Source organism: Narcine bancroftii, chromosome 1 (assembly GCF_036971445.1).
Source record: "Narcine bancroftii isolate sNarBan1 chromosome 1, sNarBan1.hap1, whole genome shotgun sequence".
NCBI lineage: Eukaryota > Metazoa > Chordata > Chondrichthyes > Torpediniformes > Narcinidae > Narcine > Narcine bancroftii.
Window position 1 is genome coordinate 487691602 of NC_091469.1, and position 527007 is coordinate 488218608.

The window sequence follows — 527007 nt, forward strand, 5'->3', positions numbered from 1 at the left end:
CCCGCACTGTCTGTAAGGAGTTTGTACGTTCTCCCCAGGGGCTCCGGTTTCCTCGCACTGTTTAAAATGTACTGGGGGTTGTAGGTCAATTGGGTGTCATTGGCTAGCATGGGCTCATGGGCCGAAAGGGCCTGTTATCGTGCAGTATGTCTACATTAAAATTTGAAACACTCCACATGATGAAGAGAATCATTAGGGTTGGGGGGAAGATACTGCAAACACCATGAACACCAGCACTCATTGTTTTAATGGGGCATCAGACCACAGCTTATGGATGGGCATTTGTTGGTGAAGCTTCATCGTGTTCTCCAGTCCGTCTAGTTCCTGAAATGTTTCTGAGGCTGTTCAGTAGTTTGTCACTCTCTGCAGGATGGGTTGGATCCACGATAAGGCCCTGACATTGTTACACACGGAGGCCATTATTGAGTGAAATCCCTGGGATCTTCAAGTATCTGCACTCTGTCTCGACTGCCCTTCAAACTCATGATTTGCCAATCCGTGTCGCTCCGCTCAGTTCAAAGACCTGAAGAACAAATTTATGGTGGCGAGTTTATTCTGCTGCAAGTACAACCTTAGTTAGAAAGCCAGACAGCATGGAATAAATAGGCCCTTTGGCCCAACTTGTCCATGCCAACCCAGTCAGCCCTCTGGGCTAGTTCCGTTTGCCCATGTTTGGTTCCAATCCTTCACAACCCTGAGCAGAAACAGGCCATTCGGCCCATCAGGTCCGCTCCACCATTCCATCCTGAGCTGATCCATTCTCCCACTCAGCCCCACTCCCCCATCATCTCCCCATAATCTTTGATCCCCTGACTATTCAGATACCGATCAATCCTTGCCTCAAGTATCCCCAACGACCTGGCCTCCACAGCCGCCCATGGCGGCAAATTCCAGGGGTTCACCATCCTCTGGCTGAAAAAATTCCTCTGTTTTAAATGAGCCCCCTTCAATCCTGAAGTTGTGTCCCCTTGTCTTGACTCCCTTACCATGAGAAAAAACTTTGCCATATCTGCTCTGTCTAGAAATACAAGTTGAAATATATCGTGTACATGACATTTTTATGGATTATTATGTGATAATAAAAGGATCCTTGAACCTTTGAACCTATTTTTGTCCCTTCACTAACACCCGTCTCCGACATAAACCCACAAAACCAATTAAATACGAACCCATTACCACCAGGCTGTTTAGCGGCAGGAAGTTATTTCTCGAAACCCACAATTTACCTGGAAATTTGCAAGTTGAATCATCGGGAATGTACTTGACTGCAGGTATCGCTGTTAAAAGGCAGAGGAAGTGAAATTATTATCCCCCTGGGTTATGCGTCAGGTCAAACTCCCTTTGTCCCTCAGACGTCCTCACCACTCCATCCCCAAACTGATAGTTTGCAGACTCTGGGTCTCTAATATTGTTCAATAAATATTGGGTAGAGTGTAGCACACAAATGTGCTGGAGAACGTGTGGCACGTTAGCCTGGCAGTTAGCGCAACGCTGTTACAGTGCCAGTGATTGGGACCGGGGTTCGAATCCTGCACTGTCTGTAAGGAGTTTGTACGTTCTCAGTTTCCTCCCACTGTTTGAACAAACCGGGGGTGTAAGTTAATTGGGTGTAAATTGGGAGACACAGGCTCATGGGGAAAAATGGCCTGTTACTGTACTGTACGACTAACTTTAAACTCAGCGGGACATGCAGAATCCACAGGAAGTAAAGGGTAACCAGCGTCTCGGGCCTGAGCCCTTCATCTAGGGCAGGCACCGGAATAAAACATTGGGGGCAAGGGGGGAGGAAAGGGCAGGGATAGGCGCACAGACTAGCAGGTAAGAGGTCATTGGTGGATACAGGTGGGAGGGTAGGATGCTGAGAAGTGATGTGGGTAGGGGCAGCTTGCTGAATGGAGAAGGAAGGGAAGGAGCTGAGGAGCTGGAAGAGAGGAGGCAGAGGGATAGGGGAGAGAGAGAGACAGGAGGAGGGAGTTAACTGAGGCTGGAAGTTGTTAACAGTAAGGTTGGAGTGTGCTTGGACAGAATGCTGTGTCATCGGTGCTCTGTGATTAGTAAGGGATAGCTTAAGGTGGGATGTGGGTGGGAAGAAAAAGTTTGAAACCCACTATTTTAATCGTCCCTCATTGACTCGTTATGTGCACGGTTTCAGAACTCCAAAGGAAATGGGCCAATGACAATTTTTCTCAAGCAAAATATTTCAGTAACAATTGGGTTGAGAGCAGTGATTCTCAACCTTCCCTTCCCACTCACATCCCACCTTAAGCAATCCCTTACTAATCACAGAGCATCGATGGCATCAGGATAAGTTAAAATGGAATGTGAGTGGAAAGAAAAAGATTGAGAACCTTTACCTTCCCTTCCCTCCCTCACCTCCATAACCCACTATTTCTCTTGCATCTATGTCCCTGTCTAAAGAGTCTTTTGAATGTCCCTATTGTACCAGCCTCCACCACCAACCCCTGGCCACACATTCCAGGCACCCACCACTCTCTGTGTAAAAACCTCACCTCTGACGTCTCCCCTACACTTTCCTCCTCTCACCTTTATCAAACATCCTCCGTTGTCTGCAGTTGTCACCCCTGGAAAAAGGCACTGGCTGACCAATCCTGATCTACGCCCCTCATCATTTTACACACCTCTCTCAAGACACCTCTCATCCTTTGTCGGAAAACCCCAGCTCTGCCAACCTTGTTCCCATTGGTTCCCCATGACAGATGTAAACAGGTCCAGACCCTCCTCCCTTGGCAATTTTCCAATTTGTTGGAAGCCTCTTTTAGGACTGTGGAATGGTGCATGCAGTCATGGAATCTTGTTCAGGTCCAGATTCAGACTCAGATTTCAGATTTACTGTCAGAGCACATACATGACATGACATCACATACAACCCTGAGATTCCTTTTCCTATGGGTGCGGCAGAATCACCACTAATTGGTAATGTGAAAACAACCCTGTACACAGCACATACATGTAAACAAACAGATAATGAATGTAAACAAACTGACTTTGAAATACAGAGAGAATAAAAAAATCAATAAAGTGCACAAGTCAGTCCTTAACTGAATCCCTGATTGAGTTTGTCATTGAGGAGTCTAATGGGGAAGGGGGAGCAACTGTTCCTGAACCTGGTGGTGCGAGTCTTGTGGCACCGATACCTCGTTCCTGATGGCAGCAGCGAGAACAGAGCGTGTGCTGGGTGGTGTGGATCCTCGATGATTGCTGCTGCTCTCCAAAGGCAGCGTTCCCTGAAGATGTTCTTGATGGTGGGAAGGGTTTTGCCTGTGATATCCTGGGCTGTGTCTACAACCTTTAGGAGGGCTTCACGCTCAGGGGTATTGGTGTCCCCATACCAGACTGGGATGCAGCCGGTCGGCACATTTTCCACCACACCTCTGTAGAAATTTGCCAGGGTCTCTGATGTCATACCAAACCTCCGCAAACCCCTGAGGAACTGGAGGTGCTGACCCATTTACAGCCCCCATGCTGTGCTCAGTCTGATCCGTCCAGTGATTGACACCTGCCAGCTCATGATCTCCCACTCAATGGGAGTGACCTCACCAGAAGGCAATGTTCCTGGAACATTATTGGCATGAGCAGTACAGAATAGGGGCAGTGGGGTCAGTGTAATGGTTAGCGCCACGCTGTTACTGCGCCGGCGACCCAGGTTCGAATCTGGCACTGACTATAAGAGTTTCCACGTTCTCCTCATGACCTGCGTGGGTTTCCTCCGGGCACTCTGGGTTCCTCCCACCCTTCAAAAATGTACGGGCATTTGTAGGTTAATTGGGGTATATTGGGTAGCACGGGTTTGTGGTTGGAAGGGCCTGTATGTCTAAATTTAAAAGAAATTTTTAAAAATTCTCATTTTAAATTTTAATTTTGAATTCAAATTTTATGCTTAAATTTAAAATTAAATTTAAATTTATAATTTTAAAATTTACGCATACAGCACGGTAACAGGCCATTTTGGCCCACAAGTTCGTGCTGCCCAATATATACCCCATCAACCTACAATCCTCTGTACATTTTTGGAGGGTGGGAAGAAACTGGATCGCCCAGAGGAAACTCACACAGGTCATGAGGAGAACTCCTTACAGACAGGGTGAGATTCGATCGCTGATGCGGTAATGACGTTGCGCTGACTGCTACGCCAACTGGGCCACCCAAATCAGGGGTATTTTTCAAACTTGGGTCTTTTTTTAAAAAAAGAGGGTTATAGCCTGTGAAGGAAGGATTAGATTGTTCACAGAGGTTTACATAGGTCGGCACAGCATTGTGGGCCGAAGGGGCTGTACTGCGCAGGAATGTTCTCTGTTCTGCGTGCAAAAAAAATGGCGCGATCGTGTCTGCTTCCACCACCGTTCCTGGCTGCCCGCTCCAGGCGCCCGCCATGCTCAGGGGGAAATATTTATCTCGAACACCTCCCTTAAACTCCTTCCTCCCCCACTTTAACACACGTCCTCCCGTGTATGCCACTTTAACTCTGGGAAAACCATTCTGACTGCCCACACCATCAATACTTTTCATAATTTTATAAACTTCTGTCAGGTCACCTGATAGAATGGACTAAACTGTTCTTCTGGGAACAATCCTGGATGGTAAACATATCCCAAAACTTTTCAACACCAGACACAATAATTATTAGGCTTTTTCTTGGCGCGACTTACGTTGATAGTTCTGGGTCAGATCCACAGGGACGGCTGGGTCAAATCCTGGAAACCCACCTGCAAACAGGAAGACAAAACAGGATATTGGCCGTCACAAAGAAGATTGACGAGTGTGAGATCACACACCACCAGATTCAAGGACAGTTTCCTACCTGCTGTTATCAAACTCCTGAATGAACCCCACACCAGTAAGTTCTGTTTCCCTTTGCTCTGTACTGACTGACCTCTCCCTGTAACTCTTGTCTCTGCACTGCTGAGCTACAAATGGGTTGACCAGCTGGGCTGCTCACGAGGGAATCTTTCTCACTGTTCGTCACACACGTGACGATAAGTGTGAGCCTCAAATGATTTTATAAACCTCTCTCATGTCTCCCTGCAGCCCCAACATGCAGGGAAAACATTCCCAGCCTATCCAGTCACGCCCTATAACTCGTGGCCTCTGGTCCCAGGAACATCCTAGTGGATCCTTCCCTACACCCTCCTTGTCCGGCCACACCACAGCCCTCCAGAAAGGTTTGTGGTTCCACCACCCTGGAGCGACTGGAAGGCCGGTGGCGAAGCTATGGTAGAGACCCCCACTGCATCTCAGTGTCACCATTGTCGACTGACACCAGGGCTTCTGAGAAGTGAATTTGATGATCCTATTCAGGAACCAGGAATGGGCGACAAAATATAGATTTAGAATTCGGTTCCAGAACCAAACCCCTTGTGGACTGTAGAACATTACAGCTCATCAAGTTGCAAATTAATCCACTGCAATGCACCTCCCTCACACCCATAACCCTCTATTCTTCTTGCATCCACATGCCCTAAGAGTACCAGCCTCCATCACCCCCTCCCCTACCCCTCTCAAAGTCAAAAACGTACCCCTGATGCCTCCCTAAATGTTCCTCCCCTCACCTTGTACATTGTGTATATGACAATAAGCTGTCAGCGTTACCTCTCTTACAATTTGATGACGTACCTTGTTCGCAAATCTCTTCATTTTGAAGCAACCTCTCTGTTGAGAGAATGTGTCCAATATAAACTGTTTCTGCATGTCTAATTACTGATTAAAATGAATTCGGAATCGGAATATAATTCTACGGTGTGTCGCAGTCGACCTCAGCGTCCGCAGACTGACTTGCTCACCTGTGTTGCAATTTAGTTTTGGCTCAGAGAAGCTGGTTTAATGGAGGCAGGAGGCTCAATTTCACCACATTAGACGGGGAATTAAAATTCACTTAATCAAATGGGGAATGAGTGGATTGTGGGTCGCCAGATTGGTGAGTTGTCCATGTAGGGAAAGGCACCGAGACGCTGGAGGGACTCAGCTGGTCTCACAGCGTCCATAGGAGGTAAAGTATGTCACCGACGTTTCGGGCCTGAGCCCTTCCTCAGGGTGTGAGTAAAAAAGCAGGCTGGAGCTGGAATTAAAAGGCTGGGAGAGAAGGGAAGAAAGGCCAGGGGGAAGGAGCATGGACCCACAGACAAAAGGTGTTTCTTGTACACAGAGGGGAATTGCTAATGTCCCTCACCTTATCACCAATGTTCAATGGAGATGGATGTGATTGAAATCCCAAAGCATCGTCCAACATGTTTGTGCGTGGAAGGGAGGGGTGCAGAAGAGATTGACCGGGATTGGAGGGCTTGAGTTATAGGGAGAGGCTGGGTCTTTATTCCCTGGTGTAGGAGGCTGAGGGGGTGACATTATAGACGTTTAAAAAATCAGGAGGGGCACGGTTGTTTCCTGTTGACAAGAGGGCACAACTTCAGGAATGAAGTCTGTCCACTTAGAACAGAGATGCAGAGGAAATTCTTCAGCTAGAGGGTGGTGAATCTGTGGAATGTGTTGCCACAGACGATTGTGGAGGCCGGGTCATTGGGTGGATTTAGGGCAGAGATGGACAGGTGCTTGATTAGCCAGGGCATCAAAGATATAATGCCGGTTGGGTAATGGACATCTTCTCCATACTTCCCCCCCCCCTCTCAGTTTCGATGAAGGTTTCTGGCTCCCAGAAGACTGTGTTAAGCTCGGTCTGATGGACTTGACCATGCTTAACAATGTGGGGCCGAAATCAAGACATCAAATCTGACCAGAGCTATATTGTGACTCGAGAAACATTCTCTTAAACTATATTTGTTGCGGTCAGCAGTCTGGGTTTCGTCACGTCACCAAAGCAGTTGTTCTTTTACCCATCGAGTAATAGATTATATAATCATATAACAATTACAGCATGGAAACAGGCCAATTTGGCCCTTCTAGTCTGCATTGATCCAAGTACCCTCCTCTAATCCCACTTACCAGCACTCTGCCCATATCCCTCCATCCCCCTCCCATCCATATACTTATCCAACTCTTTCTTAAATTACAAAATTGACCCTGCCTCCACCACCTTTCCCAGAAGCCCATTCCACACAGTAATCATGACTTACCCTGTTGTTCAAATTCTTCCAACTCTGCTATTTCTCTCTCTGTTAAAAAAATAAAAGAGGTGGAAACCTCATAAGATCTTGCTGATTTCACATACACTCTGCAGTTATATATTGTGATATGCAGGTAGTCCCTGACTTATGACCGTAATGGGGGCCGAAGGTTTGGTTGTATCTCGGAATGGGCACGTCAGAATTTTGCCTGCACGGATGGAGAACCAAAGACTTAAAGCAAACTTTTTAATCAAATCTTTTCTTCATCGTAGATTTGATGATAACATCTCAAAGCTTTGTGAATTTATCGATCAACCTTGGCGAATCTTTCCACATTCTGGTCCAAACTTACATTGTTAGTCAGTGTCCTGGGGTCCCAGGATCCAAAGGCTGGGCATGGCCATCTTGATTCCTTTGTGCATGCGTGTATCTCCAGTTGGTGCATGCGTGAGTTAAGCACCCTGATGATATTGAATTTGTGCCCTTAACTCTCGTCCATGCAATGTGTACCCACCGTGCATGCGCGAACCGAAGACTCGTGCATGCGCACAGGAATCAAGATGGCCACGCCCAGTCTAAGGACCCTGGGACATCAACTAACAAGGTTAGCAGGTGCATTTTAGCTCTTACATGGCCTGAATCTCTGTTACAACTTAAACCGTGTATGTGTGGATGGACGTAAGTCACATAGGTTGCAATTCGGGGAGCACCTGTAACATAAAACATAAACGTCTCGAGATTGAAGGCGTTGTGAACAGTGAGGAAGGTTTTCAAACCTCGCAGAAGGATCTGGACCAGCTGTTAAAATAGGCTACAAAATGGCAGATGGAATTTAATTTGGACAAGTGTGAGTTGTTGCATATTGGAAGGACAAACCAAGATAGGACATACATGGTGAATGGTCGGGCACTGAGGAATGGGGTAGAACAGAGGGATCTGGGAATACAGATACATAATTCCCTGAAAGTGGCGTCACAGGTGGGCAGAGTTGTAAAGGGAGCTTTTGGCACATTGGCCTTCATATATCAAAGTATTGAGTACAGGAGTTGGGATGTAACGGTGAAGGTGAGAACAATCTGGAGCACTGAGGGCAGTTTTGGTCACCTAACTACAGGAAGGATATCAATAAGATTGATAGACTGCAGAAAAGATTTACAAAGATCTTGCCCGGACTTCAGGAAATGAGTAACAGGGAAAGATTTAACAGATTTATTCCCTGGAGCGCAGATGAATGAGGGGAGATTTAATAGAGGTATTTAAAATTATGAGGGGGACAGACCGAGTAAATGTAGATCGGCTTTTTCCACTGAGGGTGGGTGAGATACAAACCAGAGGTCATGGGTTAAGGGTGAAAGGGGAAAAATTTAGAGGGAACTTTCAGGAGAACTTCTTCACCCAGGGAGTGGTGGGAGTGTGGAACGAGCTGCCAGCTGAAGTGGTGAATGCGGGCTCAATTTTAATATTTAAGGAACATTGGGGATGTGGTGTGGCTGGGTTGGCATGGGCCTTTTAATCTATTGGCTGCTTTTCCGAAGCATTAAGGATGGCATGGTTGGCATAGCAGTTAGTGTAACACCTTTAGAGCGCCAGCAATCGGGACTGGGGTTCGAATCCCACACTGACTGTTTGTACATTCTCCCCGTATCTGTGTGGGTTTTCCCTGGGGGCTCCAGTTTCCTCCCACCATTCGATAGATACCAGGGGTTGTAGGTTAGTTGGGTGTAAATTGGGTGACACAGACTCATGTACCGGAATGGCCTGTTACCGAGGTGTATGTCTAAATTTAAAAAAAATTAAAGATGGGATCTATGGAGGGGAGGGTTGTCCATGCGAAGGCTTTAGATCAGTGGTTTTCAAACCTTTTCTTTTAAGTATTTAAACTCAAACAGCTATCAGCATTATGAGTGATTCTCAACCTTCCCTTCCCACCCACATCCCACCTTTACTCATCACAGAGCACCGATGGCATAGGGATTACTTAAGGTGGGATGTGGGTGGAAAGGGAAGGTTGAGAATCACTGGTCCAGACCCAATTGTTACTGATATATTTTGCTTGAGAAAAATTGTCATTGGCCCATTTCCATTGGAGCTATGAAACCATGCACATAACGAGTCAATGAGGGACGATTAAAACAGGGGTTTTCAAACCTTTTTTCCCCCCACTTTCACATACCACTTTAAGTAATCCCTTACTAATCACAGAGCACCTATGGCACAGGGATTACTTACGGTGGGATGTGGATTGAACGAAAAAGTCTGAAAACCCCTGTTTTAATCGTCCCTCATTGACTCGTTATGTGCATGGTTTCATAACTCCAAAGGAAATGGGGCAATGACCATTTTTCTCAAGCAAAATATTTCAGGAACAATTGGGTCTAGAGCAGAGATTCTCAAGCTTCCCTTCCCACCCACATGCCACCTTAAGCAATCCCTCACACTTCACAGAGCACCGGTGGCACAGGGATTACTTAAAGAGGGGATGTGAGTGGGAAGATAATGGTTGAGAAGCACTGCTTTAGATCCCCAACACTGCTCTCATCCCTCACCAAAACTTAAATTCCACACTTTCAATTTACACGTTGAATCTGATTCATGCACGACTTACCTCTATCTTCAAATTCTTGCAGTTCCATCATTTCCCTCTCTGTGAACAAAGAGCAGAAATAGTTTACAAATCTTAATTCTACATTTCTGAATGGACAATCAACCTATGGACACTCCTCACTTTTTCCCTATTTTTTTTTTGCACGGGTCATTTCGTTTTTTAAAATCTTGCATTTACGGAATTGTAATTTATAATGATTTTGCACCTTGTTCCACGCAGTCCTGCTGCCACAAAACAACATGTTCATCGCCATAAACCTGATTCTGATCCTGGTGCTTTGAAATTTTAAAGATAATTGTCTATTGAGCTGAATGGGTATTTTTTTTTGTTATACCATAAGGCATAGGAGCAGAAACAGACTATTCAGCCCATCAAGTCTGCCCTGCCATTTAATCATGAGTTGATCCATTTCCCCCACAGCTCCACTGCCCTGCTTTCTCCTCATAACCTTTGATGCCCCGTTTCATCAAGAACCTAGTAGTTTCGGCTTTAAAGTCATGATCTTTTTTTTCAGCTAAAACGAATGAGTAAAATAAATGTAATTGGTATAAAATTATGGGTGGTTTCCAATTTGGACTTCAGTATCTGGTCCAGATGTACAGCTGCCACATGACTGCCTTATGTTTGTACTCAATGCCTCATCGAATGAAGCCAAGCATACCATACGTCTGCTTCACCGGCCCGATTTACTTGCGTGACCATTTTCAAGGGTCTAGGAACAACCCCCTCCCCCCGATCCCTCTGCGCATCAATGCGTTTAAGAGCCCTGTCACTAACTGTACACATTCATTACATAACATAACATAACAATTACAGCACGGAAACAGGCCATTAGGCCCTTCTAGTCCGCACCGAACCAAACACCCTTCTCTAGTACCACCTCCCTGCACAATGACCATAACCCTCCACCTTCTTCTCATCCATGTACCTATCCAGCTTTTTCTTAAATAATAAAATTGACTCCGCCGCCACTATTTCTCCCAGAAGCTCGTTCCACACCTGAGTAAAGAAGATCCCCCTCATGTTACCTCTAAACCTCTCCCCCTTAACTCTTGTTTCAATCTCTCCTACTCTTAACGGAAATAGTCTATCCACATCTACTCTGTCTATCCCTTTCATAATCTTAAATACCTCTATCAAATCCCCTCTCAACCTTCTACGCTCCAAAGAATAAAGACCTAATTTGCCCAATCTCTCCCTGTACTCTAGATGCTTAAACCCAGGTAACATTCTGGTAAATCTTCTCTGCACTGTCTCCACTCTGTTTATATCCTTCCTATAATTAGGCGACCAGAACTGCACACAGAACTCCAAATTAGGCCGCACCAACGTCCTATACAATCTCAACATCACCTCCCAACTCCTATATTCCATGCAATGATTGATAAAGGCCAGCATACTAAAAGCCTTCTTCACCACCCTATTCACGTGAGTTTCTACCTTCAGGGAACGATGTACCGTTACTCCTAAATCTTTCTGCTCTTCTATATTCCTCAATGCTCTCCCATTTACTACGTATGTCCTGTTCTGATTCTTCTGACCAAAATGAAGCACCTCACACTTATCAGCATTAAATTCCATCTGCCATTTTTCAGCCCACTTTTCTAAGCAGCCCAAATCCCTCTGCAATCCTTGAAAACCTTCTTCATTATCCACTATTCCGCCTATCTTAGTATCGTCTGCATATTTACTAATCCAATTCACCACCCCATCATCTAGATCATTAATGTATATAACGAACAACAATGGGCCCAATACAGATCCCTGAGGCACACCACTGGTCACCGGCCTCCAACCTGACAGACAATTATCCACTACCACTCTCTGGCCTCTCCCTTTCAGCCAATGTTCAATCCATTTGACCATCTCAAAATTTATACCTAAAGACTGCACCTTCCTAACTAACCTTCCATGTGGTACCTTATCGAAGGTCTTACTGAAGTCCATATAGACAACATCCACCGTGCTACCCTCATCCACATTCCTAGTCACCTCTTCAAAAAATTCAATCAGATTGGTCAAACAGGACCTTCTGTCCACGAATCCGTGTTGAGTGCTCCTGATCAGACTCTGTCTATCCAGATATTTATAAGTACTATCTCTAAGTACTTTCTCCATTGATTTACCTACCACAGACGTCAAACTCACAGGCCGATAATTGCCAGGCTTCCTCCTTGAACCCTACATCTTTCGTAATCACTATATTCTCCATATTTACCCAATTTGCTTTTTTTAATCTCACATATCCCAATATCCTTCTCCTTGGTGAATACCGAAGAAAAGAAACTGTTCAATATCTCCCCCATTTCTCTAGGCTCCACACACAGTTTTCCGCTCTGATTCTCTAAGGGACCAATTTTGTCTCTCACTTTCCTTTTACCATTAACATATTTGTAGAACCCTTTTGGATTAATTTTCACCCTGCTTGCTATAGTCTCCTCGTACCTTCTTTTAGCTTTTCTAATTCCTCTCTTAAGATTCCTCTTACATTCAATGTATCTTTCAAACATCTCCTTAATTCCATGCTCCTTATACCTAACGTACGCCTCCCTTTTTCTTTGAACCAAGTTTCCAATATTCCTTGAAAACCACGGCTCTCTCAAACCTTTTTCCCCTCCTTTTAACCTAACAGGAACATAAAGTTTTTGCACTCTCAAAATCTGATCTTTAAAAGACTTCCATCTCTCTACTACATCCTGCCCATAAAACAATTTGTCCCAATGCACACCCTGCAAGTCCTTTCGCATCTCCTCAAATCTAGCTTTTCCCCAATCAAAAACCTCAACCCTTGGCCCTGACTTCTCTCTTTCCATAATGACATTGAAGCTGATGGCATTATGATCACTGAACCCGAAGTACTCGCCAACACTAACCTCCGTCAGTTGACCCATCCCATTTGCCAACAGTAGATCTAACACTGCTCCTTCTCTGGTTGGCCCCTCTACATATTGTTGTAAAAAACTATCTTGTACACATTTCACAAACTCTAACCCATCCAGCCCTTTCACAGAATGTGTTTCCCAATCTATATGTGGAAAATTAAAATCTCCCATAATTACAACCCTGTGCTTATCACAAATATCCACTATCTCCCTACAGATTTGCTCCTCTAGGTCTCGGTCCCCTCCAGGTGGTCTATAATACACCCCTACAAGTGTAACCTCTCCTTTCCCACTCCTCAGTTCCACCCAAATAGCCTCCGTGGACGAACCCTCTAATCTATCCTTCCTAGGCACCGCTGTAATATTCTCCCTGACAAGCAATGCAACCCCACCTCCTCTTGCCCCTCCGACTCTATCACACTTAAAGCAACAAAACCCAGGGATATTCAGTTGCCAATCACATCCCTCCTGCAACCATGTCTCACTAATCGCTACCACATCATACTTCCAAGTATCAATCCACACCTTCAGCTCATCCACCTTTTTTACAGTACTCCTGGCATTAAAATATATGAATTTCAGAGATTTCCCAATTCTTAATCCCTGTTTTCCCTCATCTTTAATAACAACATTATTTCCTTTTCCTGCCAATTGCCCTTCATCTTCTTCCAGAGCATTTCCCTTCTCTATCACCTGCCCATCCATATTCAAATACTTACTACAAACTTTCTTTGTTTGCATTCTAACCTTCTCCTTACTGCTCTGTACTATTTTGCTCCCTCCCCCCAACCATTCTAGTTTAAAGGATCCTGAGTAGCCCTAGCAAATACCCCTGCCAGGATTCTGGTCCCCCTGGGATTTAAGTATAACCCATCCTTACTGTACAGGTCACATCTTCCCCAAAAAAGGTTCCAGCGATCCAGAAACTTGAAACCCTGCCCCTTACTCCACCCCTTCAGCCACGTGTTAATCCTCCACCTCATTCTATTTCTATTCTCACTGTCACATGGCACAGGGAGTAATCCAGAGATTACCCCCTTTGTGGTCCTTTTTAACTCCCTACCTAACTGCCTGAACTCACCTTTTAGGACCTCTTCTCTATTCCTCCCTATGTCATTGGCACCTACATGTACCACAACCTCTGGCTCCTGTCCCTCCCACTTTAGGATATCCGGGACACGAGCAGCAACATCTCGGACCCTGGCACCAGGGAGGCAAACCACCATCCGGTTCTCCTTGCTGCGTCCACAGAATCCCCTATCTGTCCTCTTATCTATGGAGTCCCCTACCACTATTGCCCTCCTCTTCCTTTCCCTACCTTTCTGAGCTACAGGGGCTGACCCCGTGCCAGAGGCACAGCCACTGCTGCTCCCCCCAACTTTGATGTCCTCCTCAACAGTACTCAAAGAGGCGTACTTATTGCTGAGGGTTACAGTCATAGGGCTCCTCTCTGGCACCTTACATTTTTCTGTCCCTCTCCTAACTGTTACCCACCTTTCCTCCTCCCGTGGCCCTGGCGTGACCACCTGGCTGTAACTCCTGTCTATGACTTCCTCTGTTTCCCTAACCAGCCTGAGGTCATCGAGCTGCAGCTCTAGTTCCCTAACACGGTCCCTAAGAATCTGCAGCTCGACACACCTAGTGCAGATATGGACATCCGGGAGTCTGGAAGACTCCAAGACCTCCCACATCTGGCACTCCCAACAACACACAGCCCTAACACTCATCCTTTACCCCAATGAAGTAGTAATAAAGACTATCTTACCTTAATGTGCAGTGACTCGTCCTCAACCTGTGCTCCCACTCACTCGCTTGGGCCGCTTACTCGCTGCCGCTCCCAAAAACCTTTCCTTTACTTTAATATGCTACCCAATGTGACCACTAGCACTGTCCAATCCTAACCAGTTTCCTTTAATTACTCCCACCTGCACTCCCTGTTCAATTACTGTCTCTGCACTGAACAGCAATCCCCACCTAAATTATTAACTCTTAATTAAGACTAAATGACCACTCTACTCACGTCCGTTCAGCACAGCACGCTCCCGCCTCCTCGCTCCTTGCCAACTGGACCTCAACTGAGGTAAGGTTTTCTTTGTCTTTAAAACTCCCTCCCCTGCTGAAGTCACCACACGCCTGCGCACTAGCCCCCTCCCCTTTTAAATTTTAACTTAAAATTAAATTAACTACTTTAACTTTAAATTTACACCATCAAACCCTTCCCCTTACAATTTAAATAAATGAATAAATACACACCTGACTTTTTAAATAAATAGATAAATTAGGACCACACATTTGACCAGCTGAAGTGCAACCCCTCACACGTCCGGATTAAACTGCAACTGCCATTTCTCTGCCCATATCTGTAACCCCACGAATTTATGCAAGAACATAAGAAACAGGAGCAGGAGTCGGCCGTCTGGTCTGTCAAGCCTGCTCCGCCATTCAATGAGATCATGCTTGACCTAATCATTGACTCAACTCCACCCACCTGCCTTTTCCCCATATCCCTGAATTTCTTTTTTCTAATGTAAAAATCTATCTAACTGAACCTTAACTATGTTTAATGAAGTTGCCTCAACCGCATCTCTGGGCAGAGAATCCCACAGATTCACGAATCTCTGGGAAAAAAATCCAATTTTTCCTCATCTCCGTCTTCATCTACTCCTCTGAATCTTGAGGCTCTGTCCCCTCGTTCTGGTCTCACCAACCAGTGAAAACAATTTTCCTGCCTCTATCTGACCTATCCCTTTCATAATTTTATATAAGATCCCCTCTCATTCTTCTGAATTCGAGTGGGTCTAATCCCAGGCGACTGAGTCGCTCCTCGTAGGTCAACCCCCTCATCTCCGGGACCAGCCTGGTGAACCTCCTCTGGACCGCCTCCAAGGCCAGTCCATCCTTCCTCAAGTATGTATCATCTCCCAAACTCACTACCCCAACCTCCTAGTTTTATTTTTAAAAATATTTTTATTAATTTGATAGCGAGAAATGTTAATTAATAGCGTTTAGCTATTAATTAATTATATAACACAATACAGAATTTGAGTCATATGTCAATTCTACATTTTCTTATATAATTCTCAAATCCAGTGAAATATCCTAATGAGACTTTCACCTCATGTTTTCACACTGTCTAAATAGATTGATCTCTTCTAGTTGTAGAACAAAAGCACAAAAGGAAGAAAAAGCCGCCCCCCCCTCCATTCTAATCTAACCCTTCCCACTAAATCCGGTCACCTGTAAATAAACCGAGTCTGGGTTCTTGGGATGGTAAAGCCCCCAGAACATCCTGCCTAAATGATGAACATTGTTCACGAATGGGCCCCAGATCTAGTCAAATTCTTCCTTGATCTCTTCAATATTATATGTCATTTTCTCCAAACTCAAAAGTTATTTTTATCTACTGTAAACAACAGCATCTAGAGTATAGGGAGAGATTGGACAGATTAGGTCTTTATTCTTTGGAGCGTAGAAGGTTGAGAGGGGATTTGATAGAAGTATTTAAGATTATGAAAGGGATAGACAGAGTGGATGTGGATAGACTATTTCCGTTAAGAGGAGGAAAGATTAAAAGAAGAGGACATGAGTTAAGAATTAAGGGGCAGAGGTTTAGAGGTAACATGAGGGGGAACTTCTTTACTCAGAGAGTGGTAGCTGTGTGGAATCATCTTCCGGGAGAACTAGTGGCGGCGGAGTCAATTGTATTATTTAAGAAAAGGTTGGACAGGTATATGGATGAGAAGAAAATGGAGGGTTATGGGCATTGTGCAGGGAGGTGGGACTAGAAAGGGGTGTTTGGTTCGGTGCGGACTAGAAGGGCCTAATGGCCTGTTTCCGTGCTGTAATTGTTATGTTATGTTTCTTAATGCCAATACATTTTAAATTAAATCTTATTGTTTAGACCTACAGCAGCAGAACAGGCCATTTTGGCGTATGAGCCCGCACTGCCCAATTCACCTACAACCCCTGGTATGGTACGTTTTTTGAAGGGTGGGATGAGAGCAGTGTTGGGGATCTAAAGCAATGGTTCTCAACCATTATCTTCCCACTCACATCCCCTCTTTAAGTAATCCCTGTGCCACTGGTGCTCTGCGAAGTGTAAGGGATTGCTTAAGGTGGCATGTGGGTGGGAAGGGAGACACGGGGAGAACGTACAAGCTCCTTGCGGACAGCGTGGGGTGTGAACCCCAGGTCGCTGGTGCTGTAATAGTGTCGCGCTAACCGCTATGCAAACTGTACTGCCACAGTTTGCTTTGCTAATGGTCCCATCAGCCCATTGGAGGAGGAGAGGGGAGTTTATGGGAGATGGGTGGGGCAAGTTCGTTTTTCCCACAGAGAAGAGTGGATGCCCGGAACGAGGGGTGGGAAGCAGAGACAGCAGTAATGTTAGCAATTTAAATTTAGACACCCGGCACGGTAACAGGCCCTTCTGGCCTACGAGCCCGTGCCGCCCAATTACACACAATTAACCTGGCGCCCTCGTATGTTTTTAAAGGTGGGAAGAAAGCAGAGCCCCCGGGAAAACCTACGGAGATACAGGAATAATGTACAAACTCCTTACAGACAGCGCACATTTCGAACCACGGTCCCGATCGCTGGCGCTGTAAAGGCATTGCACTCACCACTACGGGAACTGTGCCAATAAGGTTGTACACCCTACATCTCCCGCTGAGTTTCTCCATTTCTCGCCAACAGTTACTGCCCACTTGGACTGACCCTGAGAAATCACTTCATGAACCGCAGTGGACCTTTGGGGAATTCTACACTTACACCCAGCAATGATAAAGGAACGGGCAGTGAAACTTGTCAGATCACAAGATAGGATGGTTAGTCAGAATTTTTTCCCCAGTGTAAAAGAGCCTCACACGAGAGGACACGTTTAAGGTGAGGTGGGGGGGGGTGGGGTTTAAGGGAGATACTTATTCCACAGAGAGTGGTGGGTGCCTGGAACAGGAGTAGCGGTGGGAACAGAAACAATAGTGGGGAGACACGTGAAATGTGGGCCGAAGGGCCTGTTCCTGTACAGTTATATGTTCAATGTCTTTCCAACTCAAGAATACATAAGGACCTAAGAAACAGGGGCAAGAGTCGCCCACTTGGCCCGTCGAGCCCGCTCCATCATTCATGAACTCAGTCCCACCTACCTGCCTCATCCCCATATCCCTTAATACCCCATAAAATCTGTCAAACTGTGCCTTAAATACATGTAACGAGGCAGCCTCTACTGCTTCCTTGGGCAGAGAATTCCACCGCTCTCTGGGAGAAGCAGTTCTTCCTCATCTCCGTCCTAAATCAGCTTACCTGAATCTTGAGGCTACGCCCCTGACTTCTCACCTATCAGTTTGAACAACTTTCCTGTCTCTAACTTATCTGTTCCTCTCAGAATTTTATGTTCCTCTCATTCTTCTGAATTCCAGCGAGTGCAGTCCCAGGCAACTCATTCTCCATAAGACATAGGAGGAGAAATAGGGTATTCAGCCCATCGAGTCTGCCCCACCGTTCAATCATGAGTCGATCCATTTTTCCCACTCAGCCGCACTGCCCGGTCTTTTCCCCATAACCTTTGATGCCCTGGCTCACCAATCTCTGCCTTAAATCCACCCAACGACCCGGCCTCCACAACCGCCTGGGGCCACACATTCCACAGACTCACCGCCCTTGGGCTGAAGAAATTTCTCCGCGCCTCTGTTCTCAGCAGACGCCCTTCAATCCGGAAGTTGTGCCCTCTTGCCCTGGACTCTCCCGTCACGGGAAACAACCTACTCTGCTCATGCTTTCGAAATGTTTCAATGAGACCCCCTCCCCCCCCACCCCCATCATTCTCCTACATTCTCCCCTCATAGAGTTAACTCCTTCATCTGTGGAATCAACCTGCTGAACCTCCTCTACACCAGGAAGTAAACAGAGGCAACGTGAAGAATGAAATCATGCTGACGTAGATTTGTTGGCATGTTTAAATATTGTTCTCGTTTGTCCGTCATCAATATTACCGTTTTCCTCAAAGGCCTCCAACTCCTCTTGTTCTCTCTCTGTGGATAAACAGCAGAGGTTTATCTCAATGAGTCTCACCAATACTTCATGGCATATAAAGCACACGATGCGTGCGGTTTTCGGCCTGACGCTATCCATGGTTACTTCAGGTAAGCTGCTTTTTTTGAAGGATTCAACTGCAGATTACAAGCACCCTGCCCACAACTTTCCCTCATTTCAAATCTTCGGCAGACACAAGGACCGCGAGGGAGGCTTTCGAAGCTTGCAGAGGAATCTGGAACAGCTGGGAAAATGGGCTGCAAAATAGCAGATGGAACTTAATGCAGACAAGTGGGAGGTTTTGAATTTTGGAAGGACAAACCAGGAAAGGACGTACACGGTGAGTGGTCGGGCACTGAGGAGTGGGGTAGAACAGAGGGATCTGGGAATACAGATACAGAATTCCCTGAAAGTGGCGTCACAGGGTTGGAAAGAGAGCTTTTGGCATCTTGGCCTTCATAAATCAAAGTATTGAGTCCAGGAGTTGGGATGTTATGGTAATGTTGAATAAGACATTGGTGAGACCAAATCTGGAGTCTTGTGTGCAGTTTTGGTCACCTAACTACTGGAAAGATATCAATAAGATTGAAAGAGGCAGAGATGATTTACAAGAATGTTGCCTGGAGATTTTTGGCTTTTTCCACTGAGGGTAGGTGAAATACAAACCAGAGGACATGGGTTAAGGGTGACAGGAGGAAAGTTTAGGGGGAATATGAGGGAGAACCTCTTCACACAGAGAGTGGTGAGGGTATGGAACGAGCTGCCAGCTGAAGTGATGAAGGTGGGTTCAAATTTAACATTTAAAAAGAATTTGGACAGGAACATGAATGTGAAGGGTATGGAGGGCTATGGAGTGCGTGCAGGGCAGTGGGACGAGGCAGAATAATAGTTCGGCAGAGACTAGATGGGCTGAAGGACCTGCTTCTGTGCTATAATGTTGTATGGTTCTATGACAGGGAAAATTGTAGGCAGCTTTTCCAATAATTTCGTGGTCAAGGTTCCCTGGCATAATGTTTGGGACATGATCTTGGTTTGAACTGAGTGTTGGTTTTTCAAAATTAATCTTAAGGCCAAGTTATTCACTGATAATAAGATGATCTCCTGCCCAATCGTTGGCTCCTTCAACCACCCTCCTGCCCAATCGTTGGCTCCTTCAACCACCCTCCTGCCCAGTAATTGGCTCTTTCAACCACCCTCCTGCCCAATCATTGGCTCCTTCAACCACCCTCCTGCCCAATCATTGGCTCCTTCAACCACCCTCCTGCCCAATCATTGGCCCCTTCAACCACCCTCCTGCCCAATCATTGGCTCCTTCAACCACCCTCCTGCCCAATCATTGGCTCCTTCAACCACCCTCCTGCCCAATCGTTGGCCCCTTCATCCACCCTCCTGCCCAATCGTTGGCCCCTTCATCCACCCTCCTGCCCAATCGTTGGCCCCTTCATCCACCCTCCTGCCCAATCGGCTGCTGCTTCTGCCTGTCCTTGTCTAATCCGTGGAGGAATCTATGGTTCCTACAATGGCTTCTTTAGTTGCACCCAAGTATCATCCATGCCAATGGGGTGTTCGAAGGTAGGAGGGTAGGAGCTAGGAGCAGATTCCGGTCGGTCCAGCCTGCTCTGCCAGACAACATGATCATGGCTGATCTGGCCGCGGACTCAGCTCCATCTTTCTGCCTTTCCCCCATAACCCTTAATTCCCATCTAATTGGGTCTTAAATATGCTAAACAAGGCAGCATTCACTGCAGAGAATTGCACAGATTCACTGCTCTCTGGGAGAAGCAGTTCCTCCTCATCTTCGTCCAAACTTTTCTCCCCTAAATCTTGAGGCTGTGTCCCTTATAAGACCGCAAGACTGTAAAACATATGATCAGAAATAGCCCGTTGACTCTGCCCTGCCATCTAATCATGAGCTGATCCATTTCCCCGCTCGGCCCCACTGTTTCCTTTGATGCCCTGGCTGATCAAGAACCTACCGATCTCTGCCTTAAATACACCCAATGTCCCGGTCTCCACATCTGCCTGTGGCAACATATTCCACAGAATCACCACCCTCTATAGCTGAAGAAATTCTCTGTTCTATGCGGATGCCCTTCAGTCCTGAAATTGTTCCCTTTCATCCTGGACTCTTCCACCCCGGGAAACATCTACTCTGCCCACTGGTTTTAACATTCGAAATGTTTGAATGCAATTCCTCCCTCATAATAAATTCTAATGAGGACAGGCTAATAGCCCTCAAACAAAAACAAAATGTCAAAAAAATTCATCGTATGATAACCTTTTCACTCATAAATCATCCTTGTGAACCTCCTCCAACATCCTTTCTTAAACAAGGAGCTCAGAGCTGTTCACAATTCTCCAAGCGAGGTCTCACTCGTGCCCTGTAAAATCTCATCCTCCAATGGAAACAGCCTTCCTTCCTCTATCTTATCGAACCTACGGCCCAGTCACGCTGAAGCGGTAATTAAGGAGGCATTTTGTTCCAAGTGTCACTTGGATTCTGGTCATTTATCTTGGGCTGATTAAACTGGGAAGCAACCGTGAGGGAAAAAATTCCTGAACGTGCTTGAAGAATGATTTCAGCCTGAGAGTGACCCATGTGCGTGGTTATTGGGGGAGCTTGGCCGGTCAAGGTCTGGAGTGGGGTGGGGGGGGATGCGTAAAAGAAAATGGCCGAGGATTCGGGCCAAAAGTCTCGAATGATGGTTTCAGCTTGAAACCTCGGCTATTCTTTCTCCTCCACAGTTGCTGCTCGACCAGCACTTTCCCTCCAGCAGATCGCTTACCGAGCCACAATAGTTTCCTCCTCAGGGTTTTAATTTAGCTGCACAAGCACGGTAACAGTCCCTTCCGACCCACACACCCGCACCACCCAATTACACCCACGTTAGCAAGGAACCTACCAACCCTGCACTTTTCTGCAAGGTGGGTGGAAACCGGAGCGCCTGGAGGAAACCCACACACAGACACACTCACACCAACACACACTCACACACACATACACACTCACACTCACACATGCACACACATGCACACCTATACACAGACACACTCACCCACGCACGCACACACATGCACAAGCACGCGCACTCATACACACACTCACACACACACACACACACACACACACACTCTCACACAAGCACATGCACATGCACACTTACGCACGCACACACACACACACACACACACACACACACACACACACACACACACACACACAAATGTACATCCACACATATACACACAACACACACACACACACACACACACACACTCATACATACACTTACAGATGGAGGATGTACAATCGAACCCGGGTCGCTGGCGCTGTAACAGAGTATTCGCTAGCCGCCCCACCAAGTTGTCACAAAACCATTATATTTAAGAGTAAATCACCGATATGTTGCATGTTTTCTGGACTTACTTATCTCCTCAAGGTATTCTTGGTCTCTTCGTAGCTTCTCTGTGAACAAACAGACGAGACTTTCAGCTGAAAACCCACAGACACATTGAGACTAAAAGCACCGAAAGTGGGTCTTAAATTTCAAATCAGCAAAAATGTGATCAACTGTTATTGTTGGAAAGATTTATTTTTCAGTTCTCCCATGTAGAGATTCAATGAAAAAATAACCAGAGGACAATAAAAATACTTCCCTCTTAAGCCAGTTCTATCCATGGAAATTTATTAATTTCTGTCTATTTTAGAAATGCATTAATTTCTCAGGTTTATTAGAACTTTTGAACATTACAGCAGAGAATCAGACCCTTTGGCCCTTCTGGTTTGTACCGAATCATTTTTTTGCCTAGTCCCACTGATCTGCACCCAGTCCATAGCCCTTCATAAACCTCCCATCTATGAACCTGTCCAAATTCCTCTTAAGTGTTAAAAATGAGCCCGCATTCACCACCTCAGCTGGCAGCTCGTTCCACTCCCACCACTCTCTGTTCCCCCTCATGTTCCCCCTAAACTTTTCCCCTTTCACCCTTAACCCATGTCCTCTGGTTTGTATCTCACCTACCATCAGTGGAAAAGCCGATCGACATTCACTCTGTCTGTCCCCTTCATAATTTTAAATACCTCAATCAAATCTCCCCTCATTCTTCTGCGCTTCAGGGAATAAAGTCCTGACCTCTTTAACCTTTCCCTGTAACTCAGGTCCTGAAGTCCAGGCAACATCCTAGTAAATCTTCTCTGCCCTCTTTTAATCTCATTGAATATCTTTCTTGTAGTGTGGTGACCAAAACTGCACACAATTATTGCACATTTGGTCTCACCTTCATCCTAACATCCCAAGTCCTGGACTCAATACTGTGATTTATGAAGACTAATGAGCCAAAAGCTCTCTTTACAGCCCTGCCCACCTGTGATGCCACTTTCAGGGAATTATGGATCTGTATTCCCAGATCCCTCTGTTCTACTGCACTCCTCAGAGCCCGACCATTCACCATCTACGTCCTTACCTAGTTTGTCCTTTCAAAATGCAATACCTCACTTGTCTACATTAAGTTTAATCTGCCATTTTTCCAGCTGGCTCAGATCCATATTAATTTCTATTCAAAAAATTATTAATTTCTGATAATGGAACTGTTAATTTATATCTATTTTTAGAAATATATAAACTTCTATCCATTTTAGAAATGCATAAATTCCTCTCTATTTAAGAAAGTTATTCATTTCTGTTTTAAAAATGTATCAATTAATATCAATGAAGCTGTAAATTTGTATATTAAATTTAAATTTGTAATAAAAGAAAAGAAAACATACAGGACAGCAACAGGCCATTCTGTCCCACGAGTCTGTGCCACCCAGTGTACACCCCATCAACCAACAACCCCCGGTACGTTTCGAAGAGTGGGAGGAAAGCGAAAACCCACGCAGACACGGGGAGATGGTACAAACCCCTTACAGACAGTGCAGGATTCGAACCCGGGTCCCGGTTGCTGGTACTGTAACGGTGTGGCACTGACCGCCACTCCAAGAACATTTATTTATATGCTCATTTCAATCTATTTTTGAAACTTCATTATTTCTATTTTCAAAATGTATTAATCTTGATGTATTGACATTTATCAATTTCGATCTATTTTGGAAATTTAATCATTTCCATCTATTTTACTGACTGACGGCATTTAGGTGTAAGGAAATTCAAGAGTTGTCTTGGGACGGGAAAAACAACGAGGAATCGAATTTTCTTTCTCGCTGATATTCAGCATTTGGCTTGTTTCTTACTGGAGGCAGAGTTTAATTCAAGTAACAGCAGGCGGGCGTGACTTTGCTCAGACCAGAACTCACCGCGTTCCATTTGCAGCTCCTTCTGAAGAGTTTGCCAATCTGTTGAGGGAGAACAGATCTATTTAGTTCGAATATCGCACCTCCAAAGACTAAATCAAAGTCAAAATGAGGGAATACTGAACTGCTGCCATTATGAAGTCATCCGAGGAGGCTGAAGGATTGAGCAGACATTCCTTCAAGGGCGGGAGGGGATGAAAGATAGAGTGGGGACGTGGGGATAGGTTTTCTCATGCAGAGTGCTGACCCTGGTCGGAAACCTCCTCCTCAGAGCGGGGGGCGGAGGCAGCTAAAGCTCTCGGGAGGCCACTGGGCCGTCACTAGGCGGAAAAGTTCATGGAGATATGAGGACTGAGACTGGGTCAATTTTCTGTGCAGCCTGCTGTGTTGGAATGGTTCTGTGAGTTTGTGCTTTTTAATGTAGAGACACAATGCTTAGAACACAGAACATAGCTCACTCTGGCACTATCCAGGCCCTTCGGCCCAACTGACGTAAACCAACTCCACAACAATCTAATGCTTCTCCCCCTCCTCACACCATAACCCTCTATTTCTTTCTTACATCCCTGTGCCTATTTGAGTCTTTTAAGTGTCCCTTCCCTATTGTACCAACCTGCACCACTGCCCCGGCCACGCATTTCAAGCTCCAACCACTCTTTGTGTAAAGCTACCTCTGGTGTCTCCTCTAAATTTCCCTTCCACTTAAACACATGGCCACCACTGCCCTGGGGGATACAAGGTGCGAGCTGTCCACCCTTTCTAAGAATTGGACAGACAGGAGGGGAAACAGCAGGGATACTGGGCAACGGACAGCGCAATCTGCTGGAGAAACTCAATGGGTTGAACAGCGTCTGCAGAAGGTGAGGAGTCGTGGGTGTGGCAGGTCGGAACCCTTACGAGAACCCGTTGCAGATGAGGGGTTCTGGCTCGAACTGTGGACCGTCCCACCACACGCTGAGTTCCTCCAGCGTAGTGGATCTCAACCTTTCTCTCTCCACTCACATCCCCCTTTAACTAATCCCTAGGCCATTGGTGCTCTGTGATTAGTAAGGGATTGCTTAAGGTGGGATGTGAGTGGGAAGGGAAGATTGAGAATCACTGCTCTAGACCCAATTGTTGCTTGAGAAAAATTGTCATTGGCCCATTTCCTTTGGAGTTCTGAAACCGTGCACATAACGAGTCAACGAGGGACGATTAAAACAGTTTTCAAACTTTTTCTTCCGAACCACATCCCACCTTAAGCAATCCCTTACTAATCACAGAGCACCGACGGCACAGGGATGACTTAAAGTGGGATGTGAGTGGAAAGAAAAATGTTGAGAACCGTTGCTCCAGTGGATTAATTTAGTTCCAGATTTCAACGCCTGCAGCACCTTGTGTGTCCATGGAGGGGGGTGGGCGGGGGGGGGGGGGGAACTACTGGACATTTGGCGAATGGGTTTGGATCTGGAGCTCGGGTGGCCAATGGATTGAACAGGGGCCCGTGAGGCCGCGGGGGTACTGGAGGAGAATCCACGGACACTCGGCGTCTCTGAAGGGACTCCCTTTTGCTTCTCTTTCTCTTGTACAGTAAGGGGCCCCGGGCAATGGCCATGGCGACTCTCTGCCTTACGGCAGTTTCGTGTAACATTACACATCCTGCTTCATTGCATTTCAAGAATCTTGACCGACAATTCAGTTTCAAATTGGAACTTACGGGTCCGTATTTCAGCAGTTTCACTCTGGAGCATTTTTTCTGTCAAAGAATAACGTTTAAAAAGTATGAATGTTATTTTCTGAAGATAGAACAGTAATCAAGTTATTTTCTTGTTATATGAAATCCAGTGTAAAGTTCTGATTAGTGGTGTACCATCGAAAGCAGTCACATGCAGTTGCTCTGTGCAAGCTTTATGATTGAAATTCTGATCATTCCAGAACATACCTACTTCTGCAGCTCGTTGGTCCAGTAGCCTCTCTGTAAATAAATAATAAATGTACTGAAATAGGAGAGCGTTTCCTCGAGTATTTATTTACTCAGATTTATTGTCAGAATACATACATGACATCACATACAACCCTGAGATTCCTTTTTTCTGCAGGCACGGCAGAATTAACACTAATTGGTCGAGCAAAAAAATAAACTGTACACAGCATAAACATGTAAACAAATAGCAAATGTAAACAAACCGACTGTGTAATACAGAGAGAACAAAAAAAACCAATAAAGTGAACAAGTCGGAGTCCTTAAATGAGTCCCTGATTGAGTTTGTCGTTGAGGAGTCTGATGGTGGAGGGGGAGGAACTATTCCAGAACCTGGTGGGGCGAGTCTTGTGGCCCCAAACCTCTTTCCTGATGGCAGCAGTGAGAACAGAACGTGTGCTGGGTGGTGAGGATTTTTAATAATCGCTGCTTCCCTCTGACAGCAGTGCTTTCCGCATATGTTCTCGATGGTGGGGAGGGTTTTACCTGTGATGTCCCGGGCTGCATCCGCTACCTTATCGCTCGGGTTGGGGGGTGGGTGTGGGACTGGTGACTGTGATGCAGCCCACTTTGCACCACACACCTGTAGAAACTTCGACAGTGCCTTTGGCCTGCCTGCCGTGATGGTGGCCGACCAATTCCGCGGCCCATTGACACACCACGTCCGTCCATGGCCTCGTGTGCCCTGACAGGCTGTGACTACCCACATACTGGGGGGGGGGGGGGGGGAGCAACATCTTGCATTTCCTCTCTGCAGTCTCCAACCAGATGGCATCAATGTGGACCTCCAATTTCCGTTAATTCCCCTCCCCGCTCTCTCGCTTCCTCACCCCTCGTCTCCTTTACTCCCGTTTCTCACCCCCCCCTTCCCTTCTCTCTCCTACCAGAGAGCTACCTTCTCCTCCATCACCCCTCAGCGGTTTTTTTGCAAAATAAATCTGTAGCTGCTGGGATTAGTTGGGGGGAGAGGTTGAGTGAAAAATATAAACTCAGCTCAGTATCCAGAGGAAGGAAATGGTAACCAGCATTTCGGGCCCGGGCCCCTCGTCAGGAATCGAAAATATTTAACTTCAGACATACAGACCAGTACCAGGCACTTCTGGCCCAAGAGCTCAGTTAACCCACAAGCTCCCGGTACAATATTGATAAAAAGGTAGACACCTCAAGCCCTGCCAAATTGAGGCCGACTGCAAATTGGAGGAACAACATAGAACATTGCAGCACAGAAATAGGCCCCTTCGGCCCTTCAAGTCAGTGCCAAACCATTTTATTGGCCCAGATCCACTGACATGCACCCAGCCCATATACCCCTCCCGTCCACATACCTGATCAAATTCCTCTTAAATGTTAAAATTGAGCCTGCATTCACCACTTCAGATCACTCCACACCCCTACCACTCTCTGTGTGAAGATGTTCCCCTTAAACCTTTACCCCATCCTCTGGTTTGTATCTCACCTACCCTCAGTGGAAAAAGCCTATCTACATTTCCTCTATCTGTCTCCTTCATAATTTTTAAATACCTCTATTAAATCTCCCCTCATTCTTCTATGCTCCAGGGAATAAAGTCCTCACCTGTTTAACCCTGCCCTGGAACTGAGTTCCTGGAACATCTATACCCTTGACAGACCCCAACCAGAAAGTTCGATTCTCCGATTTCTGTTAACGGTTGATCTCTCTCTTTCCCTCATCCCTTTCCCTCCTTACCTCCAGCTCCCCATCCCCTCCCCCTCCCTCTCCCATCAGAGAGCTACCCGCTTTTGCCCTCCGCCCTCTCCCGCTCTCTCTCAGCTTCTTTCGCTTTCGCCGTCCCACCCATATCCGCCTCATACCCGTTAGTCCGCATTCCTCCCCCTTCTCTTCCACTTCCACCTCCCTCTCCTTTTTTTAGGGAGTCAGCCTGACTTTCAGTGTTCCAGGCTTGAATCGTTGAGAGCCTTTTACTCCCCTTGGATGCTGCCCCACCTGCTGATGTTTCTCCAGCAAGCTTTGTGCACTGCACTGGACCCCAGCGCCTGCACAGGTTCTTGTTGGCCTCTCTGAAAGGAGATCTTGCATGTCAAAAAAAATGGCCAGTCTCACTGGCGTTGAATGATGGGGGCTGACAGGAAGCATCAAGGGTGGGGAAGGTTCTCTGATGGATGCCATCGGGTACCATGGACGGATTACTCCAGCTCCCTGTTAACTGATTAAAAACAGCTCAGGATTTTACACATCAGCAACCCTGGCTATCAGGAGGAAACTTAATGCAGACAAGGGTGAGGTTTCCCATTTTGGAAGGGCAAACCAAGAAAGGACGTACATGGTGAATCGACGGGCACTGAGGAGAGCGGTAGAACAGAGGGATCTGGGAATACAGATACAGAATTCCCTGAAAGTGACGTCACAAGTGGACAGGGTTGTAAAGAGAGCTTTTGGCACATTGGCCTTCATAAATCAAAGTACTGAGTACAGGAGTTGGAATGTTACGGTAAAGTGGTGAGGCCAAATTTGGAGTATTGTGAGCTGCCTGTGAGGAGTTGGTACGCTCTCTCCGTATCTGGGTGAGTTTTCCCCGGGAGGGGCTCCGGTTTCCTCCCACTGTTCGAAGCGGACGGGGTTTGTAGGTTAATCGGGGTATTTGGGTGGCACAGCCTCGTGGACTGGGCGTTGTTACTGTGCAGTGTGTCTCAATTTAATATTTACTACAAGGTTATTGATTTTTAATTTAATTTTTAAAAATTTAGAGATATAGCAAGGCAACAGGTCCTTCTGGCCCACGAGCCTGTGCCGCCCAGTTACACCCAATTTACATACCAGCCCTGCGAAGTAAGTGCAATAATTTGGCCATTTCCAAATTTCCACAAAGGAGGACATGGCCATAGGAAATCATACAGCATGTTGACAAAATATATCTATATTTGTTTATAATATTTAAACCGTACTGCAGAAACAACAAATGCAAACGCACTGTATAAATCTGGTAACCTATGACCATGTCCTCCTTCTGGAATGGCCACACTCATTATAAGCCCAGCATCCGTGCAGTGCTCTTTCCTGCTGAGTTTCTCGATGCCACACACACTAAATTCCCTGGAACTTACTCCTTTGTTGAAGTTGTTTCTCTTCAAACATTAGCCAGCCTAGTGATGGAAGATAAATCATTGCGTTAACATGGAAACGTAAACGATAAATACAAAATCTGCCACTGAGCCTACCCTCAGCAAACAGGGGTGGGGGTTAGGGGACTCAGAAAATCGGGCAGCATCCGCGGAGAGAAGTGGTCAGCCAGCTGAGACCTGGTTTCAGTGAAAGGAGGGGCACCCATCTGACCATCTCTCTCCGTGCTGTCTGACCTGCTGAGCCTTTGCGGCAGCTCGTTGCTTGTCCCTGCGCGTCCCAGAGATCAGTCGACATGCACACACTGTCTCTGAGATCACAACAGTATAGGTTAGTAGGATGGTTAAAAAGGCCTAAGGGAGATGCTGGGTTAAGTAAGCCAGGGGGACTGAGGTCAGGAGTCAAGAAGTCATGTTTTAGCTCAACAAATCTCTGGCAAGACCACACTTCGAGTATCGTGCTCAGTTCTGGTCACCTCATTATAGGAAAATGTGGAAACCATGGAGAGGGTGCAGAGGAGACTGACCAGGATGTTGCCTGGATTGAGGAAACAAGACTTATGAGGGAAGGTTAGCAGAGCTGGGACTTTTCTCTCTGGAGTGAAAAGGATGAGAGGAGACTGAATGGAAGACTACAAGATAATGGTGGACCACTGTACTGACAATAACCACACCAGCAGTGCAAGTATAAGACAGCTTTAATAAACTAATATGTACACTAAGAGGTCTTGTCTCTCTCCAAGATGAACCTGGAAGAGGCTAGACTGTAGCTCTGGACTGCTTTATAGACAAGGTCACCGGGATGACCCCTGGTCACCTAGTGGTGCCATTACATCTCACCACAAGTGCCAGCCTCTGTTTCCCAGGGCAGGAATAGCAAACACCAGTGGACATCTGTACAAAGTGAAGGGAGGGAAGTTTAGGGGCGATGTCAGGGGTAGATACTGGAAATACTTTGCTGGGCGTGGAGCTGGATGCTGAAACATGAGGGACTTTTAGCCAGGCACAAGCAGCTGGCGGGAAGATTTGAAAATGTCAGACTCAGCAGAAAGCAGCCGATTGGACAATCGGGGTCAGGTGACCCAAGCAGCTGGCGGGAAGATTTGAAAATGTCAGACTCAGCAGAAAGCAGCCGATTGGACAATCGGGGTCAGGTGACCCAAGCAGCTGGCGGGAAGATTTGAAAATGTCAGACTCAGCAGAAAGCAGCCGATTGGACAATCGGGGTCAGGTGACCCAAGCAGCTGGCGGGAAGATTTGAAAAGATCAGGCTCAGCAGAAATCAGCCAATTGGGCAATCGGAGTCAGGTGACCCAAGCAACTGGCGGGAAGATTTGAAAAGGTCAGGCTCAGCAGAAGCAGCCGATTGGGCAATCGGGGTCAGGTGACCCAAGCAGCTGGTTGGAAGATTTGAAAAGGTCAGGCTCAGCAGAAGCAGCCGATTGGGCAATCGGGGTCAGGTGACCCAAGCAGCTGGCGGGAAGATTTGAAAAGGTCAGGCTCAGCAGAAAGCAGCTGATTGGGCAATCGGGGTCAGGTGACCCAAGCAGCTGGCGGGAAGATTTGAAAAGGTCAGACTCAGCAGAAAGCAGCCGATTGGGCAATCGGAGTCAGGTGACCCAAGCAGCTGGCGGGAAGATTTGAAAATGTCAGACTCAGCAGAAAGCAGCCGATTGGACAATCGGGGTCAGGTGACCCAAGCAGCTGGCGGGAAGATTTGAAAATGTCAGACTCAGCAGAAAGCAGCCGATTGGACAATCGGGGTCAGGTGACCCAAGCAGCTGGCGGGAAGATTTGAAAATGTCAGACTCAGCAGAAAGCAGCCGATTGGACAATCGGGGTCAGGTGACCCAAGCAGCTGGCGGGAAGATTTGAAAAGATCAGGCTCAGCAGAAATCAGCCAATTGGGCAATCGGAGTCAGGTGACCCAAGCAGCTGGCGGGAAGATTTGAAAAGGTCAGGCTCAGCAGAAGCAGCCGATTGGGCAATCGGGGTCAGGTGACCCAAGCAGCTGGCGGGAAGACTTGAAAAGGTCAGACTCAGCAGAAAGCAGCCGATTGGACAATCAGGGTCAGGTGACCTAAGCAGTTGGAGGGAAGACTTGGAAAGGTCAGACTCAGCAGAAAGCAGCCGATTGGGCAATCGGGGTCAGGTGACCCAAGCAGCTGGCGGGAAGATTTGAAAAGATCAGGCTCAGCAGAAATCAGCCAATTGGGCAATCGGGGTCAGGTGACCCAAGCAGCTGGCGGGAAGATTTGAAAAGGTCAGGCTCAGCAGAAAGCAGCCGATTGGGCAATCGGGGTCAGGTGACCCAAGCAGTTGGAGGGAAGACTTGGAAAGGTCAGACTCAGCAGAAAGCAGCCGATTGGGCAATTGGGGTCAGGTGACCCAAGCAGTTGGAGGGAAGACTTGGAAAGGTCAGACTCAGCAGAAAGCAGCCGATTGGGCAATCGGGGTCAGGTGACCCAAGCAGTTGGAGGGAAGACTTGGAAAGGTCAGGCTCCTAGTGTTGGTGGAGGAGTATGGGAATTGAGAGAGTTGGGAGCCAGTTGAAGGTGAGTGCCTTTAAGATGGAAGTTAAGAGTTAAACAGAAAGGTGATTGGTGGGAGGAGTAACTAAGATAAGGGACAGTGACATGTGCACGGCTGGCTGGCTCCGTCTGGGTAGGAGTTGGGACTTAGAGGCTTTGGCTCACAAGGCTTTGGAGGATGAGCTTGTTTCCAATAAGCACAGAAACATGAGGGGTAACTATTTTTACACAGAGGGTGGTGGGTGAATGGAATGGGCTGCTGGAGGAGGTGGCTGAGGCAGGTAGAACCATAGAACACTGCAGCATAGAAACAGGCCCTTTGGCCCTTCTAGTCCATGACAAACTATTATTCTACCTAGTCCATACCCCTCCCCATCCATGTACCTGTCCAATTTCATTTTACTATTGCAATGCTTGAGAAGCGATTGGACGAATTCATGGGTTTACAAGGACATGGGCCAAACACAGGCAGGTGGGACTTGTACGAGCGGGACATTTTGGATGTCGAGGACAAAGTTGGACCGCAGGGCCTGTTTCCATGCTGGGCGACTCTGTGTCCTTAAGGCAGCCATTTTCAACCTTTTGTCTACGGCCTCCCAGCCCCGCCCCAGGACTCTGCTCCAAGTTTATGGGCCCCCCCTTCCCCATGAAGCCGCCAAGTTTGGGTTTCTGCCGCACTTCACTCTTACCGATGCCATTAAAAAAAAAACTGCAAACTTATGTGATGTGGGGCGAGAAGAGCATTGAGTTCAGTTCTGATCGCCTCGTTACAGGAAGGACGTGGAAGCAACGGAGAGGTTGCGGAGGAGATTGGCCAGGATGATGCCTGGATTGGGGAACAAGTCTTAGCAGAGCTGGGACTTTTCTCTTTGGAATGTAGAAGGATAAGAGGAGACTCTATAGAGGTCTACAAGATTATAAGAGGCATAGATAGGGTGAACAGCCAGCATCTGTTTCCCAGGGCAGGATCAGCAAATACCAGAGGACATGTGTACCAAGGGAAGGGAGGGAGGTTTTGAGGAGACACCAGGGATACATTTTTTTTTAACGCAGAGAGCTGTGGAAGCCTAGAATGCCTTGCCAGGGGTGGTGGTGGAGGCTGAAACATTAAGGGCATTTAAGAAACTATTAGACACATGGCTGAAAGGAAAAGAGAGGGTTATGAGGTAGGGAAGGTTTAGTACTTTTTTAGGAATGAATATATGGGTCGGCACAACATCGAGGGCCTATGTTAAAACAAGGCTCTTACTTACACGTGCTGTGGCCCCTCCCCCAGGGCCCCCTTTGAGAATTGCTGGTTGAAGATAATATCCTGGCCCCTGTATCGGATCTCAGCCTAACCACGTCCCATATCATAGAGTAGTACTGACTGCAAATTCAGCAAATGGGCCTTTCCTTTTAAAGGTGGGGCCTCCACTAGTCATCCTTACCTTTTTCAAAGCGTTGAATTTCTGCCTTTTCTACGGATAAGAAAAGATGCGATCAGTTCCATTTTCTCACCCCTTTCTCCCCTTCCCTCATTAGAAACGTAATTGTTCTTGCCTGACTTCCGATGCCACCCTTTTAAAGTTCGCTTTGTGGGGAAAAAGATCTGGCGCTGTTCCGGGCTCATTGGGTCTGAGGCAGACCTTGGTGAAGGGTTCTGACCCGAAACGTTGACCCTTCCCCCACTCCCTCCCACAGATGCTGTCCAACCCGCTGATTTCCTCCATGACAGAATTTGAGCTTACCTTTAACAAGTTTTTTGTCTTGTATCTTCTCTGCTGAGAATGAATAAAATAAACTTTGTTAAAACGTATGCCTCACAGCTTGTTTGGAGTTTCCATTGATGCGGAAGTTACCTTTTAAAATCTTTTGTGCTTGAGACTTTTCTGTTGAAGAATGAAATAACCTAATTAAAATGCATGGATTAAAATTTTACCCTTAGATTATTCATTCATTCCTGGACATTTTTTCTCAGAAATAGCCTGACAATTTGTGCATGGTGTAACTAGTGTTGTATTCTTGGATGGCGATGGCCTGGGAGGGTTGTGTGGGTGGGGATCTTGGATAGCGATGGCCTGGGAAGATTGAGTGGGTGGGGATTTTGGATAGCGTGGGCCTGGGAGGGTTGAGGAGGTGGGGATCTTGGATGATGTCGTCCTGGAAGGGTTAATGAGGTGGGGTATTTATGATGATTTACTTCTATCTTAAAATCTAAGAAAAGTTTTGATGGGTACATGGTGGGAGGGGTATGGACTGGGTGCAGGTCATTGAGGCAGAAAAATAGTTTGGCAAAGACTAGAAGGGCATCTTTTTGCTCTGTAACGTCTTACAGTTTGTCAGACTGAATTCGGAATATTGCGAGCAATTTCGGGCTCCTTTTCTCAGGAAGGTTGTGTGGTGAACCACTGTTAGACTGTGATTGGTTACTGCCCACTGGACCCGCTTCCCGAGACCAATCCTACCCATTACCTCCTACATGCTCCCTACTCTTCCTGCCACGACCAGTCGATGAGGTTGGTAGGTGTTACAGTCCATAAAAGGCTATCAGTTTCACAAGCTCAGTCTTTTGTGGTAATTGATGGTGAATTAGGATGCGTTGGAGAGGGTCCCGAGGTGGTTCACAACAATGATCCTCGGAATGAAAGGGTTATATGAGGAGCTGTTGAAGGGTTTGGGATTGTACTCGCTGGTGTTTAGAAGAATGTGGGCGGGTGGGGGGTAGAATTTAATTGAAACCTACCAACTCTAAATTTAAATTTAGACATACAGCATGGTAACAGGCCCTTTTGGCCCACGAGTCTGTGCCACCCAATTTACACCCAGTCAACCTACACCACCCTGGTATGTTTCAAATGGTGGGAGGAAACTGGAGCCCCTTGGGAAAAGCCACACAGACTCGGAGAACGCACAAACTCCTTACAGACAGCGCGGGATTCGAACCCAGGTCCCGATCACTGGCGCAATAAGGGCATTGTGCTAACCTCTATGTCAACCCGTGACACACCTAAAAGGCCTGGATGGAGGAGAGGGGATGTTTCCTATGGTGGGGGAGTCTGGGACTTGAGGGCACAGCCTCAGAATATGAAAATGTGCCTTTAGAACAGAGATGAGGAGGGATTTCTTTACCCTGTGGGTTAAATCTGTGGATGGGTTTGGTGGGATGTGGATCCAAGTAGGACCAAGTCAGATAGGCAACTGGGTCAGCATTGAAGAGTTGGGATGAAGGGCACGGTTTGAAATCTATGTCTTGAAATTTGGTTACTTACGTCGCTTGACATCGACACATGCACGCTGCATTTTTCCTGGGGGGGGGGGGATAGAAAGTACAGTAACAGGTCCTTCCAGCCCACGAGCCCATGCTGCCCACAAATACACCAACTAAACCACAACCCCTGTGCGTTTTTGATGGGTGGGAGCAGGGATGTGATGTTGAGGCTTGAAAAGGCGTTGGTGAGACCGCACGTGGAGTATTGGGGACAGTTTTGGACTCTCATTTGAGAAAGGATGTTCTGACCTTTGACTGGGTTCAGAGGAGGTTCAGAAGGATGATTCCGGAAATGAGAGGGGCACCAAGTGAGGAGCGTTTGATGGCCCTTGGCCTATACTCGCTGGAATTTAGGAGAGAGATCTCACTGAATGTTGAAAGGTGTGGACAGAGTAGATGTAGCAAAGTTGTTTCCCATGGTGGGAGAGTCGAGGACAAGAGGGCACAACTTCAGGATTGAAGGGCGTCCGCTGAGAACAGAGATGCGGAGGAATTTCTTCAGCCAGAGGGTGGTGAATCTGTGGAATTTGTTGCCACAGGTGGCTGTGGAGGCTGGGTTATTTAAGGCAGAGATTGAGAGGTTCTCAATGAGCCAGGGCATCAAGGGTTATGGGGAGAAGGCCGGGCAGTGGGGCTGAGTGGGAAAATGACAGGGAAGACTTGATTGGTTGAATGGCCTATTTCTGCTCCGGTGTTATGGCAACCAGAGCATCTACACAGACATGGGGAGGGCGTACAAACTCCTTTCGGACAGCACCAGGGACTAAACTTCACTTTTTCACTGGAAGGCAGTGATGTGTAGCTGTGAGAACGAGTAGGTAACTGAGCAGAGTTTGAACAGGAGGAGCGATGGAGGGGGTGGCAAATCAGCTCACAGAGCTGGTCGGATCACCCTGCCCATTGGTGTCCAAGAAGCCGAGAGCGTTATTTAATTTTGGGTCCCTGACAGTGATTTTCCTGCAATCCCAAACTGTGAGGCCTCTGCCTGATGTTAGATGGCTGGGAATTACCGGCAATCAGGCCCAGAGTGTGGCAATGGTGGTAAGGATCTGTTCTCTCCAGGGATTGGGAACCAGGGGTCTCCCCTTCATAATCATGATGTAACCCTCCCCACGATTCCCTGCCATTAATCAGTTCCACCAATCGCTCACCAGTCCCAGTCTCAACTCTCCCACAACTTCCTCCCCAATCTGGTTCCATCTGTCAAAAGAGAGGCCCTTCAGAGTTCCTGAGTGTCCATGGATTCACCTCCAGTGCTCCCGCAGCTTCTGCAGCTGCATGGACTCCTGTTCGATCCATCGGCCGCCCGAGCTCCAGATCCAAAGCTCAGGAAGCCTCCAGCGCCCGAGGACCCTTCGGGAACCCTTCTCTCCCTCAGCACCCCCTCAAATTCTGGCTCCGATGCCTGGTTCCCACGAGGCAGTGTCCAGCAACCCATGTAATATTACATGTTCCGTTCTATTACATGGCAATAAAGGAATCTTAAATAAACCTTACGTTTCTCCTGGGGTCTTCTCTTTATCTCTTCCCTCTTTTCTGTTGAAGAGAAAGATTTCACTGCAGTGTGATCCAGGGTACATGCAACCGCCAGATTTTCCTCTACCTCCCGAACATCATGTTTTTCCTCTGCTGGGATCGTCAATTCCGAATGGAGCCCCCTGTTCCTCGTCCTTTCCCCTCCCCCCACATTCTCTTTACACTGACCCCTGCGCTATAGTTCCTCAGCCTCGATGAGTTTCTGCTCAAAACGTCAACCATTCTTCTTCTCCCTCTGGTGCTGAGTTCCTCCAGCAGACTGCATTCCTCACTGGACACAATAACTGTTACTTTCCTGCTGTTATCAAACTCTTGAATGAGCCTCACGTCGCTTAAAAAATGATGCTGCCTTTACACTGTTTCAATTGAATGGTCTAACCACAAAACTATTGTTTTATTTATAACTACCCAAGAATGGGTTGACTTGTCTGGATAGCGCACAAAAGAAACCTTTTCACTGGACACTGCAGCTGCTGGGATCTGGAGCATTTGACTGCTCTTGGCCTGTACTCATGGGAATTTAAGAGAATAAGGGGGAGTCTCATTCTCCCCTCTTCCACTGGCAACCCAGTTAATTGGCCGTGCAATGTCCTGAGATAGGAAGCCGTTTCCACTGGGCCACCTTTAACCAGGACTCTGACTGCTTTCCCACTGAATGCAACTCATTGCCGGGGATTAGAGAGTCTACTTTAGAATGGAATGGATGGAAGTTGTCCTTTCCCCACTGGTTTAATCAGCATGCCGCCATTAGCTGACACTGGGGATATGTGTAGGGGCAGAGGCCGTCAATCCCCGGCAAGATTCGATGTCATTTGACGCCAGCGTCCTGATTGTTTACTTTTTCCACTGGACCCTTAACTGATTAATTCCCCGCTAATTCCTGAGACAAGATCCCAGTGAAAAAGGAGCTCATTGAAACATTTTGAATGTTGAAAGGTGTGGACAGAGTAGATGTGGAAAGGTTGTTTCCCATGGTGGGAGAGTCCAGGACAAGAGAGCGTAACTCCAGAATTGAAGGACGTCCACTTAGAACAGAGATGGGGAGGAATTTCTTCAACCAGAGGGCAGTGAATCTATGGAATTTGTTGCCACTAGCGGTTATGGAGGCCGGGTCATTGGGTGTATTTAAGGCAAAGATTGATAAGTTCTTGATTAGCCAGGGGATCAAAGGTTCGGGGGAGAAGGCCAGGCAGTGGGGAAATAGATCAGTTCAATATTTAACAGTGGGTCAGCTCGATGGGCTGAATGGCCTATTTCTGCTCCTATGTCTTAAGGTCTTATTAAATGATATGTTAAGGATGAAATGCGATGTTTCTAAAACAGAGAGCAGGGTGAGAGACAGTTAAAGGTGGATTTAAGCTCTTGATATCTGACCAAGTGAATCAATGACTCTATGAATAAGTTTCCTCATCTATAGGTAAAGCTACACTGGTTTCTGACTTACTCCTGGCCAAAGATGCTTCCTGTTGACGCTGAATCTGAACTGTTTTTGAAAGACAATGTGAGATTAGAATGATACTCAGGTCATAACAAAACCTTAACCTTTAAACAAAGACACCATGATTGGTGACACTGGAGGGTCACCTTTGCTGGGGAACAGAAAAACATTATTGGGGTTTGAAAAATATTCTCCCAATCTTGAGAATTCTCCGGTTTGTCCACCGTTCTGCAGGGTCCTGTTCTGGGCCCCTTGGCCCCTTTGCATTTAAAAAAAAATGACCTGGATGAAGTGTTCAGATGACAGCACGAAGGCTGGAGGCCTTGTCGGGGAGCAGGTTGGCCGGAGAAGTGACAGATGGAGCACAATCCAGATGAGTGTGGTGATGCGCCTTGGAAGGTCGAAACTGAAGGCAGAGTATGTGGTTCATGACAGGATTCGTAACAGTGGGGAGGAACCGAGAGATTTTGGGGTCTGGGTCTATGGATCCCTCAAGGATGCTGTATAAGAAGATAGGGTGGTTTAGAAGGCGTACTCTGCACTGGCCTTCATTAGTTGAGTTCAAGAGCCGTGAGGTCTTGTTGCAGCTCTATGAAACTCTGGCAAGACCACACTTGAAATATTGTGCTCAGTTCTGGGTGCCTCGCTCCAGGAAGGACATGGAGAGGGGGGCAGAGGAGATTGACCAGGATGCTGGCAGGATTGGAGAACATGTCTTAGAGCTTTTTCTGTTTGGAGTAATGAAGGGCAAGAGATGACTTAATAGAAGTTAGTAATATTATAAGGAGCATCGATAGGTTGGACAGCCAGTAACTGTTTCCCCGAGGTGTCAGTGGCAAATTCCAAAGGATATTGAGATAAGGTGAGGGGAGGAAAGTTTAGGGGTGATGTCAGTGGCAAGTGTTTTATCCAGAGAGGGGTGGATGCCTAGAATGCATGCCAGGGATGGTGGTGGAGACTGGTACAGTAAAAAAAGATTATTAGTCAAGCAGTAGAAGCCTCTTGGCCCCAGAAATGGAGGGTCACGGGAGTGAGGTAGGGAAGCATTAACAATGTTGTGGAGTTGGTTTACAGAGGTCAGCACCACAATGTGGGCTGAAGGGCCTGTACTGTGCTGGAATGTTCTATGACAGCTGGAGCGACTGGCACTGGGATGGAAAGCAACCCCACGAAGGTGTCACGAAGAAGCCGTTCAGAAATTGCTACCGATTATTCAAAACAGACTTCCACATCAATTGAATGCACAATTTCTGCCTTAGGGGAACGTGTGGAGCTTCCTAACTTGTAGTCTTTAAACTGGGATTTAATTGTTTTCTGTTGTGAAACTTACAGTTTCTCTGAAGAGCTGCTTCTTCTTGCTTCAGTTTTTCTGTGAGAAAGAAAAGTGAAGATTTCTCTCATCCCGCACTCAATTTGACAGGGAGGTTATTGCTTGCACCTGCAGAGTTTCTACATGATCAGTTCTAAAGCAGTTTAAAGCCCCATTTTTTGCACCCGGAACAACTTTATGCTCTTAGAAAACCCACAGCACGATGCAGGCCCTTTGCCCCACAAAGTTATGTGATTTCAGTCCTGGGCAAAAGCCTCTGACCATCCACATGATGTCTCATCATCTTATACACCTCTTGACCTTATAATTCATACAGTTGACCTCAAGCTGGGACTCGAGGAGCTGAGTGATGGGGAAAAAAAGCAGGTTAGGATTTGATTCCCTGCAGTGTCGGAGGATGAGAGGAGATTTGACGGAGGGGATAGACACAGTAAAATACAAGCAGGCTTTTTCCACCGAGGTCGAGTGAGAGGACATGGGTTAAGGGTGAAAGGTGAAATGTTTAAGGGGTAGAGGCGTAACTAGTGGGGGTGCATGGGGAGCCCCCAACCAGGTCCCCCGGCTCAGGTCCACTGCTAGGCTGCTGCCGCCCCCACTTCCCCCAGCTCCTGTCTGATGCTGCCTTCTCCCCCCTCCCTGGGTCCGAAGCCACCCCTATCCCCGGTCCGAAGCCACTTACTCCCCCTAACTTTAGAACCTGTTAAGGGGAATATTTGGGGGAGCTCAATCCTCAGAGGGTGGTGAGAGTGTGGAACAAGCTGCCAGCGGTGGTGGGTTTGATGCCGACGTTTAAGATCGAATAAGCACGGGGATGAGAGGGGTATGGAGGGCTGAGGTCAGGAAACAGGTCGACAGGTCTAGGCAGAATAGAGCATTTGGTGCAGTCTAGAGGGGCCAAAAGGGCTGCTTCTGTGCTGTAGTGTTCTATGGCTCTGTGAGTCACTGAGTCGGCCAGTGTGGAAACAGGCCCTTTGGCCCAACTTGCCCATGCCAGCCCAAATGACCCACCCCACACTAGTCCCACCTGCCTCCATTTGGCACATGTCCCACTAAACCCAAAGAAACATAGAAAAATAGGTGCAGGATTAGGCCATTTGGCCCTTCAACCCTACACCACCATTCAATATGATCATGGCTGATCAGTTCCCAGTTCCTGCCTTCGCCCATGTAGAACACATCGAAAGAATCAAAGGCTTGTTGATCCAAACCAAGGCTTTTATTAACTAGAAGACTGGAGTGTATCACATGTAGGTCGACCAGTCCAGAACCTTTAAGACCTGCCAGTAGGCATGGCTACGCTCTCACCCAATCACAATCATCCTACACTACAATCTATACATATACACATCGGTAATAGAATCTGTACTATCACATCCCCATACCCCTTGATCCCCTTAGCCATAAGGGCCAAATCTAACCTACTCTTAAATATTGACAAGGAACCGGCTTCAACTACTTCCTGTGGCAAAGAATTCCACAGATCCACCATTCTCTGAGAGAAGAAATTTTTCCTCATCTCAGTCCTAAAAAACTTAAGCCCCTTATCCTTAAACTGTGACCCCTGGTTCTGGTTTTTCCCAGCATTGGAAACAACCTTCCTGCGTCTAGTCTGTCTAAACCCTTAAGAATTTTATAAGCTTCTATAAGATCCCCCCTCAATCTTCTAAATTCCAGCGAATACAAGCCTAGTCTATCCAACCTTTCTTCATATGCAAGTCCTTCCATCCCTGATATCAGTCTAGTGAATCTTCTCTGCGCCCCCTCCATGGCGAGGATGTCCTTCCTCAGATGAGGAGACCAAAACTGCACACAGAACTCCAGATGTGGTCTCACCAAGGCCCTGTACAGCTGTAGCAGGATCTCGCTGTTCCTGGACTCAAATTCTCTCGCTATGAACGCCAACATAACATTCGCCCTCCTCACCGCCTGCTGCACCTGCAGGCCCACTTTCAACGACTGATGCACATCGACACCCAAGTCTCTCTGCATCTCCCCTTTTCCTAAACAGATTCCATTTAGATTTTCCTGTTCTTATCTCCAAAGTGGATAACTTCACATTTATCCACATTATATTGCATCTTGGCCCACTCGCCTAACTTGTCCAAATCGCTCTGCATCCTCCTAGCATCCTCTACACAGCCAACCCCACTACCCAACTTCATGTCGTCTGCAAATTTTGAGATATTGCTATCTATTCCCACATCTAAGTCATTGATATATTTTGTAAACAGCTGTGGCCCCAGCACAGAGCCCTACGGTTCCCCCACTAGTCACTGGCTGCCATTCCAAAAAGAACCCATTTATTCCTAATCTTTGCTTCCTGTCCGTCAACCAATTCTCTATCCACCTTAACACCATCCGTCCTATACCATGCTTTTTAAGTTTGTAAGCTAATCTTCTGCGTGGGAACCTTATCAAACGCCTTACTAAAGTCCAGATATCCCACATCCACTGATACCCCCCTATCCACTCCACTGGTTACATCCTCACAAAACTCATCATTAGATTCATCAGACATGGTTTTCCCATCTTATTTTTGTTTCCGTCCAATCTTTCTTTAAACATTGCAGTCGTAACTGCCTCAACCACCTCGTCTGGCAGCCCGTTCCAAACATCGACCACCCTCTCTGCAAATAAAAAAGCGATCCCCTCAGGTTCCTGTTAAATCTCTCCCCCTCACCTTAAACCTCTGTCCTCTGGTTATCGATTGACCCTACTCTGGGCAAAAGTCTGTGACCTGTTCCTTTCCTGATTTTATAGACCTCTGTGAAATCACCCCTCAGCCTGCAAGGAATAAAGCCCCAGCCTGCTCACCCTGTAGCTCAGCACCCCTCCCCACCCCCCCCCCCCCCCCGAGTCCTGGCAGCATCCTAGTAAATCTTCTCTGCACCCTCTCCAGCTTGACAACCTCCTTCCTGCCTCATGGTGATCAAACAGAGCAGAACACTCTAAACGGGGCTGACAGTTGCTGGAATTCATAATAACAGGGGCTTTACTGTAATGCGTACCTGTACTTCTACATTCCTCTACTTGGCCCTGTAGTAGGACCCGCTAAGCCCGTGGACTGTCCATGCTCAAATTTTGACAAGGAGTCAAACATGAAAGCCTGCAGACACTGTCGTAGGAAAGTGGAGATGCTGGAGGAACTCGGCAGGTCTGGCAGCGTCCACAGGAGGGAAAGATCTATCACTGATGTCTCGGCCCTGAGCCCTTCCTCAAGGGGTGAGCAAAGAGCAGGCAGGTAGGTGTCTGGATTAAAAAGATGGTGAAAAGGGAAGATTGGGAGGGTGGGAGATACCCAACAGGCAAAAGGCATCAATTGGATATGATGAGGACAGGAGGGAGGAAAGGTGAGAATGGAAGGTGGGCGTGGTGGGCTTTGGCTCTATGAAGGGAGAGACAGGGAAAAGAGGTAGAGGAGAGGGGACAAGGAAAAGATGGGGGGGGGGATACAATGGAAATTGGACAAGTCAATGTTAATGCCACCCGGTTGGAGGGGGCCCAGGCAGCAGATGCTGTTCCTCTAATTTGTGGGTGGTCGCAGTCTGGCAGTGCGCGAGACCATGGACAGACGTGGCAGCAAGGGAGCAGGGCAGGAAATTGACATGGGCGCCAAGGGGTGATCCACGCTACAGTGGTGGGCAGTCAAGGGGTGCTCAATGAAGCGACCATGGGGCCCAAAAATAAATTCTGATCAACTTTGGCCAAAGTTCAAGAGGTGAAAGATTTTTTTCTCTTCTCTTTTCTTTAATGTTTTGCGAAAATCAATCACGAAACCTCCTGTTGTCTTCGAGACCCTTTCTCACTGCTCCCACTCGTGCAAATCCAGCCGCTCTCCAGCTCTACCACTGCAACCAGATGACCTTAACATCGACCTCCAATCCCCGCCAACCCGCTTTCCCGTCCCTGTCTCCTTTGTTCCAGCTGCCCACCTCCCCTCCTCCATTCCAAAGGAGGACATGGCCATAGGCTGGCCATATATGGTAGCATTTGGTAGCCTATGACCATGCCCTCCTTTGGAACAGCCTCCTTACCCCCTTCCCCCTCCCATCAGAGAATTACCCCCTCTCCCTATCGGCTTCTAACCCCCCCAATCTGTATCCACCCGTGGCCTCTTACCTGCGAGCCTGTGCTCCTCCCTCTGCCCCTTCCTCCCTCCTCTCCTCTCTATCCACCCCAGGCGCCTGCCTGTTGTTGCTTATACCTGATGACGGGCCCAGGCCCAGATCGTTGGCCACCTCATTCTTCTGATGGAAGCTGCGTGACATGCCGAGTTTCTCCAGCGCGTCTGTGCATTGCGCTCGACCCCAGCATCTGCTGCCTTTAACTTGCTCCCATAAAATACTGGTTAAATTAAATCCCATTTCCTGTTTTCTGGTTTGCAATCAGCTTGCGAGGTGTGGGGTGGGTGGCTGTGGTGGTGGGGGGGGGGGGGTGTGTGTCTGTGTGGTGAGTCTGTGTGTATGGTGGGTGAGGGTGTGGTGGGTGGGTGTGTGTGTGATGAGGGTGGGTGTGTGGGTGTGTCTGTGTGTGGGTGTGTGGTGGGTGGGTGTGGTGGGTGGGTGTGGTGGGTGGGTGTGGTGGGTGTGTGGGTATGTCTGTGTGGTGGGTGAGGGTGGGTGTGTGTGGTGAAGGTGGATGTTTGTGTGGTGAGGATGGGGGGGTGTGGTGGGTGTGTGTGTATGGTGGGTGTGGGTGTATGGTGGATGTGGGTGAGGGTGGATGTGGTGAATGTGTGGGTGTGTCTGTGTGGTGGGTGAGGCTGGATGTGTGTGGTGAGGCTGGATGTGTGTGGTGAGGGTGGATGTTTGTGTGGTGAGGGTGGATGGGTGTGGTGGGTGTGTGTACGTGAGGGTGTGTTTTTGCCGCCCATTCACTGATTCTCCCCTCGATCCCGTTGATACGTTTGATTAGCCCAACTGTATCTGCAGCAGTAACAAGTAATCTGCTGAGTGTGGAGCTCAGAATTGCCTGTTATTTAATTTTATTTATAGCAAGGCAAAAGCTGATCCCGGCCATTTAAAACTGTGCTGCCCAATAGGCCCAGCACCCCACCCCTCCCCCCACCCCCATATGTTTTGAAGGGTGGGAGGGAACTGGAGCACCCAGAGGAAACCCACGCAGACATGGGAAGAACGTACAAACACCACATTCACAGCTGCTAGAGGACTTACGCGTCTCGATGTTGACCAGTCGTTTCTGTTTTGCCTTGACTGTTGAGAAAACAGAAACAATTAAATAATCGCAAAGCCTAAAATAAAGAAAACAAGAATGTAAAATTATTGGTCAAAACACAAGGCTGGAGGAAGTTTCCATTGGGGTGTGGAAGAAGGAGAGGGGATCTCATCGAAACGTCGAATGCTGAAAGGATTGGAGAGAGTAGATGTGAATAGGATGCTTCCCTTGCTGGGTGAATCCAGGACAAGGGGGCACAGTCTTAGAATTAGAAGGAACCCATTTAAAACAGAGATGACGAGAAATTTCTTTAGCCAAAGGGTCGTGGATTTTTGGAGTTCATTGCTACATACAGCTGTGGAAGCCAAATCATTGTGGGGGTGGGGTGTGGGTGTGGGCTTAAGGGGGAGATTGGCAGGTATCAGGGTATCAAGGGATATGGAGAAAAGGCTGGAATTTGGAATGAGATGTGAGAACAGTTTATCTCAGGGTGGATTTGTGGAGCAGACTCACTTTGAGATCTTGCGATTAAAGATGTACAATATGACCAAAGTTTTGGGCCTGGGCCCTTAATCAACGTACGATCAATGTGAAATTATGTGGGATACAAACAGAATAAATACAAGCTGGCTTTTCCCACTGAGGTCGGGCCAGCCAAGAGCTGGCAGACATGGGTGAAAGGGGAGAGGTTTAAAGGCGCATGTAGCGAGGAGCTTCACGCAGAGTGCGGAGTAAGGGGAGGTGGTGAGTGCAGGCTCGATTTTGACATTTAAGAAAAATTTGGATAGGCAACATGGACATGGTCCAGATGCCAATCAATGGGACAAGGCAGACTAGATGGGCCAAAGGGCCTGTTATTATGCTGCAGTGTTTGATGGGTCTCTCAGCCCAGGTTGGAAATATAGTTGGCTTCAAATTCTTAGCAGCAAACACCCCCAATGACAATGACCTGGGATGAGCATGTTGATATGGTGGGCCATGAAAACACACCGAAGCCTCTACTTTGTCAAAGAGCAAAGCAAGTTCTGCATGTGCCCCTCCCCCCCATCCTTCTACAACTTCTACAGGGGTACCAGAGGGCAGACTTGCTGGATGCATCCCAGCGAGGGACAGAAGCCGCTCAGCTAAGATAGGAAGGAGTTGAATACAGGTCAGAACATCACCCCCTCTCTCCACAGACCACATCTGCTTGGAAAAGGCAGCCGTCGCACTGAAGGACCCATCACACACACACCACCCCCCCCCCTCCCCAGACACACTCTCTTCTCCTGTCTCCCAATCGGGGAGAGGGCTCAAGAGTGTGAACAGGCTTCAAGACCATTCCTTCCCTGCAGCCTTCAGGCTTATGAATGAACCCCACAGAGCCCTTGCTTTGGACAAACTGGTTCTTCTTCTCTGAAACTCAACACTTGAAGAAATCTCAGACTTTACAGCACAGAAACAGGCCTCTTTGGCCCTTTTAGTCTGTGCTGGATGATTTATTCCGCCTAATCCTGATCCTAGTGAATGGTGAGACAGGAGTGAGTGGTCTCCTCCTATGGACTGAGAAAGAAGATTCTATAAAAGAGTGCACACATCTCTACTCCCTCCAGAACTTACGTTTCCTGAGAAATTGTTCTTCTTGTTTCAAGCTCTCTGTTGACACAAGATAAAATTATCATGTTCCAGTCGAACGTGACTCCTGGGGACCCGCGCTAACAAAATAATTGAGACTTTGCAACAAATGGATTTCAGCTTCATCAGACAGAGCCTGACTTCCAACAGGATGCCAATTTGCAAAGGCATTGAGGACCATGTGTTTTTTTTCCCTCCAGGCGTACAGCACAGTTACAGGCCCTTCTGGCCCATGAGCCCGCGCTTCCCCAACCTACAGCCCTGATCGTAATTGTGGGGTGTGTGGAAACACCCGGAGGAAACCCGCGCAGGCCTTAAAAATCCCTCACAGGCAGCAGTGGATACAAGCCTGGGTCCCTGGTGCTGTAACAGCCTTGTGTTAACCCCTACACTAACCATACCTCCCACAGGTGGTCCCCTACTTACGATCTATGTAATCTATGCGATCTATGATCATCTGTATATACGATGATAAAGGAAATGCTGTATAAATTAAAAAAAAGAGAAAATGTTTGTAAATACAACAATCACACGTCAGGTCCCAGGAATCCAAGGACAGTTTATTTTGATGGACCAACATGGAAACGGCCATAGGCCAGGACATCACGGCCACCGAATCTGTTTTATTTTCGGGACACGAAGGCAGTGGCGGATCCGGTGTTCGAGGTTTGGGGAGGGGGGCTGGGGTGGCGGTGGGGGGGGGGGGGTGGGTGGGTGAGTGTGGGTCCGGAGTATCATACGTTTGAATTGGGTCCATTTCGAGATCTGACTGATCGGTCAGAATGGAACTCGGACCAAGCCGGGGACCACCTGTCCATGCTGTATAATGTCAGTGGTACTGCACAAGCTTTAAACGGCCTGCTAAAGGGGATGGTGAGGTTTTATTAAAATCCTCCAACTACGGAGATCTGTGCCCAAGGCTTGTGCTGGGCAGCGTACCATGAGAGGTTGCAGACTACGGGGGTTCAGCAGACCGGCGCAGGGAACCAGAAATGGAGAGGACACCCCCCTGTTGAGAAGAAGAAGCAGAGGAGATGACCCTACAGGACGGTGACCACGGGGGCGGACCAGCGAGGGGCTCAGTGACTGAGAGACCCACCTGGGCTGAAGGCGACTGGCTTATAGAAAGCAGGATTCGAGAGGGTGCCAAGGGCATGAAGGGGCTCCCGAAGGGGATCGGGCACTGAAGGCTTCCTGATCGTGTCGGAGGTCTGGACCTGAAGCATTGCCCCTTGCAGTGTGAGAGAGGGAGTCCCTTCAGAGACACCGAGTATCTGTGGACTCGCCTCCAGCCCCCCCCTCTTGATCCATGGACAATCCAAACTCCAGATCTGAACCTCCAACGCGATCAGGAAGCCTTCAGTGGCTGAGGCCCCTTCGGGAGCCCTTCTTTCCCCTCAGCGCCCTCTCGAATCCCAGCTCTGATGCCCGGTTCCCATGAGCAGCCTGCAGCCCGTGCGGGTCCTTTGAGACTGCAAGTCACCTGGAGCCTGTCCTGTCTCGCTTGCCAGTGGAAATGACTTCCCTGCCTCCATCCCATCTATCCCGTCAGGATCAGCTTCTTTCAATAATAAATATCCCTTATATAAAAAAAACCGGGGCAATCTCTCGACGAGGGAAAATGTGTGAGAATGGAACACTAGGGATGCAACTACCCGATTCAACGAGTCTCTAATGAGCAAAGGGCCTTCCCTTGTTTACTGTTTGAGCAGTAACGGTGTGAATGACACTTACATATCTTAGCTTTATCTTCTTTCTCCTTTTGCCTCAAAACTGTTGAAAGATATTTTAAATATCCACATGTATAATGTATAAAGCATTAGAAAGAATCTGACCAGATATCTTCATCTGAGATTGTTTAGACCAGTGTCACTGATCCCACTTTAAGTAATCCCTATGCCATCGGTGCTCTGTGATTAGTAAGGGATTGCTTAAGGTGGGAAGGGAAGGTTGAGAACCACTGTGTTAATTGTACATTGACTCGTTATGTGCATGGTTTCATAACTCCAAAGGAAATGGGCCAATGACAATTTTTCTCAAGCAAAATATTTCAGTAACAATTGGGTTGAGAGCAGTGATTCTCAACCTTCCCTTCCCACTCACATCCCACCTTAGGCAATCCCTTACTAATCACAGAGCACCGATGACATAGGGATTACTTAAAGTGGAATGTGAGTGGAAAGAAAAAGGTTTGAAAATCACTGCAGGCCAGTGACACCCCTCACACCGTGAGCGGTGTTCGTGGGCCTAATTCAAATGGCATCTACAAATTTGTCGATGACACCACGGTCGTGGGCAGAATCGCAGCCGGCAATGAGGAAGCATACAGGAGGGAGATCAGCTCATTGAACAGTGTAACACAACCTTGCCTTCAACGTAAGCAAAACCAAGGAATCGATTGCGGACTTCAGGAGGGGTAAATCGGGAAAGCGCAAACCAGTCCTCATCGAGGGGGTCAGCTGTAGAGAGGGCCAAGTACCTTAAGGTCCTGGGTATGAACATTTCTGAAAATCTATCTGCAATCATGAAGAAGGCTCACTAGCAGTTATACTTTGTCAAGAGTTTGAGGAGATTTGGTCCGTCACCAAAGACTTGTACATTAGCACAACACGATTAGTGCAACGCCTTTAGCGCCAGTGATTGGGACCAGGGGTTTCAATCTCATGCTGTCTGTAAGAAGTTTGTACATTCTCCCCATTGGGTGGGTGGGTTTTTCCTGGGGGCTCCAGTTTCCTCCCACCATTTGAAAATGAAGAAGTCGCCTCAAGCTCCCAGGCAGGGGTGGAGACCTCAGGCTCTACAATTCTTTTGACCCTAAAAGTTCATTCAACCCCCTTGGACCCCCTTGGCATATATTGACCCCTTGGATGATCCCATCAACCCCCAGGGGTTGACACTGACCACTTTGGAGACCCCTACACTAAGTTGCATCATCCTATACCTGTCTGGATGCCCTTTGAATAGTTTAATTGTGCCTGTACCAACTGCTTCCTCCGGCAGCTCATTCCAGATACGGACTGACCCCTGCATGAAAACTTTACCCCTCAGTCCCTCTTAAACTATCTCCCTCCCCTGTCCACTTTAAACCGGTGGCCTCTGGTTCCAGAACCATTACAGTGGAAAATTGATCCCATTGCCATGAGCACAGGAGTTGCTTTCCTCTCAAACACTGAATATTGGCTGACTCCAATATTGACTTACCTGCTGTTCGTGATTGAGACTGATTTCTTCCTGCACTGCTGGGAGCAGGTCTCCTTGTGCCTGAAATAGAAATTAATTCCAGCAATATAGTAAAATGCTTCAGGTCAGTGCCAATAGATTAGACTTCCTCCCACCCCAAACCCGCACTAATATTCATGACATGCAAGAGCACCAATACCCCTGAGCGTTAAATGCTCCAAAAGGCAGGGGGCATAGCCCAGGACATCATAGGCCAAACCCTCCCCACTATTGAGAACATTGACAGGGACCACTGCCATCGGAGGGCAGCAGCGATCATCAAGGATCCACACCACCCAGCACAATCTCTGTTCTCGCTGCTGCCATTAGGAAAGAGGTGTTGGTGCCCCAAGACTCGCCCCACCACGTTCAGGAACAGCTGCTCCCCCTCCACCTTCAGACTCCACAACAACAAATTCAATCAGGGACTCATTTAAGGGCTCTGACATGCACTTTATGTAGTTTTTTATTCTCTCGGTATTGCACAGTCAGTTTGTTTACATTCGTTATCTGTTTACAGTTCTTTGTTTACATGTTTACACTGGGTACAGTTTATTTTTTGCATGACCAACTAGTGGTAATTCTGCCGCGCCTGCAGGAAAAAGGAATCTCAGGGCTGTATGTGATGTGTATGTACTTTGACAATAAATTGGAAATCGGAATCTGATGGCATCTGAGGGAAATGAAACTTAGATGAATATCTTGACTGTGTAAGGAGAGGATGGACAAACCTGGTATGTTTCCTCTGGACCGTCGGAGTGTGAGGGGAGACCAGATAATAGTTTATAAATTCATGAAAGGTTGGGCAGTCGGAATCGGGTCCCCCTTGGTAAAGGCGTCGTGCACAAGAAAGAGGGCAGCGAGGAGGAGGGGGGGGAGGAGATGTGCCGGTCAGATGTTTTTCTACAGAAAATGGTGGGTGCCTGGATCGGGCTGCCAGGTGGAAGCAGATACAGAGGTTGTAGTTAAGAATTGTCAGGCGGCACAGTTGGCGAAGCGATCAGTGCAACGCTATTACAGCACCAGAGATCGGGACCGGGGTTCGAATCATGCACTATGTATGTTCTCCCTGCATCTGTGTGGATTTTCCCTGGGGGGGGGGGGCCCAGTTTCCTCCCAACATTCAAAATGTACCAGGGGTGTAGGTTAATTGGGTGTAAATTGGGTGGCATGGACTAGAATGACGTGTTGCCATGCTGTATGTCTAAATTTAAAAAAATTATAAGACTCTTAGACAGGAACATGGATATCAGATAAATAGAGGCTTATGGATGTCGTCTGTGCCCCCAATATCCCTCAACAACTTCTACAGGTAAAGGTTCCACTGTAGTCACATAATACTACATTTAGAATGTAGTATACATGAAATTATTTAACTTTTTTCTACCGTAAGGCCATCAGAGAGTCTCCACTTTGTTCAGCGCCCCTCACAGAAACCTACAGCGCCTGGTGTTCCTACGCGGTCTCCCCTCTAAGTACTGACCAGCCCTGAGCCTGTTTAGCTTCTGACATCAGATAATTGCAGATGTATTCAGGTTGTTAGGCTTGACAGCAGACTTGCTGGATGCATCACAGCGTGGGACGAGAGCTGCTCTGCTCAAGGCTGTGAGGAGGTGGACGCAGCTCAGAACAGAACATAAACTCCCCCTCCCCCCCCCCCACCACGGACACATCTACGTCTCCCGCTGCCTGGGAAAGGTAGCTAAAGTGTTGAAGGACCCATCTCACACACCCCTGCCCCCCGGAGACACCCTCTTCTCCCTCTTCCCATTGGGGAGAAGGCTCCAAAGTGCAAAACCACGGTCCAATGGGCAAGATCATCCTTGCAGCCATCAGGCTCCTGAATGAACCCCACATCAGTGCTCCCATGCTGCCCTTGCTTGCCCTTGATCACTGAACCAGGTGACAGATAGGCTGAAGGTGCATTTGCAAATGAAATTTAAGGTAAAAGGTACCATCCTCCCCTTCATGAATTGTCCAATGTTTAATTCGCTTACTTGGACCTGGCTGAGTGGTAGCTGGAATCCTTGGGGTCGCCGCTCTGACCTTCGAATGATGTCCGCCCCTTGCTGGCGAAGGACCTATAGGCAAGCAAGAATTTCAGGGCTTGGAGCTCAAATGCAGGAGGATGTCCAGGAAAGAATGAGGGTGCGAGTGGACAAACCAAAATAAGAGACCAAGGCTGATTGAGCTTGGGCTTTTCTCTTTAGAGTGATGGAGGAGGAGAGGTACAGTAAAACCCTGGTTATCTGGAATTCAAGCAATTGGCAAGCTCAAGCAACCGGCAAAAAAAAAATCGAGGAAATAAAGTAAAAATTTAACATTACTAAGAATAAATAAAAAATTTAAATAAAGTCATAGAAGTTCTCTGAAGTGACGCATGAACCTTTGGTGAAAATGGGAGCCAATATTCATCCTTGGTCGTGCTTTGCTCATGGCAGGTGTTTGAATAAAGTTTACATTTTAAACTTAGACATGGTAACAGGCCCTTTCGCCCCATATAATTTTAAATTAAAAAATTGATTGTACTCTTCCAAATCTTGAGGATATGTTCCCTAGTTCTTGTCTCATCTGCCAAAGGGCCTCCTCCTTATCCTTTGCATCATTTTTTTGTGCCTCTTCTTTGCCGATTCCCCTCTCAACCGTCAGACCAACCTTTGGCACAAGCCCTCCCAAGGCGCTCTGCACGACAGCATCACGCGGCAATCTCCGGCAGAGTTGACGGAGAAGGGACGTTTCCCATGATGGGGGGGGAGTCCAGGACAAAAGGGCACAACTTCAGGATTGAAGGGCGCCCACTTAGGACGGAGATGCGGAGGGATTTCTCCGTGGAATTTGTTGCCCCGGTGGTGGGGGCTGGGTCGTTGGGTGTGTTTAAGGTAGAGATTGACAGGTTCTTGATGAGCCAGGGCATCAAAGGTTAATGGGAAGTGGGGCTAAGTGGGAGAATGGATCATATCATGATTAAATTCAGGTGATGGGCTGAATGGCCTCTTTCTGCTCATTATGGTCTTATAACCTGAACTAGTTTTACTTCTAAAGTTCATTAGCCAACTTTTTCTTCTACCTACCAGACCGTTGCCCAATCACAATCTCTCTGCGCCCTCCGATTCTCACCATTCTATACCCCAGGGTTCTAAAACCCAACTCAAAATTAAGTTGTCCAATAAAAACCTATGTCAAATGAATACATTAAAAAAAGTATATTTAAATATATAAATTATAACTACACAGTTATCAACTCCATGAATTCTTGCATGCAAAAATAAAAATGTTTGGACTCTTTGCAATACTCACAGACGCCTTGTGGCCTTGCACCTTGTGGCCTTGCACCTTGTGGCCTTGCACCTTGTGGCCTTGCACCTTGTGGCCTTGCACCTTGTGGCCTTGCACCTTGCAGGCGTTCGGAGGGAATTTGTTGAGCAGTTGCTGAAAAATAAAAGCAGGGTTGAATGCGACAACTTTTCCCAAAGTTAATGCACAAAAGTGCTGGAGACCCTCAGCAGTGCCTCAGTGCCTCAGACCCTCAGTGTCCGCTCGAAGCAGAGGTACGTCGCTGACGTTTCGAGGCCTGAGTACTAACTGCGATTGGAGCATCTGCAGACTTTACCAAAGGGTGGCGTGTGAACCGGAGTTCGAACCAGGCGCTGTCTGTAAGGAGTGGGTACGCTCTCCCCGTACCTGAGACGCACAGAGGTTTTGGGGCTGTGTGGAAACTGGCAGGCGCCTGAATGAAAAGGTGGGGGTGGGGAGGTGAGGAAGGTGGAGGAGTCTCTCTATTTCCCTACCCTCCGTCTCCTCCAGTTCCTCGCCCCCCTTCCATTCTATTAGAGAGCTACCCTTCTTCACCCTCTGCCCTTCACCCCCCCATCACTTCTCAGCTGCTTTCTCTTCTTCGCTCCCACCTGTATCCACCTCTTTTACCTGTTGGGCTGGCATCCTCTCCCTGCCCCTTCCTCCCACCCTGCCTGCTTTTGCTTATACCTGCCGAAGGCTCCAGGATCGAAACGCTTACTTCCTGGGGACGCTGCATGACCTGCTGAGTTTCTTCAGCACGTTTGTGTCTCCAGTGTCTGTGGACTATCTTGTTTAAGAAATATGTCCACCATTTTCAGTTGTATCATTGCTCTAGGCAACCGTTATCAATGGGGAAGGAGGGGGACAGCACGTTTAAGGGAGGCCACGAACTGATATCTTAAAATGTTATTAATTTTTTTTTACCACCCCTTTGATGTCACTTTCAAGGTACTATATAGAACAATAGAACATTACAGGACAGAAGCAGGTTCTTCTGCCCTTCTAGTCTGAGCCAAACCATTTTTCCTTGCCCAGTCCCACTGACCTGTACTCAGTCCATATCCCTCCATACCTCTCGCAAGTGACCCCCACATTTACCACTTCAGCTGGCACCTTGTTCACACTCCCACCACTCTCTGTGTGAAGAAGTTCCCCCTCATGTTCCCCCTAAACCATTCACCCTTACCCTATGTCCTCTGGTTTGTATCTCACCTATCCTCAGTGGAAAAAGCCTGTCTACATTTACTCTGTCTGGACCCCTCATAATTTTTAATACCCCCTCAAACCTTCCCTCATTCTTCTACGATCCAGCAAATAAAATCCTAACCTGTTTAACCTTTCCCTGTAACTCCTGAAGTCCAGGCAATATCCTAGTAAATCTTCTCTGCACTTTTTCTGTCTTATTTTGCTGGAAGAAAGTGTATTCTTCATTTGTTTGGAAGCTGTTATAAATAAGTGCAGCTACAAATATCTTTCCTGCAGTTCAGTGTGTGGTGATATGTAATGACACCACTAGGTCACCAGGGGTCATCCTAGTGTCCTTGTCTATAAAGCAGTCCAGAGCTTCAGTCTAGCCTCTTCCAGGTTCGTCTTGGAGAGAGACAAGACGTCTTAGTGTCCATATTAGTTTATTAAAGCTGTCTTATACTCGCACTGCAGTTGTGGTTATTGTCAGTACACAGTGAACAAAACTGCACACTATACAAATTTGGCCTCACCAATGACTTATACATAGGACCCCAGCTCCTATACTCAATAATTTATGAAGGCCAATATGCCAAAAGGTCCCTTTACAACCCTGTCCACCTGTGATGCCTCTTTCAGGGAATTATGTATCTGTATTCCCAGGCCCCTCTGTTCTACCGCACTCCTCAGTGTCCGACCATTTACTCTATTTGTCTTTTCTTGGTTGATCCTTCCAAAATGCAACACCTCCCACTTGTCTGCATTAAATTCCATCTGCTATTTTACAGCCCATTTTCTCAGCTGTTTCCAGATCCCTCTGCAAGCTTTGAAAACATTCCTTGCTGTCCACAATGCCTCCAATCCTAGTGTCATCTGTAAACTTGTTGATCCAATTTACCACTCATCACAGGCCTCCAGTCTGAGAAGCAACCATCCACTAGCAATCTCTGCCTTCTCTCGTAAAAGTCAAAGCCTAATCCACTTTCTTACCTCATCCTGAATACCGGCCGACTGATCCTTCTTGACTAACCTCCCAAGCAGGACCTTGTGGAAGACATTCTGTAAAATGTTACATATTTCATGCCCATGGCCATCCTCTATGAGAATGAGGGGGGATCTCATGGAAACATTTTGAATGTTGAAAGGCATGGACAGTGTAGATGTAGAAAGGATGTTTCTCATGGTGAGAGAGCCCAGGACAAGAGGGCACAACTTTGGGGTTGAAGGGCGACCACTTAGAACAGAGGTGTGGAGGAATTTCTTCTCCCAGAGGATGGTGAATCTGTGGGATTTGTTGCCACAGGCGGTTGAGGAGGCCAAGTCACTAGGTGCGTTTAAGGCAGAGATTGATAGCTTCATGATTAGCCAGGGCCTCAAAGGTTATGGGGAGAAAGTGGGGCTGTGGGAAAATGGATCAGCTCATGATTAAATGGCAGGGCAGACTCGATGGGCTGAATGGCCTGTTTCTGCTCCTATGTCTTCTGGTCTTAACTCAAAGGAAATGCGTCATGGTTAGCGCAGCTCAATTATAGCAGCAACAACTGTAAGGGAAGCCAGGCCACGTTAACGGTGGCTCTTTGTCTGCCTTACATCAGGCAGTAGGCCATTTCGTGTAATACTATGTATTCTGCACAATGAAGGAATCTTGAACTCACCTTTATCTGCTTCTCTTCTCTTTGCTGTATTGAGAAAGAGTAAAAGAGATTAAAACTACCACATTTAAAAACAAAATCTAAATAGTGAACATTACTTATAAACCATGAATACAATTCTCTGCCAGGGAGTCAAGGGCTTTTCTCCGTGGAATGACAGAGAAAGTGAGGAGACTTAATGGAGGTCTACAAGTCTTATGAGGGGCCTAGATAGGGTGGACAGCCAGCATCTTTGCCCCAGGGTGAGAATAAGAAACACCAGGGGACATGTGTTCAAGGGGAGGGAAGTTTAGGGAAGTCGCCAGGGATGGGTTTTTATCCACCCTGAGAGTTGCGAGTGCCTGGAATGACTGGCCAGGGCTGAAGGCTGGTTCAATAGGGATATTTAAAACAGACAGACAGGTGGATGAAAGAGAAAAAAATAAAGGGTTATGAGATAGGGTAGGGTTAGTTTAAGTAGGATCGTATAGGTCAGCAGAACATTATGGGCCGAAGGGCCTGTACTGTGCTGTGCACTATGCAGTTAAAATGACACGAACAGCTCATTCCTAACTCTCAGTGTTCTCCTTCATTGAGCAGGCCTGAGCTACTTTGAATGGGTACAACGAAGGAAAAAATAGATGCAAGGAGATGTGGATTTGGAGAGACACAACTTTGAAACTCTCTTACTGAGTAATATTAAGGGGCAAAATAAAATTTAAATATTTATCAAATTGAATGTGCTTTACCAGTCGCTGGGAAATGTCTAGCAACATCATGGAAATCAGAAATAGATTTAGGTATGGAAAGATGGAGCACAGAACTTCACAGTTGTATAGAGTTAGAGAGAATTACTTATTTTTTTTCCCTCATAAATTTAATAAATTCAGAATTTCTCAACAACATAGGATTAAATCTCCAACGATACACATTCTCCACTCTCTCTGAACTAAACAAAGAATGATCAGACCAAATCCTACTCTTATATTCAGCTTTAAAAACTTGCCCTTGCAATTGCGCTGATATCAAAAATAAATCTATTCTAGAATAAGAATTGTGTCAAGGTGAATAAAATGAAAAATCTCCTTAGGATTTAATTTCCTCCAAATCTCTACTAGATTCATATCTTTCATTAATGTCATGAGCTGTTTAGCCATTTTAATTTGGGAGATTTATCTAATAATGGGTCTAAGCAACAATTAAAATTGTCCGCTACCAAAATGTTATCATATGCTTAACTTAAATTAAAAAAAAAGAATCTACCATAAATTTCTCATCATCTACATTTGGGGCATAAACATTCATTAAAGTCCAAGAAGAATGCAATCCAATTTAAAAGATTATGAATTAAAATAGCAACACCTCTTGCCTTAGAATTAAAGAAGATGCTAAAACTTGTCCAGCCCAGTCTCTTTTTAACTTCTAATGTTCCTTTTCAGTCAAATGCATCTCTTGCAAGAAAGCAATGTCACCTTTCAACTTTTTAATATATGCTAATACCCTCTTTCTCTTGATCGAATTATTAAGCCCATTAATATTAAAAGTAGCAAAATTTAAATTAGCCGTAAAATATCACATATACATCCCACATAAGTGGCGATGGACTTCCCCATGGCTCTATTACAAACATATTTAGAGATCTGCTCAAAGAAAGAAACAAAAACCCCATAAAGAGAGAAATAAACCCTGAAAAAATGGTACAATAATATAATAGTATTACCCCCACCAATTGTATGGGAGAGAATTACTTGTAACCTACGAGATAAATATTATGTTTTGTTTGAAAATATGGAGCCCATATTTACAAAATTTGGTCCGATTGAAGTCCTCACTTTCTGGTAACCTCTGTATAAATGTTTTATTTTCTTGGCATTCTCCGGTTTTTCCTTTCCTTTTGAGGGAGATGGGAGTGTATTTTACCACGCCATGACTTTTTAAAAAAATAGTTTACAATTTAAATGTAATATGATTGTGGTTTAAAATATTAAAAAAAATCTTTATAACACAATGACAGTGTGTTACCGCAACTATTCACACCAGGCCCCCGACACCCTCCCTCCTGGGGCGGGGAGAGAGGGGCACAGAGGCCACAGCACATTGAAGTTAACGCCTTGTTTTCTTATCACCTCTCGCAGCAGAAATATTTTTTAATGATTTTTTTTAATGCTGGCCGAAGAAACCAAAATTTGATTGCTTCACAGGGAATGGGCGGGGGATGGGGGGTGGGGTTGTGTGGAGGGTTGCATAAACTTCAGGCAGAGTCCTAAGGATGGGACTCATAATTAAAATTGTTGAGAATAGATGCTCGAGAGCAGTGGTTCTCAACCATTTCCCACCACCACCCCCCCATTTGCCACTCACTCATGGGACCCAATCAGGCTGTGGGAGACTGGCTCATGGGAACTAGGTATCGGAGCCAGGATTCTAGAGGGCACTGAGGGCTTTGCAAGGTTGGCTTGATGCAAGGATTAACATCACAGACTTAACTATCAGATGTTCAAAATTCATAGGGGCGGCACAGTTTGCCACCAGGGTTTGAATCCCGTGCTGTCTGCAAGTAGTTTGTATGTTCTTCCCGTGTCTCCATTGGTTTTCCCTGGGGTCTCCGGTTTCCTCCCACCTTTCAAAAATGTACCGAGGGGTTGTAGGTGAATTGGGTGTAATTGGGCGGCATGGGCTTGTGGCCCAAAATGGCCTGTTTCCCTGCTGTATGTCTAAATTTTAAAATTAAAATTAAAGAGTTAAGTTTCCCAATCACATTCTAATCATTTTATTTATAAATTCACTCACCAAATGCATCTGCCATTTTTCTCTCCACGGGGAGTAATCGGATCATCTTTTTTGGCCATTTTGGTTCCATAATAATCCTTTTTCTCCACAGATTGTGCACAACATCTCTTGCCACTAGGAGACAAGGTAAAAAGTTTACCAATTTTCAGGTATTCCATAGAACCCTACAGCATAGAAACAAGCCCATTCAGTCCCTCTAGTCTGTGCTGAATCATTATTTTTGCCTCGTCCCAATGACCTGCACCCGGTCCATATCCCCTCCCATCTATGTACCTGTCCAAGTTCTTCTTAAATGTTAAAATTGAGCCCATGTTCACCACCTCAGCTCGTTCCACACCCCCACCACTCTCTGTGTGAATAAGTTCTCCCTAAACCTTTCCCCTTTCACCCTTAACCCACGTCCTCTGGTTTGTATCTCACCTACCCTCAGTGGAAAAAGCCTGTCTACATTTACTCTGTCTTTCCCCCCCTCATAATTTTAAATACCTTGATCAAATCTCCCCTCATTTTTCTTCGCTGCAGGGAATAAAGTCCTAACCTGTTTAACCTTTCCCCATAACTCAGTTCTTGAAGTCCAGGAGACATCCTAGGGATGGCACATTTGGTGTAGCGGTTAGCGCAATGCCTTTACAGCGCCAGCAATCAGGACCAGGGCTTAAATCCCATGAGGTCTGTAAGGAGTTGGTACATTCTTCCCGTGTCTGCGTGGATTTTCCCCGGGGGCTACGGTTTCCTCCCACCATTCAAAACGTACCGGGGATTGAAGGTTAATTGGGTGTAATTGGGTGGCATGAGCTCGTGAACCTAAATGGCCTGTTAATCTGGTGTATGTCTGAATTTAAAAATTAAAAATCTAAATATTCTCTGCTTTCTTTCTATCTTATTGATATCTTTCCTGTAATTCGGTGACCAAAACTGCACACAATACTCCAAATTTGGCCTCACCAATCTCTTATACAACTTTACCATAACATCCCAACTCCTATACTCAGTGCTTTGATTTACAAAGGCCAATGTACCGAGGGGGGACTTTACAACCCTGTCCACCTGTGACACCACTTTCAGGGAATTATGTATCTGTATTTCCAGATCCCTCTGTTCCACCCCACTCCTCAGTACCCGATCATTTACCGTGGACATCCTTTCTTGGTTTGTCCTTCCAAAATGCAACACCCCATACTTCTCTACATTTTTCCGGCTGGGCCAGATTGCCATTTTAAGACCATAAGAGCGAAACAGGAAAGTCATTACGTTCTGTGTTTGCAGTAAAAACCAGAGATGCTGGAGGAGTACCAGCAGGTCTTGCAGCATCCACAGCAGGTAACATTTCAGGCCTGAGACTTCTTCAAGGCCTGAAACATTGGTTATGTATCTTTTTCCTCCTATGGATGCTGCGAGGCCTGTTGCGTTCCTCCAGCATTTTTGTCTTTTTAATTTAAAGTCCATAAGGCATTGGAGCAGAAGTAGGCCATTCAGCCCATCGAGTCTGCCCTGTTTTTCAAATCAGGAGCTGAATCATTTTCCCACTTAGCCCCGCAGCATGATTAGCTGCATTCATCAATACCTTAGTTACTGCGGTGCAGAGGAGATTTACCAGGTTTGTTGAGTAAAACACGAGAGTCTGCAGACACTGTGATGGAAGTAAAAATGGCGGCATGGTTAGCGCAACGCTGTTACAGCGCCAGCGATCAGGACTGGGCTTTGAATCCTGTGCTGTCTGTAAGGAGTTCCACGTTCTCCCCCTGTCTGCATTGGCTTTCCCCAGGGGCTCTGGTTTCCTCCCACTGTTCAAAACGTATCGGGATGTGGGGTAATTGGGTGGCATGGACTCATGGGAAGAAATGGCCCTATTACAGGTGCTGAATGTCTAAATAAAAATAAAATAACGCTGGAGAAGCTCAGCAGGTCAAACAGTGGACTTTATATAGCAAAGATAAAGATACAGAACAAGTGTTTCGGGCTTGGGCCCTTCATCAAGGTATGGGCAAAATGTCGCAAGGTGGGAGGGTAGGGGCAGGATTTCCTTTCTGTGCTGGGCCAAACTGGGAGGCCCAGAAACGGAGCTGGAAGCCACGAGGCACAAGATGGCGGTGGAGGCAAGTAAGGAGGAAGGCAGCGTGCTGTGGAAGGGAGTCTGGGTGATGATGTGGCTGTAGAGCTGGGTATCAGGAGGGGTGACAGATGGGTGAGAGAATCCCATGGCACTCCCTTTGCAGAGCAAAGGAGAACCTCCTCAGGGTAGGCATCCCTCCAAGTGATCTCGCAGAATAAAAGGAATAAAACATGAAAGTTTGCAGACACTGTGAGTTGATACATAAAGGATGCTGTTTGACCTGCTAGGATTCTCCAGTATTGTGCTTTTACCAAGACTGGAGAACAAGTCATTGAAGCAAGTAAATTGGAGTATCTGGCAGCTCAGGTAGATAGGGTTGTAAAGTCTTTGTAAATCAAAGTACTGAGTACAGGAGTTGGGATGTTATGGTAAAGTTGTATAAGGCATTGGTGAGGCCAAATTTAGAGTATAGTGTGCAGTTTTGGTCATCGAACTATAGGAAAGATATAAATAATTTTGAAAGAATGTAGAGAAGATTTACTAGGATGTTGCCCAGACTTCAGGAACTGAGTTACAGGTCAGGACTTTATTCCCTGGAGCATAGAAGAATGAGGGGAGATTTGATAGAGCTGTACAAAATTGTGAGGGGGACAGACAAAGCAAATGTAGAGGGTTGGTGAGATACAAACCAGAGGACATGGGTTAGGAGTGAAAGGGGAAAGGTTTAGGGAGAACATGAGGGGAAACTTCACACAGAGAGTGGTCGGAGTGGGGAATGAGTTGCCAGCTGAATATGGGCTCAGTTTTAACAATTAAGAAAAATTTCGACAGGTACTTGAATATTGTTTGTCTGTGTGTGTGTTGTGTCTGGTTGTGTGTCTGCGTGTTTTGCACCGAGGACCAGAGAATGATGTTTCATCGGGTTGTACTTGCACAATCAGACGACAATGAACTTGACTTGATTTGGATGGGAGGGGTACGGAGGGATGTGGACAGGATGCATGTCAGTGGGACTAGGCAGAACAATACAGACCAGAAGGGTTTGTTGTCTATGCTGTAATGTTCTATGGTTCCATGACGGGTCCACAGACAGGAAATGGGCTAAATAGAAGCAAATAGAATGAGCGCGTGCAGACAAGAGTGCAGTAAAACCCTGTGATGATTTTGCAATCAGAAAACCATGCCTTTCACCTGGAGTCTTTCAGCTCACACTTACAGGATGGTTCTGTTTGTCGACCAGGGCGCATCAAAATGATTCTCCGATCTCCGTGAGGGACTGGCACGGACTCTCGCTGTATCTGTGCGTTCTTCTTTGATCTCCTTTTTGCTTTTGCTTGTCGAGAAACTGCAGAGAGAAAGAGGGATCTGCTCTAAGTTGCACTTTGGACGCAGCTGGGGCTGCCATGGAATTTCACAGGCAAGTACATCTGTTTACAATGCAGTTGTGGTCTGTGACAGATTATGTTATATTTTTATATTATGTAGAGATATCTTTTTGGAAGATAGATTGTGGGGTTTTCAGATTGTGGACTATAGGAAGGGAAAACCAGATCCACTGATCACTGGGGGAATCAGAGGTGGAGAGGGTGAGCACATTTAAATTCCTGGGAGTCACTATCTTGGAGGAGCTTTCCTGGGCCTAACACACTAACGGCATAATGAAGAAAGCACATTAGCACCTCTACTTCCTCAAGGGTGTGACATTGAAAACCTTGTCAGATGTCTACAGAGGTGTGGTGGAAAGTGCGCTGACCAGCTGCATCACAGGCCGGTGTGGGGGGGTACTAATACCACTGAATCGAAAGCCCAGCAAAAGTTAGTGGACTGCGCTGAACTGACCTCTGTTTTATTGACTAGGGTCACAAAAGCTTATTGTTCGCTTACATGACATGTTAAAATATTTTTATATTGATGTAGAGATTAATATTAATATACATTTAGGTGGGCTGCACGGATGGTGTAGCCGTTAGCACAATGCCTTTACAGCACCAGTGATCAGGATTCTTTGTGAGAGCAAAGATTTCTCTTTGTCAAGGAAAGAGTTAATTCAACAACAGAGATCAAATCCAGATCTTATTGACTTAAGGGACAAAGCAGTAACTGAACAGGGGATTAAAGAAATGGCCTGTGGATATTACTTGAGGGGTGAATTGTTGATGAGAAAATGGAGACCTCTTGATATTCCTGCTAAATGAAGAGTTGGGGGGGGGGGGGCGTGGTGATTCATTAGGTGGTTGTTCCTAGAAATTACCCGAATGAAATATTAAATCTAGCCCACAGTACAGCTTTGGGTGGTCATCCTGGTGTAAAGAAAACCATGAATAAGATTTTGAGACAATTTCTCTGGCCTGGTTTGAAGAAGGATGTTGTAAAATGTTGTGGGGAAACCTAATCAGGTTCCTCCAGTGGCTCCATTTCAACCTATTCCTATTGTTGGGGAACCTTTCACTCAGGTTATTGTGGATTGTGTAGGTCCCTTGACTAAAACCAAGTCTGGAAATCAGTACTTGTTAACAATTATGTGTACAGCGTCGAGATTTCCAGCGGCTATACCATTGAAGAATATTAAACCAAAGACAGTGGTAAAGGCTCTGGAAAGATTTTTCACAGTTTTTGGATTACTTAAAGAGATCCAGAGTGATCAAGGATCTAACTTTATGTCTGGGTTGTTTCAACAGTTGATTTATGAGTTGGGAATAAAACAGATGACTTCATCTGCACACCATCCTGAAACTCAGGGAGCTTTGGAAAGATTTCATTCTGCTTTGAACAATATGATAGGAATTTATTGTCCGGAGAATGGGAAAGATTGGGGCGAAGGTATTAATTTATTGTTGTTTGCAGTAAGGGTTTCAGGTTTCAGCCCTTTTGAAATTGTGTTTGGACATCAGGTTAGAGGACCTTTAATGTTGATAAAAGAACAATGGGTTAATGAGGATGTTAATTGGACTTGCTGGATTATGTTTCTAAATTTAAAGATAGGTTACAAACAGTGTGGACTTTGACTCAAGAGAATTTAGAAATGGCTCAGGGTAAAATGAAGCATTTATATGACAGAAAAGTTCAAGTGAGGAATTTTAAGGCAGGAAGTAAAGTTTTGATTTTGTTTCCAACACATGACAATCCTTTGAGAGCTAGATTTTCTGGACCGTATGTAGTTAAATCAAAATTGAATGATGTTATAACTATGTTGTTAACACTTCAGATCAAAGGAATAAAACTCAGGTTTGTCACATAAATATGTTGAAACCTTATTATGAGGATAATGGTAGTGGAGAACAATCTGCATCTGAGGTGTGAGTTGTCGACAGGGTTGAGGAAGTAATGGATCATAAGATTATGGAAACAGAATCTTGTGAGGGTAACCTGCCTAACTCAGCAATTTTGGAAAATTTGGAGGAAATGTTAGGCCATCTTAAGTTACAGGATCTGATGCAGTTGAAAGAATTGATTTTGGAATAATCAAATTTGTTCCCTGATGTTCCAAAAATGATATCAGTGATTTATCACAATGTGGAGGTTGGAGAAGCAAATCCCATTAAATTACACCCATACAGAATAAACATTCAGAAAGGTAAAATCATGGATCAGGAGGTGGAATATATGTTGAAATAATGATATTATTAGACCTTCAAACTCAGATTGGAGTTCTACTTGTGTTCTGGTACTGAAGCCTGATGGAACTGTTAGGTTCTGTACAGATTACAGGAAGGTTAATTCAGTAACTAAAACAGATGCTTATCCTTTTCTGAGAACAGATGACTGCATCGATAAAATTGGGAAAGCTAAATTCCTTACTAAATTGGATTTGTTGAAGGGTCTGGTGTGTGCCTCTAACTGAGAGAGGAAAGAATATTTCAGCTTTTGTAACCCTATCCGGTTGATACAAGTATGAATATGAATATATGAATATGCCACTGCAATATTCCAAAGGGTGATTAATTCAGTAATCCAAGAGTTAGCAGAAGCCTATATTGGTGACTTGGTCACAAAAAGTGACACATGGGAAGAACATCTAAGGGAATTGGACAAATTGTTTGTAAGATTATCCAAAGCAAACTTAACTGTTAATTTAGCAAAGAGTCAATTTGCAAATGCCATGGTAACATATTTGGGTTATGTAGTTGGTCATGGCAAAGTTGCACCTATTCAAGCTAAGGTGAATGCAATTTCTGAGTTTCCTATTCCCAATGGCAAGAAAGCAGTGAGAAAGTTTTTAGGAATGGCAGGATATTACAGGAAATTTTGCAGCAATTTTGCTGATGTTGCTCTTCCTTTAACCACCTTTTGAAGAAAGGGGAGAAATTTGTGTGGACTAAAGATTATCGGGCAGCTTTGGAAAATTTAAGGGAGATGCTATGTCATTGCCCTGTGTTAAAATCTCCTGATTTTGACAGACCATTTTCTGTCTAGTGGATGCCAGTGAGGGAGCAGCAGGTGCAGTTTTATTGCAAAAATATAATGAAATTGACCATCCACTTGCCTACTTTTCAAAAGAATTCAATGTTCATCCAAAGAACTATTCCACTATTGAAAAAGAACTGTTGTCTATCATATTTGCTCTGCAGAATTTTGACGTATATCTTGTTTGAAAAAGGCAACAGATGAAAGAACATGTCGGAGCTGCCGCTGTCTGGAAGAGAATTTGCTGTTCTGAGAGGGTCATGTGGTTTTGCAAGCAGAGAGAGTCAAACAGGTTTTCTCTCACAGAGAGAGAGAGAGAGAGAGAGAGAGAGTCAGTCAGACAGACAGACAGATGACCTGTATCGTGTTACAGCCAGCAAACAGCAGCTAGGACTGGAAAAGGACAAGCTGGCAAGCTTTCAGAAAGCCTCATTTTGTAAAAAGGCCTGGTCAAAGCCCTTGTGGTTGATGCAAGAAGAGAGGACTTGCTGTCTAATGTTTCACTTGGAATAAGGAAACAAAAAGGAACTCTGTGGTGACCTGAACCATGAAGGGGCAAGTTTCGTCAGCAAGACACTGAAGTGGCTGATTAAAAAGGAACAACAAATCTCTCTCTGAAAACTGACAACCTTCCTGGGCGGTAACCTTTTATGATGTTAGCTGCCTTCTTGAGGCAGAATCTTACAACAGTGCCTTCGGTGGACAGGAGGTCGGGCCTGTGATGGGCCTGGATTTGTTTGTTACCTTCTGCCGACTTCTAGACAGAAGGTGGGGGAGGTGGAGATATAGGTAGAGGGAAGGACAACTGGGAGAGAGGGAAGATTCAAGAAGAAAAGTGGGAATGGGAGTGGGTAAAGAAAGGGACAAGAGGGTACAACTCAAGATAAAAATTTAAAACGTAGAAGTTTTGAAACATTTGATCGAATTATGGAGTAAAATAATCATGAAGTGGGTGGAAAAGGTTTAATTTCTTGAAAAATGCCTTTATATCAAAATAGACTTCCTTTTTCTACAGATAATCAATCTTTGAGGATTTGGAGCATAATGGGGATTAAGAAAATAGAAGATTGTTTTGAAGCTGGTAAATTTATTACTTTTGAATGAATGAAGGAAAAATGTAATGTTGTAAATAATGCCTTTTTTTGTTATTACCAGGCTAAGGGTTTCTTGGTTGATAAATTAGGTCCTAGTTTGATATCACCTAGACAGAATGAATTAGAATTATTGATATGTAAGGGTAAGTTTATTTCAGTGATGTACAAATTACTTCAAAAAGCAGCTCCCAATTTAGGAATTCATAAATCGAGATTAAGGTGGGAGGCGATTTAAATAAACCAATAACTGAAAATAACTGGATGTAATTATGTGAAGAAAATATGACAAAAATTATTAACGTTAGGAATAGACTTGTTCAATATAATTTTTTGCATAAATTATTTTTCTCAAAAATTAAATAAATTGAATCCAACATTATCAGATTTATGTTTTTGATGTGTTCAGGAAGTCGGTTCGTTTTTACATTCTACTTGGAAGTGTCCGAGAGTAAAACCTTTTTTGGTTGGAGGTAGGGAATTTTTTTGGAGAAAACTGTCAGGGTGAAACTTCCACAGGAGCCGCTGTGATTTTTGTTGGATAATATGAAAGGGATCAGACCTAAATTGAGGTTAACCATGTATCAAATGTCATTTTTACAAGTTGCTTTAGCCGTTTCTAGGAAGTGCGTAGCCATTACTTGGAAATCAGATGCAGATTTTGGGATGGAGAGGTGGCACACTGAACGATGTAGTGGCATTCCACTTGAGAAGGTAACTTAAAATTTACGTAATAATTATCAATTTTTAAAAAATTATGGCGCCCATATTCATAACATGTTGGTTTGAAAATATGAAGGACTCTCTGAAAGCCCGTCCTGCTGGTAACCCCCAGCTCCTTTGTTATTAGAATTGAGACTTTATATTTCTTTTCGACATTCTCCCAACTTTTTTTTTCTTTTCTTTTGATTTTCTGAGGGGCAGGGTGGGTGGGCAGGTGGAGGGAAAAGGGAGGGAGAGATGGGGTTTTTTATATATTTATGTATATTTTATGTATGTGTCTGTATATATTACATTTATTCAATATGTATTACATGGTTTTAAAATTCTTTAAAAAATTAATAAAATGCAAACAAATGATCAACTTAGTTATAAAATAAAAATTCTAACATTAAACTTTATTTTGCCTATATAAACCCAGCAAAAACTGAGCTACTTCACATAAATGAGCAATTATCTGCTCGAGCCCTTTTTCCTATTCAAATGATTTATCTATCTGCACATGACAGACAATACATGCAGTATAAATAAAGACCAAAAATCAACCCTCTGTCTCCAACACTCCACACCCACACTGCATGAACGTAATGCAAGTTTACATAGGGCAATAAAATATATGGAATCTCACTCACCTTCCTTCAAAGCCCGCCACGCGCCACTACTGTACCCCACTTGACGTCAACTGAAGAAATGCTGCCGAAGTTCGCATCAGAACCACGCGCCTGCGCCCTGTGCTAAATGTTCCCGAATCCCCCATCTGAAAGCTCTTTGCACACGCGCCAACTAACCCACCATGCACACACCAACCCAAGTACTCCAATCCATTACACGTGCTTCAGCTGGCACTCACGCATGTGTTCAAGAAACGTGGCAGCGCCTGGCCTACGGGCCCCGGGATGCTGCCATGATCTCACTTGACAGGTAAGTGCCCCCTCTCTTGTAGGATCTACAATCCCAAATGGAGAACAAATTAACGTCCGGCTCGAGTTGTCAGAGGACAGAGGGCTCAAAAGCTGGACTCTCCAACCTAAAACTGGACGTCCCGTCACTCTGGTCTTAAATCTACTACCCTGAATCTTGAGGTTGGGTCTCCTAGTTCTGGTCTCTCCTAACAATGGAAACAACTTACCTACCTCTATTTTATCTTTGCCTTTCATAATTTTAAATGTTTCTATAAGATCCCCTCCCATTCTTCTAAATTCCAGCAAGTACAGCCCCAGATGTCTCAATCTCTCCTCCTAGGCTAACCCCGTCATCTTTGGAATCAACCTGGCGAACCCCTTCTGCGCTGCCTACACAGCCAGTGTATCCTTCCCCAAGGAAAGAGACCAGAAATGCATGCTGATATATGACGGCTCTCGTGAAAGAGGCATACTCTTTGCTGAATCTTTGAACTTACGGGCTTCAAGAAGGGCGACCTGTTCTCTGTGCAATGCTCCTGTTGACAAAGAATAGACCACATCAGTGTGGGTTCCCAGACAGTGAGGAAATGCAGGTATTGAAATGACAAACACAGGATTATTGAGAGTTTGTAGCAATTGGGGAAGGACTCAGATCTTTTAATTCATCCCTTTTAATTCAGCTGAACATACCTGCCCGGGCTCGTAAAGCTTGAACATTATTCACTAGATGACAAAGAAAATATGCTATTAAATGCAATTCATACAAATCAAATAAACCCTTAGAATTACTATTTATTGTTCTTAGAGAAATGTATAAAATTATAGAATGTGTAGATAAGATGGAGGTAGGTAAGTTGTTTCCATTGGTAGATAAGACCTGAACTAGGGGAAATGGCCTCAAGATTCAGGGTAGTAGATTTAGGACGGAGATGTGGAGGAAATCTACTTCCTCAGGGGTTTGCGGAGGTTTGCTACGACATCAGAAACCCTGGCAGATATCTTCAGAGGTGTGGTGGAAAGTGTGCACCATGGTCTGGTAATGAGGACACCAATACCCCTGAGCCTGAAGCCCTCCAAAAGGTAGTGGACACACCCCAGGCGATCACAAGCAAAACCCTCCCCACTATCGAGTACATCTACAGGGAACGTTGCTGTCGGAGAGCAGCAGGAATCATCAAAGACCCTCACCACCCAGCACATGGTCTGTTCTCGCTGCGGCCATCAGGAAAGAGGTGCAGGTGCCACAAGACTTGCACCACAGGTTCAGGAACAGCTGCCCCCCCTCCACCTTCAGACTCCTCAACAACAAACTCAATCAGAGACTTGTTTAAGGACTCTGACTTGTGCTGTTTACCGATTTTCTTTTTTATTCTCTCTGTATTGCAGTTTGTTTACATTTGTTATCTGTTTATAGTTTTTATTTGTTTACATGTGTATGTTGTGTACAGTTTTTTTGCACTACTAATTAGTGGTAATTCAGCCGCGCCTGCAGGAAAAAGGAATCTCAGGGTTGTATGTGGTGTCATGTATGTACTCTGGCAATAAATCTAAAATCTGAACTGCTTTTCCCAGAGGGGATGTATCTGTGGAATTCGCTGCCTATCGAAGCAGTGGAGGTGACCTCAGTAAATATATTTAAGATGAGGTTGGATAGATCTCAACATAGTAGGAGAATTAGGGATATGGGGAAAAGGCAGGTGGGTGGAGATGAGCCGATCATCAGATCAGCCACGATTACATTGAATGGCAGAGCAGGCTCGACGTGCCGAATGGCCAACTCCTGCTCCTATTTCTTATGCTCTTGTTCACTAACAGGCAAGTTTCTCCATAATAATAATAATATATAAACACAACGGAATTAAAATATTCAGCTTTCCGCATAATTCGTCGGAGAATTGTCAATGGAAATGCAACAAAGCCCTTGTAGAATGGAACACATGGACAGGTGGAGTATGGAGGGATATGGATAGGTACATGGACAGGTGGAGTATGGAGGGATATGGATAGGTACATGGACAGGTGGAGTATGGAGGGATATGGATAGGCACATGGACAGGTGGAGTATGGAGGGATATGGATAGGTACATGGACAGGTGGAGTATGGAGGGATATGGATAGGTACATGGACAGGTGAAGTATGGAGGGATATGGATAGGTACATGGACAGGTGGAGTATGGAGGGATACGGATAGGTACATGGACAGGTGGAGTATGGAGGGATATGGATAGGTACATGGACAGGTGGAGTATGGAGGGATATGGATAGGTACATGGACAGGTGGAGTATGGAGGGATATGGATAGGTACATGGACAGGTGGAGTATGGAGGGATATGGATAGGTACATGGACAGGTGGAGTATGGAGGGATACGGATAGGTACATGGACAGGTGGAGTATGGAGGGATACGGATAGGTACATGGACAGGTGGAGTATGGAGGGATACGGATAGGTACATGGACAGGTGGAGTATGGAGGGATATGGATAGGTACATGGACAGGTGGAGTATGGAGGGATATGGATAGATACATGGACAGGTGAAGTATGGAGGGATATGGATAGGTACATGGACAGGTGGAGTATGGAGGGATATGGATAGGTACATGGACAGGTGGAGTATGGAGGGATACGGATAGGTACATGGACAGGTGGAGTATGGAGGGATATGGATAGGTACATGGACAGGTGGAGTATGGAGGGATATGGATAGGTACATGGACAGGTGGAGTATGGAGGGATATGGATAGGTACATGGACAGGTGGAGTATGGAGGGATATGGATAGGTACATGGACAGGTGAAGTATGGAGGGATATGGATAGGTACATGGACAGGTGGAGTATGGAGGGATACGGATAGGTACATGGACAGGTGGAGTATGGAGGGATACGGATAGGTACATGGACAGGTGGAGTATGGAGGGATATGGATAGGTACATGGACAGGTGGACTATGGAGGGATACGGATAGGTACATGGACAGGTGGAGTATGGAGGGATATGGATAGGTACATGGACAGGTGAAGTATGGAGGGATATGGATAGGTACATGGACAGGTGGAGTATGGAGGGATACGGATAGGTACATGGACAGGTGGAGTATGGAGGGATATGGATAGGTACATGGACAGGTGGAGTATGGAGGGATACGGATAGGTACATGGACAGGTGGAGTATGGAGGGATACGGACTGGGTGCGGGTCAGTGACGCTAGGCAGAATAATAGTTCAGCTCAGACAAGAAGGGCTGAATGGCCCTGTTTCTGTGCTGTAATGTTCTGTGGTCCAACAAGAGACTATTAGATAGGTACATGGTGCTGAGGGCCTGTTTTCTCTGCCATAATGTTCCCAGGTTCTAATTCAATTTTTCCTGAATTGCTCTTCTTCCCATTCACCAGCTTTGAGCTTCCAGCCACCTTGACTACAATGAGAAGTTCCCACACCCCACCCACCCTCCTCCTCTCTTGGATCTGCCACTTCAGTCCCAATTGTGACCAACAACAGGAATGATATCAATAAGGTAGAGAGAGAGCAGGGGAGATTCCCTCGGATGTTGCCGGGACTTCGGGAACAGAGTTACAGGGAAAGGTGAAACAGGGCAAGACTTTATTCCCTGGTCGACACGAGACATCTTGAGGATCTGTTGCAGGTTTTCAAATGTGAATAATACAGAGGGGCAAATATTTAGTCAGCAAATGATGGTGTCCACCATCCAAACGACAGCATCTTCGAAATAGAACTTAGTGTCCTCGAAATTTAACGAATTGCGCATTCCAAAAACTTAGTTTTCAAAACTATTGTCCATTTGTGCTGATGCAACTGTAGACAGAAAATAGAAAAACTTTTCTAAGTTTGGGTGGCACAGTAAATGTGACTCCCAAAGTGGGCGCTGCTGCTCCCCCGTCGGGAGTGGGGGGGAGATCCAAGGAGTCGGAGAGGGAAAAGGGGGCGATTGGGAGGCGGTGAGGGAAAAGGGGGCAGTGGGGGCAAAGGGGGCAATCGGGAGGCAGTGAGGGCAAAGGGGCCAATCGGGGGTGGTGAGGGCAAGGGGGGAGATTGGGGATGGTCAAGGACCAGTGAGGGTAAAGGGGGAGATCAGGGATGGTCAGGGACCAGTGAGGGTAAAGGGGGAGATTGGGGATGGTCAGGGACCAGTGAGGGTAAAGGGGGAGATTGGGGTTAGTCAGGGACCAGTGAGGGTAAAGGGGGAGATTGGGGATGGTCAGGGACCAGTGAGGGTAAAGGGGGAGATCAGGGGTGGTCAGGGACCAGTGAGGGTAAAGGGGGAGATCGGGGATGGTCAGGGACCAGTGAGGGTAAAGGGGGAGATCGGGGATGGTCAGGGACCAGTGAGGGTAAAAGGGGAGATCGGGAATGGTCAGGGACCAGTGAGGATAAAGGGGGAGATCGGGGATGGTCAGGGACCAGTGAGGGTAAAAGGGGAGATCGGGAATGGTCAGGGACCAGTGAGGATAAAGGGGGAGATCGGGGATGGTCAGGGAGCAGTGAGGGTAAAGGGGGAGATCGGGGATGGTCAGGGACCAGTGAGGGTAAAGGGGAGATCAGGAGTGGTCAGGGACCAGTGAGGGTAAAGGGGGAGATCGGAGATGGTCAGGGACCAGTGAGGGTAAAGGGGGAGATCGGGAATGGTCAGGGACCAGTGAGGATAAAGGGGGAGATCGGGGATGGTTAGGGAGCAGTGAGGGTAAAGGGGGAGATCGGGGATGGTCAGGGACCAGTGAGGGTAAAGGGGGAGATCGGGGATGGTCAGGGACCAGTGAGGGTAAAGGGGGAGATCGGGGGTGGTCAGGGACCAGTGAGGGTAAAGGGGAGATCGGTGGTGGTCAGGGACCAGTGAGGGTAAAGGGGGAGATCGGGGATGGTCAGGGACCAGTGAGGGTAAAGGGGGAGATCGGGGGTGGTCAGGGACCAGTGAGGGTAAAGGGGGAGATCGGGGGTGGTCAGGGACCAGTGAGGGTAAAGGGGAGATCGGTGGTGGTCAGGGACCAGTGAGGGTAAAGGGGGAGATCGGGGATGGTCAGGGACCAGTGAGGGTAAAGGGGAGATCGGGGGTGGTCAGGGACCAGTGAGGGTAAAGGGGAGATCGGTGGTGGTCAGTGACCAGTGAGTGTAAAGGGGAGATCGGGGATGGTCAGGGACCAGTGAGGGTAAAGGGGGAGATCGGGGGTGGTCAGGGACCAGTGAGGGTAAAGGGGGAGATCGGGGGTGGTCAGGGACCAGTGAGGGTAAAGGGGAGATCGGGGGTGGTCAGGGACCAGTGAGGGTAAAGGGGGAAATCTGAACCTTTAATCTTGTTATTATTCACTGTGCTGCAAAATTTAATGAAGAAGCTGGTGCAGTAATTTCCTGGCCAGATTTGGGGCGGCCGTAGTGAGCAACATAAACGGCGACAAGGCGTTCTCGCGAGAGTTGGTCTCAGTTACTGCCATGTTATTTGGGTGTAACTACCTCACTCTCAGCGCCACCACTAACCCCCTCTTGGCGCCGCCACAGTTTAGAGGAGATGTCAGGGCTAGGTTTTTACACAGCGAGTGGTGGGTGCCTGGAATGTGGTGGTGGAGGCTGGTACAACAGGGACACTCTTTGACAGGCAGGTGGACATGAGAAAGATAGAGGGTTATGGGTGTGAGGGAGGGAAGGGTTAGATTGCCGTGGAGTAGGTTGATAGAGGCCAGCACCACATTGTGGGCTGAAGGGCCTGTACCATGCTGGAATGCTCTATAGTCTAATTGCTTTAGCTGTTTTTCCTGAATTGTGCCAGCCTCAAGCCTCGTCAGGTAGCGGGGCGGTGAATCTGTGGAATTCGTTGCCACGGACAGTTGTGGAGGCCAAGTGTTTGGGTCGATTTAAAGTGGAGATGGATGGGTTCTTGATTAGTCAGGGTGGAAGTTATGGAGAGAAGGCAGGAAAATGGGGATGAGAGAGAAAACCTGTCAATGGTAAAACTACGATGCAAGAGAAACTCAGCAGGTCAAACAGTGTCCTTGAAACAGCAAAGATGAAGATACAGAACCGACGTTTCAGGCTTGGTCCCAGCATCAAGGTTAATGAAATACCTTGATGAAGGGCTCAAGCCTGAATCGTTGTTTCTCCATCTTTCCCTTTGCTGTATCAAGGACACTATTTGACCTGCTGTTTTTCTCCTGCGTCATGTTTTTGCTTCAATTATGGTGTCTGCAGAATTTTGTTCTTTACATCCAGATACATTGATGGTGAGTGGTGGTGTAGACCTGATCTCATTCTGCATCTATCTCACCAGCTCCTTCCAACCCCATGACTCCACCACAAAGAAAGTCCAAGGTGACTGGTATGAGGGACAACACTACTTCAGAGGTTCCTCTCCAAGACCACCAGCTCCGGTCTCCACCACTGGCTCTGTGTTCCAGTGAAGTCCCACCCCTATGGCCCCGTGGGAGCTCCTTCAACAGAAGGACTTCAGTGGTTTCATCCAACCCCCACTCTCCCCCCGTCCTCCCCACCCTGACTCCTTTTCTTCAAAGACAGAAAGTCACAGGCTACAGAATATCGTCCTTGTCTACAACATTGTCCTCTCAGGAAATTTGTATAAAAGCCAAGGCCCGTACACCGTGACACTGATTACCGTTCACCAACCAAGGAAACACAAGACATTACAGCATTGAGGCAGGCCCTTCGGCCCTTCTAGATGGAGCCTAACTATTATGCTGCCTCATCCCACTGACCTGCACCTGGACCATATCCCTCAATACCCCTCTCATTGATGTACCTATCCAAAATTTTCTTCGATGTTGACATTGAGCCTGCATTCACCACTTCAGCTGGCAGCTTGTTCCACACCCCTCCACTCTTTGAGTGAAGAAGTTTTACATTCCCCCTAAACTTTTTCCCTTTCACCCTTAACCTATGTCCTCTGGTTTGTATCTCACCTAAACCTCAGGGGAAAAAGCCTGTTTGCATTTACCCTATCTATAATCCCCCACAATTTTAAATACCTCAATCAAATCTCCCTTCATTCTTCTCTGCTCCAGGGAATAAAGTCCTAACCTGTTGAACCTTTCCCCTGGAACTCAGTTCCTGAAGTCCAGGCAACATCCTAGTAAATCTTCTTTGCACTCTTTCTATCTTATTGATAGCTTTCCTGTAGTTCGGTGACCAAAAGTGCACAAAATACTCCAAATATGGCCTCACCAATGTCTTATACAACTTTACCATAACATCCCATCTCCTGTACTCAATACTTTGATTTATGAAGGCCAAGATGCCAAAAGCCCTCTTTACAACCCTATCCACCTGTAAAGCCACTTTCAGGGAATTATGTATCTGCATTCCCAGATCCCTCTATTCTACTGTACTCCTCAGTGCCCGACCATTCACCATGTATGTCCTTTTTCTGTTTGTCCTTCCAAAATGCAACCCCTCTCCCTTGTCTGCATTAAATTCCATCTGCAATTTTTCAAACCATTTTTCCTACTGGTCCAGATCCCTCTGCAAGCTTTGAAAACCTCCCTCATTGTCCACACCCCTCTCCAATCTTAGTGTCAACTACAAACTTACTGATCCAATTTACTCACGTTGCCATCTAGATTGGAGGCGTGCAGGAGACTGCCGATGTTGGAATACTGAGAAACCAACCATCCGCTGGGGGAGCAGCATCAGTGGGAAATAAAGGACGTTTCAGGCCGGAACCCTCAGCAAGCAGTGATGAAGAGTTCCTGGCTAAAACACCGGCCTCTCCCTTTATCTCCCAGCGATGCTGTTCCACTGTTAGCTCCTCCACTGGTTTTTGCTGGGAAATTGATTTTACATTGGAATTTTAAATTGTATTTAAAAGGCCGATTCTGGCCTTTTAAACCCACACCACCCAATTGCACCCAAGTTAACCTGCAACCTCTGTACGTTTTGGAGGGAGGAAAGAACGTACAAACTCCTTATGGAGGATTCAAGCCCTGGCCGCTGGTCGTGCTAACAACCCCAATGTCATCTTTGACATGTTGATTTGTCCGATCTCTGAAACGATTATAGTATGACCCAGCTTTGATCTGTTATCTAATGGGCACCTTTGTCTCATTTGGGAGGATCCTTGGATTCTGGAGAAGTTCCAGAGTATTGGAATATAGGGAAGGCCAGCTGGCGTAGTGGTCAGCACGACGCCATTACCGCGCCAGCGATTGGGACCGGGGTTCGAATCCCCTGCTGTCCGTAAGGAGTTTCTATGTGCCTCCCCGGACTTGTGTGGGTTTTCCCTGTGGGGGGGGGGGGCTCCAGTTCCCTCCCACCGTTCAAAATGTTCTGGGGGTTGTAAATCAATCAACACGGTCTGGAAGGGCCTGTTACCGAGCTGCACGTCTAAAAATTTTTTTTAAATTCCCAGCGTCCACCCCTCTGCTCAAAATGTCAGTAACAGGCTCACCTGAAAACTATTGTTGGGAAAAAATTGTTCGGATGTGATATGCCATAGACATGGACCAGTCAAGTGTTATACCAATACAAGGCTTTCATTAACAGACTAGAACCACCTCTGAACTGGCCAGTGGGAAAGCATCTCCATCTGTTATACCAGCAGGGTTGAGTGGATATAGCTAATAGAAAGCAATCAATATAATATGCCCCCCCCCCCCCATTACATCATCACAGGATCCATGACTAAATAGCAGCAAAGCACATTGAGATGATCACCATCTAATCGAATCATATTGGGCACACAGTTACAGGCCCTATGGCCCATCATTCTGTGCTGCACACGATGGTCAAATCAAGCTGAAAATATCCCTGATGAATAAATATCCCTCCATCCCTTTGTGATTGATGAGTGTCGCAAACCTGCAGCGTCGGTTCTGTATCTTTTTCTTTGCTATATAAAGTACAGCTGTTTGACCTGCTGAGTTTCTCCAGCATTGTGTTTTAGCGTCTATGAACAGGGTGCTTGTTAACTTTTTTAGAGATACAGCAGGGCAATGGGCCCTTCTGGCCCACGAGTTCAAATCCACCCATGTGACAAATTAACCTACTAACCCGGTGCACTTTTGGAATGTGGGAGGAAACAATCTCATTTCATACGACGCTGGATTCGAACCTGGGTCGCTGGCGCTGTGGCAGTGGCAGTCCACAAGGGACGGAGAGGAGGTGCTAGGCGAAGTGATCTTCTAATCTGTGACCTGTCTCTCCGATGTAGAGAAGGCCACAGAGGGGGCACCGGATGCAGTAAATGAGTTCTTTGGAGGTACAGATGAAGTGTTTCTTCAACTGAAAAGTCTGTTTTGGATCGGACCGTGATGAGGGAGGAGGTGTAGGTGCAGGTATTACACCTCCTACAACCACAGTGGAAGGTGTCGGGGGGGGGCGATAGGTGGGAGGGAAGAGTGCACAAGGGAGTCACAGAAGAACCGGTCCCACAAAAGGCTGAGAGGGGAGGAGAAGGAAAAATATGTCTGGTGGTGGGGTCCTGTAGTAAGGGCTGGAAATTCCAACCGATAATTTGTTGGATTCAGAGGCTGGTGGGGTGGTAGGTGAGGACGAGGGGGATTCTCTGTTTATTGTTTCTAGGGGCAAGGGGGCAGGGCAGATGAACGGGGAATGGAGGAGATGCAGGTGAGGGCCAAGTTAATAGTGTTGGAGAGGAAGCCAGAGAGACCAGTCACAGATTAGATTAGGAAATTGCTTCGCCCAGTGCCTCCTCTCCGTCCGCAACAAAAGCGACCACCCCGTAGCCAACCATTTCAATTCCGAGTCACACTCAGAAGCCCACGTGTGTCCACCGCCTTTCACACGACCCCACCTGACCACCCGCAGATTGGAGGAACATCACCAGATTTTTCATCCAACACCAGGACATGAGCATTCCACTACATTCCACCAATCAGCTTCCCTCTTTCCCCCCCTACCCCCTTAACTAGTTATTCCAGTTCCTATTTCCTTTCTATCTCCACCCAGCCTAGCCCCCCCCCCCCCCCCCCCCACCACTCCATGGTGTCCCACCCACCATCTCTCATCCTCACCACCCTTCTTCCCCATTTTGTTTGGACATTTCTCATGCTCCCCCACACCTTGATGAAGGCCTCCAGCCCGAAACGTTGGTGATGTATCTTTACCTTTGCTACATAAAGGCACTGTTTGACCTGCTGAGATTCTCCAGCCTTGGTGCATCTTTTCACTCAACCACGGTGTCAACAGAATCCTGTGTTTCACCACTGGATGAAAAAGTGAGTCAGTTGATTTGCAGATGACACAAAGGTTGGAGGTGTTCTGGGTGGTGCTGACGGTTGACGTGGGTTACAACAGGATATAGACAGGATGCAGAGTTGGGTGGAAAAGAGGCAGACGGAGTTTAATCCAGATAATTTTGAAATAACGAGCTTTGAAAAGTTGAGTGTGAAGGGAGAGTATGTGGTTAATGGCAGGATTCTTAGCAGAGATCTTGGGGTCTTTGGTAGACCCCAATTTTTACACCCAATTTACCTATACCCTCCAAATGTTTTGAACCGTGGGAAGAAACCGGAGCACCCCGGGGAAAACCCATGCGGACATGGTGAGAACGTACAAACTCCTTACAGACAGCACAGGATTCGAACCCTGGTCCCGGTCTCTGGTATGGTAATGGTGTTGCTACACCAACCATGCCGCCCCTTAGAGTATTGCAATCAGTTCTGCTGGTCTCATTAGAGAAGGGATGTGAAAGCAATGGAAAGGGTGCAAGGAGAGTTACCAGGATGTGGCCTGGATTGGACAACGTGCCTTATGAGTCAAGGTTGGCAGAGCTGGGGCTTCTCTCTTTGGAGTGAAGAAGGATGAGAGGAAACTTGATAGAGGTCGACACGATTGAGAGGAATTGATAGGGTGAACAGCCAGCACGTTTTACCTGGGGCAACAAAAGCTGATACTAGATGATGCCTGTTTCAGGTGGAGGGAGGTAAGTTTAGGGGAGATGACAGAGGTAGTTTTTTTTTACACACAGTAATTGCCAGAGAGTGTGGAGAAGTCTGGTACAACAGGATCATTCAAAATGAATGACCGTGTGTGTGTGTGATGGAGGAGATGGGGTGTGCAATGGAGGGGAGGGGTGTGTAATGGAGTTGGAGGGGAGAGCAGGGGAGGGCGGACAGGGTGTGTGATGGAGGAGGGTGCGACGGAGGGGAGGGGGTTCAATGGAGGGGTTGTGGGTGCGACAGAGGGGAGGGTTGGATGCAATGGAGGGGTCAGGGGTGTGACAGAGGGGAGAGGGGTGGTGTGATGGAGGGGAGAGGGGTGGTGTGACTGAAGGTAGAGGAATGATGTGACAGAGGGGGGGTGCGACGGTGGGAGGGGGCGTGTGAAGCATAGAAGAGAAATAGAGTGGGTGTGAGGTAGGGAAGGGTGTCTTTGTTTTGGGGCTGCATTGTGCTATAATGTTCTATGTTCTAAAGGGGAGAGGAACAAAAGAAGGGGCTTGGAAGGGAGCAGTGGACAGAAGTTGGTCTATAGACAGGACGGGCTAGTGAGCTGAGGGGAAGTGGATGGAGAGAAAAATGAAAAGGTGAGCAAGTGAAAAGATGGAAATACTTGGAGTTGAGGGTTTTGGTGAAAGGGGAAACTTGTGTTTATGCCGTTGAGTTTAAGACTGTCCAGGGTGTTGGTCGTCAAGATATAGACTGGTATCACCTTCAGAAATATTGCTTCAAATAACAATCTGCCCTGAAAGCTCACTTGAGGTCTTTAAACAATCGCAGTTGTGTCTTCTTTGTATCGTCTCCAATGAAAACCTTTTGTCTGTGGTCTGTACTCTACCCTTTTCCACCCCATTCTTCCCCTCCCCACCCCATTCTTGCCCCATTCTTCTCCCTCCTCCCCCTCCCCCCCTCCTTCCCCCTCTCTCCCCCTCTCCTCCCTATTTTCACCCCTCCCCTCCACCCTCCCTCCCCCCTTCCTCTCCCCCTTCCCTTCCCCTCAATTTCTTTCTCCCCCCCCTTTTAATTCAGACAATTGATTATACCGTGACATCCCTGAGAGCCTGGCCTGGCTCTTCCGGCATTCTGGTGTTTTTACCTAAATCACAGAGCCTGCAGACCTTCATGTTTCACCATGTTGGATCTAGCCTGGCTTTGACTGATAACCCCTGCCTCCTGCAGTGAAAGCCCTCAAAACAAACTCCTAAACCCAAAGAACACCCTTCTCCCACCACAAAACAGAAATTGGGGCTAGGAGGCGCGATCTTGGGAGTGCCATGGAAGAAGGGGCAGGCAGGCTGTTCCAGGCAGGGAATAGAGAGAAGCAGAACCATTCGGGGAAGAATCCTTTGTAAACAGTCAGAGCCGGGGCAAGGGACTTCCCGTTCTCACCTCCTCGGCCACCGGTTGGACATACTCCAGAGTTTCTCTCCATATTTTCTGCCTCCCTGGGGCTGTGTCTCGCTTAGCTGTTGGAGTTTGTGGCCAGTGTGTTGAAGTGGACAACTCTCCCCAGGTGACCAAGCACCCCGGCCTTTGTGACACACCAGAAATCTAGTGATGTGCCCAGACTGTTTGTGATGCTATTTTAAGTTAACCTTATTTGAATAAAAATGTGGTGAAAATTTAAACAAAATGGAGGCCATCGTAAATAATTTGGACATAGATGCCCGTTTTCAATGTTGGCAGAATTCCACTGCATAGAGCTTGTGTCACCATAAAATAAATGTCATATACATGATACCATGTACATAGGCACTGACATTCCTTCTTGCAGTAGCCTCATAGACATAGGTGCAGAAATAGGCTTTTCAGCCCATCAAGTCTGCCCTGCCATTTAATCATTTTCCCACTCAGCCACACTGCCAGGGTTTCTCCTCGTAAACTTTTGGCTAATCAAGAACCTATCGATCTTTGCCTTAAATATACCCAATGACCAGGCCTCTGCAAGTTAAGGTAAATCAAGTTTATTGTCATCTGATTCCACAAGTACAACTCGACGAGACAGCGCTCTCCGGCCCTTGGTACAAAACACGCAGACACACAACTGGACATAACACATACAGGGCAAATATTCATACATACAAATAAATAAATAAAGCAGGGTCAGAGCCAGAACCATGTTAGAGGGGGGCTCGTTTAGCAGTGTAGGGGGAGGGGGTGCTGGCAGGGACCTGGCAGCAGTGGGGAGGTGGGGGTGTGCTGGGTGGAACCAACCTGTCATTATTGCCATCCGCCCCTCCGATGTGGGGCACGAGGGCGCTCTTTTTATTGCGTAAAGTGATGCTTGATGCATGCTTGTGGCGCGGGGCGGGTGGAGGGTCGCTAGCATGCATCAACCTAGACGTGGGAGGGAGCGGGGACAGGACTAGGCAAGGGATGGCCCCCCTTGAAAGAAAGAACAGGAAGCAGCACCAGATGCTCGTATCCAAAGAGAGGAAACGCACGAAGCAGGACTGGTTTTCTGGTAAAATTAGGAAGGAATTTAACATTTTGTGTCAAAGGGGAAGGTTTCATTAAGGGGTGGGGGGTCACCCCAAATAGCTGAAAATTGTGTTTATTGATCAGCCTCTGAATACTAAGGGGGCCGGTCTTAACAGTGAGAGCTGATTTTTCAGTCTCCCGCTGCAATCCCGATCGATCTATTCCGTACCTGCATGAAAGTTTGCACATGCAGGTTTTGCAGTTCTGCAGTCGTCTTCGGGACACTGGCACCATCTTCTTCAGCTCCCCACAGAGATGCTGCCGGGGCCACATGAACTCTTGCCTCCGTTGCTCTCTTCACCAGCAAAGGAGGAGGAGAGAATCCAGCCCGAATCTTGCGACTTCTTTTAAAACTAACTTTAGAGGCTGCCCCTTTCCTGCAGCCGCAATCAAACTGTGCAAGCAAGACTTAAAATGGCTTTTAACTAGCAAAATTTAAAAAAACCTTTTCTCTTGTTCAGTTATTAATTGATTCTCCCAGGGGAGGCACTTTCCCACGTCCTTCGCTCACACCATTGATGAGGCGGTGACAGATTTAGATATGTACCCCCAACTTGTGCAGTGACGAGAGCGATGGGGGATAAAGATTGCAGTGAAGACGGTGATATACAGACTGATTTCACCATCATTCTGGTGCTAAATTTGAGAGTTTAAAAAGGGCATGCAGAGGGGCCTTCATTCAGAGTCGGGTCACTGGTTGGAGTTGGAGGTCTCACGAGTAACTGCTGTGCGTGGCAAAAGGGATACTCAGAGGGTGAAGGGTTCAGTAGAGTTGTTTTGCAAAATTCTTTAATTGGTTAATTGAGTAAATTAACAATAATGGAAGAAGTAGATGAGGGAGTGGGCCAGTGAGCGAGTGGCACAGGGAAGGGGTGGAGCACTGAGGCTTTGGCTCGAGAGGCTTCAGCGAGCCTGCTGTTGGAGTGATTGAGCTTACTGAGTAAACCCTTTTGCTTTATTTGCTCAGTTTTAAGGGTGAGTAATGGAGGCAGTGATTTGGGCCATCCAATATGTGGGATGTGGGAGGTTGCGGACCGTTGATCTGTCCCCCGATGGCTACACCTGCAAGAGGTGCATCCAGCTGCAGCTCCTGAGAGTCCGTGATAGGGAGCTGGAGCTGGATGAACTACAGATTGTTTGGGAGGCGGAGGCAGTAATAGATGGGAGCTTCAAGGAGGCAGTCACCCTGAGACAACAGGAATCTGATACCTGGGTGACTGTTCATAGAGAGAGCAGGGCACCCCTGTGGCGGCCCCATCAACAATAAGTATATTGTTTTCAATACTGTTGGTGGGGACAACCTATCAGGGCAAGCTGCAGCGGTCACGCCTCTGGCACGAGATGAGACCCTCAGCTCGAAAGGGAAGGAGGGCAGTAGTGATAGGGGATTCAATAGTTAGGAGACTGATAAGAGGTTTTGTGGGAGAGAAATCTAAAAGTTAATGCCCAGGTGGGATTGGTAGTGAAGAAGGCGATTGCTATGTTTGCATTCACTTCAAGAAGAAAAGAGTAGAGAGGTGTAAATGAGACTCTATGGGGCAATGGTGAGACCCCATTTTAGAGAACTATGTACAGTTTTGGGCCCCCTATCTTAGAAAGGATGTGATGCTGTTGGAGAGGGTGCAGAGGAGATTTACTAGGATGATTCCTGGAATATAGGGGCTGGCGAATGGGGAGTGTTTGACAACTCTTGGGTTATATTCATTGGAGTATAGGAGAATGAGAGGGGGGGCATCTCATAGAGACATTTTGAATATTGAAAGGTTTTGACAGAGTGAATGTGGGTAAGATGTTTCCCTTGATGGTGAATTGAGGACAAGGGGTCATAGTCTTAAAATTAGAAGTTATCCAATTAAAACAGAACTTCTTTAGTCAGAGGGTTGTGGATCTGTGGAACTCACTTCCGCACAAAGCAGTGGAGGCCAGATCACTGGGGGTATTTAAACAAGAAATGAATAAGTATCTCCTTAGTAAGGGTATCTAGGGATATGGGGAAAAGGCTGGAAACTGGAACTAGCTGTGAGCATAATTCAGCTTAGTGTGGAGTCATGGAACAGACTCGATAGGCCTAATGGCCTGCTTCTGTTCCTTTATCTTGTGATCCCATATGGCTTGTTGCCTCTCTGGTGCCAGGGTCCGAGAGATCTCAGATCGAATTCTCCCAATTCTCAGGAGGGAGGGTGAGCAGCCTGATCTCGTGGTCTGAGTGGGCAGGAAGAGTGAGGAGGTTCAGAAAGGTGAATTTAGGGACAGGACCTCCAGGATAGCAATCTCAGTGTTGGTACCAGTGACACGCGCAGGTGAGTTTAGGAATAGTAAGGAGGTGTGGTGCAGGGGCAAGGGGCTCAGATTTATTGGCAACTAGGCAGTTTTCCAGGGAAGGTGGGACCTCTTCCGACAGGATGGTTTGCATCTGAACTGGAGGGGCTCAAATATTCATGCAGGTAGAGAGGCAAAGGTGCATTTAGACTAGATAAGAAGGGGGAGAAGGAAAGTTGTTCACACAGTGAGGTATAAAGCAGAACGTTAGAGGTGGAGAAGATCTTAAATGTGTCTATTTTAACGTCAGGAGCATTGTAAGAAAGATAGATGTGGTCGCAGGAGGGGTGCGATGGGCAATTAAATAGTCCTGGATTTCGTTGCCTCAGGTGTGGTAGAGTGGGAGGGACAATGGCCTGTTGCATGGCCTGTCAGAGAAAATATAATTGTGGTGCTTTGGCAGGATAGTTTAGCGGGATTGTCGAGAGAGGCCTACCTGGGCAGAATTGAGGAATGGGAAAGGCCAAGTAATGCTTGTATTGTCGAACACCTAATGGAGAGCGAGAATGGGAGGAGCAAAGTTGCAGACCTGTGCAGTAAACTCAAGAGTGGTGATGGTGGGGAGATTTTAAATTTCCAAACATAGACTGGGAGACTCAGACAGTAACAGCGCTGGATGGTTTGGAGTTTATAAAATGGGTGCAAGAAAATTTTTGCGTAGCAGTGCATAAATTAGAGAAGAAGCCGCTTTGGATCTCCTGTCAGGTAATGAGATAGGTCAGGCGACAGAGTTGTGTGTGTTCAGGAGAACGGCAGGAGCAGCGATCAGAAGGCCAGAAGTTTCAAAATACTTAGAGAGAAGGATAGGTTGAGATTTTTGACTGGAGAAAGGCTAACTTTGAGGTAATGAGAGAGGATTTTAAAGGAGTGAATGGGGTGATTTGTTTTAGGGGAAGGATGTCATTTAAGGGTGTAATTTTGAGGGTACAAAATCTTTATGTTCCTGTTAGGTTGAAAAGAAAGGTTGAAAGATTAAGGGAGCCCTGGTTTTCAAGGGAAATTAGAAATTTGGTTCGGAAAAAGATCTAGACTGGGCCCATTGTTGTTTGAAATATACATTAACGATCTGGATGATGGGGTGCTAAATTGGATTAATAAGTGTGTGGGTGATACTAAGATCGGTGGCGTTGTGGATAGTGAGGAAGGATTTCAAAGCTTGCAGAGAGATTTGGGCACGTTAGAAGAGTGGGCTGAAAGTTGGCAAATGGAGTTTAATGCTGGCAAGTGTGAGGTGCTACATTTTGGTCGGCCTAATGAAAATAGGACATATGTGGTGAATGGTCGGGCGTTAAAGAAGGCAATTGAACAGAGAGATCTAGGAATAATGGTCCACAGTTCCCTGAAGGTGGAATCTCAGGTGGAGAGGGTAGTGAAGGCGTCCTTTGGAACGCTGCCATTTATAAATCAGAATATAGAGAATAAGGGTTGGGAGGTCATGTTAAAATTGTACAAGGCACTGGCAAGGCCAAATCTGGAAATTGTGTTCAGTTCTGGTCACCCATTTATAGGAAGGATGTGAACAAATAGAGATAGGACGGAGAAGATGCACCAGACGATACCTGGGTCTCGGCACCTGAGTTATAGAGAAAGGTTAAACAAGTTAGATCTTTATTCCTTGGAGTGTGGAAGGCTGAGGAGGGATTTGATAGAGGTCTTTAAAATGCTGAAGGGGATAGATAGATGTGGATAAACTTTTTCCATTGAGGAGAGGGGAGATTCAAACTAGAGGACATGAGCTGAGAGTTAGGGGGAAAATGTTTAGGTGCAACATAAGGGGAAGCTTTTTTACTGAGAGAGCGGGGTCTGTGTAGAACGAGTTTCTGGTGGAGGCAGGTACAATATTATCTTTTAAGAAAGCTTTGGTTAGGTATATGGATGTAAAAGGGTTATGGGCAGAATGCAGGTCAGTGGGACTAGGAAGGTATAAGTGTTTCGGCACAGACAAGAAGGGCCTGTTTCCCTGCTGTAATTGTTCTATGGTTATATGATGAATTGTCCTTATCTTGACAAGAATTAGTAAAAAGGCAGAAGATCTGGACCTTGCTGAAGTCCGAGATGAGGCTCTCTCTGTGCTGAAGAAATTAAGAAAGTGGCAGTTGGATTTTATTTCAGTGGAAGTATGTTAATAAGAAAGTGGTGATCACCTGATATCCCTGCCAATGAAGAATGGGCAGCAGTTGTTCACCAGAGTGTAGTCCCTAAAGCTTATAGGGATGAAATTTTATCCTTGGCCCAAAGCATACTCTTGGGGTAAAGAAAACTATTTTAAAAATTGTGAAGCAATTTTATTGGCCTAGTCTGAGAATAGATATCGTGATATTTTGCAGATCCTGTCACACTTGTCAGGTTGCCGGGAAACCTAATCAAGGTCCCACAGTGACACCTTTAAAATCTATTCCTCTCTTTGGAGAACCTTTTTCTAAAGTTATTGTGGATTGTGTTATTGTCCAAAACAAAAACTGGGAATGAATATTTGTTAACTTCTCGTGCACAACTTCTCGATTTCCAGAAGCCATACCACTTGGGAACTTTACAGCACAAACTGTGACTGGAGCTCAAGTGAAAGTTTTCACTTTGTTTGGTCTGACGCGGCAGCTAAATGGGAGTGGAAAGAACGAGACCAGTACTCGGTGGTCTTGTCTGCACTCCAGTTGTTTATTGAAACTTCCTGCACTGTGCCTTATACCTTATAAGGCCATGGGAAAGTCCTGTCCTCATGCTGGAAACCGCATCATGACGTTGACCCGCGCGCATGCGGAACTGACCCGGCCTGCGGAAAAGACGACCCTGGTGGCACCATCTTGATGCGGTTGCTCCGCTGCCACGACTGTGACACGTGGAGCCAGTTTGCCTGCCGTCAGAGAGTGCACTGTGACACAACCCCACCCCCCCCCCCCGAACCGGTGATAATGTGTCGTGCCCCGAGTCCTGTATTGGTTTTGTCTTAGGGGGCCTGCCCCAAAACTTGGCTGGCTGTAAGGTAACCTGCTGGCTGAAGTCAAGGTGCATGGGTTTCAGGCGGTAGCTGTGAACAGTTTCTTCCTACCCCCAACGTCCAGTGTGAACGTGTTGCCGCTACTGCAGACCACCTTGGTAGGAGCCTTCGTAGGGTCACTGGAGGAGGAAGGGTGGGGGTGTGTGTGCACCTCATTGAATGAACACCTAGTCAGTCTGCGAGCACCAAGGTGGGGTGGTGTCTGTGGTGGGCGGGTGTCTGTGGTGTGAGGGAGCCCAACCTGTCCCTCAGTTTCTGCAGTGCTGCCCCTCCTCCCGTGTCAGTGCTCTTTGGTGATGGGTGGGGGGGATTTGTCCGGGAAGGGTTAAGGGGGCTCCATATATCAACTTGGCAAAGGAGGCCGAGACGTCCTCCTTGGGTGCTGTCTGGATGCCAAAGAGCACTTGGGAGCTTGTCCACCCAGTTGGGTCCGGTCAGGCAGGCCATGAGCGCCAACTTTAGGTGGTGGTGGAAATGTTCCACAAGGCCGTTGGATTGTGGGCAGTGGTGTGGTGGAGTTTTGTGTCAAGGACGGAGGCAAATTGTGCCCCCCTGTCCGTAGAGATAGGGCCCGGTGTCCCAAATGGGGATATCCAATGTGTGAACACTGCCCTGGTGCAGGCTTCTGTGGACATGTCTCTGGCCATCTCATGAAACAGGCAGGGGACCGACAATGTCGACGTGGATGTGGTCGAATCGTTGGCTGGGTGTTTCGAACTGCTGTACAGGAACATTTGTATGTCTGTGGACTTTAGAAGTCTGACAATGTGTGCAAGTGCGGGCCCACTCAGTGACCTGTTCTCGTAAGCCATGCCGTACAAACCATGTTGTGACCATGTGTGCTGTGGTCCAGTTGGAGGTCGTGGATAGCGTGGAAGACCCGTTACCTCCATTGACCCAGAATGACTGGTTGGGGCTGGCCGGTGGACACATCGCAGAGCAGGGTGAGGTTGCTCATGGTGAAGAGGGGGCATGGTGGGTGTAAAGATTGACCATGCTGATGAATTCCTGAAGGCCCTTGGACGTGTTGAACCTCGCGAATCGCGAATGGCCTCCAACTCCTCTGGAAATGGTATCGCTCTGTCCCTGGTGATCCTGTGGCCAAGGAAATTGATCACCTCCTGGCCGAACTGGCCCTTTGCTGGGTTGACTGTGAGGCCAAAGTCTGCCAGGCAGGAGTAGAATTTGTGTAGGTGGATAGCACTTTCCTGGCAATGAGGATGTTATCCAGGCAGATGAAAACCAAGTCCAGGTCCTTGCCCACAGTGTCCATGAGGTGCTGGAAGGTCTGCACTGCGTTTTTAAGCCAGAAAGGCATGCCCAGGAACTCAGAGATGAAGGGAGTGTTGATGGCTGTCTTCCCGATGTCGTCTGGGTGGATGGGGATTTGGTGGTAGCCTCACACCAAGTTGACCTTGGAGAAAATGATCGTACCAGGCAGGTTGGCTGTGAAGTCCTGTTTATGTGAGACTAGGTGGTGGTCCGGGGTAATGGAATTGTTGAGGTGCCGGTAGTCTCCGCAAAATCGCCAGCCCCCTGTGGCCTTGGGAGCCATGTGAGGAGGGGAAGCCCATGAGCTGTCAGACCTATGGACAATCCCCAGCTCTTCCATCCTTTTGAATTCCCCCTTGGCCAGTTGCAGCTCATCTGGTGGACGCCATCTGGCCTTTGCATGAAGGGGTGGGCCCTGTGTCAGAATGTGGTGCTGCACACCGTGTTTTGGCATGGTGGACATGAACTGGGGCCTGAGGAGAGGTGGGAATTTGGCCAAGATGCAGCTGTGCCTGTTGGTGGGGGTGGTTACAGTGACCACTCTCTGGTCCCGAAGTGCTGGTGGTCTAGAATGCTGGGCGTGCACCAGGTGTTTAGCTTTGAGGTCCACGAGCAGCTGTGAGCTCAGAGGAAATCTGCGCCGAGGAGTGGCTTCTCTTCTGGTTGCAATTCCCGCCACGAGGCGCAGCAAAATGGCGGCAGCGAGCAGTATGGAGAGGCGGGACCCTGCACATCTGGACCTTGGCACAAGGTGTACGATTGTTCATGGGCCACGCACGCGGTAGCCTTCCTGGGGTTCCCCTTTGTGCGACGGACTTTCACCTAGAGTCACCTCTTGATGCATCCTGAATACACGGAGTCTTTTGCAGGGCATCTGGCGTGGGGATGTTTGGCCTGTCCTCAGAAGTACCACTCCCAGTCACATGTGGCCATGGAATTCTGTACCTGAGATAGCTGTGCTCAGCATGCCAGGCTTTCCGACAAGACGCCACTTTCATTTGCCAGTGGGGCTAATCTACAGGGATTTTGCCAGATCGAGGGTACTGGCAAGGTCCTTCTTCCTCAATTTCAGCAGTCGTTGCCTAATGTACATCGAACGCACTCCAGCCACAAGAGTGTCCGGACTTGCTCTTCTTCCCTCACCCAGGCTGAGACCATCTCTTAGTGGCACTTTCTCATCAGTGTCCATAGTTCCAGTATGTAGTCGTCCAGTGACTCATCCCATCATTGCCAACGTTGTGAGAGTCATTGTCTCACCAGCACGCCATTCTGGGGCCTCATGTAGTGGGTCTTCAGGCGATCTCGTACATCGCACACTCCCCGATGACCGCGTATCCCTTGGGGCCGAATCAAGACGGGAGGGCCGATCTCTGGAGGCCATCGAGTGGAAGACTTCTTGAGTGGCCACTATGTAGGATTGGAAGCACTCCAATCAGTAGGTGAATTCTTCTGGGGCCTCTGGGGACAGAGGGTCAACCTGAAGCAAGCCTGGCTTCAAGAGGGCTTCCATCCTGCTTCAAAAGTAAGCAGTAGTAACTGGAACTGAAACAGGACAAGCTGGAAAGCTTGTGGAAAACCCCATTTGGAAGATTGGTTAGTTCAGCCTGGTCAAAGCCCTTGTGTTTCATACAAGAGGAGAGGACCAGCTGTCTAATATTTCACTTGAAATAAGGGCATCAAGAAGGAACACTGGTGACCTGAAAGAAAGAGATTATCATCTGAAGAACCCTGATGGGGAAAGTTTCTTCAGTAAGATACTGAAGTGGCTGATGGAAATAAATCAATTGTGGGTGTCATCGTACAATGAATCTCTCTCTGAAAACTGACAAGAACCTTCCTGAGCGGTAATCATTTACCTTTCAAGCACCAAAGCCTGGTGAACTTCATAAATTCTGTGCACAGTATAAGAATTGTCTGCAACCAGTGAACTTGGAGAAGTGAGAAGTGAGATTGAACTGTGAATCAAAGACCTTTTCTGAACTTACCCACACATTACATACACGTATGCTTAGAATTAGAAGGGGGTTAAATTAGGTCAGTTAAGTCAATAGTGATAAGTTAAAGTGTGATTCTGTTTTCATGTTTAAAGATAAGTAACCATTTGTCTTGGTGAATATCTATTGCTGCTGGAGTTAAGGGTCCTCTGGGCTCGTAACAGCATAGATAGGGTTTACGGCCAGTACCTGTTTCCCAGGGTGGGAGAAGCAAACACCAGAGGACACGTGTACAAAGAGAAGGGAGAGAAGTTTAGGGGAGATGTCAGGGGTACAGTCTTTGACACAGAGAGTTGTGGGCACCTGGAATGCCTCGCCAGGGGTGGTGGTGGCATTGAAGAGACTCTTAGATGGGCATAGGATGAAAGAAAAATGGAGCATTATGATATGTGGAGGGTTTAGGGTTTGTTTTAGGTAAAAATAGGTCAGAAGAACATTGTGGGCTGAAGGGCCTGTTAAAGACCTGAACAGAGTAGATGTGGCAAAATTGTTTCACACGGTCAGTGAGTCAAAGACAAGGGGGCTCAACTTCAGGGTCGAAGGGAGCCCATTTAAAACAGAATTTCTTTTGGCAGCAAATGGTGAACCTCTGAAACTTGCTTCCATGGCAACTCTGGGCCAGGCCATTGGGTGTAAAGGTGGAGATCGCGAGCTACCTGAATAGTTCAGGTAGAAAATTTTATGGGGAGAAGGCAGGGGAGTGGGGCTGAGTGGGAGAATGGATCACCTCATGATGAAATGGCTGAGCAGATGGGCCGAATGGGCCTACCTTTACTCCTATATTTTACGGTCTTGTCACCGGGACCGAATTGTGCACAAATCCATGCCTCCTTGGAGCTCTGGTTCATCTTGTGCTGAACACTGACTCAGAAGCGTTTAGTTCTAATCCAGCGGATGGTGGCTTTAGACCTGCGTGCTTCTTGGCTGAGTGCACACCCCCCCCAAGAGTCGAGAGGCGGTCAAACGACACGAGAGCACTTGGAGGAATGAGCAAGGCCAGATGGAACCTGCTTCCTGAGGAGGACGAGTCCAGTGCTCCAAATACCGGCTCCCTGGTGCACCCCCCAGGAGTATTTCCATCCCTTGGGAGAGGAGATCACTCCAGCTTTTCTTTTGGTTATCTTCAAAGAGTTATCTCTGCACTACGTAACCATTCTGGAGAAACTCAGCAGGTCACGCAGCGTCCAAAGGAAGTAAACAGGACCTAATTTGGCCCTGAGCCCTTTGTCGTGGTATAAGTCTGAATAAAATGTTGAGGGGAAGGAAGAGGAAGGGGCAAGGCTGGATCGATTTTCAAACACTCAGCAGGTCGAACAGTTCACAGAGTAAAGGTAAAGATACATACCCAAGGATTCAGGCTCGAAGCCTTCATCACGGTACGCTCACCTTGGCCCCAGCCAGAGCGTAAAGGACACTGACCTGCTAAGTTTCTCCAACATTGTGTTTTTACTTCAACCAAGATGTCTGAAGACTTTCGTGTTTTACTTCTGGGTAGATTTTTAGTTAGTAGTGGAATGAAGGAATTATGGGGAAAAGGCAGATAGGTGGAGATGAGCCGATCATCACATCTCGTTGAATGGCGGAGCAGGCTCGACTGGCCGGATTGCCCTATTCCTGCTCCTATTTCTTATGTTCTTATGGAAGGACCCATCTGTCATTCCACCCAATTCTCTGTTGTCCAAAATGAGGAAGTGTACAGGAGGAAGATATGTCAGCTTGTTGAGTGGTGTCACAACAACAACCTTGTGCTCAACGTCAGCAAAACCAGGGAGACGATTGTGGACGTCAGGGGAAAGTCAGGGGAAGACGACCCAGTCCACATCGAAGGCTCATCAGTGGAGATGGTCTAGAACCTCAAATTCCTGGGTGTCAACATCTCCGAGGCTCTGTCATGAAGCCTCCATGTTGATGCAATCACAAAGAAGGCTCACCAGCGGCTATGCTTTGCGAGGTGTCTGAGGAGGTTCGTTACGCCACCGAAGACTCGCATAAACTTCTACAGGTGAACCATGGAGAGCATTCAGGCTGGTTGCGTCAATGCCTGGTATGGAGGCGCCAACTCTCAGGACAAGAATAAACTCCAGAGGGTTGTTAACTCGGCCTGTGACGACACAGGCCCCAGACTTCACTCCATCGAGGATATCTACAAGAGGCGGTGTCTTAAGAAAGCAGCCTTTATCCTCAAAGACCCCACCCCCAGGCCATGCCCCCTTCACTCTGCTACCATTGGGGAAAAGGTACAGGAGCCTAAAGACGAGCACTCAGCGGCACAAGGACAGCTTCTTCCCCGCTGCCATTGGATTCCGAAATGATCAATGAACCACAGACACTGCCTGACTTCTCGTGCACTATTTTTATTTATTGTTGCAAGGTGGTTTATATAAATGCTCGCCCTGTGATCTGCTGTGAAAGAACGGATTTCGTGACTTATTCATAACACAAAATTCTGATTCGAACTGTCAGTTATGCCCAAAACACCTTCCTCAACCAAGCCTTTTGGATACTACTTTTGCCCCCCGATTTTTTAAAATTGTTTCCAATTACCCCTGGTGATCGTTCGCATGAAAGACCGAATTATTCACTCAGTGAAGCAATGTGCAATGCTGACAACAGGATTACATCACACATTGTCCTGCGTGTCACAAAGCCTTGGGTTGACATCGAAGGGCAAGGTTGCTCACCTTGTGCTTTTAGACAACCGCCCTCAAAGCAGAGGAGCAGGAAAAGATGGTCGGTGACTCAGAAAACCCTGCACCGCCTCAGGACTCGGCTCCAACGAGCCCAACTGGTGAGTACCCACCGGCTCTTGGGCGGGCAGCATTCGGGGGCTGCTGCTAACAGGCCTTTACTACTTTGTCCACACAGAAACTGCTGCCATCATCTTACCTTCACCTTCTCAATCCCGCGAGGCAGCATCTTCTCCGACCGGTTAGTAAGCTGGGCTTTCCTTTTGGTGGTTGCTTGATGGTCACGCAGCGTGGCAGTAGGCCCTTCGGCCTACCCCACCCATGCCAACCTAAATGTGCCACCCACTCCCACCGGCCTGCATTTGGCCCTTATCTCTCAAAACCCTTCCTATCTGTAGAAACATGCAATCATCAAACATTACAGAACAGCAACAGGCCCTTTGGCCCTTCTAGTCTGTGCCGAACTGTTATTCAGGAGTGAAAGGCGAACGTCTGTAGACACTGTGATTGTAGTTAAAATATAGAAATGATGGAGGAACTCAGCTGGTCTCAAGGCGTCCATGGGGGGGGGGGGGGGGGTAAAGATATATTACCGATGTTTCGGGCCTGAGCTCTTCCTCAAGCATTGGGGTTACATTGACAAACTATTATTCTGTTTGACTCGCACCCATTCCATATCCCTCTATACCCCTCTCATCCATGTGCCTGTCCAAATTTTAAAGTTGAGCCCGCATTCACCACTTCAGCTGGCCAGTCATTCTACTCTCCCACTACTCTGTGCGAAGACATTCTCCCTGATGTCCCCTTCACCTCCCCATCCACACCCCCACCACTCTCTGTTCGAAGAATTTCCCCTAAACTTTTCCCCCTTCACCCTTAATCCATGTCCTCTGGTTTTTACCTCACTTACTCTCAGTGGGAAAAATCCGATCCACATTTACTCTGTCTGTCCCCCTCATAATTTTAAATACCTCGATCAATTCTCCCCTCATTTTTCTACGCTCCAGGGAATAAAGTCCTCACCTGTTTAACCTTTTCCTGTAACTCAGTTCCTGAAGTCTGGGCAACATCCTAGTAAATCTTCTCTGCCCTCTTTCTATCTTATTGATATCTTTCCTGTAGTTCGGTGACCAAAACTGCACACAATACTCCAAATTTGGCTTCACCAATGACTTGTACAACTTGACCATAACATCCCAACTCCTGCATTAAATATTTTGATTTATGAAAACCAAGGTGCCAACCCTGTTTATGTGTGATGCCATTTTCAGGGAATTGTGTATCTGTATTCCCAGATCCCTCTGTTCTTACCGCACTCCTCAGTGACCGACCATTTATGTCCCACCCCAGTTTGTCCTTGTTAACCAGGGCTGAGCGGTTAGCCCAGTGGTTAGCGCAACGCTGTGAAAGCACCAGTCACTGAGGTTTGAATCCGGCATTGTTTGCAAAGAGTTGGTCTGTTCTCCCCGTGTCTGCATGGGTTTCCTCTGTGTGCTCCGTTTTCCTCCCACCCTCCAAAAATTTACCTGGGATGAAGGGTAATTATTGAGTGTAATTGGGCGGCACGGGCTCATGGGCCAAAAGGGCCTGTCGCTGTGCTGTGTGTCTAAATTTAAATTTCAAATGGGCTGACACAGTGTTCCAAGAGTGGCCTCACCAAAATTTGACATTGCTGCAACCTGACCTCCTTCCTTTTCTATACAGCAGCCCACCCATTGAAGCTAAGCACACCATACGGTAGGGGTGGGCAACCTTTTAATTTAGACATACAGGATGGTAACAGGCCATTTCAGCCTGTAGGTATGAACCGGGGGTGTAGGTTAGTTGGGAAACATGGACTTGTGGGCTGAAATGGCCTGTTATTGTGCTGTATGTCTAAAAGATTGCCCACCCCGATACACCTTCTTGTGTGGACACTTCCAATGATCAATGGACCTTGACTCCCAGATACCTCTGCACTTCAGTTAAGGAATTAAGCTTATGGACAACAGGCTGGTAGATGGAGCCAAGTCCATAGTCCGGTCAGCCATGATCCTATTGAACGGTGGAGCAGGCTTGACAGGTCGGATGGCCAACTCCTGCTCCTATTGAGAGAGTTTAATGTCGCATGCATGCATACAGATGCACTTAAATTCTTCCTTGCGGCAGCATCACAGGGAAAATTTTCATGTGATAACCATCTTACGCCATTACGGCATTTCAGAAGTCTTTTGATGCTCAAGATCTGTACTAAAGACATTTGTTCTCTGTTGACAGGAGGTATTTTGGACGATGTGCAAATACTTGGTGAGTCGAAGAAGAATGTGAAAGATCTGATAATATTGGACAACAAAGATTGTGCTTCCTAAACACTTTTGGATGTATTTTATGGATTTTGGGCTGACGGAAATTGACTTAAAAGTTTCCTATCACATCCTGTCTTTTTAAAACATGGCCTGTTTTTGTGATTTCCTATTGTATATTTTAAGTTTACTAGTTTATTGCCCAGAAAGCAAGCTGTTTTGGTCAGCCCAAGTATGCCTGGGCATGCAGTCAATGCAGGTGCAGTACAAATGTTGTCTTGGGCCTGAGTATGCTTTGGCCGGATAGATGCAGACAGGGTATAAAAGCAGCTCACGTATACAGTTGCTGTGCATCATGTTGATACAGACTGAGTGCATGTTGATGCACGTGTTCTTCAGGCAATAGCCGAGTGAGCACACTTAACAGCAGCATTTATTGTCCTCAGGAAGATTCAATGCAGCTGAAATGTCTCGTCAACGCAGCCACAGCGGTGGTGCTCTGTTACATTTGTGGCAAGTATCTGTTTAAGGCAGTGGTTCTCAACCTTTTTCTTCCCACTCGCATCCCACTTTAAGTAATCCCTGTGCCATTGGTCCTTTGTGATTAGTAAGGGATTGTTGAAGGTGGGATGTGAGTGGAAAGAAAACGTTTGAAAACCCCTGTTTTAATCGTCCCTCATTGACTCGTTATGTGCACGGTTTCAGAACTCCAAAGGAAATGGGCCAATGACAATTTTTCTCAAACCAAATATTTCAGTTACAATTGGGTCTAGAGCAGTGATTCTCAACCTTCCCTTCCCACCCACATCCCACCTTAAGCAATCCCTTACTAATCACATTGCACCGATGGCACGGGGATTACTTAAAGTAGGATGTGAGTGGAAAGATAAAGTATGAGAACCACTGGTTTAAGGCTTAAAAAACTGCACTTATTAAGAAAGCCAATGAACTCCACTTGGGTTGTAAAACTGGTGCTGAAGACGAGCCCTAACATTTGTTGTGCTACGTGTGCAGTCAACTGGAGGGCCTGGCTTGACATCATTATGCAATGTTAAATTCAATAAAATTTAACGTAATGTTTCTCCAACTTCCTACATGATGCAGCAAATCTGAAATTATCTTGGCTTCCAGCTTGAAGTTGCCCAATGCAATCCCTGTGCCTTGTTCAGGAAGCAAACCTTTTGGGGAAAAAAAACCTGTTGTCCAGTGTAATGATTCATCATGTGTGCTGATACAAGCTGTCCGTTGCCTGTGACGCTGCCCAACTGAGACCAAATGGTTGTTTTACACAATGATTACAAGCCATTTGACAGTAGTGTGCCGATGTTCAAGATGCAATAAAGGAAAACCCCTGGTGTCCGACACCTATGTGGATTGGTAGATGCCGGATAAGTGTATTTTCCATTTGCTTGAGATTGTGTGGTTGGGTGATTGGCAACGGCCAATTTTAAACATGTTTTTTACTCATTTATTTTCCTCGATATTTTTTCCAGTTGCTTGAATTCCAGATAATCAGTGGTTTTACTGTATTCCTGTATTGCCACAACACAACAAAAATTGCTGTCCTTCCTTTATCCTGTGAAGCCACGTAAAAAAGTGCCAACCATCCAGGAGAAATGGGGAAGCAGAAGAGAGTCCCTTCAGAGATGCTGAGTGTCCATGGAATGTGTCACCTCCTCTGGATTTGCTGCCTCCCACCCCCCTGTGACCTCTCTGGCCACATGGCCTCCGGTCTGGTCCAGCAGTGACCAACCAACTCCAGGTGACTGAGTCTCCCTCCTCAACCCCTGGTTCCTGGCTCCTACACGAGGGGCTTTGAGAGTCCTTCTCACTGTCGGCACCCTCACGGATACCTGGTTCCCACGAGCCGGTCTCCAGCATCCGGTGGGCCTGGTGTGAGTCCTTCGATCACCGAGCCCCTTTGCCTCTGTAGGCTCCCTCTCTCAGACTTCTTGGGTGGTGGTGGGGGGTTGAGAGTGAGAAAAGGGATGTTCCCCTGCCTTGTGCCACCCGTTGCTCCCCCAGAGCCTGTGACCCTTGTCGCTTGGAATGCTGAGCGTGGGCGCTACCATCTTGGGCATGGACCTCCATGAACAAATGCCACTAGCCCCATCCTGTCAGCCATTTAAGTTGTAGGGGGCCAACAGCGTAATGACTGGACAGCGGGACCCAATGGATGAACCCTGTGTCCCCTCCTTCTCCTCACCCCCCCCCCCCCCTTCTTGGGTATGGGTTGTGAATGCAAGACTGGGCAGTTAGACCCTGCAGAGGAACATGGTGCCTCTGTTGCCCTAGGTCGAGGACTTCGGGGTAAGGACTGGGTGATAGAACCCTGTGGAGCATCGCTGTGTTTCTGCTTCCCTGGGTATAGGGCTGTCGGTGGAACAATGGGACAGTTGGACCTTGTAGAGTGGTATTGTGTCTCCGCTCCTAGTTCTCCCAGGACTGCACCAGAGGCAGGGCCACCATTACCACAGCTAAAATTCAATAAATCTAGTAATTTGTCATCTAATGCTCAGAATTGGAACTTGGAACATTTAGCACAGGACAGTCCCAGCTCTGCTAACCTTACCTCATTAGACACATTCTCCAATCCAGGCAACATCCTGGTCAATCTCCTCTGCACCCTCTCCACAGCTTCCACATCCTTCCCGTAATAAGGTGACCAAAACTGAACACAATGTTCCAAGTGTGGTCTAACCAGAGATTTATTGAGCTGCAACATGACCTTGCAACTCTTGAACTCAATCCTCCAGCATCCCATAACCTTATTAACCTGCATGGCAACCATGAAAGATCAATGGATTTCGACCCCAAGGTCCCTCTGTCCTTCTGTACTATTAAGTTTCCGACCATTTACCCTGTACTCTGCCTTCGAATTTGACCTTCCAAAATGCATCACTTTATACTTATCCAGATTATACTCATCTCCCACATCTCCGCCCAAGTCTGCATCCTATCTATATCCCATTGTAATCTCTGAAAACCTTCTGCACCATCCACAACACCATCAACCTTCGTATCCAAACTGACTGACCCACCCTTCCACCTGTTCGTCAAAGTCTTTTATAAAGAGCAGGGGTTCCCAAACAGACCGAAGCCCTAAGTTGAGTGATACATGAAAAGTGCAGACGCTGGGATTGTAGTAAAAATACAGAAATGCTGGAGGAGCTCAGCAGCATCCGTGGAAGGTAAAGATATATCACCGACGTTTTGGGCCTGAGCTCTTCCTCAGGATGGAGATTAACTGGTTTATTCCAGCCCAGAGCCTTTCGGTTCCATGCTGCTTCAGATGAAGGGTTTATAGAGAGAGGAGAGGAGAACCCCTTCTGCCTGGACACCAGTGAAACTTGGTTGCAGAAGGGGCATGATTGGCAGCTAAATGTTCCAGGATTCCATTGTTTTAGGTGTGATAGAATGGGGCGGTGGTGGTGGAGTGGGGGGGGGGGGGGTGGTGTGGAGAAAAGGTGGAGGAGTTGCATGGCTTTTTAGAGAAAACATTACAGCGGGGCTAAGGCAGGGATAGATTGGAGGGCTCATTCAGTCAGGCTGTTTGGGTGAAACAGGAATGGGAAAGGCATGAAAACACTAATGAGAGTGGGACCACCTGATGGGCTGAGGGAGTTAGAGGAGTAAATTTGTAAGGAGATAGCATATATATGTAGTAAACATAAGGTGGTGATTGTAGGAGATTTTAACTTTCCACACATTGACTGGGACGCTCGTACTGTAAAAGGGCTGGATGGGTTGGAGTTGGTCAAATGTGTTCAGGAAAGTTTTCTAAATCAATACAGAGAAGAACGAGATAGGTCAGGGGACAGAGGTTTGTGTTGGGGAACACTTTGGGTCTAGAGATCCTAATACTATTCTATTTGAGTTAATAATGAAGGATAGGGCTGGGCCTAAGGTTGAGATTCTTGTTTGGAATAAGGCAAATTTCAAGGAGATGGGAAAGGATTTAGTGGGTGTGGATTGGGACAATTTATTTTCAGGGAAGGATGTAAGAGATAAATGGAGGATATTCAAAGGGGGAACTTTGAGGTTACAGAATCGGTCTGTCCCTGTGAGGATTAAAGGAACGATTGGAAAATATAAGGAACCTTGTTTTTTGAAGGATATTGGGAATTTGGTTCAGAGGAAGAGGGATGTGGACAACAGGGAATCGATGAGGTGCTTGAGGAATATAAGGAGGGAAAAAAATCCTAAGAAAGAAGTTAGAGAGGCTAAAAGGAGATATGAGGCTGCTTTGGCTGGGAAAGTAAAAATAAATCCAAAGGATTTCTACAGGTACATTAAAAGAATAGCGAGGGATAAAATTGGGCTCCTTGAGGATCACAGGGGTTGGACATGTGAGGTCAGAAGAGATGGGGGGAATTTTAAATGATTTTTTTCTTCAGTATTCACTAAGGAGAGGAATATTGAGCCAGGTGAAGTAAGGAAATCTGGTAGTGAGGTCATGGATCATATACAGATTAATGAGGAGGTACAAGTGGCTATTTTAAAGAGAATCAAGGTAGATAAATTGCCAGGTCCTGACAAGATATTCCCTAGGACCCTGAGGGAGGTTAGCGTACAAAAAGTGGGGGCTCTGACAGAAATATTTAAAATGTCACTGGCCACGGGGGAGGTGCTGGAGGATTGGAGGGTAGCTCATGTTGTTCCTCTGTTTAAAAAAGTTCCAAAAGTAAAACTGGTAATTATAGGCCTGTGAGTCTGAAGTCGGTGGTGGGTAAATTAATGGAGAGTTTTCTTAGAGATGGAATATACAATTATTTGGAAAGACAGGGATTGAATTGGAGTAGTCAATGCAGTTTTGTACGTGGTAGATCATGTTTAATAAATCTTAGTTTTTCAAGGAGGTCACTAAGAAGGTTGGCGAGGGGAAGGCTGTGGATGTTGCCTGTATGGACTTTAATAATGCCTTTGACAAGGTTCCACATAAGGGGTTAGTTAGGAAGGTTCAAGCATTAATATTAATCTTGAAGTAGTGAAATGGATTCAACAATGGTTGGATGGGAGATGCCAGAGTGTAGTGGTGGAAAATTGTTTGTCAAATTGGAGACCAATGACTAGTGGAGTGCCTCAGGGATCAGTACTAGGTCCATTGTTGTTTGTCATGTATTAATGATCTGGATGATAGGTGGTAAATTGGATTAGTAAGTATGCAGATGATACAAAGGTTGGGGGTTGTTGTGGACAGTGAGGAAGGTTATCAAAGCTTGCAGTGGGATATAGGCTGGTTAGAAGAGTGGGCTGCAAGATGGCAGATGGAGTTTAATACTGATAAATGTGAGGGTCTACATTATGATAGGACAAATCAGCGAAGGTCATACACGTTAAATGGCCGACAATTGAGGAGTGGAGTAGGACAAAGGGATTTAGGAATTCTGGAACATAATTCCCTGAAAGTTGAGTTACATGTTGGTGAAGAAAGCATTTGTATGTTGGCCTTCATAAATCAGAGTATTGAGTACAGGAGTTGGGATGTCATGTTGAAGTTGTATAAGGCATTGGTGAGGCCAAATTTGGAATATTGTGTGCAGTTTTGATCTCCGATTTATAGAAAGGATATAAACAGAATAGAGAGAGTGCAGAGGAGATTTACAAGAATATTGTTGGCAATTCATTCCATGTACTCCTCACTTTCTTTGTGAAAAACTTGCCTTACATCCCCTCTGTATTTAGTTCCAAGCATCTTAAAATTATGCCCCCTCATGTTAGCCATTTCATCCCTGGGAAAAATACCTCTGGTCATTCAAGTTCAAGTTTATTACCATCTGTCTCTGCAAATACAATCAGACAAAACAGTGTTCCTCCAGGCCACGGTGCAAATCTTGCGCTGTCTGTAAGAGGCGGTACATTCTCCTTGTGTCTGCATGGGTTTTCCCTGGGGAAACGTACAGGGGGTTGTAGGTTAATTGGGCGGCACGGACTCGTGGGCCTGTTACGGTGCTGTATGCCTCAAACTTAAATTGTGTGTTGCTTGGATTGGCAAACTAACAGTGAGGCATGCCAATTTTAAACTTCAATAATTCTTACCTAGTTACTTTCCGTGATTTTTGTTGCTGGTTTATATTTGCGGCTGTTGGTTGCTTGAATTCCGGATAGCAAGCCATGAAAGAACTCAAAAATGAAGACGCTGTTTACATCTGGTACCGCAAGGATGGCAGTCTCTTCAATCTGAGGCGCCTGCAAGCTCACACCAAGACACAAGAGCAACTTGTCCGTGAACTACTCTTTGCAGACGATGCCGCTTTAGTTGCCCATTCAGAGCCAGCTCTTCAGCGCTTGACGTCCTGTTTTGCGGAAACTGCCAAAATGTTTGGCCTGGAAGTCGGCCTGAAGAAAACTGAGGTCCTCCATCAGCCAGCTCCCCACCATGACTACCAGCCCCCCCACATCTCCATCGGGCACACAAATCTCAAAACGGTCAACCAGTTTACCTATCTCGGCTGCACCATTTCATCAGATGCAAGGATCGACAACGAGATAGACAACAGTCTCGCCATGGCAAATAGCGCCTTTGGAAGACTACACAAAAGAGTCTGGAAAAACAACCAACTGAAAAACCGCACAAAGATAAGCGTATACAGAGCCGTTGTCATACCCACACTCCTGTTCGGCTCCGAATCATGGGTCCTCTACCGGCATCACCTACGGCTCCTAGAACGCTTCCACCAGCGTTGTCTCCGCTCCATCCTCAACATTCATTGGAGCGACTTCATCCCTAACATCGAAGTACTCGAGATGGCAGAAACCGACAGCATCGAATCCACGCTGCTGAAGATCCAACTGCGCTGGATAGGTCCCAAGATCGTGTTCACTGGCCACCGAGACAGAGGTGCACCAAAGAAGAGGTACAAGGACTGCCTAAAGAAAGCTCTTGGTGCCTGCCACATTGACCACCGCCAGTGGGCTGATATCGCCTCAAACCGTGCATCTTGGCGCCTCACAGTTCGGCAGGCAGCAACCTCCTTTGAAGAAGACCGCAGAGCCCACCTCACTGACAAAAGACAAAGGAGGAAAAACCCAACACCCATCCCAACCCACCAATTTTCCCTTGCAACCGCTGCAACCGTGTCTGCCTGTCCCGCATCGGACTTGTCAGCCACAAACGAGCCTGCAGCTGACGTGGACATTACCCCTCCATAAATCTTCGTCCGCGAAGCCAAGCCAAAGAAAGAAGACATAAAAATGTAATTTAAAATAAATATATTTAAATATTTTGAGATGATTTACTTGGTTACCGGATACTGTTCATCCATCCCACAGCCTGATCGGCCCAAGTCTATCCAGCAATAGAACAAATCTGTATTTTCTGTACCTGCTGAATTTTAATACCTGATTTTTTTAACACATCTTTTTTTTTGCCAACAGACTTATCCACAGATCTCCCCTGTGACCAGAGTAAGTCGGAAAAGCCGTAGATCTGCAAAGTCCCACTGGGCGGTTACAGAAGGGAGGGCCATTCAGTCTAACAAACCCATGCTACTATCTCAGTGAATCTGTGGCCGGAGAGATGGTGCGGGAGCAGGGATATGAAAATATTTAATCACGATGCGTTGACCAGCTACACCTGTGTTCCTATTCATGAGCCTGCCTTGAAATCTCAGTTCTGGGTTAATCTACACTAGTGTTTTTTACCATTTTTTTTAACCACTCACATGCCACCTTAAATGATCCCTTACTGACCACAGAGCACCATTGGCATCCTATGCTGTAGGTGCTCTGTGGTTAGTAAGGGAATTACTTGAGGTGGCATGTGAGTGGAAAGAAAAAGGTTGAGAATAGTGTTTAACCCCACCATTGCATCCCGTCCAGCACACACCCCGACCCCTCTCTTTCCCTACCCCTTTTCTCCAGCTGCCCAGACCAGAACTCAGCTATTTGGCCCATCGAGCCTGCAATTCTATTTGAATCATGGCTGATTTAATTTTCCTCTCCACCTCATTCTCCCCATGACCTTTGACCCATCAACCTCTGGTTAAAATCTACCCGATGACCTGGCCTCCACCGCTGTCCATGGCAACGAATTCCACAGATTCACTGCCCTCTCTGGCTGAATTAATTTCTCTCCTCATCACTGTTCTAAAGGGACATCCTTTTATTCTGAGGCTGTGCCCTCTGTCCCACTGACTGGAAACATCTCCACATCTACTCTGTCCAGCCCTTTTGATATTGAGAATGTTTTGAATAGATCCCCCCCTTCATCCTTCAAAACTCTAGTGAATTTCTGTGGAATAAAAACACAACATAAGAACATAACACAAGAAACAGGAGCAGGAGTCGGCCATCTGGCCTGTCGAGCCCGCTCCACCGTTCAATAAGATCATGGCTGATCTGATGATTGACTCAACTCCACCATCTTTCCCCGATATCCCTAAATTCCTTTTTTAAGGAAAAAGCCAGAGAAACTAGGCAGATCAAGCAGTGCTCTCTATGTGCCAAAGATAAGAATACTTAACAAACGTTTCGGGCTTGAACCCCTCATCGATGTTTGGAAAAATGTCGGCGGGCTACCGAACAAAAGGGTAGGGGGGGAGGGGTGGTTTCAAAGGTGGGAGGTGATAGGTGAAGGGAGGGAGAGGACAGCAGCAATTGTGGAGGGGGAGGAGGGATGGCTGGGTGAAAGGAGGGAGGAGAATTGGGAAGGGAAGGAGGGAAGGTTTAGCAGATACCGGAAAAGTTGATCCTATTGCTGCTGGATCCAACTCACCTACGCACAATTCTGTGGAGGTTGGGTTGAGAAAAGCCCACCTGGGCGGGAGTGGGGTGGGACGGTGTCCTGCTGCGCTGAAACTAGAACAGCAGGAAATGAACTTGGGTGAGGAGACGGGTGGTGGGGGGGGGGGGGGGTGGTGGGAAAGGAAGGAGAGACAGAGGAAGAGATCTGGAAGGCACGGGTCAAGGGACAAATGCTGCGGAAGACCAGTCTGCATGGGAGATGCAGGAGAATGCAGAAACTAGAGTCCAGGGAAATGAAATGAGCTGCAGGAGGGGATCCCCTTCATCGAGAATGAGTGGAGAGGGATGGTTTTAACTGGGGAGGGGAGAAAGGGGGTGTGAGACAAGGGAAAGGATGAAGGATCGAAGGTGTCAACTGGGGGAATGGGAGACATATAGAACCATAGAGCCTGTTTTCTGTGCAGTAATGTTCTTTTGCCCCTCTAGTCTGTGCTGAAATATTATTCTGCCTTGACCCACTTAACTGTACCCAGTCCATAGCCCTCCATACCTCTCCCATCCATGTACCTGTCCAAATTCCTCTTAAATGTTAAAATTGAGCCCACATTCACCACTTCAGCTGGCAGCTTGTTCCACACCCCCACCACTCTCTGTGTGAAGGAGTTCTCCCTAATGTTCCCTTTCACTCTTAACCCATGTTCTCTGGTTTGTATCTCACCTACCTTCAGTGGAAAAAGCCTGTCTGTCTATCTCCCTCATAATTTTAAATACCTCTATCAAATTTCCCCTCATTCTTCTATGCTCCAGGGAATAAAGTCCTAACCTGTTTAACCTTTCCCTGTAACTCAGTTCCTGTAGTCCGGGCAACATCCTAGTAAATCTTCTCTGCACTCTTTCAATCTTATTAATATATTTCCAGTAGTTTGGTGACCAAAACTGCCAATAATATTCCAAATTTGGCTTCACCAACGTATTGTACAACTTCATCATAACATCCCAGCTCCTGTACTCAACACTTTGATATATGAAGGCCAATATGCCAAAAGCTCCCTTTACAACCCTGTCCACCTGAGATGTCACTTTCAGGGAATTATGTATCTGTATTCCCAGATCCCTCAGTTCTACCACACTCCTCAGTGCCCAAACATTTACCATGTACATCCTTTTTTGGTTTGTCCTTCCAAAATGCAACACCTCACACTTGTCCGCATTAAATTCCATCTGCCACTTTTCAGCCCACTTTCCCAGCTGGCAATGGTCCCTCTGGAAGCTTTGAAATCTTTCCTTGCTGTCCACAATGCCTCCAATATTAGTGTCAACGAAACCAGCTGAAGAAGGTGCTCACCTTTCCAGTCAGCATCCATGGAGGGAAAGGAAGGGTCGATGTTTCAGCTTGAGGCCGAGTGGAGAGGGAAGGAGGCCAGTTTTAACTGAGTGGGGAATTCAATATCTGTGTCGTGAAAATTCCAAATAGAAATACCAATTAACTCCAGTTGCTTGTGCCAGAGAATGAACTGAATATTTTCCTTCATTTTATAGACTACACTCAGAGAGTACAGGAATTTTTCACCGAACTTGGAATTGCTGTCTCTCCTAGCGCTGCCACACTCCCACCTGGTAAGTTCTGCATTTCTTTTGGAACAGATGCTGTTTATTGTCATGTAATAAAACAGAAATGTAATATTACAAGAAATTACTGAGTATTGTTCAGCCCCCTTAGTTAGAGAAAGAGAAGCAAAAGGGAGTCCCTTCAGACCAGTGGTTCTCAACCTTTTTCTTTCCACTCACATCCCACTTTAAGTAATCCCTCAGCCATTGGTGCTCTGTGATTTGTAAGGGATCGCTTAAGGTGGGATGTGTGTGGGAAGAAAAAGGTTGAAAACCCCTGTTTTAATTGTTCCTAATTGACTCGTTATGTGTACGGTTTCAGAACTCCAAAGGAAATGGGCCAAAGACAATTTTTCTCAATATTTCAGTAACAATTGGGTCCAGAGCAGTGATTCTTAACCTTCCCTTCCCACCCACATCCCACCTTAAACAATCCCTTACTAATCACAGAGCACCGATGGCACAGGGATTACTTAAAGTGGAATGTGAGTGGAAAGAAAAAGGTTGAGAACCACTGATTCAGAGACACTGAGTGTCCGTGGATTCCTGCAACCTCTACAGGTGCACAGATCCCCGTTCAATCTATCGGCTGCCCGAGCTCCGGATCTGAACCTCCGACGTGATCAGGAAGCCCTTAGTAGCTGGGGCCCCTTTGAGAGCCCTTCTTGCCCTCAGTGCCATCTTGAATCCCGGATCCGATTCCTGGTTCTCACGAGCCAGTCTCCAGTAGCCCCGTACCCTGCGTTGGTTCCTCGCCTGCCAGTTGCTCACATCTTGCAGTGTCTTTCAGATACAGAACCCCTCTCTGGCCTGACACCGTGGTCACCATCTTTAGGGTCGTCGCCTCTACTTCTCCTTCTCAATGGGGGCTTCTCTCCCTGTTTCTGGTGCCCTGAGCTGGTTCATTGCTCCTCCCCACCGGAGTCGGCAACCCCTTGTGGCCACGGCTGAGCACAGGCGCTGCCATCTTTAGCCCAGACCCTGTGGCCGCAGAGTTTTAAATGAGCCATGGTCTGCTCCTTTAACAGGCCATTTAAAGCCTGTAGGGGGCTGTAAGAAAGAGAACTGGGCAGTTTGTCCCCACGGGGTTGGGCGATGTCTCCGCTCCCCATGGCAGGGCTGTTGATAACAGCGGGATTCCTGCTCTGATAAGTTCTCCTCCTCTCTACCCTACTTAGCTGTGCATTTAGAGTAATGGAAACAGTCCCACAAGCCCAGAACGTCCAAGCTGAACAACGAGCCCTCCTGCTTTCGCCCCACTGTGTGCATCAGGCCGAGACCCCTCCAATCCCCTCCCACCCAAGGAGTTGTCCAAGTGGTTCTTAAAGGAAGCCAAGGTCCCCTGCCTCCACCACTTTGGTGACTCTTTCCATGTTTAAAATGCAAGATTCTTTTATTCTCATTTAATAAAAGGAGGAAATGTAATATTACATGAAATTTCCTCGAGTTTGTCGTAAGGAAGATAAAGATTTTTATCGTCAGCATGGAGGGAAGCAAAAGGGAGACCCCCAGCGTCACCGACTGTCCGTGGATTCGCCTCCAGTGCTCCTGCAGCCTCCGTAGCGTCCAGCCCAAACCATCGGCCGCCCGAATCTCTTACACGGTTTCTCCCCCTCTCTTCCCCCTCTTTTCTCCCTCTCTCCCCTCTCTATCCCCTCTCTATCGCCCCTCTCTCCCCCTCTCTCTCCCCCTCTCTCCCCCTCCCTCTCCCTCCCTCTCCCCTCTCTCTCTCCCCTCCCTCTCATCTCTCTCCTTTTCTCCAAATCCCTATCCCTTCCCTCCTCATTCAGAGCGATCTTCTCACCCTATCACTTGTTTGTTTTCTCCTGTGGCTCCCACCCTTACTCACCTGTGACCCTGTGCTCCTCCCCCGCCCCTTCCCCCATATATTTTATTCATACGCCTGCCTGCTCTTTGGTCACTCCTTGATGAATGTCTCCAGTTGGTGCAGTAAGTGTAATGTCATTACAGCGACAGTGAACCGGGTTCAAATCCTGCGCTGTCTGTAAGGAATTTGTACGCTCTTCCCATATCTGCGTGGGTTTCCTCCGAGTATTCTGGTTTCCTCCACCCTCCAACACATACATTTGGGTGTAATTGGGAGGCATGGGTTTAAATGGCCAGAAATAACATTTAGATTTAAAATTTAGAAACATTAGTTTTGTATTTAGATAAACATGCTGCCCGGTAACAGGCCCTTCCGGCCCATGAGTCCGTGCCACCCAATTACACACAAATGACCTCCACCCGCCAGTACGTTTCGAATGATGGGAGGAAACCGGAGCCCTCGGGGATAACCCACGCAGCCACTGGGAGAACGTACAAACTCCTTACAGACAGCGTGGGATTCGAGCCCGGGTGCTGTAACAGCGTTGCGTTAACCACTACACTAACTGTGCCCCCCTTTAACCATAAAGAACGTTGCGTGGCCTGCTGAGTTTCTCCAGCACTTTTGTGTAAACTACGTGCTTTGTTCTTACCGTTACAGAAAGCGAGCTGCACAAGCGCATCTATAATTACAGAATAAATGAGGCGAAGGACTGGATGCCCGAGCAGAAATACAAAGAACTTGAAAACAAATTTGACCTCTACCGACATGAGCTTGTCCTTCTGGCTCAGCAAGAGCAGCGCTCCAAGCACAGGCCCGACATGACTGCAGCGGGTAATTTATCAGTTGTAGAGTAACACAACATCTTTATGAGGTGGTGCCTCAAGAAAGCATCCTCTGCCGTCAAGGACCCTCACCCCTCCGCTGCCCCCCTCCCCCAGCCATGCCTTCTCCAGACTGCTGCCATCACAAAGAAGGTACAAGAGCCTGAAGACGAGCAATGCTCTCCCCTTCCTGGATATCTCTGTCTCCATCTCGGGAGGCAAGCTTTTCACTGACACATGTTACAAACCCTCCAACTCCCACAACCACCTCGCACCCTGCCTCTCCCCCCGCAAGGATTTCTCTGTTTGCGCTGCATCTGCTCCCAAGATTGAGGTTTTCCAGTCCAGATCTTCTGAAATGTTTGCCATCTTCCACAAGCTCAGCTCTAACTTGCATCTCCTCCATTTCCCGCTCATCTACCTGGACCCCTCTGTCACCAGACACAACAAACATAGAATCCCCCTCGTCCTTGCCTACCACCCCATCAGCCTTCGTGTCCAACACACTATCCTCTGGAATTTCCAGCACTTACAACAGGATAGCACCACTAGACACATCTTCCTCTCTCCTCCCCTCTCTGCTCCCTCCGTGACTCCCTCGTGCACTCATTCCTCCTCACCCATCGTCTTGCCTCCTCAGCACCTTCCCCTATGACTTGCAGGAGGTGCCACACTTGCACCCACATTTCCCCAAGCAGGCCTTTCAAGTGAAGCAACACTCTGGTGCTCCCTTTGTGGCCTTCTCTACATCAGAGAGACTGGGCGCAGACTGGGAGATCGCTTCGCTGAGCACTTTCGCTCCATCCGCACCAGTGACAGAGACGTCCCAGTGGCCGACCATTTCAGTTCTGTGTCCCATTTCCACACTCACACACCGTCCACGGCCTCATGTTCTATCCCACCAAGACCACCCACAAATTGGAGGAACAGCACCTGACTTTCTGTCTGGGCGCCCTCCACCCGGGTGGCATTAACGTCGATTTTCCGGTTTCTGCTGACCTGCTCTCCTCTTCCCTCTCTCCCCTTTCCTCCCTCTGTTCACCCAGCCATCCCCCCTCCCCTTGCTGGCTGCTGTCCTCTCCCTCCCTTCTCCACCTATCACCTCCTGCCTTTGCGACCACCCCTCCCCCCTTATCATTTTATTCGGACACCTGAGGACATTTTTACGATGAAGGGCTCAAGCCTTTACCTTTTGCTGTATGTTTGACCTGCTAAGTTTCTCCAGCGTTGCTTTCACTTAAACCCGATGGTTTGAAAACAGCTTCTTCCCCTCCGTCATCAGATCTCTGAGTGGGCGATGAACCCCAGGTATTTTCTCTTCTTTTGATCACAAAATCACAATATAGGAGCAGAGCTAGGCCCGTTGGCCCAGCGAGCCTGCCCCTTCATTCCAATCATGAGCTCCCACTCCCCTGTCTTCTCCCCATAACCCTTGATGCCCTGACCAATCAAATATCTGCCAATCTCTGCCTTAAATACACCCAACGACCTGGCCTCCACAGCCACCTGTGGCTGAAGAAATTTCTCTGCATTTCTGCTTTAATTTAAATTTAAAATTTTAATTTAATGTCAAATAAAAGCAGCAGAGCACCGATGGCGTAGGGATTACTTAAAGTGGATGTAAGTGTAAAGAAAAATGGTTGAAAACCACTGTAATGCCTTCATGTCCATAACTCTGTCCAACGACAATCTTCTTCCCACCTCTACAGCTTCCTCTGGCAGCTTGTTATAGATACAGAACGCCCTCTGAGTGAAAAACTTGCCCCCCTTAAACCTCTTCCCCGTCTCACTTGTAACCAGTCACCTCGAGATCAGGAATCGTCTGCCCTGGGAAAAAGTCTGTGAGCATTCACTTCATCTATGCCATGATTTTATAGACCTCAGTCCCTCTTAAATCTCTCCCCTCTCCCTTTTATGCCCCTGCCTCTAGTTCTATTTTAATTCAATTTTGGCCCACAGCATGTTAACAGACACTTGCGGCCCACAAGCCCGTGCTGACAAATTACCTAACTGACCTACAACCCCTGTACATTTTTGAACGGTGGGAGGAAATCTGAGTGCCTGGGGGAAAACCACACCGACATGGGGAGAATGTGCAAACTCGTTACAGGCAGCGCCAGATTCAAACCATGGGCCACTGATGCTGTAACAGAGTTCTGCTCACCGTTATACCAACTTTGCCTCCCGCAGGCGACGTTCTAGAATCTGGAATCATTCTAGATCATCCCCTCATTCTCCTAAGCTCTGGTGAATAAAGGCCCAGCCTATCCATCCTCTCCCTATAAATCAACCCGTCCAGTCCCGGCAACATTCTGGTGAATACAGGCCCAGCCTATCCATCCTTTCCCTATAATTCAACCTGTCCAGTCCCGGCAATATTCTGGTGAATAAAGGCCCAGCCTATCCATCCTTTCCCTATAATTCAACCTGTCCAGTCCCAGCAATATTCTAGTGAATAAAGGCCCAGCCTACCCATCCTCTCCCCTCTCCCTATAACTCAACCCATCCAGTCCCGGCAACATTCTGGTGAATAAAGCCCCAGCCTATCTATCATCTCCCTATAACTCAACCCGTCCAGTCCGACAACATTCTGGTGAATCTCCTCTGCACCCCCTTCCAATTTATTATTGTCCTTCCTATGGTTGGGTGACCAGAACTACACATTGTACGTCAAGTGTGGTCTCACCAACCCCTTGTACTGCAGAATCATGGTCTCAAAAAACACAGAGTAAATGCAGGAGGGTCTCAGCTGGTCTCGCAGCATCCATAGGAGGTAAAGATGTATTACCGACGTTTCGGGCCTGAGCCCTTCCTCAAGGAAGGAGCAAAAAGCAGGCAGGTGTCTGATTAAGGGGTGGGGAAAAATGGGAAGGGCAGGAATCCAGACCAATGAACAATAGGTGTTAATTGGATGTGATAAAGGAGAGATGAAAATGGATTTTGGCTCTGTGAAAGGAGACAGAGGGAAAAGGGATAAGAGAGATCTAGAGGAAACAAGACGGGGTGGGGGGGGACTGATGGGGGAGGGGGTTTAAAGGAAACCAGAGAACTCAATATTAACTCAAGGACAGGTAAGGTAATTTAATTATTTAATTAAATTAGGTGTAGGTAATGGAGTCAGCTAGGGCAGTGGAATGCCCCGATTGCAGGATGTGGGAAATCTGGGACAGTACAATTGTCCCACCTACAAAAGGTGCATCCATCTGCAGCTCCTGACAAACCAAGTTGGGGAACTGGAGCTGGATGAACTCTGGATCATTCAAGAGGTAGAGGGATGATAAGAGAGGAGTTTCAGACAGACAGCCACCCACAAAAATTCAGGAGGCAGGTAGATGGGTGACTCAATAAGACACACAACTTGGACATGTACAAAAGTGAAAACTTTCTGGGAGGATTTAAACTTAATATTAAGCAGAATTACAAAAAATAAGATACCTAAAGATCCAGAAATCTTCCTGTTAAATAACATAAAAGACAAAGAATTAGGCTTAAAATTAGACAGAACCTGAAAAAGATTTACCAGGATTATGCTAACAGCAGCAAAAAAGTGTGTAATAATAACGTGGAAAACGGAGGCAACCTTAAAAATACAACAATGGGTCATAGAAATGAACAAGTGTATCCCATTAGAACAAATTACCTACAATCTAAAAGACAAACATACTTTATTTGAACAAATTTGGGAACCATACATAGAGTATGTTAGGAACCGCCGATTTCAGACCTCCATCTCTTAAAGAGATAAGATACAAGCATGACAATATTTAAATCTGGAATTCTGGACGACACAATTTCTTTCATTTTTTTCTCTCTTTTGTGTTCTTTTATTGTCTATTCTTCTTTCTTCTATTCTTGCTTTATGTTATAGGAGGTGGGGAGGGTGAGGGGAAAGGGGGAAAATATATCACTGTATATTTTAATGATGAATGTTTCTATATATTGTAATTGAAATGATTCACGGTGAAGTATTAAGTAAAAAATTATAAAAAAAGAGGAGAGGGAAGGGGAATAGACAGGGAGAGCAGAGCACCCTGTGGCTATTCCCATCAACAATAAGTAATCCGTTTTGGGGGATGAGCTAACAGGGATGTTGTAGTGGTCACATCTCTGGCACTGAGACTGGACCGTCAGCTCAGAAAGGAAGGAGGGAAAAGAGGAGAGCAGTAGCGATAGGGGATTCAATTGTTAGGGGGACAGATAAGAGGTTCTGTGAGAAAGATCGAGAATCCTGGATGGTCTATTGCCTCCCTGGTGCCAGGGTCTGCAATATCTCAGATCGAGTTCTCAGTATTCTCAGGAAGGAGGATGAGCAGCCAGATGTCGTGGACCAATGAGGTGGGTAGGAAGGGTGGGGAGGTCCTGCAAAGGGAGTTTAGGGAGTAAGGTGTAAAATTGAAGGACAGGACCTCCAGGGTTGCAATCTCTGGAGAGCTACCAGTGCCACGTGCTAGTGAGGTGAGAAATAGGAAGTTAATGCTGCTAAATACATGACTAAAGAGATCGTGCAGGAGGGAGAGCTTCATGGGAAGGTGGGACCTGTTCTGATGGGATTGTTTGCACCTGAACTGGAGGGGTCATGTACTTCGCGGGTAGGTTTGCTACTGCTGCTCCGGGGGGGGGGGGGTTTAAACCAGATTGGCAGGGGGGTGGGAACTAGATTGCTAGAGTAGTTAGTGAGGTGCAGGAGGATGAAGGTCATGCGAGGGCTGCATGTGTAGACAAAAATCAGAGGTTTTTACGTGATAGAAATGTTCTCGGGTGTATTTATTTCAGAAAGGCAGATGAGCTTAAGGCACGGATTGGCATGTTGGATTATGATGTTCTTGCTATTAGATGTGATAGAGGGGAGGAATGAAAGGGGGAGGAGAGACTTTGCTGGTCAGGGAAAATATCTCAGCTGTGTGAAGTCAGGACAACCAGGAGGGTTTGTCTACAGAGGCCATATGGATGGAGTTGAGGAACGGATAATGTGTGACCCCACTGATAGGGGTGTATTATAGACCAAGATCACAAAAGATCACAAGGTAAAGGAACAGAAGTAGGCCACTAGGCCCATCGAGTCTGTTCCGTGACTCTACACTAAGCTGAACTATGCTCACACCTAGTTCCAATAGTCCAAAAGAATTGGAGGAGCTAATCTGTAGAGAGATAACAGAAGCAGAAAGTGGTGATGGAAAGTTGGAGATTTTAACTTTCCACATATTGACTGGGATTCCCATATGTGAAAGGGCTGGATGGCTTGGAGTTTGTCAAATGTGTTCAGGAAAGTTTTCTAAATCAATATATAGAGGTACCAATGAGAAAGGATGCAATACTTGATCACCCATTAGGGAACAAGACAGGTCAGGTGACAGAACTATGTGTAGGCGAACATGTTGGATCCGGTGACCATAATGTCATTCGTTTCAAGTTAATTATGGAGAAGGATAGGTCTGGTCCCTGAGTTGAGATTCTAAATTGGAAAAAGGCCAATGTTGTGGAAATGAGAAAGGATCTAGGAAGAATGGATTGGGTAAAATTGTTTTCTAGCAAGGATGTGTTTAGTAAGTGGAAGGCCTTCAAAGGTGCCATTTTGAGAGTGCAGTGTTTGCATGTTCCTGTCAGAATTAAAGGCAAAGCTAACAGGCACAAGGAACCCTGGTTTTCAAGGGACATTGTCGATCTGGTTAAGAAGAGGGAGATGTATAGCAAATATAAGCCATAAGTATCTAATGAGGTACTGGAAGAGTATAGAAAATGCAAGAAGGCAAAAATAAGAGACGAGGTTGCTTTGGCAGATAATGTGAAGGTAAACGCGAAGGGTTTCTAAAGTATATTAAGAGTAAGGGACAAAATTGGTCCCCTAGAAGATCAGAGTGGTCGTCTAAGTGTGGAGCCTCACGAGATGGGGGAGATTTTTAAAAGTATTTACTCAGGAAATTGACATAGTGCCTAAAGAAGGAAGGAAAACAAACAGTAGTGGTATGGAACATATGGAGATTAAGGAGGAGGAGGTGCTTGTTGCTTTACAGCGAATAAAGGTAAATAAATTCCCCGGACCTGACTGATATTTGCTCTGCTCTTGAGGGAGACAAGTGAAGAAATTACAGGGGTCCTGGCAGAAATGTTTAAAACGCCCTTAGCTATGGGTGAGGTACCGGAGGATTGGAGGCTCCAAAAGTAAACCAGGAAATTACAGGCCGGTGAGCCTGACGTCAGTAGTAGGTAAATTATTAGAGGGTGTTCAGAGAGATCGGTTATACAATTATTTGGACGGCCAAGGGCTGATTAAGTAGCATGGCTTTGTACATGGTTAATGAATCTTGAGAGTTTTTCGAGGAGACTCCAGAATTGATATCTTGATAGATAACTGGGTGGAGAAAGATTGCAAAAGCAAGGATGAGACCTGGAGGGATTTGGGATGAGAATTTTAAATAGAAATGAAAGAACTGGGAATACTCAGCCGGGCAGGCAGTATCTGCGGAGGGAAAATAAAAAAGAGAGACATGGTTAGCATGACGGTTATAGCGCCAGCGACTCGGGTTCGAATCCGACACCGTCTGTAAGGAGTTTGTATGTGTGTGCATGCGTGTGTTTCCTCCGGGTGCTCCGATTTCCTGCTAACTTCAAAAATGTGCGGGGGTTGGAGGTCAATTGGGTGGCACAGGCCCGTGGGCCGTAAGGGCCTGTAACAGAGTTACACTGAATTTTAAATTTAAATTTAGACATGCAGCATGGTAACAGGCCCTTCTGGCCCACAAGGCAAAATACCCTAATTAACCTACAACCACTACGCAGCCAGGAGGAGAACGTACAAACTCCATACGGACAGTACGGGATTCGAACCCCGGTCCCGATCACTGATGCTGTAACAGCATTGCGCTGACCGCCACGCCAACCGTGCTGCCCGTATGTGATGTGTATGTACTCTGAAATCTGAATCTGTTTCTTATGTTAACTATAATTTAAACGACGGAGCTGGGTCTCTGACCTGCTGCGGGTTAGGATATAGGAAGCAGGGTCTTAGATGACCTCAGAGATTGGTATGGCCTTCTGGCTGTGCCCCTCAGGATATGCCCAAGCCCGAATGTCCAGTGCGTGCTCTCGCCCAGAGCCAAGGTTCAGTCTCACTTCTCTTTGCAGAGAAGAGAGTGGTGGACGCCCCCATGAATCGAAGGCTGGCATCGGACCTCCAAAGGCTGATGGAGAAGAAGCTCGACCTGGTCCTGCAGTGGCTGCCTTCCATGATGCGTAAAAACCTTGACTTCGACACCAACATTTTACGCAATCAAATCATCCGTGAAAATGAACTGGCAAAAACAGCAACGTCATCTTCCACACAGGAAATGACCAACGAAGGTATGAAGATGCATTTTTTTCACTCAAGGAGAGTTTAATTTGTTTCTTGTCATGATGAACCATGGCAGACCACAAGACTGAAACAGTTTCTTCACACGATCTGGTCCATGCCGGATTATTATACTGCTGAGCCCCTGCACTGTTCATATCCCTCCATACCTCTCCCATCGATGTACCCATCCAAATGTTCTAATGTCAAAGTCGAGCTGCTTCAGCTCATTCCACACCCCCACCACTCTCTGTGTGAAGAACTTCCTCCAAATGTTCCCCCTAAACTTCTCCCCTTTCACCCTTAACCCATGTCCTCTGGTTTATATTTCACCCACACTCAGTGGGAAAAGCCTATCTACATTTATTCTGTCTGTCCCCCTCATAATTTTAAATACCTCTATCAAATCTCCCCTTGTTCCAGGGAATAAAATCTTAACCTGGTTAGCCTTCCCCTATAACCCAATTCCTCAAGTCCTGGCAACATCCTTGTGAATTCTCTGCTCTCTTTCAATCTTATTGATAACTTTCTTGTAGTTAGGTGATCAAAACTGCACACAAAACTCCAAATTTGTCTCAATGCTGTTTTTCAATCAGAATCATTTAAAAGAATCTGTCATGAGGCATCTTTCAAAAATGAAAGTTTGGTTTAGTTCAGTTCTGTTGTTTAAAAAAGGTTCCCAAAGTAACCCTGGAAATTACAGGCCGGTGAGCCTGACACCAGTAGTAGGTAAATTAATGGAAGATGTTTGAAGAGATTGGATATACAATTATTTGAATAACCAGGGACTGATTAGGGCTAGTCAACATGGCTTTGTGCTTGGTAGAGCACGTTTAACCAATCTTATAGAGTCTTTTTGAGGAGGTTTCCAGGAAAGTCAATGAAGGAAAGGCTGTGGATGTTGTCTCCGTGGACTTTAGTAAGGCCTTTGACAATGTCCCACATGGGAGGTTAGTGAGGAAGGTTCAGACGCTCGGTATTCATGGTGAAGTGGTGGTGGATTCGACAATGGCTGGATGGAAGAAGCCAGAGAGTAGTGGTGGATGATTGCTTCTCCGACTGGAGGCCTGTGATTCGTGGTGCCTCAGGGATTGGTGCTGGGACTATTGATGTTGGTCATCTATATCAATGATCTGGATGATAATGTGGTAAATTGGATTAGCAAGTTTGCAGATGACACTAAGATTGGAGGCGTTGTGGACAGCGAAGAAGATTTTTAAAGCTTGCAGAGTATCTGGACCAGATGGAAAAATGGGCTGAAAAATGGCAGATGGAATTTAATGCAGACAAGTGGAAGGTGTTGCATTTTGGAAGGACAAGCCAAGAAAGGATGTACATGGTAAATGTTTGGGCACTGAGGAGTGTGGTAGAACTGAGGGATCTGGGAATACAGATACATAATTCCCTGAAAGTGACGACACAGGTGGACAGGGTTATAAAGAAAGCGTTTGGCATATTGGCCTTCATAAATCAAAGTATTGAGTACAGGAGTTTGGATGTTAGGATAAAGTTGTAGAATACATTAGTGAGGCCAAATATGGAGTAGTGTGTGGAGTTTTGGTCACTGAACTACAGGAAAGATATCAATAAGAGTGCAGAGAAGATTTACTAGGATGCTGCCCGGACTTCAGCAACTGAGTTACAGGGAAAGGTTAAACAGGTTAGGACTTTATTCCCTGGAGCGCAGAAGAATTGGAGGAAGAAGCTGAGAGTCCCTATAAAAGTGAGGGACTGTGTAGTGGAGTGGTCATCGAGGGAGCGATCATTGTTGGAGGGGGCTGAGCCAGAGTGGTAAGGCTTTGGCTCAACAAGCTTTGGAGAGAACAGGTAAGAGGTGAGGAAGAGTTGGAATTGAAGTCGAAAGGGCCACCCTATTCACGGAACAAAAAGGATTCAACTGATGTGTGCAGGAAAGGACAGGCTTTTAGATATCATATTTTGTTCCTCTACTCATAGAGAGTGCGAATGTAATCCAAGGCAGGGGAATGCTCTCCTTGCAGGATGTGGGTCATCACGGAGGCCAACAGTGTCCCTAACAACCTCATCTGTGAGAAGTGCATCCAGCTGCAGCTCCTGACATTCCGAGTTAAGGAATTGGAGCTGGAGATGGATGAACTCTGGATCATTCGGGAGGCAAAGGAGGTGATGGTAGTTACAGGGACACCATCACATCTAGAAGGCTGGAGGTGGATAGGTGGGTGACAGTCAGGAGAAGAAAAAGGAACAGGCAGGCAGTGAAGGGGACCCCTGTGACCGTCCCCTTCAATAACAAGTACACCATTTTGGATACCGTTGGGGGGGGGGGACAAGGCACAGCGATCAAGTCACTGGCACAGAGTCTGGACCTGTGGCTAAGAAGGGAAGGGAGGAGAGGGGGCGAGCTGTAGTGATAGGGGTTTCCATAGTTAGGGGGTCAGATAAGAGGTTCTGTGGAAGAGATCGAGTGTCCCAGATGGTAAGTTGCCTCCCTAGTGCCAGGGTTTGAGATATCTCAGATCGAATTCACGTCATTCTCAGGAGGGAGGGTGAGCAGTCAGGTGTTGTGGTCCATGCCGTGACCAATGTCGTGGGTAGGAAGATTGAGGAGGTCCTGCAGGGAGAGTTCAGGGAGTTAGGGAGTAAACCTTTGCACTCTTTCAATCTTTTTAATATCTTTTCTGTAATTCGATGACCAAAACTGCACACGATACTCCAAATGCCTCACCAATGTCTGATACAACTTTACCATAACATCCCAACTCCTGTACTCAATACTTTGATTTACGAAGGTCAATATGCCAAAAGCTCCCTTTACAACCCTATCCACCTGTGATGCCACTTTGAGGGAATTGTGTATCTGTATTCCCAGATCCCTCTGTTCTACTGCACTCCTCAGTGCCCGACCACTCACCGTGTACATCCTTTCTTGGTTTGTCCTTCCAAAATGCAACACCTCCCACTTGTCTGCATGAAATTCCATCTGCCATTTTGCAGCCCCTTTTTCCAGCTGGTCCTGATCCCTCTGCAGAGTTCAAAAATCTTCGCTGTCCACAATACCTTCAATCTTAGCGTCATCTGCAAACTTGCTGATCCAATTTATCATCCAGATCATTGAGATAGATGAAAAACAACAATGGTCCCAGCACTAATCCCTGAGACCCACCACTAGTCACAGGCCTCCAGCCTGAGTACCAACCATCCACCACTACTCTCTGGCTTCTCCCATCCAGCCATTGTCGAATCCAATTCACTACTTCACCATGAATACTGAGCATCTGAACCTTCCTGACCAACCTCCCATGTGGGACCTTGTCAAAAGCCTCACTAAAGATGAGAATCGATGGGGGGTTGTTTTTGACTTTGTGAAAGGAGGTAGAGGAGTGAGGAGTGAGAGAGGTAGGAGAAATAGGGATTGATGGTGGGGGGGGTAATGGAAAGTGGAGAAGTCGACGTTAGTGCCTCCGTTGGAGGGTGTTGAGATGGAATATGAGGAGTTGTTCCTCCAAGGTGCGGATGCAGGGTATGGAGCGAGAGTCAAATGTGCTGGAGGAGCTCAGCAAGTCTTGCAGAGGAGGAAAAGATATACAACTAACGTTTCTGGCCTGAACCCTCATCAAGGTATGAGTAAAAAGTGGACAGGCGCCTGACTAAGGTGGTGGGAGAGGAAAGAAAGGAGCAGGGGGAGGAACACAGGCCAACAGCCAGGAGGCAGATGTGGATGGGTGGGCAGAAAAGAGAAAAATGCTGAGAAGTGATAGGTGGAGGGGAGGCAGCTCTCTGAACAGAGAGGGAAAGGGGTGGGGTGGGGGGGGGGGGAGAGAGAAGGGATAAATAGTGCACGAAAAGTCGAAGTAAGGCAGTGTCTGGTTCACTGATCATTCATGAATCTGATGGTGGAGGGGGAGAAGCTGATCTTGTGCTCGACTTTAGGCTCCTGTACCTTTTCCCCGATGGTAGCTGAGTGAAGAGGGCATGGCCTGGATGGTGGGGGCCTTTGAGGGTAGAGGCTGCTTTCTTAAGACACCGCCTCTTGTAGATATCCTCGATGGAGTGAAGTCTGGTGCCTGTGACGCAGCAGGCCGAGTTAACCACCCTCAGGAGTTTTTTCTGGTCCTGAGTGTTGCCGCCTCCGTGCCTCTGATGGACGCTGCGGGACCTGCATTTGTCCAGCATTTCTAAAATTTCACTGAAGAACAATTCTTTGCATCTGTTGTAGAAAGGGCCCTGGAGGAACGGATCATGGGGCACAAACTGCAAGTGGCGGAAGCCTGGATGCCAAAAGACCTGCTGGAGAAGCTGAACAACAAGTTTCTGGTATTCCGAATCACGGCAGCGCGGGAGGAGAGGGAACAGGCAGCGGAGGACATTCGGTCAGGAATGTCAGCTGACGGTGAGTTCCCCGCTTCTGAGAATGCGCTCCCCCCCCCCACCCCCCAGATCTCCCCTGAATTGCGGTGCAGAGGAGGTTCACTGGGCTAGTTCCAGAGATTTGGTTGGGGGGTGGGGGTGATGCCATGAAGGGAGATCGAGCCTGGGACTGGGAGTGTACTCGCAGGGATTCAGAGGGAATCCCAGAAACGTATTAAGTTATGAAGGGGAGAGATAAGATGGAGGCAGGGAGGTTGTTTCTACCGGTAGGTGAGACCAGAACTGAGGGACAAAGCCTCGAGGTGGCGGTATGGTTAGTGTCGTAGTCAGCCCAACACTATTGCAATGCCAGCAACCCGGGTTCACAAATGGCTCTGTCTGTAAGGAGTTTGTACGTTCTCCCCGTGTCTGAGTGGGCTTCCTCCGGGTGTTCCAGTTCCCTCCCTCGTTCCAAACACATGCAGGGTGGGTCAGTTAATTGGGCGGCACGAGCTCATGGCGCAGGAGGGCCTGTAACCGTGCTGTGTCTTCAAATGAGAGGTGGACAGCTAGCACTTTTTCCCGGGGCGGGAGTAGCAAACACTGGAGGACATGAGTACAAGGTGAGGGGAAGGAAGTTTAGGGGAGACGTCAGGGGTAAGAGTGGTGGGTGGCTGGAATGTGTGGCCAGGGCTGGTACAATGGGGACATTTAAAAGACAGGGATGTAAGAAAAAGAGGGTTATGGGTGTGAGGGAGGGAAGGGTTAGATTGCTGTGTAGGTTTATTTAGGTCAGCCCAACGATGTGGGCTGAATGGCCTGAACTGTGCTGGACTGTTCTGTGTTATAATGAAATAACTCTTGAGAATCTGTTTGTGCCTGTCCCAGAACGACGAATCCAGGCCATGATTCGACAACAACAGCTGACGCTCCGAGTCCAGCAGGCGTACTTGAACAAGCTGCAGATCGCAGAGTCGTGGATACCCGAGGAGCAGCGGCTGAAGATTGAGAATGAATACAGCATAATGCGCGCGAGGCTGTGGCGTCAACGAGCCCATAAACCCATGCCTGGAGCCTGGGGTAAGTCTCTCAGCCGTTCCACAGTCCTAGCACTGGGGGTCCCTGTGTTGCCACAACACCCTCCACCATCTGGTATCACCTTCACTAACCCCATCCCCCCCTCCTAATCACACCCCTCCCCCACCACAACCCCCAAATTTCCATCCATGTTCTTCGCTACCTCCGGCACCAAAAGAGGAGCAGAAGTAGGTCGTTTAGGCCATCTAGTCTGCCCCACCATTCCATCATGAGCTGATCCATTCTCCCACTCAGCCCCACTCCCCTGCCTTCTCTCCACAACCCAGTGGTTCTCAACCTTTTTCTTTCCACTCACATCCCACTTTAAGTATTCCCTTTGCCATCAGTGTTCTGTGGATTAAGGGATTGCTTAAGGTGGGATGTGGGTGGAAAGGAAAAGGTTGAAACCCACTGTATTAATTGTCTCTAATGGACTCGTTATGTGCACGGCTTCAGAACTCCAAAGGAAATGGGCCAATGACAATTTTTCTCAAGCAAAATATTTCAGTAACATTTGGGTCTAGAGCAGAGATTCTCAACCTTCCCTTCCCACCCACATCCCACCTTAAGTAAACCCTGTGCCATTGGAGCTTTGCTCTCAACCTCTTGTAGTGAGGAGCTGTGGGAAGTCTGGGATATGTCATCCTTTCTACGTAGTTTGCACTCTGCATGACGGAGCTATTGATAAGTAATGGAGAATGGTCGACCTTCGTCCTCCTGAAGTCCACATCTCCTTTGTCTAGTCCACGTTGGGACTCAGGGTGTCGCACCGTTTGACAAGCCTCCCAACCTCTTCTATGTAAGCCGTCTCATCTCAGTTTCCAATGAGGCCAACTATTCTTGTATCACCCACAAACATGGTGATTCCGTTGGCACGGAATCTGGCAGAGCAGTCATATCTCAGCAGTGTGAACAGATTTCTCCGTCGAGGACATCTACAAGAGACCGCGTCAAGGAAACAGCCTTTATCCTCAAGGACCCCCACCACCCAGGCCATGCCCTCTTCACCCTGCTACTAATTGGGGAGGAAAAGGTACAGGAGCCTAAAGACGAGCACTCCGCGGCACAAGGACAGGTTCTTCCCTGCTGCCATCAGATTCCTGAATGATCAACGAACCACGGACACGGCCTGACTTTTCGTGCCCTATTTTTATTTAATTTTGTATGAAGATTTACCCTAAGACGCTGCTGCAGAACAATGAATTTGGCGACTTCCTCATGACAATAAATTCTGATATTATAAGGAGGAGGTATTTTATAAGGAGGATTATTAAAATTAGCTTGTTTGCGGATGACATTATAGCATATTTAACAGACCCCAGATAAATCAATAAAAAGGTAATATATAAAATTGAAAGAACATGGAGAAATAAAAATGAAATGATGTCAATGAACAAACTCGATTATACAAAATGTAAAAAGGAATCCCCTTTTAAATGGCAAACACAGGCAGTACTTTACCTTGGTATCAGAATGGTTAACAATTTAAATCATTTGTATGAATTAAACTACCCACCGTTAATTTAAAAAAAACCAAGATTTAGAGAAATGGAAAGATTTACCATTAATTTTAATAGGAAGAGTGAACTGCATCAAGATGAATATATTTCCACGGATACGATATCTGTTCCAAATGCTACCGATAACTGAATAAATTAATAGGAAAGTTTTTAATGGAAGGGTTAAAAAAAATCAAGAGTGGCTTTAGAAAAATTAATATGCATGTATGTAGCACGTCAAATGACCCAAAGACTTGTTGACTCAAACTAAGGCTTTTATTAGCAAAAGACTGGAGCGTAGTACATCGAGGTCGACCAGTCCAGACTGACCTGGGTCTGGTTATGACCTGGCCACTAGGTGGGGCTACGGCTCTCAGCCAATCACAACTATAGGTAAATATATACATTGGTGAGAGTATCCAGGTCTATCACAATGTATAAACAAAGAGGATTGTAGTTACCAAATGTCAAAAACTATTACAGGGCAGCACAATTAAGATATCTATCAGGTGTTCAGTTTGAACTGACGTGGGTGCCTGAGATGCTCTCAAGTTTCCAAACCAGATGGTGTTACAGTCACCTGAATGTGGATTTACATTCCTATAAGGACACTTTCTCCAGCTGGATTTGGAAAGTGATTATACTTTTGATTCTTGCCGCTTTGTCCTGACTGATTCCTACCTCCTCAACAGACATCAAGCAAAGCGTTCAGTGGGATACGGAGCGACGGCGAAAACCGAAACGGCTCTCCCCCCGTAAGTCCTGTCATTTAAAGTTACTTTTGGGAGTAACGTGCAATTGTCCTTTCTCCGTCCCTGCTCATGGTAATCGGAGTGGAGCGTGCGTGCGATTTCGCCCCTGAGTAGATGACGATAGAGCCACGCAGCACGGAACAGGCTCAACTTGGCATTCTGGGCTCGTCCGCGTTGCCTGGATTTTTTTTTAGAATCGAGGAATTGTGGGCGGGGGAGAGGGGGTGGGGGAAGGCAGGTAGGTGGAGTTGTCCACATCCAGATTGACCATGGCCTTATAGAACGGGGGAAGCTTGATCCTACTGTGACATCTGATCCTTCTAAACCCTTCCTCTCCACGTTTGGGTTCGAAGTGAACGTTGTGGATACAGACCACCCTCTGACTGGAACTGTGGCCCCTCAAATCCCTCTTGAAGCTCTCCCCTCTCACCTTTAACCCATTCTCTCTACTTCTAGAACCACGCTAGATCATCCCTCGGCCTCCCTTGCTCCGGGGGAATAAAGATCCAGCTCCATGGTCTCAGCAGCATCTTGGCGAATCTCCTCTGCACCCCTTTCTGATTGATTGTTGCCTTATGACAGCTGGGTGACCAGAATTGCACCCTGAACTCCCAGTGTGGTCTCACCAACCCAGCTGAATCATGAGTTCTCAACATTTGTACTCTACATCTCGCCCAATGAGGGCTGGTGGGCTTTCAAGGAACTCTGCACCTGTCCCCCTCAACATTTCTGATCCGCACCATCCTCCAGAACCCTACCCTTCACCGTGTGAGTGCTACACTGGTTTGACTTACCTGAATGCAATACCTCACACTTGCCAGAGTCGAATTCCATTCCCACTTCTTTGCTCACTTTCCCAACTGATTTCGATCCTGCTGTAGATTTGGATATCTGCTCTGCCCCACGATAGCAGGGATCTCCCAGTGGCCACCCATTTCAATTCCCCGGCACATTCCCTTGCTGTTATATCTGTCCATGGTCTCATGCACTGCCGGACTGAGACCACCTGCAAATTTAGAGGAAAAACACCTCGTCTTCTGTCTTGGTCCCCTCCCAACCGGATGGCATTAACAGCGACTTCTCCAATCTCCATTAGCATCCCCATTTATCCCTATTTCTCCTTTAAGCTCTCTCCCCCTCTCCCCCTCTACCCCCTCTCCCCCTCCCCCCTCTCTCCCCCTCTCCCCCTCCTCTCCCCTCCTCTCTCCCCCTCTCTCCCCCTCTCTCCCCTCCTCTCTCTCCCTCCCTCTCTCCCTCCCTCTCTCCCTCCCTCCCTCTCTCCCCCTCCCACTCTCTCTCCCCATCCAACCTCCCCATTCTCTCCCCCCCCAACCCCTTGCCCTCCCTCCCTCCCTCCCTCCCCCAGCTCTGCATTCACAGAGCCGACCCTCCTTCCCCGTTACGTTCTCACTTTCCTCTCGTGTCCTCTGTCTTCAATTGTCACCTTTTGTCTGTGGGTCCGTGCTCTTCCCCCTGCCCTGTCTTCCCTTCTCCCCAGCCTTTTAATTCTGATGCATGCCTGGTTTTAACTCACATCTTGAGGAAGGGCTCAGGCCCGAAAGGTCGGTTATAGATCTTTCCCTCCTGTGGACGCTGCCAAACCTGCTGAGTTCCTCCAGCATCTCTGTGTTTTCACTACAAACACAGCGTCTGCAGACTTCCGCGTTTCACTTCAGTATCCATCCTGATTGTCCACCACACTACCAATTTTGGTGGCTTCCACAAATTTATTAATCAAGTTAACTGCCTTGCCATTCTAAACATAGATAACCAACAGCGGTGGACCCAATCCCGATCTCCGCAGCACACCACTGGATGCAGGCCTCCAATCAGAGAAACATCCCTCCACTACTATCCTCCGATCCTGGTTTCCACCTAATGGACTAGCTCCCCTTGGATCCCGAGTGAGTTCACCTTCCAGTCAAACCTGCCATGTTGGACCTTGTCGAAGAGCACATCTACAACATCCACTGCCCTGCCTCTCATTAACCCTCTTGGACACCTCTTCAATAAACTATGAGATCCTTGCTGACCACCTGCATTCAGCCTCTGACTATTGTTAGGTCTGCTTTGTTCATGAATGAGTGAGACAAACACCAGGCTGAGTCGAAATCAGGGTTCTTTGTTCTTTATTACCGGATTGTAACACTTGCGACTAACCTTGTTAGTCGGAGAATGCATTCTGCCGTTATCAGCAAAATGGTGATTTTTTATACCCTTGGATACGTGCTTAGAACATCATCATATCATTACTTGTCCAATGACTAAAACTGTTGCTATCCTTTCCCTGCTAGCTTCCTGCCTCTCAATCCATCAATGTCTCTCTTATCTTGTAAGTACAAGGATGCATTCACATCTTGTTACAGCCCTGTACATTCCCATCTCATGATGTTTTACCTAACAGGAGTACAAGGACACCTCCCCTTCTTGTTACTGCCCTGTACAGGGTAACTCCCTACACATTCCCATCTCATGATGTTTTACCTTACACTATCCAAATGCTGCCCCTCAGAATCCCCTCCAGCAACTTCCCGACCCTTGGTGTCAGGCTCACCGGCTTGCCATTCGCTGGCTTGTCCCTGCTGCCCTATTGAAATAACACCACCAAATGGGCCACCCACCAGTCTTCCGGCACTTTGCCCAAGGCCAAGTATGATGATTCTAAAAAAGCATTGATGTCTCGTAACCATGTACAAGAAATAGGAGCAGGGATTGGCCATGGCTGGTCTGATGATAGGCTCATCTCCACCGACCATTTCCATATATCCTTTAATTCCATCTCTATGCAAAAATCTATCCGACCTTGTCTTAAATATATTCACTGAAGTTGTCTCCACTGCTTCAATGGGCAGCAAATTCCACAGAGGCACACCCCACTCCTGGGAAAAGCAGTTCCTCCTCATCTCCATCCTTAACCTACTACCCTGATCTTGAGGCCATGGCCCTAATTTCTCATCTCTCCTACAGTTACCTCCCTCTATCTTATCTATTCCTTTCCTGATGTTGTAAGTTTCTGTAAGATCCCCTCTCATTTTTCTGAATTCCATCAAGTCCAGTCCCAAATGACTCAATCTCTCCTCATAGACCAACTCCTTCATCCATGGAATCAATCTATCGATACCCACTGGGGTCAATGATGTTGCCCCCCAAGCACTTGTAGTCTCCCCAATGTTTGACGGAGCTGTAAACGAGGCGTAGGAATTGTGCGTCTATTTGTTTGGGGAATGCTTCAGGGTATCTGAAAGTTTGAGAAGACAACTTGGGGTCAGGACAGATATTGGGCCTCCTTCTGAGATGTGGAATTCTGTGACTTCAGAAAGTTTCACTTATGGCATGATGTGCACTCCAAAGTAGGGTCTCAAGCGAGAGGGGAAAAAAAACTAATTAGTTTCTCTTCTCACATTCAGTTCAAAGGAACCCAATGGTCAAAATTTGGAAGAAAAATGTTTCCAGGAATGTAAAGGGGTCACGGCCTGTCATTCAGGTTATGACCAGCGATACTCCCTCAACATGCCCACTGGGTGAGTTAACATATGACACTCCAATTTCAGGGGCAGGAAGAATTTGGGGGGCTGGGGGGGGGGGGGTGGGGGGGCGGGAAAATCACACCTTTCCTGGATGCAAGTGATTGGCTACTCCCTCTGAAAGTGGTTCGATTCAGAATTGAAACTGACCCTCAACACCAGTAGCTCTTGTCTTTGTTGTACCATCTTGAGTATTTCTTACCACAGGCCAGCAAATGCACGGACGCAGAAGGTAAGTGGGCTCCTCCCCAGCCCATTGAACTGGACAAGGTCAGCGGATGATATAAAGGTTAGGTGGAGGAGCAGGTAGTGTTGAGGAAGCAGGGAGAAGTGGCAAATGAAATACAAGGTCGGAAAGAGTACGGTCTTTTGGTAGAAGAGATAAACTCTTTTCAAAATGGGGAGAAAGTTGAAAATTCCCAGATGCAATGGAGGCTGGGAGTTCTCGCACAGGATGACCAGAAGATAAAGTTGCAGGTTAGGTCACTGGTGAAGAAGCAAATGCAATGCTTGCGTTCGCTACTTGGAGTAGTGATCAGTTTTGGGCTCTTCATTGAAGAAAAGATGGTCTGACATTTCAGAGGGTTCAGGGGAGGTTCACAAGGATGATTCCGGGAATGAAGGGGCTATCATATGAGGAGTGTTTGACAGCTCTTGGCCTGTACTCATTGGAATTTAGGAAAATGAGGGGAGGGGGATCTCATTGAAACATTTTCAATATTGAAATGTGTAGACAGAGTAGATGTAGAAAGGTTGTTTCCCACGGTGGGAGAGTCTAGGGCAAGAGGGCACAACTTCAGGATTGAAGGGCGTCCACTAGGAGCAGAGATGCGGAGGAAGTTCTTCAGCCAGAGGGCAGTGAATCTGTGGAATTTGTTGCTACAGGCAATTGTGGAGGTCGGGTCATTGGGTATATTTAAGGCAGAGATTGATAGGTTCTTGATGAGCCAGGGCATCAAAGGTTATGGGGAGAAGGCCAGGCAGTGGGGACGAGTGGGTAAATTATTAAATGGCAGGGCAGAGTCAATGAGCTGAATAGCCTATTTCTGTTCTATGTCATGTCATGTGGACCATCGTTGATGGACTATGATCTATGGACTTATGGACTATGGAGAATGGATGTTTATCTTGGCCTAATGCAGGTGACTGGATGTAAAAGCAGAAGGGAACATTGTTTGGTGGAGTCAAGCTAGGCCTGTGTACCTGTTTCCATGCCGTGGGACTCCGTGATTCTCTAACCTGATCCCCCCCCCTCCCCTTCTGGTGGTTCCCTCCCGTTCCCTGAGATAACCCCTGTTAGAGATGGCCTGCTGGCATGCTCGCAGAAGAACCCTTCTCTTTGTGCCAGGCATTTTCTGACAAATGAACTTTGTTAATCTGAGCATCTTGCTGCTGGACATGGGGTTAGGTCCAGCAGGGGAAGCAAGACGTCTGCAGATGTTCAGACACTCTCCAGCCACAGACGGCATTGTAGGGTGAGTAGAAGATCTTATGACTGGAGGGAGAACAAACGTTTTCATTAGCTTATAACTATGGGTAGGGTTTCACAGTGGTGTTTGGAAGGGTTCTGGGTTTAGGCAGGAAACCAAGGTTATATGTGAGCAGATGAGGGCAGAACCGGCCGTCAGCACCATACCCTACCAGTGAATCCCACTTCACTGCAGGCATCAATATCGACCTCCGTCACGGGCACCAGTCTCCACTCCATCGAGGACATCTACAAGAGGCAATGCCTCAAGAAAGCAGCCTCTATCCTCAAGGACCCTCATGGGTCAGTTCCCATGAGCCCGGTCTCCAGGTGCAAGTCCTTGGGACCCCCAAGCTCTTCGGTGGTACGCCGCTGTGGTCTCCCACCCTGCGGGGTCCTGTGCCGGCCTTCTCCTTCTTGGGGTGGGGGAGGGGGGAGAAGATTGGATAGAGTGTACATGCATAATGATCCGAGCAATCGTTGAAGTGTTTCTATTTTCTCCTGACAGGAGAAGAGCAGAGATGGGAAGGTACGTTCGAGAAAGAAAGAAATTGTCAAGTCAAATCAAGAACATTTTTAGGACTTTGAGAACCGTATAAATTTGCATCTGGCAAACAATTAGAATGAATCTGCTTGTAGCATGTGATTCACCTGCAGTGGCTTTTAATAAAAAATATGGAATTTAGAGATAAAGCAGGCTTTCAGGCCCATCCAGCCCAAAAGCTTGAGCCACCTGCATGTATAAATGAACCCCCTCCCCCCCGCCCTCCCCCCGTCCATGGGAGGAGAACATGTAAACTCCTTGCAGACAGCGTCGGATTCGAACCCGGGTCGCTATAATAGAGCTGCGCTCACTGTGACCCATTTTCTTTGAGTTAAGACCATAAGATACATGAACAGAAATAGGCCATTCAGCCCATCGAGTCTTCCCCACTATTCAATCATGAGCTAATCCATTTTCCACAGTCAGCCCCACTTAATCCCCTTTGATGCCCTGGCTAATCAAATCTCTACATTAAACACACCCAACGACCTGGCTTCCACAACCGCCTGTGGCAACAAATCCCACAGATTCACCCCCCCTCTGGCTGAAGAAATTCCTCCGCATCTCCATTCTGAGCGAAGGCCTTTCAGTCCCGAAGTTGCGCCCTCTTGTCCCAGACTCTCCCACTGTGGGAAACAACCTTTCTACATCGACTCTGTCTGTGCCTTTCAACATTCAAAATGTTTCAATGAGATTCCCTCCCTCCCTCGTTCTCATAAAGGCTGGCACGGTTTGTGTAGCGTTTAGTGCAACGGTCTTACAGCGCCAGCTATCGGGATCGGGGTTCGAATCCTGCTCTGTCTGTAAGGAGTTGCATGGTCTCCCTGTTTTCGCCTGGGTTTTCCCTGAATGGGCTCCGGTTTCTTCATACTGTTCGAGATGTACCTGGGGTTGTAGGTTAATTGGGTGTAATTGGCCGGCCTGGGCTCGAGGATCGAAAGTGTCTTTTACCGTCTAAGTTTAAATTTGAAAGTGGGCGGGGAGAAGGAGAGAAAGGGCAGGGGAATGAAAACAGACCATCTCACTCCATTCAGTTGCTCCACTGCAAAATCTCTTCAAGGGATGCCCACCCTAACGAAGTTCTCCTCCTCTCTTCCAAGGGAAGGGCTCTTGCACTGCTCTCCAGCTGCTTCTCTCAAGCCCCACCAACATCTTTTGTTGGTCTGAACTCTTCTCCCCCCCCAGCTTTTTCTTTACTGGGGAGGGGAGGTGACCTTGTAATAAAGTCATGAGGGGCATGGAGAAGGTGAATGCTCAAAAGCTTATTTACCGGAGGAGGAGATGCTCAAACTAGAGGGCATGTGTTTAAGGTGGGAGGGGAGGGATTTAAGAGAGGTCTGAGTGGCAACTTTATCTTGAAGGGTGCTCTGTATCTGGAATGAGCGGTTTGAGGAAATGGGAAAATATTGACGCCCAAAAGAAACTTGGGCAGGTTTGGGGAGGGGCAGTAGGATAGGGACCAAATTCGGGCAAATGGAATGAGACAAGTTGGGCCAAAGGGCCTGTTTCTGTGCTGTCCAACCCTGTTACCCTTATGCACAACACAAAATAGTTCAACATAACTGAGCCAGTCAAACACTGATGTGTGTGTTTCCTTTTGTCTGCAGATCTCCTCCTGAAGCAAGAACAACACCGATGTAAGGCCATGCGAGGGGAGATGTGTAAATGTGGTAGTTGTGCGTCTTTTCAGTGAATCAGGGCCATTATTCCTTTCTGAGTATTTCTTGTTCTTCCTCAACAGTGGAAGAAATCGAAGAGGAGCAAGGCAAGTGAATGCTCTACAGTAAGGAAGGTCACGAATGGCAGTTTCTCGACACCAGAGTGGTTGGCAGGCACTGATTAAATCAATGGTGCAGGCCCTGGACGGAGAGCAGAGCAGGAGTGCTTGGTGGGACAGAATAAGGTTCAGGGCTAATAGCACATTTAAAAGGAGACATGTATGGAGGGTCTGAGGAAGGTGAAGGTTGAATCATTAGAACATCTGCATTACAGCACAGAAGCATGACCCTTCGGCCCCTCTAGTCTGTGCCGAATCATTTTCTTTCTGCCTCGTCCCACTGACTTGGACCCAAGCCACACCTCTCCCATCCATGTACCTGTCCTTAAATGTTAAAATTGAGCCCACATTCACTACCTCAGCTGGCAAAATTAAATCACAAAGTCCTGAAGTAAAAACACCAAAATGCTGGAGAAACCCAGCAGGTCGAACAGTGTCCTTTATGTAGCAAAGGCAGAGATACAGAACTGATGTTTCGGGCTTGAGCCCTTCGTTATGTTTTTACTTTGGCCGGCAGCTCGTTCCACACCCCAACCTCTCCCTGTGTGAAAATATTCCCCTTCATGTTCCTCCTAAACCTTTCCCCTTTCACCCTTACCTCATGTCCTCTGGTTTGTACCTCACCTACCCTCAGTGGAAAAAGTCCACTTACATTGACTCTTTCTCACTCATAATTTTAAATACCTCTATCAAATCTCCCCTCATTCTTCTACACTCCAGGGAATAAAGTCCTAACCTGTTTAACCTTTCCCTGTAACTCAGTTCCTGAAGTTCATGCCACATCCTAGTAAATCTCTGCACTCTTTCTATCTTATTGATATCTTTCCTGTAGTTCAGTGACCAGAACTGGACTCAATACTCCAAATTTGGCCTTACCAATGGCTTATATAACTTTACCATAACATCCCAACTCCTGTACTCAGTACAGGCCCTTCGGCCCACAATGATGTGCCAGCCTATGGAAACCTACTCCCAAACAAGGATGAGAGTCGACTTTGAGACTGGTATAGACAGGGCCGTCAGCCAGCAGGGCAGGATCAGCAAGCACCTGAGGACACGTGTACAAAGTGAAGGGAGGGAAGTTTAGGGGAGACGTCAGGGGTAAGTTTTTTTTTAACACAGAGAGTTGTGGTGGCCTGGATTGTCTTGCCAGGGATGGTAGTGGAGGCTGGAATATTAAGGGCATTTAGAGACTTAGAACATCGATCATAGAACGTAGAAACCTGCAGCACAGTACAGGCTCTTCAGCCCTCAGTGTTAGGCCGACCTCATAACCTACTGTACCAAGTGTCTCGAATTTCCCTGCTGTATATCCTTTCATGTTTCTCAGATCCATGTATCTATTTAACAGTCTTGTAAAAGACCCCATTGTCCCTGCCTCCACCACTGTGCTGCCAGTGCATTCCATGCACCCACTACCCTCTGTGTGAAGAACGTCCCCCCGTACTTACCCAAGCACCTTAAAACTACGCCCCATTGTGTTAACTACTTCAACCCCTGGGGAAAGAAAGCCTCTGGCTGTCCACATGATCGATGCCCCTCATTGTCTACACCTCTATCAGGTCACCCCTCATCCTCCGTATCTCCAAGGACAAAAGACTGAGTTCACTCAACCTATCCTCGCAAGGTGTGCTCTCCAATCCAGGCAGTGTCCTTGTAAATCTCCTCTGCCCCCTCTCTTTAGCATCCACATCCTTCCTGTAGCGAGGTGACCAATTTTGGCTAGGTTTGTAACCTGCTGGGCATTGGAATTGTCCAATGCGTCTTCACACATTTTCCCCCAACCCCCATCTCTCCCTATATCTCCTTTCCTCTAGCTCTCCCCCTCTCTCTCCCTCCCTCTTTCCCTCCCTCTCTCTGCTCTCTTGCCCTTTTTCCCTCTGTCCCCATTCAGAATCTAAAGCAGCCCCCTCTCCCAATGAATTCTCATCCGTCTTCTGTCCTTTTTTTATCATACTCAATCAGCACCTTTTATTTGCTGGTCTGTGCTCCCCCCAGCCTTTAAATTCAGGCACCTGCCGCTTTTCACTCTCATTGTGAAAAGGGCTGAGGCCTGAAACATCGTTATCCCCCCACCATGGATGCAGCGGACCTACTGAGTTCCTCCAGTGTGTCTGGGTTTTTTATGACCATTCATGGCATGGTTGGGTTGTCAATGCTTGGTAGAGTTTGCAGGGTTAGATGGGTCAGGGGGTTGACAGATCAGGTTAAGACAGCATGAATCCAAACTTTGCTCCCCTCAGGGAGCGACCATGCCGTTTAAAGCAAACTCTCTGCTTGTCCTTGAATCAACGTGTGTTGCTTTGGTAAATCTCTCAACTGATAAATGTTTCTCTCAACAGAGTTCCTGGCACATGAAGAAAAGGAATTCCTTCGAAGGCGTAAGTAGTTGTCAGAGCTGGGCCTTGAACCAATGTACATGGAATAGAGTGAGATGTTTCCATTGAACATGAATCTTCCGTTGAAGCTCCCACACAAAGTATCTGACTGATATTATGCGGTTAAGTGGTCGATTGAAACTTTTATACATCCATGATCAAATGTAGGAGCAAATTTTATCGTTCATTTCTAATTACAGTCAATATAATGGACGATACCACAGTTATTATTTTAAAAAATTTAGATGTGCAGCACGGTAACAGGCCCATGTGTCCGTGCCACCCAATTTACACCCAATTGACCTACACCCCCCCCCAGTACATTTTGAATGGTGGGAGAAAACCAGAGCCCCCGGGGGAAACCCACGGGGAGAACGTACAAATTCCTTATAGACAGTGCAGGATTCGAACCCCAGTGCCGATCACTGGCGGTGTAACAGCATTGTCCTAACTGCTACGCCAGCCATCCTGCTCCAGTAGTGGGGTAATGGGATCTATAATAGCGGGCGATTCTCTCTCTCTCTCTCTCTCTCTCTCTCTCTTTCTCTCTCTCTCTCTCTCTCACTCTCTCACTCTCTCTCTCTCTCTCTTTCTCTCTCTCTCTCACTCTCTCTCTCTCTTTCTCTCTCTCTCTCTCTCTCTTTCTCTCTCTCTCTCTCACTCTCTCTCTCTCTCTCTCTCTCTCTCTCTCTCTCTTTCTCTCTCTCTCTCCATTTTTTACACAGCCACTGAACAGTGGAAAATCTCTGCTCCAGTGGCAGTGTAAAAAATTTTTTATTAAAATTCCATTCCGTAATTTTTCCACTCATACCCCTATATATTTTTACAGAGCGGCTGCAGTGTAAATTGACTGCAGCCACTCCATAACAAATAGGCCTACGTTCCCCCTCCAACAAACTCCACAACACAGGAAGGCTATGTAGAAGTGTCCCTGGGTAAACCACCACATCGGGACACACCAGAGGTAAGTATACTAATTTTTTTTCAAATAATTCTGAGTTTCTGTGTAAAAATGCCATCTTGTAGCGGCTATTATGGTAGAGCTACTGAGAAAAAACCAATCACACACTAGGTTAGTCAACCAAATACTGGTTTATTGAAGCTTTACAAGGGGCTTTTATTCCCTGCCTGTCCTGGGCCATGGGACAAGGTGGGACCTTGTTAAGGGACGACTGCTGGTCCACGGGACCAGCAGGTTTAAATTGAGACTCGTTAACGTCCCATGCCTTTCTGCAGGGGACCCAGCTGATCAACGTGCCATCCCTCGGCACTCAGTACCGCTAGCATGCCAGCCCTTAGGTTAAGTGCACTGCACTGATGGTGGCGGTTCACATTACCACGCTGAGCACCCCACTCGGCCCACTACACAGCTGCTACATCACCCCCCCGAATTGTCACCATAAATTAAAATGCCAGACATGCACGTCTTAGGTGGACGCCCACGTCATCTGGGCTGAGGCACTGATTAGTAGGGTCCGTATGGGCAGGCTTGTCTGTCTATGCTGAATAGCTGTGAATGTCCCCCAATGTTCACGGTATACATGACTCTGTCTCTCTTAATGACGCGGAATGGTCCTGAAGTGTCTATGTAATGAGACAAACCATGGACTGTTTTGGAGGCATTGAAATTGGGAGTGAGAATGTGAGGAAACTCATTGATTAGGGCAGTATAGGTATTCTTGTCCAGCGTATGCACTTTTTTTTTCTTTGGCTTGGCTTCGCGGACGAAGATTTATGGAGGGTGTAAAAGTCCACGTCAGCTGCAGGCTCGTTTGTGGCTGACAAGTCCGATGCGGGACAGGCAGACACGGTTGCAGCGGCTGCAGGGGAAAATTGGTTATCCACAAGAAATTTGCATTTACCTTTGTTATCTTGTAGAAATAAAAGGCCTATATTTACACCAGCTATCGAGGCCACTACTGGCAACTGGCTCTTGGCATTTCCCGCCTTTTTCTTGTGATAGGCGCATGGTTGGACCATGCCGCCCAATTACACCCAATTAACCTACGAGCATTTTTTTCCTCAATGGTGATGATTAAAAACACCATTCTGGACGTACATCAACAAGTTCCTCCTTTTTTGACGGCACCGCGGAGACAGGAAGCTCATAGGGTGTGGGAGGTGTACCTGCTGCCAAAACACACTGTATTTGAGTAGATTGCTGGGTCGGATACGGGTATGATAGAGCCAGTCAGCCTCTTGCGCTATGTCATGAGGATGGCTGAAATCCATGTTAGCAATGGATAGGGCAACACGGGCTGGCATTTTCGATAGGAATATGGTTTCAAAACCCAGGCAATGAGAATGACCATCCGCCAATGCCAGCTTTTAATTCATTAGATCCGATGGATTCCTATCACCCAGACCTTCCATATTCAAAAGTTTCATGCCACGTTCATGTCTCATCAACTCCAGTGTATCCAGGAGAAACTGGCGGAACCTGGTGCACTGGTTCTCTGCTGGGGGATTGGCAATGAATTCGCTTACCCGAGCTGCAGTGGCGGCATCTAAGGTGCCCACGGCATGCCAGAATTTTGTGTCCTCCTCTGTTACACTCCATAGCTGAAATTGGGTTTCAGCCTGAAGAAGCCAAACCCAAGGTTGTTGGGTCCAGAAAGGAGGCAAATGAAGTCCAACTGCGTTAACTGCTGCCGTGGCTGTAGCTGCGTCCATTATGACTGGAGATTCAAGTTTCAGTTGAATCTTGCTGTCGGGGTCACCAATTGTAGCGACTACTACGGTAGAGCTACTGAGAAAAAAACCAAAGACTAGTTTATTGAACCTTTACAAGCAACTTTTATTCCCTGCCTGTCCTGGGCTCCACATGGACCTTGTTAATGGATGGCTTTTGGTCCACGGGACCAGCAGGTTTAAACTGAGACTTGTTAACGTCCCGTGCCTTTCAGCTGGGGACCCAGCTGATCAACGAGCCATCTCTTGGCACTCAGTACCGCTAGCATTCCAGCCCTTAGGTAAGTCTGTGCACTTCACTGATGGTGGCGGTTCGCATTACCGCGTTGAGCGCCTGATCGGCCCGCTACAATCTCTCTCTTTCTCTCACTTTCTTGCTCACTGCCACTCTATCTCTCTCTTTCTCCCCTCTCCTTCTCTGTACTCCTCCGCCCCCCCCCCCCCCCCGCTGTTTGCATACACTTTGCAGAAAGGCTCAGGTCGGAAAATATTGGTAATATATCGTTACCTCCTGTGGACGCTGTGTGTCTGGCTGAGATCTCCGGCATTTCTGTGGGTTTTTACTAACAACAACCTCCCCAAAACCCAATCCCTCCCCCAAACCCCCATCCCACAGCCCCCCCAAACCCTTCCCTCCCCAACCCCCAAAACCCTCCATCCCCAATCCCTTAAAAACCCCTCCCTCCCTCAAAACCCCTCCCTCCCCCCAACCCCCTCAAAGAAAGTACCGAGAAACTTGGTTTGCAGAGAGAGAGGTTGTGCGGTAAAACTCACCAGTTCTAACACTGACGTGTAGAGCAGGGTTCTGCAAGGCCAGAGTGGGGTAGAGAAGATCTCACTACAGACTTAATCCCAGCACCTGAGTATACAGGTACCAAATATGTAAAAACAGAATATTTATTTTTTGGATTGTAGGTCATTTTTTCCCAAAAGGGATCCAACTTTGAAGTTCAGTGCGCCACCTTGGCAATGTGGTGTCTGATTTCCAAGTGACTGCAATACATTTTCTTGCTACCTATGCTAATTTAATAAATTTCAATTGGAGCCAAACCTTAATTGGCAGGCGGTGTGTCTTCCGACCAGGTAATGGGCAGAGCTGTCACATGACCCTCCGCAATAAACAACGCTGACCCGCACAACACTCCAGGCCACAGTATCGGACTGAGATGGGTGTCAGGGGTATGAAAATTGAGACTGAATCCCAGGTTAAGGAATTCAATGCAGCGCACAAACCTGCTGGAGAAACTCAGCAGGTCGCGTAACATCCACGGGAAGTAAAGGGTAACCAATGCTCTGAACCTTCGACGAGGGGTGAGTAAAAAGCAGACGGGCACCTCAATAAAATGGTGTGGCCTGGAAGGCCAGGGAAAGGAGCTCAGGCCAACATGGCTGAGAGGCAAGAACCAGAGTGTGTTGGTGAACGAGGGTTATATCGGTCAGCACCACCTCATGGGCCGAAGGGCCTGTACTGTTCTGTCCTGCTCTCTGTTAAATGCTCACTTTTCAGAGAGGTCTGAAGTTCTCCAAGATATGTAACAGGGCCCTCGCTTTTATTAACAGAGGTTAACAGTTAAAGGGATGAATTTGCACAATTATATTGGTGTCATGTAGTATAACTCACTCTATGAATTATTTGTGTTAAAATATCATTGTTAATGTTAAACAATTGTGTTTTTTCAATGTGCTGATGTGATAATGGTTTTTCTGGGGATATAATTCTCTTCTCTTTCCACAGGGAATGAAATGTTGCTTGCAGAACTGGGTATCTGTAAGTAAAATAGTTTGGAGAAAGTCTACTTTAAATTTTGTTTGGAAGTAAATTGCACATTTAAAGTTTAAGTTGTTGGGGGCGTGGCAAGATGGCATAGGGAGCGGACGTGCATTCTCGGTCTCCCCCAGGCAGTTATATAAATACCCGTTTTAAGAATATTTCTTTTCTGTTAAAACTCTTTATTTTGTTTATCAATTGTTTTTAGTTTAAAATGGCAACAAAGATTAAGGAAAATAGAGTTCAAATACAGAACAAAACTACACTCTCCGACTTTGGAAGAAACTCGGCCTACTTGCTCAGACAGAACCACGGAGTCAAGGCTGGAATTTTCTTAAGAACGGAGCTCATTAATTGGACTGTCGGATAAGCTGGCCTTGGACACCCCTCTGAAAGATGGTGATGAATATTGATTTGAAATGTTTTATGAAGATAAATTGCAGTAATTGGCATTGGTTGCCCGTAAGTTTTAAAAATCCAGATCACATTAAAGTTTATTAGTGATTTTTTTTGGATGGAATATCAGAAGGATGAATTTATTATCTATAAATACAGAACAAAATTACATTCTTTGACTTTGGAAGAAATTTGACCTATTTGCCCAGACAGAGCCGGAGTTGGTGCTGGAATTTTCTCAAGAACAGAACTTATTAAAGTTGATTTTGGACTCCTTTTTGAAAGATGGTGACGAATGTTGATTTGAAATATTTGAAATATTTTCTGAAGATAAACATATATATGGAACTTCTTGACCTGCAGTAAGGTTTATCAGTGATTTTTTTTGGATGGAATATTGGAAGAGTGAATTTATTATCTTTTAAAATGGCAACAAAGATTAAGGAAAATAGAGTTCAAATACAGAACAAAACTACACTCTCCGACTTTGGAAGAAACTCGCCCTACTTGCCCAGACAGAACCACGGAGTCAAGGCTGGAATCTTCTTAAGAACGGAGCTCATTAATTGGACTGTCGGATAAGCTGGCCTTGGACATCCCTCTGAAAGATGGTGATGAATATTGATTTGAAATGTTTTATGAAGATAAATTGCAGTAATTGGCATTGGTTGTCCATGAGTTTTAAAAATCCAGATAACATTAAAGTTTATTAGTGATTTTTTTTTGGATGGAATATCGGAAGGATGAATTTATTATCTATAAATACAGAACAAAATTACATTCTTTGACTTTGGAAGAAATTTGACCTATTTGCCCAGACAGAGCCAGAGTTGGTGCTGGAATTTTCTCAAGAACAGAACTTATTAAAGTTGATTTTGGACTCCTTTTTGAAAGATGGCGACGAATGTTGATTTGAAATATTTGAAATATTTTCTGAAGATAAACATATATATAGAACTCCTTGACCTGCAATAAGGTTTATCAGTGATTTTTTTTTGGATGGAATATTGGAAGAGTGAATTTATTATCTGTGAGTATGCATACTTTGCAAACAGATTTTAATAGTTTTGAAAAGGTTTTTTTAAAACTAAACAACAAGATCAGTTTAATATTGAGAAAATTGGAAAAAACGGAAACTTTATTAAATTTGGAAACTCAGTAGAAAGAAACTATGAACAAGATTGATGATTTATAAAATTAAAGTCGAAGGAGCAATGTCCAAGAAGAGTTAAAAATTTTGAGTAAGTTTTTCTTGAAAATAAACAATAATTTCAACTTAACATTGAGAAGATTGACAAAGTGGAAAATTTGATATTAAATTGGGAAACATAGAAGAAAGAACATATGAATAACATTGATGCTTTAGAAGATCAAGACCGAAGGAATTATGTTCAAGAAAATTTTAAAAGATTTGAAAAAACTTTTTTTGAAAGTAAGCTACAAATTCAACTTGAGACTGAGAAGAATGGAAGATTCGGTGTTGAACCGGGATGTTCAGAGGTGTTTTAATTCAGTGGATGAAATTCAGGAAGACTTGAAAAAAAATTTAAAAAAAAAGCTTTTATTGATTGTAAACAATGTTTAACTCAGTGTTGGGAGGGTGGAAAGGGTGCAAAATTTAATATCAAGTTTGGATTTTCAAAAAAAAGAGTTTATGAATAAGATTGGTTAAATTGATGGACCGGGGTTTTATGGATATAAGAAATGATGATTTTTCAGTTTATACGTGTATTTTGTCTGCCTGGGGGGGGGGGGGGGAGGGGGTGGTACTCCTGCTCCCGAAAGTCATATGCCACTTGTGGTTTATAGCACACCCATTTGGGTTTTTGGGAATTAACCACCACAAGGTGGTTTCCTAAGGGGTTAGGGGAAGTGGGGGGGGGGGGGGGGGGCGGTGAAAATTTGAAAATTATTTAGTATCTATTATGTAATATTATACTAAGTCAATTTGAAATTAATGTATGGAGATACTATAAATAAATTTCAAAAAAAAGTTTAAGTTGTTGATTAGTAAAATCTATATGACGTTTTAAAATTTAAATTTAATTTTTTTAAGAATTTGGACGCATCACGGTAAACAGGCTTTTTTGTCCTATGAGCCGTTCACCCAACCGACCTATAGCCCGCAGTATGTTTTGAACGGTGGGAGGAAACCAGAGCCCCCGGGGAAAACCCATGCAGACGCAATGGGGGTGGGAGAAGAATGTACAAACTCCTTACAGACAGCACGGGATTCAAACTACCGTCGCCGTAAAGGCGTTGCGCTGACCGCTACAATAACTGTGTTGCCCCAACTTTCAGGATTCAAGATTCTAGGGTGGGCACAGTTGGCCTCACGGTTAGGGCCGTGGTGTTACACCACTGGCGATTGAGACCAGGGTTTGAATCCCGCACCATCTGTATGGAGTTTGTACATTCACCCTGTGGCATTTTCCCAGGGGCTCCATTTTCCTCCCACCATTTGAAGCACATGCCATGGGTTGTAGGTCAATTGATGGCACGGGCTTGTGGGCCTAAAGGAGCTGTTACCATTGAGTATGTCTGAATATGTGTCTGCATACAATGTTCCTTTGTTGTCATGTAATAAAAACAGTGTAATATTACATGAAGTTGCCTTTAGTCTGCTGTAAAGCAGACCAATTTGCTGTCAGCAGAAATTGCTGGGTGCCTCTTACAGTCGGAGAAAGAGCAGCAAAAGAGAATCCCCCCCAGAGGCACCGAGTATTCGTGGATTCGCCTCCAGCGCTCCCGCCACCACACAGAGTCCGGTCCAAACTGTCTCACTACGGCTTGGTGAACGTGAGAGGAAATTTGAACTTGCTGGGGCATTCCACAAACTAACAACGTGGTGGGCTAAAATTGCGTTCTTTACCCCTTGTTCCTCATTGCATGGATCTTAAACCCAGGCCTTGCATGAACTAGTGGAGGCCAATCTCAAATGGGGAACTAGGTATTGGAGCTGGGATTCGAGAGAGTGCTGAGAGGGAAAAAAACTGGGCTCCCGAGAGGCCTCAGGTGCCGAAGTTTTCCTGATGGTGTTGGAGGTTTGGATATGGAGCTCGGGCGGCCGATATAGTTTGTGCAGCTTTGGAACCTGCGGGAGTGCCAGAGGCAAATCCACGGACACTCGGTGACTCTGAAGGGACTCTCTTTTGCTTCTCTTTCTCTTGTGCTGTAACGGGCACCGGGCTATAGTAACGCAACTCTTTGTCTGCCTTAGGGCAGACAGGAGGCAATTTCGTGTAATATTACACAAAAAAGGAATCTTGAATGAGACTTCCCTTGCTCAACTCCTCTTGAGTCAACAAATCTGGAAAGCCTGCATCCATATCCTCTAGTTTTTTATCTCTCCTAACTTCAGTGGAAAAATATGTGGTAAATTAATTTACACCATGAATGGAATATCACTGTAATGTAAAATTAAATGATAAAACTAGATAAATACTCACAATGCAGTTAACTCATATTTATATTTCTGTCTTTTTTTTAATGTGTGTGTATAGTTATGGTCGGGCACTGAGGAGAGGGATATGGGAATACAGATACATAATTCCCTGAAAGTGGCATCACAGGTGGACAGGGTTTGTGATAGCACAGATTCTATCACCAATGTGTCTATGTACAGATGGTCGTGTAGGATGACTGTGATTGGCTGAGAGCGTAGCCACACCTACTGGCAGGTCTTAAAGGATTGCTCCTAGCCAGAACAGGTCATTCTGGACTGGTCGACCTACTTGTGATAAGCTCCAGTCTTCTAGTTAATAAAAGCCTTGGTTTGGATCAACAAGTCTTTGGTTCTTTTGACGTGCTCTACAGAGTTGTAAAGAAAGTTTTTGGCATCTTGGCCTTCATAAATCAAAGTATTGAGTACAGGAGTTAGGATGCTATGGCGAGGTTGTATAAGAAATTGGTGAGGCCAAATTTGGAGTATTATGTGCAGTTCTGGTCACCGAACTACAGGAAGGATATCAGTAAGACTGAAAGAGTGCAGAGAAGATTTATTAGGATGTGGCCAGGACTTCAGGAGATGAGTTACAGGGAAAGATTAAGCAGGTTAAGACTTTATTCCTTTGAGCAGGGGTTCCCAACCTGGGGTACATCTACCCCCAGTGGTACATTTGCACTTTTCGGGGGTACATTGTGTCTGAGAGAATAACCACTACTGCACAACACATGGTGTGGTAATCTGCAGTCAGATTGCATAAGGTTGTGTTTTTTTTATCCTTAATTTTTAGGGGTACACGGGAACCTATTAAAATGCCAAAGGGGTACAGAGGAACAAAAAAGTTAGGAACCACTGCCTTAGAGCATAGAAGAATGAGGGGAAGAGGTTTACAAAATTATGAGCGGTATAGACAATAGACTCTTTCTACACAGATTAGGAAAGATATACACAAGAGGACATGGTTTTAAGGTGAACGGGGAAAGGTTTAGGGGGAACTTCTCCACTCAGAGAGTGGTGGGAGTGTGGAACGAACTGCCATCTGAGGTGGTGAATGCGGGCTCACTGTTAAGTTTTAAGAATAGATTGGATAGATTCCTGGATGGGAGAGGTCTGGAGGGTTATGGAATGGGTGCAGGTCAGTAGGACTAGCAGAGTTGTGGTCGGCACAGACTAGAAGGGCCAAATGGCCTGTTTTGTGTTTTGTTATGATCTATGGTTCCATATACTGTATTTTCGCATTTATTAGCAGACATGGGGAGAGACTTAAGATCTCTACTCAGGTATTTTGATAATTGGACATTGGAACTTTTACATTCTAAACACATTTATTGTTTATTTACAGCTGGTCCTATAACCATGGAACAATCTGCGGAAGATGGTAAGCCAAACACAACTTTATCACAAGCATTTTGACCTCTAAAAGTAGTGTGCCTGTTGGTGAGGAAGGGAGGTTCTGTGTTTAGATAGCTCTTTCTCATGCAAAGAAAAGGATATTTTAACCAGTTCTGGGATGTGGTACTTGCGGATGGATTTTCCCAGGGGACTTGTGACACAGACCACTGCACTGCTTTGAATTATGAGTGGGAAAATGCCAGAAATACTTATCCTACTGGGCAGCATCTGTGGAGAGATGTACCCCAGCATCTGCGGATTCTGCATGACCTGCCAACCTCCCAGCATTATCTGCTCTTACAGAGACCCTAGAACACGGATCCTAGAACATGAACCATAGAACAGAGGCCCTGGAGAGCCTAGAACATAGACCCTAGACCCTGGACCCCCTGCACCCTAGACTCGAGAATACTGACCCTAGAACAGGGACCCTGGAGCCTAGACCCTAGACCCTAGAACCTAGAACCTAGGTCATAGGCCATATAAAACAGACCAGAGGCCATGGATCATAGAAAACTACACTACAGCATATAAACAGGCACTGTGTCTGTGCTGAATATGATGCACTTAATCTCTGCTGCTTGCACAGAGAATTCCAGTTATGGAACCTAAAGAGGAGGAAGTGATTGCTGTCTTAAAGTAAATGAGGGTGGATAACTCCCCAGGGCCTGACAAGATATTCCCTCGGACCTTGAAGGGGCGGTGTAGAAATTGCAGGGGCTCTGGCAGATGAGACCAGTACAGAAACATGGTTGCAAGTTGGGCGTGATTGGGAATTAAATATTCAAGGATATCAGGTAATACAAAAAGATAGGAAGGTAAAGGTGATGGGTGGTACTCTTAATGAAGGATGAGATCAGGGCCATAGTGAGAGACGATGTAAGCTCAAAGGAACAGAATGTTGAGCCCATCTGGATAGAGATTAAGAATAATAAAGGGGAAAAAAAACATTGGTGGGAGTTGTCTATCGCCCACCAAATAACAATAACACAGTGGCACAGGCAATTAACCGAGAGAGAGCTGAGGCGTTTAAGAATGGAACAGCAGTTGTCGTGGGGGACTTTTAACTTCCAGATAATGTGGGAAGGGTTAGGGTTAGGGTTAGGGTTAGGGTTGAGGGAGTCTGGAATGCATCCATGATAGCTTTCTTGAGCAGAATGTTACGGAACCAACAAGGGAGAATGTTATTTTGGGTCTAGTATTGTGCACCGAGATAGGTAAAATTAACAATCTTGTAGTTTTTTTCCCCTCTGCAAAAAGCGATCATCGTATGATTGAATTTCTCATACAGATGGAGGGTGCAATAGTTCGATTTAAAACGAGTGTATTATTCTTGAACAGGGGAGGCTACAACGTGATGAGGGAGGAATTGGTCAACATGGACTGGGAGCTCAGACGAGTTGGCAGAACAGTTGAGGAACAGTGGAAGACTTTCAAAGAAATTTTTCACAGTGCCGAACAAAAATATATTCCCATTAAAAGTAAGGGCAGTAAGAGAGGGAAGAGTCAGCCTTGTTTAACTGGGGAAATAAAGGACAGTTTAAAATTAAACGTTCATGTGTACAAAGTCACCAGGAGTAGTGGGAAACTGAAGGATTGGGAAAACCTTAAAAGGCAACAAAGGAGAACTAAATGGAAAATAAGGAAGGGAAAAAGGATTATGAAGGGAAATTAGCACAAAATGTAAAAACAGATAGCACAAAATTCTATAAATATATAAAACGGAAGAGGGTGGCGAGAGTCAACTTAGGTCCCTGGTTCTGGTCTCACTTCCTGCTGGAAGCAACCTCCCTGTTTCTACCTTATCCACTTCTTTCATTGCTTTATCCATGGCTCGTGAATCTTTCCAGTACAACTATCTTTCCAAATGAGGTCACCCTAACCGCTGCCTCGTTGAACAGAGTAGATTATTTGATTAATTTGGACTGTTCCGTATATTTTTTATAATCTTGTACTAACATCTCGCCATTTCTCTGACAATAGAGAGGCTGGCACGCGAAGAACAGGAATTCCTCGAACTTGGTAAATGGACCGGGTAAAAGAAGGGTTGAGGCAGGCGAGAGACCGCAGACGCTGACAACTGGAGCCAAAAAATAAGTACCATATATTTCAGCAGATAGGGTGACATGTGAAGCACTGAAAAGTGGGGGGTGGGGGGGGGGGGGTGCATTCTGTAGGCCAGATACAAAAACAATGACCTTAAAATTCTACTCAAAATGCCACCTGATTGGTCCCTACCACAAATTTTTAAGCTACCGGTATATTTTTTTTAAAAGCTGCTGTTGAGTACAGAATTTTATTTTGTTTCATTTTTGCCGTCATCGTCCCTCATTAAATCATCCACCCCTGCACGAGAGACTCCGTGCGTTTTGAAAGATTTTCTTATGGTCTCTGTTTTCACTTTGACCCATGCCTCAAGCACAAGGATGAACAGCACATTAAGGGATGTAGCACGCAGAAACCCCCCCCCCCCCACCCCCCCACGTGTAGACCTCCACCCACCCCCCTCTCCACACATAGACCCCCACCCACCCCCATCCACGCATAGACCCCCACCCCCCTCTATTCATAGACCCCCACCCACCCCCTCTATTCATAGACCCCCACCCACCCCCCTCTATTCATAGACCCCTACCCACCCCTATCCATGCATAGACCCCCACCCACCCCCCTCTATTCATAGAACCCCACCCACCCCCCTCTATGCATAGACCCCCACCCACCCCCTCTATTCATAGACCCCCACCCACCCCCATCCACGAAGAGACCCCCATCCACGAAGAGACCCCCATCCACTATTCATAGTCCCCCTACCCACCCCCTCTATTCATAGACCCCCATACATACATAGACCCCGATCCATGCATAGACTCACCCCACCCCCTCTCCACACATAGACCCCCACCCACCCCCCTCTATTCATAGACCACCACCCACCCCATCCATGCATAGACTCCCCCACCCCCCTCCATGCATAGACCCCTATTCATAGACCTCCACCCACCCCATCCACGCATAGACTCCCCCACCCCCTCTCCATGCATAGACCCCCACCCACCACCCTCTATTCATAGACCCCCACCCACCCCCATCCACACATAGACTCCCCCCACCCCCTCTCCATGCATAGACCCCTACCCATCCCCTCTATTCATAGACCCCCACTTACCCCCCTCTATTCATAGACCCCCAACCACTCCCATCCACGCATAGACTCCCCACACCCCCTCCATTCATAGACCCCCATCCACCCCCTCTCCACGCAGAGACCCTCACCCACCCCCTCTCCACGCATAGACCTCCACCCACCCCCCTCTATGCAAAGACCCCCACCCAACCCCATCCACACATAGACTCCCCCCAGCCCCCTAAGCATCGATCCCTACCCACACCCTCTCCATGCATAGATCCCCACCCACTTACCCACACGTAGGCCCCCACCCATTCCCTCTCCACACATAGACACCCACCCAACCCCCTCCACGCATAGGCCCCCACCCACCCACCTCCTCGCATAGACCCCCTCCACACCTAGACCCCCACCAACCCCACTCCACACATAGACCCCCACCCACCCCCCTCCTTTTGTGAAGGACTTTTCTGCACTCATCACCCAATTATTCCAGTCTTCATGCACGTGATCTGTAAATGGCTGGTTCATGCAAATATCTAGTGGTTAAACTGGTTAAGACAGAAGCTAGTGACAGACTGAACTGTGAACCGCTTTGTGACGGTGCTTCACCCGCCTTCCAGCCATCCACACCAGCTCAGTCCATATAACAATTACAGCAGGGAAACAGGCCCTTCTTGTCCATGCCAAAACACTTGTACTCTCCTGGTCCCACTGACCTGCATTCAGCCCATAACCCTTTTACATCCATATACCTAACCAAAGCTTTCTTAAAATATAATATTGTACCTGCCTCCACCAGAAACTCGTTCCACACAGACCCCGCTCTCTCAGTAAAGAAATTTCCCCTTATGTTACACCTAAACATTTGCGCCCTAACTCTCAGCTCATGTCCTCTAGTTTGAATCTCCCCTCTCCTTAATGGAAAAAGTTTATCCACATCTATCTATCCCCTTCAGCATTTTAAAGACCCCTATCAAATCCCCCTCAGCCTTCCACACTTCAAGGAATAAAGACCTAACTTTCTCTATAACTCAGGTGTCGAGACCCAGGTATCGTCTGGTGAATTTTCTCCGTTCTATCTCTATTTGTTCACATCCTTCCTATAATTTGGTGACCAGAACTGAACACAATTTCCAGATTTGGCCTCACCAGTGCCTCGTTCAATTTTAACATGACCTCCCAACCCTTATTCTCTATATTCTGATTTATAAATGGCAGCGTTCCAAAGGACGCCTTCACTACCCTCTCCACCTGAGATTCCACCTTCAGGGAACTGTGGACCATTATTCCTAGATCTCTCTGTTCAATTTCCTTCTTTAACACCCGACCATTCACCACATATGACCTATTTTCATTAGGCCGACCAAAATGTAGCACCTCACACTTGTCAGCATTAAACTCCATTTGCCAACTTTCAGCCCACTCTTCTAACTTGCCCAAATCTCTCTGCAAGCTTTGAAATCCTTCCTCACTATCCACAACGCCACCGATCTTAGTATCACCCGCATACTTATTAATCCAATTTAGCACCCCATCATCCAGATCGTTAATGTATATTACAAACAACAAAGGGCCCAGTCTAGATCCTTGATGCCCACCACTAGCTACTGGCCTCCAACCCGACAAACAGTTCTCCACCACTTCTCTCTGTCATCTCCCATCTAGCCACTGTTGAATCCATTTTACTATTTCCATAATCACATCTAATGATTGAACCTTCCGTGTGGGACCTTGTGAAAGGTCTTACTGAAGACAATATAGACCAGGGTCAATATTGACCATCGTCAATTTTCCTGATAAACTCTTCAAAAAATTCAATAAGATTTGTCAAACACGACCTTCCACGTACAGATCCATGTTGACTGTTCCTAAACATACCATGTCTATCCAGATAATTATATACACCATCTCTAGGAACATTTTCCATTAGTTTGCCCACCACTGATGTCAGCACACTTATGGTACCATACCAGTATGTTTGGAGGTTGTCTTATACCACCGGTATGAGCTAAATCCATGAAATTCGGACTAAAATTGGGGTCTCGTCTTATTTGAGGGTTGCCTTATCCACTGAAATATATGGTATCTACCACAGGAACTCAGCTGGTCGAGCAGCATCAATGGGTGGCAGGGAAGGGGTGGCCGATGTTTTGGGTAGGGACCCTGAGTCGGCACTGAGAGGGGAGTCGTGGTATAGAGAGGGATGGGGTAGAGGTGGAGCGTGAAGGGGTGAAGGATGAAGGGCCCAGGGTGGGGAGGTTTTGAGTTGGGAGGCATTTGCAGCCAAGCGAGAGAACCATAGAACAGAACGAGGGCAGCATGGTTAGCGTGGTGTTGAGCACCACGCTGTTTCAGCGCCAGCGACCTAAGTTCGAATCCGGCACCGTCTCTAAGGAGTTTGAACGTTCTCCCTGTGCCTGTGGGTTTCATCCGAGTGCTCCAGTTTCCTCCCAACCTTCAAAACATACCAGGGATGTAGATCAATTGGATGTAAATTGAGTGGCACGGCCTCATGGACTGGAAGGGCCTGTTACCGTGCTGTCCAGCTAAATTATGTCCTTCTAGTCTCTGCCAAAACTATTATTCTCCCTAGTCCCTCTGACCTGCACCCACTCCATAGCCCTCTATACCCCTTCCTTCCATGTACCTGACCAAATTCTTCTAAAATGTCAAAATTGAGCCAGTATTCATCATTTCAGCTGGCAACTCGTTCCACACCTCCACCACTCTCAGTGTGAAGAAGTTCCCCCTCATGCTTTCCCTAAACCTTTCCCTTTTCACCCTTAACCGATGTCCTCTGGTTTGTATCGCATCAACCCTCAGAGGAAAATGTCTGCTTGCCTTTTCTCTGTCTGTCCCCTCATAATTTTAAATGCCTCTATAAAATCTCCCCTCATTCTTCTACGCTCCAGGAAATAAAGTTCTAACCTGTTTAACCTTTCCCTGTAACACAGGTTCAGAAGTCCAGGCAACATCCTAATAAATCTTCTGTGTACTCTTTCAACCTTATTAATATCTTTCCTATAGTTCGGTGACCAGTACTGCCCACAATACTCCAAATTTGGCCTCACCATTGTCTTGTACAACTTTACCATAACATCCCAACTCCTGTACTCAGTACTTTGATTTATGAAGGCCAATCTGCCACAAGCTCTCTTTATGCCCCTATCCACCTGTGACCCCACATTCAGGGAATTATGTATCTGTATTCCCAGATCCCTCTGTTTCTCCGCATGCCTCTGTGCCTGACCATTTACTGTGTACATCCTTCCTTGGTTTGTCCTTCCAAAATACAGCACCTCACACTTGTCTGCATTAAACTCCATCTGCCATTTTGTAGCCCATTTTTCCAGCTAGTCCTGGTCCTTCTACAAGGTTTGTTAACTTTTCAATCTTTCCCCTTTCAACCTGACCTCTCTAAACCCTTCATTATTTTGTACCGGTGGAAACACACAGAGCTGACAGAGCTGTGATCTGGGGGTGGAGAGGGTGGAAGGCAGAGAAGTCCACTGGGGGGTGATAAACAGGAACTCCAGCACTGGGACACGATGAGGAATGGAGCTGACATTGGGAATTATTAATGGAGAGGTAAAGGACAGATGGGGAGAGTTGGTCTGGTGGGCAGTCGGTGGATTGAATGGGGGGGGAGAGGATGAAAATGGATAATGGGGGCTGGAATAAAGTGTTGGATTATGATGTCGAACTCATCCATGTCAACCGCTATTATTCTGGGCTCGTTCAAGTATCTTTTGAACATTGTCCCCACTTCTAGAGAAAGGCCACCCTCCACTTCTACCCACTGCCTCCTTCCACTGAACAAAGTTCAAATCCCCTTGGATCCCCTGTTATATAGTCAGGATGATGTGAACTATTTTGTAACCGCGTAAGAATACAGCCTTCTCACTGTAGAAACCGTAGTGCCCCATTGTGGGGCGTATGTATATGAGTGTGTGTGAACATTTTCCTGAGATGGTGGATGGCATCAGTAAGTAAACTCTCTTCTGTTGCATTTTTAAAATAGCTTTTGAATACTAAAACCTTTTGAACTATGTCCATCACCGGAACTGCAGTTGCATTTTTTTAGTAATGTTTTTTTCTCTTCTTCCCCTTCGTATTTCAATGACTTACAATCAATTGTATGGCTTTATTCTTGTTCTCTATACCACTGCCACCATGTTATGTTTTTGTGTTACTGGGGAGGCTTCTTAAATAATAGAGATGCAAGATTCGAATAACAGAAGAGATTTTACTTACTGATGCTTTCCACCAGCTCAGGAAACTGTTCACACACACTCATATACATACGCCCCACAGTGGTTTACTACAGTGAGAAGGGTGTATTCTTACATGGTTACAAAATAGTTCACATTATCCTGACTATGTAACAGATCCAATGTGAGTTCACCTTCCATACTAACCTGCCATGTCGGACATTGTCGAAGGCCACATCTACAATGTCCACTGCCCTGTCCCTCATCAAACCTCTTGGACACCTCTTCAAAAAAACTATGAGATTCGTGAGACATGATCTGCCACACACGAATCCTTGCTGACCACCTCCAATCAACCCCTGACTATCCAAACGCTGGTAGGTCCTGTCCCTCAGAATCCCCTCCAGCAACTTCCCGACCCCTTGCATCAGGCTCACTGGCTTGCAATTCACTGGCTTGTCCCTGCTATCCTATTTAAATAACAGCACCACATCGGCCATCCGTCAGTCTTCCAGCCTTCGCCCAAGGCCAAGGTTGATGGAAGTATCTTGGCAAGAGCCTCTGCAATTTGTTTCCCAGCTTCTACGAAGTGTGGGGATGCACTGCCTCAGGTCCTGGGGATATGTCTTCTTCATTGATATCCAAGGCTCCTTGCACCTCCTCCCTGGTACTGGGAACATGAGCCAGGACATTGCAACTCCTTTCTTTCACTCCCTTGGCTTCTGTGACTAATGGGAGGCAGGGTTGGCATAGCGGTGAGTGTAATGCCTTTACAGCGTCAGTGATCGGGACCAGGGTTTGAATCCTGTGCCGTCTGTAAGGAGTTTCCATGCTCTCCCTATGTCAGCATAGGTTTTTTTCCTGGGTACTCAGGTTTTCTCCCCCCACCTTCAAAAGCTTACGGGGGTTGTAAGTTAACTGGTGTGTTTGGGGGGCACAGGCTCATGGTCTGGAAGGGCTGCGTGTCAAAATTTTTTAAAGTTACACACCACCCAGGTTTGTCCAACCTCTCCAAAAATGCGTACCCTCCACCTCAATCAGATCCACATTGCGTTCAACCTCCTCTGCACCCTTTCCAAAGCCTCCACGTTCGACCTTTAATGGGGTGCCCAGACGTCCCGGGGCTGACCGAACCAATGTTTTCTACAGCTGCCTTTGCTCTTTCTAATTTGAAATTGGATCTGTTTTATTTCTTGAACAGAAAAGATGGTGGCCGAACAATTTGAGAGAGGTAAGTTTACCGAGAGTTAATGACCTGCAAGAGCAGGGGCAGTATAAAGAATGCTGGTGAAGTGTTGTGGATTTGAAGAATTATTGGTGCATTTAGCGAGACGGTCAGCACAATTTCATGACTGGTTCGAATCCCGTGCTGTTTGTTCTTACCTGTGTAAGCGTGGGTTTTGTCCAGGTGTTCCCGTCTCCTTCCAAATGGGTTGTAGGTCAATTGGGCGGTACGGGCTTGTGGGCCAAAAGGGCCTGTTACTATGGTGTATGACTAAATTAAATTCTTTTAAAAATCAAGGGGTTGGTTCACCGTACCACAGACTGTAACTCATAGGGCCATTGAACTGTAGAATTCAGGCAGAGAAATTTTATTGCAGCTCTTTTATCAGCCATGAGATGGATTATTCAGGAGGCCTAGGGCATGACAGGGCAGGAGTCACAGGGATTCAATCGCACCCCAAGTGGAAGGAGGCAGGTCGCTGGGGGGGAGAGTCAGGAGAGGGGAAGGGAACAGGCAGGAAGTTCACGGCACCCGGTGCTCATCAGAAAAAAATGGGAGGGAAGAAGTGGGAGAGATCTGTGAAACCAGCGGAGGGTTGACAGGTGGAAGTGGTGACTGACACCATGATGGGCTCAGGCTCCAACTGTGTGAAGTAGAACCTCATTCCTAGACTTTCCACACACTCATTCCCTTTCAGGATTAAACATTCTGGTGAGACATTACGTTCCCCACCCCCCTCCCCCCACTAATGACAAACAGGGTTGGCTTTTGGGAGTTCAGGGCTGATTGTTGTTTATTTGTGCATCTTAATTAAATAACCGCAGAGCCCACCTCACTGACAAAAGGCAAAGGAGGAAAAACCCAACACCCAACCCCAACCAACCATTTTTCCCCTGCAGCCGCTGCAACCGTGTCTGCCTGTCCCGCATCGGACTTATCAGCCACAAACGAGCCTGCAGCTGACGTGGACTTTTACCCCCTCCATAAATCTTCGTCCGCGAAGCCAAGCCAAAGAAAGAATTAAATAACAAGCACTTTACACCAGATTATTCTCATGAGAGACAATGTATATGTTTTAGTGTGTGTGAAGGGGAGATTGTTTATGTCAAGGTAAAGGTTCCATTATTGGAACGTAATATGTTATTTAGAATGTAACTTTGTCTATTGTAATTTTGCCCAGCGCCCCAGCGAGGAACAAACTCACAACCCCTAGCTTACTAGACCAGTGCTCTAACCAGTGCCTTATCAGACCCTCTATATGTGTATGAGCATGGTAGAGTCAGGGTGCATATGTATGGTTGTGTATGTCGGTGTATGCATGTGTATGAGAGGGGTCTGTGTGTGTTTGTGTGTGTCTATGTATGTGTGTGTGTGAGAGAGAAATTCTATGTGTTTATGTGGGTGTGTGTGTTGGGGAGAGAGTCTGTGTTTATATGTGTGTGAGAGAGAGTTATGTATGTGTGTGTATGTGTAAGTCTATGTGTGTTTGTCTGTGTGTTTACGTGTGTTTGTGTGTGTGAAAGAGAGTCTGTGTGTGTTTAGGTGCACCTGTGTGTGTCTGTGTATAAATGAGTGTGTGTGCATGTGCGCAGCGTGTGAGAGTAAATCTTGGAATCAAAAACGGGAACCTCCCGAACGTGCTGGTGATAATTGCTGCATTGAATCACAATGTTCAGCTTCAGGGCTGATACTGGTTGTCCAATTCCATTCGCAGAGTTTTTACAATTAGAAGAACAGAGACTGCTTCGAAATCGTGAGTTTCATTTGAATTCTGAGATGTAAATAATAAATAGAACAGTGTGAGAGGCTGAAAATGCTTGAAAATGTCAGCAGGTGAGTGGGCCTCTGTGGAGGGAGATTCTTACGTGGTTACAGATTTCGGGCTTGTTTCAGAACGGATGGGCGATTGTTCACGTAACCGCTCCCTGCTCCTCACGTCCTATCACCCTGTTGAATGTTGTCAGCAACTTACAGATCTTACAAGTTGATAAATTTATGCACAAGCGTACCTTGAGAGAGGGGGAGGGATGGGAAAAGTTGGAAGGGGAGAGGGAGAGGGATGGGGAAGGGTGGAGGGAAAGAGGAAGGGAGAGAGGGAAAGGGGAGGGAAAGGGAGAAGAAGGAGGAGAGGAAGAGGGAGAGGAGAGGGACAGATGGGAAAAGGTGGAGGGGAGAGAGAGGAGGAGAAGAGGGAGGGTGAGGGGAGAGAGAGAGGGAAGAAAGGAATGGGAGAAAGAGGAGGAATGGTTGATAAAAAAGGTACAGGGTTTTTGAGGATGTAGGAATGGAGTAGAGGGTTATCGAGGGTAGAGGTCAGTGAATGTGATTGTGTAATGATTTGTGAACCTTGTGGAGACACTTTGCAAGGTCTTTTAATTTCCTTCCATCACGTTATAATGATCACCTGTATGCCTTTATCGTTGGGTTCTCACATCCTGCCTCTGTTGTTTCCATAATGTGTGGATGGTCTGAACTAATTGCATCTGTGGCCTCTCCACAGGGAGAATAAATGAAGAGGCGGAGAGATTACGAGGTATGATAAACACAGGAGGTGCAGGGGCCAGATACTCAGGCTGGGGGAACTCGTCCATGCGATTCAGCTTCGCAGCCCCTGCTCAATATCCTCCCAGACAGCCTTTAACCCAACGGCATGAACATTGATCCCTCTTCCATCCAATTTCACTGGTACCATTTCTTCTCCACCTGCTCCGGCACTCCTCCCTTTCTCGCTCCCCCTCTCTCTCACTTCTCCCCTTTGGCAACCTTCACTCCATTCAGTTGCTCCCCTGGGAAATGTCGTCGAGGGATGCCAACCCTCAAGATGTTCTCCTCCTCCCTTTAAAGGGCATACTGTGAGAGCCTCTCTCACCTCTCCCCATTTGCACCCCCTGCTGTTCTCAAGCTCTGTGATTTGGGCGTCTGCTGTTTGATGTTACCTTACAAAGTGGTGAAACCTCGGCGATATTTCATTACTTCCTTGGGACGCTGCGAGACCTGTTGAGGCTGCGAGACCTCCTCCAGCACTTCAGTATCTTTGTTTTTCTTTCCAATTGAACTCTCCTCTCGCCTCTTCATGGTTCTCTCACCTCCAAATCCTGTCCTGTATCCTGTCACCTCTGAGCACCTCCTCAGCTTCTTTCCCTATCTCTTTATCTATCTTCCTATCTACATAGCTACCTATCTACCTACCTATTGATCTATCTACCTATCAAACTACTTATCTATCTACCTACCCATCTACCTACCCATCTACCTACCCAGCTACCTACTCACCGACCTACCTACCTACCTATCTACCTGCGTGCACTTGTGTGTGATTTCACCTGTCCTATTGGGGATCCGATCCAAATCCTTGACCATTTCTACCCACGGATGCTTCCTGACCTGTTGAGTTCCTCCAGCGATTCCATTGGTTCTTCAATACTCAAGTATGTTCAGTGCAAGGTGGAGAGAACTTCAGGCAAACTTGCTTGAAATTTGATGACCGTTAGGTTGACCGAATTGCGAGGAGTCCAAACTATTTAATTGTTTTAATCTTTTTCGACAGCCAGTCAATCGCTACCTCAGGCAGAAGCTGGTAAGTTGAAGGCGGACTCCCAGATAAGTCAGAGCGCGGGGTGGGTGGAAGGTAGATGTAGCTAAGCCAAGCATCACTGACTGAACGCTGGAGATATTAAGACCTATTTTCCTATGTAGAATCATAACGACATGTAGCGCGAAGAGGCCCTTTGGCCCAACTCATCCATGCTGGCCTTACTTACCTGCATTTGCTCCATATCCCTCTAAAACCTTCTTTGATAGACATCTGTCCAAATGTCTGTCTGTCTGTCTGTCTATCTATCTATCTCCAAACCTCTCCCCCCTCCCCTCTCCCCCTCTCCCCTTCTCCCCCCACCTCTCTCTACCTCTATCTCTCTCTACCTCCACCTCTCTACAGTCAAAGACCAAATATCCAGGCTGCTCAGTGATTGGGTCGGTCTGGAGTGTCAGATTTCTGAAATCTCGGGCAGTATTTTTGAAATTCAAGTTTGAGGAGGAATAAATTTTGATAGTTTATTCATTAGTAAATACAGCACACTTCATTTATCAAAAGGAGCAGTTTTAAAGAAAAATAAAGTGGTTGCTTGTTGCCGTCGTGCATCTGTGGTGCTTACACAGGTCCACATGCACACACAAAAACCCGCTCCATTGAAAAGCTTTGAGAGTTTTCGAAGTCCAGATTCTCAGGTGGTCCGGCTTTCTGGCATCCAGATTTTTGGACTTCTACTGTATTCCTCTCTCTTTTGATGTCTCCATCTCTCCTTATGTCTCTTAGCTCTATCCTTCCATCCATCTATATATCCATTTATCCTTCCATCTATCTCTCCATCCTAGTAAATCTTCTCTGCACTCTTTCAATTTTATTGATAATCCTTCCTGGAGTTAGGTGACTCGAACTGCACACAATATTCCAAATGTGGCCTCATCAATGTCTTCTATAACTTTATCATCACATCCCAACTCCTGTACGCAATCCTTTGATTTATAAAGGCTAAGATGCCAAAAGCTTTCTTTACAACCTTGTCCATTTGTGACACCACCTTCAGGAAACAAAGTATCTGTATCCCCAGGTCTCTTTGCTCCTCCGCACTCCTCAGTGCCCGACCATTTACAATATATCTGTCTATTTATCCGCATGCACGCGTGTGTGATTTCACCTGTCCTATTGGGGATCCGATCCAAAACCTGACCATTTCCTGACCTGTTGAGTTCCTCCAGTGATTCCATTGTTTCTTCAATACCCAAGTATGTTCAGTGCAAGGTGGAGAGAACTTCAGGCAAACTTGCTTGAAATTTGATGACCGTCAGATTGACCGAATTGCGAGGAGTCCAAACTATTTAATTGTTTTATTCTCTTTCAACAGCCAGTCAACCACGACCTCAGGCAGAAGCTGGTAAGTTGATGGCGGACTCCCAGATAAATCAGAGGGTGGGGTGAGCGGAAGGTAGATGTAGCTAAGCCAAGTATAATGGCAGCTTTGCTGAGGGGACACTGAGTGAACACTGGAGATATTAAGACCTATTTTCCTATGTAGAATCATAACGACATGTAGCGCGAAGAGGCCCTTTGGCCCAACTCATCCATGCTGGCCTTACTTACCTGCATTTGCTCCATATCCCCTCTAAAACCATCTTCGACAGACATCTGTCCAAATGTCAATTGAACATTAGAAATGTATCCACTTCTAGCGTTTACTATGGCAACTTGTTCCAGGTACAGACCACCCTCTGAGTGAAATCACTGTCCTTCAGGCCCCTCTTAAACCTCTCCCCTCTCACCTTAAATCTCTTCTGTCTGGATCTAGAATCATCTGCGCTGGGAAAAGGACAGGGAACATTCATTTTATCCAGTGGTGAAACATGCGAGTCTGCAGACCACCGTGATTGAGGTAAAAACACAATGAAGGAGAAACTCAGCAGGTCAAATATTTCTTCATGTAGCGAAGATATAAATCAGCATTTCGGGACTGACCCCCCTCATCAAAGTACAAGTGAAAAAAAAACCCAGGATGATGAAGGGTTCAAGCCCGAAACATTGATTATGTATTTTCATCTTTGTTTTATAAAGTACATTGTTTAACCAGTTGAGTTTCTCCAGCTTTGTGTTTTGACTTTTAATTCATTTTAACCTTATGATTTTATAAACCCTCAGCTTCCAACGCTCCAGGGAATAAAGACGCAGCCTAACCAACCTTTCAACCACTCCCCCCCAACCCCCCACCTCTCGCTTGACCTGCCAACATCATGGTAGATCTTCTCTGCAGCCCTTCCAATTTGTTGAAGTCTTCACTGCAGCTAGCTAGGTGACCAGATCTGCACACTGTAATCCTAGTGTAGTCTCTCCAACACATTCTCGGGCTGAGTCATAAGATCCCAACCTTTTTAAGCAATATTCTCCCTCCTCCCCACCCCACCTGACCCCAACCCTACTGAAGGCTAGTGCCCAAAATGCTGCCTATACTCCTTGGTGTCTCTCTGTTCTACAACACTCTCCAGGTCTCTGCCATTCACTGTGTTAAAGTGCAACATCTCACACTTGTCTTGACAGCACGGTTAGCAGGGCGGGTTAGTGTGACACTGTTACCGCACCAGAGGCCCTGGTTCAAACCCAGCACTGTCTGTAAGGAGTTTCTACGTTCTCCCTATGTCTGCTCGGATTTCCTCCCACACTTCGGAGGGTTGGAGTTTAATTGGGTGTGATTGGGTGACATGGGCTTGTGGGCTGAAAGGGCCTGTTACTGTATGTCGAAATGTCAATATTAATCTAAATTCCATTTTGCCACTCCTTGGTCTACATTCCCACACACACACACACACACACACACACACACACACACACACTCTCACAACAACAACTCCAATGATCCAAAATCAGATTCTCGAAAATCCCCAGTTATCCAAAATGTTTAAAAAATTTCAGATAAATGAGGATATCCGAAATCCTCATTTATCCAAAATTTTCTGGAGCTGAAATGACCGGGAACGTCAACCAAAGTTTTGTAAATATGGGCTCCATATTTTCCCAAAACCATGATATTTATCTCGCAGGATATAAGTAATCTTCTGTAACGCTATACAACTGCGAAGTTCTGCGCTCCACCTTTCCATCCCTAAATCTATTTCTGATTTTCATGATTTGCTAGACATTTCCCAGAAACTGCTAAAGCAATGAACACAAATTCAAATTGATACATAAAATCTTGTAACCTTAATATTACTCAATCAAAATGGCATCGTGTCCTGTGGGACCTTGACCACCCCCCCATAATTCGTCCCCCAAAAAATTACCTATCCCCTAATTAAAAATGTCTAACTTTACGACATTGCCAAGTTGAATGTTTTTTTAAATTTTCTTGACATTTTCCAGTTTTTTTTCTCTCTTTCCTTTATTTTAGGGGTGGGGGGGGGGTTTCGGGGGATGGGATTACATTACCATATGTCATAAATTTTTTTTGAAACAGTTTACATTTGAATATATTGTGGTTAAAAATTTATTAACTGTTCACAAAAACAGTACATTTTGCTTTGCATTGTTCAATACGATGCTACATACGAGATTTTTTCTCCTCTCAGCAGCTGAAGCTTCTATGCCAACAGCAGGAGGTGGTAAGTTGGAAATTTGCCAAGCGACCTTGTCATTGTGCATTGAGCGTCATGTAATATTAACGCCCCCATAAACGCAGGGGCACAGCCAAGGATGCCAGCTGACTGCTGTTTATGCTGGTCGATCAGTCAAGATTCCTTTATTGTCATATAATGGTACAAAACTTATAATATTACACAAAATTGCCTTCTGTCTGCCATAAGGATAATCCGAAGGTCAACGTCCAGGTTGAGTCGGTGGTGAAGAAGGCAAGTGCAAGGCTGGCGTTCATTTCAAGAGGAATAGAGTGTGTTGAGGTGGTCAGAAGGCAACGTGACTGTGGATTCGAGTCCGGGTTGAGGGTCTGTAAGGCGCTGGTGAGGCTTCACTTTGAGTACCGCGAGCAGTTTTGGGCTCCTTACTTACGAAAGGATGCGCTGACACAAGAGGTGGTTCAGAAGGGGGATTCCGGGAATGAAAGGAGAATCATTGGACGGCCCTTGATCTGTTCTTGCTGGAATTTAGGAGAATGAGGGGGAAGTCTCATCGAAGCATTGTGGATGTTGGAAGGCGTGGACAGAATAGGAAGGTTGGTTCCCATGCTGGGAGAGTTAAGGACAGGATTGAAGGGCGTCCGCTTATAATGGAGAAGCGGAGGAATTTCTTCAGCCAGAGGCCGGTGAATCTGTGGAATTTGTGGCCACAGGCGGTTGTGGAGGCCGGGTCATTGGGTGTATTTGAGGCAGAAATCGAAGCCAGGGCTTCAAAGGTTATGGGGAGAAGGCTGGGCAGTGGGGAAAGTGGATCAGCTCATGATTAAATGGCGGGGCAGACTCGATGAGCTGAATAGCCTTATGGCTTTAAGGCAGACACAGAGTTAGTGTGGCCTGACGCCCCTTGCCACACGAGAGAAAGAGAAGCGAAAGAGGGTGTTCTCAGAGTCTCTTCAGAAGAAATTTGTGGAAGGAGTGGAGCTTTTCATTGTTGCCTGCTGGGACATGTAGTGCGTGGACACTGTGGTTTGACTGTGAAGTCTTACAACTAACTGTTAGCTGTCTTGCATCCTATTCGGGGAGATTGTGTCTAAAGGAGAGCAGGGATTTCAACCGATCTTTTGGACTGATGTAGGATCAGAGGGAAGCCATTCGGCCCACGAGCTGATCAATTCTTCCACAGCCCCACTCCCCTGCCTTCTCCCCATAACCTTTGATGCCCTGACTATTCAAATACCTCTCAAGCTGCCTTTAAATACATCCAATAAATGGCCTCCACAGCCACCCATGGCAGCAAATCTCAGAGGTTCATCCCCCTTTGGCTAAATGGGTGCCCTTCAGTCCTGAAGATGTGTCCTCATGAATGGATGTACACGCGTGTGCGCTTTTTGGCAAAGACGACTGTTCAATGATAATTCATATCTGGATGCTGATCTGGTGACTCTCCCAATGGGTCACCGTTGAAGCGGGAGGTTCTCTTCATGACATAACGGTGAGGCAGCGGCTGAGCCTGTGCTGTTGCGCTGATCTACTTGAATATTTCGGTGCTCGCGTGCAGATGAACTTTGCCAATTGGGCCAAGGTGTCGGACACGGGAGTTGTCTTGAACCTTTCTCTGCGGCGGGGGGTGGGGTGGGGGTGGAGGAGGCTATGCCACTTGACACTGGCATCACCTGAAGCCCCCACCCCCGGAGTTTGGCAGGGTTCTCTTGACAGTGTCTGGGTCGGACGCCGGTTAAAATTTAATCACCGTGATTGTCTCGGAGCCGTATACAAAATCGGCAGCCACGTTTTCCATTTCACATCAGCAACTACAACACTTCGCCAGGTGCCAAGGGTTTCTGAAACACCTGAAGTTATCGTGTCAGTAGCAACTTAAAGAGAACCCCCACCCCACCCCTGTCAACATCTTGGGGCCATTGTAGCAAGTGACAAACAGCAGGTTCCCTTTGGAACGCACCCCAAGAAACATGGTCACTTCAGACAAAAGGTATCAGAGCGTTATTTACAATCCTGTCTGACCTAGCATTCCGTCCAGACAATCTCCAACCAGGTGGCATAAACATCGACCTCTCCAGTTTCAGCTGGCCCACTCCCCGCTCTCCCTCTCTTCCCCATCCCTCTGTCTCCTTTCCTCCAGCTCTCTGCCCCCCGCCCTCTCCATTAACAGAGCCACCCCCCCTCCCCCTGCTCGCTGCTGTGCCCTCCCCCTCCCTCCTCCACCTCCTGTCTGCGGGACCGCGCCCCTCCCCACCACCATTTGGTCCGGGCGCCTGCCGACATTTTGCTCATACCTTGAAGAAGGGCTCAAGCCCGACAGGTGGGTTATGTACCTTTGCGATGCGCGGTACGCTGTGTGACCCGCCAAGTTTCTCCAGCGATGTGTTTTTACTGTTAACTACATTTGTAGCACTGAAGCCTGGTAAACATTAAATCTACAGAAAATAATGGAAAGAAATTAAGTTCTGCCAATATTTGAGATTTTGTTTGGACTGAACTTTTTTCTCGTTAGCAGCAAGTGCAAGTTGTAGTGAGACAACTTTGGAGGAAAAGCGTAAGTTTAAAACATTTAATTTTTCCTGAGGAAGGGGTCAAAGGTCATGGGAAGGGGAATGAGGTTGAGAGGAAAGATGCACCAGCCATGATTCGAATGGCGGAGCTGACTCGATGGGCCAAATAGCTTCATTCTCCAGCTACGTCCTATAGTAACATCTAACCTGAAGGACCTAATCCATTAAATTGCAGATGTGTATTCAATCAATCACAAAATTCAGGAATGACAAGAACTTATTAACATATAGATAGGTACAACGTAACCAGGGATGTGATGTTGAGGTGTTATAAGGCATCGGTGAAGGCTCTCTTGGAGTACAGGGGATGGTTTTGGGCTCCTCATTTAAGGCAATAGAGAGGATTTTCAACAAATGATTCCTGGAATGAAGGGATTAGCATATGAGGAACGCTTGATGGCTCTTGGACTGGACCCCTTGACGCTCAGAAGAATGAGGGGAGGACCTCATAGAAGCATTTGGAATGTTGAAAGGCCTGGACAGAGTAGATGTAGCAAAGTTGTTTCCCATGGTAGGGGAGTCAAGGACAAAAGGGCACAACTTCAGGAATGAAGGACATAACAAGGTAGGAAGTAGATGGTGAATGGTTGGGCACTGAGGAGTGTGGTAGAACAGAGAGATTTGGGAATATAGATATATAATTCCCTGAAAGTGGCATCACGAGTGGTTAGGGTTGTAAAGAGAGCATTTGGCATCTTGGCCTTCATAAATCAAAGTATTGAGTACAGGAGTTGGGATGTTATGGTAAAGTTGTACAAGACATTGATGAGGCCATATTTGGAGAATTGGTTTTGGTCACCGAACTTCAGGAAATATTTCAATAAGATAGAAAGAGTGCAGAGATTTACTAGGATGTGGCATGAACTTCAGGGAATGAATTACAGGGAAAGGTTAAATAGGTTAGGACTTTATTCGCTGGAGTTTAGAAGAATGAGGGAAGATTTGAGAGGGGTATTTAAAATTATGAGGGGGACAGACAGAGTAAATGTAGATCGGCTTTTTCCACTGAGGGCAAGTGAGATACAAGCCAGAGGACATGGGTGAAAGGAGAAAGGTTTAGATGGAACTTCTTAACATAGAGAGTGGTGTGGGTGCGGAACAAGCTTCCAGCCTAAGTGGTAGATGTGGGCTCGATTTCAGATTCAGGTTCAGCTTTTAGGTTTATTGTCAGGTACATTCACATCACATACAACCCTGAGATTCCATTTTCCTGTGGGCGTGGCAGATTTACCACTAATTGGTAATGCAAAATTAACTGTACACAGCGTAAACATGTAAACATGTTTGTTGTCGAGGATGTTTGATGGTAGAGGGGTAGCTGTTGTTCCTGAACCTGGTGGTGTGAGTCTTGTGGCACCGATACTTCTTTCTTGATGGCTGCAGCGAGAACAGAGCGTGTGCTTGGTGGTGTGCTTGGTGATTGCTGCTGCTCTCCGATGGCAGCATTCCCTGTCGATGTTCTCAGTGGTGGGGAGGGTTTTGCCTGTGATGTCCTGGGCTGTGTCCACTGCCTTTTGGAGGGTTTTACACTCAGGGGCATTGATGTTCCCATACCAGATTTTAACATTTAAGGGAAATCTGGACAAGCATTTGGATGGGAGAGGTATGGAGGGCTATGGACTGAGTGCAGGTCAGTGTGACTAGGCAAGAAAAAAGTGGTTCGGCACAGACTAAAGGGGCTGAGGTGGCCCATTTCTATGTTGTAATTGTTCTATGGTTCTAAGGGCACCCATTTTAAACAGAGATTTAGAGGCATGGGAACCAGGGGAAAATTAAGGAGATCCAGCATTGATGATATGTGGGAGATCTTGTTTCAGAGACTTGATAGGATTTTTTGAGGAAGAATAATTAAAACAGGACATATGTGGTGAAGAGGATGGCATTGAGGAATGCAGAGGAACGGAGAGATCTTGGAATAACGGTTTATCATTCTTTGAAATTGGATTCTCAGGTAGATAGGGTGGTGAAGAAGGCTTTTGGTAGGCTGGCCTTTATAAATCAAAGCATAGAATATAGGAGCTGGGAGGTGATGTTGAGATGGTTCAAGGTATTGGTGAGGCTAAATTTGGAATATTGTGTGCAGTTCTAGTCCCCAAATTATAGGAAGGATATCAATAAGGTAGAGTAGGTGCAGAGAAGATTTACTAAAATGTTGCCTGGATTGCAGTATCTAGAATACGGAGAAAGATTGAGTAGACTGGGTCTTTATTCATTGGAGCGTAGAAGGTTGAGGGGGGATTTGATAGAGGTATTTAAAATTATGAGGGGGGTAGACAGAGTAGATGTGAATAGACTCTTCCCCTTGAGGGTAGTTGAGATTGGAACGAAGGGTTAGGGGGCAAAAGTTTAGAAGTAACCTGAGAGGGAGCTTCTTCACTCAGAGAGTGGTGGCTGAGTGGAATGACCTTCTGAGAGAGGTGGTTGCAGCAAGGTCAATTTTGTCATTTAAGAGAAGGTTGGATAAGTGCATGGATGTGAGGGGATTGGAGGGTTATGGACAGGGAGCAGGTAGATGGGACTAGTGGAGTTCTCTTAAATCGATGTGGACTAGAGGGACCGAGATGGCCTGTTTCCGTACTGTAATTGTTATATGGTTATATGGTGTCAAAGACGGTGGATGAGGTTAAGGCAGTTGATGCCATTTAGATGGATTTTGGAAAAGCCTTTGCGTAAGTCCCACATGATAGGTTGACAGGGAAGGTTAGGGCACATGGGACAAGAGAGCAACCGGAAAATTGGGTAAACAATTGGCTCAGTGATAAGAATTAGAGGGTGGTTGGAGAGGGTGGTGTTTCAGACTGCAGGCCCGTGACCAGTAGAGTGCAGAAGGGTTCGCTATGAATACCCTTGCTTTTCATAATACACATCAATGAATTGAAGAATCATGAACGTCACGAAATTGGCTAAGGATGTTTGTGGTAAGGAGAGTAAATCTACTGATGACGGGTTGTGGTGGACAGTGAAGTTTTCCTGGACTTGGAACGGGATCTAGGCCAGACGGAAAACTGGACTGAGGAATGGGAGATGCTGTTCAACTTGGGAAGTGTGGGGCGCCGTGTGGGGGTAAATTGAACCAGGGCAGGGCTGGATCTGTTAACAGCTGTGGAGCAGAGGGACATAGGGGTGCAGATACATAGCACAGGCTGACAGAGCGGTGAAGAGAGCATTTGGGGCATTGATCAGGGCGTTGAACATGAGTGCTGGGGACGTTATGTTGAAGTTCCACAAAGCGTTGGTGAGGCCACACCAGGAACCTTGTGCACAGATTTGGTCACCTGGCTATAGGAAGGATATTATAAAGCTGGAGAGGGCACAGAAGAGGTTTATGAATTTGTTGCCAGCATTAGGTAAGTTTTAGCAAAAACTAGGTCTGATTTCCTCAGAGCATAGGGGGTTGAGGTGGGATGTTATTGAGGTCTATAAATCATAGGGGGAATCGATACGGTGACTAGTGACAATCTGTTTCCCAGAAATGGAAATGTAAGATGAGAATATATAAGGTGAGGGGGTAGAATTTGAAAGGTATGTGGAGAGAACAGTTCTTCACCCAGAGAGCAGTGGGCACATGGAACGAGCTGCCAGAGAGAGAGAGAGAGAGAGAGAGAGAGAGAGAGAGAGAGAGTGAGAGACAGAGAGAGAGAGACAGAGAGAGAGAGAGAGAGAGAGGTGGAGGCAGGGTTGTTAACAAACACTTGGGATGCTCCATAGCTGGAAGGATCTGGGCCTGATGCGGGCAGGTGGGAGTGAAGCAGGAAGGCATGATGTCCAGCAAACAATTCAACTGTGACCATTCACTGAGCATTCCCCTCTCATTCAATTCCCCTGCCAAGGAACAACATGCAGGAATGCTCGAAGAGAGATTCCACACTGAAGGAGGCCTTTCAGCCCATCAACATTCACCCATCTACACTAACCGTCTTCAATCCCAGGTTCTTTTTTATTCTCCCACCTCCCCATCAACTCCCCTCTGGATTCCATCGCTTACCTGTACATGGGGGTCTGTTCACCTTCCAACCCTGTCCTTGGGAAACAAGAGAAACCAGAACCTCGATGCGTCCCCCTTGCCCCTCAAAAACATCTACAGGAGCACCATCGAGAGCAGACGTGCCGGATGTTCTACAGCGTGGGATGGGAACTGCTCCACTCAAGGTCGGGAGAAGCTGGAGAAGTTGATGGCTGCAGCTCCGAACATCACCCAAAGTTCCCTCTCCTTCACAGGACCATCTACACCTCCTGCTGCCTGGAAAAGGCAGCCGATGCATCGACGGACCCGTCACAACCCCGGGCACACTCTCCACTCCCTCCTCCCATCAAGGAGATGGCTGAAGAGTGTCAAGTCACGCACCAACAGGCTCAGAGACAGTTCCTTCCCCGCAGCCATCAGGCTCCTGAATGAACCCCACAATCATGCTCTCACGCTGCCCTTGCTTCGTGCTAATTGATCTTTCTTCTCATGGTGATCCCACAGTTGGAGAGAACCCTCTCTCCGGTTGAGTTATTCTGTGACAGATGAAACCTGAACTTACGTGAACCACACACAAGGGTTTCAACCAGCTGATTTCATTATCATTATCAATGGTTTCCCATTTTTCTTTAAACCTTTTAAACACAGGTGTTTCTCAACTTACAATGGGTTACGTTCCGGGAAACCCATCGTAAGTTCAAAAAACAATCATGTTGATAAAGAATACTGCACCTACCATATTTTACAATTAAATTTTGAATACTTTTATTCCACAATGGAAAAAAAAACCCATTGACCTACACAGCTGAACGCACACAGTTTGAAGCATTGAACTAAAATTAATTGCTGGATGGTGGGGAGGCGAAAGCGACAGGGTCGTAAGTTTCACTCTCATCTGACAATGCTTGAGAACAGCTGGTAAAACCCACTGGGGCATCATCTTGTGCCAGAGAGTAGATGGTGGAAAACTGTTTGTCAAATTGGAGACCGGTGACTAGTGGGGTGTTTCAGGGATCGGTACTGGGTCCATTGTTGTTTGTCGTATACATTAATGATCTAGATCAGTGGTTCTCAACCTTTTTTCTTTCCACTCACATACCACTTTAAATATTCCCCATATATGGTAGGTGGTTGGTAGATAGGTAAAAGATGGATGGGTGGGAATCCTCAGGCCCTGGGTGAACAGTGCTGTTGTAAATGTCATCAATAGAGAGAGGAAACTGGGGATCTTATCAGTGGCTCTTCCTATTCTTGGTGGGGTCCGAGGGGTAATACCTCCTGATTCTGATCCGAGGGGTGGCTGGCCCCTGATTCTGATCCTCGGAGGGAGGGTCTGTGGGGAGATGCCCCTGATTCTGATCCTGAGCCTGCAGTTCAACAGGCAGACTGGGCTCATGGGTCACAGTGGGTCAAATGAGTCTGCAAGATCCCCACTCCTCACATCATGTCGCCACTGTCTCACCCCCTCCCCTCCATCGCACTCACACCCCATCTCCACGACTTCATCGCACATCCTCTCCCCGTCCCTTGATCACACACACACACCGTCCCTCCGTTGACACCTTCCATTGCATTGGAAAAGCAGCCAACATATTAAAAAACCCTTCCCAGCCTAGCCATACTCTTCAACCTCCTCCTGTCAGGAAGAAGAGTCACAGGTGTGAGATCATGCACCACTAGATTCAAGAGCAGTTTCTCTCCTGCTGTTATCAGGCTCTTGAATGAATGCCACACCAGTAAAATGCCTTTGCTCTGCCTCTGTAAGTCTGAGCTTCTGTACTGTGATTTTTACTTGCTGTACTATGCCTGGGATATCGAGCTGGGGCTGCTCACAAAACAAACTTTATCACTGCACCTCGGTATATGAGACAATAAACTTGAACTTGAACCTGGATAACTTTTCATGGATATTCTATGAAGGTTTAAGGCTGACCGCTAGGCTAGTATAAACGAGCTAGAAAAGTCTGCTTCCATCTGCCGAATGTTTGTCCCGCAGAGTAATTATGTTTTGTGTTCAGCTTATGTCTGAACAGCATTCTCGACCACTGCCGAGTTTTGGGGCTATCTCTGCATGAGTTTGTACTGAGACCTTGTGTTTTCCGTTGACAGAACAAGCTCTGCGGGAACTCCAAGAGCAACTTGGTAAGTTTTCTCACAACCTGGAATGGGATTCATTTTAAGGGGCTGGGATTTTATCGAAGCAGGAGGACACCTCACCACAGAAACAGGCCTTCCGGTCTGTGCCAAACTATGATTCTGTACCCAGGCCATTCCCCTCGCATCCATGTACCTGTCCAAATTTTTCTTAAATGTTTAAATGTTATTCACCACTTCAGCTGGCAGCTCGTTCCACACTCCCTCCACTCTGTGTGAAGAAGTTCTCTCTAAACTCTTCCCCTTTCACCCTTAACCATGTCCTCTAGTCTGTATCTCGCCCACCCTCAGTGGAAAAAGCCTATTGACATTTACTCTGTCAATCCCCCTCATCATTTTAAATACCTCTATCAGATCTCTCCTCATTCTTCAGCGTTCCAGAGAATAAAGTCCTAACCTTTCCATGTAAGTCAGTTCTTCCAACCCCAGAAAAATCCAAGTAAATCTTCTCTGCCCTCTTTCTATCTTATTGAAATCTTTCCTGTAGTTTGGTGACTAAAACTGCACACATTTCTCCAAATTTGTCCTCACCAATGTCGTAGACAACTTTATCATAACATCCCAACTCCTGATACTTTGATTTATGAAGGCCAAGATGCCAAAAGCTCTGTTTACAACCCTGTCCACCTGTGACACCACTTGCAGGGAATTATGTATCTGTATTCCTCGATCCTTCTATTCTACCCCACTCCTCAGTGCCCGACATTTACCATGTACGTTCTTTCTTGGTTTGTCCTTCCAAACTGCAACACCTCACACTTGGTCTCCATAACTGTTGCAACACCAAATGTCAAATTCAAACCTCGTATACTAGGAATAAAGAAACTGAAAACTGTTATTTTCGGCCAACAGAGAGATTGAAGAATGGTGAATTCTCAGAAGAAGAGAAGGGTAAGTTTCAGCAGGAGGTAAAAACATTGAGTGGGGATCAAGAGATGCTGACTATTGCAGTCATAGAGTCAGACCGTGTGGAAACAGGTCAGTCCTGCCCACATACAACAAGAAGTCCTTCTGAACCCATCCTATCCATGTGTTCATCCAAATGGTTCATAAACACTGCAATGGTACCTGCCTCATCTACTTTTTCCGGCAGCCCGTTCTAAACACCCACACTCCCCCAGGTCCCTCTGCTCCACAACACTCCACCAGATTCCTCTGCTCTACAAGATCCCTCTGCTCAACAACACTGATCCCTCGGCTCTACAACACTCCCCCAGATCACTCTGCTCCACCACACTCCCCTAGGACCCTCTGCTCCACAACACTCCCCAAGGTCCCCCTGCTCTACCACACTCCCCCAGATCACTCTGCTCTACGACACTCCCCCAGATCCCTCTGCTCTACAACACTCCCCCAGATCCCTCAGCTCCACACCACAACACCCCCCCAAATCCCTACCATTCGAACGGTGGGAGGAAACTGAAGCCCCCAGGGAAAACCCACGAAGACACAGGGAGAACGCACAAACTCCCAATAGACAGTGCAGGATTCGAACCCTGGTCCCAATCGCTGGTGCGGTAAAGGCGTTGCGCTAACTGCTACGCCAACCATTCCTCCCCCGTTCCCCTGATCAAGATCCTGCTGCCATCGTTGGCAACACTCTTCACTCTCAACAAGGCACTTCATTGTCATCTGCACCCTTGCTAATCCATGCCATGCCTGTTTTCAACTAATTTGTTGATTTAGATGACACCGAACCCCATGACACATCACTAGTCGCAGGCCTCCAACTGTCCACCACTACCACGAAGCCAATTTTCTATCCAGTCTGCTGTCTCTCCTCGGATCCCACGAGGTCTAACCTTCCAGAGCAGCCTACCGTGCGGTACAGTTAGCGAAGCGGTTAATGTGACGCTGTTACAGCCCCAGTGACTCGGGTTGGAACGCAGCACTGTCCATAAGGAGATTGTACGTTCTCCCCGTGCTTGCATGGGTTTCCTCCGGGTGCTCTGGTTTCCTCCCACCCTTCAAAATGTAGGTTTATTTGGGGAAAGAAATTGGGCTGCAAACTGCTTCTACTGTGCTCGAAATAAAATACAGTGCATGTGATAGATGGATATTCTGTGAATGCCTTGCAGAAATCCATATATACATTTACATTTCTGCCCTCGTCAATCATCTTGGGCACATTTTCCAAACCCTCGGTCAGATTTGTGAGACGACCTCCCAGTTACAGAACCGTGCGAACTATCAGCCCTTCTCCATCCAAGTGAATGAATATCTTCTCCCTCAGTAACGTACAACCACAGATGTTGGGCTCACTGGCCTGTAGTTCCCAGCCTTTTCACATTTATTGTCTGAGTGCATACACGACATCGCAGACAACCCTGAGATCCTTTTTCCTATGGCGCAGCAGAATTACCAATTACATGAACTGTGCATAGAGTGCACACGGAAACACAAAACAAATGGAAACAACAATACGGAAAGGAGAACAAACAAATGAAAAAAAAGTCCTTAAATGAGCCCCTGATTGAATTTGTCATTGAGGAATCTGACGGTGGAGAAGGTTCCTGAACCTTCTGGTGCAAATCTTGTGGCACCGATACCTCTGTCCCCTGCAGAGGCTCATTTACCACCCTCCAATCCTATAACCATATCTAACATATAACAATTACAGCACCATCCATATTCCTATCCAATATTTCCTTAAATGACAAAATGGACCCTGGCGCCACTACTTCTCCCGGAAGCTCATTCCACACAGCCACCACTCTCTGAGTGAAGAAGTTCCCCCTCATGTTACTTCTAAACTTTTGCCCCTTAACTCTTAACTCATGACCACTTGTTTCAATCTCTCCTACTCTCAATGGAAAAAGCCTATCAACTCCATCTATCCCCCTCATAATCTTAAATACCTCTATCAAATCCCCCTCAACCTCCTTTGCTCCAAAGAATAATGACCTAATCTACTCAATCTTTCTTTGTAATCTAGATTCTGAAACCCAGGCAACATTTTCATAAATCTTCTCTGCACTTCCTCTACCTTGTTGATATCCTTCCTATAATTCAGTGACCAGAACTGCACACAGTATTCTAAATTTGGTCTCACCAATGCCTTGAACAGTCTCAACATCACCTTCCAACTCCTATATTCTATGCTTTGATTTATAAGGGCCAGCATACTCAAAGCCTTCTTCACCACCCTAACCACATGAGATTCCACCTTCAGGGAATGATGAACCATTATTTCTAGATCTTTCTGCTCCTCTACATTCCTCAATGCCCTCCCATTTACTACGTATGTCCTGTTTTGATTATTCCTACCAATATGAAGCACTTCACACTTCTCAGCATTAAACTCCATCTGCCATCTTTCAGCCCACTCTTCTAAGTGTCCAAATGCCTCTGTAATCTTTGAAACCCCTCTTCATTATCCACAATTCCACCTATTTTAGTATCATCCACATATTTACTAATCCAATTTATCATCCAGATCATTAATGTATATGACAAACAGCATTGAATCCAATACAGATCCCTAAGGCACACCACTAGTCACCGGCCTCCAGCCTGACAAACAGTTATCCACTCCGACTCTCTGGCATCTCCCTTCCAGCCACTGTTGAATCTGTTTGACTATCTCAAAGTTAATACCTTGCACCAGAACCTTCCAAGCTAACCTTCCATAAGGAACCTTATCAAATGCTTTTCTCAAGTTCATGTAGGCAGCATCCACTGCTCTACCCTCATCAATATTCCTAATCACCTCTTCAAAATATTCAACAAGATTGGTCAAACATAATCTTCCACACACAATCCCATGTTGAATGTTCCTGATCAGACCCTATCCCTCCATATACTTATATATACTATTTCTAAGAATCCTTTCCATTAACTTACCTACCACAGAAGTCAAACTTACAGGCCAATAATAGCTAGGCTTGCTCCTCGAACTCTTTATAAACAAAGGAACCACATGTGGAATACGCCGATTCTCTGCCATTATACCCGTCTCTAAAGACATTTGGAAAACCATTGTCAGAGTCGCTGTACTTAATGACTTTCCCATGGACGCTGAGTTCCTCCAGCAGATTGTGCTTGGATTCAGACTCCAGCGTCTGCAATCTCCTGTGTGACGGCCGCTAACGATCCAATCATCTCCACGATGGACAATGCTTTCTTCCATCCAATCTTTGAAATCAAATTCCTAAAATTGTGTCTTTGGTCAGTGGTTCTAATTTTGAAAGTTTGTCCAGTAACATAACCATCAAGCAAAATAAATAGAATCTCCCAGACTCCTGTACAAGACTCCAACCACAATAGTGTGCTTCTCAAGCTTGTCACGTGTAATCTTCAGTTCCATACTCCATCACCACACCAACGTGTCTGTCCGTGGCCTCATGCACTGCCAAGTTGTGGCCACCCACAAAAAGGAGGAACAACACAACTTGGCAGTCTCTGACGAGGTGGCATCAATATTGACCTCCAATTCCCGTTAACCCCCTTCCTCGGTCTCTCTCTTTCACTCATCCCTCTGTCTCCTCTCCTCCAGATCCCGCACAGCCTTTCCTCCCATGTCCAATTAGAGATACCCTCTGCCCCCATCACTTCTCAGCCTCCCCTTCTACCCTCCTACCTGTACCCTCTTACCTGTTAGCCTCTGCTCCTCCCCCTTTCCCTTCCCTCCTCTCCCCACCATATAATTCAGCCGTCTGCCTGATTTTCACCCTGAACAAAGAAAGTGGAGCATTGCAGTACAGGCTCTTCAGCCCACAATGTTGTGCTGACTTATATAAGCCTACTCAACCATATCCAGTGGTTCTCAACCTTTTTCTTCCCACTCACACCCCACTTTAAGTAATCCTTGTGCCATCGGTGCTCTGTGATCAGTAAGGGATTGCTTAAGGTGGGATGTGGGTGGAAAGAAAAAGGTTGAAAAGCACTGTTTGAATCGTTCCTCATTGACTCGTTATGTGCACGGTTTCAGAACTCCAAAGGAAATGGGCCAATGACAATTTTTCTCAAGCAAAATAGTTCAGTAACATTTGGGTTTAGAGCAGTGATTCTCAACCTTCCCACTCACATCCCACCTTACTAATCACAGAGCACTGATGGCACGGGGATTACTGTGAGTGGGATGTGAGTGGGAAGAGAAAGGTTGAGAACCACTGATAAACCTTCCCTCCCTCACACCCATAACATCCATGTGCCTGTTTACATCTTAAAAGAGACTGCCTTTTACTTCCTAAGGAGGCTGGGTTCCCTGTTGAGTGTTTCCAGGTAAAATTTGAATTATTTGAATTGTCAATTTGAATTATTTCAACGAACCTGCTTTAAGTTTATTGACAATTGCGCTATTTGGATTGAAGACAGAGATGAGAGGGCCTTCAATCGAGGGAGTGGTGAATCTGTGGAATTCTCTGCCCATGGAAGCAGTAGAGGCTGCGTCATTAACTCTTTGGACTCCAGCCATTTTTAACCTTTGGTAATAAATACTCCAGATTGGGTCCGTGGGTAAACTACAGGACGAACACCAGTACGAACCAACTGGTGTTTTGGTATAAAACCAATCCCTGAAAACGGGGGCATGGAGTGCAAAGGGTTAAAGGCACTCAAGACTCAGATAGATTTTTGCATAGTAGGGGAATTAAGGGATATGGGGAATGGACTTGTATGTGGAGCTGAGTCCAAGGCCACAGCACAAAGGCCAAAAGACATGGGAGCAGAAAGAGGCCATTCAGCCCATCGAGTCTGCCCTGCCATTCAATCATGGGCTGATCCACTTTCCCCACTCAGCCCCTCTGCCCGGCCTTCTCCCCAGAACATTTAATGCCCTGGCTAATCAAGAACCGATCAATCTCTCCCTTCAATATACCCAAAGACCCGGCCTCCTCAACTTCCTATGGCAACAAATTCCACAGATTGACCACTCTCTGGCTGAAGAAATCCTTTCTCATCTCTGTTCTAAGTGGACAACCTACAATCCTGAAGTTGTGCCCTCTTGTCCCAAACTCTCCCACCCTGGGAAACATCCTTTCTTTATCTACTCTGTCTATATCTTTCAACATTTGAAATGATTCAAAGAGACCCCCCCTCCTCATTCTCCCAAACTCCACTGTGTACAGGCCAAGAGCTGTCAAACGCTCCTCATATGATAACCCTTTCATTCCCAGAATCATCCTTTGAACCCTCTCCAATATCAGCAGATCCTTTCTTAAATGAGGAGCCCAGAACTGCTCACGATACTTCAAATGAGGTTAGCTGTGCTCTTAATGGATGGCAGAACAAGCTGGATGGGCCGAGTGGCTGTCTCCTGTTCTTAGCTCTTGTGTCCTTGTATACATGTGTGAAGTTGGTTGTATCTTTGCCGTGGAAGGTTTGAACTCTGCCTTTGTTATCTATTCACAGAGAGGTTGTTGAGGGAAGAAAGTTTACTGAAAGCAGGTAAGTTTTGCATTGAGAGATTATTTAAAAACCATTTATTCTTGGGAATGTAAAAACACAAAGCTGGAGAAACTCAGCAGGTCTAACAGTGTGTAGCAAAGATAAAGATACATATCCAACATTTTGGGCTTGATAAAGGACCTCGATAAAGGACTAATGCCCGAAATGATGGTTGTGTAGTGTTATGAGCCCAGAGGACCCATAAACCCAGCAGCTGTAGATATTCACCATGACAAATGGTTACTTAAACAAAAGTTGCTTTTAATTATCTCTAAATATGAAAACAGGATCAAACTTTAACTTATCATATTGATATAACTCACCTAACATAACCCCCTTCTCATTCTTAGCGCATGTGTATGTAATGTGTGTGTAAGTTCAGAAAAGTTCACAGTCCAATCTCACTTCTCATTCCTCCAAGTTCACTGGTTGCAGAAAATTCTTATTCTGTGCACAGAATTTAATACTTATAAAGTTCACCAGGCTTTGGTGCTTGAAAGGTAAATGGTTACCGCTCAGGAAAGTTCTTGTCGGTTTTCAGAGGGAGATTTTTTGTTCTGAGACATCCACAACTGATTTACTTCCATCAGTGACCCCAGTGTCTTGCTGACGAAACCTGCCCCCTCAGGGTTCTCCAGATGATAACCTCTTCTTTCAGGTCACCACAGAGTTCCATTTTGTTGCTTTTATTTCAAGTGAAACATTAGACAGCCAGTCCTCTCCTCTTGCATGAACCACAAGGGCTGTGACTAGGCCATCTTCCACACTGGGGCTTCTTGCCAGCTTTTCCTGTTTCAGTTCCAGCTGCTCTTGCTGGCTCTGTTTCTCTCTCTCTCCCTCCAAGACTGAGAGAAAGCCTGTTTGACTCTTCTTCTTCTTCTTTGGCTTGGCTTCGCGGACGAAGATTTATGGAGGGGGTAAAAAGTCCACGTCAGCTGCAGGCTCGTTTGTGGCTGACAAGTCCGATGCGGGACAGGCAGACACGATTGCAGCGGTTGCAGGGGAAAATTGGTTGGTTGGGGTTGGGTGTTGGGTTTTTCCTCCTTTGCCTTTTGTCAGTGAGGTGGGCTCTGCGGTCTTCTTCAAAGGAGGTTGCTGCCCGCCAAACTGTGAGGCGCCAAGATGCACGGTTTGAGGCGTTATCAGCCCACTGGCGGTGGTCAATGTGGCAGGCACCAAGAGATTTCTTTAGGCAGTCCTTGTACCTTTTCTTTGGTGCACCTCTGTCACGGTGGCCAGTGGAGAGCTCGCCATATAACTCTCTCTGCTTGCAAAACCACATGACCCTCTTACAACCGCAAGTCTCCTGCAGACTATAATAGCTCCAGCCTTCTCTTTCTTCTGTTGCCTTGATAAATAATAATCCATTAGTAACATCTCTTGAGCACTCTTCAAAGCTCTTGCAAAAAGGTGTGAGAAGCCACTATGCCTCCAGTATTTCAAATAAGATCTGTTTTGAAGTGTTTACATGTGACCTACCCTAACAAACTTTTCCCAATTTATCTCCCCAAAACATTTCTATATACTCTGTCACAGTATCCTTATCTTTGCTACATAAAGGGCACTGTTTGACTTGCTGAGCTTTTCCAGCATTGTGTTTTTACTTCAACCACAGTGTCTGTAGGCTCTTGTGTTTTATTATTGGGAACATAATTGATTGCAGAAAGGATTAGTTTGGATCACGGAAAATTTTGTGGGAAAAATGTTAAAATTTAAATGTTTGAGTGAAGTTGGAGAGAAATTACACACTGAGACAAAACTAGGATTTTAACAAACTGGAGTTTGAACTGGCAGAGAACATACATGACATCACGTACAACCCAGAGATTCTTACTCCTTCGGGCGCTGCCAGAATTTCTATTTATTGGTAATGGGAAGTACTGTGATGAAGCAAAAATATGTCTTTCTGCTCCTTTTTAAATTAAAAAAATGTAGACATACAGCATGTTAACAGGCCATTTCAGCCCAATTTATATCCCATTAACCTACACCCCCTGGTACATTTCGAACATTGGGAGGAAACCCGAGCCCCTCCCGGGGAAAACCCATGTAGACACGGGGAGAACATAGCAACTCCTTTCAGATACTGCGGGTTTGAACGTTGGTTCCGATCGTTAGGCTGTAAAGGTGTGGCGCTGACCACTACGCCAACCGTGTCACTCTTATGTCTTATGAGACCCAATTGGACCGTGTAATGGAGTGTGAAGCTGGACAGGGAACTGAGAGATTGTTAGGGGAACATTTTGAGACTACTCCATTAGGTTTAAGATTGTTATAGGAAAGGATAACACTGGTCCTCGAATTAGAATCCTAAATTGGGGATAGTTACAACCGGATTGGACAGGAGTTAGCAATGGTTGATTGGACACAAATTTTGGGGAGTAAATGCACAGCCGCCCAATGGATGCAGTGAAGAAGGTCTTGGATGAACATGAAAGGGCAGGAATGGTAAAGCGCAGCAACCCAGGTTAACGATAGATATAGAGGCACAGATGAGGCATGGATCAGATACAGGAGGGGAGAGATGTAACTGAAAATAGCCTAGGGCACGTCTGCATCAGTAGTGAAAAGGTATTAGGATGGATAATTCTCTGTGTCCCGGCTAGGTTAATCCCAGAACATTGTGGGAAGGTAGGAAAGAAATTATTGGGAGTAGAAGCATAGAAATACTGGAGGAACTCAACAGGTCTCACAGCATCTACAGGAGGTAAAGATACATAACCGACGTCTCGGGCCTGAGGCCTTATTCGAGATGCGAGCAAAAAGGCAGGCAGGCACTCGAATTAAAAGGCTGGGGAGAAGGGAAGAAAGGCCAGGGGAAGGAGGACAGGCCACCAGACAAAAGGTGTCCACTGGATTTGGAGAGAGGATTGGTGAGAATTGGTAAGGGGAATTGCTGGAGCCTTGACAGGTATTTTTGCTGAGGACAGGAGAATTACTGGAGGTCGGCAAAATGGTGCCGTTTTTAAAAAAAAGGAGGTTGTAAGGATCATCCGGGTCAGTGTGGTGTCAGTGGCATGGAAATTGCTGGAGAGGATTCTGTCAGCGTAGCGACTAGCGCCACAATATTACAGCGGTGGAGCCCTGAGTCCCAACCTGGTGCTGCCTGTAAGGACTTTGTATGTTCTCCCCATGTCTGCGTGGGTTTCCAAACTTTACTTGAACCCGAGTATTTAAAAACTATCGAGGTAGGTAGATGAATGGGAAAGGGTGAGAGGGACCTGGGCCAAGCAAAAGAAAGTGGGACCAGCTCAGATGGACAACGTGGATAGATGACTTGGCCCTGTTTCTGACTCTAAAGGGAATGTAATCTCTTGGGTCAGTCCCATAAATTCATAATGGGTTGTGTAGGGTAGAATCTGGAATCTGGCTACAACTTGAGGAAAGACAAGAATCGTCTCTTTGAGGAGGTGAGCAATGCTTATTTCAAAGGCCGTAAAGAGGAAGTGAACAAAGGAATGTGCGCTTCAATTATTCTCTCACATCAGAGCAATAAAATTTCAGTGATTGACTAAAGTAAAGCAGCAAATAAGAGAGCATTTGAGTCACTGTGCCTTGTCCATGCAGGTTGGGATGACTATCTCCTCTTTGATATCTAGGTCTAGTGGATTTCTTCCATACAACAGGATGTAGACAGGATGCAGAGTTGGGCAGAAAAGTGGCAGATGCAGTTCAATTCTGATAAGGGCGAGATGATGCATTTTGGAAGGGTGCATTTGAAAGCAGAGTACATAACAGTGTGGAAGAGCAGAGGGACCTTGGGGTCCAAATCCATAGATCCCTCAAGATCGCAGTGTAAGTTGATAGGATTGGAGGAGGCATATAGCAGTGGTTCTCAACTTTTTCCTTACCACTCACATCCCACTTTAAGTATTCCCTATGCCATCGGTGCTCTGTAAGGTGCGATGTGGGTGGAAAGAAAAAGATTGAAAACCACTGTTTTAATCATCTCTAATTGGCTCGTTATGTGCACGGTTTCGGAACTCTAAAGGACAATTTTTCTCAAGCAAAATATTTCAGTAATAATTGGGTCTAGAGCAGTGATTCTCAACCTTCCCTTCCCACTCACATTCACCTTAAGTAATCCCTTTTCTAATCACAGAGCACCGATGGCATAAGGAATACTTAAAGTGGGATGTGAGTGGGAAGAAAAAAGTTGAGAACCACTGGTCTACAGTGTAATGGCCTTATAATGAGTCAGGGGATGGTTCAAGAATCATGAGGGACAGTTGCAGCTCTATAAAACTGGTTAGAACACACTTGGAATATTGTGTTTAGTTCTGGTTGCCTCATTACAGGAAGGATGTGGACGCTATGGAAAGGGTACAGAGGAGATTTACGGGGATGTTTCCAGGATTCGGGGGCCTAAGCTACAGGGAGAGGTTGAGCAGACTGGGGATTTATTCCTTGGAACGCCGGAGGATGAGGGGTGATCTCACAGAGGGGCACAAAATCATGAGGGGAATAAATCGGGTAAACACACGGAGTCTTTTGTCTAGAGTCGGAGGAATCGGTAACCAGAGGAGATAGATTTAAGGTGAGGGGGAAGAGCGTGGTGGGTGTATGGAGGAGGGGGTTGTGGCAGGTACAAATGCAACATTTAAGAAACATTTGGACAGATACCTGGATCAGATGAATTTAGAGGTGGACTAATGTGGGGGGGGGGGGACATTTTGGTAGGCATTGGCAAGTTGGGCTGAATGGCCTGCTTGCACACTATGTGACTCTCAATATGCAAACAAATTGGGATACTTGGTGAAATAAAAACAGGAGAAAACAGTCATCAAATGCCTTAAGAAGGCTTATGTTGGCCTTCATTAGTTGAGTTCAAGATCCGCAAGGTCATGTTGCAGCTCTATAAAACTCTCGTGAGACCACACTTAGAATATTGTGTTCAGTTCTGGTCGCCTCATTACAGGAAGGATGTGGAAACTCTGGAGAGGATGCAGAGGAGACTTACCAGGATGTTGCCTGGATAGGAGAATGTGTCTTATGAAGCAAGGTTAGCAGAGCTGGGACTTTGCTCTTTGGAGCGAAGAAGGATGAGAGGAGACTTAATAGAGGCCGACACGATTTATGAGAGGGTGGACAGTCAGCGCCTGCTTCCCAGGGCCAGGATCAGCAAACACCAGAGAAGGGAAGGAACACAAAGGTGAGGGGAGGAAAATTTAGGGGAGATGTCGGGGGTAATTGTTTATTAAAAACAGTGGTGGGTGCCTAGAATTCATTATTGGGGGTAGTGGTGGAGGCTGGTACAATAGAGACATTCAAAAAACTCTTAGGCACAGGAATGAATGTGAAACGGGGGCCAAGAGGTCGGCAAGGTTTAGTTTTTTGATATAGATTGGCACAACATCGTGGGCTGAGGGGCCAGTATTCTGCTGCAATGCTCCAATGTTTTTAATCTCCTGAAAGTGGCCAGAGGTCAGTATTTCTACATCTGTAATCCACGGGGATTTTGGGGATGGGGGGGGGGGGGGGGAATCGCCCTACACAGCCAATATATGATAAAACCACGAAAATGAGGCTGAAAATGGGGACCTGATTTATCTAACTTGTGCGCCAAAATATAGAGAAGGCTAAAAATTCACAGTTATCCTGGTGTTTAAAAGTAGGGTAACTTTGCAGCAATGTAAATGGTCCTTTTGTGGTGTCGGGCCAGGCCCTGATCAGTGTGACCTGGGGAGATTCAGGAGCCCAATCGCTATTGGAAAGAAACTGTTCTTGAACCTCGAGGTCCTGGGCCTCAGGCTTCTGTTCCTTCTGCCCGAAGGGAGAGATGAGGAGAGATGATGACCAGGGTGATGGGGGCCCTTTATGAAGTTTTATTAATTCTACAGCACGGTAACAGGCCATTCCAGTCTGTGCTGGCCAATTTACACCCTACACCCCCCACCTCGGTGTGTTTCGAACAGTGGGAGGAAACTGGAGCAAACCCACGCAGACTCGGGGAGAACTCACAAGCTCCTTACAGACAGCGCGGGATTCGAACCCTGGTCCCGATCGTTGGCACTGTGAAGGTGTGGCGCTAACCGCTACACTGACTGCGCCGCCACATTGGCTGCCTTCTTGAGGCACCGCCTCACTGAGATATGGGGGGGAGGGGGAGAAGAAAACTATTCCCTGCAGTGTAGAAGAATGAGGCAAGATTTGATGGAGGTGATGATGGGCAAAAATTATGAGCGGGACAGACAGAGTAAACGTAGACAGGCTTTTCCTTCCCCCCCATCCCCCCAAGGGTCAGTGGGATACAAACCAGAGGACACGGGTTAAGGGTGAACAGGGAAAAGTTCAGAGCGATGTGGAACAAGCTGCCAGCTGAAGTGCGGGCTCAATTTTGACATTTAAGAAGAATTTGGACAGGTACATGGATGGGAGGGGTATGGAGGGATTTGGACTGGGGGAAGGGCAGTGGGACAAGGCAGAATAATAGTTCAGCACGGACTAGAAGGGCCTGTTTAGTGCTGTAATGTTTTATGGTTCTAAGCTGTACCGGTGATCAGTTATTGATTGAACCTCCTGGTGCTTTGATGCCTGTTTTCAATATACATCCTCCCTGCTCCATGACCAGAGATGGCAAAGCACAAAGAACGAAGGGGAACGTGTCAACTTCTACCACCAGTGGCAGGGAAAAGCCCTGAAGGTAAACCGTAATGGATTAAGATAACTGTTTTGAGGTGGTTTGAACGCCCAGTTCAGGAAGGTACGTTGTGAGTGCGTGTGTGGCTATTTTGAATATTGACATTCGTGGTAAACTCAAAATCAAGTGAATTAATGGAAAATGGTGATACCTTGTGTTATGTTTCTGTATTACTTGGAAGGCTTCAAATAACAGAAGAGACTTTGCTTACTGATGCCTTCCACCATCTCAGGAAACTGTTCACACACACTCATATACATACGCCCCATAGTGGGGCACTATGGTTACTACAGTGAGAAAGGTGTATCCTTACATGGTTACAAAATAGTTCACATTATCCTGACCATATAACACCTTGGCACCTGGGCTGAACAGTGGCCATTTATGAGGCGGTCTTCAGAACAATGGAGATTTTTTTTGAAATGTGGTTGCTGATGTGCACTGTAGGGAAGTGGTGTTGTTTATCCAAAAGTGTGCCTGCCTTTCCCAACCCTTCCCCCACCCCCAACCAGGATGTGGTAGAGCTTCACAGCTAAATGACATACGCTGTGCGCAATGTGACAGACAAATCAACGAGGTAACTAAAGTGAACGTTAAAGTCATCAACGCACACCGCCGGAGTTACTCAATGGGTGGAGTAACGTCCGTGGGTGAGAAAGAATGGTCGAGGTTTCGGGCAGGAACCCCTCACCGAGAGTGGATCAATTTTCCGCAATGTTGGTGCACCAGGTATCGGAACTAGGATGTGAGAGGGCGCTGAGGGGGTTCCTGACCGAGGTGGAGGTTCTGTCTGGAGCCGATGGTTCGGACTGGACTCTGTATGACTGCAAGGTCCATGGAAGCGCAGGAGGCAAATCCACGGACACTCAATGATTCTGGAGGGGTCTCTCTTTTGCTTCTTTTTCTCTGATTGAAAGAGGCACGTCAGGCAGGTTCTGCCGATGGCGAATCTGTTTGTCGATCTGCAGATGAAAGCAAATTCCACATGACAATAAAGGAATCTTGAATCTGTAATGATGGAACCCTGTCGCCCAATCCCCCCCCTTTGCATGTATCTTTAAAACAGGTTCAACAACTCATCGGTGGGGCAGCCACATGGCATTCCCTCAAACGCGGTCACATTGTAGCGTGGGCCGCTCACGTGGCTAGTTTCACCTTGGCCGCCGGTGAGCCATTCAGCCTGACTGCACCCTGCATTTCACTAGCAGCCAGGTCTCTCGCGTCCCTGCTCTGATGGCGACTTGTTTCCATTCTTCAGCAGCGCCTGTAGCAGCTGCACTGGAGACCTCGTCACCAGCAGGGCCGCACTCGTCAGGAGCCCGTCCCAAAAGACCCTCCAAGACCTGTCCCGTGAGACGGTCGAGTGTGGCAGGTGAGACTTCAGTGGAGGGCTCAGCATTGCATCGTATTACTTGTCCAGACATCCCGTCCAAGGAGCTCTCTTGTTTTGTATCTCTTCTCTCCTTTGCTCTTTCTCTTCCCCTCCCTCTCTCCTTCCAATCTCTCTCCCCTCCTTCACTCCTCCCTGCCCCTCTTTCTCTTCACCACTCCCCCTCTCAGCCCTACTCCCTCTAGCTCTTTCCCTTCCCTTCCCCTCTCCCTGCCTCCTCTCCCCTTCTCTCTCCTTCCCTTTTTCTCCTCTCCCTTTTTCTCCTCTCCCTTTTTCTCCTCTCCATTTTTCTGCTCTCCCCTTCACTTTCCCTCTCTTCCTAACACTTTCCCCTCCCTCTTCACCCCCTCTCTTCTCCCCCTCTCTCCCTCTCCCACTCTCCCTCTCTCCCACTCTTCCACTCTCCCCTCTTTCCCCCTCTCTCTCCCACCACTCTCTCCCCCTCTCCCTTTCCCTCTCTCCCATCTTTCTCTCCCTTCCCCTGCCTCTCCCTCCCATCTCTCCCTCCCTCATATGACTTATTTTCAATTTTCCAGTCTCTGCTTCATGAAGGACATTAAATTATACTTCAAATTCAAAGGATGATGAAGTGCTGGGTTCAAAGTCACTACAGTTGAACATACCTAGATTCTCTTGCTTTGAGATTTAATTATGTCATAGAGTCGACTACCATTCCCCACCCACACTCGTCCCACATGCCTGCATTTGGCCTATATCCCTCTAAACCCCCCCCATACATGTATCCGTCCAAATCTTTCTTAAACATTGTAGTAGCGCTTCAACCCCCTCCTCCGCCAGCCCGTTCCACACACCCACCACCCTCTGTGTAAAAAAAAAGTCACTCCTCAGGTTCCTGTTAAACCTTCCCCCCCCCCCCCCCCCTCCACCTTAAACCTGCATGTCCTCTGGTTACCGATCCCTCTATTAGGGGGCAGAAGACTCTCTGCATTCACCCGGTCTGTTCCTCTGACGATTTTGTTCATGCTTATTATTTCACGTTCTATGCTCCAAGGGATAAAGCCCCAGCTGCTCAACCCCTCCCTCAACCTCAGGCCCCCACCGAGACCTGATACCATCCTCGGAATCTCCTCTGCACCCACTCCTGCTTGACAACATCTTTCCTGCAGCATGGTGACCAAAATCGGAAGCAACGCTCCAAATGGGGGCCTCACCCATGTACAAATGCAGCACAACCTCCCGACGTTTATGCTCAGTGCTCTAACTTGTGAAGGAGTGTGACTGACCCCTTGTGTTCTCTATTTGTGGCAGCTACAACAGCCACTTCACCCAGGTGGATGGACACTCAGAAGGCGCACTCTTCAGTCTCTCGACCACCTCCTCCCTGTAAAGGTTGTGCCAGGGATCTTGCACCCATTACAGCTCCAAGAAAGTGACTTAATAGGGGTCTGTAAGATTATGAGAGGCATAGATAGGGTGGGCAACCCCGCAAACACCAGGGGACGTCAGTACAATGTGAGGGGAGGAAAGTTCAGGGGAGACGTCGAGGGTACGTTTTCATACACAGAAAATAGTGGGTACCTGGAATGCATTGCCGGAGGTGGTGGCGGAGGCTGGTACCATAGGGACATTTAACAGAGTCTTAGACAAGCACATGGATGGAAGAGAAATGGAGGGCTATGAGGTAGGGAGGGCTTTCTACATTGAGTAGGTTTGGACAGGTCAGTACAACATTGTGGATCGAAGGGCCTGCACTGTGCTGGAATGTTCTATGAAGGCTGCTATATGACATTGGCAATCATGGAACCATAGAAAACTACAGAACAGAAACAGGCCCCTTTGGCCCTTCTAGTCTGTGCCAAACCATTTTTTTTCTGACTAGTTCAGTGGTTCTCAACCTTTTTCTTTCCACTCATATCCCACTTTAATTCATCCCTATGCCATCGGTGCTCTGTAATTAGTAAGGGATTGCTTAAGGTGGGATGTGGGTGGAAAGGAAAAGTTTGAAAACCACTACTTTAATCGTCCCTCATTGACTCGTTATGTGCACGGTTTCACACCTCCAAAGGAAATGAGCCAATGAGAAGTTTTCTCAAGCAAAATATTTCAGTAACAATTGGGTCTAGAGCAGTGAATCTCAACCTTCCCTTCCCACTCAAATCCCACCTTAAGCAATCCCTTACTAATCACAGAGCACTAATGGCGCAGGGGTTACTGAAAGTGGGATGTGAGTGGAAAGAAAAAGGTGGAGAACTGCTGGCCTAGTCCCACTGACCTGCACCCAGTCCATACCCTCCCCTTACTTCTCCCATCATGTACCTGTCCAAATTCCTCTTAAATGTTAACAATGAGCCCACATTCACCTACTCAGCTGGCAGCTTATTCCATACCCCCACCACTCTCTGTGTGAAGAAGTTCCCCTTCAACTTTTCCCCTTTCACCCTTAACCCATGTCCTCTGGTTTGCATCTCACCCACCCTCAGTGGAGGAAGCCTGCCAACATTTGCTCTGGCTACCCTCTTAATCAATTTAAATGCCTCTATCAAATCTCCCCTCAATCCTCACTCAATGAACCAAGCCTTGATGTTTATATGTGAGAAATGATCCATCACATTAAAAGCTTTTGTCAAAGAATAAATAATCCTGGCCCTTGGGAATACTAAGAAGCTAGTTGATGGTCCCATGAACGTGTCCCAATGAAACCAAGCCACGAAAGTCAGTGATCTAGACCAGCCATTCTCAACCTTTCTTCAGACTCTGCTCAAAGTTTATGCCCCCCCACCCTTCCCTGTGAAGCAGCCAGGTCAAGTTGGTTTCTCCCGTCCTTCTCTCAGGATCAGGATCAAAATTTAGGTTGTGAACCTGTCAGGGAGCTTTGCTGTAAATAACATTTCAAAAACATAGAAACATAGAAAATAGGTGCAGGAAGAGGCCATTTGGCCCCTCAAGCCTATACTGCCACTCAATATGATCATGGCTGATCAGTACCTGGTTTCTGCCTTCTCCCCATACCCCCTGATCCCCTTAGCCACAAGGGTCAAATCTATCTCCCTCTTAAATATTGTAAGGAACCGACCTCAACTACTTCCTGTGGCAAAGAATTCCACAGATTTACCACTCTCTGAGAGAAGAAATTTTTCCTCATCTCAGCCCTAAAAAAACTTTCCCCTTATCCTTAAACTGAACCCCCCCCCCCTTCCATGGAGAGGATGTCCTTCCTCAGATAAGGAGACCAAAACTGCACGCAGTACTCCAGATGTGGCCTCACCAAGGCCATGTACAGCTGTAGCAGGATCTCTGTACTCCTGTACTCCTGTTGAGTACTCCTGTTCTCAAATCCTCTCGCTATGAATGCCAACAGAGCATTCGCCTTCCTCACCACCTGCACGCCCACTTTCAATGACTGATGCACAGCAACACCCAAGTCTTGCTGCATCTCCCCTTTTCCTAAACAGATACCATTTAGATAATAGTCCTCTTTCCGGTTCTTTATTCCAAAAGGGATAACCTTGCATTTATCTACATTATATTGCATCTGCCACATCTTGGCCCACTTGTCTAACTTGTCCAAATCACTCCGCACACTCTTAGCGTCCTCAACACAGCCAACCCCGCTACCCAACATTGTGTCATCTGCAAATTTTGAGATAGACCAAGAAAGTAGGAGAGAGTGAGGGGGTGTCTGTGGTTCATTGTCCGTTCAGAAATCTGATGGCGTAGGGGAAGTAGCTGGCCTTGTGCCGCTGGGTGTTCAACTTCGGGCTGCTGGTGCAGTCTGGGCGTTGTCGAGGAGAGGGGCTGCCTTCTTGAGACGCCGCCTCTTGCGGATGTCCTTGATGGAGTGAAGACTGGTGCCTGTGAGGCCAAGGTAACAACCCTCTGGAGTTTCTTTTTCTTACCCTGTTCATTGGCACCTCCGTGCCAGACAATGATGCCACCAGCCATAAGGCCCTCCACGACACCCCTGTAAACATGTTTGAGTGAGTGACATACCATATCTTCTCGAACTCCTCACAAATTATCACTTCTTCGTGATCACTCCTATCAACGTAAAACACATCAAAATTATTTTAAGATTTCAGTCTGTGGTCTCCCTTAAATGTGCTGTGGACCCCAGGGAAGCTGTTTCCCCCCTCCCCCATTCAGAATGACTGGGTTAGAGTCTGAAACAAAATCTCAGATCAGTTTATTACTGAAGTAAGAATCAAATTAGTTGTAGAGACCCCCACCCCCCGATACTAACATAGAAGATGGAACATTCCAGGACAATACAGACCCTTCAGCCCACGATGTTATGCTGCCCTATTTAAGCCTACAATCTAACCCTTCCCTCCCTCATACCCATAACCCTCTACTTTTCTGACATTTATATGCTTAAGAGTCTTTGAAATGCCCCTATTGTACCAGCCTTCACCACCACCCCCTGCCAAGGCATGCCAGGCACCCGCCACTCTCCCTGTATAAAACCTCTCTGATGTCTCCCCCAAACTTTCCTCTACTCACCCTAAACAGGTGTTCTCTGATGTTTGCTACTGTTGCCCCGGGATTAAGGTGCTGACCGTCCACTCTCTCTACACCCCTCATAATCTTAATATGGATAAGGCGACCTTCAGATAAGACGAGACTAACTTCAGTTTGAATTTCATGGTTTTAGCTCACATTGGGGGTATAAGACGGCCCCAAAAATTTTTTTATCAAATTGTTACCATGGAGCCACCAGCAAGCTGAAGAAAGTACAAAGCATGTTTTAAGTTAAAATTCTTTAGTGCAATTTTTACATTTTAAATTTAGACATTTCAGCCCACGAGTCTGTGCCACCCAATTTACACCCCATTAGCTTACACCCTCAGTATGTTTCGAATGGTGGGAGAAACCTGGAGTCCCCCACCTGGGGAAAACTCATGCAGACACGGGGAGAACGTGCAAACTCCTTATAGACAGTGCGGGATTCGAATCCTGATCCGGTCCAGATCACTGGTGTTGTAGGAGCGTTGCACAAACAGCTTTGCTCACCATGCTGTCCAATGTACACCCCATTAGCCTACACCCCCGATGTGTTTCGAACGGTGGGAGAAAACCCGCGCAGACATGGGGAGAGCGCGGGATTCGGATGCCGGTCCTGATCTCTGGCGCTGTAAAGGCATCACGCTAACTGCTATGCCAACCATGTGGCAGACGGTACGGATTTATTGTGGGACACTGATGACAAAGCCAGCTCGTCAGATTCAGTCTGGGTCCCGTCTAATGACAGTGTAAACAGTGAGACACCGGATGTGCTCGTCGAGTCCATTGCCTCAGACAATGAAGCTTGTGATTTTCAAGGATTTTAAATATGTGGGGTTTTGAAAAAAATTTTACAATTCCTTTATTGGTTTAACAGCAGATTTAATATACCAGTAACTTAAAAATTTGTTATAGGTGGGGTCTGTGTCGGTTATGGAACCAATCAAGTGCTATTTTAAGGTCACTGCTTTTGTATCTGGTTTATCGGACACCCTTTTTTTAGGGGTGTTTTTTAGGTTCTTCAAGTGTTGTCTTATCCACCGAAATATACGGTGCCCACAAGATTAGGGGTGTTCCACTGGGAAGAGATTCCTGGCTAATTCAAATGTGACCACAGCAAGACTACACTCCATTATTAACTTATGTGTCTTGCAACTGTTGACATTATCTGGATGTTTGACATTTTTGCTCTAACATCGGGTAACGAGTTCTGTATAAATCACTGCTGCCCGACCTGGTCCGTCAACGCGCTACCAAAGCAGTTTGAGAGGAAATGTGATCCCTCCTCCCAAGCGTCAACCACCCCGACTGTGTAAGTAGCAAAAGGCGGGACACCCTTGGACGGGAGGGCCGCGCGTTCCTCTGAGCACCCTAAGGTTTCGTGTGCAGGGGAACTGCCGGGTTCAGCTTTCCCGATCGGTGCCAGGTGGGATTTTGGGTCAGTGGAGTCAAAACATAGAACATATCAGCACAGTACAGGCCCTTCGGCCCACGATGTTGTGCCGATCTTTGTAAACCCTCTCCGCAACAATCTAGCCCTTCCCTACCTCACACTCAAAACCCTTTAATTCTCTTACACCCACACCCCTGTCTAAGAGCCTTTTGAGTGTCCCCGTTGCACCAGCCTTCACCCCCACCCCCAGCAATGCATTCCAGGCACCCACCACTCTCTATGGAAAAAAGCTTCCATCTGACACCTCCCTCCCTGCACGTTGTACAGATGCCCTCTGGTAAAATTGTTTCTGTCTGATTTTCATCTTTATTGTCATGTTTGACAGGGTGTAAAAGGGAAGGTAGTGGAATTCCATAGAACACTACAGCACAGAAAAAGACCCTTTGGCCCATCAAGTCTGTGCCAAATTATTATTCTGCCTAGTCTCATTGACCTGCACCCAGACCATATCCTCCATACCCCTCCCATCCACGTACCTGTCCAAATTCCTCTTAATTATTGTTCCACACTCGCCCCACTCTCTGTGTGAAGTTCCCCCTCACGTTCCCGTTATTTTTTTATTCGCACAGTCATTTTGTTATCTGTATACAGTTCCTTATTTATTTACATGTTTACGCTGTGCACATTTAATTTTTTTGCATTACCAGTTAGTGGTAATTCTGCCTCGCCTGCAGGAAAAAGAATCCAAGGTTGGACGTGATGTTGTGTACGTACTCTGACAATAAATCTGAATCAAAACATTTCCCCGTCACCCTTAACCCATGTCCTCTAGCTCTTGTCTTACTCAACCACATTTACTCTATCTGCACCCCTGACAATTTTGGAAGCCTCCGTCAAATCCCTCATGCTCCAGGGAATAAAGTCCTAACCTGTACCTCAGTTCCTGAAGTCCTAGTAACGTCCGAGGAAATCTTTTCTGCACTTTTTCAATTTTATGGAAGTGTTTCCCAGTCATAAGGTTTATCCCTTTATGGTGAAGCCAGGCAGAAGGAATAATCAGATACTCTTATGTTGTTCATCAGTTCAGTCAGAACATGCTGGAGAGGTTCAGGAGGCGTTGGCAGGGCTGGAGTGAGAAGGAGAGATTGGATAGGCCGGGACATCGCAGAATCAGAATTTATTGTCATGAATACGTCATGAAATTTGTTGTTTTGTGGCAGCATCACAGGGCAAACATTTATATAAACCACCTTACAACAATAAATAAAAATAGTGTACGAGAAGTCAGGCAGTGTCTTTGGTTCATTGATCATTCAGGAATCCGATGGCAGCGGGGAAGAAGCTGTCCTTGTGCCGCTGGCTGCTCGTCTTCAGGCTCCTGTATCTTTGCTCTGATGGTAGCAGAGCGAAGAGGGCATGGCCTGGGTGGGTGGGAGGGATAGAGGATAGAGGCTGCTTTTTTAAGACACTGCTTCATGTAGCTATCTTCGGTGGAGTGAAATCTTGTCCCTGTGATGTTGCAGGCCCAGTTAACAATCCTCTGAAGTTTATTCTTTTCCTGAGAGTTGGCACCTCTATGCCAGGCAGTGATGCAACCAGTCAGGATGCTCTCCATGGTTCACCTGTAGAAGTTTACGAGAGTCTTCCGTGACCTACTGAATTTCCTCAGATACCTCACAAATGATAGCTGTTGGCAAGCCTTCTTTGTGATTGCATCAACGTGGAGGCTCTAGGGAAGATCCTCGGAATTTGAAGTTCTTGGCCCTATCCACTACTGAGCCCTTGATAAGGACTGGGTCGTGTTCCCCTGACTACCTCTTGAACATCTCCCTTGTTTTGCTGATGTTGAGCTCAAGGTTGTTGTCGTTACACCATTCAACGAACTGATCGATCTCCCTCCTGTATGCTTGCTCATTGCCACTTGAGATTCTGCCGACAACTGTGGTGTCTTCGGCAAGTTTGTAGATGGCATTGGAATTGTGCCTGGCCGCACAGTTACAGGTGTATAACGAGTAGAGCAGTGGGCGAAGCACACATCCTTGGGGTGCACCTGTGTTGATAATCAGTGAAGAGGAGATGTTGTTTCCAATTCGTACTGACTGTGGGGGGGGTCTTCTAATAAGAAAGTCAAGAATCAGTTGTGGTGGGGGGGGTGCAGAGGCCTAGACTTTGTAGTTTCTTGACCAGTACCAAGGGAATAATGGGATGGAAGGCCAAGCTGTAGTCGATAAAGAGCAGCCGTACGTAACTGTTTTCGAGGTGATCCAGAGATGAGTGGAGAGCCAGCGACATTTCATCTGCTGTGGAACCTGGGAAGCTGAGGGAGGTCTATAAAACCATGAGGGACACAGACCTGGTGAATGGCAGAAGGCAAGGGGTGGGAATAATGGGGGCCTTTCCTGGCTGGCTGCCAGTGACTAGTGGCGTCCCACAGAGGTCAGCCACTTTTCACTCTGCATGGAAATGATTACCACAGTGAGAAGGGTGTATTCTTACGCAGTTACAAAATAGTTCACATTATCCTGACTATATAACAGGCTGAATAGAGTGCATGTGGGGAAGATGTGTCCAGTAGGTGGGAGAGTCTGGGTCCAGAGGGTACAGCCTCAGAATGAAAGGATGTTCCTTTACAATAGAGACGAGTCTGTACAAAGGGAAGGGAGGAATATCTAGGGGAGACATCAGGGGTATTTTTTTTAAAACAGGGAATTGTGGGTGTCTGCAATGCCTTGCCGGGTTGGTGGTGGAGACAGGCATACGGATGAAGAAGGGAGAGTTGGTAGGTATACATGGGTCGGCACAATTTTGAGAGCCGAAAGGCCTCTTTTCTATGCTTCAAGTGTTTTCAACCAGAGGGTGGAGAATCTGTGGAATTTGTTGCCACAGGCAGCTGTGGAGGCCGGGCCATTGGCTAGCTTTAAAGCAGAGGTTGATCGGTTCTTGATTAGTCAAGGTTAAGAGGAAAAATGCATCAGCCATGATTTGAATGGTGTGGCAAGCTTGATGGCCCTAATTCTGCTCCTATAGTCTTTTTTTCCCAGGGGAGGAGAAATGATCCATGCATGTTTTGTTTTAATTTTCCTTTTGAATTCAGTTTAGTTCATCTTTGAAGTTGTTTTGTCAACTTGTTTACAAAGAGCCTGTTCAGATGCAGGAAGTAAGAATTTCAGAACATATACATGTCCAATGTGTATGACAATAAATTCATCACCATGACACCATAAGACATGGGAGCAGAAAAAGGCCATTCAGCCCATCGAGTCTGCACCACCATTCCACCATGATCCATTTTCCCACTAAGGCCCCACTGCCCAGCCTTCTCCCACTAAATTTAGACATACAGCATGGTAACATGCCATTTTGAGTCCGTGGCGATTAATTTACACCAAATTATCCTTGGTACGTTTCGAATGGTGGAAGGAAACTAGAGCCCCCACCCCAAAGAAAGCCCACGCAGTTATGGGGAGAAAGTACAAACTCCTTACAGACAGCGCGGGATTCGAACCCCAGTCCCAATCGCCAGGTTGTAAAGGGGTTGCGCTTACCGCTACGCCAACCGTGCCCCATAATCTTTAATGCCCTGGCTAATCAAAAACCTATCAATTTCTGCCTTAAATCTACCCAATGACCCAGCCTCCACAACCACCTGTGGCAACAATTCCACTGATTCACTGCCCTCTGGCAGAAGAAATTCCTCCGTATCTCTGTTCTAAGTGGAAACCCTTCAGTCCTGAAGCCAACAAGATTATTATCATACCGTTAAGTTGGGGTGCGGGGGTGAATGAAGATTTTAAATAGGTCCTGGGGAACCTTCTTCACTCAAGGGTTGGTGGGTGTATAGAACAAACCACTAGAGGAGGTAGTTGAGATGGATACAATTACAATGTTTAAAAAACATTTAGATAGATCCTCCTTTCTGCATCCAGGTGAACCTCCTCTGCTCGGCGTCCAAAGCCAGTGTATCCTTCACTCTCACAACTAAAGTCTTTGGAAAGATAATAAAAGGAGGTTAAATCTAATGTTGCCACCAGTGGGGTTTAATCGGGGAGTCTCGATTAACGTGTTTAGCGCAACGTTATTACCATTGCCAGTGACCAGGCTTCGATCCGACACTGTCTGTAAGGAGTTTGTACGTTCTCCCCGTGACATTGATGGGTATCCTTCAGGGGCTCTAATCTCCTACCAACCTCCAAAACATACCAGGAATTATAGGCTAATTCAGGTCAAGTTCTTTGTCAGCTGTTTACTCAAGTATTACCCAAAGAAACTGTGTTCTCCAGCAGAGTCAGAGCCAAGGGGGACATTGGTGGGAATAACCCCACCCTCCATACACTCGTGGCCATCACTTGCTGTCAGACCTGCCCCTGCTCGCCATCACTAGTGCCCAGCTTGATGCATGCTAGTGGCTCTCCACGCAATAAAACAAACACTTTCGGCTCCTACTTCGGAGGGATGGAGGAGGTTTACGCTGCCCGGTAGGTACGACAACACCACCACCCACCCCCCAACCACTGAGCGAGATAACGAGTGTCAGATTGTGCCCCCACCTAGTTACCCTAATGCCCTGCTCTGACATTCGTTCTGGCACCGACCCTATTCTCCGGTCCTTAGGACAGATCGCTCAATGAGATGGAACACAGAGAGAAACAGTACATATGCAGGACAAGTCTTCATCTGTGCAAATAAAAATAGTTTCATGAATATGAGAGCCTCGGAGGGTCATTGTGAGCAGTTCCTTTGGTCGTTCAGCGGACTCACTGCTCGTGAGAAGAAGCTGTTCCTCAGACTGGTGGTGTTGGCTCTCATACTCCTGTAATTGGGTGGCACGGGTTTAAAAGGCCAGCATCAGCTTCTACCTGCTGTAAATGAAATGTTTCGCACATTGTAAGAACTCTGGCGGATGTTAAATGAAATTTTAGTGCAGATTAAAATCTCTTTACTCCTCATATGTGTGCATGACACCTCCTTCGGGCTTTTGCATAGTTGAAGTATTTCTGTACACGTGCTCTAATGTCAGGTAATCTATTCTGTATAAATCGCAGCCACTCAGCCTGGTCCGTCCACACGTTACCAAAGCAGTTTGAGTGGAAGCACGTTCCCTGCTGCAACGCGTCAACAACCCAGACCATGTAAGTAGAAAAAGGCGGAACTCCCTTGGAGGGGAGGACTGTGCGTCCCTCTGGGTCTGTTAAGGTTTCATGTGCAGGGGAACAGGTGAAAGGTTCAAGATTCAATTTATGGTCATGTAATAAGGACAGTGTAATATTACACGGAATTTGTTCAAATGTAACATATGGCAGAGAGATTCACCATCAGCAGATATTGCCTGAAGCATCTCTTACAGTCAGAGAAAGAGGAGCAAAAGGGAGTACCTCCAGAGTCCCTAAGTGTCTGAGAATGTCATGTGTTAAGTAGAGTCATGTTATACACAGGTATGCGCTGCTTAACGTCCATGATATGTTCTATGAAATTGCGTGTTATGGACGTTGTGTGGACGCCATTTTAGCAAAGCTTTATGGGATACTGTGGTGTGGACGTAAACTTTTTATTTGTAAGTAGGGATCAGTGTGCTGTCTGCCTCGGGATTATGGGTACAGAGATAGCGCTAGATCTGAACCCCAGTCGCTGGCTCTGATAACAGCGTGGCGCTAACAACCCCACTAACTTCCACCCTAGAATGCTAATACAGGCCAAAATAATTTAAAAAACTATAGAAATATCTTAGGATAATTTACTCCGTAACGGGTTACGGTTCATCAGTCTCACAGCCTGTGGGAAGAAGCTATTTCCCAGCCTGGCCGTCCTGATTTTGATGGACCTGTACCTCCTTTCGGATGGTTGTGGGGCGAAGGTACTGAGTGCTGGGTGGAGAGGGTCCTCGATAATTGTTTGACCCCCATTTAAGCAACACTCCCGGTGAATCTCGTCAGTAGAGGAAAGGAAGGAGCCCAGTGATCTGTTTGGCTGCTCTATAAAATTCAGATTAGACCACATTTGGAATATTATGTTTAGATCTGGTCATCTCATTGCAGGAAGGAAGTGGAAGGTTTAGGACGGGTGCAGAGGACATTTAATAGGATGGTGCCTTAAGCACATTTACTGATTCAGCCTCTACTGCTTCCTTGGGCAGGGAATCCCACAGGTTCACCCCTCCCTGGAAAAAGCAATTCCACCTCATCTCTGTCCTGAATCCTAAATTCGGAGCCTCTGTCCCCTGGTTCGAGTCTGACCCACCAGTGGAAACAACTTTCTTGCTTCTATCTGATCTATCTCTTTCGATAATTTTATGTCACCATAAGGTCCCTTCTCATTCTTCTGTATTCCAGTGATTACAGACCCATCGACCCTATCTGTCCTGATGGACTAACCTTAGTGTAGCTGTAGCACGATGTGATTACAGCACAAATGACCCAGGCTCGAATGTCGCTGTCCATAAGGAGTTTGTACATCCTACCTGTGTCTGCATGGCTTTCCTCTGGGGGTTATAGTCTCTTCCCACCCTCCAAAATGTACCAGGGGTTGTAGATTAGTTCAAGTCAAGTCACATCAAGTTCATTGTCAACTGATTGCTCAAATATAATCCAATGAAACTGCGTTTACCAGGACGGTTGGTACAAAGTGGGGCAGTCGTGGGGATGGCCCCTCTTGCAGGGTGCTGTGTCCCCATACGCATGCAGACATCGCTTGGTGTCGCACTCGTCCATGCCTCCATCATAAGCACGTGCCAAATGTCACTAGCGTTCAGCTTGACGGACGCTAGTGGATATCCACAAAATAAAAGCAGCGCTTTTGGATGCTGCAATGGAGGGATGGAGAAGGTTTATGCCACCCAGTAGGTATGACACCACCCAATCCCCCAACATTGAGTGAGATAACGAGTGTTGGATTGAGCCCCCACTCGGTTACCTTAATGCCCGGCTCTGACATTCATTCTGGCACCAACCCTTTTTCCGGTCCTTGGGATTGGTCGCACAACCAGATGGAACACAGAGACAAACATTACATATGCAGGACAAGTCTTCATCTGTGCAAATAAAAATAGTTTCATGAATATGAGAGCCTCAGAGGGTCATTGAGCAGTTCCTTTGGTCGTTCAGCGTACTCACTGCCCGTGAGAAGAAGCTGTTCCTCAGACTGGTGGTGTTGGCTCTCATACTCCTGTAATTGGGTGGCACGGGTTTAAAAGGCCGGCATCAGCTTCTACCTGCTGTAAATGAAATGTTTCACACATTGTAAGTTCTCTGGGGGATGTTGAATGAAATTTTACTGCAGATTGAAATCCCTTTACTCCTCATATGTGTGCATGACACCTCCTTCGGGCTTTTGCATAGTTGAAGTATTTCTGGACACGTGCTCTAATATCAGGTAATCTGTTCTGTATAAATCACAGCCACCCTGCCTGGTCCGTCCAGACGTTACCAAAGCAGTTTGAGTGGAAGCACGTTCCCTGCTGCAACGCGTCAACAACCCAGACCTTGTAAGTAAAAAAAGCGGAATTCCCTTGGAGGGGAGGACTGTGCGTCTCTCTGGGTCCGTTAAGGTTAAATCACATTTGGAATATTATGTTCAGATCTGGTCATCTCATTGCAGGAAGGAAGTGGAAGGTTTAGGACGGGTGCAGAGGACATTTAATAGGACGGTGCCTTAAGCACATTTACTGATTCAGCCTCTACTGCTTCCTTGGGCAGGGAATCCCACAGGTTCACCCCTCCCTGGAAAAAGCAATTCCACCTCATCTCTGTCCTGAATCCTAAATTCTGAGCCTCTGTCCCCTGGTTCGAGTCTGACCCACCAGTGGAAACAACTTTCTTGCTTCTATCTGATCTATCTCTTTCGATAATTTTATGTCACCATAAGGTCCCTTCTCATTCTTCCGTATTCCAGTGATTACAGACCCATCGACCCTATCTGTCCTGATGGACTAACCTTAGTGTAGCTGTAGCGCGATGTGATTACAGCGACAATGATCCAGGCTCGAATGTCGCTTTCCATACGGAGTTTGTACATCCTCCCTGTGTCTGCATAACTTTCCTCTGGGGGTTATAGTCTCTTCCCACCCTCCAAAATGTACCAGGGGTTGTAGATTAGTTCAAGTCAAGTCACATCAAGTTCATTGTCAACTGATTGCTCAAATATAACCCAATGAAACAGCATTTACCAGGACGGTTGGTGCCAAGTGGGGCATTCGTGGGGATGGCCCCTCTTGCAGGGTGCTGTGTCCCCATACGCATGCAGACATCGCTTGGTGTCACACTCGTCCATGCCTCCATCACTGGCACGTGCCATATGTCACTAGCGTTCAGCTCGACGCACGCTAGTGGATATCCACGTAACAAAACCAGCACTTTTGGATGCTGCAATGGAGGGATGTGAAGGTTTACTCCACCTAGTAGGTATGACACCACCCAATCCCCCAACACTGAGTGATATAACGAGTGTCGGATTGTGCCCCCACCCAGTTACCCTAATGCCCTGCTCTGACATTCGTTCTGGCACCGACCATATTCACCGGTCCTTGGGACAGGTCGCAAAACCAGATGGAACACAGAGAGAAACAGTACATATGCAGGACAAGTATTCATCTGTGCAAATAAAAATAATTTCATGAATATGGGAGCCTCGGATAGTCAGTGTGAGCAGTTCCTTTGGTCGTTCAGCGTACTCACTGCCCGTGGGAAGAAGCTGTTCCTCAGACTGGTGGTGTTGGCTCTCATACTCCTGTAATTGGGTGGCACGGGTTTAAAAGGCCGGCATCAGCTTCTACCTGCTGTAAATGAAATGTTTCACACTTTGTAAGATCTCTGGTGGATGCTGAATGAAATTTTAGCGCTGAATCAATTCCCTTTACTCCTCATGTGTGCATGACACCTCCTTTGGGCTTTTGCATAGTTGAAGTATTTCTGGACACGTGCTCTAATGTCAGGTAATCTATTCTGTATAAATCGCAGCCACTCCTCCTGGTCCGTCCACACGGTACCAAAGCAGTTTGAGTGGAAGCACGTTCCCTGCTGCAACGCGTCAACAACCCAGACCATGTAAGTAGTAAAAGGCGGAATTCCCTTGGAGGGGAGGACTGTGCGTCTCTCTGGGTCCGTTAAGGTTTCATGTGCAGGGGAATTGCTGGGTTCAACAGTCCTGTTCAGCACCAGGCCGGGCTCTGGGGCACTGCCGAATTTTCATGCTCACTGAGGTGAAAGGTTCAAGATTCAATTTATGGTCATGTAATAAGGACAGTGTAATATTACACGGAATTTGTTCACGTCTAACATAAGGCAGAGAGATCCACCAACGGCAGAAATTGCCTGAAGCACCTCTTACAGTCAGAGAAAGAGGAGCAAAAGGGAGTCCCTCCGGAGTCCCTAAGTATCTGAGAATGTCATGTGTTAAGTAGAGTCATGTTATACACAGGTATGCGCTGCTTAACGTCCATGATATGTTCTATGAAATTGCGTGTTATGGACGTTGTGTGGACGCCATTTTAGCAAAGCTTTATGGGATACTGTGGTGTGGACGTAAACTTTTTATTTGTAAGTAGGGATCAGTGTGCGGTCTGCCTCGGGATTGTGGGTACAGAGATAGCGCTAGATCTGAACCCCAGTCGCTGGCTCTGATAACAGCGTGGCGCTAACTACCCCACTAACTGTTCCACCCTAGAATGCTAATTCAGGCCAAAATAATTTTAAAAACTAGAGAAATATCTTAGGATAATTTACTCCGTAACGGGTTACGGTTCATCAGTCTCACAGCCTGTGGGAGGAAGCTATTTCCCAGCCTGGCCGTCCTGATTTTGATGGACCTGTACCTCTTTTCTGATGGTTGTGGGGCGAAGGTACTGAGTGCTGGGTGGAGAGGGTCCTCGATAATTGTTTGACCCCCATTTAAGCAACACTCCCGGTGAATGTCATCAGTAGAGGAAAGGGAGGACCCCAGTGATCTGTTTGGCTGCTCTATAAAATTCAGATTAGACCACATTTGGAATATTATGTTTAGATCTGGTCATCTCATTGCAGGAAGGAAGTGGAAGGTTTAGGACGGGTGCAGAGGACATTTAATAGGACGGTGTCTTAAGCACATTTACTGAGGCAGCCTCTACTGCTTCCTTGGGCAGGGAATCCCACAGGTTCACCACTCCCTGAAAAAAGCAATTCCACCTCATCTCTGTCCTGAATCCTAAGCCTCTGTCCCCTGGTTTGAGTCTGACCCACCAGTGGAAATAACTTTCTTGCTTCTATCTGATCTATCTCTTTCGATAATTTTATGTCACCATAAGGTCCCTTCTCATTCTTCTGTATTCCAGTGATTACAGACCCATCGACCTATTGCCTCCTGATGGAATAACCTTAATGTAGCTGTTAGCGCGATGTGATTACAGCGCCAATGACCCAGGCTCGAATGACACTGTCCATAAGGAGTTTGTACGCCCTCGCTGTGTCTGCATGACTTTCCTCTGGGGGTTATAGTCTCTTCCCACCCTCCAAAATGTACCAGGGGTTGTAGATTAGTTCAAGTCAAGTCACATCAAGTTCATTGTCAACTGATTGCTCAAATATAACCCAATGAAACAGCATTTACCAGGACGGTTGGTGCCAAGTGGGGCATTCTTGGGCATGGCCCCTCTTGCAGAGTGCTGTTTCCCCATACGCATGCAGACATCGCTTGGTGTCGCACTCGTCCATGCCTCCATCACTGGAATGTGCCAAATGTCACTCGCGTTCAGCTTGACGGACGCTAGTGGATATCCACGTAATAAAAGCAGCACTTTTGGATGCTGCAATGGAGGATGGAGAAGGTTTTTTCCTCCCAGTAGGTATGACACCACCCAATCCCCCAACACTGAGTGAGATAAGGAGTGTCGGATTGTGACCCACCCAGTTACCCTAATGCCCTGCTCTGACATTCGTTCTGGCACCGACCCTATTCTCCAGTCCTCAGGACAGGTCGCTGAACCAGACAAAACACCAGACAAACAGGACATATGCAGGACAAGTCTTCATCTGTGCAAATAAAAATAGTTTCATGAATATGAGAGCCTCGGAGGGTCATTGAGCAGTTCCTTTGGTCGTTCAGCGGACTCACTGCCCGTGAGAAGAAGCTGTTCCTCAGACTGGTGGTGTTGGCTCTCATACTCCTGTAATTGGGTGGCACGGGTTTAAAAGGCCGGCATCAGCTTCTACCTGCTGTAAATGAAATGTTTCACACATTGTAAGTTCTCTGGGGGATGTTGAATGAAATTTTACTGCAGATTGAAATCCCTTTACTCCTCATATGTGTGCATGACACCTCCTTCGGGCTTTTGCATAGTTGAAGTATTTCTGGACACGTGCTCTAATATCAGGTAATCTGTTCTGTATAAATCACAGCCACCCTGCCTGGTCCGTCCAGACGTTACCAAAGCAGTTTGAGTGGAAGCACGTTCCCTGCTGCAACGCGTCAACAACCCAGACCTTGTAAGTAAAAAAAGCGGAATTCCCTAGGAGGGGAGGACTGTGCGTCTCTCTGGGTCCGTTAAGGTTAAATCACATTTGGAATATTATGTTCAGATCTGGTCATCTCATTGCAGGAAGGAAGTGGAAGGTTTAGGACGGGTGCAGAGGACATTTAATAGGACGGTGCCTTAAGCACATTTACTGAGGCAGCCTCTACTGCTTCCTTGGGCAGGGAATCCCACAGGTTCACCCCTCCATGGAAAAAGCAATTCCACCTCATCTCTGTCCTGAATCCTAAATTCTGAGCCTCTGTCCCCTGGTTCGAATCTGACCCACCAGTGGAAACAACTTTCTTGCTTCTATCTGATCTATCTCTTTCGATAATTCTATGTCACCATAAGGTCCCTTCTCATTCTTCTGTATTCCAGTGATTACAGACCCATCGACCCTATCTGTCCTGATGGACTAACCTTAGTGTAGCTGTAGCGCGATGTGATTACAGCGACAATGATCCAGGCTCGAATGTCGCTTTCCATACGGAGTTTATACATCCTCCCTGTGTCTGCATGGCTTTCCTCTGGGGGTTATAGTCTCTTCCCACCCTCCAAAATGTACCAGGGGTTGTAGATTAGTTCAAGTCAAGTCACATCAAGTTCATTGTCAACTGATTGCTCAAATATAACCCAATGAAACAGCATTTACCAGGACGGTTGGTGCCAAGTGGGGCATTCGTGGGGATGGCCCCTCTTGCAGGGTGCTGTGTCCCCATACGCATGCAGACATCGCTTGGTGTCACACTCGTCCATGCCTCCATCACTGGCACGTGCCATATGTCACTAGCGTTCAGCTCGACGCACGCTAGTGGATATCCACGTAACAAAACCAGCACTTTTGGATGCTGCAATGGAGGGATGTGAAGGTTTACTCCACCTAGTAGGTATGACACCACCCAATCCCCCAACACTGAGTGATATAACGAGTGTCGGATTGTGCCCCCACCCAGTTACCCTAATGCCCTGCTCTGACATTCGTTCTGGCACCGACCATTTCACCGGTCCTTGGGACAGGTCGCAAAACCAGATGGAACACAGAGAGAAACAGTACATATGCAGGACAAGTATTCATCTGTGCAAATAAAAATTATTTCATGAATATGGGAGCCTCGGATAGTCAGTGTGAGCAGTTCCTTTGGTCGTTCAGCGTACTCACTGCCCGTGGGAAGAAGCTGTTCCTCAGACTGGTGGTGTTGGCTCTCATACTCCTGTAATTGGGTGGCACGGGTTTAAAAGGCCGGCATCAGCTTCTACCTGCTGTAAATGAAATGTTTCACACTTTGTATTATCTCTGGGGGATGTTGAATGAAATTTTAGCGCTGAATCAATTCCCTTTACTCCTCATGTGTGCATGACACCTCCTTCGGGCTTTTGCATAGTTGAAGTATTTCTGTACACGTGCTCTAATGTCAGGTAATCTATTCTGTATAAATCGCAGCCACTCCTCCTGGTCCGTCCACACGGTACCAAAGCAGTTTGAGTGGAAGCACGTTCCCTGCTGCAACGCGTCAACAACCCAGACCATGTAAGTAGTAAAAGGCGGAATTCCCTTGGAGGGGAGGACTGTGCGTCTCTCTGGGTCCGTTAAGGTTTCATGTGCAGGGGAACTGCTGGGTTCAACAGTCCTGTTCAGCACCAGGCCGGGCTCTGGGGCACTGCCGAATTTTCATGCTCACTGAGGTGAAAGGTTCAAGATTCAATTTATGGTCATGTAATAAGGACAGTGTAATATTACACGGAATTTGTTCACGTCTAACATAAGGCAGAGAGATCCACCAACGGCAGAAATTGCCTGAAGCACCTCTTACAGTCAGAGAAAGAGGAGCAAAAGGGAGTCCCTCCGGAGTCCCCAAGTGTCTGAGAATGTGACGTGTTATATAGAGTAATGTTATACACAGGTATGCGCTGCTTAACGTCCATGATATGTTCTATGAAATTGCATGTTATGGACGTTGTGTGGACGCCATTTTAGCAAAGCTTTATGGGATACTGTGGTGTGGACGTAAACTTTTTATTTGTAAGTAGGGATCAGTGTGCGGTCTGCCCCGGGATTGTGGGTACAGAGATAGCGCTAGATCTGAACCCCAGTCGCTGGCTCTGATAACAGCGTGGCGCTAACTACCCCACTAACTTTCACCCTAGAATGCTAATTCAGGCCAAAATAATTTTAAAAACTAGAGAAATATCTTAGGATAATTTACTCCGTAACGGGTTACGGTTCATCAGTCTCACAGCCTGTGGGAAGAAGCTATTTCCCAGCCTGGCCGTCCTGATTTTGATGGACCTGTACCTCTTTTCTGATGGTTGTGGGGCGAAGGTACTGAGTGCTGGGTGGAGAGGGTCCTCGATAATTGTTTGACCCCCATTTAAGCAACACTCCCGGTGAATGTCATCAGTAGAGGAAAGGGAGGACCCCAGTGATCTGTTTGGCTGCTCTATAAAATTCAGATTAGACCACATTTGGAATATTATGTTTAGATCTGGTCATCTCATTGCAGGAAGGAAGTGGAAGGTTTAGGACGGGTGCAGAGGACATTTAATAGGATGGTGCCTTAAGCACATTTACTGATTCAGCCTCTACTGCTTCCTTGGGCAGGGAATCCCACAGGTTCACCCCTCCCTGGAAAAAGCAATTCCACCTCATCTCTGTCCTGAATCCTAAATTCGGAGCCTCTGTCCCCTGGTTCGAATCTGACCCACCAGTGGAAACAACTTTCTTGCTTCTATCTGATCTATCTCTTTCGATAATTTTATGTCACCATAAGGTCCCTTCTCATTCTTCTGTATTCCAGTGATTACAGACCCATCGACCCTATCTGTCCTGATGGACTAACCTTAGTGTAGCTGTAGCACGATGTGATTACAGCACAAATGACCCAGGCTCGAATGTCGCTGTCCATAAGGAGTTTGTACGCCCTCGCTGTGTCTGCATGACTTTCCTCTGGGGGTTATAGTCTCTTCCCATCCTCCAAAATGTACCAGGGGTTGTAGATTAGTTCAAGTCAAGTCACATCAAGTTCATTGTCAACTGATTATTCAAATATAACCCAATGAAACTGCGTTTACCAAGACGGTTGGTACAAAGTGGGGCAATCGTGGGCATGGCCCCTCTTGCAGGGTGCTGTGTCCCCATACGCATGCAGACATCGCTTGGTGTCGCTCTCGTCCATGCCTCCATCACTAGCACGAGCCAAATGTCACTAGCGTTCAGCTTGACGGATGCTAGTGGATATCCACAAAATAAAAGCAGCACTTTTGGATGCTGCAATGGAGGGATGGAGAAGGTTTATGCTACCCAGTATGTATGACACCACCTAATCCCCCAACACTGAGTGAGATAACGAGTGTCGGATTGTGCCCCCACCCAGTTAACCTAATGCCCTGCTCTGACATTCGTTCTGGCACTGACCCTATTCTCCAGTCCTCGGGACAGGTCGCTGAACCAGACAAAACACCAGACAAACAGTACATATGCAGGACAAGTCTTCATCTGTGAAAATAAAAATAGTTTCATGAATATGAGAGCCTCGGAGCGTCATTGAGCAGTTCCTTTTGTCGTTCAGCGTACTCACTGCCCGTGAGAAGAAGCTGTTCCTCAGACTGGTGGTGTTGGCTCTCATACTCCTGTAATTGGGTGACATGAGTTTAAAAGGCCGGCATCAGCTTCTACCTGCTGTAAATGAAATGTTTCACACATTGTAAGATCTCTGGGGGATGTTGAATGAAATTTTAGCGCAGATTCAAATCCCTTTTCTCCTCATATGTGACATGACACCTCCTTCGGGCTTTTGCATAGTTGAAGTATTTCTGGACACGTGCTCTAATGTCAGGTAATCTATTCTGTATAAATCACAGCCACCTTGCCTGGTCCGTCCACACGTTACCAAAGCAGTTTGAGTGGAAGCACGTTCCCTGCTGCAACGCGTCAACAACCCAGACCGTGTAAGTAGAAAAAGGCGGAACTCCCTTGGAGGGGAGGACTCTGTGTCCCTCTGGGTCCGTTAAGGTTTCATGTGCAGGGGAACTCTTGGGTTCAACAGTCCTGTTCAGCACCAGGCCGGGCTCTGGGGCGCTGCCGAATTTTCATCCTCACCTTGAAAGGTTCAAGATTTAATTTGTGGTCATGCAATAAGGACAGTCTAATATTACACGGAATTTGTTCAAGTCTAACATAAGGCAGAGAGATTCACCATTGGCAGAAATTGCCTGAAGCACCTCTTACAGTCAGAGAAAGAGGAGCAAAAGGGAGTCCCTCCAGAGTCCCTAAGTGTCTGAGAATGTGACGTGTTATATAGAGTCATGTTATACACAGGTATGCGCTGCTTAACGTCCATGATATGTTCTATGAAATTGCATGTTATGGACGTTGTGTGGACGCCATTTTAGCAAAGCTTTATGGGATACTGTGGTGTGGACGTAAACTTTTTATTTGTAAGTAGGGATCAGTGTGCGGACTGACTCGGGATTGTGGGTACAGAGATAGCGCTAGATCTGAACCCCGGTCGCTGGCTCTGATAACAGCGTGGCGCTAACTACCCCACTAACTGTTCCACCCTAGAATGCTAATACAGGCCAAAATAAATAAAAAACTATAGAAATATCTTAGGATAATTTACTCCGTAACGGGTTACGGTTCATCAGTCTCACAGCCTGTGGGAAGAAGCTATTTCCCAGCCTGGCCGTCCTGATTTTGATGGTCCTGTACCTCCTTTCTGATGGTTGTGGGGCGAAGGTACAGAGTGCTGGGTGGAGAGGGTCCTCGATAATTGTTTGACCCCCATATAAGCAACACTCCCGGTGAATGTCATCAGTAGAGGAATGGGAGACCCCAGTGATCCGCTTGGCTGCTCTATAAAACTCGGGTTAAACCACATTTGGAGTATTATGTTCAGATCTAGTCATCTCATTGCAGGAAAGATGTGGAAGGTTTAGGACAGGTGTAGAGGACATTTAATAGGACGGTGCCGTAAGCACATTTACTGAGGCAGCCTCTACTGCTTCCTTGGGCAGGGAATCCCACAGGTTCACCCCTCCCTGGAAAAAGCAATTCCACCTCATCTCTGTCCTGAATCCTGAATTCTGAGTCTCTGTCCCCTGGTTCGAGTCTGACCCACCAGTGGAAACAACTTTCTTCTATCTGAACTATCTCTTTCGATAATTTTACGTCATCATAAGGTCCCTTCTCATTCTCTGTAGTCCAGTGATTACAGACCCATCGACCCTATCTGTCCTGATGGACTAACCTTAGTGTAGCCGTTAGCATAATGTGATTATAGCGCAAATGACCCAGGCTTGAACGGCGCTATCCATAAGGAGTTTGTACGTACTCCGTGTGTCTGCATGGCTTTCCTCTGGGGGTTACAGTCTCCTCCCACTTTTCAAATTCTCAGGGATTTGTAGGTTTCTTAGTGTATTTGGAGCGCATGGCTCGTGGACCAGAATGGCCTGTTAACGTGTTGTACGTCTAAAAAACCACCTCATCTCTGCATCCTGGTGAATCTTCTCTGCCCAGTCTCCAAAGCCAGTGCATCCTTAGCTCCCACGATTAAAGTCTGTGAGAAGACATTAAAAGAACTTTGATGCTGTCATTGGGTTTCATTAGGGACATTCGGATAGCGTACTACCTAGTGCAACGTTATTACCATCCCAGTGACCAGGCTTTGATCCGACGTTCTCCCCGTGACCTTGATGGTTTTTCTGGGGATCCAGTCTCCTCCCACCCTCCATAACATACCAGGGGTTGTAGGTTAGTTCAAGTCAAAACATGTAAAGTTCATTGTCATCTGATTACCCAAGTATAACCCAATGAAGCATCGTTCTCCAGCACGGTCGGTGCCATGGGGGACAATCGTGGGAATGACCCCATCCTCCATACGCTCGTGGCCATCACTCGCTGTCAGACCCGCCTCCGACCCCATCACCAGTGTCCAGCTTGACGCACACTAGTGGCTCTCCACACAATAAAAGCAACCATTTTGGCTGCTATGTCGGAGGGATGGAGGAGAATTATGAAGCCCGGTGGATAGGACACCACCTGCACCCACCCTCCCAACACAGAGCGAGATAACGAGTATCGGATTGTGCACCCACCCAGTTACCCTAATGCCCTGCTCTGACATTCGTTCTGGCACCAAGCCTATTCTCCAGTCCTCGGGACAAGTCGCACAACCAGACCAGACACCAGACAAATGCAGGACAAGTCTTCATCTGTGCAAATAAATATAGTTTCATGAATTTGAGAGCCCCGGTGGGTCATTGAGCAGTACCTTTGGTCATTCAGCGTACTCACTGCCCGTGGGAAGAAGCTGTTCCTCAGACTGGTGGTGTTGGCTCTCATACTCCTGTAATTAGGTGGCACGGGTTTAAAAGGCCGGCATCTGCTTCTACCTGCTGTAAATGAAATGTTTCGCACATTGTAATATCTCTGGGGGATGTTGAATGAAATTTTAGTGCAGATTGAAATCCCTTTTCTCCTCATATGTGACATGACACCTCCTTCGGGCTTTTGCATAGTTGAAGTATTTCTGGACACGTGCTCTAATGTCAGGTAATCTGTTCTGTATAAATCACAGCCGCCCCGCCTGGTCCATCCAGACGTTACCAAAGCAGTTTGAGTGGAAGCACGTTCCCTGCTGCAACGCGTCAACAACCCAGACCATGTAAGTAGTAAAAGGCGGAATTCCCTTGGAGGGGAGGACTGTGCGTCTCTCTGGGTCCGTTAAGGTTTCATGTGCAGGGGAACTGCTAGGTTCAACAGTCCTGTTCGCACCAGGCCGGGCTCTGGGGCACTGCCGAATTTTCATGCTCACTGAGGTGAAAGGTTCAAGATTCAATTTATGGACATGTAATAAGGACAGTGTAATATTACACGGAATTTGTTCACGTCTAACATAAGGTAGAGAGATTCACCATCGGCAGAAATTGCCTGAAGCACCTCTTACAGTCAGAGAAAGAGGAGCAAAAGGGAGTCCCTCCAGAGTCCCCAAGTGTCTGAGAATGTGACGTGTTATATAGAACCTTGTTATATAGTAGAACTGTATGTTTTTTTTCAGGGCGTTAATACTTAATGTATGTAATATGCACACTGAACACTTCAAGATTTCAATTATTCTCATGTAATATAAGGAGAATGCTTTTAATCTGCCTTAAGGCAGAGAAAGGTTTGCCATCACTATAACTGGCCGAGTTCCCCTGACAGCCAGGGTAGAGAAGTAAAGGAAAGTCTCATCAAAATGTCTGTGGACTCTACTCCAACATTCCTGCAGCTGGACACACTTCACGTCCAGCATGCCCAAGTGCGGAGTTAAGGATGCGAATGTTGGAGAGGGCCTTGATAAAATAGTTGTTAGAAAGGAAGTAGTGATAGAGAAACTAATGGGACTCTTTGGCTTGGCTTCACGGACGAAGATTTATGGAGAGGTAATGTCCACGTCAGCTGCAGGCTCGTTTGTGGCTGACAAGTCCGATGCGGGACAGGCAGGCACGTTTTCAACAGATGCAAGGGAAAATTGGTTGGTTGGGGTTGGGTGTTGGGTTTTTCCTCCTTTGTCTTTTGTCAGTAAGGTGAGCTCTGCGGTCTTCTTCAAAGGAGGTTGCTGCCCGCCGAACTGTGAGGCGCCAAGATGCACGGTTTGAGGTGATATCGGCCCACTGGCGGTGGTCAATGTGGCAGGCACCAAGAGATTTCTTTAGGCAGTCCTTGTACCTCTTTTTTGGTGCACCTCTGTCACGGTGGCCAGTGGAGAGCTCGCCATATAAAACGATCTTGGGAAGGCGATGGACCTCCATTCTGGAGACGTGACCTGCCCAGCGCAGTTGGATCTTCAACAGCGTGGATTCGATGCTGTCTGTCTCTGTCATCTCGAGTACTTCGATGTTAGGGATGAAGTCACTCCAATGAATGTTGAGGATGGAGCGGAGACAACGCTGGTGGAAGTGTTCTAGGAGCCGTAGCTGATGCCGGTAGAGGACCCATGATTCGGAGCCGAACAGTAGTGTGGGTATGACAACGGCTCTGTATACGCTAATCTTTGTGAGGTTTTTCAGTTGGTTGTTTTTCCAGACTCTTGTGTAGTCTTCCAAAGGCGCTATTTGCCTTGGCGAGTCTGTTGTCTATCTCGTTGTCGATCCTTGCATCCGATGAAATGGTGCAACTGAGATAGGTAAACTGGTTGGCCGTTTTGAGTTTTGTGTGCCCGATGGAGATGTGGGGGGGGGGGGCTGGTAGTCATGGTGGGGAGCTGGCTGATGGAGGACCTCAGTTTTCTTCAGGCTGACGTCCATGCCAAACATTTTGGCAGTTTCCGCAAAACAGGACATCATGCGCTGAAGAGCTGGCTCTGAATGGGCAACTAAAGCGGCATTGTCTGCAAAGAGTAGTTCACGGACAAGTTGCTCTTGTATCTTGGTGTGAGCTTGCAGGCGCCTCAGGTTGAAGAGACTGCCATCCATGCGGTACCGGATGTAAACAGCGTCTTCATTGTTGAGGTCTTTCATGGCTTGTTTCAGCATCATGCTGAAGAAGATTGAAAAGAGGGTTGGTGTGAGAACACAGCCTTGCTTCATGCCATTGTTAATGGAGAAGGGTTCAGAGAGCTCATGGCTGTATCTGACCCGACCTTGTTGGTTTTTTGTGCAGTTGGATAACCATGTTGAAGAACTTTGGGGGGCATCCGAGGCGCTCTAGTATTTGCCAAAGCCCTTTCCTGCTCACAGTGTCGAAGGCTTTGGTGAGGTCAACAAAGGTGATGTAGAGTCCTTTGTTTTGTTCTCTGCATTTTTCTTGGAGCTGTCTGAGGGCAAAGACCATGTCAGTAGTTCCTCTGTTTGCGCGAAAGCCGCACTGTGATTCTGGGAGAACATTCTCGGCGAGACTAGGTATTATTCTATTTAGGAGAATCCTAGCGAAGATTTTGCCTGCAATGGAGAGCAGCGTGATTCCTCTGTAGTTTGAGCAGTCTGATTTCTCGCCTTTGTTTTTGTACAGGGTGATGATGATGGCATCACGAAGGTCCTGAGGCAGCTTTCCTTGGTCCCAGCAGAGCTAAAGCCAGACAAATCACCTGGTCCTGATGATATGCATCCAAGGGTTCTGAAGGAAATGGCAGAAGTTAGAATTGATGCATTGGTGGTCATAGACCAAAATTTCTTGGATTCTGGGCAGGTCCCAGCAGACTGGAAGACAGCAAATGTCACGCCACTTTTTAAGAAGGGATGTAGACAGAAGACTGGAAATTATTGGCCAATTAGCTTGACGTCTGTAGTTGGAAAAATGCTTGAAGCCGTCATTAAAGATGAAATAGTGAAACTTTTGGAATGTAAGGGTTCAATCAGGCAGACGCAGCATGGTTTTAGAAAGGGAAGATCTTGTTTGACAAACTTGTTAGGATTCTTTGAGGATATAATGGGTACGGTGGATAGAGGGGAACAGGTTGACGTTGTCTATTTGGATTTCCAGAAAGCGTTTGATAAGGAGCTGCACAAGAGACTTCTCAGTAAGTTACAGGAAAGTGGAGTCCGGGGAAGTCGATTGGCCTGGATTGAAAATTAGTTTTCTGACAGGAGGCAGAGAGTCGGGATAAATGGGAGTTTTTCAGGTTGGCAGAGAGTGGTAAGTGGGGTGCCGCAGGGGTCAGTGTTAGGCCCACAACTGTTCATCATTTGCATTGATGACTTGGAGGAGGGGACAAAATGTGGTGGACCCAAGTTTGCGGATGACACCAAATTGAGTGGAAGAGCAAATTGTAATGAGGATGTGGAGAGTCTGCAGAGGGATAGAGTTAAGCTGGATGAGAGGGCAAAGGTCTGGCAGATGGAGTACAATGTTAGTAAGTGTGAGGTTGTCCACTTTGGCAAGAAAAATAAAAGAGCTGAATATTATTTAAAGGGTGAAAAACTACACCGTGCTGTTGTGCAGAGGGACTTGGGAGGGCTTGTGCATGAATTGCAAAACATTAGGTTGCAGGTGGAGCAGGTTATTAAGAAGGCAAATGGAATGTTGGCCTTCATCGCTGGAGGAATTGAATTCAGGAGTAGGGAGGTAATGTTGCAACTGTATAAGGTACTGGTGAGACCGCACCTGGAGTACTGTGTCCAGTTCTGGTCTTGAGGAAGGATATATTGGCTTTGGAGATGGTCCAGAGGAGGTTTACTAGGTTGATCCCTGGGATGAAGGGGTTGACTTATGATGAAAGATTAAATCGTCTAGGATTGTATTCGCTCGAGTTCAGCAGAATGAGAGGAGATCTTATAGAAACATATAGGATTATGAAGGGTATGGATAGGATAGATGTAGGAAGGTTTTTTGAGCTGGCTGGGGAAACTAAAACGAGAGGACACAGTCTCAAGATTCGGGGGAGTCGATTTAGGACAGAGATGAGGAAAAATAGTTTTTCCCAGAGAGTAGTGAATGTTTGGAATTCTCTAACCAGGGAAGTGGTTGAGGCTGCCTCATTAAACATACTTAGATAAATTTTTACATGATAGAGGAATTAGGGGATATGGGAAGAAGGCAGGTAGGTGGAGTTAGGTCATAAATTAGATCAGCCATGATCGTATTGAATGGCGGAGCTGGCTCAATGGGCCATTTTTTGCCGACTCCTGTTCCTACTCCCTATGTTCACCTTTCAACATTCAAAATACTTCAGTGAGATCCCACCCCCCCCACCTCATTCTCCTAAATTCCAGTGAGTACAGGCCAAGAGCCATCAAACATTCCTCATATGATAACCCTTTCATTACTTGAATCATCCTTGTGAACCTCCCCTGAACCCTCTCCAATGTCAGCACGTCCTTTCTCAAATGTGGAGCCCAAAACTGCTCACAATTATCACCAGTGTCTTATGAAGCCTCAACATCACATCCCTGTTCTTATATTCTATTCCTCTTACCATAGAACACTACAGCACAGAAAACAGACCATTCAGCCCTTCTTGTCTGTGCCAACCATTATTACACTTGTCCCATTGGCCTGCCACCCCATCCATAACCCTCCAGATCTCTGCCATCCAATCTATTCTAAAAACTGAAGATCGAGCCCGCACCTACCACATCAGATGGCAGCCCGTTTCAAACTCCCACCACTCTGAGTGAAGAGCATCCCCCTAAAGATCCCCCTAAATTTTTCCCCCGTCAGCCTACAACTACGACCTCTTGTGTTTATCTCGCCTAATCTGAGTGCCAGCACCACGTCAACCTGCACTGTTGCAAAGTGCAGACAGTCCTCTTGCGGTGTTAGGGCAGTGTGACAGGAGCAGATTCAAGATCCTGAGAGCCGGGTATCACGAGCAGGGGTGCAGTGCTAAATCTTTAAGTACCGGAGCTCACCAAAAACGGAGACGAGGAGGTGCCCGGAGCCACCCCCGATGTACCTGGATTCACCCCCCCTGAGGTACCTGGATCCACCCTCTACAGCACTGCATCCCTAATCACAGGCCAGAGGCGAGATGAATGGTCAGGGTCTTTTCCCCAGGGTTGGGGAGTTCCAAGACTGTAGGATGTAGATTTCAGGTGGGAGGGGAAAGATTTTGCTGTCCTTGCATTTGAGAAATGTTTACACGTTCAAAACTGACAATTGCTATTTTCTTCTGTTGTGCAGCCCCTGCCGTGCCTGGTGCACCCGCCCGTTATAAGAGCACTCTGACAATAAGAACGGGCCCTGTGCCAGCACAACAACAACCTCGGTCGGGTAAGTAGAGGGAGAAGGGGTATCCTCGCACTGGTGCAGCCCATCAACGGTTAACCCACCTCACCGTACACCTCCCTTCGACCAACAAGCCGAACCAGCGTGCGTTGCGCAAGGATGTGATGTTGAGGGTTTACAGGGCACGGGTGAGAATTCACTGGGAGTATTGGGAGCACTTTTGGCCTCCTCATTTTAGAAAGAACATGCTGACATCGGAGAGGGTTCAGAGGTGAATGAAAGGGTTATACAAGGAGCAAAATCACGACGCTGGAGAAACTCAGCTGGTCAAATGGTGTCCTTTATATGGCAAAGATGAAGATACAAAACCAACGTTTCTAGGCAAACGTCGGTTCTGTATCTTTAAATTTTGCTATACAAAGGACACCATTTGACCAGATGAGTTTCTCCAACATTGGGTTTTTAACTTTGACCACGATAACTGCAGATTCTCAAGATTTACCTCGATCATATGAGGAATGTTTGACGGATCTTGGCCTGCACTCAGTGGAATTCAGGAGAATAATGGGGGGATCTCACTGAAACATTTCAGAACAACTTTGACACATCCAGGCCTTTCAACATTCAAAATGTTTGGATCACCTTCCCATTACCCCAAACCCCCCCATTCTTCGGAATCACAAGCAGTACAGCCCAAGAGCTAACTGACTGTAACACCCCACACTACACTCCATAACCCCCAAACCTGCACTCTGCGGCCCACTATGCGGCCCACTGTAACACCCCACCCTACACTCTGTGACCCACTGTAACTCCACACCCCGCACTCTGTGACTCACTGTAACACCCCACCCTACACTCTGTGACCCACTGTAACACCCCACCCTACACTCTGTGACTCACTGTAACACCCCACCCTACACTCTGTGACCCACTGTAACTCCACACCTCGCACTCTGTGACTCACTGTAACTCCACACCCTGCACTCTGTGACCCACTGTAACACCCCACCCTACACTCTGTGAACATTGAGCCATCACTGCAGCAGTTTGCGGGCCCCTGCTCTCCTCCCCCCCCCCCCCCCCCGCAACCTAACCCCATCTGATTGTGACCCCCAGCCCCGGAGCAGAGACCCCTCTCTCCCACCGATCGCGGCAGGCACTTTAGCCGAGGGTTTCATCGTGATGCCAGTGCGCAAGTACTGACATCTCAGGAGTAACTGGGTCGGCCATTTTCCTGTTCCAACCTCCGGTGGACGTGACCTGGTTAAGTTTAAATGGGTTCCTTGACTACTTCTGAGGTCGGTCGGGGATTCAGTTGGATTTGGACCATGCTGACCGGGTTGGACCCTTTCTAACTGCTGCGTGAGTGGGGCGGTAACTGGATTATTTGCCCGGTTAACCCCCATTTTACACGGCAGCTTGGAAGGGCCTAGTGTAACGGCACACCCTGCACTGCCACGTGTCCTTCACCCTCATTACTAACCTGTCCATTCTTTTCCTCACGTCATGTTCAACCTGTTCCTTTCCAATTTGCAGAGCTTTAATGGCATGTTACTATTTAAGACTTCAATGTTCAGATTTATTGTCAGAGTACATACAGGATATCACATACAACCCTGAGATTCTTCTTCCTGCAGGCCAGGCAGAATTTCTACTTATCAGTAACTGTAAACTGTACTCACGAAATAATACGTAGACAAAAGAGAGAGAGATGTAATCAAATAAAGAAATGTAAGCAAAAACAGTAAATGTTCAGTCATAAATAATTTGCAAGTTAAATCTTGAAATGAGTCCCTGATTGAGTTTGTTGTTGTGGAGTCTGATGGTGGAGGGGAAGCAGCTGTTCCTAAACCTGGTGGTGCGAGTCTTGTGGCCCCTAGACCTCTTTCCTGATGGTAGCAGCAAGAACAGAAAATGTGCGCTGAGTGGTGAGGGTCTTTGATGATCGCTGGTGCCCTCCGACAGCAGCATTCCCTTTACATGTTCTCAATAGTGAGGAGGGTTTTGCCTGTCATATCCTGGGCCGCGTCCTCTACCTTTAGGAGGGTTTTACGCTCAGGGGTATTGGTGTTTCCATACCAGACCATGATGCAGCTGGTTGGCACATTTTCCACCACTCATCTCTGTAGAAATTTGCCAGGATTTCTTTATTTGTTAAAAAAATTTGATTTATGAATCTTTAAAAATTTAGACATACAGCTCAGTAACAGGCCCTTTCGGCCCATGAGCCCGTGCCACCTAATCACACCCAATTGACCGACAATCCCTGGTACATTTTGAATGGTGGGAGGAAACTGGAGCCCTCAGGGAAAGCCCACACAACTCACGGGAACACTGGTGTTGCCTGGGATGTTTTATGCTCTCTGGTGAGTTGATGTTCCTGCGAATAATCAAGGTCTCGCTGCATCTTTTGACTTTCAAATGTGAAACGTCTGAATGATGAAGATTTTTGATTCAATGAGTTTGGTCTCCCCATTGCCGAAGAACTGAAACTCCTTTCTGTTGTCTTGTTGATAGCATCACGCACTCCAAGGCAACCCGCAGCATCAAAACCTTGCAAAATGCCCCTCAGAAAAAGGCCTTAATCAAATAATTACGAGAAAAGGACAGAAGGACAGTTGAAGGACTTTGCCAAGTAGATTGATTCTATGGTTAACGTTGATGCATTGACAGTACCGATACGTGGCACCGTGTCGAGAATTACGGAGGATTGTTTTAAGGTAGGTTCTTACAGAATTAATTTGACTTATCATGAGAATTAAAAACTCAACGCTGGAGAAACTCAGCTGGTCAAACAGTGTCCTTTATACTGCGTCGGCACCAGGACAAATGTTAGAGGTGTGGTGCAAAGCTCAGAGGAGGGGGGGTGTAAATGCCAAGAGCGCTGCCTTTATGGTGTCATGCATCAAACTGGATGCTAGATCATTCTCGTAAACCCCCGAGGGTGTGATGCAGGCTAGTGACACGGCCTGGGGCGGATGGAGAGTCGCTAGACTGCATCAAGCTAGTGACACCAGAGCAGGGGGGGTGGGTGGGGGCACAGCACCTTGCTTGGGGGAGGGCAATGCTCGCAGATGCCCCCACTTGGCGCAAACTCTGCCTTTATACAGAAAAGGTAAAAATACATAATCGACGTTTCGGGCTTGAACCCTTCATCAAGGTCTGGACAAATGTCGGCAGCCGTCCGAGTAATAGGGGTGGGGGAAGGTGAGGTTGCAAAGGCAGGAGGTGATAGGTGGAGAACAGATGGGGGGCTGCAGTGAGCAAGGGGAGGAAGGATGGCTGGGTGAATGGAGAGCTGACAGGGGGGAAGGAGGGGGGGAGAGGAGAGCAGGTCAGCAGAAACCGAGTAGTCGACGTTAATGCCGTTTGGGTGGAGGGCGCCCAGACGGAAAATCAGATGTTGTTCCTTCAATTTATGGGTGGTCTTGGTGGGATGGAACACCGGGCCATGGATAGACCTATGGCCTTTGGGAGGTCCCTGTCGCTGGTGCGGATGGAGCGAAGGTGCCTGCGCCCAGTGTCTCCGATGTAGAAAAGGCCACGTCAGTTCTGTATCTTTATATTTGCTGTATAAAGGACACTGTGTGACCTGCTGAGTTTCTCCAGCGTCGTGTTTTTACTTCAACCACCGTGTCTGTAGATTTTCATGTTGTATTTCTGACTTATTGTGAGAACCGGAAAAACTGGATCTATTTTCCTTAGAGCTTAGGACTTTGAGAGAGGATCTCATTGAGGTCTATAAAACCATGAGGGGCATCGATCAGGTGAGCTGTGCTAGTCATTTCCCTAGAGTGGGAAAATCAAAGATGAGACTGGTGGTCTGTGGATTTTATTGAGATGTTTGACGAGGTTCCCCATAGAAGTCTTGTGCAGACAATCATGAGGAATGGGGTCCATGGAAACCCGGCCATGTGGATTCCGAATTGGGTTGCCTGCAGAAGGCAGAGGGTGGTAGTAGATGGAAAGTTTCTGCCTTTGAGGTCAGTAACTCATGGAGTTTCACAGGGATTTCTTCTGGGAACCCTTGACTTTTGGTCAAAGGGGTGGGTACTGAGTTCAAGAGTCGAGAGAACGTTAACCACCCTTGCAGTATTGTGTTCAGTTCTGGTCACCTCATTACAGGAAGGATGTGGAAGCTACAAGGACGCAGAGCAGATTTACGAGGATGTCACATGGATTAGAGAAGGCGCCATGAATAAAGGTTTAACAGGTTAAGGTGGAAAATCAGACCATACCCTCAGGGGTTTACGAGAATGATCCTGGGCGTGAGAGGGTTAAGGTGTGTTGAGCTTTTGATGGTTCTGGGCCTGCACTCACTGGGGTTTAGAAGGATGGGGGTGGGGGTGGGGTGATCTTATGGAAACCTACAGACTATTGGAAGGGCTGGAGAGAGTGGGCATGGAAAGGATGCTTCCAGAAGTGGGAGAGTCTGGGACCAGAGGACACAGCCTCAGAATAAAGGGACGTCCTTTTACAACAGAGATGGGGACAAATTTCTTCAGCCAGAGGACGGTGAATCTGTGAAATTTGTTGCCTGTGGATGCTGGGTGATCAGGTGTATTTAAAGCAGAGGTTGACAGGCTGCTAATAAGGGTGTCAAAGGTTGTCGTGAGAAGACAGGAGAATGGGGTTGAAGGAAAAAGACATCAGCTGTGATTTGAATAGAGGGACAGACTCAATGGGCTGAACAATCCTGCTCTTACAATGTATGGAGTAGAGAATTGCAGTGACCAATTTAGAAAGCAAATCTTTGGAACAGATTTTGCAGTCTGTTCTCTTGTCTACAGCACTTTGTCCAGAGCTGTGGAAGGTGGGGTTAAGGAGGTAAATGGGTGAGTAAACCCTTCCCTTAGGGCGTTTTGCATCTGCTATTTACCCTTGGCCCTACCCCTGGTTTAAATAGAGGCCAGGCTGGGTTCAAACAGAACTGAGTACAATCAGAATCTTTGCTTCTTGTACAGATAGTCACACAATTTATTTCTCCGGGTCGATGAAAATGGACAGATTTCTGCCAATCGGACAGACTAGGTGTGGGCAGTGCCCAATCCAGAGGCTCTGAAACCACTGAGCGTCTGTACGAACCAACCTCCTTCCACAGTGACGCCAGCGAACTACAAAGCTCCAAGTTTCCTGCCGACAAGGATTCAGTTTCTTTTCCATCTAACGGAGGGACATGGTCTTGGAAAATCTTCTGGGGAGGCAACAGGCATCTGGCATTCACTTTATGTTGGATAAGCATCGTGTAGGGTTTTCACAAGGAGTCACATTGAATCAATAAAACCATCTGAGCTTTAGAGCCTGTGTACGTCCTTTCAGCTTTCACTGCTCACGTTCATCTGAAAGGTCTCTGCGGTAAGTGGTATTTAGCTCACTCTAAGGCAGTCACTGACATGTCTACCTATTGCCTCATGCAGTGCCAAACTGAGGCCCCCTGCAAATTGGAAGACAACACCACGTTGTTGATATCAGAGGGACCTTGAGGGTCCAAATCCATACGTCTCTCAAGGTCACCGCACAGGTAGATAGGATGGTTAAGAAGGCCTATGGGACGCTGGGCTTCATTAATGGGGTGGGGGGGGGAATTAAGTTCAGGAGTAGAGAGGTCATGTCGCAACTCTACAAATTTCTGGTGAGTATTGTGTTCAGTTCTGGTCTCCTCATTATAGGAAGGATGTGGAAGCTGTGGAGAGGGGGCAGAGGAGATTTACCAGGATGTTGCCTGGGTTTGGGAAACAAGACATGAGGCAAGGTTACCAGAGCTGGGACTTTTTGGAGCGTAGAAGGGTGAGGGGAGAGAGTAGAGGTCTACAAGATTATGCAATGCATCGATAGGGTGAACAGCCAGCGCCTGTTTCCCAGGGCAGGATCAGCAAACACCAGAGGACAAAGTGAAGGGAGGGAAGTTTAAGGGAGACGTCAGGGTTAAGATTTTTTTTACAGAGACGTGGGTGCCTTGAGGTGCTATCTATACCTTTCACAATGTTATACACATCTATTAAGTCATCCTTTCTCACTCCGAAGAGAAAAGGCCCAGCTCTGTCAACCATTCCTGTTTCACTGCTTGCATATGTGAAATAGAGTGAAATGCTTTGCATAGGCAGAGAGTTGCTGTATAATCCGGAGCAGTCATTAAAATGAGGAAGAGAAGCTAAAAGAATCCCTTCAAGTGTCGGTGGATCGCGCCATGTTCATTGATGTAGCCCCCTGTAGTGTGAATAAAAGCTCTCATGAATGGAGGAACCCTTATAACTAAGGGTAGGGTCTCACAGTCGTCTTCGGAAGGGTTCTGGGTTTAGGTGGGAAACCAGGGTTAACATTAGCACACATACCCTACCAGTGAATCCCAGTTCACTGCATTACCCCTTCCTGCAGAATTTAGGGTCTGTGAATGACGACAGAGAACATGGGTTCAGAAAAAAAAATGGATGAAACATAGTTATTTACAATTTATAGATTTAAGGGGGTCTGGAGATCCTGGTGGAGCACCTTAGGACCGGGGGGCCGTGGGCTCCGTGGGTCTCCTGGTTCCCTTGTGAGGGAGGAGAAGTGGGCTGGGTCTCCGGTTCGACGTGGAGGGGGGTACACTTTCCTCCTGAACAGGATACCCCGTGGCTCGCAGGCACTTGAGGCAACAGACCCTCTGTTCCAGCAGGTGCCAGGTCCCTGATGGAGATGGAGTCCTCCCTGGATATTCTGGGTACTCCACATAGGTGTACGTGGGATTGGAATGTTCAGTGCTGGGGGTGTTTCATTGCTGAGGAGGGTTCAGTGCTGGGGGGAGGGTTCAGTGCTGGGGGTGTTTCATTGCTGGGGGAGGGTTCAGTGCTGGGGGGAGGGTTCAGTGCTGGGGGAGGGTTCAGTGCTGGGGTGTTTCATTGCTGAGGGGAGGGTTCAGTGCTGTGGAGGGTTCGGTGCTGGGGGAGGGTTCAGTGCTGGGGGGAGGGTTCGGTGCTGGGGGGAGGGTTCGGTGCTGGGGGGAGGGTTCAGTGCTGGGTGGAGGGTTCAGTGCTGGGGGTGTTTCATTGCTGGGGGAGGGTTCAGTGCTGGGGGGAGGGTTCAGTGCTGGGGGAGGGTTCAGTGCTGGGGTGTTTCATTGCTGAGGGGAGGGTTCAGTGCTGGGGAGGGTTCGGTGCTGGGGGAGGGTTCGGTGCTGGGGGGAGGGTTCGGTGCTGGGGGGTGGGTTCGGTGCTGGGGGGAGGGTTCAGTGCTGGGTGGAGGGTTCAGTGCTGGGGGGAGGGTTCAGTGCTGGGGGTGTTTCATTGCTGGAGGAGGGTTCAGTGCTGGGGGTGTTTCATTGCTGGAGGAGGGTTCAGTGCTGGGGAGGGTTCAGTGCTGGGGGGAGGGTTCAGTGCTGGGGGTGTTTCATTGATGGGGGAGGGTTCAGTGCTGGGGGGAGGGTTCAGTGCTGGGGAGAGTTCGGTGTTGGTGGTGGGGGGTGTTTGTTTTGGAGTGAACAGTCCCTGATCCCCGGCAGGAAATGGGACCCTCGGCCACCCTTTCCCTCCGATCCTGGCCGAGCGACGCATTTCGTGACCGGACCCCTGATGCCGTTTGCATATCCCCCCTCCCTTCCCCGGTTCTCTTCCACCCCTGGGGGTGGGGGGATGTCTTATCCAAACCCCCGCCACTCTCTCCCTCTGCCATTCTCCCCCCCCCGGACCTGTTCCCCCCTTCCCCCAGACCAGTCGTTCCCCCCCGGACCTGTCGTTCCTCCCCGGACCTGTTCCCCCTCCCGGACCTGTTCCCCCTCCCGGACCTGTTCCCCCTCCCGGAACTGTTCCCCCTCCCGGACCTGTCACCCCCCCTGGACCTGTCACCCCCCCCCCCCGGACCTGTCACCCCCCCCCCTGGACCTGTTCCCTCCCCCTGGACCTGTCACCACCCCCACCCCCCCCGGACCTGTTCCCTCCCCCTGGACCTGTTCCCCCCCCCGGACCTGTCACCCCCCCCCCCGGACCTGTCACCCCCCCCCCGGACCTGTCACCCCCCCCCCGGACCTGTCACCCCCCCTGGACCTGTCACCCCCCCCCCCCTGGACCTGTCACCCCCCCCCCGGACCTGTCACCCCCCCCCGGACCTGTCACCCCCCCCCGGACCTGTCACCCCCCCCCCGGACCTGTCACCCCCCCCCGGACCTGTCACCCCCCCCCCCCGGACCTGCCACCCCCCCCCGGACCTGTCACCCCCCCCCCGGACCTGTCACCCCCCCCCCGGACCTGTCACCCCCCCCCCGGACCTGTCACCCCCCCCCCGGACCTGTCACCCCCCCCCCCGGACCTGCCACCCCCCCCCGGACCTGTCACCCCCCCCCCGGACCTGTCACCCCCCCCCCGGACCTGTCACCCCCCCCCCGGACCTGTCACCCCCCCCCCGGACCTGTCACCCCCCCCCCCGGACCTGTCCCCCCCCGGTTTGTGCCGTCACAGAGCGGAGCCTGACGTTTCCCGGGCCAGGAGGGGGGTGGTGGGGGGTCGCGCTCCCGCCCCCGGGACCAGACCGGGCAGCAGGAGGAGGAGGAGGGCGATGGACGCCAGCGACAAGAAGCATGGACTCCCCGCCGATGATTCCCGCGCTCCCCAGCCCCCAGGTTCGGGCCACCAGCCCAGGTCGAGCCCTGGAGGGAGGGCTCCGTGCGACCCCAACACGTCCCCAGATGGAACCTGCCCCTTTCCCACCGAATCGTCCGGCTCTGATGGTTAGTGTCCGTGGTGGCTGGGGTCCGTGGTGGGTCGGGACCGTTAATGGGTGGCTGGGGTCCGTGGTGGGTGGCTGGGGTCCGTGGTGGGTGGCTGGGGTCCGTGGTGGGTGGCTGGGGTCCGTGGTGGGTGGCTGGGGTCCGTGGTGGGTGGCTGGGGTCCGTGGTGGGTGGCTGGGGTCCGTGGTGGGTGGCTGGGGTCCGTGGTGGGTGGCTGGGGTCCGTGGTGGGTGGCTGGGGTCCGTGGTGGGTGGCTGGGGTCCGTGGTGGGTGGCTGGGGTCCGTGGTGGGTGGCTGGGGTCCGTGGTGGGTGGCTGGGGTCCGTGGTGGGTGGCTGGGGTCCGTGGTGGGTGGCTGGGGTCCGTGGTGGGTGGCTGGGGTCCGTGGTGGGTGGCTGGGGTCCGTGGTGGGTGGCTGGGGTCCGTGGTGGGTGGCTGGGGTCCGTGGTGGGTGGCTGGGGTCCGTGGTGGGTGGCTGGGGTCCGTGGTGGGTGGCTGGGGTCCGTGGTGGGTGGCTGGGGTCCGTGGTGGGTGGCTGGGGTCCGTGGTGGGTGGCTGGGGTCCGTGGTGGGTGGCTGGGGTCCGTGGTGGGTGGCTGGGGACCGTGGTGGGTGGCTGGGGTCCGTGGTGGGTGGCTGGGGTCCGTGGTGGGTGGCTGGGGTCCGTGGTGGGTGGCTGGGGTCCGTGGTGGGTGGCTGGGGTCCGTGGTGGGTGGCTGGGGTCCGTGGTGGGTGGCTGGGGTCCGTGGTGGGTGGCTGGGGTCCGTGGTGGGTGGCTGGGGTCCGTGGTGGGTGGCTGGGGACCGTGGTGGGTGGCTGGGGTCCGTGGTGGGTGGCTGGGGTCCGTGGTGGGTGGCTGGGGTCCGTGGTGGGTGGCTGGGGTCCGTGGTGGGTGGCTGGGGTCCGTGGTGGGTGGCTGGGGTCCGTGGTGGGTGGCTGGGGTCCGTGGTGGGTGGCTGGGGTCCGTGGTGGGTGGCTGGGGTCCGTGGTGGGTGGCTGGGGTCCGTGGTGGGTGGCTGGGGTCCGTGGTGGGTGGCTGGGGTCCGTGGTGGGTGGCTGGGGTCCGTGGTGGGTGGCTGGGGTCCGTGGTGGGTGGCTGGGGTCCGTGGTGGGTGGCTGGGGTCCGTGGTGGGTGGCTGGGGTCCGTGGTGGGTGGCTGGGGTCCGTGGTGGGTGGCTGGGGTCCGTGGTGGGTGGCTGGGGTCCGTGGTGGGTGGCTGGGGTCCGTGGTGGGTGGCTGGGGTCCGTGGTGGGTGGCTGGGGTCCGTGGTGGGTGGCTGGGGTCCGTGGTGGGTGGCTGGGGTCCGTGGTGGGTGGGGTCCGAGGTGGGTGGGGTCCTTGATGGGTGGGGTCCGTGGTGGGTGGCTGGGGTCCGTGGTGGGTGGCTGGGGTCCGTGGTGGGTGGCTGGGGTCCGTGGTGGGTGGCTGGGGTCCGTGGTGGGTGGCTGGGGTCCGTGGTGGGTGGCTGGGGTCCGTGGTGGGTGGCTGGGGTCCGTGGTGGGTGGCTGGGGTCCGTGGTGGGTGGCTGGGGTCCGTGGTGGGTGGCTGGGGTCCGTGGTGGGTGGCTGGGGTCCGTGGTGGGTGGCTGGGGTCCGTGGTGGGTGGCTGGGGTCCGAGGTGGGTGGGGTCCTTGATGGGTGGGGTCTGTGGTGGGTTGCACCTTTGATTGTTCGTACCTCTGTTATTCATTACTGTTACAAGCCCAGAGGACCCATAAACCCAGCAGCAGTAGATATTCACCAAGAGAAATGATCACTTAAACAAAAGTTACTTTTAATTATCTTTAAACATGAAAACAGAATCAAACTTTAACTTATCACTATTAACTTAAAATAACCCTCTTCTAATTCTTAGCGCATGTAAATGTACGTGTAATGTGTATATAAGTTCAAAAAAGTTCTTTGGTTCACAGTTCAATCTCACTTCTCATTCCTCCAAGTTCACTGGTTGCAGGAAATTCTTCAACTGTGCACAGAATTTAATACTTATAAAGTTCACCAGGCTTTGGTGCTTGAAATGTAAATCTTGAAACCTCAATAAGGTTCTTGTTGATTTTCAGAGAGAGATTTGTTGTTCTGGGACATCCACAACTGATTTACTTCCATCAGTGACCTCAGTGTCTTGCTGAAGAAACCTGCCCCGACAGGGTTCTCCAGATGATAACCTCTTTCTTTCAGGTCACCACAGAGTTCCTTTCTGTTTCGCTTATTCCAAGTGAAGCATTAGACAGCCAGTCCTCTCCTCTTGCATGAACCACAGGGGCTGTGACTAGGCCGTCTTCCACACTGGGAATTCTTGCCAGCTTTTCCTGTTTCAGTTCCAGCTGCTCTTGCTGGCTCTGTTTCCCTCTCTCTCCCTCCGAGACTGAGAGAAAGCCTGTTTGACTCTCTCTGCTTGCAAAACCACATGACCCGCTTGCAAAACCACATGACCCTCTTACAACAGCAAAACTCTCCTTTCAGACAACAGCGGCTCCAGGCTGCTTTTTCATCTGTTGCCTTGTTAAACAATAATCCCTTAGTTATGTCTGTTGAGCACTCTTCAAAGCTCTTGCAAAAAGGTGTGAGAAGCCACAGTGCCTCCAATATTTTAAATAAGATCTGTTTTAAAGTGTTTGCATGTGTCCTACTCAAACAAACCTTTCCCAATTTATCTCCCTGAAACATTTCTATATACTCTGTCACACCTTAGTCTGATGATTCATCCTTCTGATGGTTCCTACCCCTTTGGCTCTGACTTGTGAACCTCTAATGGTTCATTCCTCTGATGGCTGGTACCTCTTTTAGATCGTCTCTCTGATGGTTCATATCTCTTTTGGTTCATTCCTCTGATGGTTTGTACCACTGATGGTGCAGGCCCACCTTGCAATGGTCCTCTCTGTCTCCACCCCCACCACATCTACCCACCATCTTTGGGGCTCTTGAGGTGAGCAATAAGTGAGGAAGCACCAACTCTCTCCTACATCCAGCCCACGCTCTGTTCTCGCTGCTGCCATCAGGGAAGAGGTTTAGGTGCCACCGGACTCGTACCATCAGGTTCAGGAACAGCTACTCCCCCTCCCCCATCAGATTCCTCAAGGACAAACTCATTTATGGGAAAAAAAAAACAACACTGGAGAAACTCTGCTTATCAAATAATGTACTTTATAAAGAAAAGATAAAGATACATAACCAACGTAATGTCAGCAGTTGTCTAAATAAAAAGGGTGCGGGGCGGGGTGGAGGGGCGGTGAGCACGGTCGTAAAGGCAGGAAGTGAGAGGTGGAGAAGGGAGAGAGGGCACAGTAGGCCGAGGGGGGATGGCTCTGTGAGTGGAGAGGGATGGGGGTGGAGAGCTGACGGAGGGAATGATGGGGAGGAAGGGAGAGCCAGGTTAGCAGAAACTGGAGAAGTCGGTGTCAATGCTGTCTGGGAGGAGAGGGCCTTTTCGGGAAATCAGACGCTGCTCCTCCACTTGGCAGTGGTCCTCGTGGGATGGTATACGAGGCCACGGGCAAACGTGCGAGTGTGGGAGTGGGACGCAGAACTGAAATGCTTCGCCACTGGGCGGTCCCTGTCACTGGTGCGGACGGAGAGGAGGTGTTCAGCGAAGCGATCTCTCCTTTAACGACTCATATTTTCGCACTTTATTGATTAGTGCACAGTCAGTTTGTTTACATTTCTTTATTTGTTTACACTCTGTGCACTTCCAGGAAGTGGTAATTCTGCCACTCACGCAGGAAGCTCAGGGTCGTATGTGATGTTGTGCATGTATTCTGGTCCCAATGATGTCCTACAAGACTCAGCGTATGATCGACACCTCTGTTGATATCACGTTTTATGTTCTCTCCAAGTTGATTAATTATGTCTGTAGCTCAAAGGCAAATATGTTAAAATTTGGAATACAGGGAGTCCCCGGGTTATGAACGTCCGATTTACGGATGACTCGTACTTACGAACAAATTACGCCCTCAATTTGCGCGTGCACATAATGTTACCTTCTGGTATGCAAGACATCGATGGAACGAGAGTAAGTGCTAACTTTCGATCACGATCTTTCCCATCGAAACTGTTTTAAAAAGATTGCCTTTAATGTTTTTTTTCATAAACATTTGACTAACTGATGCTAAATAAGAACTGTATGTACCTTTTCCAACTTACCTACAAATTTGACTTAAAGACACTTAGGAACGGATCTTGTGCGTAACCCGGGGTCTCCCTGGACTTAAAAAAATGGAACAAAATAACATCAGTCAGCCTTTTTCACACCGCGGACGAGCGGTCGCCCTTCTTGGACCCGGGCGAAGTTCCCGGGAAGGTAGGACCTCCCAAGCCTTTTCATACCATGGACCAAGTTCCCTGTAATTTGCCCTTCCTGGTGATTGAAGGAGGTCACTGCCCCCAGCGATGACGTAGTGAGTGACGCATTATGCACTCACCAGAAGTCCTGCCGGATGTCGGATCGCACAGTAAGAGCGGATGAGGCTTTTCCAAAAATCAATAAAAGTAATGCTTAAATGGTTAAATAAACCAAGCCATTTAATCCATTCCTATTGCACAAACACCCCTCCCTCATATGTCTTCTTCCTTGATTGGTGACACTGCACGCAAGCGCTGACATTGCAACGCTTCCCCTCCTCGGCCATTTGCCGATTCAGACTTCAGGGAGAAGGGTGGCCTGGGGAAATTCCTCAGGTCCACGGTCCAAGTGCCGACATTTCCACCCAGGCAGCGTAGGACGGCCCAGTGATTGTCACATGAGCTGAGATGGAATTTGTTCAGTGCGCTATCCAGCAAAGTCAATTCACTCAGCAGTTTACTCATGCAATAATAACAAATAAGTGAACATCTTCATAAAGTCTCAGTGTGGGAAGCAACAAGATGCCGGAGGAACTCAGCAGGTCAGGCCCCAATCCAAGGGCGACCTCAGTAAATCTATTTAAGACAAGCTTGGATAGATTTCTACATAAGGGATATGGGGAAAAGGCAGGTGGATGGAGATGGGGCGATCATCAGATCAGCCATGATCTCATTGAATGGTGGAGAAGGCTCGAATGGCCGACTCCTGCTCCTGTTACGTTCTGATGTGTCTGAGAAACCTGAATGAAATATGGTGGGTGGAGTGAGCGGAGTGGAAGCTGATGGGTGGATGCAGATGAGAGTGGTAAGTCGAGAGGTGATCAGGTCGAGGTCAAAGTGCAACAGGTCATGTGATGACATAGGAATCAAATATACACTATATACGTTGACTTTTGCCTGATGTAAGGTAAACAAAGTTGAAATGAGCATCGCCTGACGAGAAAGAGAAGCAAAAGAGAGTCCCTTCAGAGTCACGGAGTGTCCGTGGATTCGCTTCCAGGGCCCCTGCAGCTTATTCCTGTTCGATCCATTGGCTGCCCGAGCTACAACACGATCAGGAGGCCTTCAGTGCCCGAAGCCCCTTCAGGAGCCCTTCCTTTGCCCTCGGCGCCCTTTTGAATCCCTGGTTCAGATACCTGGACCCCTTGAGCCAGCCTCTGGCTGCTGGTCCGCTGACAGGCTCACCGTCCTGTAGGGTTCACCTCAGACAGGGTGCCCTCTCCGTTTCGTGTGCCCTGCACCAGACTGCTGCTCTCCTGAAGTCTGCAACCCCTCAGAGTAGCTGTGGCAAGCTTGTTTCCTGTGGTAGGGGAGTCGAGGACGAGAGAGCATGACTTCAGGAGAAAAGGGTGTCAATTAAAAGCAAAGTCGCAAAGAAATTTCTTTAGCCAGAGGGTCGAGAGTCAGTGGAACCTGTTGCCACGGGCAGCCGTGGGAGCGAGGTCGTTGGGTGTATTTAAGGTCGAGATTCACAGATATTTGATTAGTCAGGACTGGGAGCGGGGCTGAGTGGAAGGATGGATCAGCTCATGATGGAATGGCGGGGCAGGCTTGATGGGCCAATTGGCCTACGTCTGCTCCTATATCTTGTGTTCTGCTGCCCAACAGAGGTGCCACCATCTTGGGCACAGACCTCCGTGGTTACAGGATGTTAAAAAAACACAGTTGGGTTCTCTAACAGACTGTTTAAAGCCTGCGCGGAGCCGCCTACGTCATGACCAGGTAGCAGGACCCTGCAGAGTGGCAGAGGATCGAGAGCAGCAGGGAGTAGAGAGGGACAGTAGAGCTAAAAGAGTGAAAGGTATCGAGAAGAGTGCAGGTAAACAGTACAATGGCATCAGATTCTGCTCCGGTAGGGTCCATTCAAGACTCTGATAACAGCAGGAAAGATAACGTCGTTCAACCTGGAGGTTGCTGCTCTGCCACAGGTATCTTTGAGCGAGGTGCTTCTTTGCAGGAAGGAGGTTAGTTGTGGCAGATCATTGACTTGTACACGCCAGAAGTCATTCTAATGGGTGCAGAAGTTTTGGGGGGGGGGGGATTTCTTCCCAATCTTGGTGAGAAAGTGCAGGTGCATTATATATTTAATTAGACAAACAGCTCTGTAACAGGGCCCTTTTGGCCCGAGAGCCACCCAATTAAGCTGCATTGCCCCCAACCCCATTCATTGTGAAAGGTGAGAGGAAACTGGAGCCCCTGGGGAAAACCCACGCAGAGACGGGGAGAACGTACAAATTCCTTATAGACAGCGCGGGTCGCTGGTACTGTAATAGTCCGCTGTGCGAACTGTGCCACCTTGATTCTTATTGGTTAGTATGATGATGTAATGGGGGGGGCGTAATGGGGAGATACTCCACCCTACTGGTATAGCAGATGGAGATGGTGGTTCTAGTCTGTTAATAAAAGCCCAGTATTAGTATAACACTTGTCTGGTCCCTGTCTATGGCGTATCAGTCAGTCATGTGACTTTTTGTATTAAGTCAAGTTTATTGTCATCTGATTGTACAACCCGATGAAACAGCGTTCTCCGGTCCTCGAGGTAAAACACACAGACACACACACAGACAAACAACACGTATACAGGGCAACCAGTGGTTGTCAACCTTTTTCTTTTCATTCACATCCCACTTTAAGTAATCCCTTTGCCATCGGTGCAATGTGATTAGTAAGGGATTGCTTAAGGTGGGGTGTGGGTGGGAAGAAAAAGTTTCTTTGCTGCGTGGTTCTATGGCTAAGAAGTTGAGCTTGGGAATGGTGTAAAATATGACACACATTTCAATCTGCCTGTGGTTTCTGTTTTGTCTTTAATATCCAATCAAGGCACCTTCTAATAGACGTAAATGGAGATTGAGAGGATGGTGACAGGTCGAGGCAGGGAAAGAGTGGGATACTACAACAAGCACTTGAAGGACGTCCACTTAGAGCAGGGGTGTCAAACTCCAATTCACAGAGGGCCAAAATTAAAAACTTGGACTAAGTCGTGGGCCAAACTAAATATTTATTGAAAATTTTCCACAACATCTGCATGTTTTCTCTTCTTTCAACATATGTAATGTTAAACTTTTTCTTATTAAAATAAATGTTTGATAATAGTTTTGGTTAAACTCTTTCCAGAAGAAGCTTTAACAATTGAGAAATAAAATATTCAATAAATAATATTTCTCTCTAGCCTTTAAGCTCCTTTTAAATGTATTTTTTTTCACAAGCCGACAAGTCAAAAAAAAACTTGCTTCAATGAAAATCCAATCTTTCAACTATGAACAGTCCAAAGTGAACCAAAGAAAATATTAATCCAAACTTAGCTGTGATTTACTCTGATGCACCTGGGTCTAAACCAGATACTTGGCATCTCTTAGATGTAAGTTCATCAAACTCTGGGGTCAGAGTTTGCCTCCCACCTGTCTTGAAAGGTCCTGTTTTCTGTCTTTCGTTTGGCCATTTTTCGTAAGGGGTTTATTACATGTGAGTTAGGCGACAGGTCGCAGATACTAATGAAAGTAAAGAGAGGAGGTGGGCGCGATTAGCGGGCTGACAGGCCGGCGCCAACACATTTGCAAAGCATTCTGGGATTTGTAGTATTAGCTGTGCGTGCGCTATACTGGCGCGGCGGCCAGCGGGCCAGCTCTAATACATATTTGATATGATCTTGCGGGCCAAATATAATTATATCACAGGCCAAATTTTGCCTGCGGGCCTGAGTGTGACTTAGAACATCCCCTTCCCTTCCCTCCAGCCAGAGGGTGGTCAATCTGTGGAATGTGTTGCCACAGGTGGATGTGGAGGCTGGGTCATTGGGTGGATTTAAGGCAGAGATCGGTGGGTTCTTGATGAGCCAGGGCATCAAAGGTTATGGGGTGAAAGCCGAGCAGTGGGGAAATGGATCAACTTGTGGTTGAATGAGGGCGGCACAGTTTGCGCATCGGTCAGCGCCATGCTGCAACGGCACCAGCAATCAGGGCCGGCGGTTTGACTCTTGCGCTGTCCCTAAGAAGTTGGTACCTTGTCCCCGTGTCTGCGTGGGTCTTCCCCGGGATGAGGGTGTCTCCGGTTTCCTCTTACCGTTCGAAACATTCGAGGGGAGGGAGTTGTAGGTCAATTGGGCGCCACGAATCCGTGGGCCAGAATGGGCCTGTTACCATGCTGCATGAATGTCTAAATGGCAGGGCAGGCTTGATAGGCTGAATAGTCTTATGTTCTTAAGCAGCATTAGGTAACAAGTTTTGTTTCACAAGCCAACTGTAAATACTTCTCTCTTCCAAACATTATTTCTTTCTCTCGGTGACATCTTAATTCGAATAAACTTGTGGTCCAGACACTTAATGTCATTGGGAAACTACATCCTGCTAGTTTCATTACATTGGAACCACTATATGACAATTAACTCTCATTCTCTGAAGCACCTCTCACATGTTGGGAGGAAGAAACATCTTATTTTGAAACATAATCTTAACTTGTTTTTCCAGCATCAGGTGAAAAGAACCAGAACACATGATGGAAAAAACATTTTTTACTTGACATTTTCTCCAGTAAATCAGGTAACTCAAGGTTCCTTTGTTGTCATGTAATAGTATGGGACATGTAATATTACATGTAATTGCTTTCTGTCTACCGTAAGCCAGACTCAGTCGCCTTTAGCGTCACCCAGCCCCCCCTTACAGTACGAGACGTAAAAGAGAGACCCTTCAGAGTCCCTGAGTGTCCGTGGATTCCCGCGGCCACTGCAGCCGCACAGTCTCCTGATTGATCCATCGGCTGCCTGGGCTCCAGATCCGCTCTCCGACAGCCCATTGCCCCTCTCTCAGCTGCTGGGCCCCTCGCTGGTCCGCCCTTGGTACTCACCGTCCTGTTGGGTCATCTCCCCTGCTTCTCCTTCTCACTGAGACAAGGGGGGTGTTCTCCCCATTAATGGTGCCCTGTGCTGGTCCGCTGTAGCCTGCCACCACCAAGCACATGCACTGCCATCTTGGGCCCAGACCCGTGGTTGCAGGATTTTGGTTGAAAAATACTGTCAGCTCCCCTAACAGGCTGTTTGAAGCATAGACAGAGATGTCGGCCTCTGTCCCCGCTCCCCGCGGATCTGCGCTCGCAGCAGGGCTGCTCTTCCAGCAGTTTCTTTGTTGTTGTCCCTGATGATCTTTGGAGAAAAGTAAACAGCATTTTTGAGAGTCATTAGAATTGGGAGATTTTACACCATTAGGAAAATATCAATGAGATTGAAAGAGTGAGGTTTTTAAACCTTTTTCTTTCTACCCACATGCACTTTAAGTCATCCCTGTGCCATCGGTGCTCTGTGATTAGTAAGGGATTGCTTAAGGTGGGATGTGGGTGGGAAGGGAAGGGTGAGAATCACTGCTCTGGACCCATTTGTTACTGAAATAGTGAGAAAAATTGTCTTTGGCCCATTTCCTTTGGAGTTCTGAAACCGTGCACATAACAAGTCAATGAGGGATTATTGATTAAAACAGTGGTTTTCAAACTTTTTCTTCCCACCCACATCCCACCTAAGCAATCACTTACTGATCACAGAGCACCAATTGCACAGGGATTACTTAAAGTGGGATGTGAATGCAAAGATAAAGGTTGAAAACCATGAATTGACTTGGATGTTGCCGGGACTAAAGGAACAGAGTTACAGAGAAAGGTTAAACAGGTTCAGACTTTATTCCCGGAGCGTAGACGAACGAGAAGAGATTTGATAGAGGTTTACAAAATGATAGCTCATCAGGGGATATAGATTGGGTGATTGCAGGGAGTCTTTTGCCCAGAGTAGGGGAATCTGTAACCAACGGACATAGGGTTAAGGCAGGGGTTCTCGGTTGTCTTTCCACTCACCTTAAGTCATTCTGTACTAACCACAGAGTTCCAATCCCATAGTGGTGGTGGTGGGGGAAGGTTGAAAACCATCAGTTTAAGATGAGGGGAGAGATTTAACATGAACCTGAGGGGTAACATTTTTACACAGAGTGCAGTGGTTCTAAGGAAGGGGCTGCCAGTGGAGGTGGCTGAGCTAGGACTATTGCAACGTTTAAGAGACATTTGGAAGGATACATGGATAGGATGGGTTTAGAGGGATATGGGCCAAACACAGGCAGGAGGGACTAGTGTGGGTGGGGAACTTAGGCTGGCATGGGCAGGTTGGGACAAAGGGCCTGTTTCCACGTTGTACGACACAGCAACAGTCACCAGATTGAAGGTGGACCCCTTCTGAAAATTCTGCCCTGCTCAAGAATCAAGACACGGCTGGTGTAGTGGTCAGCGCAACCCAGTTAAAGCACCAGCCATCGGGATTGGGGTTCAAATCCCGCGCTGTCCATAAGGAGTTTGTGTGCTCTCCCTGTGTCTGCGTGGGTTTTCCCTGGGGGCTCTGGTTTCCCCCCACCTTTCAAAATGTACCGGGGCATGTAGGTCAATTGGGTGCAAATTGGGCCGGTGGGCCGGAAGGGCCTGTTACCATGTTGTAGGTCTAAATTAAAAAAAAACAGGTTTTAGTTCAGCCCATTTGCCGGAAAAATCACTCATCGTTTGGGGCACCTGCAGAATTCTGCATTCCCCGCAACTCACTTGTGAGGGGAGGGAGGGTTGGGGCTGGAGTGGTGGTGTTGAAGCCATGACCAACATCACTGATGTATCTCCTCATATCTTCCAGGTGCGGAGATGAGGTCTTCCTTGTATGGCGGGCCACTGGATCATCTTACCAACTTGATGCCTCTCTCAGTGATTTCTGTACCCATGCGATACCCATTAAAGTTAACCTGCTGCAGAACCAAACTTGTGGTGTTGCTCTTTTTGCTTTCACGTCCCTGGTCAGCACCCTGCTTCAAACAACGCTCAGGTTCTCCTCTTGGAGATCCGATGCCATTAACACCGACTTCTCCGGGTTCTGCTCCTGTTCTCCCTCCCTTCCCTTTCCCTCTGTCTTCACCCCCTTCCTTCACAGAGCCACCCCCTCTCCCGCTTGCTGGTGGGCCCTCCCTCCCTTATCCACCTATTACCTCCTGGCCATGGGACCGTGCTCCTCCCCCTGCCCCTCTACCCCCACCACCACCACTACCATTTTGTTCTGCCAATAGTCTGCTGAGGAAAGTCCATCCCCCACCCTCCATTCTCACTACATTCTACAGAAGGTGTATCGAGAATATCTTGTACAACTGCATCACTGCCTGGTTTGGAAGCTCTCCCTCCTCAGACTGCCAAACCCTGTAGAGGATAGTGAAGTCAGCGGAAAAGATCACTGGGGGTCTCTTCTTACCATGAAGGATGATGCAGGCAAAAGACAGTAAATATACACCTCACGTAAACTCTTCTCCCAACTGCCATCTGGTCGGAGGCACCGTGGCACTCGGGCCCTTACATCCAGATTGGGCAACAGTTTCTCCCCCAAGCCATCAGGCTCCTGAATTCCCAGAGCATGTGGATAGGGGACCGTGGACTCTTATGGTGTACGTCTTAATATTTCACTGCGCTTAACTTCTATTCTAACTTGTATTTATGTAAATCTGCTCCATGGCCTTGGAGAAAAACTCTCTCGTCTTTACCGTGCGAGCATGGAATGAACGATAAATAAAGGGGACTTGACTTGACAAAGGGGTCAAGCCCAAAACGTCGGTTCTGTATCTTTATCTTTGCTACATGAAGGACACAGTTTGACCTGCTGAGTTTCTCCAGCGTCGTGTTTCTACCTCAACTGTGGTGTCCGCAGACTTTCATACTTTTAATTCTACTTGGAGATTGAGTATATCATAGAACATTCCAGCACAGCACAGGCCTTTCAGCCCATGATGTTGTGCTGACCTACTCCACAAGATGTTGGAGGGACTCAGCCGATCTTTCAGCGTCCATAGGAGACGAAGAACTATTGCCGATGTTTCGGGCCTGAGTCCTTCTTCAAGGAATAAGCAGAATGAGCCTGAACCACGAAATCTCAGCGCACATACGGTTCCAGCTGGGGGAGGAATCCAGACCCACCAAAGGTGTCCATTGGACATGATACGGGACGAGGTAGGAATTTATCATGTGCGAAAGGAGACGAAGACAGAGCTGGAAAAAGCCGACGGGGATGGGGGGGGGGGGGGTTCATAAGATCACAAGGGTTGGAGGAAGAGGGGGTTTAATGAAAGCCGGAGAAGTCGACGTTAATGCCATCCAGTTGGAGGGGGCCCAGACGGAAGATGAGGTGTTGTTCCTCCATTTTGCGGGTGGTCTCAGTCTGGCAGTGCATGAGACCATGGACAGACATGCCAGCAAGGGACTGGGACGGGGAATTGAGATGGGTGGCCACCGGGAGATCCACGCTGTTGTGGCGGACAGAGCCGAGGTGCTCAACAAAGCGATCTCCTGGTCTGCGGCCAGCTTATTCCTTGATGAAGGCCTCAGGCCCAAAATGTTGGCTATGGGTCTTTGTCTGCCATAGACATTGAAAAGGCCGCCGAGTTCCTCCAGCATTTCAGTGCATTTTTACTACAATCACAGCGTCCGCAGACTTTCGCGTTTTACTCCACAATATCCACCTGCAAGAATTGTTGCTTAACTCAATTGAGCCCTTCCCTACCTCTCACCAATCTATCTTTCTTACATCCCTCTGCCTGTCTGAGAGTAGTGAATGCAGGGAATTGCTGAAGATCTCGCAGCATCTCTAATAAAGATATATCGGTGAATCCCGCTTTACAGATATTCAATTTACAGACATTCGCTTACATGGAGGAACCCATGTAGGTTGTCGCTTTTACGAGAATTGCCTCCAATGGGTCTTTACTCAATGAACGTTCGGTTTGCAAACGGATTCTCAGGAAGGCTCTGCCTTCGTAAAGCAGGGTGTACCAAACTGCCGTGTTGGGCCTGAGCCCTCTTCAAGATGTCACACCTTGAAGAGGGTGTTACGAGCCCAGAGGACCCCAAAACCCAGCAGCAATATCTGATATTCACCAAGACAAATGGTTACTTAAACAAAACTTGCTTTTAATTGTCTTTAAACATAAAAACCGAATCACATTTTAACTTATCACTATTGACTTAACAAACTTAACCCCCTTCTAATTCTAAGTGCACGCCTATGTGTAATGTGTGTGTAAGTTCAGAAAAGTTCTTTGATTCACAGTCCGATCTCACTTCTCATTCCTCCAAGTTCACTGGTTGCAGGAAATTCTTACACTGTGCAGAGAATTTAACATTTATAAAGTTCACCAGGCTTTGGTGCTCAAAAGGTAAATGGTTACCGCTCAGGAAGGTTCATGTCAGTTTTCAGAGAGAGATTTGTTGTTCGCTGGACACCCACAACTGATTCCTTTTTTTAATCAGCCACTTCAGTGTCTTGCTGACAAAACTTGCCCCCTCAGGGTTCTCCAGATGATAACCTCTTTCTTTCAGGTCACCACAGAGTTCCTTTTTGTTTCACTTATTTCAAGTGAAACATTAGGCAGCCAGTCCTCTCCTCTTGCATGAACCACAAGGGCATTGACCAGGCTGAACTAAGAACTCACAGCCCGTCTTCCAAATGGGGTTTTCCACAAGCTTGCCAGCTTGTCCTGTTCCAGTTCCAGTTGCTGCTGCTGACTGTAAAACTGTAGAACTAATCTCTGTCTGTCTCTCTGTCTCTCTCTCTGAGAAAAAAAAAAACCCTGTTTGCCTCTCTCTGTTTGCAAAACTAGATGAACATCTTAGGACAGCAAGTTCCCTTCCAGACTGTCTGCGGCTCCGACAAGATCTTTCATCTGTTGCCTTTTGTAAACAACAACCCATTAGTAAAGTCTCTTGGGCACTCTCCAGAGCTCTTGCAAATGCTATTGGCCCCAACATGTCTAGCATGGGGCAGAGCTCCAGTATTTTAAATAAGATCTGTTTTTAAGTGTTTGTATGTGACTTCACTAACAAACCTGCCCCAATTTATCTCCCAAAAACATATCTATACACTCTGTAACAATGCAAAAAAATAATGACTTTACAATAGGGCTGAAACATTTTCTGAGGTGTTGGAACGGTCCCTGATCAGTGTAACACGGGGAGGTTCAGGAGCTTGATTGCTGTAGGAAAGTAACTGTTCTTGAACCTCGAGGTGCTGGTCTTCAGGTGTGCCTGAAGGCAGCAGTGAGAACAGGTTGTGGCCTGGGTGATGGGGTTGGGAGGTGGGATGGGGTTCCTTGATGATATGGGCTGCCTTCTAGAGGCAGCGCCTCACGTGGTAGATGGGAGGTTGGAGCCTAAATCAAATCTCCCCTCATTCTTTTGCGCCCCAGGGAATAAAGTCCTAATGTGTTTATCCTTTACCTGGAACTCAGTTCCTCAAGTCCCAACAAGATCCTTGCAAATCTCCTCTGCACTCGTTCAGTCTGATTGGTATCCTGTAGTTCGATGACTGAAAGCTCACAGGATGCGGGTAGGTGGGACTAGAGGAGAGTATTTAGTTCAACGCGGACTCGAAGGGCCAAAATGGCCTGTTTCCGTGCTGTAATTGTTACATGGTTATAATAGTACAAACTTTTTCTCACCAATGTCTTATACAACTTGGCCAGAACATGTCAACCATGCTGAATACAGTAAAATCCCTGTTATCCGGAAATCACGGAAAATCAATTACAGGTTTAAAATTGGCATGCTGCAGTGTTTGTTTCCCCAATACGCAACGTGTAATCTCAAGCAACTGGAAAGTTTACTTATCTGGCATCTACCATTCCCCATAGGTGCCGGATGATATGCCATAAGTAAGGACCAGACTTGTATCATACTATAGGCTTTTATTAACAGAAGAAGCCACCTCTACTGACCAGTGGGATAAGTTGCACCATCTGTTATACCAGTAGGGTGGAGCCAATCTACAGTCATAACCAATAGCAAGCAGTACATTACATCACTACTCTGGGTACCAGGGGTTTTACTGTATTTTGACTGAGGAAGGTCAAAGTTACAATGTTTGAAAACTAAATTAAGGAGGAAGGATCAGTAAGGTGTGGAGGGCTAAGGGCCAAATTCAGGCAAATGGTATTGGAATGGATAGGCATCTTGGTCAGCATGGGGGAGATGGACCGAAGTGCCTGTCTCCATGGTGTCTGATGAAAGACCACTACTTTTAATTTCCTTGGCAAATCGTCTCGATTTTGGAACAATGTTCATCTGAGACCCCCCCTCCCCCCTCTCCAACAGCTCCATGGGGACATCTTCAAGCTCATGTTTACTGTCATCTGATTGTATATGTACGGTACCAGAAGACCATATCCCAACAGCAGAAATAGGTCATTCAGGCTATCAAATCTGCCCTGCCATTTCATTATGAGCTGATCCATTCCCCCACTCAGCCCCACTGCCCGCCCTTCTCCCCATAACCTTTGATGCCCTGGCTAATCAAGAACCTATCAGTGTCTTCCTTAAATACACCCAATGAGCCGGCCTCCACAACCGCCAGTGGCAACACGTTCCACAGATTCACCACCCTCTGGCTGAAGAAATTCCTCTGCATCTCTATTCTAAGTGGACGCCCTTCAATCCTGAAGTTGTGCCCTCTTGTACTCGACTCTTCCACAGTGGGAAAGATCCTTTCTACATCTACTCTGTCTATGCATGAGCTCCATCACTCATTCTCCTGAATTCAAACGAGTACAGGCCAAGGGCTGTCAAATGGTCCAGGACCCTTTCATTTCTGAATCATCCTTGTGAACCTCCCCTGAACCCTCTTCAATGTCAGAACATCCTTTCTTAAATGAGGAGCCGATTTCACCCCATACTCCAAGTGAGGTCTCACCAGGGCCTTATAAAGCCTCAGCATCACATCCCTGCTCTTATATTCTATACCACTTGAAGTGAACGCCAGCTTTGCATTTGCCTTCTTCACCACTGACTCAACCTGCAAGTTGTCCTTCGGGGTATCCTGCATGAGGACTCCTTTTCCAACTTTCTCCCCATTTAGAAAGTAGTCTGCCCATTTATTCCTTCCACCAGTGTGGATGACCGTACACTTTGTGACATTCGCCACTTCTCTGCCCACTCTCTTGATCTGTCCAAGTCCTTCTGCAGCCTTCGTGTTTCCGCTACACTACCTGCTCCCCAACCCACCTTCGTATCTTCTGCAAACGTGGCCCCAAAGCCATTCGTTCCATATACCACTCGACGGAACAGTTTCTCCGGTCATCGGAGCAACATACACACCAAGGACAGAGCAAAATAAATAAATATTATTCTTAAATAGTCAGTCACAGATGGTTAGTATGAAACGTTTATCAGTATTTCAACAGCCGCACTTGTTTTCCCTTTTGAAAAGTAGGTTATTCGGTGATTACAAGTAACCATCAATATCAAGTCAGGTCAAGTACATTGTCATCTGACTGTACAAGTAGAACCGGAGGAAACAGCGTTCTCAGGTCCAGCAGGAACTGCTCACTAACCATCCAACACTCTAATTCGTACAAAACAATATTTATTTTTATAGATAAAGTATTTGGCCTGCATATGTATTATTTGTACGTGTGCTTTGTCTGGTTGTGTGTCTGCGTGTTTGGCACCGAGGAGTGGAGAACGCTGTTTCACTGGGTTGTAATTGTGACACTAGACTTGACTATTTCATTAACACCAGTGGTTGTCAACCTTTTTCTTTTCATTCACATCCCACTTTAAGGAATCCCTAGGCCATCGGTGCTCTGTGATTAGTAAGGGATTCCTTAAGGTGGGATGTGAGTGGGAAGGGAAGGTTGAGAATCACTGCTCTGGACCCAATTGTTACTGAAATATATGGCTTGAGAAAAATTGTCATTGGCCCATTTCCTTTGGAGGTATGAAACCATGCACATAAACGAGTCAATGAGGGACGATTCAAACAGTGGTTTTCAAGCGAATTCTTTCCACCCTCATCACACCTTAAGCAATCTCTTACTAATCTCAGAGCACCGATGGCACAGGGTTTACTTAAAGCGGGATGTGAGTGGAAAGAAAAAGTTGGAAAACCGCATTATTTACATGTTCAAATTATATCACATTTGTCACCATCCAGAACACACTTGAGCCCCTGTGGTGCCCACTATTCCCGAAGATCTCCCATCGTACCAGTGGACACTGCATGCTCCTTCCCCAGGATACATGGCCACAGATATAGCCCTAGAAGATGGGCAGGCAATAAGTCCAGCTGAACCCTCGATTTCCCAATGCCTTAGGAACCCAATGAAACATCATCTCTCTAGTTCATAGTGCACACACACACAAACAGACACACACAGGACACTACACACACAAACGACATATGTACATAGTGATGCAAAATAAATATATATAAACATAATTTACGGGTTTCTAGGGTACATGGATGGGAGGGATTTGGAGGGCTATGGACTGAGAGCAGGACAGTGGGACGAGGCAGAAAGATTAGAAGGGCCAAAGGGCCTGTGTCTGTGCTGTAACGTTCTATGGCTGGTCAACAGCTCCATGATCGTTTCCAAGCCGGGCAGTCCTGGTTTTATCTTCCCGTATCTCTTCCTTGAAGGTAGTGTCTTAAAGATACTGTGTGCTGGATGGTCAGGGTCCTCAATGATATTCTGAACCCCCTTTAAACACTGCTCCCCGTCGATATCATTAATAGAGAGAAGACCCCAGTGATCTTCTCAGCAGTTTTGATCACCCTCCAACCTGATGGATTCTCAACTACAGTTCCACACTATGGATCTTGGATTTCAGTGAGGATTGGTATAGCCTCTCCTCCACAATCTCCTTCAGTACCAGAGCACCACAGGGCTGTGTTCTTAGCCCCCTGCTCTACTCACTTTACACCTACGACTGTGTGACTCAGTACAACAGTAACACCATCTACAAATATGCTGACGATACCACAGTAGTGGGTTGTATAAAGGAAGGGGATGAGTCAGCTTACAGGAGGGAGATTGAAAACTTGGCTGAATGGTGCACCAACAACAACCTCACACTCAATGTCACCAAAACTAAGGAGCTGATTGTAGACGTAAGGAAAGAAAACCAGAGGTGGACGATCCAGTGGTCATTGGGGGATCAGAGGTGGAGAGGCTGAGCACATTTAAGTTCTTGGGAGTCACTATCTTAACACAACACACCAATGTCATCGTGAAGAAAGCACGTCAGCGCCTCTATTTCTTCAGGAGTTTGTGGAGGTTAGATATTGCACCAGTTGCATTATAGTCTAGTATGCGGACACCAATACCGCAGAGAGCAAAGCCCTACAAAAGGTAGTGGACACAGGCCAGGATATCACAGGCAAAACGCTCCCCATGTTTGAGTACATCAACAGGAACACTGCCTTTGGATAGAAGGAGCGATCATCAAAGACCCTCACCACCCTGCACATGCTCTGTTCGCTCTGCTGCCACCAGGTTCAGTCAGCCTCTACCCTTCCTCTATCAGACTCCTTAATGACAAACTCAAACAGAGACTCATTTACAGACCCCTACTTGTGCACTTTATTGATTTTCTTTGCTCTCCCTGTATTGCACAGTCAGTTTGTTTACATTCGTTATCTGTTTAAAGTTCTTTGATTAGTTACATGTTTACGTGGTGTGATTTTACACGACCAATTAGTGGTGATTCAGCCACATCCACAGGAAAAAGGAATCTCAGGGTTGTATGTGATGTCGTGTATGTATCTGACAATAAATCAGAAATCTGATGCAGCCAGCCTGGATACCCTCTATCGTGGTCCTGTAGAATGTTGTCCAGAGACGGCGCCGTGACCTCACTCAATGTGTTCCACCCACAGAGTGATCTATATTCCAATTTATAACTCTGAGGTGGGCGCCTAGTTGGCCAAGTGGGGTCAATCCATCTGTAACGTGTTCTGTCTCACTGTGAGGCACCACCCCTTCATCTTCTTGGGGGAGAAAGTTGAGGACGGGTAATGAAATGCTGGTCTTTGGTGGGCAAAGGCTCAGAAGACGAACACATTGGAACATCCCACTACCTCCAGATTAAAGGAGTAGCCATGGGTCCCCGCATGGGTCCCAGCTATATCTGCCTATTTGTGGGTTTTGTGGAGCAAAAGATACTCCAAGCCTACACCAGCAAGACCCCCAACTCTTCCTCCAGTACATCAATGACTACATCGGGGTGCCCTCATGCACCCGCGATGAGCTCATCAATTTCGCAGCCATTTTCCACGCTGACCATATAACCATATAACCACTTACAGTACAGAACAGGCCAGTTCGGCCCTACTAGTCCATGCCGTAACAAATCTCCACCCTCCTAGTCCCACTGACCAGCACCCGGTCCATACACCTCTAGTCCCCTCCTATCCATGTAACGATCCAGTCTTTCCTTAAATGTAACCAATGATCCCGCCTCGACCACGTCTGCCGGAAGCTCATTCCACATCCCCACCACCCTCTGCGTAAAGAAATTTCCCCTCATGTTCCCCTTATAATTTTCCCCCTTCAATCTTAAACTATGCCCTCTAGTTTGAATCTCCCCCTTTCTTAATTGAAAAAGCCTATCCACATTTACTCTGTCTGTCCCTTTTAAAATCTTAAACACCTCTATGAAGTCCCCTCTCAATCTTCTACGCTCCAGAGAAAAAAGCCCCAGTCTGCACAACCTTTCCCTGTAACTCAGACCCTGAAATCCTGTCAACATTCTCGTGAACCTTCTCTGCCCTCTCTCTATTTTGTTTATATCTTTCCTATAATTTGGTGACCAAAACTATGCACAGTACTCCAAATTTGGCCTCACCAATGCCTTGTACAATTTCATCATGACCTCCCTACTCTTGAATTCAATACTCCGATTTATGAAGGCCATCATTCCAAATGCCTTCTTCACCACACCATCTACCTGAGTATCAGCCTTGAGGGTACTATTTACCATAACTCCTAAATCCCTTTGTTGCTCTGCACTCCTCAATTGTCTACCATTCAATGCATATGACCTATTTAGATTTGCCTTTCCAAAATGTAACACCTCACACTTATCTGTATTAAATTCCATCAGCCATTTCTCAGCCCACACCTCCAGCCTTCCTAAATCACCTTTTAATCTACGGTAATCTACCTCACTGTCCACAACACCACCAATCTTTTTATCATCCACAAACTTGCTTATCCAATTCTCCACCCCTACTTCCAGATTGTTAATATATATAACAAACAATAGTGGACCCAGGACCGATCCCTGAGGAACTCCACTAGTCACCGGCCTCCAACTGGACAAACAATTTTCTACCACTACTCTCTGACTCCCTCCATCCAACCACTGCTGAATCCATTTCACTACCTCCTTATTTATACCTATTGCCTCCACCTTTTTTCCTAACCTCCTGTGGGGAACTTTGTCAAAAGCTTTACTAAAGTCCAAATAGACAACATCCACAGCTTTCCCTTCATCAACCTTTTTTGTAACCCCCTCGAAGAACTCAATCAGGTTTGTCAAGCATGATCTACCCCTGACAAAACCATGCTGATTACTCCCTATCAGTCCCTGTACCTCCACAAATTTGTAAATAGCATCCCTCAGAACACTTTCCATCAACTTGCCCACCACAGACGTCAGACTTACAGGCCTATAATTCCCAGGTTTGCATTTGGACCCTTTCTTAAACAGAGGAACCACATGCGCCACCCTCCAATCCTTTGGTACCACCCCCGTGGCCAGTGACATCCTAAATATCTCTGTGAATGGCCCCACTAACTGTCCACTAGCCTCCCTGAGTGTCCTAGGGAATATTTTGTCTGGTCCGGGAGATTTATCCACCTTTATCTTTTTTAACATAGCCATCACTACCTCCTCGGTTATCCTTATATGCTTCATGACCTCCCCACTATTTTTCTTTACTTCAACTGGTTCAACATTTTTTTCCCTAGTGAATACTGAGGCAAAGAAATCATTCAAAATTTCCCCCATTTCCTCAGACTTCTCACTCAGCCTACCCTCGCTATCTACAAGGGGTCCAATTTTATCTCTCACTAATCTTTTACTTTTAATGTACTTATAGAAACCCTTTGGATTTATTTTTACTCTGTCAGCCAAAGCCTCTTCATGCCTTTTTTTGGCCTTTCTAATTCCTTTCTTAAGATTCCTTCTACACTCCTTGTAGTCCTCCTTCAACTTCTCAGTTCCCTGCTCTTTATACCTCTTGTACACCTCCCTTTTTCTCCTAACCAAATTTCCAATATTCCTCAAAAACCAAGCCTCCCTGTGACTTCCAGCCTTTCCTTTGATCCAGACTGGGACATAACTACTCTGTACCCTCAAAATTTCTTTTTTGAATATCCTCCATTTTTCATTAACATCCTTACCTGAAAATATCCTGTCCCACTCAATACTCCCCAAATCCCTTCTTAATCCTTCAAAATTTGCTCTTTTCCAATCCAGAACCTCAACTTTAGGCCCCTCCTTGCTCTTCCCTAAAACTACCTTAAAACTAACAGAGTTATGATCACTAGACCCAATTGGTTCTCCAACATTAATGTCCGCTACCTGACCTAGCTCGTTCCCTAACAGGAGATCCAGTATTACACCATCCCGAGTCGGTTCTTCTACTAACTGATTTAGAAAACAATCCTGAACACATTTAATGAACTCCAACCAATCCAGCCCTCTAACCGTATGGGTATCCCAATCAATGTGTGGGAAGTTAAAATCTCCCATGATCACTACCCTAAGATTTTCACACATATACGTTATCTCCCTACAAATTTGTTCCTCTAATTCCCTTGGCCCATTTAGTGGTCTGTAATACACCCCTATTAGCACCTTCTTGCCTCCTCCACCCCTCAATTCCACCCAAACAGCCTCACTGGTCGATCCCTCCATACCATCCTGCCACCTCACGGCAGTAATGTCCTCCTTAACAAGCAGAGCAACTCCTCCTCCTTTTTTACCCCCTGATCTATCACATCTAAAACAAATGTATCCCGGAAAATTAAGTTGCCAGTCCTGCCCCTCCTGTAGCCAGGTCTCACTAATTGCCACAATATCGTGACCCCAAGTATCTATCCATGCTCTCAGCTCATCTACCTTGTTCACTATGCTTCTTGCATTAAAATATATGCATCTCAGAGAATGACGCTCACATATATTCTCTTTTTTACCTTCTACCCTAATCTTCATCCTACCTTTATTATCTTTTTTATTCCTAGCTAGGTGGCCATACTCCCTGGACACTGCTCTCACCCTTTGTTCCCCTGACCTCAAACTCACCTGGTCCATCTCTGATAACGCTCTCCCTTTTCTGGAACTCTTGGTCTCCATCTCAGGAGACCGATTCTCCACTGACATTTATTATAAGCCCTCTAACTCCCACAACTACCTGGACACCCTGTCCCCTGCAAGGTCTCCATCCCCTTCTCTCAATTTCTCCATCTCTGCCACATCTACTCCCAAGATGTGTTCTTCCAGTCCAGAGCTTCTGAAATGTCTGCCTTTTCCTACAAACATGTCTTCCCCTCCACCACTATTAACTCAGCCTTCACCTCCATCTCCTCCATTCCCAGCCCATCTGCCTGAGCCCCCCTGCCCCTAGAAACAATAAACACAGAATCCCCTTCATCCACACCTACCATCCCACCAGCCTCTGCATCCAACACATTATCCTCTGGAATTTCCAGCACTTACTAGAGGACCTCACCACCAGACACATTTTTCCTTCTCCTCCTCTCTCAGCCTTCCATAGGGCTGTTCCCTCCGTGACTCCCTTGTGCACTCTTCCCTCCCACCTATCGCCCCCCCGGCACCTTCCACTGTGGTCATAGGAGGTGTAATACCTGCACCCATCCCTCCTCCTTCACCACGGTCTGAGGTACCAAACAAACCTTTCAGGTGAAGAAATAATTCATCTGTAAGTGTCTCATCCTGGATGTTCTCGTAGACTCTCAAGGACACCATAGACAGCAATGCTGTTAGACGCAGGTTATCCTCCTCTACCTGAATGAATCTCAGGAAGTTTTCAAAGTTCAGCAGCCAGAAGTTAAAGGCTTTGAAGGCTGTAGCTGACTGTGGGTCGATATCAAGTTTTTCTGGCCGAGTTAAACGCTCCATCCCTTTCAAAAAAAATTCCTTTTGCTAATAAAATTGTAGAGCTCGTCGAAAGAACCAAAGACTTGTTGATCCAAACCAAGGCTTTTATTAGCAAAAGACCGGAGCTCTTCACAGGTGGCCGACCAGTCCGGAATGATCCGACCTGGCTAGGGACACAACCCTTTAAGGCCCAAACAATAGGTGTGGCTTAGCTCTCAGCCAATCGCTGTAAGCACAGTCTAGATACAGTAACTATATACACTATGTACATTGGTGATAGATCTGTACTATCACAATCTGTACCTCCAAAGAACTCATTTACTGCATCCGGTGCCCCCTCTGTGGCCTTCTCTACATCGGAGAGACCGGTCGCAGATAAGGAGATCACTTCACATAGCACCTCCTCTCCATCTTTTAGATTGTAGGTAATTTTTTTCTAATGGGATACACTTGTTCATTTCTCTGACCCATTGTTGTATTTTTAAGGTTGCTTCCGTTTTCCACGTTAACATTATCCATTTTTTTGCTGCTGTGAGTGCGATCAGAGTAAATCTTTTTTGAGCCCTGTCTAATTTTAGGCCTAATTCTTTGTCTTTTATGTTGTTTAACAGGAAGATTTCTGGATCTTTTGGTATGTTTTTTTTTGCAATTCCGTTTAATATTAAGTTTAAATCCTCCCAGAAAGTTTTCACTTTTGTACATGTCTAAATTGCGAGTAATGTTTTTCCAATTTCTTGTTCACATGGAAACATCTGTCTGACATACAGCAACAGACTCCTCAATGACAGATTCAATCGGAGACTCGTTTAAGAACTCTGCGCATTATTTATTATCCAATGTTCTGCATTGCACAGTTTGTTTGCAGGTCTTCCTTGTCGACAACGTCTCTTTTGCATGAGTACAGTTTCCACTAACGATAAGGTAGAAATTCTACCTGGCCCACAGGAAAAAAAAAAGAATCTCTGGGTTGTATGTGAGAAAGGGTGTGTTGGCATTGGAGAGGGTTCAGGGAACGATACCAGGAATGAAAGGGATAGCATGTGAGGAATGTTTGTCGGTTCTTGAACTTGTTATGAGCCCAAAGGACCTCAGAACTCGGCAGCAATAGATATTCACTAAGACAAATGTCACTTAAACAAAAGTTGCTTTTAATTAACCTTAAACATGAAAACAGAATCAAACTTAACTTTATTTTTAACTTCATCTAACTTAACCCCCTTCTAATTCTAAGCGCTCGTGTATGTAATGTGGGTGTATATTGAGAAAAGTTCTTTGGTTCACAGTCCAATCTCACTTCTCATACCTCCAAGTTCACTGGTTGCAGGCAATCCTTAGACTGTGCACAGAATTTAACATTTATGAATTTCACCAGGCTCTGGTGCTTGAAGGTTCTTGTCAGTTTTGTAGAGAGAGATGTGTTGCTCCAGGACATCCACAACTGATTCACTTCCATCAGCCACTTCAGCATCTTGTCCCCTCAGGGTTCTCCAGATGATAATCTCTTTCTTTCAGGATACCACAGAGTTCCTTTCTGATTCTCTTATTCCAAGTGAAACACCTCACCTCTCTCTCTCTCTCTCTCTCTCTCTCTCTCTCTCTCTCTCTCTCTCTCACTGTGACGTGACTCACCCACAGATTGCTTGCAAGAAAACATCTGACCTTCTCCACCAAACAATAGAAGGCAGTCTTCTGGTTCATCTGTTGTTTTTAGGAACCCATCAGTGACCTCTAAGCATGTCAAAAGCCTTACGAAAAGGTATCAGGAGACAAGATGTCTCTTGCTGTTTGCTTTAAAGACAATAGTCCATTCATTCAATTCAATTAACACCTATTTGTGAAATCTCCATATGCACTCGTCACAATTCTTGCAAAGTCACTGTGGATATGAATTCTCCAGTATTTCAAATTAGATCTGTTTTAAAGTGTGTGTATGTAACCTACTCTATCTTTCCCTATTTTATCTCCCAAAAATATTTCTACATATTCTGTCACAAACTGCAGTTGTTGGAATACAGAAGGATGGAGGGAGCGTGGGGGGGCTCGTGGAGATATCTCAAATGCTGAAAGGCCTGGACAGAGTGAATGTGGGAAGGGTGTTTCTCGTGGTTCGGATTCTAGGACAAGAGGGCATAACTTAAGGGTAAAACAGAGATGTGGAAAAATTTCTTAGGTCAGAGGGTCATGAGTCTGTTGCCACAGAGGGCTGTGGAAGCGAGGTTGTTGGGGGGTATTTAAGACCAAAATTGATTAGTCAGGGCATCAGGGGAGAAGGTCGGGCAGTGGGGTTGAGTGATAAGGATGGTTAGATGGCAGAGCAGACCTGATGGGCCGATCGGCCCTCTTCTGCTCTGGTGATCTTGTGATGCGCTCTGACAATAAACCTGAACTTTGATTTGGCGAGGAACGTTATCTGTGATTTCTCCTCCTTTCCCACAGATCAAGACAGCAGTGATGGAAGTGACCAGATGTTCCCCCTGACAGCTCTGCAAGATTCCAATGACACCGACTCATCTTCCTCCGGAACCTGTCCCAGTGAGTCCGCCAAGGGAACGGGTTCTCACACGGGCTGGGCAAGACTTCTGCTCAGCAGGGCGGGGTGGGTGTGGACTGGAGGGAACTCACTGGAGAAGTGATTATCAGGCAGAAGGAGGTAAACAGGAAGAACATCATCTATGAGCTTTCCCGTTCAGCTCTGTCCAGCTGTTCCACTGTGAGGGTCGCCTACCGTAGAACATTACAGCACAAAAACAGGCCCCTTCGGCCCTTCTAGCCTGTGCCAATCCATTTTTATGCCTGGTCCCACTGACCAGCACCCAGTCCATAGTTCCCCATATCCCTCCCATCCATGTACATGTCCAAATTCTTCTTAAATATTAAAATTGGGCCTGCATTCACCAGTTCAGCTTGTTCCACACTCCCACCACTCTCTGCGTGAAGAAGTTCCCCCTCGTGCTCCCCTTAAACTTTTCCCCTTTCACCCTTAATCCGGTCCTCTGGTTTGTATCTCACCTACCCTCAGTGGAAAAAGCCTGTCCACATTTACTCTATCTATTCCCCTCATAATTTTAAATACCTCGATCAAATCTCCTCTCATTCTCTGATGCTCCATGGACCTAACCTGTTTAACCTTTCCCTGTAACTTTGTTCCTCAAATCCCGGGAACATCCTAGTTTAAATGTTAAGTTTTAAAAATTTAAACATGCAGCACGAGTCCACGCCCATTGACCTACACATTTCGAACAGTGGGTGGAAACCGGAGCCCCTGGGGAAAACCCACGCAGACACGTACCAACTCCTTATGGACAACATGGGATTCGAACCCCGGTCCAGGTCACTGGCGCTGTAAAGGTGTTGCACTAAACGCTACACCAAGCACTTAATTTTCTCTGCACTTTTTGACAACCCCTTTACATTTATTCCCCCCCCCCCCTCCAAATATACAACACGTCACATTTGTCTGGATCAAGCAACTGTCATCACGATGGCTGTTTCAGTAAATGAATGCTGTCGTGAATATGGTCCCGGGCAATTGAATCTCTCCTTATGGACTAACCCCACCTCCCCATCTCTGTAGTAAACCTGCTGAACCTCTTCTCGACCTCCGAAGCCAGTATTTCCTTTCAAGTCAAATCAAGTTTATTGTCATCTGATGGTACAAGAACTACCTGACAAAACAGAGTTCTCTGGAGACCAGATCTGCAAGCAGAACCCCCATTTTAAATTTAATTTTAATGCTACACTATGGTGGAAGGCCTCTCTGGTCCATGAAGCCAATGACACCCAATTAATATACCACTTTGCTTGCTTTTGGAGGGTGGAAGGAAACCGAACCGCCAGGGGTAAATCCACGCAGACACGGAGAATGTCCTTACAGCCTACTGCGAGCGCCGGATTCGAACCCAGGTTGTAGCCGCTGTGACAATGTTGTACTTGGCGTGCAGCCTCACCAGTGGCCTGTACAGTTGCAGTAGAACCACTGTGCTCATGAATTCAATCCCTCCAACAACAAAGGACGACATCCTATTTATACTCTTAATTATGAGGACCAGAAATAGGCCATTCAGCCCATCGAGTCTGTCCCATCATTTCTTTATGAGCTGATCCATATTCCCCACTCAGTCCCACTGCCCGGCCTTCTCTCCATAACCTTTGATGCCCTGGCTAATCAAGAACCTATCAATCTCTGCCTTGAATACACCTAATGACCCGACCTCCACAACTACCTGTCGCGTCAAATTCCACAGATTTACCAAACTTTGGCTGAAGTAATTCCTCCACATCTCTGTTCTAAGTGGACATTGTGCCCTCTTGTCTTTGACTTCCCTACCATGGGAAACAACTTTGCCAGATCTTCTCTGTCCAGGCCTTTCAACATTTGAAATGCTTGTACGAGGACCCCCTCATTCTTCTGAACTCCAAGGAGTGCAGTCTGAGAGCCATCAAACGTTTCTCATATACGAATCCTCTCATCAAAATACCTCAATCAGTATGAATTAGAAACAACGTCTCCTCCTCGCTGATTATTAACAGAGACACACCCCAAGGATGTGTGCGTAGCCCACTGATCTACTCATTATGCGCCCACGACTGTGTGACCAGGCACCATTCTGATGCTCTCTTGGTGATGACACCACAGTTGTCGGCAGAATCACAAACGGCAATGAGGAAGTGTACAGGAGGGAGGTGGATCAGCTCGTTGAGTGGTGTCACTCCAACAACCTTGTACTCAACGTTAGCAAAACCAAGGAGATGACTGTGGACTTCAGGAGGGAGTCAGGGGAACACGTCCCAGTCCTCATCGAGGGCTCAGTAGTGGAGAAGGTCAAGAACTTCAAATTCCTGGGTGTCAACATCTCCGATGATCTGTCCTGGAGCCTCCATGTCGATGCAGTCACGAACAAAGCTCGCCAGCGGCTATACTTTGTGAGGTGCCTGAGGAGGTTCATTATATCACCGAAGAATCTCGTAAACTTCTGCAGGTGTACCGTGGAGAGCATTCTGGCTGATTGTATCACTGCCTGGTGTGGAGGCGCCAACTCTCAGGACAAGAAGAAACTCCAGAGGATTGTTAACTCGGCCTGCGACATCACAGGCATTGGACTCCACTCCACTGAGGACATCTACATGAGATGGTGTCTTTAGAAAGCAGCCTCTGTCCTCAAAGACCGCCACTAGCCAGGCCATGCCCCCTTCACACTGCTACCATTGGGGAAAAGGTACAGGAGCCTAAAGACGAGCACCCAGCGGCACAAGGACAGCTTCTTCCCCGCTGCCATCAGATTCCTGAATGATCAAAAACATGACCTTACTTTTTTGTACACTGTTTTAAACATTTTTATTTATTGTTGTAAAAGTGGTTTATTATATGAATGTTTAGACTATGAAACTTGTTCATGACAATAATTTCTGATTCATTCCTGGAATCTTTCTTGTAAATGCCAACACCTCCATCTTTAAATAAGGATCCCCATTATGTACACTACTCTGAGTGAGGTCCCACTACCATCTCATCCCCGCTTTTGTATCCTATCCTTCCAGATATGAAGGATATCTTCACCACCGACTCAACCTTGAGGTTGGTTTTTAGGGCCTCCTGCACAAGTTCTTTTGCACCTCTGAACTTTCAATTTTCTCCCCATTCAAATCATATTCCGACTCTGCTTCCTGTGGTAACCAGAATGTCCAGGGATGATTTCTTGATGCACAGGCGGTGAATGGGAGTTTGATAATTTCCACAGTGCAGCCCGGTGGAGATGAAAGCGACCAGATGTTACCACTGGCCCCAGAGCCCGACTTGGATGAATCCGACCTCAGCAAATATCCAATCCTCGATCTCTCCGACGGTGAGTGACCAACTCTAGTGATGTTCCCCAGTCAGTGAGTGACCAGTGAGTCCGGCAGAGATCTCATTGCCAAGCACTCTGTCAGTGAAATGGAAATGAGCGGTTTAGTGTCACATGTGCCGAGGTACAGTGAGAAGCTTTGTCGTTGTGTGTGCTATCCAGAGGTGTCAGCCCATCCTTAAGTACGACGGTTAAAAATGATGATGAATTGTCATACCCATTGTACAATGGATATATAGACCAAGATTCCACTTAGACATCAATAAAAATATATTATGCAAAAAATAAAACCATAAGACACAGAAGCAAAATAGGCCATTCAGCCCATAGAGTCTGCCCCACCATTTAATCATCATCTAATCCATTTTCCCACCCAGCCCCACTGCCCAGCCTTCACCCTATGATGCCCTGGCTAATCAAGAACCTATCAATCTCTGCCTTAAATACACCCAATGATCTGGTCTCCTCAACCCCCTGTGGCAATAATTGCCACAGATTCACCACCCTCTGGCTGAAGAAATTCCTCTGCATCTCTGTTCTAACTGGATGCCCTTCAATCCCGAAATTGTGCCCTCTTGTCCTGGACCTTCCCACCATGGGAAACAACCTTTCTACATCCACACTGTCCATGCCTTTCAACATACGAAATGTTTCCATGAGAATAATGCAGACGATCCTTCTGTGGTATCGAAGAAGTCCCTGATCAGTGTAACAAGGGGCGGTTCAAGAAAGAGCCTGTTTCCTGTTGAAAATAAACTGTTCTTGAACCTCGAGGTGCTGGTCTTGAATCTTAGTAGCAGAGAACTATGGATTACTACAGCATAGAAACAGGCCATTCAGCCCATCTAGTCTGTGCCAAGGTATTTTTCTACATAAATTCACTAAACTGCACTTGGACCATTCCTCTCCATACCCCTCCCATCCATGTACCTGTCCAAACTTTTCTTAAAGGTGAAAATTGAGCCCGCATTCACCCCTTCAACTGGCAACTCTTTCCACACCCCCTCCACTCTCTGTGTGAAGAATTTCCCCCTAAATATTTCACCTTTCACCCTTAACCCATGTCCTCTGGTTTGTATCTCACCCACCCTCAGTGAAAAAAAGCCTAGTTGCATTTGCTCTATCTACATCCTTTATCAAATCTCCCCTCAATCTCCGACACACAAGGGAATAAAGTCCTGACCTGTATAACCTTTCCCTGCAACTCAGTTCCTGAAGTCTGGGTAACATCCGAGTAAATCTTCTCTGCCCTCTTTCTATCCTATTGATATCTTTCCTGTAGTTCGGTGACCAAAACTGCACACAATACTCCAAATTTGGCCTCACCAATGTCTTATATAACTTGACCATAATATCCCAACTCCTGTACTCAATACTTCGATTTATGAAGGCCAATATGCCAAAAGCTCTCTTTTGGAGAGCTATTTACCTGCGATGCAACTTTCAGGGAATTTTGTGTCTGTATTTCCAGATAACTCCTCAGTGCCCCGACCATTTACTGTGTACGTCGTACCTTGATTTGTCCTTCCAAATGCAACACCTCACATTTGTCTGCATTAAATTCCATCGGCCATTTTGTAGCCCATTTTTCCAGTTGGTCCAGATCCCTCTGAAGAAATTGAAAACCTTCTCTGCTGTCCACAACACCTCCACTCATAGTGTCGTCTCCAAACCTGCTGTTCCAATTTACCACATTCTCATCCAGACATTGGTCATAGACTTGACCTCTATCAAGTCTCCTCTACCCAGCACCGATCCCCAACGCCCACCACACATCACAGGCCTCCAGTTGGAGAGGCAATGATCCATCACTACTCTCTGGCTTCTCCCATCTAGCCAATGCCTCTTCCAGTTTAATACCGCACCATGAACAGCGAGTAACTGAACCTTCCTGTCTAACCTCCCATATGTGAGCTTGTCAAAGGCCTAGCTAAAGTCCATGTCGACAAGCATCTTTCATTAACATTTCTGTCATCTCCGTGAAAAGCTACGTTTGATTAAACACGACCTACCCTGCACAAAGCCATGTTGACCACCCCTCATCAATCTTTAAGTATGCAAATATTTGAATGCGCTGGTATTTCTGAACCTTATTCACATCAATTTATATTTAAGTGGAATTCTGGTTTATTACAGAGATATAATGTACCGATTTTAAAACATTTGTTAGAGATTTGGACTAAAAGAAATTTATTAATAGGCTCAAAATATCGGTTCAAGCCCCAATCTCTCAAAATAAATTGATTCCTTTTTCATTGAATAATAGATTTTTAAGAGAGTGGCAGATTAAAGGAATAAAGTCATTGCAGGATTGTCTTGAAGAGGGTAAACTTTTATCATTTAATCAACTTAGAGAGAAATTTGGAATTTCAGTTTATTATCAAATTAGAGCGTTAGTGAAAGATAATTTTGGAAGAGAAATGAAAATTCCTAAGTTAACGAAATTTGAGTTTTTGATTTCTCGTTCATTTAATAAGGATTTTATTTCTGTTGCAAGACACTATGGATAAAATAAATTTAGATAAATCTAGGATTAAATGGGAAAATGACTCAATTTGCGATATTAATCAGGCCGATTGGGAGATTATGTGACTAAATTGCTTAATGTAAGATGCAGTTTGGTTAATTATAATTTTTTGTATCTGACTAAATATGGATTTAGTCATTCAGAAATGTGTTTTAGATGTGGATTATGTCTGCCTGTCCCGCATCGGACTTGTCAGCCACAAACGAGCCTGCAGCTGACGTGGACTTTTACCCCCTCCATAAATCTTCGTCCGCGAAGCCAAGCCAAAGAAAAAAAAAATGTGTAGGAACATTTTTACACTCAATTTGGCTTTGTGATAAGGTTCAACAAATTTGGCATAAAATTAGGGAATGTTTAAGATCCAATTTTTGTTAGATCCAAATTTCTTTTTGTTGGGTTATACTGTTCCATTTATGGATTTGGGGTTAGATAAGTTTCAGACAGCATATTTTTGTTTAGCGTTGGCTGTAGCATGTAAACGTGTTGTGATTTCATGGAAGGACGAAGTTGAGATAAATGTAAATCGTTGGCAATAATGAGCTGAGTTCCTGTATTTATATGGAGAAAATAAGATATAAACTTGCTTTATAATTATGACTTTCTTGTAAAGATGTGCTTGCCTTATTCGAAATGTATGAATTTGGTAATTGCTCTATGTGTTTCTTTTATTTTCTTAATGCTTCCCTTGTGAAGTTTGCTGAGGGTGGGTGGAAGGGGGTGGGATAGTTGTAGTTCTCATTTTTATATTACGGACTTTGTAAAAGGTTTTGTTTTGAAAATATTAAATAAAGTTTAAATAAACAAATACTTGAATGCCTGATCTCTTAGAGCACCTTCCAATAACTTATCTACTACTGACAACAGGCTCACCGGCCTATAATTTCCTGGATTACTTTCAGAGCCTTTATTAAAATGGCAGAGCGGTGGTTGTTCCAAAAGAACACCAAACTGCAGAGTCTGGAGAGTAGAATCTCTGATAGCTCCACCCCTTCTCAGTGTCTGGGAAAGTGGAGTTGTTGGTATACCTTCTTCCTCGTTGCCTTGATGTGCCAACACCAGAGGCTGTTTCCGATAGGTGGTCTCCCACTAACCCCCTGCCCTTAATGAAGAGGGGTGTGTGGCCCTAGAGAGTCCTCTTCCCAACATCCATGATAGGCTCCTTGGGTCTTGGTGATGGTGAGAGCAAGATTATTGTTCTGGCACCACCCAACGAGATTGTTGATCTCCATCTTTATTCGGACTCCTCCTTTCCATCTTCAGCCCCACAATGGTGATGTCGCCAGTGAATTTCTAGAGCATAGAACAGTGGTTTTCAAACTTCCCCCCTAATCTCACATCCCACTTTAAGTAATTCCTGTGCCATCGGTGTTCTGTGATTAGTAAGGGGTTGCTTAAGGTGAGATGTGGGTGGAAAGGGAAGGTTAAGAATCACTGCTCTAGATTCAATTATTCCTGAAATATTTTGCTTGTGAAAAATTGTCATTGGACCATTTCCTTTGGAGTTCTGAAACTGTGCACATAACGAGTCAATGAGGGACGATTCAAACAGTGGGTTTCAAATTTGTTTCTTTCCACCACATCCCACCTTAACCAATCCCTTACTAATCAAAGAGCACCGATGGCATAGAGATTGGTTAAGGTGGAATGTGAGTTTAGGGGGCAGTTTGAACACCACTGGCATAGAACATAGAACAATACAGTACAGCACAGGCTCTTCGGCCCTTGATGTTGTGCCAACCCTATGTTGCTTAAAAAAATACTAACCCCTCCCTTCCCCGTAATCCTCTATTTTTCTTCCATCCATGGGCCTGTCTAAGAGTCTCTTCAATGCCCCTAATGTTTCAGCCTCCATCACCATCCCTGGCGAGGCATTCCAGGCCTCCACAACTCTGTTTAAAAACAACACACTTACCCTGACACCTCCCCTAAACTTCCCTCCCTTCACTTTGTACACACGTCCTCTTGGTGTTTGCTGATCCTGCCCTGGGAAACAGGTCCTATCTATGCCTCTCATGGACCTCTATCAAGTCTCCTCTCATCTTTAACTCCAAAGAGAAAAGTCCCAGCTCTGTTAACCTTACCTCAGCCAATCCAGCAACGTCCTGGTAAATCTCCTCTGCACCCTCTCCGTCAGCTTCCACATCCTTCTGGATGGTGTTCGAGCTGAACTTGGCTACAAACTCATGGGTGCAGAGGGAACAGAGCAGGGAGTGAGCACATGTCCTCGAGGTGCCCCTGCACAGATGGTCAGCGAGGAGGAGGTGGTGGTGGCAATCTCCTCCTAACTGGGCTCTTGTTTTCACAGGACCACTGAGTGGAGATGGAAGTGGCCAGATGATTCCAATGGACTTTGAACTGGACTTAGATGATTCAGGTACGCTCACCCATCTCGCTGCTCCACCCTCTCTGAATGAAAGGGGAAGGGCACGGTTAGCGCAGAGCCAGTGGCTCGCGTTCGAATCCCGCACTGTCTGTAAGGAGTTTGTACATTCTCCCCGTACCTGTGTGGGTTTTGTCCAGATGCTCCGGTTTCCTCTGGACCGGGTTTGTAGAATAATTGGGATATTTGGACAGCACGGGCTCATCGGCTGCAAGGGCCTGTTACTGTGCTGTGTGTCTAAATGTTTAAAAAAGTAAATTTTGAAAAAAGGAAGCACATTGAATAAAACATTTCAGTGTGGACAGGGTTTTCGACCCCGTGAATATGATGTAGAAGTACAGAGGAAGTTTAGGTCAGCACCCTGGAGAATGCTTTGATAAAAAATAAGAACACTAAGATCATCTTCACCCCTTGAGCCTACTTCCCCCATCCAACACGATCACAGCTGATCTGGCCGTAGAATCAGCTTCACCTACCCGCCTGCTCCCATTAACCCTTCCGTCCCCCATTATTCAAAATTCTCCAGAACGATGTCTTGAATATCTTCACAGAGGCAACCTCTCCTGCTTCCTTGAACAGAGAATTCCACAGATTCATTACTGTCTCTAGGAGAACCAGTCCTGCACCCCACCCCCACCCCCATCTCCTTCATAAATCTACTCTCAGTGAACCTTGAGGCCTTGTCCCGGTCTCACTCACCTTTGGAAACAACCTTCCTACTTCTGCTACCGATTCCATTCACAATTTTATAGAGGGACATAAGAAATAGGACCAGGAGTCGGCTGTTTGGCCCATCGAGCCTGCTCTGCCATTCAATGTGATCATGGCTGATCTGATGATCGGCTCATCTCCACCTACCTGCCTTTTCCTCACATCCCTTAATTCTATATTTAAATCAATCCAACTTTGCCTTCAATATATTTACTGAGGTTGTCTCCACTGCTTCAATAGGCAACAAAGTCCACAGATTCACGCCCTCTGGGAAAAGAAGTTCCTCCTCATCTCCTGAATCTTGAGGCCGTGTCCCCTAGTCCTAGAAATAACTTACCTCCCTCTATCTTATCTTTGCCTTTCATAATTTTAAATGTTTCTATAAGATCCCCTCTCATTTTTCTAAATTCCAGTGAGCATAGTCCCAGACGACTCAATCTCTCCTCATATCCCAATCCCTTGATCCCTGGAATCAACCTGGTGAACTCCTCTGCACCACCTCCAAAGCCAGTATATCCTTCCTTGAGTAAGGAGACCAGAACTGCACCCAGTTCTCCAGATGCGGCCTCACCAGGACCTTGTTGAGTTGCAACAGAAACTCCCTGCTACTAAATTCCATCCTTCCAGCGATGAAGGCCAACGTTCCACTTGCCTTCTTGATTGCCTGCTGCACCCTCAAACCAACCTTTACCAACTGTACTCCAGCTGCCAGACCCTTGCCCACTCACTGAACCTATCTCTATCACTTCGCAGACAGCCCCGTATCCTCTACTCAATTTGCTTATCCACTCAATTTTGTGTCACCAGGAAACTTAGAAACTCTACATTCTGTCCCCTCTTCCAGATCGTTTACGTAAAGTACATCGTGAACAGTTGTGAGCCCCTCAATCTACTCGCTTGTTACCTCTAGTAAGTTTGTGTCGACAAGGATCCACCCTCATCTTTCTAAATTCCAAAGAATATAATTCTAGGTGACCCAATCTCAGATTTCAGATTCCAGATTTATTGTTAGAGTATGTACATGACATCATATACAGCCCTGAGTTTCCTTCTTCCTGCGGACGTGGCAGAATTAACACTAATTGGTAGTGCAAAAATAAACTGTAAACATGTAAACAAATGAAGAACAGTAAACAGATAACAAATGTAAACAAACTGACTGTGCAGTACAGGGAGAGCAAAGAAAATCAATGAAGTGCACAAGTAAGCGTGCTTAAACAAGTCCCTGATTGAGTTTATTGCTGAGGAGTCTGATGGTGGAGCGGGAAGCTGCTGTTCCTGCACCTGGTGGTACAAGTCTTGTGGCACCGATACCTCTTTCCTGATGGCAGCAGCGAGAACAGAGCATGTGCTGGGTGGTGAGGATCCTTGATGATTGCTGCTGCCCTCCGATGGCATTGTTCCCTGTAGATGTTCTCGATGGTGGGGAGAGTTTTGCCTGTGATGTCCTGGACTGTGTCCAGTACCCTATGGAGGGTTTTAAACTCAGGGTTATTGGTGTCCTCCACATCAGACCATGATACAACGGGTCAGCACACTTTCCATCACACATCTGTAGAAATTTCTGGGGTCATACAAACCTCCGCAAACTCCTGAAGAAGTAGAGGCACTGACGTGCTTTCTTCACGATGCCATTTGTGCGTTGGGTCCAGGAAAGATCATTTGAGATAGTGACTCCCAAGTACTTAAATTTGCTCACCCTCTCCACCTCTGATCCCCCCAATGACCCCAATGAACAATCTCTTCTCATTGGCAAAAGCCCGTATCTGGAATCAACCTGGTGAACCTCCTCTCCACTGTATCCAAAGCCAGTACATCCTTCCTCAAGTATGGAGACCTGAACTGTACACAGTGCTCCAAGTGTGGCCTCACCAGTGCCTTGTACAGTTGCAGCAGAACTTCCCTGCTCCTAAATTCCATCCTTCCAGCGATGAAGGCCAACGTTCCATTTATCTTGAGGATATTGTTCAATCTGAATTTTGGGGGTTGAATTCTTGACGCACAGGCGGTGAATGGGAGTTTGATTATTTCCACAGTGCAGCTAGATGGAGATGAAAGTGACCAGATGTTACCATTGGCCCCAGAGCCCGACTTGGATGAATCTGACCTCAGGCAGTATCCAATCCTTGATCTCTCCGACGGTGAGTCACCAACTCTAGTGATGTTCCTAAGTCAGCGAGTGACCAGCGAGTCCGGCAGAGATCTCGTTGACGAGCAATCTGCTTTGAAAGCAAAATGGAATTGAATGGTTTTTTGTTACGTGCACGGAAATATAATGAGAAGCTTTGTGTTGTGCGCTATCCAGGCCTGTCAACCCATTCTTAAAGTATGACAGGTAATGTGATAATGATAATGAGTTTCTTCTCGTACAGACTGTACAATGGAGGCATGCCCAGTCATTCCAATTCACTGTGGCTGAACGTGTATTTGCAAATCAACAAATCAAGCAGATGTTTGTGGTGTTGGAGCAGACCTTTAACAGGGTAACAAGGCAGGGTCAAGAGCCTGATTGCTGTTGGAAAGACGCTGTTCTTGAACCTAGAGGTGTGGGTCTTCAGGCCAGAAGGTGGTAGTGAAAAAAGGCTGTGCAATGGGAAAACTGAAATTGTGGACTCTGGCCACTCAGAACGTGTTCTCCAGGCTGTAAATGTCACCCACTACAGGACATGGGTGTAAGATGAGGCTAGAGGATGTGGGTGTAAGGTGAGGGTAGAGGACATGGGTGTAAGGTGAGGTTAGAGGACGTGGGTGTAAGGTGAGGTTAGGGGATGTGGGTGTAAGGTGAGAGTAGAGGATGTGGGTGTAAGGTGAGGTTAGAGGACGTGGGTGTAAGGTGAGTTTAGGGGATGTGGGTGTAAGATGAGAGTAGAGGATGTGGGTGTATGCTGAGGGTAGGGGGCATAGGTGTAAGGTGAGGCTAGGGGATGTGGGTGTAAGGTGAGGGGTAGGCAGTTTATAGGAGATGTGTGGGCACCATTAACTTAGACGGAGGTCTGATTTGCCTAGTCCAAATCCGATTCCGTCCACCCTCTCCAGTCAGTCCCCCCTCTCCAGTCAGTGCCACCACCTCCCGCCCCCTGCCGATATTCAAAGAACACACACGTCTTTCATCTCCGCTTTTTCCTCTCAGCTTACTAAAAGGCTGAAGCCAAATACAACATGGTAGCCACCAAGGCCAGCTCGCGCATGACCTCCTTGTCGCTGTTTGTAGAAGGTTGCCCACCCCTGCCATAGATGCTGCTTTCTTTAGATACTCCCCCCCCCCCCCTCTGCTATCCAGTGCTCCCTCAGACTGCGCCCAGACTCTCTGATATAGAGGGGAGCAACTGATGCAGTAGACGACCCCTGCAGATTCACAAGCAAAGCTGGGCTTCAACTGGAAGGAGTGTTTGGGACCCCAAAGGGTGGTGAGGGTGGAGGTGTGGGCTCAAGTGGAGCATCTCCTGCTTTCTATCCTTTCTCCAGTAAGGAGACCAGACCTACACACAGTTTTCCAGGTGCAGTCTCACCAGGACCTTGTACATTTGCAGCATGACCTCCCTGCTCTTGAAATCCATCCATCCATCCGGTGATGAAGGCCAACATTCTATTTACCTTCTTGATCACATTTGTGCAATATGAATGTCTAGGGGTTGAGTTCTTGATGCACAGGTAGTGAATGGGAGCTTGTTTTTCCCCACAGGGCTGCCCGATGGAGATGAAAGTGACCAGTCACTACCAGTGACCCCAGACGCTGGCGTGGATGATTCCGACCTCAGCCAGCATCCAATCCTTGATCTCTCCGACGGTGAGTCACCAACTCTAGTGATGTTCCCCAGTCAGCGAATGGCCAGCGAGATCGGCAGAGATCTCGTTGCCGACAAAAACACAAATTGAGAATCCACTTTTCAAACACTAAATCTGAATTCTCCCAACTCTCTGTTCAGTGGCAGTTCTGCGGAGAAGACGTGCAAGTGATTTTAATCGGACACCACCTCCCAACCATGTCAGAGCAAGAAGGCACTCGTTGCCAGCCAGTGCACAAAACGTTAGCCTCGGTGGTGCAGGTAAGATCCCCTGAGAGGGGTAATCGAGTAAAACCTGTCCCAAGTATAAAAAACCCACAGAAACTCTGGAGGATCTCAGCAGGTCTCGCTGGCATCAGCCATAGAAGGTGATGGTACATAACAGACGTTTTGGCCCTGAGCCCTTCTTGAAGGTAGATTCGAACCTGGGTCGCTGGCAGGGTAATAACGTCACACTCACCGCCACACTGACTGTTGATCTACTGCAAAGTCACTTTTGTTTTAATGCAAGCAGATCAGCAGATATTTCACAGGCATGTGCAGGATGAGTTGATACCAAGCGAAGGTAACATCATTGTGCGAGGTCCTTTCGGAAGTCCGACAACCCCTCTAACTGGCTACATTTACGCCTGTCCTTCCTCATAGATCCTCTCTGCTCTCACATCCTGGTTCCCACTGCCCCCTGTCAAACTAGTTTAAACCCTCTCCCACAGCTCCAGCACACCTGCCCGCCAAGATATTGGTCCCCCTCTAGCTCCGGTGCAGCCCGTCCTTTTCGTACATGTCAGACTTTCCCCAGAAGAGATCCCAATGATCCAGAAACATGAACCCCGAGAAGCTGGGTGTAAAGCACAATGCCGGAGAAACTCGGCTGGTCAACCAGTGTACCTTATTCAGCAAAGATAATGACATATAAGTGCCATTTTGGGCTTGAGCCCCTTCATCAAGGTAACTCAAGCTTGAAACGTTGGTTCTCTATCTTTATCTTCGCTATATAAAGTAGCACCGTTTGACCAGCTTTGTTTCTCCAGCGTCATATTTTTACCTCAACCGCGGTGTCTGTGGACATCCATGTTTCACTTCCATAGAAGTTCGATGTTATGGTCAAGTTGTACAAGACATTAGTGAGGCCACATTTGGAGCATTGTGTGCAGTTTTGGTCACCGAATCACAGGAAAGATTTCAATAAGATTGAAAGAGGGCAGTGAAGATTTACTAGGATGTTGCCAGGACTTCAGGGATTGGAAACCGATGTTCAGATCTGAAAGCACAGATGTTATTGTGGAGGAGGTTGTGAACTTGTGCTGGATTCAGGACCAGTTTATCCCACTGGGACAAGGTAAAGATGATAAGAAAAGAGAACCGTGGTTGATGAAACAGGTGAGGCAACTGGTCAAGAGGAAGAAGGAAACATACATTAGATATAGGGAACAGGAAACAGGAAGGGCTGAGGAGAAGTATATGGTAGCCAGGAAGGAGCTTAAGAAAGGACTTAGAAGAGCTTGAAGGGGGCGTGGGAAGCTCTTGGCATGTAGGATTAAGGAGAACCTCAAGGTGTTCTATGTGTACGTAAAGAATAGTAGGATGACGAGAATGCAGGTAGGGCCACTAAAGAAGGCAACATGTGCCTGGAGGCGGAGGAGATTGGGGAAGTCCTAAATGAATACTTTGCTTCAGTATTCACAAGACAAAAGGACCTGGGTCAGGGATAGGTCAGAATAGAAAAAGTCTGTGTGCTGGACAATGTGGAGATTAAAGAAGAGGAAGTGTTGGACTTTCTTAAAAACATCAAGATTGATAAGTCCCCAGGGCCGGACGTGATATACCCCAGGTTGTTGTGGGAAGTGAGGGAAGAGAGAACTGGGGCAATAACTATGTTCTTTGAATCCTCTTTGGCCACAGGGGAAGTGACAGAGGATTGGAGAATGGAAAATGTAGACCCCTTGTTTAAAAAAAGGTAAAGGGAGAATCCTTGAAATTATAGACTGGTGAGTCTTACGTCAGTGTGGTGCAAACTAATAGAGAGAATTCTCATGGATAGGATCTATGAGCATTTGGAGAAGTCCAGTCTACTCAAGGATTGTCAGCGTGGCTTTGTGAAGGGAAGGTCATGTCTCTAATTGAGTTTTTTGAGGTGACAAAATAAATTGATGAAGGGAAGGCAGTAGGTTTGGTCGGCATGGATTTTAGCAAGGTGTTTGACAAGGTCGCCATGAGAGACTCAACTAGAAAGTCATGAGACCCGGGATCAGTGAAACCTTGACTATGTGGATAAAATTTAGCTTGTGGAAAAATAGCAGAGAGTAGTAGAGGAAGGAAAGTATTCTGCCTGGAGGTTGGTGACTAGTGGAATGTTGCAAGTATCTGTTCTGGGACCCCTACTCTTTGTGGGTTTATAAATTACCTGAATGATGAGGCGGAAGGATGGGTCAGTAGGTTTGTGGGTGACATGAAGGTTGGAGGAGCTGTGGATGGAGCTGAAGGTTGTTGAAAGTTACAAGAGGATATAGACAGGATGCAGAGTTGGGCAGAAAAGTGGCAGATGGAGTTCAATCCGTGTATGTGTGAGGTGATGTATTCCGAAAGGATAAACCAGAAGGCTGAGTACACGATTAATGGTCAGTTACTTAAGAGTGTGGATGAACAGAGGGACCTTCGGGTTCAAACCCATGCAGCACAGGTTGATAGGATAGTTAAGAAGGCCTATGGGACACTGGGCTTCATTAATAGGGGGACTGAATTCAGGAGTAGAGAAGTCATGTTGCAAATCTACAAATCTCTGGTGTTCAGTTCTGGTCACCTCATTACAGGAAGGGTGTGGAAACCATGGAGATGGTGCAGAGGAGATTTACCTGGATTGGGAAAAAAGTTTATGAGGGTAAGATTACCCGAGCTGGGAGTTTTCTCTTTGTAGTGTAGAAGGATGAGTGGAGACTTGATGGAGGTCTGCAAGGTTCTGAGAGGCACAGATAGGGTGGACGGCCAGTGGCTGTTTTCCAGGTCAGTATCAGCAAACACTAGAGGACATTTGTAAAAAATTAAGGGTGGAATGTTGTGTGTTTGATAGAGGGGATGGAGGGGAGAAGGATGTGTGATGCAGGGGAGGGGATGTGTGATGGAGGGAAGGGGGTGTGTGATGGAGGGAGGGGGTGTGTGATAGTAGGGAGGGGGGTGTGTGACGGATGGGAGGTGATGTGTGATGGAGGAGAGAGGGTGTGTGACAGAGGGGAGGGAGGTGTGTGATGGAGGGGAGGGTGTGTGTGACAGATAGTTGGGGGCTGTCTGACAGAGACTAGGGGGTGTGTGAAGATTTTAGCCATGTTCACAATTCTCTGCAATATCTTGGTCTTGTGTGGAGCAGTTCCCGTCCCCACACAGTGACCCACCCTGACAGGATACTGACGATGTGACAGATTGCTTCACTCCGCAGGTTGGAAGAGATAGAGGAGCGGTCAGCGCATTGCGATTTTAGCGCCAGTTAACATAATTTCAGGCACCCCAATCTCTCCACATTGACAAAACCCTCTCATCTCCGCTGCCTCCAAAGCTAGTACATCCTTCCTCAAGTAAGACCAGAACTGCACACAGTTCTCCAGATGTGGCCTCACCAGGACCTTGTCCAGTTACAGCAGAACCTCCCTGCTCCTAGATTCCATCCCTCCGGCGATGAAGGCCAACTTTCTATTTAACTTCTTGATCACATTTGTGCAATGTGAATGTCCGGGGGTTGAGTTCTTGATGCACAGGCAGTGAACGGGAGCTTGTTTTACCCCACAGGGCCGTCCGATGGAGATGAAAGCAACAGGTCACTACCAGTGACCCCATTTGCCGCCATGGATGATTCCGACCTCAGCCAGCATCCAATCCTTGATCTCTCCGACGGTGAGTCACCAACTCTAGTGATGTTCCTCAGTCAGCGAGTGACTAGCGAGTCCGGCAGAGATCTCGTTGACAAGCAATCTGCTTTGAAAGCGATATGGAATTGAACAGTTTTTTTGTTACGTTCACGGAGATATGATATAATGAGAAGCTTTGTGTTGCGCGCTATCCAGACCTGTCAACCCATTCTTAAAGTACGACAGCTAATGTGATAATGATGATGAGTTTTTTCTCGTACAGACTGTACAATGGAGGTACGCCCAGTCATTCCAGTTCGCTGTGGCTGAACATGTATTTGCAAATTAACAAATCGAGCAGACCCTTAACAGGGTAACAAGGCAAGGTCAAGAGCCTGATTGCTGTTGGAAAGACGCTGTTCTTGAACCTAGAGGTGTGGGTCTTCAGGCCAGAAGGTGGTAGTGAGAAAAGGCTGTGCAATGGGAAAACTGAAATTGTGGACTCTGGCCACTCAGAACGTGTTCTCCAGGCTGTAAATGTCACCCACTACAGGACATGGGTGTAAGATGAGGCTAGAGGATGTGGGTGTAAGGTGAGGCTAGAGGATGTGGGTGGAAGGTGAGTCAAGAGGACGTGGGTGTAAGCTGAGGGTAGAGGACGAGGGTGTAAGATGAGGTTAGAGGACGTGGATGTAAGGTGTTTAGAGGACATGCATGAATGTGAGTCTGGAGGACGTGGGTTAAGGTGAGGGGTAGGCAGTTTAAAGGAGATGTGAGGGGCAAATTACACACAGAGTGGTGGGTGCCTGGAACGGGCTGCCGAGCGGGGGAAGCAAACATGATGGTAATATTTAGGCTTCAAATTTCTACAGGCACTCTGTGGAAAGCCAGGGTCGGCGACAGGGTGGGGGCTCCACTGGAATCTCAGTGCTTTTTCCCCCCCATACGGCTGCACTTTTTGCTCATCATCGGATCCCCCACCCACCTGCGCCACTAGAGTGCGTCAGCGTTGATAGCGTCTAGCTTGATGCACACTAGTGACTCTCCACCTTCCCCTGCCTGTGTCACTAGCGGCTAATGACGCTTGATGCCATAAAAGCAGTGCTCTCGGCCCCTACGTCTTCGGGCGGATGATGGTAACACCACACCACACCTCACCACACCCTGCTGAGTGAGTTTATGAGCCTTGCACCATGCCCTATTACACGCTAATGTCCTCTTCTCTAACATCCATTCTGGTGGACTGGTTCCATTCTGGTACTGAGGTGCCAATGCACAGGGCAGGAGAAGACTGTTGTGAATTCGGCTAGCGCCATTGCACGCATCTGTCTTCATTCCATTCTTCTTCTTCTTTGGCTTGGCTTCGCGGACGAAGATTTATGGAGGGGGTAAATGTCCACATCAGCTGCAGGCTCGTTTGTGGCTGACAAGTCCGATGCAGTCATCTAAAAGAGGCGGTCTCAAAAAAGATGCCCACTACCCAGGCCATGCCTTCGTCTCACTGCTACCATGGGAATATAACCACATAACAATTTACAGCACAGAAACAGGCCAGTTTGGCCCTGCTAGTTCGTGTCGAACATCATCTCCCACCTCGTCCCACTGGCCCACATTCGGCCCTTAACCCTCCATAGCACTCCCGTCCATATACCTATCCAATCTTTCCTTGAATATTAACATCGATCTCGCTTCTAGCACCACTGCTGGAAGTTCATTCCACACCCCCACCACCCTCTGTGTGAAGAAATTCCCCCTCATGTTTCCCCTAAACTTCTCCCCTTTTACTCTCAATCCATGTCCTCTTGTTTGAATCTCCCCCACTCTCAGTGGAAAAAGCCTGTCCACATTGACTCCATCTGTCCACCTTATAATTTTGAATACCTCTATCAAATCACCCCTCAATCGTCTACGCTCCAGGGAATAAAGTACCAACTTGCTCAATCGTTCCCTGTGATTCAAACCCTGAAACCCCGGCAACATTCTCGTAAACCTCCTCTGCTCTCTCTCTGTTCTGTTTATATCCTTCCTGTAATTTGGCCACCGAAACTGCACACAATATTCCAAATTTGGCCTCACCAATGTCTTTTACAACTTCAACATAACATCCCAACTTCTGTGATCTATGCTCCGATTTATGAAAGCCAACATACTAAATGCCTTCTTTTCCACCCTATCCACATGTGATTCAACTTTCAGAGAATTATGTACCATGACTCCGAAATCCCTTTCTTCCACTTCACTCCTCAATTGTTGACCATTTAACGTGTTTATCCTATTTTGATTAGTCCTACCAAAATGTAGCACCTCACAGTTTTTCAGTATTAAACTCCATCTGCCATCTTTCAGCCCACTCTTCTAACTGTCCTATATCACCCTGTAAATTTTGATAATCTCCCTCGCTGTTCACAACACCACCAACCTCTGTATCATCTGCAAATTTACTAATCCAATTTGCCACCCTATCATCTAGATCGTTAATATATATGACAAACAGCAGGGGATGGAGAGATATCTATCAGGTGCAAGCCCAGAGTTTTAATTTGATGTGGACATCATGCTTGGCCCATACACATGAACCAAAGGGCCTGGTCCTGTTCTGTTCTGTGTTCTACCATGTTGCAGAAAAAATTAAAATGGTGCATGAGAGCAGCATTTAACAAATGAGAGGTCTGTTCAAGAGCCTGATCACAGCAGGGTGAAAACTCCATGAACTGGTGGTGGGTCTGTGCTGAGGGAGTGTGGCCAGGGTGGGACGGCTCTTCGAGATGTTGGCTGTCGTACCGAGACAGCGGGAGGTGTGGACGGAGTCGATAGAGGGGAGGGTGGGGTGTGGGATTGTCTGTGTCCTGTGCAGATCCCGTCCCTCGGAGTGAGGTATCAGAATTGAAATCAGAATTAGAATCAAAATCAAATTCAGAATCAAAATCAAATTCAGAATCAAAATCAAAATCTGAATCAGATTTAGAATCGTGAACGTGTCACCAAATCTGTCATTTTGCATTTCTGGTGTAAAATTGCAAACAATTACAGTTCCTTAAATACAACATTTAAAAATAAATTTGTGCAAAGAAGAGAGAAAGTCTGTAGTTCATTGACCATTCAGAAATCTCATGGCAGAGAGGAAGAAAACGTTCTTGTACCGCTGAGTGCTCGTCGTCAGGCTCCTGTACCTCCTTCCAGATGGTAGCAGTGTGAAGAGGGCACGGCGTGGGCCCTGAGGATAGAGGCTGCTTTCTTTATAGTCCACCTCTTGTTGATGTCCTCGATGGAGTGGGGATTGGTGCCCTTGATGGCGCTGGCCGGGTTCACAACTCTCTCTGTTGCCTTTCCCTGTCCTGTGCATTGGCACCTCCGTACCAGACAGTGATACAGCCAGTCAGAATGCTCTCCATGGTACACCTGCAGAGATTTGCACGGGTCTTTGGTGTCCGGACAGGGTACTTACTGTGGAGGAGAGGGAGGGGAACACAGGTGTAGCCAATACACCTACTGAGTGTGGTCCCACAGAGGCCCTTGCCAAAGCAGATGTCAGTGTTTTGAAATGTCCAGTTTTCAAACACAAAGCCTGAATTCTTCCAACCCTCTGTTCAGTGGCAGTTCCACGGAGAAGACAGACAGGCGATTTTAACCCACTACCACCGCGTCCCAACCTCGTCCGAGCAAGAAGGAACTCATTCCCAGCCAGTGCACGAACCGGAAGCCTCGGTGGTGCAGGTAAGAACTCCTGAGAAGGGTAAAGGAACAAAACTGGTCGCAACTAAAAAACACAGAAATGCTGGAGGAAGTCAGCAGGTCTTGCAGTGTCCATAGGAGGTAAAGATATAGTACCGATGTTTCCGGCCTCAGCCTTGCTTGACACCCACCAAAGAAGGATTCAGGCCCGACTTTAGTCTTTCAATCTAAACTCCTGCACTCTTGTCCTGGATTAGGTCAGCCATACCAAACCCTCTCTTCACTATCCTGACTACCTGCGTTTCCACTTTGCTGTGCCCCAAGTATCCCTGTTCTACACCCCTCTCCTGGGCCTAAACGTTTATTGTGGAGGCCAGGTCGTTGGGTGTATTTAAGGCAGAGATCAATAGGTATCTGAATAGTCAGGGGATCAAAGGTTAAGGTTAAGGGGAGGAAGGCTGGGGAGTGGGGCTCCTGTATCTGTATCTGGTGACCTTGTGGTCTTCAAGTGAATTTGTAGGAGTCATTTACTGCTATCCAGAAGGAGCATTCCTAGAGTATGTGCCCTGCACGTCACTTGAAGGGGGGTGGGTGCCACTGAGCAGTTTCTGCCCTCAGTGGTCTCCTTACCCGCCCTGGGCCCTCGACGGTCCCTGCATGCCCAAAACCCCCGATGGCACCATTAGCCTAGACAGAGGCCTGATTTGCCTAGTCTGAGACTGATTCCCTCCCTCCTCCCCAGCCAATGCCCCCCAGTTAGCACCACCACCCCCTGCCCCCTGCCGACATACAAAGAACACACACCTCTTTCGTCTCCGCTTTGTCCTCTCAGCTTATTAAAAGGCCGAAGCCAAATACAACATGGTGACCACCAAGGGCAGCTCGCGCGAGTCCTCTTTTTCCCCATTTGTGGAAGGTTGCCCACCCCTGCCATAGGTGCTGCTTTCTGTAGATACGCCCCCTGTTATCCAGTGCTCCCTCAGTCTGCGCCCAGACTCTCTGATATAGTGGGGAGCAACTGATGCAGTAGACGACCCCTGCAGATTCGCAAGCAAAGCTGGGCTTCAGCTGGAAGGAGTGTTTGGGGCCCCAAAGGGTGGTGAGGGTGGAGGTGTGGGCACAAGTGGAGCATCTCCTGCTGTCTATCCTTTCTCCAGTAAGGAGACCAGACCTACACACAGTTTTCCAGGTGCAGTCTCACCAGGACCTTGTACATTTGCAGCATGACCTCCCTGCTCTTGAATTCCATCCATCCATCCATCCATCCGGCGATGAAGGCCAACATTCTATTTACCTTCTTGATCACATTTGTGCAATATGAATGTCCAGGGGTTGAGTTCTTGATGCACAGGTAGTGAATGGGAGCTTGTTTTTCCCCACAGGGCCACCCGATGGAGATGAAAGTGACCAGTCACTACCAGTGACCCCAGACGCTGGCGTGGATGATTCCGACCTCAGCCAGCATCCAATCCTTGATCTCTCCGACGGTGAGTCACCAACTCTAGTGATGTTCCCCAGTCAGCGAATGGTCAGCGAGATCGGCAGAGATCTCGTTGCCGACAAAAACACAAATTGAAAATTCCACTTTTCAAACACAAAATCTGAATTCTCCCAACTCTCTGTTCAGTGGCAGTTCCGCGGAGAAGACGTGCAAGTGATTTTAATCAGACACCATGTCCCAACCTTGTGAGAGCAAGAAGGCACTCGTTGCCAGCCAGTGCACGAACCGGAAACCTCAGTGGCGCAGGTAAAATCCCCTGAGAGGGGTAATGGAGTAAAATTTGTCCCAAGTATAAAAAACCCACAGAAACGCTGGATGAAGGCCAACATTCTATTTACCTTCTTGATCACATTTGTGTAATGTGAATGTCCGGGGGTTGAATTCTTGATGCACAGGTAGTGAACGGAAGCTTGTTTTTCTCCACAGGGCCGCCCGATGGAGATGAAAGCGACCTGTCGCTACCAGTGACACCAGTCGCTGGCATGGATGATTCCGACCTCAGCCAGCATCCAATCCTTGATCTCTCTGACGGTAAGCCACCAACTCTAGTGATGATCCCCCGTCAGCGAATGACCAGCGAGTTTGCTAGAGATCTCATTGCTGACATGAACCCCCAAACGCAAATTGAAAACTCCAATTTTCAAACATAAAATCTGAATTCTTCCAACTCTCTGTTCAGTGGCATTTCCGCGGAGAAGACGTGCAAGTGATTTTAATCAGTCGCCATGTCCCAATCTCGTCAGAGCAAGAAGGCACTCATTTCCAGCCAGTGCACGTACCAGAAGCCTTGGTGGCGCAGGTAAGATCCCCTGAGAGCGGAATTGAACTAAAAGATATCCCAACACCTGCAAAAAGCTCCAAAATGCTGAAGAAACTCAGCAGGTCTCACATTGGGGCCATAGAAGGTAAAGATTCTAAAGTATGTGGAGCAAGAGGATGAGACGTGAAAGAATAGGACCCAGCAAATCTGACAGAGGGAAGGTGTGCCTGAAACCAGAGGAAATCGCAGAGGTACATAATGAATACTTCAGTATTCACGATGGAAGAGGATCTTGGCGATTGTATTGATGACTTGCAGTGGACTGAAAAGCTTGAGCATGTAGATATTAAGAGAGAGAATGTGCTGGAGGTTTTTGAAAGCACCAAGTTGGGTAAGTTGCCGAGACTAGATGAGATGTACCCCGGGCTTCTGTGGGAGGCGATGATCTTTGAATCATCAATGGGGATGGAAGAGATTGGAAGGTTGTGGATGTTGTTCCTTTTTTCCAGAAAGGGAGTAGAGATAGTCTAGGTAATTATGGACCAGTGAGTCTTACTTCAGTGGTTGGTCAGTTGATGGAGAAGATCCTGAGAAGCAGGATTTATGAACATTTGGAGAGATAGAATATGATTAGGAATAGACAACATGGGTTTGTCAAGGGCAGGTCGTGCCTTACGAGCCTGAATGAATTTTTACAGGATGTGACTAAACACATTGATGAAGGAAGGGCAGTAGATGTCGTGTAAATGGATTTCAGCAAGGCTTTTGTTAAGGTTCCCCATGCAAGGCTTATTGAGTAAGTAAGGAGGTAGGGGATCCAAGGGGACATTGCTTTGTGGATCTGGAACTGGCTTGTCTACAGAAGGCAAAGAGTGGGTGTGGACAATGGAGGTTGGTGTTTTAAAGTGTTTATATGTGACCTACATTAGAAATCCTGCCTCAATTTACCTCCCAAAAACACATCTATAATCTGTCACACTTACCCATACAAAGGAATTTTAGCTCTTGAGCTAAAATTCAGTTAAAACTAAACTGACTAGAGTTGGAAGAATTCAGATTTTATGTTTGAAAATTGGAATTTTCAATTTGCGTTTGGGGGTTCATGTCGGCAACGAGATCTCTAGCAAACTCGCTGGTCATTCGCTGACGGGGGAACATCACTTCAGTTGGTGGCTCACCGTCGGAGAGATCAAGGATTGGATGCTGGCTGAGGTCGGAATCATCCATGTAACCCGATGATGAGAGGATATATTTCTATACATGATCAATTTTAACATCTTAACAAACAATCGGCAATCCCATTATTTCCTCCTCTTATATGCTTAATTTGCAAATCATATTCCTGTAATATCAAACTCCAGTTTATTCTTCATTTTATTCAAAACATCAGAGGTTTGTGGTCAGTAAATATCACAACTGGTTCATGAGAGGTACTGAGATATACATCAAATTTCTGCAGAACAAATGTTATAGATCACAGTTCTTTCTCAATAGTGGAATGAGGACATTGAATTTTTTTGAAAAGATGGCAACTGGATAGTCAAATTCATTATGTTTTTGTAATAAAACTGCCCCCTGACTGGCGTCCACTGCAACAGAAAATGCTCTGTCAAAATCTGGAGATTTTAACACAGGATAATGACATAGCATCTCCTTTAAATTTTCTAAAGCTGCCTGACAATCTTTAGTCCAGACAAATTTCTCCCCTTTCTTCTAAAGATTGGTTAAAGGAGGAGCAACATCAGCAAAATTTCTGCAAAATTTCCTGTAATATCCTGCCATTCCTAAAAAAAAACCTTCTCGCTGCTTTCTTGCCATTGGGAATAGGAAACCCAGAAATTGCATTCACCTTAGCTTGAATAGGTGCAACTTTGCCATGACCAACGACATAATCCAAGTATGTAACCGTGGTATTTGCAAATGGGCTTTTAGCTAAATTAACAGTTAAATTTGCTTTGGATAATCTTGCAAACAATTTTTGTCCAATTGCCTTAGATGTTCTTCCCATGTGTCACTCTTTGTGACCAAGTCACCAATATAACATCTGTATGTGTTAACCCTTGGGTTACCGAATTAATCATCTTTTGGAATGTTGCAGGGGCATTTTTCATGCCAAAAGGTAACACATTATACTCGTATAAACCGGATGGAGTTACAAAAGCTGAAATATTCTTTCCTCTCTCAGTTGGAGATACACACCAGTAACCCTTCAAAAAATCCAACTTAGTAAGAAATTTAGCTTTCCCAATTTTATCAATACCGTCATCTATTCTCAGAAAAGGATAAGCATCTGGTTTAGTTACTGAATTAACCTTCCTATAATCTGTACAGAACCTAACAGTTCCATCTGGTTTCGGTACCAGAATACAAGTAGAACTCCAATCTGAGTTCGAAGGTTGAATAATGTCATTCCTCAACATATTTTCCACCTCCTGATCCACGATTTTACTCTTCTAAATATTTATTCTATATGGGGGCTGTTTTATGGGACGTGCCTCTCCCACGTCCATATCTTGATGTCCTGTTTGGCACATCAGGAAACAAATTTGTATATTTCAAAATTAATTCTTTCAACTGCATCTGTTCTTGTGATTTAAGATGGCCTAACTTTCCCTCCAAATTTTCCAATATTGCTGCATTAGACAGGCACACAGGAACCATGGTTTCTTTAAGGTTACCCTCACAAGATTCTGTTTCCATAATCATATGAACCATAACTTCCTCAACCCTGTCAACAACTAACACCTCTGATACAGATTGTTCTCCACTACCCTTATCCTCATAATAAGGTTTCATTAACAATTCACCCTTCAAGTCATATCCACAAGCTATTTTTTAATCTCCTGTTCACTTATTGTTTTTTCCCTTAAGTCAATAAGATCTGTATCTGACATTGAATTAACTTTATCCTTAACAAAGAGAAATCCTCACTCTCACAATTATCCTGCTGTTTCAAAACTATTTCAGAAGTACTGGGCAAGTCTCTATCAACTGGATCTTCCTCTGCTCTCATCATTTTCTCAGACACAGTCCTTGTTACAGCACGTGCAGGATATATCTCACCATCCTCTCTAACCACATCCTCACTAGGCCGATTTGTCAATCTCACAACTGACCCAACTTTATCCTCTGCCAAATCATTCCCTAATAAAAATGAGTCTCCCAGCATAGGTAACCTTGAAATTACTCCTACTACAACAGGTCCTTCAACTAATTCTGAATTCAACACTATGTTGTGAAGAGATTTTGACTCTACCTCACCTCCCACACCTTTAATCAAAGTTGTCTTCCCTGTGTCAGTCTTTTGATCCAGAGTTAAAACATTTTCCAACAACAGAGACCGAGCAGCCCCAGTATCTCCAAGAATTTTAACTGGAACCTGTGATTCTCCCTCCTTTACTGAAACCAAGCCCTCTGACACAAAAGGTTTGAAAACATCCATAACATCCTTACTAGGTTTGGAACATCTGTTCTCCTTAAACTCAACTGTTTGAATACAGGCTTCTGGTAAAACCTCCTTTTCTTGTCTCTTTTTCAACACTAAACAATTCACAATAACATGACCAGGTTTCTTACAAAAATGACATACAAATCCAGGAGTTCTGTCCTCTCCCACCCTACCTTCATCTTTTCTCTTAACATTCTCCCCAGGCAATTTCAGGCTTATTAATCTGTTCCACGTTAACCTTCTGAAAACGCTTACTATTCTGGAACTTGTTTCTGTGAATCAGGGCATATTCATCCACTAATCTAGCCATTTTTTGCCACATCCCCCACATCTTTCTCCTCCAGTATAATTTAACCTCCTTTGGAACACACTTTTTAATTTCCTCAATTAATATCAATTCTCTCAATCTCTCAAAATCATTATTTATTCCTTTTGAGGTGTCAAAACATACAGATTTTCCCAGAGCAAAATCCACGTTTTCACCAATCTCCTAAATTTTTAGGATATGGACACATTCAGCACGACTTTGTGGGCTGAGGGCCTGTATTCTGCTGAAGGTTTTCTAAGTTTTCTATGTTTTAATATATTACCAATGTTTCGGGCTTGAGCCCTTCTTCAAGGCCAATTTGAACCCAGGCCGCTGGTGCTGTAACCACCACGTGGATGGAGTCTGGTGATGGATTTGATGGAAGGCAGGGGGTGTAAAATGGAAGAAGGTATATGTGATGGAATAGAGGGAGTGTGTGTGATGGAGGGGCTGTATGATAGAGGGGAGGGGGTGTGTGACGGAGGGAAGGGGGTGTGTGATGGAGGGGAGGGCGTGTGTGACGGAGGGAAGGGGGTGTGTGATGGAGGGGAGGGGATGTATAATGGAAGAGGGTAGATGTGATGGAGTGGAGGGTTTGTGTGATGGAAGGGAGGGGGTTGTGTGATGGAGGGAAGGGGTGTGATGGAGCGGAGGTTCGTGTGTGATGGTCTGAGCCATGATCACAACTCTCTGCAGTCTTGGCGGAGCAGTTCTCGTCCCACTCAGTGACGCCCCCTGACAGGACGTTGATGATCTGACAAGATGCCTGACTCTGTTAAAAGCAGGGCTGCATTGTTAGTGTAGCGGACAGCGCAATGCTCTTACCCCGCCAGCGATCCTGCTTCAAATCCCACGCTGTCTGTACATGTCTGCTTGGGTTTCCTCCCACCCTTCAAAATATACTGGGGGTGTAGGTCAATTGAGTAGCACAGGCTTGTGAGCCAGAAGGCCCTGTTTGTGTAAATGTAAATTTAATTTATATCCTTTAAATGCCCCATCTCTGTTTAGCGGTTTAGAAGCATTACTGCTCGGCACAGTTAGAATAACATTCTGCTCCACAGTTTGAATTATTCATGAAAAGGTTTTGAAATTTCATAACAATTATAACATAACATAACAATTACAGCATGGAAACAGGCCATTAGGCCCTTCTAGTCCACACCGAACCCAACACCCCTTTCTAGTCCCACCTCCCTGCACAATGCCCTTAACCCTCCATCTTCTTCTCATCCATATACCTGTCCAACCTTTCCTTAAATAATACAATTGACTCCGCCGCCACTATTTCTCCCGGAAGCTCATTCCACACGGCTACCACTCTCTGAGTAAAGAAGTTCCCCCTCATGTTACCTCTAAACCTCTGCCCCTTAATTCTTAACTCATGTCCTCTTGTTTTAAACTTTCCTCCTCTTAACGGAAATAGTCTATCCACATCCATTTTGTCTATCCCTTTCATAATCTTAAATACTTCTATCAAATCCCCTCTCAACCTTCTACGCTCCAAAGAATAAAGACCCAATCTGTCCAATCTCTCCCCATACTCCAGATGCTTAAACCCAGATAACATTCTGGTAAACCTTCTCTGCACTCTCTCCACTCTGTTTATATCCTTCCTATAATTAGGCGACCAGAACTGCACACAGAACTCCAAATTAGGCCGCACCAACGTCTTATACAATCTCAACATCACCTCCCAACTCCTATATTCCATGCAATGATTGATAAAGGCCAGCATACTAAAAGCCTTCTTCACCACCCTATTTACGTGAGTTTCTACCTTCAGGGAACGATGTACCGTTACTCCTAAATCTTTCTGCTCTTCTGTATTCCTCAATGCTCTCCCATTTACCACGTATGTCCTATTCTGATTCTTCTTACCAAAATGAAGCACCTCACACTTATCAGCATTAAATTCCATCTGCCATTTTTCAGCCCACTTTTCTAAGCAGCCCAAATCCCTCTGCAATCCTTGAAAACCTTCTTCATTATCCACTATTCCACCTATCTTAGTAGCGTCTGCATATTTACTAATCCAATTCACCATCCCATCATCTAGATCATTAATGTATATAACGAACAACAATGGGCCCAATACAGATCCTTGAGGCACACCACTGGTCACCGGCCTCCAACCTGACAGACAATTATCCACTACCACTCTCTGGCCTCTCCCTTTCAGACAATGTTCAATCCATTTGACCATCTCAAAATTTATACCTAAAGACTGCACCTTCCTAACTAACCTTCCATGTGGTACCTTATCGAAGGCCTTACTGAAGTCCATATAGACAACATCCACTGCGCTACCCTCATCCACATTCCTAGTCACCTCTTCAAAAAATTCAATCAGATTGGTCAAACATGACCTTCCTCCCACAAATCCATGTTGAGTGCTCCTGATCAGACCCTGTCTATCCAGATGTTTATAAGTACTATCTCTAAGAATTTTCTCCATTAATTTACCTACCACAGATGTCAAACTTACAGGCCGATAGTTGCCAGGCTTCCTCCTTGAACCCTTTTTAAATAACGGAACCACATGCGCAATGCGCCAATCCTCCGGCACTATCCCCATCTCTAATGACATTTGGAAAATTACCGCCAGAGCCTCTGCTATTTCCTCCTTCACTTCTCTCAATGTCCTGGGGAAGATCCCGTCTGGTCTCGGAGACTTATCCACCTTTATATTCTTCAAAAGCCTTAAAACTACACCTTTTGTAATCTCTATATTCCCCATATTTACCCAATTTGCTTTTTTTATCTCACATCTCCCAATATCCTTCTCCTTAGTGAATACCGAAGAAAAGAAACTGTTCAATATCTCCCCCATTTCTCTAGGCTCCACACATAGTTTTCCGCTCTGATTTTCTAAGGGACCAATTTTGTCTCTAGCTTTCCTCTTACCATTAACATATTTGTAGAACTCTTTTGGATTAGTTTTCACCCTGCTTGCCATAGTTTCCTCGTACCTTCTTTTAGCTTTCCTAATTCCTCTCTTAAGATTCCTCTTACATTCAATGTATCTTTCAAACATCTCCTTAACTCCATGCTTCTTATACCTAATGTACACCTCCCTTTTTCTTCGAACCAAGTTTCCAATATTCCTTGAAAACCACGGCTCTCTCAAACCTTTTGCCCCTCCTTTTAACCTAACAGGAACATAAAGCTTTTGCACTCACAAAATCTGATCTTTAAAAGATTTCCATCTCTCTACTACATCCTGCCCATAAAACAAATTGTCCCAATGCACACCCTACACGTCCTTTCGCATCTCCTCAAATCTAGCTTTTCCCCAATCGAAAACCTCAACCCTTGGCCCTGATTTCTCTCTTTCCATAATGACATTGAAGCTGATGGCATTATGATCACTGGACCCGAAGTGCTCGCCAACACTAACCTCCGTCACTTGACCCATCCCATTTGTCAACAGTAGATCTAACACTGCTCCTTCTCTGGTCGGCACCTCTACATATTGTTGTAAAAAACTATCTTGCACACATTTCACAAACTCTAACCCATCCAGTCCTTTCACAGAATGTGTTTCCCAATCTATATGTGGAAAATTAAAATCTCCCATAATTACAACCCTGTGCTTATCACAAATATCTACTATCTCCCTACAGATTTGCTCCTCTAGGTCTCGGTCCCCTCCGGGTGGTCTGTAATACACCCCTACAAGTGTAACCTCTCCTTTCCTACTCCTCAGTTCCACCCAAATAGCCTCTGTGGATGTGCCCTCTAATCTATCCTTCCTAGGCACCGCTGTAATATTTTCCCTGACAAGCAATCTAACCCCACCTCCTCTTGCCCCTCCGACTCTATCACACCTAAAGCAACGAAACCCAGGGATATTCAGCTGCCAATCACATCCCTCCTGCAACCATGTCTCACTAATCGCTACCACATCATACTTCCAAGTATCAATCCACACCTTCAGCTCATCCACCTTTTTTACAATACTCCTGGCATTAAAATAGATGAATTTCAGAGATTTCCCAATTTTTAATCCCTGTTTTCCCTCATCTTTAAGAACAACATTATTTACTTTTCCTGCCAATTGCCCTTCATCTTCTTCCAGAGCATTTCCCTTCTCTATCACCTGCCCATCCATATTCAAATACTTACTACAAACTTTCTTTGTTTGCATTCTAACCTTCTCCTTACTGCTCTGTACTATTTTGTTCCCTCCCCCCAACCATTCTAGTTTAAAGGATCCTGAGTAGCCCTAGCAAATACCTCTGCCAGGATTCTGGTCCCCCTGGGATTTAAGTGTAACCCGTCCTTACTGTACAGGTCACATCTCCCCCAAAAAAGGTCCCAGTTATCCAGAAACTTGAAACCCTGCCCCTTACTCCACCCCTTCAGCCATGTGTTAATCCTCCACCTCATTCTATTTCTATTCCGACAGAAGGCCCAACCCATCAGCACCTTGAGTTCTTTCTTCCTGGAACTTGGGTACCACCAGGGCTGTGTTTGGTGCAACAAGGCAGCATAGAACAGGCCCTTCAGCCCATAATGTTGTGCCAAACTATGAAAACCTTAAGACCATAGGACAAAGGAGTAGAAATTGAGCCTAAAAGTCCATTAAATGTCACAGCCTCCACCACCACCCCCTGCAATGCATTCCAGTCAGCCCCCCCCCGCCCCCGACTCTTTGAGAAAAAAATTACCTCCACTGCAGTGTGGAATGAGCTGCCAATGCAGGTTGTGAACAGGGGCTCAATTTCAACATTTAAGAAAAAATTGAAATAGGTTTTTGAATGGAAGGGAGATGGTCCAGGCAGAACCATAGAACCACAGAACATTTTCACACAGAAACAGACCTTTTGGAACTTCTAGACTGCCTAGTCCCATTGACCTGCACCCAGTCCATAGCCTTCCATACATGTCCCATCCATGTATCTGTCCAAATTTTTCTTAAATGTTAGAATTAAGCCCCGCATTCACCACTTCAGCTCGCAGCTCGTTCCACACCCCCACCAGTCTCTGTGTGAAGAAGTTTCCCCCTAAATCTTTCCCCTTTCTCCCTTAACCCATGTCTTCTGGTTTTTATCTCACCTACCCTCAGTGGAAAAACCCGAGCTACATTTACTCTGTCTGTCCCCTCATAATTTTAAATACCTCTGTCAAATATAGAACACTACAGCACAGAAAAGAGGCCATTCGGCCCTGCTAGTCTGTGCCGACTATTGTTTAACTCATTCCAATAACCTGCTCCCATCCATAACCCTCCAGACCTCTCCCATCCATGTATCTATCCAATTTATTCTTAAAACTCAAGATCGAGCCCGCATTCACCACATCAGATGGCAGCTCGTTTCACACTCCCACCACTTTCTGAGTGAAGAACTTCCCCCATTGTTCCCCCAAACCTTCCCCCCTTCAGCTTAAAACTATAACCTCTCGTATTTATCTCCCCCAATCTGAATGGAAAAAGCCGACTCACATCCACTCTGTTTATACCTCTCATAATCTTGTAAACCTCCATCAAATCTCCCCTCATTCTTCTAAGCTCCAAGGAATAAAGTCCTAACCTGTTTAACCTTTCCCTGTAATTCAGTTCCTGAAAACCCAGTAACGTCCTAGTAAATCGTCTCTGCACTCTTTCAATCTTACTGATATCCTTCCTGTAGCTGGATGACCAGAACTGCACACAATATTCCAAATTTGTTTATATCTTAAACATCTTCAACATCACATCCCAACTCCTACACTCAATACTTTGATTTATAAAGGCCAAGATGCCAAAAGCTTTCTTTGCAACCCTGTCCACCTGCAACACCACCTTCAGGGAACAATATATCTGTATTCCCAGATCCCTTTACTCCTCCACACTCCTCAGTACCTGTACTGTGCACGTCCTACCTTGGTTTGCCCTTACAAAATGCATCACTTCACACTTGTCTGCATTAACCTCCATCTGCCATTTTTTGGCCCATTCTCCCAGTTGGTCTAGATCCCTCAGCAAGTTTTGAAAATCTCCCCTTGTTCTTCCTCATTCCAGGGAGTAAAGTCCTAACCTTTCCCTGTCACTCAGTTCCTGAAGTCCTGGAAACATCCTAGTAAATCTTCTTTGCACTCTTTCAATCCTACTGATACCTTTCCTGTAGTTAGGTGACCAGAACTGTAATTTTACCATAACATACCAATACCTATACTCAATACTTTGATTTGTAATAGTCTAGATGAGCTGAAGGCCCTGTTTTTGTGCTCTCTGGGTCCTCAGTCCTCTCCTTCCTTGTGTTGACCCCACCTCCTCATTCCTCCTCTGGGAGGGTTGGTCCGGTGAGGGGTTGGGAGTGTGGTAAGAAGCTTAAAACACCACCCAGCATTTGCAGAATTCTAAAGCATGTAAAATCTTGCAAGCTCTGCAGGCTGGTTCAGATTTGCAATTTATTGTCAAAGTACATGCATGACATCACGTACCACCCTGAGATTCTTTTCACTGGGACCATGGCAAAATTACCACTTATTGGCAGTGCAAAAAAAACGGTCTCAACATACACGTAAACAAATAAAGAAATGTAAACAAACTGACTGCAATACAGAGAGGAAAAAACTCAATAAGGTGCAACTTGTAAGAGTCCTTAAATGAGTCCCTGATTGAGTTTGTCATTGAGGAGTCTGATGGTGGAGGGGAAGTAGATGTTCCTGAACCTGGTGGTGCGAGTCTTATGGCACCAATACCTCTTTCCTGATGGCAGCAGCGAGAACAGAGCTTGTGCTGGGTGGGGTGGATCCTGCTGCTCTCTGATGGCAACATTCCCTGCAGATGTTCTCGTTAGTGGGGAGCCTGTGAGGTTCTTGGGCTATGTCCACTACCTTTAGGAGGGTCTTTTGCTCAGGGGTATTGGTACCATACCTTGAGGCAGCCGGTCAGCACCTTTTCTACCACTCATCTGTAGATATTTGCCAAGGTTTTCAATGTCAGAACAAGCCTCCGCAGACGCCTGAGGAAGTAGAAGTTGCTTTTTTCACGATGCCATTGGTGTGTTGGGTCCAGGAAAAATCCTCAGAGATAGTGACTCCCAAGAACCTAAATTTGCTCACCTTCTCCATCAAGAATGATGTTCAGTATTGGAGCTGTTCAGCTGAAGAGATGGACTACTGAATTTCCTTCCTGTTTGTCTCATAAGATCAGTCCATCCCAGATGTTGGAGTGCCATTCAGTCCACGTACCACAGATGTCCTGGGCATTTTCCATCAGCCCCTTCCAGAATCCATCACTGGTGAGTCTACGATGGGAGCGGTTTAGAACCAGCTGGTGTGTGAGACCTGAATATCTCATCCCAGATTTATTGCCATGCCAGCCGAGGTGACAGAGGTGGTTTGGCAGATATCGACAGTTCTACTCAGTTAAACAGATACGAGGCCTTTCAAACCTGTCAGTGAGATGATTATAGCACATAGAACATTCCAACACAATACAGGCCCTTCTGCCTACGATGTTCTGCCAACCCATATAAACCTACTCCACATCAATCTAACCCTTCCCCATCTTACCCCCAGAAATCTCTATTTTTCATATGTCCACGTGCCGAAGAGATGCTTAAATGTCGCCAATGTGCCAGTCTCCACCGCCGGCCCAGGCAATGACTTCCAGGCCCCCACTACTCTCTGTGCAAAAAAACTTACCCTTGATGTCTCCCCTAAACTTCCCTCCCTTCACTTTGTACACATGTCCTCTTGTGTTTCCTGATCCTGCTCTGGGAAATGATGGCTGGCTGCCCACCCTATCGATGCTAGTTAATCTGCAGCCTTCAAGGTATTTGGCAATTCAGGTGCTCATCAAGTTCTCCTTAAATGAATTCCCACCAGTGGGGGCGCTGGAGGGCCGACAATTAGCAGGCCGTTTAGCACCTCGAATCTGCTACTCAGGAGCAGGCCTTTCAGCCTCTTTGGCCTTGGATAGTGCCACACACTTATCCACATAGATTCCATTGAAGACAGAGACAGACACCCGCACTCAATGAAACAAATAATTTTGTTTCCAATGGCTGCAGGTAACTGGCACAGAGTCTATGGAAGTGAGGCAAGCACTCGGTGAGGTCATAAAATCTATACAAATTAAAGAAGAGGAGGTGCTTGCTGTCAAGACAATTGAGGGTGGGAGAGGAGTCACGTGATGGAGTAGTGGCCGGACGGTGAACTCCAGCCCTCTCCAGAAAAGTCGGGAAAAACAAAGAAAAACACAAAGGCACAGAAATAAAAGTTAAAGAAAAGTGAGTATAAAGGTGGAAAGAAGATGGCGACAAAAAAAGAAAAATCGAAAGCAACGGTAAGAAGAGAGGAAGAGAAGACAAAGGAGGAAAAAGGTGAAGGCCTTACCTGTCCGAAGAGGCCCGCGGTGGAGAGAGAAACCCGCTCCCTCAGGTCGGTAAATAATGGACTACAAAAATGGCTCGCAGAGCCGAGTAAAAGTGCGCAACCGCGCATGCGCGATACTTCGCGCATGCGCGATGCGAATGAAAGAAAACACACCGACGGGAGGGGGGACCAGCTGGGGAGTCGATCTCCACAGCCGGCGATGACAGCTGCAGAACACCTGCAGCAAGAAGAGACCACAGAAGATAATGGAAACAAGAAAGAAGAGAAGGAAAGGGCAACAAAGAAACAACAGATGGCCAACCCAGAGGAAGAAGAAGAGGAAGAATACAGTGAAATAGAAGAAGAAAAGAAAGGCAAGATAAAGGAGGTACTTTCTCTTATTAAGGGATACATGGAGTCATTTAAAGAATGGCAAACACAGGAATTTAATGATTTAAGAAAAAGAATAAACAACACAGAAGAGAAAATGAATAAAATAGATATGACCTTAACAGAAATGGGAAAGAAAATGGACAAGATGGAAGAGCGGGCAGTAGCAGCAGAAATGGAGGTAGAGGACTTAAAAGAGAAATTGGAGAAATCTAATAAAAAAACTAAAGAGACACAAGAACTGTTAGCTCAAAAAATAGATACAATGGAAAACCATAACAGAAGAAATAACATGAAGATAGTGGGCCTTAAGGAAGATGAAGAAGGCAAGAATATGAGGGAGTTTATAAAAGATTGGATCCCTAAGACCCTAGGATGTCCAGAACTACAGCATGAAATGGAAATAGAAAGGGCACATAGAGTATTGGCCTCTAAACCACAACCACAACAAAAACCAAGATCTATTGTAGTAAAATTCCTAAGATATACTACAAGAGAAAAGGTACTGGAGAAGACAATGGAAAAAGTAAGAGAGGGCAACAAGCCACTGGAGTATAAAGGGCAAAAAATCTTCATTTATCCAGATATAAGTTTTGAACTCCTAAAGAAGAGAAAAGAGTTCAATACAGCAAAGGCGATTTTATGGAAGAAAGGGTATAAATTTATACTAAAGCATCCAGCGGTATTGAAAATATTTATTCCAGGACAACAAAACAGACTATTCACGGATCCAAAAGAAGCACGAAAATTTGCAGAACAATTACAAAAATAGACTGAGGGAGGAAGATGGGTAATGAGAGTAAAAATGACCACGATTGATATGTATGCGGTTAAAGAGGTATAAGAATGAATAGAGACAATGTGCATACGTGAAAGTATCTGTACTTAGAGGAAAATATAGATAGTATAGACAAGAATTAATAAGGGAAGGTAATGGAATAGAGAGAATAAGGAGGGAATTAAAAGAGTGACCTTTGTGACATATGAAAAGTGAAATCTTTTCTGGGGGGGGCGGGGTGGGGGGATATAGCGGTCACTGCAAAATCAGTTGACGCTTGCGAGTGGATTCTCAAATCCAAATGGAGAGGGGAGATGTGGTTGTCCGACAAGGGATAAAGGACAACTCAGGAGGGGAAGGGGAGATTGGGGATAAATAAGATAGAAATAGGAGAATAAGGAAAATGTTGGATGTTGTAGGAATGTTGTCTTATAAAGAGTTGAAAATAAGAAAACAGAAATGGAAAAGGAGGAAAGGTAATGATGGAAAAACGGAAAGAGAAGATAAACAAAATATAAAAGGGCTACTCTGAACTATATGTCTCTAAATATTAATGGAATACATAACCAAATTAAAAGGAAGAAACTACTAAATTTAAATGAATAAATGTATTCCATTAGAAAAAATAACAGATAGGTTAAGAAATAATATTGAAATATTCGAGCAAGTATAGGAGCCTTACATTAAATACAATAGTGAAAACCTACCGGGGACAAACAGTACCTAAGTTGATGGAAGGAGAAGGAAAGAAAAGAATGGACTCAGTAGAATTTCTGGTGTAATTATGTTGAATGACAACATTGTCTGACTGGCTTAATGCAACCTAGATTGTATACCTAAAATAGATAAGGGGGGGGGGGGGTGGGGGGTGGTTTGGGAGGAAAGGGGGGGGGAGAAAATGTCACTGTATATGTGTGATAAAGAAATAGTGTATATCATGGCTAATGTGATTTATGGTGTGAAAAATAAAAAATTTAAAAAAAAAGTTCTCCTTAAATGTGGCCGATGTCTCTCCATACAGGCAAGCAGTGAATGAAAAGATAAAACCCTTCAGATCGCCCCCCCCCCCCCCCCCCACATCACGTCTGACCTTTAGGGTGGCGCAGTTAGCATAGCACTGGGCTTCAAATCCCGCGCTGACTGTAAGGAGTTTGTACGTTCTCCCCATGTCTGTGTGGGTTTCCTCCTGGTTCCTCCCCCCGGGTTGGTCATTTAGTTGGGTGTAATTGAGCGGCACGGGTTTCATAGACTGGAAGGGTCTTCTACCTTGCTGTGCAATGCCTGGTGAATATAATATCTGTTTAATCCTGTGCACAGTGTGGAAGATTACCTGATGCCAGTGAACGGTGAATGATTGGACAGTGAAACCAAGAACTTTCCTGAACACATACACACACACTACACACATGCACAGTTAGAATTAGAAGGTGGTTAAGTTAAGTTCATAGTAATTAGTTAAAGATTGATCTTATTATTATGTTTGAAGATAATTAAAAGCAACGTTTGTTAGAGTAGCCATTGTCTTGGTGAATTTCTGTGGCTGCTGGGTTTCAGAGTTGTCTGGACTCATAACTAAGTCCAATTACACCCAATTAACTTACAACCCCCCCCCCCAGTACATTTTGTAGGGTGGGAGGAAACTCACGTAGACATGAGGAGAATGTACAAACGCATCACAGAGCCTGACAGCGTTGCGGAAATCACTGGTGACTGGTTATATAATTCACTTTGATTATTTATGTAATCTTCATCCACGGTCTATTGAGTATTTTTGTGCATTGGTCTGAAGAGACACTGTTTCATCTGGTTGGACCACGTACGGTCAGATAGTAATGAACCTGAGCTAAACCGTTCTGATCCCAGTATCTTTCCAAATGCCCTTTAAATAATGTAACCGTTCCAACTTTCTCTGACAGCTCGTTCCATTCCCCCACCAGTCTCTTTATCTCTTCCCATCAGATATACAGGAGGAACAGAGCCAGCACCACCAGGTTAAGGAACAGCTTCTTCCCACAGGCAGTGAGAACGCTGAACGATCAAAGGAACGGCTCACATTCACCCTCCGAGACTCTCATGTTCATGAAACAAAATTTATTTATTTATTTGTATAGATGGCTACTTGTCCTGTGTATGTATTGTCTGTCTGTGTGTGTGTGTGTTATTTCTGGGCGTGTGTCTGCGTGTTTTCGTACTGAGGACTGGAGAACGCTGTTTCGTCAGTTGTACTTGTACAATCGATTACAATAAACGTGACTCTGCGTCAAGAGGGCAGAGAATTAAGGTGATAGGAGAAAGATTTAAAAGGGACATGAGGGGCACCTTCTTCACACAGAGGCTGGTGGGGGTGTGGAATGAACTGTCAGAGGAAGTTGGAACGATTACAATATTTAAAGGACATTTGGACAGATACTGGGATCGGAACTTTAGCAACTGAAAGATGCTGTGTGCAGGGTGGAAGGAGTCCTCAAAGATTTTATATGCCCTCCAGACTATGATTGTTGGAGGGGGGGAAGGAGACTCCCCTACCATGGGATAAACCATCCACTTTATTCATGCCCCTCATGATTTTGTAAACCTCTATATGCCTCCTGGGCTCCTAGGAGAAAAGTCCCACCCTCTTCTGATAATTCAAGCCCTCCAGTAATGTCCTCCCTGCAACCTTTCCTTCTGATGTCTACAATTCTGGAAGCTTTGGAGAGAGTGCAGAGGAGATTCATCAGGATGTTGCCTGGATTGGAGAATATGTCTTATGAGGCAAGGTTCTCAGAGCTGGGACTTTTCCCTTTGGAGTGTAGAAGGATGAGGGGTGACTTGATAGAGGTCTACAAGATTATGAGAGGTATAGATAGGATGGACAGCAAACACCAGAGGACATCTGCATAAATTGAGGGGAGGAAAGTTCAGGGGAGACGTCAGGGGTAATATTTTTGCACAAAGACTGATGGGTGCCTGGAATGCATTGCCTGGGGTGGTGGTGGAGGCTGATGCCATATGGATTCTTAGGCAGGCACATGAATACAAGAAAAATAAAGGGTTCTGGACATGTGTGTGGGCATAGCTCAGCACAATATCATGAGCTGAAGGGCCTGTACTGTGCTGGACTGTTCTATTCCAAGTCCGGTCTAAGGTCTTATTAGCTGCAACATTATGTGGCAATAATCCTGAACTTCTGGAGTGACAGACTTTTCCATTCAGTCCAGCATCATGCCCCACAGTTTCTGGAATTGGAGACATGGTGAGAGAGACTCTACACCCTGAAATGTAACTCGGTTTTCTCTCTCCCTTGAAGCTGACCGACCTGTGCATTTCCCTTATTTAAAATTTAAATGTAGACGAGTCTGTGCCACCTACAGTAACCCCCCCCACCACCCCGGTACATTTCAAACAGTGGGAGGAAACTGGAGCCTCCTAGGGATAACCCACGTGGTCCCATACAGGAAAGGGACCTTCATTAATCAGCACCTTACAGACAGCGTGGGATTCAAAACCCATTCCCGATTGCTGGAGCTGTAACAGCATTGCACTGACCGCCACACTAACTGTGCCGCCATATTTACTATTTCAAAGATATTACATCGTGTGTTGGACATTAGGCCCCAGACCAGGTTACCCGGTGAATCGCTGAGAGACTCCAAGGACTCCAGAGATTGTAGATTCTAGATTCTGAATGTACCAAATTGCTCCCCTCTCTGTCTTCCACAGGGACCACTCCCTTGTCCACTCCTCTCTCCCCCCAACAATCGTCACCACAGTACCTACCCCTGAGACCACAGGAGATGCTCCATGTACACCCACATGTGCACCCACATCTCCTCCCTCAACATAATTTGGGGCCCCAAATTGTCCTTCCGAGTGAAGCGACATTTCATTTGTGAAATGTCATCTACTGCATCCGGTGCTCCCGCTGTGGTCTCCTCTACAGTGGAGAGACTGGACGCAGACTGGGAGATCGCTTTGTTTGGCACCTCTGTCCGCCGCAATACCGTGGATCTCCCAGTGGCCACCCATTTCAATTCTCCATCCCATTCCCTTGCTGACATGTCTGTCCATGGTCTCGTGCACTGTCAGACTGAGACCACCCGTAAATTGTAGAAACAACATCTCATCTTCCAACTGGGCCCCTCCAACCGACTGGTTTTAATATCGACTTCTCTGGCTTTCGTTAAAACCCCAAACCCCACCCCCCTCCCACCTCGGCTTCCCCCGTCGTCTCTCCATTTCCTGTCTCCTTCCACACAGACATGATAAGTTCTTTCTTTTCTTTTTCAATCTTTTTATTATTATTATAATTTATAAACACATACAGTTCAAAGAGATATAAAAAATACATAGCAAGTAATGAATTAATACAGAGATATTAAACAATAATATTACAGAATAAAAATATATCATAAAAAAAATTTTTAGATCAGTTTAGGGTGTGAACTATCTCTAAAAAAAAGATATAATTAATAATAATATAAGAAAAAAGAGAAAAAAAAACCCCAAAAAAGAAGAAAAAACAAATCTGAATTTAAAAAAAACTTAAAAAAAAAACCTACAGATATAGCTAAACCACGCCGATCACTCCGATCTCATCTTACAGCCCAATTATCATACATAATCATAGAAAGAAAACAGAGCCAGATCAACTCACCACAAATGAAAATATTGAATAAATGGTCGCCAGGTTAACTCAAACTTAGAAGGGGATTCCTAGACAGAGTTTCTAATTTTCTCTAAATTTAAACATAGTATAGTTTGGGTAAACCATTGGAAAACAGTGGGAGGATTTACCTCTTTCCAATTCAATAGTATAGATCTTCTAGCCATTAGTGTAAGAAAAGCAATCATATGATCCGCAGGAAGAGATAAATAAGTCAAATCTATCATAGGTAATCCAAAAATTGCAGTAATGGGATGTGGTTGTAAATCAATATTCAAAACGGTAGATATAATGGAAAAAATTTCCTTCCAATAATTCTGTAAAGAGGGACAGGACCAAAACATATGTGTAAGGGAAGCTATTTCCAATTGATATTTATCACATATAGGATCGATATGAGAATAAAAGCGATGGAGTTTATCTTTAGACATATGAGCTCTATGAACAACTTTAAACTGTATTAGTGAATGTTTTGCACATAGAGAAGAAGAGTTTACCAGTCGCAGAATTTTATTCCAATTTTCATTGGAAATATGAAGGTTCTCTTTCCCAATCATTTTTAAACTTTTCAAAAGTCCCAGAATTTATTTTTGTAATTATATTATATAATTTAGATATCACACCTTTTGGAGGGAATTTTGAATATAGTATATCCTCTAAAACAGTCGTAGTCTCCCGATTGGGAAAAGAGGGTAAAGTCGAAACTAAGAAACTCCTAATCTGCAAATATCGAAAGAAATGAGATCGAGGTAAATCATATTTCATGGATAATTGTTCAAATGACATGAAAGAGTTATCCAAGAATAAATCCGAAAAGCATGTTATACCTTTAACTTTCCAGAGTAAATAAGCTTGATCAATTAGAGAGGGATGAAAAAGGAAATTTAGTACAATAGGGGTTTCCAAGATAAAATGACTTAGGCCAAAAAATCTCCGGAATTGAAACCATATACGTAGTGTATGTTTAGCCATTGGATTATCAATTTGTTTATATAGTTTAGTAAGAGTGAAAGGGAGAGCAGCTCCCAAAATAGAGCTAATTGAAAAATTTTGTATCGGTTTAATTTCTAAATTTACCCAATGGGGATTTAGAGATAATTCTGAATAATTCAACCAATACCTTAAGTAACTAATATTAATTGCCCAGTAATAAATTCTAAAGTTGGGTAATGCCAACCCTCCCTCTAGTTTAGATTTCTGCAAATATTTTTTCCCCAATCTAGGATTCTTGTTTTGCCAGATATACGAGGACAATTTAGAATCCACCTTATCAAAAAAAGATTTAGGAACAAAAATAGGGATAGCTTGGAATATATATAAAAATTTAGGTAAGATCATCATCTTAATAGCATTAATTCGGCCTATCATGGATAGGGATAATGGTGACCAATTGGTAAGTAAACTGCCGATCAGGTCCAATAGAGGGAAGAAATTAGTCCTAAACAAATCTTTATGTTTTTTAGTAATCTTAATCCCTAAATATATAAAATGGTCTCTAGCTATTTTAAAAGGTAAACTATCATAAATAGGAACCCATCCATTAAAAGGGAATAATTCACTTTTATTTAAGTTCAGTTTATATCCCGAAAAATTACTAAATTGGGCTAATAAAGATAAAACTGCAGGAATAGAATTTTCAGGATTGGAAATATATAACAATAAATCATCTGCATATAGTGATACTTTATGAATATCCCTGCAACGAATAATACCAGTAATATTGGGTGCTTCTCTGATAGCAATTGCCAAAGGTTCTAAAGCTAAGTTAAATAATAAAGGGCTAAGGGGGCACCCTTGCCTGGTGCCCCGAAATAATCGAAAATATGTCGATCTTTGGGTATTAGTAAAAACCGAGGCAACTGGGGAATTATAAAGAAGTTTAATCCAAGATATAAATATCGGACTAAAATTAAATTTTTCAAGAACTGTAAATAAATAAGGCCATTCTACTCTATCGAAGGCCTTCTCAGCATCTAGTGAAATAACACATTCTGAAGACTTATGTGAAGGAGTGTAAATAATATTCATCAATCTTCTAATATTAAAGGAGGAATAACGATTTTTAATGAATCCAGTCTGGTCTTCAGAGATAATATATGGTAATATCTTCTCTAGCCTTGTCGCTAGAATTTTAGAGAAGATCTTAGAATCAACATTCAACAAAGAAATAGGTCTATAAGAAGAACATTCGGTCGGGTCTTTATTTTTTTTCAAGATTAGAGAAATCGTAGCTCTGTAAAATGATTGTGGTAGTTTACCCAATGTGATAGATTCATCAAACATCTTAATCAGCCAGGGAGAGAGAGTAGAAGAAAAAGCTTTATAAAATTCCACAGAATATCCATCGGGACCTGGTGCTTTCCCCGAGTTCAGTGAGAAAATAGTATTATTGATCTCCGAATCTGTAATGGGTTTACTTAATTCTAAGTTATCTTGAGGTAATACTTTTGGGAGTTTCAAATGTTCTAAAAAATTAAACATATTACTAAGGTCTTGAGGGGATTCTGTACTATATAAGGATGTATAAAAATTTTGGAAAGATTGATTTATCTCTTCCTGGTTAACAGTCAGTTCTCCATTCTGTTTGCGAATCTCCACAATTTGGCGTCTAGCTGAAATATTCTTCAGATGATTAGCCAACAGTTTACCCGATTTCTCACTATGCACATAAAAATCAGATTTAGATCTAATTAGCTGGTTTTCAATCGAAGATGTAAGTAACAAATTATATTCCATCTGCAGTTCAATTCTTTGTTTGTAAAGTTCTTCAGTAGGATCAGTCACATATTTCTTATCAATGTCTTTAATCTTCTCAACCAATAGATGAATCTTGTTTTTGATGCATTTCTTCAAAGCTACTGAGTAAGAAATAATTTGACCACGAATATAAGCCTTGAATGTATCCCACAATATTCCATAAGAAATTTCCGTAGTGTAATTTGTTGAAAAGAAAAAGTTAATTTGTTCTTTCATAAATTTAACAAAGTCTAAATCTTGCAATAATGTAACATCAAAACGCCAGTCCTTAATAGTAGAAACAGAGTCTTTGAATTTAAGAGAGAGTTGTAATGGAGAGTGATCCGAAATGGCTATAATGTCATACTTACAAGCAGTTACAAGTGGAATAAAACGTGAATCAATAAAAAAGTGATCAATTCTCGAGTATGAAGTTATCCTTTTTATAAGTTTAGGTGGTGGATCTTACCTTAATATTAGGAGCTGCCGTCTGAAGACATGGGGGTAGGTTTAGTATTATCTCTTCTTTTTTCTCTGATCACTCTCTGGTCAGATGGGGGGCTTTGTGGGTGGGGGGGTGGGTTTTGTTTTTCCTTCAGGGGTTTTTATGTTTCATTTTCTTTCGTTTTTTCTTGATTTTTCTTTTAGAACTACAGATATAGCTGACACGTCGTCATTTCCGGTCCTTCCTTATATCTTAATTCTTCTTCCGGGCGCATGGGTCCCTGCTTTGGTTAACCCTTTATATACTGGAGGGTTGACCTAAGTAATGGATCAAAACATTAATTTTGTCTCTTGGAATGCTAATGGTCTAAACAACATGTTTAAAAGGAGGAAGGTCTTTAAAGTATTCCAGAGACTGAAAGCACAGATTATTTTTTTACAGGAGACTCATGTGAGGAAGGAGGATAATCTGCATTTTTTTAAATCTTGGAAAGGCCCACAATTTCATGCCAACTCATGCTCTAAGACTCGAGGTGTATCTATTTTTATTGATCCCTCCATTACATTTGTTCAACATGACATCACTGTAGACCCTAACAGCAGATTCTTATTGGTTACTGGGTTATTATTCAATATTAAGGTTGTCATGGTTAATGTTTATGCCCCGAATGTAGATCACCCTGAGTTTTTTAGATCTTTGTTTACTATTTTACCCAATCTAAATGAATATCATTTAATAATGGGTGGGGATTCTAACTGTTATCTGAATCCCCTGCTAGATAGGCCAAAACCTTCACAGCTCCTACCGAATAAATCGGCTACATATATTAACTCTTTCCTTACTAAATCTGGAGCTGTTGATATTTGGAGATTTCTTCACCCGACAGATAAAGAGTTTTCCTTTTTTTTTGACATGATAAGTTCTACCAAGTCCCTGATCACATCTAATTAGCATCTTTTGTTGATCTGGATTCCTCCCCCATTGTTTGAATTTGGGGACTTTCAGACATATCCTGTTTCTCCCTTTTCTGATGTTTCCTTGATGAGGTTCTCGGGCCCTATAGATGTTAAAGAGACTGACTGATTCCTCCTAGTGTTTTGGCGTTTTCACAGAGACGTGGCACTCTCCAACCTTCCTAACAGCAGGGACTTCTCCAACCCATCAGGTCCATGAGGAATACTGTGCCTTCAATCAGCTCTTTTTTCTTAATGTGGACACTTTTAGTGAAACAATGGGAATGATCAAAGATAAATGAATGAATCTTACGATAAACATTATTTATTCCACGCTGTACATCCACACGAGGGACTTTGTACAACATTTCATTCACCAACCAGCCAGCACGAATTAAAAACATGGGTGGAAACCAATCTGGTCCCAGGGAGAATATCAAACATCACACACACAGGGGTCTCTCTCCCCCTATCCCTCTGCCACCTCTGCTCCAGCTCCCCACCCCTTCCCTCCCCTCTCCATTCAGTGAAATACCGACTTTCCCCATCACTTCTCAGATTCTTTCTCTTTGACCTTCCCACCTGTATCTACTGCTGACCTATCAGCCTGTGTCCACCCCCTGCCCCTGTCTCTGTCCACCCCTCTGCCCCCTCCCCCTCCACCCAGCTTTTCATTCAGGCGCCTGCCTGCCTTTTACTTCTACCTTTACGAAGGGCGCAGGTTCAGACATTTCCTCTGACCGCAGCATGTGTCTCCAGATCTCACGTCTCCAACAGAGAGACACGTGGTCCCATACAGGAAAGGGACCTTCATTAATGAGGCTTTTCTTCCCTGTTCAGAAGCAACGAGCAGCCCAAGGAAGGTGCCGAGACTCGGTGAGAGCGAGAGGTCCCCGGGAAGGAGAAGGCCTTGTGGCCCAGGCAACTGCCGACCATGCTCAGGTAACCGCAGCATGTCATGTTTTGGGATGTTATCTCCCAGCTCGTGATGTCCCTGTGATGAACCATTGGGGAGATAACTCCACATCATCTAGAAGAGGTTTACCAAGGTGTTGGCAGGAAAGGGTGCGGTCATGCATTTTGGATGAAGAAATAAACAGGCAGTTGATTTTCAAAATGTGGGGAGAAGTGAAAATTCCCAGATGCGAAGGGAGCTGGGAGATCTCGCGCAGGATGGCCTGAAGGTCAACTTGTAGGGGGAGTCAGTGGTAAAGAAAGCAAATGCAAAGCTGGTGTTCACTTCATGGAATGTAAGTGCAGGGATGTGATGTCAAGACTACAGCTCCATCAATTTGAGCCAACAGGCAGAGTTGAGATTAATAGGCTTTAATTGCTATAAATTGCAAGAAGATCGTACATGCTGCTGGCCTGATTCCAAAGCTATACTGAGGGAGGGGATTAGATGGGACCACCTTTATTAGGGATCCTGGAGGGGGAAGAGTTACGGTATAGGGGGCAGGCCAACCAGTACAAGTAATACAGTGTTCCTCAAGAGACCTCATGGGGTATGGTTTTGGGCTGAGGGGGATGTGTGTGATGGAGTCGATGGAGGGGCGAGGGGCAGAGGCTGTGGTCAGGGTGCTGGTCAATGGGAGCAGGCAGAATAATAGCTGGCAAAGACTGGATGGGCCGAAAGGCCTATTCCTGCCCTGTAGTGTTTGATGGTTCTATAATCATCCTTTATTTACATTCTGGTGGTCTGGCCCTGGTTGAGACTGCCAATATCCTGTTTTATCTTTCTGTTTGCAGGTGGGTTTCCAGCATTTGACCCAGCTGCCCCTGTGGATCTGACCCAGAACTATCGACGTAAGTCCCGCCAAGAAAAAACCTAATAATTTTCATGTCTAGTGTTGAAAAATTTTGGGATATGTTTACCATTCAGGACTGTTCCCATAAGAACAGTTTAGTCCATTTTATCAGGTGACCTGTCAGAAATTTACAGTAATCATGAAAAGTATTGATGGTGTGGGCAGTCAGAATGGTTTCCCCAGAGTTAAAGTGGTGTACATGGAAGGACGTGTGTTAAGGTGGGGGGAGGGAGTATAAGGGAGGCGTTCAAGATAAATATTTCCCCTTGAGCATGGCAGGCACCTGAAATGGGCAGCCAGGAGCAGTGGTGGAAGCAGATACGATCGTCAGTTGAAGAGGTTTCTCGACGGACAAGAATGTGGAGGGATATCAGGGAAAAGCAGCAGAGGTTTAGATTGATTTTGGCATCGTGTTAAGCACAGACGTATTGGCCGAGACACTGGACGCAGTCTGGGAGATCGCTTTGTTGGGCACCTCAGCTCTATCTGCCACAATAGCGTGGATCTCCCAGTGGCCACCAATTTTAATTCCCAGCCCCATTCCCTAGGCAACATGTCTTCCATGGACTCATGCACTGTCAGACTGATACCACCTGCAAACTGGAGGAACAACACCTCATCTTCTGACTGGGCCCCCTCCAACCGGATGGTTTTAATATATCTCTGAGTTTTGTTAGTCCCGGCTTCCCCCATCATCTCTCCATTTCCTGTCTCCTTCCACATAGACATGATGAATTCTACCTAGTCCATGATCATATCCAATTAACACCTTTTGTTGGTCTAGATTCTGTTTGAAATCAGAGACTTTCTGATATATCCTTCTGCTTGTTCTTTTTTTTAACCTTTAATATTAATATTTTTTCTAATAGATTGAGCCAAAGGTTCAATCACTAAAGCAAATAAAGCCAGAGACAATGGACAACCCTGTCTCATTGATCTTGATAAAGTAAATGACGGAGAAATTACTCCATTTGTCACTACCCTAGCTGAAGGATTATTATATAAGACTTTTACCCATCCAATAAAAACTGGACCAAATTTAAAATGTTCCAAAATTTTAAATAAAAAATACCATTAAACACCATCAAAAGCTTTTTCTGCATCTAAAGCCACTACCAAAGGTAAATCACATTGTTCTCTAAAAGCATTAATTAAACAACATTATCAGCTAAGTAATGATTTTTAATAAATCCTGCTTGATCTACATAAATTAACTTTGGTAAATATTTTGCTATCCTATTTGCCAACACTTTAGCTACAATTTTATAATCTACATTTAGCAAAGAAATTGGTCTATACGTGGCTACTTTTAACGAATCTCTATCTTTTTTTGGAAATAACCATAATGAATTCTCTGAAAAAAGATTCCAGAAGAGAAAATGTTTCTGCTGCTTGTTCTAATACTTGTCAGAATACCGGAAGTAATAAATCATAAAATTCCTTATAAAATTCCAACATAAATCCATCCTCTCCTGGAGATTTTCCATTAGGCATCGTTTGTAACACCTCTCTTATTTCCATATTCGGAAAAGAAGAATCTAACTCTTGAATTTCTAAATCATTCAAAAATGGAAGATCTAATCCAGCCAAAAAAGATTCTACTCTATCGACATCTTGTTCGACCTCTGACTTATATAAATCCTGATAAAAAGAATGAAATTCATCATTAATTTCTTGAGGTTTATAAGTAATTTTCATACCTTTTTTAACAGCATTAATAGTCCTAGAAACTTGTTCCGTTTTCAACTGCCAAGCTAAAATCTTATGAACTCTTTATCCCAATTCATAGTACTGTTGTTTAGATCTTTGAATTAACTTCTTATACTAATACGTTTGTAAAGTATTATAACACATTTTCAAATTAGATAACTGTACCTTTTTATCTTTGGAAACATTCCTCTGCAAGTCTTTCTCCAAATTTTTCCTCAAGCCTATTGCTATCTACCAAATATTTTTTTCTTAACTTTAGAAGTACAACTAATAATTTGACCTCTTAAATATGTTTTCAAAGTATCCCATAACACAAATTTACTTTGCACTGAATTCTCATTTAATTGTAAAAACGTATGAATTTGATCTCTAATAAAAGTAATAAATTCCGGCTGTTTCAACAATGCATTATTAAATCTCCATCTACAACTAGTTGGAACCACATCAGGACTAACACATCAAATCAATTAAAGTGAATGATCTGACAACGTTCGACTTTTATAATCAACACTAACTGTTCTCCCTTATAATTGAGCCGATACTAAAAATAAATCAATTCTTGAAAATGATTCACGTCTAGCTGAATAAAATTAAAAATCTTTCTCAGTCGGATTCATCCTTCTCCAAATGTCCACCAAATTTAAGTCTTTCATAACTTCCGCCAAACGATCTGCCATCTTTAATTTTCTTACAGACTTTGGGGATTTATCCAATAAAAGATCTAAACTACAATTAAAATCTCCTCCCACCAATATATTATCATTTGCCCGATTTAATCCCTAAAAGGCTTCAGTGATAAACTTTTCATCATCTACATTTGAAGCGTAAACATTTAACAACGTCCCTAATTCAGAAAAAATTCTTACAATACCCTACCCTTCTTTTCTGACACTGAATCCAATGTAAAATACACAAATTAAAATTGCAACTCCAACTCCACCCGCTTTAGAATTAAAAGAAGATGAAATAACTTGGCCCACCTAATCCCTTTTCTATTTTAAATGTTCTTTTTCCGTCAAATGTGTTTCTTGTAAAAAAAGCAATGTCCACTTTCATTTTCTTATATAACCTAATACACGCTTCCTTTTTATCGGATAATTCAAACCCTTAACATTAAAAGTTGCAAAATTTAATTTAGACATTACAACGAAAATAAATCAAATACACAGTAAAATTACAAATACAACTAAGGCTGCAAACTTCTGCTGAATATATAACCCCACCCCCAAGAAACGAAAGAGAAAAATCCCCCCAAAAAAACAGAAACCCCCTCCCCCCTCTAAACTAAAATACAAATAACCCCCCCTAAAAAAAAAACTGCAAAAGCAGTTAATGCCAACAGTGGCTGATGACTTCGGTAATAACTGGGTCGTCATCTTCACCCCAACCAGACAACTCAATAATGAAATACATACTCCAATCAAGATTCAGATGTAGTCAGAAGTTCCACCTCCAAATCCACCAATTGTTCAGTTTCCAGCTTTCTACCTCCCCGTCCATTTCCAGTTTTATTTATAGTCACCAAAGATTTTGTAGAAAGATCTTGAGTCAACTTGGATTCTGGCAAAGAATTAGCAAAAGTTAATGCGTCTTGTGCCCTTTCAAAAAATTGTGACTGATACTGCCCATAAAACACCTTCAAAATTGCTGGATATCGAAAAGCAGACCGATATCCCTTCTTCCACAAAACCGCTTTAGCCGCATTAAACTCCTTTTGTCTCAAGATAACCTCCTGACTCAGATCAGCGTAGAAAAAGACCTGATTACCCTGTACCATCATCGGGCCCTGATTCATACGTGCTTGCTGAATTGCCGCACATAAAATCATCTCCCGATCTGATATCTAAGACATCGAACCAAAACTGCTCGTGGCAGCTGACCTGGCAAAGGTTTCCTTCTTAAAGCACGATGGGCTCTATCTAATTCCAAACCCTCAGGAAAATATTCAGAACCCAAAACATCAGGAATCCATTCTTTAAAAAACCCTTGAAGGATTTGCTCCCTCAATACCCTCAGGTAAACCCATTATTGTAATATTATTTCAACAACTTTGATTTTCCAATGAATCCATCTTCTGCAAAAAGTTTTTCTTCTCCATTTGCCATCCAGTAATAGATTCTTCAATCTGGTCAACTCTATCTTCAAAATTCTTCACTCTGTCTTGAACCACATCAACAACTGTCAAACATTTATTAATGTCCAACTTCATTGAGGCAATATCCCCAGACATGTCAGTTATTCAGACTCTAATATCGGCAAACTGTTCGTCAACCCTATGAAAACTAGTAGATATATAGTCCATCAAATCTTCATTTTGCTTAGTTATCCCTTCTAACATAGTTACCACATCAGGTCCAGGCGAAGGGCTCAGCAGACTTGGAGATTTATATGGTGAAGGTGCCTTTAAGGTTCTAGGCTCACCTTCCATCATATTAACAGCAGCCATAAGGAGCTCATTATCTTCTTCATCTAAATAGTCAATAACTTCTTCCTCCATATATTGCTCTCACCTCTCTAGCAGCCTGGCTGCGGGTCTGGACCCCTCTCCATGCCAGGCCGACATTGTCAGCACGGCAGTGGATGGCCCACCCCCCCCCCCCCCCCCACCACCACAGCTCAGACCCACTCGAGGGTTTTGCGCATATGCACAATTGCACGTATACTAACCGTGACAGTGGGACCTGACACTCCGGCATGCACTGGCATACTCAAAGGTTCACTGACGCACTCATGCTCACGTCCCCTGGCCCCGCCCTGCTCAGCCATGCTATAACCAATGCTCACAGCGCTCCTGGGCACCTCCTGAGAGGCAGTGACAGTGCCATCTTGTGTCGCTGCACACACTGAGGACGCCGCCGCTTCAGAACACCTTGCTGGAGAAATACGCTGGGGCTTCGGATCCATCAGAAATCGATCCTGAGGCTTCAGTTCTTCGGTAGGCCCAAGTTCTTTTTTTTTCCATTGCTTTAGAGTGTAGTTTTTTTTAAATTGTTCTAATTTTCCTCTTTTTGCTTCTTTCATTCTCATATCACAGGAAACTTTTCAGATATTTATCAGTTCATTAATTTTGGGTTTTAAACTGTCCAGTTGAGGAGAGATAACTTCCCACGCTTTCACCCTATGCCATATTGCCACCCCACCACCTCGCCTCTGCCTTTTTGGACTTTTCCTTGATGAGGTTCTCAGGCCTGAAACGTCGGCCAATATATCTTTGTCTCCTATAGACGCTAAAGAGACCAATTGATTCCTCCAGCATTTTGCCGTTTTCACAGAGACGTGGCGCTCTCCAACCTTCCTAATAACAGGGACTTCTCTAGCCCGTCAGATCCATGAGGAATACTGTCCTTTCATTCAGCTCTTTTCTCTTAACTTGGACACTTTTAGTGAAACAATAGGGTGTAATAAAAGATAAATGAATGAATCTTACGATAAACATTATTGATTCCCTGCCGTACATCCACACGAAGGACTTTGTACAACATTTCCTTCGCCAACCAGCCAGTACAACTTTAAAACATGGGAAGAAACCAGAGCACCTGTATGAACCAATCTGGTCCCAGGGAGAACATCAGACATCACAGACACAGAGGTCTCTCTCCCCCTATCCCTCTGCCTCCTCTCCTCCTGCACCCCACTCCCTTCCCTCCCCTCTCCATTCAGCGAGATACTTCCTCCCCAACACTTTTCAGAATCTTTCTCTTTGACCTTCCCACCTGTCAGCCTGTGCTCCTCCCCCTGCCCTGCCCCTGCCCCTGCCTCCCTCCTCTCTTCTTCCCCCCCTCCCCAGCTTTTCATTCAGGCATTTTCCTGCCTTTAACTTCTGCCTGATGAAGAAGGCAGGTTCGGAACGTTGGTTCCCCTTTGCTTCCTGTGAACACCGCGTGACCTGCTGAGTTTTCCCAGTATCTTTGTGTACTGGGCAATACCCAATACAGGTACCTTCTCCAAATACCCGAAATGATCCCAATCCGAAACCTTTTGTGTTCTTGGTCCCATAATGTAATACGGGACAGAGTTCGGAAATCCTGATCAGAGAATGGGACGTAGCGGGTGTAGGCCGTGCATTACTGAGTGTAGATTTTTCAATCTACATCCATGTCAATTAATCTGTGCAGATGTTGATATTTCTATTGTAATGTGAATGCCTGTATCTTTATAACCGTAGTTTATGGCATGGAAACAGGCCATTTCGGCCTTTCAAGTCCACACCGATTCACTCAAACAACTCCGCTAGATCCCCCCACCTATTCTCCACCCAAAACCCTCCAACCCCCTCTTATCCATGTATATATCCAGCCTCCTCTTAAATGAAAAAATTGACTCTGCCTTAACTATTTCCTCTGGAAGATTATTCCATTCAGCCACTGCTCTCTGAGTGAAGAAACATCTTCTAATGTTTCTCCTAAAATTTTGCCCCCTCAACTTGCGTCCTTGTGTTTCAACCTCTCCTGCTCTCAGGGGGAAGAGTCTACTTGCATCTAGTCCATCTATTCCCTTCATAATTTTAAACACCTCTATTAAATCCCCTCTCAACTGTCTACGTTCCAAGGAATAAAGCCCTAACCTCTTCTTTTTTTTAAACTTTATTTAAAATTTTATAACATTAATAACATATAGAATTACATTAAAAAAAATTAAGAACAAAATAATAAAATTACAATACAGTATCAGTAATCTAAATAAACTATACCCTCCCCAATAATTATTACACATTAATAACCCAACTCAAATTAGTCCAACCCCCCCTTTCCCCCCAAAATAAAGAATGAAGAATTAATAAAGTTAATAATATATGTGAGAAAAAAACCCACTTACAAAAAAAACCAAAAACATAACCAATTAAAATACTAACAAAAAGAAAAGTAATTAATACTAAGATATCAGACTTAAAAAACATATTTAAATCAAACTTAAATGCATATATTTAACAAACGGAGTTAAGATGAAACATATATTTAACTCAAACTTAATATAAAATATTAGTAAAGTTAGTAACATTGTCTATCAAAAATTCTTAAACAATAATCAATTCTTAAAAAAAATTGTAGCATGAGAAAAAAAAGATGAAAAAAAACTTTCTCTATAGAGATAAACCTTCACCAAATATCAACTAACTTCACCTCTATCATCATATTAGTCACATAAACCACCATCTTAAAACAAAATTCAAACCTCATTAAGCATTGTACAATTCAATTTTAGTACTCTTCCACCATTTTTCCCTTTTACTTTTGAATAATTATCCAATAAAAGCTCCAATACCACATTTAAATATCCCCAATCATTACGTTAAAATTCAGATATCCAAATAATAAAAACACATCTACAACGAAATCTATATCTTCAACAAATGGAGCATAAACCACAAACAAAATTCAAGCCTCATTAAGAATTGTACAATTCAATTTATAACTTTCACCATTATTCCCTTCGTTCTATAACTAAAATAGCAAAATAATATACACCAGAATTACCACTCCTTTCACCTTAAAGTTAAAGAAAAAATATAAAAAAAACTTATCCATCCCATTCACATTTAAATTTCAGATATTCCTTATCTACTGAATAAACTTTACAAAAAAAACCACATCCATTTTTAGTTTTTTAAACAATCAAATATTTTCTTATGCTTTTTTTTATAAACACAAAAAAAAAACCCTTCACTCTTTAATCTAATAATACAAAAAAAAGGAAAAAAAAACGGGTAGGAGGTTAAAAATACCCCCTCCCGTCTAAACCGCGCAATGTGGTAACTCCCAAAAAAAAATGGGTGTGAGATAACTCACACGTAGCAGATGACTTTCAGGAAATAGTGCCTATCCAGTTCTCTCCCCCAACTCTCACTTCATCTTAAACTAACATCATCATTATTTAATATCCCTTTTTTTAAAAAAAAACATTAGAAAAAAAGGACAACTCTTCTTTTAATCAGCTCCAACTGCCGAGTCACCATTGCAACCATTCCTTCTTGGAGCACGGCTCTTTTCTTCCATCTCTTGTCTCCTTAGAGATCGCGGCGGACTATGTCTCTGTTGAAACTGAGTAATTGGCAGCTCTTGAGCAAATGCTATAGCTTCCTTTGGAGAATCAAAGAACTTTGGTTGGTAACCATCTTGAAAAACCTTCAAAACAGCTGGATATCTAAAGGTTGCCTTGTAACCTTTCTTCCACAACAACTCTTTAGCAGGATTGAATTCCCGTCGTTGGAACATAACTTCTTGACTCAAATCCGCATAGAAGAAAACTCGATTATTTTGAATCATCAAGGGTGATTTTCTCTGTTGTGCATTTCTAATAGCCACTCGTAAAATTATTTCTCTGTCGTAATAATTCAAGCAACGAACCAAAACAGGTCTTGGACTTTGACCTGAAATAGGTCTTCTACGCAAGGCTCTGTGAGCACGTTCCAGTATTATACCTTCCGGGAAATGTTCTTGACCCAGCACCTGCAGAATCCATTCAGTAAACAATTTTCTTGGGTCTGGTCCCTCCATACCTTCCGGCAAACCAATAATCTTTATATTGTTCCGTCTGGATTGGTTTTCCAAATAATCAATCTTTTTCACCAAATTTTTATTTTGAGTTTGTAAGTCTTCGACCATTTTGGTCACATCAAAAACTTGATCCCGTATTTCGTCTATATCTTATTCACACGAATTAAATTTATCTCTCACTTCAAGCTTAAAAGCTCCAAACTCAGCCATCTGTTGAGAATGTATTTTCACCAGAGTATTAAATCTAGTACCAAGTTCAGTCATAATCTTGGATAATCCCTGCATTGTATAAGATAATTTAGATTCAAGATTCACAAAAATCTTTTCAATTGGAAGAGATTTTGGCTCAACAGATTCCTGCTTCTTCTGCATAACCAAAGGATCTTCTGTTCCTTCCTTCATTCTGGTTGCCTTCCTTGTAGTATGACTGTGTGTGGAAACCCCAGCCACAGCCTCTCCAGCAATGACTGGAGGACGCTGGCCGGGGTTTTCCCCAGTCCATAATGTATTAAGTTCTCCCAGTACCTCAAGTTGTATAGGTTCTTCTATCTCAAGAGATGCAGTTTGCAGCGCCACCGCTACAGTTGACAAATGCCTTTGAGTAACCCTTTGTTCTAAAGGCTGTTTGGCGCCCTCTTTAGGGGGCTCTACCGATGTAACATAGAGCTCTACATCCGAACACTGTACCTCTCTCCTGGGATCCATTTCACGCTGAGTCCCGGTGTCTTTCCTGTAGGTAAGCTCCAAAACTTGAACTTTTGGAAAATGTAGTTTTTTGATGATCTGTTGTCGTTTTCTTTTGCTCTTTTTCCACCAATTGTACCATCATAAGTTAAATTAACAGCACTGAAATTATCTAAACTTTTAAAGAATTTTAACGGGCATTTCTAGACAAAACAATAAGATAGAGTCAGGAGAGGACTGGAAGGCACATCTGATCCTTACACCATCTTGCCACGCCCCCCCCCAGCCCTAACCTCTTCAATTTTTCTCTGTACTCTAGGTATTTTAAGCCAGGCAACATCCTTGTAAATCTTCTCTGAACCCTCTCCACCTAATATATATCCTTCCTATAATTTGGAGACCAGAACTGAACACAATACTCCAAACCTGGCCTCACCAATCCCTTAAACAGTCGCAGCATCACATCCCAGCTCCTAGACTCTATGCTATGATTTATGAAGGCTAACTTACCAAATGCCTTCTTAACCACCCTGTCAACATGGGAATCCACCTTCAAGGAATGATGCACCATAACTCCAAGATCTCTTTGTTCTTGTGCATTCCCCAATGTCCTCCCCTTTATGTCTGAGTGAATGATGTTCCAAAATCCAAAACAGTTCTGTTCCTGTGTATTTCGGATAAGGGGTGCTCGACTGGTATTATTGAACAATATCAGAGACCAGATTTCTGTTTGGAAACAGAACTCTGCAAACTATCAGTTTGGGGATGGAGTGGTGAGGACGTCTGAGGGACAAAGGGTGTTTGACCTGATGTATAACCCAGGGGGATAATAATTTCACTTCCTCTGCCTTTTAACAGCAATACCTGCAGTCAACTTCATTCCTGATGATCCAACTTGCAAATTTCCAGGTAAATTGAGAGTTTCGAGAAATAACTTTCTGCTGCTAAACAGCTTGTTGGTAATGGGTCCGTGTTTAATTGGTTTTGTGGGTTTATGTTGGAGACTGGGTGTTAATGAAGGGTCAAAAATAGGTTGAAAGGTTCAAGGATCCTTTTATTATCACTTAATAATTCATAAAAATGTCACGTACACGATATATTTCAACTTGTATTCCTGGTCAGAGTAGATGTGGCAAAGCATTTTCCCATGGTAAGGGAGTCAAGGACAGGGGGGATCCTCAGGCTTGAAGTGGGCTCATTTAAATCAGAAGAATTTCTTCACCCAGGAGGCGGTGAACCCCTGGAATTTGCTGCCATGGGCAGATGTGGAGGCCAGGATGTTGGGTTATTTAAGGCAGAAATTGATCAGTATCTGATTAGTCAGGGGATCAAAGGTTATGGAGAGATGGCGGGGGAGTAGGGCACCTACACTATCACGAAGCCTACAGAATCCTCGCGGATCCTGGTTCCGATACTTGGTTCCCTTGAACCAACCTCCAACAGTCCACAGCTGACGTGAGATCTTCAACCAAAGGTCGCCCACAACCCACAGCCTATAGCAGTCCATCAGCCACTGAGCCCCTCGCTGGTCCGCCGCCCTGCTCACCTTCCCTATAGGGTCATCTCCTCTACTTCTCCTTATCGAGAGTTTGGGGGAGTTCATCCTGTTCCTGGGACCCTGTGCTGGTCTTCTGCTCCTCCAGAGTCTGCAATCCCTCGCGATACGTTGCCCAGTGCAGGCGCCACCATCTTGGGCACTGACCTATGTGGTTGCAGGTTATTTAAAGCCTGTACAGAGCCGCCTGAATCAGGTCCAGGCAGTAGGACTCTGCGGAGCAGGGTTCCAATGCAGCATTCACAGGAGCCCTGGTTCCCCTGTGGGTGCTGCATAACCCGCAGTGTTTCTCCAGCATGTTTGTGTATTTCACCAGGATGCTCCCTGGGTTCGGGGGCACGCCCTGACCAACGTTCGATTGTGTAAAGTAGATGCTCGTGCTAAAGTAACAGACTTTACATTTCTTCTGACTGTGGAAGATGTCTCCAGATCACTCGTCACCAACACAGAGACTCATGGTCCCGTACAGGAAAGGGACCTTCATTAATCAGGATTTACATTGATTACTTCCCTGTCAGAAGCAGCGAGCAGCCCAAGGAAGGTGCCGAGACTCAGGGAGAGCAAGAGGTTCCCAGGAAGGAGAAGACCTTGTGGTCCAGGCACCCGTCGACCACGCTCAGGTAACCGCAGCACTAAAAGTTTGGGGATGTTATCTCCCAGATCCTGATGTCCCTCTGATGAACCAGTGGTGAGATAACTCCGCATCATCGAGGAGAGGTTTACCAAGGTGTTGGCAGGAAAGGGTACGGTTGTGAATTTTGGTCGAAGAAATAAACGGGCAGATGATTTTCAAAATGTGGAGAAAATTGAACTATCCCAGATGTGAAGGGGGCTGGGAGACCTCGCACAGGACATCCTGAAGGTCAACTTGCAGGGTGAGCCAGTGGTGAAGAAGGCAAATGCAAAGCTGGCGTTCGCTTCAGGAATGTAAGAGCAGGGATGTGATGTTGAGGCTGTAGCTCCATCAATTAGAGCTGACAGATCAGGTTGTGATTAATAGGCTTAATTGCTATAAATTACAGGCAGATATTGCATGATGCTGACCCGATTCCAAGGCTGTTCTGAGGGAAGAGATTGGGCGGGGCAACCTTTATTAGGATCCTGGAGGGGGAGAAGTTACAGTAACGGGGGTGGGCTGACCAGTATGATGCCTGTAATACAGTGTTCCTGGGGAAACCTCATGGAGAATTGTGAGCAGTTTTGGGCTCCTCATTTAAGACAGGAAGTGTTGTCATTTGACTGGGTTCAGACGAGGTTCCCAGGATGATTCTGGGAATGAAAGGATTATCATATAAGGAGCATTTGACGGCTCTTGGCCTGGACTCACTGGACTTTAGGAGAATGAGCGGAAATATAATGAACCATATTAAATGTTGAGATGTTGATTGTTTCCCATGGTGGGAGAGTCTGGAGCCTTTTTATGATGCAACTGTGTATTAAGGCAGCTCAACGAGAAAATGAAGGGGAGTTTACCTTTTACAGACAAGGCCTGTAAGGCTCATTCAGCATTGCCTTCATACTGAACATTGTCGAGACTTGTCTCCCAGAGCTGAGGGAGGCTGAGCGAGTGTTGCCATAGTGCCGCCCGTCTCCATGACATCAAATATACACGCCAGATGGGAAAGCGGCCTTTACCCAAAATGGCGACAGGAGGGCAGGTAAGAGCGCTGGTGAAGATCTGTTCAAGCAACCGTATGACTTGGGCCAATCTCTTGCTCAACCTTCACTGCCAAGGGCACACGACGGGATTTGAAATATCACAGGCTGACGGCAGCATTGGGCCCAACCCCTTTTCAGCCGCTTTCAACAGCCTTCCTTTTATGGAGTGGGCGGAACCTCCTTGCTCCACTTCCAAGTGTACCCGAAAGGCGGATCGGAATTTGCCTGCGGAATCTGCCCTCGGAGATTTTGAGATGGTGAGTGGAACGATGTAAAGATGGAGAATATCTGCCTCACATTCGCTTTTTTATCCTCTTCAAAAATGGCCTTAGGACAAGAGGGAACAACATCAGGATTGAAGAGATTCCATTTAGGAGAGAGATGCGGGGGAGGTCTGTGTGTGATTGGGCGATGGAAGGGAGAGGGGCGGAGGTTATGGTCTTGGTGCTTGTCAATGGGATCAGGCAGAATAAAAGACACGCACCGTTTGGATAGGCCAAAAGGCCTGTTCCTGTCCTGTAGTGTTTGATGGTTCTATAATCATCCCGTATTTACATTCTGGTGGTCTGGCCCTGGTTGTGACAGCCAATATCCTGTTTTGTCTTCCTGTTTGCAGGTGGGTTTCCAGCATTTGACCCAGCCGCCCCTATGGATGTGACCCAGAACTATCGACGTAAGTCCTGCCGAGAAAAAGCCTAATAATTATTGTGTCTGATGTTGAAAAGTTTTGGGATATGTTTACCATCCAGGATTGTTCCCATAAGAACAGTTCAGTCCATTCTATCAGGTGACCTGACAGAAGTTTATAAAATTATCAAAAGTATTGATGGTGTGGGCAGTCAGAATGGTTTCCCCAGGGTTAAAGTGGCATGTGGTTAAGATTGTGGGAGGGAGTTCAAGGGAGGCGTTCGAGATAAATCATTCCCCCTGAGCATGGCGGGCGCCTGGATCGGGCAGCCAGGAGTGGTGGTGAAGCAGAAACGATCGTCATGTTGAAGAGGTTTCTCAACAGACAAGGGGGTGGAGGGATATCAGGTAGAAACAGCAGAGGTTTAGATCGATTTGGGCATCGTGTTCAGCACAGATGTGTCAGCCGAGTGACTGGGCGAGACCAGGGATCGCTTTGTTGGGCACCTCAGTTCTGTCCGCCGCAATAGTGTGGACCTCCCAGTGGCCACACATTTCAATTCTCCACCCATTACCTTACTAACATGGTCCATGGTCTCGTGCACTGTCAGACTGAGACCACCCATAAATTGGAAGAACAACATCTCTTCTTCTGACTGGGCTCCTCCAACCAGATAGTTTTAATATCGACTTTTCTGGCTTTCGTTAAAACCCAAAACCACAGCCCCCCACCACCCCAGCTTCACCCGTCGTCTCTCCTTTCCCTGTCTCCTTTCACACAGACATGATAAATTCTACTGAGTCCATGATCACGTCCAACTAACACCTTTTGTTGCTCTGGATTCTTCCCCAATTGTTTGAAATTGGAGACTTTCTGACAAATCCTGTTTCTGCCTTTTCTGATGTTTCCTCAATGAGGTTCTCAGGCCTGAAACGTTGGCCAATATATCTTTGTCTCCTATAGACATTAAAGAGACCGACTGATTCCTGCAGCATTTTGGTGTTTTCACAGAGACGTGGCGCACTCCAACCTTCCTAACAACAGGGACCTCTCCAGCCCGTCAGATCCATGAGGAATAATGTCCTTTCATTCAGCTCTTTTCGCTTATCGTGGACACTTTTAGAGAATCAATGGGAGTGATCAAAGATAAATGAATGAATCTTACGAGAAACATTATTGATTCCCCACTGTACATCCACATGAGGGACTTTCTACAACATTTTCTTCGCCAACCAGCCAGCACGACTTTAAAACACGGGAGGAAACCAGAGCACCTGTGGAAACCAATCTGGTCCCAGGGAGAACATCAGACATCACACACACAGGGGTCTCTCTCTCCCTATCCCTCTGCCTCCTCTCCTCTACTACCCCCCCAGATTTTCATTCAGGCGCCTGCCTGCATTTTACTTCTACCTGATGAAGGGCGCAGTTTCAGAACGTTGGTTCCCCTTTGCTTCTTGTGGACGCCGCGTGACCTGCTGAGTTTCCCCAACATCTTTCTGTACTGGACAATACCCAATACAGGTACCTTCTCCGAATACCCGAAGTGATCCAGAATCTGAAACCTTTTGCATCCATGGTCCCATAAGGTAATGTGGGATGGAGTTTGGAAATCCTGATCGGAGAACGTGACGTAGAGGGTGTAGTCCGTGCATTACTGAGTGCAGATTTTTCAATCTACGTCCAAGTTAGTTAATCTGCGCAGATGTAGATATTTGTATTGTAATGTGAATGCCTGTATCTTTACGTCTGAGTGAATGATGTTCCAAAATCCAAAAAATTCCAAAATCGAAAACAGTTCTGTCCAATGATTTTCAGATAAGGGGTGCTCGACTGGTATTATTGAACAATATCAAAGACCAGGTTTCTGTTTGGAAACAGAACTCTGCAAACTATCAGTTTGGGGATGGAGTGGTGAGGACGTCTGAGGGACAAAGGGAGTTTGACCTGACGCATAACCCAGGGGGATAATAATTTCACTTCCTCTGCCTTTTAACAGCGATACCTGCAGTCAACTTCATTCCCGATGATTCAACTTGCAAATTTCCAGGTAAATTGTGGGTTTTGAGAAATAATTTCCTGCTGCTAAACAGCCTGATGGTAATGGGTCCGTGTTTAATTAGTTTTGTGGGTTTATGTCGGAGACGGGTGTTAGTGAAGGAACAAAAATAGGTTCAAAGGTTCAAGGATTCCTTTTATTATCACATAATAATCCATAAAAATGTTATGTACACGATATATTTCAACTTGTTTTCCTGGACGAAGTAGATGTGGCAAAGCTTTCCCCATGGTAAGGGAGTTAAGGACAAGGGGGAACTTCCTCAGGATGGAAAATCAGAGGAATTTCTTCAGCCAGAGGGTGGCAAACCCCTGGAATTTGCTGCCTCGGGCGGCTGTGGAGGCCAGGTCATTGGGGTTATTTAAGGCAGGGATTGATCAGTAACTGAATAGTAAAGGTTATGGGGAGATGGTGGGGGAGTGGGGCTGAGTGGGAAAATGGATCAGCTCATGATGGAATGGTGGGGCAGACTCAATGGGCTGAATGGCCTACTTCTACAACTATATTAGTAGCTCTCAATACTTTTGTTTCTATTCATGTACCAGTTACATAATCCATTACGAACCACAGAGCACAAATGATGTCCAATGTGGTAGGTGCTCTGTGGTTCGTAAGTGATTACCTACCGTGATATTTGAGGGGAAAAGAAAGGTTGAGAACCACTGTCCTATATCGTCTTTTGACTGCTGTAAAGAGTAAGAAAGAAAAGGAAAAGAGAGTCCCTTCAGAGTCACTGAGTGTCCGTGGATTCCCCTCCAGCGATCCCGCGACTTCACAATTCGATCCACTGACAACCCGAGCTCCAAATATGAACCTTTGACATGAACATGAAGCCTTCAGCATCCGAAGCCCTTTGGGAGCCCTTCTTGCCCTCAGTGCCCTCTCATATCCCAGTTCCGATACCTGGTTTCCTTGAGCCAGTCTCCAAAGGCCCGCAGCCCATGAAGTCTTTGACCTCAGGTCGCCCACAACTTGAAATCTATGGCAGTCCTTCAGCCGCTGAGCCCCTCGCTGGTCCGCCGCCCTGCTCACCTTCCCTATAGAGTTGTCTCCTATGCCTTTCTTTATCGGGGGAGGGGTACGGGGTTTACCCTGTTCCTGGGTCCCTACGTTGGGTCTGCTGCTCCCCCAGAGTCTGCAACCCTTCACGGTACATTGCCCAGCACAGGCGCCGCCATCTTGGGCACAGACCTGTGTGGTTGCAGGATGTTAAAATAAAACAATTGGCTCCTTTAACAGGTTGTTTAAGGCCTGTATGGAGCCGCCTGAACCAGTTCCTAGCAGTAGGGCACTGTGGAGCAGGGCTCCAATGCACCATTCACAGGAGCCCTGGTTCCCCTGCGGGTGCTGCGTGACCTGCTGTGTTTCTCCAGCATGTTTGTGTATTTCACCAGGATGCTCCCTGGGTTCGGCGGCACGTCCTGACCAACGTTCGATTGTGTAAAGTAGATGCCCGCGCTAAAGTAACAGACTTTACATTTCCTCTGACCGTGGAACATGTTTCCAGATCACTCGTCACCAACACAGAGACCCATGGTCCCGTACAGGAAAGGGACCTTCATTAATCCGGATTTGCATTGATTACTTCCCTGTCAGAAGCAGCGAGCAGCCCAAGGAAGGTGCCGAGACTCAACGAGAGCGAGAGGTCCCCGGGAAGGAGAAGACCTTGTGGCCCAGGCACCCGTCGACCACGCTCAGGTAACCGCAGCACTAAAAGTTTGGGGATGTTATCTCCCAGATCCTGATGTCCCTGTGATGAACCAGTGGCGAGATAACTCCGCATCATCGAGAAGAGGTTTACCAAGGTGTTGGAAGGAAAGGGTACTGTCATGCATTTTGGTCAAAGAAATAAACGCGGGCAGACAATTTTCAAAATGTGGAGTAAACTGAAAATTTCCAGATGTGAAGGAGGCTGGGAGAACTCGCACAAGATGGCCTGAAGGTCAACTTGCAGGGTGAGTCAGTGGTGAAGAAGGCAAATGCAAAGCTGGCGTTCGCTTCAGGAATGTAAGAGCAGGGATGTGATGTTGAGGCTGTAGCTCCATCAATTAGAGCTGACAGATCAGGTTGTGATTAATAGGCTTAATTGCTATAAATTACAGGCAGATATTGCATGATGCTGACCCGATTCCAAGGCTGTTCTGAGGGAAGAGATTGGGCGGGGCAACCTTTATTAGGGATCCTGGAGGGGGAGAAGTTACAGTAACGGGGGTGGGCTGACCAGTACGATGCCTGTAATACAGTGTTCCTGAGGAAACCTCATGGAGAATTGTGAGCAGTTTTGGGATCCTCATTTAAGACAGGGAAGCACTGACATTTGACCGGGTTCAGAGGAGGTTCCCAGGATGATTCCAGGAATGAAAGGATTATCATATGAGGAGCATTTGACGGCTCTTGGCCTGGACTCACTGGACTTTAGGAGAATGAGGGGAGATCTCACTGAAATATGTTGAACATTGAGATGTAGATTGTTTCCCATGGTGGGAGAGTCTGGAGCCCTTTTATGACGCAACCGCTTATTAAGGTGGCTCAACGAAAAAATGAAGGGGAGTTTACCTTTTACAGATAAGGCCTGTAAGGTTCCTCCAGTGTTGCCTTCATACTGAGCAGCGTTGGGACTCATCTCCCAGAGCTGAGGGAAGCCGGGCAAGAGTTTCCGTAGTGCCGCCCGGCTCCATGATGTCAAACAAACGCGCGGAGACGGGAAAGCAGACTACATCCGAAATGGCGACTGGAGGAAATCTGTTCAAGCAGCCTTAGGACTCGAGCCGATCTCCAGCTCAACGTTCATGGCCGAGTGCACAGACAGGATTTGAGATAACACGTTCCTGCGTTGCAGGCTAATGACAGCATAGGCCCGACCCCTTTGCAGCCGCTTTTATTGGCCTTGCCTTTATGGAGGGGGTGGAGCCACCTTGCTCCACTTCCAAATGTACCTGCGAGGTGGATCGGAGTTCGCCAGCGGAATCTGCCCTTGGAGCTTTTATGATGGTGAGTGGAACGATGTAAAGATGGAGAATATCTGCCTCTACATTAGCTTTTTTATCCTCTTAAAATATGGCATTAGGACATGAGGGAACAGCGTCAGGATTGAAGGGAGTCTGTTTAGAAGAGAGAGATGCGGGATGGGGAGTGGAGGGGCAGTGGCTATGGTCAGGGTGTTGGTCAATGGGATCAGGCAGAATAAAAGACTGGCATGACTGGATGGCCGAAAGGCCTATTCCTGTCCTGTAGTGTTTGATGGTTCTATAATCATCCCTTCTATACATTTTGGTGGTTTGGCCCTGGTTGTGACGACCAATATCCTGTTTGCAGGTGGGTTTCCAGCATTTGACCCAGCCATCCCTGTGGATCTGACCCAGAACTATCAACGTAAGTCCGCCAAGATAAAGCCTAATAATTATTGTGTTTGATGTTGAAAAGTTTTGGGATATGTTTATCGTCCAGAATTATTCCCATAAGAACAGTTTAGTCCATTCTATCAGGTGACCTGACAGAAGTTTATAAAATTATCAAAAGTATTGATGGTGTGGGCAGTCAGAATGGTTTCCCCAGGGTTAAAGTGGCGTACACGGGAGGACGTGTGTTATGGTGGGGGAGAAGGAGTTTAAGGGAGGCGTTCAAGATAAATATTTCACCCTGAGCGTGGCGGGCGCTTGGAACGGGCAGCCAGGAGTGGTGGTGGAAGCAGATACGATTGTCATGTTGAAGAGGTTTCTCGACAGACAAGGGGGGGTGGAGGGATATCAGGTAAAAGCAGCAGTGGTTTAGATCGATTTGGGCATCGTGTTCAGCACAGACGTGTCGGCCGAGTGACTGGGCGAGACCAGGGATTGCTTTGTTGGGCACCACGACTCTGTCTGCCACAATAGTGTGGATCTCCCAGTGGCCACCCATTTCAATTCTGCACCCCATTCCCTTACCAAGATGTCTGTCCATGGTCTCATGCACTGTCAGACTGAGAGCACCCGTAAATTGGAGGAACAACATCTCATCTTCCAACTGGGCCCCTCCAACTGGATGGTTTAAATATTAACTTCTCTGCCTTTCATTAAGACCCCAAACACCCCCCACTCTGGCTTTCCCCGTCATCTCTCCATTCCCTGTCTCCTTCCACACAGACATGATAAATTCTACCAAGTTCCTAATCATATCTAATTAACACCTTTTGTTGGTCTGGATTCCTCCCCCATTGTTTGAATTCGGGGACTTTCAGACAAATCCTGTTTCCGCCTTTTCTGATGTTTCCTCGATGAGGTTCTCAGGCCCGAAACGTTGTCCAATATATCTTTGACTTCTATAGACGCTAAAGAGACCAACTGACTCCTGCAGCATTTTGGTGTTTTCACAGAGACGTAGCACTCTCCAACCTTCCTATCAACAGGGACTTCTCCAGCCCATCAGGTCCATGAGGAATACTGTCCTTTCGATCAGCTCTTAATGTGGAGACTTTTAGTAAAACAATAGGAGTGATCAAAGATAAATGAATGAATCTTACGATAAACATTCCCTGCCATACATCCATATGAGGGAACTTGTACAACATTTCATTCGTCAATAAGCCAGCACGACTTTAAAACTCGGGAGGAAACCAGAGCACCTGCAGAAACAAATCTAGTCCCAGGGAGAACATCAAACATCACACACACAGGGATCTCACTCCCCCTATCCCTCTGCCTCCTCTCCTCCAGCTCCCCACCCCTTCCCTTCTCCATTCAGCGAGACACCTCCTCCCCATCACTTCCTAGAATCTTTCTCTTTGATCTTCCCACCTGTATCTACCAATGAGCTGTCAGCCTGTGCTCTTCCCCCAACTCCTTCCTTTTCTCCTCCACCTCACCCCCTCCCCAGCTTTTCGTCAGGCGCCTGCCTGCATTTTACTTCTACCTGACGAAGGGCGCAGGTTCGGAATATTGGTTCCCCTTTGCTTCCTGTGGACGCCGCGTGACCTGCTGAGTTTCCCCAACACCTTTGAGCACTGGGCAATACCCAATACAGGTACCTTCTGCGAATACCCGAAATGATCCACAATCCGAAACCTTTTGCGTCCGTGATCCCATAGGGTAATATGGGATGGAGTTTGGAAATCCTGATCGGAGAACGGGATGTAGCGGGTGTAGGCCGTGCATTACTGAGTGTAGATTTTTCAATCTACGTCCAAGTTAGTTAATCTGCGCAGATGTAGATATTTGTATTGTAATGTGAATGCCTGTATCTTTACGTCTGAGTGAATGATGTTCCAAAATCAAAAAAATTCCAAAATCGAAAACAGTTCTGTTCCGTGATTTTCAGATAAAGGGTGCTCGACTGGTATTATTGAACAATATCAAAGACCAGGTTTCTGTTTGGAAACAGAACTCTGCAAACTATCAGTTTGGGGATGGAGTGGTGAGGACGTCTGAGGGACAAAGGGAGTTTGACCTGACGCATAACCCAGGGGGATAATAATTTCACTTCCTCTGCCTTTTAACAGCGATACCTGCAGTAAACTTCATTCCCGATGATTCAACTTGCAAATTTCCAGGTAAATTGTGGGTTTCGAGAAATAATTTCCTGCTGCTAAACAGCCTGGTGGTAATGGGTCTGTGTTTAATTAGTTTTGTGGGTTTTTGGTGTTAGTGAAGGGACAAAAATAGGTTCAAAGGTTCAAGGATTCCTTTTATTATCACATAATAATCCATAAAAATGTCATGTACATGATATATTTCAACTGTATTTCTAGACGGAGTAGATGTGGCAAAGCTTTTCCCCATGGTAAGGGAGTCAAGGACAAGGGAGCACAATTTCAGAATTGAAGGGGGCTCATTTAAATCAGAGGAATTTATTCAGCCAGAGGGTGGTGAACCCCTGGAATTTGCTGCCATGGGCGGCTGTGAAGGCCAGGTCGTTGAGGGTATTTAAGGCAGGGATTGATCGGTATCTGAATAGTCAGGTGATTAAAATTTATGGGGAGATGGTGATGGAGTGGGGAGAATGGATCAGCTCATGATGGAATGATGGGGTAGACTCAATGGGCTGAATGGCATACTTCTACTACTATATCAGTGGTTCTCAATACTTTTCTTTCTACTCACGTACCAGTTACATAATCCCTTATGAACCACAGAGCACCAATGATATCCAATGTGGTAGGTGCTCTGTGGTTTGTAAGGGATTACCTGGTATTTAAGGGGAAAAGAAAGGTTGAGAACACTGTCCTATATCTTATCTTATGGTGTTATTTATGATCTTTTGCCTGCTGTAAAGAGTAAGAAAGAAAAGGAAAAGAGAGTCCCTTCAATGTGTTTGCCCATGGCCCTATGCACCGCCAAACTGAGGCCACAGCAAAACTGGAGGAACAACGCTTCCAAGGGATATCATTTTTAGCAGGATCGAGTTCAAGAGTAGAGAGGTCATGTAGGCGCCATGGAGAGGGAACAGAGGAGGTTTACCAGGATGTTGCCTGGATTAGAAAATAAGTTTCATGAGGCAAGGTTAGCAGAGCTGGGGCTCTTCTCTTTGGAGTGTAGAAGGATGAGAGGAGACTTAATAGAGGTCTGCAAGATTATGAGAGGCATAGATAGGGTGGACGGACAACACCTGTCCCAGGACAGGAATGGAAAACATCAGGGGATATGTGTACAAAGTGAAGGGAGGGAAGTTTAGGGGAGACATCAGGGGTATGTTTTCAATGCAGAGAATTGTGAGTGCCTGGAATGCCTTGCCAGGGGTGGTGGTGGAGGCTGGAACATTAGAGGCATTTAAGAGACTCTTAGTCAGTCATCTGGTATTAATTTTGAGCTAGTCATATGGATTCAACAGTGGCTGGAAGGGAGATGCCAGAGAGTCGTTGTGGATAACTGTTTGTCAGGTTGAAGGCCGGTGACTAGTGGTGTGCCTCATGGATCTGTATTGGGTCCCTTGCTGTTTGTCATTTACAGTAATGATCTGGATGATGGTGGTGGGGGGGTAAAGTGTTAGTAAATATCCAGATGTTACTAAAATAGGTGGAATTGTGGATAATGAAGAGGGGTTTCAAAGATTGCAGAGGGATTTGGACGCTTAGAAGAGTGGGCTGAAAGATGGCAGATGGAGTTTAATGCTGAGAAGTGTGAAGTGCTTCATATTGGTAGGAATAATCAAAACAGGACATACGTAGTAAATGGGAGGGCATTGAGGAATGTAGAGGAGCAGAAAGATCTAGAAATAATGGTTCATCATTCCCTGAAGGTAGAACCTCATGTGGATAGGGTGGTGAAGAAGGCTTTGAGAATGCTGGCCTTTATAAATCAAAGCATAGAATATAGGAGTTGGGAAGTGACGTTGAGACTGTTCAAAGCATTGGTGAGGCTAAATTTGGAATACCGTATGCAGTTCTGGTCAACGAATTATAGAAAGGATATTAACAAGGTAGGGAGGGAGCAGAGAAGATTTACGAAAATGTTACCACGGTTTCATCATCCAGATTACAAAGAAAGATTGAGCAGATTAGGTCTTTATTCCTTGGAGCGTAGAAGGTTGAGGGGGGATTTGATAGAGGTATTTAAGATTATGAGGGGGATAGATGGAGTTGACGTGGATAGGTTTTTTCCATTGAGAGTAGGAGAGATTGAAACAAGAGGTCATGAGTTAAGAGTTAAGGGGGAAAAGTTTAGAAGGAACTTGAGGGGGAACTTCTTCACTCAGAGAGTGGTGGCTGTGTGGAATTAATTTCTGGGAGAAGTAGTGGTGGCAGGGTCCATTTTGTCATTTAAGGAAAAATTGGATAGGAATATGGATGGGAGGGGATGGAAGGTTATGAGCAAGGTGCAGGTAGATGGGACTAGAGGAGAGTACTTGGTTCAGTGTGGTCTAAAAGGGCCGAGATGGCCTGTTTCCAAGCTGTAACTGTTATATTGTTATAAGGATGGAAGAAAAATAGAAGGTTACGGGGTAGGGTGGGTTTAGAATTTTTTTTTAAGGAATATATGTGTCGGCACAACATCGAGAGCCGAAGGGCCTGTACTCTGCTGTAGTGTTCAATGTTCTAACACCTTATGTTCTGTCTCAGCCTTCTCCAACCAGATGGCATTAACATCGACTTCTTTGATTTTCATTCAGCCACTTCCTGTTCTCCCCCTATTCCCTATCCCCTCTGTCACCTTTCCTCCAGCTCTCTCCCCTTTCCTCCCCATTCAGAGACTCATCCCCCCTCCCCTATCACTTCCCACCTTTTTGCTCTCTGCCCTCCCACCCGCATCCACTTGCCTGTGGATATGCACTCTTCCCCCCCCCCCCCAACCCCACCATTTTATTGAGATGTCTGCCTGCTTTTTGCTCACACGTTGATGATGAAGGCCCCAGGCCTGAAATGTTGCTTATGTAAAGGGAAATGTTCCATTACTGTCACGTGATACTATATTGAGAATGTAACATACATGAAATTCTTTACCTCTGTCTACCTCCTACATAAAGAATGCTGCGTAACCTGCTGAGTTTAACCAGCACTCGCTTGTAAGCTGCAATCCCAGCGTTGGGATCTGGAAGTTATCGTGAGGGACTAGAAAAACTGGGCCTGTTTTCCTTAGAGTGCAGGAGATTGAGAGGGGGGATCTTATTAAAGATCTGTAAAATCATGAGGTCCTTCAATACGGTCAATAGGGACTATTCCCCAGAGTAGGTGAATCTAAAGCCCCTTTCACACCTGCCAGCATCCCAGGAATCAAACGCCAATCGGCCTTTAATGTGTCTGGTGTGAAAGCAAAATCTGCTCAACGCCAGCGTCAGATGATGTCATCCCACGCCGGGGATTGTTGGCCTTGACCCCTGGCACAATACCTGGTGTCTGCAGACACCGGCATTGGGATCAGGCAAGAGTGAAAGGGGCAATTCCACTGCAGGCACTTCCTATTAAAGGTAGAACAGACCAAACACAGGGGATAGAAAGTGTGAAACCGTTCAGTGTCCCGGTTAGGAGTGGTCCAGTGTGAAAGGCCAAAGCCCCATTCCTATCCTGGGACACTGGACGGCCGATTTACTGGGATGCAAGTGTGAAAGGGACTAGAGATGAGAGGGCATAACTATAACATAGAACATTCCATCACGTTCAGCCCCTTCAGTCTTCGATGATATGCTGATTTAAAACTAGACCCTCCCTACCTCATAACCCTCTATTTTTCTTCCATCCACGTGTTGGTCTAAGAGAATCTTAAATGACCCTAATGTTTCAGAATCCACCCCACGCCCTCGGCGAGGCATTCCAGGCACCCACAGCTCTCTGTGTGGAAAAAAAAACTTACTTACCCCTAACGTCTCCCCTAAACTTTCCTCCCTTCATTTTGGGGCAGCATGGTTGGCGCAATGCTGTTACAGCGCCAGCGATTGGGACTGGGGTTCAAATCCTGCACTATCCGTAGGACTTTCTACATTCTCCCCATGTCTGCATGGATTTTCCCTGGGGTTCCGGTTTCCTCCCACCATTTGAAACATACAGGGGGGTCGTAGGTCAAATAGGTCTTGTTGGAGCCGCAGACTGTCTGGAGCTGTTCTAGGAGGGTCATGTCGTTTGAGTCATACAGGTTTGTAAGTGCTTTGTTCAGCCTGGTCAAAGCCCTTGTGGTTCAAACAAGAGGAGAGCATTGCTGTTTAATGTTTCACTTGGAATAAAGGAAACAAAAAGGAACTCTGTGATGACCTGAAAGAAAGAGTTTATCATCTGGAGAACCATGAAGGGGCAAGTTTTGTCAGCAAGACACTGAAGTGGCTGATGGAAATAAATCTGTTGTGGGTGTCCTGGAACAACAAATCTCTCTCTGAAAACCGACAAGAACCTTCCTGAGCAGTAACCATTTACCTTTCAAGCACCAAAGCCTGGTGAACTTCATAAATGTTAAATTCTGTGCACAGTATAAGAATTGCCTGCAACCAGTGAACTTGGAGGAGTGAGAAGTGAGATTGGATTGTAAACCAAAGAACTTTTCTGAACTTACACACACATTACAGACACATGCGCTTAGAATTAGAAGGGGGTTAAGTTAGGTTAAGTAAGTTAATAGATAAGTTAAAGTTTGATTCTGTTTTCATGTTTAAAGATAATTAAAAGCAACTTTTGTTTAAGTAACCATTTGTCTTGGTGAATATCTACTGCTGCTGGGTACTGGGTCCTCTGGGTTTGTAACACTTGGATTGGAAAATGTCTTATGAGGCAAGGCTAGCAAAGCTGGGACTTTCTCTCTGGAGCGAAGAAGGATGAGAGGAGACTTGGTGGAGGTCGACAAGATTCTGAGAGACATCGATAAGCTCAGTGCCTGTTTCCTAAGGGAGGGAGTAGCAAACACAAAGTGAAGGGAGGGAAGTTTAGGGGAGACATCAGGGGTACATTTTTTACACAGAGAATTGTGGGTGCCTGGAATGCCTTGTCGGGGATGGTGGTGGAGGCTGAAACATGAGGGGCAGCTTGACCACTAACTATGGTTAGTGTGAGCAGTTCCTTTGGTCATTCAGCGTTCTCATTGCCCGTGGGAAGAAGTTGTTCCCCAGCCTGGTGGTGCTGGTTCTGATCTCCTGTATCTCTTCCCTGAAGGGAGCAGCTGAAAGTTACTTTGGGCAGGGTGGAGAGGGTCCTCAATGATTTTGCTCGCCCTCTTTAGATAACAATCCTGGTAGATCATGTCAATGGGGAGGTTGGGGTGGGTGGGGGGGGGGGGGGGGGGAAGAGACTCCAGTGATTCTTTCTGCCACTCTTATGGTCCTGTGGATTGACCTCCAATCCATTTCTCTGCAGCAACCATAGTGGAAAGTATGGAAAAATCTCATCTAGCCTGTCTGAGATGCAGTGCAAGGACATGGGACCACCCCGACTGTGGTTCTGCGACACCATCCTCACAGTGGCCACTCCTCCCCAGGCAAGAGGTCTTCACAGTGGAGCCAGGATGTGGCCTGGTGCTGCAGCCCTTCTTGCGATAACCTTTCCAGGATAACCTCTCTCCCAATTGAGATTGGGGTGAATGACCACTTGGGAGAGTCAAGGGGCCAAAGGCACCCTAGCTCAATGTCACCGAAACCAAGGAGCTGGTTGTTGAGTTCAGGAACGATCATAACGCCGTGTACAAATTTGCCGCTGATACCACGGTAGTGGGCTGTATAAAGGAAGGGGATGAGTCAGCTTACAGGAGGGAGATTGAAAACTTGGCTGAATAATGCACCAACAATGGCCTCGCACCAAAACTAAGGAGCTGATTGTTATCTTCAGGAAGGGAAAGCCAGAGGGATAAAATCCAGCGATCGTTGGGGGATCAGAGGTGGAGAGGATGAGCACATACAAGTTCTTGGGAGTCACGATCTCAGAGCATCTGTCCTGGACCCAACACACCAATGGCAGCGTGAAGAAAGCCGTCAGTGTCTCTACTTCCTCAGGAGTTTGTGGAGGTTTGATATGAAATCAGAAACCCTAGCAAATTTCTACAGAGGTGTGGTGGAAAGTGCGCTGACTTCAATGCCCCCGAGTGACACAGGCCAAGATATTATGGGTAAAACCCTCCTCACCATCGAGAACATCTACAGGGAACGTTACCGTCGGAGAGCAACAGCAATCATCGAGGATCCACACCACCCAGTACATGCTCTGTTCTCGCTGCTGCCAACAAGAAAGAGGTATCGGTGCCACCAGACTCGCACCCACCAGGTTCAGGTATAGCTGCTCCCCCTCCACCATCAGACCCCTCAACAACAAACTCAATCCGGGACTCATTTAAGGACTCTGACTTGTGAAATTTATTTAATATTGAATATTTCTGTATTGCAGAGTCTGTTTGTTTACATTTCTTATTTGTTTATATGTGTACATTGAGCCATTAAGTGGTAATTCAGCCTGGCCCGCAGGAAAAAGGAATCTCAGGGTTGTATGTGATGTTATGTGTGTCCCCTGACAATAAATCCTGTTTCCTTTTGATTCCCGGCAGTCCCGAGAAGTCCAGCAAAGTGGCTTGATGCCACTACCCAGGACATCCCTGCAATGCTGTCAGCACCACCAGTTCCTGACGCCCACCGATCACCACCCGCAGCAGGAACTTGCCCCATCAGGCTTGCAAGCCACACATCCATGGCACAGAGTGCAGGTTTGTCAGTCAAGGGCCAAGTTCGAGGGCTACCTGACGAAGGCCTCCAGGTTGATTCAGTGGTAAAGAAGGTGACTGTTAGCATTCATGTAGAGAGGAATAGGATTTAAGAGCAGGGATGTGCTGTTGAGACTTTATAAAGCACTGGTGAGGCCTCACTTGGAGAACAGGAGTGGTTTTCAAACTTTACCTTTCCACTCACATCCCACTTTAACTAATTCCTATGCCATCGGTGCTCTGTGATTAGTAAGGGATTGCTTAAGGTGGGATGTGAGTGGGAAGGGAAGGTTGAAAATCACTGCTCTAGACCCAATTGTTACTGAAATATTTTGCTTGAGGAAAATTGTCTTTGGCCATTTCCTTTGGAGTTCTGAAACCGTGCACATAACGAGTCAATGAGGGACGATTCAAACAGTGATTCTCAACCTTTTTCTTCCCATCCACATACAACCTTGAGTATTTCCTATGCCATAGGTGTTCTGTGATTTGTAAGGGATTGGTTAAGATGGTCTGTGAGTGGAATGTTGAGAACCACTGTTTGAATCGTCCCTCATGGACTCGCTATGTGCACGGTTTCAGAACTCCAAAGGAAATGGGCCATTGGCAATTTTTCTCAAGCAAAATATTTCAGTAACAATTGGGTCAAGAGCAGTGATTCTCAACCTTCCCTTCCCACTCACATCCCACGTTAAGAATCCCTTACTAATCACAGAGCACCAATGGCATAGGAATTAGTTAAAGTGGGATGTGAGTGAGAAGAAAAAGATTGAGAACCACTTGAGAATGGAGTACATAATCGGGCTCTTTATTTTTAGTAAAAATGTGCTGTCATTGGAGACGGTTCAGGGAAAATTTACAAGAATGAATCCTGGAATGAATGGATTAGCATGTGAGGAACGTTTGGCAGCTCTTGGACGGCACTCCTTTGAGTTCAGAACAACGATGGGGGGACCTCGTAGAAGCATTTTGAATATTGGAAGGCCTGGACAGAGTAGATTTTGCAAAGTTGTTTCCCTTGGTAGGGGAGTCAAGGAAAAGAGGGCATGACTTCAGGATTAGAGGGCTCCTTATCCCAGGAAGGATGTGCTGGTGTTGGAGAGGATTCAGGGAAGATTCACAAGAATGATTCCTGGAATGAAAGGATAAGCCCATGAGGGTTTTGATGGTTCTTGGACTGTACTCCTCAGATACAACCCTGCATCCTATCTATATCCTGTTGTAACCTACAACAACCTTTTACACTATCCACAACCTTCGTATCATCCACAGACTTACTGACCCATCCCTCTGCTCTTTCGTCCAGTCAATTTTATAAAAATCACAAAGAGTAGGGGTTCCAGGACAGACCCTTGCAATGTCCACTCGTCACCGACCTCCAGGCAGAATACTTTACATCCACTACCATTCTCTGCTTTCTACAGGCAAGCCAATTCTGAATCCACACGGCCAAGGTTCCACTGATCCCATCCCTCATGACTTTCTGGATGAGTTTCTCATTGGGGACCTTGTCACATGCCTTACTAAAATCCATGTCGACCACATCTACCCGCTACCCTCATCAATTTCTATTGTTACCTCCTCAAAAAACTCAATTAGACTCGTGAGGCAGGACCTTCCCTTCACAAAGCCCTGTTCACTAACCCTGAGAAGACTGGACTTCTCCAAATGCTTGTAAATGCTCGTAAATAGGGAGGCCCTGTCGTTGCTGTGGGGAGATGGGTGTAGGAAGTTGTGGGTGATACCGGGAGGGGAAGGGCTCTCCCATTAGACTGGAGCATTGCCTGTCATTGTGTACTCAGTGAGGGGCTCGAGGAGGTTCTAGCTCAAAGGTGCAGAACGATGGACTGGGGGAGGGTCTCGAGAAGATCCCAGCTCAGAGGAGGGTGCAGCGAGGGCTTGGGGAGGGGCTCGGGGGGTGGGAGTGTTCCCAGCTACTTGGTGCCCAGCGGGGGCTCAGGGGCCTCAGTTCCATTACGACCTATTGAGAGCTTGGGGAGGGGCTCGTGGAGGGGGTGGGCAGTGCTCCCTGCCTCCTGGTAGCCAGCAATGGACTTAGGTAGGGGTATGGGGAGAGGACCAAGGAGGTCCCAAATTCCTGGTTCCTGGCAAGGGTCTTGCCCCTCAAGGAGCTGGGAAACCACTTGACATTTGCTCAGAGTCAGATAACCTGTCCCAGGCAGGTCACCCCCAAGTCTCTGCCGCTTGAACCATTGCTGTTTCCATCTTGCTCTGTTCTCTCTCTCTCTCTCTCTCCCCCCCTCTCATCCCCTCTCTCCACCCACCCCCCCCCCCCCACCCCTCAGCAGCAACAGCTCCAGGGCCCAGTCTGATGCCTGAACCACAGCTGACTGACGGGAGAGAATCTAAAGGTGAGCGCCATGCAAGCTGACAGCTCAGTGTGGGTGGGGAAGGGTTACAGAAGCAGAGATGGGGGGGTTGAGATTGGGCATCATGTTTCATCTGTCACTCAAGGTCTTCCCGCAGGTTGATAGGACAGTTAAGAAGCCTATGGGAGGCTGGGCTTCATTAATAGGGGGATTGAGTTTAAGAGTAGAGAGATCATGTGGCAACTCTTCAAATCTCTGGTGTGACCACAATTAGAGTATTGTGTTCAGTTCTGATCACTTCATTATAGGAAGGATGTGGAAGCTGTGGAGAGGGGGGCAGAGGAGATTTACCAGGATGTTACCTGTATTGGGAAACAAATCTTATGAGGCAAGGTTAACAGAGTTGGGGCTTTTCAATTTGGAGCATAGAAGAATGAGAGGAGAACTTAACAGAGGGTCCACAAGATTATGAGAGGCATAGATAAGGTAAATGTTTGGGCACTGAAGAGTGCAGTAGAACAGACGGATCTGGAAGTACAGATACATAATCCCCTGAAAGTGGCGTCACAGGTGGACAGGGTTGTAAAGAGAGCTTTTGGCATCTTGGCCTTCATATATCAAAGTATTGAGTACAGGAGCTGGGATGTTATGGTAAAGTTGTACAAGACATTGATGAGGCCAATTTTGGAGTATTGTGTGCAGTTTTGGTCACCAAACTACAGGAAAGATATTAATAAGATAGAAAGAGGGCGGAAAAGATTTACTGGGATGTTACCTGGACGTCGGGATCTGAGTTACAGGGAAAGGCTAAACAGGTTAGGACTTTAATCCCTGGAGCGTAGAAGAATGAGGGGAGATTTGAAATTGAAATTGAAGGGCTAGACAGGATAAATATAAATAGGCTTTTTCTACTGAGGGTAGGTGAGATACAAACCAGAGAACATGGGGTAAGGGTGAAAGTGGAAAAGTTTAGGTAGATCACAAGGGGGAACTTCTTCACATAGGGAGTGGTGGGAGTGTCGAACGAGCTGCCAGCTGAAGTGGTGAATGTGGGCTCAATTTTAACATTTAAGAAGAATTTGAGCAAATTTATGGACTGGGGGCAGGTCAGTGGGACTAGGCAAAAAAAAAATGGTTTGGCCCAGGCTAGAAGGGCCAAAGGGGCCTGTTTCTGTGCTGTAATGTACTATGGTTCTATGGTAGACAACCAGCACCTCTGTTCCCATGGAAGGAGTAGCAAAGACCAGAAGACGTCTGTGTGTTTTTACAATGGTCACAGAGTCTGCAGACTTTCGTGTTTCATTCCATTCCAGATCAACCAACATCTCCACCTTCTTCAAAAAAATCTGTCTTCCCATCGATCACCCTCAACTTGGCCCTTACCTGCATCTCCTCGATTTCCCGCACATCTGCCCAGGCCCCCCTGCCTCCAGACGCAACAAAAATAGGGTTCCCCTTGTCCTCTCCGATCACCCCACCAGCCTCCTCATCCAACACATTATCTTCCGCAATTTCCACCACCTAAAACATGATCCCACCCACCTGACAAGTCTTCCCTTCTTCTCCCCTCTCTGACTTCCACAGGAACCACTACTTCTGTGACTCCCTCATCTACTCCTCCCTGCCTCCCAATCGCCCTCTTGGCACTTACCCCGTGATGGTAAGAGATGCTTCACCTACCCCCACACGTCCTCCTTCACCGCCAGTCGTAGCCCCAGACAGTCCTTCCCAGTGAAACTGCAACTGGTTCTTCTGTTGTGATCTCCTCTATGTCGGATGGGAGATCAGTTCGTTGAGGACCTCGGCTCCATCCTCTGATATGGTGGGGACATCCCAGTGGTCACCCATTTCAATTCTGTGCCATACTCCCACACCATGTCTGCCCATGGACAGCCAGAACCTGTTTCCCAGGGCAGGATCAGGAAACACATGGGAGGGGTAAGTTTTTTTTTACACAGAGAGTAATCTTATCAACCTCTATCAAGTCTCCTCTCATCCTTCTAAGGTTCAAAGTGAAAAGTCCCAGCTCTGCCAATCTTGCCTCTTAAGACTTGTTTCCCAAATCCAGGCAACATCCTGGTCAATCTCCTCTGCACCCTCTCCATAGCTTCCACATCCTTCCTGTAATGAGGTGACCAGAACTGAACACAATACTCCAAGTGTGGTCTCACCAGAGATTTGTGGAGTTGTGACATGACCTCTCTACTCCTGAATTCAATCCTCCTATTAATGAAGCCCAGCATTCCATCGGCCTTCTTAACTATCTTATCTATCTGTGCGGCGACCTTGAGAGATCCATGGATTTGAATCCCAAGATCCCTCTGTTCTTCCACACTCTTAAATAATCGACCATCAAACCTGTTCTCAGCCTCTGGTTTGTCCTTCCAAAATGCATCACCTCACATTTATCCTGATTGAACTCCATTTGCCATTTTTCTGCCCAACTCTGCATCCTGTCTGTATCCTTTTGTCACCTTTGACAATCTTCAGCTCCATTCACATCTCCTCCAACCTTCATGTCATCCACAAACACTGACTCATCTTTCCACCTCTTTATCCAGGTCATTTATAAAAATCACACAGAGCAGGGTCCCAGAACAGATCCCTGCGACCCTTCCACCTGTCACTGACCTCCAGATAGAATACTTTCCATCCACTACTGCTCTCTGCTTTCTTCCTACAACCCAATTTTTATCCAACATATCCCATGTCTCATGACCTTCTGAATGAGTGTCTTGTGAGGGACCTTGTCAAATACCTTGCTAAAATCCATGTCGACCACATCTATCCCCGACCCTCATCAATCTTTTTTGTTACCTCCTCAAAAATCTCAACCAGGCTCGTGAGGCACGACCTTCCCTTCACAAAGCCCTGCTGACTATCCTTGAGTAGACTGCACTTCTCCAAATGCTCATAGATCCTATCCTTAAGAATTCTCTCCATTAGTTTACACCCCACTGACATAAGACTCACCGGTCTATAATTCCCAGGATTTTCCTTATTTCCTTTTTTAAACAAGGGGACTACATTTTCCATTCTTCAATCCTCCGGCATCTCCCCCATGGCCAAAGAGGACTCAAAGATCATAGCTACTGCTCCACTTATCTCTTCCCACAGCAGCCTGGGTATATCACATCCGGCCCCAGGGAGTTATCAATCTTGATGTTTTTAAGAAGATCTAACACTTCCTCTTCTTTAATCTCCACATTGTCCAGCACACAAACCTGTTTAATTTTGACCTCACCCAGATCAAGGTCCTTTTCTCTTGTGAATACTGACACAAAGTATTCATTTAGGACCTCCCCAACTTCCTCTGCCTCCAGGCACATGTTGCCTCCTTTATCCTTTAGCAGCCCCCACCTTTATTCTCATCATCCTTCTGTTATTCACATAGAACACCTTGGGATTCTCCTTAATCCTACATGCCAGGGCCTTCTCATGCCCCCTTTGAGCTCTCCTAAGTTCTTTCTTAAGCTCCTTCCTGGCTACCATATACTTTTCCTCCGCCCTTCCTGTTTCCTGTATCTAATATAACCTTCCTTCTTCCTCTTGACTAATTGCCTCACCTGTTTTGTCATCCATGGTTCCCTTTTCCTAACATCTTTTCCTTGTCCCAGTGGGACAAACCTGTCCTGAACCCAGCACAACTGGTCCCTAAACTTCCCCTACATTACTTCTGTGCTTTCACCCTTAAACATTCATTTCCAATTTCCTCTCACTAGTTCCTGCCTCATCCCTCCATAATTAGCCCTTCCCCAGTCAAGCACTTTCCCATTTTGACTGTTTTTATCCTTTTCCATAGCTATGTTGAAGCTCAGGGAGTTGCGGTCACTCTCACCAAAATGTTCCCCCACGGAGAGGGCCGTCACCTGACCAGGTTCAGTGCCCAGAAGCAGATCCAGTTCGGCCTCTCCTCTCGTCAGCTGGTCCACATATTGTGTCAGGAATTTTTCTTGCATACACCTGACAAATTCAGCCCCATCTATCCCTTGCAGTCAGTAGGTGCCAGTCAATATTAGGGAAGTTGAAATCACCCATAACTACAACCATGTATTTCCTGCACCATTCCAAAATCTGCCTGCTTATCTGCTCCTCTGTGTCCTGAGGGTTATTTGGGGGCCTACAGGCTATTCCCATCACAGTGATGGCTCCCTTCCTATTTCTGACTTCCACCCAGACCGGCTCAGCGTCCTCCCTTTCTGTAGCCCTGATACTGTCTCTGACCAGTAATGCTACTCCCGCCCCCCACCCCCCCAACCTCCCATGCTATTACTTTTAAAACACCTAAACCCCGACCCAATCTGGCCCATCCTCCAGCCAAGTTTCTGTAACAACTACTACATCGTAGTTCCACGTACTGATCCACGCTCGAAGTTCATCCCCTTTATTCCTAATACTCCTAGTGTTGAAATAGACACATTTCAACTTCTCTAACTGGCGAACTTTACATGTTGACCCCGCCTGCCCTTCCTCACCAACTCAGAGCTCATAGCATCATGCTTTTGACCTTCTACCCTAATCTCTGCCCTCACATTCTGGTTCCCACCCCCTGCTAAACTAGTTATGTATCTTTGCTTTGTGCAAATTACTGCCTGACCTGCTGACTTTCTCCAGCACTTATTGTGTATTAAGCAGTTAGTATTGGGACATATTTCATTAAAATCAGTGTGGGTTCGATTTTAAGATTTACCTCTTCAACATGTGAACAGCTGCCATTAGTCACCTGCTCACCTGCCTCCCCCCCGGAGAAGCAAATCTAATCGAATTGATAATTTGAGTGTTTTTCACTCTGGATGGTAAAACTCAAAACTTTATACCAAGAATATAATTGCTGGTTACAGAGTCATGCAACGTGGGAACAGGCCCTTCAGCTGATACCATCATAAATGTCCCACCCCGCTAATCCCACATCCTATCCATGTATCCGTCCTAACGTTTCTCAAATATTGCAATACCAGAGGGTGGGGAATCTTCAGATGTTGGTTGTGGAGTCTCTGTGTGTATTTGAGGCAGAGATTGATAGGTTCTTGACCAGCCAGGGCATCAAAGGACATGGGGATAAGCCGAGCAGTGGGGTGAGTGGGAAAATGGATCAGCTCATGATGGGACAGCAGGACAGACTCGATGGGATGAATAGCCGAGTTCATCTCCGATGTCTTCTGGTCTTAGAACCTGCCTCAACCACAATGTCCGGCAGCCCGTTCCTCACACCCACCACCTTCTGTGTAAAAAAAAAAAAGTTACCCCTAAGGTTCCCACCCTCCCCCCCCCCACTGTAAATCCTACGTCTGCTGGTTACCAATTCCCCTCCATTGGGCAAAATACTGTGTTTTCACCCCCAACCTACTCCCCTCGTGATTTTGAATACAGGGTTTCCTCGTTCATTTCCTCAGGACAAAGTTTAAAGAGACGGGGCTTTGGAGGAGGACAAGGGTTACTGACCCCACCACGACCAGGGCTGCGTGCGTTAGGAATGGAGCCACTGCACGGTACGACTGGACATGGAATCCGGGGCCAGAGCGGCAGATCCCTTCGTTCTACCGTACTCCTCAGTGTGTCTTTTCTTGATTTGTCCCTCCAAAATGCAACACCTCACACTTGTCTGCATTAAATTCCATCTGCCATTTTACCATATCCCTCTACAAGCTTTGAAAGCCCTTCTCGCTGTCCACAATGCCTCCAATCTTAGTGTCATCTGCAAACTTGCTGATCCAATTTACCACATTATCATCCAGCTCATTGATATAGACAACAAACAACAATGGTCCCAGCATTGATCACTCAGGCCCACCACTCGTCACGGGCCTCCAGTCTGAGAGACATCATCTACCAGTACCCTCTGGCTTCTCCCGTCCAACCATTGTAGAATCCAGTTCACCACTTCACCATGAATACTGAGCACCTGAACCTTCTTGACCAACCTTCCATGAGGGACATTCTCAAAGGCCTTACTAAAGTCCATGTAGACAACATCCACAGCCTTTCCTTCATCAACTTTCCTGGTAACCTCCTTCTGAAACTATCAGATTGGCTAAACATGACCTACCATGCCCAAGGCCATGCTGACAATCCCTAATAATTTCCTGGCCATCCAAATACTCACATAGCCAATCTCTTAGACACTTTGCAAGATCCCACTACCCGACTATTTTCATTCCACACACCACCGACATGTCTGTCCATGGCCTCATGCACTGCTAAAGAGAGGCTAGCAGTAAACTGGAGGACCAGCACCTGGTATTTAGTTTGGCCACTTCTCGACTAGACGGCATTAACATCGATCTCCAATTTCCATTAAACCCTTCTCCCGAGTCTCTCTCTTTCCTTATATCTCTGCCTCCTTGTCTCCAGCTCCCTACCCCCTTCCCTTCCCTCCTGTCAGAGAGCTGCCCTCTCCCCCCACCACCTCAGCTTTTTTTTATCTTCTAACCTCCCACCCATATTCACCCATGACCATTAGCCGGTGTCCCTCCCCCCGACCCTTCCTCCCTCCCCCTAACCCTTCCTCCCTCCCCCCCGACCCTTCCTCCCTCCCCCCCGACCCTTCCTCCCTCCCCCCAGACCCTTCCTCCCTCCCCCGACCCTTCCTCCCTCCCCCCGACCCTTCCTCCCCCCCCGAACCTTCCTCCCTCCCCCCGACCCTTCCTCCCTCCCCCCGACCCTTCCTCCCTCTCCCGACCCTTCCTCCCTTCCCCTGACCCTTCCTCCTTCTCTTTTGTTCCCCAGCCTCCCAACCTTTTTATTCAGGCCCCTGCCTGCTTTTGCTTATCTCCGACGAAGGGCGCAAGCCTGAAACGTTGGCTCCCCTTTACTTCCCATGGCTGTAGACTGGCCTGCTGTGTTTCCCCAGCACATTTGTGCATTGCACTTCGAAGGAAACTCTTACCCTGAGAAGTTGATGCCAGGAAATTGGAGGAGAGATTCCCACAAACTAATATTGTATGTAACGTTGGTGAGCGGGGGGCCGCAGGGGTCGGTGCTGGGCCCGCAACTGTTCACGACGTACAGTAACGATCTGGAAGAGGGGGTTGAGTGTCGTGTATCTGCCTGATGACACCAAATTGAGTGGAAAAGCAAATTGTGCAGAGAGTCTGGAGAGAGATGTAGACAGGTTAAGGGTCCTGGCAAATGGAGTAGAATGTTGGCAAATGTGAGGTTATCCACTTTGGAAGGATAAATGGAAGATCAGATTATTATCTAAATGGCAAGAGATTGCAGCCGTGCAGAAGGACATGGGAATGCTTGTGCATGAATCGCGAACGGTTGGGTTGCAGGTACAACAGGTTATTATTAAGGAAAATGGAACATTCTGCTGCAGCTGTACAAGGTTCTGGTGAGGCTCGTCAGGAGAACTGGGTGTAGTTCTGGTCTCCTTACTTGAGGAAGGATGTACTGGCTTGGGAGGCGGTGCAGGGGAGGTTCACCAGGTTGATTCCAGGGATGAAGGGGTTGGCCTAAGTGGAGAGATTGTGTTGTCTGGGACTGTACTCGCTGGTATTTAGAAGAATGAGAGGGGTTCTTATAGAAACATAAAATTATGAAAGGTATAGGTAAGCTAAGTTGTTTCCATTGGTGGGGGAGACCAGAACTAGGGGACACAGCCTCAAGATCCAGGTTGGATAGATTTCTACATAGTAAGGGAATTGAGGGATATTGGGAAAAGGCAGATGAATCTGTCATCTGATCAGCCCTGATTTTATTGACTGTGTGCAGTTTGGGTCACTGAACTACACGAAAGGTACCAATAAGATAGAAAGAGGGCAGAGAAGATTTACTAGGATGTTACCTGGACTTCAGGAACTGAGTTACAGGGAAGGAATAAACAGATTAGGACTTTATTCCCTGGACATTTGAAGAATAAAGGGAGATTTGTGAGGTATTTAAAATTATAAGGGGTCTAGACAGAGTAAATGTAGATCGGCTTTTTCCACTGAGGGTGGGTGAATTACAAACCAGAAGACATGGGTTAAAGGTTAAAGGGGAAAGGTTTAGGGGGAACATTAAGGGGAATGTCTTCACACAGCGAGTGGGTGGGGGTGTGGAACGAGCTGCCATCTGAGGTGGGGAATGCAGGCTCAATTTTAACATTTAAGAAGAATTTAGAGAGGTAGATGGATGGGAGGGGTGTGGGGGACTATGGACTGGGTGTAGGGCAGTGGGACGAGGAAGAAGAATGGTTCAGTACAGACTAGAAGAGCCGAAGGGGCCTGTTTCTGTGCTGTAATGTTCGATGGCAGTGCAGGCGACGAGGCGGAGACATACTTCTGCTCCTATTTCCTATGTTCCTATGGTTGCCTTTCAGGAGATAATCCCCATTGGAGAGTGATCGGAGAAATTGCCTTCCAGCTGGATCGCAGGATCCTGTCGTATGTCTTCAACATGGGAATCCGGATGTATGGATTCCGGGTGATGAATGTTCCGGAGAAAATCAATCAGGTCCGTATGTCTAAAGTGCCGCATCTTTACCCTGGAGTTTCAGGGACAGAGGGTCACAACCCTTCAGCCCACCTGTTCCTGCTGACCATTCCCACTTCACCCCTTCCCCGTGAAGCACTGTTGATTCAAAGTTGGAAAGATGATGGTGTCAAATCTCTGGTTGGAAAGGTTGAACCGCAGGCAGGCGCCGGACAGGAACATTGGAACATTTCAAATGTTGAAAAGCGTTGTCAGAGTTGACATGGAAAGATTATTTCCCACGGCGGGAGAGTCTCAGACAAGAGGGCACAACTTTAGGGCGACCACTTAGAACAGAGATGGGGAGGAATTTCTTTAGCCAGAGGGCAGTGAATCTGTGGAATGTGGAGGCCGGGTCATTGGCAAAGATCAATTGGTTCTTGATTTACCAGGGGCTTGACGGGTTATGGGGAGAAGGCCGGGCAGTGGGGCTGAGTGGGAAAATGATTAAATAGCAGATGTGATGGGCCGAATGGCCTATTTCATGGGCCGAATGGCCTATTTCTGCTCATATGTTTTATGGGCTTAAACATTTCCCTTTTCAGATTTCAGATTTATTGTCCGAACACATTTCATGTCTTCACATGCGACCCTGAGATTTTCTTTTCTCTTTCACCATAAACCCAGGACCTTTAGTTCCTGCCTCATCCAGCCTCAGTGGAAAAAGCCTGCTTGCATTTACCCTCCCCACACCCATCATCATTTTGTCCGTATCCTTTATTCCCTGCCCGTTTATGTGCCTGTCAAAATAGCTCTTAAACATTACTATTGTATCTGGGTCCAACTCTACTCTTGACTGCCCATTCCAGGCACCCACCACTCTCCATAGAATGGCACTGCACAGAAAACAGGCCATTCAGCCCTTATAGTCTGTGCCAACCATCACCTCCCTAGTCCCAATGACCTGCTCCCATTCCATAACCCTCCAGACCTCTCCCATCTATGTATCTATTCAATTTATTCTTAAAACACTACTCTCTGAGTGGAGAACTTCCCCCTATTGTTCTCCCTAAACCTTTCCCCCTCCATCTTAAAACTATGACCTCCCATATTTATCTCTCCAATCTAAGGCATCTCACATCCACTCTCTCTACACCTCTCATAATCTTATAAACTTCAATCAAATCTCCCCTCATTCTCTTCGCTCCAGGGTATAAAGTCCTAACCTGTTGAACCTTTCCCTGTAACTCAACTTCTGAAGACCCGGCCACATCCTAATAAATCTTCCCCGCACTCTTTCAATCTTATTGATATCCTTCCTATAGCTGGTTGACCAGAACTGCACACAATTCTTACTGCCCTGTGAGGAGAACAGCTTCATTTCACTTCTGAATCAGAATCAAGTTTCTTGTTGCGAACATGTGTGTTTCGACAATTGTTGTTTAGTGGACTGTGCAGAACAAGGTGCAAAATTACTATAAATTACAACTCCGTAAATATCAAATTTAAAAACAAATCTCCTGCAAAAAAGAGAAAAAGTGAGGTAATGTCAATAGGTTCATTGTCCATTCAGAAACCTGATGGTGGAGGGGAAGAAGCATTTTTTGTGCAGTTGAATATGTGTCTTCAGGATCCTGGACCTCCTTCCTGATGGTCACAGTGTGAAGAGGGCATGGCCTGGGTGATGAGGGTCCTTGTAGATAGAGGCTGCTTTCTTGAGACACCGCCTCTTGTAGGTGTCCTCGATGGAGTGAAGACTGATGCCCGTGATGGGGCTGCCCGAGTTCACAATCCTCAGTAGTCTTTTCCTGTCCTGTACCAGACAGAGAACACTACGGAACAGTAATGGGAACCACACAACAATCTAACCCTTAATACTCTCACACCCTTAACCCACTATTTTTCATGCATCCATGTGCCTGTCGAAGACTCTTCTAAATGTCCCTATTGTACTAGCCTCTACCACCACCCCTGCCCATGGATTCCAGGCACCCATCACTCTGGGTGTAAACACATACACTCCAAGGAACACAGACCCAAACTGCATTGCTTCTGTGGAAAAGACAACCCTGCCTTGCCAAGATTTAGAACCACAGAACAGTTCATCACAGAAGCAGACTCTTCGGTTCTTCTAATCTATGTTCTTTTCTGCCTAGTCCAACCAACCTGCACCCTCCACCCCCTCTCATCCACGTACCTGTCCAAATTTTTCTTTAACGTCAAAATTGAGCCCGCATTCACCACTTCATCTGGCAACTTGTTCCACACCCTCACCATGCTCTGTGTGAAGATGTTGCCCCTACCTAATGTTCCCCAAAACTTCTCCCCTTTCATCCTTAACCCATGTCCTCTGGTTTGTATCTCACTCACCCTCAGTGGAAAAGGCCGACCTATATTTACTCTGTCTCAGGGGATCTCAACCTTTTTCTTTCTGCTCACATCCCACCTTAAGTAATCCCTCTGCCATCGGTGCTCTGTGATTAGTAAGGGATTGCTTAAGGTGGGTTGTGAGTGGGAAGGGAAGGTTGAGAATCACTGCTCTAGACCCAATTGTTACTGAAATACTTTGTTTGAGAAAACTTGTCATTGGCCCATTCTGAAACCATGCACATAGCGAGTCAATGAGGGACGATTAAAACAGTGGTTTTCAAACTTTTTCTTTCTATCCACATCCCACCTTAAGCAATCCCTTACTAATCACAGAGCACCGATAGCACAGGGATTACTTAAGGAGGGATGTGAGTGGAAAGAAAAAGGTTGAAAACCACTGTTCTATATCTACTTCCAATGCTAAATTTAAATGTAGACCTACGGCATGGTAACAGGCCCTTCCGGCCCATGAGCCCGAGCTGCCCAGTTACACCCAATTAACCTACAAACCCAGTATTTTTTGGAGGGGGGTTGAAAGCAGAGCCCCCGGAGGAAACCCAGGCAGACACAGAAGCCTCATTTCCACTGACACCCTGTCCCAAGAATTAACTGGGAATTTACTGGGACAGGGTCCAGTGGAAAAGGAGCACTGTCCGAATACCGGTGTCAAATGATGTCATTTCATGCTGGGGATTAACCGCCTTTAGCCCTACTCATGTCCCCGGCGTTTGCCGACACCGACGTGCTGATAAAACCAGTGGAAAAGGGACAGCAGAAAGTCGCCTGTTTTCAGTTGAAGGAAGAACATTCTGATCCCCGGGGATGAGTGTGTTCAGTGGAAAAGCAATTAGTTAAGGGTGGCCCAGTGGAAACGGCACAAAGGGCTTCCTATCCCGGGACACCGCACAGCCAATTAACAGGGATGCCAGTGGAAGTGGGGCTAGTGATAGTGTACAATCCCGTTACAGGAGGTGCCGGAACTTTCTATAATGTATCCGTGTTGAAGGCTTTAGCATAGGGAGGGCAGAGAACGTGTGTACACGAAACATTGTGTCACCGTCATTTCCCCTTCTTTAGGTCTCTACGTCCACGGCAGAACAGGACAAAATGAGCAGCCGCTACAGGGAAATAATCCAGCGACTGCAAAGGTTTGGCTACCGCCCTCCAAAGCACCCCATGTTTGCCGAGAGCATCGTGAACTCCTTTGGAATCATCAGGGAAAAGTCGCGGTCGCCCAAAATGTTAGCGAACTACAACGATCCAGACTATCTGAAGAAAACTATCCATGAAGAGGCACCCCTCAATCTGGTCTTTGACCTGATGGTCTTGCTCAACTGTCTGGCAAGCATGTCAGTCAATGATGGGAGGCCCCTGTTCATTTGGTAGAACTCATTGAGAAGTAACGGTAAGCGCCAACGGGGACACGACTAATCACAAAACTGGGAACACACTTCTCAATCTTGTTTTAATCAAACTGCCGTCGATCATACCTTAACCCCAATCAGACCCACTTTGACCCACGAAGGAATTGGCCTGAAGACGGTCTAGCCCATAGGTGCAACGCCATCGATCAACCACATCAGACAGGGATTTGAGATTAATAGGCTTTAATCACTGCAAGACATCAGTACATCTCACACATTGCTGCCCATGTTCCAAGGCAGAGAATGAGGGATGGGTTTGGACATAACAGCCTTTATCGGGATTCTGAGGGGAGGTGTCATAGGTGCAGGGGGTGGGCCAGCTCATACATTCATGCAGACAGTGCTAATGGCCCCACCACAACAGGCCTCCACCCTGTCACCTGTGAAAGGCACTCAGACGCGCAGAGTTTAGGACTCCGCTGCCCTATCGTTCATCCATGACACCCTTTCCCACCACAACACCATGCAGCGAGCTGGTCACCTGCTGCAAGCGAGATCTCAGGACCATAAACGGCCAAATTGCCAGTTGCTCCCATGAGGCACAGTGCGGCGGAGATTGGGCAAGAGGACCGGGAACTCGATGTAGAGCATCCTGTTCACACTCCCTGGAGCGACGGGAGACGAAAGGGGCAAAGTACCTCCGACCCTCCTCACCTCCGCCTCGGTCCAGCTGACGCGAAGGGGAATCTGGCAAGTGCCCCAAGTGGGAATAGGCAGGGTCGAATAAAAATTAGGGAAGAAAATTGCCCTACTGGAACAAAATCTCTGAAGAAGGTGGATATCAGGATTTCAAGTTCCAGTGCTGGTCAAAGACGTCAAGCCTCACACATCCTGGAACTGTGTGTCTTTTTGCAGAGTTCCTGATCTCCAATCAAACCATCCCCCGCATGCACCTCCTGGCTGGAGGTGTTCCTGAGCAGAAGGGGGGACCAGGGAGGATTATCGAAGCTGCCAGAAGAGGCAAGAGACCGATTCAGTGACGGAACAATGTGTTGCGGGGAAATCTGTCGGACAGTTTAAGCTCAGGGACAGCGAGGGTTCTGAAGGTGGCCGACCAGCCCAGGTCTGCACGTTACAACCCCACTGATTCCGGTGGTGCGTTGAATGAAAGCCTTGGATGCGCAGACCTGCCCTCCTCCAACGTGAGGCGACCCTTCTGAGGTGGTCTGTTCTGATGTGAAGTTCAGCTCCCCCCTTTTCCCGGGACCTTGCCCGTCCCCACCTCCCTGGTTCTCCTCCAACCCTGAAATCAAAACCAGCTCCTCTGGCAGGCAGGGTTTAGATTGAACTAACTTTTACCCTCCCCCCCTCCCCACCCCCCCACCCACCTAGGGGTATGTTCTACACTTTCTCCTACAACTGGATAACCCCACTGGCAACTGCTGGGGTTTTTCAAAGAGCTGAGCCCACTCATTGTGTCTCCACCCTCCACTCACCACCACCAGTGTCGATCTCACCTAGACGGAAAACAACACAGAGTTCATGGCTTCAGGGACGTGCTCCCCTCCCTCATAGATACCAAACCCCCACCCCCACAGCTGACTGGCAGTTAGCAGTGAAAATGCCTGGAGAGAACTCCCTCACACTTTTCCCTCCCCAAGCCCACGTCTACCCTTCCCTCTGTATCCCCCTCTCCCCTACTCCCCCCCCCTCACTGCTCAAATTCCCCATCACCGAACCATGTGGACAAGTGCTGAGGTGAGAGAAGGGGGAGAGGGAGGGAAGGGGTGACCCGGGCGAGGATCTACAGTCAGGAGTGGGCAGCCCAGACCGACGATCTGTCCCAAATGGGTCCGGTGCTATGGCAAGGAGTGGGAGGCCATCTTGGTAGATGGCAGAATGATTACCGACAGCCAGAGAACAGAAACAGAATGATGGACACAGCAAGTAATCTGAAATGGTTGGAAGTGTCCCCTCGCTTTTTACTTCTCAATAAATGGACCTGGTGCGAAGCAGTCTCCAAATTCATTGTGACCCCGTTACATGCCACACATGGCATAGGTCCACTCAAAGTCCGGTTGGTGGAAATTCTAGACCAGTGGTTCTCAACCTTCTCTTCCCACTCACATCCCTCTCACAGTGCTCTGTGATTATTAAGGGATTGCTTAAGGTGGAATGTGGGTGGGAAGGGAAGGTTGAGAATCACTGCTCTAGACCCAATTGTTACTGAAATAGTGAGAAAAATTGTCTTTGGCCCATTTCCTTTGGAGTTCTGAAACCTTGCACATAACGAGTCAATGAGGGACGATTAAAACTGTGGTTCTCAACCTTTTCCTTTCCACCACATCCCACCTTAAGCAATCCCTTACTAATCACAGAGCACCGACGGCACAGGGATTACTTAAAGTGGGATGTGAGTGGAAAGAAAAAGGTTGAGAATAACTGGTCTAAAGGCTAAGGAAAGGGGGCTCATAATGTGCTCCATAGAACCATAGAACACAACTGCATGGAAATAGGCCTTTCTGCCCCTCTAGTCTGTGCCAAATTATTATTCTGCCTCATCCCACTGACCTGCACCCTCCATACCCCTCTCATCCATGTACCTGTCCAAATTTTTCTTATGTGTTAAAATCGAGCCCGAATTCTCCAGCTGGTAGCTTGTTCCACATCCCCACTACTCTGTGTGAAGAAGTTCCCCTGAACCTTTCCCCTCTCACCCTTACCCCTTGTCCTCTGGTTTGTATCTCACCCACCCTCAGTGGGAAAAGCCCATCTACATTTACTCTGTCTACCCCACTCATCATTTTAAATTCCTCTATCAAATCTCCCCTTGTTCTTCTGGGCCCCGGGGATTAAAGCCTGAACGTATTTGACCAGAAACAACAAATTCACAGTATTTGTCGGATCTACCCAGGCTGCGGGAACCTTATGGATTATATCTCAATAAATGACATTGGACCTGGAGCGAAGGAGTCTCCAACCTCGATGGAAAACAGCCAATTTGCGTTTATCTCTCATAATTGGTGACCATTCTGATGACTTGCTTGTGAACCTTTTCTGCCCTCTTTCTAAATTAATCACACCTTTCTGATGTCAGGGTGACCAGGTCTGATAGTATCCAAATGTGGTCAGTTGTAACGTGAGGCCGTGCTCTGCCAAACTGAGAACACCTGCAAATTGAAGGAAAAACCTCAAATTCCGTCTGGACACTTTTCAACTGGATAGCACTCACATCGACTTCTCCTCTCCTCCCTTCCCCCACCCCTCTCCACCCATCCCCCCCTCTCTCCACCTCTCCCATCCCATCCTCTCCTCTTTCCACCCCTCCCCTCCCAACCCCCCCTCTCTCCACCTCTCCCATCCCATCCCCTCCTCTTTCCACCCCTCCCATCCCATCCTCTCTTCCCCTCCCCTCTCTACCCCTCCTATCCCATTCCTCCACCTCTCCCTTCCCATCCCCTCCTCTCCCCTCCCCACCCCCCCCTCCTCTCTAATACACTATCACTAATACCAAATGACTGGAGTTACTGGACAACCAGACATGGACCCTGCCCCTGTTCTGGCCCAATCCCAGGACTCGTAGTGAGGGTGGGATTTGGCTTGACTGCCTTCATTAGAGGATTCCAGCGTGGGGAGTCACTGAGGGAAGGCGGGCCAGCCACACATATGAACCAAACATGTACCCAGTGCCAGTAACCAAGTAAGAGGATACAGTGGGGTATCACCCCCTCTTTTAAAAGAAAAGCCCTGGGGGCAAAAGTCCAGTGTCCATCACAAGTCCAACTGGTCCGATGGTCTTCTGTTCCTTGTGGACCATTGTGGTGCCCTCTGTGGTGCAGTTGCCGGTTCCTGGTTGGGTGGGAGTATGTCGGGAGTTGGTGTTCCAGGGGTGAGGGCAGGTTGAGTGGGGTGGTGGGGATTGGCCGTGGTGGTCGAGCAGCTGGTGCCTGGGTTGGGGTAGGGTGCCCGGGTGCAGGGGGGGGGGTCAGTGGATGTGGAGGGTGGTACTGGGTCTCCTGCGCAGGCCAGGTCCCAGACAGAGACTGTGTCCTCACATCCGTCTGGGTACATCACTTAAGCGTACTGAAGGTTGACGTGGAGGAGGTAGACCAGTGGGTCAGTCATGTGGCCCTGTACATGCCTCCTAAGCAGGACTTGGCCTTGGACGTCAGCTGGGATGGTAGTGGGGAAGGAAAACGGTCTTTTGTGAGGCGTGCCGTTTATGGTGGTACACAGGAGGGATCTATTTGCATGGAGGGCATTGGGAAGGACTTCCTGCCACTGGGAAATGGGTAGACCCCTGGACTTTAATGCTAGAAGGACTACCTTCCATACCATAGCATTCTCCCTCTCCAGCTGGCTATTCCCCCAGTGGTTATAGCTCGTGGTTCTACTGGTGCCTAGGCCCCGCGCCAACAGGTACTGTTACTGCTCATTGATCATAAAAGAGGACCCCTGATTGCCGTGGATGTAGCTCGGGTACCCGAATAGGGCGAAGATGCCGCGTAGTACCTTTGTAATAGCGGTCGTGGTCAAATCTGGGCAGGGGATGGCGAAGGGGAAATGGGAGAACTCATCAACAATGTTGAGGAAGTACAGGTTCCAACTGGACGAGGGCAGGGGCTCGAAGCATCGAGTAGCCTTGGTCAGTGGTGGCTCGTCGGGCCTGTAGAAACGTGATTTGCATTCGGCGCAAACCCGGCAGTTTCTGTTCAGGGTCCAGCCGTTGTAGATGGAGTAGGGGAGGCTTCTGGTCCTGACAAATGAAAATGCCTGCAGTTTTCGAGAGAGAAACTAAAATCAGGTGTCAGTGAACCAGTGGAACAAAGGGGACTGCGGGGATCCGGTCAGAGCTGATCGGAAAGGCACGCTCACGGGGAGGACGGCCAGAGTTTCTGTGGGATATAAGGAAGGTGCAGGTCAGGTACATTTCAAAAAAAGAAGAAATATTAGAATGGAAAACGAACACAGCTGTGGATGACAAAAGAAGTCAGAGAGCGGTGAACCTCTGGAATTTGCTAGCAAGGGCAGCTGTGGAGGCCGTCATTGGGTGCATTTAAGGCAGAGATTGATAAGTATTTGAATATCAGGGTATCAAAGGTTAGGGAGAGAAGGCAGAAAAGCGGGCTGAGTGGGAGAATGGATCAGCTCATGTTGGAATGGCGAAGCGGACTTGACGGGTCAAATGATCTACTTCTGATCCAATATCATATGGTCTAAGGCAGTGGTTCTCAAACTATTTTTCCCACTCACATAATCCTTAAATGATCACTTACTAACCACAGAGCACCTATGGCACACATGTCAAACTCTTGGCCCGCAAGATCATATCAAAAATGTATTAGAGGTGGCCCGCTGGCCGCCGCGCCAGTATAGCGCATGCACAATAACCACTGTGTCCCAGGGTGAGAGAGAGAGAAAAATCCTGGTCCTTGAAAAGTATTGGTGGGTGGTTTTATAAACACACTGTCATGTCCCCCCGCCCACTCCCCCACCGCAGCGCGGCCTGGCCGGTGTTAGGGAAAGCCAAGGCCGCTTCCCAGCGCCCGGAACCCCAGTGGCACAGCGTTTCTTGGAGCTGCAGATGGAGTCGGGACGCCGGAGGGAAGATTGGGGCTCCCCGTCGGGTGATGGGGGCGCCGGCTGCCGGCCGCCCTGCGCCTTCCCACCGGACCAGCGGCGGGTGCCCGGAGTACACGTGGAGAGCGAGGCTGGTCGGGCAGGTAGGGTGGAACCCCCCGCCAATCTTGGGAGTGGCGTGGGCTGGATTGGGATTAGCCGTGCTCACCTGCTCCTCCACCGCTGTCCGGGATCCCAGCGCGGTCCTGAGTGCGGAGACTGCCCTGGAAAGGTCCTGGGACACCGGCACGGAAAGAAAAGGGGGTCCGGGAGAAACTCAGCAGGTCAAGGGAGGTCCGGGAGAAACTCAGCTGGTCAAGAGGGGTCCGGGAGAAATTCAGCAGGTCAAAGGGAGATCCGGGAGAAACTCAGCAGGTCAAAGGGGGATCCGGGAGAAACTCAGCAGGTCAAAGGGGGGTCCGAGAGAAACTCAGCAGGTCAAGGGGGAGGGGTCCGGGAGAAACTCAGAAGGTCAAGGGGATGGGGTCCGGGAGAAAATCAGCAGGTCAAGGGGGGTCCAGGAGAAACTCAGCAGGTCAAGGGAGGTCCGGGAGATACTCAGCAGGTCAAGGGGGGTCCGGGAGAAACTCAGCAGGTCAAAGGGGAATCCGAGAGATACTCAGCAGGTCAAGGGGGAGAGGTCCGGGAGAAACTCAGAAGGTCAAGGGGAGGGGGTCCGGGAGAAACTCAGCAGGTCAAGGGGGGTCCAGGAGAAACTCAGCAGGTCAAGGGAGGTCCGGGAGGAACTCAGCAGGTCAAGGGGGGTCCAGGAGAAACTCAGCAGGTCAAAGGGGGATCCAAGAGAAACTCAGCAGGTCAAGGGGGAGGGGTCCGGGAGAAACTCAGAAGGTCAAGGGGAGGGGGTCCGGGAGAAACTCAGCAGGTCAAGGGAGGTCCGAGAGAAACTCAGCAGGTCAAGGGGGGTCCGGCAGAAACTCAGGGGGGGCCTGACCTCGCCAGGACCGTTGCCCACTCCCCCTCCCTGCCGCAGGCCGACCCGCGACTCACGGTGACGGGGCCGCTGATCCGCCGAGATGCCGCCCTGCAGCGAGAGCCGATGCCCCCGCACTGTCGTTGTCCAACCCGATCGCCCGCAAACCCCGTCCTCCCGCACACAGGCCTGAGTAAGGATTATGAACTTTAATCTCAGGATAAAACGATCTTCCAATAGTTTCATGTCACAGTGATAAATATATTCCTGGTTAAAAATGGTCCTGCACCTGGATACAAGCTCATTAGGCATAAAACTTGAAAAGTGTGTAAATCAAAGGATATCTGTACCAATGGAAAAAGGGCATGGCAAATAACCCTGCTAGAGTTCATGCCCACAATCAGTCACCCATTTGATTGTTTCAGGAATCATGTTATTCTCCCACATTCTCAATAGCCCTCAGATTTTACTATTCGACAGCACACTAGCAACATTTGACAAATCCTCTATAGAGAAATATTATTTATTGAATATTTTATTTCTCATTTGTTAATGCTTCTGGAAAGAGTTTATCCAAAACTATTATTAAACATTTATTTTAATAAGAAAAAGTTTAACATTACATATGTTGAAAGAAGAGAAAACACGCAGATGTTGTTGAAAATTTTCAATAAATATTTAGTTCGGCCCTCGACTTAGTCCAAGTTTTTAATTTTGGCCCTCCGTGAATTTGAGTTTGACACCCCTGACCTATGGCATCCTGTGCTCTGTGGTCAGTAAGGGATTAAGGCAGTACGTGAGTGGGAAATAAGAGGTTGAGAACCATTGGGTCCCTGTCCAACCTCAGAGGTAGTCAGGGAACCCAGTTAAACTTATCCAGGTCGTGTCCACAGGCGATCTGAACAGGAAAATGGCCGACCCGCTTCTTCCGGTGACGTCAACGCACGCGCGGGTGCGTCCCCGGGCAGCCAGCATCCAAACATCCAGCAGTGAGTACATGACGCATAATTGCGGGGGGCGGGATCCCCCTTGAATCGCTGGGTTGGTGATTTAATGGGTCGGTTTTCCCCCTGCAGTTTAAAAGGTGCTTCCAGTACCTTTGCCCCCATAATAGCACCCAGGTCCCAGGAGGGCTGCCCAGGTGCTGTAGTTTTAAAAGGGGGTAGTGTATCTCTGGACCATAGTCCACGCACAGTACACCCCAAGCACAGTCGACATTCATCCTAAATAAATATATATAAAAATAATCTGCGGGTTTCGAGGATTGTTCAACAGCCCGCAGGAAGAAACTGTTTTTCAGCCGGGTGGTCCTGGTTTATAAGCTCTTGTACCTTCCTTGAAGGTAGTGCATCAAAGGTACTGTGGGGTGGACAGTAAGGGTCCTCAATGATACTCTCAACCTCCTTTACGCACCATTCCCTGTAGCTAGAGGGAAGGGAGACCCCCAGCGATCTTCTCAGCAGTTTTAATCATCTGACCTCCTTCCTGATGGATCTACAGCTAACATTCCACACTGTGATGTAGCCAGCGAAGACACTATCGTGCTCCTGTAGAACGTTGTTGAGAAGGGGGCCGGTAGCCTTGCCCTCCTCAACCTCCTGAGGGTGTGTAGGCACTTCTGCACCTTCCTGACTAATGAGGATAGGTCCAGGATAGGTCGTCCTTTAAATGGATGCCAAAGAGCTTTGAGCTCCACCCCGTCACACTCTCCACGATGGAGCCGTTGATACACAGGCTAAATGGATGAAACTGGGAGGCATGGGTTCCATGGACCAGAATCAGCTTCTACCATGTTGTAAGTAAGTAAATCAATAAATAGAAAGCCAGTCCTATGACAGATCAGCCCCTGAGCTTTCGGAAGTAAAACACAAAAATCTGCAGACACTGTGGTTGAAGTAAAAACACAACGTTGGTGAAACTCAGCAGGTCAAACAGTGTTCTTTATATAGCAAAGGTAAAGATTCAGAACCAAAGTTTGGGCTCAAGGTATGGAAAAATGTTGGCAGGCATCTGAATAAAAAGGGTAAGGGGGGAGGGGTGGTCACAAAGGCAGGAGGTGATAGGCGGAGAAGGGAGGGAGGGGACAGCAGAGATCAGGGGAGGAGGGATGACTGGGTGAAGGGAGGGGGAAGGGGGTGGAGAGCTGACAGGGGGAAGGGAAGGGAGGGAGAAACGAGAGCAGGTTAGCAGAAACCAGAGTAGTCGACGTTAATGTCGTCCAGGTGGAGGACCCCCAGTTGAAAATCTTGTGGTGTTCCTCCAATTTGCGGGTGGTCTTGGTGGGATAGAACTCAAGGCCGTGGATGGACGTGGGAGTGGGACACAGAACTGAAATGGTTGGCCACTGGGAGGTCCCTGTCCCTAGTGCGGACGGAGCGAAGGTGCTCAGCGAAGCGATCTCCCAGTCTGCGCCCAGTCTCTCCGATGTAGAGAAGGTCACACAGGGAGCACTGCATGCAGTAAATCAGTCTTGCGGATACACAAATGAAATGTTGGTTCCCTTGAAAGACCTGTTTACAGTCCCTGTGGTGAGGGAGGAGATGTGGGCGCAGGTGTGACACCTCCTGTGACCACAGGGGCAGGTGCGGGGGGTGGGAGCGATCGGTGGGGAGAGGATGAGCACATGAGTAGGTCACAGAGGAGGCTACAGAGGGCAGAGAGGGGAGGGGAGGAGAGGGGAAGATATGTCTGGTGGTGGGATCCTGTCTGGAAATTCCGGAGGATAGCGTGTTGGATGGTGGGGTGGTCGGAAAGGGCAAGGGGAATCCTGTGTTTTTTTGCATCTGGGGGAAGATGGGACCAGGGCAGATGAGCAGGAACTAGACACATCTTCCCCTCTCCTCCTCTCTCTGCCTTCCGTAAGGACCGGTCCCTCCATGACTCCCTCATTCCTCTCCCCCCAGAATCTTCCCCTATGGCCGCAGGATGTGCAACACACACTTACACCTCCCCCCTCACCACGGACCGGGACCCCAAACAGGCCTTACACATGAAGCAACACTTCATGTGTATCCATAGGACTGATTTACTGCATTCAGTGCTCCCTTTGTGGCCTCCTCTACATCGGAGAGACTGGGTGCAGACTGGGAGATCGCTTCGCTGAGCACCTTTGCTCTGTCCGCACCAGCGACAGGGACCTCCCAGTAGCCAACCATTTCGGTTCTGTGTCACACTCACACGTCTGTCCACGGCCTCATGTACTATCCCACCAAGACCACCCGTAAATTGGAGAAACAGTGCCTGATTTTCCATCCGGACGCCCTCCAGCGAGTTGGCGTTAACATTGACATTTACGGTTTCTGCAGACCCCCCTCCCTTTCCCCCTCCCCTCCCTTCCCCCTGTCAGCTCTCCCTCCTCCCCCCCCCACCCCTCTATTCACCTGGCCAATCCCACCTCCCCATTTCTGGCTGCTGTTCCCTCCCTTTCCCCCCTCCACCTTTGGGGCCACCCCTCCCTCCTTACCCTGCTGACACTTTCCCACACCTTGATGAGGGGGCTCAAGCCCGAACCCCCGGTTCTGTATCTGTATCTTTGCCGTATGAAGGACACTGTTTGACCAGCCAAGTTTCTCCAGCGTTGTGTCTTGCACTTAGCTCTCTGACACCCGTGATCCATTTCCACCTTGCTGCTCCAATCCAAGATGGTATATTTAATCTTCTCTTGGCAATTCATTCCTTCAGTTGAAGGACAGAATTCTCTTTACTCCTCTTTGTAATCTCCCTGCTTTGGTTCAAAACACCTTTCCCTGCCTCGTCTGCCTGATGGATCCATTTTGCTCCAGATTCCTCCCTATTTCTTCTTTAATGAGAGTTTCCAGCATTTTCCCAACCAAAGATGCTAAACTAACTGGCCTATAGTTCCCTACATCCTTTTATGAACAGTGGCGTGACATTCGCTGTCTTCCAATCTGCTGGGACCTGCCCAGAGTCCAGTGAATTGGCAAATTGTCACCGAAGCCTCGACGATAACTTCGGCCTCCAGTGACCTCATGGCCTCTGCAGCCACCCAGGCTCCTGATTGATCCATTGGCCAACCAAGCTCCGGATCCCGAACCTCCAATGTGATCAGGGAGCCTTCAGCGTCCTGAAGACCCTTCGGGGAGCCCTCCTTGCCCTCAGCGCCCTCTCAAATCCCGGCTCCGATGCCTGGTCCCCGTGAGCTGGTCTCCAGCTGCCTGTGCAGGTCCCCCTAACCGCAAGTTGCCCGCAGCCTGCGTGAGTCTCTCAGCTGCTGAGCCCCCCTTGCTAGTCCGCCGCCGTGGTCGCCATCCTTTTCAATGTGGTGGGGGGGGAGGGGGAGGATGGTATTCTCCCTGTCACTGGTGCCCTTCTCCAGACCACCACTCCCCCAGAGTGCGCAAAACCTTGTGGCCGCTGCCGAGCAAAGGCGCCAACATCTTGGAGACAAGCCCCATTGGCTCCTTTAACATGCTGCGTAAAGCCTGCATGGAGCAGTCATTATTAAGGTCTGTTACGAGCCCGAAGGACCCATAAGCCCAGCAGCAATAGATATTCACCAAGACAAATGGTTACTTCACAAAAGTTGCTTTTAATTATCTTTAAACATGAAAACAGGATCAAACTTTAACTTATCATAATTGACTTAACGAACCTAACTTAACCCCCTTCTAATTCTAAGTGCACGTGTATGTAATGTGTGTGTAAGTTCAGAAAAGTTCTTTGGTTCACAGTCCAATCTTACTTCTCACTCCTCCAAGTTCACTGGTTGCAGGCAATTCTTATACTGTGCACAGAATTTAACATTTATGAAATTCATCAGGCTTTGGTGCTTGAAAGGTAAATAGTTACTGCTCAGGAAGGTTCTTGTCGGTTTTCAAAGAGACATTTGTTATTCAGTGTCTTGCTGAAGAAACTTGCCCCCTCAGGGTTCTCCAGATGATAATCTCTTTCTTTCAGGTCACCACAGAGTTCCTTTTTGTTTCTCTTATTTCAAGTGAAACATTAGACATCCAGTCCTTTCTTCTTGCATGAACCACAAGGGCTTCGACCAGGCTGTCTTTCAAAAGCTTGCCAGCTTGTCCTGTTCCAGTTCCAGCAAATTCTGCTGGCTGTAACACTGTGTAGGTGATCTCTGCTTCTCTCACTCTCTCACACACACACACACACACACACACACACACACACACACTCAAACACACACACACACACACACACACACACACACACACACACACACACACACACACACTCTGAGAGAAAACCTGTTTGACTCTATGCTTGCAAAACCACATGTCCCTATCCTGCAGACAATAGCGGTGTCAGCATTTTCTTTCATTTGTTGCTTTTGGGTAAACAATAATCCATTAGTGACGTCTCTTGAGCATTCTTCAAAGCTCTTACAAAAAGGTGTGAGAAACCACTCTGTCTCCAGTATTTCAAATAAGATCTGTTTTGAAGTGTTTACATGTGACCTACCCTAACAAACTTTTCCCAGTTTATCTCCCAGACCATTTCCATATACTCTGTCACAGGTTAGGCAGTAGGACCCTGTGGAGCAGCGCTGCATCTCCACTTCACGCTCTCCCCGAGTCTGCACCAGTGTAGCGCTGTCGTTACGGCAGCACTGCCATTTTGTTTTGAGGCCGGAAGGGACTCCAGGGGTACACTTGGCCCAATGAGACTAAACGAGGAAGGCAGTCGACTCCACTAACACCAAAGAGGGTCTTACTGTGTACCCAAATTTGACATTGCACGTTCGCCTGGTTCCTGGAGTTACCAGTTGCACTGGTACCGCAGTTCCCATGTTTAAATTACACGGTCTTCGAATTTCATTTCCAGCTGGCTGAAATCAAACATTGTGACACAATAAAGTATTTGTTGACACTGAATCGTGTGTGAGTGGCTGAAGCTCTGTGATAGACTTCTGTTTGATGTTGACCCCGATCCAAACACTGGCACCTCCTGGACTACATCCTGGTGCGAGAAAGTGACAAACGAGATGTGCTCCACACCAGGGTCATGCCTAGCGCGGAATGCCACACTGACCACCGGCTGGTTCGCTGCAAGCTCAACCTTCACTTCAAGCCAAAGCCCAGGACAGTAAAGCCCCCAGAAAGAGGTTCAATGTTGGAAACCTGCAGTCAGACAAAGCGAGAGGAAACTTCCAGGCAAACCTCAAAGCAAAGCTCGACGATTCCACCCGCCTCACGGACCCGTCCCCTGAAACCCTCTGGGATCAGTTGAAGACTACCATACTGCAATCCACTGAAGAGGTACTGGGCTTCTCCTCCAGGAAAAACAAGGACTGGTTTGACGAAAACAGCCAGGAAATCCAGGAGATGCTGGCAAAGAAGCGAGCTGCCCACCAGGCTCACCTTACAAAGCCGTCCTGTCCAGAGAAGAAACAAGCCTTCCGTCGCGCATGCAGCCATCTTCAGCGCAAACTCTGGGAGATCCAAAATGAGTGGTGGACTAGCCTCGCCAAACGAACCCAGCTCAGCGCGGACATTGGCGACTTCAGGGGTTTCTACGAGGCTCTAAAGGCTGTGTACGGCCCCTCACCCCAAGTCCAAAGCCCGCTGCGCAGCTCAGACGGCAAAGTCCTCCTCAGCGACAAGATCTCCATCCTCAACCGATGGTCAGAACACTTCCAATCTCTTTTCAGTGCCAACCGCTCAGTCCAAGATTCCGACCTGCTCCAGCTCCCTCAACAGCCCCTAAGGCTAGAGCTGGATGAGGTCCTCACCCTGGATGAGACATATAAGGCAATCGAACAACTGAAAAGTGGCAAAGCAGCAGGTATGGATGGAATCCCCCCAGAGGTCTGGAAGGCTGGCGGCAAAACTCTGCATGCCAAACTGCATGAGTTTTTCAAGCTTTGTTGGGACCAAGGAAAACTGCCTCAGGATCTTTGTGATGCCACCATCATCACCCTGTACAAAAACAAAGGCGAGAAATCAGACTGCTCAAACTACAGGGGAATCACGCTGCTCTCCATTGCAGGCAAAATCTTCGCTAGGATTCTACTAAATAGAATAATACCTAGTGTCGCCGAGAATATTCTCCCAGAATCACAGTGCGGCTTTCGTGCAAACAGAGGAACTACTGACATGGTCTTTGCCCTCAGACAGCTCCAAGAAAAGTGCAGAGAACAAAACAAAGGACTCTACATCACCTTTGTTGACCTCACCAAAGCCTTCGACACCGTGAGCAGGAAAGGGCTTTGGCAAATACTAGAGCGCATCGGATGTCCCCCAAAGTTCCTCAACATGATTATCCAACTGCACGAAAACCAACAAGGTCGGGTCAGATACAGCAATGAGCTCTCTGAACCCTTCTCCATTAACAATGGCGTGAAGCAAGGCTGTGTTCTCGCACCAACCCTCTTTTCAATCTTCTTCAGCATGATGCTGAACCAAGCCATGAAAGACCCCAACAATGAAGACGCTGTTTACATCCGGTACCGCACGGATGGCAGTCTCTTCAATCTGAGGCGCCTGCACGCTCACACCAAGACACAAGAGAAACTTGTCCGTGAACTACTCTTTGCAGATGATGCCGCTTTAGTTGCCCATTCAGAGCCAGCTCTTCAGCGCTTGACGTCCTGCTTTGCGGAAACTGCCAAAATGTTTGGTCTGGAAGTCAGCCTGAAGAAAACTGAGGTCCTCCATCAGCCAGCTCCCCACCATGACTACCAGCCCCCCCACATCTCCATCGGGCACACAAAACTCAAAACGGTCAACCAGTTTACCTATCTCGGCTGCACCATTTCATCAGATGCAAGGATCGACAATGAGATAGACAACAGACTCGCCAAGGCAAATAGCGCCTTTGGAAGACTACACAAAAGAGTCTGGAAAAACAACCAACTGAAAAACCTCACAAAGATAAGCGTATACAGAGCCGTTGTCATACCCACACTCCTGTTCGGCTCCGAATCATGGGTCCTCTACCGGCATCACCTACGGCTCCTAGAACGCTTCCACCAGCGTTGTCTCCGCTCCATCCTCAACATCCATTGGAGCGCTTTCATCCCTAACGTCGGAGTACTCGAGATGGCAGAGGTCGACAGCATCGAGTCCACGCTGCTGAAGATCCAGCTGCGCTGGGTGGGTCACGTCTCCAGAATGGAGGACCATCGCCTTCCCAAGATCGTGTTATGTGGCGAGCTCTCCACTGGCCACTGTGACAGAGGTGCACCAAAGAAGAGGTACAAGGACTGCCTAAAGAAATCTCTTGGTGCCTGCCACATTGACCACCGCCAGTGGGCTGATATCGCCTCAAACCGTGCATCTTGGCGCCTCACAGTTTGGCGGGCAGCAACCTCCTTTGAAGAAGACCGCAGAGCCCACCTCACTGACAAAAGGCAAAGGAGGAAAAACCCAACACCCAACCCCAACCAACCAATTTTCCCCTGCAGCCACTGCAACCGTGTCTGCCTGTCCCGCATCGGACTTGTCAGCCACAAACGAGCCTGCAGCTGACGTGGACTTTTACCCCCTCCATAAATCTTCGTCCGCGAAGTCAAGCCAAAGAAGAAATGCTTCTGCCTAGAAATGAGGCAATATTTATGTGTAACAAATACGGTGAAGTGGATGACCTGACTCGGGTGTGATTCATTGGTTTTGCAACACCTCCCAGGAAACAAGCAGAGCTCCTGATTCATAACGCGTTGGAGCAGAATTAGGCCATTTGGCCCATCAAGTTTGATGTATTGTTTTTCCTCCCCTCAACGCCATTCTCTCATCTTCTCCCCGTAACCTTTGACACCCTTGTAATCAAGGGCCTTGCTCTAAATTACTTGGCCTCCACGGCCGTCTGTGGCGATGGATTCCACAGATTCACCACCCTTGCACTGTAAAAACTCCTCCGCTCCTTTATTCTGAGGCTGGTCCTTGACTCTCCCTTGACGAGAAACATCTTCTCCACATCCACACTATCCAGCTCTTTCAATATTCAGGAGGTTTCAATGAGATCTTCCCCCTCGTCCTTCTGAAGTCCAGCAAATACAGTCCCAGAGCAAGCAGACGCTCGTCATATATTAACCATCTCATCCCTGGCATGGTTCTCATAAACCTCCACTGGACTCTCTCCAATGTACCATCGAATTACACTGGACAACAATTGTTTTTTAAAAGGTTTGCTTCCTGAAAAAAAAGGGGATTATAATGGCAATGACCTGCACGGTTGGCGAAGCGGTCAGCACGACACTGTTATTGCGCCAGCGATCGGGGGCAGGGTTCGAATCCAGCGCTGTCTGTAAGTTCTCCCCATGTCTGCTGGGTTATTTTCCCCAGGGGAGGTTGAGACGCTCGGTGAAGTAGTAAACTTGATTCAACAATGGCTGGATGGGAGAAGCCAGAGAGTAGTGGTGGATGATGCTTCTCAGACTGGAGGCCCCTGTGACGAGTGGTGGGCCTCAGGGATCTGTTTTGGGACCATTGTTGTTTGTTGTCTATATCATTGATCTGGATGATAATGTGGTCAATTGGATCAGCAAGTTTACTGATGACGCTAAGATTGGAGACGTTGTGGACAGCGAGTTTTCAACAGTTCCAGAGGCATCTGGAAACAGCTGGAAAATTTAGCTGAAAAATGGCAGATGGAATTTAATGCAGACAATTGTGAGGTGTTGCACTTTGGAAGGACAAACCAAGAAATGTCGTACATGGTGAATGGTCGGGCACTGAGGAGTGCAGTAGAACAGAGGGATCTGGGAATACAGATACATAATTCCCTGCAAGTGACGTCACAGGTGGATTGGGTTATAAAGAGAGCTTTTGGCATATTGGCCTTCATAAGTGTTGGGTACAAAGTTGGGATGTTATGGTAAAGTTGTATAAGACATTGTTGAGGCCAGATTTGGAGTATTGTGTGCAGTTTTGGTCACCGAACTACAGGAAAGATATCAATAAGATGGAAAGAGGGCAGAGAAGATTTACCAGATGTTGCTGGGACTTCAGGAAGTGAGTTACAGGCAAAGGTTAAACAGGTCAGGACTTTATTCCCTGGAGTGCAGAAGAATGAGGGGAAATTTGAAAGAGGTTTTTAAAATTATAGGTAAAGGTTAAAGGCTCAATTATTGTCACATAATACTACATTTAGAATGTAACATACATGAAATTCTTTAACTTTTGTCTATCATAAGGCAGACAGAGTCACCATTTTGTCCACTGCCCCTCACATTGTTGTGAGGGGGGAAGACAGAGTAAATATAGGTCGGTTTTTTCCATTGAGGGTCAGTGAGATACAAACCAGAGGACATGGGTTAAGAGTGAAAGGGGAGGGAAGCTGAAGGGAATGAGACAGAGGGATGGGGAAGAGAGGGAGATGGAGCCAAACAAAAGCTGGAGGTCAGCCGTCCGGTTGGAGAGTGACAAGAAAGGTTTAGGAGGAACTTCTTCACACAGAGAGTGGTGGGGGGTGTGGAACGAGCTGCCAGCTGAAGTGGTGAATAGGGGATCAAATTTAACATTTAGGAGGAATTTGGACAAGTACGTGGATGGGAGAGGTATGGAGGACTACGGACTGGGTGCTGGTCAGTGGGACTAGGCAAAAAAAAGGTTTGATACAAACTAGAAGGGCTGAAGGGGCCTGTTCTGTGCTGTAATTGTTCCAACACAATAGTGGACATTAAATAACCATAATGTTGCATGGGACAGAAAAAAGAGGTAATTAAACATGAAAGGGTAGATAAATAAATGTTCACAGTTGCAATAATCTTTTTCCATCTTCCTGTTCCGCCCTCCATTCTCCTTGTCCATTCATCCCACCCTCCCCGCCACTTTCCCCTGTAAACATAGGAAAGGCAGCACCTCTCCCTCATGCAGGGACCTACACAGAGGAGACAGATACCCATATGAACCTCATCCAACCTGGTCTAATGCTGACCTATTTGAAATAGTCAGATTGATTGTCAGGTACAAACATGACATCACATACAACCCTGAGATTCCTTTACCTGCGAACGCTGCAGAATCACCACTAATTGGCAGTGCAAAAAATAAACTATACACTGCGTAAGCATGTAAACAAACAAAGCGAGATATGGTTGAAGGAAGGTTGTGACTGGCAGTTGAATGTTCCAGGAATTCTCTACTTTAGATGTGACAGAGTTGGTGGATTAAGAGGGGGAGGTGTGACATTACTTGTCAGGGAGGATATTACAGCAGAGCTGAGGCAAGATAGACTGGAGGGCTCGTCGAGGGAGGCAGTGTGGGTAGAGCTGAAAGATAAGAAGGGTGAGGTTACTATTATAGGGGTATATTATCGGCCTCCAAATGGGGAAAGGGAACGATAAGAGCAAATGTGCAAGGAAATAGGATGGTGTTGGTTGGGGATTTCAATTTTCCAAACATAGATTGGGAAATGCAGTCAGTAAAAGGGCAGGATGGCTTAGAGTTTACGCATTGTGTTGAGGATTGCTTTTTGCAGCAATATGTTGAGATGCCAACTAGAGGGGGAGCAGTGTTAGATCTGTTGTTTGGGAATGCAGTGGGGCAGGGAACGGAGGTACGTGTTGGAGAGAACTTCGGATCCAGTGATCACGGGTCAATTAGCTTTAGTTTAATGATGGAAAGAGATAGATCGGGTCCAAGGTTGAAGGTCTTCGAGTGGGGGAAGGCCAGATTTGGAGAAATGAGAGGAGACTTGCAGAGAGTTGTGTGGGCTGATCTTTTTGCCAGAAAGGATGTAGAGGAAATTTGGGGGGCATTTAAGGGTGAGATTTTGAGAGTACAGGATCTTCATGTTCCAGTCAGGCCAAAGGGGAAGACCAAAGTTTCGAGGGAGCCATGGTTTTCTGGTGAATTTAAAATGTTGGTTCGGGACAAGAGGAAAACCTATACCAAATATAAAAAAACAAGGGAATGAGGAGATGTATGGTCGTTACTTAGATTGCAGGAAGAACCTTTAGAGGGAAATTAGAAAGGCAAAAAGAAGGTATGAGGTGTCCATGGCTAATAAGGCAAAGGTGAATCCAGAATAGGACATTTACAGTTAAGGGGAGGGAATTGAGGCTCGCAGAGGAGACGAGGAACCTGGGGGTTATGGTACAGAGTTCACTGAAGGTGGATTCCCATGTAGACAGGGTGGTTAAGAAGGCATATAGTATGCTGGCCTTCATAAATCGTAGTCTAGATCATTGGTTCCCAACCTTTTTTATGCCCCGCACCCCTAAAAATTTTTAATATGTTCTCGCACCCCTTAAAGTATTAATTTATTTAAGAATAAAGTTGAAGGTGACCAAAACAAATTTGTATAATCAATTTTTAATAATATATAAACAAAAATGAAACATATGGAAAAGAAAAAAATGTTATAACAAATTAAAAGTAGCATAAACCCTACAAAAAAATTAAATTTTCATCCATACATGAAATTTCTTCAAAAAAATTAAAGAACTAATGTTCAAATCTTCATAAGCCAATTTAAATTTAATGCCTCTTTTGTTCCTGTTTATTGTTGAAGAGTTTTTCAAAACGTGGCGCTTTGTGGCTGATACCAGTCCGCGCGTCTGCCTGTGCCCCCAAGCGATTTCTAGATTTTGTCTTGATTGACAAAAGGGCACTAAATCCAGACTCGCGTCAGTACGTCGTCACGAATGAGATGAGCACGGTTAGTGCTTTTTCACAAAATCTTGGAAACATGTCCATTGCCGAACACCAATATTGTTCCAAAGTTTTGCTTTCAAACTGCATTTCAAGAACATGATTTGGGTGCAGTTCAATAAGATCTTCCTTCAGCTCTTCATCATCCGACATATTATCCAAATTGAAGGAGTATGTAATTATAAAAAAAATTGAAATGTTATCTTGCACCCCCGGAATGGGTGCGAGTACCCCTGGTTGGGAAACCCTGGTATAGAGTGTAGGAGTTTTGAAGTGATGCTGTGACTGTTTAAGGCATTGGTGAGGCCAGGTTTGGAGTACTGTGCTCAGTTCTGGTCTCCAAATTATAGAAAGGATATAGATAAGGTGGAGAGGGTGCAGAGAAGGTTTACAAGGATGTTGCCTGTCTTACAGCATCTGGATTACAGGGAGAGATTAAGGAGACTGGGATTTTATTCATTGGAACATAGATGGCTGAGAGGGGACCTGAAAGAGGTATTTAAAATGATGAAAGGAATAGACTGGACATAAACAGACTCTTTCCCCTGAGGGCAAGGGAGGTTGGAACAAGAGAGCATGAGTTAAGGGTAAGGGAGCAAAACTTTAGGAGGAATATTAGAGGATGCTTTTTCACTCAGCGAGTGGTGGCAGGATGGAATGATCTTCCAAATGAGATAGTTGCGGCAGAGTCCCTTCTGTCATTTAAGAGAAGGTTGGATGTGTCCATGGAGGTGAGGGGGTTGGAGGGTTATGGACGGAGAGTGAGAGGGTTGAGCTAGTTCAAGTGTGAGGTGCAGACTCGAAGGGTCGACATGGCCTGTTTCTGCAGTGTAAAGGGCTATATGGTTATAAATCACCATTGCTTTTTTGTAAAAGAAACATCAAAAAATTCAAAGTTAATATGACAGGAGCATGATCAGATATTGGCTGTCAATTAAAAATTTAATCAATTCTAGAATATGAATGATGAATGTTTGAAAAAAAAAATCTCCGTTACTAAAATTTTTAAAAATGCCGTATGTCTGAAATACCCAAATTTGCTTAAAAAAATGAATGAATGAAGAATGATAGCAGCAGATTTGGTAAGAATAGCTGGTCTGGAAGAGGAATGGTCTAGAACAGTATTTAAACAACAATTGAAATCACCTTCCCTCCCTCCATAATGATTAAATCAGGTAGGGCTGAAAATAATTTTTCAAAAGATGCTGGCTCATCAATATTTGGGATGCATATGTTTGCCAGCACAACCAGTTTATTATATAATTTACCTTTGAGAATTATGTAAAAAACTTGTTTATCTGATATACTATTATATGTATAAATAGAAAATGTTGATTAATATAAATAATAAAGCACCTCTAATTTTAGGGACAGGAGAGGAATGATAACTTGCCCCTTCCATTTAAATATCAGAATTCCTAGTGTGAGTTTCTTGGATAAAAAACTATCTGCCTTTAAATATCTGACATGGGCAAATATCCTATGTCGTTTGATCTTCCTATTCATGCCCTTAACATCCCAAGAGGTGATCTTTAAAGAGATCATCAATTTTAATTGAATAAAATTTAATTTAACTTAAATAAAATTTAATAACATCTCTGAATTTAATAAAGATTATACTTTATGTCAGACTTTTTGGATCCCCTTAATTTATCTTTGCTTTCTCAGAAGAGTCGTACAAGTCTGGAGGCTCCTAATTCTCAGGAGGAAATACTGTTTTGCTTCTGATAATCTAATATCTTTCTTTGGCTTGGCTTCGCGGACGAAGATTTATGGAGGGGGTAAAAAGTCCACGTCAGCTGCAGGCTCGTTTGTGGCTGACCAGTCCGATGCGGGACAGGCAGACACGATTGCAGCGGTTGCAAGGGAAAATTGGTTGGTTGGGGTTGGGTGTTGGGTTTTTCCTCCTTTGCCTTTTGTTCGTGAGGTGGGCTCTGCGGTCTTCTTCAAAGGAGGCTGCTGCCCGCCAAACTGTGAGGCGCCAAGATGCACGGTTTGAGGCGTTATCAGCCCACTGGCGGTGGTCAATGTGGCAGGCACCAAGAGATTTCTTTAGGCAGTCCTTGTACCTTTTCTTTGGTGCACCTCTGTCACGGTGGCCAGTGGAGAGCTCGCCATATAAAACGATCTTGGGAAGGCGATGGTCCTCCATTCTGGAGACGTGACCCATCCAGCGCAGCTGGATCTTCAGCAGCGTGGACTCGATGCTGTCGACCTCTGCCATCTCGAGTACCTCGACGTTAGGGGTGTGAGCGCTCCAATGGATGTTGAGGATGGAGCGGAGACAACGCTGGTGGAAGCGTTCTAGGAGCCGTAGGTGGTGCCGGTAGAGGACCCATGATTCGGAGCCGAACAGGAGTGTGGGTATGACAACGGCTCTGTATACGCTTATCTTTGTGATATATGATCAATGTAAACTTCATTGATCCATATGTTTTGGGCTTGCTTTAGTTTAGAAAAATTTTGGAGCATTATTTTCAAACTTTATCAGTAATTTTTAGTGTTAAATTAGAACCATGCCCCTTAATAGATTATAGGCAGGGAGTGGGTAGTTGGAACTAGTGGAGTTTCATGTAAATCGGTGCGGACTGGAAGGGCGGATGTGCCCTGTTTCTGTACTGTAATTGTTATATGGTTATATGGTTAATGCTTTGTTTGGTTTTTCACAAGAGAAAATATTATTGACTTCATCTCAGAAGCAAATTTTAGCTTTTACCTCATTGATAGCTCGACGGACAACCTTGATGAAATGGAAAGACAGTACTCCACCTACTCATTCTCAATGGTGACAGGAGGTCGTGTCTTTTCTAAGTTTAGAAAAAAAATCAAATATAATGTTAAAGATGTAACGGTGAATTTTTACAAGACGTGGGGGCCATTCATGGAGTATTAAAGAATTAGGACATTTGGATGCTCCTGGACAGCGTTTCTGAATGTTGTCTTTCGTGTCCTACGTATATTAGATATGCAAGTTAACCTTGTTTAGAGGGATGGATTTGATTAATGGGGGAGCCCTTTCTTTTTCCTCTTTTGCTTTCTTTTTTAAATATTTAGATATATTGGGTTTGACTGGGAAGGGTGCATACAATTTGTACTGTGTATGATCAAGTTTTTATTTGAAATGTACAAATTATTTGTCTTTTCTTATATTCTAGCATGTATTGGATCAATATGTGCGTATTTTTTTAAATTAAATTCAATAAAAATATTTTTTAAAAGATCACTGTAGTTGTTTTAAATTTGAAGTAGATCTAATACCAAGAGGTGTGTGCTCGTTGTGTGATGGCGGGGGGGGTGGGGGGGGAGGGAGCATTAGGAATGTGGCCTGGGAGCCAAAGGAGGTGGCAGACCAAAACAAATTTGGGAACCACTGACATGTTCGGCACAGACACACAGGCCTGGCCTGTTCCTGCACTACACTGTTCCGCGGCCTATGGTCTATTTCGAGCGCTCATGATAAAGGTGACAGTCAGAGTTGGTTTGAGGGCATTTATTGGCAGTTCAGTGCTTCACAGAAGCTCTGAGCATCCTTGGGAAAACCACAAGAACCTTTCACTTTTTAAAAGCGGTTTGTTTGCGCCTGAGGTCTAGGATTCTTGTCGCCATTAGCTTCCTTGTCCCAATGATGTTCATCAGGATGCGATGATGTGTTCTAGTCAGGCTTCTGCACCATTGGCAGAGGAGGGCGTATTGTGGCTGTGTTCAGGTAAGCTAAGATGGTTCTTTAGGTCTGCACAATTTCTGATGACTATCTGTGAGATGGGACAAAGTTCAAATTAGCTTCACGGTTTCCATTTTCTCTCTGTTTTACATTTCAGAAATAAGTTTGACTGATGCAACTTCTCTGTAAGACTATTTGTGATATTGTTCCTTCTACTGCAGTGGTTTTCAAACATTTTCTTTCCACTCACATACCACTTGAAGTAATCCCATAGTTGCCCTAAGGGATGATTGAACATGAGTGGAAAGAAAAAGTTTGAAAACCACTGCTCTACTGTGTGAAAATGCAAATTGGAGGAACAACTCCTCATATTCCATCTGGGCACCTCCAACTGGATGGCATTCAACATTGACATCTCTGGTTTCCATTAGCACCCCACACTCCACTTTCCTCTCTCTCTTTCTCTTCCCTTCTTCTCCTCTCCTCCATTTCTGCATTCACAAAGCCACCCCCTCCACCAATCAATTCTCACCTTTCATCTGATGGTCTGCACTCCTTTCCCTGACCCTTCCATCCCTTCTCCTCCAGTCTTTTTATCCAGGCTCCTGCCTGCTTTTTGCTTGTACCTTGAAGAAGAGCTCAGGCCCGAAACATCAGTTCCACATCTTTACCTTCTGTTGGCACGGCAACTTCCTCCATCGTTTCTGTGTTTTTACTTAAATGTGTTATGACCCCCAGGAGAGGGCCCCTGTTGAGATTGGCTGATTTAGAGTATAGAGTTACAATGAAAAGGAAGGTCAATTAGCATCAAGCAAGGGCAGCATGTTGTGGGGTTCAGTCAGGAGCCTGATGGCTGCAGGAAAGAAACTTCAAGGTATGAGAGACTCAGGCCTGAAACATTGGTTATGTATCTTTATCTCCCATAGACGCTGCAAGACCTGCTGAATTCCTCCAGCATTTCTGTGCTTTTACTACAATTAGTGTTCTACAGAGTTTTCTAATGCATTGGAGTATGTGACGTTTCTTTTATTATAATAAATAAACTTGGGTTCTTTTTAAAATATCTAGATTTATCAACTAAGCAAACAGCACAAAAAACAGAACATACACATGCCAGACCTAAGGTGGAGGCATCCATCGTGAATCTCCCCAAGATGTAACATTCCCCAGATGCTATACACTCTGTCTCTGACTCTTCCTGGTGGTAGCATTCTATCACTACAGAGTATTTTATCAGCAATTATGTTTCACCTATTTTTCACTGGTGTACCTTCCCAGGAAGTGTTTGGTGTGTTTAGTGGTAATTATAATCTAAATAGCTTCATAATCAAGCAGGGGAAAACGTTTCAACGGCGATTTAGTATTATGTTTCATTATTTGGGGAATTGAGTTCAACAGTAGGGAGGTCATGTTACAACTCCACGAATCTCTAGTAAGACCACAATGAGAATATTGTGTTCAGTTCTGGTCACCTCATTGTGGGAAGGATGTGGAAGCTATGGAGAGGGGGCAGAGATGATTTACCAGGATGTTGCCTGAATTGGAAAATGTCTTATGAGGCCAGGTTAGCAAAGCTGGAACTTTTCTCTTTGGAGCGTAGAAGGATGAGAGGAGACTTAATAGAAGTCAACAAGACTATGTGAGACATAGATAGGGTGGACAGCAGCATCTGTTTCCCAGGGCAGGATCAGCAAATTCCAGAGGACATCTGTACAAAATTAAGGGAGGGGAGACATCAGGGGTAAGTTTTTTACATAGAGAGCTGTGGGGGCCTGGAACGCCTTGCCAGGGATGGTGGAGGAGGCTGAAACATTAGGGGTATTTAAGAGACTCTTAGATAAGCACATGGTTGGAATAAAAATAGAGGTTAACAGGGTAGGGAGGGTTTAGTATTTGTTTAAGGAATATATGGGTTGGCACAAGATATATATGTTCTATGTTCTCCAACTGTGTGGGATTATGAAGGGAATTGAAATGGTTGGCTTCGGAGAGTTCACGCTTAGACTGCAACAGAGTATAGGCATTCAGTGAAGTCGTCTCCCAGTCTACATTTGGTCTCCCGAATGTAGAGGAAGCCACACTAAGTGACCCGAATGCAGTGGATTTGGATGAACGAGTTGCAGGTAAAGCTCTGCCACCTTCACTCTGTCCAGATCAGTGACAGGAATCCCCAATGGCCAACCATTTCAATTCTGCACCCCACTCCCACGTTGACATGTCTGTCCATGGTCACATGAACTGTTAAACCAAGACCACTTGTGAAATGGAGGAACCACACTTAATTTTCTATCTGGGCACTTCCCAACTGGGTGGTAATAATATACAATTTGCCGGTTTCTGCTAGACCACTCCCGTTCTCGCTCCCTTCCCTATCCTTCTTCTTTCCTCCAGCTCTCCACCCTCTTCCCTCTCTATTCACAGAGCTACCCCCTCCTTCCCTGTTGTGCCCTCTCTCCCTTATCCACCTTCTGCCTGTGGGATCACGTTCCTTCCCCTGCCCCTCCTCCCCACCATTTTGTTCAGGCAGCTGCCTACATTTTGCTCATAGCCCAAAACATTGGTTCTGTATCTTTATCTTTGCTACATAAGGTCCACAGTTTGACCTGCTGAGTTTCTCTATTGTTGTGTTTTTACTTCAATCACAGTGTCTGCAGACTCTCGTGTTTTACACCTCTCTTCCACACCTGATCAGCTACCACCAGTTATTTTAAATTAAGACTTTCTACTTCTTGATTTATAACTTACCAGTTCTTGATTCAGAGATTACGAGGTTGAAGGAGCTTCACTGGGCATAAAGTAGACATCATTCAGTCCTGTCAACAAATGGAGAAGACTCATTATCCCTCATCCTTATCAGTAATGAAGACTTCACCTGGTCAGATGTCCTCGCCCCTGTGCCCGAATCTATAAACTACAGTGCATTGTACAGTATTTTCCCAAATGACAATTGCGAGAATAGTGTTTATGTAATAAGTGCCCGACGAGCTATTCTTTGATTGAAAACGTGGCTGAATGATGCACCAACAACAACTTTGCACTCAATGTCACCAAAACTAAGCGGCTAATTGTTCACTTCAGAAAGAGATCCAGTGATCATTGAGGGGATCAGAGTTTGAGAGTTCTTGGGAGTCCCTACCTCCGAGGATCTTTCCTGGACGCAACACACTAATGACATCGTGAAGAAAGCTCGTCAGCGCCTCCACTTCCTCAGGAGTGTGCGGAGGTTTGGCGTGACTGAAAATTTTGACAGAAGTGTGCTGACCGGCTGCATCACAGTCTGGTATAGGGGCACCATTTGCCCTGATCATAAAGCCCTGAAAAAGGTAGTGGACACAGCCCAGGACATCAGAGGCAAAACTCTTCCCTCTAATGAGAACATCTACAGGGAACGCTACCACTGGAGAGTAGCAGCAATCACCAAGTATCCACACCACCTCATTGTTGAGTACCTCAGCTCTGTCCGCCGCAATAGTGTGGATATTCCAGTACCCACCAATTTCAATTCTCCACCCCATTCCCTTGCCGACATTTCTGTCCATGGTCTCATGTTGACTGAGACCACCCGTAAATTGGAGGAATAATGCCTCACCTTCCCTCCAACCAGATGACATTAATATCGACTTCTCTGGCATTTGTTAAATTCCACCCCCTTCATCTCTCCACTGCCTGTCTCCTTTTGCACAGACATGATCAATTCCATCTAGTCCCTGATCCCATCCAATGAGCACCTTTTGTTGGTCTGGATTCCTCCCCCATTGTTTGAATTTGAAGACTTTCTGATACATCCTCTTCTGCCTTTTCTGATTGTTCCTCGAAGAAGGCTCAGGCCCGAAATGTCTTTGTCTCTGATAAATACTGAATAAACCAGCTGAGTTCCTCCAGCATTTTTACTATAATCATAGCATCTGCAGCCTATCATGTTTCTCCACACCTCCCAGGCCACGCTCTGTTCTCGCTGCTGCCATCAGGAAAGAGGTGGAGGTGCCCCAAGACTCGCCCCACTAGGTTCAGGAACAGCTGTTCACCCTCCACCATCAGACTCCTCAATGACAAACTCAGGGACTCATTTAAGGACTTTTTGTGCTTTTTTTCTCTCTGTATTGCACAATCAGTTTGTTTATATTTCTTTATTTGTTTACATTGTGTACAGATTTTTTTTTTACCTTCAATAAGTGGTAGTTCTGCATCACCCACAGGAAAAAGAATCTCAGGGTTGTATGTTATGTCATATATGTATGTGTGTTGGGCCAGGAAAGATCCTCTGAGGTGGTGATTCCCGAGAAGTTAAATGTGAGAAATGAAAGGGTTAACAGCTCGTGATAGTGTAGCTAGGTTTTGCAGCATTCTAATAAAGAGGGGAAAGGCAATTCAAAAGGCCCAATTAGCATGACGACCAACTGTAAGAATTTACTTTGAACCAATCAACGAGCAGGTCTGATGAGAGGCTGTCAATCTTGTGTAGCAATGGAATTTGTACTTAGAAGTAATGGTATAAGATAAGAATGTATAGTGTAAACTTTTGATTAGGCCAAATGTAGCTCCGCCCATGTGTGAACAAGAACATGAGGTCAGTCTTTCAATGAGGTCATATGTAATTACACCACTAGGTCACCAGGGGTCACCAGGGGTCCAGAGCTTCAATCTAGCCTTCCAGGTTCATCTTGCAGAGAGACAAGACCTCTTAGTGTACATATTAGTTTATTAAAGCTGTCTTATACTCACACTGCTGGTGTGGTTATTGTCAGTACAATTTAATAAACTAATAAGTACACTAAGAGGTCTTGTCTCTCTGCAAGACGAACCTGGAAGGCTAGACTGAAGCTCAGGACTGCTTTATATACAAGGTCACCAGGATGACCCCTGGTGACCTAGTGGTATAATTACATATCACTACACTCTCAGCCAGCTTTTATAGAGAGCATCTTTGCAGAATAAAGAAAGTCTGACCAGATGAATGGTTCGGTATCGTCATCTCATAGAGTCACCGAATGAACTGGAATCCACAAATGAGCTCACCCTTTCCACCTTTGATCCCCCAATAATCACTGGACCGTAAACCTCTGGTTTTCCCTTCCTGATGTCTACAATCAGCTCCTTGGTTCTAGTGACATGGAGCGCGAGGTTGTTGTTGGTGCACCCTTTGGCCAAATTTTCAATCTCTACCCTGTTTGCTGACTCATCGCTCCCTTTTATACAACATTCTACTGTGGTATCGTCAGCAAATTTGTAGATGATGTTATTATCGTACCGACCCACACAGTCACAGGTGTAAAGTGAGTAGAGCAGGGGCTAAGAACACAGCCCTGTGGTGCTCGGTACTGATGGAGATTGTGGAGTGTTAAATAAAGTGTATTATATGATTGATGGTGTTTTATATTAAAAAAAAATCTAAGATTGACCATTCCCTAAACATTGAAGAGATACTTAAACATTCATGTGGGAACTGTGCAGATGAGGAAATTTTATTTTAAATTAGATGTACAGCACGGTAACAGGCTCTTCTGGCCCACGAGTTCATGCTGCCCAAATATATTCATCAACTTAAAACCCTTTTGAGTTTTTATCCAAGACCTATTCTAAGATCTTTTAAGATCTTGGAAGGCATGGTTAGTGTAGCAGTTGGCGCAAAGGCTTTGCAGCGCCAGCGATCAGGACTGGGGTTCAGGATCAGCGCCAAGGGGGGCATCTGCAGGCATTTCCCTCCATATGGTCATGGCCATCACTCACCAGACCCACCCCCACCCTCTTCAGTGTCACTAGCATGCATCAAGCATCAATGACGTCTCGCTTGACACATGCTAACAACTTTCCACCCGCCCCAGACCGCATCACTTGTGTGCCACTATAGAAGCAGTGCTCTCGTCACCTACATCAGAGGGGTGGAATGCCCCTCCTGGTGCCGACGCTGCCAGGGTTTGAATCCCTCGCGGTCTGTAAGGAGTTTGTACGTTCACCCCATGATTGTGTGGGTTTTCCACGGGGGCTCCGGTTTCCTCCCACTGTTCAAAAATGTAATGGGGTTGTAGGTAAATTGGGCGTAAATTTAGTGGTACAGACTCGTGGACCGAAATGGCCTGTTACCGTGCTGTATGCCTGAATTTTAAAAATTTACATTTTAATTCAATTTAAATATTTAGTTTAATTTAAACTACAATTATGAAGCTCCTAAACAAACTTATGTTATAGTACTCTAAAGTCAAAAAGGAAATATTTGTAATTTACGTACATATGATAAGAGAAGAACAAATGAAAGAAATAGAAGGACAAACCCAGATAGGACATACACGGTAAATGGTCAGGCACGGAGGAGTGCAGTAGAACAGAGGGATCTGGGAATACAGGTACATAATTCCCTGAAAGAGTTGACACAGGTAGATAGAGTTGCAAAGAGAGCTTTTGGCATCTTGACCCTCATAAATCAAAATATTGAGTACAGGGGAGTTGGGATGCTATGGTATAAGACATTGGTGAGGCCAAATTTGGGGTATTATGTACAATTTTGGTCACGTAACTACAGGAAAGATATCAATAAGATAGAAAGGGTGCAGAGAGATTTACTAGGATGTTGCCCTGACTTCAGGGACTGAGTTACAGGGAAAGGTTAAACAGGTTTGGGTTTTATTCCCTGGAGCATAGAAGAATGAGGGGAGATTTGATAGAGATATTTAAAATTATGAGGGGGATGGGCAGAGTAAATGTAGGTTGGCTTTTTCTACTGAGGGGAGGTGAGATAGAAACCAATGGTCATGGGTTAAGGGTGAAAGGGGGAACATGAGGTGGAACACAGAGAGTGGTGGGGGTGTGGAATGAGCTGCCAGCTGAGGCAGTGAATGTGGGCTCAATTTTAACATTTTTTTTTAAAGGTTTTATTTTTCACACCATAAACCACATTAATCATGATACATACTTTTTCCTTTTCAAATATATACAGTGCCATTTTCTTCCCCCCCCTCCCTCCTCCCATCCCACCCTCCCTACCTCTCCCCTCCCGTCCATTTAAAGTACAAAATCTAGGATACATTAAACCAGTCAAACAATGTTGTCATTCAATAAAAATAAACAAGAAATTCCACTGAGTCCATTCTTTTCATTTCCTTCTCCTTTCGTTAATTTAGGTAGTGAATGTCCCCGGTAGGTTTTCTCTATTGTGTTTCATGTAAGGCTCCCATATTTGTTCAAATATTTCAATATTATTTCTTAAACTATATGTTATTTTTTCTAATGGAATATATTTATTCATTTCTATATACCATTGTATTTTCAAATTATCTTCCGATTTCCAGGTTGACATAATACATTTTTTAACTACGGCTAGAGCTATCTTAACAAATCTTTTTTGTGCATCCTCCAAATCAATTCCAAATTCTTTGTTTTTTATGTTACTTAGGAGGAAGATCTCTGGATTCTTTGGTATATTGTTTTCTGTCATTTTATTTAATATTTGGTTTAGATCTTCCCAAAATTTTTCTACTTTCTCACATGTCCAGATTGCATGAATTGTTGTTCCCATTTCTTTTTTACATCGAAACCATCTATCAGATACTGTTGGGTCCCATTTATTTAACTTTTGAGGTGTAATGTATAGCCTGTGTATCCAGTTATATTGTATCATATGTAACCTCGTATTTATTGTATTTCTCATCGTTCCAGAACATAACTTCTCCCATGTTTCCTTTTTAATCTTTATATTTAAATCTTGTTCCCATTTTTGTTTAGTTTTACCATTTGTTTCCTCATTCTCCTTTTCTTGCAGTTTAATATACATATTTGTTATAAATCTTTTGATTATCATTATATCTGTAATCACATATTCAAAGTTACTTCCCTCTGGTAACCTCAGACTGCTTCCTAATTTGTCCTTCAAGTAGGATCTCAATTGGTAATATGCCAGCACTGTATCTTGAGTTATATTGTATTTATCTTTCATTTGTTCAAAGGATAATAATCTATTTCCTGAAAAACAATTTTCTATTCTTTTAATCCCTTTTTTCTCCCATTCTCTAAAGGAAGGGTTATCCATTGTAAAAGGGAGTAACTTGTTTTGCGTCAATATTAGTCTTGGTAATTGATAATTTGTTTTATTCCTTTCTACATGAATCTTCTTCCACATATTGAGTAGATGATGTAATACTGGAGAACTTCTATATTGTACCAATTTTTCATCCCATTTATATAATATGTGTTCAGGTATCTTTTCCCCTATTTTATCTAATTCTAATCTCGTCCAGTCTGGTTTTTCCCTTGTTTGATAAAAATCTGATAGGTATCTTAATTGTGCGGCTCTATAATAATTTTTAAAGTTTGGCAGTTGTAAGCCTCCTTGTTTATACCATTCTGTTAATTTATCTAGTGCTATCCTTGGTTTCCCCTCTTTCCATAAAAATTTCCTTATTATTTTCTTTAACTCCTTGAAGAATTTCTCTGTCAGGTGTATTGGCAATGCCTGAAATAGGTATAATATCCTTGGAAAAATGTTCATTTTAATACAGTTTATCCTTCCTATTAGTGTTAGTGGCAAATCTTTCCAATGCTCTAAATCGTCTTGTAATTTTTTATTTAGTGGATAATAATTGAGTTTATATAGTTGGCCGAGATTTTTATTTATTTGTACACCTAGGTATCTTATTGCTTGCATTTGCCATCGCAATGGTGATTCCTTCTTAAATTTTGAGAAATCCGCATTATTCATAGGTATTGCTTCACTTTTATTTACGTTGATCTTGTAACCCGACACTTCTCCATATTCCTTCAATTACTTATATAATTCTTTTATTGATAGTTCTGGTTCTGTTAAGTATACTATAACATCATCCGCAAATAAACTGATTTTATATTCCTTGTCTTTTATTTTTATCCCTTTTATATTATTTTCCGTTCTTATCAATTCTGTTAGTGGTTCTATAGCTAACGCGAACAATAAAGGTGATAGTGGGCATCCCTGCCGTGTTGACCTGCTTAAGTTAAATTGCTTTGATACATATCCATTTACTGTCATTTTCGCCAATGGTCCCTTATATAATGCTTTAATCCAATTAATATACTTCTCTGGTAAACTGAATTTTTGCAATACTTTGAATAAATAATTCCATTCTACTCTGTCCAAGGCCTTCTCTGCGTCTAAAGCAACTGCTACTGTTGGCGCTTTACTCCCTTCTACTGCATGAATTAAGTTAATAAATTTACAAATATTGTCTGTTGTGCGCTTTTTTTTTATAAATCCAGTTTGGTCTAGATTTACCATTTTCGGTACATACTCTGCTAATCTGTTTGATAATAGTTTAGCTATTATCTTATAATCTCCTATTATTATCACCTAAGGCTCCTAGAACGCTTCCACCAGTGTTGTCTCCTCTCCATCCTCAACATACATTGGAGCGCTTTCATCCCTAACGTCGAAGTACTCGAGATGGCAGAGGTCGATAGCATCGAGTCCACGCTGCTGAAGATCCAGCTGCGCTGGGTGGGTCACGTCTCCAGAATGGAGGACCATCGCCTTCCCAAGATCGTGTTATATGGCGAGCTCTCCACTGGCCACCGTGACAGAGGTGCACCAAAGAAAAGGTACAAGGACTGCCTAAAGAAATCTCTTGGTGCCTGCCACATTGACCACCGCCAGTGGGCTGATATCGCCTCAAACCGTGCATCTTGGCGCCTCACAGTTTGGTGGGAAGCAACCTCCTTTGAAGAAGACCGCAGAGCCCACCTCACTGACAAAAGGCAAAGGAGGAAAAACCCAACTCCCAACCCCAACCAACCAATTTTCCCCTGCAACCGCTGCAACCGTGTCTGCCTGTCCCGCATCGGACTTGTCAGCCACAAACGAGCCTGCAGCTGACGTGGACATTTACCCCCTCCATAAATCTTCGTCCGCGAAGCCAAGCCAAAGATAATCTGTGTTAAGTAAAGATATTGGTCTATATGACGCTGGTGCGAGTGGATCTTTCCCTTGCTTTAGTATTACTGTAATTATTGCTGTTTTACATGAATCTGGTAAGCTTTGTGTTTTATCAATCTGGTTGATTACTTCCAGGAGGGGAGGAATTAATAAATCTTTAAATGTTTTATAGAATTCTATTGGGAATCCACCCTCTCCTGGTGTCTTATTATTTGGTAATTTTTTTATTATCTCTTGTATTTCTACTATTCCAAATGGTTCTGTTAATTTATTTTGTTCCTCTATTTGTAGTTTTGGTAGTTCAATTTTAGTTAGAAATTCATCTATTTTCCCTTCTTTCCCTTCGTTTTCAGTTTGGTATAATTGTTCATAGAATTCTCTAAAGTTTTCCTTGATCTCCTTTGGATTATATGTGATTTGTTTGTCTTTTTTCCTTGATGCCAATACCATTTACTTAGCTTGTTCTGTCTTAAGCTGCCATGCTAGAATTTTGTGTGTTTTTTCACCCAGTTCATAATATTTCTGTTTCGTCTTCATTATATTCTTCTCCACCTTATATGTTTGTAGTATTTCATATTTTATTTTTTTATCTGCCAATTCTCTTCTTTTAGTTGTATCTTCCTTCATTGCTAATTCTTTTTCTATATTTACTATTTCCCTTTCCAACTGCTCTGTTTCCTGATTATAGTCCTTCTTCATCTTGGTTATATAACTTATTATTTGCCCTCTAATGAACGCTTTCATTGCGTCCCATAGTATAAACTTATCTTTCACTGATTCCGTATTTATTTCAAAATACATTTTAATTTGTCTTTCAATAAATTCTCTAAAATCCTGCCTTTTGAGTAACATGGAGTTTAATCTCCATCTATACATTCTTGGAGGGATGTCCTCTAACTCTATTGTCAATATCAAGGGTGAATGGTCCGATAGTATTCTAGCTTTATATTCTGTTTTTCTTTCTCTGTCTTGCATACGAGCTGATAACAAAAATAGGTCTATTCTTGAGTATGTTTTTTGTCTACCCGAGTAATATGAATATTCCTTTTCCTTTGGGTGTTGTTTCCTCCATATATCCAAAAGTTGCATTTCTTCCATCGATTTAATTATAAATTTGGTTACTTTGTTCTTTCTGTTAATTTTTTTACCAGTTTTGTCCATATTTGAATCCAAATTCAGGTTGAAATCCCCTCCTATTAATAAGTTCCCTTGCGTATCTGCTATCTTCAAAAAAATATCTTGCATAAACTTTTGATCTTCTTCGTTAGGTGAATATACATTGAGTAGATTCCAAAACTCCGAATATATCTGACATTTTATCATTACATATCTCCCTGCTGGATCTATTATTTCCTCTTCTATTTTAATTGGCACATTTTTACTAATTAATATAGCTACTCCTCTTGCTTTTGAATTATACGACGCTGCTGTTATGTGTCCTACCCAATCTCTCTTTAATTTCTTGTGCTCCAATTCAGTTAAATGTGTTTCTTGCACAAATGCTATATCAATTTTTTCTTTTTTCAGTAAATTTAGCAGTTTCTTCCTTTTAATTTGGTTATGTATTCCGTTAATATTTAAAGTCATATAGTTCAGCGTAGCCATTTTATACTTTGTTTATCTTCCCTTTCCGTTTCTCCATCATTACCTTTCCTTCTTATCCATTTCTGCTTTCTTGTTTTGAACACTTTATAAGACAACATTTCTAAAACATCAAACATTTTCCTTATTCTCCTATTTAAAACTTCTTTAGCCCCAATCTCCCCTTCCCCTCCTGAGTTGTCCTTTATCCCTTGTCGGACAATCACATCTCCCCTCTCCATTTGGATTTGCGAATTCACTCGCAAACGTCAGCTGATTTTGCAGTGACCGTAACTCCTCCCCACCCAGCCCCCCCCAGAAAAGATTTCAATTTTCATATGTAACAAAGGTCATTCTTTTAATTCCCTCCTTATTCCCTCTATTCCATTTCCCTCCCTTATTAATTCTTGTCTATACTCTATATATTTTCCTCTAAATACGGATACATTCATGTATACACATTATACATATACACACATATACCCCTTTACACACATACATATAGATCGTGGTCATTTTTACTCTTATTACATGTCTTCATCTCTCTGCTTGTTTTGTAGTTGTTCTGCAAATTTCCTTGCTTCCTCTGGATCCGAGAATAGTCTGTTTTGTTGCCCTGGAATAATTATTTTAAGTACCGCTGGGTACCTTAACACAAATTTATATCCTTTTTTCCATAAGATCGTTTTTGCTGTATTGAACTCCTTCCTCTTCTTCAGGAGTTCAAAACTTATGTGTCTTTTTAGTTCGCAGTCTTTTGTACTCTCGTTACACGTCTTCATCTCTCAGTCTATTTTGTAATTGTTCTGCAAATTTTCGTGCTTCCTCTGGATCCGAGAATAGTCTGTTTTGCTGTCCTGGAATAAATATTTTCAATACCGCTGGATGCTTTAGTATAAAATTTTTCCATTTCTTCCATGAAATCGCCTTTGCTGTATTGAACTCCTTTCTCTTCTTCAGGAGTTCAAAACTTATATCTGGATAAATAAAATTTTTTTGCCCTTTGTACTCCAGTGGCTTGTTGCCCTCTCTTACTTTCTCCATTGTCTTCTCCAGTACCTTTTCTCTTGTAGTATATCTTAGGAATTTTACTAAAATAGTTCTTGGTTTTTGTTGTGGTTGTGGTTTAAAGGCCAATGCTCTATGTGCCCTTTCTATTTCCATTTCTTGCTGTAGTTCTGGACATCCTAGGATCCTAGGGATCCAATCTTTTATAAACTCTCTCATATTCTTGCCTTCTTCATCTTCCTTAAGGCCCACTATCTTTATGTTATTTCTTCTGTTATAATTTTCCATTATATCTATTTTCTGAGCTAACAGTTCTTGTGTCTCTTTAACTTTTTTATTAGATTCCTCTAATTTCTTTTTTAAGTCTACCTCCATTTCTACTGCTGCTTCTCGTTCCTGCACCTTGTCCATTCTTTTTCCTATTTCTGATATGGTCATATCTATTTTATTCACTTTCTCTTCTGTATTGTTTATTCTTCTTAAATCACTAAATTCCTGTGTTTGCCATTCTTTAAATGACTCCATGTATTCTTTAATAAGAGCAAGTATATCCTTTATCTTGCCTTTCCCTTCTTCTATTTCACTGTACTCTTCCTCTTCTTCTTCCTCTGGGTTGGCCATCTGTTGTTTCTTTGTTGTCCTTTCCTCCTCTTCTTTCTTGTTTTCGTTGTCTTCTATGTTCTCCTCTTGCTGCAGGTGTTCTGCAGCTGTCGTTGCCGGCTGTGGAGATCGACTCCCCAGCTGGTCACCCCTCCCGTCGGTGTGTTTTGTCGCGCGTGCGCGGTTGCGCACTTTTACTCGGCTCAGCGAGCCATTTTTGTAGTACACTTTCTACCGACCTGAAGGAGCGGGTTTCTCTCTCCACCGCGGGCCTCTTCGAACAGGTAAGGCCTTCTCCTTCTTCCTCTGTTGTCTTCTCTTCCTCTCTTCTTACTGTTGGTTTCGATTTTTCTTTTTTCGTCGCCATCTTCTTTCCACCTTTATATTCACTTTACTTTAATTTTTATTTTTGTGCCTTTGTGCTTTCCTTTATTTTTTTCGACTTTTCTGGAGAGGGCTGGAGTTCACCGTCCGCCCACTACTCCATCACGTGACTTCCCACCAATTTTAACATTTAAGAAGAATTTGGACAGGTACATGGATGGGAGGGGTATGGAGGGCTACGGGCTGGGTGCAGGTCAGTGGGACGAGGCAAAAAAAATGGTTCAGCACAAACTGAAAGGGCTGAAGGGGCTTGTTTTAGTGGTGTAGTGTTCTATGGTTCTAAATAGCTTACATGAATAGGAAATACTGAAATGTATAATGTATTTGGAAATGTTTCTGCAGTGTCTTAGTATTTTAATATTATTATTGGGATTTGGTGCTTTAAAGATTGCAAAAGTTGAAGGGTGCCCACTTCGAACAGAGACGTGTCGGGATTTCTTCAACCACAGGGTGGTGAATCTGTAGAGTTTGTTGCCACAGGTGGTTGTAGAGGCCGGGTCATTGGGCGTACTTAAGGGAGAGAAATTTTTGTGGAGAAGGCCGGGCAATACAGCTGAGTAGAAGAATGGATCAGGTCATGATTAAATGACAGGGTAGACTCGATGGGCTGAATGGTCTATTTCTGCCCCTGTATCTTATGGACTCAAAGAAATGAACAAAATCATGGAGAAATTGATCGGGTGAAGGCAGAGAGCCTTTTGGCCAGAGTAGGGGATTCAGTAACCGGAGGACATAAAGAGGATGCAGTGTTGGGCAGAGAAGTGGCAGATGGAGTTCAGTCTGGCCAAGTGTGAAGTGATACATTTTGGAAGGTCAAACTTCAAGGTGGAGTATGTGGATAAAGGCAGGATTCTTAACAGTGTGGAGAAACAGGAATCGTGTGGGTTCCAGGTCCATATTATCCATCAAGACACCAGCGCCAGCGCTGCCATTTACAGCAGTTCCGTCACAGTTGCCTTTTTCTGAGTTACGAGGACAAATGAGGGCGTAGTTTAGATAGTGAGAAACGTTAACCTTAAGCAGACATGTCTATGACCGGTAGGCATGGGTTTAAGGGAAGGAAAAGAAATTTAGAAGGGATTGGAGAAGTCCTTTTTTTCAGCCAGAATGTTGTTGAGATCAGGATTGCCCTGCCTGAATTGTGGGGGGAAAACAAGACTATGAAAAGAGAGTAGGAGGAGTCTCCTTGGCCTGTCAAACCTGCCCTGCCATTCAATGAGATTATGGCTGATCGGCCCCAGGCCCCATCTCCAGTTCTGTGCCAGTTCTCTCTCAGGCCATTAGATATAGGAGCAGAAGGAGGCCATTCAGCCCATTGAGTCCACTCCACCATTCCTTCATGAGCTGATCCATTCTCCTCCCTTCTCCCCATAACCACTGATACCCTGACTATTCAGACACGTGCTTAAAATATCCCCAACAACCTGGCCTCCACAGCCACCTGTGGGAGTAAATTCTAGAGGTTCACCACTCTCTGGATAAAGAGATTCCTCAGCATCTCTGTTTTAAATGGGCGCCCTTCAAACCTGAAGTTGTGCCCCCTTGTCCTCGACGCCCCTAGCATGGGAAACAACTTTGTCACATCCACTCTGTTTAACCCTAACATTAAGCCTCCATGAGCCCTCAGTTTCCTGGCCTTTGAAAAAAGTATCCCATCTTACCTATTGGACTTGCAACTCCAGGTGGTGATGCTAAGAAATAACAACACAAAATCAGTTAGAATCTCAAACTGAAAAAGGAAACAAAATTAGACCCCACTGTGCATGCACCCATTGTTTGTATCTTCTCCCTATTAACGCTAATGGCATAATGTAACAGAGAACAAGCCCTTTGGTCCATCTCCTCACTGCCAACCAAGTTGGCACTCTGGCCTGCTCCCAGCTACCTGCATTTAGTCTTTACAGCAGACAAAATTTGAAGTACATCATATATTACATTGTTAATATATTTTGGTAGGTCAAACTTAAAGGCAGAGTACAGGGTTAATGGTAGGATACTTAACAGTGTGGAAGAGTAGAGGGACCTTGGGGTCCAAATCCATAGATCTCTCACGGTTGCCGCGCAGGTTGATAGGATAGTTAAGAAGGATGATGGGATGTTGGCCTTCATTAGTCTGAGTTCAGGAGACATGAGGTAATATTACAGGTCTACAAACTTGGAATATGGTGTTCAGTTCTGGTCGCCTCATTACAGCTATGGAGAAGGTGCAGAGGAGGTTATCTGGATGATGCCTGGATTGCAGAACGTTTCTTTTATGAGGGTCACAGCAGTGAGTGTTTTCTCTTTGGAGTGAAAAAGGATGAGAGGTAATTTAATAGAGGTTTACAAGATTATGCGAGGCTTAGATAGGGTGGGCAGCCAGCGCCTGTATATCTGTACAAAGAGACGGCTTGGTTAACAATGCTGTTACAGCGTCAATGACCAGCACTGGGGTTCGAATCCCGCACTGCACGTAAGGAGTTTGTATGTTCTCCCTGCTTCTGCGTGGCTTTTCCCCAGGGGCTCCGATTTCCCTTCAAAATGTACCGGGGGTTGTAGGTCAATAGGGGGGGGGATGGGCTTGAGGACCGAAAGAGTCTATTACCATGCTGTATGTCTAAATGTTTTACAAATGGAGAAAGGATGAAAATTTAGGGGAGACATCAGGGTTAATTTTTTACACAGAGAGTGGTGGGTGCCTGGAATGCGTGGCCAGGGATGGTGATGGAGGCTGGTACAATAGGCGCATTTAAGAGACTCTTAGATGGAAGAAAATAGAGGGTTATGAGGTAGGGAGGGTCTAGTTTATTTTTGGTAAGTGCCGTATACAGAAGTCAGCACTAGGGCTGTTATGTTCTAAATAACTGTTTTATCCATCAGAATGTTGTTATTGCAGTAACCGTCTTTGAGGGATTTACACCCTACCTGGACCTAGTGGACAGGTGCTAGATGATTCAGGGTCTGTGACTCTGGATTGAGCTGTCGGCAGATGACAAAAATAAACATAATCAGTAAGACCATATCACATAGGAACAGAAATAGGCCATTCAGCCCATTGAGCCTACCCTGTCATTTAATCATGAGCTGATCCATTTTCCTACTCAGCGCCTCTACCCAGTCTCCCCATAACCTTTGATGCCCTGGCTAATCATGAACATATCAATCTCTCCCTTAAATACACCTAATGACCTGGCCCCCACAACTGCCTGTGGCATCAAATTCCACAGATTCACCACACTCTGGCTGAAGAAATTCCTCCGCATCTCTATTCCAAGTGGATTCCCTTCAATACTGAAGTTGTGCCCTCTTGTCCCATCAGGGGTAGCCAACCTTTTAATTTTTAATTTAGACATGCAGCATGGTAACAGGCCATTTTGGCCCAAGAGTCCATGCCGTCCAATTAACCTACCCCCGGTATGTACTTGTGGACTGTTACCGTGCTATATGTCTAAGTTAAAAATTAAAAGGTTGGCCACCCCTGTAACTTTCCACTTTGGGAAACAACCTTTTTACATCCACTCTATCCACGGCTTTCAACATTCGAAATGCTTTCAATGAGATCCCCTAATTCTCCTAAATTGCAGCGAGTACAGGCCAAGGGCCCTCAAACGCTCCTCATATGATAACCGTCTTGTTCCCGGAATCATCCTTGTGAAGCTCCTTTGAACCCTCTCCAATGTCAGAACATTTTTTCTGAAATGGTCCCAAAACTCCAATGAGGTCTCACCAGGGCCTTATAAAGCCTTAACATCACATCCCTGCTCTTATATTCGATTCCTCCTGAAATGAATGCCAGCTTTGCATTTGCCTTCTTCACCACTGACTCAACCTTCAGGCGTGAGGACTCCCGGGTCCCTTTCCTACCTGGCCTGCTGAGTTTTTGCAGTGGACACAGTGAGATTGCAGTTACTGGAACCTGGAGCAAAAGGCAACCTGCTGGAGGAACTCAGCAGGTCGAGTAGCATCAGTGGGAGGAAAGGAATGGTTGATGTTTCAGGCCAGAACCCTTCAACAGGAATTCTTTACTGCTTGGACTCTGGCTGTGAAGGCTGCGGGAGCGCTGGAGGCGAATCCATGGACTCTCGGTGACTTTGGTGTGGGGGGGGGGGTTGCTTTTTTGCTTCTCTTTCTCCGATTGTATGGCAATATCTGCCAGACATGAATCTGTCTGCCGTAAGGAAGACAAAAGCAAATACCGTGTAATATTACATGACCATATAACCATTATAGTACGTAAACAGGCCATCTCAGCCCCTCTAGTCTGCACCGATTCATGTGAACTCCACTAGTACCACCTACCCACTCCCTGTCCATTACCCTCCAATCACCTCTCATCCACGTACTCATCCAACCTTCTCTTAAATTACAAAATTGATCCTGCAGCAACTACCTCTTCCAGAAGGTCACTCCACTCAGCCATCCCTCTCTGAGTGAAGAAGCTTCCTCTCATGCTACTTCTAAAGTTTTGCCCCCTAATCCTTAACTTATGACCCCTTGTTCCAATCTCCCATACCTTCAGGGGAAGAGCCTATTCATATCTACTCTATCTAATCCCCTCATAATTTTAAATATCTCTATCAAAACCCCCCCTCAACCTTCTACGCTCGAATGAATAAATACCCAGTCTATTCAATCTCTCTCTGTATTCTAGGCAATAAATTAAATCTTGAATCTTGAACCAGCAACATTTATTTTCCTTTGTTTGCTCGTAAAGGCTCCTAACGAGGCATAACTAATCCAGCACTGCTATCAAGATGAGAAACAGATGGGGGAGAGAGGCCCTCCAGAGACATTGAGTGTCCGTGGATCCTGCCAATGTCTCTGACAATCCTACCTCCTGTGCCCCTGTAAACCTCCGTAGCTGAACGACCTCCAATCCAATCCAACGGTTAAACCAAGGACCGGGCATCGAGTCTCTCCCCTCAGACCCTGGTTACCAACCCTCGAAGCGATTAAGAAGCTTCATCAAAACCCCTTGTCAAGTTTTTACAGTATTTTCTGTTTATTTCAGATTTACATCAGCTGCTGTTTGCAGTTTTCAACAAAGCAAATGATATCTTCTAAAATCAAGATGTGCTTTTGAGTTAAACCAGAAAGTTTTCAGACGCTGGGCTCGAATGCAATACTCAAAAGTGCCAGAGAAACTCAGCAGGCCATGCAGTATCCAACGCTTCAGGCCTGAGCTTTTCTTCAGGATTCTTCAGAAGGGCCAAGGCCTGAAATATTGGTTACCCGTCATTTCCCTTGGATGCTGTGTGACTTGCCGAGTTTCTCCACAATGATTGATATTTTTTTGACTTCCGTTTTTGGTAATTGATTGCAAATGTGATTTTTGGTGATGGATTGCATTGATCGGACAGATTGGTTGTCCAGTGGTACACACCCTAGCATGGATCCTACAGTGGTACATCCTTGAAATGGATCCCACAGCGGTACATCCCTAGTATGGATCCCACAGCAGTACATCCCTAGTATGGATTTCACAGCGGTACACCCCTAGCGTGGATTCCACAGCGGTACATCCCTAGCATGGATCCCACAGCGGTAAATCCCTAGCGTGGATCCCACAGCGGTACATCCCTAGCATAGATCCCACAGCGGTACATCCCTAGCGTGGATCCCACAGCGGTACAATGTTTCAGTACTTACACGCCCTTGAAAACTTCTTTTCTTTTGGTGGCAGCTGAAGGATGAATCCACTGGGAAGTTGGTTGTCACCAGGCAAGTGTGTGTCAGGTTTCAGTTCTGCCATTAAATAAAGAACATAGAACATTACAGCACAGTACAGCCCATTTGTACAGCCCCTTTGGCCCACGATGTTGTGCCTACTCTACAAGCTAAACCCTCCCTACTTCATAACGCTCTATTTTTCTTTCATTCCTATGCTTATCTGAGAGTCTCTTAAATACCCCTGTGGTACCAACCAGCAAAGCATTCCAGGCACTTACAATTCTCTGTGTAAAAGAAATTACTCTCTCGCCTCGGGAAAACGGGAAAAGGGTGTTGGAGAATCACTGATCAGAATAAAATGAAGAGTGACCAAAGATGAGGAAGGTAACGCTGTGGAGATAAGAGACCGCAGAACTGCAGAAACTGGGGTTGGGGGCAAAAGAAAGGTGCGGATGGAACTCAAGAGGGTCAGGCACCATCTGTGGAGGCAAAGGGATGGTCAATGTTGCAGGTCGAGAATGCCAATGTTCAAGATTCCTTTATTGTCATGTAGCATTACAGAGCATGTAATATGGCTCTGACGAGAGAGGGTGTTGCCCTGGCATCTCTCTTCCGCACTGTGCCTTGTTGCTGTTAGAGATCCTGCCTACAATGGTGGCCATTGGTAAATCTATGTTGATGGAGTCAAAGCAGTGTTTGGCCATGCAGTTGTGGGTATCATCGGAGTATGGTGGAGCAGTCATTATCAGCCAAATTTTGGCTATGTACCCTCCCCACCACCCATGGACCTCCTACACTATGAAACTCCCACACTTCTCTCTTACTGACTAAAAACATTAAAAAAAACTTTATGAATTCAATTTGTGGCCTCCCATAAACGTGCTGTGAAATGGCTGCAGTAGAGCACCAATTACACAGACTTGTGAAGATTCATGATTCCCTTACTGTCATATAATAGTATTAACCATGTCCCAATCCAATAACTGCTCTTTTTGGGGTTATTGAACCAGACAGAGGGAGTTCTTCTGTCCACGCACAACGGGTTTGTGGCCTTCTCTACATTGTTGGCTAGAAGAGCCATCTTATTCAAATGGAAAGACTCTAGACCTCCAACTGTGTTTCAATGGGTCTCTCATATTATGTCCTGTTTAAGTTCAGAAAAAAAATTAGATATCATGTATTTGATTCATCGGTGAAATTTGAAGATGCACAGTGACCTTTTATGTCTTATTTTCATTTGATGTAGATGTTTTTAATGTGATAGATGTACTTACTGTTCTAGATGAGATCTCGTCTTACTTTTGCTCCACTGGATCCTACTGCATGGTTTTCATGGCTCTGTACAGGCTTTATACTACCTAATGGAGGAGCTGATGAAGTTTTTATTTTAATATCCTGCAACCACGGAGGGTTGTGCCCAAGATGGCAGAGCCTGTGCTGGGCAGTGTACCACGTGGGATTACATATTCCGGGGAGCAGTGGACCAGCACAAGTCGCCATAAACAGGGGGGAATAACCCATTGAGAAGGAGATGCAAAGGAGACGACCCAACAGGGAAGGTAACCACGGCAGCGGACCAGCAAGGGGCTCAACGGCTGAAGGACTGGCTCAAGGGAACCAGGTAGTGGATCTGGCATTCGAGAGGGTGCTAGGGGCAGGAAGGACTCTCAATCATCCTTAGATGCTGAAGTCTTCCCGATCATGTCAGAGGTTTGAATCTGGTGCTCAGGTTGCCGATCGCCCAGGCGCCTGCGCGGCTGCAGAGGCTGCGGGAGCGCTGGAGGTGAATCCACGGGCACTCAGTGACTCTGAAAAGACTCTCCTTTGCCTCTCTTTCTCTTATTATTGCGGGCTTGGGGCCACTGCTATCGGGAACTGCTAGTGCCACGTGCTAGTGAGTTAAGAAATAGGAGGATTATGCAGTTTAACACAGGAGGGAGGGCTTCAGGTTTCTGGATCTTTGGGCTCTCTTCCAGGGAAGGTGGGACCTGTCTAGAGGAGACGGTTTGCATCTGAACTGGCAGGGGACTAATATCCATGCGGGAAGGTTTGCTAGTGCTGCTCCGTGGGTTTTAAACTAGATTTTCAGGGGGAGGGGAACCAGAGTGTCAGAGCAGATAGAGGAATGGAGGAGAGAAAACATGATGTGAAAATTGCAGGCACCGTTAGAGATCAACGGGTTAAACGTGGTGGAAATGTTCTCAATGCACGGAGTATTGTAGGAAAGACAGACGAGCTTAGAGGGATATGGAGGGGGTAGGTCAATGGGACCAGGCAGAATAATAGTTTGGCACAGACTAGAAGGGCCAAAGAGCCTGTTTCCATGCTGTAATGTTCTATGATTCTAATTGCTGGGGTTGGAGTGCAGCAGCCGTGCCCTCAGTGGTGTACAGCAGGAATTAACCAGGGACTTCTGGGGTTAGTGGCGCTTGACAGATCCTGGGTCTGTCCTAGCTATTTGCCTCTGCAGTCATGTGAGGCCTTGTGGATTCTTAAATTTCTATCTGGGCACCTTCCAACTAGATGGTGTTAACACAGACCTCTGCAGTTTCCATTAGCCCTCTGCCCCCCCCATCTTTCCCTTTGCCTTTTCTCCTCTAGCGCACTCACTCTCCCTCCCCTTTTCCCTCCGTCTCCTTTCCCCCAGAGCCAAAAGCAACCTCCTCCCCCACTCATTTCTCACCTCTCCTCTCTCCCATGTCCCATCCATGTCCAATTAACACCTTTTGTCTGTTGGGCCGTAATCCTCCCCCTGCCCATTCTTCCCTTCTCCCCAGCCTTTTGATTCAGGCGCCTACCTGCTTTGAACTCATGCTTTGAACAAGGGCTCAGGCCTGAAACGTCATTGATGTATCTTTACCTCCTGTGGTAAAACATGAACGTCTGCAGACACTGTGGTTGAAGTAAAAGCACAACACTGGAAAAATTCAGCGTTAGTTTATAGAGCAAAGATACAGAACAATCGTTTTGGGCTTCAGCCACGAACATTGATGAAGGGCTTAAGTCTGAAACGTTGGTTATGTATCTTTATCTTTGCTCTATAAAGTGCGCTGTTGACTGGCTGAGTTTCTCCAGCATTTCCATTATTTTTACGACAATCACAGAGTCTGCAGACTTTCACTAGATCCTAGCCTTGAGACATTTCCCACTCACGTTCGAATTCTTCCTCTTGCTCCTCCTCATCTTCAAATTCCATCAGCTTTTCCTCTGCCATTCGCAGAGTGACTTTCATGAGCTCATGATCCTCTTGCAGTTCCATCAACTTGTTCCTCATTTCCTGTTCCTGCTCCGCAGTCAGACCTGGGCATTGTAATCTTTCTGTCATTTCTCGCACTTTCATTTCCTCTCGGGCAACCAACTCCTCGATCCTCTGTTTGTCTTTCTTGGCTTGGTTTAGTTCCATGAAGTATCTGCTTATCTCCTCATCGTCTCTCTTGAGTGCATCCCACAGATTCTGTACTTCCTCTGGTGTTTCCAAACCTGTGAAATCGAATTCCAGGGATTGTTGCGCTGTTTGAAAAAAAAGACAGAATGATGGAACTTTCAACAAAACTCTGAAACAACAATAAAACCATCTACAAATTTGGCAACGAGACCTCGGCGGTCTAAAGAAAGGCAATGAGTTAGCGTACAGGATGGAGATTGAAAACTTGGCTGAATGATGCACCAACAACAACCTGGCACTCAATGTCATCAAAACCAAGGGGCTGATTGTGGGCTTCAGAAAGGGAAGTCCAGTGATCATTGGGGGATCGAAGGTGGAGAGAGTGAGCAAATTTAACTTCATGCGAGCCACTATCTCGAAGGATCTCTCCTGGACCGAACACACCAATAGCATCGTGAAGAAAGCATGGCAGCACTTCTATTTCCTCAGGAGTTTGAAGAGATTTGGCAAACCATGGCAAATTTCTACAGATCTGTGGTGGAAAGTGTGCTGACCAGCTGCATCATGGTCTGGTATTGGGACACCAATATCCCGAGCGTAAAGCCCTCCCAAAGGTAGTGGACAAAGCCCAGGCAAAACTTTCCTCACCATGGAGAATATCTACAGGGAACGCTGCCGTCGGAGAGCAGCAGCAATCAACGAAGACCCTCACCACCCAGCACACGCTCTGTTCTCACTCCTGCCATCAGGAAAGAGGTATCAGTGCCATAAGACTCGCACCACCAGGTTCAGGAACAGCTACTGCCTCTCCACCATCAGACTCCTCAACAACAAACTCAATCAGGGACTCGTTTAAGGACTCCGACTTTTGCATTTGATTATTTTTCTCTGTATTGCACAAGTCAGTTTGTTTACATTTCTTCATTTATTTACATGTGTATGTTCAGTCAGGTTTTTTTTGCACTGCCAATAAGTGGTCATTCTGCCTCGCCCACAGGAAAAAGATCTCAGGGTTGTATGTGATGTCATGTATGTACTCTGGCAATAAATCAGAATCTTAATCTGATTCTGAAAATTGAGCACAGGAAGAGAGATGCTCATGGAAATGGTGATGGTCAGGAAAATCGATGTACGCGGGTGAATTTATGGGTGAATTCCAAGGAAGGATTCTGTACCAATATATTAGAATGTGTGGAGAGCAAGCTAATGATTTCACAAAAGAACTCGCAGTGTCAGTGAAGGTTTAGACTGAAGAATGAAGCATTAATTACTTGTTATATGTTTAAATTGGGGAAATGTCAAAATTCACAATTCTTCCCAGAGTACATGCATGACGTCACATTGAACCCTGAGGTTCTTTTTTCCTGTGGGCCAGACAGAATTTCTACTTATTGGTTGTGCAAAAAAAAATGCACTCAAGAAAAGATATAAAAGAGATATTTTTTATTTTTATAGTTAACAGCATGGTAATGGGCCCACAAGCCTATGCCGTCCAATTTACACCAATAAACCTACACCCCCCAGTATCGTCAAATGTAAACAAAGAAGTGCGAACAAACTGCTCTACACAAAATACATATTCGAGAATAAATAATGTGCAAACTAATAGTCATTCAATGGTGCAGTTTTAAATTTTTTATTTACAGCAAGGTAGAAGACGATTCCGCCCATTTAAACCCATGCCGGCCAATTATACCCAAATTAATTTAAAACCCCGCACATTTTGAAAGGTGAGAAGAGACTGCAACCTCCGGATGAAACCCACGCAGACACAGGGAAAACTCCTCACAGCCAGCACCGGATTCGAACCCAGGTTGCTGGGACTGTAATAGTGTCCTGCTAACCTTGCTGGGGAACATTGAACATTGTACAGATGACACAGGAACATGTCAGTGTGGTTAAATTAATCCCATCTGCCTGCACATGGTAACTTCATTGATTCAAGTTTCTCCTTTTTTTGCTCTTTCAATATTCTTATTAGTTTCATCGTATAAATGTTACATAAGTATATGAGAATAAAATAGATTATTAACAAATCTTATAGAATAATAGATGGTATTGTAACCTGACTTCCCACATCCTACAAACAGAGCACTGGATGGCACGGCCCTAACCACTGCCTCTGTTACCCACTCCTATGTTAATTTAAAAAACTTACTGGCCTTATTTCTCTGGAAGTAAGCTCTTCCTCAGCTCACCAAAGCCTCAAAGATCCACTCCTACACTGTGCCACACACACTCACTGACTGCTTTAGCTTCTCTTCCTTTTATTTGCCCTGCCAATTATCTCAATTACTCCCTCCCATAAATCAACATTCTGCTTAACTCCTCAGTTGTCTTTCTTACTCTTTTTAAACACTAACTTGTCTCCTCTCTCTCGTTTGTAGCTCCTCCCCTCTCCGCAACTCTCCCACAATTCAAATGGCATTAAGCCAATTGAAGTTAGGCTGATACTGTATGACTCCATTACTCTCGATCTTACCTGCCCTGGAAGAGACCCCAATGAATTGTGCTCTTGAACGCCCCCTACCCCCCCCCCCCCCCCAAAACTCCTGCACCAGCTCTGTATTACAGATTCAGAGAGTGAATCAGATTCAGAGCCCAACTTTCCCAAGCCGACCAAAATATGCCACCTGCCTGTGTTTGGCCCATGTCCCTCTGAGCCCATCCCATCCATGTATCTGCCCAAATGCTTCTTAAATGTTGCCAAAGTACCGGCCTCAACCACCTCCTCTGGCAACCTATTCCATACACCCACCACTCTCTGTGTAAAAATGTATTGCCTCAGGTCCCAGTTAACTCTCTCTCCCCCCTCCCCCAAATGCATGTCATCTGGTTACTGATTCCCCTGGGCAATCTATTCCTCTCACAATTTTGTACACTTCCTGCACTCCAAAGACTAAAGTTCCAGCCTGCTCAACCCCTCCCTGTAACTCAGGCCCACAAGTCCTGGCAACATCCTCTTAAGTTCAGGGGCAGCATGGTTAGTGAAGCAGTTAGCACAATGCTTTTATGCACCAAGGACCGAGATTTGACCAGGGTTCGAATCCCACGCTGTCTGTAGGAGTTTGTACAATCTCCCCGTGTCTTCGTGGGTTTCCTCTGGGCGCTCTGTTTTCCTCCCACTGTTTAAAACGTACTGAAGACGTAAGTTAATTGGATGAGCATGGGCTCGTGGACCAAAAGGGCCTGTTACCGTGCTGTATGTCTACATTTAAATTTAAAAGTTTATTTAAATTTAAATCTTCTCTGCACCCTCTCCAGCTTGATGACATCTTTCCTGCAGCATGGTGACCAAACCCCAAACACAACACTCCAAATGGGGTCTCACCAACATCTTATAAAACTGCACCATGATCTCCCAACATCGATACACAACACTCTTTTGAAGGCCAATGTTTTTTTTACCACCCAATCTACCTGTACTGCCAATTTCAAAGTCTGACCCATGATAGACCTTCTAAAATAATACACCTCACTTTTCTTCGTATTAAATTGCACCTCCCACCTGCCCAACTGATCAAGATCCCGCTGCCATCTTTGGCAACCATCTTTGCTGTCTTCAATGTCGGGTACTTGCTAATCATGTCATAATTTCATTATGTTTTCATCAAAATCATTGATATAGTTGACAAACTGCAATGGGCCCACCTCCAACCCTGTGGCACATCTCTAGTCATGGGCCTGCAGTCCAAGAAACCCGAGCTCCAGATCCAAACCTCTGACATCATCAGGAAGCCTTCAGCACCTGAGGCCCTTCAGAAGCCCTTCTTGCCCTCAGCACCCTCTTGAATTCCAGCTCCAACACCTGGTTCTCATGAGCCAGTCCCTCAGACGCTGAGCCCCTTGCTGGTCTGCTTGCCGTGGTCAGCTTTCCCTGTAGGGTTATCTCCTCTGCTTTTCCTTCTCCATGGGGGATGCTCTCCCCTTTTCTGATGCTCTGCGCCGTTCTGTTGCTCCCCCAGAGTCTGCAACTCCTTCGGGCCGCTGCTGAGCACAGGCGCCACTGTCTTGGCTACAGAACCCGTGGATGCAGGATTTTACTTACAAACACCGCCAGCTCCTATAACAGGCCGTTTAAAGCCTGTATGGAACTGTCAGCATTAGGACCAGGTGGTTGAACCATTCAGAACAGCAGTGTGTCAACACTCCCCTCGCTCCAAGGTCTGCACTAACGGCAGTGCGGCCAATATTTTCACTCAAACCACACTTTCATCCTAGCCATCCTACTATTCCCATTTTGACTTGCATGTGTGACTGACATCAATCTGAGATTGCTACCGGGTTACCTAGGTGGCAGGTTATCACTAATGCAAGAATCAGATGGCCTTTAATTGTCATAGACTTGTTGAGTGTGGAAACAGGCATTTCTGCCCAACTCATCCATGCTGTCCATTGAAGCTACTCCAATTTGCCTGCACTAGGAGCTATAACCCTTTAAAACTCTTAGAATCATACGACATTACATCACAGAAACAGGGCCCTTTGGCCCTTCTAGTCTGTGCTGAACTATTTTCCTGCCTAGTGCCACTGACCTGCACCCGATCCATAGCCCTCCCATTCTTGTACCTGTCCAAATTCTTCTAAAATGTCAAAATAGACCCTGCATTCACCACTTCAGCTGGCAGCTCATTCTACACCCCCACCACTCTCTGTGTGAAGGAGTTCTCCCTAAACCTTTCCCCTTTCACCCTTAACCCATGTCCTCTGGTTTGTATCTCACCTACCCTCAGTGGAAAAAGCATATCCACATTTACTCTGTCTGTCCTCCTCATAATTTTAAATACCTCGATCAAATCTCCCCTCATTCTTCTATGCTTCCGGGAATAAAGTTCTAACCTGTTTAACCTTTCCCTGTAACTCAGTTTCTGAAATCCGGGCAACATCCTAGTAAATCTTCTCTGCTCTCCTTCAATCTTATTAATATCTTTCCTGTAGTTCAGTGACCAAAACTCCACACAATACACAAATTTGGCCTCACCAGTGTCTTCTACAACTTTACCATGACATCCCAACTCCTGTACCCAAATCTTTGATTGATGAAGGCCAAGATGCCGAAACCTCTCTGCACCTGTGACACCACTTTCAGGGAATTAGTAACTGTGTTCCCAGGTCCCTCTGTTTTACTGCATTCCTCAATGCCCTCCCATGTATGTACTTTCTCAGTTTGTCCTTCCAAAAATGCAACACCCCACATTGTTTGCATTAAATTCCATCTGGCATTTTCAGCCCATTTTTCCATCTGGCCAGATCCAAGCTTTGAAAACCACCTTCTATCCATACATTGTGAATGACTATGAGAGAATGAGTGAGAGGCAAATGTTGGTCAGAATCCAATAACTTCCCTGCTGCTACAGACAGTTTCATCACCAATCAGAAGTTCATGGAATTATTATTTGGCAGCACGGGTTAGTACAATGCTGTTAAAGCACCAGCAACTGGGGTTCAAATCTGGTACTGTCTGTAAGGAGTTTGTACATTTTCCCTGTGACTGCGTGGGTTTCCTCTGGGGGCTCCAGTTTCCTCCCACCCTTCAAAACGTATGGGGATTTTCGATTAATTGGGTGGCACGGGCTTGTGGGCCAGAAGGGCCTATTATGTCTAAATTAAATAAAAATAAATAATTGCGCAATGCTGTTTTTGTTGGCAGCATAAATTCATGAACAAAAATTACTTAATAAGATTCAAATTTACAACCTTCTTATTTAGAGGCATTTATTGGAGCCAAGCTCTTGATGTATGATGAAGGGCTGAAGCCCAAAACACTGGTCATCTTTCCTCTATGAAGTACACTGTTTGACCTGCTGTATTTCTCCAGCGTTGTGTTTTCAGTTCTCGGTGTATGAACCTTTCTGCCAATTCCTTCCCTTAAACCATTACCTTTGACCTTTTTGCAACCTACACTATATTCTGAAACTTACCCAGCAGTTCATTATATCTATCCCTCGCTTCCTCTGCAAATAGAGAACAAGGAAATTGTCAGGCAAATGGAACAGTATTTCTATTTTTACTTATGTCCTATATCCCTTCCAGTATTCCATGTAACGGATGTATCGTAGTCATTGAGATTCATTCTCCTGCAAGCAGTCTCTCTTCATGAATTAGTCTTGAAAATGAGGGCCAACAGATTCGAGAACTACATGGGGAAGAAACTTTTCAAATATTTTTATGAATTTCAAATATAATATACCAAATATTAATGGAATAACAAGTACCACAACCAATTTAAAAATAAAGCACGTATAACCATAATTCAAAATTATAACAGAGAGAAAGAAAATATTTTTTTTCCCCCACGCACACCGTGATTCCAACCCTATTCCCTAACCCAAGAAAGTATCAAATATTTTGGCGTATAAGTTTGTAGAGCTCGTCGAAAGAACCAAAGACTTGTTGATCCAAACCAAGGCTTTTATTAGCAAAAGACCGGAGCTCTTCACAGGTGGCCGACCAGTCCGGAATGATCCGACCTGGCTAGGGACACAACCCTTTAAGGCCCAAACAATAGGTGTGGCTTAGCTCTCAGCCAATCGCTGTAAGCACAGTCTAGATACAGTAACTATATACACTATGTACATTGGTGATAGATCTGTACTATCACATTGTTGATCTGTGAATCTTAAAAAATCTTCACTGAAATAAACAGATTGAAGTCAATTCAGCGTACGTCAATGCTGGAAGTACCTCCCCACCGCCAGTGCCACCGCTCCCCGACACCTCCCCACCACTGGGCGCCACCATAACCGCTCCTACCCGGGACCCTGAGGTCGCCGTCGCTGTTCCTGCCTGGTAGGCCAAGGTTCCTGCTCCCGTCTGCAGCAAAATGTCCCTGCTCCAGCTCCGTGGGCTGTTGGTGACTGGAAGGCTGAGGTTTTTTAAACTTACTTAATTTACAGCTTGGTTACTTGCAATTGGGGTGTTTTAAAAATGTTTGGGTTGTTCCTGGGAGGCCCAGACAGCCCGATAAATAGGGATCGACTTATACGCCAGTCAACCTATATGCTGAAATATACAGTATATTCTTTGTTCGTAGAATAAAACGGCAAATATAAACATTTTTAAAAAATTATATCAAGAATGGTCCCCACACCATTTGAAACTTTATTTTTGAATTATTCATTAAATAACCTATCTTTTCTAAATTTAAACAGCACATGATGTCTCTGAGTCATTGAGCATGAGAGGATGGGGCAGTATCCTTCCATCTAAACGTATTGCACGTCTAGCCAGGAGAGATGCAAAATGCAGAGTACAACATTTAATTGGAGTTAGACGAAGATCATCTTCACCAGTTATGCCAAAAAGAGGATTAGGTTCCAAATTTTCATTTAGAATTAAAGGGAACAAATTGAGGAGCTCACTCTAAACAAAGTTACAGAGCATAATTAAAAGCTGAAGTGATTTCTGTTCCAGAGAACCAAGCCTGCTTGGTTAGCTAATTCCAAGTAGGGGAGTGGCACGGATGGTGTAGTGGTTAGCGCAATGCCTTTACAGCGCCAGCAATTAGGACTGGGGTTCGAATCCCACTCTGTCTGAAAGGAGTTTGTACATTCTTCCTGTGTCTGCATGGGCTTTCCCCAGGGGCTCTGGTTTCCTCCCACCCTTCAAAATGTTCTGGGGCTGTAGGTTAATTAGGTGTAAATTTGGTGGCACGGACTCGTGGGCCAAAATGGCCTGTTACCGTGCTAAATGTCTAAATTTAAAATTCTAAAAAAAATTAATACATTTTTAAAAAATTTAAAATTGATGTGTTTAGTCTGTCAGAGTTGTACAGCGGAGAGTGGAATGCTGGCATCCTGTTGAAAGAGGCAGGGAGGAAAGGCAGTGGGTTGGACAGGATTGGAAATCTGGCATCAGTAGAGCAGAGGAGATTAGGTGGAAGATTTACCAGCATGTTGCTGGGACTTGAGGAACAGAGTTACAAGGAAAAGTTAAAACAGGCCTGGAGCGTAGAAGATTGAGGGGAGATTTGATCGAGCTGTACAACATTATGATGGGTATTAAATAAAGCAAATGCAAGCAGGCTTTTTCCACTGAGGTTAACCCTTTGGACTTCAGAATTTTTAAGCCTGCAAGATATATACTCCAGATTGGATCCATGGATAAACTACAGTACAAGAGGTTAAAATCAGTATGAACCTGCGGGTGATCAGGTTGAACGAGTCCCAGAAAATGGGGATACAGAGTATATGCCCTTGATCGTAGGGCATGAAAACTGGGACACGGAGTACAAAGGGTTGGATGAGATACAAACCAGAGGAAATGAGTTAAGGGTGAAAGGTTTAGGGGGAACTTCTCACAGAGAGTGGAGGGAGTGTGGAACGAGCTGCCAGCTGAAGAGGTAAATCCCAGGCTTGATTTTAACATTGAAGAAAAATCTGGTCAGGTACATGGATGGGAGGGGTATTGAGGGGGTGTAGGTCAGTGGATATAATAGTTCGCCACAGACTAGAAGGGCCAAAGGGCCTGTTTTCTGTGCTGTAATGTTCGAAGGTTTTATGATAAAACCAAAAGACACAAATAATTGGACATTTTGCTTAAACAGGCACATAAAACTCTTATTTTCTGTTGGAAAAACAGCAATCTAATGCAGTCCATTATTAACTAACTGTGTTCATAATCAGCTAATGCCAACTCAAGTCATTAGATTTATCAAATTGCAGAATAATCTGCTTTCGGCAAAACTATAAATGAACTCAGCCACTTATCTTATCAATTTAGAGTAGTAAATGAAATTTATCTTTGAAAGAGACCTTAAATGTCTTAAAGGGAACCAAACTCTATTTCCAGAACTTACGTGACAAATATGGTGGCTGTAGAAACTGAGGTGGAATGGTGAATTCTGAAACAAAAGTAGAACATACCACAATGTAAAACATAAACTATGCTGGACAATGAGAGAAAACCTTGCTCTCTTGGCACAGCATGAGCTCCCTGCTGGAAGAAGTTCAGTTTATTTATCATCTGATTGGACAAGTACAACCTGACGAAACATTATGAACAGTTCAATCACAGATCCAGGCATAACACACATTCAGATAAACGTATACATGCAATTTGTATAAACAGTATGCATGTAAGGTAAAAATAAATATTGGAGGATTTAGATGAGGAGTTCATCAGTTGTTCAGCCCGTGAGAAGAAGCTGTTCCTCGGGTGCTGGCTCTGATCCTCCTGAATCTCTTCCCCGATGGGAGCAGCTGGAAGATACTGAGTGCAGGGTGATAGGGCTCCTCAACGATTTTGCATGTCCCCTTCAGGCAATGATCCCAGTAGATCACTTCTGGGGGAGTGGAGGGGTGGGGGGCGAAGGGAGATCGCAGCGATCCTCTTGACCACTCTTGTGGGACTGTGGATTGGCCTCCGATCCATTGCTCTACACCAACCATACTGCACTGTGATACAGCCAGCCAGGTCCCTCTCAAATTCAACTTGACAGTGGTGCAAACATGAGTTCATAGACTATATTTGTGCACACATTCAAATCCAGGATTTCCCCAATTTTGGCTTTTTAGCTTGAAATAGTTAACTGTTACTTGTCCGTCAGACAATTACCAAACCAGTGCATATTGTGGAATTTATTCGTACAACTAATTACCTGGAGGGCCGTACCGCACAGGACAGACGTTGGTTTCGGCGGGCAGATGGATCACAGTTTGTTCCAAGTCTTCGAATTCAGATTCTGAACCTGGACAAAAATGAAAAATGGAAACTTTTATACTAAAAAATTACGGTCCATTTTACAGAGATCGAGGGTCAAATCCCCGCCAACTGTTTGCTATTGCTCATGAGTGACATCTCTGGTGGGTCTGTTCAATAGGGTCTGGGGAAGGTAGGGTGCGAACAGGTCAAATTGGTGGCACTTCAGCTAGACTTCCTCATTTAACGGCTCCTCATTTAAGAAAGGATGTGCTGATGTTGGAGAGGGTTTAGTTCACAAGGATGATTCCTGGAATGAAAGGGTTATCAAATGAGGAGCGCTTGTCACTTTTTGGCCTGTACTCGTTGAAATTTAGGAGTATGGGGGGAGGGGTGGTCCTCATTGAAATATTTCAAATGTGGAAAGGCATGGATAGAGTAGATGTAGAAAGGTTGTTTCCCATGGTGGGATGGTCCAGGGCAAGATGAAAGGGCGTCCGCTTAGAATCAGGATTTATTGTTATGAACAAGTCATGAAATTCGGTGTTTGCAACAGCGTCATCGAGCAAACGTTCATATTATAATCATCTTATGACAAGAATCGGGCACAAAAAGTCAGGCAGAGTCTTTGGTTCATTGATTATTCAGGAATCTGATGGCAGCGGGGAAGAAGCTGTCCTTGTGCCGCTGAGTGCTCGACTTGAACAAAGATGAGAAGGAATTCCTTCAGCCAGAGGGCAGTGAAGCTGTGGAATTTGTTGCCACAGGTAGTTGTGGAGGCCAGGTCATTGGGTGGATTTGAGGCAGAGATTGATAGGTTCTTGATTAGCCAGAGCATCAAAGGTTATGGGGAGAAGTGCTGGGGGGGGCAGTGGGGCTGAGTGGGAAAATGACGAGGCACACTGATGGGACAGCAGGACAGACTCGATGGGCTGAATAGCCTATTTCTGCTCTGGTCTTATTATGGAATGGACTTGGAGACAGAAAAATGTAAATGTGTACACAGTGATTTTCAAATTGTTGACCCATGCACTGGAGAGAAAGCATTCAGGATGCATTTAAAATCAATGCAAAAATGCGGCCAAATTGGGGAAGGTTCTGGGCACTGGGATCCAACGAGGCACCTTAAAAGGACTGGCGTCAACATTCTCATGAGTAATTATTTGAGGAAATAACAGAGAGGGTTGATGATGCACTGCAATTGATAAAGTTCACATGGAAGGGGTGGCACAGTTTTTATGAAATGGAGAAAAGGATGAAGGAGATCTTTTCAAAATGTATAAAATTATGAAAGCAATAGATAAGATAGAAGCAGGGAAATTGTTTCTGCTGGTATGTAAGGTGAGAAAAAGGGGACATGGCCTCAAATGATGGGGGAGGTTTAAGACAGAGATGAGGAGGAACTGCTTCTCCCAGAGAGTAGTGAATCTGGAATTCTCGGCCCAACAAAGCAGTAGAGGCTGCCTGATTGAATATACAAGACTCGGATAGATTTATGAAGGATAGGATAATTAAGGGTGATGTGCAATAGGCAGGTAGGTGCAGCTGAGTGCACGGCCAGATCAGCAATTGAATTATTGAATGGTGGAGCAGGATTGACAGGCTGGACGGCTGACTCCTGCTCCCAGTTCTTTTCTCATAGAATGCTGCAGCACAGAAAACAGGCCACTTGGCCCTTCTAGTCTGTGCCAACCAGCATTCTGCTTGCCCCATTGACCTGCTCTCATTTCATAACCTTACAGACCTCTTCCATCCATTTACCCATCCAATTTATTCTTAAAACTCAAGATCGAGCCTGCATTCACCATCAGATGGCAGCTCGTTCCACTCTCCCACCATTCTCTGTGTGAAGAACTTTCCCCTGATGTTCCCCCCCAATCCTTTGCTCTTTCAGCTTAAAACTATGACCTCTTGTATTTATCTCCCCCAATCTAAGTAGAAAGAGCTGACTCACACCCACTGTCTGTACCTCTCATTATCTTGTAAACCTCGACCAGATCTCCCCTCATTCTACTTCGCTCCAAGGAATAATCCCAACCTGTTTAATCTTTCCCTGTAACTCAACTCCTGAAGACTTGGCAACATCCTAGTAAATCTTCTTTGCACTCTTTCAATCTTATTGATATCATTCCTGTAGTTACGGCACCCAGAACTACACACAATATTCCAAATTTGGCCTCACCAATGTCTTAGGCAGCTTCAACATAAACATCCCAATTTCTTTACGCAATACTTTGATTTCGAAAGGCTCAGATGCCAAAAGCTTTCTTTACAACCCTGTCCACCTACGACACCACCTTCAGGGAACAATGTATCTGTGTCGTATTTCTCCTACACTTGAATACTTCCATCGCCCAGTTTTGCTGTTCTATATGTGGCATGAATATCTTCCAGTGTTTGAATTGATTGCTTGTTGAGCATGAGTTCTTTTGCACACTTTTTCAAATCCTGGACTTCATTTCACTGTAAGACCGTAAGATATAGGAGCAGAAGTAGGACATTCCATCTGCAGATCCATTCTCCCACTCAGCCCCACTCCCCTACCTTCTACCATAACTTAGATACTTCTCGACCTCTGCCTCAAACACATCCAATGACCTGGCCTCCACAGCCTCCCGTGGTAGCAAATTCCAGAGGTTCACTTCTCTCTGGCTAAAGAAATTCCTCCGCATCTCTGTTTTAAATGGGCGTCCTTCAATCCTGAATTTGTGCCCTCGGATCCAAGACTCCCCTTCCAAGGGAAATAACTTTGCCACTTCCACTCTGTCCAGGCCTTTCAGCATTTGAAATGCTTCTATGAGGACCTCCCTCATTCTTCTGAAATCCAAAGAGTACCGTCCAAGAGACGTCAAATCTTCCTCATATGCTAATCCCTTTATTCCAGGAATCATTCTTGTGAATCTATACCCTCTCCAATGCCAGCACATCCTTTCTTAAATAAGGAGCCAAAAACTGTACCCCGTACTCCCTCACCATCACATCCCTGCTCTTATATCCTGTCCCTAGAGATATGAATGCCAACATTGCTTCACAGAGATTTCAGACCTACAGCACGGTAATAGGCCCTTTCAGCTAATGGGCCACCCAATTAACCTACTAGCCTCGTCCATCAGTGGAATGTGGGAGGAAACCGGAGAAAACCCACGCGGTCAGGGGGAAGAACATACAAACTCCTTACAGAGAGGAGTGGATTCAAATCCAGGTTGCTACCACTATAATAGCTCAGCCTAATTTCCCCAATTTTGCCCTTTTATCTTGAAATAGTTAGCTGACAATTCTGACTGACCAAACCAGTGAGTATTGTATTTGTCTATTTTACTAGTTACCTGGAGAGGCAGATGGTACAGGACAGATGCTGGCTTCTGCGGGCTCAGGGACAATCGTTGGTTCTGGAACTAGACGAAAATAAATGTAAGCTTTGATATTAAAAAAAATGTTCATTTTACAGAGATCAAGGGTCACCCCCACCAAGTCTGCTATTGTTATTCAGGCGTCATTTTGCTCATACCTTGATGAAGGGCTTAAGCCCGAAACGTTGGTTATGTATCTTTACCTTTGCTACATAAAGGCACTGTTTGACCTGCCAAGTTTCTTCTGCTTTTACTTTTGTCGCGGCATCTGCAGACTCTGGTCTGCTATTGCCAACGTGTGACACCTCTGGTGGGTCTGTTAAATGGGCTCTGGAGAAGGTGAGGTGTGTACAGGTCAAATTGATGGCACCTCAGCTAGACTTGCTGATGTGGATAGAGGGAATTGACTTGGAGAAAGAATTCTGTATGAAAAGATGTAAACGTGAGCACACTGAATTTCTTTCCTGTTGAAGAGTTTGGCTTGAATCATCGATGGCCTATTGCCTTCCGTGGATGCTGTCTGGCCTGCTGAGTTCCTCCAGCATTTTGTGTGTTGCCTGAACTTCAAATTATTGGTTGATGCAGTGGAGAGGAAGCTTGCATTTAAAATTGATGTTACCACCAGATTCAAGTGCAAGTTCAAATGAACTGTCACAAGTAACAATGGTGGCACCAAAGTTGGAGGTCAATAGTGTTAGTTGCAAAGGTGATACTACATTTAGAAGGTAACATTCATGAAATTCTTTAACCTTTTCTATCATAAGGCAATCAGAGAGTCACCACTTTGTCCAGTGCCCCTCACAGAAACCTACAGCACCTGGTCTTCCTTGGCGGTCTCCCCTCCAAGTACTGACCAGTCCTGTGCCTGCTTAATTTCTGACAATCCCAGGCATATTCAGGCGATTAGGTGTTGTATTAGGTGTCATAGATTACAACAGAATAGAGACAGGATGCAGAGTTGGGCGGAAAAGTGGCTGATGGAGTTCAATCTAGATAAGTGTGAGGTGATGAAGGTCAAACTGAAGGCAGAGCACAGGGTTAGTGGCAGGTTTCTTAACAGTGTGAAAACACAGAGGGACCTTGGGGTCAACATCCATAATTATCTCAAAGTTGTTGCACATGTTGATAGGGTAGTTAAGAGGGTTAATGGTGTGCTGGCCTTCATTAGCCACAGGATTGAGTTCAAGAGTTGTGAGGTGATCTTGAAGGTCTATAAAAATGTGGTTAGACCACATTTAGAATATTGTGTTCAGTTCTGGCAACCTCGTTACAGGAAGGATGTGGAAGCTACGGAGAGGGTGCAGAGGAGATTCACCAGGATATTGCCTGGATTGAGGAACATGTCATATGAGTCCAGGATAATAGAGCTAGGGCTTTTCTCTCAGGAGAAAAGAAGGAAAAGAAGTGACTGAATAGAGGTCTACAAGATTATGAGGCATACTCATGAGGCAAGATTACAAGGCATAAATAGAGTGGACAGCCAGCACCTGTTTCCCAGGGTGGGATCAGCAAACACCAGAGGACATCAGTACAAAGTGAGGGGACAAAAGTCTAGGGGAGGTGTCAAGGCTAAGTTTTTTTACACAGAAAGTAGTGGGTACCTGGAATGCATCGACATGGGTAGTGGTGGAGGCTGGTACCATAGGGACATTTAAAAGACTCTTCAGACAGGTACATGGATGTGAGAGAAATATAAGGTTATGGGTGTAAGGCAGGGAAGGATTAAATTTTTGTGGAGTCAGTTTGGTCGGCACAAAATCATGGGCCGAAGGAGTTGTACTGTACTGTAATGTTCTATATTCTATGATACAGTGAGAGAGGTTGGCTTCCCAGTCAACTGGTTAGTTGTCCCATCCAAAGGATAACAGCATAGAAATGCAGAGTTACAGAGAAAGAGACTAAAAAAAGTTTGGGGGGAGTGGGGGCAAGGAGAAGGGGAAGGAGCACAGGCTGACAGGTAAGATACAGGTGGAATCAGGTGGGGAGGGTAGAAAAAAAGTCACTGAGGAAAGGATATAGGGCTAAGGATAGCTCTCTGAGGGGGCTGGGTGAGAGCTGGAGGAAGGAAAACAGATAGATGAGGGGAAGAGAAAGACTAAAGGAATGGAAACTGGAGGTAAATATTGATGCTGTTTGGTTGGAGATTGGTAAGCCTGTCCAAGTACCTACCTCTCTCTATGTAAAACATTTACCTCACTCAGCTTAAACAGATGTCCTCTGGTAGTGGTCACTGCTACCCCAATAGAAAGGTGCTGGTCCATCCTATCTAAGCCCCTCATAATCTTATTAAGATTATTAGTCATCAATAAGTCATCTATTAATTCATCTCATCTCCCAAACGCCAAAAGGTTCTTGCCCATTCAATCTTGCCACGTTTTCCGATCCGGGCAGCAATCTGGTGAATCTCCTCTGCACCCTCTCCATAGCTTCCACATCCTTCCTATAATGAGGCAGCCAGCACTGAACACAATATTTCCATTGTGGTCTAACAGTGTTTTCCAGACCTGCAACTTGACCTCCTGGCTCTTGAACTTAATCCCCTGGCTAATAAAGACCAACACACCATGTGCTTTTGAACCCACCCTATCAAAGTGCATGTCAACCTTGGGAAGAAGATATGCCATCAATAGAGAGGGGAGAGGAGGGTATGAGTATGAAGAATAGAAAAAATGTGGTCATCAAACTCCGGGCAGAATATGTTCCTTCTGCTACCACACTGTGCCTCTCTAAACCTTCCTCCCGTCACTTTGTACAAATGTTGTCTGGTGCTTACTGCTCCTGACTTTCCTCTCAGAATCTTGGAATCTCCTCTCATCCTTCTACACTCCAAAGAGAAAAGCCTGCTAAACAGATTCATTTTTCCAATCCAGGCAACATCCTGGTCAATCTCCTCTGCACCCACTCCATAGCTTCCATATCCTTCCTGTAAAGAGGTGACCAGAACCGAACCCAATACTCCAAGTGTGGTCTCACCAGAGTTTTGAAGATTTGGATGTGAAATTATTTCATATGTTATTGCAACGGGTTGTATTTTACCTGCAAAAATCATATATTAAAGGCAAATGCGTAACTAGGGAGAGAACATGACCCTTTAAAGATCAACAAAACCATCTAAACATGAAGCCACTGTTGCTTGTCATCTATATTAATGACTTCAGTGCCAATACAGCAAGTGTGGTTAGTTATTGCAATTGGCATTAAAATTGTCTTGATTAAGGAGATGCATTGGATGTTTATTTGGATTTTCAGAAGGTTTTCAACAAAATAAGAGCACATGGTATAAACAGGAAACATGCTAGTGAGGGTAGAATATTGGCTCATTGGAGGGTACAGAGAAAGTTCACAAGGCTAACTCTGGGATTGAAAGGGTTACCATATGAGGTTGGTTCCCATGGTGGGAGAATCCAGAACAAGAGAGCATAACTTCAGGATGGAAGGCATTTAGAACAGAGATGCAAATGAATTTATTTAGCCAGTGGGTGGTGAATCTGCAGAATTTGTTGCTATAGGTGGTTGTGGAGGCCAGGTCATTGGGTGAATTTATGGCAGAGATTGATAGGTTCTTGATTAGCCAGGGCATCAAAGATTATGGGGAGAGGCTGGCAGTGGGGCTGATGGGGGAAAATGGATCAGGGCAGACTCAATGGGCTGTATGGCCTATTTCTGTTCCTCTCTTATGGCCTAGAAGGCATATACTTAAAGTGAGAGGGAGAAGATGTAAAAAGGATTCTATGTCAGCCATTTTCAGTGGGGACTATATAGCCCCCTTGAGAGCCACAGCATATTTAATGTGGGCCATGAATTGAAATTCAAAATATTTTATGTTTTTTAAATGGTCAGCAGAAGTACAGCAAAAAAACAACTAAACTCGACTGCTTCACAGGGCAGGAAGGCCCATAAACTTTGAGCGGAGTCCAAAGGGGGCCATAGCCAAAAAAATAAATGTTGAGAATGGCAACTCTATGTCATCTGCATCCCTGGAATAGACTGAGACCTCAGGTTAAAATGCAGAGGGCACTGGAGTGAAACATGCCCCAATTTAACGACCTCAGTCATGAGATTCTGAACTGTTCTGTGCTCACAGAAGGTGTTACCTTAACTAAAACAATCTGGCTCATTTTTCAATACTTACTATCTTGGGAAGCTCTTCCTTGATTTCTGTAAAGTTGATACGATTCTATTGGTAATCGTGGAGGAATATAAGGACTCGGTTGTCTCCTGCGTCCCGAGCCTGCCATGAAATTTAAAATTAAAGTTCAAATTTAAATTTAATCATACAACACGGTAGCAGGCCCTTTCAGCCCACAAGCCCATACTGCCCAATTCCACCCAATTAACCTATATCTCCTGTATGTTTTTGAAGGGTGGGAGGTACTGGAGAACCCGGAGGAATCCCTTGCAGACACGGGGACAATGTACCAACTCCATACAGACAGTGTCAGATTCAAGCCCGGGTCCCGATCGCTGGTCCTGTAACAGCGTTACACTAACTGCTACGCTAACTGAATAACCGAACCGACCTAAATAAATAGATCATCAAAGTTACCTAGCTTCCTGTACAGAGATACAATGATAAACTTAGCTTTGTGTGTTCTCCAAGCATGTGTACTGACACATATCTTCTTTGGCTTGGCTTCGCGGACGAAGATTTATGGAGGGGGTAAAAAGTCCACGTCAGCTGCAGGCTCGTTTGTGGCTGACCAGTCCGATGCGGGACAGGCAGACACGATTGCAGCGGTTGCAAGGGAAAATTGGTTGGTTGGGGTTGGGTGTTGGGTTCTACGGGATAGTTAAACAAAACTGTCGTGTATTGGGGCAAAAGAAATAAAAAATACAGAGTTCAAGATTCCTTTTAACGACACGGTTAGCGCAACCGTATTACAGTGCCAGTGACCCAGGTTTGAATCCCACTCTGTCTGTTTTAGGAGTTTGTAAGTTCTCCTTGTGTGGGTGTGGGTTTCCTCCGGGTGCTCTGGTTTCCTCCCACTCTTCAAAAACATTCAGGAATGTAGGTTGATTTGGATGTAATTGGGTGGAAGGAGTTTAAATGTCTGGAATCAGCTTCTAACGTGCTGTAAATTTAAAAAATAAATTTAGTCTGCCGTAAGGCAAACAGTCACCAGGAGAATTGCTTGGTGCCCCTAACTATAGGAGAAAGAGAAGCATCATCTTTTACCAATGAAAAGTCTGTTCAAGAATTTAATAGCAATAGGGGAGCAAATGCTCTTAAATCTGTACGCTTGGAAACTCATGTTTCTTCAGCCCAAAGTTGGGGGAGGGGGGGGGGTGGGGAGAAAGAAGAACCATAAAACCATCGAACACTACCGCACAGAAAACAGGCCACTCGCCCTTCTAGTCCCACTGACCTGCAGTCATTCTATAACCCTCCAGACCTCTCCCATCCAATTTATTTTTAAAACTTACGAGTAAGCCCACATTTACCACAGATGGCAACTTGTTCCACTCTCCCACTGCTCTCTGAGTGAAAAAGTTCCCCCTTAACCTTTCCCCTTTCACCCTAAGTCCATGTCCTCTCGTCTTTATCTCTCCTAATCGAAGTGGAAAAAGCCTATTCGCATCCACCTCTCATAATCTTGTAAACCTTGATCAAATCTCCCTTCATTCTACGAATAAAGTCCTAACCTGTTTAATCTTTCCCTGTAACTCAACTGAAGACCTGGCAGCATCCTAGTAAATCTTCTCTGCACTCTTTCAATCTTACTGATACCAGAACAAAAGAAAGAAAGACAGCCGTCACACAACATGAGCAAGTTTGAAACGTGCGATTGTTTTAATTGATGTCGTCACTGAGATTCTCCCTACAAGCTACATTAAATATAGATTGATAGCCGGCAGACTGACCACACCCTCCCTTTTTAACCTTACATTGAATCAGAAGTTCGACCTCAGACATTTTTTCTGCACAAGAGCATAAGAAACGGGTACAAGAGTGAAAGGAGGAAGTCTGCAGATACTATGATTGTAGTGAAAACACAAAAATGACAGGAGAGCTCAGCAACTTTCACACCATCCATTGGAGGATAAGATTTAGGCCATTCAGCCCATTGAGTTAGCTCTGCCATCCCATCATGATCTGATCCTTTCTCTCACTCCCCCCCCCCCCCCACTCTTTCCTGCCTTCTCCCCATAACCTTTGAAACCCTGACTCTTCAGATCTCTGTCTTAAATCCACCCAACGATTTGGTCTACACAGCCGCACGTGTCAACAAATTCTAGAGGTTCACCAGTCTCCTCTGTACCTCTGTTTTAAATGGGTGCCCTTCATCTTGAAGTTGTGCCCTCTTGTCCTTGACTCTTTGACTGTGGGAAACAACTTTGGTACATCAACTCTGTCCAGGCCTTTCAATATTCTAAAAGCTTCTCTGAGGTCCTCCCCTCATTCTTCTGAGCTCCAAGGGGTGGAGTCCAAGACCCTTCAAATGTTCCTCATACGCTAATCTCTTCATTCCAGGAATCATACTTGTAAGTCTTCTCTCCAATACAAGCACATACCTTCTGAAATAAGGAGCCAAAAACTGTACCCTGTACTCCAAGTGAGGTTTCACCAATGCTTTATAAAGCCTCAACATCACATCCCTGCTCTTACATCCTATTCCTCTTGATATGAAGGTTAACATTGCTTCATATATATGCAGAAGAGCTACAGGCCCTTACGGCCCATGAGCCCGTCCCACCCAATTACCCCCATGTGATCAATCCATCCATCTGTGGAATGTGGGAGCACCCAGAGGAAACCCACGTGGTCAGGGGGAGAACATAAAAACTCCTTACAGATAGTGGTGGATTCAAACACGGGTTGCTACCATTGTAATAGTGATGTACTAATCCCAATCTTCCCAATTTTGCCCTTTTACCTTGAAATAGTTAACTGTTACTTGTCCGTCAGACAATTCAGACTGACTAAACCAGTGAGAATTGCATTTACTGGTTACCTGAAGAGGCCTGCGGCACTGGATAGACGCTGGCTTCTGTGGGCCCAGGGATAATAGCCGCTGGTTCTGGAATGAGACAAAAAAAAGTGGAAGATTTTATACAAAAAAATACTTAGGGCAGTGGATAGCATAGCGACGAACGCAACATTGTTACAGCGCAAGTGATTAGGACCGTGCTTCGAATCTCGCGCTTTCTGTAAGGAGCTTATACGTTCTCCTCGATTCTGCACGGGTTTTGCCCCGGGGGTTCCAGTTTCCTCCCATTGTTTGAAACGTACCAGTGGGGGGAGGGGGTGTCGCTTAATTGGGTGTAAATCAGGCGGCACAGGCTCATGGGCTGAAATGGTCTGTATGCCTAAATTTAAATTTATGTTCAATTTATGACCTGTATGTATACAGGTCAAATTGGTGACACCTCAACTAGTCTCTGATGACAATGGAAGGAATTATCTTGGAAACAGAATTTTGCATGGAAATATATAAATATGCACACACATTGACTTTCATTCCTGATGAAGGGTTTTGCCTGAAGTCTCAATGGCTTATTGCTTTTCATGGATGCTTCCTGACCTGTTGAAATTCTCCAGCATTACAATTTCGACCTCACTGTGATCAAGGTCCTTTTCTCTTTTGAATACTCAGTCAAAGTATCCATTTAGGACCTCCCCAACTTTCTCTGCCTCCAGGTACATGTTGCCTCCTTTATCCTTTAATGGCTCCATCTTCATTCTTGTCACATATAACCATATAACCGTTTACAGCTCTGAAACAGGCCATATCGCCCTTCGGGTCCACGCCAGTTCACTCCTCCTGCTCTTCACATACACATAGAACACCTTGGGATTCTCCTTAATCCTACGTGCCAAGGCATTTTCATGGCCCTTTGAGCTCTCGTAAGTCTTTCTTAAGCTCCTTCCTGGCTACCATATACTTCTCATGAGCCCTTCCTGTTTCCTATATCTAATGTATGTTTCCTTCTTCCACTTAACTAATTGCCTCACCTGTTTCGTCAGCCACTGTTCCTTTTTCCTACCATCATTTTCTAGTCCCAGTGGGACAAACGTATCCTGGACCCTGTACAAGTGGTCCCTAAACATTTCCCACATTACTTCTGTGCTTTAACCCTTAAACATCTGTTTCCAATTTATTCTCACTAGTTCCTGCCTCATCTCTTCATAATTAGCCATTCCCCAGTTAAGCAGTTTCCCATTTTGACTGTTTTTATCCTTTTCCAAAGTTATGTTGAAGCTCAGGGAGTTGTGGTCATTCTCACCAAAATGCTCCCCCAACGAGAGGTCCGTCCCCTGACCAGATTCATTCCCCTGAACCAGATCCAGTCTGGCCTCTCCTCTCATCGGCTGGTCCACAGACTGGGTCAGGAATCCCTCTTGAACACACCTGACAAATTCAGCCCCATCCATCCCTCTTGCAGTCAGGAGGTGCCAGTCAATATTGGGGAAGTTGAAATCACCCATAACTATAACCTTGTGTTTCCTGCACCATTCCAAGATCTGCCTGCTGATCTGCTCCACGGTTTCCGGAAGGCTATTTGGGGGCCTGTAGAGTATTCCCAGCACAGTGATGGCTCCCTTCCTATTTCTGACTTTCACCCAGACTGACTCAGTGGACCCTCCCTCTGCAGCCTCCTCCCTTCCTGGAGCCGCGATACTGTCTCTGACCAGTAATACTATTCCCTCCTTTTCTATCTCCCATCCTATTCCTTTTAAAACACCTAAACCCCCGTACCTGCATCAGCCAATCCAGCCCGTCCTCTACCCAAGTCTCTGTAATGGCCACAACATCGTAGTTCCACGTACTGATCCACGGTCTAAGTTCATCCCCTTTATTCCTAATACTCCTGGCATTGAAAGACACATTTTAACCCCTATAACTGTCTACCTTTACATTTTGTCCCCCGTCTGTCCTTTCTCACCAACTCAGAGCACATAGCATCATGCTTTTGTCCTCCTACCTTAATCTCTGCTCTCACATTCTGATTCCCACCCCCTTGCCAAACTAATTTTTACCCTCCCTAACAGCACTAGCAAGCTTGTCCATCAGGATATTGGTCCCCCTTCAGTTCAGGTGCAGCCCATCCTTTTTTAAGAGGTCAGACCTCCCCAGAAGAGATCCCAATGATCCAGAAATCTGAACCCCTGCCCCTGCACCAATTCTTCAGTCACACATTCAACAGCCCCATCTACCCTCTCTGGTGCATGGCACAGGCAGCAATCTTGAGATTACCACCCTTGAGGTCCTGTTTTTTAACTTCTTTCCTAACTTCCTACATTCCCTCTTCAGGACCTTGTCCCTACTACAATCTATGTCCCCATGTGGACCACGACATCTGGCTGCTCGTCCTCTCCTCCAGAAGGCTATGAACTCGAACAGAGACATCCCTGACCATCTGTGAGCCTCCATCTCATTCACCAAACCACTTATCTGCTCTCCTAAACAATGAGTCCCCAATTACCATAGCTCTCCTCTTCTCCCTCCTTCCCTTCTGAGTTGGGGGTCCAGCCTCTATCCCAGGGATGTAACCATCTTGATGTCCCTGTTAGATCGTACCCCAACATTATCCAAAAGAGTACACTTATTGTGGAGGGGAACAACCACAGAGGTGCTCTGCGCTGCCCTGTTTCCAGCCTATAGACCATAGAACACTACAGCAAAGAAACAGCCTTCTTCTGTCCTAGTCTGTGCCGAACTATTATTTTTGCCTCGTCCTACTGACCTGCACCCAGTCCAGAGCCCTCCATACTCCTCCCATCCATGCACCTGTCCAAATTCTCCTTAGATGTTAAAACTGAGCCCACATTCACCACTTCAATTCATTCCACACTCCCTTCACTCTGTGTGAAGAAGTTCCCCCTAAACTTTTCCCCTTTCACCCTTAACCCATGTCCTCTAGTTTGTATCTCACCTACCCTCAGTGGAAAAAGCCTTTCTATATTTACTCTGTCTGTCCCCCTCATAATCTATCAAATCTTCCCTCATTCTTCTTTGTTCTAGGGAATAAAGTCCTAACATGTTTAACCTTTCCTTGTAACTTACTTTCTGAAGTCCAAGCAATATCCTAGTAAATCTCTGCACTCTTTCTATCTTATTGATATCTTTCCTGAAATTTGATGACCAAAACTGCACACAAAATTCCATGAAGCCCAATATGCCAGTAGGCCTGGTTGGATTGAGCAGGTCGGGGATGCAGCAGAAGCGATTCTGAGTGATTGATCCAGTGATTATTTGATCATTTTGCTCATTACCTGGATACATGGCATGATGGATGGCAGGTAGTGAGGGCAAAGGGTAAAGAGCTTCCCACTTTTCTAATTCAAGTTCTGGATCTAGACACAAATAAAAAGATAGAGTTAAACATGAATGTCTGCAGATGCTGTGATTGGTAGCAAAAACACAGAAATGCTGAAGGAGCTCAACAGGTCTCGTAGTGTCTTTTCTTCCGTATCTGGAAACCACATGTCACCATGTAGAGGCGGAGACAGGTAGCCAGGAAGGACATGTGGCTGCGAATGTGAGTCTGGTGTAAGTGTATGGACACTAGGGGACTCCCAAACAGGGGATGCATAGGTCCAGATAGTGATGGATAACATGGATGAACAAATGACAAACCCTATAAATGTTAGATACAGATTAGTTCAATATAATTTCTTACATCAATTATATCTCACACTACAGAAGATAAATAGATTGAAGTCAGATTTATCAGACCAGTGTTTTAGATGAGGCCAGGAGGTAGGTACCTTGTTACATTCTATTTGGTCGGGCTAGACCCTTTTGGATAAATTTGGCAAATTTTGGAGAACAGGTTACAGGAATTAAATTCCCACAAAACCCAATGTTATTTTTATGAGGTAATGTTGAAGGGTTAAGACTAAAATTGAAATTGTCCATATATCAAAAAAAATTTGTAAAGATTTCCTTGGCAGTAACAAGAAAAGGTATAGCAGTTACATGGAAATCAGACTCACATTTAGGTGTGGAGTGATGGAATGCAGAAATGCATGGCTGCGTTCCTCTTGAGAAGATTACTTACAATCCGAGAAATAAATACAATGTATTTTTGAGAATTTGGTTCCTGTATTTACAAATTGTGGGAATTAATTTACAGGTGTTCTCCCTAGACTTCGATAACCTCATTAACCTCCTCAGAAGTATCAAAAGATATAAATGGTCAGAGCAGAGTGGTGAGGGGGTTCCCCTTGGCAACCAGGTCTCAATACATCTTTTCTTTTCTTTATGCTTTTTTTTTCTATTTCTTTCCTTCTTGGGTCTTGGGTTGAGATTTTACACCATCATATATATAATGGAATTGATATTAATATTTAATTACTGTTATTTCACATTTAACTATGATTACAATGTGGTGTTATGTCATGACACCACTAGGTCATCAGGGGTCATCCCAGTGACCTTGTCTATAAAGCAGTCCAAAGCAGTCCAGGTTTGTCTTGCAGAGAGACAAGACCTCTTATTGTCCATATTAGTTTATTAAAGTTGTCTTATACTCGCTCCGCTGGTGTGATTATTGTGGAAAAATGTAAATAATTTTTTTTAAGTATATGGCCTCCTGTGAGACCTACTGAGTTCCTCCAGCGTTTCTGTGCTTTTACTACAAATAGAAAGATCAATCTTTTACACTATGTTCATTGTACAGAGATCCAGGGCCATCCCCTCTAACAGCCTGCTTTTGCTGATACAGGATGTGACACCTCTGGTGGGTCTATTCAAAAAATCCTGAGGAATGTGCGATGTGCGCGGGTCAAATTGGTTAAACTTCAACAAGACACCCTGACTTGACTTGGAGACAGAACTCTGCCTGAACAAGTATAAATTTGTACAAATTGTATTTCAAATTGTCGATCAATGAACTGTGTACCATGGAGCTGAAACAGGGAGAAGACCCACGGCTGAGAAGAAGCAGCAGAGGAGATGACCTTACAGGAAGATGACCATGGCAGCGGATCAGCAAGAGGCTCAGAGGATGAAGGACCCGTGCAGGCTGTGGGCTGCTTATGAACTGTGGTCGAAGGACTCACACCAGGCTGCGGGCTGTTGGAGACTGGCCTATGGCAACCAGGTACTGGAACTGGGATTCAAGAGGGTGCTGAGGACAAGAATGGATACCCCAAAGGGCCTCGGGCACTGAAGGCTTCCTGACCTTATTGGAGGGTTTGGATTTAAAGCTCAGGTTGCCGACGGATTGAACATGGGCCTGTGCGGCTGCAGAGGCTGCAGGAGGTGAATCCACAGACACTCAGTGACTCTGAAGGGACTGCCTTTTGCTTCTCTTTGTCCTATTGTCGGAGGCGTAGGTCCCTTTACAGGAGATAAATGTTGAAGTTTATCATGCAGGTAACAGTATTATTACATGATAACTCAAATGGTAAATGCAGGTTCAATTTTAACATGTAAGAAGAATTTAGGCAGGCTCTTGGATGGGAGAGGTATGGAGGGCTACAGACTAAGGTCAGTGGGACTAGGCCAAAAAAATGGTTCAGCACAAACTAGAAGGGATGAAGGGCCTGTTTCTGTGCTGTGATGATCTATGGTTCTAATAGAAGGGACCTTTGAACCTTTAAAATACATGTAAAATGCAGCCAACTTGAGGTTTGTTCTGGGCATTGGGATATACAGGCCAAGTTGGTTTCATCTCAACAGGACAAGGGCCATTGACCTCATGGGTAGAGTTAAATGAGGAAAAAAACAGAGAGGGTTGATGAAGCAGTGCTTCAGGAATTTGCTGAGGTTTGGTATGACACCAGAAACCCTGGCAAATTTCAACAGACGTGATGGAAAGTGTGCTGACTGGCTACATCATGGTCTAGCATGGGGGACACCAATATCCCTGAGTGTAAAGCCCTGCAAAAGGTAGTGGACACAGCCCAGGATATCACAGGCAAAACCCTCCCCACCATCGAGAACACCTACGGGGAACGCTCCCTTCAGAGAGCAGCAGCAATCAAGGATCTACACCATCCTGCACATGCTCTGTTCTTGCCGCTACCATCAGGAAAGAGGTATCGGTACCACAAGACTCACCCCACCAGGTTCAGGAACAGCTGCTCCCCCTCCACCATCAGATCCCTCAACAACAAACTCAATTAAGGACTCGTACTTATGCACTTTATTGATTTTTAAAATTCTCTCTGCATTGAATAGTCAGTTTGTTTACATTGGTTACCTCGTTACAGTGGTTTATTTGTTTACACGTTTTAGTTTTTTTTACACTATCAATAGGTGGTAATTCTGCCTGGCAGGTAGAAGCGAGATTGGCCCAGAGGCAGGAATTAAGTTGGGTGCCTCGTTGAATGGGAAGGCTCTGACCAGTAGCCACAGATGTCCTCGATGGAGTGAAGTCTGGTGCCCGTGATGTCGCAGGACTAGTTAGCAACCCTCTGGAGTTTATTCTTGTCCTGAGAGTTGGCACCTTCAAACCAGACAGTGATGCACCAGCCAGAATGCTCTTCACGGTACACCTGTAGAATATGAAGTACTTGACTTCAAGTACTTTACCACAACTAAGCCCTCGATGTGGACTGGGTTGTGTTCCCTGACTTCATACTAAAGTCCACAATCATTTCCTTGGTTTTGCTAACATTGAGCGCAAGATTGTTGGCGTGACACTCCTCAACAAGCTGATTGATCTCTCTCCTGTACACTTATTCATTGCTGTTGTGAATCTGCTGACAACTGTGGTGTCATCAGTAAATTTGTAGAGAGCATTGGAATTGTACATGGTTATACACCCCTGGGAGTATAATGAGTTGAGCAATGGGCTAGGCACGCATCCTTGGGGTGCACCTGTATGGATAATCAGTAAAGAGGATTTTATTTATACTGACTGCAGTCTTCTGATGAGAATGTCCAGGATCCAGTTACAGAGGGGAATGCAGAGGCACAAAGTTTGTAGCTTCTTGACCAGCACTGAGGGAATAATGATGTTGAGGGCTGAGCTGTAGTCGATGAAGAGCAGCTGTATGGATGAGTTGCTGTTTTCAAGGTTATCCAGAGCTGAGTGGAGAGCCAGCAATATTGCATCTGCTGTGGAGCAATGGTGACGATAGGTGAATTGCAGAAGGTCCAGGCCTTTCCTCAGGTCCGTGTTAATTCCGGCCGTGACCAGCCTCTTGAAGTATTTCATCACAGTAGAAGTTAGTGCTACTGGACGGTAGTCATTGAGACAGCTCATTCTGATCTTCTTGGGAACCAAGATGATTGATGCCCTTTTCAAGCAAGTGGGAACCTCTGACTGCAGCAATGAGAGGTGGAATGGTCTGTGAACACTCTGGATAGTGGTTTGGAGCAAATTTTGGCCAGGTACACTATTAGGGCTTGATGCCTTGCGAGTGTTCTGATGCCATCCTCAGAGACAGATATAACAGGGTCCTCAGCCTTTTCAGGGTTTCTAGTCAGCACTATCTGGTTCTCCTTCTCAAAGTGGGCATGGAAGGTGTTTGGCTCATAGGGTAATGAAGTGTTACAGCCATTATGGTCTTTGCCTTCGCTTTGTCAGCTGTAATGGCCTGCACTCCCTGCAATAGCTGGCGTGTACCTGTCTCTGTCTCGAGCTTCCTCCACTTTGCTTCAGAGATGGCCTTCTGCAGGACACACCTGGACCTCATGAAGAGATCTAGATTCACGGCCTTAAACACCTTTGATCCCGCCCTCAGCAAGTTATGAATTCTCTGATTCATCCAAGGCTTCTGGTTGGGGAATACTTCGTATATCCGCATGGGCTCACGTTCATCCATGCAGATCTTTTTTTTTAAATTTTTTATTTTTCACACCATAAATCACATTAGCCATGATACACACTTTTTCCTTTTCACATATATACAGTGACATTTTCTTCCCCCCCCCTCCCTCCTCCCAACCCACCCACCCCACCCCACCCCTCCCATCCATTTAAGGTATACAATCTAGGATACATTAAACCAGTCAGACAATGTTGTCACTCAACAAAAAAAATACACCAGAAATTCTACTGAGTCCATTCTTTTCTTTCCTTCTCCTTCCATCAACTTAGGTAATGATTGTCCCCGGTAGGTTTTCGCTATTGTATTTAATGTAAGGCTCCCATATTTGTTCGAATATTTCAATATTATTTCTTAAACTATATGTTATTTTTTCTAATGGAATACATTTATTCATTTCTATATACCATTGTTGTATTTTCAAATTATCTTCCAATTTCCAGGTTGACATAATACATTTTTTTGCTACTGCTAGAGCTATCTTAACAAATCTTTTTTGTGCATCCTCCAAATCAATTCCAAATTCTTTGTTTTTTATGTTACTTAGGAGAAAGATCTCTGGATTCTTTGGTATATTGTTTTCTGTTATTTTATTTAATATCTGGTTGAGATCTTCCCAAAATTTTTCTACTTTCTCACATGTCCAGATTGCATAAATTGTTGTTCCCATTTCTTTTTTACATCGAAAACATCTATCAGATACTGTTAGGTCCCATTTATTTAACTTTTGAGGTGTAATGTATAGTCTGTGTATCCAGTTATATTGTATCATATGTAGCCTCGTATTTATTGTATTTCTCATCGTTCCAGAACATAACTTCTCCCATGTTTCCTTTTTTATCTTTATATTTAAATCTTGTTCCCATTTTTGCTTAGTTTTACCATTTGTTTCCTCATTCTCCTTTTCTTGCAGTTTAATATATATATTTGTTATAAATCTTTTGATTATCATTGTATCTGTAATCACATATTCAAGGTTACTTGCCTCTGGCAAACTCAAACTGCTTCCTAATTTATCCTTCAAGTAGGATCTCAATTGGTAATATGCCAGCGCTGTATCTCCAGTTATATTATACTTATCTTTCATTTGTTCAAAGGATAAGAATCTATTTCCTGAAAAACAATTTTCTATTCTTTTAATCCCTTTTTTTTCCCATTCTCTAAAGGAAAGGTTATCTATTGTAAAAGGGAGTAACTTGTTTTGCGTCAATATTAGTTTTGGTAATTGATAATTTGTTTTATTTCTTTCTACATGAATCTTCTTCCAAATATTGAGGAGATGATGTAATACTGGAGAACTTCTATGTTGTACCAATTTTTCATCCCATTTATATAATATGTGTTCAGGTATCTTTTCCCCTATTTTATCTAATTCTAATCTCGTCCAGTCTGGTTTTTCCCTTGTTTGATAAAAATCTGATAGGTATCTTAATTGTGCGGCTCTATAATAATTTTTAAAGTTTGGCAGTTGTAAGCCTCCTTGTTTATACCATTCTGTTAATTTATCTAGTGCTATCCTCGGTTTCCCCCCTCTCCATAAAAATTTCCTTATTATTTTCTTTAACTCCTTGAAGAATTTTTCTGTCAGTTGTATTGGCAATGCCTGAAATAAATATAATATCCTTGGAAAAATGTTCATTTTAATACAGTTTATCCTTCCTATTAGTGTTAGTGGTAAATCTTTCCAATGCTCTAAATCGTCTTGTAATTTTTTCATTAGTGGATAATAATTGAGTTTATATAGTTGGCCGAGATTTTTGTTTATTTGTACACCTAGGTATCTTATTGCCTGCATTTGCCATCTAAATGGTGATTCCTTCTTAAATTTTGAGAAATCCGCATTATTCATAGGCATTGCTTCAATTTTATTTACATTGATCTTGTAACCCGACACTTCTCCATATTCCTTCAATTTCTTATATAATTCTTGAATTGATAGTTCTGGTTCTGTTAAGTACACTATAACATCATCCGCAAATAGACTGATTTTATATTCCTTGTCTTTTATTTTTATTCCTTTTATATTATTATCTATTCTTATCAATTCTGCTAGTGGTTCTATAGCTAACGCAAACAATAAAGGTGATAGTGGGCATCCCTGCCGCGTTGGCCTGCTTAAGTTAAATTGCTTTGATACATGTCCATTTATTGTCACTTTCGCTAACGGTCCCTTATATAATGCTTTAATCCAATTAATATACTTCTCCGGTAAACTGAATTTTTGCAATACTTTGAACAAATTCTACTCTGTCAAAGGCCTTCTCTGCGTCTAAAGCAACTTTCCTTCTACTGCATGAATTAAGTTAATAAATTTACAAATATTGTCTGTTGTGCGTCTTTTTTTGATAAATCCAGTTTGGTCTAAATTTATCATTTTCGGTACATGCTCTGCTAATCTGTTTGCTAATAATTTAGCTATTATTTTATAATCTGTGTTTAGTAAAGATATTGGTCTATATGACGCTGGTAAGAGTGGATCTTTCCCTTGCTTTAGTATTACTGTAATTTTTGCTGTTTTACATGAATCTGGTAAGCTTTGTGTTTCATCAATCTGGTTGATTACTTCCAGGAGGGGCGGAATTAATAAGTCTTTAAATGTTTTGTAAAATTCTATTGGAAATCCGTCCACTCCTGGTGTCTTATTATTTGGTAATTTTTTTATTATCTCTTGTATCTCTACTATTCCAAATGGTTCTGTTAATTTATTTTGTTCCTCTATTTGTAGTTTTGGTAGTTCAATTTTAGTCAGAAATTCATCTATTTTCCCTTCTTTCCCTTCGTTTTCAGTTCGGTATAATTGTTCATAGAATTCTCTAAAGTTTTCCTTAATTTCTTTTGGATTATATGTGATTTGTTTGTCTTTTTTCCTTGATGCCAATATCATTTTCTTAGCTTGTTCTGTCTTAAGCTGCCATGCTAGGATTTTGTGCGTTTTTTCACCCAGTTCATAATATTTCTGTTTTGTCTTCATTATATTCTTCTCCACCTTATATGTTTGTAATGTTTCATATTTTATTTTTTTATCCGCAAATTCTCTTCTTTTAGTTGTATCTTCCTTCATTGCTAATTTTTTTTCTATATTTACTATTTCCTTTTCCAACTGCTCTATTTCCTGATTATAGTCCTTCTTCATCTTGGTTACATAACTTATTATTTGCCCTCTAATGAACGCTTTCATTGCATCCCATAGTATAAACTTATCTTCCACTGATTCCGTATTTATTTCAAAATACATTTTTATTTGTTTTTCATAAATTCTCTAAAATCCTGCCTTTTAAGTAACATGGGGTTTAATCTCCATCTATACATTCTTGGAGGGATGTCCTCTAGCTTTACTGTCAATATTAAGGGTGAATGGTCCGATAGTATTCTAGCTTTATATTCTGTTTTTCTTACTCTATCTTGCATACTAGCTGATAACAAAAATAGGTCTATTCTTGAGTATGTTTTATGTCTAGCCGAGTAATATGAATATTCCTTTTCTTTTGGGTGTTGTTTCCTCCATATATCCAAAAGTTGCATTTCTTCCATTGATTTAATTATAAATTTGGTTACTTTGTTCTTTCTGTTAATTTTTTTCCCAGTTTTATCCATATTTGAATCCAAATTCAGGTTGAAATCCCCTCCATTTAATATGTTCCCTTGCGCATTTGCTACCTTCAAAAAGATATCTTGCATAAACTTTTGATCTTCTTCGTTAGGTGAGTATACATTGAGTAGATTCCAAAACTCCGAATATATCTGACATTTTATCATTACATATCTCCCTGCTGGATCTATTATTTCCTCTTCTATTTTAAATGGCATATTTTTACTAATTAATATAGCCACTCCTCTTGCTTTTGAATTATACGAAGCTGCTGTTACATCTCCTACCCAATCTCTCTTTAATTTCTTGTGTTCCAATTCAGTTAAGTGTGTTTCTTGCACAAATACTATATCAATTTTTTTTTTCAGTAAATTTAGCTGTTTCTTCCTTTTAATTTGGTTATGTATTCCATTAATATTTAAAGTCATATAGTTCAACGTAGCCATTTTATACTTTGTTTATCTTCCCTTTCCGTTTTTCCATCATTACCTTTCCTCCTTTTCCATTTCTGTTTTCTTATTTTAAACCCTTTATAAGACAACATTCCTAAAACATCAAACATTTTCCTTATTCTCCTATTTAAAACTTCTTTAGCCCCAATCTCCCCTTCCCCTCCTGAGTTGCCCTTTATCCCTTGTCGGACAACCACATCTCCCCTCTCCATTTGGGTTTGCGAATTCACTCGCAAGCGTCAGCTGATTTTGCAGTGACCGTAACTCCTCCCCACCCAGCCTCCCCAGAAAAGATTTCACTTTTCATATGTAACAAAGGTCACTCTTTTAGTTCCCTCCTTATTCCCTCTATTCCATTTCCTTCCCTTATTAATTCTTGTCTATACTATCTATATTTTCCTCTAAATACGGATACATTCACCTATGCACATTATACATATACAAACTTATACCTCTTTACCCACATACATATAAATCGTGGTCATTTTTACTCTCATTACACGTCTTCATCCCTCAGTCTATTTTGTAATTGTTCTGCAAATTTTCGTGCTTCTTCTGGATCCGAGAATAGTCTGTTTTGTTGTCCTGGAATAAATATTTTCAATACCGCTGGATGCTTTAGTATAAATTTATACCCTTTCTTCCATAAAATCGCCTTTGCTGTATTGAACTCCTTTCTCTTCTTTAGGAGTTCAAAACTTATATCTGGATAAATGAAGATTTTTTGCCCTTTGTACTCCAGTGGCTTGTTGCCCTCTCTTACTTTCTCCATTGTCTTCTCCAGTACCTTTTCTTTTGTAGTATATCTTAGGAATTTTACTAAAATAGATCTTGGTTTTTGTTGTGGTTGTGGTTTAAAGGCCAATGCTCTATGTGCCCTTTCTATTTCCATTTCTTGCTGTAGTTCTGGACATCCTAGGATCCTAGGGATCCAATCTTTTATAAACTCTCTCATATTCTTGCCTTCTTCATCTTCCTTAAGGCCCACTATCTTCATGTTATTTCTTCTGTTATAATTTTCCATTATATCTATTTTCTGAGCTAACAGTTCTTGTGTCTCTATAGCTTTTTTATTAGATTCCTCCAATTTCTTTTTTAAGTCCTCTACCTCCATTTCTACTGCTGTTTCCCGCTCTTCCATCTTGTCCATTTTCTTTCCCATTTCTGTTAAGGTCATATCTATTTTATTCATTTTCTCTTCTGTATTGTTTATTCTTCTTCTTAAATCATTAAATTCTTGCGCTTGCCATTCTTTAAATGACTCCATGTATTCTTTAATAAAAGAAAGTAAATCCTTTATCTTGCCTTTCCCTTCTTCTTCTATTTCACTGTACTCTTCCTCTTCTTCTTCCTCTGGGTTGACCATCTGTTGTTTCTTTGTTGTCCTTTCCTTCTCTTCTTTCTTGTTTTCATTGTTTTCTGTGGTCTCTTCTTGCTGCAGGTGTTCTGCAGCTGTCGTTGCCGGCTGTGGAGATCGAATCCCCAGCTGGTCACCCCTCCCGTTGGTGTGTTTTTTTTCATGCGCGGTTGCGCACTTTTACTCGGCTCAGCGAGCCATTTTTGTAGTACACTTTCTACCGACCTGAGGGAGCGGGTTTCTCTCTCCACCGCGGGCCTCTTCGAACAGGTAAGGCCTTCTCCTTCTTCCTCCGTTGTCTTCTCTTCCTCTCTTCTTACCGTAGCTTTCGATTTTTCTTTTTTTGTCGCCATCTTCTTTCCACCTTTATACTCACTTTTCTTTAACTTTTATTTCTGTGCCTTTGTGTTTTCCTTTGTTTTTTCCGACTTTTCTGGAGAGGGCTGGAGTTCACCGTCCGGCCACTACTCCATCACGTGACTCCCCTCTCATCCATGCAGATCTTGAGGAAGCTGGTGACACCTGTTGTATATTCATTAAAGACTATGGATGAATATGTTCCAGTCCACTGATTCAAAGCAGTCGTGCAGATGCTCCTCCACCTCCCTTAACCATACTTTCGTCATCTCCACCACTGGTGCTGTGGTCCTCAGTCTCTGCTTGTACGCACGAGTAGAAATACAGCCAGGTGATCAGACTTACTGAAGTAGGGTTGTGGTATGGCTCGGAAGGAAATCTTCATGCTTCCACGCTCCAGGAATAACGTCCTAATCTGTTTAACTTTTCCTTGTAACTCAGTTACTGAAGTCCCGGCAACATCCTAGTAAATTTTCTCTGCACTTTTTCTTTCTTATTGCTACCTTTCCTGTAGTTCAGTGACCAAAGCTGGACACAATACTCCAAATTTGGCCTCACCAATGTCTTGTACAATTGTACCATAATATCCCAGCTCCTGTACTCATGAAGGCCATGTGTCAAAAGCTCTCTGTACAACATGTCCACCTGTAACACAGTTTTAGGGAATTGTGAATTCCCAGATCCCTCTGTTCTACTGCACTCCTTAGTGCCCTACCATTTAACATGTATTTCCTTGGTTTGTCCTTCCAAAATGCAACATCTCACACTTGTCTGCATTAAAATCCATCTACATTTTTCATCCCATTTTTACAGCTTTTCCATATCCATCTACAAGCTTTGAAAACCTCCCTCGCTGTCCACAACGCCTCCAATCTTAGTGTCATCTGCAAACTTGCTGATCTAATTTACCACATTATCATCCAGGTTATAGATATTTGACATTCATAGAACATTACAGAACAGAAAACAGGCCCTTCGGCCCTTCTAGTCTGTGCCGAACTATTATTCTGCCTCGTCCTAATGACTTTCACCAAGTCCACAGCCCTCTATACCTCTCCCATCCATGTAGGTGACCAAATTCTTCTTAAATTTTAAAATTGAGCCTGCATTCACCACTTCAGCCCTTTAATTGCAAACAGTGCCTGCCAATCATCCTTTGCAGGTTCTAGTTTAATGTCCTCAAACGTAGCTTTTCCCAATGTAATACTTTAACCTCATGAAGTTCTAAAAGATAGAGCTGGTGAGTCTGTGGTGGAGAAGTGTGTTGTTAAAAATTCTGAGGGTGTGAAGAATTGCCACTTGGAAAGGTAGGAATTCATAAAATGATGACCGACCGGAATGGTTTTGTTAAGGGGAAGATCCTGTCTCACCAACTTGATGAAATTGCCAAGATGTAATGATCTGTATAAAAGAGATATGATCTTCATGGACATCAGTAAGGCCTTTGGCATGTGAGACTAGTCCCAAAATCCAAACCCCATGAGATTCAAGGTGGTCAGTTGGGTCAAAACTGGACCAGGTTTTGGAGGCAGAGAATGATGGGGAAGAGTTTATTTATTTGAGATTGGAAGTTTATAATGAGTGGTGGAGAATGTTGAACACTTACTTTGTGTTGTACATGTTAACAACTTGGATATGATTAAAGTTGCTATGATTAGTAATAATAGGGAACAGACAGAGTAAATGTAGGTCAGCACTTTCCACTGAGGGTGGGTGAGATACCAACCAGAGGTCATGGGGTAAGGGTGAAAGGGGCAAAGTTTAGGGGGAACTTCTTCACAGAGAGTGGTGGGAATGTGGATCAAGCTCCCAGCTGATGTGGTGAAGGCAGGCTTAAATTTAACATCTGAAAATAATTTGGTCAGGTACGTGGATGGTTGTGGTATGGAGGGATATGGACTGGTGTGACAAAGGCTGCACGGTTAGCGTAGCGGTTAGTGCAATGCGTTTACAGCGATCAGGACTGGAGTTCGAATCCCACACTGTCTGTAAGGGGGGAGGGGGTTGTATGTTCTCCCTGTGTCTGCATGCCCACCCCACTCCACTCTGGGTGCTCCTGTTTCCTCCCACCATTCAAAATGTACGGGGGGGTGTTGGTTAATTGGGTGTAAATTGGGTAGCAGTGGGCCGAAATGGCCTGTTACCATGCTGTATGTCTAAAGTTAAAGTTAAAAGTTAAAGAATAATAGTTTGGCACAGACTAAAAGGGCCAAAAGGCCTGTTTTCTGTGCTGTAATGTGCTATGGTTCTATAGAAAATTCATAGGTAACAAGAAAATAGTGGCGTTGCAATCTTAGGGGAAAGACAAAATTGGTGACATAGTAAGTTGGGCAAAGAAATGGAAGAGTTGAATTAATCCAGATAAAAGTGAAGTGATTCTTTGAGGGGTGTGAGAAGGATAGAAAATATACCATAGTGGGAGCCCAATGAGTATGAAGAACATTGGTGTAATGCCAATTGTCAGCAACCTCTAGGCAGAATTCGTTCCTTCTGCTACCAACTCTTTGCCTTCTGTGGGCAAGTCGATTCTGAATCTAGCCAGTCATGTTTCCATGGATTCCATGTCTCACGACTATTTGGATGAGTCTTCCATGGGGAACCTTGTCAAATGCCTCACTGAAAGCCATATCCACTGCCCCGCCTTTACTTATTTGCTGGGCCATCTCCTCAAAAACCTTAATTAGACTCATGAGGAATGACCTGCCTCTGTCCATTCTGACTGTTATCCACCATGACTCTCTGGCATCTACCTTCTAACCACCATTGAACCCATTTGACTATCTCAACATTAATACCTAGCGCCTGAACCTTCCTTACCAACCTTTCATGTGGAACCTTATTGAAGGCCTTACTGAAATCATATAGACTACATTTAATGCTCTACCCTCATCAACCTTCCAAGTCACCTCCTCAAAAAATTCAACAAGATTTGTCAAACATGACCTTCCCTGCACAAACCCCTGCTCTTTAAATGCACATAAAACATCTCCCTAACAATCCTCTCTAATAGTTTACCCACCACTGACATAAGACTCACTGGTCTATAATTCCCAGGATGGGGCCACATGGTTGGCATAGTGGTTAGCTCAACAGCTTTACAGCGCCAGTGATTCAAATCCCGCACTGTCTGTAAGTAGTTTGTATGTTTCTCTCCTTGCCTGCGTGGGATTTCCCCAGGGGCTCCCATTTCCTCCTATTGTTTGAAATGCACTGGGTGTAGGTTAATTGGATGTAAATTAAGCAGGCACAGACATGTGGGCTGAAGTGGCCTGTTACCATGCTGCATGTCAAAATATGTCTAAATTTGATTCACCTATTTATCCTGGAGCGTAGAAGAATGAAGGGAAATTTGATACTCAATTATGATGGGTATGGATAAAATGCAAGTAGGTATTTTCCAATGAGGTTGGGTGTGGTACAGTTGTCTGAAGAGGGCACATAAAATCATGGAGGACCCCTTCCACCCCGCACACAGCATCTTTCAGCTGCTCCCGTCGGGGAAGAGATCCAGGAGGATCAGAACCAGCACCAGCAGGCTGAGGAACAGCTTCATCCCACAGGCAGTGAGAATGCCGAATGACGAAAGGAACTGCTCACACTGACCCTCCGAGACTCTCATATTCATTAAACTATAAACAAATTTTATTATTTATTTGTATAGATAAAATATGTAATGTCTGTCTGTATGTGTGTTATGTCCGGTTGTGTGTCTGTGTGTTTGAGCACCGAGGACCAGAGGACACTATTTTGTCAGGTTGTACTTGATTTGAGTCTTGAGATGAGATACAAAGCAGAGGACATGGGCTAAGGGTGAAAGGGGAAAAGTTTAAGGGGAACATGAGGGGGAATTTCTTCACACTAAGTGTGGAACAAGCTGCCAGGCGAAGTGGTGAATGTGGCTTAATTTTAACATTTAAGAGGTATGGAGGGCTGTGGACTTGGTGCAGGTCTGTGGGACTAGGCAGAATAATAATTTGGCATAGACTAGAATGGTAGAAGGGTCTGTTCCTATGCTATAATGCTCTATTTCTCTTGAGGAGATTCAACAGCTTTTTTTCCTGAGATGAAGCATTTGAGCTATGAGGAATAACTGGATAGGCTGGGCATATGTTTCATGGAGGGGTACAAGGACTGCCTAAAGAAAGCTCTTGGTGCCTGCCACATTGACCATCGCCAGTGGGCTGATATCGCCTCAAACCGTGCATCTTGGCGCCTCACAGTTCGGCGGGCAGCAACCACCTTTGAAGAAGACCGCAGAGCCCACCTCACTGACAAAAGACAAAGGAGGAAAAACCCAACACCCAACCCCAACCAACCAATTTTCCCCTGCAACCGCTGCAACCGTGTCTGCCTGTCCCGCATTGGACTTGTCAGCCACAAACAAGCCTGCAGCTGACGTGGACATTACCCCTCCATAAATCTTCGTCCGCGAAGCCAAGCCAAAGAAAAAGAAGAAAATAGGCTGAAAGGAGACCTGAGGTCTACAAAAATGAGAACATGCATGGATTGGATAGCTGATAAGAAAGCAGTCCTCATCATAATATTTCCCTCTCTCACTTAACCAGACAGCATGGGTCTTAATGCTGAGAGAGTATCTTGGATTTTCTTTCCACCCAGAAGATGGTTGGAATCTGTAACACACTGCCTAGTGCAGGGAAACTCAAATCTCAACCTTTTTTCCCCACTCATATACTACCTTAAGTAATTTCTTACTAACCACAGAGCACATATTGCATAGGATCCTAGACTTATTTTCCAATTCATAAGGCACAGACTTATTTTCCAATCTAGGCAACATCCTGGTAAATCTCCTCTGCACCTTCTCCATCATGAGGTGACCAGAACTGAACCAAATATTTTAAGTATGTTCCCACAAGAGATTTGTGGGGTTGGACATGAAAGCCTTGCACATTTTATTGTATCAGAATATATTTTATCAGCAAAAATCATATATTAAAGGCCAAAGTGTAACTAGGGAGAGAACAGGGCCCCTTAAAGATCAACAAGCAGTAAAGCCACTGCTGTTTGTAATCCAGAACTAAATGGATCCATCAGGCAGTCGTGGCATTGATTCAGCAGGTCCTGTTTAACAAATTTACTGGAACTCTTTGAGGATATAACGAGTGCAGAAAATAGAGGGGAGCAGATGGATGTTGTTTGCATGGATTTTCAGAAGACGTTCTATAAGGTGCCACATAAATAACTTACTAATAGAGATTTATTAAAATCTGAGAGGGCTTGATTAGAAAAACAGTCAAGGGGTTTTTATGCACAAAAGCCATGCTAATCCCTGCTCATGTTACGAAAAAAAGGCAAATTTACCTTTTATGCTGAGGACAGAAACTGGTGAGGCCGCATCTGGAGAATTGTGTGTAGTTCTGGTCTCCTTACTTAAGGAAGGATGCACAGGCTTTGGAGACAGTGCAGAGGAGGTTCACCAGGTTGATTCCAGGGATCAAGGGGTTGGCCTATGCAGAGAGATTGTGCAGTCTGGGACTGTACTCGCTGGAATTTAGTAAAATGAGAGGGGATCTTATAGAAACATAAAATTATAAAAGGCAAAGATAAGATAGAGGTAGGTAAGTTGTTCCACATTGGTGGGGGAGACCAGAACTAGGGGGACACAGCCCCAAGATTCACGGTAGTAGTTTTAGGACGGAGATGAGGAGGAACTGCTTTTTCCAGAGGGTGGTGAATTTGTGGAATTCGCTGCCCAGTGAAGCAGTGGAGGGGACCTCAGTAAACGTATTTAAAACAAGGTTGGATAGATTTCTACATAGTCAGGCAATTAATGGATATAGGGAAAAGGCAGATAGATGGGGATGAGCCGATCCACAGATTAGTCATGATTACATTGAATTGAGCAGACTCGACAGCTGAACGGCCGACTTCTGCTCCTGTTTCTTATGTTCTTATATGAATGAGTTAGTGTGGTTCGTAACTTCAACTGGCATCAAAATAGGTGGTGCAGTGAACAGTGAATGCTTATGAGGTTACAAAGGTTGAGAATGGCAGCTCTATGTCATCTGCATCCCAGGAATGGACTGAGACCTCAGATTAGAATGCAGAGAGCACTGGAGTGAAACATGCCCCAATCTAATGATCTCAGTCATGAGATTCTGAACCAAGGTGTGGATCCCACACTGTTCTGTGCTCACAGAAGGTGTTACCTTAACCAAAACAATCTGGCTCATCTTTCAGTACTTACAATAATCCATATATTTGCTGCCAGTTGAAAGTGCTCGCAAATGCACAGGAAATTCTGAAGTCGGACGTCTCTTGCGTTTCTTGCCTGCCATGAAATAGAACATCAAAGTTACCTAGCTTCCTGTACAGAGACGCAATGAAAAACTTTGCCATGTTTGTTCTCCAGTCAAGTTGACTGATACATAGTAGTGAGGAAATAAAAACAAGAGTGTAGGATATAATGTTACAGTTAAACAGAAATTTAGTGTTTTGGGGGGGTGAAAGAAATAAAAAGTGCAGGGCTCAGAGAAAATAATAGTTCAATGTTTCTTTTATACTCATGGTTAGTGTAGCGGTCAGCACAATCTTATTATAGCACCAGTCACCCAGGTTCAAATCTGGCCCTGTCTGTAAGGAGTTTGTGCATTCTCCCTGTGTTTGCAAGGGTTTCCTCCAGGTATAAGGTTTTTTTAATTTAAATTTAGACATACAGCACAGTAACAGGCCATTTTGGCCCACGTGTCTATGCCGCCCAATTGACACCCAATTAACCAACAACCCCCAGTACGTTTCGAACGGTGGGAGGAAATCGGAGCCCCCGGAGAAAACTCACACAGACATGAGGAGAACGTGCCCACTCCTTACAGATGGAGCAGAATTCGAACCACGGTCCCGATCGCTGGTGCTGTAAAAGCGTTGCCCTAACCGATACGCCAACCGGGCCACCCATTAAAATGAAAGTGCAGGGGAGAGTGTTACAGTCAAAAAAAAACCTGTAGTGTACTGGGGAAAAAGAAGTCAAAAGTGCGGGGTTCAGAGGAAATAATAGTTCATCGTTCCCTTTATATCACGGTTCATGTAACAGTCAGTGCAATGCAGTTATAAGGCCAGTGACCCAGGTACTCTGGTTTCGTCCCACCATTCAAAAATGTATCAGGGTTGTTGCCTAATTTGGATGTAATTGGGTGACATTGGTTTTAAATGGCCGGGATAGGCTTCTACCGTGTGTAAGTAACTTTTGTGTGCCGTAAAGCAAACAAAGAGTTACCGTGAGCATTGCCTGGCACCCCTAACAAAAAGAGAAAGAGAAGCATCATCTTTTACCAATGGAAATCTGTTCAAGAGTTAATTACAGTAGGGGAGCAATGCCCCCCAATGTTTCAGCCTGCACCACTACACCTGGCAAGGCATTTCAAGTGTAATATACTTACCCTCGATGTCTCCCCTGAACTTCACTTTGTAGAGATATTCCCTGGTGTTTGCTATTCCCGCCCTGGGGAAAAGGTGCTGGCTGTCCACCTCTCATAATCTTGTATAATCTTATGCCTCTCATAACCTTGTAGACCTCCACTAAGTCTCCTTTCATCCTTCGCTCCAAGGAGAAAAGTCCCGGCTCTGCAAGGACTTATTTTCCATCCAGGCAACATCTGGTAAATCTCTCCTGCACCCTCTCTGTAGTTCCCACATCTTTATGTTGGGAATGTGGAAAAGAAGCAGCCCCTGCTCCAATCCTACTCAGGTGCCACTTCCCAATTCTTCCTCTGAGGTATTGCTGACTGCATTTATGCTGTCCCCTGCACCCGTGCAGAACTTGGCCATATAATTAACCTCACTGCTAACCTCCTCCTGCCCTTAAGTTTACCAGGGCTGTTTCCGACCCACCTCTCCCCTTCGTTATCTCTGACACCATCTTGGGAGACAGATTATCCACAGGCAGCGATTACAAACCCACTGTTCCACAGCTACCTGGAGATTATACCTCTTCCCATCCCGTCTCTTGTAAGGATGCAGTCCCTCTCCTCTATTTGCTCTACCTCCTATGAATCTGGTCCCAGGATGAGACCCCCCCATTCCAGGGTGTTCGAGCTGCCCCCCCCATTGTCACTGATAAAGCCCTACCATTCATGAACTTCTGCTCCTATCCCACCTCCCTCCAAGACAGATCCCACCACTGGACACATCTCCTCCCCACTTTCTTCACGAATCTCTGTGTGACTCCCCAGTCCATCCCACCTATCCTTCCACCCCTCAGGCATTTCTTGTTGGAAATATGGAAGATGAAAAGTGCCCCGATCTCTCCCTCCTCACCTTAAAGGCCACAGACAGACCTTCCAGATGAGCAAGAGTTCACACACAGCTCGTTCAATGTGATCTTCCACTTTCAAGGCCCTCAGAATGGTCTCTTCTGCATGGATTGAATGTCCGCTTCACCAAGCACCTGCCCTCTGTTTGCAGGTTCAAGCTCAAAATCCCAAGTACCAACCATTTTAATTGTCCACCATTCCTACACAGACATATCTGTTCTTGGGTTCAGGGTGTGACCAAACATATGACAGGCCCTTTGGCCCTCAATGTTGTAGCGACCCATTCATTCCTTAAAAAAACCACTAAACCCTCCCTACACTGTAGCCCTCTATTTTTCTTCCATCCATGTGCTTGATTAAGAGTCTTTTTAATGCCCCTAATGTGACAGTCTCCTCCATCCATGGCGAGGCATTCCAGCCACCCTCAACTCTCTGTGTAACAAATTTACCCTGATGTCTCCCCTAAACTTCCCTCCCTTAACCTTGTATATATGTCCTCTGGTGTTTGCTTTTCCTGCCCTGGTAAAAAAAAAAGGCACTGGCTGTCATCCTATCGTAGAACTATAGAATGCTACAGCACAGAAAAACAGGCTATTCAGCCATTCTAGTCTGTGCCGAGTATTATTCCACTAATCCCAATGACCTGCTCCCATTCCTTAACCCTCCAGACCTCACCCATCCAGGTATCTATCCAATTTATTCTTAAAACTTAAGATTGAGGCTGCATTCACCACATCAGATGGCAGCTCATTCCACATTCTCTCTGAAGAGGTTCCCCCTAATGTTCCCCCTTTCCCCTAAAGCCATGTCCTCTTGTACTTATCTCCCCCAATTTAAGTGGAAAAAGTCTACTTGCACCCACTCTGTTTATACCTCTCATAATCTTGTAAACCTCTATCAAATCTTCCCTCATTCTTCTTCATTCTGTTTAATCTTCGCCTGTAACTCAACTCCTGAAGATCTGACAACATCATGCATCTCATCATCTTGTAGAACTTTATTGTCTCCTCTCATCCAAAGAGGAAAAGTCCCAGCTCTCCTTAGCAGACTTGAGGTAAACTTAAGGAACGACAATCTTCCTGGACAGCCTTCACTGAGTTTACTGGTTTTAGGTAACTCCCAGGCTTGTTGTCAAACTCACCGGGTAAAAATTTAAAGAGACGCTCAGTGACTCTGAAGGGACTCTGTTTTGCTTCTCTTTCTTTCTTACTGTAAGGGGTGCTGAATAGTACTGTACTAATGGCAACATTTTGTCTGCCTTATCATAGGGAGAAGGTAATTTCATGGAATATTACATTTTCTGTTTTATTACATGACGATAAAATAATCTTAAATCCAGTCACGAGTAATAAAACAGGATTAATTAATTTTAAATTTAGATATACAGGACGGTAACAGGCCCTTCCGGCCCATGAGCCCATGTCACCCCAATTAACCTACAGACTCTGTACATTTTGAAGGGTTAAAGGAAGCTGGAGCACGCGGAGGAAACCCTTGCAGACATGGGGAGAATGTGGAATCTCCTTACAGACAGCACCGGATTCAAACTTGGGTCGCTGGCGCTGTAACAGCGTTAGCCGCTCTCAGAGTAAAGGATCTGAGAAGGAGCAGTATTCACAACACGATCAAATTTCATATTCAGTTTAACAATGCAGATCTCATAAATCACCACATATAATTTGAATAACAATAATTACAATGGCATGAAGGCAAATTGATCAGTTGTCTTTCAGATGCCCCTAAGTTGTCAACCCAGTGAGTTATTTTGAACATAGAATATTATACAGCAGAGCAGGCCATTCAGCCCATGATGTTGTGCCATCCTACATTATGCTGCTCAACAGAGTAACCCTTCCCTACCTCACACCCACAACCTTCCATTTTTCTTGCATCCATGCCCAGTCTCAGTCTTTTCAATGCCCCTATTGAATGCAGCATCTATCACCCCACCTGACAATGCATTCCCGACACCCACTACTCTCTGTGTAACAAACCTATCCCTGATGTCTCCCCTAAATTTTCCTCCCCTCACATTGTACAGATGTCCTCTGCTATTTGCTACTCTCACCCTGGGAACAAAAGTGCTGGCTGTCCACCCTACCTGTGCCTCTCAGAATAATGTAGAGCTTCATTAAGTCACCTCTCAACCTTCTCTCCAAACATAAAAATCCTAGCTCTGTTCACCTTGCCTCATAAATAATATTCTCAATATCTTGGTGAATCTCCTCTGCACACTCTCCATAGCTTCCACATCCTTCCCATAATGTGGCAACCAGATCAGAACACAATATTCCGAATGGGGTCTATCCAGAGATTACCTCATGACTCTTGAACTCAATCCCCTGATTAATGATGGCCAGCACACCATCACCCTTCTTAACTTTCCTATCAACCAGTGCAGCAAGCTTGAGAATTTATGGATTTGGACCCCAAGGTCCCTCTGTTCTTTCACACATTTAAGAATTCTGTCATTAACCATAAATTTAGATTTAGACATAATGCATGGTAACTGTCCTTTTCAGCCCACGAGCCTGTGGCGCCCAATTACACCCAATTAACCTACAACCCCCAGTACATTTTGAACAGTGGAAGGAAAATGGAGTCTCTGGGGAAACCCCATGCAGACACAGGGAGAACATACAAACTCCTTACAGACAGTGTGGGATTCAAACCCCGGTCTCAATGGCTGGAACTCTAACAGTGTTATGCTAACCGCTACGCCAACTGTGCCACAAACATGTATTCTGCCTTCAAGTTTGACCTTCCAAAATTCATCACCTGACACTTTAGTGTTTTCTTATTTTAGCAGTTACCTTCAACGTATATTGAGGGGAGAGGAGGAATAGGCAATGGTCTTCCATGTCCTGCAATGAATAAAAAGAGATGCATTTTAGTTTTTAAAATCTTCCAATATGTTCATTTTACTCAAATCCATGATCATCCCAATCAATAAAGAAATCTCCAGAAGCTGGGATTGAGGGCAATGTGAAGAAGACACTCAGCAGGTCACACGGAATCCAGAGGAAGGAAAGGATTACATTTCAGGCCTGCGCCATTTATCAAGGTAAAACACACAGGTTAAAACACAGAGTAAATGCTGGAGAAACTCAGCCAGCTTCGCAGCGTCCGTAGGAGGTAAAGATATATTACCAATGTTTCAGGCCTGAAACCTTCAAGGTATTAGCAAAGAACATGTGAGAATAAAAACTGAAGATTGGCTGGGGGAGGAGTCCAGACCAACAAAAGGTGTTAATTGGATCTGATAAGAGGAGAGATCAGAATCAATTTCAGTTCTGTGAAAGGAGGCAGAGGGAAAAGGGAAGAGTGAGAGAAGGGGAGAGAGCGTGGTGGGGGAAAGGTGATAGGGGGAAGAAGAGGGGGTGGGGATGGGGGGAGGGGTTAACGGAAACTGGAGATGTCAATGTTAATGCCAGCCAATTAGAGGGTCCCCAGACATAAGATGTTCTTCCAATTTGTGGGTGGTACCCATTTCAATTCCCTTGCTGGCATGTCTGTCTATAGTCTCATGCACTGCCAGACTGAATTAATCGACACTTGGAAAGGCAGGAATTAATAAGAAGGTGGCCAGCATGGCAGAAGATCCTGTCTCTCCAATTCGATCGGATTACCAAGTAGACTGATGAAAGCACCACAATATGATATACTTGGCCTTCAGTAAGGCCTTTGACAAAGTCCAACATAGGAGACGTCCCAAAGAACAAGGAGGCAAATTGGATCCAAAACTAGATTACTATGAAGAAGCAAAGAGTTTTGGGGAAGTTCTAGAAATTAGAAGATTGGTAATGTTGTATATGTTAACAATCTTAATAGGATTAAGGGGAACATTATTGGCCCCTTCTCGAGGGGCTCAGGCCCAAAATGCCAGTGATATATCTTTAATTTTGTGGTTGCTGCAAGACTGGCTGAGTTCCTCCAACATTTCTGTGTTTTGACTATAATCAGAGCATCTGCAGACTTTATAGAGAGTTTTGCTCCCCTCTGTTCTACCCCACTCCTCAGTGCCTGACCATTTACAGTGTACGTCCTACCTTGGTTTGTCCTTCCAAAATGCAACACCTCACACTTTTAAAATGTATTTTCTTTAATGTAGACCTGCAGCACAGTAACAGGCCCTTACGCCCCCAATGAACCTACAACAGCACCACCCCCCCCCCCCCCACCTCCCCGTATGTCTTAAAGGTGGGAAGAATCTGGAGCACCTGGAGGAAACCCACACAGGCACAGGGAGAATGTATAAACTCTTACAGACAGTGCTAAGTTTGAACCTGGGTCACTGGCGCACTCTAACCACTACGCTAACCGTACCGCCCTCATTCCCTGGATTGGAGATCATGTCTTATCAAATAAGGTTGCCTGTGTTTGGAATTTTCTCTAAGATTTAAAAGGTAAAGATAGGATGGCCAGTCAGCACCTCTTTTCCCGGGGTGAGAGTAGCCAATACCAGAGGACATCTGCTGAAGGTGAATGGAGGAGAATTTAGGGGAGACGTCAGAGGTACATTTTTTACACGGGGTATGGTAGGTGCCTAGAAAGCATTGCCAGGGGTAGTGGTGGAAGCTGGTACAATAGGGGCATTTAAAAGGCTCTTCGACAAGCAATGAACTTAAACTTGAAATTCTCGGTGTGGATCCCACAAACTTCTGTACTCCCAGCAGTCATATCACTAATTTCAGTACTTACGATCGACACCTGGAGTTAACGGTACACATCTTCTGCCTGTCATTAAACAGAATATAGATGTTACTTGAACATCAGTGTCAAATATCAAATAACAACCAAAATTAGGGAAGGTGAAAACTACAATTCTTTGTGTCATTATTGATGTTTTCCCTGCTATAAAGACCAAAGGAGGTTTCATAGCTGGCAGGCAGACTATACCACATTCTAATGTGTTGAATCAGAAATGATCCTCAGTTATTTTCTTTGCATGAGTGAATATGCAGGGCACCAGAAAACAGGGAGACCACCCCTGTTTGAGAAGGAGAAGCAGAGGAGACGTCCCATGGGGCGGCGATCACGGCAGCAGACCAGTGAGGGCCTCTGAGGCTGAAGAACACACAGGTAGCGGACTGTTGGACTCACACCGGGCTGAGGGCTGCTGGAGACAGGCTCGAAACTGGCTGAAGGGGTACCAGGTATCAGAACCAAGATGTGCCAACGGTGCTGAAGGCTTCCTTACTGTGTCAGAGGTGTGTATCTAGAGCTCAGGTTACTGATGGCTGTGTGGCTGAGGAGGTGGGGAACGTTGGAGGAGAAACCATGGATATTTGGGGATCCTGAGGGGACTCTCGTTTGCTTCTCTTTCTCTGGCTATAAGAAGCATTGGGCAATTTCTGTTGATAGCATATCTTTGTCTGCCTTCCAATGGGCTAAAGGAAATTCCACATGATATCACATTTTTTGTTGTATTACATGACAATAAAATGATCTTGTATCTTGATATGATGTGGAAATGTGAAATTTGGTTCCACTGAGTTCAATTCCTCCGGCACCCCATTCCATAAGCCCACCACCCACCCTCTGTGTAAAAATGTTCATACTAAATCATTCCTCCCTCACCTTAAACCTACAGTTATTGATTCCCCTACTCTGGGCAAAAGATTCTCTGCATTCACCTGATCTATTTCTCTCACAATCATAATTTGGGAATGAAAAGGTTATCTTAGGAGGACTGTTTGACAGCTCTTGGCCTGTACTCGTTGGAATTAGGGAGAATGAGGGGGAGATCTCGTGTAGAAAAGTTGTTTCCAGGAGAATCCAGGACAAGAGGGCACAACTTCAGGAGTGAAGAGTGTCCACTTAGAAGAGAGATGTGGAGGAATTCCTTCAGCCAATGTGTTGAATCAGTGGAATTTATTATCACAGGCGGTTGTGGAGGCCGGATTATTGGGTGTATTTAAGGCAGAGATTGATAAGATTTTGATTAGCCGGGGCACCAAAGGCTATGGGGAGAAGCCTGGGCTGTGTGGGTTAATGGATCAGCTCATGGTGGGGAGGACTCGATGGGCTGAATGGCCTATTTCTGTTTAAAATCTTTGAATTTAAACACCACTATCAGTTTATCCTTTATCCTCCTGTACTGCAAGGAATAAAGCTCCACCCACTGCTGAAACTCTCCCTGAAGGCCAAAGCCCTTCTTCAATGTGTGAGTGAAGATCAGGCAGGAGTTTGAATTAAAAGACTAGGGAGAAGGAAAGAATGGGCAGAGAGAGAGGAGCACGGACCAACAGTGGGGTTGATTGGATGTGGATAGGAGGACAGGTGAAAATTGATTGGGGGAGGGTGAGTAGGGTTGGCTCTGTGAATGCTGAACTGGGGGGAAAGGAAAGAGTGAGTGAGTGAGGAAGAAGTCAATGTAATGCCATCCGGTTGGAGGGTGCTTAGTATGAGGTTTTGTTGCCCCAATTTGCAGGTGGTCTCAGTCTGGCAGTGCATGAGACTACGGACAGACTTGTCAGCAAGAGAATGGGACAGGGAATTAAAATGGGTGGCGGACAGAGGGGATAAAACCCATCAGGGAACAACAACATCTACAGCCAGTGTGCATGAGTGGTACTGATAGGGGAGTTTATGGCCAGGGGCACAGATAATGTTTCACTGGCTGCAAACCAGACTCAAACAGGTGTTGGCCCTCTTATGCCAGGATCAAAAATGTCTCTGTAGTAAAAACACAGAAATGCGGGAGGAACTCAGCAGGTACCTTGAAGAAGGGCTCAGGTCTGAATCATCGGTCATATAACTTTACCTCCTGTGGACGCTGCGAGACCTGCTGAGTTCCTCCCGCATTTCTGTGTTTTTATCCACAATCACAGCTTCTGCAGACTTTTGTACTTCACAAAAATTTCTCTGAGCAGGTACAGAGAAATCTGAAATAAGAGGATGAGTTGGCGGAGGTTGAGGCCCCTACTGGTACTAACATGGGTGTGAAGAGAAAACTCGGGGCTCCTTGCCTTGAAATAAACATGTCAGTAAAACACAAAAGTCTGCAGTCGCTGTGAGTGAAGTAAAAACACAGAAATGCTGGCGGAGCTCAGCCAGTTTCGCAGCGTCCAGTGGACTCAGGCCCGAAAAGTCGGCAATAGATCTTCACTTGTGATGGATGCTGCAAGACCAGCTGAGTTCTTCCAGCATTTCAGTGTTTTTATTATAATGTGCGACAGCCTATCAGTCCCAGCACGTTCATTAACCCATCTCTTCCTTACAGAATTACTTATCAGAACATCCACGACACACACAAAAACTCCCCACTTGCTGCCCTGTGGATCTCAATCCCATCCTCCTGCCACTCAAGTCTAAATCCACCATGAATAAATAAGTAATTAATATGACAGCAGTTTTATCTTTTACAATCTTATTAAAAGCTCTTTTGCTGAAAAACCATGTGTCAGCGTTATATTTTCACCTGCTTTTTTCCTAGTTTACTCTTCTACAATGTACCTTAATTTACATAGAACCAAAGAACGTTACAGCACAGAAATTGGTCCTCCTGCCATACACCTCTCTTTTCTTCGAAACCAGATCCCCAATTTCCCTCAAAAACCAAGGTTCCTTATTGCTTTTAATCCTGACAGAAACATACAAACTCTGTACTCTCAAAATTTCACCTTACCTCACACATCCTTCCCAGAAAACAATTTATCCGAATCCACACATTCTAGATCCTTTCTCATTTCCTCAAAATTGGCGTTTCTCCAATTTAGAATCTCAACCTGGAGCTTAAACCTATTCTTTTGCATAATTAACTTGAAACTAATGACAATATGCTCACTGGACCCAAAATGTTCCCATACACATACTTCTGTCACCTGTCCTGCCTCGTTCCCTATTAGGAGTATTGCACTCTCTCTAGTTGGTACCTCTATATATTGAATTAGAAGACTTTCCTTGACAAACTCCAAGCCATTCAGGCCTTTTACAGTATGCAAGTCCCAGTCAATATGTGGAAAATTAAAATCCCCTCCTATCACAACCTTATGTTTCCCATCGGAAACAGGATTCGAGAGAGAGTTGAGGACGAGGGGTCCAGAAGACCCCTGGGCCCTAAAGGTTTCCTCATTGTGTCGGAGGTTTGGACCTGGAGCTTGGGTTTCCTTTGGTTTGAAATGAACTCGAGTCTTGTGTGGCTGCAGAAACATTGGAGGTGAATCCACGGGACACTCGGTGACTGTGGGGGGCGGGGGTGGGACTCTAGTTTGCTTCTCTTTCTCTGAATGTGAGGGGTGCCAGGCAAATGCTAATGGAAAATCTTCGCCTTATGACAAACCAAAGGCAATTTTGTGTAATATTACATGAACATAAATGAAATGGGTATCTGATCTGACCATTAACGACGCAGGTCAATTGTTGGACTTCACAGTGGCGTCAGCTGACTTGATTGAGCATACTTGATACAGATTTCTACAGAACACTGGAATTGGCACGAAGAAAACAATTGGGTTTATGTAACCCTAAAGATTTTTTTACGTTCTTATCTTACCAGCATTCTTTTTATCTTCCTCATAGTCTTCTTGGATTCTTGCAAGGCGCCTTCGTTTATGAAATAATTTTCCCAACGTTTCACCTGCTTCACTAAGTGCCTCTTTTATCGTTTCAGATAATTCCATCAATCTTATTTCCTCCCCAAAGGGTAGTTTTTCATACGTTAGCATTGTTTTGATTTCCTCTGCCTTTTTTTCCAGGTCTTTAATCAATTCCTTATAATGAGTTTCCAATTCCTTCAATAAAGCAAGGTCTTCTTTTCGGTAAAACTCGTCCGCGTTCACTTTGTACGCCTCCAACAGCTCATTGACTTGAGCATCTGTTGTGATATCCATATAATCCACTTCATTTGCTGAAAAAAAAACCATAGATTCTTCTGTAAAACTGTTGAAAGAAATATCAGTCTTATATCATTCATTAAATATGAGGGAGGTTTGCGTAGAAGACCTATTTCAGGTCAAAGTCCAAGACCTGTTTTGGTTCGTTGCTTGAATTATTATGACAGAGAAATAATTTTACGAGTGGCTATTAGAAATGCACAACAGAGAAAATCACCCTTGATGATTCAAAATAATCGAGTTTTCTTCTATGCGGATTTGAGTCAAGAAGTTATGTTCCAACGACAGGAATTCAACTCTGCTAAAGAGTTGTTGTGGAAGAAAGGTTACAAGGCAACCTTTAGATATCCAGCTGTTTTGAAGGTTTTTCAAGATGGTTACCAACCAAAGTTCTTTGATTCTCCAAAGGAAGCTATAGCATTTGCTCAAGAGCTGCCAATTACTCAGTTTCAACAGAGACATAGTCCGCCGCGATCTCTAAGGAGACAAGAGATGGAAGAAAAGAGCCGTGCTCCAAGAAGGAATGGTTGTAATGGTGACTCGGCAGTTGGAGCTGATTAAAAGAAGAGTTGTCCTTTTTTTTCTAATGTTTTTTTTTCAAAACAAAAGGGTATTAAATAATGATGATGTTAGTTTAAGATGAAGTGAGAGTTGGGGGAGAGAACTGGATAGGCACTATTTCCTGAAAGTCATCTGCTACGTGTGAGTTATCTCACACCCATTTTTTTTTGGGAGTTATCGCATTGTGCGGTTTAGACGGGAGGGGGTATTTTTAACCTCCTACCCGTTTTTTTACCTTTTTTTTGTATTATTAGATTAAAGAGTGAAGGGGTTTTCTTTTGTTTAAATATAAAAATAAGCATAAGAAAGTATTTGATTGTTTAAAAAACGAAAAATTGATGTGGTTTTTTTTGTAAAGTTTATTCAGTAGATAAGGAATATTTGAAATTTAAATGTGAATGGGATGGATAAGTTTTTTTTTATATTTTTTCTTTAACTTTAAAGTGAAAGGAGTGGTAATCCTGGTGTATATTATTTTGCTATTTTAGTTATAGAACGAAGGGAATAATGGTAAAAGTTATAAATTGAATTGTACAATTCTTAATGAGGCTTGAATTTTCTTTGTGGTTTATGCTCCATTTGCTGAAGATATAGATTTCGTTGTAGATGTGTTTTTATTATTTGGATATCTGAATTTTAACGTAATGATTGGGGATATTTAAATGTGGTATTGGAGCTTTTATTGGATAATTATTCAAGAGTAAAAGGGAAAAATGGTGGAAGAGTACTAAAATTGAATTGTACAATGCTTAATGAGGTTTGAATTTTGTTTTAAGATGGTGGTTTATGTGACTAATATGATGATAGATGTGAAGTTAGTTGATATTTGGTGAAGGTTTATCTCTATAGAGAAAGTTGTTTTTCATCTTTTTTTTCTCATGCTACAATTTTTTTTAAAGAATTGATTATTGTTTAAGAATTTTTGATAGACAATGTTACTAACTTTACTAATTTTTTATATTAAGTTTGAGTTAAATATATATTTCATCTTAACTCTGTTTGTTAAATATATGCATTTAAGTTTGTTTTAAATATGTTTTTTTAAGTCTGATATCTTAGTATTAATTACTTTTCTTTTTGTTAGTATTTTAATCGGTTATGTTTTTGGTTTTTTTGTAAGTGGGTTTTTTTTCTCACATATATTATTAATTTTATTAATTCTTCACTCTTTAGTTTGGGGGGAAAGGGGGGGTTGGACTAATTTGAGTTGGGTTATTAATGTGTAATAATTATTGGGGAGGGTATAGTTTATTTAGATTACTGATACTGTATTGTAATTTTATTATTTTGTTCTTAATTTTTTTTAATGTAATTCTATATGTTATTCATGTTATAAAATCTTAAATAAAGTTTAAAAAAAAATATGAGGGAGGTACTCAACTTGAGGACAATTAAGGTTCATAGCATTTGACCCCCAATTTGGATGAGCTCAAAATATAAAGGCAGAATCACAATAAATATTTAAATGTTTTAAATCGAAACATACATATAGCATGTTAACAGGCCATGAGTCTGTGCCACCCAATTTGTACCTACACCCCTGGTACATTTCAAATGGTGGGAGCAAACCGGAGGCCCAGGGCAAAACCCTCGCAGACACCGAGAGAATTCGAACCCAGGTCCCAATCACTGGCGCTGTAATGGCATTACACTAACCGCTATACCAACCGTGCCACCCACTAGATGAGCACTGGAATTATCCTTGTACAGGTGTTGAGAAAATCAATACAAGATTCATAGCTGTACACCAAGAATCATTGCTGCAAGGTGCCATCTTTCTTTGAGAGATTAGCAGTGGAGAGGGTAAGAAACCCTTTTTAAAGTTTCTTTTAATTTTTAAATTTAGACATGCAGCGTGGTAGCAGGCCATTTCAGCCCATGAGCTCGTGCTGCCCAATTACACCCAAATAACCTACACACCTGGTACATTTCAAACGGTGGGAAGAAATTGGACAGTCTGGGAAAAGTCACGCAGACATGTGGAGAACGTACCAACTCCTTACAGACAGCGTGGGATTCGAGCCCTAGTCCTTATCGCTGGCACTGAAAAATGGTTTGTGCTAACCGCTACGCCAACCACGCCGCCCTCTCAGTTGTTTGCCCGCAATTGATGTAAGACTCATTAGTCTATAATTCCCAGAATTCTCCCAATACCTTGTTTAAATAGGGGACCACATTTGGCATTCAGCAATCAGCCTCTCTTGTGGCCAAGGAGGATGCAAAAATCATTGCCAATGCCCCAGCAATCTCCACCAAAGACTCTTGCAAATTTTCACTGGTGTTTTGTGGAGAGCATTATTACTGGTTGAATCACGCTCTGGTATTCAGGTGCCAATACACATGGACAGAACAAGCAACGGAGGGTTGTAAACTCAGCCAGTGCCATCATAGGTGTAGACAGCCACTTCTATTGGCTGTCTGCAGCCACTCTACTCGCTATGATGCTATTGCATATGCGTGAGTCCCCTCGAAGTGCGTTAGTTGAAAAAGGAGATGGAGCTTGGTTGGTGGCGGATGCCATTTCCAGGGGCTCCTGTTATACATTGTATTGTTGAATTTAACAGTAAAGCATTCTTCAGAGGATGCCGTTTTGTGTTGTCTGGTTATTTGATGCATCAACAAATAATAGGGCATCAGTCTTCCCTCCATTAAGGACATTTACAAGAGGCGATGTCTCAACAAAGCAGCTTCTATTCTCAAGGACCCATCACCACCCAGGCCCATGCCCTTATCTCACTGCTACCATCAGGAAGGAGGTACAGGAGCCTGAAGACGCACCCTCAACATCAAGAACAGCTTTTTTCCCATCCGCCATCAAATTTCTGAACAGATAATGAACCTATGGACCCTACCTCACTTTTTCTCTTTTATTTTGTGCTAATTATTTATTTGTTTGTAAAATCTTGTAATTACAGAATGTAATTTATAACAATTTTTCACCTTGTTCTGCACCATACCACTGCTGTAAAACATTTCACAACACAGGTTCATGGCAATAAAGCTCATTCTGATTCTGATTTGTTACACCGTTTAATCTTGACTTGGTTCACCCGAAACACTGGGCTTGTTCAGAACTGAATGCAGGTGCCTTTATAAGGAAATGTGCTGCTCTTGAGAAAAAAATAGTCAAACATAACATGATTTCTAAGTAAGACCAGAAAAGGCTGTGTTGTAATATCCAGCCATCAAAGAATTTCTATTGTATCAGTACTTACGTGTGATAGGCTTAAATCTGTACCCAATTGGAGCTGTTAATACAAGATAATGGTATATTTAGATCAAAAAGAAACATTGATATGAATTCTATCTGAAAAAATATGCTAGACAATATATTTTTTTAAAGATTTGCTTCCTGAATAAAAATTAGGGATTTTGATGTAACCATATAACAATTTACAGCACGGAAACAGGCCATATCAGCCCTTCTAGTCCCCATCAATTTACGCGAAACTCCTCTAGTTTCACCCTCCAACTCCCTGCCTTAACCCTCCAACCCCCTCACCTCCATCTACTCATCTAACCTCCTCTTAAATGACAGAATTGACCCTGCCGCAACTACGTTTTCCGGAAAATTATTCCACTCCGCCACCCCTCTCTGAGTGAAGAAGCTTCCCCTTATGTTACTCCTAAAGTTTTACCCCTTAACCCTTAACTTATGACCCTTTGTTCCAATCTCTCCTACCCTCAGGGGAAAGAGCCTATTCACATCTACTCTATCTATCCTCTTCATAATTTTAAATACGTCCATCAAATCCCCTCTCAACCTTCTACGCTCCAATGAATAAAGTCCCAGTCTAGTCAATCTTTCTCCGTATTTGAAAGACTGCAATCCAGGCAACATTTTTGTAAACCTTCTCTGCACCCTCTCGTCCTTATTGATATCCTTCCTATAATTTGGAGCCAGAACTGCACACAACACTTTCAGATTTTGTTATCACGTAGAATGTTGCAGCAACATTCACTTTTTTGAATTTACCTCGTCCCATTATGATGCTGATATGTTGCGGACCTAAAATTTATCCCTGCTGATTTTCGTTTGTACTCAGCATCTCGTGTCAATTGTTGGCCAGCATTGATGAACTCCAGTGGCCCTGGCTCTGCTTTTCCATGGGGATAATTTCCTGGTGAAACCTTTGATTGTTGTTCATCACTGACCGCCCCGGAACCAATAAACACAGAATCCCCCTCGTCCTCACCTATCGCCCCACCAGCCTCCGCATCCAACACATTATCCGCTAGAATTTCCAGTACTTACTACAGGATCCCATCACCAGATACATCTTTCCTTCTCCTCCCCTCTCAGCCTTCCGTAGAGACTGCTTCCTCTGTGACTCCCTTGTGCACTCTTTCTTCCCACCCATCGCCCCCTCGGCACCTTCCACTATCGTTGAAATACCTGCACCCACACCTCCTCCCTCAACACAGTCCAAAGGCCAAAGCAGACCTTTCAGGTGAAGCCACATTTCACCTATATCTCTGTGGCCTTCTCTACATCGGAGAGACTGGTAGCAGATTAGGAAATCTTTTCGCCCAGCACCTCCCCTCCGTCCGCCACAAAAGCGATCTCCCCGTAGTCAACCGTTTCAATTCCGAGTCGCACTCTCAAGCTCACGTCTGTCCGTGGTCTTTCCCACGACCCCACCCTGACCACCCGCAGATTGGAGGAACACCACCTCATTTTTCGTCTGGGCATTCTCCAACCCCAGGTCATGAACACTGAGTTCACTGCATTCCACAAATCAGCTTGCTTTTCTCCCCCACCCTCCCCCCCTTTAACTAGTTATCCAGTTCCTACTTCCTTTCTCTCTCCCTCTAGTCTAGACTCCCCCCTCCCCCCCCACCGTGGTGTTTCCCCCCCCTGCCCCCCCCGCCCACTCCACTTATCATCTCTCACCCTCACCACCCCCCTCCTCCTCCTTTTGTTCAGACATCTCTCTTGTTCCCCCACACTTTGATGAAGGGCTCAAGCCCGAAACGTTGGTTCTGTATCTTTACTTTGCTACATAAAGGCACTGTTTGACCTGCTGAGTTTCTCCAGCATTTGTGTGTTTTTTTCATTTAACCACAGTGTCAACAGAATCCTGTGTTTTACTGCTGTCGGCACCAAGATCAGCAGGGAAGAAGTCCAAGTGTGAATGCAGAAAATGATTTTTCAATGACACTTTGCACTTCATGGTTTTGAATGCTTGAAGCAGGTTAAAAATGTGACAGGAAATCACCTAAATAGGTTATAGCTAAAAAAATGGTTCAAGATAAGAAATGTTTAATTTGATTTTCATGATCACCAGCCCAAAATCCATAAAATACACCCAAAAGTGTTCAGGAAGCAACATCTTCACTGTCCAGTGTTATTAGTGATTGCATTGATAAGAACATAAGATGTCTGCTAATTTTCTGATCTGTCTGCATTCCTAACATTTACATTCTCTTGATGCCATATGAATTCAAAAGTATTTTTATCTGCAAAGGTAATCAACTCTAAAGCTACCCGTCAACCTGAGAGAGTGCCCTCAAGATATAAGTCCCTTTTTCACGGGCATTCCAATGAATTGGTCGTGCAGTGTCCCAGGATAGGAAGCCGTTTGTGTTGTTTCCACTGGGCCACCTGTAATTGGAACACTGACTGATTTTCCACTGAACACACTCATCCCTGGGGATCGGAGTGCTCTACTTTCAACTGGAAATGGGTGACTTTCTGCTGTCTGACCTTTTTTCCACTGGTTTAATCGGCACGCTGGTGTCAGCTGACACTGGGGATATGAGTAGGGGTCAAGGCCGTCAATACCCAACGTGAAGTGATGTCATTTGATGTAGGCAGGCTGACTGTTTTCTTTTTCCATTGGACCCTTAACTAGTTAATTCCCTGTTAATTCCTGGGTCAATGTGCCAGTGGAAAAGGGGCTATAGAGTCTTGAAAAGGGGGAAATCAATCTCTCACGCCTTATCATAAACACCATCAAAAATTGAGAGAAAATGCGAAAAGTCCGCGGACTCTGTGATTATAGTAGAAACACACTGAAATGTTGTCGGAGTTCAGTCAGTCTTACAGCATCCATAAAAGTAATGATATATTGCCAGCGCTTCATGCACTGCCAGACTGAGATCACCCGCAAATTGGAGGAACAACACCTCATCTTCCGACTGGGCCCCCTCCAACCGGACGGCATTAATATTGACTTCTCTGGCTTTCGTTAAACCCCCACCACTTATTCCCCTGTTGCCTTCCCCTGTCTCCTTTCACACAGACATGATAAATTCTCCCCTCTCCCCTTATCATATCCAATTAACATCTGATGTTGGTCTGGACCCCTCCCGCAGCCGGCACCGTCCCTATTCTGAGACTTTCTGAGATTTTCTGCTTTTGGCCTCATTCCGCTAATCCCTTGAAGAAGGGCTCAGGGCCCAAAATGTCACCAATATATTGTGTCTTTGCTTTTTATGGAATGCCGAAGGACCAGCTGAGTTTGGTTTTTACTTCCATCAAAGATTGAAGCATTTCAATGAAATTAACTTCTTACATGCTCCTAAACTGTACTGAGCACATGCCAAACTTCCTTCTCAAAGAGAGGACAGGAGGTAGTTTTGGCAGATAACTTGAAGGATAATCCCAAGGGATTTTTTAAAAATTCATAAAGGGACAAAGGGTAACCGGAGAAAGGAACGGGACACCCAAGGGATCAATGCGGTCAACTCTGTGTGGAGCCACAGGACCCCCTTCCCACCCTCAAGAACATTTACGGGGAACGTTGCCACCGGAGGGCAGCAGCAATCATCAAAAGCCCACACCACCCAGCACGCGCTCTGTTCTCGCTGCTGCCATCAGGAAAGAGGTCAAGGGACCCTTGGTACACTACAACATTACCTCATGGCTCTTGAGCTCAATGCCAGGATGAATAAAGGGCAGTGGCCTTTTTAACTACTTTTATAACATTCTTTTCCAAAGTTCATCCATTGAACATTCACTGCACTTTTTGAACTTACGAATATCACTTATGTCGATTGGTTGAAATTTTGGTGTGGTCGGTCTGGGTGGTGGCGAGGGGGGTAGGCCGTAGAACTCTTTTGTCCACTTTTCTGCAAAGAAATAAAATCATACATACCATTCAAAATGAGAACTTACTGAATTTTTTACAGTTAAATGTTGATCAGACAACATTTTTCGGCGTCCAATAAGGGTAGAACATGTGTCATGAATAGTAAGGCCACAGGGGGTATAAAGGTTACAATTTCTAAATGATAGTAGCACATATGATTTTCAGATTCCAGATTTATTGTCAGAGCACATGCACAACATCACATACAACCCTGAGATTCTTTTTCCTGCGGGTGCTGCAGAATTACCATTAATTGGTAGTGCAAAAAAAAACTGTACACAGCGTATACATTTAAACCATAGAATGCTACAGCATAGAACAGGCCATTCAGCCCTTCTAGTCCGTGCCAACCACCATTTCTCTAGTCTCATTGATCTACCTGTGGTGAATGTCTGCCAAGCTGCCTGTCTCCCCTCTGGCGAGCCTTGCTGTACTAACATTAGAAACATAGAAACATAGAAGATAGGAGCAGGAGTAGGTCATTCGACCCTTCGAGCCTGCTCCGCCATTCAAGGAGATCATGGCTGATCTTAAAGTTCAGTACCCCGTCCCCGCCTTCTCTCCGTAACCTTTAATACCCTTATACTGAAGAAATAGATCTAATTCCCTCTTAAATAGATTTAATGAACCTGCCTCTACTGCCCTTATTATCTCTACTATTAAGGACACTCCCCTTGGATATAACTGTATATGGACCTATTGTCTTTCATTATTGTACCATGAGTTTCTGCCAATAAAAGCCATGATTATTGTTTGAATACATCGTCTTTGCCTACTTCATCAACTAGCACTTCACTAACCACATTCCATAATCCTCCAGACTTCTCCCATCCATGTATCCTTCCAATCTATTCTTAAGATCGAGCCCGCATTCACCATTCCAGATGGCAGCTGATTCCACACTCCCACCACGCTCTGAGTGAAGAACTTTCCCCTATTGTTCCCCCTAAACCAATGATTCTCAACCTTTTTCTTTCCACTTACATGCCACTTTAAGTAATCCCTATGCCATCGGTGCTCTGTGATTAGTAAGGGATTACTTAAGGTGGGATGTGGGTGGAAAGAAAAAGTTTGCAAACCACTGTTCTAATCGTCCCTCATTGACTCGTTATGTGCATGGTTTCATAGCTCCAAAGGAAATGGCCCAATGACAATTTTTCTCAAGCAAAATATTTCAGTAACAATTGGGTCCAGAGCAGTGATTCTCAACCTTCCCTTCCCACTCACATCCCACCTTAAGCAATCCCTTACTAATCACAGCATCGTGAGCCACAGGGTCTGTCCTGGCTGTAATGTTCTATGTTGTATATTCTATGTTCTATGTTTTTGCACTGGAGAAAAGGGCAGAGGAGATTCAGTAAGGTAAGAAACACAAAGATCACATTTTCTGACGTCTTGACCAGAAACTCAGCAGGTCAGGTTACAGAGAAATGATTGGAGGTTAATCCACAGGACCATAAGAGTGGCAGAGAGGATTCCTGGAGTCTCCCCCCCCACCCCCCCACCCCCCCTCCCCTGCCATCAACGTGATCTACCAGGATTATTGTCTGAAGAGGGCTTGCAAAATCAGGGAGGGCCCCTTCCACCCCGCACACAGCATCATTCAGCTGCTCCCGTCGGGGAAGAGATACAGGAGGATCAGAGCCAGCACCACCAGGCTGAGGAGCAGCTTCTTCCCACGGGCAGGAATGGCTCACACTGACCCTCCAAGACTCTCATATTCATGAAACAAAATCTATTTATTTATTTATTTGTATAGATGAAATACTTGTCCTGCACACGCATTGTTTTTCTGTATTAATGTTATGTCTGGTTGTACATCTGTGTGTTTTGCACTGAGCACTAGACAATACTATTTTTCAGGGTTCTCTGCTGTTCTGGTGTCATCAAGGAGAGCAGCCTCCTGGGCAGGAGCAGGGATCTTGGCCTCTGAGCAGGAACGATGACGGCAGTGGGGAAGTGTCAGGGATCAGCGATTGTGGCAGATGCGGTAACCTCGGGCTCCAGGGCAGGAGAGGGGACCTCGGGCGCCTGGGCAGGATCATCTAAGCCCTGGCTGCCCTCTCATCCTAGCTCCCGATGCCCCGACCACAGACAAATAGCGGACATTGCAAGCCAGGTTCATTGAGTCTACTATTGTGGGCACAGGCTCGCAAATTCCTGTCTCAGCCAACATATCTCATATATTTTTATCTGGCTCTTGAACTGTGGTTTGGCCACCCCTGACTTAAATTGAGGGGGAGGAAGTTGCAGGGCAAATATTTTGAGTGAAACACAAAAGACAACAGACTCTGAGTGGAGTAAAAAAACACACAGAAATGGTGGAGGAACTCAACAGGTCTTGTAGCATCTACAGGAGATATTACCGATGGTTTGGGCCTGACCCCTTTTTCAAGGTATGAGTAAAAATGATGTGTCTGTGTTAAAGGCTGGGGGATAAAAAGGGAGAAGAATGCAAGAGGAAGGAGTACAGACAAACATACAAACAGCGTTAGTTGGATATGATAAGAGAACAGGATTTTAGATTTCAGATTTATTGTCAGAGTACATGCAAGTTGTCACATACAAGCCTGAGATTCTTTTTCCTGTGGGCAAGGCAGAATCGCCACTTATTGGTAGTGCAAAATATAAACTGTGTATAACGTGCACATGTAAACAGAGCATGAATAGAAACAAACTGACTGTGCAATACAGAGAGAATTTAAAAAATCAATGAAGTGCAAAGTGCAAAAACATCCATGTTATAAATCATATCCATAATTCGTATTTCAAGTGCTGTATATATAAAAAAAAGAGAATAACAAAAAAAAGAAAAGGAAATAATTAAGAAGAAAAACTCTGAACCCCTGCCGATGAATGTTAAAAGAAAAACAAAGGTAGAAAAGAATGAGAAAAAAAACCATGGCAAAGATAGGATTCAGACAATTTAATTTCATTGAAATGAAATTATGAGCATTTCACTTATGCTTCGTTGCAGAATGACTGAGGACCAACTTCTTATCGCATACTGCTGACAACTGAGCAATAGACATTTACAAGTGCACCCACAAAGTCACATTACAGTTGCATTCGTCACAATCTGAACCCCAATTTTTTTTACAATTAAATTTAGCCAACTTACTTCTCTTGGCTTCATTCTTTGGAATTTCAATTGTTGGTCGACAAAGGGGCTTTGAGTGTACAAAATATTTTTCCATCATCTTGTCAGTTACTTCTCCTGCAAAAGGAAGTAAGAGAATTAGAAGCAGGAATTAAACATGCTGCCTCATGGCCCAGGACACATGTCCAACGTCCCATAACATTGTGGCCGATCTTGCTGATCTCAACGTCACTCTCCTGTTTCATCTTCCACTCACTTATAGTTGAAAAATCTATGACCAAACTCTTTGGGGTAGAGAATCCCAGAGATTGATAAACCATTGTGAGATAAAGATTAAATAAAGTTTACTGTTTAGTCTTAAAAGGATAAACTTTATCCTTTAATTATTTCCTGGCCAGCTGAAAGTTAGAAAGCTGTAGCTCTATAAAACTCTGGTTAGACCATACTTGGAATATTGTCACTGCCGGTCACCCCTGTGGGGCAACCACTGTGTTGTTTGTACTGTATGTATTGCATGAGCTGGCCCGCTCCCTGAACCTGTGACTCCACCCCATCCTGAAATCCCCATAAAGACTGTTCCACCCAAACTCCTCCCTCAGTACCTGCCTTGGAACTGGGCCAGCAACATGTGAGATGTGTTGATGGCTTAAGGTGTTTAAAGCCTATTAATCACAACTCTCTGTCTAAAGTGGTTGATCGATAACGCTACAATTGAATCACCTTAAATTTTGGGCCATGCACAAGGCAATATGGGCAGATAAACTGAACACTGATCCTAAAGATCAGAGGTCTCGATCAAATTCGATCAATGGCTGCACTGCCTCAATGCCTTCATCAGATGCAACGACAGAGTGAAGAAGACAAACAAAATCTACTCTTCGCTCTGGTTGGCCACCGCGTTTTCCAGATGATAATGGACTGCACGACTTACTCAGTTGTAATGGAGCTCCTGCAGAGACAGTACCAGATCCCAACAAATGTCATTTATGCCCGGTACCTTCTAGGCAGTGGTAGACAAGCGCCCGGTAAGTCGGTAGATGAATACATGTGGGTCCTGTGGGAGTTGGGATGAGCCTGCAGCTGCAGAGATGTCTCTGCTACTGCCAATCTAGAGGAACTGATATGCGATGCATGTGGGGCTGGATTCAAGTCTGATTCCGTCAGACAGAAACTCTTGGAAAAGGGCGATCAAAGCCTGCAAAAAGTAATTGACCTGGCTAAAGCACTCGAGATAGCACAGCTGAACGTGGAAGTCTTCTCCTCAGGAAACGCGGCCGTCATGTGGGGAGCACGGGTGCAACCATATTAGGACACAGGCTCCCAGGTCACTGCCGCCGCCAACGAGCACCCAAAGTGCTACTATTGCGGGTACGCAAAGCATCCTTGAAAGAACTGCCCGGCCCGAAATGCTACATGCCCCGCCTGTGGGAAGAAGGGACACTACGGGTCAGTATGTAGGTCCCAATCTTTCTGCAGCAGGGCCGTCCATCTTGGTCCACGCCACTTCCGGCGGCTTCACCTCCAGCATGACTTCCGGTTGCGGGAAACAGCTTGGCGGGACCATGGGTGGGGGGGGGGCAACCTGAGACAGCACCACTTCTGGCGGAGAGGAGCAGCATCGCATGCACAGGTTGGGGTCAGCCATCTTGGCAGGTGCCCCCGAACCAAGTCTACAGCAGAGACTCAGACAATGACCAGACAATGGCCTCGATTATCCTGGAACTGGAGAGCCCACGTCAACTGGCCAGGGTCATGATGAACATCGAGTTAAATGGTCACATCACAAACTGCTTATTCAATAAAGGGAGCACAGAGAGCTTCATTCATCCGGGCACTCCCTTCCGGTAACCCTGGCACCATGTAAAGTCTCCCTGGCCTCCAAATCCCACCCAGCTGGGATCCATGGCTGCTGCACCGTGATGTTAACCTGTGGGGCACGGAGTATAAGAACTTTAAACTCCTTATTGTGCCACAACTCTGCGCACCAGTCATACTGGAACTGGCTTCCAGTGCCAGCTAAAGAGCATCCAAATGCAGTTTGACGGCCCACACCCGCCCTTCACACTCTGCAACTGCAAAGTCTTAAACCACCTGACTCCCCTCCCCCTCCGACATGACCTATGGTCTATCTACCCTTTGGGTCACATCGCCACCCCTGTTTGAGAACCTTACCCCCGACTGCAAGCTGGATACCACCAAGAGAAGGCGATACACCCCTGGGAACAGAGCCTTCATCAAAGCAGAAGACAAACAGCTTCTGACAGAAGGGATCGTAGAACCCAGCACCAGTCCCTGGAGAGCACAGGTGGTGGTAGTTAAGAGCAGAGAGAACGTGGTCATTGACTACAGCCAAACCATAAACCGTTTTACCCAGCAGAATGCCTACCCACTCCCCCGCATTGCTGACATGGTAAATGAGATCGCCCAGTTCTGGATCTTCTCAACCATTGACCTCAAGTCAACCTACCACCAACTCCTGATCCATCTGGAGGACAGTTTGTACATTGCCTTCAAGGCAGGCGGCTGCCACTACCACTTCCTCTGAGTCCCTTTTGGGGTCTCTGTCTTCCAATGGAAGATGGACCGTATAGTGGATGACTATGGACTCAAGGCCACATTTCCTTACTTGGTCAATGTGATCATCTGCGGCCAAGACCAGCAGGATCATGATGTTAACCTGCAGAAATTTCTCCAGACGGCTAAAAGCCTCAACTTAACTTGTAACCAAAAGAAATGCGTGTTCAGTACTTCACGGCTGCCCATCCTCAGTAGCATGGTGGAGAACAGCATCATTGGGCCTGACCTTGACCATATGCTTCCTCTGTTGGAACTCCCATTGCCCCATATCCTCAAGGCCCTGAAAAGGTACTTGGGCTTCTTTTCATTTTACACCAAGTGGGTCCTGAATTACATGGGCAAAGCCCCCCCTCTGGTAAAATCTACCACCTTTTCCCTGTCAGCGGAAGCCCAAATGGTGTTCATACTCATCAAGGGCGACATCACCAAGGTGGCAATGCACACTGTGGATGAATCCATCCCCTTCCAGGTGGAGAGTGATGTACATGACTTTGCCGTGGCTGCCATGCTCAACCAGGTGGGCAGGCCAGTAGCTTTCTTTTCCCGAACCCTTCAGGGCCCCAAATTTCATCACTCAGCCATCGTAAAGGCCAAAGTGAAAGCTGCGCACCACTGGAGGCTCTATCTGGCCAGTAAACCGTTCACCCTGCTGACTGACCAATGTGCAGTTGTCCTTATGTTCAATGACAAACAGCTGAGAAAAATTAAGAATGACAAGATCCTCAGGTGCAGAATTGAACTTTCCACCTACAACTACAAGTTCTTGTACTGGCCTGGGAAGCTCAAGGAGGTTCGCAATGCCCTGTCCTGGGGAACATGCACTGACGCGCAGTTGGCCCGCCTCCAAGTCCTCCACAACCTCTGCCATCCTGGAGTCACCGGGCCCTACCACTTTTTTAGATCCCGTAACCTCCCTTACTTGGTTGAGGACATCAGGAAGCTGACACGCAGTTGCCCATTCTGTGCTGAGTGTAAACCCCATTTCTATCGGCCAGTCAAAATCAAAGCCACCTGCCCTTTCAAGCAGCTGATCATAGACTTTGAGGGCCCCCTTCCATCCGCCAACAGGAATGTATACTTCCTAAATATCGTTGACAAATACTCCTACTTCCCCTTTACTATCCCGTTCCTGGACATGACCACGGCCACAGTCATCAAGGCAATGCATAGCATATTCGCTCTCTTTGGATATCCCTGCTATATCCATAGTGACCAGGAATCCTCGTTTGTGAGTGAGGAGCTGTGTCAGTACCTGCTGGCCAAGGGCATAGCCACGAGCAGGACCATGGATGATAACCCATCTAGAACGGCCAGATAGAGAGGGAGAACACCACCTTCTAGAAGGCAGTCATCAGGTCAAAAGGCCTACCCATCTCCCAGTGGCAAGATGTCCTCTCTGAGGTGTTCCACGCCACCAGGTCCCTCCGTTGTACCGCTGCTAATGTGACTTTGCAAGAATGGCTCTTTTCCTTCCTCAGGAAGTCGGCGTCGGGAACCACACTGCCATCCTGGCTGATGACCGCTGGGCCCATACTGCTCCAGAGGCATATCAGATGTCACAAGACTGGGACCCTCTGATCGAGAAAGTCCCCCTGCTCCTTGCGAACCTGCAATATGCTTACGTGGAGTACCAGGATCTGAGACCAGGCACATGCAAGGGACCCCTCAACCAACCAATCAACTCCCCTCACAATAACCCTGGCCAACCAGCCCCGCTAATTGCACCCGACACAGAGTTCCAATCCCAGACCGAGCAACCCCACATTCCTACTAACCACAACCCCCCCCACTCCCTCAGTCACCGGAGGCACAGCTTGTTGTGCAAGACACTGCCCGTGAACCAACAGCTCTGCCACAGCAAACCTTACGGCGGTCTCAGCAACAGCCAAGACCACCGGACAGGCTGAACCTGTAATGAACATTGAATCACATCACCGCGCCGGACGTTGTTTCAAAAGAAGGGGTGAATGTGGTGCAACCACTGTGTTGTTTGTACTGTATGTATTGCATGAGCTGGCCCGCTCCCTGAACCTGTGACTCCTCCCCTCCTAAAATCCCCATAAAGGCTGTTACACCCCAACTCCTCCCTCAGTACCTGCCTTGGAACTGGGCCAGCACCTTGTGAGATGTGTTGATGTCTTTAGGTGATTAAAGCCTATTAATCACGACTCTCTGTTTAATGTGGTTGATCGATAGTGCTACAGCCCCATTACAGGAAGGATGTGGAAAGCTAAAAGGAGGGTGTAGGGGAGATTTAACAGGATGTTGCCTGAATTGGAGAACGTGGCTTATGAGGCAAAGTTAACAGAGCTGGGGCTTTTCTCTTTGGAGTGAAGAAGGATGAGAGGTGACTCTGGTCTACAAGATTATGAGAACCATAGGTAGGGTGGACAGCCAGCTTCTTTTTCCAAGGGCAAGAGCTGAAAACACCAGCAGACTGTGCAAGGTGAGGGGGAGAAAAATTTAGGGGTACTTGGAAGGCATTGCCAGGGATGGTGATGGAGGCTAGTACAATAGGGACTTTTAATAGATTCTTAGACAGGCACGTGCATACAAAGAAAATAAAGAGTTATAGGTTGAATCAGTTTCTTTCAGTTGGCACAGATTCGAGGACTGAAGGGCCTCTAATGTTCTATGTTTATGAATAAAGTACAATTAATAAAATGTTGGTAGTGCCACCAATAACCATTTTTCTTACGTTGTTTTCTGCCTCTTCTTACTGGTGGCCGTGGTAACTCGAGTTCATCGATGTTTTCTAAAACTGTCAAACACAAAAAAGGTTTCTTCAAAATCTCATTTGTTTTTATTCAGACAGCCCTTTCCAGCCCATGAGCCCGCGCAGCCTAAATACCCCAATTAACCAACAACCCCTGTACATTTTGGGACAGTGGGAGGAAGCAAGAGCATCCAGAGGAAATGCGCGCAGACACAGGGAGAACAGACAAACTCCTTACAGACAGTAGTGGAATGGAACCCGGGTCGCAGGTGCTGATGTAGCATGCTAACCGCTGGACTAATCTTGGCCCACAAAAATATGTCTGTCTTTATAAAATTGGAAACAGAACCATGTGGTGCTTATGAGCTCACCCTTTTAAAGCTTCCAACACTGTCATGACGTAATAGAAAATAAACAGTTGCATTTTAAAACATTTAAATTTCATCAAACAGCACAATAACAGGCCCTTTCAGCTCAAGATTACATGCCGCCCAATTGCACCACATTGACCTACACCCCCACGGTATGCTTCGAACGGAGGGAGGATACCAGAACCTCCATGGAAAACCCATGCAGACACAGGGACAACGTTCACATTCCTTACAGACAGAACGGGATTTGAACAGCGGACCTGATTGCTGACGCCTTATCAGCGTTGGCCTCACAACTACACTAACTGTGCCCCCTGAAGACTAACCATGCCATCCCTACACTTACCATGCCACTCCTACACTAACCATGTCCCCTACAGTATCTGTGCCCGCCTACACAAAACATCCTTATAACACTAACCATGTCTCCTATACTAGCAATGCTACCCCTACACTAACCATGTCACCCCTCAATAAACATATCCCCCGTACACTAACCATGTTCCCCCTACACTAACCATGTCCCCTACATTAACCATGTCCACTTACACTAACTATGACCCCTACACTATGTCCCCTACATTAACCATTTGCCCCTACACTAACCATGTCCCCTTACACTAATCGTGTCCCTTCTACAGTGACCATGTCCCTCTTACTCTAACTGTATCCCTGCCTGCACTAACCGTGCCCCCCTACTTTAACCGTTTTCCTGTTTACATTAACCAGGCCACCCTACACTAACCATATCCCGCAACACTAACTGCGCTGCCCTACTCTAACCATGCCACCCCTACAGTAACCATGCCCCTCCTACTCTAATTTTTTTCCCACCTACACTATCTGTGCCCCCTACACTAACTGTGGTCTCCTTCTCTGTTTCCCCACCTACACTATACTGTGCCCTCGACTCTAACTGTTTGCCCCTTACACTAGCCTTGCCCCCCTTCACTGTGTCCTCCCTACACTACGCCATGACCCCAACATTAACTGTACTCCCCTATACTAATTGTGCCCCCTACATTAACTGTGCTCTCCTTCTCTAACTGCTTCCCCACCTACTCTATACTGTGCCCTCGACTCTAACTATTTGACACTTACACTAACCAGCCCCCTTCACTGTGTTCTCTCTACACTATACCATTCCCCCAACACTAACCATACTCCCTACACTAACCGTGTCTCCTATACTATACCATACCCCCATAAACTGTGTCCCCCCTCAACTCTATACCATGTCCCCAACACTAACCATCCCTCCAATACTATACCGTGCCCCCAACACTAACCGTTCCCCCAACACTAACCATGCCCCCTACACTAACCATGTCCCCTACACTATACCATGCCCCCCATACACTGTCCCCCCCAACACTATACCATGTCCCCAACACTAACCATCCCTCCAATACTATACCATGCCCCCAACACTAACCGTTCCCCAACACTAACCATGCCCCCTACACTAACCATGTCCCCTACACTATACCATGCCCCCCATACACTGTCCCCCCCAACACTATACCATGCCCCCAACACTAACCGTTCCCCAACACTAACCATGCCCCCTACACTAACCATGTCCCCTACACTATACCATGCCCCCCATACACTGTCCCCCCCAACACTATACCATGCCCCCAACACTAACCATTCCCCCAACACTAACTGTGTCCTCCCTACACTAACCATGCCCCCTGATGCTAACTGTGTCTCCCCCTCTACGCTAACTATGCTGTGCTATGTTCTGTGTTCTATGATGTTGATGGCAGCAGCAAATTATCTCCCCTTGTTCAGGTGGGGAGTCGGGAGCTGTGGAGTTTACAATGTTACATTTGACCAACATAACAGAATTGAAGAGAATGAAGTAAAATTAATAATAAGTTGGTAGTGCCACTAATAACTGTTTCTCTTACATGGTCTTTCATATCTTGGTACTGGTGGCCGTGGTAAAACAAATTCGTCAATATATTCAAAAACTGTCAAACACAAAAAAGTTTCTTCAAAATCTCATTTGTTTTTATTCAGACATCCAACGTGGTAACAGCCCTTTCCAGCCCACGAGCCCACGCAGCCCAAATACCCCAATTGACCAACGACCCCTGTACGTTTTGGGACAGTGGGAAGAAACCAGAGCATATTTAGGAAATGCGCGCAGACACAGGGAGAACGGACAAACTCCTTACAGACAGTAGTGGAATGGAACCCGGGTCGCAGGTGCTGATGTAGCATGCTAACCGCTGGACTAATCTTGGCCCACAAAAATATGTCTGTCTTTATAAAATTGGAAACAGAACCAGGTGGTGCTTATGAGCTCACCCTTTTAAAGCTTCCAACACTGTCATGACGTAATAGAAAATAAACAGTTGCATTTTAAAACATTTAAATTTCATCAAACAGCACAATAACAGGCCCTTTAGGTTCAAGATTCCGTGCCGCCCAATTACATTGCATTGACCTATACCCCATCACCCCACCCTGGTACGCTTCAAACAGGAGGAAGAAACTGGAGCCTCCGGCTAAAACCCAAACAGACACAGGGACAATGGACAAGTTCCTTACAGACAGAACGGGAATTGAACCGCACCCAATTGCTGGTGATTTACCAGCGTTGTGCTAACCATTACGCTAATCATGTCACCCCTACGCTAACCATGCAACCAATACACTAACTGTGCCACCCTATTATGTGAACCGTAACTCCCTCTACACCAACCGTGCCCTCCCTACTCTAAACATGCCACCCACTACACAAACCGATTCTCCCTGTACACTAACCGTGCTCTCCCTACTCTACCCGTGCACCCATCTGCACTAACCTTGAACTCCCTTCTCTAATAGTACTCCTCTACACTAACCACGCCCCCTTTACACTTACCATAACTCTCTCTACACTAACCGTGCCCCCTCTGTACTAACCACGCCCCCTCTACACTAACCGTGCCTCACTTTACAATAATTGTAACTCCATCACCACTAACCATTCCCCCTCTACACCAACTGTGTCCCCCTACACTAACCGTGTGCCCCTTACATTACCCAAGATCCCCTACTCTAACCGTGTCTCCGCCCCCCCCCCCCCCCCCACCCACATGCTAACTGTGCTGTGCTGTGTTCTATGTTCTATGAACTTTAATATTGATGGCAGTAACAAATTATCCCTCTTTGGTCAGGTGGGGAGTCGGGAGCTGTGGAGTTTACAATGTTACATTTAACCAATAAAACAGAATTGAAGAGAATAAAATAAATTTAATGAAAAGTTAGTAGAGCCACTAATAACAATTTTTCTTACATGGATGTTTGTTGATTTCTACTAGTTCCGGTGGTATATTGAAATACTCAATATAGTCTTCATCTATCAAACACACAAAAAAAGTTTCTTCAATATTTCATTTATTTTTATTCAGACATCCAATGCGGTAACAGCCCTTTCTGGCCCACGGGTCCACGCAGCCCAAATACGCCAATTAACTTACAACCCCTGTATGTTTTTGAAGAGTGGGAGGAAATGCGTGCAGACACAGAGAGGACGAACAAATTCCTTATTAGCAGAATGGGATTTGAACTCTATTCTTGATCAGTGTTGCACCAACCACTACACTAACCATGTCATCTCTACTCTAACCATGCCCCCTCTACACTAACCATGTCCTCTCTTCTCTACTCATGCCACCTCTACACTAACTATGTCCCCTCTACACTAACCGTGCCCCTCTACACTAAATGTGCCTCCTCTAATCTAACCATGTCCCCTCTACACTAACCGTGCTCCCCTCTACACTAATCGTGTCCCCTCTACACTAACCATGCTCCTTACACTAATTGTCCCCTCTACACTAACCATATCCCCTCTACACGAACCTTGTCCCCTATACACTAACCATGCCCCCTCTACACTAACTGCGCCTCCACTACTCTAACCATGTCCCCTCTACACTAGCTGTGTCCCCTCTAAACCAACCATGCCCCCTCTACACTAACCATGCCTCCTCTACACTAACCATGTCCCCTCTACACTAACTGTGTCCCCTCTAAACTAACCGTGCCCCCTCTACACTAAATGTGTCCCCCTTATACTAACCGTGCCTCCTTTACGCTAACCATGCTCCCTCTACACTAACCGTGTCCCTTCTACACTAACCGTGCCCCCTCTACACTAACTGCCTCTTCTACACTAACAATGTCCCCTCTACACTAACTGTGTCCCCTCTAAACTAACCGTGCCCCCTCTATACTAACCGTGTCCCCTCTACACTAACCGTGCCCCCTCTACACTAAATGTGTCCCCTCTACATTAACCGTGTCCCCTCTACCCTAATCGTGTCCCCTCTACTCTAACCATGTCCCCTCTACATGAACTTTGTCCCCTATACACTAACCATGCCCCCTCTACACTAACTGTGCCTCCTCTACACTAACCGTGTCCCCTCTACACTAACTGTGTCCCCTCTACACTAACCGTGCCCCCTCTACACTAACCGTGCCTCCTCTGCACTAACCGTGTCCCCTCTGTACTAACTGTGTCCCCTCTACACTAACCGTGCCCCCTCTACACTAAATGTGTCCCCTCTATACTAACTGTGCCTCCTCTACGCTAACCATGCTCCCTCTACACTAACCATGTCCCTTCTACACTAATCGTGTTCCCTCTACACTAACCATGCCCTCTCTACCCTCTAAGTCCCCTCTACCCTAACCATTGTCTCCTATACGCTGACCGTGTCCCCTCAACACTAATCATGCCCCCTCAGCACTAATTATGCCCCCTCTACACTAACCATGTCCCCTCTACACTAACCATGTCCCCTCTACAGTAATGGTCCCTCGTCTGCACTAACCATGCCTCCCTCTGCACTAACCATGTCCCACCTACACTAACCGTGTCACCTCTGCACTATCCGTGTCCGCCCCTCTCGCTAACTGTGCTGTGTTCTGTGTTCCATGAACTTTGATGTTAATGATATCTCCAAGTTATCTCCCCTTGGTTAAGTGGGGAGGCGGGAGCTGTGGAGTTTACAATCTTACATTTGACCAACATAACAGAATTGAAGAGAATAAAGTAAAATTAATAAAAAGTTGGTAGAGCCACTAATAACCATTTTTCTTACATGGATCTTCGATGCTTCTTACTGGTGGCCGTTTTAAAATGTGTTCGTCAATGTATTCTACAATTGAAAAACACAAAAATTTCTTTAAAATCTCATTTGTTTTTATTCAGACATCCGACGCGGTAACAGCCCTTTCCGGTCCACGAGCCCGCGCAGCCCAAACACCCCAATTAACCAACAACCCCTGTACATTTTGGGACAGTGGGAGGAAACCAGAGCATCCGGAGGAAACACATACAGACACAGGGAGAACGGACAAACTCCTTACAGACAGTAGTGGAATGGAACCCGGGTCGCAGGTGCTGACATAGCGTGCTAACCGCTGGACTAATCTTGGCCCACAAAAATATGTCTGTCTTTATAAAATTGGAAACAGAACCAGGTGGTGCTTATGAGCTCACCCTTTTAAAGCTTCCAACACTGTCACGACGTAATAGAAAATAAACAGTTGCATTTTAAAACATTTAAATTTCATCAAACAGCACAATAACTGGCCCTTTAGGTTCAAGATTCCGTGCCGCCCAATTGCACTGCATTGACCTACACCCCCACGGTATGCTTCGAACAGAGGGAGGAAACCAAAGCCTCTGGGGAAAACCCATCCAGAATTGGGGAGAACGAACAAGCTGAGTGAGTGGAAAGTTATTGAAAACTGTACAAACACTTTTGGAGTGTTGCTACTGAAAATGATCTTCCCTGGATGAAGGTAGTAATTGTCTGAGCTTTAGTGGTGGAGTGGGTGATTGTGAGGGGAAGGACAGAGTGCATGTAAAGGTCAAGTGAGGTGAGATGAACTATGCATTGGAAGCAGTTCTGGGCTTTTCTGGGATTGTGATGGATTGGAGGGCCTGCTGCTTGACTTGCCATCATAGTGTGAAACAAGTGATCACCTTTAACACCATTTTCTCTCAGTGTCTCCCAAACCATTATTTGCGCTGTGGAACAATGAAGGGAAGATTTGGAACCATAGAACATTACAGCACAGAAGCAGGCCCTTCGGCCTTTTAAGTCTGTGCTGAACTATCATTCTGCCTTGACCCTCTGACCAGCACCCAGATCATAGCCCTCCACACTCCTCCTATCCATGTACCTGTTCAAATTTTACTTAAATGTTAAAATTGAGCCTACATTCAGCGCTAGCAGCTCATTCCACACTCCCACCACTCTCTGTGTGAAGTTCTCCCTAATATGCCGCTTAAACCTTTCCCATTTCACCTTTAACCCATGCATCTCACCTAACCTCAGCAGAAAAAGCCTCCTTGTATTTATTCCATCTATCCCCCTCATAATTTTGCTTCCCTCGATCAAATCTCCCCTCATTCCTTTATGCTCCAGGGAATAAAGTCCTAACCTGATTAACCTTTCCCTGTCATTCAGTTCCTGAAGGCCCAGCAACATCCGGGTTAACTTCTGCCCTCTTTCAATCTTGATATCTTTCTTGTAGTTCGGTGACCAAAACTGCACACAATCCTCCTCATTTGGCCTCACCAACACCTTGTACAACTTTTCCTTGACGTTCCAACTCCTGGACTCAATGATTCGGTGTTCCCAGCAGGGGACATGTTACAAATCTCCAATCCTCATTGCCCCCTGCCCTACCTCTGATAGTGAAAGCTGCATCAGAAGGGTTGAGCAACTTTTAAAGAGGAGATGGTCCTTGTATGTTCCAGCAATGTTGGAACCATAAGCTCCCTGACTGACTAAAGTGTAAAAAGGCCATAATGCCTATCAGTTTGATAATACGTCCAAACCAGGCTGAATTTAGAAAGCTCAGAGCCAACATGAAAAGAGAAAAAAAGAGGTAGGAGAAATGCTGTGAATTGAGAAGTAGCAATTGTGAAAAGAACTGAATGAATATATAAATAGGTAAAGTTTCTCAAGAGAAGGGCCGTGGCAGATGAAAGACCACGATCCATAGGGATAGACGGTAAGATGAAAAATCCACTGAATATTTTGTACGTGTTGGATCCTTCTAAAATCTCAGAACAAGGGAGATGATGGCTGGATGAGATTGAAACGTTACCAGAAAGATTGGCCAGGAAGTCGTCCAGACAGAAAGGAAATCACCTTAGGCTGCTGTGTGGTCAATGTAGAAAAGCCCAGAGAGATGTCAGGACTGGAGAGGGCGGGCAGGCTGTACGTACATGCAGGGCTGCTTAAACTCAGTGGGAGAAAATAGTCAAAGAAAAACTGCTCACTGAATGAATAAAGGAAAAGCAGCAACAGTTTCTTAACAGTATATTTAGGTTGACAACTAGTGTTTAGTAGAATATTGGAGATAATATTGGCCAGTAAAAGATATCATAGATGGTGGTGGCAGCTAACATACAGCATATACAGATTTTCAGGAGGCATTTGTTGGAAGCTGGCTAGAAAGAATAATTCATTAGGTGCTTTATTTCTGTTTCGTTCATCCATTTGGCCCTCTCCTGCCATTGGGACCTCTAATCTTGCAGGTGGCATGAAGGTTGGAGGTGTTGTGGATAATGTAGAAGAATGTTGGAGGTTACAACCAGGGAGTGCAGTGCTAATTTTTTTAGCTGCAGGAGCTTGCTGAGCGGCGACAAGGAGTTGCAGGAGCTGGCTGCATGCGGTATCTGGAGTGGCGATCCTGTGAGCTCCTGCAGCACCGTATCCCTTGTTTACAGGATATAGGCAAGGGTGCAGAGTCAAGCACAAAAGTGGCAGATGGATTTAAATCCAGGTAAGTGTGAAGGGGTGCATTTTGGAAGGTCAAACTTGAAGGCAAAAGAACTGGTTAGCAACCAGTCTCTATGTGAAGAAGTTCCCCCTCAATATTCTCCCTAAATATCTCCCCTTTCACCTTTAATGTCCTGCTTTTTTTAATCTCACCTACCCTCAGTGGAAAAAGCCTACTGGCATTTACTCTGTCTATACCCTTCATCATTTTGTACATCTCCATCAAATTTCCCCTCATTTTTCTATACACTCCAGGGAATAAAGTCCTAACCTTTGAACCTTACCCTATAACTCAGTTCCTGTAGTCCCTGCAACATCCAAGAAAATCTTCTCTGCCCTTTGGCAAATTGATCCTTATAATAAAGATGGATCCTGGGATAATCTAAATGATTACCATGATTTATAAGATTGCTAGATTACCTCTTTTTTATTGTGCTTGGGAATATTGACATGAAATATATTGAGTCCCAATAATGCCCTATTTCTGTTGATCCACACATGGTGTTTTTAAGTGAGAGTTTGGGGGCAGGGGAGTTAGGGAGGGAGGGAGGGAAGTAGGGGGAGTAAAGGCTTAATACATTTAAAGTTCTCATTGTTACTGATCAGCTAATTCCTTACTTGGTCCGTATTTTTTGTTTTCATAGGCCCTGTATGTTGGCTGTGCGAATAGCCTCACTGTTGAGAAATAAGAAAAATATTCCATTAGGTTTTACATTTAAACACACAGCACGGTAACAGGCCCCCTTCGGCCCACTAGACCATGCCGCTCAATTGTACCCAATTGACCTCCAAGCCTCGGTAGGTTTTGAGGGGTGAGAGGAAACATATGAACTCCTTACAGGACCAGATTGGAACCCTGTTCCTGATTGTAGGTACTGTAACAGCATTGCATCAACTGCTTTGCCAACTGTGCCACCTTCTATGCCAACCAAATAAAAATTTGCTCTCTGATGTGGAATGGGAGATGGCGAAGTACGTTCATACAGGGTGTGGGATCCTCGACAATAGAAGCATCAAGTACAAAAGAACTGAGGTTCCATTAAATCTTCAAACAATGCAACTAACATCAGAACAGATTTCTGATTTGAGATTCATTCTCAGAGGACATACATGACATCAATTCTGAGATTCCCTTTTGCTGTGGGCGTGGCAGAATTACCACTAATTGGTAGTGCAAAATATAACTGCACTCAGTGTGAACATGTACACGATCAAAAAAACTGTAAACAGAGAATGAATGTAAACAAACTGTGCAATACAGGGAGAATTTTTAAAAAATCAATAAAGTGCACAAGTCGGAGTCCTTAAATGAGTCCTTGATTGAGTTTGTTGTTGAGGAGTCTGATGGGGGAGGGGGAGCAGCTGTTCCTGAACCTGGTGGTGCGAGTCTTGTGGCACTGAACCTCTTTCCTGATGGCAGCATCGAGAACAGAGCGGGGGCTGAGTGGGGTGGATCCTTGATGATTGCTGCTGCTCTCTGACGGCAGCGTTCCCTGTAGATGTTCTTGATAGTGGGGAGGGTTTTGCCTGTGATGTCCTGGGCTGTGTCCACTACCTGTTCAGGGCTTTACACTCAGGGGTATTGGTGTCCCCACACCAGACTGGGATGCAGCGGGTCAGTACACTATCTGCCACAGATGTGTAGAAATTTGCCAGGGTTTCTGATGTCATATCAAACTTCCACTGAGGTGTTGATGGGCTTTCTTCATAATTCCATTGGTGTGTTGGATCCAGGAAAGATCCTCAGAGATCTCCCAAGAACCAAAATGTCCTCTCCACCTCTGATCCCCCAATGATCACTGGATCGCACACCCCTGACTTTCCTTTCTTGAAGTTAACAATCAGCTCCTTAGTTTTGGTGACACTGAGGGCCAGGTTGTTGTCGGTGCCCCATTCAGCCAAGTTTTCAATCTCCCTCCTGTAGGCTGACTCATCCCCTTCCTTAATAACAGCAGCACTACATTTAACTCTAAAAGGTACACTGGAGGAAGAAGAAAATGTCAGCCTGAGAGAGGATACAGTTTTTTTCCCCAAAATAAACTTTATTCACAATTATTTACACAGGAAAACCGTTCAAAGTCGTTTTATTTTCTTTGTGTCATATCCATACATTTCGATCGCTGATCTCTATTTTTTAAAAACATAGAAACTTTATTTAAAACTACATTACAAGACATAAAACACACATAGAGTACAACTCTAAACCACTGTTAAAAACTGCGAGAAGCAGTAATCCAAAGCGACTCTCTATTACACAGTATTTCACATCAAATTACTGTACGTTTCCAATTATCTAAAAACCACTTAACCAAAATTCTCAGATATTTAATAAATTTTTTGGTGACAACATGATGCCACAAGTTGAAAAAAAAATCTTTTCTTAAATTTATACATTTATTTTGCAAGCAGTGATCACATTGTTTTTTGGTAAGAATTAAACATTATTTTTTGGTAAGAATAATCAAAACAGGACATACGTAGTAAATGGGAGGGCATTGAGGAATGCAGTGGAGCAGAAAGATCTAGGAATAATGGTTCATCATTCCCTGAAGGTAGAACCTCATGTGGATAGGGTGTTGAAGAAGGCTTTGAGTATGCTGGCCTTTATAAATAGAATGCAGGAGTTGGGAAGTGATGTTGAGACTGTTCAAGGCATTGGTGAGGCCAAATTTGAAATATTGTGTGCAGTCTGGTCATCAAATTATAGAAAGGATATTAACAAGGTAGGGAGGGAGCAGAGAAGGTTTACGAAAATGTTACCTGAGTTCCAACATTTAGATTGCAAACAAAGATTGAGAAGATTACATTTTAATTCCTTGGAGCATAGAAGGTTGAGAGGGGATTTGATAGGTTATGAGGGGGATAGATTGTTGACGTGGATAGACTTTTTCTGTTGAGAGTAGGAGAGATTGCAACAAGAGGTCATGAGTTAAGAGTTAAGGAGCAAAAGTTTAGAAGTAACATGAGGGGGAACTTCTTCACTCAGAGAGTGGTGGCTGTGTGGAATGAGCTTCCGGGAGAGGTAGTGGCGGCAGTGTCCATTTTGTCATTTAAGGAAAAATTGGATAGGTATATGGATGGGAGGGGAATGCAGGGTTATGGGCAGGGTACACGTAGGTGGGGTTAGAGTAGAGTACTTGGTTCAGTGCGGACTAGAAGGGCCAAAATGGCCTGTTTCCATGCTGTAACTTTTATATAACATATAACAACATATAACATATAACAATTACAATATGAAAACAGGCCATCTAGTCTGCACTGATTTAAGTGTACTCCATTTAGACCCACCTACCTGCTCCCTGCCCATAACCCTCCAATCCCCTCACATCCATGCACTCATCCAATCTTCTCATCCAAATTGACCCTGCTGCAACCACCTCTTCCGGAAGTTCATTCCACTCAGCCACCCCTCTCTGAGTGAAGTAGTTTTGCCCCCTAGTCCTTGACTTATGACCTCTCATTCCAATCTCCCCTACCCTCAAGGGGAAGAGCCTATTCAAATCTACTCTATCTACCCCCTCATAATTTTATATACCTCTATTAAATCCCCCCTCAACCTTCTATGCTCCAATGAATAAAGACCCAGTCTACTCAGTCTTTCACCATATTCTTGATACTGCAATCCATTTTAGTAAATCTCCTCTGCACGCTCTCTACCTTATTGATATCCTTCCTATAATTTGGGTACCAGAGCTGCACACAATATTCCAAACTTTGCCTTACCAATGCCTTGAACAGTCTCAACAACACCTCCCAGCTCCCATATTTTATATTTTGATTTATAAAGGCCAGCATGCCAAAAGCCTTCTTCACCACCCTATCTACATGAGAATCCACTTTCAAAGAACGATGAACCATTATTCCGAGATTTCTCTGTTCCTCTGCATTCCTCAACACCCTCCCCTTCACTGCATATGTCCTGTTTTGATTATTCTTCCCAAAGTGAATCACTTCACACTTATCGATATTAAATTCCATCAGCCACCTTTCAGCCCAAAGCAGTCCAAATCATTCTGCAGTCCCCAAAAGCCATCCTCACTATCCACAACTCCCCCTATTTTTGTATTGTCCGCATATTTACTAACCTAATTTACCAATCCATCATCCAAATCATTGATATAAATGACGAACAACAAGGGACCCAACACCAATCCCTGAGGCAGAACGTCCATCGTTGTCCTCCATGCTGATAAACAGTTACCCACCATGACTCTCTGGTGCCTATATTCTAGCCACCATTGAACCCATCTGACTATCTCAACATTAATCCCTAATGCCTGAACCTTCCTCACCAACCTTCCATGTGGAACCTTATCGAAAGACTTGCTGAAATCCAGATAGACTACATCTACTTCTTTAGCTTCATCTAGCCACTTCCTCAAAAAATTCAACAAGATTTATCAAACATGATCTTCCCTCATAAACCCATGTTGGGTATCCCTGATCAGCCCCTGCCCCTCTAGATATTTATACATATTATCTCTAAGAATACTTTCCATTAGTTTACCAACCACCAACGTCAAACTTACTGGCTGATAATGGTTGGGCCTACACCTGGAACCCTTTTTAAACAGAGGAACCACGTTTGCAACATGCCAATCCCGCGAAACCACTCCTTCCTCCAGTGACTGTTGAAAAATCACTGTCAGAGCCTTTGCTATTTCCTCAAGGTCCTGGGGAAAATCCCTTTGGGACCTGGAGACTTATCCACCTTTATATACCTCAGAAGTTCCAACACCCCCTCTTTCCTAATCCCTATGTTTTCCATAATTACCCCTTTTGCCTCAGTTATCCTACACAATTCCATATCCTTTTCCCTAGTGATTACTGACAAGAAGAACTCATTTAATATCTCCCCCATCTCATTTGACCTTACACATTCGTCCGCTCCGATTCTCTAGTGGACCAGTTCTATCCTTCACTCTCCTTTTGCTATTCACATATTTGTAAAAACCTTTTTGATTTACTTTCCCCTGTTTGCTATACCACTTCGTACCTTCTTTTCGCTATCCTAATTTCCTTCTTAAGCTTCTTTCTACAATCCATGTTTCTTCCAAGCATCTTGTCCATACCTTGCTTCCTGTATTTAATGTAGACCTCCCTTTTATCTGGAACGAAATTCCTAATCTCCCTTGAACTTTTGGCTCTGCCTTTTATCCTAACAGGAACATAAAGATTCTGCACCTTCAAAATCTCACCTTTAAATGACCTCCAATTCTTCTCTACCTCCTTCCCATAAAACAAATCAGCCCAAACCACTTCCTGCAAATCTCTTCTCATTTCATCAAATCTGCCTCCCCCCCCCCCCTTAAAAACCTTCATCGTCAGACCAGACCTATCCCTTTCCATAATTATATTGAAACTAATGGTACCATGATCACTGGATCCAAAGTGCTCCCAACACACACTTCAGTTACCTATCCCTATTTCATTCCCCAACAGTAGATCCAACACTGCCCCTTCTCTAGTGGGTACCTCAACATATTGCTGCAAAAAACTATCCTGCACACATCTAAACCATCCAGCTCCTTCACAGTATGTGTTTCCCAATCTATATGAGGAAAATTAAAATCCCCAACTAACAGAACCCTGTGCTTATTGCATATCTCAGCTATTTCCTTACACATTTGCTCCTCCAGTTCTTGCTCCCCTAAAATTGTAACCTCACCTTTTCTATTTTTTAATTCCACCCACACCGCCTCCCTTGACGAGCCCTCCAATTTATCATGCATCAGCTCCGCTGTTATATTTTCCCTGACAAGTAACGCCACACCCCCCTGACCCCCCAATTCTATCACACTTAAAGTAGCGAAATCCCAGAATATTTAATTGCCAGTCACATCCCTCCTGCAACCATGTCTCACTAATCACCACTGCGTCATACTGCCAAGTGTCTATCCACACCTTCAACTCATCCACCTTCCTTACAATACTCCTAGCATTAAAGTAAATGCATTTCAGAGATTTCCTACATCTTACCTTCTGTCTATCCCCCTCATTACAGTCAACTCTTTTATTTATTACCTTTATCCCCCCTCCATCAGAGCACTGATCTCTTTTCTCCTCGAGCAACTACCCTTCCACCCCCAAATTTTGTCTACAAGCCTTCTCTCTTTGCCGACAAACCTTCTCTTTGTTGTCCTCCCTTTATATGGACCCCTTCTCCCAACCACACTAGTTTAAGTCCTCTTAGTAGCCCTAACAAATGCTCCCACCAGGATATTGGTCCCTCTGGGATTCAGATGCAACCCGTCCGTTTGGTACATGTCCCAACTCCCCCAGAATAGGTCCCAGTGATCCAAGAACTCAAATCCCTGCCCCTTATTCCACCCCTTTAGCCACGCATTCAGCCTCCACCTGATACTATTCTTGCCCTCACTGTCATGTGGCACAGGAAAGTAATCTAGAGATGACCCCCTTTGCAGTCTTTCTTCTTAGCTCCGTACCTAACTCCGTATATTCATTTTTCAGGACCACTTCCTCCTTCCTCCTATGTTATTGGTACCAACATGGACCACGACCTCTGGCTCATTATCCTCCCCCCTTAGGACCTCATGGACACGAAAAGCTACATCCCAGATCCTGGCACCAGGAAGGCAAACCACCATCCAGTTTCCTTTATTGTATCCACAGAATCCCCTATCAGTCCTCCTGACCATCAAATCCCCTATAATTATTCCCCTCCTCTTCCTTTAAATGGATATTTTTCATGCTTGAAAACACTTCCATTGTTTGTCCTTGTTGTTTAACCACTGATACAAATATTCTGCTGATGCAACTGGACTGCCTAAAGCAATGCGATCCCTTAGAAAACCCACCATTCCCTCGGACACTGCGCGCTCCCGCTCCAACACTGCACAGGTCCGGACGTAGCCCCGAAAGAAGGGCAGGCAATCAGCTCACCCCACACCCTCAACTGCCCGCCCCCTTAATCCATGAATAGCCAGTTACACCAAGACCAACAATAACCCCACATGGAGATCTTCCAAACGCCAAACCCCACCCCTGCTCTGGGAAGCCGTAGATGAGGAGTGTGGGGCTCAAATTGCTGATCTCAATTTAGCGCCATTGTCACCACTGTGGCATCTTACAGCTACTCCCCTCCCTCCCCTCCCCTCCCCCCACCCCACTCTGTGTTCGAGGCATTTCCCCTCAATCTCGACCCCTCAGTACACAGAAGCAAGACTCTAGTGGTCCTTCCCCACAGCACCCTCGTGGCTGCCAGCAACGTTTTCTCAGCAGCATCTCAGTGTACTGAAAGACCAACAGATTCCGGGCAACTTTCAATGAGTCGATACACTAGCAGCAGTGGATATCTGTGACAAGGACCTTTCCACACACTCTTAGCGAATCTGTACTCTGCAAAGAGGACTGTTTCCTCCCCACCACAGACACCTCGGGGACAACATGTGTTGTGGGTGATATTTCAGGCCTCCTCTCACCACCAGCCAAGCTAAGTCCTGGTGTTTATTAGTGAGCACTAGCTCTGAGATGTTCCACCAGATGACTTGGTCAGTCTGCTCAGGGAACCACCCCACAGCATCGAGTCTTGGTCTTGCAGTGACTACAGAACATTCTATGCTGACCATTGCCAGATGGACTTGTAGATCAAGGTGTTTGTCTGGAAAATCTTTTCCAAAAAGGATAAGTGGTGTGGCAAAGTCCAGCAGTCTGGGACATTGTGCAGCAATGGGGCCTGGACCAATCCTTCGCAACATGTAGGACAGGTAGAATGTCAGTTCATACCAATACATGGTGCCCTCATACTTTGGTTCCAAGCACAGGCTGATGCAGCCATGCGTGAAGGTGGTCATCAGGATGAGGGCCACATTGGGTACACCATTGCTCCCAATGTCTGGCAACTTGTACAAGGCAACCCTATGACCCTTTCCATTTTGGATCCCAGTATGAACCAGAAGACTGCTCTGGTGACCACCAGGGTGGAGGTGCGGAGGATGGACAACACCTGCATACAGCAGCACCGAGCACCTCAGACCTGATGACCAGGTTCTTCCGTTATTGAGAGGGAGTGCTGTGCCCACAGACCCAATTTCTGGTGGACCTTTGCACTCCGCTCTGATTAATTTTTGTTGGACACCTTGACACCTCCAAACCAGAACCTCTGCACAGATGTGACAGTGAAGGGGATGGCAGACCGTCAGACCAGTTCTTCTACTGCTTTACTCTGGTGTGATTACAGATCTGGCCTGTTGGCTTTTGAAATGATCTTCTCAATCTAGTCCATTAAAATGAGGATGTCCTCTCTAGGAAATAGGAATGTTTTCTCCACAAGGTCCATGCCAGGGTCACTTCTGCCATTTCAATCAGGGACAGGTGATTTGCAAAAGTAAGATTATAAATTTCAAGGTCAAGGACATAGCTGCCAAACCAGGTACGCTTACTGAGGAGGGCAGTGAGTTGATGTAGTCTATGCGGATGAAAGTCCCACATGGGAAACTGGTCCAAAAAGATTTGAGTGAAACAGAAAAATCTACAGATGCTGTGTAGTAAAAAAATACACAGAAATGCTGAAGGAACTCAGCCGGTCTCACAGCGTCCATAGGAGGCAAAGATATATTACCGACATTTCAGGACTAGACCCTTTCTCAAGGAATAGGCAGAGAACAGGAAGGTGTAAGAGACTGAAGACAGGACGGGGGAGAAGTTCAGACCAACAAAAGGAGCTAATATGGTGGATATGATAAGAGGAAAAGTGAGAATTAATTTTGGCTCTGTGAAAGGAGACAGAGGGAAAAGGGAAGAGAGAGAGAGAGAGAGAGAGAGAGAGAGAGAGAGAGAGAGAGATGAAGAGTTGGAGAAAGGCCACTGGGGGGAAGAAGAATGGGGGAGGAGGGTGTTAACTGAAACCAGAGAATTCAATGTTAATGCCATCCCATTGAAGGGGGCCCAATCAGAAGATGAACTGTTGTTCCTCCAATTTACAGGTAGCCTCAGTCTGGTAGTTCACAAGACCATGGACAGACATTTTGGCAAGGGAATGGGACATGGAATTGAAATGGGTGGCCACTGGGAGATCCATGCTATTGAGGTGGACAGAGCCTAAGGTGCTCAACAAAGAGATTTCCCAGTCTGCATCCACTCCCTCTGATGTAGAAGAGACTGGAGGACCAACACCTCATATTCCATCTGGGCACCCTCCAATCAGATGACATTGACGTTAACTTCTCTGGTTTCCATTAAAGTCACACCCCCACCCCATTTTTCTCTAGCTGTTTTTCTCTCTCTCTCTCTTCTCTTTTCCCTCTGCCGCACAGAGCCAAAAAATAGCCCTAAGATTCCCACAATGAATTCTAACATTCCTCTTTCTTGTCTTCTTATCGTATCCAATTACTGCCTATTGTCTGTTGGTCTGTCCTCCTCCCCCTCCCATTCTTACCATTTCATCAGTCTTTTAATACATATGCCTGCCTGCTTTTACTCATACCCTAAGGAAGGGCTTCGGCCCAAATCGTCGGTTTTAAATCTTTCCCTCCTATGGGCCTGCTGAGTTCCTCCAGCATTTCTGGGAACAATTTTATTCACTTAAAGTCTTCAATTGTTGCAAATAATCATATTTCTTACTTCCTAGTTCTTGCAGGGTTGGTGAATGAGGGGTTCCAGGTAATCCTGCTGTTTAAACAACAAAGAAAACATCTTTTAAAGATGGAATGTATCTTTTGAAAGTAAAGTCACAATCCAAATATCTCCACAAGTTCTAAATTTTAAACTCATTTAGAAAATAAAGTTTAGAATTTTAAAAAAAACAAAGCATCAACTATTGAAAGCTGCTAACAAATAAAATAACTCCACCAGAATTAAGACTGATTATGTTGAAGGTAAAAATCTTTCCAGATCTGAGAAGAATTATCGTTTGAGGTGTAGTGTGATTGAGTGACGACAAGTGAAATGAGAGAGTGTAAACTGGGTGGAATTGATTGAGACATGACGAATTATGCATTGATATAAATGGAAGGTGAATATTTTTGCAAGAATTGAACAGAAGAACACAAGAAATAGGAGGAGTCAGCCATTTGGCCCATCGATCCTGCTCCGCCATACAATGAGATCATGGCTGATCTGATGGGCTCATCTCCACCTACCTGCCTTTTCCCTATATCCCTTAATTCCCCTACTTTATAAATATTTATCCAACCTTGTCTTAAATATATTTATTGAGATCGCCTCCACAGCTTCAAATTCCACAGATTCACCTCCCTCTGGGAAAAGCAGTTCCTCCTCATCTCCATCCTAAACCTACTATCTGAATCTTGAGTCCATGTCCCCTAGTCCTGGTCTCCCCACTAATGGAAACAACTTACTGTAGAGCTCGTCGAAAGAACCAAAGACTTGTTGATCCAAACCAAGGCTTTTATTAGCAAAAGACCGGAGCTCTTCACAGGTGGCCGACCAGTCCGGAATGATCCGACCTGGCTAGGGACACAACCCTTTAAGGCCCAAACAATAGGTGTGGCTTAGCTCTCAGCCAATCGCTGTAAGCACAGTCTAGATACAGTAACTATATACACTATGTACATTGGTGATAGATCTGTACTATCACACTTACCTCCCTCTATCTTATCTTTGCCTTTCATAATTTTATACGTTTCTATAAGATCCCCTCTCATTTTTCTAAATTCCAGTGAGCATAGTCATAGATGACTCAATCTCTCCTCATAGCCCAACTCCTTGATCCCTGGAATCAACCTGGTGAACCTCCTCTGCACCACCTCCAAAGCCAGTACATCTATCTTCAAGTCAGGAGACCAGACTGCACTCAGTTCTCCAGATGTGTCCTCACCAGGACCTTGTACAGTTGCAGCAGAAACTCCCTGCTTCTAAATTCCACCCCCCCAGCAATGAAGACCAACATTCCATTTGTGTCCTTGACAACCTGCTGCACCTGCCAACCAACATTTTGCAATTCATGCACAGGCCCTCCCAAGTCCTTCTGCACAGTAGCACGCTGCAATCGGTTGCCACTTAAATATTATTCTGATCTTCTATTCTTCCTTCCAAAGTTGATAACCTCTCATTTACCAACATTGTACTCCATCTGCCAGACCTGTGTCTACTCACTTAACCTAGCTAGATCTCTCTGTACATGTTCTGTATCCTCTCCTCAAGTTGGTTTTCCTCTCAATGTAGTGTCACCAGCAAACTTAGACACACTACACTCTGTCCCCAATTCCAGATTGTTTATGTATATCGTCAACAGTTGCAGGCCTAACACCGACCCCCGCAGCACCTCACTTACTTCTGATTGCCAACCACACAAACACCCCTGCACCCTAACTCTCTGCTTTCTATTGGTGAATTGGCAAATTGTATTAAACAGGAGCACTACTGTTTGGTTAATTCTTCAGTGTTGGGATGAATGAAATTAGATCGATATTATTTTGGGTTTATAGAAGAATGAGGAATAATCTTATTGAAAACTCAAGGCCATAAAGGCCAGACTTGAAGAACATGTTAATTGTAGCATTCTTAATGGTATGGAGAAACAAAGGCAACATGTGACCCAGGTCCAGAGATCCCTCAAGCTTGCTACACAAGGTGATAGGGGGCTTAAGAAGGTGCATCGTGTACTGGCCCTCATTAGTCAGGGTATTCGATTCAAGGCCCATGAAACAATGTTGCAGCTCTATAAAACTCTGGTTAGACCACCCTTGGAGAAATGCATTTAGTTCTTGGTCATCTCATTGCAGGAAGGATGTAGGTGATTTAGAGAGGCTGCAGTGGATATTTACCAGGATGTCTGGTTTGGAGAAGAAAGGTTGAGTAAGCCAGGGTTTTTTTTTGGAGTGGCAGGGGATGAAAAATGATTAAAAAGAGGTCGACAAGACTATGAGAGACATAGAGAGGGTGGAGAGCCAACATCTTTTCCGAGGGTGATGTTAGCAAATATCTGTGACATCTATTTAAAGTGAATCGTGAAATGTTTAGGGAGACGTCAAAGGTAAGTCTTTTTATACAGAGACTAGTGGGCATCTGGAATGTATTGCCAGGAATGGTGGTGGAGGCTGGTGCAATAGGGTCATTCAAAAGGCTCTTAGGCACGTGGATGTAACGAAAGCAGAGAATTATGGGTGTGAGGCAGGGAAGGGTTTCCAAAGGTCAGCATGACATTATGGGCCAAAGGGCTTGCATTGTGCTGCAGTCTTCTATGTTCAACGTTCATTCTCTGGCTTCTCTCCCTCAGAGTGTCCTGTACACATTCAAAGAGATCTTTGATCTTAATGACTCATCTTCCTGCAACCGACTCCTTTGATTTCTCTTCTCTCACCTTGTCTGGCACCTGGTGATCTACTGCCTTTATCTCCCAACCACTCCTAACCCTCCCCATCGGTCCATCATCCTCTGACACTCCCTACTGGTCCACTGTGCTTATTATAATGACTATCCTACTTGATGTAGGGTTCCCAACCAAAAGGCCAACTGTTCTTTATCTCCCACTGATGCACGACCTGCTGAGTTCCTCCAGCAGACGGTAATTTGCTCCAAATTCCAGCTTCTAATGCCTCTTGCATCTCCGTGACCTGTAACTTGTTTGACTCACTGTGACCTGTAACTTGTTTGACTCACCCACCCTATTTTCTGAGGCAAGGTTAGCAAATCTAGGGCTTTTCCCTTTGGAGAAAAGAAGGATGAGAGGTGACTTAGTGGACGGCGACAAGATTCTGAGAGGCAAAGATAAGGTGGTCAGCCAGTGGCTGTTTTCCCAGAGCAGGAATAGCAAACACCAGGGGACATCTGCACAAAGTGAAGGGAGGGAGGTTTAGGGGAGACATCAGGGGTGTTTTTTTACACAGAGAGGTGTGGGGGCCTGGAAGGCCTCGCCGGGGATGGTGGTGGAGGCTGAAACATTAGGGGCATTTAAGAGACCCTTAGACAGGCACAAAAATGAAAGGAAACGAGAGGGTTATGGGGTAGGGAGGGTTTCATATTTTTGTTGTTAGGAATAGGTAGATCGAGGGCCAAAGGACCAGTACTGTGCAGTAGAGTTCTCTGTTCTAACTTCTATTGTTGAGGGAATAAAGATTGAGTTAAAATCCACATGGTTTTGGCCTGGAGTATTTCTTACCTGTTTCACGTGCAGGACTGCAGGGTGCTACTAATAAATAAGAAAATAATTCAGTTAAAATCTCACCAAATTGAAAAAGCGAACCAAAATATCAATTTACACGGACTCCATTCCGCGTTTATACAGTGTTTACACCTTCTCCCCAACTGTTAACACACATAGAAAACATACTAAAAGTAGAAAAGATGTTTTACTTCAATCACAGCATCTGCAGACTTTCGTGCTTCATGAAGTTTGGGAATAGGTTGACTGGGGGATGATGGTAATGAATTCAGAGTTGTGGCCAAGGCGAATCTACAGAATCTTGAATAAACCGTAGTTTGCATTAAGTGCACTTGGTGTCGAGCTATTCCACGGCTGGAGGGGTCAAGGATGGAGCATATACTGTGGACCTACTTGGCAGGAAGACATTGGAAACTCTGGCAAATTTCTACAAATGTGTGGTGGAAAGCGCGCTGACTGGCTGCATTTCGGTCTGGTATTTGGACACCAAGCGTAAAGCCCTGCAGGAGGTAGTGGACACAGCCCAGGAGATCACAGGTAAAACCCTTCCCACCATCATGAACGTCGACAGGGAACTCTGCCATCAGAGAGCAGCAGCAATCAGCAAGGATCCACCCCACCCAGCACACACACTCTGTTCTCGTTGCTACCATCAGGAAAGAGGTCTAGGTGCCGCAACCAGGTTCAGGAACAGCTACCACCCCTCCACCATCAGCGACAAACTCAATCAGGACTCTTGCTTTTGCACTTCATTGATCTTTTTCTCTTAATTGCACAGTCAGTTTATTTACATTTCTTTGTGTACGCTGTGTACCACTTTTTTTGCACTGCCAAGAAGTTATCATTCTGCCATGCCCGCAGCAAAAGGAATCACAGGGTTGCAATGTCATGTATGTACTCTGACAATAAATCGGAAATCTGAATTTGAAATTGTAGTGGGCCAAGAGTGGCTGGGAGGATAGAGTTAATTAACAGATGCCTCCTATGTTCCTGCCGCTGCCATGATGCAACCAGCCAGTCTGCTTTCCACACTATCCCTGCAGACACTCAGTAGCCCATTCAACAACATGCCGCATCTCTCCAACCGTTCAGATAGGGTTGGTGGCTTTTTTTTGTTTCCTCTTTTCATTTCAAATTTACTGCAACCATAAATATTTTGACTTCACTCACACTCCTGAGGTCATCAATGACAAATATACCTTTTTGGATATGGCTGGGGGGGGGGACGACCTACCAGACACAAGCCACAATGATCAGGTCTCTGACAGGGAGTCTGGTGCTGTGGCTGAGCTGTAGTGATAGGGGATTCCATAGTTCGGGAGACAGATAAGAGGTTCTGTGGAAGAGTTTGAATATCCCAGAATGTGTGTTGCCACCCTGGTTCAAGTTCATGGCATTCTCATAAGGGAGGGTGAGCAGCCTGATGCCGTAGTCCACTAGGCATCAACTCACAGTGGTTTAAATTTATGAGGGGGACAGACAGAGTAAATGTAGACAGGCTTTATCCACTGAGGGTGGGTGAGATACAAACCAGAGGACATGGGTTAAGGGTGCAAGGGGAAATGTTTAGAGAGAACCTGAGGGGGAATTTCTTCACGGAGATTGCCGGGAGTGGTGGTGGAGGCTGGTACAATAGATTTGTTCAAAAGGTTCTTAGACAGACACGTGAATGTAAGGAAAACGGAGGGTATGGGTGTGAGGCGGGAAGGGTTTCCAAAGGTCAGCACGACATTGTGGGCCAAAGGGCTTGCATTGTGCTGCAATCTTCTATGTTCAACGTTCATTCTCTGGCTTCTCTCCCTCAGAGTGTCCTGTACACATTCAAAGAGATCTTTGATCTTAATGACTCATCTTCCTGCAACCGACTCCTTTGATTTCTCTTCTCTCACCTTGTCTGGCACCTGGTGATCTACTGCCTTTATCTCCCAACCACTCCTAACCCTCCCCATTGGTCCATCATCCTCTGACCCTCCCTACTGGTCCATTGTGCTTATTATAATGACTATCCTTCTTGATGTAGGGTTCCCAACCAAAAGGCCAACTCTTCTTTATCTCCCACTGATGCACGACCTGCTGAGCTCCTCCAGCAGACGGTAATTTGCTCCAAATTCCAGCTTCTAATGCCTCTTGCATCTCCGTGACCTGTAACTTGTTTGACTCACCCACCCTATTTTCTGAGGCAAGGTTAGCAGATCTAGGGCTTTTCCCTTTGGAGAAAAGAAGGATGAGAGGTGACTTAGTAGACGGCTACAAGATTCTGAGAGGCAAAGATAAGGTGGTCAGCCAGTGGCTGTTTTCCCAGGGCAGGAATAGCAAATACCAGGGGACATCTGCACAAAGTGAAGGGAGGGAGGTTTAGGGGAGACATCAGGGGTAAGTTTCTTTACAGAGAGGTGTGGGGGCCTGGAAGGTCACGACAGGGATGGTGGTGGAGGCTGAAACATTAGGGGCATTTAAGAGACTCTTAGACAGGCACAAGAATGAAAGGAAACGAGAGGGTTACGGGGTAGGGAGGGTTTCGTATTTTTGTTGTTAGGAATAGGTAGATCGAGGGCTGAAGGACTAGTACTGTGCAGTAGAGTTCTCTGTTCTAACTTCTATTGTTGAGGGAATAGATTGAGTTAAAATTCACATGGCTTGGCCTGGAGTATTTCTTACCTGTTTCACGTGCAGGACTGCAGGGTGCTACTAATAAATAAAATAATTCAGTTAAAATCTCACCAAATTGAAAAAGCGAACCAAAATATCAGTTTACAAGGTCTCCACTCCGCGTTTATACAGTGTTTACACCTTCTCCCCAACTGTTAACACGCATAGAAAACATACTAAAAGTAGAAAGGACTGCAGGTCCACAACAAAAAATGCATTAACCCAAATATCTTGAGTTGCTTTTTATTGGGCGTGCATGAAGGATCAGGAATGCGAATGTTCCACGGACTTCAATGCCACAAACACAGAGAAGATGTTGATCTCCCATCTCCATTATGTGAGATCTATTAGATAGAAGATCAAGGACACAGTTTCAGTGAGTGGGGGGAGTGGGTGGGGGGTATTGCTGAGACCAAAGTGACTACATTTGGGAAATCCACTCCACAACAATCTAACTCAGCAGGTCTCGCAGCATCGATAAGAGGTAAATATCTATAGCCAAGGTTTCGGGCCTGAGCCCTTCTTCCTACAGATGTTGTAAGTTCTGCTGAGTTCCTCCAGTATTTTTGTGTTTTTACTCTAATCACAGTGTCTGCCATCTCTCGTGATTCACTAAGTGTGGGAATGGTATTACTCAGAACGAAGATAATGAATTCAGAGCTGTAGGCAATGCGAATCTACAGACACACAGTGACTCTGAAGGGATTCTCTTTTGCTTCCCTTTCACTCTTACAGTAAGGGGAGCCTTGGCGACACTGCTTTTTGGCAGGCAGAGGTAATCTCCTGTCATGTTATAAGTTCTGTACCATTATATGAGAATAAAGGAATCTTGAATCTTGAATAAACAGTAGTTTGAAATAGGTACACTTGGAAACCCTGGTGAATTTCGACAGATTTGTGGTGGAAAGTGTGCTGACAATGTGAAGCAAACACTTTCTAGATGGTCTCCATTGGCCATAATTTTAATAGGTTGTATAAATGCTATCAAGATGATAATTGTACCCAATTTTTTTTACCTATTTTAAGCAGATCCAGTTTTTATTCCTGAATCATTTTTTGATAATATAGACTCAAAACTTTCCTCTTGTATATGGGATAATAAGAATGCAAGGTTGAGTAAATTTCATTTGCAGAAATTAAAGAAAAGATGGTGGTATGACTTTACCTACTCTTAGATTTTATTATTGGGCAGCTAATGTTCAATATATTATTTTCTGGGTATATTATTATGACAAACCTGAATGCCCTCATTCGCTTCCTTATTGGGAATAGGTCTTCCTTTTACACTTTCTAAGATTAGTAGACATACATTCAACCCAAATACTTCATCATACATTATGGATTTTGTTTCAATTTCACAAATTTTTTGATTTAAATCTTTTTTGTTTATCTAGTACTATTTATCTCAACTATTTTTTCTCATCATCTATAATGGATCAAGCCTTTTCTTTTTGGAGAAGCAAAGGAATTGTCTATTTTTTGGATCTGTTTATAGATCTGTTTAATGTTTTTTGATATAATATCTAAAAATTATAATATACCTAAGTCATTTTTTTAGATATTTCCAAGTTAGATGTTTTGTGAATAAGTTATTACCTAATTTCCTCTATCACATCAACCTGACTTGGTTGATACTCTTTTTCATCTGAATCCTTCCCATAAGGGTTCAGTAGGTAATATTTATAATAATTCATTAAAATTCCAACCATTCTGTAATGATAAGACGAGAGGAGATTGGGGATTGGAACATCAGTCACTTCTCCCAGAGGAACTTGGGAAAAGATTTTTGGAGCAGTTAATACCTCTTCATTATGTGCCCAACATTCATTTTAAAGTGGTACATCAGGTTCATATGTCGAAAGATAAATTGGCCGTATCTTTCCTAATGTTAGCCCTATGTGTGACTGATGTAAATCACAAGTGGCCACACTAACACATATGTTTTGGTTTTGCTCTGTATTGGACGGATATTTTCAAGTCTTTGTCAATTATACTGGGTGTCAGATTGCAACCTAACTGCTATTTTTGGAATGATAGTTCCAGAGGTGGGCTGAGTTTCCACCTCTTCTTTTTGGGTTGTAGCCTTGACTACATGGTTGGCCAGAAGAGCCATTTTATTTAAATGGAAAGATCCTGATTCACCTACTTTGATGCAACACCTCTCTCAAGTTATGTCATGTTTAAGTTTAGTAATAAATGAGAAGTCACATTTTTGATCCTTCCGTTAATTTTGAAGAGACTTGGCATCCTTTTATAAACTATTTTCATACGAGTTCATCTGTATTTTGACTTCACCTTCCAGACTGTTCTGGATTTCTGGTTTTTTTTATTGGCAAGGACCAGATAAATAGTTTGCATTGATCTGTTGTAGTGAACTCTTCATTTAGGCTGCCCAGCCTCTCTTTTTGCTATTTAGTTGTTGTTGTTTCTTTTTTTGTTTGTTTCAGTAGGTTAGATGGGGGTTTAATATTCTTTTCTTTCCTTTTCAATATTCCAAATTGAGGAGAAAGAGACAATATTGTTCAATATGTTAAAAACAATGTACATTGTATTATATATTGCAATATCTTGATGTTTCTGGATTCTATTCTCCTCAAGCATTCTTTACTTAGAACATGTTTAATAAAAAGATTGAAAAAGGGAAAAAAGGGAAGGGAGGTGCAGGCTGAGCTGTAGTGATAGGGGATTCCATAGTTAAGGGACAGATAGTTCTGTGGAAGAAATCGAATATCCTGGATGATATGTTGCCTCCATGGTGCCAGGGCACTTACGGGGGCCTAGTGTTAAAGTCGGGAGAGGAGTAAAGAGGAGAGAAGGTAAGGTAAGGAATCTTTTTTAAGGCACTTAGCTGGAGGCCTGTAGATCAAATTGGGAGGGGAAAAGAGTCAGAGTGACCATTGGAGGAGTGAAGAGGAGAGGGTGTCGGGAAGGTAAGGTGTATAAAAGGGCACTTACCGGGCCTAGTCAAATGGTCGGGAGAGGAGGCGGCAGGTTAATTTGTTAATTAATTAATTAATTGGTTAATTGGTTTGTAGGCAAATAAATAGGAGGGGAGGGACAAGGAGTGACCAGCGAGTGAGTGGCGCAGCGAAGGAGTGGGACTTCCAGGCTTTGGCTCATCAGGCTTCAGCGAAAGCAGGCGAGGAGAAAGCGCCTTTGTCAAGCAGGGCTGAAGAGAACTGCTGCAGAAATTAAGGCAAGTAGAGAAGGTAAGGATACTCAGTATGCAATTCTATAAACTAATGGAGTCAGCTCGGGCTGTCGATTGCTCCAGCTGTGGGATGTGGGAAATCTGGGATTGTGTACTTGTCCCAGATAACCACACCTGCAGGAAGTGTATTCAGTTCCATCTCCTCACAGACCGAGTTCGGCAACTGGAGGTGGAGCTGGATGAACTGCGGGTTATTCAGGAGACTGAGGAGGTCATTGAGAGAAACTACAGGGAGGTGGTCACCCCAAATAGACAGGATGCAGAGACATGGATGACTGTCAGGAGGGGTAAAAGGATGCAGAGCATACCTGTGGACATTTCCACTGGCAATAGGTATGTTGTTTTGGATACTGCTTGTGGGGACGATCTTCCAAGGATGAGTCGAGGCGGTCAAGTCTCCAGCATAGAGAATGGCACCTTGGTTCAGAAGGGAAGGGCTGAGAGAAGAGAGCATTAGTGATAGGGTTCTTGTTGGTTAGGAGGATAGACAGGAAGTTTGCTGGAATGCATTGTGAATTGGTGTGTTGCCTCCCAGGTTCCAGGGTCAGGGATGACTCAGATAGTCTTCCCAGCATTCTGAAAGGGGAAGGGGAGCAACCAGATGTTGTGGTCCACGTGGGAACCAATGACATAGATAGAGATAGAGATGACATCCTAGAGGGAATATAGGGAGTTAGGTAGAAAGTTAAAAGATAGAACCTCGAGGGTGGTTATCTCTGGATTGCTGCCTGTGCCACGCACTAGGCAGGGTACTAATAGGAAGATATGGCTGATGAATGCGTGGCTAAGGAGTAGGTGCAGGGGACAGGGCTTCAGATTCCTAGATCATTGGAATCCCTTCTGGGGAAGGTCAGACCTTTATAACAAGGATGGGCTGCACCTAAACTGGAAGGGGACCGATATCCTGGCAGGAGGGTTGAAACTAGCTTGGCAGGGGGAGGAAATTCAAAATGAGAGTGCAGAGAATAAGACAGTAGGGAGACAGGGAATTACAACAGGAGAGGAATGAATGGTGAAGAGTTACTCAATAACAACATAAAGGAAAGACAGGTGAGCAGGCAGGAGAAAGTGGTGTTCAAAAAGAATACGGAACAAACAATTTCAGGATCGGGTTTAAGGGCACTATTTTTAAATGCACGTAGCATTAGAAACAAAGTGGACGACCTGGTTGCTCAGATTCTAATGAAAAAGTATGACATTGTGGCCATTACTGAAACGAGGTTCAATGAGGGGTGTGATTGGGAGCTCAATATCCAAGGTTACACAGTCAAGAGGAAAGATAGGCAGGTGGGTAGAGGAGGAGGGGTGGAGGGCACTGATGATCAAAAAAATGACATTAAATCAATATAAAGGAGGGTCAAAAGAAAGAGAATCATTATGGGTTGAATTAAGAAATGTCAAGGGTAAAAAGACCACTTTAGCAGTTATATACAGGCCCCCAACAGTAGCCGGGAAGTGGATAATGAGCTCCAGCAGGAAATACAGAGGGCATGCCACAGGGATAATGTCAAAATAATTATGGGGGTTTTAACATGGCAGGGGGTTGGGTAAGACAGGAAAATTCTCGAAGCCAGGAGAGAGAGTTTTAGAAAACCTAAGAGATGTATTTTTTGAACAGTTTGTTGAGAAGCCCACCAGGGGATCTGCAGTTCTGGATTGGGTCATGTGCAATGAACCTGAGGTCGTTAGGGAGTTAAAGGTCATAGAACCTCTAGGAAGCAGAGATCATAACATGGTTGAATTTAATTTAAAATTTGAAAAGGAAAAAAAATTATCAGATGTATCAATTTTTCAGTGGAATAAAGGAAATTACAGTGGTATGAGAAAGGAACTGGCTCAAGTAAACTGGGAAAGCAAACTAATTGGAGGATCAGAGCAGGACTGGAAGATATTTCTACAAGTAATAAAAGGCATGCAGGATAGATATATTCCAAGGAAAAAGAAATTTGTCCAAAGAAAGATGGTACCAATGTGGCTAACAAAAGAGGTGAAGGCTAAGAAAAAAGCAAAGGTGAGGGCATACAAGGAAGCTAAAATTAGTGGGAAATCAGGGGTGTGGGATTCCTTTCTACAATTACAGAAAGAGACAAAGTAGGTCATTCGGAAAGAAAAGATGAGCTATGAAAGGAGATTAGCTAACAATATTAAAAATGATGCTAAGAATTTTTTGAAATATATAAGAAATAAAAGAGAGACATGTGTTGACATAGGACCAATAGAAAATGATGCTGGGGAAATTGTAATGGGTTATCCCTAACGTTATCCCTAAAGTTATCCCTAACGTCGAAGTACTCGAGATGGCAGAGGTCGACAGCATCGAGTCCACGCTGCTGAAGATCCAGCTGCACTGGGTGGGTCACGTCTCCAGAATGGAGAACTATGGCGAGCTCTCCACTGGCCACCGTGACAGAGGTGCACCAAAGAAAAGGTACAAGGACTGCCTAAAGAAATCTCTTGGTGCCTGCCACATTGACCACCGCCAGTGGGCTGATAACGCCTCAAACCGTGCATCTTGGAGCCTCACAGTTTGGCGGGCAGCAACCTCCTTTGAAGAAGACCGCAGAGCCCACCTCACTGACAAAAGTCAAAGGAGGAAAAACCCAACACCCAACCCCAACCAACCATTTTTCCCCTGCAGCCGCTGCAACCGTGTCTGCCTGTCCCGCATCGGACTTGTCAGCCACAAACGAGCCTGCAGCTGACGTGGACTTTTACCCCCTCCATAAATCTTCGTCCGCGAAGCCAAGCCAAAGAAAGAAGAAGAAATAAAGAGATGGCAGAAGAACAATCGATATTTTGTGTCTATCTTCACCATGGAAGAGATTAGTAATATCCCGGACAGTCAGAGGCTTCAGAGAGTAGAATTAGATTTAGTTAGGGTTACTAGAGAAATTGTGCTAGGCAAACTGAACGGATTAAAGATTGATAAATCTCCCGGACCGGATGAGGTGCATCTGTGGGTTTTGAAAGAGGTGAGTTTGGAGATTGTAGATCCATTGCCGATGATCTTCCAGAAATCAATAGACTCTGGAGAGATTCCAGAGGATTGGAAGTTTGCAAATATGATTCTGCTGTTTAAGAAATGTGGGAGACAGAAAAAAGGAAACTACAGGCCGATTAGTCTGACGTCGGAGGTTGGGAAGATATTAGAGTTGATCCTCAAGGATGAGGTGAAGAAATACCCTGAGATGCATTTCAGGATTGGTCCAAGTCAGCGTGGTTTTTTGAAGGGTAGATCCTGCCTGACCAACCTATTAGAGTTTTTTGATGAAATCTCAAGTAGGATAGACAAAGGAGAGGCTGTGGATGTTATCTATTTAGATTTTCAAAAGGCTTTTGATAAGGTGCCGCATATTAGGCTGCTAAATAAGATTACTGGGAAGTTATTAAACTGGATAGATAAGTGGCTGATAGGCAGGAAGCAAAGGGTTGAAATTAAGGGTTCCTGTTCTGGATGGCTGCCTGTAACTAGTGGTTTTCCGCAAGGGTCGGTATTGGGGCCGCTGCTGTTTACAATTTATATTAATGATTTGGATTGCGGTGTGAATGGTTTTGTGACCAAATTTGCAGATGACACTGAGATAGGTGGTGGAGCAGGAAGTGTAGTAGAAACCGTAAAGTTGCAGAAGGATAGAGACAGATTAGAAGACTGGGCAAAATTATGGCAGATGAGATTTAACATAGAGAAATGTACAGTTGTACATTTTGGCAGTGGAAACAAACAGGTAGAATACTATTTGGATGGGGTGAAAATTCAGACCTTGGATGTGCAAAGGGGCCCGGGTGTCCTCGTGCAGGGAAACCTAAAAGTTAATGACCAGGTGAAATCAGTAGTGAAGAAAGCGAATGACATGTTGGCGTTCATTCAAGAGGAATAGTGTATAAGAGTAAAGAGGTGTTGATGAGGCTCTATGGGGCACTGGTGAGACCTCATTTGGAGAACTGTGTACAGTTTTGGGCCCCCATCTTAGAAAAGATGTGATGTTGTTGGAGAGAGTGCAGAAGAGATTTACGAGGATGATTCCCAGAATGCAAGGACTAACATACAAGGAGTATTTGGCAGCTCTTGGGTTGTTTTCACTGGAGTATAGGAGAATGAGAGGAGATCTCAGAGTCTTTTCGTATTTTGAAAGGTTTAGATGAAATGAAAGGTGGATGCGGGTAAGATGTTTCCCTTGGTGGGTGAATCGAGGACAAGAGGTCATAGTCTGAAAATTAGAAGTTATCAATATAAAAAAGAGATTAGGAAGAACTTCTTCCCAGAAGGTTGTGGATCTATGGAACTCACTGTCGCATACAGCAGTGGAAGCCAGGTCACTGGGAGTATTTAAACAAGAAATAGACAAGTATCTCATTAGTGAGGGCATCAAAGGATATGGGGAAGTGGCTGGAAATTTGAACTAGTGTAGAGTAGCTTAGTGTAGATTTACAGAACAGACTCAATGGGCCTAGTGGCCTGGTTCTGTTCCTTTGTCTTGTAATCTTGTGATCCTGTGATCTCAGATCCTCAGGAGGGAGGATGAGCTGTGGTCCATTACTTTCCAATTTAGAGATGTTTCAATTTATGAGGGGGATAGACAGAGTAAATATAGATAGGCTTTTTTTTCATTGCCAGTAGGTGAGAAACAAACCAGAGGACATGGGTTAAGAAGGGTGAAAGTGGAAAAGTTTTGGGGAAACATGAGGGGGAACTTCTTCACACAGAGAGTAGTGGGAGTGTGGAATGAGCTGCCAGCTGAATTGGTGAATGTGGGCTTAAGGAAGACAGGTACATGGATGGGAGTGGTAAGGAAGCCTATGGACAGAGTGTAGGTCAATGGGTCTAGGCAAAAAATGGTTGGCACAGAGTAGAAAGGCTGAAGAGTTTCTATGCTGTAATGTTCTAACCATCTACTGTTCTGGCGATGAAATCAAATGGTCCTTGTGATCTTTCCAACCATTTAATGATACAGTTCAAGCTGTGTACTGTAGCTTCATTAGAAAACGTCTCAACTCATGCTCTGCACACAGTCTATTATAATTTCCAATATTTTTATATCTTGTAAGACAATTTACACAATTTTAAAGTCCTTCGTGAACTGTCCTGGAGATTAACCTTTATTCAAACACTTGGGCTACCTGAGGAAATTGCCAGCCCAGAATGACCGTGGACAAGTTACCTCTTCATTCTGTGAGGACATATCAGTGTGGGCAAGTGGGTCACGTTTGACTCACTCTCAACTTCATTGGGTGTTTAAAACAATTAAGTTAAAATTCACATTGTTGACGCAAACAGGATTTCTTACCTCTCCGAGTTGGAGATCTGGATCGTCCTGTTAATAAATAAAAAAAGATTCAGTTAAAATCTCACCCAAATGCCAACCTAAATGAAAAATTACAAATACACCACTCAGCACTTACACAGTACTTGCACCTCTCTCTGACAATGAACACACTTAAGGAAGAATCTAAAATTTTAACAAGAAAGCTTCTTGATTCTGTTCGAGTGCCAAAGATCAGAAGAGGGAATGTTCCACAATTCCACAAACAATTTACACACAAAGTGTGTCACACCATGCCTGCTGGGTACCATGTACACCATCCCTAAAATCCGCTGCAGCCACTCACCTTCCCCCTACCTTCAACACTACCAAATCACAGGCTATAGGAACATGTATATCTCCACCTTCAGGTTCCCCTCTGCCACGGAAACAATCTGCATCCCTCCAGCAGCCAGGAAAACTCTCTCCAATATCATTCAGGAACCAGGTGAATCAGAAGGACGACAGATATTTGAGCCGTTCACTCTCATCTCAAAAACTGTTTGGGCTGGACAATTTTGGAGATCACAACATGTCGTTTTTTTTCTGATGTCTCAACATAAAATAAGAAACCAAGTTGTGAAGAATTATTTGGAGATTACAAGAGGTTAAATATGTAGGTTAAATGGGTGGAAAAAGATTCAGTGAATGGTGTGCAGAGTGATAAAATGCTGTTAGTATTGTCAGAAAAGGAAATAAAAGTTATTTGATTGGAGAAAGGTTACATGGTAGGCTAGTTCAGAAGGTTCGATCCAGGGTCAGCAAGCCAACTGGATACAGAATTGGCTGGGTGGTAGGAGGCAGTGGGTAATTGCGAAGGGTCCAGAATGTACATAGTACAAAATGTAATATTACACAAATTTATCTTTTGCTTAGCATAAGGCAGGAAAAAAGTCACCATTAGTGTCGCCCAGTGTCCCTTACAGAAAAGAGAAAGAGAAGTAAAAGAGAAGCCCTTCAGAGTCACTGAGGGTCCATGGATTGGCCTCCAGCATTCCCACAGCCTCTGCATCTGCACAGGCCTCTGTTTGATCCATCGGCCGCCCGGGCTCCAGATCCAAACCTCCAACACGATCAGGAAGCCTTCAACACCTGAGGATCTTGGAGAGCCCTTCAGATTGTTACTCACGTTGGAGGCCTGTGACCAGTTGTGTGCCTCAGGGATCACTGCTGGTTGCTTGTATGTTTGTTATCTATATTAACAATTTGGATGAAAGAGTTGGTGATGTGATCAGCAAGTTTGTGGATGACCCCAAAATTCATGATCAAGTTCGTTAATTGTTACATTATACAGGGCACAGTGAAAAGGGTTCATTTTAAGAGCCATCCAGTAAGTCAACTATAGCACAAATGTGTGGTGGTAAGTGTGCTGACCAGCTGCATCTAATGAAGCTGGTATGGGGACACCAATAAAGCCCTGCAAAAGGTAGTGGACACAGGCCAGGATATCTCAGAAAAAACCCTCCCCACTATCAAGAACATTTACAGGGAACACTGCCATCAGAGAGGAGTAGCAGCAGTCATCAAAGATCCCCACCACCCAGCACACGCCCTGTTCTTGTTGCTACCATCAGGAAAGAGGTACAGGTGCCATAAGACTCGCACCACCAGGTTCAGGAACAGCAGCTCCCCCTCCAGCATCAGACGCCTCAACAACAAACTCAATCAGGGACTCATTTAAAGGGCTCTGACTTTGCACATTATTGATTTATTTTTCTTTCTGTATTGCAGTGTGTTTACATTTCTTTATTTGAGTATGTGTATATTGAGTATAGTTTTATTGCACCATCAATAAGTGGTCATTCTTCCTGGCCTGCAGGAAAAAGAATCTCAAGGTCGTATGTGATGTTATGTGTTTACTCTGGCAATAAATCTGAAATCTGAATCTAAATCGAAATTTAGCATTCATACAGCAGAACAAAATAGATAGGTGAGTGCATGTTGTACTGTGCTGTGATAGAGTGAAGGATCAATCTGTATATAGCGAGGACAGTACAGATAGACCTCGATTTACGATGGGGTTCCCTTCCGGGACTTCCATCGCAAGTCAAAAATATTGTGAGTTGGGGTCTATCTGTACAGATCAAAAATAAACATATTGTAATCAGCCCCCCGTGCGCTGGCGCTCTGGCCCAGCTCCCCGGCACATGGGGCCACTCTCTGGGCTGCAGCATATTTAACATAACATAACATAACATAACAATTACAGCATGGAAACAGGCCATTAGGCCCTTCCAGTCCGCATTGAACCAAACACCCCTTTCTAGTCCCACCTCCCTGCACAATGCCCATAACCCTCCATCTTCTTCTCATCCATATACCTGTCCAACCTTTTCTTAAATAATACAATTGACTCCGCCGCCACTATTTCTCCCGGAAGATGATTCCACACAGCTACCACTCTCTGAGTAAAGAAGTTCCCCCTCATGTTACCTCTAAACCTCTGCCCCTTAATTCTTAACTCATGTCCTCTTGTTTTAATCTTTCCTCCTCTTAACGGAAATAGTCTATCCACATCCATTCTGTCTATCCCTTTCATAATCTTAAATACTTCTATCAAATCCCCTCTCAACCTTCTACGCTCCAAAGAATAAAGACCTAATCTGTCCAATCTCTCCCTATACTCTAGATGCTTAAACCCAGGTAACATTCTGGTAAACCTTCTCTGCATTCTCTCCACTCTGTTTATATCCTTCCTATAATTAGGCGACCAGAACTGCACACAGAACTCCAAATTAGGCCGCACCAACGTCTTATACAATCTCAACAACACCTCCCAACTCCTATATTCCATGCAATGATTGATAAAGGCCAGCATACTAAAAGCCTTCTTCGCCACCCTATTCACGTGAGTTTCTACCTTCAGGGAACGATGTACCGTCACTCCTAAATCTTTCTGCTCTTCTGTATTCCTCAATGCTCTCCCATTTACCACGTATGTCCTATTCTGATTCTTCTTACCAAAATGAAGCACCTCACACTTATCAGCATTAAATTCCATCTTCCATTTTTCAGCCCACTTTTCTAAGCAGCCCAAATCCCTCTGCAATCCTTGAAAACCTTCTTCATTATCCACTATTCCACCTATCTTAGTATCGTCTGCATATTTACTAATCCAATTCACCACCCCATCATCTAGATCATTAATGTATATAACGAACAACAATGGGCCCAATACAAATCCTTGAGGCACACCACTGGTCACCGGCCTCCAACCTGACAGACAATTATCCACTACCACTCTCTGGCCTCTCCCTTTCAGCCAATGTTCAATCCATTTGACTATCTTAAAATTTATACCTAAAGACTGCACCTTCCTAACTAACCTTCCATGTGGTACCTTATCGAAGGCCTTACTGAAGTCCATATAGACAACATCCACTGCGCTACCCTCATCCACATTCCTAGTCACCTGTAACTGTCCGGTGTAGAGAATTGTGGGGCTCTTGCTATAGAAAGCAGGCTAACAGATCTTAATAAAACTCATTAACAGAATTAATGCTTTAATAAAGAGCTTAGTAAGGATATTTTTAGTAAAATGGCTGTTTAAGAAAATTATGTTCTGACATGAATCGAAAGTATATTTCTGTTGAAAAGGAAAGAATATTAGCTACAGGATAACATCATAAAAAGACTTATTCAGCTTCAAACAATAGAAGTCTTTTAACATTGGAATAGACTGAAACTGACAATATTTCATTGTGTCAGGAAGATAAGCAAGGAAGAGTTTCTCGTTGAATGTGGCTAATCAAAAAATGCTGACAGAAGCAAAAATATTGAACTATCGATTTTTCAATAATTTGTGTCAATTACTAAGCAACTTGAGCCAAGAAATCAAGAACCACATGAGAATATTGGTTCCAGTTTACTATATAAATCATGTCTGAAGCCTGTGTAAGCTGAGTGAGAGCAGGAGTTACTGAACTCTTCCTTGTACTTCCTCACTCCCACCGGTGTAACTGAAGCTGAATATTGCTGCAAATAAGTGGTTTTACTTTTCTCTGCTGTGTGTTTTCTTACAGCGCAGGCTGACTTCCACATGTGTGTGACTCTTGCCAGAGATTTTCCTTCACATTTACACGAGTCAATCCCCCTGGGTCATGGGGTCTGGGAGAGGGAGGACCAACCAACTGAAGTGGGTGGATGAGCCACATGGAGAACCTTGGGTGTTGGGCAAAGCTTGGGGCCATGCTATGGAGGGCTAAGGAATGGGCGCAGATCAGCCCACACAATCGTTGACTCAGCCAGCTCCCATATGCACCCAGCCCACTCCCCACTTCCTCCTCCTTGCCTGGAGTGAGAAAGGTTGCATGTATGATCAGTCAAGGTTAAAGCTCAACATGGACACAGTCGGGAAAGGGGAGTTAGTAAGCATGTGTAGTCAGATTCTGACCTCGTAACTTTGAAACATCATAAGTCAGAGTCTATCATTATTGTGAGGTTCATTCAGGAGCCTGATAGCAGCAGGGAAGGAATTGTCTTTGACCCTCCTGATTCAGGATCTTACACCCTTGATCTATGTCCCCGACAGGAAGAGGAAAAGGTTAATGTGGCTGGGATGGGATGCGTCCTTCAGTATTTAGTTGATTTGAGGAGGGGAGGGGAGGGGAGGGTTTGCATGATGTTCTGAGTTGTAGCCGCTCCTGAGCAGAGTTGCTCCTATACCACAGAGTGATGCATCCAGCAAGGATACCTTTGAGGCGTAGCTGCAGAGTTGTTAAGGGACGTGAGGGACATGCTAAACTTCCTCCGAAATATCAAAGTGTTTCCAGCATTTCTTTGTTTTTCCTTTTTATATCAGGTTTACTGCGGCAGTAAATGTTTTGACTTCACCAACATTCCTGTTATCAGAACTGGTGAGGTCAGCAACCATCTGCTGTTCTCGTGATGAAAGTAAGCCTCCTTGTGATCTTTGCAACCATTTAGTGATTTAAGACCATAAAACACAGGAGGAGAAATAAGCCATTCAGCCCATTGAGTCTGCCTCCCCCAATTTAATTATGATCTGATCCATTTTCCCACTCAGCCCCACTACCTGGCCTCATAACCTTTGATGCCCTGGTTAACTAAGAATCTATCAAGCTCTGCCTCAAACATACCCAATAGCCTGGCTCCACAACTGCCAGTGGTAACAAATTCCACAGATTCACCACTGGGTGAAGAAATTCCTCCATATCTCTGTTCTAAATGGACGCCCTTTAATCCTGAAGATGTGCCTTCTTGTACTGGACTCTCCCACCGTGGGAAACAACCTGTCCACATCTACTCTGTTCATGCCTTTCAGCATTCGACATAGTACAAACTTCATCACAAAGTACACAAACTCTCACCCTATTACACAGTCTTTTATTCTTTTCAATATTTTTATATCTCTAAGACAACTTCAAAATTTTAAAAGCCCGATCATGAACTGTTCTGGAGATGAACCATTTAACTATACAAACACTAGGACTATCTGAGAAAATTCGATAGCCCAGATCGGCAATGGTAAATAAAAACACACTGAAATGTTGGAGGAACCCAGCCGGTCTTGCAAGATCCATAGGAGATAAAGATCTATTGCTGATGTTTCAGTCCTGAGCCCTTCTTCAAGGAATAAGCCTAATAAGCAAAAATAGAGACAGTTCCAGCTTGGGGAGGAGTCCAGACCAACACAAGGAGTTCATTGGTTATGATAAGGGAAGAGGTGAGAAATGATTTTGTCTGTGCGAAGGGAGACAGAGGGAGAAGGGAGGGAGGCAGAACTGGGAGAGGCAATGGGGGAAGAAGTAGGGTGGGTTAATGAAAGCCAGAGAGAGAGGCACTGGTAAGTTGCCTCTTCATTCTGTGGGGTTGTGATGACCTGTGTCATATTTGACTCACACACAGGGGGTATAATTTTTTTCAATGTAAATTTAGACATACAGCATGGTAACAGGCCATTTTGAGCCAGGAGTCCATACTGCCCAATTTACATCCAATTGACCTATATTCCTAGTACGTTCTGAATGGTAGGAGGAAACTGGAGCCCCCAGGGAAAACCCAAGCAGACATGGGGAGAACGTACAAACTCCTTATAGACAACGTGACATTTGAACTCAGTCCCAATCGCTGGCATTGTAAAAGCATTGTGCTACCCCTACACCAAAGGTGCCACTCTTGATGATTGAGTTAAGATTCACAATTTTGCTGCAAGCAGATCTCTTACCTCTCCGTCTTGAAGGACAGGACGGTGCTGGTAAAAATAAGAAAAAGATTCAGTTAAAATCTCACCAAAAATGAAAAGGTGAACCACACAGTGTAAAATTACAAAGACCCCACTCAGCACTGGTACAGTATTTACATCTTCTCCCAGACTCTTCCACCAATAGAAACAACCATTCAACATCTACTCTGTCCATACCTTTCAGCATTCAAAATGTCTGAATGAGATATCCCCTCATTCTCCTAAAGTCTAATGAGTACAGGTCAAGAGCTGTCAAACACTCCTCTGTCAAACCCTTTCATTCCTGTAATCATCCTTCTGAACCTCCTCAGAACCCTCTCCAACGTCAGCACATTCTTTTTAGATAAGGAGTCCAAAACTACTCCCATTACTCCAGATGAAGTCTCACCAATGCCTTATAATGCCTCAAAATCACATCCCCTGGTCTTATATTCCTCTTGAAATGAATGCCTTCTTCACCATCGACTGAGCCTACAAGTTTACCTTCAGGCCATCCTGCATGAGGACTCCCAGGTCCCTTTGCATTGGGGGATTTTCAATTTTCTTCCCATTTAGAAAATAGTCTGCCTGTTTATTTTTTCCACTCAAGTGCATAATGGGGCACCTTCTGACATTGTATTACATTTGCCACTTCTCTGCCCACTCTCCTAATCGGTCTAAGTCCTTTTGCAGCCTCCCTGTTTCCTCAACATAACCTGTTCCTTCAGCTACATTTGGAGAGGGACATTTACAAAATTGGTTTAGATGACACATGGATTTGAGGTGCTGTGGACAGCTTTTCAAAGCTTGCAGAGGGATCTGAACCAGCTGGAAAAATGGGGTGAACAATGGAGGATAAAATTTAATGCAGACCAATGTGAGGATAAACCAAGAAAGGATATACACGGTAAATGGTCGGGCACGGAGGAGTGGGGTAGAACAGTCGGGTCTGGGAATACAGATACAGAATTCCCTAACAATGGCGGCACAGATAGTTGGGTCTGTAAAGAAAGCTTGCTGCACATTGGCCTTCAGAAATCCAATTATTGAGTCCAGGAGTTGGGATGTTATGGTAAAGTTGCATAAGACATTGGTGAGGCCAAATCTGGAGTCTTGTGTGCAGTTTTGGTCATCTAATTACAGGAATGAGATCAATAATTTTGCAAGAGTGCAGAGATATACTGGGGTGTTGCCCGGACTTCAGAAACTGAGTTACAGGGAAAGGTATTAAAAGTTAGGACTTAATTCATTAGAGCATAGAAGAATGAGGGAAGATTAGATAAAGGTATTTAAAATTATGAGGGGATAGACAGAGTAGGTGAGATACAAACCAGAGGGCATGAGTTAAGAGTGAAAGGGGAAAAGTTTAGGGGGAATATTAGGTGGAACTTCACAGTGGTGGAGGTGTGGAATGAGCTGCCAGCTGAAATGGTGAATGTGGGTTTAATTGTAACATTTAAAAATTTGGACATGGATGGGACGGGTATGGAGGGATATGGTCTGGGGTACAGGTCAGTGAAACTAGGCAGAAAAATGGATCGGCACAGACTAGAAGGGCTGGAGGGGTCTGTTTTGTGAACTGTGGGGTTCTTTGGTTCTATGGACACCCGCTGAATGGACATTGGTCCAGGGGCCTGTTTCTGTGCTGCAGAACATGTTGACTCCTTGAGCTGCTCAATGTCAACTGGGCAGACGGAATCTGAAATAACTGCCCACTTGCGGGGTGGTGGAAAGTACAGAGAGTAATGTTGGCAAGTAATGGATTGTGTCATACATGACTTATGCACAATATTATTGGGGGAATAAGGCATGAATGATTCCCCTCTTTTCCCATTCCCTCTGTCTCCTTTTCTCCTACTTTCCACCCCTTCCCTCCCCATTCATAGCTATCCCCTCCCCCTACTTGCTTGTGTGACCTCCCTCCCTTATTCACCTATTACCTCCTGCCTGTGCTCTTCCCACTGACCCTCATCGCCTCTCCCCCAACCATTTTATTCAGGCACCTGTCTATATTTTGCTCATACCTTGATGAAGGGGTCAAGCCTGAAACACTGATTCTGTATCTTTATCTTTGCTCCATAAAGTGTACTGTTTGACCTGCTGAGTTTCTCCAGCGTTGGGTTTTTACTGCAATCACTACAGCTGCAGATTTTTGTGTTTTACTCTAAATTTCTTACCTCGTTGTCTTGCAGCTCTTGGTGATGTTGCTAATAAATAAGAAAATGATTCAGTTAAAATCTCACCAAACTAAAAGAGCAAAATTACAAAATCTACTCAAGCAGCACGGCTGGCTAGCAGTCAGCACATCGCTGTTACAGCGCCAGCGATTGGGTACCGAGGTTTGAATGCCATGCTGTCTGTAAGGAGTTTGCTTGTTCTCTCTGTGTCTGTGCGGGTTTTCTCCGGGGTCTCAGGTTTCCTCCCATCATTCAAAACGTACCAGGGGTGAAGACTATTGGATGTAAATTGGGTGGCATGGCCTCATGGCCTGTTACTGTGCTGTATGCCTAAATTTAAAATTTACTCAATACTTAGACAGTTTTAGCACCTTCTCTCCAACTGTTAACACAGATAGAAAACAAATAAAGATTTGGAAAGACTGCACATCATACGTCAACCCAGACTTCTTCCGCTGCTTCCTTAATGCATCAAAGATCAGATGTGAGGCAGACCATCCCTGCTAGCAACTGCTGGTGCAACGTACCACATTCACAGGCTATAGAGCAAGGAACAGATGCAGGGGGCTATATCTCCATCTTCAGGTTCCCCTCCAACATCATTCCGCCATGGTAATAATCTGCATTTCTTCATTAGCCAAGAAATCACTGGAGTCTCCAATCTCGCCCACCCCCCCCCCCCCACCCCCTACCTCCTCCCATTGACATGAATTTCCTGGATCGTTGTCTAAAGAGGGCTCACAAAATTATTGAGGACCCCTACCACTTGGCACACAGCATCTTCCAGCTGCTCCCATTAGGGAAGAGATCCAGGAGGATCAGAACCAGCCCCACCAGGTTGAGGAACAGCTTCTTCCCACGGGCAGTGAGAATGCTGAACGACCAAAGGAACTGTTCACACTCACCCTCCGAGACTCTCACATTTCATAAACAATATCTATCCATTTATTTATATGTATACTTTGTCCTGTGTATGTCTCGTTTGTCTGCATGTGTGTCATGTCTGGTTATGGGCCTACGTGCTTTACACCAAGGACCAGAGAACGCTGTTTTGTCAGGTTCTATTTGTGCAATCGGAGAACAATAAACTTGAACTTGAAAAATTACAGACCCAACTTGAACACAACATGTCACTGCCAGCTAGAAAAGACCCCTTTATTCCCACTCTTTGCCAGTACTTTCCCATAATGCCACAGGCTGCCACCTTGTTTCTCAGTCTCAAATGTGGCACCTCATCCAAGGCTTTCTTGCTTATGCCTACGCAAAGAACTCCCGACAAATTTATCAGCCAGGATCTCTGTCTGCTGCAATAGCTGGGAAATTGCTTCATTGAGCACCTCTCGGATCTGTCCCCCGTGATAGCATGGATCATCTAGTGACTATCCATTTCAATTCCCCACCCCATTCCCTTGCTGACATGTCTGTCCACGGTTTCATCCACTGCCAGACTGAGACCACCTGCAAACTGGAAAAACAACACCTAATATTCCATCTGGGCACCCTCCAACTAGATAGCATTAATATTAACCTCTGGTTTAGGTTTGCCCCCACCCCACACAACCCCCACTCCCTCCCCGATCTTTCCCTATCTTTCCTTTCCCCTCCCCTCTCTCTATACCCTTTTCTTTCTATCTCCATCACCCCAGCTCTGCATTCACAGGACCAAACCCCTCCTCCTTTCCTCTCTCCTGGCCTTCCCTCCATATCCAATAAACAACTTTTGTCTGTTGGCTTGTACTCCTCCTCCTGCCGTTTCTTTTAATTCAGGCACCTGCCTGGTTTTCACCCTTGATAAGGGGCTCAGGCGTGAAACGTTGTTATCTATATTTACGTCCTGTGGATTCTACGAGGCCTGATGAGTTCCTCCAACATTTCCGTATTTTTAGTTCAGTCAAAGCATCTGTAGACCTTTCTGTTTCACTCTCCTCTGAAGGAAACCATGCTGACTTTGGCCTATTAAATCTTGCAATTTCAAGTACTCTGAATCCTCATCCTTCATAATTTAAATTTTAAAAAAAAATGCAACACGGTAACAGGCCATTTCGTCCCACGAGTCCAATTAACCTACAACCCAGGAACGTTTTAAATGGTGAGTGGAAACCAGAGCCCCCGGGGAAAACCCACGTAGACACGAAGAGAATGTACAAACTCCTAACAGATAGCATAGGAACATAGGAAGTAGGAACAGGAGTAGGCCAAAAATGGTCCATCGAGCCTGCTCCGCCATTCAATACGATCATGGCTGATCTAATTTATGACCTAACTCCACCTACCTGCCTTCTCCCCATATCCCCTAATTCCTCTATCATGTAAAAGTTTATCTAACCGAATTTTAAATATGTTTAATGAGGCAGCCTCAACCACTTCCCTGGTTAGAGAATTCCAAACATTCACTACTCTCTGGGAAAAACTATTTTTCCTCATCTCTGTCCTAAATCTACTCCCCCGAATCTTGAGACTGTGTCCTCTCGTTTTAGTTTCCCCGGCCAGCTCAAAAAACTTTCCTACATATATCCTATCCATACCATTCATAATCCTGTATGTTTCTATAAGATCTCCTCTCATTCATCTGAACTCGAGCGAATACAATCCTAGACGATTTAATCTTTCATCATAAGTCAATCCCTTCATCTCAGGGATCAACCAAGTAAACCTCCTCTGGACCGTCCCCAAACCCAGTATATCCTTCCTCAAATATGGAGACCAGAACTGGACTCAGTACTCCAGGTCCTGATAGCTGGTGCTGTAAAGGCGTTGTGCTACCCCTACACCAAAGGTGCTGCTCTTGATGATTGAGTTAAGATTCACAATGTTGCTGCAAGCAGATTTCTTACCTCTCCGTCTTGAAGGACAGGACGGCGCTGGTAAAAATAAGAAAAAGATTCAGTTAAAATCTCACCAAAAATGAAAAGGCGAACCACACAGTGTAAAATTACAAAGACCCCACTCAGCACTTGTAGAGTGTTTACATCTTCTCTCGATGGTGGAGAGAGTTGTCCCTGTGATGTCCTGTGCTGTGTCCATTATGTTCTACAGAGATTTCCACTCAGAGGTATTGTTGCTCAATCCCAGGCCATGATTCATAACTTACCACCCTCTGGCCAAAGGAATTCCTCCCATCTCTGTCCTAAGTGAACTCCCTTCAATCCTGAAGTGTGCCCTTTTCTCCCAGACTCTTCCACCAATGGAAACAACAATTCAACATCTACTCTGTCCATACCTTTCAGCATTCAAAATGTTTGAATGAGATATCCCCTCATTCTCCTAAAGTCTAATGAGTACAGGTCAAGAGCTGTCAAACACTCCTCTGTCAAACCCTTTCATTCCTGTAATCATCCTTCTGAACCTCCTCAGAACCCTCTCCAACGTCAGCACATTCTTTTTAGATAAGGAGCCCAAAACTACTCCCATTACTCCAGATGAAGTCTCACCAATGCCTTATAAAGCCTCAAAATCACATCCCCTGGTCTTATATTCCTCTTGAAATGAATGCCTTCTTCACCATCGACTGAGCCTACAAGTTTACCTTCAGGCCATCCTGCATGAGGACTCCCAGGTCCCTTTGCATTGGGGGATTTTCAATTTTCTTCCCATTTAGAAAATAGTCTGCCTGTTTATTTTTTCCACTCAAGTGCATAATGGGGCACCTTCTGACATTGTATTACATTTGCCACTTCTCTGCCCACTCTCCTAATCGGTCTAAGTCCTTTTGCAGCCTCCCTGTTTCCTCAACATAACCTGTTCCTTCAGCTACATTTGGAGAGGGACATTTACAAAAATGGTTTAGATGACACATGGATTTGAGGTGCTGTGGACAGCTTTTCAAAGCTTGCAGAGGGATCTGAACCAGCTGGAAAAATGGGGTGAACAATGGAGGATAAAATTTAATGCAGACCAATGTGAGGACAAACCAAGAAAGGATATACATGGTGAATGGTCGGGCACGGAGGAGTGGGGTAGAACAGTCGGGTCTGGGAATACAGACCCTCACAATGGCGCCACAGATAGTTGGGTCTGTAAAGAAAGCTTGCTGCACATTGGCCCTTCATAAATCCAATTATTGAGTCCAGGAGTTGGGATGTTATGGTAAAGTTGCATAAGACATTGGTGAGGCCAAATCTGGAGTCTTGTGTGCAGTTTTGGTCATCTAATTACAGGAATGATATCAATAATTTTGCAAGAGTGCAGAGATATACTGGGGTGTTGCCCGGACTTCAGAAACTGAGTTACTGATGCAGACTGGGAGATCACTTTGATAAGTACCTCTGCTCTGTCCATCGTAACAGCATGGATCTTCCAGTGGCCACCCATTTCAATTCTCCATCCCATTCCCTTGCCGACATGTCTGTCCCTCGTATTGTACTGCCAGACTGAGACTACCCATAAATTAGAGGAACACTACCTCATTTTCCGACTGGGCCCCTTTAATATCGACTTCTCTGGTTTTCATTAAACCCCCCCTCCCCACTCCCTTCTTCCCCTGTTGTCTCTCCATTCCCTGGCTCCTTTCGCACCAGTAACATGATAAATTCTCACCTAGTCCCTGATCACATCCAATTAGCACCTTTTGTTGGTCTGGATTCCTCCCCCATTGTTTGAATTCATAGACTTTCTGATATATCCTGCTCCTGCCTTTTCTGATATTTCCTTGAAGATGGACTCAGGCCTAAAACATCGGCAAAGTATCTTTGTCTCCTATAGATGCTGAATTGACCTGCATTTCAGTGTGTTTACCACATCACAGCGTCTTCAGCCTATTGTGTTTCACTTGGCATCCTGGGCCAGACCTATTTGCCTTCATTTCCGCTTCAACTCTTTAAACCTTTCTATGCATATATAATTTTGAATATTATAATTGCATCCATTTCTATAATGACCTATGGCTGCTAATTCCAGATATGGACCACCCTCTGAGTGAAAAAGATCCCCAGTTTTTGTTGTCAATATGCCAAATTCCTCTCCAAGTAAAACACCAACCACAGTTGGACAGGTGAGAGCATGATCAATGCCTTACAGTTCCAATGAGATGGAGTCTTCAAAAGGAATTAAAACAGTACAAGATTCTTATGAGGCTGTTTATTTTATTTCTGTTCAGAGAATGAAAGTAAAATATGAAATTCCAGATAATACTCTTTATTGTAAAAGCATTGCTATTGGATAATTTTGGGCATACTTTGAGATTTCTAAGACAATCAAGTTTTGAAACGTTACTTATGGAAAATGAGAAAAAGAAATTTATTTCTGAAATGTATAAACTGTTACAAAGTAAAATGTCTTAATTAATCTTCATATTGAAATGGGAAGGGGATTTGGGAATCACAATCGACCATGATGAACGGAAATCTATTTGTAAGCATAGTATATCTAAGATTATGAATGTTCGATATAGGTTAGTTCATTATCATTTTTTGCATCAAATATACTTAACTCCTCAGAAATTAAAGAAATATAATTTAAGTTCTTCAGATTTGTTTTAGTCGTTTTAAAGAAGTAGGCTCTTTCTTACATTCAGCTTGGTCATGTGATAAGGTTAAACGTTTTTGGAGACGGCTTAAGGAATTTTTAGAGAAAGTTTTAAAGATCCAAGTACCAATGGACCCAACATTGTTTTTATTAGGTAAAGCTAAAAAGTTGAGTTTGTTTTTGAGGTTGACTTGGCATCAAATTGCATTTTTAAGGTTGGCAATGGTGGTAGCAAGGAAACGTATAGATATTACTTGGAAAAATAAGATTGATTTGGGTTTGTAGAGGTGGCATATGGAATTGAGGACAAGTATTCCTTTGGAAAAAAATCATGTATAATTTACGTGATAATTATCTTTTTTTTCTAAAGTATGGAGCCCCTATTTGGGTTTAAAATTTTGAATTCCCTGAAGTTCGTTGTGATGGTGTTGCTTTGATCCATGGTGGTTTACTGTATTTTTGATGTCAAATCTCCATTTTCTTTCTCTTTTTTTCTTTGGGGGTGGGATGTGGGTGGGTATGGGGGTTGTGGGAGGGGGAGTTATACATTGTACATTTAATATTTTAAATAAAGTTTAAAAAAAATATGGACCCTCCAGGTCCGATCCTCGGAGATGTTGACACCCAGAAATTTGAAGTTCTTGACCCTCTCCACGACTGAGCCCTACTAAAGTCCACAATCATCTCCTTGGTTTTGGTAACATTGAGTGCAAAGTTGTTGGTGTGACACCACTTAACGATCTATCTCCCTCCTGTATACTTCCTCATTGCTGTTTGCGATTCTGCCAACTGTGGTGTCATCGGCAAATTTGTAGATACCGATCAAATTGTGCTTAGCCACACACTAATGGGTGTATATAGTGAGTAGAGCTGAGGGCTAAGCATGCATCCTTGAGGTGCTGATCATCAATGAGGAGGAGGAGGAGACATTGTTTCCAATTCATACTGTCTGTGGTCTTCCGATGAGGAAGTCAAGGATCCAGTTGCAGAGGTGGGGTGGGGTTACAGAGGCCAGCACTGAGGGAATAATGGTGTTGAAGGATGAGCTGAAGTGGATGAAGAGCAGCTGTATGCATGAGTTGTTTCTCAATTTGTAATTCTGATCTCATCCAAAATGTGGATCCACAATCTTCTGACTCAGAACAAGTAAAGGATATTTATAATTTCCAATCTAATTATAAAGGGTGGTATCTGGCCTTAACGGATTACTTCTAAATTCTAGGGACAGTTCCCTGGACAGAATTTAAAAAAACTATGGGAACAGGATTTTCAATGGTTATTTTCTGAAACTACATGGAGTTCTATTCTGAAGCGAGCGCATTCATCCTCTCTTTGTGCTAGACACTCATTATTACGGGTTAAGGTCGTACACCGGGCCCACTATTCCAAAGTCCAATTGGCTAAATTCAATTCTAATCTCTCTTCTAAATTGACAACTGTTTAACTGAAGAAGGTTCACTGGATCATATGTTCTGGTTATGTCCTTCTCTTTCCAATTTTTGGGAAGGGGTATTTCAACCTCATCTTTAGTTCTTAATATTACTTTGACTCCAAATCTTTTTCTTGCTCTCTTTGGAATAAGTGGGCTAATAGATATGGCATTGTTTGCTTCACAATCCCATGTAATTGCCCTCACCTCCCTTATCGCTAGAAGAGTCATTTTAATGACTCACACTCTATGGCTGTCCGATACGATGGCTTGTCTGTCTTTAGAAACAATTAGATCTTCCACTACTGAAATTAACTTTGTTTCTTTATGCAGTTCCTTTCTTAAATTTTCAAAATTTGTAAGATTAATTAGTTTATGGTTTTTGACCCCATTGTCTACCTTCATTTTCATTAGTAGTGGTGGACTGTTTGTGTTATCCAGTAGCTTCCGAAGGGAGGGGATCGATAATTAGTATAATGGTTTTTTTTTTACTTCTTTTCAATGTAATGTAGGTTTCAACATTTTTATTACTAGATAAGATTTGTTAATATTTTATTTTATTGTAATGTACCTATGTTACATTTATTTGATGAAACTAATAAAAAAATTGAAGCCAACTGATGAGCGTTCCATTACTTACATTTGGATTGTAATGTCCTGCTAGGGCGTGGGACCCAGCATGTTGGTGCAACAAATGGACAGGTATCATCGTCTTCGGTGCAGATTTTCATTATTTCTGTAAGGGTTAAAGACAAAGTTAATAGGCATAGGGATCCCTAGTTTTCAAGGGATATTGTTGATCTGGTTAAGAAGAGGGAGGTGTATAGAAGGTATAGGCAACAAGGAGCTAATGAGATACTAGAAAAGTATAAAAAATGTAAGAAAATACTTAAGAAGGAAATCAGGAAGGCAAAGAGAAGATATGAGGTTGCTTTGGCAGATAATGTGAAGGTAAACACGAAGGGTTTTTACAAGTATAGTAGTAGGTAAATTATTGGAGGGTGTTCTGGGAGATCGGGTATACAAGTATTTCCACAGCCAAGGGCTGATTAAGGATAGTCAGTGTGGCTTTGTGCAAGATAGGTCATGTTTAATTAATCTTAGAGTTTTTTGAAGAGGTTACAAAGAAAGTAGATGAAGGAAAGACTATAGATGCTGTCTACATGGACTTGAGTAACGCCTTTGACGAGGTCTCACTTGGGAGGTCAGTTCAGAAGGTTCCAACATTAGGTATTCATGGAGAGGTTGTAAACTGGATTTGAAATTGGTTGTGTGAGAGAAGACACAGAGTGGTGGTGGATGGTTGCTTCTCAGACTGGAAGCCTGTGATGAGTGGAGGGCCTCAGGGTTCGGTGCTGGGACCATTGTTGTTTGTTGTCTATATCAATGATCTGGATGATAATATGGTAAATTGGATCAGCAAGTTTGCTGTTCATGCTAAAAATGGAGACATTGTGGAGTAGGCTCTTTCTACTTAGATTAGGAGAGGTAAATACAAGAGGACATGGCTTTAGGATGAAAGAGAAAAGTTTTAAGGGAACATTAGCAGGAACCTTTTCACTCAGGGTGGTAGGAATGTGGCACAGGTTGCCATCTGAAGTAGTTTTAAAAATAAATTGGATAGGTACATAGATGGAAGAGGCCTGGAGGGTTATGGAATGGGTGCAGGTCTTTGGGACTGGTGGTATGATGTTTTTGGCACAGACTAGAAGGGCCAAAATGGCCTGTTTTCTGTGGAGCAGAGTTCTTTGATTCTATGGTTGTTTTACCTGCAATTCAATGGTTATTCAAAGTTACTCAAATATCAAAACAGTCTGTAGACCTAGCGATCATAAAACAAAGGAAGATTTGCCCAGTTTTGAAACATTGCGTGACCTGCTGAGTTTCTCCAGTGCCTTTCTGTACTGCATTCGCCCCCAGTGTCTGCAGATTTTTTTGTTTGACTCCATTAGGCAAGGTAGAAAAGTGGATTATGTTTATGTCAAATTAAAATGAAGTGTTTCAACATTATCATCTGCACAGTGAAAAACCTTTTATCATGTGCCAAACAGGCAAATCAAACAGAGATAGGAACAATAATGGAGTGAAAGTGCAGAATATATTGGATAGAAAACATAAAAAAAGAAAAGAGAGAGGTAGCTGGTGAATTTATAAAATCAGGAGATTTTTTAAATTTAAAATTTAGACATACAGCATGGTTTCGGGCCATTTCAGCACAGGGAGGACAAATTCCTTAAAATAGTGCGGGATTCCAACGCTGGTCCCAATCACTGGTCCTGCAAAAGCAATGCACTCCCCACTATGCTAACCATCCCACCCTATCTTTAATGTATGAGAGGGTTGTTTAAGTGTTCGAATCTGGCGCTGTCTATAAGGAGTTTGTTCGTTCTCCCCACATCTGCTTGGGTTTCTTCTGGGAGCTCTGGCTTCCACCCTCTGTTCAAAACGTACTGCGGTTATAGTACAAATGGGTGTAATTGGGCGGTATGGGCTCATGGGCCAAAAGGACCTGTTACTGTGCTGTATTACATACGTATCTTCTGCCCCTGAAGGGAGGTAAGTGGGAAGAGCATATGATCATAGAACAATAGAACATTACAACACAGGAAACAGGCTCTTTAGCCCTTCTAGCCTGCGGTGAAATATTATTCTGCTAGTCCCACTGACCTACACCTAGTTCAATTCCTGCCATACCCCTTCCATCCATGTGCCTATCCAAATTCTCCTTAAATGTTAAAATTGAGACCCCATTCATCACTTCTTCTGGCAAATCGTTCCACGCTCCCACCACGCTCTGTGTGAAGAAGTTCCCCTAAACCTTTCCCCTTTCACCGTTAATCTATGTCCTCTGGTTTGCATCTCACCTCCCCTCAGTGAAAAAATCCAGGAGGGTTTTGCATTGTAGGGAGAAGTTGGATAGATTGGATCTTTGTTCCCAAGAATGAAGAAAGTTGGGGGGCATAGAACATAGAACATTACAGCACAGTACAGGCCGTTTGGACCACGATGTTGTGCCAACCTATATAAACCTACTCAAAAAACGAAACCTTCCTTACCTCATAACCCTTTATCCATCCGTCTAAGAGTCTTTTGGATGTACACACTGTACCAGCCTCCACCACCATCCCAGCAATATATTCCAAGTGCCTACTTAACTACTCCATCTTTGAAATAAAAACTTCCTGCTGACGTCTACCCTAAACTTTCCTCTTCTATTGCGTGTTACACTTTCACCCGTTGCATAGAATATATGGGTATGGAACATAGAACATTACAGCCCAGTCCAGGCCCTTCAGCCCTCAATGTTGTGCTGACCCACATATTCCATTAAAAAAGTACTAAACCCTCCTTACCCTGTAACCTTCTATTTTTCTTCTATCCATGTGCCTGTCTTAAGAATTTTGTAAATGCCTCCAATGTTTCAGCCTCCACCACCATCCCAGCAAGGCATTCCAGGCACCCACTCCTCTCTGTGTAAAAAACGTATCCCTGACCTCTCCCCTAAACTTCCCTCCCTACTCTTTGTACATATTTCCTCTGGTGTTTGCTGTTCCTACCCTGGGAAACAGGTGCTGGCCGTTCACCCTATCTATGCCTCTCATAACCTTGTGGACTTCGATCAAGTTTCCTCTCATCCTTCTACGCTCCAAAGAGAAAAGCCCCAGCTCTGCTAACCTTGCCTCATAAGACTTGTTTTCCAATCCAGGCAACATTCTAGTAAATCTCCTCTGCCCCTTCTCCATGGCTTCCACATCCTTCCTGTAATGAGGTGACCGGAACTGAATACAATACTCTTGTGATCTCAACAGAGATTTTGTAGAGTTGCAGCATGGCCTCTTGATTCTTGAACTCACTCCGCCTATTAAAAATAAATCCCAGCATCCCATAGGCCTTCTTAATTATTCTATCAACCTGTGCGGCAACCTTGAGGGATATATGGATTTGGACCCCAAGGTTTATCCACACTCTTAAGTAACTGACCATTAACCCTGTACTCAGCCTTCTGGTTCATCCTTCCAAAATGTATCACCTGATACTTGTCCGGATTGAACTCCATCTGCCTCTTTTCTGCCCAACTCTGCATCCTGTCTAGATCCTTTTGTAACCTGCAACAACCTTCCGCACCATCCACAACTCCTCCAACCTTCATGTCATCTGCAAATTTACTGACCCATCCTTCCGCCTCTCTATCTAGGTCATCTGCACTGCCATTGGCAAGGAAAATGGGCGAAACATGAAAGTCTGCAGACACTGAGGTTGTAAATAAAAACACAAACTGCTGAACTCAGCAGGTCTCACGGTGTCCATTGGAGATAAAGATATGTTACCCACGTTTTGGGCCAGAGCCCTCACTCAAGGTATGAGCAAGGGAAAGAATTATTCCCACTGTCAAATTATGATTCAAATGACTCTCAGGCTAGCTTTAAGCAACTTTTAGCTCACTTTCCCAAGCTTCTTTAAGTTGTAACTGGAATGCCTTTATCTGTGTCACATTGATTCTTGTTTCCTCTTGAGCCTGTTGCAATGTTTTGAGCTCGTTTTCCAGCACTCTGCGTTCTTCTGGTGTGGCATCTGGGCATTCTAGCCTCTCCGCGAGCTCTTCCACTTTTGACTGCTGTTGAATGAGCAGCATCTCAAACTGCTGTTGTATGTCCTGCAGGAGAAGTAAATTGTCTTGCTGATTCTGTTGTGCAGTTTGACTGATCTTGGGGTTCAGGATTAGTGCTTCTGTTAGGAAAGAATGAGAAAACCTTCAGCATAACTGCATTCAAAGAAGGTGGAGGACGAGGATGGGGGGGGGGGGGGCGGGATAAACAGAAACAATATGTCAAATATATAAAGACCATAAGACATAGGAGCAGAAATAAGTTATTTGAGATAATGTTACCTCTTTTGAACAATTGTCAGCTAAATTTAATCTTCCTAATAAACAATTTTTAGATATTTGCAAGTTAGACATTTTGTTCTGTTACAAGCCCAGCAGCAATAGAAATTCACCAAGACAAATAGTCACTTAAACAAAAGTTGCTTTTAATTATCTTTAAACATGAAAACAGAATCAAACTTTAACTTATCACTATTGACTTAACTAACCTAACTTAACCCCCCTTCTAATCCTAAGCACACATGTATGTCTCTTTGGCTTGGCTTCGCGGACGAAGATTTATGGAGGGGGTAAAAGTCCACGTCAGCTGCAGGCTCGTTTGTGGCTGACAAGTCCGATGCGGGACAGGCAGACACGGTTGCAGCGGCTGCAGGGGAAAATTGGTTGGTTGGGGTTGGGTGTTGGGTTTTTCCTCCTTTGCCTTTTGTCAGTGAGGTGGGCATTACATTACATGTATGTAATGTGTGCGTAAATGTAAGAAAATTCTTTGGTTCACAGTTCATTCTCACTTCTCATTCCTTGAAGTTCACTGGTTGCAGGCAATTCTTAGACTGTGCACAGAATTTAACATGTATAAAGTTCACCAGGCTTTGGTGCGTGAAAGGTAAATGTTTACCGCTCAGGAAGGTTCTCGCAGGTTTGCAGAGAGAGAGATGTGTTGTTCCAGGATTTCCACAACTGAGGTACCACCATTAGTCCCCTCAATGTCTCGCTGATGAAACTTTTATCTGGATATTTTAAAATAAACCACTGTTGGTTTCTGTAACCAGCTATTTAAAGCCTGGACAGAGTCGACGACAGTCAGACTCGATGGATGGACCCCGCGAAGGAGCGCTGAGGCTTTGCAAATAACTAACGGGGCATGTTGAGACAAGGCTTGATTCTACTTTTCCCAATTTTAAGGTTTTGAGGATCACCCTGTATGATAGAATATTTGGTAATCATGAGCTGATCCATTTTCCCACTCAGCCCCACTGCCCGGCCTTATCCCCATAATCTTTGATGCCTGGCTAATCAATCTCTGCCTTAAATTCATCCAATGACCCAGCCTCCACAACTGGTTGTGGCAACAAATTCCTCAGATTCACCACTTTCTGGCTGAAGGAACTCCTCCGCATCTCTGTTTTAAGTGGATGGTAATGTCTTTTGAGGAAATAATTTAGGAAGTGGACAATTGCAGGAAAACATTCATTTCATGTCATGGAGAAGAAAGCAAACCAAAGCCTCTGGAGTATAAATACAGGCCTTCGGGCCACATATATTCCTTGAAAAAAATCTTTTCAGGAGTTTGCAGAGGTTTGGTATGGCATCGGAAACCTTGGCAACTTCTGGTCTGGTATGGGGGCATCAATACCTCTGAGCAGAAAACCCTGTCGTCGAGAACATCACAGGCAAAACCCTCCCCACCGTCGAGAACATCTACAGGGAACCCTGCCATTGGAGAGCAGCAGTAATCATCAAGGATCCACCCCATCCAGCACACACTCTGTTCTCGCTGCTGCCATTAGGAAAGAGGTATCGGTACCCCAAGACTTGGACCACAGGTTCAGGAACAGCTGATCCCCCTCCACCATCAGTCTCCTCAACAATAAACTCAATCAGGGACTCATTTAAGGACTCTGACTTGTGCACTTTATTGATTTTATTTTTTATTCTCTCTGTATTACATAGTCAGTTTGTTTACATTCGTTATCTGTTTAGAGTTCTTTATTTGTTTACAAGTACACTGTGTAGTTTTTTTTGCACTACAGTACCAGTTAGTGGTAATTCTGCCATACCTGAAGGGAAAAGGAATCTCAGGGTTGTATGTGATGTCACGTATGCTCTCTGACAATAAATCTGAACTTTGAAACTTTGGACTTTGAATGCTCAATGTTGACAAAACACAAAGGGGGGTTAGACCATAAGACCATTAGATACAGGAGAAGAAGTAGGTCATTTGGCCTGGCCATTCCATCATGAGCTGATCCACAGCCCCACTCCCCTGCCTTCTCCCCATAACCCTGACAACTGAGATACCCAGCATTCTCTGCCTTAAATACACCCAATGGCCTGACCTCCACAGCTGCCAGTGGTTGAAGGTAAATGAATGGAGGAATTGACCTTGTAGGAAAAATAGCATAAATAATTGTAAGATTTATAAGATAGCTATGCTCAAGCTCAGAGGTAAACTCAGGTTAATCTGCCGAGAGGTAAACTCAGGTTAATGTGCCGTCTTTGACCGATCGCTGTGCTGTGAAGTCGGAAACATTAGGGAGCATTTGCTGAGCTCAGCACTTTAGTGGACCAATCAAATTGTAATTTATCAAAAGAAGCAAATAAAAGGGAAGCAGGCACCAGCAGAGTGGCCAGTGCTGGAGCCAGCCGGGTGTGAGTGGCCTAGTGTAGAAGTGGGAATTTGAAGCTTTGACTCAAGAGGCTGAGGTGGAGGTGAATGTTGAGGAAAGGTAAGGACAGGTTTTCCTCACTCTTTCCTGTTTAATAGATAGTGGGGAATGGCAGGCAGTGGCAGGAACATGCTTTTCTTGCAGAATGTGGATAGTTAGGGATGGCAACAGTATCCTTGATTACTTCATCTGCGAGAAGTGCATCCAACTGCAGCTCCTTACAAATTGGGGAAGCGTGAATTGCCTGTCTGGGAATTGGAGCTGGAGTTGGATGAACATCCGCATTATTCGGGAAGCTGGGGCGGTGGTGATAGACATGGATGCTCTCAATTCTAGGAGACAGGAGGAAGGTAATTGGTGGACAGGCAGGAAAGAACAAGGAGGCAGAGCTGAATACTTCTGTGGCCATTCCCCTCAGCCACAAGCATACTCCTTTGGATACTGCTGGGGAATTCCCTATCTGGGCCAGGCATGAGCAGACAGACCAATAGCACCGTGGTCAGTTCTGAGTTCTCAGAAGGAAAGGGTGGTCAGGTACAGCAACAGTCATAGGGAACTCGATAGTCAGGGGAAGAAAGGAGATTCTGAGGTCACAAAAGAGGCTCCAGGATAGTGTGTTGCCTGTCTGGTGTTCAGATCCAGGATGTCTCTGAGAGCGTGCAGAATATTCTTTATTCTGAGGGGAGGGTGATCAGCCAGAAGTCGTGGTATATATTGGTACCAATGGTATAGGCAGGAGTTGGGTAGAGGCCCTGCAAAGAAAGTTTAACGAGTTAGGAAAGAGGCTGAAGAGCAGGACCTCCAAGGTGGTCATCCCCTGGATTACTCCCAGTGCCACAAGCTGGGGAAGGACAGAACAGGAAGACAACGCAAATAAAGAGATGGAGCAGTGGAGGGGGGGAGGGGGGCACGGACGGTTGGCTCATTAGAATCTTTTCTGGGGAAGGGTGACGTGTATAAGTGGGATGAGTTGCACCTGAACTCGAGGGGAACCAATATCCTGGCAGAGGAGTTTAAGAGTACAGTGTTTGCCAGAATTAAAGGAAATGTTCAAAGGCATAGGGAACCTTGGTTTTCAAGGGATATTGGGGATCTGGTTTGGAAGGTGTATAGCAGGTATAGGCAGCATGGAGAAATTTAAGTACTTGAAAAGTATTTAAAAAATCAAGAAAAACCCTCAAGAAAGAAATCTGGAAGGTGAAAAGAAGAGATGAGGTTGCTTTGGCAGACAATGTGAAGGAAAATCCTAAGGGTTTCTACAGGTACATTAAGAGCAAAAGGGACAAAATTGGTCCCCTTGAAGATCAGAGTGGTTAGTATTGTATGGAGCCAAAAGAGATGGGGGAGATCTTAATTTATTTTTTCATCAGAGCACAGAGTCATGGGAATTAAGGAAAAGAAGCAATGAGATCATGGAACTTACACAGGTTAAAGAGGAGTAAGTCGTAAAGCAAACAAGATATCCCTTCAGACCTGAAGGAGGCTAATGTAGAAATTGGAGGGGCTCTGGGCACCAAAAAATATGGAGAAAAGGCTGGGCAGTGGGACTGAGTAGGATAATGGATCAGCTCATGAATAAATAGTGGAGCAAAATCAATGGGCAGAATAGCCTCTTAAAGTGAGGGATCCTGTCTGAACGAGTGACCAAATTTCTCAAACAAGTGGAGAGTACAATAACATGATCTAAACCAGGGTATTCTGCATAAACAAGGGAGATTACAATGGTTGATGACTAGTGTAGACTGGGAACATTAGCTGTATTCTCTAAACCAGGGTAGTCTGCGTAAACAAGGGAGATTACAATGGTTGATGACTAGTGTAGACTGGGAACATCAGCTCTATGATCTAAACCAGGGTATTCTGCGTAAACAAGGGAGATTACAATGGTTGATGACGAGTGTAGACTGGGAACCACTTCCTTAGACTCCACCAATCAGTTATTAAGCAAACAGTGCTGGCTGTTTGTACACAAAACCACAATCTGTCAATATAAATCAGGGCTTACAGTCTTTCTGGTGACTCTCTTCAGCTTTCATCTCCAATTGTCCCAGTTGTAGAGGTTAAAACCTTGTGTTTTTGATTCTTAGTTAGTTTTATTGTTTGTAGTGTTACCTCAGTGAATATGTCATAAAAATATCCCCCAGTCTAACGGCTTGCTCATTATTCTTCAACATGTGAAGGAAATGTGAGCACGAGAAAATTTTCTTTGAATTTTTGCATCTCTTTAAAATACCGTTATGTATCTCTTTAAAGTTTGAGTATCTCTATCTACATTTTATATCTCTGTCATAAGGTACTTTGTTATTTAAGTTTTGAAAGTTTTAATGCAAGGCTATGCAAAATGTTTATCCATTTTTAATTAACAAATTAAAGCTACATAAAGTAACAGCCACAGAGTTTGATTTGCGGAATTAAAGAGATCGAAATTTGGAATATCGTAGCTCATGCTTTTGGAAGAAGACACTTTGAAATTAGGATATATTAGAATAAGGAAAGTGTCGTCTATACTAGTGTCCCAGGGCAATTGATGAGGTTCATTATAGCTGAACCCACTCAAGGGAGAACAAAGCATTTAACTTTCAAGTTTGTACAGGGTGGCAAATCAAAATGAATACTAGCATTATCAAGTCATTCTCAATGCCAAAGAGTCTGGCCTGTTCATCACAGTCTGGTATGGGGACACCAATGTCCCTGAACATAAAGCCCTCCATAGGATAGTGGACACAACCCAGGACTTCACAGGCAAAACCCCCTCCACCATCGAGAACATTAGAGAGCAGCAGCAATCATCAAGGATCCACCCCACCCAGCACACACTCTGTTCTCACTGCTGCCCTCTGGAAAGAGGTCTCGGCGCCACAGGACTCGCCCCACCAGGTACAGGAACAGCTGCTCCCCCTCCACCATCAGACTCAACAACAAACTCAGTCAGGAACTGATTTGTTTACATTCAATATCTGTTTACAGTTTTTTTTTATGCACGACCAATAAGTGGTAATTCTGCCTCATCTACAGGAAAATGAGAATCTCAGGGTTGTATGTGATGTCATATATGTACTCTAATAAATCTGAAATCTAAAATCTGAACTCTAAGCCAACTATTCTCAATTCCCCGGGTGCCACAGCATGATTAAGTAAAAACTTTCTTTTCACTTCATGAAATATAAATTTAATTTTATGTTTGCTCTTGCAGTCAGTAGGAGAAAAGCACAGAAGGAACAAAAACTTGACTGCCTCACAGGGAAGGGTTCCATAAACTTTGAGCAGAGTCCTAGGTGCTGTATTTTGGAAGGACAAATCAAGACAGGACATACATGGTAAATGATAGGGCTCTGAGAAGTGCAGTAGAACAGACGAATCTGGGAACACCGATACAGAATTCTCTGAAAGTGGTGTCACAGGTGGATAGGATCAAAAAGAGAACTCTTAGCATCTTGGCCTTCATAAATCAAAGTATTTAGTTGAGGAGATGGGATGTTATGGTAAAGTTGAATAAGACATTGATGAGGCCAAATCTGGAGTAAGATGGAAAGATGGCAGTGAAGATTTACTAAGATGTTGCCCAGACTTCAGGAACTGAGTTACAGGGGAAGGTTAAACAGGTTATGACTTTATTCCCTGGAGGGTACAAGAATGAAGGGAGATTTGATAGAGGTATTTAAAATTAGGAGGGGGACAGACAGAGTAAATGTAGACAGGCTTTTTCCACTGAGAATAGTTGAGATACAGACCAGTGGACCTGGGTTAAGAATGAAAGTGGAAAAGTTTAGGGGGAACATGAGGAGGAACTTCTTCACACAGAGAGTGGTGGGAGTGTGGAACCAGCTGAAGTGGTGAATGCAGGCTCAATATTAATATTTAAGAGAAATTTGGACAGGTACATGGATGGGAGAGATATGGGGGGGCTATGGACTGGATGCAGGTCAGAGGGACTAGGCAAAAAAAATTGGATTGGCACAGAAGGGCTGTAATGATCTGGGGGTTCTATGGTTCTAAGGGATTGGGTGGTAGGGAGGGGGGATGTAGCCGAAAGAAAGATGGAGGATGACCACTCTAATTCCCGTTTTAGCATTCATGACTCACCTGCAGTGAGTTGCTTTTTGTACCAGGCTTTCACAATTTCATTTTCTTCCTGCAGGACTTCCGTCACACTGAGCACTGCTCCGTAGTGCGCGTGCTGCACTTCTGCCAGCTTGCTTTCCAGCCCCTGCCGTATGTCTGGTGGGAGATTTGGGCATTCCAGCCTCTCCATGAGAAATTTCTTTGTTGAACTCAGTTGCACGCTCAGCTGCCTAACCTGCAGTGATGCCAGGTGCATTTCTAACAACTTGTTTTGGACACTTGGTGATGCACCTTCATTGGATGCTGCCCTCTGACATTGCACTCCCTCTTCTGTTTGGAATTGTCTATGACATACTGTTTCTGCGAACAATGAATGACAACACCTTCAGCAAAATAACATACAAAGCAAGTGGAGCACAGGAAAGCTAAGATTCTATTTATTATCACGCAATAGGACAGAACATGTTATGTTACACCAAAATTCCCTTCTGCCTGCCGTAAGGCAAACAGAGTCGCCATTAGTGTCGTACAGCACCCCCTATGAGAGAAAGAAAAGCAAGAGAGTCCCTTCAGAGGTCTCCAGAATCTCCTCGGGCACTCCCTCAGCCTCGGGCACTCCTGCAGCTGCAGAGACTCACCAGCAGCTCGAGCTCCAGACCCAATTCTCCGACACAACCAGAAAGCCTTCAGTACCCAAGAGACCCTTTGGGAGCCCATCTTGCCCTCAGCACCTTCTCGAGCCCTGGTTCTGATACTGAAACAGAGATCCCATGTCAAAGATATAGAAATCTAATCACGCCAGGTAATCCTGTATTTCAAGAGGTTGACAACCACAGGAAGAGTCATACGGATAGACCACATGGAAGCTACTCATCCATGCTGACCAAGTTGTACTTCTGATCTAGTCCGGTAAGGTAATAGGAGAAGAAGCAGGTCCTTCGGCCCATTGACTCTGCTCCACCATCCCATCATGAGCTGATCCATTCTCCCATTCAACCCCACTCTCCTGCTTTCTACCCATAAGCTTTGATGCCCTGATGATTCAGATACCTATCAATCACTGGCTTAAATATATCTATGACCTGGCCTCCACAGCCACCCACCCATGGCAACAAACTCCAGAAATTCACCATTCTCTGGCTATAAAAATAATTCCAAATCTCTGTTTTAAATGGGTGCCCATCAATCCTCTTGTCCTTGACTTCTCTACCATGAGAAACAACTTTGCCACATCTACATTGTCCAAGACTTACAACATTTGAAATGCTTCTATGAGCTCCCCTTCATTCTTCTAAACTCCAAGGAGTCCAAGAATGCTCAAAAGTTCCTCATATTCTAATCCCTTCATTCCAGAGATCATTCTTGTGAATCGTCTCTGAACCCTCTCCAATGCCAGAACATCCTTTCTTCAATCAGGAGCTCAAAACTATATCCCATACTCCAAGTGACACCACACCAGGGCCTCAGCATCATATCCCTGCTCTCATCCCTGCTCTTCTCACTTGTCAGGAAAGCACAACAGTGACAGTATTGTTTGAGAAGATTGAAATGGCCGAGGCTACTGGCCCCCACTATATCAAACTTCTACAGGAGCTCTATCGAGTGCATCCTGGTCGGTTGCAAACAGTGTTGTGGGGTTGCTGCAGAGAAATGGATCGGAGGTCGATCTGCAGGACCAGAAGGGTGGCAGAGAGGATCACCGAGGTATCCCTCCCCACCATCCCCCCACCTTCACCCTCAACATGATCTACCAGGATTGTTGTCTGAAAATAGTGCACAAAGTCATGGAGGACCCCCTTCCACCCCCGCACACAGCATCTTTCAGCTGCTCCCACTGGGGAAGAGGTGCAGGAGGATCAGCAGGCTGAGGAACAGCTTCTTCCTTTTTTTTTAAATTTTTTATTTTTCACACCATAAACCACATTAACCATGATACACACTTTTTCCTTTACACACATATACAGTGTCATTTTCTCCCCCCCCCCCCCTCCTCCCATCCCACCCTCCTAACCTCCCCCCCATTCATTTAAAGTACAAAATCTAGGATACATTAAACCAGTCAAACAATGTCATTCAATAAAAATAAACAAGAAATTCCATTGAGTCAATTCTTTTCATTTCCTTCTCCTTTCGTTAATTTAGGTAATGATTGTCCCCGGTAGGTTTTCGCTATTGTATTTAATGTAAGGCTCCCATATTTGTTCGAATATTTCAATATTATTTCTTAAACTATATGTTATTTTTTCTAATGGAATACATTTATTCATTTCTATATACCATTGTTGTATTTTCAAATTATCTTCCGATTTCCAGGTTGACATAATACATTTTTTTGCTACGGCTAGAGCTATCTTAACAAATCTTTTTTGTGCATCCTCCAAATCAATTCCAAATTCTTTATTTTTTATGTTACTTAGGAGGAAGATCTCTGGATTCTTTGGTATATTGTTTTCTGTAATTTTATTTAATATCTGGTTTAGATCTTGCCAAAATTTTTCTACTTTCTCACATGTCCAGATTGCATGAATTGTTGTTCCCATTTCCTTTTTACAACGAAAACATCTGTCAGATACTGTTGGGTCCCATTTATTTAACTTTTGAGGTGTAATGTATAGCCTGTGTATCCAGTTATATTGTATCATACGTAACCTCGTATTTATTGTATTTCTCATCGTTCCAGAACATAACTTCTCCCATGTTTCCTTTTTTATCTTTATATTTAAATCTTGTTCCCATTTTTGTTTAGTTTTACCATTTGTTTCCTCATTCTCCTTTTCTTGCAGTTTAATATACATATTTGTTATAAATCTTTTGATTATCATTGTATCTGTAATCACATATTCAAAGTTACTTCCCTCTGGTAACCTCAGACTGCTTCCTAATTTGTCCTTCAAGTAGGATCTCAATTGGTAATATGCCAGCACTGTATCTTGAGTTATGTTGTATTTATCTTTCATTTGTTCAAAGGATAATAATCTATTTCCTGAAAAAAAATTTCTATTCTTTTGATCCCTTTTTTCTCCCATTCTCTAAAGGAAAGGTTATCTATTGTAAAAGGGAGTAACTTATTTTGTGTCAATATTAGTTTTGGTAATTGATAATTTGTTTTATTTCTTTCTACATGAACCTTCTTCCAAATATTGAGTAGATGATGTAATACTGGAGAAGTTCTATGTTGTACCAATTTTTCATCCCATTTATATAATATGTGTTCAGGTATCTTTTCCCCTATTTTATCTAATTCTAATCTAGTCCAATCTGGCTTTTCCCTTGTTTGATAAAAATCTGATAGGTATCTTAATTGTGCGGCTCTATAATAATTTTTAAAGTTTGGCAGTTGTAAGCCTCCTTGTTTATACCATTCTGTTAATTTATCTAGTGCTATCCTCGGTTTCCCCCCTTTCCATAAAAAATTCCTTATTATTTTCTTTAACTCCTTGAAGAATTTCTCTGTCACGTGTATTGGCAATGCCTGAAATAGGTATAATATCCTTGGAAAAATGTTCATTTTAATACAGTTTATCCTTCCTTTTAGTGTTAGTGGTAAATCTTTCCAATGCTCTAAATCGTCCTGTAATTTTTTCATTAGTGGATAATAATTGAGTTTATATAGTTGGCCGAGATTTTTATTTATTTGTATACCTAGGTATCTTATTGCTTGCACTTGCCATCTGAATGGTGATTCCTTCTTAAATTTTGAGAAATCCGCATTATTCATAGTCATTGCTTCACTTTTATTTACGTTAATCTTGCAACCCGACACTTCTCCATATTCCTTCAATTTCTTATATCATTCTTTTATTGATAGTTCTGGTTCTGTTAAGTATACTATAACATCATCCACAAATAAACTGATTTTATATTCCTTATCTTTTATTTTTATCCCTTTTATATTATTTTCTGTTCTTATCAATTCTGCTAGTGGTTCTATAGCTAACGCGAACAATAAAGGTGAAAGTGGGCATCCCTGCCGTGTTGACCTGCTTAAGTTAAATTGCTTTGATACATATCCATTTACTGTCACTTTCGCCAATGGTCCCTTATATAATGCTTTAATCCAATTAATATACTTCTCTGGTAAACTGAATTTTTGCAATACTTTGAATAAATAATTCCATTCTACTCTGACAAAGGCCTTCTCTGCGTCTAAAGCAACTGCTACTGTTGGCGCTTTACTCCCTTCTACTGCATGAATTAAGTTAATAAATTTACAAATATTGTCTGTTGTGCGTCTTTTTTTAATAAATCCAGTTTGGTCTAGATTTACCATTTTAGGTACATAATCTGCTAATCTGTTTGCTAATAGTTTAGCTATTATCTTATAATCTGTGTTAAGTAAAGATATTGGTCTATATGACGCTGGTGAGAGTGGATCTTTCCCTGTCTTTGGTATTACTGTAATTATTGCTGTTTTGCATGAATCTGGTAAGCTTTGTGTTTTATCAATCTGGTTGATTACTTCCAGGAGGGGAGGAATTAATAAATCTTTAAACGTTTTATAGAATTCTATTGGGAATCCATCCTCTCCTGGTGTTTTATTATTTGGTAATTTTTTTATTATCTCTTGTATTTCTACTATTCCAAATGGTTCTGTTAATTTATTTTGTTCCTCCATTTGTAGTTTTGGTAGTTCAATTTTAGTTAGAAATTCATCTATTTTCCCTTCTTTCCCTTCGTTTTCAGTTTGGTATAATTGTTCATAGAATTCTCTAAAGTTTTCCTTGATCTCCTTTGATTTATATGTGATTTGTTTGTCTTTTTTCCTTGATGCCAATACCATTTTCTTAGCTTGTTTTGTGCGTTTTTTCACCCAGTTCATAATATTTCTGTTTTGTCTTCATTATATTCTTCTCCACCTTATATGTTTGTAGTGTTTCATATTTTATTTTTTTATCTGCCAATTCTCTTCTTTTAGTTGTATCTTCCTTCATTGCTAATTCTTTTTCTATATTTACTATTTCCCTTTCCAACTGCTCTGTTTCCTGATTATAGTCCTTCTTCATCTTGGTTACATAACTTATTATTTGCCCTCTAATGAACGCTTTCATTGCATCCCATAGTATAAACTTATCTTTCACTGATTCCGTATTTATTTCAAAGTACATTTTAATTTGTCTTTCAATTAATTCTCTAAAATCCTGCCTTTTGAGTAACATGGAGTTTAATCTCCATCTATACATTCTTGGAGGGATGTCCTCTAACTTTATTGTCAATATTAAGGGTGAATGGTCCGCTTTATATTCTGTTTTTCTTACTCTATCTTGCATACGAGCTGATAACAAAAATAGGTCTATTCTTGAGTATGTTTTATGTCTAGCCGAGTAATATGAATATTCCTTTTCCTTTGGGTGTTGTTTCCTCCATATATCCAAAAGTTGCATTTCTTCCATCGATTTAATTATAAATTTGGTTACTTTGTTCTTTCTGTTAATTTTTTTCCAAGTTTTGTCCATATTTGAATCCAAATTCAGGTTGAAATCCCCTCCTATTAATATGTTCCCTTGCGTATCTGCTATCTTCAAAAAGATATCTTTCATGAACTTTTGATCTTCTTCGTTAGGTGAATATACATTGAGTAGATTCCAAAACTCCGAATATATCTGACATTTTATCATTACATATCTCCCTGCTGGATCTATTATTTCCTCTTCTATTTTAATTGGCACATTTTTTACTAATTAATATAGCTACTCCTCTTGCTTTTGAATTATACGACGCTGCTGTTACGTGTCCTACCCAATCTCTCTTTAATTTCTTGTGCTCCAATTCAGTTAAATGTGTTTCTTGCACAAATGCTATATCAATTTTTTCTTTTTTCAGTAAATTTAGCAGTTTCTTCCTTTTAATTTGGTTATGTATTCCGTTAATATTTAAAGTCATATAGTTCATTTTATACTTTGTTTATCTTCCCTTTCCGTTTCTCCATTATTACCTTTACTTCTTATCCATTTCTGCTTTCTTGTTTTGAACACTTTATAAGACAACATTTCTAAAACATCAAACATTTTCCCTATTCTCCTATTTAAAACTTCTTTAACCCCAATCTCCCCTCCCCCTCCTGAGTTGTCCTTTATCCCTTGTCGGACAACCACATCTCCCCTCTCCATTTGGATTTGCGAATTCACTCGCAAACGTCAGCTGATTTTGCAGTGACTTTAACTCCTCCCCACCCAGCCCCCCCAGAAAAGATTTCAATTTTCATATGTAACAAAGGTCACTCTTTTAATTCCCTCCTTATTCCCTCTATTCAATTTCCCTCCCTCATTAATTCTTGTCTATACTCTATATATTTTCTTCTAAATACGGATACAGTCATGTATGCACACTATATATATATACACACATATCCCCCTTTACACACATACATATAGATCGTGGTCATTTTTACTCTTATTACATGTCTTCATCTCTCTGCTTGTTTTGTAATTGTTCTGCAAATTTCCTTGCTTCCTCTGGATCCGAGAATAGTCTGTTTTGTTGCCCTGGAATAATTATTTTAAGTACCGCTGGGTACTTTAACATAAATTTATATCCTTTTTTCCATAAGATCGTTTTCGCTGTATTGAACTCCTTCCTCTTCTTCAGGAGTTCAAAACTTATGTCTGGATAGAAAAAAAATTTTTGACCTTTATATTTCAGTGGCTTTTTGTCCTCTCTTACTTTCTTCATTGCTTTCTCCAATATATTTTCTCTTGTTGTATATCTTAAGAATTTTACTAAAATAGATCTTGGTTTTTGCTGCGGTTGTGGTTTCGGGGCTAAAGTTCTATGTGCCCTCTCTATTTCCATTACTTCCTGTAATTCTGGTCTTCCCAGGACCCTGGGGATCCAATCTTTTATAAATTCTCTCATATTCTTGCCTTCTTCATCTTCCTTAAGGCCCACTATCTTTATATTATTTCTTCTATTATAGTTTTCTATCTTCTGAGCTAACAGTTCATGTGCCTCTTTAACTTTTTTATTAGATTCTTCTAATTTCTCTTTTAAGTCTTTTACTTCCATATTTACAAATGTTTCTCGTTTTTCCATATTTTCCACTCTTTTTGCCAATTCTGATATGGCCACTTCCATTTTATTCATTTTTTCTTCTGCATTCTTAATTTTTCTTTTTATCTCATCAAATTCCTGTAATTGCCATTCTTTCACTGATTCCATATATTCTTTAAAAAAAGCTACATCCATTGTCTTGCCTTTCTCTTCTTCTTCCACTTCTTTCTGTTCTTCTTCTCCCTCTGGGTTGACCATCTGTTGTTTCCTTGTTTTCTTTTTACCCTCTTCTTTCTTGTTCTCGTTATTGTCTGTGTTCTGCACCTGTTGCTGTGCTGCAGGTGTCTCTCTCAGCTGTGGAGATCGACTCCGCAGCTGTTCCCCCCTCCCGTCAGTGTGGTTTTTTTCATGCGCATCGCGCATGCGCGACTCCTCGCGCATGTGCAGTTGCACCCTTTTACTCGGCTCTGCGAGCCATTTTTGTCGTCCCGAGCCCGGGACCTCCACTGACCTGCGGGAGCGGGCCTCTCTCTCCGCGGCGGGCCTCTTCGGACAGGTAAGGCCTTCACCTTCTTCTTCCGACGTCTTTCCTTCTTCTCTTCTTCCCGTTGTTTTTGGTTTTTCTTTCTTCGCTGCCATTTTCTTCACACTTTTACTTTCACTTTGTTTTGGTTTTTAAGTTTGTGCCTTTGCTTTTTCTCTATCTTTTTTTAACTTTTCTGGAGAGGGCTGGAGTTCCCCTACCGGCCACTACTCCATCACGTGACTCCCCCAGGAACAGCTTCTTCCCACGGGCAGTGAGAACGCTGAACGACCAAGGGAACTGCTCACACTGACCATCCGAGACTCTCATAAACATGAAACAATATTTATTTATACAGATGAAATACTTGTTCTGCATATGTACCATTTGTATGTATGTGAGGTATGTCTAGTGGTGTATGTGCGCATTTTGCACCAAGAACTAGAGAACGCTGTTTCATCAGGTTGTACAATCAGATGACAATAAACTTGACGACTTATATTTGAACTTACCTATCACTGGACTATATTTCCCAGGTTTTTCCTTGCAGTCCCTCTTATATAAATATATATTTGCAACTCTCCAGTCTTCTGGCTAATGACACAAATATCTCTGCTCGAGTTCCCACAATTTCTTCCTTAGTTTTCCACAGATTCGCCTGATCAGGCCTCAAGGATTTGTCTACCTTGATGCATTTTAAGATCTCCATCCTCTCCTCTTCAACACATCAGAGTGATGTTTCTACTGAGTGAGCTATGGAACTATAGAATGAAACAGTTCATAAAACAGGCCCTTCGGCCCTTTTCATCTATATCGAACTATTAATGTATGAAACACAGAAGTCTGCAGATGCTGTAATTGTAGTAAAAATGTTTCACAAATTGGAGGTACAGCATCTCATCTGCCATCTGGGCATCCTCCAACCAGATGGCATTGACATCGACTTATTTGGTTTTCATTAATCTTTCCCTCCCTTCTCACTTCCCACCCCCCAACCTCTTCCCCGTCGCCTTTTACTAGCTCTGACTCTCTCCCTTCGCACAGACAAATTCAAGTCTCACTTCTCCCCTTATTATATCCAATTAACACCTCGTGTTGGTCTGGACTCCTCCCCCAGCCAGCGCTGCATCTATTCTGAGATTTCCTGTTTATTTCTTATTCTTTGCTTATTCCTTGAAGAAGGGCTCAGGCATGAAACCTCGTCCATCTATCCTTTATCTCCTATGGATGCTGCAAGACTGGCTAAGTTCCACCAGCATTTCATGGTTTTTTTTTAACAAACTATTACTGTGCCTGGTTTCACTGACCTGCACCCAATGCAAAGCCTCCCATCCATGTACCTGTCCAAATTCTTCTTAAATGTTAGAAACTCAGCTGGCAGCTGGTTTCACAACCCCACCACTCTCTGTGTGAAGAAGTTCCCCTCAACGTTCCCCTCAAACAGCAGCACAGTTAACGCAACACCATTACAGCACCAGCGATCAGGGTTTGAATCCGGCACTGTCTGTAAGGAGTTTGTACATTCCTCGTGTCTCCGCATGGGTTTCCTCCGGGCTGTCCAGTTTTCTCCGCCATTTAAAAACATACTGGAGTTGTAGGTCAATTGTGTGTAATTGAGTAGCACAGGCTCATGGGCCAAAAGGGTTTGTTACTGTGCTGTATATCTATATCAAAAATTAAACTTTTCCCCTTTCATCCTCAACCCATGTCCTCAGTGGGAAAAACTGAGCTGCATTTACTCTGTCTGTACCTCGAGCATTAATGTTTTTGCAAATGAGACATACTGACCTGGGCCCTCACTCATCTCTTGTTTCCTCCCTAGTTACTCTTTTCCCTTCAAGTTTAAGTTGATTATCGTCTGATCGTACATAGACAACCAGATGAAATAGTGTTTCTCCGGACCATGGTGCAGGCGCATATACACATACAATATACATACAGCATACATCTGGGATTGTCGGATCTTCAAAGCTAAGCAGGCTCAGGACTCGTCAGTACTTGGACGGGAGACCGCGTAGGAACGAGGTGCTGTAGGTTTCTGTGAGGGGGGCTGGACAAACTGACGAATCTCAGTCTGTCTTAAAGTTAAAGCATTTCATGTATGTTACATTCTAAATGTAGTATTGTATGACAATAATGGAACCTTTACCTTTATAATAATTACATGTATATATACAAATATAAAATAAATACTGTTCATCAGTCACACAGCCTGCGGGGAAAGGTATCCCCCAGCCTGGCAGTCCTGATTTGGATGCTCCTGATGGCTGGGTTCAGAGAAGATTGACGAATGATTCCAGGAACATGGTTCACACCTACCAGCCTTATCTTCCCTTCTCCTTCAGCCTTATTATTCAGGAAACCGGCCTGCATTTTCCTCATACCCAGAAGAAGGGCTCAGGGTATGTGTGAAGGTACCTCCTATGAACGCTGCAAGACCTGCTGAGTTCCCCCAGCATTTCTGTGTTTACACATCGTTAAATGACTTTTTTTCCTTCCTCAAATCAATTGGTGATTCTGCTAGAATCATCAAATCCTGTCGAAGATATTTATATGGGGATATTTTCTCTTTTATTCCGAATATCTAGCTCTCATTTACAAGAGAAAATGATCCACACAAACGCCAAAGTAATAATTACTGCCCAGAATTGAAGTACTAACCATTTTGAGACTCGTGAATTGTGGAACTTTCTTCCATTAACTGAGTAGTTTCTGGATCAATGGCTTCATATGTCTTCCTCATCCTACGCTCCATGTCGAGCTTCCTGCGCTCTGCTTCCAACTTTTCACTGAATTCGTCGTCAGACTTATCGTCCATGCTGCCCCCCTCTCCTCTGCCTGCTCCACTTATGCCAGTTCCTGGTTGCAAATCGTCACTGACTCTGGGGTCCTTTGTTGACCTCAAAGCTTTATGACACGGGAGAGAAAAAAACGGTGACAAAATCAAATTGTTTATGATCTCATCAAATTTAAATGAGCTTGGCCGAAGGTGCTAAATTTCAAGAAATGTCAGCTGTAAGATTCGACTGGAAAATAGACTTCTTTCCACTTGAAGGAAAGAAATTTGAGACCAAATTTGGTAGCAGTGTATATAATTTTATTTGGATGAATAGAAGTATGCTCTCTTAAACTGGCCAATTTATTTCAAAAGGTTTTTGAACATAGAACACTACAGCACAGTACAGGCCCTTTGGCCCTTGATGTTGTGCCGACCCATCTATTCCTAGATAAAAAAATACCAAACCCTTCCTACTCTATAACCCTCTCTTTTTCTTTCATCCATGTGCCTGCCTAAGAGTCTCTTAAATGCCCCTCATGTTTCAGCCTCCACCACCATCCCGGCAAGGCATTCCAGCCACCCACAACTCTCTGTGCAAAAAAATTTACCCCTGATGTCTCCCCTAAACTTTCCTCCCTTCAATTTGTACAAATGTCCTCTGGTGTTTGCTATTCCTGCCCTGGGAAAAAAAGGAGCTGACTGTTCACCCGATCAAACCTTTCATAATCTTGTAGACCTCTTAAATCTCCTCTCATTCTTCTGTGCTCCAAAAAGAAATTTGGATATACACACTATACATACATACTGCATGGGAATAGGCCATCTCGGCCCATGAGTCCGCACTACTCAATGTACACCCAATTAATCCACCCTGGTATGTTTTGAACAGTGTGAGGAAACTGGAGCCCCCGGGGAAAACCTACACAGACATGGGGAGAACGTACATATTCCTTACAGACAGTGTGGGTTTTGAACCCCGGTCCTGATTGTAACAGCATTGCGCTAACTGTTACGTCAACCATGGCATTCTCTAAGCATCCTTATCTCCTGTATGTCTTTTAATGTGGCACCCTATCAAGCCCATTCTGGAAATCCAAACAATGTTCATCTGCTCCCCTCCATGTGCCACAATCGTTATATCCTTAAAGAATTCCAGTAAATTTGTCAAACAGGACCTGCCTTTGCTGTGTCTGCCTGATGGGTCCATTTCACTCCAGAGGCCTCTCTATTTCTTCTTTAATGATAGCTTGAAGCATTTTCCCAACCACAGATGTTAAACTAACTGGCCTATAGATCCCTGCCTTTTGCCTCGATCCTTTTTAAAATTGTGGCATTGAAATTCATCGTCTTCCACGCCACCGGGACCTGCCCAGAGTCAAGAGAATTGGGATATTTTGACCAATATCCCAATGTGCAGATTTGCTAGAGCTGATGGGGAGGGTTTAAACTAGTTTAGCTGGGGGGTGGGACTCAGACTATGAGGGCAGAGATTAGGGTAAAAGGACAAAAGCAGGATGATATGTACTCTGAGTTGGTGAAGAAGGACAGGCAGGGGACAAAAAGTAAGGTAGCCATTTAAAGGGTTTGAGATGTGTCGATTTCAAAGCTAGGAGTATTAGGAATAAAGGGGATGAATCTAGAGCGTGGATCAATGCATGGAACTATGATGTTGTGGCCATTACTGGAACTTGGCTGGAGGTAGGACAAGATTGGCTGATTCAGGTACCGGAGTTTAGGTGCTTTAAAAAGAAACAGATGGGAGGTAGAAAAGGGGGGAGTAGTATTACTGGTCAGGGCTAGTACCAAGGCTATAGAAAGGGAGGAGGCTGCAGAGGGAATGTGGGTAGAAGTCAGAAATAGGAAGGGAGCTATTACTGTGCTGGGTGTAGTCTAAAGGAACCCAAATAGCCCTCAGGACACCGAGAAGTGGATAAGCAGGCAGATCTTGAAATGGTGCAGGAAATACAGGGTTGTAGTTATGGGTGATTTCAACTTCCCTAATATTGACTGGCACCACTGATCGCAAGAGGGATAGATGGGGCTGAATTTATCAGGTGTGTTCAAGAAGGATTCCTGACATGGTCTGTGGACCGGCTGACGAGAGGAGAGGCCGGACTGGATCTGGTTCAGGGGTATGAACCTGGTCAGGGGGCAGACCTCTTGGTGGGGTAGCATTTTGGTGAGAGTGCCCACAACTCTCTGAGCTTCAACACAGCCGTGGATAAGGATAAAAAAATCAAAATGGGAAAGTGATTAACTGGGGAAGGGCTAATTATGGAGGGATGAGGCAGGAACTAGCAAGAGGAAATTGGAAATGAATGTTTAAGGGTGAAAGCACAGAAGTAATGTAGGGGAAGTTTAGGGACCACGTGCTGGGTTCAGGATGGGTTTGTCCCACTGGGACAAGGAAAAGATGGTAGGAAAAGGGAACCATGACTGACAAAACAGGTCAGGTAATTAGTCAAAAGGAAGAAGGAAGCATATGTTAGATACAGGAAGCAGGAAACAGGAAGGGCTCTTGAAAAAATATGTGGTAGTCAGGAAGGAGCTTAAGAAAGGAGCTCAAAGGGGGCATGAGAAGGCCTTGGCATGTAGGATTAAGGAGAACCCCAAGACGTTCTATGTATATGTGAAGAACAGAAGGATGACGAGAATGAAAGTGGAGCCAATGGAGGATAAAGGAGGCAACATGTGCCTGGAGGCTGAAAAGGTTGAGGAGGTCCTAAATGAATAATTTGCATCAATATTTACAAGAGAAAAGAGTCTTGATCAGGGTGAGGTCAAAATTCAAAAGGCCTGTGTGCTGGACAATGTGGAGATGAAGGAAGAGGAAGTGTTGGATTTTCTTAAAAATATCAAGATTGATATGTCCCTGGAGCCAGACGTGATATACCCCAGGCTGCTGTGGGAAGTGAGGGAAGAGAGAGCTGGGGCAGTAGCTATGATCTTTGAATCCTCTTTGGCTGCAGGGGATGTGCTGGAGGGTTGGAGAATGGAAAATGTAGTTCCCTTGTTTAAAAAGGTAATAGGGAGAATCCTGGGAATTATAGACCAGTGAGTCTTACGTCAGTGGAGTGTAAACTACCGGGGAGGATTCTTAAGAATAAGATCTATGAATATTTGGAGAAGTCCAGTCTACTCAAGGACTTTGTTAAGGGAAGGTCATGCCTCACGAGTCCAATTGAGTTTTGTGAGGAGGTAACAAAAGAAATTGATGAGGGTTGGGGGTAGATGAGGTCTATATAGATTTTTAGCAAGGCTAAAACCTTCCTCAAGGTTCCCCATGAGCGATTCCTCCAGAAGGTCATGAGGCACCGGATCAGTGGAACTTGGCCGTGTGGATAAAAACTTGGCTTGTGGGAAGAAAGCAGAGAGCAGTTGTGGAAGGATAGTATTCTGCCTGGAGGTCGGTGAATATTTGAGTATCACAAGGATCCTGCTCTTTGTGTGTAAGTTTGCAGATGACATGAAGGCTGGAGGAGTTGTGGATGAAGCTGAAGGTTGTCAAAAGTTACAAGAGGGTATAGACAGGATGGGCAGAAAAGTGGCCGATGCAGTTCAATCCAGATCAGTGTGAGAAGATGCATTTTGGAAGGACAAACAAGAAGGCTGAGTACAGGGTTAATGGTTGGTTACTTTATAGTGTGGATGAACAGAGGGCCTTTGTTCATCCCTCAAGGTCGCCACACAGGTTGATAGGATAGTTAAGAAGGCCTATGGGATACTGGGCTTCATTAATAGGGGGTCTGAGTTCAAGAGTAGAGAAGTCATGTTGCAACTCTACAAATCTCTGGTGAGACCACACTTGGAGTATTGTGTTCAGTTCTGGTCACCTCATTACAGGAAGCTATAGGGAGGGTGCAGTGGAGATTTATCAGGATGTTGCCTGGATTGAAATCAAGTCTTATGAAGCAAGGTTAGCAGAGCTGGAAGTTTTCTTTTTGGAGCATAGAAGAATGAGAGGAAACTTGTTAGAGGTCTACAAGATTGTGAGAGGGATAGATGGAGTGGACAGCCAGCACCTTTTTTGCCGGGGCAGGAGTAGCAAACACTGGAGGATGTGTGTACAAAGTTAAGGGAGGGAAGTTTAGGGGAGAAATCAGGGATAAGGTTTTAACACAGAGTGTTGTGGGTGATTGGAATGCCTTGCCAGAGATGGTGGTGGAGGCTGAAACATTGGGGGCATTTAAGAGACTTTTAGACAGACACAGAAAGAAAAATAGAGGATTATGGGATAGGGAGGGTTACATTTGGTATTTTATTTTTGGAACGAATATATGGGTTGGCACAATATTGAGGGCTGAAGGGCCTGTACTGTACTTTATTGTTCTATGTTATTCTAAGCCTCTACCATATCTTCTGCCCTGGGATACATTCCATGAGGACCAAGGGACTGATCTATCATTAGACCCACAAGTTTGGTCTGTACTACCTCTTTAGTGCTAGCTATTCCATCCTTGTCCCAACCACCTAACACATCCATAGCATCTGTCTTTGGTATGGTCGATGTGTCCTCTACCATGAATATCGATACTAAAAAGTTATTCAAAGACTCAGCCATTTCCTCATTATCCACTATCAATTCCCCCTCCTCATCCTCCAATTTTTACTTTAGCCACCCTCCTGCATTTTGGGTATAAAAATTTCCACTCTCCATATTTAAATATCGTGCTAATCTTTTTTTCATAATCTACCTTCCCTCTCTTTATTGTTTGCTTCTTTGTTGCTTTTTAAAGTTTTCCCAATCTTCTAGTTTCCCACTGCTCCTGGCAACTTTATACTCACGAGCTTTTAATTTGAAGCCCTCTTTTCTTTCCTTAGTTATGCAAGGCTGGCTATCCTCACCCTTTCTGTCCTTGCTTTTGAACGGAATATACTTTTGATGAGCACTGTGAAAAATCTCTTTGAAAGTCCTCGACTGTCCCTCCATTAAACCTGCGTTCCCAGCCTACTCCAGCCAACTCTTCCCCCATCCCCTTGTAGTTTATCTTGTTTAGGCGTAATACTCTGGTTTTAGACTCAACTATTGTACCCTCCATTTGTATGAGAAACTCCATCATACTGTGATCACTCTTTCCAAGAAGACCCCTAACTACTATTTTACTTGTCTCATCACACAGAACCAGATCCAAGATAGCATGTTCCCTTACAGGTTCAGTAACCTGCTGTTCAAGAAAGCTATCACGGATACATTCGATGAAGTCTTCCTCAAGGTGGCTTTGACCAATCTGATTCACCCAACCTGCATATTTAATGCCCCCACGATAACTCCTGTTTCATCCTTACGTGCCTCCGATGTTTCTTGGTTTATTGCCTGTGCCGCTGTAATGTTATTATTGGGTGGCCAACAGACAACTCCCGCCATTTTTTCCCCTTTACTATTCCTAATCTCTACCCAGATGGATTCTACATTCTTCTCCTTGGAACTTGCATCATCTATCATTATTGCCCTGATCTCATCCTTAACTAAGAGCGCTACCCCACCTTCCTTTACTCTCCTGTCTGCCTTTCTGTATTACCTGATATCCTTGGATATTTAATTCCCAATCCTCTCCACCCTGCAACCATGTTTCTGTAATGCCCACTAAATCATACCCTTTTGTACTGATTTGCGCTTCAAGTTCACTGACCTTGCTTCGAATACTATGGTCATCCACATAAAATGCCCTTCTACTTACTGTGATTTTAAAACTGATATTCTTTGCCTATTTTGCCCTTGACTTCTCTTTTTTAGCTTTTACTTAATCCTCACTCTTTTACTCTAGCCATCCTTCTCCAATCGGTTGAACCCAACCCCTACTATTAGTCCTTGTTGTGCGAATCCAGATCCCGTCACAGTTCAGATGGAACCCATCCTCTTCCTTCCTTCACAATACTGGTGCCAATTTCCCATGAATTGGAACCCATTTCTTCCACACCAATCCTTGAGCTATGCATTTAACTCTCTAATCTTCTGTTCCCTGTGCCAACTTGTATGTGGTTCAGGCAGTAATCCAGAGATAACCATCTTATTGGTTCTGCATTTTAATTTGGTAGAACCCCTTTCCTGGTTCTACCTACATTGTTGGTACACACATGGATGACGGCAACTGGATCTTTACTCTCCCACTGCAAATTCCCCTGCAGGTCAGATAAGATATCCTGAATCGACGCACCAGGCAGACAACACAGCCTTCAGAATGCTTTATCCCTGTGACAGAGAACTTTGTCTATTCCCCTAATGATACTATCCCTGATTACCACTACATTTCTCTTCTCTCCCCTCTCTTGAATGGCTTCCTGAACTATGGATGTTGAAAGGCCTGGACAGAGTAGATGTGGCAAAGTTGTTTTCCATGGTCAGGGAGTCAACAACAAGAGGGCATAACTTCAGAATTTAATACAGAGATATGGAGGAAATTCTTTCGCCAGAGAGTGGTGAACCTCTGAAATTTGCTACCACGGGCGGCTGTGGAGGCCAAGTCATTGAGTGTATTTAAGGCGGAGATTGATAGCTATCTTAATAGTCAGGGCATCAAAGGTTACGGGGAGAAGCCAGGGGAGTGGGGCTGAGTGGGAGAACAGATCAGCTCATGGTAGAATGGTGGAGTGAACTAGATCAGCCAAATGGCCTTCTTCTGCTCCTATATCTTATGGCCTTGTGGTCTTATGAGCAGAGTGCCACAGGAGCTGGTGCTATGCCTGTAACTATTCACGATGCACATTGACGATTTGAAATAAGGAGCTAACTGCAGCGTTTCTAAGTTTGCAGAAAACACTAAATCAATGGAAAAGAAAATAGAGCAGAGATATAGATAGGTTTAAATGAGTGAGCAGCTGAAGTACAATGTTGGTTAATACATGATCATCCATTTTGGAAGGAACGTAGTAGATCAGTTTATTATTTTAAAAATGAAAAATTCCAGCAGGCTATTGTGGGACTTGGGATTGGTTGCACATGAATTGCAAAAGATTGGGTTTCAGGTGCAAAAGGTAATTTAAAATTAATTTTTAAAATTTAGACATACATTCATACAGCACAGTAACAGGCTATTTTGGCCCACAAGTCCATGCTGCCCCATTTCACCCAATTGACCTACAACTCCAGTGGGAAGAAACTGTATCCCCTGGGGAAAACCCATTGGGAGAACGTACAAACAGTGCAGGATTCAAACAATGTAAACAAACTGTGCAATACAGAGAGAATTAATTTTAAAAATCAATAAAGTGCAAAAGGGTCCTTAAATGAGTCCCTGATTGAGTTTGTTGTTGAGGATTCTGATGGTGGAGGGGGAGCAGCTGAACCTGGGGGTGCGAGTCTTGTGGGCCCTAAACCTCTTTCCTGATGGCAGCAGCGAGAACAGAGCATGTGCTGGGTGGTATGGGTCTTTGATGATTGCTGCTGCTCTCCAACTGCAGCCTTCCCTGTAGGTGTTCTTGATAGTGGGGAGGGTTTTACCTATGATGTCCTGGGCTGTGCCCACTACCTTTTTGGAGGGCTTTATGGTGTCCCCATACCAGACCGTGATGCAGCTGGTCAGCACACTTTCCACCAAATATCTGTATAAATTTGTCAGGGTTTCTGGCATCATAACAAACCTCTGCAAACTCCTGCAGAAGTAGAGGTGCTGATGCACCTTCTTCACAATGCCATTGGTGTGTTTGGTCCAGGAAAGATCCTTTAAGATAGTAACTGCAAGAATCAGGGAAGCCTTCAGCATCTAAGGCCCCTTCAGGAGCCACTCTTGCCCTCAGCACCCTCTCGAATCCTGGTTCCGATACCAGGTTCCCTTGAGCCAGTCTCTAGCAGCCTGCAGCCTGTGTGGGTCCTTTGATTGCAAGTCGTTCACAGCCTGTGTGGGTCCCTCAGCTGTTGAGCCACTCACAGCCGAAGAGTGACAGCTCTGACCCCGAGATGGTCCTGGCCGCCACCACTCTGACCAGAAACATCCCTCTGTAGAGCTCGTCGAAAGAACCAAAGACTTGTTGATCCAAACCAAGGCTTTTATTAGCAAAAGACCGGAGCTCTTCACAGGTGGCCGACCAGTCCGGAATGATCCGACCTGGCTAGGGACACAACCCTTTAAGGCCCAAACAATAGGTGTGGCTTAGCTCTCAGCCAATCGCTGTAAGCACAGTCTAGATACAGTAACTATATACACTATGTACATTGGTGATAGATCTGTACTATCACATTCACCCCTTCTTGGAGAATTGACCCTGGGAAAAAAAAAAAAACAAAAACGAGGGAGAGAATGAAAAGGAAGGGGTAGGTCAAGGACTGTAGCGGTCAGGGGGTCAGACCATCCGGCGTGACCGCCGTGGTGCCGGGATTGGGGTCGCTGGAGTGGTGTCGCCAGCGGGCTCATCGGGTGCGACTGCTCCGTCGCTCAATTCCCCAGTCGTTTTGTCGGCAGGGTGGCCCGAGTCATTGGGGTGCTGTTGGTCCTTCTGTTGCGGCACGGGGCCTGGAGCATAAGGAGTTGGGGGGTTTGCTGGGTCTACCGCGTCCTGAGCTAGGTCCCGCTCCGAAACAGTGTCCTCCCGCCCGTCTGGGAACTCCACGTATGCGTAATGTGGGTTCGCGTGGAGTAGAGTCATTCGGTCGACCAAGGGGTCGTTCTTTGAGTGCCAGACGTGGCGTCGCAAAAGGACGGGGCCAGGGACGGTGAGCCATGCCGGTACAGTGGTTCCCGATTCGGATTTCCTCGGGAAAAGGAACATCCTTTCGTGGGGGGTGGCATTTGTTGCAGTACATAGGAGGGAGCGGATGGAGTGTAAGGCACTAGTGAGAACCTCCTGCCAGTGAGAGGTGGGGAGACCTTTAGACCGGAGAGCCAGTGTAACCGCTCTCCATATGGTGGCATTCTCCCTCTCGACCTGGCCATTACCGCGTGGGTTATAGCTCGTGGTCCTGCTTGAAGCAATACCACACTCCAGAAGGTACTGTTGCAGCTCTGCACTCATGAATGAGGACCCCCTATCACTGTGGATGGAATTGGGGTACCCGAAGATGGTGAAAATACTGTGAAGGGCCTGTATCACTGAGGTGGCAGTGGTGTCTGGGCAGGCCACAGCGAATGGGAAGCGGGAGTATTCGTCGATGGCCGTAAGGATGTAGGTATTACGGTTGGTCGACGGTAGGGGTCCCTTAAAGTCTACGCTAAGACGCTCGAAGGGGCGGGTGGCTTTGATAACGTGGGAGTTATCCGGACGGAAGAAGTGGGGCTTGCATTCGGCGCACACCGAACAGGCTCGGGTCATGGAGCGGATCTCCTCAACCGTGTAGGGTAAGTTGCGCGCCTTGACAAAGTGAGCAAACCTAGTGACCCCTGGATGACAGAGCGCCTCATGGAGTTTCCGTAGTCTGTCCATCTGTATGCTGGCGCACGTCCCCCTGGAGAGCGCGTCAGGCGGGTCGTTGAGCTTACCAGGCCGGTACAGGATGTCATAGTTAAAGGTGGAGAGTTCGATTCTCCATCTGGCGATTTTGTCGTTTTTTATCTTACCACGCTGGGTGTTGCTGAACATGAAGGAGACCGCGCGTTGATCAGTCAACAGTGTAAAGCGCCTCCCAGCGAGGTAATGTCTCCAACGACGTACCGCTTCAACTATGGCCTGGGCCTCCTTCTCGATCGAGGAGTGTCTACTCTCCGGACCCTGGAGGGTTCTGGAGAAGAAGGCTACAGGCCGACCGGCCTGGTTCAAGGTGGCTGCCAGAGCGAAGTCGGATGCATCGCTCTCGACTTGAAACGGGACAGACTCATCGATCGCGTGCAGCGTCGCAGCAGCGATGTCAGATTTGATTCGATCGAAAGCCGCTGTGGCTTCGGTCGAGAGGGGAAAAGAGGTGGTCTTGATAAGAGGACGTGCCTTGTCGGCGTAGTTTGGAACCCATTGGGCGTAATACGAGAAAAGGCCCAGGCAGCGTTTGAGAGCTTTCTGGGTATGTGGGGGGGGGGGGTAAGTCCATTAAGGGACGCATGCGGTCAGGATCTGTCATGACTATCCCGTTTTCCACCACACAACCTAGAATAGCGAGTATTGTGGTCCGGAAAACACACTTGTCCAAATTGTAAGTCAGGTTTAGCTGACGGGCAGTTTGAAGAAATTTGTCTAGGTTGGCGTCATGGTCCTGCATGTCGTGGCCGCAGATGGTGATATTGTCCAGATACGGGAAGGTAGCGGTTAGCCCGTTCTGGTCCACCATCCTGTCCATTTCCCGCTGGAAGACCGCGACACCATTTGTGACCCCGAATGGTACCCTGAGAAATTGATATAGCCGCCCATTCGCTTCAAAGGCCGTGAATGGTCGGTCCTCGCAGCGGATCGGGAGCTGGTGGTAGGCCGAACGTAGGTCAATAGTGGAGAAAATGCGGTACTGGGCGATCTGGTTCACCACATCCGTGATGCGTGGCAGGGGGTACGCATCCAGGAGTGTGAAGCGGTTAATGGTCTGGCTATAGTCGACCACCATCCGTAGTTTTTCCCCATTCTTGACAACCACCACCTGGGCTCTCCAGGGGCTTGAACTGGGTTCGATGATGCCCTCATCCAGCAATCTACGCACCTCACTCCTAATGAATTGCCTGTTTTCGTAACTATATTGCCGACTTTTGGTGGCCACAGGCTTCCAGCCAGGGGTGAGGTTTGCGAAGAGTGCTGGCGGGGCAATCCGGAGTGTGGAAAGGCCGCAGGATTGGCCCCGGGGCACGGGGGCGGGTTGATCGGGTGCTTCGGGAGTGGGGCGATGGCAGACCGAGAGGGGGGCGTGGGGTCCCCCAAAGTGTAGGGACACCGTTTGGAACTGACACTGGAAGTCTAATCCCAGCAACACTGGGGCGCACAATTGGGGAAGGACGAATAATTTAAAGTGGGTGACCGTCACGCCCTGTACTTCCAGCGTGGCGATGCAATACCCCTTTATCCCAGTCGAGTGCGAACTCGTCGCTAATGAGATCCTCTGGGTAGTGGGGATAATGTCAAGTCCCCAACGGAGGGCCAGATCTGGCTGGATAAAACTGTCAGTTGACCCAGAGTCAAATAAGCAATTGGTGTAGTGTTCATGCACTTTAATCAGTTCCATTGCTCTGGTGAGGGGATGAGAGCATTGCTGGTTTAATGTTATTGAAGCAGTTGACAGGGGAGTTTTGCGCGATGACGTCACGCAACGGGATGACGTCACGCAACGGGATGACGTAGTCAACGCTCGAGGAGCAGGTTGGAGAACCTCCCGGAAGTGCTGTTGTGGCGGGTGAATGGTAAGTAGTGGGGTTTGTAGTTGCTCGTGATCGGCGGTCGGGCCCTGGCGGTCGTCAGCGATGGATGCTAGGGTGAGCACCTGGTTGGCCGCGGGGGTGGCTGCGGCGGCGGTAGCGTCGGCCCCGGGGGTGTCTGTGGCGGCGGCAGCAGCGGCGGTAGCGTCGGCCCCGGGGGTGTCCGTGGCGGCGGCAGCAGCGGCGGTAGCGTCGGCCCCGGAGGTGTCCGTGGCGGCGGCAGCAGCGGCGGTAGCGTCGGCCCCGGGGGTGTCCGTGGCGGCGGCGGCAGCAGCGGCGGTAGCGTCGGCCCCGGGGGTGGCAGTGGCGGCGGCAGCAGCGGCGGTAGTGTCGGCCCCGGGCGTGTCTGTGGCGGCGGCAGCAGCGGCGGTAGCGGCGGTAGTGTCAAGTGTTCCGCACGGGGGCGAGAGGCAGGCCATCACCATGGTTGCGACGGTGGGTTGCCCCTTCTGGGTTCGGCGTCTCCGTGACGTCAGGCGTTGCCGTGCAGGGGAGCCCTCGCTCTCATTGGACGAGAGCTCTGGGGAAGAAGAGTTTGAATGGGAAAGCGGCGATTGGGCTTCACACGAGGCACTGTGTTTGCTGGCGGCCATTTTAGACCTACAGACTGCAGCAAAGTGGCCCTTTTTAAGGCACTTCTGGCACCTGGCTTTTCTTGCTGGGCACTGGGACCTGCTGTGCTTGTCCCTCCCGCAGAAATAACATTTCGGGTTCGCACGGGGCAGGGTAGCAGCAGCCGACAGGCCGTCAGGGGTAGGGTAGAAGGGCACTCTACTCACATCAGAACGAGGGGTCCAGTCCCTAGAGAGCTCGGTGGACTTTAAGGCTGCATCCTCCATTGTGATTGCAATCCGGGCCACGTCCTCTAGTTTTTCTACCCCTTGTTCGAGCAAACGCAGCCTCACTTCGTTCGATCGGAGCCCGGCCACATAGGCATCCCGGACGAGGTCGCTAGTGATCTCGGCAGCAGTTTTGTCCACACAGTTACAGTCCTTGCCCAACGCCTTTAATACTGGTAAATATGCCCTGCTGGACTCGCCGGGCTGTTGCTTCCTCGACGCAAGCACGAGCCGGGCATGAACTCTGTTCACCGGTTGATCATACAGTTCCTTCAGTACCTTTATGGCTGCGGTGTAAGTGGTCTCATCCTGGATGTTCTCGTAGACTCTCAAGGACACCATAGACAGCAATGCTGTTAGACGCTGGTTATCCTCCTCTACCTGAATGAATCTCAGGAAGTTTTCAAAGTTCAGCAGCCAGAACTTAAAGGCTTTGAAGGCTGTAGCTGACTGTGGGTCGATATCAAGTTTTTCTGGCCGAGTTAAACGCTCCATCCCTTTCAAAAAAAATTCTTTTTGCTAATAAAATTGTAGAGCTTGTCGAAAGAATCAAAGACTGTTGATCCAAACCAAGGCTTTTATTAGCAAAAGACCGGAGCTCTTCACAGGTGGCCGACCAGTCCGGAATGATCCGACCTGGCTAGGGACACAACCCTTTAAGGCCCAAACAATAGGTGTGGCTTAGCTCTCAGCCAATCGCTGTAAGCACAGTCTAGATACAGTAACTATATACACTATGTACATTGGTGATAGATCTGTACTATCACAGGAGCCAGAGGAAGTGATATATTGGTTATCTCACTTCGACCCTCTTCATCTTGATGAAGGAAACAAGGAAAGTTCTGCCACATTGGAGTTTGCCTAGTGTTTATGAGCACCATGAAAGAAGCAGATGAGGTATTCCCAGTGGTGGGGGGTGGGAGGATGTGTGGAAGGGGTAGGGAAATGTGTGATGGGTGGAAACCATCCCCCCGCCCCTCACCTCCCCAAACCTAGGAAAGCATTCCCAGTGCCATTTAGGTTGCATTGCTTTGTGAGGGCTGCATGGGAAAGTTGAGTCCCATCATTGTGTTTCTCCCTTGCTATATTCATGAGTTGTAAGCCAGGTGGATGAGTTGAGAACTCCTCTTCTCTTTCCCCTGCCAATCACCCACACCTTTCCTCCAGCTGCCCACCCCTTCCCTTTCTTCTTCCTATCCCTAACTCTTAGCCCTCTGAGTCCTCCCCCTATCACTTCTTAGCTCCTTACTTTTCTTCCCCTCCCATCAAAATTCTCCTATTAACATTAAGGCTGTGCTCTTTCCCCCTTGCATCGCCCCCCCCCCCCCACTTGGCATTTGCCTGATTTTTGGCCTTCCTGGTGAAGGGTTCAGGCCTGAAATGTCGACTGTCCGTTGCGTTCTGTGGATACTGTTTGTCCTAATTAGTTCCTGCAACGGACAGTCGACATTTCAGGCCTGAACCCTTCACCAGGAAGGCCAAAAATCAGTGCTCTTTTTTTAACCGATTTCTCCATCTACAAATTTCTTGTTCAGCTGAATTGAGAACCGCTGTTATTCACTGTATTAATGCAGCAGGTGCGTGTGAAATCTTACTCTTCACTGTTTACTTCTGGGAGGTATGAACAGAATTTTGCCCATCAGTGTGTTAATGTTTGAGGGGTGTGCAGTCACCTCCTATTCAGTGAGAAAGCAAATATGAATATCCAAGTTATAGAACATAGAAGAGTACAGCACATGAAAAGGGTCTACAAACCAGAATGAATGCTCCAAATTAAACTAAATAGAACCATGGAACATTACAGCACAGAAAACAGGCCCTTTGACCCTTCTAATTTGTGCCAGACTTTTATTTTGCCTTGTCCCTCTGACCTGCACCCAATCCATAGCCCTCCATACATCTCCTATCCATATACCTGTCCAAATTTTTCTTAAATGTTAAAATTGAGTCTGCATTCACCACTTCAACTGGCAGCTCATTCCCCACTCCCAATACTCTCTCAGTAAGCAAGTTCCCCATGAAGATTTCTCCTTCACCCTTAACCCATGTACTCTGGTTTGTATCTCACCTAACCTCAGTGGAAAAAGCCTAGCTGCATTTACTCTATCTATACATCTCATAATTTTAAATACCTCATCAAATCTCCCTTCATTCTTCTATGCTCTAGGGAATAAAGTCCTAACCTGTTTAACCTTTTCCTGTAACTCAGATCCAGTCCAGGCAACATCCTATTAAATCTTCTCTTATCTCTTTCTATTGATATCTTTTCTGTAGTCCGGTGACCAAAACTGCACACAGTTCTCCATATTTGGCCTCACCAATGTCTTAGACAACTTTACCATAATATCCCAACTCCTCTACTCAATACTTTGATTTATGAAGGCCAAGATGCCAAAAAGCTCTCTTTACAACCCTATCCACCTTATGTATCTGTATTCCTAGATCCCTCTG

General features: G+C 45.5%; 4 protein-coding genes across 56 annotated transcripts; 2 read left to right on the forward strand and 2 right to left on the reverse strand.

The window, feature by feature from the left end:
• Window positions 1-226: 226 nt before the first annotated feature.
• Window positions 227-79543, reverse strand: LOC138751963 (inner centromere protein-like). Of its 15 annotated transcripts, none has more exons than XM_069914995.1 (33): window positions 79414-79542; window positions 77191-77289; window positions 67796-67828; window positions 67603-67641; window positions 61205-61333; window positions 57936-58049; window positions 55170-55193; window positions 52330-52461; window positions 51030-51113; window positions 49015-49074; window positions 47548-47586; window positions 46240-46296; window positions 45799-45834; window positions 44199-44237; window positions 39025-39063; window positions 37701-37739; window positions 36218-36256; window positions 34722-34757; window positions 33312-33341; window positions 33201-33230; window positions 32901-32930; window positions 28925-28963; window positions 25805-25837; window positions 25580-25618; window positions 23887-23925; window positions 22018-22056; window positions 18551-18589; window positions 9679-9717; window positions 7083-7121; window positions 5632-5667; window positions 4668-4724; window positions 1227-1277; window positions 227-523 (listed from the first exon to the last, which is right to left on the reverse strand). In XM_069914995.1, exons 1-33 carry the CDS (start codon window positions 79454-79456, stop codon window positions 516-518), a joined length of 1629 nt encoding a protein of 542 aa, XP_069771096.1. In that variant the 5' UTR covers window positions 79457-79542; the 3' UTR covers window positions 227-515. The 15 variants fall into 15 exon arrangements, with proteins under 15 accessions (XP_069771096.1, XP_069771095.1, XP_069771100.1 ...); XM_069914994.1 differs by having other exon boundaries at window positions 33201-33233; XM_069914999.1 differs by lacking the exon at window positions 47548-47586 and having other exon boundaries at window positions 33201-33233.
• A 12213-nt stretch (window positions 79544-91756) lies between these two features.
• LOC138751964 (trichohyalin-like) lies at window positions 91757-214427 on the forward strand. Of its 29 annotated transcripts, none has more exons than XM_069915010.1 (40): window positions 91758-91873; window positions 94029-94058; window positions 101432-101461; window positions 104279-104356; window positions 106836-107009; window positions 114122-114337; window positions 118522-118695; window positions 119541-119732; window positions 121921-121983; window positions 125388-125501; window positions 127481-127501; window positions 129124-129153; window positions 129258-129281; window positions 131636-131674; window positions 136098-136130; window positions 141314-141349; window positions 143347-143385; window positions 149909-149938; window positions 151647-151685; window positions 152433-152465; window positions 153480-153509; window positions 154837-154866; window positions 157046-157078; window positions 159561-159602; window positions 165692-165724; window positions 166589-166627; window positions 172088-172123; window positions 178695-178766; window positions 180022-180135; window positions 181423-181503; window positions 191050-191136; window positions 193398-193484; window positions 194956-195042; window positions 197368-197454; window positions 198925-199011; window positions 201342-201428; window positions 204059-204145; window positions 209083-209172; window positions 211648-211850; window positions 214095-214427. In XM_069915010.1, exons 1-39 carry the CDS (start codon window positions 91813-91815, stop codon window positions 211713-211715), a joined length of 2733 nt encoding a protein of 910 aa, XP_069771111.1. In that variant the 5' UTR covers window positions 91758-91812; the 3' UTR covers window positions 211716-211850; window positions 214095-214427. The 29 variants fall into 29 exon arrangements, with proteins under 29 accessions (XP_069771141.1, XP_069771139.1, XP_069771140.1 ...); XM_069915011.1 differs by having other exon boundaries at window positions 159564-159602; XM_069915013.1 differs by having other exon boundaries at window positions 157049-157078.
• A 3095-nt stretch (window positions 214428-217522) lies between these two features.
• LOC138751967 (uncharacterized) lies at window positions 217523-333269 on the forward strand. Its single transcript, XM_069915041.1, has 28 exons — window positions 217523-217828; window positions 243544-243639; window positions 246846-246950; window positions 251783-251851; window positions 254605-254709; window positions 256251-256355; window positions 256495-256614; window positions 260131-260235; window positions 263781-263903; window positions 265244-265348; window positions 265489-265608; window positions 265789-265893; window positions 266042-266161; window positions 277014-277106; window positions 288972-289073; window positions 289881-289937; window positions 299686-299736; window positions 300901-301002; window positions 302658-302714; window positions 304669-304719; window positions 306325-306426; window positions 308044-308100; window positions 310202-310252; window positions 316647-316802; window positions 319106-319171; window positions 324523-324618; window positions 327432-327565; window positions 330971-333269. The coding sequence occupies exons 1-28, from the start codon at window positions 217657-217659 to the stop codon at window positions 331277-331279; spliced, it is 2934 nt and encodes a 977-aa protein (XP_069771142.1). The 5' UTR covers window positions 217523-217656; the 3' UTR covers window positions 331280-333269.
• Window positions 333270-353851: 20582 nt separating this feature from the next.
• On the reverse strand, window positions 353852-512550 carry LOC138751968 (uncharacterized). 11 transcript variants are annotated; one of them, XM_069915049.1, is made up of 36 exons: window positions 512345-512550; window positions 502195-502533; window positions 495283-495567; window positions 491480-491575; window positions 486782-486808; window positions 483948-483977; window positions 481774-481800; window positions 475572-475598; window positions 467085-467111; window positions 464424-464450; window positions 460925-460969; window positions 451961-452017; window positions 448643-448699; window positions 446827-446889; window positions 445451-445513; window positions 443146-443208; window positions 437892-437987; window positions 434658-434750; window positions 430892-430924; window positions 426776-427129; window positions 422980-423015; window positions 421092-421142; window positions 416217-416300; window positions 399745-399825; window positions 396482-396547; window positions 393661-393759; window positions 389505-389573; window positions 386138-386227; window positions 385337-385381; window positions 382461-382493; window positions 376308-376664; window positions 373134-373229; window positions 370410-370463; window positions 369167-369196; window positions 356783-356850; window positions 353852-354128 (listed from the first exon to the last, which is right to left on the reverse strand). In XM_069915049.1, the coding sequence occupies exons 1-35, from the start codon at window positions 512499-512501 to the stop codon at window positions 356801-356803; spliced, it is 3207 nt and encodes a 1068-aa protein (XP_069771150.1). In that variant the 5' UTR covers window positions 512502-512550; the 3' UTR covers window positions 353852-354128; window positions 356783-356800. The 11 variants fall into 11 exon arrangements, 10 of the variants coding, with proteins under 10 accessions (XP_069771150.1, XP_069771147.1, XP_069771149.1 ...); XM_069915046.1 differs by having other exon boundaries at window positions 460925-460972; XM_069915048.1 differs by having other exon boundaries at window positions 464424-464453.
• Between the last annotated feature and the right edge of the window lie 14457 nt (window positions 512551-527007).

What these genes read in the sequence shown, in the direction of transcription:
- LOC138751968 (XM_069915042.1), bottom strand. Translation starts at nt 512,501, where the DNA reads ATGGACGATAAGTCTGACGACGAATTCAGTGAAAAGTTGGAAGCAGAG. An exon ending in AAAGAATGAAGCCAAGAGAA is followed by an intron (nt 434,751 to 437,891) that starts GTAAGTTGGCTA and finishes ATTTCTTTGCAG; the next exon opens with AAAAGTGGACAAAAGAGTTC. An exon ending in ACAGCCACCATATTTGTCAC is followed by an intron (nt 382,494 to 385,336) that starts GTAAGTTCTGGA and finishes CTCTATTTGCAG; the next exon opens with AGGAAGCGAGGGATAGATAT.
- LOC138751964 (XM_069915010.1), top strand. Translation starts at nt 91,813, where the DNA reads ATGGTCGGTGACTCAGAAAACCCTGCACCGCCTCAGGACTCGGCTCCA. An exon ending in CGCTGCCACACTCCCACCTG is followed by an intron (nt 104,357 to 106,835) that starts GTAAGTTCTGCA and finishes TTACCGTTACAG; the next exon opens with AAAGCGAGCTGCACAAGCGC. An exon ending in GCGTCAACAACCCAGACCGT is followed by an intron (nt 201,429 to 204,058) that starts GTAAGTAGAAAA and finishes TATAAATCACAG; the next exon opens with CCGCCCCGCCTGGTCCATCC.
- LOC138751963 (XM_069914994.1), bottom strand. Translation starts at nt 79,456, where the DNA reads ATGGAGAGAAACTCTGGAGTATGTCCAACCGGTGGCCGAGGAG. An exon ending in GAGAAGACCCCAGGAGAAAC is followed by an intron (nt 34,758 to 36,217) that starts GTAAGGTTTATT and finishes CCCCCCCCCCAG; the next exon opens with GAAAAATGCAGCGTGCATGT. An exon ending in GGAAGAATTTGAACAACAGG is followed by an intron (nt 5,668 to 7,082) that starts GTAAGTCATGAT and finishes TTCTCTCAACAG; the next exon opens with AGAGGTTGCTTCAAAATGAA.
- LOC138751967 (XM_069915041.1), top strand. Translation starts at nt 217,657, where the DNA reads ATGGACGCCAGCGACAAGAAGCATGGACTCCCCGCCGATGATTCCCGC. An exon ending in ATCCATGGCACAGAGTGCAG is followed by an intron (nt 316,803 to 319,105) that starts GTTTGTCAGTCA and finishes CCCACCCCTCAG; the next exon opens with CAGCAACAGCTCCAGGGCCC. An exon ending in TGACGGGAGAGAATCTAAAG is followed by an intron (nt 319,172 to 324,522) that starts GTGAGCGCCATG and finishes TCATTTCCTCAG; the next exon opens with GACAAAGTTTAAAGAGACGG.